At 39.6% G+C, this 481,632-nt stretch overlaps 5 protein-coding genes and 1 long non-coding RNA gene across 18 annotated transcripts; 5 read left to right on the top strand and 1 right to left on the bottom strand.

Moving 5' to 3' along the window:
• The first annotated feature begins 29,935 nt into the window (after positions 1 to 29,935).
• AMER2 (APC membrane recruitment protein 2) lies at positions 29,936 to 40,378 on the top strand. Its single transcript, XM_064645373.1, has 2 exons — positions 29,936 to 30,853; positions 31,028 to 40,378. The coding sequence occupies exons 1-2, from the start codon at positions 30,034 to 30,036 to the stop codon at positions 31,903 to 31,905; spliced, it is 1,698 nt and encodes a 565-aa protein (XP_064501443.1). The 5' UTR covers positions 29,936 to 30,033; the 3' UTR covers positions 31,906 to 40,378.
• A 9,333-nt stretch (positions 40,379 to 49,711) lies between these two features.
• On the top strand, positions 49,712 to 268,658 carry SPATA13 (spermatogenesis associated 13). 9 transcript variants are annotated; one of them, XM_064645362.1, is made up of 17 exons: positions 49,713 to 50,309; positions 50,661 to 50,830; positions 53,506 to 53,649; positions 53,976 to 54,244; positions 105,306 to 105,341; positions 223,691 to 225,487; positions 238,432 to 238,794; positions 242,416 to 242,560; positions 250,729 to 250,865; positions 251,314 to 251,493; positions 252,562 to 252,747; positions 255,165 to 255,344; positions 255,972 to 256,204; positions 258,568 to 258,697; positions 259,260 to 259,632; positions 263,357 to 263,431; positions 264,617 to 268,658. In XM_064645362.1, exons 4-17 carry the CDS (start codon positions 54,080 to 54,082, stop codon positions 264,796 to 264,798), a joined length of 4,182 nt encoding a protein of 1,393 aa, XP_064501432.1. In that variant the 5' UTR covers positions 49,713 to 50,309; positions 50,661 to 50,830; positions 53,506 to 53,649; positions 53,976 to 54,079; the 3' UTR covers positions 264,799 to 268,658. The 9 variants fall into 9 exon arrangements, with proteins under 9 accessions (XP_064501437.1, XP_064501432.1, XP_064501431.1 ...); XM_064645367.1 differs by lacking the exon at positions 238,432 to 238,794 and having other exon boundaries at positions 49,712 to 50,309; positions 264,617 to 266,214; XM_064645361.1 differs by lacking the exon at positions 49,713 to 50,309 and having other exon boundaries at positions 50,647 to 50,830; positions 264,617 to 266,214.
• Positions 268,659 to 272,222: 3,564 nt separating this feature from the next.
• LOC135409603 (complement C1q and tumor necrosis factor-related protein 9A-like) lies at positions 272,223 to 279,799 on the top strand. The gene is made up of 4 exons (XM_064645374.1): positions 272,223 to 272,869; positions 274,423 to 274,614; positions 277,107 to 277,169; positions 278,728 to 279,799. Exons 2-4 carry the CDS (start codon positions 274,449 to 274,451, stop codon positions 279,531 to 279,533), a joined length of 1,035 nt encoding a protein of 344 aa, XP_064501444.1. The 5' UTR covers positions 272,223 to 272,869; positions 274,423 to 274,448; the 3' UTR covers positions 279,534 to 279,799.
• A 1,358-nt stretch (positions 279,800 to 281,157) lies between these two features.
• On the top strand, positions 281,158 to 353,544 carry MIPEP (mitochondrial intermediate peptidase). Of its 2 annotated transcripts, XM_064645370.1 has the most exons (19): positions 281,170 to 281,417; positions 284,236 to 284,409; positions 286,141 to 286,229; positions 287,932 to 288,018; positions 288,962 to 289,025; positions 290,764 to 290,946; positions 294,574 to 294,730; positions 295,131 to 295,179; positions 295,807 to 295,867; positions 296,506 to 296,558; positions 310,320 to 310,473; positions 311,435 to 311,512; positions 312,520 to 312,724; positions 316,263 to 316,372; positions 320,919 to 320,993; positions 326,755 to 326,874; positions 343,552 to 343,673; positions 344,536 to 344,609; positions 353,295 to 353,544. In XM_064645370.1, exons 1-19 carry the CDS (start codon positions 281,241 to 281,243, stop codon positions 353,387 to 353,389), a joined length of 2,127 nt encoding a protein of 708 aa, XP_064501440.1. In that variant the 5' UTR covers positions 281,170 to 281,240; the 3' UTR covers positions 353,390 to 353,544. The 2 variants fall into 2 exon arrangements, with proteins under 2 accessions (XP_064501442.1, XP_064501440.1); XM_064645372.1 differs by lacking the exons at positions 343,552 to 343,673; positions 344,536 to 344,609 and having other exon boundaries at positions 281,158 to 281,417.
• Positions 353,545 to 374,388: 20,844 nt separating this feature from the next.
• Positions 374,389 to 433,753, bottom strand: TNFRSF19 (TNF receptor superfamily member 19). 4 transcript variants are annotated; one of them, XM_064645358.1, is made up of 11 exons: positions 433,537 to 433,753; positions 433,298 to 433,384; positions 420,569 to 420,657; positions 418,803 to 418,913; positions 409,718 to 409,896; positions 407,032 to 407,117; positions 383,801 to 383,965; positions 382,491 to 382,616; positions 381,671 to 381,764; positions 379,176 to 379,576; positions 374,389 to 376,776 (listed from the first exon to the last, which is right to left on the bottom strand). In XM_064645358.1, the coding sequence occupies exons 3-10, from the start codon at positions 420,632 to 420,634 to the stop codon at positions 379,183 to 379,185; spliced, it is 1,221 nt and encodes a 406-aa protein (XP_064501428.1). In that variant the 5' UTR covers positions 420,635 to 420,657; positions 433,298 to 433,384; positions 433,537 to 433,753; the 3' UTR covers positions 374,389 to 376,776; positions 379,176 to 379,182. The 4 variants fall into 4 exon arrangements, with proteins under 4 accessions (XP_064501428.1, XP_064501426.1, XP_064501429.1 ...); XM_064645356.1 differs by lacking the exons at positions 433,298 to 433,384; positions 433,537 to 433,753 and adding an exon at positions 427,975 to 428,059; XM_064645359.1 differs by lacking the exons at positions 433,298 to 433,384; positions 433,537 to 433,753 and adding an exon at positions 427,410 to 427,674.
• Positions 428,111 to 433,186, top strand: LOC135409597 (uncharacterized). The gene is made up of 2 exons (XR_010428277.1): positions 428,111 to 428,292; positions 428,971 to 433,186. It is a non-coding gene; the product is annotated as an uncharacterized LOC135409597 (long non-coding RNA).
• Positions 433,754 to 481,632: the final 47,879 nt, after the last annotated feature.

The following is a 481,632-nucleotide window of genomic DNA, read 5'->3' as shown; positions in this document are numbered from 1 at the left end:
TAAATGTCCTGATGGTAACGTTGGAGTGCAATATTTTGTTTATTCTTGTTTGTATTTTAAGGTCAGTTGCATACCGTTTAAAATTAAGTGAGATTACAGTTTTGGCACAAACTATAGGTGTTTTCCATCTTAATGACAAGATTAGCATGTACATATCTTGTGCTTTGTATCTCTGCATATATTTCTGCTGAATGCTTTTCTTGCAAGCAGGCAGCCCTGGTGAAGTCCCATGCTGCCCCACCAAGGCATTCCTCCTTACTTAGCATTACAGATTGGTTTCCTTGCTCTGTCTTACTATTATTCTTCAGTCTTACAGTTTATCTTTACAGCTGTCTGTTGGCAATGTCCCCTGGCAAGCATCTTTCCATCGAAGAAAAAGGGTTTGTTGTTTTTCTGTCTCTCAGGAATTTTTACCCCTGAACTAGTGAACTTGAAAAATAGTGCTTACTCTCCCCTTTGGGGCTTCTGAGTGCCTGTTGACTTCCACAGTCAGTTTGCTTACACATTTTAACTTCAGACATGGCTATTTGGAAATAAAACATTTAGTCAAACATTAGATGTGACAAAGGGAGAGAAAACTTTTCATTGTAATGTATCTGGAAAGACTGGCTGTTTCACTAGCATTTATTGCTCTATGTAATGCTCTCTGTAGAAGTCATTTATCTGTGTGCTGGAATCATGCTTGATGTATATTCCTGGAGAAACTTTAGCAAATGGAGTTTTGTAACAAGTATTTTATTTGTACGTGTTTTCAAAATCCATAAAGCTTAAAATAAAATGATCTTAATATTGCCAATCTAACTGGACATTAAGTAGTCCATTTATAATAGCAGTGTGTGAACATTAAAATTTTCATTTTATGGATGACTCATACCTGATACAGACTATAGAATACAGAAATGACTTGGCCTGTTTATCAGTTTCTTGAATGATTCTCTAACTTTTAGATATGGGAGACTGGCTCAGCTTTGTGTTATTCACTGTACACTGCTGGTCTGTTAATTACAGTCACTATTCTGAGCTTAATTTAGGACTTAAGTATCAAGAGAATTTACGTATTTACTTATTGTTACCATTACTGCATACTTGGTAACCCAGATAAGTGTTTTCAACAGCTACAATAAATCTTGTTAGGAAATTGGAATAATTTTCTGAAAACACCAGCTTCTCTTCTCAGTGACTTTTACATTACTAGTAAGAACAGTTCTCTTTAATTCTTAGTTAGAATTCTAATTCTTAGAATACAGCTGTATTCTTCATTTGGTAAAGACAGCAATAATTTTTGTTATGGTAATAAAGCTCTTCCTAACTTGTACTTGCTACACAGTGCTCAAGCTTCTTCCAACAGCATTTTGCTCATATTTACTTCAGCTGCATCCAGCTTCCTGCTGATCTGTGCTGAGAATATGGTTTCTGTGCATAGTACAGATGGAAATGAATGCACTGGAGCATTGGACTATGCAATTTACAGTCAGTGTTGTGATCTTTATTACAGAATGGGACCCTCCTGCTCTAGGTACATGCAACTTAAAGGGCTCTCTTCAATTCATTGGAGGCTTTTATTCAAGTGGCTTCCTTTTGGATAAAGCAGGCTGTATGTTGAAGTATACTGTGGGAGAATCTGGCTGGTACCATTAGGGGAAAATGTCAAAACTCCTGCTTAAGTCGTAGCAGTATGATTTAACCATATGCCACGGCAATCACAACATCCATCAGCTGGTTCTGTGTCCAGTGGCACAGAACATGAAGTGCATGAGCATGTTTATCCACATGTTCTTCCGTGCGCGGGTGCTACTGGCTGTACTGAAAGTGCAAGTTTTGTATGTGCATACACAAGTGGAGCAAAAAGCTGAGTTTAACTTGCTCCTAGAATAACCTAGAGGCTTGCTTATTTATTTTAGTGACTTAGTCCAGGGAGCATTCATTGCCTCACCTGTCTTTGAATACAACCTGCCAGAGTTCATGCATTACTTGGAGAGTGCATCTTTAAACTGAGGATAGGCAACATATGTGAGAAATAACTGGCTACTGTGCAGAATGGTTGAAGTGAGGCAAGTGGGACATAAAAACAATATAAAGGCCAAATGGAGATGGACATGTCATTCTTGATCTTTGTGGTGGCCACACTGAGCTGTGGGAAGAGGAAGAACTGATATTGCAGTGGCTTGAGGGCTTCAATGCTAGCTGAGCTAGTTCCAGAATCTGATGAAAGACTGAGTGATCCTAAAAATGTTGTCTGGTTTGTGTTTATTTTTCCATCCCCTGAAGCTGCCCTGGGTAAAACACGAAAGATGGCTGCTTTCTTGCTAGAATATGGCTTGGCAGAGAACAGGGCTGTTCTCTGAATATTCAGCAGTGTGGATGTTGTTCGGACACGTTGCTCGGTTCTGACACTGCTCAGGCTGAGTCCCTCTGTGAAAGCATGAGGCTGCTGCAGCTTAGTGCTTGGAGATTCATGTGAGAATGCTTTAGAGGAGGAAATGCTGCCAGTGATTGGATCCCTCTTTATCTTCTAATCCCACTTTAAGCTTTTAGTAAACTTGTTTTTAGTAGTATATGACTGGAACAAATGATTCTTGATAAACCAGGTGTTTTTTTGCTTGGTAGCTGAACTTTGCATGTGCACTGGCTTTCTAGGTTATCTGGTGATGTGCAAGTGTCCCGTTAGTCTGCAATATGTTGAAAAGATAAAAGTGTGACTACCATGACAGAATAATAACTTTGATTACTTTTTATCCTTGAATGTGGGAACAGCACAGGAACGGGAAAAATAAGTTCTAATGGCTGTTATATCATTTATCTAGATGGCTTTTAAATGCTCATTGTGGGTACAGGAAATGTCAGAGGAGGCTATGATTCCTATGTGGGCCATTCACTTAAGAATTGGACTTGATCCTTGTGGGTCCCTTCCAACTCAGAATATTCTGTGAAATTTCTGTACCTGCAGCAATTATGAAGCATACTGAAAAGGAATGGTTAGTGGAAGAAAATGGATGAATGTTTATGCGAATGTTAATTCTATATTTAAGGAGGGTTTTGTTTTGAAAATACTACTTCATCAAATATTTAAATTCCAATGTGAATGCAGCAAGAATGATAGAGGTGTGTGGTTAGTAGTGTCTCAAAAGAGAAGCATAAGCACTCTTGATGCTTGGTACTTTATGAAGACAAAGCTTTGTAAATATTAATCTAATGGTTCTTTTTAACAGTTTATGGTGAGTTGACTTCGGATGGTGAATGCTTTTTGGGACAGGAAAATGTAAAGGGAGAATATAGAGCACAACTGGATGAGCATCACTATGAATTTTGTGAAATATGGTGCAGAGGAGAGCACTGATATTTTGATAGCTGTAAAAAAAATTGAGGCTGAACTGCACTCTAATTCCTTTGCTGCTGCTTATATCCCATAGTACACGTCCATCCATGCTGCCAAAGAACAGCCTGGGAGGAGAGAGATAACTGATATCCAGCAATTTACTGATATCAGCCAAGAAAAAGGAAAGAGAGCTGCTTCCCAGGCATAGATTGTGTGGAGGAGATTGCATACCAAGAGTGGGTCATGAGATTGTCAGAGGATGAATTTCTGCTTGGACTGTTGGTCGGCTGGAGTTCAGCAGTAGGGAAAGGATTAGGTTTAGCAATAAGAACTACTTTAACTTATTGATGTTTGAAGTATTGTAGTGTATAGAGGAACTGAGATATTTACATTATCCTAAAGCTGAGTTATATATAGCCCTAAAAATTCAAATTCCTGGATCTCTATTAGGCTTGTTCTATTTCAGCATGAGAATCCATATGTAAAATTCTGCTTTGCTATCGTAAAGTCTTGCCAAAAGTTTATTTAAAGAACACAATTTGGCAGAGACTGCTTTATCATCTGCTGATATGCATTGAGTCCTCTATGCTCTCTTGTGGTTAAGTGCTCTTAAGGCTATTCAGTTTCTGGTGATTTCTGCTATTTTCTTGCTTTTCCTCTCTTCTCTGTCTATATTCAGTTAGACTCCAAGGCAACTGAGGCTGAGAAGAGCTGCTCATGTGTAGCTGCAGAGGTCAGCCAAGGGACACTGGTTTACTACTGAGCTGCTCATCTTGGTAACAGCTATCCAAGTCAGCAAGGTAGAAAGTCACCACTTGCAATTTCTATCAACTGTACACCATGCTTGGTGTGAGCTGCAGAACAGCGTGGTAATATGGAAACTGGTATTATGGTAGGTCTGTAGAACTGCTAATGGCCAGACCTCCTTCTGAAAAGGACCATTAGGCAAGAGCTGGAAGAACAGCACTTCTGAGCAGCACTTGAGGTTGTGAAGTGTGGTGCTCTTTCCTTTTGAGGATTAGGGAGAGCTGCTCTGATTTACTGCAGTTAAAAGGCGCTCTGAAACTCTGCTGCTCATGTGCAGTCTTCTGCTTCGTAGGTTTATTGGCGTAACAAATAATGGGGTTCCTTTAGTGTTAAACAGCAGTGGGTGTATTGAGGCTGTGCTTTTTCCCTGAGAGTGTGTTTAAGAATTGGTAACCATGGCCTAGAATGAGCTAAGGCATCTCAGGTGTTATAAGGTCAAGGAAACTTGTTTTTTTAGCAGCATTTGGTCCATTAAACAACTACAAGTACACCACCAAGTAAGTTTCTACTGCATGTAAGTTAAGGAAAAGCTCCCCTCCCAGCTCTCTGGTAGAGGTTGGGCTAAACTGAGTTTTCCACTTTGGATAACAAATGTTCTGTATTTGGCTACAAATTACAATATGCTTTTTAGGAGGAAAAAAATGTCTAAGATGCTCCTGTATCTGTTTAATAGTTTTTGAATTTAATGTAGTAATTTGAAACTGGTAGGGCAAATTTAAAACTGGTAGGACTTTGTGTAAAATACATTTTTAATCCATATAGTTTTAAGAAAGAAAAAAAACACAATAAAGATATCTTTTGGATGAATTCTGAAAATAATACTGGGGTTTTGGTGTATTTTTTCATACTTTTTTATATAGTGAATTCATACTACCTGAAGTGGGTAAGGAATGCTTCTCTGAAGATGATATAATGAACACTGTGGCCTCAACATTTGACACTTTGTTAGGAGTAGGATGGTTTCCTGCATGCAAGGATTGTTTTGAAATTACCCATTGTCTTGAAGATGTTCCTACTCGATGCTGTGCAGAGGCATTAACTTATTTTGGGTGAAGGAAATGATGTATTCACAATCTCTTGGTTTTTTCCAAATATTTTTTACTTTGTGGAATATTTTTATTAATATCCATCAAATAACGGTGACATGTACTCCACAATGTTTTAGTTGCCCATTCTTGAGTGTAAGTCTTCAAATATACTGAGGTTTAGGAGAGGGAGTTGTCAAGCCTTTGTAGTCTGTTCATATTGACAAACCGAACAAAACCTCATTTCATTTTTAAAGCTTCATTGAGGGTGAAGGGCTCAGCACAGAAATGCAGTCATGACCTATTCATCCAGCTGCTTACTCTTCTTTAGGGACCTTGACTCTCTGGACATAAAGCTAAGCAGAATGGGGCAGGGAGAGAAGCACTTCCCCAGAAAAAATCTGTCAAAGCTAAGTGCACCTTGTTGTTTGAACATAAAATACCTGAAACCAGTCTTTATGGTGACTCAAAAATTGAAGTATTAGCTACTGTTAATCTGAGTTTGAGGCAGCTCTCAACATGTGTTTAGTTCCTTGTTTTTACTGCCATTCAAATGACAGTGTCATTGGAAGCGCATACCCACTGTCGTCCTTGTTGCTTTTATGTGCCATCTAGGCCAAGATAGAACTATGGAAAGAGCCTGAGGCTACTGACGTAATGCAGTTATGCTGCTATGACATTATCATTTTCAGCTGTAATTTGATTTATTGCCACTTTAAGCATTACTCTCTTCCTTCTGTGGTGCAAAGATAATAGCAACTGCCCTCTTACTTTCTGCCATTTTTGTAGACTTTAATATGTAGTTGGTTATGTTTTATCAAACTAGTTGGACAAGTGTGATTTTTGGAAAACAGATTTTATTTAAAACTAAAAGCCACAAATATGTCAGGGAAAGACATCTGTATAAAATTACTACTTTTATCAAGTCCTGTAAGACTACAAACAGGACTGAAAACATGCAGAATAATGATGAGGTTGCTGAACAATTCATCAACCCTGAAATTCTCAGTCATTTCCAGAATAATACATTTAGCTGGCTAGAAGAGCTGTGTGGAATACAAGTGAATTTCATATGAGACCTAGAGCTAGCAAGGCATGTTAGGTAAACTGTGCAAATTATTTAAAAGTTGCCTCAAGAGATCCTAGCACTAATTTAATAAAACAGGAGCAATGCAGAAATACATGTCAAAGCTGTAAATCATAGACAAGCAATGGAGAGATGAAATTACTCTGCCCACTTCAGACAGTATCCATGTAAATTATCAAAACCCTTGAGCACTCTCTCCAGTGACCCTGAAGGAGGTATCACAAGCTGCTGGCACATACCCAGGTCCCAGTGGCACCCAGTGGGATTCATCCCCAGCTTTATATACCCACTTCTGTGCAGACGTAACCTCTGAGCTGGTCACCCTTGGCTCCTTGCACAGAGGAACAGCTGTTTCTGGTGCACAGCTGCCCTGAGGAAGGTGCATGTCTGAAATGGGTCATATGAACCACATGGTGAAAAAGCCTGTTTCTGTCGTTTGACTGCAGGGAGCCTCAGGTGACCCGCTCAGTCATGTGCAAAGTCAGGCACTGTGAGTCACTTCCCTGCTGCTTGTACAGGTTAAAGGTCTAGAATTTGGAGTAGCTGAGAAACATGCCTGGGAATGTAAGGGCTCATGAAGGAGCAAGGTGCCTAAGATGTTCAACATTGCAATGGTTATGAAATGGAGCACTTCATGGCAATGGCCTCTAGAGCAGAACTTGGGAGCATTACAAGGCCCCTGGACACCTTGTGCTGTTTGTGGTGAGTTGGGGGATTCACAGTTGCTATTTCTAGACATCATAGTCTGAAGTCTCATCCTACTAGTAGCAGAGCTTGGGCTGCAGCCCAGAGATGGGTTTGCCTGGCTGGCAAGAGAAACTGAAGAACAGGATTCAAAACACCAGTGTGCAGAGCAGAGAGCTGATTAAGAAACTGCCAGCAAGAGATGCTGGTGCTTGGTGAAACATGCAAGGAGGTCTGGTCCCAAATTCTGCCTCTGGTCTGCTGCCTTTTAGCTATTGATGTAATGGTTAAGAGTTGCATGTGAAAGGAGAGGTTCCTGTTCATTTTCTTAATGGACCTGGGTGGGTTCAGGCAGGCACCTCTCTTGCAGGGCTGTGCTGACACTTGGGCTGTGTTGCTGGGCTGAGCAGGGTTGCAGTGCAGCAGAAACCCGGAGAGAGCATCACCCTCTCCTCTGTGGTCTCTCCTTGGACCTTTCTGTGATGACTGAAGCTTGCCTTGGAGCACTGTGGTGCTTTCTATCCCTCCAGGGAAGCAAAGCAGGCCTTCAGGTAACTCATCAAGACAAACAAACTAAAGAGAAGGAAAGGGGTGTAAGAAGGAGCACAGTTCTGAGGGAACTTATCTAAAATGACTGTAACCCTGGTCTTCATCTTCCTGGCCAAGTGCTCTGGGACTCCTTGGGGCTCAGGGGATACAGTGAGACCAGCTGGGATAAGGGGAAGGCTTTGAACCACAGTCCTTACCCCAGGCAGGGAGATTTGAGCCTAAAAGGCCAGAAGAGACTATTCTAAATAGATGAGTTAGCTCTGAAAATGGTTGCGTCTGAAGTGGCCTGTGTTGTAAGTATGTTACTGGGAAAGGCAGCCTAGAACTAAAAAACAGGTTTCTGCAGAGCTTTGCAATGCTAAAAGGAGATGTACTTTGTGTGCTTAACATTTGATGTCCCATGATGTCCCTAAGGAATATTGCTCCCCCATACACATGCGTTTCCTAAAGGGCTCAGTGATACTATTGTTGAATCCTAATTATTTCCAAGGCATGTTCCAGATGTGTCATGATACCATAGGTATACCAAGGTCTGAGGCCAAGAAGTGATGCCAGCAGTTGAGTTTGTTGAACTGGGAAGTGGAAGAGCATGGTCTGTAGTGCTGACTACATTGAGGTGCTCCTCCCTGGTGATGAAGCCCCATGTGTTGTGTAGAGGTGAAACTTTTGTTCCCTTGGGCACATAGGAAATCCTCCTCTCCCTTCTCTCTGAAAATGCAGAATTGGGAACAAAAGATAAAAATTGCCATGTGTGTGGTGGTTAGCAATTGTGCTGTTAAGTGAAGGTATTAATTCGTTACCTATTAGTTTTGGTCTTTGTGAAGGAGATTTACTTTAAGGTAAATGTGGAATACTGTAGCAATTGCTATAGAAAGCCGTATTTCCTTTTTATGTGACAAGTCTAACAAAATAGTGAATTATGCAACTTGCTTTCACCAAAACATCTTAAGTAGTTTGTAAATATTCCTATATGCCAGATTCTTTAGGTGGAACAAGTAAGATTTTTTTTATTATACCCTTGCTCTCTGGAAAACCAGTTAAATTACTAGTGGATATGAGATTCAGAGAAAGATATTTTGTTTCTCTTAGAGACACTTTAATAATTTCCAGACTATAATAAACCAAGAGTTAGTTCTCTAGCTTTTTTAATTGTTTTGTATGATTGTATGAGAGTAGGAAGATGGCTTCATAGTTAAATGTGGAACTCTGGGAGATGTGAATTGGATGGCAGAATCTGCTGCAGGCTATCTCTGACCTCAGATAAGTCTTTTAATCTCAGTGTTACTCCTGTTTGCCTGTGGAAAACTATGATAATATCCTCTTTTCATCAGTTCTCCCTTTGGTTTGCTTAGATTGCAATCTATTCAGGTCAGAGATTTAGCTTTATCTGATTTATATGGACCAATTTAACTGAGGGCCCTGAAGCTGGATCTACAGATAATTCTATTTTCTAATAGTACTGTATGGAAAATATCTTCAATTAATCCATGAATCCACTAAAATCACACTGAATAACAATTCCTCCCAAACTGCTTGAAATTTCTATCAAATTGCAGAATGGCTGTATTATATCTAGATGATGGGAACAACAGTATACAGCTGACAAATGAAGGTCCCCAGTGTTGGCACCGTCTGAATATTTTATGCTAAAGTGCTGTTTTTAATCTAAGATGGCTGGTACTTGATGTGTCTTAACATACTGTCATAAGAGCTTGTAAAGGAAAAAAAGTAAGTTCTGCAGAAGCCATACAGAGGCATTGCCCCAGTTGCATCAGATCTGTTGGGTAAGAAAAAGTGCTGAAGATCAGTACCGGTGAAAATCAAGATATTAAATCTTTCTTTTCCATTAGCTTGTGAGGCATAAGTGAGGAAGAATAAGAACAACTTAAAAACAACACACAAAACAAAAGTCTAAAGTGAATGGTTTTAATGTATTAGCTCTCCTTTGTAAACAGAAGAATTGAAATTGTTATATCTAGAGGCCTTGGAGAAACTGGGAAGTACAGAATTAAGCAGTAATTAATGAAAACAAGAATCCGGAAAGCTGTTCAGAATCAGATAAACAACATCAAGGAGCCAGATTTCTTTGCCTTCGGTGAAGCAGGTCCAAACCTCTGAGTTCTGATTGCCTTTCTCATGGGAGCTGCCAGCTCCTTCTGGTGGGCTCTTAAGTCCTCATGCCACAGCACATTCCCCCCCCCATTAAGATGATTTTAGTCATCTCTCTTGGGTGGCACAAGGAACCTGGGACAAGGGTGCAGAGTATGTATCTAAGTGTTTATGTCCAGATGTTAGGTGACAGCATTTGAAAGTCCTCTGGATACCTTTGTAGACAATGGAGAAAAAGATGTTTCTAGGTAGCAGTTTTAGACCTCTAACTCCAGGTTTCCTGTGCTCGAATGGGAAGGATGATTCATGTCTGAAATAACTTTTCCTTCCTTTTGTAGGATAAGTGTGGCACTAGTGGATCCCCAGGGGCTCTGTGACATACAGGGGCAACACAAAGCTCATGTCCCAGTTGTGGCTGGGGCTGGTGCCTGCCTTTAATGTCTGCCTCAGTAATTCTGCCTTTGCTCTTTCTGCAGGCACCTGTGTGAATGCAGGGACATACCCCAACCTATCCCTACTGCCATAGCCTGGGACTCCCATTCTCTTTGTGGAAAGGGCGAGGGCACTCTCAGTTTTGGGGAACCGAGCCTGATCCGCTCTCTGTGTAGGTGAGCCTTGGACAATGTGAAAGCCCTGGTTTGCATTTACATGATTTAGGCAGAAACATATGTGGGGATGCAGGTTGATATTGCATTGCTAGCTGTTTCCAGGAGCCCTTCCTCAAACAGTGAAAGAAAGGGTATTTAGAAATGAAGAAAAAAAAAAAGAAATAAAGACTTACAGATAAATCTTCGCAGTTTCTGCTCTCCTTTCCTTTCCTTTCAGGTGTTGTATATTTCTAAGGCAATATACATTTTAATGATATCTAACCTTAAAAATATTACTTTATCACAAATGGAAGTGAATGTTGTAGTCTAGCAGCCTTCTGACCACTTGCAAAAATTTTCCTCCTGTGACAGGAGGAACTTACCTGCCCAAGAAGGGTCCCAGTAATGAAATGCTGAGGGAGAAGGGGTGTTTCTGAAAACCTTCACTGCTTTTAACAAGTGCTGCTGCCTCTTTGCTTGTGTAAGTCTCTTGTCTGTGTGGGTCTCTTCCCAAGAGAGAAGTCTAAGGCAGAGAGAACTTCAAAGTTTCAAATTACACACTTCACCAAAATGTATAATTCATACTTATGAGAATTGTGTACAAATTCTTGTTGCATTGTATAATTTGTGCATATGATCTCCTGTAGTTCCTTGGCGAATATCTTCTTTTTTTTTTTAATTAAAAAACTAAAAAGATTTTTATGTTCTCTCACTTTTCTAAAATTTCCCAATTGTTTGTAATTGGACTTGTCTTAGAGATCATGTTCCCTGTTTCTTGCTGGATGGGACATGTCTGAATGGGGAGCATGAACGATTGTCATCTCAGTGTGTGAAGATTTAAAGACAAAACACCCAAGCCCTTCACATGCGACAATGCTTGTTGGGCCTAATGGTTATGGATTTATAACCGTGGCCCTAAAGCTCATGTCCTGCTGCTCCCATCTTTGGTCATCTTAAATGCTGTTGGTTACCCACAGCTTTCACCAATTTGAAGATGCTTTAAAGCACTGCACACCTACAAAAACTGAGGCTTCTTGAGGAAAACAGACATGTACTTGATTAGCACTCTTCAATTTATATGACAGCTGATATTTTTTCTACTTTGTCTCCTGTTTTTTTCAGGAGCCAGAAACCTTATGTTTTTGCCTTAATAGCCTCTAATTAATACACCTGACATCTCTTCTTCATGTAGTATCTACATATGATCTCTGTTTTTCATGTTAGCAACTGAGTTTCATGTCATGTGTAAACACATGCAGCTTGGGTCTCCAGTGTTTTCATCAGCAGCTTACACTATACTATGCCCTTTCCTAATATCCTTAATCTCTCGGCTTCTGGAAAATAGAATAGTGACCTACTTTATTTTCTGCCTTCAGAGAAAAACAAAGTGCACGTGGTGGAGCAGCAGCTGCTGTTTCCTGACAGCGAATGAAGAGCTGTAGTGCCCCTAGTTCAGAGCTTTGCTTAAAACCATTCCTGTTTTTACATCCTCCTCCCCCTGCTCCATGTGTGTGGGGGCACTTGCTGCAGTCCTATCTCTGATGCTTGGATGCCCATCCAGGTTTGGACAAAACAGAGGACAAGAAGAGATTGTCTCCACATGAGGATGAGTTAATTACAGGGAAAGTGAACTCAGGAGCTGCAATCCCCTCTGTTAGTGCTCCCTGATGCAGCGATGACTCCTGCTCGCAAAACTGGAAACATGCCCAGCTCATGAATGTGTGCTGTGTATCATTCTCCTGCTCTTTGACCTCTGCTTGTGCCACCAGTTACTTGGAAAACGTGGGAAGTAGGGACCATTGCACTGCTTTCACTTCGCAACATGGAGGGGAAGGGAGCCTCTTTCCTATGGTTTCCTCTCTCTCCCTTTCTGCAGTGGATGGTGGTGTCAGTGTTGACTCATCACCTGTTTGGGACATCTTCCAGTATCTCCAGGAGTTCTGGTGCTTCACAAGACTGTCATACAGTGATGAGAGCTAGGCACCAAAATAGAAAATCAATAGTATGCAAGCAGTCTCCTCCCACATGTGCTTTTGAAAATCTCCCCCACAACCTTTTGCATCAACACTAACCAGATTTCACCTATAAATCTGCTGCACTTAATCTCTCTAAGTACCTCTCCAGCACTTGTCTCTCATCCCCAACTTAAGCTCCCTTATTGACAGATGCACACACACACACACACAAACAACTTATTTTTCCCCCCTCTCAATCCTCTATTGTTCAAAAACAACATATGACGACAGCTCTGGCAAGGCCGTATCCATCTTGTTTGCACTCAAAGTAGCGACCCATTTAAGACAGGAGGATAGAGCTTTGCTCTGGCCTGGCTTTCATAGAACTCCTTGTGAGAGGCAGACAGGCAGCCCATGGTCTCAAATTCGGGGGCTTATGTGGCCATCTCCAGCTTCCCTGCAAAGCCATGGCATGTCATCTGCACAATTGCACAGTAGTGGCTGGATGTTTTACCCTTGGCTGGCTTTAAGGCTGTCTTCAAGTTATTGTTCCAAAGCTGCCTGATGCAACATCAAAGCAGCAGCCCAGACAAAGCACATTCAGGCTGGGAGCTGGGGTGGAAAGAGGGAAACTTTGCAGCAGAGCAGTCATGCAGGCTGTTTTTACTTTTGCTTCAATGGGAGTGAAGGGCAGGCAGGAGACCTGCTGGTGGAAGAAATTTTATAGGTGGGAGCTTGGCTGGAGAGAAAATCCAGCTCATCCCAGAATGCTGTTAGCTTCTTGGTTTTTTGGTGGTTTGTTTTTGGTTTTTTTGGTTGGTTGGCTGGTTGGGTTTTGTTTTGTTTTGGATTTTTGTTGGGGTTTTTTTGTTATGTTTTTGTGGTTTTTTTTTTTTTGGGGTTGGTTGGTTTTTTTAGTATGTATTGATTGGAAGTGTTGGAATATTTGGACTAGGGCAACAGCATGAAGAGTTAACATAGTGTCTGAGGTAAATGCATTGCTCTTTCATGTAGTGAAAAGAGATGAGTAAGCTGAGAATCCTAAAAAGAACTAATCTCCATTTCAGGTCTTGTTTAATTATAGAATATTGCAGACCTAATTAAATACATAATCAAGGGCAAATAGGCACGGCCTTACACCAACTAACAAAAGTATAAAAATTCTCCTGGAACAGACTGAATTTCTGTACTTGGAAAGCAAGAAACAGCCACAGCTTCTTATAGCTCTCACACGAGACCAGGAGGTCTCATACTAATTATTTTTCCACTTGCACAGCATCATCAATTTAAGAAACCTAAATTAACATTAAAGCATTAATTCACCGTATTACTAATCTGTTCAGTAGCTGGAGAAACAGAAACCTGAGTACTGAAATGATGTACCTGTGTTCTCCCACAAAATCAGTGAAAGAAAAAGTAATGTAAATTGAGAGTCTTGACATTCACCTGTTCTGTCAAGATTTAAGAATCTAAGGAATTTATTTGTAAACATTAAAAAAAACCCCCAAACCACCCTGGAGAGAGTGATATCACAAATTTAACTAAATGAGGCAAATAATTCCAGGCTGCTCTTGTTAGCTAGCAGCTCTTGAGTTTGAGGGGTTTTCACTGAGCCCTTGTGAATCCCTTGTTGACTCTCCAAGTGTTTGCCACTTAAAAAACCTGGAAATTCTGTATTTTTTACTTTTTAAAATGAAATTGTCTGTCACATACACATAGTTTGACCCTGAATTCTACAGTTACTCAAATCACACATGTCCATTGAATCAATCATACCCTTAAGCAGGGGATATACATACATGTATGAATGTCTCTCTGTGTGTCACACATGAGCTATTTGTTTTCAAAGGGGTCTTGATGCCCTTTTTAGCTCCAGAGAGAACTGGTATGGCTGCCTTTGCAGTGTGGGCATGGTGGTGATGACTTCATCAGTGTGCATGCTGGAGAAGGTGCTGGCTCTGGTTACAGATGTCCTGGCTCCTCTGCTTTGAGTCAACCCAGATACTGCGGCATGTCTTGGGATACAGCACTGTGGTGCAGATATTTTGGCCTCTTGTTTGGCTTTCCAGTCTCTCTGTTTGTCTATGCCTTTCATCAGGCCCAGCAAGAAGCCTAGTCAGACTTCTGTTGCACACCAGCTTGTTCTCCCCTGCCTTTCGTTTGTTGCTCCTGTTTCCTTTTGCTCTTGTTCCTTTTTTATAACTTGCCCATTTGGGGCAGTGCATTTTATCCTCTGTTCCTGCAGGTGGTTCTCAAAAAACCTCGTCCTTTCCTGTTTGTTCTTCACTGCGTCAAGCAATAAAGAACTGAATGTGTGCACTACTTTTGAGGACAAGAATATGAAGTGTCTGTTTGAAAATGCTGTTGAACACAATGTCTCTCATCTGCATGTATGGGAAGAAAAGAAGTGAACAAATCAACTGTGTAACATTCAACCTTTGACGAGTATCAAGGATAACTCTTCCATGGGGTATACATTTCCCTCAAGGAATTTTTAAAGGACACAGCTGAGAAATGAGTGGAAATAAGTGATCGGAAACAGAAATCAGAGGGGTTTTACCTGGGACTTCTTGTGAAGCTCAACTGCTTCCCATGCTTCCAGTTTCCTCTCTTGACAGTGTTGCCTTAACAGTGAGAGGAAACTATGAGATGAAGATCTGGAAGGGCCAGATCAGTAATTGGTGAGTTGAGCTTGCTCACACCAGTAACAATGCCTTTGTGGTCAGATGTGGCAGTAAGGATGCCAGCTGGAATCTGGCCCGTGGCAGGCAAACCCAGGAACCATTTGGGTGTTAGAGAGAACTCAAATAGTCTTAGTTCATGCAAAATTAAGTATTTTTTTCAAGGTTAATTCAGTTATAAAACTACTGTCTGGCCAGATTTGTTTGTCCTTACCTGGAAAGGACAAAAGAGAACGGCATGTGTGGTTTTTTTCCTTCCCCTTATCTTCATGCAACACTACCGGCAAGTTCAGGGTTATTTCATTTCCTTGGTTTTCAGCCATGTATGGAAACGCGTGTAGAGTGAGGGTCTCAGTCACTTCTCACCGGACAAAGTAGTCTCAGGGGTTCTCTCCTCATGCTCCAGTCAAGCAGCCAGGTGTCTTCTCTGTCTGGAAGGCACCAGAGGATGGGCAGTATTGCAGACAAGAGGTTCCTCTCTGAATATCTGTGAGTGTTCACTCCTTGTCAGTCCCTCCAGGTCCCATCTGTGTCAGTTCTGGTGAGACACCACTGCAGCAGCCTGGTTTGGGGCTGACTTTCTGTTGCAGCACTCATGGCTGTTCCTGCCTTCAAAACATGATGTTAGACTGCTGGCTGCCCTGGCAGTCGATGTTGCCTGCACTTCAGCCATGCTTCCAGCTTTACTTTTCAGTAGATTGCTTTTCAGTACAACTGACACACTGACGCCATCACAAAAACGCCGGTGCTGGGGCTTCGGCCAGGTCTGCTTGAGCCTGTGATCTGCTCCTGGGCATCGCTTCCATATGCATCAGCCTCTGTGTTAGCTTGTGCTGCAGCAGCCCAGGGTATGTCTCAGCTGAACTGAAGTCTGTGTTATACGTTAGAGACAGAAGATAATGTCTTCATACTGTATTGTCTGTATGGCATGGCCTTATAATTTTTCTGTCTTCATTCTTTTGCTGCTTTTTAAACAGTTCTTCATTCCTTAGCCCATCTGCTCTCTGGAGTGTGGAGCTGTATCCACATACAAGGGCCAACCCCAGTACACACCAGCTCCTGCTTTGCAAGATGTCAGGAGAGATTACTATCCATCCCAGGGTTCAATAAAGTTATTTGTATATTTATGGAAAAAAAAATTAGCCATTTCTATTTTGATAACAGTGGTTCATGATACTCTTTGTGTTCTAGAGGAGCAACAGAAAGAGCTTCCAAAATCTGCAGCTACCTGGTGCAAAAACTCGAGAAATGTGCTCAAAACCAAAACGATTTCACCAACATGAGCTACCATTTGTCCAGCTGAATGGCTGGGGACTGGGCCAGAGTGAAGGAGGTTTGCAAATTTTTTTTAATCCTGCTAAAAAAATTGTTGTCTTAATAGGACTGTAATCCACATATACTGTAATACTGGTTACTAATTAAATCATTTTGAGACTTAGAAATGCAGATAAAGGAAGCAGGGATTAAACTGGTCTGCTACTTTCAGTATCTTTAGGAAATTCCCAGTTGAATTTTTACAGAAAACTACTTAAATGAGCACAGAGACAGGAAAAAACCCTTTTGGACAATTACTGTCTACTCTATGCAGCCTGTATATCCCTAATAGTAATGTCTTTGCACACATTAAGGGAAAAAATGATGTGGTAAATATGGGGTCAATAGTTTCTACCTTTCAGTAATATCCAATATTTTATGAGTGAGATAAAAATATTCTTCATCCTTGTTACTAACAGATAGTTTCAGCCTGGGTGAAGATCCAAAACTGATGAGTGTGAGGTATATCAAATATGGCCCAGGAGGCTCCTGGAGGCATTGTGTGTAGTTTGGGCACAATGTGCCTTACTAGGAAGAACGCACTTGGCATTTTCCTCCACGCTGTCCACAGCTGTCCTCTTCCCTTGAATGCTTCCCTGGGAGGTGCTCATCTCCCCTTGGAGAGGTCTGATGAGCTGGGATTAGATGCATTCACTTCCACAGTCCTCATGAGACCTACAGGAAATGGAAATCCTCTTCTGGCTTTGTGTGGCACCTCCAACCCAATATTTCCCTGACTGTGCAAGAGTGATCTCTTTGGTGTTCCTCAGGGGTCTCCAGACCCAAGGAACAGGAACAGTAGGGAACCAGGATTTTGGGAACCACCTCCTGAGTAGACCCAAGGCTGGCCACAGTGCATCCAGCTGCCCTCTCCAGCATCCCCACACCAAAATTTACAGCCTCACTGTTCTGCTTGTACTTTGGCTCAGGTTTTGCGGGGCCTGGCTGAGCTCTGTGTTAAGTCCTGTATTAGAACTTTGATTTTTGGTGCTTTCATTTAGCTGTTTATTAAGATGCCTAAATGCAAATGTTGGCACTCAAGTTATGGTTTATACAATGTCTACACTTGGAAAAGTGTTGATGTAAATCACGGGCAAGTGCAGCTTTCTACATCTTTGAGAGCATTGTCTTACACAACCAGGACCCTGGGGTTCTGCTTGATCCTGGTGTTACAGATGTAGTATAAAAATAACTACGCTTTAGAGCTCTGCCTTTGTAATTTAGCCCAGTAGTATGATTTTCCAGCTATGGCTTATAGCAGTAAACCCTCAGTAAAAAGCAACACACTGGACAGAGATTTGTAGTGGCATGCTCTTGTATTCTCTCTTTCAGAGGAAAGTGAAAAACATGTTACCAGTGTGAAATGAAGGTGGATAGAATGTTTGATTATCGCTTCCTGTCATTTTAAGAGTATCCTATGCCATTCTTGTTCTCTTCAATTCTTATTAAGTATAAAAGAAACATGACAAGCTATTGTATTACAAGATAATAATTTACCATCTGATGCTAAGTTACTTAAAATTTTCAGGAATCTTTTGAGATTACTATATTCCCTTAACTGGTAGCAGATTAATGTATTTCCTTAGTGGAAATTACTTTTTACTTTTGATGTTAAGAGAAACTTCTCTGAAAATCTTTCTCCCTAGCTAGAAGCAAATAGTTTGTAATGCTTTATTATAATTGAACATCCATAATGTTCAGTGAGTGGAAAAAAAGAAGACTCTTACAAGAAGTACTGTATCAATACCATAAATGATTAATAGACAAGCATCATTCCCTTAAAATGCTTCACCATATTTGCAGTGCAAAAGACAAGTCAGATGCTGGAGTCTCACCAAATTTACATTAGTGCTCTGTGCTACTGTATTCTGCTCTAATTATTATTATTTTATATGCCTTTTTGTCACTGAATGCTTTCCAATTGTTCAGTAAGGGAGCTAATTGGTATGATTTGGTCTTTTTCTTATCCTTTTCCTTTCATTTGTGCAACTGAGTATTTTGGTGGGTTTTGTTTTCTTTAGGATACACAAACCTATTTATTTATATTGGAGAAAAGAGAGAGAGAAAGCATACCTTGTATGTGGGACCGAGAGTTGTAAGGCTCAATGTTTCCAGTCCCTGTGAGATTCCATTCCCAGAGCAATTGGGCTCAGTGATTTCCAAGAACACCAAGACAGCGCTCTCTTTCTGAGAGCTGCATTTGGGTCAGCATATTTAGGTTTTCAGATGCCTCTAACAATTAACCAGCTCAAACCCTCCTGCTTCCAGGAGATAGCATCCTAGCTCTGCAGCTAAAATGTTCCTAGAGAACTGAAGGAACACAGATTTAAGCCGATTCACAACAGCTTTAATTAAACCTCAGTTAAACTGGTTCACATTTAAATATCCAGGAGATATATCCACGATCCACAGTTAATTACCACAGTACAGCCTAATGCCCTTTTCTGTGCCCAGGGTGGTGGGCTCATGCTTGGGGGCTGGTGGGGAGGGCTGTGCGGTGCAGAGTTCTGCTGAGCTGCTCCAGTCCCCCACTCCCTGCTCCCCTTATCCACTGCTCCTGAGCCCTCCCTACCCTCTCCCCCCACACCTTGCTGAGGCCCAGCAGCCCTGGGCAAGCAGCTGCAGAGCGTAGGGAAGGCAGGCGGGGAGCCCAGTGCCACCCCAGCAAGCCACTGCCATGCTGCTGAGAAGGAGCTGCTTGTATGGTCACAGGAGTGATGGAGCTGATGGTGCCCGGCACTGCCTGCAGCCATATGGCTGCTCCAGGGGCTCCCTGGCACTGCCCCAAGCAAATCCTCTTAGTTCAGCTTCACCCTCTTTCTTGCCTCTTTGATGTCAGTCTTGCCTTGGTCCCTGCTCCAGTCCCAGTTCCCACTGCAAGCTCTTGCAGTCAGACCATGGTCATACCCTCAGAACTCTCATGGCCCAACCAGAGCTCAAGGATGGAACATTGGGGTTATATCTGCTCTCTGCACAGGGTCCTGCCTGGTAGTGGGACACCAGGCACAAAATAGCCTGCATTCATGCCACTAAACCATCTTGCCCCCAAAGCCAAGTGGCTGCATCCAAACTACCTTGCCTGCTGCTCTGATAGCTGTCATAGGCACCTACTTGAGATGCATCAGCCTAAGGAGAGCAGAAATGTATTCTGTAATTTGCCTGGCAGCAATGACCAAGAATGAAGAACTTAAATTTGCTGCTGATTCTCTGCTTTGATACCTTGCTAAGGTGTTTGTTTGTCTCAATGTGTTACAGGCAGGTATCAAACAAAAACCTACTTTCCTAAAGCTGTTACAAGGATTTTTGTTGAAAATTAGATCAAGAAAATGAAAAGCAGTAAATAAAATGTTCTTATATAGAGTAGAAGTAGGTGCAAAGCCTTAGGTACCAGGAAGGGCGAGTTCACATTAACAACGGGTTGTTGCAATTTATTTTGTTCCTCAAAATCTAGGTAAGAAAACAAAAATGCCTGCTGATCCCTTTTTCAGTTTTGAGACAGCATGATAAAAAAACATCTGCTAAAGCTAATAACTGCATTTGCATAGATTACATGTAACAATCCAGCACACAACAGGGTGTCCTGCCATGCAGACAACAAGCCACAAGGGTGATGCACTTCTTTGGCATTTGTTGCCATAAGTCAGCTACACTTCTACAATAATAGTGTCAGCTCCTTTCCAGAAGGGCTTTGGCTAGCAGTGCCAGAGAAAATTACTGACTCCTTCTTGTCTTCCAAGATGAAAGGTGTAGGGCTCTCTCCTGCCAAGTGTGGAAGAGTGGTGGAGGAGAGAAAACAGCTTTCATGGAGGCACTCTGCAAAACCCCTTGGCTCTGGAGGGGTGGGGGGAAGGAGTCAGTTCTGCTGGGCTTAGGCTGAGGGAGGCTGAGCCCTGATGCCCAACAGCAGGGGCATAGGGCTGGCCCTAGGCAACACAGGATGGCTGCACTGTGTCATCAGCTCTGTCATCAGCCAGGGAGAGCTGGAGCCTGCCATGGAGCAGCATGGCTAGATGCCATCTTGAGTTGGAGGGGAAAAAATGGCTCCTTTGTGTTTTTAGCATGGTGGTTGAGTTTTATGGCATCGCTTTGTTACTCTTGCAGCATTGGCTATGGACAAATAAAAGACGACAATTTATATCCTAAGGCAAACTGGCTCTTATACGGTGCTATTCCTTTTTGCTGTGCTTAATTGGGCTGACAGAAACAGACAACAGCAGCAATGGTGGGAATGAAAAATGCCTTTGCTTGTCCTGGCTTTGACAGCAATCATCCTGACAAGGGATTATCAATTGATCTGAGATAAGTTTTAGTGAAGGATGCAGTTTGCTGTCTGTTTATCCCCTGTACTAGTTCATGGATATGATTACACTTAAAAAAATTAATACAGAGAGTTACTTTGAGAGAGAGTAGTAAACTGTTAGGCATGTTTAAGACCAGAGTGTGAAAAAGAGAGTAATCTCTCTGAAAAAAAATGCTTTGGGACTTTTGTGTGTTTATATTTGCACATACGTGTGCGCACATGTGTCATGATGCAAGAAAGTCAAAAGAGAGAGAGGCCATAGGCACATGTTTTCAAAAAAAAATCAGGTCATTTTCTCTGGCTTGTTTCTTCCAAGTCTGCAGATCTAACAGCCACAAGATGCTTCCTTCTGGCTTGGTAATCCATGAGTTCAAGCAGAGCTTTGTGACCACCTGTCAGCCTATTTTTGTGAAGTTCCATGGAAAAAATCCACAGAAATGAGTGGGTGATCTTGACTGCCCCATTTGATAGATATGACATCTTTTGCATTGATGCATGGTTTTCCCATTGGTTTTGCTGGAAGTAGGAGATGATATACCCTGGCCAAGAATCAAGAGAAATGGGCTTTTCCCAACTAGTCAGCAACACTGGGAAAACCTGTGCCGCTGGTTTCCAGTTTTCTTGCCCCTGGCCCTGATCCAGCACTGGTTTGGTGGGTTATCCTTGGTAGATGCTGAATCCAGCTATTGTGTGTGGAAACATCACTGAGGAGAGCCTTCTAGGTCCCAAGGGCCTGGGGGTTGCTTGCTGTGCCTACCATGTACCCTACCAGCCAACTCAAAGGGCCTAATCCTACATTTCTTACATGCTCCTTGTGCAAATGGTACTTCTCTGGAAACCTGTTTTGTCTGAGCAAGAAGAAGAGCAGGAGTGGAAGTCCAAGTGATTATTCCTCTTGGTACTAATCTATTCTTAAACTGCACTATACTCTTTAGATATTTCAGTAACATTGTCATAAATCAACACCCACTGCTTCTTTTTTCTTAGTGATGAAAAAAAGGGAAAAAAAAGGCAACTGAAATCTGTCCTTTAGCTGACATTCAGTTAGAATTGATCGAGCGATCTGCTATTAAAGCAACAGCTCTTGTCAAAAATAGCCCTTTGGAAAAAAACCTCTGGTGTTATTTGTATCACATGTACAACACAATGCCCCTTAGTGAAAGCAGGGCGTCAGAGACCAATATTAAAAAGAGATCAGTGAAAGTGCCGAGTGGGAAATTAATCGTGTGCTTCTCTACAAGCTACCAGCATTCCTGTGACTGCCTCCAACTAACAAGTTCACTGATGTGCATCAAGGCATCGTTTCTAGAAAGAACAAGCAGGGTCAGATTCTTTAGAAACTCTCACAGTTCTGAGGGACAATACAACCAAAATCTAGGCTTCTCCAAACCTTTCTCATGGTGTAACTTTGACCAGAGTCCTAGTGCTGCAAACCCACAACCATCTTAGTAGATCCTCTGGTGCAAGTAAAAGGCACTGCCACATGCACATACATTGAGCAATGCCCATGCTTGCATTAGAAATGATGGAAAATGTTTTATTTCTGTGTAACAATGTTTTTTTCAAATGGAAAATCTGAAAAATGTTGGTTGATATTTTTGGGAAAGTGAGGAAACAACTTAAAATCCACAAGAACTGAAACATTTAAGGAGGGGGCCGATTTGAGCAAACTTAGATGTTTTTCTCTGAACATTCAAGATTTGCTCAGAGCTTTTAGGATAAGATTTACCTCATCCACCCTTAAGCTGACCTGTAAAACAGGTGAAATAAAGCACACCATAAGAATACCTGTCTTTTGGCCCATTAGAGAAAGGGTATTGAAGCTAACTAGCTGAGATGCAGCTGTTTATCCTGCAGCTGGTTAAAGCATGGGGAGACAAAACCTAACCTTTGGTTTAAGGCAGTGGTATTCAGTGGTCCCTACAGGTCTACAACACATGGGGTAGTTTTGTATGGCATCTTATAGTCAACCATCGTTTGGAAGATGCTGAAGATATTTCCAATTTTAAACAGAAAATATAGACTGTCTTTTTCTATCCAGGAGTAGTTGCAGTTTTCAGGCTCAGAAAAAAAAGTGACAGTGAATTCTGTCATTAGTTTTGGAAATTTGTAATAATAAAAATCACAATCCTTTCTCTCCTTTCCCACAACATTGCAAGGCACAGATTTGGTCCCAAAGTTCTTCAGTAATTCCCTCACAGCCTGTGTATTTCACATGTGCTCAGGTGTCTTTTTCACATTTGCCCTCTCAGCCCTTTCACTTGAGCCCAAAGACTTCCACATGCTACCATGGTGCTCGCACTCAGCCCCTCCAACTGATGTTATACCTAGTGGCTGGTTGCTTTATACTCAGCGAAATGAGGGAAGAGAAGGAAAGCGAGACAGAGCACTCCGGAAATCAAACTAATAATGTATCTATCAGTATTTGTAATGAAAGGACTTTTTTTTTATTATTTATCTGCAGCAGCTGAATCTCACAGTAGCTTTGCTGGCAAATTGGAGAAGTATTTCCTACTAATAAAAAAAAAGCACAAGTAATATGATCACATCTATATAGGAATCCTATTTAGGGAGGCTGAATCTTTAATTACGGGTCTGTTTCTGACTTTGACATTCACTAACACTACTCAGAAGTATTTCTGCTGAAGTCGATGGAAAGGGCTGAGGTAGTACAGGGATGAGGAAAAACCTCAGGCATCCCCTATGCAGTGAAAGTTTTCTGAATGCTTACCTCTCAGTAACAGCGTCTTCATCCTCCAAAAATCATATTCTGACCCAGTATTCCCCATGGTCCCCCTAATCTGCTTACACTCTTGTTTGGGCTTTTAATTAAAGATAGTGGAGAAGACCCATCCCTCCTGTGGTCCTGTTATCTGTAATGTCTGCTGAGACTGCACAGCCAAGATTTCATTTTAATTTATTTTTGAAGTAGAAAAACTTAACTAGCACAATTAGAAATAAAAATTAAGTTTTTATTATATCTGGAATACAGCAAACATCCTAAGAAGAATGTCTGTATGTCCACCTAAAAATCCCATATTTATGGGATTTATTTTTCTTTTAACCTTTCTCTTTTCAATTCAGTATATGGAAGAAAATATACTCTCCACATTTCCAGTAATTACAGTGCAAGTAAATCTGGGATTGGACTGGGTTAATTCTTAGAGGTTCTGGCTACACTGTTGCAGCAGAATTAATCTAAAGGGTTTTGTTTTTTTAATGCAGAGGGCTAGGGCACTAACATATTATTAATTAGAAGTAAATCTGTCCCTTGGGGGACTACATGCACTGCCTGCATTTTTAGCTCGTATTTCGCTTTAAGACAAATGATGGCTATTTTCCCCTTTCAGTTTCTCAGTTGCTTCCTTATTTCGCTGTAATCCTTTTGTTTTGCGTTGGGAAGAACAGTTGGATAACAGAGATAGTATGCAGAGAATTGATTTTTTTCAATCTGTTGACTGAACTGGAAAACATTCAATAATTTTCTTTGGGGCTTAGCTCACATTTTGCTTCATTTAGGGAGAGTTATTGTTATTTTCCTATTTTTCTCTTTAAAACAGCAAAACATTTATACAGAAAAATTTATACAGAAAAGTTGTTTCAACAACAAAAACCCTACCAAAATCTTGGATGAACTACTGTATCTTCATCATTCCTCACCTGAGATTGTTGACTTGATTTCAGAAACCCCATGATTGGTTTGCTCAACCTGAACATCCAATGGTTTCGGAACTTTTTTTATTTTTCAATAAAATTGCACCCAGGAGGGATGCTGAGGCTGAGTGACAGTAACAAAAGAAAACCTCACAGTGCCCACAGGATTCCTTTCACATTCAAAGAAGTTGCTGGCCTTTGCTCCAAGGATATTATTAGTGAGAACAAGAAGTGTTCTTCCACTTAAGTCCTCACTAGAAGGTCTCAGGTCTAACACACAGTCTTCCAGGCTCATGAAATGAGACTTCTTCCCATTTAGCTAGACTGGACCAGTGTTTAAACATGTGAAAAGTTAGCGGCTGACTTTTTCTTTCCTCCATATTTATGCTGCGAAAGGTCATGATTGTTTACCTGTTCAAGAATCTGTACCTCAGCACTTGTTTGTGTGATTTCTTAGGTTTAGAGGACATGCTGGTTACTTAAGTTACATAGTTTTGCAGCAGGCGCTTTCAAATTCTATACGCTTGTGGAGTTCTAACGTAATTTTCTGAAAATAGAGTTCAGGTCTCTATTTTGAGAAATAGGTCTTGTTCTGCTCACTGAACACTTCCCAGTACTGCAGCTCTTCAGCCAATGAAACACAGTAATGACAGTTTATTATCTCCCAGGAGAAGGGAGATATTTTACAGGGACATGGACATCTCCCAGTCATGATGAACTTTGTACATTGCACTGATTTTTTCCCAGTACATTTTCCCAATGACAGTTTTTCATATGTTAACCAGGCAGTTTCTGGTGAGCATGAAGCCTGTGTGGAGATGACAGTCTGATAGAGCATAGGAAATTCACTTTATCCTTCATCTTCTACTTGCCACTTTTTATTCTTCCTTCCATATATTGCATTTTTTAGATTCTTTTAAAAAGTTTTTCCCTGAGACATCTCCAAATTTGAGCTGTCTCTGAGTAAGGGTTGGCCAGGCAATGGATATGCTGAACTGCACATCTACGCTCTTTATGCCTCTGCAGCTGGAGAAAGTTTGGTTTGCAGAAAAGGATGTGGAAAATGGTCTGACCTGGGAAAACAAAGGCAGGAGTAACAAAGTAAGTGGTCCCAAAGAGGTCCTAGGTGCTGCCGCATGGACTGGAGAGGTAGGAAGGAAATATTCAGTTTTAGAGGACATGGATCTGTTGGGAGACAAATGCAAATGAGTGGCAAATGTTAGAAACCCAGACATTTTTCTGCTGTAGCTGTATGAGCAGGCACTTGCCACTGATACGTGTTACAGCAAGAAGGCTCACATGGAAAATAAGAGGGATTCTTTAATTTCCCATTTCTTTTTCTGAATTTTTTTGCCAGTTTTAACTGTTCTTTTTTTCTAGTCCCAGTCACTCCCTAAGCAGATTTTAAGGTATCAGCAGACATCTGACAGTGCTTATGTCTTCCCTAATGAGCCCATTGATTTTGTAATCCAGCAAACAGCATCTCTTCCATTTTCTGCTATTGTAATGCATTGAAGAGTTTATCTGTGCAGTAACACACATGTAAAAAGAAACTGCTGTGTTCAAAGGAACTTTTCAGGTAGTAAGCTTTCCCTACTAATGTCTTATTGCTCTGGGCCTCCCTGCACTCATCCTTAACTTCTAGACCCTGATGTGGAAATTATCTAGGGCTTTTTAAAAGCCTTCTGACTTTCTCCCATCACCAGCTGGGGCCCAGATGCAGGTACTGTGCCGGCCAAAGCATTGCAATTCACTTTCTGTGATTCACTGCTTATCGTTAGGAGGACCTACAAGTTTTAAATTGATGGAGCCTCTTTGAGTCCCATGAATTATATATACATATGTACAACTAACAGTGGCACTCAATGATCTTAAAGGTCTTTTCTAACCTAAACGATTCTATGATTCTATAGTATATGTGATGGTTGAAACACAATTATGGAGAATGCTAACAAAAAAAAAAAAAAGGTAAAGAACTTCAGCAAAAAAATGGGTAAACTCTGGCTTAAAACTGAGCATATCCTGGGTATTACATTGAGACAGCTGCTCCTGACTCTCTGGAGTCACTAAACCTATGCAGAAATGAAGCATGAACTGAAAAACTCCCGCAGAGATGTTCAAACAGCTTTGTCCTATCGGCCTGTGCTCAGTGCTCCCATTCAGCACGTGAGGCAGCCTTGAAATACCAAAAAAATGGGGTTTCTGTCAAAACGAGGGACAAAATTATTTGCTAGCTGTAACCCCCATCACTAATTCATACTTGGTGAATCCTAGGATGTTATTCAGTATTCATTCTGTGCCACAGACCGCAGTTTCTGGGGGATCTGACAGTGTCTGCCTGGTATAATCACTGGGGAGAAGCAGGGTGAGTCTCTGCAGCTAGTTTGTAATTACTGCTGATGCTGATGCTGTTTCACCTGATGGCTCCAGCTGCAGGGGGTGCCCCTGCGGCTCTGGCACTCTGTAGGAGTAAGGCTGGGACAAGACTGTGGTGCCTGTGGGTCACTGGAGAAGGCACCCTCTGTTGAAATGAAGCAAAGCCCTGGCTTCCTGAGGATCACAGCACAGGTCAGTGGTGGAACCAAGGCTGAGAGCTGGACCAGCAGGCTGTGACAGTAAGCTTCAGCAAGCAGCCCAAAATAGCTGTAGGGTATGTCCAGGGAACAAGGAGAGAATAGACTCCACCTCAAAGTCCTTAATTTCTTTTTTAAAAAATGTGTACCTATAAATGCTACACTTTTTAAATTACCCTTTTTGAATAATTTTGTTATATAGCATTTCTTGTCTGATTTTCTTCATTCATACTCAGTCTAAACATGAAAAAAAAGCTGCCTCGGAGAACATTTCTTCCACAGAGCTTCTTCCATATCCCCTTCAGCTGGAATAAACCTGCTGGTGTGGCTGTGCCATGCAGCTCAGCATGGGATCCCTTCCACCATGTCAGATGCCCCTCAGGCTAAGTCATGCTGTGGGGATTCAGTAGGAACAGCTCTCCTACCACAGCTGCTCAGTTGCCCCTTGTCTGCATGTCACCAGGAGCTCCCTGATGGCTGTGGAGTCTCTGTGTGCTTTTAAATTAGAGCTGCCCGTTTGCTTCCACTTTGCAAGGTGTTTGTCAGTCTTTCTTCCCCCTTGCCAGGCAGACAGAGTTATGACACTTTTCACTGACAGAAGCAGAGTTCGATTTTAGACCTACAGAGACGAAGGGAAGCCATAAAGAAATCCCTACCATAATTCAGGGGACTAAATGAATTCATGATGAATCCATAGCTATCTTCAGGTTAAATCAAAATAATAAAAGATAAACGAAAAAATGGGAATATTTAATTTGTCACTTTGAAAATTCAGTGCTTTAACCTTTCATTTTAGAATGACTATCCATTTCCAGAGGTACTTCAAGGTTATTTAAATAATACTGAAATGTGCAGAAAAAAAATTAATTTGTCAAAACATTTCCCAAGTAGTAATTTCAGGTTGACCTCAAGTCGCTTTCCTCCATTAACAGTTGGATTTTAGGTTGACTGAAAAACAAGCTGAAACTCCACCATCATATGTTCACCACCATATCCACCACAGATATTGACACAAAAAGAAAGAAGACGTAGTAACTTGTCTGTTCTGTACAGCTGTGAAGCTTTAAGCCAGCTCGACTCCGCCTTTTGTATCTCTATATCTCCTTCCATTGGATTCAACACTAGTAAGGAGAACTTGTGAAATATAAAGGATTGGTGAAATGTAGCAAAGCACCAGTAGGAAAGTGCAAAAATTGGTAAGTTCAGCCATGTGACCCAGTTCTACTCATTAGCATTTTTTCCCACTTTTTTCCAAGATACATGATCAGACTTTGTTCTTTCAAATTTTGAAAGAACACCTGGCTCTGTGTATTTGCATTTGCTCAAGAGCATTTGGTGTTTTCACTTTTTTTATCAAATTTCCTTCAGCTGTTTAAAGAGCAGAAATATGATCAAGTAATGGGGGAACTCATGACATGGAACAATTGATGGAGGCACACTCAAGGTGAGCAACTTACACCTATTGGTCATGGTTGTCCCAGTGGCTTCTGGATGCTAGGCACGTTTATGAACTCCACTCTGTAAAACGTAACTCACTCCTCCTCTTCCAGCCAATATCTTGGCTTCTGCCTCATCTGTCCTTCCCTCTGTCTCTTGCAGAAGGCAGGAAAGACATGTAAGTTGAATGATGTGCTCATATTGCTCTTATTGAACACTTGTAATTCTGAATGCAAATGGCACTCTTTATACATGAACAGGACTAAATTCACTGGATAAATTATTCACAACAGATAATTCAACCTGCTCTCGTGGGAGAATGTAATGAATGTCTGATGATGTTAAAAAAAAAAAAGCCACAACTAATTTTTCCAACCAGTGAAGTCAATGGCAAAACCTTTTACTGACTGGCCAGGTTTGTCTAGTTTGGAGAAAAGGAGACTAAGAAGTGACCTCATTGCTCTCCACAGCTTCCTGAGAAGGGGAAGTAGAGAGGAAGTGTTGAGCTCTTCTTCTTGGTATCCAGTGACAGGATGCGTGGGAATGATTCAAAGCTTTGCCAGGAGAGGTTCAGACTTTAGAGGAAGGAGTTCTTTATCAAAAGGGTGGTCAAACAGGTGAATAGGCTTCCTAGAGAGGTGGTAGATGCTGTCAGTGAAGAGGCATTTGGACAATGCCCCTAATAACATGCTTTAACTTTTGGTCAGCCCTGAAGTGGTCAGGCAGTTGGACTAGATGATTGTTAGAGGTCCCTTCCAACTGTTTTGCTCTATTCTATTCTATTCTATTCTATTCTATTCTATTCTATTCTATTCTATTCTATTCTATTCTATTCTATTCTATTCTATTCTATTCTATTCTATTCTATTCTATTCTATTCTATTCCATTCCATTCCATTCCATTCCATTCCATTCCATTCCATTCCATTCCATTCCTATTCTGTTTGCACCTGAGATAGATTTGCAGCTAATGAGGATTAACAAATTTTGTGGTCAAGGTGACACCAGCTGCCCTTGGACTACTGGCCATCATCCCTGGCAATTCATCATGGGCATGATTTGGGTGCCATGACTGTGCAGTGGATACAGGGTCTGGGAAAAGGTTTGCGTAGGGGCTGCCACCGCCCTTCCCCTCCGCGGCAGGGGAGGCGAATGGGGTGAGGGCTGGGCTGTGCCCCAGCTTGTACCACTGCTCCCCGCTGGCCGTCGGCAGTGGGGACATGCGGCCTCGGGGCACTGGGGAGAAACAGGGACACAGGGATGGCGCGAGTCAGCCTGGTGAGGTGGGAGGTGGGGAAGTAAGGGAGAGGGGTGAACTTGGCATCCTTTGCCTCTGCCCCCGGGGGTATTTAAGTCCGGGTTCCGTCTGGGTGTCCCATGTTCCCACCCGTCTGTTCCTGCCGTGTGGTGCACTGGTACCTGCAGACTGTCACCACCCGCAGCCCCACCGGCCCCTTTTCCTCTCGGCGCTGCGGGTGCTTCGCTGCGCCGCAGAAGCGCACGGCCTCAGCCACGCAACGCCCGCGGTCCGGGGCGCGGAGCGACTGTGCCGGGAGGACACAGCGGCGATGCAAAACGCTCTCATAAATAAAAGCTGAGCCCTGCACCTTCCCAGGGCACCCGCGAGCCTGGCCGCGCGAGGGGGAGGCGGCGTGAGGCAGTGGGCAGGGGCCGCGTTATGTAAGGCCCGCGGGGCGGGCGTGGCGGGGGCGCTGCCGGCGGTGCTGCGGCGGCGCAGGTCGGCTCGGCTCGGCTCGGCTCGGAGCGGGCGGCGGCGGCCGCCTGGATCGGGCCCGCGGCGGCGGAGGGAAAGCGGCTTATCCCCCTCCGTCCCTCCTTCCTGTTGCCATGGAGACGGGCGGGCGGCGGCGGCGGCGGCGGCGGGGCTGTCAGTGAGGGATCGCACCGCGCTCCGCGGCGGAGGGGAAGCCGCGGCGGCGGCGGCAGCGGCAGACATGGACTCGCACTGCGACTGTGCCGAGCCCCCGGCCACCGAGCAGCCGTCGGGGAGGATTAACAAAACCGCCTTCAAGCTATTCAGGAGGAGGAAGTCCGGGGGCACCATGCCGAGCATCTTCGGGGTGCGCAGCAGAGGCGGGGAGGGGAAGGGCGCCGGCAAGCCGGGGATGGTGCGGAGCCGGACGCACGACGGCTTGGCCGACGCCGTGCTGGAGAGCAGCAAGAAGGAGGAACCGGTCGGCGGCGACCCCCAGGGTCGGGAGGCGCAGGAGCGACCGGCCGGCAGCCTCGGCGGCCCCGCCGGCCCCGCCGGCAGCGCGGTGGGCAAGTCGCACAGCTTCTTCTCGCTACTGAGGAAGAACGGCAGGCAGGCGGAGGGCGCGGAGCCCCGCGCTGGCGGCAGACAAAAGAAGGGGCTGAAGGGGATCTTCAGCAGCATGCGGTGGCACAAAAAGGACAAAAACGGCAAGGAGGAGAGGGGGGAAACCTCGGACATCCCGTCCGGCCTTATCATGCCGGGGTCCCTGACCGCCAGCCTGGAGTGCATCAAGGAGGAGACGCCGAAACCTTTGTCTGAGACCCCGAACGGCGCGGGAGACGCGGGGCCGGAGCTGCCGCGGGAGAAGCGCAGCGGCGAGGCGCCCGCCGAGGCTGAGGAGCCCGAAGCAGGCGGCGGGGAGCCCCGGGCCAGCAGCCCCCCGCACCGGGAGGAGCCGGCCCCCGCCGCCGCCGTGCGGCGACTCGAGGAGCTCAGTCGCGAGCGACCGGAGCCAGGCGCCGTAGAGGTTGGGACTGCGAAGGATGCGGCGATAACAGGTGAAATTCCAATAACGACTATCCCCCCTGTTGAACCTCACTGTGATAGCGGTCAAGAGACGGCAGCTGCCCCTGACCCTTCCTCTGTTGATCCACCCTCAGAGCAGTCGATTGATCGTATTTGTTTGATGTTTGCTGACGTGACTTCACTGAAAAGCTTTGACTCTCTTACAGGCTGCGGAGATATTATTGCGGACCACGAGGAGGATGTGGGCGGCGGGAGTGGCGTCTGCGAGAAGAGCACCCCCGTGGCCGGCAAGCTGGGTGCCGCCAAGAAGCACCCCACCATGGTGGCCTACCAGGGAGGAGGGGAGGAGATGGCCAGCCCGGACCAGGTGGATGACACCTGCCTGCAGGAGTTCTGGGATATGCTGTCACAGAAAGACGAGACTCAGGCAGAAGGAGGAGGAAGTGGAGGAGGGACAAAGAAGCCCGAGGAGTTGAAGGAAAACCGAGGTACCGAAGGGGCCCAGAATAGGGTGGTGGTGAAGCGTGGTGACCTCCACCAGATTGCCATACATGTCAACCACAAAGAGGAGCAGAAGGGGAAAGAAAAGGAACAACATGAAGGCATCCCAAACAGTGACGAGGGCTACTGGGATTCCACCACCCCTGGTCCTGAGGAAGATGGTTCCACAAGCATCCAGAAGGAAACCATTCCCAGGGACAGCTACAGTGGGGATGCTCTCTACGACCTCTATGCTGAGCCGGATGAGAACCCACCAGTGGGGCCTACGAACGAAGAAGTCACCAGCGTGCCACGCTCCAAGCCCGTGTCGCCGATAACAACCACGAGCTCACTGAAAACACCCTCAAGCACAGCGAAGGACTCCAAGATACCCATCAGCATTAAACACCTCTCCTCGCATCCTGCCAGCCATGGAGCAGACGCCAGTAACAGCCATCACGTGGCACACCATCACCTGGCCAAGAGCGAGATGCACAGAACAAAAATCCCTGTCTCTAAAGTACTGGTACGCCGGGTCAGTAACAGGGGCGTAGCAGGGACAACAGTGAAAGCTGCCACGTACCAGGACAGTGCCAAAAAGTAGTTGAGTGAGAGGTGGAGACAAAGACAGACAACAAGGTCAATATGTGAAAGTCTGCATATGGGACCACAGATAATGAATTAGTTTTGCGTCACCTGAAGAAAGGCACCTAAAAGGCTTCCTTCACTGTACTCCGTGGGCCTGCAATTCTGAATCTCTTCTTACTGGACTGTTTGGCTGAATATAAAAAGTCGACTTCTTTTTGAGCACTTTTTTTTACATTTGTATCTTTTTTCTGCAACACTAAACTCTGGGGAGGTTCATTTTTACACACCTTTCTGGATGTAGGACTTGGATTATGAGCCTAAATGACCATCCTTCCTCATGCAAAGCAGTATCGTGAGTTCTTCAAAGGAACAAAGTTACAAAAAGGAGCACATGAGAGGTTCTTCAATACACTTATCTTTTAATCATTTCTGGGGGAGGAGTGAAGGGTGGGTGCCTGGCTCTGAAAATGATGTTTGCTCTACGAGATGTTGGAAAAAAATGCCAAGCAAAAAACAACCAACCTAACAGGTATTTTACCTGCTGTAGGAACGAGAGCACTGCTCAGCAGCAGACTTGATTGACTTGTGTGCAGGAGCTAACTAAGGAGTTAGGTGGACTTGTCTAACAGGAAAACATATTTTTGTTTGTCTATCTCTCTGTTTGGTTTTGATCTGGTCTAATGTAAATGGGTAACAGACACACCTGACATAGATTCAGATGTTTACATCAATACTTGTCAGATAATGCATACAATCAGGTTCAGGGAAACATTTTACTAAATGCCAATATATACACACTGTCCACATTTATACAATAACTTTCGCCATGTGTAAATATATACATGTTTTAGCAGATTTACTCAATGCTACAGATTTTTTATGGAAAAAAAAGGTCACCCGTCCTTATTATCTAGAGTTTAAGCAAAAGTTAGTTTTTATAGGTAGATAATTTTACAGTTCTAAAATGATAGAACTTTGTGTAAGTACCTTAAATTAGAGCAAAACTCTGGTTTGTATGGGCTCATGCATCCCCAGATAAGTAAGTCTGAAGTGCTGATTTTATCCTAGTGGCACATTCCATGGCTCAGAGCTGAGGTTCTGACAGCACTGCCACTGCAAACCTCTATTTTCAGGGGTTTAGACACAGTTGCTCTGGGCTTAAACCTTACAGAGAAGGAACCCAGCAAAGAAATGCGTTTTTTAAGTATTATTTTTTAAAATATATAAAATTAGTTTTTGACTATTTAAAGAAAGTTTGGGTTCTTGTTGCTTTTTATTTTCATTCTTAATAATGTCAGAATAATTTTACTTTAAGAGAGAGAAAGAAAATATGGTAAGCTAGTGGTGCATAAAATGGTCTGATGAGCTTGTATCTTATGAGAAATGTATTAATGACCAGGACATTTTTAAATAGTGGCTACTGTACATGGGCATTGGCAACATTTTAAAGAAATTTAATAGGGTTTTAATGTGCCTGAGGACATATTTTTATGATACACTGAAAAAGCTCCAAAATTCACTGAAGTTTAAAGGTAAATGTTATGTATTTACAAAATATTTTGATATACATATTTAATCATCAGACCACATTTAATATAAAATATATGCTCCAGTGTATCTAAAAAATAATATACATTTTAAAAATATACATGTCTATATTATGCAGAGAATCCTAAATTCACATCACTGAAACTAATGGGTCTGATCTTACATAGCAGTTGGTTTTATTGTCTCTAAAATCAAAAGAAAAAAAGGAAAATAAATATACAGAATATACATTTGAAGGATATTAAGGTTATAGGCAAACCATAAAAAGCCGGGATATACCATAATAAGAATTGTATATATGTATATGTGTGGTTCATGGTTCACTGGGGAAATGACCTTAGAGTCACAAAGGTAAAATTGGCATCTAGTCCTGAAATTGCTGCAGGATTTAATACCGAGTTGCAACACGCCAGTGAAAGTGTTAGTTTTTCCTGACCAGTCCATGTTTTCATGGTTTGAGAAAGAACCTTAATACACTTCAAGGAAGATTATTTTATATGCTTTCTTTCTTATGTGTATGTGTGTGGTTTCCCCTATGCCTCCCCACACAGTCGTGTTGTACATATGCATGTGTAGTCACACGCACCTCCTCCCAGGGTATGTGCACCATGCTCATGTGAGCGCAGCCATGCGTGCCCGCTCCCACGCACAGGCTCAGGGGATCTGTCTCCAAACATGCTGGCGATGGTTTCCTTCGCCTGAGAAAGGGATTTGCATTTGGCCTGACTCTGCTTGTGCATTTTAGAAAGTTAAAGCTGAAATACCCTCAAAAGGATGTATGTACGGAACATGGAATATTATCCTGCTCCTCAGCCCTAAATCTAACATTCCTTTTTCTGTTCTTTTGTTTTTGCTCGACTGTAAGGGACACATCTTTCCTTGCATGACAACTCTGCAGAAAAATCCTAGTTCCCCATTTTGTTCTAAGGACAAATTGTGCTGAAAGATTCTATAGGGTACTGGAAGTTGAGAGGGAGGGAGGATGTGGGGGTAGTACCATAAAAATTGGAAGCAGTGAGTACAGGTAGTAGAAGTGGTGCATCTTTAAAACCACTAGGAGATACCAGCTGTCGTCTGTACAGGACTTGTGTGTGGCAAATTATTCATCATATATGTTTTTTGTTCACGTTGTGGCATGTCTGTATTGAGAAACCAATATGACACTAGACTAACTCCCTCTCACGTAACCATTAACACGAACCATCATTAAAATGCTTTGTCTTCCCTTCATTTTTCTCTCTCTCCTTTGTTTTCTGCCATGTTTTTCCTCCATCCTCTGCATGCTGGTGGGCGGCTTCCCCCACGGTGCTAACCCCTGGAGCGAGGAGCCCTGGGCTGGCAGTCGAGCGTGGGTGGGAGGGCGGCCGCCCTGCCTGCCGATGCCAGGTGCTCCCCAGTCGCTCTCTCAAGCTTTCTATTGCATACCCAGTGTAAGTACATTTTGCAAATCTCTTGGTGGTTTGTTTGGCTGCTTGCTATGTACATATTTTAAGGACAATCATATCCTTAAAAGGAAAACAGGAAAGTAGCTGGTAGTAGAGCGTCAGTATTTTGAATCATTGTGGCATACTGACGTTGATTCAGGGTAATGGTTATGTGAGAGTAAAGACAAAATTCAATGTTCAAATTAACTTTGTATTTATAAAATTCACTTTTGTCTTTAAGCCATCTATGTTCTTTATTTCAAAAGGTAATAGAAAATCTAATATTTACTAGGGCTTTCAATTTTCACACAAATATATTTGTATAACTCCACACAATGCCTAAAACAATCATGGGAAGGAGGTTCAAAGGCTTTCTTTAGACCTGTAGTTAATTCCTGAAAGATCCCCGTAAAATACTGTGAGATGCCTAAGAACAAACAGTTAATGGCTTCCTGGATTTAAAGGCTGAGACAAAAAGAGGCAATAGTCCTGAGGCATTATGTTGTGGCTTGCATTCTCATTTATGTTACCCTGTTCAAGCATATATTTTTCTTGGCTTTGGTAGGAATTGAGGTAGAAATGGTGTTCTGAGTCCCAAAGATCACATTCCCAATGCTGTCGTTGTTTTGATTTTCTTCAACAATACTTTTTAAAATTTGTTTTATTTGTTATTTGGTGGTCTGAATGATGCTTTGTAATTAACAGCTGTATGCCGTTCATAAAGGATTTTATAGATCAGGACTCAGTATTTAGTTATGTGTACTCTTTGCACTTTCAGGTCCCTAATGGTAAATTTTATATATTCCTAGAGTTTTTCTATATATTGCATAGTGTTTTATAGCTAGCTACAGTGATTTCAGTGGTATACATTCCTGTCCTTTATATCAGCACAGAAGATTTCCCTTCGGTAGCATGAAATGATGTTTTTGTGGACTTCTTTTGTCATGATAGGAGCTAAGTTTCTGTACTATATGTGTGGCCTGCAACAGACATAAAAGGTCTTATTTTCCATGTAGTGCATATGCATTTTGCTCTTGCCAGTAATAGGACTCAACTACATATAATAGATTTCAGAAAAAATTCTATGACTAAGATAAGAAAAATCTATGTTCAGTCTAATTCCATCAATCACCAGCATTTTCTTCATCCACTGTGAATATTCTCACTACCGTCATTCAGGGTAGTAGAGGACTGAATTTTGAAAATTACACGCATAGATGTACACTATGAAAATTAATTCACTGATTATTTTTTAATGACTCTTACTAAATTATTTATCTAAGCTAAGTGAATATTGCACCAAAGTCTTAAAACATCTGATACAGATGGCATTTTCAGTAAGATGCTATGAGTGCAGATGAGCCAAATTAACAGGCTTTGCTTAGCAAAGCAAAACCTTGTTGTTTCTTAAATTTTTAGTACTGACTGAGCTTGCAGATCAAAGGGAGCCATTGATTCTGCGGCATGGCCATGCACCGAGGTTTTTCTTTCCCTACTCTAATGGACTGCTTTCCGAAAAGGCTTTTGAGCAAGATAATGGTACAAAAGAGACAGATCACAGTAACAATAGCCACTTACAAGACAGATGGTTATCCAGCAGCCACAACGGGGGACTCTAGGCAAGGTGGCCTGAAAATGTGTTTTCATAGCTACTGATATGAAAGGCTGAGGCTTCTGTCATGGAAAAACAAATTGACACCAACTCAAAGACACTGCAGAAATGCGCCTTGGCAGAGTTTACACTTGACAGCTTCTGCGGGGTTTGGTTTTGTGTTTTCTTTTGGCTTTTCCTTTTTTTTCACGCCTTTGTTTATGCTCCCATTATAATGACATAACCCCACGTGTCCGAGCAGAACTGCACAACAATTGACTCTTCTGAGATTCAGTGCTGAAAATACACTGTCAGCTGTCTTCAGTGGCCTGGGACTGGTTCCTGCTGAACATCCCTCCCTTCCACTGAGGGATGGGAGGGATGGGATGACAGGGTTCTCTTGTCATGAGTCCACGTGCTGTTTACTGTGAGCAGGAGGTATCTCAATCTGTCTTGCTGTTTGCGTTCAGGGGACAGTTTATTTTTAATTTGACTCACAGAATTTTTTTAGCTCATTAGTTCACATCTTGTCTTCCTTGTGAGCATCTCAGCTAGGAACAGTCAGCACTGAGTTGGTGTTTCCTACATCCATTTCATGTAGAGAGAAATGGAAGAACTTGTCATATGCAAAGGAATAATAGCTATACCTACTTGAGCCACATCGTGTGGGTCTTTATTCCTGCAAAAGCAGGTTGTTAAAGCTCTTCTTGCCTTAGAAGACTTCTCCATCCAAAACAGTGAATACTATTGCCTAGGACCCTTTTTTTCTTTTTTCCTTCTATATCTCTCTTTCCCTTTCAGCCATACTGCAGTTGCTTGGGAAACTGAGATTTTTGATCTAGCCTTCCAGCACTAGAAAAGAGGAGCTGCTGTCAGTGTGTTCTTCAGGAGATCTTTGCTTCTACTTCTTGGTCTTGAAAAAAAATTAAATTCCCCTCAGAATAAGCTGCAAAAATATTTAAAATGGAGATCTCTGCTGTGTGATCTCATACACATGGGTGAGGATGTTGAGTGATATTTTGCATAGCATGGAATGCATCCCTCCACTTTCCTGTTGTGGACAATTTAACAAATCTGTCAGGGAAGCATGTCACTCTTGTAGGAAAGCCCAGGAGCTGTTTGTTATGGAGTCTGTGCCCGGATTTTCTTTATCTTTGATAAGAACTGCTTTCCTTTTTCCTTTCTGTACATACTTAAATAAATAGAGCCAAAGTTGTAGTGGAGAGAGGAAAAGGTTATGTACCTCATAGGGTAAGGAGATTCAACTGCTAGTCTGAAAGGCTTCTTGTAGCAATGGCTAAAAGAAGAAGATTGCTTTATCTACTTTGACATCAGCTCCAAGCAATGGTCTGCAATAAAAGCTAAACCAGCTATGGCCACAAAGTTAGAAAATGGGCATTTGCCAACATGACAATCTCATTCCAAGGTCCAGTTCTGCTGTGGCAGAGCTTCCACTGAGAACTGGCAAAGCTTCCAGTAAGAACTGGCAAAGGTCCTTAATCTCTTATCTTAAGGAAATAGGAAGTGTTTCTTAAATAAGTCTTCCTTTTTTCCTCCAAATATTAGCATTATTCAGGTGTTTGTGCAGTCTTTTATATTACTGTGGTAGTGTTTTCACTGATCTGAATGCAAAACATGTCTGTCCATTGTTTTTCCATCTTAACAAGCTGCACTCCTGCACATAATTCCAGTGCTCAGAATGTTTAAATTACAGCTAACACAATCACTGGCTTCCTTAATTTAACTCTTGATGGCAAGAACAGGATCCTTTCCACAGTTCTAAACCTCCTGCTTATTTTGTTATTGTTTGTGGTTTGATATGGTAACTAATGAAGCCTCCCTTTAACTATTTCACAGCCACATTTTTAATATATGTTGTTAGGGGGATCAGTATGTAGGGACTGAATGGTAAGATCTTTAACAGATTTTTATTATTTTGGATGATGTTGCATCAAAACAGTTGCTAAATCGGTATCGGGTTGTTTCCGTGGGCTTTTTATGCAGATGCATTGGGAGCTTTGAACATAATGTGCTCATAGAAGAAAATTGGCTAAATCTGCTTTGAATTAAGCCTGTTCTTAAAATATTGGTTAATGGCAGCAGACAGGAAGGTGTGTCCTAACTCACCTGCACCCTGTGGACTGGGGGAGCAAGGCACCTCCAGTTACTGGGAGCAGTTGCTGTCTGACCCTGCCATGTGGTCCCAGCAGAGAGGTGCAGGCTGTCACCATGTGCAGGTGTCAGCCCAGCTGGACAACAACAGGAAAAGCCAGGGTGGTGGTACTGTGCTGGAGTGGGAGGGTTGATAGAGTGTCTGTGAGATGGAATGAAAGCAAGGGCTGAACTTCTTGTCCTTGTGGAAAAAGAGATTTATACATATGCCTGTAAAATCTGTGTCCTTTTTTCCTTGCATTGGTGCTTGGATTGCTGTGTTACACTGGGTTAGGAGCTGGTGTGATACTGCGTGTGCTGAAATCAGTGCTCCCGCCAGTGGACTACAGTATGACTGCTTTCATCAACACCTGAGCAGTGCCCAGTGTTTTAGTTTCTAAAGACAGTTTCAGCGCAGAAATGTCCACAAATCCTCTGTAGCCCAGCACTGATTCATGGCATCTCACTGCTCTTCCATCCTCATTTTTCCAGGAAGATGTGAAGACCCAAGCCCTAGGCAGGGTGGGGAGCTCTGGCTGCACCCTTGCAGCCCCAGGACAAGTGGGGAGGGAGTGTGGCACACACAGTGCAGCAGCACTATCAAGTACTAGGCACGTGGCTTGATAAAAGCAACATTATCCTGCTTTTCGAAAGAGAGAGCAAGACTAAAGCTGTTCCTTTTTTTTTTTTTTTTTTAATTAAAGTAAATCCTCTGCCATGGGTGAAATTGTAACAGTTAGACAATATCGTATTCCACTAGTATTCTCTCTGAAATCAGTGGATCTGTTAGCGGTGTCAGTTGTTATTAAGGTTGAGTGAAAACTCCATAATTTGATCCCATCTGAATTTTCCTTGCTCTGTTAGTAGAATCTGCCTCAGAAAAGTTCTAGTGTTGAAGCTTGTGGTCCTGTTGAAATGGGGGGTGAGGTATGAATGTGGTTGGTGGAAAATACAGATTTGACAAATCCAGTGTTTTATGACTTCAGTCTTTAATGACAGCCCAATTCTGCTTAAACATCATAGTATGCATGAGGAAATGGTAGCAGGGACTGCTCCACACTGCATGGGACAAACCAATGCTCTTGGTGTTTCCTACGTGCTGAAAGGGACGTATGTGTCCTGTTAGAAGTCACTTAGCCTGTTTCTATAAGACGTGTTATAGCTGACAGATCACTGTTAATTACAATTTTCCCTCGTATTTTGTGTCAGCCACCCCCAATAAGGTAGCATATGACCTGTTCAAGGTAATGAGTGAGTAAAGCCAGAACTCTCCTCTCCTCTTATCTAAAAGGTTTGGTAATAATCTGGCTAGTCTGTGTGCACCAACTTTTTCTTAGTGAAAGCTCACAACATTCCGGGGGAGTGTTTTTATAACAGAGACTGTTAGACACACTCTGCTCCTTTCCACTTCTACAAACTTTGATGAGTATGTGTCTCCTCGAATCACTGTATTCTTAATGTATTTACAACTTAACTGATAGCAATAGATGTCTTTCTTCCCTGGCAGTTCACAAGGATATACTAATCAGTGTTTATTATATTTTTAATTCTGTAAATATTTATTTTGGTACTCTGTGTATTTATTGGCACTGATTCTGGTGTTTGCTTATGTGTCATTGTAAATGTTGATGGTTTCAATAGTCTTGCTTCTAATGAATGTAAGGAACTCAGACTAACTGCACTTTTCTTCCATTCAAAAATCTTAACAGTGAAAAATATTCCCACTGTCATGTGTTATAATGAATACAGTTAATAAAACCAGTTGTCACTTTTCATTGATGAATGTGAAGGTTACTTTTTGATGTTTGAGCTAGAGATGGAGCCAATCTATTCAGTGCACTGGAAAATACTAGGCTTTTGAAAGCAAGACATTAGGAAATTATGTCACCAAAATACCATAAAAGAGAATATTTGGGCTCGTGTGCACTTTGATTTTTATATAGACATGCCTTTAGCAATTCTACTAATAACATCATAGAATAACTAGACTAAATTTGTTACTTAAAGGGGGGCTTTCAGAAAAGAGAGCTTTGGTCTTCTGGTCTTCCATTTCATCAGCATGTAGTTTTTGTTTGGTTTTGGTTTTTCTTTCCCTTTAAACAACTTAGACAATGAAATGGACTGAGCTTCGTTCTGTTTTTTAAATCGGTTTTGTTTCCTGCTTCTCCCGGTTGGGAAGCCAGCAGGGAAGCTGGTTCTCTTGACACAAATTGACTTTGGAGTTGCAGTTTTGGTGTGACAGCCAGAAAACACAGTCTGCTGTAAGCTACATTTCCCACCTTTAAAACTGGAACTTCATTGCTATAACTATGAAATGACATTTATTAGAACCTCTGTTTTGCAACCCTCTCTAAATTTCTTGCATTTAGAAAACACGTGAAGTATTTGCATCAGTCAAGTTTTAATCCTTAAGTTAAAATACTTTGCTTAGCTAAGTAGCACTGCCTTGCTAAGGGTTCTCCCATGGAAGATACTGAACCTGCCAGAGTAAGTACTGCCATAAAATCTCCTCAAGAGTTTTCAGGCAATAACAAAACAAAAGGTATGAAAAGCTCATTAATGCTAGTAAGGAGCAGGACATGGTGACACAGTATAAATTGATCCTATGTTCACAAAAGCGTAACTCCTCTTTCCAGTAGCTGGAATGAGGCTGAAGAAAGGTTTTTTCCCAGTGATTTAATGCACAAGCAGTTTTACATTCAGGCTTTCTCAGCCTGTGTCCCATATTGCATGTTCATGTTGTTTATCCTATGCATCTGAAAGCAGAGGAGTTATAGTTTGAACTTGCTGCCACAGAAGATTGCCTAGTGATTACTTGTGTCCAAGTATAGCTGCCGGGATTCTGGGGGACAGAGGGGTTTCAGTGAAGTGCAGGGCAGATGTACAACAACTTATGAATCTTGATAATTGTAGATGTGTGATGCAGCTGTCACCACCTTCCACAAAACTAGATGACAGTAACCTGACACATCCACTGTGACAGAAAAAAATTGAAAAATCTCCTGAAACCAGACTTAGCCCAAATATTCCTTTTGAAATCAAGATGAAGTTTCTAATATTGAGTTAAAAGTCCCTCCCTAATTCAAACCAAAATCAGTCATTTCTTATGGTACATCTCTATGACTTTCATGGCCACCTTACTGGAAAAGTGTTTGCAATGGAAGTGATGACTTGGAAATCTTTCTGTGACCCATTCATTGAAGATGAATGATGCATCCAAAATCTATCAAGCAACAAAGAGAAGATAATATTCTTGACTCCAAATAATTGGTAAGGAGTGTTGGCAAGTCTAATGGACCAGTCAGCTGACCATCAGTGAGTACTAGCCTCATTTTAAACCCTTTCCCTTGAATCATGGTATTTTTCCCTTTCAAAGTGATTGTACAGGAGTTGTTTACTAGGAGCTCACATTGAGCAGCCACTTGCTCCTACCTACCACATTGCACATCTGCTTCCAATTAAAACCATTCCACAGTGCCCTGAGGGGGATGAGAAAGAGGCTCAAAGGTTCTTCAAAGGGTTATTTCAGCAGCCATGGGTGCTGCTATGGCAGCTGAGGACCAAGAACCTGCTTCATCTCTAATGACACATCACTCTTTTTGCTCTGCAAAGACCCTTAGCACTTGGATCAGGTATTCACTTAGATCTTGGGAGCAGGAAGTCTCCTGTTCTGACTAATGAAGGAGACTTGTCCTTGAACAATATGTATATTTTTACCAGCTTAAGACAAATGCAAAGAGTCACTTAAGTACAACTCCCCACAGCTACTCCGAAGACTAACAAATGACCCATGCTGACGCTGTGTCCTTATGCAAAGTACCTTCACAAAGTGGCTCTGTGCAGCACTCCTGTGTGAGCTCCAGTGAGAGGTGACCTGGAGCCAAGGGTTGCCATCAGAGAGGGGAGAGAGGGCTTGTGCCTTCTGACAGAGCACTGTCCTGGATCAGGGAGGTCCGAGTCCCTTTTCCACTGCTTCCTTTCTCAACTTACAGAAGCCTGCAGATGCCACATTTTAAAGTTGTATCCACAAAATCAGCTGCACCTAACTGTGGTCTTGCTCAAAACTTGTGGTCTGAGGTTTCATGATGAAATTTTGCTATCACTTAAGGTCTTGGACCAGGCAGGCTCAAAAGCATCACATGGCTGGATCTGCTCTCCCATGTGTTGTGGTGGGACTCACGGACAGGCCCTTCCTCTGGCCTCATCAGCCTTCTCTGTTGGTGTCACTTGAAACTCATAAGTCCCTTGGACAGAGAAGAGACTTGAGTAAAGATCCTCTGGGTAAAGGTCTTGAATGAGCAGAGGTTGACTGGGTAGAATCATGGAGGTGGTGGGAGAGGTTGAGGCAGTGAAACCTGGGGCAGCCAGAAGCCTTGAGGGCAGCAGTGTCCTCTTTTGCTTCGCAGGGAAATGGTTGCCTCCAGGGCACCTATGTGGCTCAACGTGCTTCAAGAACATATTCAGCTGTAGGCTACCACAGCGTGGGAACAAATGGTGCTGAGCTCCTTGCATGGAGCTGGGAACATGCAGAGTGACATGACATGCAGAATGCAAAGAAAACAAAAATCCTATGACAAAACACTATTTTAAGGACAGAATTTATGCTTAATCTGTATGTCATGTAAAGCAAATCTATTCCATTCCTACCCAGCTCCATTTGTTCACCTATAAAGATGAATTTTGCAACAAAATATGTTTGAATAAATAAAGACAAATGTGTCCTAGTAAATATGAGTAATGTAGAACCTCCTTTTGATTATGGCTGTGAGGATACTGACCACAATCTAAAGTGGACATGAAAAAATAATCTGTTCTCCTAAAGTAATATGGAGGATCAGAAAAATGTTGAAAACAACAATCAGCAGGATTGTTCTGAGTATTTCTTAAGGAAAAATAGAGAGAGAAAAGAATTTAGCTAGTTTGGGTCTGTCTTTACAATTGGGATATATTGCATCTATATCTGTCTTTCTGTGACTTTCTACCTTTCATGTTCTGCACTAATAGGTTTTGTTTACTGATGGATAATAAGTCATACAAAAATGAAATACTTTAGTGAAGAAATCACTCCTGCGACTTTTTTGCTTATAGATGTCTTTTTTTCCCCTGTTAACTAATTAAGTTTTTGATCCTCCCAATTAGACCATATCCAGTCATTGTCATGCCAGATTTAGTGTCTGATTATGGACCTGCTGCATCTGAACAGCTTAATTCAAATCAGTAAGAAATACTCCTATGCAGCAACTGCAGAAATGGTGCTTGCATCCTTTGCAGAGCTGCCTATTGCTGCTTTCTCAGGGGCTTAAAATATTTATGTCTATCAGCACTACATGCTGTTGAATTTGCCTGTATTTTTTTCCTAGAGTCTGATAGAAAACACCATAAATCCGCATGTTTTATGGAAAAACAGTTGGACCAGATTACACAGTCAAGTTAACTTGTCTATGCCAGATCTCAATTCTTTCTCAGGATGTAACATGTATTCAGACCGATTTAAAATAAATGACTGCTTCAGAAAGCAAAACAGACATCAGAGCACAAGCACAAAGGCAAATGTCAGCCCCTGGCTCCAAAACGACCAGGATCCTAAATCCGAGCTATGAAACCTTACATTTCTGCCTCAGCGCAGCCAAACACACAGCACTATTTATAGCACAGCCTTTTACTACCCTTCTGGTAGAATAGGCTTCATCGGAGGATTTACATGACTAACCAAAAGCAAAAGCCTTTTGTCCTTCATTTCCATAAGAGAAGGCCAGTGTTAAGCTGGTGTTCATTGGGCTGAATTACAGAAAATATCAGTTACTAGAAAACCAGTTACTAATTCAAAGGCATCTGTTACCATGGCATAGGCCTTCTCTTCCCTCTCCATGTCCCAGATTTAGCACCAATGATGGGAGCTTAGCAAAAGCTCAAAAAGAACGGTTCTTACCTCTGAAAAAAAAATGCATAGTCGAAGAAGACAACATGTTTTCATGGCAACTAAGGAGTAAAGGGTTAAGACCTAGGAGATGGCTCTGAACCAGTTAGCAGCACAAAAGACTCTTATTAGCAAATCAAGAGCCCAATGTGCTTTCATTTCCCCCTTTGTATCTTCAGTTAAATCCTTTGGGCCACAAAGTTACTGCTCCTGCCAAGGACAACAATCAGCAGAGGTGATTATTTTAGATTCTGCTACATACCCTGAAGTGAAAATGAAAACCAACTTTCCTTTCACCATCCCATCTGATTTCCAGGGCAGGCCAGGCCCATCAGCTAGTCCTCATCCTTTCCTCTTGAGTGCCAGCTGCAAGCACCCAGGCTCTCCCCTGATATGGCACTTTCTCACAGATGCCTGCCTCTTCCTGCCTTCCAGATGGCAGTGGGATTCTTAACAAGCTCCCCAATTTCTCTCTCCCCCTTGGGATTTCATTTCAATGTTGTCACATCTGTTTTTCTCCAGTAGGATTATGTGCAGGAGCATGACTTACAACGCTTCCTCAAGAGGTTACAAACCTGCAGCTCCTGTGGCCATGTCGGACCTCCCTGCTGCGGAAATGTTCCCATGCAGTGAGGATCACAAATGCTCTGCTATGGCTCAGCTGCTGAGCAGAGGTAAGGACCACTTTGTTGAGGTTTGTAGGCTGCTTGTTATCCTTATCTTATTCTGCATCACTGAACTTACTCTTTCCTCCCTAGGGCTTCTCTGCAGGGCTTCTTGAGGCTCCCCGATGCTGTTACAGAGCTGTTTAACACAGCTCATGAAGGAGAATGGCTGCAGAACAGGGCAGAGATTGGAGTGATTGGCTGTGATATCCTTTAGCAGATGTCTTCTGTGACCTTGAGTGCAAAACTACACCCCTTTGCTTTTTCCAACTTTTAAGTGGGGATTGTGAGCCTTTTAGAGGAAAGGTTTCAGGTGGCCAATTTCTTCAAATTTTACCCCACTGCCTGCGAAGCAATTTGAGAAGTGAGTAGGGGCATGCTGCAACAGCATCACTCTCATTCTTCCTATCTTGCCCAGACTGACCAGGTGCAGATGTGGCCATAACCTGAATGATAAATGGGAGGGGAAAACCTTCTCTCCTATTTTTTTTTCCTGTTTGTGGGGTTTTTTTTGCATGGGGTGGCAGTGGTAAATACTTGGGGGGGGATTTGGATACTAGGACCACTGTTATTTAATATCTTCATTAATGACATAGATGAATGGATTGAATTCACCCTCAGCAAATTGCAGTTGGCACCAAGCTGGGTGTTTTTGTTGACAGACCTGAAGGACAGGATGCCATCCGGAGGGACCTGGACAAGTTTGAGAAGTGGGCCCATGGGAAGCTCATGAGGTTTAGCAAGACCCAAGTACAAGGTGCTGCACCTCGGCTGGGGCAACCTTCGGTATCAATATTGGCTGGGGGACAAACAGATTGAAAGCAGCCCTGCTGAGAAAGACTTTGGGGTGCTGGTGGGTGAGAGGTTGGACATGAGCTGGCAGTGTGTGCTTGCAGCCCAGAAAATCCAGTGTATCCTGGGCTGCATCAAAAGCAGCATTGTCAGCAGGTCGATGGAGGGGATTCTGCTCCTCTACTCCACTCTGGTGAGACCCCACCTGGAATACTGCATCCAGATCTGCGGTCCCCGGCACAGGAAGAACATCGACCTATTGCAGTGAGTCAAGAGGAGGGCCACCAAGCTGATTAGAGAGATGGAGAACCTCTCCTATGAGAAAGAATAAGAGAAGTGGGTTTGTTCTGCCTGGAAAGGTGAAGGCTTTAGAGTGAACTAATTTTGACCTTCTAGTACCTAAAGGAAGCTTACAAGAAAGAGGGAGAGACTATTTACAAGAGCATGTCTGTGTAGTGACAGGACAACGGAGAATGGCTTCAAACTGAAAAAGAGTGGGTTTAGATTACATATTAGGAAGAAATTCTTTACTGTGAGAGTGATGAGGCACTGGAACAGGTTGCCCAAAGAAGCTGTGGGTGCCCCATCCCTGGAAGTGTTCAAGGCCAGATTGGATGGAGCTCTGAGCAACCTAATCTAGTGAAAGATATCTCATGCATTTACAAAAGATAACATAAAATTTTTTTAAGGGACATTGGTCTGGAGTCAGAAGGGACTGGGGATGATGCTAAAAGGACACAGCTTTCCTCCTGTGCTGGGCAGAGCTGGCTGGATTGTGTCACTGTGGCTTTCACCTTCCCTTCCTGCCCAGGAGGCAGCAGGAGTGCAATGTTATGAAATAGAAGTACTGGGAAACCTAATTCAGGCAACATTTGTTTCCAAATCACATGGTGCTTCATGCTCTCATAGTTTTTATTGGGCTCCTGTCTGGGTGTTTTCTCTGGGTTTCGAGGGTCGATGTTGGGTGCTGCCACAGCCAGGGCATTGAGCAGCCACCTCCAGCAGCATCTCAGTGGGGAAAGCTGCTGCCTTAGCTCTCCGGTAAGCTGCCCTGTGCCAAGGTCTGCTCATTAGATGTTATATCCCATGAGAAACATATTAGTTAATTTTACAAGGTTTTGCTGTGGACTCTGTTTCAGTGACTGGTTTTTATCCCAGAGCAGTGTCCTGAGGGCTCCTCAGCCCAGCCTGTATCTGCCTGGGTGTGGCCCCTGCCTCAGCAAACCCCCTTCTCTTGGGTCTCCTTGGGCTATCCTTTACAGAGCCATAGAATCACTGAAGAGTTCAAGTGGGAAGCATCTCTGGAAGTCATCTGGTCCAACTCCCCTGCTCAAATGGGGCCACCTAAAGCTAGTTGCCCAGGACCATGTCCAGATGGCTTTTGAGGAGGGAGACTTCCCTGGGCAACCTGTTCCAGTGCTCAGTCACCTACACAGTTAAAAGTGTTTCCTGACATTCAGAGGGAACCTCCCGTGTTTCAGTTTGTGCCCTTTGCCTCTGGTCCTGTTGCTGGAAACCACTGAGAAAAGCCTGGCTCTGTCCTCCCTTCAGGTATGTTGATGAGATCCCCTAAGCCAGCCCTTCTCCTACCTGAACAAGAGAGATATTTCTGGAAGAAGTGTCAACAGGCCACAGCGCTGTCGGAGCCACATTTGAGAAACGTGCTGGGGTCAGGACCATCCTTCTGCAGTCCCACACCATGCTTTGCCTCACAACAGGCAAGCATGGGTGCCTGCCTGGAGCCCAGTGAACCTGAAGAACTTTTAGGACTATGTGCTGTCCCAACAGGGCAAGAAGGAACACACAAACCCTCATGCTGTGTGTGATGGCTTCGGGCTGAGAGATCATGGAGGGGTCTTGTGAGAACTGAAGAGATTTCTTTCTAAGCAGTAGCATCAGCTTGTGGTGGTGCGTAATGGTCTGAACAACCTCCATGCAACTCCCTGCAGTGGGTACAGTGAAGTTGTCACTGCTGGCAGTGCATGTGAACGCTGCTGCTTTTTTCCAAGTCCCAACTCACTCTTCTTTTTCCTTTCAGATACTCCCATGAAAAGATGTTTCCTGTACAGAAGGTGAGGCACCAGCCCAGCCAGCCCTAGACTGTGAGGTGCAAATGATTTATTTAAGACGTCTTTGTACTCTGCTATAGTCCCCCAGTGGGATGAGAGCCTCTCCAGGTTGTTTGTGTTGGACCAAAGCCCCACGGTGCCGATAGACCAGACAGAAGGCATGGGCATCTGGAGAAACCAAGTCCACCCTGAGGAAATGTGTTCAGGTGGAAAAGGCACTTGCAGGACCAAAGGCTGCCCGAGTGTTAGTCCTGTTTCTCCCATTCATTTGCTGTCTGCTTTTGTGTGAACCAACCCACCTACTCGCTAGGCATTTGCACAGTGCAAATGTCATCTGTTGGAATATCTTCTGCTCCAGATGTCCAAGCATGGTGCAGGAGGGAAGCCCAGTTTGTGGCTACTGTTTCTGTCTAAACTTGTGCTAGCTCCAGGGGCCATTCTCCTCCATGACTCAAAGGTTCGATGCAAATTACCTCCATGATACTCTTCATGAGGAGAGCTCCTTCAGCAACGTGGATCATAACTTCCCACCTCTTCCCACCTCTTGCCTTCCTCTGCTGCAGCTATGATCAGCCCTTCCTGTGTGATTTGAACAGCACACTTCCACTCTTCCTACCAGCACACCTTCTACCACCTGCAGAAGGGCTTGTGTGCTGCCCAGGCACTCTGGGTCTCAGGCTCTGACTCTGCTCTCAGTGATGCCAGATCAGAGCTGCATAAGTTATTTAGGCTGGGAGAGGATCAGATTTTGGCAGAGGGTTGTTGAACCCTTCATGTGCTAGAAAAGCTACAGTGCTTACAAGGCACAACTTCAACTTCTGTACAATTTATAATTTCCTTTAATTTCTTAAAGCGCTCTAATTTTTACACTGTTGTGAAAGGATCTTTGTTTACAATGATTGCAGAGGGTAATATTTCCAGCATGGGTAACCATGGCAATGAATAATTCTATTCTTAGGAACCGTGCCAGCTGCACTAGTGCCTTATAGTAGCATTCAAGGAGTTTGGTAATGAGGGAATTCTTGTTTATTGTAGGAGGACATTTTCCTGGGTCCACACATTAGCCTGTAGTTTCTTAAAAGCACATTCTTTATCGGTAATACATGGAGGGGAAAAAAACCAAACCAAACCAAGCAAATCTCAGTTACACAGTTCCTCTTGCACATAAGGTTTTCCTGTTTGTTTGTTTGTTTGTTTTCTTGGAAACTGTATTATGATACATTTTTCAAGGAAATTAATGGTATGTGATAGTATACTTCATTTTTAGTACCACCTTCTACAATAAGGATGAGCTTAGAATACTCTAGAGCAGCTGTTTCTTACACAAAGAGACACCACCCTGTAAACTGATCTAGTCAAAGATATGCAGGTTTTATCATTAGAGGAAGGACTTCGAGTATTTTAAAATATTAATTTTATACCTAATTTTATTTGAGTAAAGAATAACTTTATATTAAACTACTTCTAAAAATAAGTATTACAGTTTGGAGTTGAATTGATTCAACACCAAAGCATTGAAATCGATTAATATATTGTTCTTATGTATGTATGAACATGATTATTATCTTTGTAAAAAAAGTACATAAAATAAGTAAAGTATTTATTTTTGCATGTTTCATGATTTAAAAGCAATTTAAATTATTTTAACAATAAATGTTCCAAATACAATACCTTTTTAGCTTAATAATTTAGGATATGTTCAGTGGAAACCCTTAAGGAATAGCTAAACTACAGTTCCTGTCATTCCATGAACCATGGGCTCAGCGTACAAAAGCAACTGGGGCAATAAAACATCCTCTCCTGTTTTCAGAAAAACATTGACAACAATCCAAAGTCTCTTACCCAAGATAAAAATCCTTAGGAAAGATTTATGGAGCAATTGTTGAATTGGGCAAAGTTGCTTGAAATGGTTGTAGCTTGAGGGTTTCTAGAAAACCATTTCTTAGCCTTGTGCCTTTGATCAGAGATGGTGAATGTCCAAACAAACAGCACAGCACAAGCCTTCAGGTTTTTTCATGTCACAAAGCGGATTGATCTCTTTTCTGTGGTTAGCGATTTGGTGCCCTAATTAGTGGGCTCTGTTTTCACCAGTCTCTAAGTGACCTACATCTGCTCACAACCAGCTGTCGGGTGGCTCATGCGGTGCCCAGCCTCTCTCCACAGGGCTCCTCTTCATCACCCATTTCTGCTCTGCTCTCCAGAAAAGATCTGCCTGTGTCCCCTAAGAGAAAGCAAGATCCAACAGCTAGAGTTTCCCAACAAGGTCAGTGTGGATTGACTTAAGAAAAATTCCTCCAAATTATGGTTCTGCTTGGCCTGGGATAGCTCGGTTCTTCTGTGGCTCAGTAACGCCCCCAACTCTTTAGTATTTTAAAAACTGGGTCAGTTCTGACATGAAAACAGCCCAGAAAAGCCTTAGTAATTTTCCACCAAACTGACACAACTCAATGGCTGATTTTTTCTTCCCCAGTTTCTTTTTCCAGCTAAGATAATTCCCTGGGCTTAACTTTAATAATCAAGTTGCTTGTTTTTTTTCTCTGCCCCCTCAGACTGCAAATACTCATTGTGGGGAAATCTACAGCTCAGTTGTTTTTCTCCCTCCATTTCGTCCCAGTGCGGATAGACAGAGGACTGGTCCTCCCAGCCTGGTCGCCTCCATCCCAGCAGGGCACTTCCCTGGCTCCACTTGGCACGGCAGCAGTTTGGCTCCTGGGCTGCCGAGCCCAGCCTGAACACACGTGCCAGGGCAAGGGCACTGCAAATGGATATGATACCAGCTGATTGGTAGGTTTCCTCCTGTATGTATGGAGCCATGCTCTCTCCTCTCCCTGCTTTCACTGGAAGCTTAGAGGAGATTTTCCAATGGGATGGTGGCACAGGAATAGTTTGTGTGCTTCTGTGAGCTGACCTGATGAACCCTGATAGACCCGATGGCAAACTTGATGAACCCTGCAGAAATTGCCTAAAAGAGAACTGGTGGCTGACCTTGAGCAGCTGACCTTATCTAAACTCTGAGCTACCCAGTGGTTGTTGCTATTTTCATGGGTGCCCCAGATAGCAGCCTGAAGGCGGAAATGCTCTATTTCTGGGTTTTGTTTTTAAATTTTTTATTAAAAGATGTACTGACAAAGAAAGCACTACAGAAAGGGAGAAACAAAAAATGGAGGGGGTGGCGGGGAGAGAGAAAGTCACTTCATAGAGCTTTTCCAGACAGCTGGCAGATATCCAAGCCCAGGCTCCTTCTCAGAGGTGTAAGTCCAGTGTGCACTTCTTAAGGTCTGTGGAGTTACCCCTGGTTTACACTGATATGTGAGCAGTCCTGGCTGGCAGAGCTGTAGCAGTAGTGCAGGACAAATGATGAGGGAACAGAGAGGCTGCAGCAGGATTAGAAATTAAGGCTGTCCTGGAAGGGGAGATTTAAACAAATTCCTGCTGGGTTAAGGAGCTTGTGACGGGACCAGCATTTTGCATGATGGTGGCTGTTTGCATGATGGTTGCTGGTGATGCCGTGGCTGTTCCTCCCAAGCAAGCTGAACTGGGATCCTGATTTTCATTTGCTGTGGGCAACAGACCATGCAGAAATCCTCTCTCCTTTTCAGACATGTTAATGCGGTACCCAAAAAGCTCTGATGAGGGGTTTCCTACCACAGAGGGTTAAAGTGCTGTAGTTTCTGAGGCAGTCCTGTGTTCATCCTTTCTTTGGGCTGCAGTGGTGCTCATTAGAAGCAATTAATCTCCGGTGCTGTGCTCTCCTGTCAGCTCGTACCGCTGTCATGGGCCAACTCATCCGTGAGGAAGCAGCTGGGCATCCCATACTGACCACTGTCTCTCATGTCTCGCTTTGCTTTCACCCCTCACAGGTGGTTTGGGTAAATATGTGCATGGACATAATACATTAATGGCAGTCACAGTTATAAGCCCCACAATCAAGGGGAAACCTGGACAGCTTCTGCTGCTGCTGCAAATTAAGTTCAAGACTGAATTAGATGCAGTTTGAGAGATGTGAGCCATTCCCCTGGGCCCAGGAGCTCTACAATCACTCTGTAAGAGGGCTGAAGAGGAATTAGTGCACTCGTCTGGGAAATGTTCTCTGATAGCTCTTTTCCTTAACTTCAGTGCCAGCTGTAGATGTAAAATGTTGCCATACCTCTCCAGAGACCTGTCTTCCTGGACAAATTGTCTCCAATTCTTGGCATCCCTAAGACCATAGAAGTTACTGCTCAACCAGATCAGAAGCTAGTTTTCAATACCTTCTACCACATATTCTTTACCAACATTGTTCTTTGGCCTTTCTATAAACCTGTTTTCCATTCAGAGCTGTTGCTAATGTAAAGGAGTTTGACTTAAGGGCTTCACTGCTGGTTTTGCAGGTGACAGTGTCTGTCCAAGTGGTTCCCAGTACATGGGCTGCATGTTGCAAGGCAGCTGCCAGCAGCTTTACTTGTGGCTGGTGTGCCCAATATGTTCAAGCACTGAACACTCATTAACGAGTGTCCCTGCAGAGTTCAGGTGGTAGCCACAGCTCAGGAGAAGGTGTCAGGGAATGGTTTTAGCAGTGTGTTCTTCCCCTGCAACCAGTGAGCCCAGGAGCCAGATCCTAGGAGCTGACTGGGTAGCTGACATGGCAGGAGGGATGGCAGATGTGGGCAGACCAACTCTCCTGCCTTGCTAAGCTGGACACTCCTCCCAAGGACCTGGCTATGCTGCTGCCTTCTCCTAATGCTGCCAGAGCCCTGCAACAACCCTGCACTCTGCAAGAACACTGCACCCATTCCCTCTGCATCTCCAAGGGATTTATACAGGAAAGAAATCTCCGGAGGGTGAGGGGGAGAAGGAGTTCAAAGGCTTGTCAGGCAGAGGCTGCAGAGAGAGGTGTGGTGGGGAATTAATAACGGATTTTGCAATGGAAAAAGAATTTCTGAAAGTGGAAAAAGATGCTCATCTAGTTAAACCCCTTTTAGTTTGAGGCTCTTCTGTGTGCTTGGTGGTTAAATTCCTACTGCAGTTTGTATATAGGTAGCAGTCCCAGGTAGTGTTCTTTCTGTTTAGGATCAGTATTGAACGAGGCCTGGGAAGAGGCTGAGTCTTCCAAGCCGAATCTTCTCTCTTGTATTTTAATTAATGCAATAGTCCTTATCTTCCAGCAGCTGTTGAGGAAGAGTCTGGAATGACTTGTGACACTCTCCAGTTGTACCTTGTGATGTCCAGCCTGAAGTGGATGGGATGGTTTGCCATGATTCTATCTGGCTGTTTATTTGTGTTTTGTAAGCCATGCAGAGAAGTAGGCAGCTCAGGTGCACAGAGGGGGCTAAAACCCGTCTTGGGGGCAGCTCCCACCCCATGCTGCTCTCACTGCCAAGAGCACCTCAAGGGTGGGAGAGGCTTTTCTGGGGTGGTTTGCAAGGGTGGCCAAGTGATGGCTCCCTATGAGATGACTGCATTCCCTCGTTGCTTTACAGGGTTGTGATGGAGGAAAACTTCCCTGTCAAGCCACAGGAAGCCTGCTGCATTGCCAGGGATGCAGTGCAGGAACAGGAGGTATGAGGATGCAAAGGGAAGGCCACTGGATGGGAGAAATGCAACTATTTACCTCTCCACTCCTAGTAAGTCTGTCCAAGTGCTTTGCTCAAAAAGAGTCTGCTTGAGTCAGTGGCCTATGTTTAGAAATCAATTTTAATGCAGACACAGCAGAATACAGTTCTTTGGTGCCATTCCATGTACCACTGGCCCCTCCTTGGCTTGTATGAGCATGGATTTTACTTAATATCCATGCTAGGCCAAATTCTTATCTCAATTTAGGTTATACTTTTCCAATTATTCCTCAGGCTACCTTCTCTTCCCCCCCCCCCCCCCCCTTTTTTTTTTCTCTAATCCCTACAGGCTTCCAAGACATGCTGAACTTGTCTGGGATTTTTCTTTTCCCTGTCAGGTCCTGGTTTTGGAGTTGTGGAGAACTGCAGTGAGCTTTCTGCAGAAAGACTGACCTGTGCTGCACTCAGAGGCTGTAGACTTGCCTGAAAAAACGGTGGAGAAATGAGGGTAGCCTGGCCACTATCTGTTGATTTCCATTATAAAGGAGCACCACAGACCATGCAGTATTTCAGTGATGCAACCCAGTCCTGTACCCACAGGCAGAATTTGGCCCTCTGTGTCCTTTCACAGGAGATGGAGGGAAGCCATGGAAGTAGTTCTGTCAGGGTGAGTACATTAACTTTCTGTTTTGAGATATAATTCTCAGAGTTAAAATGCATGAACAGAGATTTTACACTGAGAACTATGATTTCTTCCAAATTCTCTTCTTTTGTGTCTTCTGCATATGAGCTTTTGTTAGTTGCTCACAGCATTTTACAGCCTGTCTTTTGTGGAGTGACCTTTCAACTGCCGTTGCTCTAATCACATTCAGCCTAAATGTATGGAGCATTTATTGTTTGCTTCAGGAGTTTTTAAATGGATGTTTCATTTAATATTCAGCCTTACTTGCCATTTGTCAGAAGGATCAACATCCTGTTGAATTTCACTCAGAGCAACCTCAGTTCATCAGCTATGGGTCTGTGTCTTGTTTCATCAATAGCTGCAAATAGGCCTTAAGACCATTTGTGTCAGTCACGTATAAAAGTGAAGACAACAGAGGTCTAAATACAGACCACTACAGAAATTACCATCCTTTTTCTTTCCTTATCTTCTTAGGCTCTGACCCACTTTTTCCCCCATATCTCATCTCTAGTAAATGTCTTGAGCTCCATCTGAGGGTGTCCTGTCAAGGGGAAACAAGAATTATGTTTGCTTTCTTCCCTTGTTTATGCTGTATGGAGCAGGCCTAAAAGGTTTCTCCCTCTTTATCTAATAATATTCTCTTGCATTCTTTTTATAATAACTGCAGGGCTTGTCCTAACAGACTCATTGGATAACTGGCATAATACAGATACATACAAAAAATGCTTTGCTGAGAGGAGTAATGATTTTTCATTAAGACTATTAATGTTCTTTGGGGACTTATATTCTGTTTCATTGAAATGCCTACAAGTATATAGGAGAAAATATACTCATGTTAAGTGATTGGATAATTCTGCCATCTTAGCTAAGAGATGGGCAAGAGAGACATGTATGAGACATGTATGAGACATCCTGCAAATTCTTCAGCAAAAATAGGGAAAGACAAAGTTGACACTTGTCATATACTTTTCTTTTAGAGTTATAGGAAGCAGTCCAAGTCTTCTTATGTCTTGTTTTTATATAGAAATAAAAGCACAAGCAAGAGCACAAGCCAATTTTTTTTTGTTTTCCTTGGTAGGTCACTGCTACAGAGCATTTTTTTTAAGTCCCAGCAACTGCTACTAAATCCTGACCTAATTTGGAGACTTTTCAAAGCACACAAATAAAACCAGGTTGACAAAGCTGATTTCAGAGACTGGTTTGTCTTCATTTATCACAACTACAGGACTGCTACAGGGGCAGGAGGAGCGCCACCAAACTGATCAGCCAGCGGCATTGCTTTCGAGAATACTTCATTACTCTGAAGCAGCAGCATCAAATCCTACAAACTTCCTAGGATTCCTGGTGTGTTGGCCATAAGGTTAACCATTGCTTTATGTGAGCACTGACCTCCAGAAGCAGTTTTCTCCTTCTCTTGCCCGCTTAGCATTTTCCTAAGTTTCCTCTTTCCAACACCCAGGCACTTTTAGTGCCTGCAGCACTGACCTTCCTTAGTATTTGTTTCCTCTTCTGCGCATTCCTGCCTGTTATTTCAAGGGGAATTAAAGCTCTTTTAAAAGCCCTTGGATTTGGCTTCCTTTTCGCTACAGATGCTGCAAATTTGCCATATATCCCCCACAGCAGGGCTCCAGGTCCACTTGTTGTCAGTCATTCTAGCAGGATCGATTACCCAGGACAGGAGGTAAGAATGGGCAAATAAATTGACATTGAGAACAGTAATAAATGTCCTGGCCATAAACTTCCCCTACATATTCCATTTTTTTGCAGAGTTTAAATGACAAACATGAGGCAAGCTGTACTCAGATAGGAAGTCAGGACTGATGGGGAAGGAAGAAAAGGTATGATCAAGGCACAGGTTGTGGCAGTGATTAATTTAATCACTTTAATCACATGCTTATGTGGATGTGTTTCAGGATTTTGTTGCATCAAAGAAATCCAGCTTAAGTAGTTTTGGGACACTGACAAAGTTTTATTGCTCTTGCTAGCCTTTGTCTCTAAATCCAGTTATTTTCATTTTTTTAAATTACATTGTGGATCTCACTAAAATATCAATATCATATGACTTGCTCTCTCTAGCACTCTTCCTGTAATTCACCCCTGGGTCCTTCCTCAAAAGTGAGTGCTGCCAGTGTTGTTACTGCTTCCCCTCTGCAAATCATCCATTTCATAAAGGCTCTCCTCTTGAATTAGAGAAAAGAGATTTCCTCCCTGGAGGACCAGAATTTTATCCTCATCACAGAGCTTTTACTACTGTGTAATACACAGCAATATTCTAATATCTGTCTTCTTTATCCATAAAATGAAAGCATTAATATCCCCATCTGTCAAAGATTACATGTAAACATTCATTCCTCCCAGAATGTCATGGAGATCCACATTCCCTTTCATATAAGCACTGCTGCTTCATCTGTCCTAACACTTGATCCAGAGCAGCAGCCTTGGAGAGCATATCAGAAGATATTCACACTCTACAGATTCATTCTCACATAAAGGTAAACACACGTATAAGCATATACTTGAAGAGGGCTTTCCACAAGTCATCATGTACTCAGTGTCTGAATAATATTTTAGCACCATGAAAGGGAAGCTAACTTTAGAGAACCACAATAATTTCAAACTCTGGGGCTGTTTTCCAGGAGATTATATGCCTAAAGTCCTATGCCTTTTTACCCGTACGCTTTGGAATCTTTCAGCTCAAAATCTAGCTTGGTGCATTTTCCATGATGCTTGTCATTGGTCTATTATTTCCAGCAGCTCCAAGGTAAATTCTATGTTTTCCTGCAGCTACATGGAGTATGATTTGTCCTCATCTACATAATCCATCTGTCTCCTAATCTGAGAGTCCGAGGTGCCAGGGAGCATGGGCTCAGTGAGCTGCTCTGAAAGGCACGGACAATGACCTTGCATAATTTCTGACTTTTTTTCTTAGCAACTGATTAAATTTTTGTGATTCATTGTATGAGTCATGTAATGGTTGTCTGTTTAATGTACAGCTTCTCAGCCGTGGCGCCCGTTTCTGAGACGTGATGGATATCAGTAAATGGAATTACAGGTGCTTGGTTCATCTTGGAATCTCATCTGAAGTAGTGTGATAGTTCCTTGGTGTGGCCAGAAACCACATGCAGTTCCTCTTTCCCTCTGAGCATGGAGTGGAGTCTGGTCCATGGGTGCCAGTTTTCCTGGTTTCTCCATCTTGAGGACTTCAGCAGCAGCTAAACCAGAGGGAACCATCAGCTCAGGCAGATAGTCCTGCTTTTGGGAATGCTGTACAGAGGGGTCTGGGCACACCAACACTGACACAGCCTTCCTAGGTCCACCCTCTGTTACCTGGTCACAGGAGCACAGGTAGCCTCCAGCAGATCTGCTTTGGTTCACAGGTCTGACTCTTCACCCGTATTTCCACATCAGAGCTCAAATACTGGAAAAACTGATCTTTATGATGAGATCTTTTTCATGTACACTTTGTTATGTTTTTCTCCCAAATAATCTCAATTTATTTAGACATACAAAGATCTGTGGTATCTGATCTGGATGGGCTAGAGAAGATGGGCAACATCTGGCTCTGGCTTACTTGTAGCAGGCATTTAATCAGATGCTTACAGTGTATGTGTTTGTGGATGTGTTCACACAGTGGAGACTCCTCCCATGCTCCTCAGAGACTGGTGGTGATTTATTTTTTTAAAATCAAAAATATTGCATTTTTGGATGATTTTATTCAGGTGGGAATAGCTGTAGGGAGACACTAGGCTGATGACAATAGCAAAATGTGAGAGCATCCAGCATGTTGGATCTTACAAAAGTATGCACAGAGATTCCCAGTACAATATGCCTGTTGGACAATCTTAAGGCTTTCCCTGCCAATATGCAATCCACAGGGGTACTCTGTAAAAAGCAATCCAGACAAAGAGAAAGAGGATGTGTTCACTTATCAGTTGACTAAAACTATTTTTACTTCCCATTATAATTTTTTGGCTGTTGCTGCTGCATTAAAAGTCTTCCAGCAAGGACATAACATGTTTTTTTCCAAAAAGTTTTTGTCTTCACCACACTTTGCTTTCACCATACCTAGAGTTTCGCAATCTTGTGTTTCGAGAGGATGGGGAGGACCTTGAGGCCAAGCTCTGTGGCAAATGTGTGGCAACAGCTCGCCTCGTCTCTCCCAGACTTTCTCTCTCAAGTGAGCATGATGCTGCCTCACTGAAAGAGATTTTAAGTCTTTGCTCAGGAGACGCTCTGGAGTGGTTCTGTGTTATTGAAATGACAGTTTTGCGTTGAAAATTTCTTTGCAGCTCACTCTCCTGCCAGAGCAGGTGTTGCTGGTTGGTTCCCAGGTTTGCACGTCATTGAGATCTGTGCTAACCTTGCCTCTTCACTGACTGCTTCAACACTGCGGGGAAATGGATGTAAGGGGAGACCAAAAGAACTAGGACAGGAGACAAATACCAGGAAATAACAGTTTGCAGATAAAGAAAGCCTCTGAGAGATCACACGGACATGGGGGTAGATCTGCATGAACTAAGTAACAAAATAAAAAACACACCTTGCAATTAAGGAAAATTAAAAACAGGTGACATTTCATGTGTGTGGGGGGAGGGTTCTCCTGATGCCTGGGAGAAATCTCCCCTGTCCTGGGAGAAATCAGCCCTTGAAGCTATCTGTTCTGGACAACGCCCATCTCACAGTTTCCTAGCTATGAGACTCAGCAAGGGATTTAATTTGTAACCAAGCCTGTAGTTTGCAAGATTTTCTTATCTATAAATCTTTGAATTTTTCTTGGTGACAAGGAAACACATCTCAGACCCTTCCAGAACCTTCCTCCTCATGCTTCAGCCATGCATGTGAGGCCACATGGGGTCCATGTCCTTAGGATGTCACTAGGCCATCAAGATGTCAGTCTGCTAATGGACTGATTATTTCATGTGCTTCATGAGCAATACAGCTGCTGGTGCACAGGAGCAGGGCCACCTCCCTCCTCGTGTCCACTAGCTTGCAAAAGACCAGCATATCAGGTGACTGCACTGATTTAGGGTAATTGGCTTGTCAGGGTGCACTCCTGAAAGCAGAAGAATTTAAGGAGTAAAGAGCCCATTTCGTGGGTCACAAAATCACTGTGAGAGAGAAGACTGGCCTATTTCCAGAGGGGAAGAGGAAAAGTGATTTTGAAAGAACCAGCTGGAGTCAGAAGGAGAAGTGTTTGCAGTCCAGTGCTCTCTTCACTGGATTGTGTAGGTTTAGGGCACATCTACACAGTCCCGTGGCAGACAGTTCACATCACATATATATAATTTTAATCCCAGATGCATCTCCAGAGTGAGCCAACTGGTTCCTTCCAAGATGAAACCCCCAGCTGAGGGCTGACTTGACTCATACATTTTCCTCAGCAGAAGACCTGCTCCTAGACAGTATCACTCTGTGGTGGCAAACCTAGCACAGGGCTGAACCATGCATCAAGATCTTCTTTTCCCCACTTGGAGGGTAGAACACTCCCAAGTCTCCCCTTCCCACTTCTCCCATGGCTCTAGGTCACAAGTGACCTCTAATCTGCTCCAGCCTACCCTCAAAGGAATGCCAAGGAGTCCTGCAAGACACAGTGTTGGCAGGAAGAGGTGAGCAGGACCTGGTTGCATCCACTACCTATTGCCACTGTGGTGCAGAGAAGCTGGACACATTTGGAACTGGAAGGGAAGGAAGTGAAACCCCCAGGCCTGGGGCAGGGAAGGGGACAGAAAGGAACACAAAGCTGCTGTGGATACAGTGCCAGTAGCTCTCAATTAATAATACTTCTGGTTTTAGACATTTTATATGCTTTGGACTATGACATTTACCACAGTGTTGATACGTGTTCTGTCACCAAGTACAAAGGCATTGTGGCAGCTTGAGATCACTGCAGGTGTGTTACTCTGAGGTTGATTTTTTCATTTTTTGGGATGGTTGTGCTATTTTCTTTGGGTCAACCTGCCCAAATTCAAGTTCCACTACTGTACCGCATGCTCGCTGGACTTTAGCCAACACCACAAGACATGACCATTGCCTGTCTTTGTGCTTTGATTTTAGGAACTCTCTTTACCAGAGGGAAAACAGATGCTTCCCATCCAGACTAATCAGGGAAGAAGTTTCACCCAGGGGATGCATCTATTTAAAGATAGTTTAAATGTAATCAAATTGGGCAAGTTTGAGGACCAGCAGAGCTCTGCCATGAGGGACGAAGCAAAGGGACTGAATAAAATTATTAAAATCTTTGCTCACACAAGATTCTGGGAACTGTGTTGTGCACTTTGCTATGAACTGAAATACCCAGAGGATAAAGCAGCAGCTGGGATTAAAACAAAGCTGGCATCAGTCCAAAGTACCAGTAAATCACGTGGGATTATTACTTCACTAGAGATTTTACTGGTGTGGAAAGAAAAGAAAGTAGAAACCGATTTCTACTAAACAAAGGATTTAAGAGGAATGTCCAGCAAAACTAAACCCTCATCCTGCAAAATCTCTACCCAGTTCTTAACTATGAAATTAACAATGTATGAAACTCTAAACTCACTGTTTCCAAACAGGATTGGGGATCTGACAAGGGCTGCACTGTTCCGTAAGGGATTATTTTCCTCCATGCAGTTTATAAGATGACATACAAAGGATAGGAAATATTCAAATGTGCGTAGATTTCTTATCTACAAAATTTTCTTTTCTGTTTATACAGACATTGAGTGGGAACACAGAGAGCAAGTGCTTGTTATGTTAGAGCAGAAAGGTGGAAGAAGTGAGAAGGAAGGAAAAAATAGGATATAAAAGAGAGCCTTAAAAATACAGTGGAGCAGAAGTGTCAGAACAGTCCCTAAAGTAACCTGGCTGATGGCAATGATGAACAACGCAGAATTAGTGGTTGCTGTAATCAGGTATCCAGATGAAGCATCCTCCTTTAACCACATTCCCTGGGAGGCTTCGGTCTGGACCACTTTCCAGAAACCAACCACAGCTCATAGCTGGTACCATATGACAACAGATGTTTAACAACATCCTCTGGGAAATGAATTCGTGCAAGCCAAACTCCCAGTAAGCATGTCATGATACCCAACAGCATAAAATCAGTAGGAATACTGGATTTTGTCATGGAAAACAGGACTGAAGAGCAATTAGAAATGGACCAGTACTGTCTCCCTCTGACTGGAGCCTGCTGGATGTCTGATGTGCCGCCTTGTCTCATTACTGAAGCTGGGATAACTTTATTGAGAACCAGAAGTAATTTTTTAAAAATGAAAATTAAACCCTCCACACTTGTCTCCAAAGCAAATGTTATGTTTTAGAGGTTATTAGTAAATCAGCTGCTCTATATAGGTTCTTGGTCACTGCTATGGTGGAATGTACCTTGGTCTTGGCTTTGCTAAGAAGCACAGATTAATCCCCTGCCACTCTTTCTTCCAAGGCTCCAGCACAAATGGTTCAAAGGAAAGTGTTAGTGCAGACTGCGTGGAACTGTGCATTAACTGAGCTCGCTGCAAGGCAGGTGTATACAAAGTGGCTGCAAGTCAAGCATTGCTTGAGGAGGCAAATGTGAGTATTCTGGGATGCGAGTAATCTGGCCAGAGCCTCTGGCCTGGATTTTTGCTGAATTCGTCACTTGACATCTTCTTAGAGCGAAAGTGTCAGGAGTCCAAATGTCTAAGTAGGATATGGGAAGTGAATACTGTGAAAGCCTCCATCTCCGTCACTGCATTATCTCATTATGGCAGATGCTTCAAGGTAATGCCATTCATATGAAGTTCACACCAACTATTCCTATGTTTTCATATCATCTCTTATGATAGTATCTGAGCCCTGCACAGTCAGTACTAGTTGGAAACTCTAGTAAACATGTGTAGTTAATCCACAGATGTTTCCCCTCCTTGTGGTAGGAGTGCTTCAGTTTTTCAGCTTTTTTTCTTCTCTTTTATATCCTTCTCTGTTTGATATGTTGTTATGCTCTCAGTGGAGAATAAGCTTTTGAGCACGGAGGATCAGCAACTAGAATTCACAGTTTCTTTTAGAAACATGTTCGACAGACCAACCCTTTGACCAAGAAAGTAAATTTAGATCATAATAAAGTATTGTAAAAGAGTACATTAGACACTCTCTTTCCTTGTTGTTTCGTGGAGATTGGAGCACATCTAACCAAAAAGATTCAGAATGAAATTCATGTCCTGCCTTTCCTGTCTTGGATTCTCTGGAGCATATGAGTGTACTTCGTGCAGTCACGGTCCTTTTGCATGTCGAAGCCACATATTCGTAATCCCATTCTGTTTTATCACCGATGTAATGGCATTTACTGGAAAACAGGTTAGGAAAAAATAGCCTGGGCTAATTTCTTTCAAAACCCTGCAATTTAACCTGTATGTCGGAAGATGGCAGCAGTAAAGCACATTTAGGGCCTTTTTTTGTCCACAGGACTTTGTTTCAAACCATGTTTTTGTTCCAAAAAGTGGCAGATTTTTTAAAAGGTGTCACTTATAACAGTGCCATCAAGTATGACAAGCGTCAATCCAGTAAATGTGAATACATGACTGCCTTTCATCCTGATGGAAACCAGTATCAAAAGAAAAATACACCTTACTATATGTAAGAGCTTTTAGAAAAATCATGGTGCCCTATTATCTTGAGAAAACTAGTGTTCCATAAGAACACTACCCATAAGAAAAAAAAACATATTTCTGTAAATGTTCATGTATGTATAATTATGCAATGCAGCAAACATTTACTGAAATTCAAGACTCATTTCTTTTAAATAAAAATCTTCTTATTTGTATTGTAAGCATTTCTCCCAGTGAAAACTACATTTTAAAGATCATGAAAAGCAGAGTCTGCAATGGGAATATTCTCAAAGACTTTGACTGTGAGTCTGTCAGCTTCACCCATAGCTTAACAGGGTGTCAGCTATCAAAGGACACAGTGATGCAAACAGTGTGTTTGATTGAGGCTGTTATCACAAAAAGAAAAGCCAAGAAATGAGGCACTGTCACTGAGCCTTTGTCCCCTTCTGCAATAATAACAACTTAATATGTAGACCATATTCTCAAGGTTTACTATCTGATGTGGCTGTCAATATGCCTTCTGAATCTTGGCATGACAAGGCCTGCCCTTCTTCTTCATGTTCTGACCTAACCAGTTGCCATACTTTGCTGGATCCTTGCAAATGTCATTGCATTTCACTCTCACTTCAGAGAGATTTGAAGCAATTCAATCTACTCTTTTCTGTCACTTCAAGGGGACAGTTCTGGAAACACTCCTGTGTGAAGTAAACCAGATGCTGGTTTTGACAGTGTGTGATACTGTCTGTGGCATAAAACCAGTGCAATATGTCTATAGATGACAGTGTTTATCCCATCAACCATGTACTTCACACTCTTCACTTCAGTAAGGATAACTTACTGCAGAACACCTTTCTGTAACTACTACTGAAGAACCAAGTGTCTTTTTCCAGGCAGAGCTCTTCAAGTGCTCTGATTGTGCCATGTGTCATTGCAGTGTGCCTTTCCCTCATGAATTATGAACTCTGGGCAGTTTCTTCTCCCTAGGCCAAGCTCTATGCTTTTGTTTGACATACAGGATTCATATGTCTCCAGTTAACAGGTTCAGGAGTCCAAGTAATTTCTGTTCTTCACTGGATATATATATAAAAATGCGTATGTAATGCAAAACATGCCAGTGTTACCTTTATTTTGTACTATTGATTTCTTGCAACTTTATTCATGCATGTGGCATGGAAATAGCATGAGACACTCATATAATATTTTCCATAAGAAGTTATTTATCTTGTACAACTCACTTCTGCTGCTCAGGTGCTATCAATGGGTGTTTCTTAACTTCCTCAATGAGCCTGGTCAGACTGACATCAGTTGAAGATCAAATCCTATGTGATTAACTGTGCAATAACCACAGCTAATATGGTCTTACCCTGTATACCTCTAGTAATCCATGTAAGACCTAAGTAATCTAGTCAAAATAATTTGTGAGGTGTGTGTCACTTGTCAGAAAGGGAGAAGAATAGCTGTTGTTCTTCTGCCTTTCCCAGTTTCAGAGCTCCTAATGATCGGAGCTGCACCTTTCCACAGCATACAGCTGCTTCTCAGGACAGCTATAAGTCACTGCAGTGCAGTTATTCCTCCTGTGTAACACAGATATGTAACACAATCCATCACTGAATTACTCCAGAGCTCAGTCAATGTGATTCATCTAATTTTACAAAGCTCTGCCATTACTTGTTTTAATGCAGATGCAATGGATCATGATGATATAAGCCATAAAAATTAGCAGTGTGGTTTGAGTAGTATATTTACCATGCAAGAGAGGGAAAAAAGGGTATTCAAAAGCTGGTACCATCCTAAGTCCTGAGAACCAGCTGGATTTCCAGCTGATTTTTAGAGGCACCCTGACCTAGTATTTGAGGAAAAAAAAAGGTTTGTAATGAAGAAGTCAAGTTAGGTCAGAGATGTGGAGACTGCATTTTTCACAGTGTTTATTTTACAAACCTTAGTGTTTTAATCCTGTACTACAAATTTTCATAGAATGAAAAATCAAAAGGTAATGAATGGACATATTCCCTTAGTGTTAGGAAGAGCAGAGTTTATGAAATCAGAGTTGGCAATTTATGGAAATCAGAGTAGACAGCACCACAAATACCATTCAGTCACACATCTTCCTTAGATACATGGGCTCTGCACATGACAACAGGTAAGACTGAATGATTTTTCCTGTTTTGCTGTATTTAAAAACAAGCTTCAAATCACATTTTCTCAGTTGAGAGAGCTTTTATGTAATACAGGATTGTTATCAGTGTTAACAATTGAAGTAACACTTTATTCCACTCAGTGGGTGGGGACAGACAATAAAATAATCTGTATCCCTTTTAATTTAATTTTGCCATGGGAATCATTGGTGCTACTTGGAAAAATCTCTGCATAGAAGGAATATATATTTTTGAAAATATGAAACATTTTGAGTTTTGCCTGGAAAAACCACTCAGTCACTCATGACACTAAGGAAATACATTAATGGGCTTTTCCTCTGCATCTAATCAGATAATTCTTCACTATAGGTAGTTGTACTTCCATAGAGGTTCAAAATAGAAAATGATTTAGCTACTCTATCTGATGTATGGCAGATGTCCCCATATATTAAATGGATTCCAGTAGCCTCCAGAGAGACTACTTTATTCAGTATAAGCTGGGGTGTATTACAACAGCTTAAGCCACTCTTATTTATATTCAGATCCCTGTTGAACAACCAGAAGTTCAAGTTTGTGGACAAATTGGTTTCTCAATGTGTGTCTGCTCAGCCTATAAGGCCTCGATGCCTCCAACCCCCCTTAGGTCCTGAGCCCCTGTATCTGCAAGTGCCGCACTTGGGTCGGCGTGTTCCCTTTCTGACTATATGGGACAGGATACAAGCAAGAGGCTGCTATGTTGATTTCCCCAACTTCTTCTGTTTCCACAGAACATGCCACTGCCTGTTCCAGCAGTGATGCTTTGCATGGAAACACCTGCAAACCTTTGTGCAAGTGTGGGTCCAGCAAAGCAGGAGCTGTCCTTGAGCCACAGTGGGATCGGCACAGTGGGATCAGCTCTCTTGGAGCCACAAAAACGGTGATCTAGAAAAACCCTCAAAATTCTGCTTAGAAAGTCTGGAAATAAAAGCTGGGCTTTGGATATTCGTTTCAGGTTGAGTTACCGAACTATGGAAAAGAAAGGGATTTGAGATTCTTCTGAATTATCGGACAGTTATTGTAGACTGTCAGTAGTGCCCCTGACTCTTTATTTCTGCAAAATTTGAGAAAAAAAGGTCTCTAACACTGAGAGATACTTTTGCAGAAATGTTATTTATTGGCATTGCACATATGGGAAGAACTTCACCACCCACAGTCAAAGCTGGAGAGCAGCTGATGACATATAACCAAGGCCTCAAGAAAGTATCCGAGGCAGGCACTTGATTACAGAGTACAGTGCAGTGATTACAAACCAAGGTACTCCCACATCAGAAATCTTGGTCAGCATGCTTTAATATATATGAATAGCTTAAAATATTAATTTGAGCCGGTTTCTACATTCAGTATTTAGAAATAAACCCCATTTCCCCACATACAGCTAAAAGTTCAAAGTGATAAGGATTTTCACATGTAGTCCTTATCTTGTTGCTCAGTAGGACATTAGCTAAATGCTTACATTAATGGTTAGGCTTTTCCATAACACAGGGGAGAATACTATAATCGTGGCAATGCAGACTCCGCCTGCAAGGCCTGGAATATTGCATTTTCCATGTTTGCCTCAATTCGTCAGTTGGAGTTGTAAAAATAGGATGTGACATCCACCTGGGCTTGTGTGTGTGAAATAGCAGCTGTGTGAGACGTGATAGGCAATAATTGGCTGCCTGCAGAGCAAGAAAACACCCACGTAACTGACATCTCTCTCTTCTAAAACATTAGGCAAGAAAGCCTTTCAACAAGGGACAGGCAGCCTCTCAGGAAACAACTGTCAAATCTGCTTACATCATTGTGTCTCATTAAACTGGGAAATGCAACTCTTCTAGTCATTATTTCAGACAGTGCATCATCCCACCATCCATCAAGACAGTATTATTATAATGGATTATTTGTGTCAGTGTTTACCCGAGCAGAGTTCTTGGAGACTCCTGTAATTCAGACTTTTTCTTTTACAGGAAGATGAATAAACTATTTAAAAGTAGGAATTCTTAGGAAAGAAATAGAAAACAACACAAAAAGCATTGTCACATTGCAAAAAAAATTCATATTGCCCCTACACCTTCAACACTGTAGTCTCTTCAAACCACTCTGTCACAACAAGGGTATGGAAGAGTCAAAAAAAAAGAAGCATAAGAGATCAAAGGAATAGCACCTCTATTAGGAATGAGTATATCATCTAAGTGTCTTCAAAGTAGAAGTGAGACAACTTGGGGAGGGGTGGTGGTGTCATATGGGTCTACAAAGTCTGAGTGACAATAAGAAATTAACCATGGAGTGTTAGTCACCATTTTTCATAATTCAGAAATCATACCTATAAAATGAATTTGTTATGTTCAACGCTGTTCAATTCCAAACAATCAAAAGAATGTACTTTCTGTGTAGTACACAGCCAAATGGTAGAACTCACACTACAGAGTATTTTAGATGCTGAATGACGAGTTCACTCCATGAGTCTGTAGAAGATAAAACCTCTGACAACTGAAATAACTGTTATTGCAACTTCTTGATGAGGAGCTTCTCTGGACTGCTGAAACATGGGATATGCAACGTGTATCCTATTCTTACACTCTTCCTTAAACACTGACTTCTATGAGCTAGCTGGACCTTTAACATACCAATAAACTTACTGATATGTTTCAATAGTGTAAATAAATTTTTACTGTTGCTATTCTTATTATAAGAGAAGTGATAAAACAGTACCTTACATCATTAGAATTATTTATTTTTAAAAACATGCTGTTATCACTGATATTAAAAAAACCCTCAAAGACCTCTTTGCCTGGAACTGAAAAGTAATATGGAGCTAGGAACAACTGGTATTGCAATTAAGGCCTTGGATCAGTAGTAGAGTTATTTTTCTCCAACTTTTCAGATTATTAGTTTGGTTTTTTTTTTTAATTTTTAAAATGCAATACTTTCCTTTTTTTGATCTGTAGCTCTCACCTGATTTCAATTTTCTTATTAAAAAGAAAAACCCCACCAATGCAGACTCTGGAAGCATCTAAAATATATAGTTAAGAAAACATCTCATTGTATTTCCAACACCTTTCATCTGCGATACCAGGACAAGGTGTGACAGTGGCTGTGACTCCTTAGATTGCTGTCATCTAGAGCCTTCAACCACTGGATCTCATTATGTGAATGTTTTGGGGCAGGGACCTTCTAGCCTATAAGCAATACTGCAGTAGAGTCCCAAGAAAAATAACATTTGAGAGTTGTCTTGAGCTCATAAAAGCTCTTCTCCTCCTCAGCCATGTGTGGTATCCTCTGAGATTTGAAGTCATAAGAGAAGAAATGAAAATAAAAGTGACGTAGTCAGCAGTGTGGCCTTTGCAGCTGCAAACCCATTGGAAGTTAGAAGAAATTGTCTCCTGATACAGGAAATACTGTGCAGATAGGGACCACAGCAGCAGCTGGCTGGCCAAATCCAGATTCTGATACCTAAATGCCACAGATGCCTGCTAGAAGCATTACATTTGCACTCTGTTTTGACACGCGTCAGATCTACATCGAGAAAAAAACACTGGCTTTTAACAACAATCGTACCAAGGGTCTTTTCAAAGTCTCAGTATTAAGAAAAGTGGGTGTTTTCATATTGTTGTTTCCTCACTACATATATTTGCTTCAACTATCATGAAGCTTTGTAGTTTAAATAATCAGCAGTGGTGTGATAGTACAGTTAATGAAAAACAGAAAGCCATGCTTGTGAAGGATAGAGAATGAGTATAAAATGGGATGGAATTTTTATTTTTATTCATGAATTTTATTCAAGAACTTTGAGTTAACTAGGAGCATGGTTTCTACAAGTAATATGTCTGGTCTACTAGTAATATGCAAGACAAAAAGGAAGGTAAGGATAGAAAACAATACAGGGAATGAAGGTTTCAGTATTGGTCCCAGTAAAGGCCACCCAAAGCACTGGCTGCTGCCTGGGCTGGTCAGTGGCTGGCATCAGCCAGCATCCCACTGCCTGCATTGGAAAAGGTCAGAATGAACTGCCTGAGATTATGTGATGCCTGAGAAATTGAGCCAGGCATCTGACTTCCACATCTCCCTTCCCATCGTGTGGCTGCCATCCCTGGAGGAGAAGAAAGAGGTTTAAAAGGAGGGTTTCAGGATGTTTAGGAGCACTATGCACAACGACTGTGTTTTTAAAATCCCTCAAGACAAAAGGAGGAGCAGACTCCATCCCTCCACTGCCAACTCTATTCTGGCTTCCCATTCTCTGATGGGATAACATCAGAAACAAGAACAAGATCTGGCCTGAGCTTGGGTTTCTTCATTTACTCCTCTTCACTCAGGTGACAGCAATGCTGGAGGGGAAGTAGGGACCACTCACCAGTGAAGGAAGAGATGAGGCTTCTAAAGGGAACTGGTGTGAGATGGCATAGGACTGAATTGCCTGGAGGTGATAGATGACTATCTCAGGAGGTGACAAGCAATAAGATCTTTTAATTTTGGAAAATGGAGAGGTGTGAGAAGAGAAAGGAAATATCAAGGAGTTATTTTGCTCTAACACTTTGGGCATAAAAAAGTCACTTTTGGCTGTGTGGCTGAGAAACCCTGGACTAGCCCTTAACTCTGCAGGAAATACAAGGAGAGTCTTTCATATTCTTCACACAATAATCTGAACAGCAAACATAAACTAAATTCTGAATCTAAAACTAATGGCCTTATTCTTTATGATGATGAATACCACAAACTTCTGTGAGGTCGTGCATCTTAGGAGGCAGCTCGGTGTGTCGTGGTCTTGCAGTGCTGAGGCAATCTAGTGAGACTGCTAGTACAGAGCAACATGAGACCTGGGAAAGACCCAGATGCACCCCATGTGGCCACTGAATGCCTGAATGTGGGTGGGAAAATCCCTTCCCCTTCAAACGCTTCTTTTTACCCATTCTTGTAAAGAAGAGAAAAGTATCCACCTCCACCAGAAAGGTATTTGGGAATTATAACCACCATGTGAAAGCAAGGCATTTCACAGAGTTTTCTTTGAGGTTTTGTGCTAAATGTATTTTATATTATTCCAGTGTCTGAGTTAGCCATGAAGTTAATACATTAAGAATATAGTCTGAGAGGTGTGACTGCCCAAGTCACTATGTGGCACTGGGCAGAGTCTCTTGCATGTCCTTTCTAATAGAAAAGTGTGGTGATAACATCTCAGCAGGCAGATGCAGGGTTTGATATCAATGATTATACGCTGTTTTGAAAGTTCAGACTCGTTATAAGAGTACTGATATGGGGGTCTGGGCACATGTGAAATGAAATTAGGCTCTCAGTCTTGCTGCCAGAGAGGAACAATAAATCTTGCCTAGCAGACATAGGCAGTTTCTGAAGGAAAGACCTTAGGCTGCCACAAAAGCTGCCCTATTCCTTCAGCACTGCGAGATCAGGGGCAGGCTGGTGGTGCTACCTGGGTAGGAATACTAATGTTAAATATGCCTGCAGTACTCACATTCAACAAATACATTTTATTTCCCAGCACAAAGTTCATTTGGAAAACAATAGAAAATACTTAAAGGAAAGTCTCCTCTGGAAGCGAATGCCCTTGCTAAAGTTGTACTCCCAACATACAGGTCAGTGGCCCTAGCTTTCACAAGCAATCTAGGTCAGTGTAATGGAGGATCATGCCAAATATCCCTTACCTGTCCTCTCAGATAGGCGTGTTATTTTTTCCCAGATGAAAATGCTAGACTAAAATTTGACAAGAAAACAAAACAACCGTACACAGGCTGGTAATGATGATATCACTGGGTGTCCTGTAGCTTTGAGTTATTAACAGCATGGCAAAATTCATTAGCATGTCAAAGCACCACAGCACAGAATGCACACAGGCCGGCATAAAGAATTAGAGCATGAAAGACAGCTTATGTGAAGAGTCACCAACAATGAAAAAAAGAGAAATATTGTGCTTGGGGCAATTCTCATTCATCAGAGTCTTGTCAGTGTGGTTAGAGACTACAAAATAAATGTGTCTAACCACATTTTGTTTGGCCACCCTAGAAAGCAAAGGTTATGAGGGTATCCTCCAGTTTTTTTTATTCAGCATATGTGGATGTGTATAGGAGCCTTTTCTATACTTCATCAGCAATTTCCTTTCGGCTGTATAGTACGTGGTGCCATATCATATAGTAGAAGGTACAGCAATTAGTCCATTTTCACAGAATCACAGAATATTGTGAGTTGAAAGGGACCCACAAGGATCATGAAGTCCAACTCTTAAATGAGGGCCCATACAGGGATCAAATCCACAACCTTGGCATTATTAGCACCAGGCTCTAACCAACTGAGCTAATTCTGTCCCTCTAGATTGATGTATTTTTACTCTCAGGCAATGTAAATCACTGCAGCCTCCCTGAAGTCATCAGAGTAGTGTTGATTTAGAGTCTTAGGTCTCCAGACCAAAGCCAGTTGTCATGCTGCAATCTGCCAAGGCCTTGCAAGCTGGTGCAATAACTGTGGAGGTGATTTTGATAATAGCCTTCTGCTATAGGTACTGGTGGTGATAATTAACCAGATAACAGTCTCTCTGAGTTACTGGTCTGTCAAGGGTCATTTCGGTGCTAAGGTGTGCTTAGGTTCCTTATGTTTTCCAGGCAAGACACAGAACCGATTTTTCATTTACTGTAACTGTACCATAAGGAAGTGTAATGCTAACGAAGAGTAGTGTCCTACTTAGATCCCAAACTGGAAAATTGCCTCTCTGCCTGTTTGAAGGTTTGTTTGGTTCCAGTGCACTGTTCTTTTTGAGTCCTACACAGTCAGTCATTTTCACTGCCTTCTTTTCCCCATAATTTTATGGCAACCCTGTCTCCCATTGAGGGTTGAGAGTAGGGTATATCCTGCTTCAAAACTCAGTAAGAACCTGTGACTTCAGTGACTTTGGCAGCACTACCATCTTTATCTATGCAGCGTAACATGAAGTGAGAGATTGTTTTACTAACATTAATGTTCAGTGGAACTGGAGCAGCCCAGCATGAAAAATTGATGTTAGCTAACTAGCAAGTGTTAGGTATGAGTAATGAAAGAAATGTGGGAGGCAAACTTTGCCCACTCACTTTGTGTAATACTTGTATCTCTGCAAAGAATAACCTCTTTGTGCAGGCATAAGTCTTGTATTCATTTCCTGCTCTGATCTTATCTAGAGAATTTGAGTGACCCTGATATGCCATTAAATTTTGGTCCCTATACACAAAACTACTCCTTCCATTTTTATTCATGTCTTAGCATTACTGGTCACCCTATTTTTCTCCTCCACAGATAGATCAACACCCTGTAATATCCTTGGGCTGCTTTTGTGTGTAAGTCATAACACGGAGCAAATGTGATCAGGTAATAACAGTCACAGCTTTTGAAAAGGAGAATACTGTAATGTGATCACATATATCTGGAGTCAGACATACACTGCTCTGAGCCTCAGAGGTTTGGTATTTTAAAGATAGAAAGACTCTCTATCTATAACCTACCTATGATCTGTAGTCTAAATACTGTTATCTATAGTTCACCATGCAATAATTCTAATCTTCTGCAATATAGATTTTCCCACGAATCAGGGCCACGATTCTCAACTATTTGTGTAGACATGCCAAGAAAGAAACAGTCCAGACTTTTTCAGTATCAGTGTAGGTTGTTAGATACACTGTTATCCAGGGTTTTGAGTATCTCCAGGAGTGGGGACTCATCAGCTTCTCTGGGCAACCAGTTCCAGTGTTTAACTACTCTACACTAAAAAAACAAGATTTCACATGTTTAAATGAAATTTTCTATATTTTCATTCTCTCATCTCTTACATGAACTGATTTTTTCTCAGAAGAATGTCTTTGACTTAGCTAAAGTTAATTTCAATTATCTTCTAAATATCACTAGAAGCCAAGATAAATTTCTGTGTTCCTGTCCTCAAGCAATCCATGTTAAATCAGAATATATGGCAGTAATCTCATGTACTGCTGTTAAACAAATTTATGCCATGATACCTTATGTTTAGCCACAGATTTGGCTGTCTGCTTTCTCTGATTTAGATCAATGCACTCACACAACACCATTCTTTCAATTATCATGTTATGAATAAAAACACGATAAGATGTTATATTTACTTATAATTCTGAGTTAATTTTTATTTTATTTCCTTGCTAAGTGCTGTAAATGTTAGAATTAATTCCTTTATTAGTCTCCTGCATAGATTTAAAGGGGTGTTTGTATTCCAATGGGCAAGACTCAAAATGACTTGTCAGGCATCTATCTTTCAGATTGTGTTTTACAGGAGAAATGGGCCATTACTCTGAAACACAGAAATAAAATAAACACCCAAACTGAATATTCTCATAAAGAATCATGGGAATGTTTCAAAAAAAGTGTCTTTTATAATATGTAGATTTGAAGTGCTACTAATAATGTCAGGGAAAAAAAACTTCAAAGTACCTCATGGTTTCCACTGACAAAAATGATAACCTGCTGGCTTCATTGACAGAAAACACAAACTTCAAAGTGGATAGTCATCTTCAAAAGCTCAGAACAAGCCAGATGTTCCCAATGTACCTGGTCTGTGAATGAAGAAAATAGGTATCTTTCCTTGGTTAACAACCTCTCTCTTTTGTAAGCACTAAATTATCTTAGAAGCAAACCTTCTAAAAGAAAAAGGACTACTCATGCCAAGACAGCGTAAATTATTTTTTTTATTAATTTACTTTCAAAACATTTCATAATAATTTCAAAACTTTTTTCACCTGTTAGGTGCAAAATATCAACCTGTTCACATGCACTGTGGCAACTTTCACTATTAACTACGATAATGAATCTATTCAACAATCCTCTTGGTCGCAGGCTCACATTTTTCAAGCCAAAGAGCAGAGTGTCAGATGCTGCTAGCTTTCTCTTAAGAGTCACATACTTTGATACTTCTATGTAGGTGATGGCTGATATACGCTGTTGCAGTCCCACACATCCATCAGTCGAATGGACTGCACTCTGCTCTTCAGCAGAACCTTCTCTCTCTCATTCAAAGAGATCTTTGGCTGCAATCAGCAGTAAGCAGTAAATGCCTACATTGCTCTGGATTCATAGAACAACAGTGAGAGACAGAGTAGACATGATGCAGGAAATGTGCCCTTTGCAATTCTTATAAAAACATTTCTATTTATAAAGAGCAACATCCCAAGAAGTATGATTAGTTTTAAGACATGAGCTTCCACTAGATCCCAGGAGCAGTCTGTATTAGCAAATTCAACAGCACCTGGAAACTGGCTTGAGCTCTGTGACCCTCCATATTAGTTGTTGCTTGTTGGCCCATTTTCCATATTTTGCTAGCAAACATCTGGTCTCGTAGTGATATTCAGCTCCCCCTACCATGGCTGTCATTCTCTCAGGGAACTTGGTAGGTCTGTGTGTGGAGTACACTTCTGCCTAGTATGTGTGCCAAGATTTTGTGATAAATCTATGATTATGAGAGGAAAGAAGATGGGATGCTTGATGTGGACTTTTTTGTCTCTAATCTGCTCTCACTGCTGGAGGAGGAGCAGGAGAAGGTGGAGGGGAGAGAAGCAGTTTCCTCTTGAATTGCAGTAAGATATAATTGCTCTCTGTAAAACTGACAAGAGAGAGGAAAGCTATCTGACCTGAGGACAATGTTGGGAAAAAAATGAAAGAGTATTAACTGCAGGAAATGATAAGATGACTTTTAACTGCCAGAGCAGTCTGGCCCTAGAGGAGCCTTATTCTAGGAGTTATGAGGGCAAAAACCCAAAGAAGGTCTAAGACTACATGATAAAGTCTCATGGTGTCATGGTGTCCTGTGACAACTGAGAACTGGACATGATATCTCAGGAGTTATCTTTTAAGTCTGTGTTCCACAGATGCAGAATGAGTCTGTATCATCATCGTGTGATCCTTGTGAGTTTCTTAACCTGAATGTCTGGTACCCATGACCTTTCCCTTTGTGTTTACAAGGCTGTAGGAGAAAATTGCTGTGCGCCGTTCCCTTAAGGAACAGCTTGCAGAGACACACTGTGCTTTCTTTCAGGGAAAGTTTATAGATGTTTTTTCTTTTTACTTGTTAAGATCACAGCAAGCAATGTTATAAATAACTTACACTTGTGAAAGTTTTTCAAAGAGCTTTAGTAGTAACTTCTTTTTGGAGCAAGGCTCCTAGATGGAAGGTCCCAGATCTTGCTTGTTTGCTAAGGTGGTAAAGTGAGGAGACTTCATAGGAAATGTGAGACCACTCACATTGTGGCAGCTTTAATATATAGGTCCAGGGAGTAGCAAATTTCAGTCCCACCTTCTAAGAATTCATATGTTTCTGTCCCAGAGAGAATAAAAGTAGTCTTGTGCACAGAGGCAGGTTTGGAAGCAGTCAGTAACTGAACACTGAGTACGTGCCTGTCACAGTGACCCGTGCTCCTGGCTTTGTGTAGGTGTGAAAATGCCAGTGGGAGGATAGCAAAGGCTTTTGTGACCCCCTAAAGAATGAAATAAAAATCTTATGGTTTTGGTTCTTTAAAGATGCTTTGCTTGCCCTATGACATTGAGTGCATTGTATGGAAAGGTTTTCCTTCAGAACGCACATGCAGAAAGAGAAAAGAACTGCAAGGGTACATACATTGACCAAAGCTTTTAGGACTCACCAAGAGTGAATTTACTGAGCATGGCTCAAACAAATCAAGATTCCTTTTCCACCCACATATTTTTTCACAGTTCAGGAGTTACAATGCAGATAAATTTGTGTATATAGTGCTCAATATTCCATTTGCGTTGTATGATAGGGCAGCTGACTGAGCAGTATCAGAACAATTTTGGAAACTGTAGTTCTTCAGAACTGCTCCAACATGGTTTCTTTCTATGGTGTACAGTCCTTCAGGAATGGGCTGCTCCAACGTGGGTGCCCTGTGGGGCCACAGGTCCTGCCAGAAGCCTGCTGCAGCATGGGCTCTCCATGAACTGCAGTGTGAATATCTTCTCCACCGTGGTCCTCCATGGGCTGCAGGGGTATAACCTGTTTCACCATGGTCTTCCCCACAGCCTGCAGGGGAATCTGCTCTGGCATACGAAGCATCTCCTCCTTCTTCACTAATATGAGCGTCTGCAGGCTTGTTTCACTCGCATTTTTCTTATTCCTCTCTCACACATCTCCTACGCAGCATTTTTTATTCTTTTTTAAATATATTATCAGAGTGCTGCTGATGGACTCATCTTCTGACAGCAGTGGGTCCATCTTGGAACCTGCTGCAACTGGTTCTGACCATCACAGAGCCAGCTGTGTCTTACCACAGAAGTCATCCCTGCAGCTTTTCTGCTACTTAAACCTTGCCACTTACACCCAGTATAAACTGCCTAGGGATGTATTTCAAATGTATAAAACCTGAACATGATATAGGTAATTGTCCAAGAAGTGGGACTTTTTACATTGCTTACAGAAGAATTCTGGACAATAAAGCTGTCCAGGGCTGCCAGGATGTGCAGGATTTGAGTCTGGTAGGGAGGCAGTGCCATTTGAAAGCGTGACTCCCCAGCCTGAACAGTGTTTGAAAGACACTGTTTGCTGTCCCACACCCTGGGGTCTCAGAAGGTTCATAGAATCATAGAATACCCTGAGTTAGAATGGACACGCAAGGATCATCAAAGTCCAGCTCCTGGCCCTGCACAGGACAACCTTAAGAATCACACCATGTACCCAAGAGCATTGTCCAAATGCTTTCTGAACTCTGTCAGGCTTGGTGCTGTGACCATTTCCCTGTTCCAGTGCCCAGTTACCTTCTGGGTGAAAAACCTTTTCCTAATGTACAACCTAAACCTCCCCGACACAAATTCATGCTGTTTCCTTGGGTCCTGTCCCTGGTCACCAGAGAGAAGAGATCAGTGCCTGCCCCTTCACTTCCCCTCATGAGGAAGCTGTAGACTGCAATGATGTCTCCCCTCAGTCTCCTCTTCTGCATGCTGAATAAGCTAACCTCAGCCACTCCTCAGCCACTCCTTGTATGGCTTCCCCTCTAGACCCTTCACCATCTTTGTGGTCCTCCATTGGATGCTCTCTAATAGCTTTATATCTTTCTTATATAGCGATGCCCAAGACTGCACATAATGTTCAAGGAGAGGCCACCCCAGTGCAGAGCAGAGCGGCACAATCACCTCCCTCGACGAGCTGGCTGGTGCCGCCTGATGCCCCCCAGGACACAGTTGGCCCTCCTGGCTGCCAGGGCACCGACAACTCATATTCAACTTGTCCTCCACCAGGACCCTCAGGTCCCTTTTTGTGGTTGTGATGTAGAGCTGTGCTGTGGACCTCTAACATGCTGGATTCTGTTTTCCTGAGCAGTTAGCAGCATCTGCATGCCTAAAACTCAAGCTTCCTAAGGGATGCCCTGCAGAGCCCTTCTGTGTTGTTTGTGGAAGAAGCTTCAGTTCTCTGTAGCTTGATTTCCTTTTCTATGTATTTATGACTGCAAGAAGAAATTGGTGAATGCTTAAAATGAGTTCCTAGAATGAAAGTTGCTATACAGGCAAAGGCTTAAGTTTGAATTCCTCAGGACAGGCATTACTGCTATCTGTAAAATGATGCTCCTGTGAGCACTCTTCAGCAATGGTAGCACTGACAATGGAAAATATACTTTAAGGTCTCTCAGTCTTACACTTGGTTCACCTTGTGGCAGCAGATTTCCAGTGTGAGCTGTGAACCTGCAAGTTGCCTGCACAGATCTCTATATGCACAAAGAGTACTTTGCAAGTCTGGGGCCACATGTACTTAGAAATGAGTGAACAGGTTTCAGGAAAGTTGGAATAAAGTAGTTATTTTTCATGGGTCTCAGCATGACTTCAGTAGTAAATGATATTGAAAGAATACTGCTAGCTGGAGAAATTGCATGGAGCAAGTTCTTCTGTCTGAAAAGGAAACAAATGTGACTTTTTTGCCATATAAATCTTTCTAAACAATATATTACACTGAAAACTGTCATTTGCAAATGGAGCACAGCTAGAACAAAACCTCCTTGAAATCAGACCCGCGGCAAGACAGAAAAAAGTTTTATCTTTCTATGTGTTTGCTCAGGATAGATTTACTCCTCAAAAGACTATGGGCACCATATCCAATTCAAAAGTATTCTCCAATTTTACATCCCTAAGGGACTAATAGGCATGAAGCCTGGCTCCATGTTTCAATGCATTATGTATCAGCCCTGCAAGAAAGGAGAGGGTGAAAGATCAGGCTTTCAACCTGCCTCTAAGTAGTTCTTGGTGTGTTCCCTTTACTACAGCATGTGGCAGCTGCCCACTGTGGAATATCCACCCTGTGCATCCACTTCGAGTGAAGGCTGGCACCTGGGGCTGCCAGAGCTTGGAGGGGCGCAGCTGTGGGGACAGTGCCCTCCTCATCCTGTCCTCTCACCATGTTGACAAGGGCTGGGGATCTGTTCACAAGGCAACATCCACAAAACTCCCAAAAGTTTGTTTCAGCCACAAAACAGTTTCTTTTATTATTGGGCTTGTTTTCTTGGTTGGGGTGGTATTATTTTTTAACTCTTTGTGGGATGCCTTAGCTGCTCTGGAAACCAGCCTTGCAGCCTCATTTAGAAATGCTGGGAAAGATAAGATCTGGGTTTCTTTTCTAAAAACCAGTGAAAAGAAAAAAATAACAAAACAAAACAAGAAGAGAGGGGAGAAATAGGTGTCTACTTGCACGCTGTGGCAGAGGTTATGGGGTACAGGTGGGGAGGGAGCCCATAGCAAGGAGATGGGTGGCAGGTGCACAGGGAGCTGCTGCCCCTGCCCATCCTGCTGGGCCGCAGCACAAAGGCTGCCTGCCAGGATCCAGGCCATGGAGCGGGTGGCCATGGAAACCCTTCTGCAGGGCTGCCAGCCAGAAAGCCAGAAACCCCACCCCATCACTGAGGCCCACCAGTGGGTTGCCAGGGTTACTGGGGGCAGCAGCAGGAGGGAGGCCCTTAGGCTTGCTAGGAGTCCTAGGCTGCCCTCTCCCACTGTGTGGCTTGAACCATGTGAGAAAAAGCACCAAAGCAGCCGAGTGATTTTCTTAGTTAACAGTTTTCCTTGACCTTGGGTTTAAAACTGCCAACTCCTTTCCAGGGTGCTAATGAGGAAACACTAAAGGATCATAGGGGAGGAGGGGGAAAGGCCTCTCTTGGCCAGTGTTACTCTGGCACAGACTGGATGTTCTGCAGTAGATGTTAATAGTTAACAGGCAGGTCCCTAAACACCAAGGGATCCAGGGAAAGGTTGCCATACTCCTCTGTGAAACTGGGATATTTCTTCTGCTTAAGGAGCCTTTGTTAAACTGCCTTAGAATAACTCAAGCTTGACAAAGTGGAACTAATTGGCCTTTGTCTTCCCAATCTTAAAAAAACAATTTTGAAATCAGAAGGATTTTTGAGGCAATTAGATTCAGCATAAAGAGTAAAGCATAAATTTGGATTTTAAGGAGTTCAGTGTAATATAAAAAGCTGTAACTCTGCACCCTGGGAGATGTCAAAACATCTGCAAGAAAAGAAAAGGATGTGGGCCACATTTGTGTCAAGGGTGGAGGTCACCTCTCTTCTCAAGTGGTCAGCACAACTCTTAAAATAAGAGACTGTCTTGTGTATACTCACACTCTTCCAAGCTCTTTAGAGTGTCCCTTGCTTTGATTTTGAATGAGATATTAAGGATTGAATATAAACCCAGATCTCTCCCTGTTCAAACACTACTGTCAATACCAGTCCCAATCTCTTTCTTCCAGTCTTTTAATCTTTTTTTTTTTTTTCTTGAGGACGACAATTTCAAGTTTCATTATGTTCCTGGTATACTGTACCTATTCCAATTCCTTAATAATAGTATGGCTTCAGTTCAAGTCTTTCGTTTCAGCATACTTTGTGTCTGAAATTAATTGAAAAATATCTGATTCAAGTTCTAAGATGGAAACATCTCATTAAGCACTGTATGGACTAATTTTAACCTTTTAACGCAGGAACATGGTGGCTCAGCTGCACATACTGTTATGTCAGGGCTGTGTGTTTTTCCCTAGAGAAACATATTTAATTACATACCATGTCTTCTTTTTATTTTTCCTACTAGGTGAGCTACAGGGCCTAACTCTACCGCTACAGAAATTAAGCAGGATTTTCCCCTGATTTCAAAAGATTTAAAATTACTACACTGAAGCCAAATCATGGAAGAGTTAGTGTGGCCTCAGCATGCAGTCGGCAAAAAGGAAAGAAATCACATACACAAGGCATTAGATTCTGTTGTCAGCACCAAAGTAGAAAGTTTGGCTTCTGCCACCACATGCCACAACATTGGCCCTTTGGAATTCAGCAGTATTGCAGAGATGTCACTGCAGCATCCCTCACTCTGCAAAGAAAGGTGCAGAAACTGGTTCAGCACTGGCTGAAGAGGATTACTGAACTCAGTTGAACTTCCATTCTCACCATGAATGATTAAAGAAGGATCTTCACAGTTAGCTCTCAGAGGTGTGGAATGGGGTTAGGGTAGTCAAGCAGGAACTTGGACTGAGGTGGGAGTTTTTGCACTGGCTCTAGAAGACTAGCACAATGTGTGACCATAAAAAACTTTCTAATCTGCTAATGGCTGGAGAGAACCTCTGGTTTGAAGTGATGAGGCCCTCCAGCCACTTACCTCTTCAACTTACACTTTTGCATATTTCTTAGGTGACTTTAACAGCAGTATTTATTTCATGCTTGCAATTTATACCAAGATTTTTAATAAAGGATCAATGAGCAATTACTGTTTCTTAAAAACAAGTGTAATACAGATGTTAATAAATTAAGAAATAGAAGCTTTTACAGATTACTGCAAGCAGCATGGTGATCTACTAGAATTTACAACATTCATGAGGCACACAATAAAACAACTCCTGACTGGATATTAATTCTTGGGGAAAAGAACTGTAATGTCAAAGGTGTTCCATATGTTTTTTCCAGAATTAAACCAGAAGTATCTTTTTTTAGCTGATTAAAATGGCTTTCTGAGGAGGAATTAAACCTGCAAGTTTTGGAAGTGAAAGGTTCCCTGTGAATTAAAGCATGATAGTTTTCTTGAGTAGCAAATAATTAATATGGGATGGATGCCAGAGCCAGTTATTTTAAAAATAAACTTGAAAACAAGCACAGGAGTTCCCTGAAACAAAGGATTTCTGTCTGTGAACACGTTGTCTTATTGGCCTACTTGGTAGGCTGGCATCATACAGGCATCATTCTAATTGTCATTTAATAGAAGCTTTATTTTATTTCATTCTAAATCACTTCCATGAATCTCCCATCACCTAAGCCTGGCATTAAAGAGAATTCAAAATCAAACAAGCTGTTAAAGAAAGAATTGTCCTTTGACAGAAGTGGGACTTCCAACGCATTTTAATTTTTCTGTAGACTGCATGAAAAGGAGAGCAGGGCTTCTGTGTATTGATCTGTGACAGCTGATTTCTTACCAAATAATAAGCACAATAGCTGATGTAAAGGTTCAGGGTAAATCTGCACATTTAGTATATATAGGGATAGATGAATTTACATATGCAAATACTTTAGAAGACAGATACATTATGACAGAATAATGCCTTTGTAAAAGTCAAGTTTTCTAATGTAATTGTACCACATATAAATGGATAAACAAACAGTTCTGGCTCTTCATAGTGATCATGCTAGAGAAGTACACAGACATTGGCAATAGTTGCATTTACCTTCTACTCATAAATATCTCATGTGAAGTTAATTAAATATCAGAAGTAAATTAGCTACTTTGTTTTCCTTGCTTAACTACATGAATTAATCCTGTATTCAGTGAGGAGAAATGTTGCTATTAGCAAATGAGAAATGCAGTGATGTAAGTAGTGGTCTGTAATATTCTATATTTTTAAATTCGGAAGTAAAATTAGAAAGATTCATTAGTTCACTTTACCTGAGCTACTGATTGAGCACCTGCCTTGAAGGGGAACACTATTTCTTTTCTACAAATTTCATTAGGTCTCATTTCTGTGTCATATTACAACAGAGAGCACCCTAATGATTCTAACTGCATTTGGCAGGTACTGTTGGCAGAAGCACATAACAGCATCAGCAGAACCAATCCTTACTCATTATTTAACAAGCTTTTCTGGTGTGCTCATTCTTCACAGAACATTCATGAGAGCTATTGAAGCAGTTGTTCAGTTTTATAAATGGGTAACAGAAGCATAGGGATATTAGGTGGTAAGCCTAAAGTGTTTTGCAAAGCTAGGCATGTGATCCAGGTCTGTTGGTTCTACTCCTGCTCTGGAGAAGCCAGTGCCTTTTCCCTGGAGATGAATGTTATAGGAACCCACAAACTGTGAGTCACTACACCTCTTCACTGATATGTCCTTTTTACAACGTCCTAATGTGGCCTAGTATAGCAGTCTTTTTATAAATACCCGTTTGTACTGTTACTGCTCAGCACCACTCATAGTGTGACCATGCTGCCACCTCTTTGGAGAGGGTAGGGCTGAGCTGCAGTATTTTGGCCATACAGCTCTCTGATGGTGCTCTGGCTTCACAGTGTTGCTTTGATCTGTCGGAAAGGAGACAGGGACAAACTACTGCTGGGAATGAGGAGCTTTGACTTCAGCCCCCTCATGTCCAGGAGCACCCATTTCCCATCGGAATTGCTCTAACCATTGCACAGGGTGGCAGGACCACTGCTCAACCAAAGAGGGTTGAGCAGATGTACTCTTGGTACCTTATAGGTAGTTGAGACCCTCCCTGTTTGTCTTCAAATAAAGGGGAATTTTTGACATCTACACTCTCAAGGAAGAAAATTTCAGATCTTGTTGGAAAGCCTGTGTTTAGGAATACAAGAAACTTTCTGATTTAACTGCAGGTTTAGGGGCTTCAGCTTTCTTCTTATCTACTTAAGCCAACTATCTATTAAAGAAGGCTGTTAAAACATGGTGTCTCTCAGGATAATAATAATAATAATTTTATTGTCTTCTATATAAGTACTCAGTTGTTCTGAATTTGATTGTTTAACATCCTGTTTATTAAATATATAAGCCATAAATTAAATATATGCCAGTTAAAAGACACTGATAAAACCCACTGTAGTGTGTTATCCCTGGCCAGATACCGTGTATCCACTAAAGCTGCTCTCTCACTCTCCCTCTGCATCTGGACAGAGGAGAGACAAAAAAACAGCTAAGGATTCATGAGTATAGATAAGAGCTCGGAGGGGTCAGTGACTGATTACCTTCATGGGCAAAACAAGATTCAAAGTGGGGATAATACTTATATTTATTACTAACAGGATAAGAGCCAAAGAGTGAGAAATAGTCTTAAAAACACCTTCCCTCCACCCCTCCTTCCTTCCATGTTCTCCCTCCTCCCCCTCAGTGGTGCAGGGAGACAGGGAATGGGGGTTACGGTCAGTTGTTGTTTCTGCCACTGCTCAGGGAGGAGAGTCCTCCCCCTGCTCCTGTGGGGTCCCTCCCACAGGAGACAGTCCTTGATGGACCTCTCCAGTGTGAGTCCATTCCTCGGGCAGCAGTTCTTCCCAAACTGCTGTCCCGTAGGTCACTCCTTCATGGGGTGCAGTCCTGAATGAACTGTATTGACATGGGTCCCCCACAGGGGCCACGAGTCCAACCCCGGAAAAACCTGCTCCAGTGTGGGCTTCCCTCTCCACGGGCCACAGGTTTCTGGCAGGACCCTGCTCCATCCTGGGCCTCCCACGGAGTCTCAGCCTCCTTCATGCATCCACATGCTCCAGCATGGCTCCTCCATGGGCTGCAGGTGGATCTCTGCACCCTGATGGTCCTCCATGGGCTACAGGGGCACAGCTGCTCCACCATGGGCTGCACCACGGGCTGCAGGGGAACCTCAGCTCTGGCGCCTGGAGAACCTCCTCCTCCTACTTCTGCACTGACCTTGGAGTCTACATTGTTATTCCCATGTTCTCAATTCACTCTTTCCTGGTTGGAATTTCTTCTGCGCAACAATCTTCTTTTCTTAAATATGTTATCACAGAGCCGCTACTATTGCTCCTAATTGGCTCGGCCTTGGCCAGTGGCAGGAAGCCCATCCTGGAGCCAGCTGGCACTGGCTCCACGGGACAGGGGAAGCTTCTAGCAGCTTCTAACAGAAACCACCTCTGTAGCCTCCCTTGCTACCAAAACTCAGCCACAGAAACCCACTACAATATATTATATTCAAAATAATACAATATTTTAATATAACATATTTAGTATCTAATTCAGTCAGGGAGATCAGAATCTGACCTACAACAACTAGGTCACTTGCTGTTAGCTTAAGAATTTAGTTTTGGGGTTTTTTTTTTCAGTTTTATAATGTTCACACGAGGCATATCACTCTCACTGATAGTTTGGAGCACCGAATCATATATGTAATTTTAATCAAATAAGCAGATGTTCACAAGTTTTTCTTAAGAATTTTAACTTCTGTAAGCCAGGTGTAAATAGCACTTACACGATGGAATGACAGAGTTCTCTGATGAGATGTCTCTAATCCTTTTACTTTGGAATATATTAATGTTGTTTTGATTACGATGTATGAATACATATTATCAGACTTGTCTCCTTCATGCACAGGCACAATTATTTGGCTTTCTCTGTGTGTGTATCACATAATACTGGTAACGATTTTCAGTCCTTTATTCCTCATTACTACACACTCCTTTTACTCCACATCTTAATATCTCAATGTTAGTGCAATAAGATTTGTTTGGACTGAAGCAATTCAAAGGAAACTGAATAAACTTCTAATGTATTCACATAAAACACGTGAAATCTTTTCTTAGATTTATACGGCCAATATCCATGCCAGACACATCTAAAAATCACTGACTGGCACTGTGTTACTCAATTATTTAGTTATCCATTCTGGACTTAAGAATAGCTACCTTTGATGTGCCTAATCCATGGGTAGAACTAGAACTTCCAGCAATTCTGATGTCCTCTAATATTTAGGATCAAGCTTGTGTTGCCCTCAACTCACTTAATCACATGCTACAGCCTTGTTCTGGCTACCTTTTGCAACTCTTCCTTAAAGCAATCATTTCCCATATTTAGGCGAAGTTACGTGTTTTGTATTATGGCATCTGCAGATGTTGTCTTTTCTTTGGGAATGTCACAAATTCTCCATCATTCCCCTTAGCTGCAGAGACATCTGCAAGACTCCAACTGTCATGGGGTATGAAGGAAAATGGAGAAAAAATATCAATCTTCCCACCTTCCTCCCATAGGCAGAAGTTACAAATAAACCTTTCATTTCTTTTCTGAACCCTCTGAGATGGAAAAGAGCAAGCCACACAACAGGAGGCAGCAATGGTCTATTCCCAGAGAAAAGCAATAAGGCTGGTGAAGGGACTCGAGCACAAGTCCTATGAGGAGTGGCTGAGTGAGCTGAGGTTGTTTAGACTGGAGAAGAGGAGGCTCAGAGGAGACCTCATCACTCTCTACAACTACCTGAAAGGAGGTTGTAGCCAGGTGGGGATTGGTCTCTTCTCCCAGGCAACCAGCAGTACGACAAGAGGGCATGGTCTTAAGCTGTGCCAGGGAAGGTTTAGGTTGAATACTAGAAAAAAATTTTTTACAGAGAGAGTAATCAGACCTTGGAATGGGCTGCCCAGTGACATGGTGGATTCACAGTCTCTGGAGGTTTTTAAGGTGAAACCGGATGCGACACTTAGTGCCATTGTCTGGTAAACATGGCAGTGTTGGATCAAGGGTTGGACTTGATGATCTCAGAGGTCTTTTCCAACCCAGTTGATTCTATGATTCTATATCCTAACTTTTCACATTTACTGCTTCTTTCTGCTTCTTTTGGAAAGAGTGGTAGGTGTGGGTCTGTTACTTCTCTTCCTCTACCCTTGTGGAACCGCTACCTCTACTCCGATGCAACTCTTTGGAGGCCAGGTAAGTTCGTTGCAGCTTCTCCACCCTTTTCAGAGAAATGATACTGAGAAAAGACAGCAGAAGGTAGAGGGCACACAAAAGCTAATAGGATGCCAAGTTCCCACAAAACAAATGGCAGGCAGTTTGTAGCAGCTCTTGGTGGCAGAAGAGGCATAAAGGTGCCACCCAGTATGACTGATCTTAGACTGCAGACTCCAGAAAGCTACTTCTGATTATTATCACAATATCAACACTGAAAAACTGGACTACTTGTTAAGTTCTGTACACAGACAGCTAAGAAGGGGGAAGAAAGACTTAGTTAGGCACATTATATTAGAAATGCAATTACCACTTACAGGCGAGTCAAGTATTGAGTGTTGAGAATTGGGAAATACATGTTTGACAATATTGCATAGCTATAGATATGTATTTTAGTTCTTCGAAAGGAAAATTCTAATTCATTTGAATAAACTCAAAAAAACACAGCTAAGGCTGCAGATGGGAGTTCTCAAGTACCATGCTGAACAGCGTGCGGCCTTGTATCGATCACTGGAGGATCAATCCCACATGTGACAGGCTGCCAAGCCTAAGTAAAAAGCTTTGATCACTGCCGTGTGAGTGCTCTGTGAGCCAGTTTCCTACCCATCTTGCAGACCACCCATGCAGTCTGTTTCTTGCCAGTTTGTCCAGGAAGAAACGGTGGGAATCAAGTGGTATAATGGGCTGACCTCCCTCTTCTTTCTGCAAAAAGTAATGCCAGAGTCCCTGGCAATCCTGCTGTGCGTGGAGCATGAACGAAGAAGGGCTGTGTGCAGATTTCCTTTGGGGCAGTGGGTGCAACTACTAACAAATGCAGTAATGTGCATGCAATTTACACATGGTTCTTCATATCGTGCTGCTCTTATGTTCATATTTGTGTGACATCTGAGCCAGAGAGTTTTGTTTGCACAAAGATTCACAGAAAGATAATTTTAATCATGCAAATATGTAACGTTTCACAAACTTTTATTCTGAATTTGCACTTAAATGAATTATTAAATTGGCATAGTGTTAAGGGACAGAAAAAAATATAGTGGCTTATGTGATTAATTGCCTTGAAAAATAGTATTGATATTTTCAATATTCAAGATCAACAAGGAAAAAGTAAAAATCATATGCACAAAGCAAGTTAGAATAATTACTATGTTTGAGGAAATTAATATGATTCCGATACATTTAGTGATGTAAGAGGACTAACCAATTTTCTCTTCTGATTTTTTCAAAATAGCTGGTATATCATTACATACTATATTAAAAGAAAAAAAAAAGCTCTATTTTTTTCTTTTCTTTAGCTGCAAAGAGCCATAAGTAGTATTCTCTTTATTAATATGCTTCTAATACAGACTAGTGAGCTCTTAGTCTTTTTCTTAAGAAGCTAATTTTACAGTCTTGGAGAATTATAAGAGTTTATCTGACCTTCATTGTAAAAGAAATGGTAAGAACGTATACCTTAGATTTCCCAAATGATTTAATTTTTTTACTTCCATGGACTATATGTCTCTAAACAACAAGAAATATAATTACTGTAAATTGCATGCTTGCAAGCACTGGATTACTGATGAAGCTGCCATCAGGAATCTGACAGATGAGGGATTAATTCTCCAGAAACAGGATTTCTTCCTTCTTCTATTTATGAACAGATGTGTATGGAGGAAACAGATCTGAATATGCCAGATGAATAAATTAAGAGGCCTAGGATGAAACAGAACAGCTGGAAGTGTAACTGGTGATAACTAAAGGCTAATTAACTCCAAGGAGCAATTTTCCACCTTGTGTTCTATTAGCCATATAGAAAGAGGAACTAGAAAAATTGCATAGTGTGCATTTTCATTCTGAAATTTGATATGAACTGCTGTTCTACCCACATGGTAATTGGAAAATTACTGTGCTATCTGTTAGGGCTAGAAATATTAATGTGACTGATTTGCAAAAATCCTTTAATTTCTCCTTAAGAATTGACTTGGTTTTGTACATTCATTGTCTTACCAGAGATGTGAGTGTTTCTTATTTTATCAGATATTTAAAATGAAGAGTCGACTTTTACTTCGAAGAATATTTTTGAATGCTAAAGCTCTTTCTCTGATACTCTTTGTCAGTTTTGGCTAGTCTGGTGTAGCCTGCTATAGCACTTTCCAATCAGCAGTTTCAGATTATGCCCATAATCACTGCAGCTTTTGACTACTGCTTAGAACATCATATGCAGTGAATAATGATGTCTTTTTTCTGAAACAAGCTATTTAAACAATAGGAAAGGGATATTAGGTGCCCTACTTAAAACTTTTCACCTTATTCTACACATCCCTATTCATTAAACAAATGGCTTTTTATACATTTTTTTTCCTTCTGTGTTTAGGATCCTTTTTTCCAAATAATCCTTCAGTTTCACGTAAGAAACTGGGTTCTGAGTCCTGTTTACAAGGTTTTTCAAAGAGAATGAAGGCTATGCAAGTTCTTATATTACATCCAAAATTCAGGAGATTGACATAAGGAATGAATGTCTTCTTTCCTGACTTTAGGTGCCCCGAAGGTAGCTACTGTACTATTAGTGCAAATAAATGGGTTTACTTCCTTTCTTGAGCTTTTCTCCTTTTAGATGCTTCTGAAAGTGCCTGTTGTCCTGTTGATAAGAATGAATAGCTGTGATTATCCACATAAGTGTGGAAGCTGAGCAAAATAAATAATAAAAATGGAAGAAGTGATGATTCGCCTTCTGTCCATACCTGTTTTTCCCCATTAACTATCATTGGAGTCACTGAGAGGGTGGTTGGTTCACTGGAACAGATTACCAGAGAAGTGGTCATGGCACCGAGCCTGTCAGAGTACAAGGAGTGTCTGGATGACGGTCTCACTAATATGACTTACTTTTAGGTAGTCCTGCAAGGAGGAGGGAGTTGGACTTGATAATCCTTGTGAGTCCCTTCCAACTTGAGATATTTTACAATTCAAGGTGTCTGTGAATCTACATGACTAGCTTAGGTTTAGGCAGTTAACATTTAGAAACTGGAAAGTAGGTCAGGTGAATCCCACCATGCAGTCTATAGGCAAACAGGGATAGCTTTCCATTTTGAGAAGAACAGTCAGCAAAGGCATGAGGCTGAGGTATTGCCTTCCAGTCTTGTGTTGGATGCTTACTTTTTGGTTTAATGAAATACTGAAGTATTACTTGTTACTGAAGAAGAGCCTTAAGATTTTACAAATCAGTATATTGCTATGCGTTGTCTTGCCTATGGGAAAGTGGAAATTCCATTTGCTAAGAAGCTTATCATTTACAGAATGATTGTCTTTCCTTTGTACAAGTACTTTCCCTGTAAATCATGTCACAGATATTTAAATTTTTTTTCTGTATTCTTTTTAAAGGAAACTGCTCTTGAGAAGTAACATCTAATGATGTCCTTAATTTAAAATGTCACTTTTATTTCCCTATAGCAACTGTTCGTACTTTGGGATCAGGGATAGGAAAAGGAAAATATTGATCTAGGAATTCATAATACTTACATGATCAAAGACACCTTCATCTACAAGACAAGTCAAAGGATCAATGTAATCCTCATTACTTGCCACACCAAAGGCTTTTAAAAATAATGAAGTAGAGTTATCTTTTTTAAAGCAAAAAAACCCCCACAACCCTATAATTGTCAGAGGTATGGTATTCTGCTGCTTACTAATGAGACTTCTGGAGAACAACAGAGTTATTTTAAATCTTGAATTTCTGATTAAATTTTAATTTTATTACAGTAAAAGATGAAAAATTGCCTATAGCAATCAAAATATAATTTCTGCAGCAACATCAATGCAGCAAATACTTTTGCTCTAATGCCCATAATACTTGTTTCAAGATTTGGAAAAACAGCATATAAACTATTAATAAGTACTGCTGTGGTAGGCAGACATGTGCCAAACCCAGTCATAATGACAATAACAACCTCTAGCTGTATTCCTGAGAAACATAGCTATTTAAAAGACTGATGGAAAGCGTGTAGATCAAGACCTGTCATTGCCCTGACAGAAAACATATGTGATACATATTATATAATTCTTAATCGAAAAAGCGTAGAAACCTTGATACCCCGAATAGCTCAAGCCCTGGCAACTTTGTAGTTTTCTAAGATGCTTATATTTTGAAAACTACCTGATTATGTTAAAACAATTTTGAAAATAATTAAATGCTCTGCAGTTTAGGCATTAAAATAACAAACCAAGGATTTTTTGCTTTCTTTTATCTTCACCTCTTTGCTGATATAAAGCAGTGTGATCTGAGGGATAAAAAGAAAATGCAAAGTAAGACTAAAATTAACTAGCAGTTTTACAGTTTAGGAAAAAATGTCAAAAAATATTTCTTTGGTGATCTAAGATGTCTCAGCGCAAGAGAAAGGAAGACTATGTGTTCCTGCCAGAGATATTGTCCCAAATGTTCAAATTTTGCTATAGGTTTTATTGATATGGATTTGTATGTACAAATGAGGTGCTGTTCTCTTTAATGCCTGATCCTGAGGTGAAAATGTCCATCAGTGCCTTGCTCAGGTGATTGACATGTATGCCAGTGTGGGATTTTCCTTGACAAGCCATAGGTATTGCCAGGAGATGTCTTTGGCTTCAGACTTTGAGGAACAAGGATCCTCTCTATGTACTTTGGTTTTCAAGACCTTGTGACAGCCATCATTAGGGCAGCATAGCAGAAAATTAATGAATGAATTAATTAATGAAAATAAAAATTTCAAAAGCCCAACACAGCTACAACCGTAAGATGTATGGGTTCTATCTTTTATAAAGTTGTAACTGTAGAAAACATTCCGGTGCAGCATATCAGAGCATGGTGGGGTCCAGGGCTCACTAGGGGTGGGCAGTGGCAGGGATCCTGGGGTGGCAGGACAGAGCCTGGCAGCCAGGGTCTATCCCATGGCACCAGTAGGGGCACCATGCTACTCAGTGGGGAAGGGATGGGACATTGGCCTGGTGGGGCCAATGTCCAGGCAGTCTCCTGACTGGGGAGGGACTGATGGCACCAGAGCTATGGGTGGGTGGAAGGTGTGGAAAGTGGCCCTGGGGGTCCTGGCAAGGCCTGTTGGTGCCCTCAGGTTCCCTGACACCTTAATGTAACCCCAGCATGAAGTAAGTAATTGGCCACAAAGAGCAGCAATTTTGGGTGGTATTTGGTAAGGTTTTTTCAAGATCATGTTTTTTTAGCAGTATGTTGTTGAACGTGTAGCATCTATTGGTTAGTCTGTGGGCAAAGACAGGTAGAAGGAGTGCTGGTGATGGGGGTCTCTGTTAATTAGGTCCATTACTTTCAACACTGGAAAAATAGCGCTGTCAGTGGGGAGATGCCTGGCGTCTAATTGTCCTGGTGTGTCTGATGCAGGAATGGAGGCCTGGAAACTTTAACTCAGTGATGTGGTTGGCTCTGTACGCAAAGCCCAGGGAACAGAAGAGCCCTTAGATAGCAGGAGGAAAATCAGGCTTTTGACTGCTTCATGCAGTGTTGGTTTTTTTCATGACATTGAATGATTCTAAATCCTGTGAAATGTGTTTCAGTAAGAACTTCCAAGCACTGAGGTGTTCATATGTATTTTGCAATATGAAAATATCTGAAAAAGATGATATGGGTTGGGGGATAAAAATTCTGTAAAATAATAGGCTATTTTATGAAAAGTTATTATGACTTCTGTTGTTAAGATAGAACATTTCTTATAAAAGCAGAAAATACATCACTTATGTTTGTGAATATATCTACAAAGAGTGATAGATTCAAAAGCCACTTCTGATTCAAAAGAAGACCAACACCATGCAAGGTACTGAACATAGTGTTTTTCTGCTTTTAAAGTTGTCTGACATGCAGCAGTATACATATGTATATACAGTGATATATACACAAGAATACATATAATTACTTGTATTCAGAATCAGCAAACCTCTGTCCATATGGCTGAGCCTATAAACGCAGGACAACTTGTAGAAAGCAAGTAAATATCGATTTCTTAAGCTGAATGCTGTTCTGTTTCACTGGCTGTGTGTTCTGCCATCTCTTGACTCTGTACTTTTCACACAAACACTGGGAAGAGCAGGGCGAGAAAATGTGTGTTTGAAATACATAGATTTGTATTCTCTATTACTCTGTGTGGTATTCGCCCTTCTGCCTGAATGGGATGCTCAGTTTGAGAGACAGGTGGAGACTAAATGGGATCGAAAAGACTTAAGAGTGTTTAATATATATCTACAGCTATTTGCTTGGCAAAGATGATGACGTTCAATCGCATGCTAATTCCTTTTGCAAAGCCAATAAAAAAGCAGGGTTTTTTCTTACAGAAACTGACTTAGAAATCTAACAGTGTAGACTGTTGTGAGTTTTTCTTCTTTTTTTCTTTTTTGAAACTGATATCACATAAAACCTAGATTGCTGTGACCTTATTCTTCTCCATAGTTAAATACAAGAGTAGCGAATTTTAAGGATAAGAGGTGAAGGATTACTCAGGAGGGTGCCAGTACAGATACTTCCATTTGAGAGTATGATTTGATGAAGAATAGAGTAAAGCAGAGGAAGATGAGCAGTGGTGAGTAATATTTTCTGTGCTAACAAAAAGGAGAATTTCCTTGGTGAAGTAAAAATATTCTTACAGAGGAGATCAGCCTTTGAAAAATATGTGCTCTCTGTAACTAAGATTGGTTGAAACATGATTTGCCTTTGGCTGTAAAGGATTTAGAGAAAAGAGAGAAAATTTAGAATCAATAGATTTAGAGAAAATTTAAAGAAGCAACCACAAACTGGTGATATTTCAATCTCACAAGAAAATTCTGACTTCTGTGAAACTGACTGTAAAACTTCTCTTGACTGTGATGGAAACAAAGATTTTTTAACTCTGTTTAAGAAAAAAATGTCATTTGTTTCCAGAATCCGTAGAGTGAACAAAGGAAAGCACAATTAAGAGACCAAATTTGTATCTTCTGCAATGACAAACAGGACAGGACAAATTAATCTTTGAATGGAGTTAGGAAATGTGATTAGACATAATGTTGTTGAAATTCTGCTGCTTTGCTAAGGACAAGTTTTAGTAAACCGCTGAGGCAACAATAAAAATTACAAGCTCTTGCTGGCAGGGATTGAGGGTGGTCTTGCACAGATATGGTATGCATAAATGATAAGTCATAATATTTCAGAAGTGACAGTAGGAAATTATTTTAATTTACTTTTTTCTCAATTAACTTACATTTTGACATTCTACTTAATCAAACTGAGTTTCATTTAACTTCTTTCAACTGACAACTGACCTGCTTTTTTTCCTGTCCTGTTCCCCCATAAAAGCAGATGGCTTAATGCACAGAAGCTCACGGCCAGCAAAGCTGAATTAGCTTTGTCTGATTAAATATTTTCAGAGAAGAGTACCTGACTCATCAGTTACTGTTTAGTATATCAAAGCCAAAGAAATTATATGCTTTCTGAATAAGAAATTAATAATAACTGTGCATATGGTCTCACATAAATGTATATTCTGTATCCAGCCACTGTGATGTCAATAACTTTATTCCATTAAGAAACATGAGATATGATCAGAGTTGGAACAAATGAGGCAATTATGGTCTAAAATATATTGTCTAGCAAATAACCATGTGCTTGCCTGTGAGTTCCTCAAGACAAGGGTTGTCTTTTTGTTCCTATACAGCGTCTAGCAAAAAGGGAATCTGTGCCATGACTAAATCTCAAAATACTACTGCCATGGAAATAATAATAAACCATACTGAAAAGAATTATTTGTGTTTTAGAAAAGATTATCGGTTAATTGTTCATCTAAATCTATTTGAAATTTCCTGCTCTATTCTCTTTTTTTTCTATTAATGTCAAAGTAACTTTGTAAAGACTGCTTGTGAAACTGGCTTGTAACTGATCACTAGGAATAAGAGTATTTCTTTTAATATGCCCAAAATGCAAGCAGTTATTTGATGCTGGAAGCTGGACAATTTGTTTGATTTAGTGTGGAGATTCATTACCGCTTCCTTAACAAGTCTGGGGCTTATACTATCCAAAAAAAAGTCAATATTTTAATAATTGTCTATATTAGTCTTGCATTCACTATGTTTGGTTTTTGTTGTTTTGTTTCTTGGTTTTTTTTCAATTAACGGTACTAAATATTTGATGTTCCACTAGAATTAAATAATTAGAAAATATAATGACTGCTAAATTAGCTTTTTCAGCTTTTTGGTCAGTAGACATTTCTCAGCCTTCCTGGCTGAAACCACTTTCAGCTAATTGAAGATTTTCTCACTCCATTTAGCTGTTAAACCCTGGCATATGGGCATATGGGGTTTCCTGTTCAAACAGATTCTCAGAGGAAGCTACCAGTGAAAATAATGTTGAAACAAAAATAAAATCTGGTTCAAATAAGGTGAAGACAATTTAATGCTCATATTGGCAATACTGGAGCTGTACTCCACTTTTCAGAAGAAGAGGGCTCGATGGAAGCAAAGAATGAGCTTCCCACACTACCTGGCAATCTGCCGGGAAGGAGCACTTCTGTGAGGCAAAGAACAGCATAGCCACATAAGGATAGCTGATTAACTCTTGAATAACCACATCTCTGTAGTTGCCAAATTACTGTTTGGTAGTATGCCACTACCCAGTAGTTGCTAAAATATTCCTTGGGCAGTGTGGTACTTATAATAACCTGGAGTTTCTTTTCAGAGTGTTTTTTGAATTTTATCTTTTTTTTTGTTTGTTTGGGTTTTTGGGATGGTTGGTTGGCTGAGTTTTTTCTTTCACTTTCAGAGGTTAGGTAAATTAAAATAACATGGCCATCACTAGAAAGATCTCATATGTCAACTACTTTGTTTCTGATCAAAGGACATCCTTGTACATCCAGCTTCTTAGCTACCTGGTATTGACTCAGACTAGGCTTCTTCTGAAAAGGAATACCCGCCATACATTAGCAGAGTTTTCCTATAAACTAATTTACCAAACAGCTCTATTTGTCTGGGGACATTGTTGGTAAACATTGTTTCCATAGGACTACAAGACCCACATTTGAGTTCTGCTTTTGCTGCCTCTTATAGTAACTTTATTTTGCTGCAGAGAGCTTTTGTCTCATTGCTTTTCACTGGTAACAGCAGCAACTTTCTCACTAATTTGAAATTAATTTACTTCTGGAGTGATGTTTTCAGTTTATCAGATCTGGAAATGTATCACTATTTAGGTGGAGAACTGCATGAGAACTTCAATGACTTTAATGTTTGTTTCAGTGCTGCAGTTAATAAAAAAATTAAAATAATAAAAAAAGAGGTGGTGGGAATTATAAAAATTATTTCAGAGGCAGCTGAAACCTGACTTGATTGGTCTTATTCTCATATTTTCTCTACTCTCTTTATGTGCCTAAGTCAGGGATGACAGAACTGTGCTTTGAGTAGACTCAGAGGCTGAAGAAAAGGAGGTTGCATAACATTAGTGAGCCTATTATTGGACTGAATTTCATTAGCTTGTATTGTGAATCCTGAATAGAACTGAATATATTTTCATATTATCTTATAGAGAAAATATGTATCTTGGTGAAATACTCACTGTTAGTTTACTTCAGATGTAAGACTTTAAAACAAATTGCTGTAAAGCTATTGAAATACTATTGGTGGCACGAATGTGTCCCATCCTTCAACTTCCCATCCAAGAATAAGATTTATTATGCCAGGTTTTGGTTTTTTTTTAATGAAATCACACTTCCATTTAAAAAGTGTTTAATGAATTATTTCCTGCTAGTTCAAAGTACAGAGATCCTGATTGTACCATCTGCTACAATATCCGTATATAAAAATGAGAGTCACTAACTACACTGTACCAGCGGGGTGGGTGATGGCAGCAGAACTGAATAAGGATTTAATAAATTTAGAAAAATATACACTTTTAAGATAAGAACAGCTTCAGTATAAGAAACTAGAAACTGGTATGAATAATAACGAAATGTGTTTTCCCCCATAAAAGGCTGGGTTTTTTAGTATAGTCTAAAAGGGATCTATTCAGCAAGCTTGATAATACAAGTCCCCACAGAAGACTGACAGATGTCTCCTGGGCTCTGTAGAGGTTTGTTATGAACAATTTAGGAATGAATATTCAGAATGTTTTTGTTACCTTCTGGCATATTTTGTTACACTGTCTATATAAATCCCAAACGGGGTTAATCATCTGAAAGAGGTTTAATTATCTGAAAGTTAATTAAGATCTCTCTAGTCATGCATGTACTGTATGTTTTCACTGGACTTAATTTACTGATAAAATAGGCCTATTAGGATAATTATTACATTCTGTAAGGAAAACAGTTTTAAGCAACATTTTCCTGATGCAAAAGACCTATGAAATTATCCTGTACTGTGTAACTTCACAGCTAAAAATCAGGTAACTGTTTTGCTTGGAGAGAAGGAGAAGCATATGGTGCATATCTGGCAGCAGATGTGTCAGTGACATGGAGATTTTACCAACAAAAATGTAGATAATTAGGAGAAATAGGTATCTCAAAGGACAATAGGGAATGGATAAAATCTGATACAAAATGGCTTTGAGGATTAAGCGATGCCCGAACTTCGAACTAATAACCTTAAATACACAATAGGAAGACAACTACACTGCTAGAAGTCTTCAGTTTAGGGAAGGATGACCAAGGAGTTTTGTCAGCAATGTTAGTGTGGGAGGGAGGACTTGATCCAGATGCTGGGCTTAGTGTTCCCTCCCTCTGTGTCAGCAGTACAGCTCAGGAGTGTGTTGTGCCAAAATAAGGTTGCATGGTTAAAATTTCATTTCCCAACTTTAAAAATTTCCCTCTTTGCTATATTCCTGTCTTTTGAAATAGGAACTCACACATGCAGGAGGAGTGCGTGGGTGTCTGTTTTTTTGTTAGTTTATCCTGTGGAGATGTACTGATACTCTATTGAGTCGTCCTCGTGGTTCAAACTTTGATACTGCCAATATTTGCAGCACAGATCTCCATAGCTAGAGTTTATGGACTAAATGATACCTGCTACCTCCTGTTGAACAGCTTTCAACAACACAGGATGCTTATTAATATCTAAACCAGTTGTTCCCACTGGTAGAGAAACCTCGTATCAGCTGTAAGTCCTGTAATTTGGAGTTTTCTTGTTCTTACAAATGTTTTCATCTTCAACTTCTTTTATTTCCTTCTTGCATCCTTCCATTCTGGGCATATAAACCCTTTTCTTCTTTGCCTGTTTGCCCTCCTCTGCCACCTTCACCCATCCTGTAATTCTCCTTGCTTTGCTTATCACTCCCTACTCAAATCCAGCTTTTTTGAGCTCATCAATAAAGACAGTTATAAGAATACAGGAGAGAGTGCCCTTACTTCTGTACAATGACAAATGCCTATGCCGGGGGCCAGACAATTCACTAACCCCAAATTTCAAGTCTATGTCTCAGAGAAAGTGCTGCTAGAGATTCTTTACAAGAGCTCTTGAGAGGACTGTAACATTTTCCATGGTCTTAGTTTGAAAAGAAGTTGAACTGTTTTGATGAAACTTCCCACCAAAAAATTCAGCCAGAGACAGGCGTCCTGTGCAGGAGCTCTCAGCAGCTGGCACCTGGCAAACAGTGAAGGCTGTGTCATACAGGCAGTATCATATGATATCAGTTCTAGCTGCCAGCTTCATTTCTCTTGCCTATGGTAAAAAGTACTGTTTCGGCCCTCCAGCAGGTGCAGCCAAGTGGAGCGAACTTCTGTAGGGTAAAGGATACGCATGTGAGAACTCCTCTGGCCTTTACTACTCCTATTGAAATGTCTCAGAGTAGGGTTAATCATAAAACACTTAACTCCAAGTAGTGCTGGAGAGTACGCAGCCCTCTATGAGCAGAAATAATTTTGTGGGTCATTATTTTGTTTTATGAAAAAACTAATACAAGAAGAGGCCTTTCTAGGCAACTGATCTGGACAATTTTGAATCCTAATCTGTCTTAATCTGTGTTCTCAGAACTATTAATTCAAGCCAAACTGTGCCATATAATTATGTTGGTTATTCCCTGTGGTGCAACATTGTCTGCAAAAGATACTGATCACATGAGTGTAGCAGTTTGAAGCAATTATGACCTATACTGAAAATTGTTGAAGCTTAACTCATTATCGAGCAAAAATTCAAAAGGAGAAAGCTCCTCCTTCATCTCTGCATTTTCTTCCTGCCTAGTGAAATGATGAGTGCCACAGTCTGAGGGGGGGTGGGACCGTGACACAACACAGACCGGTCCAGAGACAAGGCAGAGGTGCAAATGGAATACTTTATTGAGGTGTCCAGAGGTTTTACGGGTTTAGGCAGGGAAAGGGCTAGAACACAGGGTGGAGCATGAGACAGACAAACGGGGGAACAAATCGGTGTAGGGACACAGGCAAAGGGGGAGGAACATGGGAGGAACCGGGGAAGGAAAGGCGAATGGTAACTGTCTCCTCTCTGCAGCTTCTTCGGCGTATCAGAGAGGGGAGCAGGGAAGCAGGGAACAGGTAAACTCCTGGCAAGCCCAAGCATGCCCAGGCTGTGCACTGTGTAGTGTGAATACAATGAAACCACATAATAACAGTAAAGTCCATATAATAAAGTCCTGTCAATTGCTGTATGTTTTTCTCCACGCCTGGAACCTCTCCCATCCTGAATCTTGTTCCTTCACAGATGGGTGCTTGAATCAATGGGAGTTTTGCTACTGTTTTCTGCAAATCCAGAGAACAATCCATGAGTATTTACTGCCTTCTTACACTTTTAATTTGTTTGAAAAATTATATTTTGCAGTAATTCTTGGGTAAGGCAATGAAAACTTTGGCTTCCATTTCCTTTCCAAGTCCCATGGAAAGTTTTTCTGCATAAATACCCAGCATTTGTGGGGTTGATGTTGATGCTTTTTCTGAATTTCAGAGTGGGTGACAAAGTTAAGGGTGGCTCTTTTCTTCTTCTGATTCCAAGTAGGGTGAAAGTCAGGTAGCACTTCCATCCACTGTCTTAGAGTTTATCATGGCACATTTTTCTCCTTTATACTTGTGTGGATGATATAAAAGTTATTTAGAAATGATCAGGTGGACAAAAACAATTGCACTGTAGATTTTTCTTGCAAATAAAACTGTGATAATTTTCTTTGAATTCTTCTTGTTTATAGTGGGCAGTAACTACACAGTACACTAATTTGAGATGAATGGAAGATATTTTTTTCACATAAATACTTGAAAAAAATATATTATTTTAATTTGCCTGGTCACAACTCCTTCGTACTCAACTGTTAGTACAGATATGAATATTTAAACCTTTGGAGCAGATCGTAACTGTTTTTCAGATTGTGTGTTCAGCTGAGGTTTGAATCTGTATTGAAAGATTAGGGAAAATAGTTGTGCTGTTGTATTGTTAAAGTTTCAGTGTCAAATAGCTAAAAAAAAAATTCCATCATTTCATTATGGATATAGAAGCAGATTTATAAGTAATCTTAATTATGAGTAAGTTTAGAAAAAAAATCCTTTTGTAAATATTTTTAATGGGGACAAAAGAAAGAAATTCGGAGAAATAAAATTCATTTTTACCTGACTAAAATCAGATTTTACTTTCCTTAATGGTTTTAATCACCCAACATAGAGTGATGTGTGCTGATAGAAGCTGTTACTGTCTTGTAAAAGAAAATAAAGCCGCATTCCCTACAGATATGTAAAGGCATTCATCATCTCCAAACCTGTCAGTACTAGATTGTTTCAAAATGTGTTTTGTTTGATCCCATGCTGTCTCAGAAGGATTTTCAGTGCCATGAGCCCCACTGAGTGATGCTGGTTCATGCATACACATCTGATTGCATTAATGGGTTTTTCCTCCATTTAGTTTTTGTCTAATCCACTCATACTGCCCTGAATGAAGGTTTTATATCTGTTATACCTATAGCTGCTATATTACACACCACAGAGGTGTGCTGCAGCACTAGAGATTTCTAATCCAGTCCCTAGCATCTTGGCTAATTTGAAATACAAAACTGGCATGCAATAATAAACTTTAGCTACAGCAGATTTACAACTGGTTTAACAAAATTAGTTTAGATTAAGAGATACCCATTCAGAGCTTTCAGTTTTTAAAAACTTTATACAGACTACTTTGTCACAGTGTTTTTTGCTCGATGCCAGGCTTCACACAGGCACGGGGATGAGCAGCAGGGTGTCGAGGACTCCTCTGCAGAGCCAGCACCCCACTGGCACACAGGCAAAGGTGATGGAGGTGGGAGCAGGGGCTCAGCTGTCTTCAGACTCCATTCCTTTGAAACTGGGAGCTGCATCCTTTTCACCCTAGCCTCAGGAAGGGACTTGACAGGTCTCCATGCTGGGTGGCTTGGGGGAGAGGCAGCGCATTCCTCCTCCAGGGAGGAGCTAGGGTTGCCATGTCGAGGGACATCCAGGAAAACAGTTTGTGTTTTAAAAGTTATATCTAGCTATATGTTAGCTTGGGAAATATGCCTAGTGGTGCAAAGCGCTTGATGATTTGCTGCACCAGAGCAGTCCTGGTGCACTTATTTAACACATTATCAGTCAGTGGTGGATTGCCTGCTCAGCTTGTTACATAAATGTTCCCTTGCATGCAGAGCCCATCAAGGTCAAGCAAGGTCATATTAGCAGTTTGATGTAAGCATATATGACCAGAGCTCATATGGCATTTGTTGCTGGGCCCCAGCCCCTTCTCTGCCCACTGCAACGTGACAAAGCAGATGATGCTTGCAGAATGAAAATCCATTGAAGCAATGGAAACATGGAGCATCTCTGTGGTATTACATGGATGTGCCGCAGCTGTTGTCCATAAAGAAACCTGTGGGGCATAGTGTGGAGGATCATAATTTCTTGCCTCTAGGAATTTTGTTTTTATAATAAAGAACATACAAAACAGGATGGCGGTGATCTTTCCACAGCATGTGGGCCTCGTACAGCACAGAAAAATACAAGTTGGTAAAGGCTGGTGTGAAATATTTGGCAATTCACAGGCCTAATCTTGTTGCAATTTTAAATCAACCTGCTTATTTTGTATGGAGAATGCACCTTTAAAAAAAACGTCCTTTAAACCTGTTAGCACTTTTCTATCTCCTTTCTTCTGACTAAAGTACTTTTCATATCAGAAAAGCTCCCAAGGGTGTTAGATTCAACTTCTTTAAAGGCTAATAAAGCCAATGCATACTTGCTTGGTTCTGGTGCCTCTCAGATCAGTTTCTGCATTACTGTGGGAATAGATTAGCACTGCTACAGTGACTCTAATTCTTCCAGCTCATTGGTAGATCATTGTGTTTTGTATAACAAAAAATTATCTCCTCCTTACTCCAGTAAGAGATTTGAATCTGGAATCATTAGATTAATACAGACTGACATCCCATCTTACTGTAAGCCAACACTGTCTTGGAAGAAGATCTACCCTGCAGTAGAGCTTCCCACCACCTCTCTTCCCTGCATTGGATGATATGGATCTTTTGCCGTAGGATGTGATGATATGCCTTATCCAGAGTGCCAAATTAAGATTGTAGGAATGAAATGAAACAAGAACTAAGCAGCAGAATTAATTCACAGAGATAACGGATAAAACCCCCTCCTAAATCTCCAGTGAAATTTATGGAAATGTACATCACAAAAGCCACAGTTTGATCTCTTACACTTAAGAGATGGATAAAAAATGCCTTGAGAAATTAGCCTGGGAAATAAATTCACAACTTTAGTGGATACTAAAAAAATGAACTCAGCAGAAAAACTGGTTGGTGGTGTTTCTTCCACTCGATATTCTCTATTAAGATCTCACTGTTCTGTAGGCAGTAATTACTGAGTTCTGGTCCCACAGAGACTAAAATATTATCATTATGTTTCTGCTAACATTCTCTTTGGCTCCCTTGGCACCAACTGTCCCTTTCCTTGAAAAGTACTAATTCAGTTACATTAAAGTCAGTGCAATGATTCATGCTCTTGGTTTAGCTTGGAGATTTAGAACTGAAAAAAGGCCTATGTGCTTGAGAGCTCCTAATTTTTTTCTAGCTTTATCAATCAGACCTGCCTTTATAATCATTTTTTATATCCTTGGAGCATTGCAAGCTACAACGCTGCATTACAAATACAAAGCATTACTGGTTTTAAAAAACGGTATATGCAAACTGAAATTACTGAGAACACACTTTTGCTCTGAGTCTTGTTTCAGTAGCTTATTTTTACTTAAACACCAGAAAGTAGCTTGTATGTAGACCTGATATGACAACTAGGAGGTTGCAGAGGAGGGAACATTAAGACTGGCTTTTGATGAATTAACCTTAATTATTCAAACTCATGAGTGGCTTAGCAAAAACCAATCATTGCTTTTTCTTGTCCTTCTCATGCCCTCCCTTAACTTTGCTGGTTCCATTGTTTATTGGCATCTGTTACAGTCAACATCTGCCTGTGACTGGTACAGATAAGCTGGGCTGCTGGATCACAGGCAGGGAGCCATAGACAGGGGATGAAGAACAGCCCTGCTATTGTCCCTTTACTAGAAATTAATCATTGTGATACAAAAGAACAAAAAACTGTTCAGCAGCTTTATTGGTTAGTGATCTATGTGATAGCTTTAATCTAAAGAAGATTCAGCAGTGAAATGATAATTCCTGATTGAGATCATCTGTATTTATAATTCTAAACCTTGTGTGAGGTTTGTCTAGCCCTTAATGGTAAAAAAATATAGTGTTAATGTCAAAATTATTGAAACTGCAAAAACAAGTGGCAGACTAGCTAAGATCCTATACTGTATTCATTGAATCTTTTGCTGAACTGCAGAAACAGTGTTTAGATGTATCAGATGATTTTCATGCTTTCTCCATTAAAGCTCCAAGGAATGTAGCATATTCTTAGCTTATTTTCCTAATTTTTACTTTGTCGGATAAGAATCAGTGTTAGTTTGCATAGTGCTGAGTTAAAGCCTGGAGATAAAAATCCTGCTGTGGTTCATTAAGGGATTACTTCACTTAGTACAAGAGTGACAGTAAAGATGAGAGGTGCAGCTCATAACTCGGCCTTTATTGGTATTATGGCAACATAGGACAAGACTCACTGTCTGGAGAGCAAGTAGTGCAACTCAGCTTACATCCTTGCAATTAAACTTTCTAGCCCCCTTTCCAAAACTGCATACCTTCATCCACAATGTTTATCAGGCACTATTCCTCTGCTGTCTCCACTTGGTGTGATGTGAGAAAATGGTAGCTGGCTTAGGCCAAAATCATGCCCCTTAGCTTGGTGGTGATGTGCATGCTAATGTAGTGCACTGTGTCATTACTGTAGATTTTCAAAGTCATTTTAATGAGAGAGTTAAAATGTAACCTTCCTGTATAGAAGAGGGAGAAGAAGAAAATGATAAATGTAAATATCTTAGATGATTTTCTGCATGGGGAAAATGTTGTCCTGTTAACAGACTCATATATTCTAATAATAAATGCCAATATTTTAATTTATTATCAGATACAGCAAAGTAGATGTCATTGTAGTGAACAGCTAAATACCACTAAATATTTTTCATTCAGACATTGTTTAATTCTCGATGATTCTTTGAGCTGGAAGTTAGAGAGCTGGTAATGTCATTGTGTTGCAAAAATCCACTTAAATGGGCCTTTTTTCATTCTTCCTTCCTTCTTCTACTACACGTGAGCATCTGTCATGGTTTGAAATTGGCCCCCCCTGAGAGTTGGGGGGCTCAGAGGTGACTGGGTGCCAGGGCAGTGTTCCCTGGAGAGCCAATCGCCACTCATGTTGTTCGCTTCTGCTCAACAATCATATATCACAGCACCGCAAGCTGTTGGCAGTCTTAGTGTTGTGCTGTTGGTGTCTGCTGCGTGTAGGTGGACAAGGCCAGGGGGTGGCTGGGCTCCCTCTCTTCCCCTCCGGGGGGGAGAGGGGAGCCCTGCGACCCCCCAACTCAGCCTTTGGCTAGAATTAGAGTCAGCATTTGGAGTGTGTGCTGTGAAGGGAGAGATTTCACACCACCTGAGGTAAGAGGGAGGAGGCTAGGCCTTCTTTCCTCCCACTGCAGCTGCGGGATCCAGTGTATAACTGGATCGAACTGCCTGTGGCCAAGGCTAGGGGGCTTTTTCCCCCCCTCACTGCATTAAGACTGGTGGGAGGTGGATTTTAAGGCTCAGCATTTAAGCAGAGCCAAGTGGAAGGGCTTCTGACGAAACAGCTCGGAGATAGGGAAAGGAATCCCAGGCGAAATTGGAGACGGACCGAAGAGGGGCCCGGAGGATGTCTCTGCCCTGATCTAAACGGAGGACAGCCGAAAACCTGAGGAGGAATCAACATTCCAGGACGCACATGCTTGATAAGCTGAACTACACTGCAGCAGCCTATGAACCGAGGTATGTGACTGAGAGAGAGAGATCACACAGCAGCAGAAGAGAAAGGACTCAAAGCTATCTTCTTGGACTTCGTGAGGAGAAAAACTTCAGTAAACAGCTGAAGGTTGATTAGGGAGTGTTCAGGGGCCCAGAACACTCCCACGAGAGAGAGACTGGTTACCCAGCAGCCTTGAAAAGCTCTTCCTGGACTAAAGTAAAAGGGAGGGACTTAAAAGGACTGACAGAAATGTAAATATATATATATATATATATATTTGCTTTTAGTTTGTACAGTATATTTATTTATGTAAATAAATGTATATACTTCCCCTTCCCCTATAGGAGCCTCTGGCCTGAAAGTTTCTCTCTAGTGTTGAGATAAATAGTGGGAAGGGGTGGGGGGAAGCCTGGAAATTGGATTTTAGATTTCTAATGTGGCTCAAACTGCCACAGCATCAAAAAAAACAAGTCATCCCACATAAATGGATAGTCTAAAAAAGTTGAATAAATGACCAGACTAAGTTCACACAACAAATATATCATTATTAAAACTGGTCTAGATAATTTGGCATCTTTATTTGTTGAGAACCTGACCTAACAGAAATTGTATCTCAGGTCCAGGCAAACTAGGGTGCAACTGCTGGAACTTCAAGTGTGTGACATGATCAAAATGTCAGTAACTGATCTCGCCAATATTGTTTTACCCTTTGTGTTCTGACTTCAGCATTCCAGTATGGGACCTATTCAGGCATTGATGCTTATAGATTGTATCTCATTGATTTTCAAGCCTCCTATTTTTCAGAAGAATGTTCCTAAAATGTGAAATAATCTTTCTGGGTGAGCAATAAGTAATCTGATTTCTTGGGTCCTCTAAAGCAAACCTTGACAAAGAAAAATCAATCACTGGCAGCAGATGGGGCAATATGTCTAATATATCTCTGCTTTATCTTTTTTCTGTGATTAAGTTGTATGTAGACCTCTTGAATATAGAGTTTTCCATATAAAAAGCTGCTATTAAGGCCATGAAGAGATTTTCAGGGATTAGCAGGTGCTGTCTCTGACTTTCTGCATTGTTTAATACAGTCTCCCTATTTCAGTACATTGACTAGTTTCTTTTGTCTTTTTCCAGAGTTTCTCCATGAAAGCCTTCAGTGCTCCTGACTTGGTAAGCACAGTCATTTTTTTCCCATGTGTTACTTATCCTATAGATTTTAACAGCAACACAATTTTACCGAGCTTGCAGAAATGCAGAATGTGTCTCAAGAGCAATGCATTTGCTCAGCCTTGGCATCTTCATTCTTAAGAGCCTTTTCAAAATGTAAATTAGAGATCAAGCCTACAGAATCAGAAATTTTAGAGCACATGCTAATTGCAGAAATCTGAGATGGTTGCTCTGAATGGTAGGTTGTCAGTCAGGCTTGCATTAATGTGAGCTCTGAGGATTTGTATTGCTAGCTTAGAGTAGCTCAAGAGAAAGCATGCATCTTTTCTCTCACAGGGATGACAGAGCTAACTCCCAACTCTATGCACTTGCCCCTGGAGCTTTTTTAATTATTGTGATCTTGTTAGCATAATTCAACAACTTTAAAAATTAATTCAATGCAGATGAGTTAGGAAATGAAACGGTGTTTCTCACACTGCAAAATTACAGCATTACACAGTACTCTAAACTACTAGAAAGCTACAGGGAAATCCAAGTGTTTTAAGGCTTTTACAGATTACAGGATTTCTGAGTCAAAAAATTCCCATAAAAACAAATCGACAAACCAAAACAAGAACACCTAAAAATCCTGAAGTCAATAAGGTTATTTAGGAGTAAGGTTATTTATATTCATAAATATAAATATTTTATATAAATATAAATATATTTAAATATATTTATATAAATTAAATATAAATATAAATAAATATATTTATATGTAGGTGTGCGTGGGAGGTTTACTGAGCAAGTAATAACTCTTCAGCTAAAGAAAGTTCATCTTTTAGATAGATTAAATATGTTCAGAGGGTCACATTTGAAACAGTAATTTTTTGAGTTCACTTGAGATGGCTACATGACCAGATAGAAGAGCAAAAGAGCTGAGTGATGTGGTGCATGCAACAGGCACAGAAGTGTAGAGCTCATTGCTACCATAGCATTTCTGTCCTACAGGGTGGTTAAAGAAATTCAGGCTGTCACGTCTTGAAAGTGACAGGAGTGTCTGAAGGGTTGTTTGTCTTTCCTGCAGATGGAAGCAGTAAGAACCATGATGCTCCAGGGCTGGCTCTTGCTGAGGCAGTTCTGCATTCTCACAGGCTGCTTCACATGGCAAGTGAGCCTCACAGCCTTGGTTGCAAGTTTTCAAGGCTGACTGGTTGTTCTTGACTATTGCTTTGTTATCATGACAAGCAGGTTTCAGGAACTGTGTATTATCATAAAGACAAACAGGCCATTCTTATCAGCTGATGGCAGAGTGGGGAGTTGTAGTGCAGCTGGTTTGGCTTTGCAAAGAAAGGGAGGTGTGAAAATTTCTGGGAAAATTACAATAAGGAGCAGCAGCAGGGGAAATTCCAGACCTGACTCGGAGCAGGCTACAGACTGCCAAAATGCTCCCAGCATCCTTGCCATGGTCTTTGAAGAATTACAAAACTAGGAACAATATAAATCTGTCTGATTTAAATCATACAGGGAAAGGCTCAAGGAAGTTTGGGGATTCTGCTCTCCTCTTCTGTAGGATTATAATAAACCTTTCTACTAAATTTCCTTCTTAAGCCTGCCTCCTGTAATGAAGACAAAGAACACAGTGGTTGGTAGCACACCAGACATCATATGTCTGGAATGATGGCTTAAACAAGCTCTGGGAAACAACAGTACAAAACATCTACTGACAGAGGGAAGAAGGGGATGTCTCTCACATTCAGCAGATGTACAAAACAGTTTTACTGTCTTGTGCCAGAAGCAAATGTACCAGGAATGCCTTCACAGAGTTAGGTTTTGTGATAGAAATTCTTTCCTTCACCAGCTCAGTAACTTTCTTTGTATAAGGCCACAGAGTAAAATCTTCCACTACTAATTTGGCTAAACAGAAAGCCATATGAATTGTGCCTTTATTGTGCCTCGCCCTGTTTGAAACTTCTGAGTACCAGCATGTGATTTTACTTCATCACAGCAACGGTAAGTTGGTACATGTGAGATTCTGTGCCCTGAAGTGAGAGCTGGGAAAGGTACTAATGTGTGTGGAATTGTGCAGTACAGGAGAGATAGATCTGGAGGAGACATCTGCCACGCAGAGTCAGTGAGAGCAAATGTAACAGCAGCAGAGAGTATCAGAGGATCTTTAATGTTGTGAGTGTATTTATGTTTTTGCGTTGTGAGACTGTCACTGCCAGCTGAGCTGCACAGTGGGGATGAAAATAGCACATGTATGACGTTTGGTGCAGCTATATTGAGGACATCATCTTTAAGTCAAACTCTGACTTCTTGTATCTAGTAAGAGTAGTTATGCAACCACTGCAGAGATGACAAGAGTCGTAAGACAGTAAATGTTTCTGATGAGGCTAAAAAGTGAATTGAGCTGGCAGACAGGAGCTCTTCTGGCTCATAAGAAAAGTGGAAGAGGAGATCATTTCAGCATCATGATGATGTTTAAAAACATGTGCAGGGAAGAAAAATGAGAAGTTGGAAGAAACAGATAGCAAAACAGGGAGAAGGATGTGACCTGAGGCAAATTAGCTGGGGGTACAAATTAAGCCTGGAGAGATGGCCCAGTGTACATTAGCAAAAAAATAACACAAGAAAGGTGAAGCAGGATGGAAGAAATTTGATTTGGACTGGGCTTAGAAATTAGCAGGAAACTAGAAATAAGATATAACATGGCTTGTATGTTACTCTGTTTATGTGAGTATCTGGGCAGTGAACTCTTCCACAACAGCCACTATCTTCTACACAGCAATAATGTTCTATGTTTCCTATCTGTTGCTAAGGCAGAGGACACTGCATACCTTTGACCAAAAGTAGCAGCAGCTCTTGCAGATAGTTATCCCGATTCTTCTCCATTTCCAGGCACTGAATAGGTAGTGAGGACAGTAAAGTTGAAACTATAATGATTGGGCTTTTCGTTCTCTTTGTAGCTTTGTCTCTATAGTTTTGGGGGTAGCTCATGCTACTCCAGGTGCCACTGGTGCTTCAGCATGCCCACCAAACTGGTTCTACACCAGGGATGTGCAATAACTTCCTACCAGAATCATTTATCCTTGCTTCTCTGTCTGGGAATTTGTAGTAGTTTGGGAACTGAAGCGAACATATGCGTTCTTTTATGCAGCCTGTAAGTAACAAACACTATTCTCTTTTGCTGACCAAATTGCTCCCAGGGACATCTGGACAACCATGAGATAGATTTCTTCCAATTGTTTCATGCAAATATTTAAGCAGTTCTTCATTTACCTGATCGTAAAACATATGTTTGCAGTAATTTTTAGCTGTACATTTTTATCCATGTGCTAACTATGCACTGAAGCTCTGATCACTGTCAGAATGGTGAGTTTGTATTTCAATGTTTTCTAGTCTGTTACCCTTATCATATTTACACTTTAATGGATGAGATAAGCAACACTGAAGGTATCTTGTGTAAACTTCTGATAGTTCATTGATGGCCTACAGACATCTTGATCATTAGTCCTTACCTATCTGCTTATCAGTTAACAATCTCAAGCCATTCATTCAGTAGCATGGTTTTGATAATTCTAAATACAAGCTTCCTGTGCTTTGTACCTACTTTTACACTACTGTAATAAACAGTTGTAAATCCCAGTCCTAGTCCTTGAGCTGTGACCAAGCCACAGCCATAGGCCAGGGACCCATACTACTGAAGAGGTAGTGTGCTAGACTTTGTTTTTCTCTTTCAACTTAGTGGCTCTGAAGTAGTATATTTGGGATGGCTTACTTTATCTTATTTTATGTGTGTAGAAGACAAAATTTCCTTTTCAAACAAGGCATTGACTCTTTGAATCTTTGAAAATGCCGTTTGCTTAAATCTCTCTTCCACAAGCCAGGAAAAGCACAGATCCAAACTGATATTAAGCACTCTGTAGTTTCTGAGAATGTAATTCATCAACTCTAGTAAACTTCAGAAAAACATATTCGTCATGTACTTACACCTTCTTACTAGCTTGTCAAAGAGCTCAGTCCAAATCACAAAAATAATTCAGCCTTTGTAATACATTTTAAATGTTATTTGGCTTTAGCAAACTACATAAAAATGATTGGGTTTATTTCTTTATTAAAGGAATTTAGGACACAATGGATTTTTGCTAATATTTCCAGAGCCCCTTTTCTGCCACTGACAGTGGAAAGGGGGATGTTAGAGCAAGCAGAATAAAAATCTTCTCTAAAGTAATACAAATAATTTGATCTAGTAAGAGTTAAAATTTCTGTTGATTATAGTTCAGATGATATGAAATAAATGTGCTTTGACATAATAATTCTCCATAGGGTCACAATCATCTTTCTAACACATACATTGTCATTTACTTAAACTCAGTTCAGCTGCTAGTGGCATTATTAACCTTCTAAGAACATTACACCAGATGTCTGGTTTCAGACTTAGAGATGTTTTGACACAGAGGTTCCCTCTTGCACATGCTGTGTAGGGAAGGAATAAAGCCTTGCAGGCAAGGAACTGAGCTGAGCGGTGGAAGGTGTCTTGGTTCACCTCCTATAGCTGCTACAAACTTCCTCTATGGCCACAGGCAAGCTGTTCTGTCAAAAAGCACAAGCCTACACCTCACGAAACCCTTTTTTGGGGCGAGTCTCTCTCTCTTCAGGAACATGACAGCATAGCTCATGGATTTTCTTTCGGATGTGCACAAACAGCAGACTTTCTGCTCAGTCTGTTGAAACTCATGGCCTTGGGTTAAACCTCATACCATCTCAGCAGCAAGTCATTGTACAAGAAACAATCCTGACCTGCAAAGACGTTTCAGAAAGAAGTGGGAGGGAAACATAGAGTTGCAAAAGAGCTTATTTTAGCTTATCTACCAAGTCAGCAAAAGGGAGAGGAACCAAACTCTAATCTGTGATGCCTGCTGTTACTGATCTCACTTTAACAGCCTTCCAGTTAGTGTAGGTCTTGTCCCCTCCCATTTGAATTGTCATACTCACATTTGGGTTTTGTCTAGGTGACTGGTTTTATATGACCTCTGTAAATAGAATTTTACCTTTAGCAACTGCTCTCTGATGCGTCACTGATAGACAGAGAAATAAATACAGTATAGGAGAAAAAAGCCATGGTGGCTTTGTAGTGGGAAATCAAACTCCATAAGTATATCAGGGTACTGGAGTCAATGACTGCATGAAAAAGAATGTTTGGTTTAGTTAAGCATACCTTATTTCCAAAAGTCATTTGATATGTTCCTTCCTTACCAGAAGCTCCTTAAGGAACAAAGTGGTTAAATAACTGATTAAAAGATACAAATCAAAGAGTTACAAATAAACGGTCAATTTTCATGATGGAGAGGTAACAAGAGTTTGGTTTTATTACCTGACAGATTATGTCAGTCATGCCAATTAAACATCTCTCAAAGACAAATAAAAAGGATGGGGCATTGCAGTGAGGAAAATGAACCCATTGATCTCAGGCTTGGTCACTGTTCTTGGGATAATTTGGGATAGGAGACAGCAAATAATCCCTCACCTTACCAAAGAAATGGCTTTTTGAATGGCCTTTTGGTTCTGTACCTCTGGGTCATTAGATGTGCTTTGGGATAGAGAAATATCTGTATGAGAAAAATGAGTTCACCGCATTTGTCTCTTCAGGCTGAAAACAAGGAAGCAGAGTGAAGGTGTAACAGTAATGTATGGAGTTATGAATGTCATGTGGATGTGGAATAGACAACCACTATTTAGTGACCAATGAAATTATTGGATATCCAGACAGGAAAATAAGCAAGGCTGAATACTGAATACAGTCTCATAATTCAATTATAGAACTAGTTATTACATAGACTCTGTATCAGACACAAATGTAAATGGCTTTACAGAGTAAGCAGACAAATTCAGAAGAAGATCCATCCAATACTACTGTATACAGAGACACCTAAATAACTTTGGCTTTAGAAGTCCTTACACAAAGATTTCTGAAAGCTGGAGTAATCAGTGAAAAAGCTATGGTAAACTTGCCCTGATCTTTCCTTTTTCCTGAGTTCCCAGCAGTGGCTACTCTAAAAGTCTAAAGTTTGGGTGGGGAGACCTTTGTTTTGAACACATGTCTGTTCCTGTGTTCTTAAGGTCCCCAATATTCTGTTTGGTTTTGGTTTTATGTGTGTATTCACTGAAGACTGCTGGAGAGGGGTTTCTCTTGCTCTGTGGATGTACAGTCTCTAATGGAATGGGATGGGCCCCTAATTGCTCCCCAGGGCTTCATATGCTACTTTCATACACATTGTAATTAAAAGTCAGGTAAGAGTCAATTAAAAATGTGCACAGTCAACAGAGATTCTAGTTTGACATGCTCATCCCACAGCTATAGCCCTGCTGTTGTTTACATGGAAACCTGGCACATTTTTTCCTTTCTATAACTCTTCTACTTTCAAGGCTTTCGCTTAGAGCCACACGGTTTTTCACTGTCTACAAAAGGAAGAACTGATTAGCACAAGGCACTCTGCAAGCTTTTTCCTTAAAAACTTCTCTCATGTTTCTTCCAGTGTCCCATAGATACAATCCTCATGTGTCCCATCAGAGACAGAACCATTCCCTGTCTCTCCCAGAGATGTATTCTCTGTTTATTTCTTTCTAGCACCCCTGGTTCAGGAACATCCCTGATAATCCTATAATGTGGAGCACCCTTTATAATGAATAACAACTCATACTGAATTGACATCCAGAAAGAGTTTGAATCACTTTGGAGTAGAGCACCAGCAGTCAACCCCAAACCAATTTTTTCACAGTATTCTGAGTAGGCTCCAGACCAAATGTTAGCATCAAGCTAAAAAATAATCACTTTTTAGTGTGTGAAATTAGGTTTTCCTTGGTAATTCAGTGATGGTACCAATCAGGTAATTTTCTAAAATTCACACTGACATCAATGAGGGCTGTTGATTGGAAAGATATGTAGATTAGAAAAAAATTCATTATTGTTTAGATTTTGATTTTGGGGTTTTCTTTTTGCCATTAGTACTGGTTTTTACTAGGTATATATTTTTGGGCAAAAATAGATTTCATTTAAGTTTATACTGTATTGGCTTGGAACAAAATCTGGATTCTAAACACTTTAAATGAAATTGTATTTAGAAGAATATGTGTTGTGCCTTTTAAAGTTCATTACACACCTGTCTTATTCATTGTTTTCGTAAAATCTTGGGTTTTGCCAAGTGTAAAGTTTGGTGAAAGGGTGGACAGATGGTGACCTAGTTATCTTTTTGAAAAATGTTGATTTAACTTCAAGCTCTGCTTGGTGCTTCACTTAAGCAGAATCTAAGGCAACAGGGGTCTACCTGATCGGGGTTATCACATATGCCCTGCTGGAGGCAGGATGTGAAAGATCTTCTCTGGAGACCTCTGACAGCAACCATGAATGTCTCACCAGATAAGTCTTAAAAGGACCATCAGAGAGGAAATACATTGTAGCACCCTGACAGTGAATTTTGTTAATTAAATACAATGCACCATTGAGACACAAGGCTAAGGACTGCTGCTTTTAACTCCCAAGACAATGTTTTGTTTGTATAGCTGGGGAATGATGCAATGTTACTGAGACTGACTAGGACAAAATGCCTCCTTAAGAGATGAGCCTAAGAGAAGATAGTACCTTAACACCAGACATTCTGAGGGGGAAAAGAAAAACAATAAAAACTCTTGAGCATCTCAAAGTGCTGATCAGAGATTTTGTAATGCTTTCTTCCCTCTTGAAGGTGGTGTCTTTAAGCTTGACCAAATACACATTCCTATTGCTAGCACATTCCTATTGCTCCAGCAAGGTTTGGACAAAATCCCTCTCTTTTAAGTTGATCATAAGCTCAAAATCAGAACCACTGACACTGAGATGTGCCTTGCCAAATACTTCATTAAGGACTTCTCTTAAATTTGCTGGGGTAGTAGCTCAGAATTTGTGACTTCTGCCACTTTGCATCACCTTTCTTCATGGTTTCTTAGTTACCATATGGAAGAAAATTCCCAGCAATATTGTGATGGAATGGGAGGAAAAGAAGATTTCCTAGAAACTTTGTCTTCTTTATGACAGTAATGTAGAATATAGTTGGCATGACATATTTCTTGAATAATAATTTTAATATTTGTTTTACTCAAGGCATAACTTCTAGCTGTTGCTGATACATATAATTACTGAATGAATTGTGCCTTGATCCTGCATTACTGTGAGCAGACTGTAACCAAGCATTTTCTTTCAGACCACCAGAAGGAGCTATTGAATTCAAAAAGCCTTTCCTTCAAGGCAGGAATTCCTAGTACAGCACAGGAACCAGTAGGATAATAGAAGTCCAGCTCTAAACCAGGAGAAAATTCTCATTTAGAGTCTGCATCTTTTTCTGATCCACTGTATTGTAGAATTAAATCTACACTGTACAGAGTTTAAGATGCTTCAGGGAGTGGTTTCAGACATCATTTCTTAAACATATACTAACAAATACTGACCAAATCCAAAGAGATGGGAAATTCATTGAGGCATGTTTATCAATACATTTTCAAAGCCCAGAGAGTGTGGAAGCTGCCATTCTCCCTTAGGCCCCAGCATGGAGATGTTAGGCTCACAGACTTGCAAAACACTTAAGAGCTAACGGCAATGTCCAGAAGGATAAATGAAACCTGAAATTTTACCTATCCATGCTGACTTGCAACCAAAATGCACTGGCCACCTGTAAAGTGTTTTCTGAGGTGATATGAAGATGTATAACTATTTATTGTGTCTCATGATCAGATTCATAAAATGAGGTATGTGATTTATAGCCTACCCTCTAGGAACTTTGCCCTTTATATTTGACCAAAATTCCTTACACTAGCAGAAAGCAGATTATGTTGCTTTGGTCTGTCTTCAATTTACACTTTCTTTTGTCTGACAGCAGCCTGAAAAATTTTTGATGGTCATTTGCAGGTGGCACATTCTCTGTGTGTGTGTGTTTTCGAATCAGTGTTTAAATGAACATTTAATTAATGTTTAACTTTTTATTATTAAAACAGCATTTGTTACTAAGCTCCCAGTTGAGACATCCCATACAATTTGCTAAGCCAGTGTTTCCAGCATGCTGAAAGAATACATGCTTTAAACATATGTATTATGCATGTCTTTGGATTAACATGGGGAGAAAAGGTGTCTGAGGAATAACTTTTCTAAATTTTTGCTAGTAGTTCAGGCTGACTGATCCAAGGACTGACTCTTCTTTATGTTGAGTTTCTTACTTCTTAGTGCACTTATGCTCAAGAGACTCTGCTAGTACTCAGGTATAAGTTTAGGCCTGTACATAAAATAAATCAAATATTGCTGAGGAGCTTACAGTGCAAATGAAAATTATGCATCAGAAAGTAGGAGGAGAGAAAAGAGCAAGGAGAAGCTGAAGTATAGTGTGGAAAGGAGGAAAAGGTACTGGACATATAGTTTGGAGACTTCATATGTTGGGCTCTTTCTTTGTTTTACTTACCATGATAATGTCCAGTAGCCTTTTTCAGAGGTCATGATCTGGTGCGAGATGCTTTGCTGTGCAAACATGGTTCCTGTCTCAGATTTGATCTGTATGATTGAGATCCAGGACAAGACAGTTGGAAAAAAGTCACAAATAACAGGCAATGACAGACACGTCAAAGATACTTTATAAATTTAGCAATTCTAGAACAAAATCCATCTGTCATTTTATAATGACCCAAATACTCTTTATTTATGCAGCGAGTCTACTCCCAGAAGTACTTTGGGGATAATACTATATAAATATAAATACAGAGATTTCTTCTTCCAAAAACAGTTTAACATGCCCTATACTCTTTTTATTGGAAAGTGGGAATTAGTTACAAGCTGCTATGCACCTGTAATGACCTCAAACCCTGATTATTGACGTTTTATGGAGTTATGAGACTGTTGCTTTGATTAAAAACAGAAACAACCACCAACCTCTGTGCTCAGCACTACAGTGTGTGCTTAGTTTAGGCCATATCAGCCTAAAACTCACTTGTCTTCATGCTACAGATTTTCATCCCCAGAGTTCTCTATCATTGTGGCACAAACTACCAGAGGACCTGTTTCAACCTGAGCCTGACTTTCTGTAACAAATGCATCTCATAGAAACACAGCATTGTTGGCACTTGGAAGACAGTTTACATGGAAACCATCCTGGAAATACATCTTTTCTTGTAAAGGAAACTTTCTACTTCAGATTCTCAGTAAACCTGTACTTTAAAGAAAAGGAAAAAATTGTAGCTTTTATCAAACTAAAGCAAGAAGATACTTCATGTTATTTTTCCTCTTCTTCATTGACTGATGCTTGAATAGTCCTAAATGAACCTAAATAGACAAGTAAATTAAAGCAGACAGTAGGAACTCAGTTGAGGAAAGAAACGCTTCTCATTGTGCGTGAGTCTCTTCAGAAATACACAAATATGTTACTATCAATATATTATTTACAGGGAGCTGAATCTTATTTTATCTTTATGAAAATAACAAAGCTCCCTTTCAACCTAATCACAGGAAACAGATGATTTCTGTCTATCCGGTTAAACCTGGTTTAAATAATAGTACGTACTGTTCTTCCCTTTAAAGGTGTGCATCAGATCTGTTATACCTCTGTTAAAGTGGGCTTCCCACGAAATTTTTTTGTTTATTCAGGTTCAAGGTAATTTGACACTGACTAGTTGATTTGTTGACCTTCTTGGAAGGGTCCTGGTATTCAGAGTTCAGCTATGGGGTTGCTTTGCTAGTATTTCAAATAGTGGTTTTGTGATGTGGCTTTTGTAACCTTTAAACACTGTGGGCTTAATTTTTGCCAGTGCAGACACTGATGTACAGGAATCCAGTCATATGCTGTCATCAAAAGGTTTGGGACATTCCTTATTTTTAGCATGGTTCTTGTCTTCTTCTGGACCACAAGACTTAGACAGTTGGAATAACTGGATTTTTAGAGAGTCAGATTGTCAATGTTCTACTCCTCTTGGTGAGCTCTTCCATGCCTAATCTGTCCAATGTCAGTGCAACTTTTGTATAAGTAGGTATTCATTGGCAAGAATAAAGGGTTTCAAGTCTGACCTCTTTCCAACATTGCAAATTTGTTACTCATGGTACAGTTACTGACTAGTAGAATGAAACATATTCAAGACATTTTGATGCCTTCTCATTCAGTAGCAAACATCTGTCTAGAGTTACAGACCAGACCCACAAAGCAAGTAGGAGAAAATCAACACATCTTTGAACTTGCTAGAAGTTTTCAAGGGAGGGGTTATTCTCAAGTCACATCAGCCTTCTGAAATGTCAGGATGTAGGCTCCCTCCTTCAAGCAGTGCTGAGAAAGAGGCAGTTTCAGAGGGCGGTTGATCCCACCTATCTTTCTTCTTTGACAGCGGAGGAAGTTAGGTGACTTTTTTTATCTTTTTGAAAAGATAAATATAGATGAGAGACACGTTACCAAAACAAGTCTGTTCTTTGCATGCTGGTACTATGATGTGATGGTGTCAGTCAGAGCTGACTGCATGTGTTGTGTTCATGATGGAAGTGTCTCCCACATGCAGCATCTCCCACATCATGTAGCACAGTCTCTGCATGCAGTCAGACATTGTTAATGGTGGCCATTATACTACATAACTTCTCTCTTTCCTTTTTTTTGAATTTTTCTTTCCATGAGGGTAAATTTGCCTCAGTAACAGAGGTGGAAAAAGTACTCTGAAGCAGGCTGAGGATCATAAAGTTGTACCTTTTCTGTCTTGTCCTATCCTGTCCCTTTGACTCTTTTGCCCTAGTCTCCAGATTAGACCATCTGTGAATCTTGTTATCTAGTACTGTGCAGAACAGAGTGTGTGACTGATCTCTTGGCACAGCCAGTGTGTTGCCTTGGTGGGTAGTGTGGGATGAAAAAAGCACAATACATGCCTTTTCTGTCTGAGACTTGTTTATCCTCACAACATCCAGGCCGCTCTGGGAGAGCTCTCCTCTTGGTGATCACTGGCAACCAAAAACGAATCAAATCAAGGCAAAGTTAGAGAAATTCTCCTATACAAAGAGCTGTTGTAAAACAAAGCTGCATTTTTGTGGTGCATTGTCCTGGCTCTGTGTGAGTCCTGTAAAGAGACAAAGGCAAGTAGGAAGGAAATCTCAGCTGCTTAGTAAATGCCCTAATTTGATTTATTTACTGCTCCCTTCCCCCACTCAAACTGTTCTGCTAACCTGTTAGTCCCAACTCAGACAAGTAAGACCAGCTAATCTGATTAGTTCTGACATACAGGAGCAAGGCTGCTGGGAAAAGCTGGACCCTTACAGCTGTTTCAGGCTTCAGCTTTGATCATAACGTTATGGGTTTCCTGAATGTATAGTGCAGTGTGACAGAAGCCTGCAGCATGCACACAAGTGAGCAGTGTGACCGTCACTGAAGATTTCTACCCTGGGTCTGAGGCCACTGGGTCTGAGGCCAAGATTTCTACCCTGGGTCTGAGGCCATGTTTCGTGTCACCTTCAATGTAGTGACAGAGAAAGTTACCTTCACCTTGGCAGCCTGCCCCTCCGTCACATGGAAGGTAAGCTCAGATATGCATCATGTAAAAAGGTTGGTGGCACAGTAAAATACGTTTCTGAACTGTTTTCCCAACCCTAGGCTCTGTTTGCAAAGTTTTAAGGGGAGTGATAACATTTTAAGGGAATTGCACTGCAACGTGGCATAAGCACAACTGGTTGGAGTTAGACTAAATGGATCTAGGGAACAGCTTACTCATTGCCTTTTAAAGCTGTTCTCATGTGATTTTTAAAATGGACAAATTCATTGTCACTTTCCTCATTCTGGTCTGGAAATGCCACTTACTTATATTAATAGCAAATATAGAAAAATGTGTAAGCACAAGCTACTAATTTCTGTAAGGAAGGGACATGGTTTGGGGAAAGCTTTCAAGCTTCTTTGGTAATTTAAGGATTGCAAGGATCTATGAACTGTGTATCAAGGTATGATAAATTAGAAAGAAATGCATTTTTATGATAAGGGACTTGAAGTAAAAAAATCTAAGATAAGTAAATAATGCTTGCCATGGGGTTGTGACAACATTTGGCAGAAATCAGAAATGCTTTGCTCATCAGCTCCTTCACCCACTCAGCGATTCAGTTCAGATCTTCATTTTCTCGAGACACATATTCCCATCTTATCTTGAAGACACCAGCATTGTCAGGATGAGATGAGACCAAGGTCATTGCCTTTCTTTTCTCTTCTAAGGTGTGTGTGCTTTCACTGTAATGCAATTTGAGAAGATATCAGTTACCATCTTCTGAAGTGTTGCTTTAAGAACTTCCTCTTAGAGTTTGTTATTTACAGAGCAATTACTGTAAGAACCTCATTTCTTTCTGTTATTAGCTCTTTCAGATGTGAGACAATTATGAATAACTAGATACAGTGTCAGAGCAGTGTAATTGCTCTTGCTTTAGCTGTCCATGATTCATTATGTGGTATAAGTAGTTGTCATATATCTTTGCTGTATCATTTTCTCAGTCTTGGGCCTGTCTTTTCTCTTGACTTGTGAGGCAGGTACTGCCCAGAAGCTGCTATTAGAAGGTCTTGAAAGGACCTAGTACAGTGTGACCTTAACCAGATCTGTGCTATTTGTAGCATTGTGAACTAAATAAAACCCCATCAGCTGGGACAAAGTGTGTTTGGAGTAAAATTCACATGAAATTAAATAAACTAGGCACCCTATCTCTGTGGGAGAGTTTATGGTGATATTGTTTCAGTTTCCCTAATTATTAGGAAAACTTAGTTTTCCAAATGTGTATTCACTAACTGGTAATGAAAAGATCATTTCAACACGTCCTAAAAGGGCTTTATCTGTGCTTGCTAATTGTGTGTTAAAGAAATTTCTGCCTTCATATCAGAATGCAAGGACTTAGAACTCTCTGCCTTTAGATTGCAAAGCTCTTAAAAGAGGGGATTGAAATGGAAAAAGATACTGGATCTTAGCTGGCTCGAGGAGTCTTGGTACAGCAAATGGGTGCAAATGTAACCCATCTGTGTGTTGCATTTCAGTGCTCATTTATTATGTTTCTGACAGCTGTTAGACATAAGTGCATTGTAGTAAATCCCTCTGGAAGAAATAGGCAAGTACTGAAAAGTGCATCCTGGCACATTTTTTCAGTTCACTCCCTCTTCTCTTATTTGCATAATTTAAATTATTTGATATGTGCAATATGCAAAGGTAAGCAAATGCTTGAAAGTAAAAGCTAAAAGAAACTATAGTACAGTAGAACTTTGTGAAATGTAGTACATTTATTGATGAACTAAATAAAAAATATGTAAGAAAGTGGGCATAATTATATGAAAAAACAAGATGGCATGCCAAGCCAGCAGAAGAGATGGCTTTGCAGTAGAGTTTACATAAGTAATGCTAAGTTAATTTAAGGAAAGCTTTGTGGAGGGAGGTAATATCTTTTATTGACCAGCTATTAGAGTTGGAAAAAATGGTTTCAAGTGCACAAGTCTTTCATTTTGACAGCAGGAGGCTAATGAAAGACCACTTCCCTACAACCTTACCGTGCTCCTGTCCTTGTGTCAGCCAGAACAGCACTGGTATTGCAAGTTAATTTAAATCTTTTGAAGCTGAAAGAGGTCACATCACTGCTGGAGGAGGAAGGACTGAGACATCTACTTTTAGACTGCCTAGTCTTTTTCTTTCAAGAGTAAGTGGCCCAATCTGCAGATAACACTGGCATGTTCTACTTTGTCAGCACAGTGTGACCAGCAGATGAATCTTGCACGGTGTGGTGGGACCAGGACAATGTGACAGCTCTGTAGCAGATGTCTTGGGGACATGAGGAAAGGAGCAAGTTCTGTCCAAAATTGTTACCTTTCTACCCTATGCTATGCAGTGCTCATTTCTCTTAGACATTAATTTCTCATTGGTATTGGTGAAAAGTGTTCCAGCCAAACCCTACTTTGATTATATGTAAAATATTCATTTATAAGATATATTAATAAAAAAATAAAGACAGGACTTCTGCTCCAGACATTTCACAGTCTGTAGGATATAAAACTCCACTGCTTTTGCAAAACATTGTTTTGTAAAAAATAGTTTAATTAGAATTGGGGAAGGGTATGGACACAGGACAACTAGAGGGAAGTGACAGCTGAAAAGGCTGTTGACAAGTGCAAAGGGCTCAGAGTTGAACGTGGCTGTTTACATATGCACCAGTGCTTGAAAACCAAAGCAAGAAGTATCGTTACTATAAACCGCGAGCATCTTTATTATAAAGCCCGGGGGTGGGGTGTGGGCTGCTCTTTCTCACCTCTCTGTGTCAGTCTGCCTCCACTCATTTCCCTGCTCCTTAGAGAACAGGCTGCTGGTACTTCTCGATCTGTTGACAGGTGTGGAGCTGGTCGGCAGAGCAGAGGACTGAGTAATTTGAGATATGCGTGGGTTACACAAATCAGACTGCAGCCGCTATCAGCTTGGCCAGAGTCCCTCTTCAAAGGGCTTTTCAGGTTTCACTCACTTGAATTACTGTTGCATTTTCAATCAGTTGCTGCTAACATTTGGGGAGTCTGGTGTTGCGCCTCTTTATGTTCTATACCTGGCTTTAAGAACAGACAACAAGATCGTGCAGTTACTGATATACCAGCAAACTTCTACCAGTTTCCTAAACCAGGAATAGGCGACATGCTGCTTAGATGAACACAATTCAAATTTGCAAGGTACCAACAGATTTAGTTACAGAATGTATTTGCTTGTTGAGGCTTAGTTATGCTTGAATCCTATTGATTTTCTCTTACTGGTTGCTGGTTTGGCTTTGTTGAATTCTGTCTGAACTGTATGGGGTAAAGCAGTGAAAACTGCTGGTTTGTGGCTTTCTATTCAAGGCCAGGAAATTCACTTGATGGGGATCAAACTAACTCGGTGCTTTCTTGCCAATTGATGCTGCGCTTTATCTCCCTGACACGGACAGATAAATGAGCTGGAGGCGGCTTTGCAGTCGTTTGGAGCCTGACCCAAAGGCGTTGTTGCCAACTTTCGAAAGCCGCACAAAGGCTCTGTCTGCCTGTCAGTTGCAGCCGTTGGGGCAGGGACCTGCTGCCTGAGAGGCTGGTAAATAATAACGATGTAAACCCCTCCCTAAGGATGTGGGAACAATGTGCAAATCGTACGAAGGAGGCAATATTTGTGATAAGGAAACCAGAAAAATTGGGCTCTTAGCGTTCGTTTTCTTTAGGCAGTGACTTGAATACAGTGCTTCTGCTTGAAAAGCGCTGGTGGGGAGGTAGGATGGGAGGCGTGGGAAGTGGGCAGTAGCACACAGCCTTTCTGTCTCAGATTAACCTTCCCTGTTGATGTTTAAGACACCTCAATTAGACTTACATAGAGCTATAGTTGTCTGCTCTGCTCAGCAAGAGTAAGGGCACATTAGTGAATAGCTTATTACTTTGTTGTCATTGCTCCTAAATACACCACCCAGTATCAAAAACCAGGGTAGTAAATACAATAGAAACAGGCTAATCTATGGATTTAGTGTACTGGAAAAAAGGACCAAACTGTGAGCAGAAGGACAGTGCAGTGGTGCTGCTAAATGTCATTCTCACGAGCAAGAGGAGTGCAAGAGGAGGGCAGTATGAATATGGTACATGCTGCAGTGGATTATTTTGAGGTTGAATCCACTGTATCTAGAAAGGTACATTTCTCCTTGAACAGTAACCACTGCTTCTAACTTTTAAATACAGAGGTGCTAGACACTTTCAAGTACAACTCCTCTGAAAAAAAAAAAATCAGAAACAGCTATTGGTCTCAGTCTACATTTTAAATGGGTTTTTTTCCACTTTGATTTATACACCAGACACCTGTACATCAGCTTCAATGAACTTTGTTCAAGGCTCACAAGCATGTGTGAAATGTCTCTTTTTTCTCCCTGCTTGTGAGTGCAGACTCACATCTTGAATATTTGTTAGCTGATCTTGTCACTTTTTGATGCACCCCAGAGGAAGCTGACAAATTCTCTTCCCTCTTCACAATATTCAGAGTCCTGTAACAGTCTATGACCCCATATACTTCTCTCAGTAATCCTGAACACTGCTGTACAGTGACACAACCACCCTTGTGATTATGATGCCTAGTTTGGGAGCTACTGCCATAGAAGCAAGTATTTTTGAAGTAATGATTTACTATTATTTCTAGCAACAATCTCAGAGCTTTATTACCTTGAGCCATGATAATAGATTAAGGTTTTCTTACTGTCTTTATACTTCTGGGAATTCTGTAGCTCCCACATGTCTCCTCAAAATTCTTGCTAGCAAAGATTTACACATTGTTAGAGGACTGAAATCCCTTCCTCCATCTCTCCCTGATTACTTTTCTTAATGTATGGCATACCCTCTTTTGCTAGCTTTCACCGCTCAACAAAAATATCAGTATTTTCTTAGCCTTCTACCAAACCATTAAATGCATGTGACTAAATGGATGAGCAGATTCTTGCTGAGGGGTCAGGTAATGCAGAAAATGAGGTCCGTGGTGCTCATTTGGTCCCCAGCTCTAGTTCACCAGCAGATGGTAGCAAACATCGCCTTCCTTGTGAGCTTCGCCTGGGCTTCTGCGAATGCGAAAGGGCCAGAGCGCCTCATCGGAATGATTTGTTTCCAGCTAGAACAAATAAGCTGTAAACAAAGTAGTTGTGCAACTTGCAACAAGGAGGATAACCACGGAAACCACGGAAATATTGCTGCAATCGGGACAGAAGAATTAAGTAGAGGCCGGAACAAAATCACTGCAGTGACTTGCACTGAATGGCACGAGAAGCATTTTGGTGTCGTTATTGTTCTTGTGGTGACAAAAAGGGACCATTATTTGCAATGTAGCAAATGAACAACATTCAGCGAGTCACGATAAAATTGAAATTGCCCTGGGTCAGCTTTGCTCTTGTATGTTGACCCTTTGTCTTCGTATTGAAGACATGGAAAGTTCAGGATGGGTATTTTTACTGGAGGCTGTTTCTAGTAATTTATTTGTTTTTCTTCTGAGCTGTATGAGCTCCAGCTCTTTTGTATTTAATATGGGCTGTTGATTACTGCTTTCTCTCATTCTTTTCTGTATGCTACTCATTCAAATATCTTGTGGCTGCAACTTCTTAGCTTCTTCTTCCTAACAACAGCTAAACTGAGAGAAGGAAGGGAGAGAGGGACAAGATAAAGAAAAAGCTGCTTAACTGCAGTATAATTCCCATAAGAAAATGTCTCTTCACTTATAAGACAGTATTGATTAGAGCTGGGCAAACTATTTGTGGCAAATCACTGGATAATTTTTTTGCTATTACTATTTTCAATTGTACCACCTCTACTTTTAACTACCTTACTGGAGATTTGAAATTCTTTAACTTCTTCACACAAACACTGTTCAATTCTGTAAGCAGTTTCTGGAAAGCATTATCTTTGTGTTCATTTCTCCATCAGTAAGTGTTTGATGACCAAAATTCTAAGAGTTGTCTGACTGGATACCAAAATTGATTTATATGCTTATTTGCAGGAAATGAAAAAAAAAAAGCTCAATTAAATATCATTTAAGACAACGCAGTGGTTTTTTATGGGTATAAAAATTTATTTCTTATCCAGTGCTTACCCTATTCTGAGCCAAAACACCTTTATTGATAAACTTTTAGAATAGAAAGTGAAGGAAGGAAGTCAGTTACGGTATTGTGCTGCTCCTTTAGCAGGACAGCTTGCTCTGGAAAGCAGTGCAGAATGCACGCTGGACTGGCTATACCTCTGGCAGTGCTTATGCCACATATTTGAGGACTTCTTCTGAAGTTGTCAGGATTCTCCTTTGGCCTTAGATCTTCACATTTTCTTGCAATTCTTAGAAATACCTAAATACTTTCTGTGCCTTTGGTAGATATGACTAGCCTGAGTCCTTTTAGCTCCTGTGGCATCAGTCAGTGGTGTTGGAGTTCATATACATTGTGTTGAACTACATGTACAGAGTACAAAGTCCTTCCAGAGTGACAACACTTGTCTTCTACAGCTGTGCTTTTGATGGAGGTGATGATCAATCAGTTCAGGGACAACCCAAAATTTTGCTTAGGATTTCTTGGTCCCTTCGGCAGAGAGGTGTTCTGGAAAAGGCCTGATCATTACTGGACCTCACAACCTAATTTGACAGAGACAGAACTGGAGGAGAGCATATGTCAGTGTCTTGAACATCATGGTTTGTCAGTAGGGTAAATCTGCCTTCAGGGATCCTTATGTTTCATCAGAAATGCCATGGCCATCTGAAGCCAAGCTTTGATTTAACATAAACTCACTGCTCATTCAAATTTGTTCAAAAGCACTGATGGATCTATTTTGTACTCTCAGGCTTTATACCCAATCAAGTATTATCTGTTTGCACATTTCCATTCTTATGCTCGGTCAAGGAACATCTCCCCTTGTAAAGCTTTCACTAAAGGATGAAACCATTACATAGCTTAAACTCTCTCCTCTATAGTGTGTTTAATCTGTCTGAACTGGAGTTACCTTCTCGTGTCTGATCAGATCCATTTTATGCTGTTGGTGTATTTATACTCGTGGTGCTTAGATATGCCAACATGCAGCCACAGCCTAAATACAGAAATGCAACCATACAAGAAGTTGATGTGAAATGCAAACTGTGAAGTTGCACCTCTGCTTAATCACATTTGCTTTCACAATACGCACACAGATGGATGTGAGCTATTTCAAATATTACACTCAAAATGTGTGCATTTACTAGTTAATATCAGCTCTATCTTTAGTCATCCTTTGCTGGGCTGATGAGATATTAGCAAAGGAGATCAGAGGTGGTAGTCTTGTAAAGTGAATCTGGGTAAGAAATAGGAGGGAAAGAGCAAATGCATTGGAACTGAAAGCTGTCACTGGAGATGATGTCTAGAAACCCAGTACACTGCAAGTGGAATTGTAAGGTCCTAGTTGAACACAAAGAAGTGTTGATTTGAGCAGTACAGAGACTGGAAAATATGTTGATATAGCACCAAAACAAAGAGGCATGTGTATGGGGGAAGTTTAGGGGTTGTTTTGCAGAAGTGAAGTTTTGGATTGTGACAAAAAGAATAAGCTTACTTTATGTAAAACACTGATCTTGATGAGAATACATTAGGAAATCATAGAGTAGCTATGTGTTTTGTCAGTGGGATTCCAGTGCAGGTGTTTAGCTTTTGGTACTCATAGTAATACTGGGGCATTACAACTCAGAACACTTTGTGCCTCACTTAAAAATACGTGAAGATTTCAGTATGAATTATAAAACAAGCAGTTGCAAACTTACAGCAGCATGTAGAAATCTTCTTTCACAGCAGTGGTAATTCATTCTTCTTCATGTACTTCTACAATCTTAATGCAAGGCCTAGTCTTAAAAGCACCATAGGTGCTTTACAAAATATAAAAAGGCATGGGGCCTGGCCTAAAGTGCTTTCTGCTTTAGTTCAGGCATGACAGAAGACATGCAAGAAATAAGAGTGAGATGGTGCAGGGATGAGGGAGACCCAGACTTCCTCTAAAGAGAGCACTCTAGTGTAGATTGTGTCCAGCCCCCGCTCTCCTTTCTGAAGTTAGCCAGGTTTTTTTTTCAGAAGCAATGGTTGTATGACATTAACTGGCACTGAAAGAGTTCTGACTGATTACAGTTTTATTTTTTACTTTTGATAAGAAATCAAGTCAAATCACAACTTGGGGCATTAAAGAAATATGTATCAATTTATCTTAATATGCCATACTTGAAATCAGAATGATTTACCTGCTGCTTTAGATGAACTTCAGCAACCCCTGATGCAGGGACAGGGACCTCCAAGTGCCTGGGGGTGGGCAGTTGAGAAAACACATACTGCATATATAATTTAACCCCCAGTGTGACTATAAAATATAGTAGATTTATTTCCTGAGCTGTACTATGTTCAGGTTTCTTATAAGGCCAGCAATTCGTAATCAGACTAGCAAAACCTCCAGTGGGTCTTTGCAAAACTGGTCTCAGCAGCAGGGAATGTTTAGCAGTGTCTTCCACTGCTGCATTGAAGATAGCAGTGTTTTTCACAGAAAGTTTTTCCTGGCAACACCTCCTCTCTGAGAGCCAGACAGAAAAGTATAGTTTTAAAGTCTTTGTTTGCAATTGAAGAGAAGTAGTGCATTGCATTGGTGAGCTTCTGGCAGTTATTGAGGCTCTGAAGTGCAATATTCACCTGTTTCCCAAGGAAACTGGCCAGTATATCCATATGATCATGGATCATATTACACTGGTTCCACTGCTGTTACTGATCCTGAGGGTTAGGAATTACAGCATGGGTTTCCTCAGGTTTCACTATCTTCACACTGCTATGGAAATGTGTCCTTCCTACTGGCCACAGAATCTCTCTGTGATCAGAGAGGAGGGCTGGAACATCTTCCTTAGGTAGGCACTTTGGGTTCAGGGACAGAGGTGACAGAGACATCTAATTCTCTGGAAAGACTATGTCATTTACTTCCCTTCATGCTTTTAAGCATCCCTCCCTGTGTCCTCTTTGACCAGGCAGTTCTATCTGTCCCTGATTTAGATGTGATCAAATCAACACCCTAACATCTAGTCCTTTCCAAGGGAGGATTTCAGAGGACTATATAGATGATGGCAGAGGGTGTTCTCTCAATGTTTATGAAGAGAGATTTACACCCTACAGTGATTAGCAAGTAGTACTGTAAAGATGTTACATTGCATCACCTGGTCATTCTATCTCCTTTGGCTCTGATTTCCAGCATTCAAGCTAAATGAGGAGACTAAACCAAAGCAGGGGTCCAACATGTTTGTCAATACGCACTCAAAGTCCTACTATGGGATTCCATATAGAATTTCATGAATTAGTGGCTCTGAGCATTATCCAGCAGCACACTGGCCTTCACTGGCCAGCCCCAGGCTGGGCTTATGCCAGCTCTGTCCCTCACATCCAGGCAGTGGAAGGGGGTTGCTGAACCTATATACAAATGAGGTGGAATTTTTAGCAAGTCCCCTCCAGTGTGAACTTGTTCTCTCTTGTTTTCCTTATTCCCCAGTCTAAAGCTGGGATATTTTACCTTTCTCTCATTACCTGTTGTCTCGTTTTGAAGTTGAACAAAGCTAAGAGGAGCTGTACACCTTGCACTAGAACTGTCTGGGCCCTATAGAAGGGAGGGCTTCTGCTGTTCCTGCTCACATGACACATCTTTCAGTAAAATGGTGCTGGGAAGAAACAAGCAGTGATTAAAAATGGAACTGGAGGAGCAAAAAATTCTCCATTTAAAGTTGATAAATCACTGGATAAAATGAATAAAATAGTGAACTGTGCATAACTCAGAGTATAGAATATGCAGTATGACAGACTTCTTGTTATCTCTTCTCTAACTGTCTTGCCACCCTTTGCCACCCAGGGTAATAATGTCACCAAGCCCTGCAAGAACACTGTAACTCCAGGTAAGCTCAAAGATAATCTGAGAGGCTTTCAACATTTAAACCTCTTTAGGGTCCTAATGCATTACCAGGAGATTTACATAGACCAAAAGTTACATAAACAATCACTTATGGAAAAGTTCTCTTTCATTTGGGTGCCAAAATTTTATTTCTCTCTGAAAATGAAGGAGTTGCATTGGTATTTAATACTATAGCTGTCACTTCCTTCCCTCAGACCTCTGAAGTTGTGTTTTGGAAGATCAGTAATATGTCTGTGTGTAGTCTGCAAGCTTTGTTTTGGTAAAAATATTAAAGTATGTGGAGTTTGATACTTTCTTCGGTTCAACATTAAACCAGGCATTTCTTCACTTTCAAAAGCTGCCATTTTGACCTTTATCACTACATTAGAAAGCAGAGACCAGCTCAGCTGTTTGCAGGAGTTGTTTGCCTTCTACAAACTCAGATTACCTGTTCCAGTAACACATTATTATTGCACACTATTATAACCGTTAACTAGTAACTCCTCAACACAATGAATCTCTGTATCCTGAAGAAACTAGAGCACTCAGTGGGTCCAGTGCCCATTACTCAAAGGATATTGGAGCAGGGCCTGAATTATAGAAAACATTAACCATCCAGAAACTCGTCATGCATCATTCCCTTCAGTTACTGAGTCCTTGGAATATCCACTGTTTTTTGACAAGATATAAAAGGTCTTTGCAATTTTGTCTCAGAGGTGTGCAGGAGAATGGCTTTGAAGCGGGCACTGATTGCAGGCTTTAATGGCTGAAAATCTCATTAAAGGGGATCCGTAAGGACCATCTCTCTAGGTTCGGAGGCACATAGTATTTTCCCTCCTGGAGGAAGGCTAGGAAGGCCTGTGTTTCTGTTTAGTTTTCTCTTACTAGACAGAGTCATTTCTGTTTCTAAACTATGAGCCTGACATGCTCTATAGGTGTCCCAAAAGCCCTGTCCCTCACTCATCTTTACAGGGAGGCATGTTGGACTCATATTTTACCAGTGAAAGTAGTGTGATAGTTCAAGGCCTGGAGGGGCAACAATATATATACATTTGAATCTTATCTCAACAAACATTCACTAGGCAGCCGGAGAATTGACCTTGATAAAAGAGGTGGGAAACATTCCCACACCTCAGGTTAGTTATTATCAAATATCAGATTTATAAAGGAGAAGAAGAATAACATTTCTACCTGTAAGCAATGCACCATTCATTTTTCCAGTAGCTGAAGGACTGGTTGTCTAAAATGATGGATAATCTGAGCTGCTGTGTTTCTGAACTTAAAAATGTTACTAACAAACATTAGTCATGAGGGTGACTAATGTTCTTGTTTTGTGCCAATGTTTAGCCAGTCTTAAAAGATGTAGATTTAGTAAATGATCTCCAGACTTTCAGATTCTGGCCATTTCTACATCCAAAGCTCACCAGCAAGAGGGAATAATTTATACCACTCTGAAGTAAAGAAACAACAAAGTGAAACAATTAAAGCAATAGGACAAAGGCCTGGCATTAGCTGGGGTACAGAAAATTATTCAGCTGATTTTGAAGGCTGGCCTCCTCCTCTCAGTTGCACTGCATACATTGCAAGATAACTTTTACTGTAAATGGAAGAAACCATTTATAACATACCAAATCCATAATTTAGAAGAATTTAGACACAAAGCATCATGTATAGTTCAGTAATATGGCCTGAATCACTTGGGATTTCAGCTGTAAAACTTGGAATCCAAGACTGCAGACTGAACTTTTCTGAGGAATTAATTTTCCCCAATTAGAGACCTCATTGCTGTCCCTGTGTTGTGAGCAGTTCACTTTGTTCCATTCATTATTCTTTGCAGTTCTGTCAGCAGAACAATTTACTGCAGCCTGTCCATGTGTAGTGAATCTATAATGAATTATGGAAATTTGCTGTGAAAGCCTGACGTTTTCAGATGTTTGTTTTGGGATTTCCCAGTACCTCTGTTCTCGTACATGTTAATGGCCTAAGCAGAAAGAAATAATTTCAAATATTGCTGAAAAAATTCACTTAAAAATCTATCCAGATGCAAGAAAACTCATCCTTACAAAAAAATTACTTCCTGCAGCCTAAAATAATGCAAATGCTGTATTGAGAGAAACTGTTGGAGAACATAACAGGCTATTCATTAGGTTTTCACCAAGACAAGTAGAGCTATTGCAAACACTAAAAGTATTTAAAGTTATCTGTTGGTCAGATATACACTGCACAGAATGTGATCACCATTAATGTGGACTTCGAAAAAGCTCAGAAATGTGGCTCAGTTTTCTCATATATCCAGAAAGATAGTTATTTATCTAAACAGTTTTATTAGTGAGATCCATTGGCAAAGTATCATAATTTCTTGTCCCAACCAGGGACAGTACAAAGATGGAGCAAGAATGAAACAATTTATCCAAGTTTTCTAAATATTACCTGATGTCCAGTATTTCTTGAATGGCCATGTGGTTGGTAACTGTTACAGTATCTTGTCAGCTTTTCCATTCTTAAATCCACATGCTTTACACAATAAAGAGCAGGTTCCAAGAAATGCACTGAGCTCATCACATTCAAACTCCCACAGCTATTTTACTCTTACATGATTTTGGAAAGCAGAGTGACTGTGTCTGGGAATGAGTCTAATCCAGCAAAAGAAAATTCCAACTTCAGATAATTTTCATAATTTTAATTACTTTAAAATGACTAAAGCCAAAGTGAGGGAAAGTTTGATTCTGAAGCAGCCAGTTAACCTGGTAAAGGAATCCTCTGACAATCATTAACTTACATGGCCTTATGAGCACTGAGTTGAGTGTCTTGGCTGGTGAAAGAATATCATGCTCTGGACATTTTAGGTCTAATATAAGACTTATAAATCCAGGGAGAAGCTTTGGATCACTCTTCTGAGATCTAATTCAATACCAAGTCAAGGTAGGTTTCCTAAACCAAACCACTGATGTAGTCAGGCAACAAAGGAGCTTCTATATTCTAAAAAAAAAGAAAAGGCAGAAAGGGAAAAGATTTATTTCAGAAGACTCAAGATAATATCTAGTCCAAAGAATCAGAATGGATGTGCAGATGTATCCTCTTAAAATTATTATGACCACAGTGTTCCTTGATTTACTGATGTAAATGCAAAGCAATTTAAAATCCTTTGCACTGAAGCTGATTTAAGCACATATGGTTACAAGGCTTCATAAAGGAATTAGAAATTTATCTCTTGACCATTCTCTTCTTCCAGGTAAAGGGATGATCTTCATCGGCTTTAGGATGCCCTGGTTGGACCATTTGTACTTCTGACCCTGAATGTTATGGGACATTTAGAAAGCTGTGAATTCAGACCTTAAAAAGAAATAGAAGTTACAGAGCTAGTAATAGAACAGGAGATGTAGAAACCTACAGCAGCATCTACATCTGGCTTAAGTGTCAGGGATTTTTTTTTCTTTTAAGAAACTATCCCATGGTCTTTGTTTTTAGGAAATTCCCTTTGTCATTCGATCTCATTTTTCCTTTACTGAGCTTCATCATTACATCTATACCAAAACCACCTGAATGTGAAATCCTAGTAAAGCACTTTTTCTGCCGTTTATTTTCAAACAATCTACTTGAAAAATAGATTTTTCAACAGATTTTATTACTGAAATCCTGAACCTATTAAAATCAGTAGCAACTCCTCACGAGTTGAATAGGTCCAGAACTTTATCTTTGTAAGGAAGATACAACTGGGATTTTTTTCCCTCTATGATCTTTAGAACTAGCAGACACTTAAATAATTCAATTGCAGCACAGATTGTGTAGAAAAGTATGGAGAACATTAGCAAAGATCAAGGGACAGCTTATTTGACTTCCAGTAAGAAGACATTTTGCTACCAGATGTGCTCGTGCTCTTTGCAAATATACTTTGAGATCTTACTGAATATTGCTTGCTTTAGAATGATCTAGCATTATGTTTTATGAACTCCTGAAACACAGATTTCCTCTAACAAGACTTAGGGCCTATTTCAGAAGAGGTACAGTTCTATGAACTTATGACATGCAAGTTTTCCACCAAAGTGGGAATGGCTCAGCTTCTGTCACAGAAATACAGTCTGGCATATAAGTCATTTCTGCTTTCATCTGTCTTTAATACAGCGGGCTATATGATATGTTGGTTCAGTATTTGTGAACTGGATCACTGAACTCTCACTTTAGGGCAGGTGCTTTGGACTCCTCGGGGTGGGAATTGTGCAGCCCAGTGGTGCAGCAGAATCCTTAAACCTGTGACAGTGTCGCCTCTACTGGTGCAGCAAAGAAAATTACTACAGAAGCACCGAACTGCCAAGAACAATAAACCTCAAAAAAAGTTTTGCTGTAGGATCTTATGTTTATCATAACCTCTTTGGAGTATTTCCTCTCAGGAACTGCTTTGGATGCTTTTTGTGAACAGGTGCTCACCAGAAATATTGCTTCCAATGTTATGCCAAAGAATAAACTCGTTTTATCTTTGAGGTATTTTGATGCTTCTGCATTTGTTTTTTAATAAAGCCAGAAAGTGTGAAGGAGACTGGAAGTTAAACAGACAGAATATAAACCTTTCTCTTTCACCATATTATAAAAATACCAGTTTCAAACAAAGGATCCTTCAAGAGTGATTGTTAATTCAAATGTGCTCTCTCAACTCTATTAAACTGTCATCTCCTTCAGAGTGGGAATAGGCACAAATCAAAGGCACAGATCACAATGACCCTGGTCATTGTGTAGGAGTTGAAAACTCATCTGATGGAAGGTTGGTGAATGACCTTTCGCTTTGTACCAGGCTGCATCACACTCTCCAGTCAAATACCCATGTAATTCCTTAATCCAGTGCAGGTGAAGTTCACATGCCAAAGGCTGAACATGAGGGAACTCTGAATTCCCGGGCTGCAGTGAGCTGGAGCAGCGCTGGAGGGCGAGCGCGGGAAGCGCTCCGCAGCGGCACTGGGGCACAGTCCAAGTGCTCCTCTCGTTTTCCTCCTGCCTCCGGCTTCCAGGGTAGATCTGAGTACCCTACTCTGCTGGATGTGAAACTTTGTTTTGTTTCGGAACCTCTGAAACACTTTTTTTCCTGACATTAACAGTATAAATTTTTCATTAAGTTCTCCTCGTGTTTAGCTTTTCAGAGAAGAGCCGATGAGTCACAGCTTTCTGAAGCATTTAGTTCCTGGAATTATGATTCTCAGACATTCATTAGGAAACATCAGAATGAGAACAACATTTCCCTTGATGCTTCTGGAAGGATAAAAAATATGAATGCAATTACTTTAAATAATTCCGGTATTGGATAATTGTGTTGGTCACAGGTATTATTTTCTCCTTGATACCATATAGTAAAGTCAAGTTGAAACAATAGGAAGATGGAAGGAAAAAAATAGCATGGTATCCTGTGAACACCAGCAGTATCATTATCTTCTCTTTATTTTCAGAAATAACCTGATGAAAGGCTTCTTCAAAAGCTAAATGCTTTTGTTGAATCCTTTCTCTGAAGCTATTTACGAGCACAAAAGACTTCAGCCTAACAATCAACACAAAAACCTGAAGAAGAAAAACGATAAATGGAACAAATGTTCTGCCAATCCAGTGGTATAGCCTAGTATAACTTTTCATTTCTTCATAGCCAGGAGATAAGGGTTTTGTGTTTCTCGAGGTCAGAATTTTGGTACTTTCTGAAGTTCCGAAGTTCTGTTTCTGATCCCTTCATTTAACACACACTAGGAAATGATAAATTTGTATGATTTGCTGCAGAAGTCCTAGTATACTTTTAAAGCATTCAAAACTTATTTAGCTTCTCAGTAAATTAACTGAATGACATTTTTACTTCTGTTTGTGAAATTGTTCCCTGCTATTAAGCAACTGTATTTATTTTGTGTGACCTCTCTACAGAGTTTATACCTCAATTGCTTTTAGACAACCTCTTCAAACAACAGTAGCCTGAGCCTTATATTTTCCGTCAAGCTTCTTACTACACTATGAAAAAACAAACTTCTACTAATGCTGACAGTAGTATTCATGTGCGTTTTTCAGTTGAACATATTAACAGTCCCTGTAGAGGTGATGTTGCAAATTCAAAGCCAAAGTAACTATGCTTGTCTGCATTATTTGTTCTCCTTTTACCCTAATCCAGAGCAATGGTGAACAGATGCAACATGCTTCTTTTGATCAGTGACTTCCTGTCCTCAAAGGACCTCGTGAAATTGCCTCTCCTTCCCATTTCCAGATGGTCATTCAGAGGTTCAGTTGAATTAGGTTTTGAAAACATTCTCTGAACATTATCTCTTTCTGTTCCCTGTGATTATGTTTTTATTACTTTTGTGAGAAGGGCTTGCTGAAGCCTCTCTGATCTGAACACAAGCCATTGTTGCCTGGGATTGGAATGACACCACATCCAACTTGTCCTTGAAATCTACCCAATAGTTTTGCAGGCAAATTGTTCATAAATGATCTAGAAATATAAAATTTATGAGAGTCTCTTTCTGCTCAGGGCAACTTTATCTTACCGTATCTCTCTGGGTCTTCAATTCTTCCTGTCACAATCTACTGGATACCTGTGTGCTGAATCTTTGGTGTTGTCTTAGTAGTGGAAGATTTAGGACATACATATGGGTTATCCAATGGTTTGTTTTGCACACTGACTTGGAAAAAGTGCCAGCAGCAGCACCCAATAAATTTTCCATTGGTAAAAACATCACCAGCTGTTTTCTGTTTCTTGTCCACACAGTTTTCCATAGAAAGTATGAGATGTGGATCACAAGAATTGTCTTTTTGTCACAGGTCTCTTACTGATGTTCTTCAGATGTGGAGAAGTACAGAGGTTTCTGTTTCTCAAAATATTTCCATGGATCATGTTCTGATTAAAAATGTATGCATCCTATTATATGCATGAACTGACTACCCTGAGATGTGAAACTTGTGACCTACTTTGAAAATAGCACTATTCCAGTTTCCCAACTTAACCGGACTCTCTCATTATCTGAAGCGATTTCCTGCACTGTGTTGGAGTCTGATTTGGGTGTGATCTGCTGCCAGAGAAATGGAGAGGTTGTGTTGGAATATAATCAAAGAGAGAGAAGTATGAGAAGATAATCTGAAGTGGAGAGGTTTTTTGGTGAAAAAATAGGGCCAGAAATAGGTGCAAATCGTTACAAGAAGTGAGAGAAAGGAACAGTCTGTAGCAGATGATGAGGTACAGGAATCATCGAAGTACATGGGCAGAAGGAAGAAGATCTGTATTTCTGTCCTCTCCCTGGGCAGGAGATGGTACTGGAGACCCTGTCACCTCAGACAGCTAAAGGAGGACGAGTGCCCTTGTGTGCATGTGTAGACTTAAAACTTGATTATGACATGATCTTACAGTGGGAGAGTGGAGGAGCTTTCATTTTAAAAGTTTATTGCAAAAACATGGTGCGATGTGATAATTTTGTTTTCATCAGAAACCAGCAGCCACAGTCTGGTTTACTTCACAGTGCTTGCAGCTTCTTGATGTGTATCTACGGGAGCAAGACATTTTCTACCTCTCTACCCTTTATGAATTTACTTTAAATTAAATTCATTAGGCTCTCCAAAGCTCATTAATGAGATTCTGCCATGCTTAGCAGGGCCCCAAATACATTATCATATTAGTTATGATCTTTTGATTAGACTTTGCCTTCAGTTTAGTCATAGGCTCCTTTGAGAAAAATAGCGGGAGTGGAAGAGTTTATTTTGATATTGAGAATAAAATCTGTCAGGTTTTTGATAAAAATTCTATGTGTACCCTAACTGTTACTACCACAAATAAAACAGATTAATAACAAAGCATGATGAACTTAGCCTACAGTTGATCATATCCACCCCAACACAAAATTATTATGTTCTTGTAGGTAATTATTTCCAGTGAAAAACTGACAATGAAATTCAGAGGAGACAATAATTTGTCTTCTTTGCATGAATAGTGCAAACTTCATCACAGTTGTGTTATTTAAAGTTTTAGCCATAGTAAAGTATTGTTCAAATATCCTGCTACAAAAAGAATCAATGTATGTGGAATAAGATGAAGTGCTTGGAAATACTAATTTTTCTTATATATGCTTATAAATTATATATGTAAGGAAAAATGAAAGAAATTATTATTTCCAACAGCCATACCATAAAATGTTTTGCATTCCATCACCTGGATTGCAAAGAATGTTTTCAGCTTAACGTATATTTTATGAAAGTTTTCATTTTTCTACTCAGAAAATAGGTTATTTACAATATAGCAATTAATAAATCCATAGATTGAATGTGTCTCCTAACATACATAGATAGAACATTTTTAAAGTTTATCTTTTAAATTCCGGGTACATAATTTATTTTCAGAAATAGAGTGTTATATATTAGCCATACTGCCTCTACAATCATATCTGGACCATGTTTATCTTGAGTTTTCTTTAAGATTGATGAAATCCTTACAGGTTCAACTGTGTAAGAAATTTACTTTTTAGCTCTCAAGTCAAGTGAGAAACTCATGAAACTGTGTTTCTGCCACTTCTTGAAAGTATCATTTAATTTACAAAACAACAGTCCAGTTGACATCAAATTAAATAAGTGCTATTTTTGTTTGCTTTTGCCTCTTTAAAATTCAATTGTATATAGAGTTGTGAAGAAAAGAGAAGTATAAACAAGACCTTTTAAAAGTTCCTACATCAAATGGTTTAAGCTTTTTTGCTTTTAGTAGCTAAAACTCAGAGATATTTCAGAAGAATTGACCAATAAAGATGCATTTTTTAGTGTGGTAAAATAATGTTATTCTGCTCATTAGAGGAGAAACACCTGCACAGAGAAGTTTACGTTTGGACTTGAACTGGAGAAGGGTTTGTGTGTGCGTGAATCTATAGTTCTTTCAGATACACCAAATAAGGGTTAATGTTATCTCTAGCCCAGAAGCTGCCTATTAGCACTATCCAGCCACTGAGTTCCAGCTCATATGTCTGCTGAGTGAAAAGGACGTTAAAGCACTAAACTAAGAGATTGAAGCAGTAATATCCACTTGTGAAGATCATCATTGTGGCACACATATTTATTCCAAAATAATAGAAGCAAAGAAATTCTATGTAGTGTTGCAGCATGAATATGCTGTTCCTTCACTTGGGTAGCCAGTTATCTCCTGCCACTGTCTCTACCATCTGCTTTCAATCACATTTTGGAACTCTAGTTCTGCTGGTTTTCCACAGCTCCTTATCACAGCAGCCCCCCAAGCATGCTGCAGAGCTTCAGATGGGGACAACACAGTGAATGGGTCAGTGGAGGGAGATTTGAGGAATGTTTGGTAAATTGGTGCAAGAAAGCAGACATTTCTGGGAGGCAGACTTCAGGTCAATATTCAGGTCTGGTCTGTGGTAAGCAGTGGCCATGTGTTTGTTTGGGCCAGATGGATGATAAGAAAACTGTTGTGTTGCTTAAATTCTTGTTTTATTGCTTTCACAGAGATTATGCATAGTCAAAACCTTAGAAGCTGAACAGAAATGTTACTTAGGTAAAGGTACTCACAATTTCATCACAGTTTGTGTTACTTGATAGTCCTATGAATTGTTTGGTATATTACATAGATGTTCTAGACCACAGATGAACAGGTTTTGGCATTCCATAGAAATCAACTGGAGGCATTTTATTGTTGCTGAGAGTCACTGAAGACTGTGTGCTTCACACAAGAAGAGGTTTCCCTGCTACTAGTAAGGGAACTCAAGTTTTCTGTCAGTACTGCACACAGCAAACTTTCTGCGGTTCATCCAACTGAACCCATCCTTACCATGCTACTGCCAGCACTGATCCATTGCTTCTTTTTGGGTCCCTGGTTTTGAAAGAGAGTGAGAGATACAGCTATTTGCCCACTGTCCTTTGAACAAAACCTATCAAATCAGACCCTGCTTCTCCAGGGTGAGACTTAGCAAAGAGTGGCACGAAGGTTACTAATTAAAGACTTTGCCAGAGTAGCCAAGCTGACAGGCAAGGTGTTAGTAAAGTGCTGCTCTGTCTAACCACCCAGACTGAGTGACCAAATTTTTCCCAAAAGGCGCAGAACAGGTTAGTGAGGACACACTGTATCTGACCACACAGCAGTAGTACTCAATACTGAAAATAAAAAAGATGACGCATTTTTCCAGCACAGCACATGGCTGGATGGGACTGTGGCCTTTCACCCTGACATTCTCAGCAAAAGTTGCACTTTGTGTAAATGACTCACAGGACATGCCAGCTACAGTAGTTAGGAAACGTGTTTGTGCCCTCTGGCTTCATTAGAAACCAATAACCAGATCAGTAAACAGACTACAAGTTTTTGGCATTTTGAGTAAAGTTGCTTTTAAAATGTTGCTTTTAAAATGTATTTGAAAGGAGGACATGACTCATTTAGCAAAGTTACGTTATAAGTGCTGGCTTGAAAGTGTCCCATAATAGCCCTTTTCATTGCAGGCTTTCTGCTCACAGGGGCTGGGAAGAGTACACCCTGCCACTCAGACCTGTTGTCCTTTTTTCCCTTGTTAAAGCAGTGCTTTGATGCTGGCATGGAGACAGCTGCAAACTTAGTGGGACTAAACACCAGTTTTCTCTAATCAGATTCTTTGCCAGGGTCTTTGAGTATCAGCTCTCAAAACACCCACAGAAAAACCTCTCAGAACAACATCAGTTATAAATTACAGTTGCCTGTTATTTGTAACAGTTACACTGTTATTGCTGCTTTAGAGCACAGTAATGAGTTTGCCAAGGATGGAGAGAAGTAACTTCCTTTTTTTTTTTTTTTTTTAAAGTTCAGGAATCATATAAAAATACAATTTAAAGATGCAAAAAATATACAGGATCAAAGTGAAGGTTTTTAATCAGACTCCTTTGGTGGCCAGTTTTCTGACTCAGTACAGTTTTTAGTTCCTATCAATGTTCCTGTGTTGCTGCCAACTGCAAACTTCTCAGGATTTTCATGTGGGGGAGTGAGACTCTTCTCCACTTTGCTCTACCAATACATTTAAAGGCTTAGATTTAGAAAGCCGAGAATTTGAAACAGTCCCTAAGTGACACATAGTGGTCTTCACATTTGCAGTGGCATTTTCCTGCTCAGAAAACCTTTTCTTTTAAATTGTCTTTGAGTTGTCAGATGACTTTATTGAATTTATCTCATTACAAAAATAGTTCTGAAAATGACCTTCAGTGATAAGACTAGAGATTGTTCTGGAAAGCAATGGGCAAAACAATCACAGAGTCTGTATTACCATGCATTTGAGATGAAGATTGCTAATATCTGGCATTGAAACACATGCTATTTGTTGAAAATCAATAGCTATGCTAGAGGTACCACAAAGAACAGGTACCACAAAACAGAGTCAGTTTTCCTTATCTAACGTAAATCCAATACAATTAGCAAACTTAGATTTGCATATTTTGTTCAAATGGCCAGTACTGAAGAGAAGCAACAAATTATTTCAGAAAATGCACACTAGTGTGTATGTGTAATGTAACTGTAGAATCTAATGAGACAAACAAAAGAACACTAATCTTAAATGATTAGCAATACGTCAACATTATGAACTAATTTTTAATAACACAGGCAAGATTTCCTGAGCAAAATTTCTTATGTAAGATCTGTATTCCCAAGGCATGATAATTTCTAACCAGATGTACGGTGTTATTGATGATGATATTAATAAACAGTAAGCCCTTTGGGGGAATGTGGGAATAATACATTTAAGAAGAAAGTGATGGTTTACAGTGTGTGCGGATATGAAATTTTGGAGGTTTTCTTTTCAACTCTGCTCTTAAGAGGTTTTCTCTTCAACTCAGCTAGAGGTTTTGTTGAAGGTTCAACTATCACCAAACTGGTGTAACTATTCCCACTGAGATTCAACATTGAAGGGAAGGAATGAATGTAGTTTCTGATTTGCTGTTGCCTATGTACAGAACAGCTTTAATGATAAGAATACAGCACTGCTGTTTGTGATGGTGTAGCAGTAAGAAATTTAGGAAAATATTTGGGATGCAAATATTTTTAAAAGTGTATCTCACCTTGTTCTATTTGCCTTGGAGATAGACATTATGGAAATGTTTGGTTTAATTTGAACAGTCATTCAAACAATGGCTTGAAAAATTTCAGTACCAGAGACCACATTTTTGTGAACTGTTTGCTTGAAAAACCAATTTATTTTAAAGGGTTTATTATAGACGTATTGATATTTTTCTGCTCTTTGCAGAATCAAATTCCTTCTGTGAGTCCTGATCAAAAATTGGAGATGGTTTGGGTTGGAAAGGACCTTAAAGACTGTCTATTTCTAACCTGCCTGCCATGGGTAGGGACACTAAATCAGGCCTGCAGGTCTTTAAGGAATATTGCAAGATCGCTTGAGTAACTGTATAGTATGGAACCTGGGTAAGAGCTGTAAGAGCAGGATGCTTAGGAAAGTGTCTGAAGGTCCTATTCTGAATCTGGTTTGAATTAACTTAGTCCTTACAGGATTATCTTCTTTTTGGTTCCTTTTCCCTTTGCCTGATGCAGTTTAAGAGATAAAATATTTTTAATTTTTAAATTAACTTCTTTCTTTTATAGCATGTAAGTAAGTGCTACACTGAGTTGTTCCAAGGCATCTGTAGTATATTAAAAATCTGGATAAAGGTGACAAACTGGGCTTATATAAATATATAATCTTCACTGATTGTCTACATGAAACTGATTAAAAATCCAAGAATCCCCAAATTTTGATTTGTATCTTGAATAAAACCTTGAAATGAGAATACCATAAGTAATGTCAACGTTAGGCACAAGAACATAACATATCTAGGATATATACACAGGTTTTTTTTATTTTTTAATTACTGAATTAAGTATCTGTTTATACTGTTGTTTTTTGCCGTAGTGGATATGCAGCTTTACAAAATATCTACAGCCAAATGACCTTCAATACTAAAAACCCTCACATTTTATATTTCAATTAGGTCAATTGTTATTTCACTCTCATTAAGCTGAAACAAAATACATCTCTCTCTTCCCTAGAGATATACATTCGAAGAGTAAATTACGAATTTTGAGAAACAAAATTATATAATATTGAGGGGGGAAGCACGATATAATGAAGAAGATATTAAAAAGTGTATGATCTATTCATATAATGTAGCTGAAAACTCAGGTCTCTAGTGTTAGATTCTTGTTTGCCCTTGGTTTTCTAGCGACATTTTGGTTACGAGGACTGAAATACAGCCTGATGAAAATCAAAACCTGAATTTACTCAAGATTCCAATGAAAATTCTATTTGTACAAAATGAAAACATGGTCTGAAATGTTTGAAAACAAATAATACTGGATAAAATATCTCTCCTTTCTCCGGAGAAAGATTGCTCAATTAGGATACGTGTTGAGTAATACCAAGTGTGTTGCAGAAGCTCAGAAAAGAATAATTGGTTCCAGCTGAGGTTCATTCTGAGCTTCTGGGTTGTTTTGAGTAGCGATCTCAAAGTGAAACTCAAAGACCTCATACTGTTGTGAAGGCAAAATATGAAATGTTTACTCAGACCTAGACAAACTGAGACTGCTGGTTCTCCACATCTGTTTCACCCATCTTTCTGGGTTAGTGGTTTTACTAATTGATAAACAAAAATGGAAACCGAATCTCCTTGGGCACTATCTGTTTTCTCATCCATCCCAAATAATGTCTCTACTGATTTGCTTATTTTCCTCATGCTTTTACTTAATAACATGTGCAACAATCAGGTAAGGAAAAGGACCAGATATGAGTCAGGGTAGTGGATCAGCTGGGAACTGGCCTGTTGTTGAGTGACCAGGGACAGTGTGCTGCCCTCTGGCATCACTCCCACCCGGAACTGGGGCTGCTAACTAGACTGATGAAAGTCACTCCAGTTTGTCCCCAACCAAGTGAAAGATTTTGACACTTAATGTGTCACCTGCCATAAGACTACTTGTTTTGCCAACAGATGTTGAAAGGGAAACACAGACCCTCTAAACTAATCTCTTGGTCAACAAAAGGAAAGCTGCTTATGTCTGACTTTATCTTCAAGGGTAGTCAGCTAGGCCTTCACACACTGCTGTTTTGGACATCAGAAAGCTCCACAGTGTTCTGCGGTTTTATTTAGCCTTGCAGTTAACACATTTTATTCTGCTCTCTCACTCCATGAACTGCCTTATGAACTTGTCCTTGAAGCACACTGGAAGGCAACGTGAGCAGAGAGCACCGAAAACGGAGCTTTCTACATCACCAGAGACTGGCTGTCCTTCAGTACACATCAGCTCTTGTCTTGCTGCCTCATATTTTGGAAGTGGGAACACATGGGATGTCTGTCAGGAAAATGCTGCAGCTTACGACAGGAATTAATAAAACAATGAACACTGTGCTGGAGGCACTGAGTGCAATCTAGCTGACATGTTTGTCTGGGAAATCTTCTGTTTCACATCTAAAAGAGTTACACATGAAACAGCAAATTTGTTTTTCTGTAGATTATAATTTTATTATGGGAGAACTGAATGAAAATCAAGTGAATGGCAACTTGTGCTCGTTAATGAACTTGCAGTACTTGAAATAACAGCAATGATTATCTTCAACCTAGGAGAATGCTAGGTTTCATGCCTGCTTTTCCTTTTTTGGAAGTTATTAAGCATATTGCTAAAAATATTGTCTGCTGCTACTGCAGGTATGCCTTATTTCCCTCAGCAAAATGTTGCATTTCATTGGGACTATAGTGTTCTAATAGATGCTTTTATTCATAATTTTTATCTAGATAGTGCCAACAGTCCATTATAAAGCTAAACTCTAAGGAAGATCCATTCCCACAAGAAATATATATGCTTTTGAGGTTAAACCCTACAACAGCTGAGCAATTTACAACATTTTGCAGTAGGAAAACTGATCCCACATTAAGCCATTATGAAAAAAAAGCCAAAATGGATTATTAAATGGTGACAATTTGCTACTTAGTATTCATGTGATCAAAAGAAAATCCTCTTCTTTCCATTTGATTCCTCTAATGATGAAGATGTCTGAAACTGAAGCACCTATCACCATCAAAACCTTGACTCCTTGAGGATGTTCTTACCTTTTTATACCTTCCCGTGTCATCTTGCTTCTGTAAGAAAGGTCAGAAACAGCAAGACATCTTTGAGATTACATGTTGAATTGAGCTATAAAAATATTTTGTTGTTGCTTAGGCATGAACTCTGTTCTGTAAACAGAGATAAGTTGTCTCAACTCTTGGCAGCAACTCAGCATTAGCGCTCCAGAATGAGCTGGTGGCAACCCTATGACTAGGGGAGATCTCAGTGCTGGCTGAGCAGGGAACCTGGCTTAGGCACACCCCCTGACTGCAGAGCAGCCATACATATGTCATGGTAAGGTATTGCTCTTCCATAGCCTTGTGGGTTCATGTCTGGTAGTATTGACCACACTTCCTTGGTCACCCACTAGATTTAAGAAAGATTTCCTGGCACATAGATGAACTGCAAGAGAAGATGGCGAGAAATAACACCACACTCCCAACCACTCACTTAAAGAAAATCAAAAAAATCCTTTGAAATTCTCTACAAAGGTTCTGTGAAGGTTCTGTGGACAGTGTCATTATTTGCACATGCTTTTCTTCCTAATGGCTCAGATCAGTAGTAAACACCTGGGTTTGTGGTGAGTTGGTTTTTTTAGGGTTTGGGGGTTTTTTTGTTTTAGTTTGGTTTTGGTTTGGTTTGGTTTGGTTTTGGTTTTGGGGTTTTTTTTGTTATTGTTTTTTGGTTTTTTTGGTGAATAGAAACACTTGCTTCTGGAGATTCTTAATATCAATCATAAAATATCCAAGACAGCCACACAACCTCTCCTTACTGGAATTGTGGTTTTTTTCAGGTATTTTTACCATGCACAAATATATTTTGCAAGCAGGATTTACACTGGTTAAGACTATTAATTAATTATTTATTTGCCAATCAGTCATCAGTCAAATGGGGAAAAGTTAGCCTGTGTTGCTCTTTGGAACTGTCTGGTCCTTGATGAGTTGCCATCTGCCAGTGCTCTGCTTTCTTTCCTTAGGGTTATGTATTAGTTCACTATTTTTCCTCTCGTGTGCTTGAGTTGTTAACCATTACCAATTATTATTCAAAAATTACATCTCTGCTTGTGTTTTCATCTTGGGTTTCTTGGGTTTTTTTAAGCTTTAGCTCAAATACTTTTTAAAACCTTAACAACAGTTTTACCAGTCAAATTAAGCTGACGTCGTACAGCCTGGCTCCATCAAGCTATACTTGGAATGATAGATGGCTGAACCCTGGGGCCACAGGTTTCAGCTGCAGCAAGCTCTTTGTGGCCTTTGCAGAGCTGTCTGCACAGCAATATCTGATGATTAATTTTATAGTCTTTCTGATTTCATGCTTTTCCTGAACAAGACACTTATTGGAACCTATCTATTTTTGGTCTGGATAGATCTACAGCACACAGTTTTCCTTTGAGTCTGGTATGCTCAGCAGTTTTACATGCTTTCAGAATGATGTTGTATAGCTTTTAGCTTTACAGTGAGCCATATAAAAAAGCATCATAAGAAGAGTGTTGTTTGTCTGCTGAAGATAACCTTCCTATTCTGCTGAATATAACCCTTCATCTTCAGAAGGTGACCCTGAGCTAGAGCTGAAAAGATGAAGGGGAGTGATATGCTCATGGCTGTGTGATAGGAACACTGATGCTATTAAAAAGGATGAGGAATTGCTCTTGGGATCAAAGAGATCAAAATGCCAGAGAATCAGAGAAAGTTTTATCCCTGGACACTGCAGTGGTAACTGATGAAGCTTGTTTCCCCCACATCCCCTTCCAGGACAGATCAGAAAGCTACCCACTGGTGATGCAAAGCATAATGGTTGTAGTGGTAGCTATAAAGATGGGAGGCAAGGGTGCTGGTGCTATGGAATTCTGTAAAATTGAAAATAAAATGGATATATTTTATATCTTAATAAAGCTGAGTCAGCAGTGGACCATTCCAGCAACGAGGGTGAAACACCTGCTGAAGCTCTGTTAGCAGAACTGTGGCCAGCAGACTGAAGGATGGAATCACTCAGTGCTCATGAGGCTACTACATGGAGTGTAGTGTCTGATTCTGGGCTCTACAGTACAAAAAAAATTGCAAGGAACTGTAGAGGATCAACAGAAGGTCCACTTGGATGGTCAGGAGATGGTGCATATGGCATGCACCATGTATTATTGCTGAATAAAATGGGTTTTCCTAACATGGAGGTGAGAAGGGTAAGGGGACTCAACTTACTGCCTTCTGCTGCCTGGAAGGGAGGTATGGAGAAGGCAGAGACAGGCTCCTCTTAGAGGTACACAATGAAAGGACAAGATGCTGTGGCAGAAAGCTGTAGCAAGGTAAATTTTGCTGAGATATACAGAAAAAAAGTGGACACTATTTAAAGACAGAGAGAGCTAAAGTACTGTAATAGGTTGCAAAGAGAGACTTCAGAATTTTCCTCTTTAGAGCTTTTCAGAATGTAACTGTACAAGACCCCAAAGAAACCAATTTATTTGAATTAGTTCAGCTTTGAGAACAAAGTTGGAAAAGAGGCCTCCATAGATCCATCCCAACTTAAATTTTTCCAATGATTTTCTGCTTGTACATTACATATCTCAGCATCTCTTCATTTTGTGTCCCTGATGGAGCTGTTGAGCAGGAAGTTAAAAGGTAATACATATTCGTAATTCTTCCCCAAACTCGGATGTGCAAGAAACAGTCCAAAATAAAACTAGTTCAGAATTTCAGATTTCAAAGTGGTGGACTGTTTCCAGCTTTTGAATCCTGCAGTCTGATTCAAGCAGATCATGTATTCAGGTTCTTATAAATTAATATTGTCAATGTAGAACTAGATTATCTAATTCAAGTTTGGTTTCACTCTGATAAATTGCCTTATTTTTTAAGCCCTCTGTGCTACAGAAACACAGACGCTAAATGACTGAAAAAATAATTTTTGTCCTAACTTTGATTTAAATCTTTAAACTTCAAAATGTCTTCATGGACCAGCACTTGTCAGCTCTGACTTTACCAGTCCCATTGTAGCTGGTCACGTCTCAGGAGATTTTCAGTAGATGATTTGAAAAAATGTTTCCTATGTGCATGTTCACTGATGTGTTTTGCTATGCCCATGTAGTTTATTTTTGCACTCTATTAAACAGACATTTTGTGGCACAGATTTGACTGACAGACCCATTCGACTGACCAGACATGTCTTAATCTGGAGTGAAGCAAATGCACTGGTGTTCCAGGGCAGTGTGTTAACCTGTGTGGAGGGTTACTGGATGTGCTTGAACACCTGCCTGGCTTTTCACTGCCTTTAGAAGAGACCGATGTTCTTGACTGATCCTTTTCTAATCGCTGCCTCAACTGCTGCTAAAACTAAGAAATTAATATTCACATGTTGGCATTTTAAAGAGAGCATGATTATGACAATGTTAATTTTTCTTATTGTATGTTAGCAACTTGAATACAAGAACTATTACATTTGAAAATAATATAATCTTGATATCAAGCTTATAGTCTTCATCTCTTTTCACATCACCCTGTTTTCTATTTAGAATACTTAGCCTAATTTCCAGGTGTGACTTTAGCACATGTTTTGAGAGAGGTACTAACTAGAACAAACCACTCTGTCACCTAGATACAAGGGGAACATGTTACTGTAGACTATGTTTTTTGCACCAGTTACCAATAGTGTGTTGTTCTGAAACCAGTGATAATTGCACATTGATTCTCTGGAAGTCCACACTTTACAGGTGAGAATAAGATTTTAGCTGTTATGATGGTTTCTATTTGAAGTTCTAAAGACCAGGGAAAATAATTTTGACTTAACTGGACTTTGTATTATGCTCGCTGGGAGGGATCTCACCTAGATGTGGACATCTGAAATTAATCAGACACTGAAATGAACTAGTATAAGCTGATCTTCTCAGTTCTCCTTCTACTCCATATGATGAGAAATGCACCTCCAGAAGCAGATTCAGTCACTTGATCTGTATCTGTGGGAAGAATTCATCACTGTAGCTGAATACCTCCTTCTGTACAACAAACGGTACATTTCCTTATCTGAACAAGATCTACATTGTCCTTTCATTTGAGCATCTGTTTTTGTTTTAATCTTCAACGGTGTCACTTCAGAATTTGCACCACTATAAACTAAGGACAAACTTTTTTCCAAAACCTGATTTATTCACTTGTAGTGCATGTCCCAACAGACTGTCTACGCAGTCCCCTCGCTGCACTGAATGGTAGACCCAGCCAGATGTGATACTGATGCACTTTACCTACTTACAGAAGGTAAAGGTTCTTTAAAGGTTATTCTGTAAGTTTAAATCCATATGAGCATATTTTCCTTGCTTTTTGTAAATTTGCTAGAAGCACATATATTGTACTCCTGTACCTAGCTTCACTTCCTTCCTGAGAGCCCCTCCTGCATTTTTGCTTAATATGGGCTGGTGTCTGTCCCCAGGAAGCAGTTGCACTGTCTGCATTAACCTGCTCTATAATGTGTACAGAAGGCTCTGGGTGTGTACAGTGATCCCATGTGTATAACATCTACCAGGAGCAGCTTGTGCTGAAGTCCTGACCAGTCTCCTATCCTGACCCAACTCCTGGCACCACAGCAATGCTGCTATACGGTTGTATATGAAGATATGGGGCAGGGTATGTATGTATGTATGTATGAAGATACAGGGCAGCTTTGTGTGTTAAAGGCTCATTCATAAGCCCTGTGGTTTGTCCCGTGGTCTAAGAGTACACCATGTGGAAAAGAGTGACCAAGGCCACACAGGGACATAAACTAAATAGAATCTAGAGCCTAAGGCAGTAATGCTAAACTCAGAAAACCAAGAAAGTAATCAGTTGAAAGTAAAACCCAGAGGAAGGAATTCATTATGAACAGCAGTCTGTGGGTTGCTGGTATGCTATCTTTGCTGGTCATTCTGACTCACCAACATGCTGAGTCTGTCCAAATGGCTGCAGACACACTTGACTTACCTTGTGCCCACGATCAGTCTCCCCAAAAGCATTCTCAGACAGCGTGAGAAAAGCGTGACCTGACTCATGCAGAGCATGGCTGCTCCCAGGAAACTTGAGTGCTCCAAAATCTTACCCTATCTGGGAGCACTGCTATTGTCTCAGAGCTGAGGGGTGCCAGGAGAGCCTGGAGCAATCTAGTGAGGAGTTAATTAAAAGAAAACAAGTTACAGTTTCATCTCATTTGCTGAGGAAGATGGTTGACTCAGTTGCAGCAGGCTGCCAGTGATTTGCTGTGCCGGGATGAAAGACCATCCTCTTCAATCGCTCCCCAGCAGAGCAAAATTACCAGTGTCAGAAAAACTCATTTTGTGGCATTAATCAGAATGGATTAAAATGGAATAATTTCTGAGCTGCCCTGCAAGAATAGCTGTGGGACATCAAAGAGAGCCTGTGATCCACTAAACCAGAAGACTGTGTCCTCTGCTTTGAAATATTGTAGTCAGCCAAACATTTATTGGAATGACATGCTAACTGCATTGTGCTTAAAAGCACTCACTGTGCTTGTGTCCTATCTCTTCCATTGTAATACAATCACATAAGTAATCATCCGGTGTGTTCAGGTGCTTTTATTGGAGGAGTTTGATGATCCATTTAAAATCCTGGACTGCTGCTTTATATTAGGTGTTCGGTAATGATGGATAACGGACTACCACAGAGTGCACTTAGTCCATTAGGAATAAATCAATTGCTATATATGTTATGGCTGCATGCAGTCGTTTTAAAAAAGATTTCCCTGGCTACTTTGAAAAGTATTTTTCTTCTTCTAAGGAAAGAAAACGCAGACTGTGTGTAGAATTTTGGTATTTATAATCCAAAAATATTCTTGCCTTGAAAATCTGTTTCAGCTAACGTATTTGAATTTGCCTTATAGTAACATATTTGACAAGAGGAAAAGTTTTTCTTACAAATCCAAAAATCTGGATTGCCTGTGGAACTTGGAAAAGGTACAAAATGTCTCACAGTATTTTTGCTCTTGAAGAAGAATGTATGTACAAGCTCTATATGCAGTAGATATTATTTTCAAATGCAAATGAGACAAATATGTGTCTGCTCAGACTCTTCCACTTTATGTAACATCCCACATCTACTATAGTCATGTATATGTCATTGCTGAGTGGAAACTAGTAATTTTTACTTAAGAGACCCACAGAAACCCTAGACCCCTCAGCATCTCATTGTGATCACTACCATACTGTCATTAAAAGTGTCTCTTGCAAAAGTTCCTGGGACTGGAGTATATAGTTCTGTGAAAAAGTCAGCTTGATGATCAGTACCAATCAAAAAACCAACCAATCAAAAAAATCACCCACATCCCCCAGTAAAATTGCTAAGAAAGGAGTAAAGAATAAAACATTGTGATTCCATCATATTAAAAAGTACCATGCTTATACTGTGCAGAAATTTGCTCTCCCCAGCTCAACAATACAGCATGCCATTGGAAAAGATCCAGAGGCAAGTCACAAGAATGATCAAAATTATGCAGTGGCTTCTCTACAAGGAGCAAATAAGATTCTTCAGTCTGCAAAAAACAGATAAACAAAGGGAAAATACAACAGGAATCTATAAACTAATAAATGCTATGAAGAGGATGGATAGGAGTCTCTTGTTTATATGATAAGGTTTAGGATAAAGGAGATAATGTTCCAGGTGTTTCAAGTTTACCAAAATTCAATAGAAATCCATGAAGAGCTATTACATATGAGGACACAACTTTTGTATCATAAAGCCTCTGAAGGCTGGAAAGTGTTCTGATGAATTATTACCATGTGTTTTCTGAGTTTTTTTATACTTTTTGCTAGACATTCACTTTTGGCTAGAGCCAGGATACTGAACTAAATAAATCTCTCTCTTGCCTCAGTATACCTATTCTTACATAACCTGAAATACATTGCGGTTTAAAACCACGAGAGCTTCAGTATGGAGCATAGATGAGGAAGGAGGAAAAGGGACAGCATAGCATGACACTTGAAGTACACACACAGTCCCAGGCAGTGCCATTGGGAAGGCTGGAGCATCTCCAGGTCTTCTGTCTAGTTCAGAATTGAAAAAGGCTTTTTTTTCTTCACCAGTGAGAATCAGATATTTATGCCAGTAGAATTAAGACTGTGCAAGATCTTCATTCATTTACTTAAATGACAGAAACTAACATAGCTATTGATTTCTGAATTATTGTTTTAATTTTTCTAACGAATAATGCCCACTTTAAACTCATTGGAAAACTTGCTTACATCTTTGTTTTGTCATGACTCCTTTGATTTCAGCATTGCATACAAAGACAGAATTTGACTCACATATTCTGATTTGCAAGGAAATGTCTAATCTATTTGGTACTTAAGAGGCACAGGAGATATGTTTTCTGTCTTTTACTCCAGATTTACCTGCAGTGTCAGAGCACCAGTTCTGTGGAAATGTCTCACAAGGTTCAGAACAATACTGGAAAGATGCTTGTGAACTCAACAAAATTTCATGGTTTATTTGGTTGTATGGTCTCCCTCCAATTAGGATTCCTGCACATAGTATGAAGGAATATATCACATAGGAGACAAGGAAAAGGATCTTAGACAATCGCGCATAGGGTGATTTTCCTTTGAACCAGGCCTGAACTTCAAGCTGCACAAGCTTTGGAGACACATTCAAGCCAAATTACACATTTCTAGCGCTGATTATTGCATTTAGAAATAGCCTCTATATAGCCCTTGTCAAAATCCCCAGAAGACTTTCATTTACACTAGAATATTTTAGTACATCAGAAGTTAATTTATGTTATGATTTTGTCACATTAACTCACCCTGATTTGCACCTTTCCCTGTGAGTAGGTGGTGCAAGCAAGGTGGCTGGCAGATTTTGACGCTGAGGTTCTTAGATCAAACTAACCTAACTTCAGTGCTAGACAGTTGTACATCCTCATGTGAAGCAATGGACCATTTCCTAACAAGTGGGCTGTGCTGCATCACTAAATCTGAAAAATTTCTCCGTAGTGCCAAGCAGAATGGGTGAGTCAGATCCCTTCTGGAATTGTTTCTCTGGAAAATTGTACAGTGCTTAGAGATTCATTCATCTGAGGTATCCCATGTGCTTATGTTATGACTTTCAAATCATAGCCAAAAATCTGCCTGTAATATGAAGATTAACACCTGTCCTCTGTACACTGACACAAACTGTGCCTTTATTGTACATTTTTGCATTAGAATGCAGAATCAGTGACCCAATGTCTGCTCGTAGGAGTGGCATGAATAAAACAGTGGAGGTGCTCCCAGTTTCATCTGGACCAGATTTTATATCTAATCAAGTCATACTTAGTCAAACTATCACTTGATTACTGAAGCCCCTTCTAGTGTGATGCAGCAGCTCAGTTTATATAGAAAAACTAATTGCTTCCATTTCCAGGATGTTCAGTCGGATCCTTTGAACATTCATCAGTATTTCACCAAAAAAAAAAAAAAAAAAAATCAGTTTTTGTGGGACTAGAGTCTCTGCTTTATCCTCAGGAAAAAAAATGCATTTTAGTGGATATATTTTACCTCTCCCTTTCTGAGTCAGAACCGTCCAAGAAAAGGATGAGTCAGTAGACCAAAATGATTTTTTGAAGAGATGATTACATCTTAAGAGGGATGACTTGTTACTCAATCTCAAAAGTGGTTCCCTACAGAGGTGTATGGAAGGGAGGAATACCACCCACTGACTTTGGACAGTGCCAATCCCAAAATACATGTATACGTTGTAGTGGCTGCCCTACGCTAACTTGTGTAAGTGGACCTGACCCCAAAGTAACAAAAAAGAGTGACCTCAGTTGCTTCTGCTCAGACTGCTGTGCCAGAAAAGTGCTCAGCAAGAAGCTGCAACCCTCCTAAGGGTGGGCTTTGTAGGCAGCACTGAACTCTGAAACAGCACAGTCCTATGGCTGCCAGGATCCAAGGTAGTCTGTTTTAGGTGGGTTCCTGCCAGCCGCTGTGTGTCAGTGAAGCAGAGCAGAGTCCTGTACTGATCCTGTCTATACAGTCTTTCTTTGCTCCAAGAATGCTGTGGCAGGTGGCATTGAGTGCTGAGCAGACAGATGCCCTTTGGAGTTAATGCTTTTCTGACACTGCTGCATGTTGTAGTGAACTGCATTCCTCTTCTGTGTTACATTTTTTGAAAGGCAATCCATTTTTTGATTCCAGAAGAACCTGGAGGATTGTCCATAACATAGGAGATTCTCCCACTTTAGGAAAATTTTCAGTATAGCAGGCATACATGAACAAATTTTAGAAGAGACCCATCACTGAAGCCTGAATCATAGTCCTAAATGAGGAAAGGTGTGCAGGTGGCTCTGGATCTCTCAGTGACAAGAAAAAGAGGTTTGTTTCTTGACTCTGCTGCAACGTTTTTGCATGTGCTGTGGAAATAATTTGGTCTGGCATTCTTGAAAGCACTGGCTACCTGAGGACACAGACTTATTGCTGCCATCCATGCAGAGTATCTTGAAGGGTGGTAGAAAGAAATTTGGTATGGGCAGTTGTGGTGGTGAGAGAGGGGATGAAGGACTGTAAGAGGATATAATAGAGCTCTGCTAGCTTCTGTCTCACTCACATGTGTGCATTGAAGGTTCACAATGGATATGTGAAGATTCACCTAGATTAGCACTCTTCTAGCACAGAGGAGGTCACAGGGAGGAGAGGTCACAGAGGAAAGTAGCGTGGATAATTCCTAGAACAGTTTCCCAGTTGGCAGTGTTTCACAGCTGAGAGCCTGTCAGAAAGTTCAGTGCTTGTTGAAATGTCAAACATCCTGCTACAATCTAATACCCACATCCTTCATTATTTCAGAGTGCTGCCCACAATGTCTACGTTAAAAATTTTTCTGCATTTTTAGAAATACACAGAATAGCCATGCAGCATCCTCCCAAACTGTGCCTTGGAAGCTGATTAAACAGTCATCTCTCAAGTAGTGCTTAGGAAAAGTGAGGACTTAACTGGGATGATTTCTATGGACAGGTACAGTAAAAACACTAGGGTTTATTGGCAGTGCTGAAAGGATGAAGTGCAACTCAATAAAGGAGCTTGGTCAGTGCATGCACTGGTAAATGAATGATCAGTGTAGCTGTTGTGCCTTTTAATAAATAAACTATTTGAGCAGAAGAAAAATTATACTGAAACACACTTAATCACAGCACTTTCAGGAACACTGCATGCCTCCTTCAAAAATAATTTATAGATTGCTTGATTCTGATATTTATTCACATAAAAGAGCAGTAAATATTTTGGCCCCTTCAAATCTGAAAAGATATTTCTGTATTCGCCATGTACTAGCCCAGGCTTTTGCTGCATGTCACTCATGCCAGTTCTCGTAAGCTGAGGTACTGAAGAAGGTGTTTCTCTCTGGAAACAGTGTTTTAAAAAGCCCTGGCAATTGTGTATATGGCTCCTAATTTTAGTCCACAAACAAACCACTTCACAGTTGCTTGGATGACACTGTGAGGAAATGCAGCGTGTGACAGCCTGGTACATCTGCCTCAACAAGTGTCCTGTCCATTTTGCTAAAAACAATGGCTTCAATGGCAGGGAGTGGGCATAAGAGCTTCCCACAGCTCTTGGGACACAGACAAGCAGAGCTGAGGAGCTCTGTGAGTTCACTTGCCTGATGAGTGGGATGTGATGTCTCCTCTGACCTCATCTACAAGGAGGGATTTGAAACAGACTGATCTCCCACCAAGCAAACTGGATTCTTTGCACCAGAACTACTGTCTGGGACTTCAGAATCTTCCTGTTTGGGGCCTTCACTGAAGCAAGTATGAAGCTTTCCAGCTTTTTTGCAAAATGCATTTTTCAGGAGGAAAACCTTAATAATAGTCCTCTGTTCAGGTGCTCTGTTGTTGCAGGCAGGATTTCAGGCTTCAACTTGAATGCATCTGGAGGCAGGAGCAACAGTGGCTCCCTTACACTGGGGCCAGAACACACTGATGCAGAGGACAGTCAAAGGGAGCCAGTGCTGCTGTAGATCCTCTTTTTGAAAATACACATGAGACATGACACTGTTTCTTTATGCACAACTACACAGCAATCCCTATCTAGATGGGAAAGTAGCCCATTTTCTACTTTAGTGGGTACAAATTCCTACTTTAAAAGCAAAGAAAATATAATTTAAAGCAGAGACCTTTGCTTCGTCTGCAACCTGAATTTTTCAGTGCAGACATTTCAAATGGACATGCTTGCATTTCTCATTTGTGTCATAAAATGAAATGTGGAAACATTAATTTGCTGAACACATCTGATGTGTAAGATGTGTAAAGCAAGATGTGTAAATTTTGTACTTAAATCATTCCTCTGATAGAAAGCATCAGCCTTCATAGTCTATAAATATGGTACTGAGACATTGGGCTTTAATAATAGAAAATTAAGATATTGTAAATTACTTGCAAATTAGAAGAATTTGCAGAGTCAGTCTTAAAAACAGACAATGATTGTGTGATTGGTCTTGCTGACCAAAGACAATGCTATTTGCAGAAGTACCTATATTGAAAAAACTCAAACAAATTACTGGTAAGAAAAAAGTCTGGCATTTTCCCCTTACTGTTGAATTGTCTGTGAATTTATTATATTTATTCTAAATTTAAAATTTAATTGCTTAGTGATTTCTGAAGATAACATTTCTTTTTATGCTTTGTTACTCAGAAGAATTCATTGCATCAGTGGCTCCCAGACTCTTCTGGGTGAGCATCCCACCCACACTCTCATCTTTTCCCTGCCCCCTCCATTTGCAGCAGCACTGCAGATCTGGGAGATAAAAAGAGGGGGGAGATTTGTACCGTAAACCATCTGGCAGCAGTTCTTTTTGCTGTCTTTTGTCACTCCCTTCCCCTTTGCTGTTACCTGGGATCCAGAAGGGAGTCTGACAGCGGTGCTGGGACCTCTGTGCTTTTCCTCCTCGGGTGCAGGGGGAGGCAGTGCATGGCTCAGGCTCCCTGCTTCGCTGTTCCTGGACCCAGCTTTCACCCAGTGCTCAGTGCTGAGGATTCAATGTGTATGGAGGACCTGAGGAAATATAGGGTATATTCTGCTGTATATTCTGCTTTAGAGCATATATTCTGATACCTCTCCTGCTAATGCTGTATGACCAGTGTCATGCTACAGCTGAACTGTGGGGAGAACACAGTACATGCATGATTGTTACCACTGAGGTGTATTTTATTCTCTTTCCTAATTCCTGATCATAACTCTTGAAATTTGGTTTCCTAGAAAGCACAATCTGTAATGTGTTCTCTGCACAAATCCATAATTTCATGGCTGCATATGTAACTAGGTCTTGGACCTAGACATTTGAATTGATTTTGTTTATGACTGGTAGGGAAGTTATTTCTTCTTCCTTAAAGCTGGGTACTCATTTAAAAATGAGTGTAGTGTTTTCCTCTTCTTCCCTTTGCCTGGCATATCCCCTTGGCTTATAAAGTTTTTGTGGTTTAGGGATTGTCTCTTGCCTTCTGTTTGCTTACTAACACCACTGAGCCAAATCTGGATGGGAATTTCTAAGGGTAACCATAATACAAGTATTAGAGTAGTGCTCACAGCCAATTAATTTGCTACAAGAGCTGTAGAAACAGAACATAACAAGAAAACACACCTCCAAACTGTTTATGTGTAAGTAAAAATGGCTGAATAGCTTTTTGCAGGGTTTGTGCAAGTTGAACTCCGATATTATGTTTCAGTGAGACTGGAATCAGATAGTGAATCAGATAATAGTTGGGGAGGGTACTAACACTGTATTAATGAATTATGCTGTTGGGTGGTTATATAGAAAAGGATTACCAACCTCATGAATTTTATCCAGTGTGATTGATTGCCTGACTATTTAATGTGAAGTCCCTGATTAGTCAGCCTCCCAGATGTTTTTTCTCTCCTCTTACATTTCTATTTAGATATCCTTATGTTTCTTTTTATGTGATTTTTTCCATTTATGTTCTCTTCAGCAAAGAATTCTTTTGTCCTCCCCCCTCCTTTTAATTAATTCCCAAGTTTAAATGACACATAAAAAATGTTAGATTTGAAAACTCTGTCAAGCTGCAAGAGGGCTGACAAAAACCAAATCTTCCCCCACAATATCTTCCCCACATTATGAGGCACTGGAAGGTAACTGCTAATAATCTACCATCAATTTATAAGATGCACAGGGGGCATAATTCTTAAAACTTTTATGCCCCTAAATGAGTTCATTTTCCTGGGTAATTCCAGTGAAGCAAATGGAAGTATACACAGAAGTAAAGACAAAAATATCTCAGAGTAAACTTACACACAGGCTGTGTCTGCATTAAAGCAGGGAAAAGTCACAGGCTCTTGCACAGGGTCACAGTTGTCTTTATTGACAGCTTGTTAGGATGTCCCCACGCCCCCTGGTCAGGCCAGGCCAGCCCAGTCAGGACTTGCTCTGCACCCAGGCACTGTGGATGAAGTCCCTTGTGGGAAGCTAGGAAAGCATGGTAGTGTGGATGTGGTCAAACCATGCCACTTGCCTTCATGGGAAGAAACCCAACTCTGCCACTGTTGTACTCAAACATAGGTATCCATAGAGGCCTCGACTGTATAAATGAAAGCTGCAAAGACCACAAAATCCATGAAGTTCTGTACCCACAGTTAGACCAGATGTCTGTGACAGTTTTCATAACTCTGTCTGTCTTGAGTAGTTGAAATTATGCTCTACTCAGATACATTTTTCAAACATGACTTTATTTTTTCTGAGCCTTCTGGAGCTCTTTGAATCTGTCCTGCTCTTTATCCTCATTTCTTCCTGCACACAGGCTTCATGAAATCTAGAAGCCCCAGTTAGTTCTCCGAGTGTGTCTTCCCCTGTTTATTTTCCAGCTCAGATACGGAGAGAAATCAAACAGCTTGATACAGTGCAAACTTTCAGATACATTTTGTGATGCAAGGCAGTTGGGCTGAGCTGTGGGGATTAGGTTAGCAGTGACAATTCTGACCTACTTCTCAGGAGAAGAATGGACAAACTGTTCTCTTTGCTGAAACCATTTATGACATAATGTCTATTTACAGAGAATGGACCTTTTCTTGTTCTGTCCACCTTTCCTAGAAATGTCATAAAGAATGATACTCATTAATACTCTTCAGTAAATAAAAAAATTAATGTAAGGTTCTTATTACAAGAAGAAGTGTACTTGTAGAGTCACAGGACTTATTAATTACCTTTCCATAACATATTAAATCCTTACCAGTTTGGAAAATACAGCACTTATGTCAGATAGTGAAAAAATACCATTAAGATTGGGGTCTTTATATAAAAGTACATGGAAAATAAACCTGTAAGAAAGACACTTGCAGAAGTGCAGCCCAGAATTGCTCTTTTGAGTTAATATAGAACAAAACCGGGCTTTTGAGAGCAGCGAAAGACCTGGCTCAATATTTTAGCGTCTCAGTTTCTTAGTGTTTGAAATACATTTGTCTGCAATGACAGTAATGTTTGTTGCCAAACAGTTTTGAAATCAATTTGATACATGCTTTGGAATGAGGCTGTAGTCACAGAGGAAGTATGGTAATTTCCAGGCACTTTGGAAGATCTCTAATAGCTGCTCTGGCTGCATAAACTTAGGAAGTCTGAAGAGTCTGAACCTTTTTCATTTACTTCTCTGCAGAGAGAGTGAGCCATCAGCCTTATTTTAATTCTCTTCCTTACTGCATGAGCTTATTGCTCTGTTAAAAGGCCAATACAGGCAGAAGTATTATGAGGAGGTCAAATATCCTTTCACAACTACTAATGTGATGAGCTTGAAAACAAGATGGGACATTAAGAAAGTTGCTGTTCTGAAAAGAATTTGAATCCAAACACATACAGACTCAATACCAGGGTCTAAGGAAGTTTTTACTGATGTTGTTTGCTTTTATTATTTAGCACTTTCATACTGTTCACTGCTATTTTGTTTTCTGTATTCTTTTTCTCATAGTATCATCAGATCACTTGGATAAAGTGATTAAGAAGATTTGCTTTTAACACAGTGTATTGATAGTAGTCTGTCAGCTTTACTGTGGTACATTTCCAGCCACACACATAAAAATAGAAAGTAAAAGGCAATAATAAACTAAAACAATACAGAGAATTTCTAAAGGAGCTAGGAAAACTTTTTATTTCAGTGTTACTCCCTTTTGATATCAACAGGCAGGCATACAGGAGCCTTTCTAGTGAAAAGACTATGACAGCATGAATATCTAAGAAGGAAATTAAAATAAGGGAGAAATGGATACTACAATTGGCAAGATATTTTTAAGTACTGGTAATACAGATGAAGAGATGGTAATTAAGCATAGTGTATCAGAGGATAAAAAATAACGATGATTTGAAATAAATTATTTGGTACTAAGAAGAATATCTTAACTATAATTTTGTTCTATTTTGTATAATTTGCAATGCTTCCTACATAATGGAGACAATTTGCATATCTCTTAGAGGTGTCTTTGACATGACTGACATATTTCGTACGTCAGGGTGTTTTTTTCTTTCATCCTCTCCCCTGATAATCAGTCAGTGGTTGCAAAAACACTATCATTGCTACTCTTTCAGTGGAATTGTCACATAAAATACAAAGAGGAACTCTAATATGTTGCCTGAAACTGCACATTGTTTGAAAGCTCAGAACTTCATTTTTTTACAGAAGACAAGCTCTTTAATATCTGGACTGTTAGCATATACTCTGTTCACAAAACATGAATTACCAATACACATCATACATGGAAGTTTCCTTCCATAGTACAGACAGTCCTAAGCAGCTAGAACATGAGTTTCAGACTGAAGAACAGTGTTAGTTTCCCCTATATTTAATCCAAAGTGCAAAAGTTCTTTTATTATGCACTGAAAACAACACAATTAAATGAGAGGAACATTTTCAAGAACAAAATGTGTTAACATCTGCCCCAGGAAAACACAATTCTGGATTACCAAATTTGAATGACATCCACTTTTCATCCAAAAATTATTTATTGATCCGATTCTTACAAAACCTTCAGCTAAAAGAATCCAAAACCCTGTAAAGTACCATTTGCAAGAAATTCTGGGTATTTTTGTGTATATTTAAAGCCATAAGACTATTTGTTGGTGGCCATATATCTTAATACTCACTTCATCTGAAAACAAAAACAAACAAAAATAATAATTTAAAAAACCCGTTAAAATTCTGTCAGAACATGAGTAGAATCTGGTCTCCTAGAACATGTGGTTTCAAGATCTTAGTCCATCAAAGGATGTTAATCACTCTCCCCAAGATAGCCCTGCCTGAGGAGGCTCACAAATTTTCAGAAGAAATCCTCATTAGTGATGGGACTGGATTCCTCATCAAGGCACTTTTTTTTCCTCACTTAATTGCTAATGGACTCATACAAATCCCATCTGAACCCACTGAATCTTTGAAATACTGTATAAAATAGTTTGGAGTGTCAATATTACAAGATAACCCGTGTTACCAGTTCCTGGTTGACACAGTGTAAGTCAGTGAACAAACCAATTACATTTCTGTTATGGTCCCCTTAATGCAAATACAACTTGTGTCCTGGAAGTCCCCCCCTCCTTGCTTTGCAGAGCATTCCTGCAGAAGTATTTACTGTGGGCCTTGTGAGTCTTACTTACAGCGACACAACACAAGGGGCAAGCAGAGGATGGGCAGGATCCCTGGATTAAAACTGGCACAAGAGAGGCTTGTGTTTAGGTGTAAGTAGCCAGGAGTGACTTGATACCATGGTGATAGGGGTGATAAAAATCCCTGCATAAAGACAATGTTGGCCATTAAAGATAAAAACATTGACAAGTATTACTTTGGATTAATACTTTAGGTTGTGGTCAAGTGCTCTTCCTACAACATCTCTACTGCTTGAAGAGATTTTCGCTTCCACCTGCTTCTTGTTGCTTGCGTGATCACTCCCTAGTCCATTTCCAGTAAAATAAGCAGGATTAAATACTTTATGTAATTTAGATCATTCTGATGGATACTGCTCAGACAGTCTTTAAATAAGGGTACCTGCTAGCAGCTATGTGGAGGATAGTCTCCAGAACGATGCCAGCAATCAGCTGGCCACGGGACAGCACACACCTTAGGAAAAGACTTGGGTCTACAGATTCAGATGCTGTGAAAATTACTTTTCCCAGTTTTTCTGGAGAACAGTGATATCTTCTCAAGCCTTGCTGCACTGTAAGTATTGGAAATTCCTGTTGTCTGTCTCCACGTCCTGAGTTCTTTGTTTCGCTAACATTTCATGTTCACAGTTATTTCTTCTGGATGTTCTGGTTGACTTTTCTTGTTGAGTGGATACACTGGTGTAAGGATATTGAGTGAATGCGGAGGTGTAAGTATATTCTCTATTCAAGAATCCTGTCTTTAAGTATTAGTTACTTTAATAAAGAATTTTAACTGTCCCTTTGTGGGATGAAAGTACCTAGAAAAGGACCCAGCGCTTAAAACAGGATGTTTGAAATCCCGTCACATGCAAAATTACCTACTGTGTTCCCATGTAAAGAAAGGAAAAATTCTTGACCCTGACAGAGCAAAACACTTGGCATCTGATGGCTCTAAACATGTGAATAATCCCATTGCACGCTACAGATTTACTCTTGCAATGATATGTTCACATGACTGTTAAGACAAGATAGAATAATAGATCATGCCATCATGAAGATGCCTGAAGAGGATACCACTACTGCAGTAAATATGTTTAGCCCATCCACCAGACTGACTCGCTTAGTCTAAAAACTAAACCTAGACAGTTCAGGATCATATATGATAGAAATACAGAATTTCTTTCCTCTTCTCTGCCAGGTTTTGACTTTTCATGCAGTTGGTATGTTAGAATTTCAATCTTCATGAGTTTGAACAGGAGAGAATCATGCATATTAACAATGCATATTAGTTTTCCACAGGGATACCTGGATCGTAAAGAAATGCTAAGCAACGCTGCACACAAAATAACATGTTTAGTGTTGACTAAAGAGGTGAAAAAACTATGTCCTCTATAACTACAACAGGAACTTGAAATTTGGTGAGCTATTGCTCAGTCCACCTAAGACTGTCTCCTTATTAAATATTCCTAAGACTGTTTCCTTATTAAATATTCCAGATATTACAAGTGTTCCACTGGCAGTTTAATTACTGCTGTAGTATAAGGCAGGTTAGAAAACACAGTATTCACAAAGACGATTGCTAAAGAGATGGATGGTTCACTTCAGCTTTTCACCATTGCTAGTGTTGGTGAGGATATACTGGGAAACTGGTACCTTAGTAGTACATAAAAAGGTAAATAAAGTCATATGTTTTGTTTCCCAGGCTGTGAAAAATGGTTAAAATTTCTATTGCCCAAGTAAAAGTGATAAGCCCTTTCACCTTCAACAGCACAATTGTTTTTGGCAGGAACTCTGGAAAGTTTTAATGGAAAAAGGCTAGCTGCAAGATCAAGAAGTGAATGTCCATGTGCTCTTTCTGCAGATAGCTGAAAACACGTTCCCAAGATGACAGACTTGTCTTGAGTATTGTTACTATAGCTTGCTTAAGTGGAAAAGTAAAATAATGGCTATTAACATATATTGGCTGTATATTGTAGGGAAACAAACTCCACATTTTGGGTTGCTGCCTCTTCAAAGTTAATATTCCACAAATATTAGACAGCAATTTCCACCAGGAAAAGAACTCACTTATAATCTTAGGATATAGATAATCTTCTTTTTCTAAGTAAATCTCTATGAAAAAGACATAGATGATGAAAATGATAAAAAAGAAAAGGAAACGATTTTGGGAAGCAAACTACATGAAAGAAAAGTAGTTTTAATGTAGGTAGTTAATTTAATCAGTTTTAATGACTCATAAAATCAGAAGGGTTTTTTTTAAATTTAGAAACAGGAATGAAAGGCTATTCAAGGACTTGCTGGGGATGGTACTTTTCTTACCTGTTATTATACTTGTAAGCAACTTTTTCATAATTTCAGCCAGGCACTACAATATGATTACGCTACAGGTGAGAGTGTATTTTTGCATGTTATAACAGCAGTGCAGAAAAAACCCAAGTATCTCACTTCACTCAAAAAATGCCAGAATATCTGAGCTTTACAAGTGTCATTTTGAGCTTCTCTTTTCACTCGGTTACGATGAAGCCTTCAGCCAGCAGGGAGCTATAGTTCAATCATTATTCATGTGTATTTTAATAATTTGAATTTTTTTAATTTGCATATATGGATAGTAATCAACAATAGAAACCCATCAGGAGTGTAAATGGTGTTTTGAAATATATTGTGGAAAAATATTCAGCGATTAGGCTATGGTACTTCTTTATGCAGTCATATTTTGGAGGCACCAGATAAACCCTTTGTGCCTGCCTGTTGCTAATAGACACCTCAATGGAGTATTTTGCTCTCAAGGCCCAGAACTTCTGCTTTTTTTCTCAGTGCTTTTATGCCATTAAAGTTCTTGCCCTTGACAGTCTTTGAGTGAACATAATCCAAGACACACCACACTTTCTGACAGCCTCTTTTAATAGGCATTCCAATGCCTTTTTCATACTTCATCTTTCATGCAGCCTTAATCACCTTCCCTTGAAGGAGAAATGATACCACTCACCTACAGCCTTTCTAAGTATACAGTTCATTGTTTAAGTCTCGCTTTTGAGACTGACAGTGAATTCCTAAGGAGGTAATTGAGTTCTAGTTATGTAAGCTTTGTGTTACTTTTTGGGAGGTTTGATTGGGATTTTTTAGGAGTTTAGCAGTTACATAACTTTCTGATATTTTTAGGAGTTTTGGTTTTACTTTTGGGGGAATTTTGCAGGCTATCTGCCAGTTCTCCTTGGCAGTTATAATGATAGAGTATTACAAAAAATACCCTAAGAATGTTTTTGGAAACTACACAGTATCAATCAGTTCTGTTTATAAAATGAGTCAATGTAATATTTCATTAGGAATAAGCATCAAAAATGATGTTATGAAGATCTGTCTGGTGTCAGCTAAGCTTCAGTTTTATTGTTGTATTGCATGAGGTAGTACTCAGATGTGTAGCGTTCATGTGTCACGTTGTTCTCACATCACTAGTACCATGAAGGAATTTCAATGCATAATTTTTATTACACTTCGGGCTTTGTGCAGTTGTTCCAAGAGCACTTTGAGCTGCCAAAATCTATCACTGTCTGATGAAAGAAGTGATCCCTTCCTGCCTTCCTGGCTGCTCATTTCTGCATCAGGGTTGCCTAAACACTGAGCTAGCACAGGTTTCTCTGGCCTTACATTGAAATGGACCAATGAAATGCTCCAGCTAAAACTAAACTGTCCAAAGAGCTGTTTGGGAGCAGCTTTGGTGAATTAGGTGAATTAAGTTGAATAATCTTATTTGACCCTCTGTTAAGCTCAATAGGTATGGTCATTTCCAGAGGAGCTCCTGTAGCTCTGATAATTGAATCTTGTCATTACAGAAGAAATGCAAAAGCACAGCCACTGGCCCCTAGTACAGCTTTGTGCACCAGAGTCATAATGGGAGGGAAGGGGACCTGGGGAGGCATCTTCTGAGCCCCTGGAAACACAGAGGTGCTCACGATGCTGATACCCACACGATGCTACAAGCGTGCTCAATGAATGATGCTTGCCACACTGGTTCAACAAGGGTAACTTGCCTCACTTTTACTCAAGTGCTGTTAAGCTACACAGGAGGAAGAAGGAGCCAGGCTTTGGCTTTCCTTCATTACAGCATAATCACTTTAAGTCTTGCAGTGATCCTGTGAAGTGTGGTGAGCCCGCTGCCTTCCACCCCAGGGGCACACTGATGGCAATGTGCCACCTGGGCTGGTTCTGCCAGGGCAGTGACAGGACTTGTTTCCCACATGCTCCCTCAGACACAGTTATTACGATGGCCTAATGTATTCCTCCAGGGGTTTTGCCAACACTGGTTTCTTCCTATGTGCAGCTAGACCTGTGATTCAGGGAATAGGCAATAAGTATAATTAAAATTCCTTCTACTTATTTCCAGAGAACTGAGCTTCTCTTGCATCCAGCTGTGTGCCCTGCTAGAAGAGGTGCCAGCTGAAATTGCAAATGTCTTCCCTATGGCTAAATAGGTGAAAGAAATCATTGTGTCTCAGTATTGTCTTTCTGCTCCTTAGGAACCAGAGAACTTTCCAAGGCTGCAAGACCACTAAGGCTAAGCCTTATGGTATCCTAGCACATGCAATTGCATAAAATGAATTCCTCAGTCAGAATTTTGTTTGGGTGTTTGTCCTGTAAACCTACTTGCTCTCTCACTGTTTTGAGGAAAGCTTGTGCTGGCTTTGGTTGAAGTGTTCCTCCTGCTTGGACATGGGCTGGACCTGTGTCCCAGACAGCCCTTGCAGGGCAACTTACTATGGAAAACCATGGCTTTGTGGTGTGAGAAGGGGCATATCCCTTCTCATCACAGCCACACGAGGAAGCATGAGCATCCAGCTCTGAGACCACAGCGGCCCTCTCCCTTCTTCACAGCTGTGTGTTCTGGCAAAGCACATCTTAGACAGATTTATCACATCCACGGAGTTCAGAGATAGTGACTAGCATCTTGCTTCATATTGAATATGATTTCTTTCCACCAAGTTTGTAACTTGCTGCTGCTATGCATTTCAGAAAACTTACTTTACTCCCCTGGAGTAAATAATAAAAACAATCAGTCTCCATTAACATGCAGTGATTCAACATCCTGACATTTATGAGCTCACAGTAGGAGTTTAATTAATTAAGGATGATTCTGCATTCTTCTCAAGCAAGATTGGCTTTTTTGTTTATTTTGTCATAAATAGTCTTGTATGTTGGAACACTTTGGAAAATACCAAGGAAATATGCTTCCCTCCCACTTTGAAAATATTCTCCCTCAGCATTTTTGTGTGTTGTTTTTATTATCTTTGCCTCCAGTAAAAACCCTAAGATAGGCATGATTTTCAAGGAGAAGGCTTCTGTACAAACAGCCTTCAGTGCGTGTTAACAGATTTAACAAAAGATTAAAGAGAAGAATGAGATTAATAGGAAGTATGAAAATAAAAAGGCTAAATCAATCCTGCCAATATTCTCAGGTTCAAGTTTTTGTTTCCCTCACAGTGAAAGTATATGTGCTGCAGCCTTGCATTTTAAAAAGTATTTTTCAATGTAAATAAAAATATTCTATTAAATATAAAAGATTGCTGCTTTTGAGATTCTATTCTAAAAAGAGGGAGGGACAATAATAAGCTTGTATTGCAGCTGAGATCAGCTCTATAGGAGTAAGAGCAGGACAATATCCTCTGGTGACAGGAGAGAAAGAACAGGATAATGCAGCAAGAATTCAGATTCCAAGATAGCAGATTTGAGCTCAGGAGCCCTCTGATCCTGTTAGCATTACAGCACTGGAGCAGAGCAGGAGTAACAACTGTGGTGAGATTCTTCCCAGAGCCCAGTCTTTCCAGATCCAGCATGACAAACAAAGCTTCTACTCTTCCTGCTCAGTGTAGCAGAGAGAAACTCTCTAGCCAAACACAACGAAGCTGCAGAGCCCTGTGGGCATTTCTCGTCTACCTGCCTTGTTTGTAACTGTAAGTCCTGCTTGCAGTGCTTGATGATGCTAGCTTTGACGGTAAATGCAAAGCAGTAAAGTGCACAATGCTGTTGATTTTCAATAAAAATTGAAAATAGAAAGACCTCTAAAAACTGGAAGCACAAGTTTAATTTTTTTTTCAGCAGAGTCACAACTCCATCCATATTTGTGGGTGTACAAAAATCTGAGAAGTAAGAAGTACTATATACTAGTGTATCAAGCCCACCTCCTGCCCACTGTGTCTCTGCCTGTTCTCCCAACAGGAAAGGATACTTGGAAAGATGCAAGGTTGGCACAGAAGGGTCTTGGAGAAGAAACAAGAATCAACTACTGTGTGCAAGAAGCATGTCTCAGGAGCACAGCAGAGAGTGTGTCTCAGCAAGACAAATGAGCATGCCCTGAGCACAGTGCTGGCAGGAGGGCCAATACCAGTACCTGTGTGAGCACATTTTAAGCTGGCATAGACAAGTCTGAGCAGTCCAACTGCACTGTTACCAGTGTTAAGATGAGGCATGAAGTCATTTAGTTTTACAGGCCTGAAATTTTGTTCTGATAAAAAATCCTGATAGTACAGCCTCTGTGTGAACCTGATATCTGGGGCCAGAAAGAGGGAGAGTGTGAAGGAGCATGACTTGGCAGCCCAGTAGCTACAACACTTACCTCGGGAAGAGGTTTGAGGTTCTTGTCTCTACCCTCAAGATTATTTGTGGTTTTATGCTTTGAGCATCCAAAATAAGTCATAGCTCATCTCCATTGAGGGACTCAAGCTTCTGGCACTGGGCTATGAGACACCCTCAGGCCTGCTCCCCTCACATCCTGAGGTCCTGGAACAGCAGCCCAGATGCACTGGAAGGATCCTCCTCCCTCCCTCTTCTGTAGCTCTGTGATTATGAGGACTGTATAGGAGATAAAAGATATGAATGTGAATTCTACTTGGCCAGGGGATGCAATTAACTGTCTTAGACAATTAAGGTGAAAATTATTTCAGGAGGTAGGTTACCTGATCTAACAGACGAATACTGCTAAGAGGCAGAAGATCACCTGCTTCCACTGCTGACTTTATGCCAAATCTAGCAGTTATTGGGCAGCCTGTAGACCCATAAACTCCCCAATCCATGAGATGAGATGAGATGAGATGAGATGAGATGAGATGAGATGAGATGAGATGAGATGAGATAAGATGAGATGAGATGAGATGAGATGAGATGAGATGAGATGAGATGAGACACCCAAATAACTTCCTGCTGTATAAATTAATTAAATCGTCTGGCAGACAGGTTTGAGAAATGGAAAGGGTGGAAAGGACCACCTTAATCAGGGAAGAGGGTGAAGACCCTCTTTTTCAGCAACAGTGGATTAGCCCCACAGCTAAGTCCCACATTTCTGGTGTATCCAGCAGCCACAGATGGGCCACCACTGGCACCTGGAAAACTTTCAAGCCAAGCAGGAAACCTAGTGTGAAATGGCAAAGAAGATGCATAAGTTTCGGTTTTTTTGGCCTTACACAATTAGATTTTGTTTACATCCCATTTTAGACATCAAAATAGGCCTTATTTATGCATTTGCCTAGTCTCAGCTTTGAGACATTGATTCTTATGCTTCTGCTGTTAAATTAAAGGCTCCCCTAGTTCTTGTATAACTACTTTCTGATAAACTAAATGATTTGATCCCTTTGATTCTCTTACTGCAAGGCATTTTCTTCAGCTCTTTTGAGGCTTCTTTTTTGTGGCTTTTCCAATTCAATATAATTTTCATCCTAAGTCTGCTCAGGACATTTGTAAATTATTTTGTTGATCATTAAAAATGCAACAAAACCCCAGCGCATCTGTGGAGCAGCTTGTTACTCTGTGACTGACAAGACACTAGTCTGAATCAACAACGTTTTCCTATTATACATATGCAAAGTCTTTCTGTCCCTATACCCTAGTACATATGAGTAACCCAGAAGTAAAATAGCAGTCTGGAAAAATCTTTGCTTTACAGAGAGGATCTGACAGTAGAAGACACAACTGCATATGCAGTTCATATGCATAGTGATTTTTCAGGTGTTGCCTGGAAGCTGTTTTATTTTTGGGATACACATTATTTTTGACTATGACAAATCTGTATAGTTAGTCAAAATTATATGTATGTCTACAGGATTAACAGCTCTGTGGAAATTAGCATTTTATGTTTTGTTGCTTATTCTTGGTAAAACCAAATTATGTTTCACAGTCTTTTTTATTTAATAATAAAAATATGGCTATGGTATGCTATAAGGTCTGATTTAGGTTTGTACCTCTTAGTAGCCCACTAAATCAAGGCGCTTCAAACTGAGAGTGTTTATGTGCTGGAAGTCTGAAACAGACACTTTTAGGTGGAAGACTTACTAAACTGGCATAAATTATGCTAGACTGATCTCATCACCTGGTCATATGTTCATGTAGGTCTTCCCAGGACCTAGCCATATCTCATCTAGCCAGACATCTGACTATACACAGTGCGACCTTTACTTACCTTATTTAACTAGCCCCACAAATGCTAAATTCTGGCTCTGTCTGCAATACTCATCTGAGCAGTAAGCCTCTAAAACCAGCTCTGCAAGCCAGCCAACCATCTGGAACAAACAAAGTTAATTTCCAAAACATACCAACAAAGCAGCCTTCACGCATCCTCTCTGGAGCACTGGCTCACAGACAACAATGGCTTTTCTATGTAATGTATTGCAAAATATTTGCAGTTCTATACTGATGTTTCCTTTCTTTTTTTTCCTCTAAACTCCTAGACATCTATCTCCTTAGTTAGTGAGGATTCAGCCCACCTTTGTAGAACATGAGTTGTATTCAGTAAAATGTTTATCTTAGTTGTTTATTGATACTGCTTTTTACCAGATGAGTCCCTAGGATCTATATCGACAAATTTACTGAAACAAATGTACAGAATTGACTAATTAAAATATTGGATTAATCTACTGTTCACAACTATCCGAGAGGGGTAAAATTGCATCCAAGATTAATTTTGTTCAGTATTTCTCTTGGTACATTTGCTTTTTTTTTTTTCCTACGGAGACTTGAAATATTAGCACCAAATTGTCTGAAGCATTTATCTCTTGCCAATAAGTCTGTTGGTTCAGACCTAGTAAAACATGTTCAAGCTTTTCCAACAGAAGCAGTATGTACTCTATGAAGTCTAAATTAGCTTCTTTATGAAATCAGCATTGGTTATACAACTGCCACACAGTTTCATTAAATATGGATTATTATCAAGAACATTCTTTTTGGAGGATTTTGCAGGCTCCTTTCCAAGAGAAACAGAGAAAATTGTTCAATCTGACACACTGGAAGGAAGGAAATAATTGTTGATTTTTCATATTTAAATGCAGTGCATTTCTGCTTGGGTCATGTATCATTTGAACCTGTCTGTCTTCAGAGGATGTTAAAAAGGTACTTTGGGGTAAGTTCATCTGAATACCCTGCAGATGCATTTCTGGGCAGCTTCTTAGAAGACTGGAATTCTCCAACACATCTGATTGTCTTATAGCTTTTTCTGTGCTTAAGTTTCTGGGTAACATTTGCATAGTCTGGTCTTGGGCACGTTCCTTGCAGTCCCAAAGGCTGCTGTGCTCCAAGGTCACACATAAGCTCTGTGTACAAAACCAGTGACTGTTTCTAGGACATAATGTAGTAAGCTTTTTTTTACTCTGAATTACTCACCAAACTTTTACAGTTGACAATTCACACCCAGTGTGTTTGGATTTTTATTTTTTTATTTATTTCATTTTCTATGACTGGATCCCTTATGCAATTTTCCTAAGACAGCTGCTGCTGTTTTTAAGATGCATTGGAGCAGCAAAGTCTCTCTCTCATCCTATTCTCCACTATCTTTCTTCCCTTTTCTCACTGTGGTGCAGGGAAGTGCTCATCTGGCTCCAGTACTTGGGGATTGGATGAATTTGCCCACTATAAGACTATGTACACTAATGTAGAAAAGTTAGATAAGGAAGATAATGTGAAACTGGAATCCACTGAAAAACCTGTCCTTTTTTTTCCCTTCTTCAACTCAAACCAATACAGAATTTGTTTTTTTTTTTGTGGAAATCAATTTTTAAAAAGCTTTTTATTTGAAAAATATGTGATAAAACCTCATCAGCTCATAATTTCTGGAAGTAAACAATATCATACTTTGGAACCAAACTTCCTGCCACTGCACTTCAAGGCAGTAGCAGGACTGCAGTAAAGCAATAGCCCTTGAATATTTATGGTCCATAGGGACTAATGGCCTCTATAAAAAGATGTTTACAGAGGATATAGGATATTGGGCTGCTTGGTGGATAAGCTGTGCATTACCAAGGTGTTTTACTTTTGGTACTAAGAGAATTCCCAGTTCATGGGAAATGCCATTTTGGTTAGGACTTTCACTTCTGCCAAGGTCCAGCATCACAGCAGTAACAAGTTTTTAATATTAAAAAGGCTTTCCTGCCCTTAAAAGCCGTCTTCTGCGCAGCAATACAATGATAGGAGTGTTGCCATAGGCTGTTTGAAGTGTTCCCAGAAAACCTGGTTTTGTAGGTCAAGACATGGTTATCACAAATCTAAGTATGTCCCAAGAAGGATGGAAGAGAACAAGGGTAGCAATGGTTTAAATCATTATGACATCATAATGCCACCGAGTGCTCACCGAGCTCAGCTCAAAATACAGAAGGGGAAAGAGAGAAGGGAGAGTGAAGACATCCAAGGGAAAACTGAATTAAAACAGCTCACAGATTGTCCAAAGGCACAAAATGGTATTATATTTACAGTATCAGAAGTACTGGTTTTAATAGAGTGTGTGTGTTCCCTATACAAACCTTCTGTCCATGAGTAACTGACTTTTTATGGATAAGTAATGGTCAAGTAGAAGAACTTTGTCTTAACACACTTCAGGTTCCATTTCATAGCAAACAAATAAAACTATTTTTATTGTGTTGTATTAAACCTATGATTCTCAAGGTTTGTCAGCAGCAAGATATCAGTTCCAGAAATATATAAGGTTTACCCACCCAAGTAATATCACATGTCTAGCATATACCAGCATGCTTGGCATATTTATGGGGTTCACAGTGGTGTTTTTCAGAATGTAAGCTTTTTTTTTTTGTAATGTAAGTAATTTTATGCTCCTGATGTTTAATGATAATATAGACCAGTCTTCTTGCCCTCCAAATAATATTCTTTGAATAACGAACCAAGTTTGCAAGAGACATCATCTAGAAATGGATGGAGAGACAGCAAGTAAACAGAGGAGCTAATAATTAGTTATAGAAAAGACTTCTTACACTACTTTAGTGGTATAAAAGGTATTTAAACAATTCTAATGTCAGTGAAAGGCAGTCTGGAAGCTGGAATAATTTATGATGCAAAAAAATTCTTTCTGTAAATGACAGTTAAGACCCTATGTATTTTCGACAGTGTTGAATTAGAACTTCCAGGACTTCCACAGGATATGGCACTGCCATATTGTATAAGAAGAACATGATTTGAAATGAATGAACAAATAAAAACTTCAGAGCTGAGGGGATACCCCTAACGGAAATATCTTAAAGCAAAAAATGGAAGGGTCAGCCAGTATTCAGAGAACAAAGTGAGAGATTTTTCATGTGTGGGAGGAAAGGAGAGGGACACTGGCCTTCTCATTTGTGCATTTGCACTATAACCCTGACTTTCCCATGTTTGATCCTTCCTCCCTGTGAAAATTTAAATCTGCAGCAAGGTTGGTAACAAACACATCTCTTATTCAGTCATGCAGAACTTTTCTGTCATACAGTATTACAGTAACCCAAACTCAGCATAAAAAGGAGAAATCAAAGCAAAGGATGATCAATTCCATTCCTAACTTCTTTGACTATATGAAAAACAGGATGCAGCTCAACCCCCCCTCAACCTCATTCTAGCCTGGAGGTCACTTGAGCAGCAAACAAGCTTTATAGTTTCCACCCAAACCACTGTTGTTTTCCTATGGATACAAAAGGAGGCCCAAGAGCGTGAAATTTTCTGGAAGTGAAAAGCATTTACTGAATGAGCTTTATCCTATCCAAAGGGAACCTATATTCTCCCAAAATTCTTCTTGTATGGGGGGAGCATTTCCAGCCGTTTGGAGAGAGATCCTGTTAACAAGTGCATGAGGTTTAAAAGTACAGAAGAGGAAGTTTGCATCTCAAACAGATGTTTGAGACTCCAATTTCAAGTATTCATTATTTACTCTGTGTTAGGACAAGTGAGCTTTCAGAGGTTTCATGGTGAAATAATAATTTAACACTTTATCTATACAGTATGCAATTGGATGCAGAGTTCTAATACTTACACTAAGGCCTGGCAAAGTCTTAGAACTGTTGGGGTTTTTTGTTGGCTTGTTTTTTGCGTTTTTTTGCCCTCCGATCTATACTCCCTCTTTGTTTACAATAAATTTTGTGAAGGGTGGGGCCCATGACATCATCACATGTTCTTTGCTAGGTACACTGCAAAATGTGCTGTTTGCTGATCTAGGATAAGACTTCCTTGGCAGAATGATTGCTCTTTCAGGTTGCTGAGTCTATGATGTGCTTTCAGTTTCTGCAGTGCTAGATTACTTTGGAGGATATTGCTACTGAGAATTGAGCATCTGACCTTGCAAAGTAGAGGTATACACCTCCAAGGAGATGCTGAGACCTACTGTACTTTTGTGACAGTCAAAGGCATATTTTTCATTTTTTGCAAAATATTTTTTAGTTAAATTATTATATTAGTAACACATTGGTTATGCTAGTCCTCTTCATTTTCTGTTGGCTTTTGGTTTTTTTTTTTGTTTGTTTGTTTGTTTTTGTTTTTGTTGTTGTTGTTGTTTTAATTATTACAGACTTCCTGAGACAGGATAAAGCTTGATACAAAACAGTTTTAAGCTTTTTTGTCTTGGGGAACCTCAATATTTTCCACTGACAGTGCAGAGCCTTCTGTAGGGAACATATATGCCTGACAGTAGCATGGGTGCATTTTCACATTAATTACATCTAACCTTCAGTAATACAGACTTTCTTAAAAGCCTAACCTAATCCCACTTTTCTTTCCTTCTTGCTCTACTTCCTACTGGGTTTTTTGAGTTGAATCTTGTTTCCATCTGAAAGTTAATTTTCTTTCCAGGTGGGAAAGTGAACTGAATTGACTTGCCCTACAGCTCCCCAGTTGCTTTTCTGCTTCTGGCACCAGAAAAACAACAGAGCTCATAGTGGGGACAGTCAGGCAGCCTACTGTGGTAATTGCCTTGGAATTGTATTGGTGTGGTGTAACATGAGATGCTCCCACAGCTGTCCTTTCCAAATTCTTTAGAAGCAGTCCCTTGATCCTCAGTGATCTGTAAACCACAGAGGAAAACCACTGCTTAACTAATCGGATTATCAGCTAGCTCACTTGCATGTAATACATATCTAAACACTGCTTAATTTGGGGTATTAATTACAGACTCCACTGAAAGAATATGCATAAGTCTTTAATTACATGGAAAGATGTTAGATCTTCAAATTTGTGGCTGGAACTCTTGTTCCAAGGGTTTAAGAAGCTGGTAATTGCTTGTGATAACCATTTTACTCTGTAAATTGGTTTGGGCTGTGTACTGGCAAAGTACTGACTGCTCTGAGTTATGTTGCCAAATGCCACCCAGATTGAAGACAAAACAGACTACAGTTTTGTAAATTTGATATTTCCTCATAAAGCTTCAACATTGTCCCGGTTTGTTGTCTTACACATCTGATTGACTGAGTGAATTCAGGCTAAGGGGTTTTTTCCCTCTAAATTGACTTTATTATAAATTCTCATTATGCAATCTAAAATGTGATCCCTTTATGTTCTGGGCTGAATCAATGAGGGACAGTGCACACCAGTGTGCTTCATATGGAGAAAGTGAATACTGCATGTCCCATGACTAACTTCTTATCAAAACAGCACCAACGTATTTACAGCACTGATGTATTTACTGATCCCATTTGCAACCTCATTATCTGTGAATGGATGCCAAAACCATTCTGATACATGAGAGTGCATTATTTTCAGAACAAATAGTGTCAGTTTTTGAGGAATCTATGAAATGGTTTCTTTGCTAGTTCCTGAACTAAATTGTCACGTGGAGAGTTTGCATATTCAGCAAAGCTGAAAACAAGTATAGGGATAGACAGATCTTTTTGTAATTCAGTTTTCTGTGGAGGATTGATCACACTTCAAAGATTCATTGATAAATCCTTAGAAGTTATTCAAAGAATATTATTTGGAGGGCGAGAAACAGTGAAAATTTCCCTTGGCAAATGAGATTAAATCTTGCCTCTCAGCCTTTCTGAAGACTTTTTTTTGGCAGTTTGTTGTATTAACTTGGAGAAAAAAAATAAATACCCTTAAAACTACTCAGAACTTCCTTGAAGCAAAATTGTGATACAGATCCAGTGGGAAGCATACAAATACACAGAGCAGAGAGACAAGTTGCAAGCCTGGCCAGGGTTGTGCCTGGAGTCTAAAACCCTTATCAGGATGTATATTCTCGAATAGGGTGAAACTTATGGTGAAGGGAGAGTGCCTACATAATTGCATTTTTTACATAGCTTTTCACAAAAGCTTTGCAGGAGGGACTTTTGTAGCAGGTTTCTTCACAAAAGAAGGTAATTCTGAACTATATCTGATGCACTGGTGATAGCTTCCCTATGGAGATTATTCAATTCTGTAAGTTTGTTCATGGAATTAGTAGAGAGTATCTGTAATAGGTACAATGAAATTTATCTCTCAGTTGCTAGTTAAAAAATACCAAAATGTATTGCTTCCAGATTTGTGAATCTTCTCATTTCAGTAACATACTGGATGAATTTGGTACTAGTTAATGAAACTAATAAAAAATGAATTATGAATCTGATAATCAGTAATAAATTAGTTTAAAATCTCATGTCACGCAGTCTGCAAGTGTAAGAAAAATTGCAATGTCCACAGAACATCAATCTAGTTTTATGGCTCCCTGCAACTGTCCAACCTTCATCAAAGTAATACAATAATCAATTTCGTCCATCTAGAATATCATAAACATTTCATTGTTTACTGCTGTACTTCCCTGTACCTCTCCAATATGCACCAAACTTCTCTCAGCTGAGGAAAATCTCATAGCAAATATCACACAAATGACATGAAGACTTCTGACTGATATCTAATACCTAATACCTAGGCAATGTGAAAGTCACAGTGAAAAGAAAGAAATAATATCCAATTTAAATTACATACATAAATTTCTGACATAAAAACCTGCCTAAGTACAAAACTATTTTAGAGTAAAATCTAATTAGTTAGTAGAAATACATTTCTTGACACATCTTCCCAACAACTACACAGAAGCTCTTCTCTCAGTCCTGCTCTGCCCCTTGCCCCATTCCTAGACACCTCTGCCTTTTCTGCCCATCAGTAACCTGGCCACAGATGCTGTTACTCTGCCACATTATCTGTTCTACATCCTGCTCTCAGCACAATGCATCCCCTGTGCTGATCCTGACCACCAAAAATACACTTCTCCCTTTATTTTGAAATCAATAATAAACCAACAAATCAGCTGTGTCTTTCTCTTCTAATAAATTTAAATAAACCAGGCCAGCATGGATTATCCTCAGAAATCTGACTGTGCTTGTTATTTGAAGAAAACACACTTAAGTCATGAGAACTACAAAGAATCCTATGTAGACTAATTCATCATTGCTTCCCTCTCCAATTTCTACTTTAATATTTGGCAGTAAAGAAATGCAAGTAGCATTAGGGCTGTAAAATAGTCATAACTGCCTGTTTAACACCTGCCAGTGATATACTCGTAAACAAATCTCTCTGATGGCATCTTAAAAGCAATGAGTTCCTGTGATTCTCAGGTAGCCTTCCATGAGGCTAGAGGTGGCAAGCTCAGCAGAGGAGGTGGAATAAAATGGGTTTCTAGCAATGATCATAGACATTTTTCAGTCAATTCAAAATCTAAAAAGAACTGATGTTTTGTCTGAGGCAAGAAAATACTTCTTTCAGTCTTGTCATAAATACAGTATCTTTTCAAAAAGCAGGAGAGCTAGACTGACGAGCGTACAAGTATAACATCTACCACTAAGCCTTTTATCAGTAATGCATGGTCATTTTAAAGTAGTTGACTTCACACTGAACCACCCTGTATTGGTATAGTTTCTACTTGTTGCCAGAAGGGAAACAAAGAGGCCCCAGCTGAACCACAGGTTTGAAAAAGGAGCAATGCAAATTAGCCTGCGTTACAGTACCACAATTAAATGGTTTCTGGCATCTGCTGTGGCTTCTGAGCACTTAATGTGAATGCATCTCTCCTACACTGTCTGCATAACACAGATACTCCCACAATCTCTGGAACCTCTCATTGAGAGTCTTCTGGAAAGCACCTCCCATGACAGCAAGTTGTTCAGGGCCCTATCCTGTCAACTTCTGAGTGTATTCAAAGACGGACATTCTGCCACCTCTCTGAGTGACCCAAATCCTCATAGTAAAAAAACCTTTTCCCTCTATCAAGTCAGAATTTTCCATGCTACACCTTGTATCCATTTCTTCTGCTTCTATTGTGCACCTTTGAGAAGAACTTGGCTCTGTCTTCCCTGCAGTCTCCCACTATGTAGTTGAAGACTGTGCTAAGTATTCTTCTTAGTTGTGCCACGCAACTTTAAACCTCCGTCTTGGGGTTGGAGGAGCCATCAGTGAAGGGAGGTTCAGGTCAGGCTGAAGGTATTCAAACCTACAGCTCAACATGGCCTAAGCTCAGATGAGAATGGGAATTATTTTTCAGAACTTCTGCCCAGTTCTGCCATTATAAGAAAAGACTGAAGACTTCAGAAACCCAGAGAAACAGAAGAAAGAGTGGGAAGCCTGGCTCTGGGATTCTCTTGCATTCTGTTTTTTGCAGCAGGAACATTATGAATTTTGCATGGAAAAATCATTGTGTAAAATATATTACTGTTTCTGGGAGCAGAGGCTTGGAAGCTGTTGGGTCTTCAAGATGTAGAGTCAGACTTCTTTTTTTTTGGTCTCTCTCTGTGGCCCCAAGAATCTTTTCATCACTTCATCTCTGTGCAATGGCCCTGCTAAGGACAGAGGTAGCTAACCACCATAAGGACTAGTTGTTAAAGTGATTGCAAAAATGCTCCGGGGAAAAAAAAAGAGGAAGTCCAGTTAATATTTCGCACACTGCTGTGTAACAGAAATGTGTTATTAATCATGTTTATCATGAGACTGATGAAACCACTAATACATTTTACACAAGGATTTTTCCATGCAAAATGAACTTGAAGGATTGTTGTTATCTTGAAGACATTGGACAAACTGAGAATGACAAACAGCCCCTGATCAGCCTCATGGGTTTAGGAAAGCAATACACACTAAATTTAGGACTCATCTGGCCAAAGGCAGATAGATGTCTGCTGGATATTATAAAAATTAATTTCTTCCTAAAAATGTCTTTTTTTCCCTAGTGACAGGGAATCTCAAATGTTATCTGAAATGAACCTCACACTCTGAGAGAGGCAGTACTAAAGGGTAGAGCTCACAATGAATCTGCAGCAAAAAACCCCATATGTTGCCTTATTTAGGGGGAATGAAACAGCTAGAGAGGTAAATGAAGAAGGAATAACATGGAGGGGGCGAGAGAAGCTCTAGGAGGTGTAATGAGAGGGAGGCTGTGATGGTGTGAAGCGGAAGAAGACAGAGGCAGAGAGGGACTAGCTTGTCAGTGACAGATGTACGGAGCTCCCCGAGTGTTCAAAGGTGCTTTGGCAGCTGTCCCTCCTGTCTGAAGACAAATATTCCCAGCAGGCTGTGAGCATGTCTGGAGGGCATAACCCCCAATGGGCCCCTCTCTCTGCATAGTTCTTGGCTGTGTGGTGTCATCTTTGGCTGTGTCCATTTGTTTTTCCTGCTGCCTCCACAAGTTGCTACATTATGCTCCTGTTTAGCAGCTGTGACTCCATCAGATATCTGGTATCAGGTTTTTTTCCATCCACTGTGTTTTAATAATATCCTGCTGTCTGTGTGAAAAGGACAAGGAGATGTGTCTAGGTTTAGATGTTGCTCCACACATCTAGGTGCTGCAGTGGTGGCAGCATGTGGGATTTCTCCCCTTACATCTTCTGTATCTCCAGCCAGGTAGACTTCAGACAGGGATATCACTAAATGACTCTTTGTTTAATGCACACGTGACTTAAGGTGACTTATAGGATGTTTTTCTTCAAGACAAAATAGCAATTGCTTTGAGCTGCCTGGAGGTATATACATTTCAAAACTACCGTTTAAATCTTACCCAAGGAGGGAATTTAAAACCACATGTCAATGCAGTGCATTTTAAATTAATCCCTGCGAAACAAACACTTGAAACACAGAGCTCAGTACTTAACCTCTGATACATCAGACTTACAATGACTAAATAAACCAGAAAACCATTCTAAAGACACAAGGAAAGAAGCTGATGGTCAAATAAATGTGGTTGGCTGGCAAGATTTGGAAAGTAGTAAACGGTAGTGCAACAGATATAAAGGGACATCATTGCCCAATCACTGCAGATGATGAACTGAGGTTCATTCAGGGCTGCAATAGCCCCTAGTTAGCCCTGGACCAGGAGAGCATCATGGTTTCTTTAGAGATGGCCCTTTGAGTTCTTCAAATATCCCAGGAGTAAAGCTCATGCAGCTATGTGTCATACAGAGTCCATATAATTTAGATTCCTAGAGTCCCAAAGAGAAATCTGCATTGCCTGTTCCTCACTGTCTAATCCCCAGGGAATTTCTCCAGGGTCTCAAAAAAGATTTTAAGTGCATAAACTTAGCTGGAGAGATCAAACTGCATACACTAAATGTATATATTGCCTTAAAAGAACAAATTCAGCTTTTCCTATGGCCAAATGTGCATTTAGTGTGTTGGTTGTTTACAGAGTAGCTGATTTGACAACACTGGATTTTGTGGGGTTTTTTCTCCAAATGTTTGAAAATTCACTGTAAGCTTCATATAACCACAAGATGACTCAATAAAAGTTAGGTAATTTTAGAATTAAAGATTCACTGAAGGGTCTCAAGAGCCAGAGTTTAACACCAAAGATAGTGGTCCATCAGAGACTCTCATATTAGGACATTTAGCACTTTCTCCTTGATTTTATGCCATGGTTTGTGTTTTTCACAGATGGCCAGACTGTATTTGCTTTTTGCATTGGTGTGCAGGGATGTGGGTTTCTCTTGTCATCATGGCCAGGCTTCATGAACGAAGATTTGGGAAGGGCTCTACCCACATTTGTTGCAAGCGCGTTGGTGGCTGAAAAGGCCAATGTGAGATAGACAAGTCCGGTTGCAAAAGGCACAGCAGAAAGACTCCTTAGGTGGTAAATTCTGCAAGGCACGATTCTTTCTGTGTTGTCTTTTCTCCTCGAGAGTCACCCTGCGTGCTTTCTCAAAAGCATCAGCAGCGTTATAGATGGTGTGTCTCCAGACCTCCCGACTGGAGGCCAGAGTAGACTAGTGATGATGATTAATATGGCCAAGGCTGAGATGTTGTTTCAGGGAGTCCTTGTATCTCCTCTTCAGGGCTCCTCTCATGCGGCAGCCGGTGGCAAGTTCACCATAAAGCAAGATCTTGGGGAGGCGGTGGTCCTTCATCCTGCAGACGTGCCCTGCCCAACGCAGCTGTGTTCTCAGTAACATGGCCTCAATACTTGTGACTGCTGCCTGTTCTAGAACAGACATATTAGTCACATAATCTGACCAGCGGATGTTTAGGATTGTGCGGAGACAGCGTTGATGGAAGCGTTCTAGGAGACGCAGGTGGTGGCGGTAGAGGACCCATGCTTCAGATCCGTATAAGAGAGTAGACAGCACTATGGCTCTGTAAACACTGATCTTTGTACTTTTCTTCAGGTGTTCATTTCACCAAACTCTTTTATGGAGTTTTCTGAAAGCACTAGTACATGTGTATTATCCCACTTCTGCTCAAGTATGCACCTTCTGGAGTTGCAGCTCTGGTCTCTTGGTATGTTCTTCATGAGACAGTTTGCGTTGTACCATCTCATTTTTTCTATTTTGCGTTTTATTGTGGACTTACAGAACCATAAACCACCTCAGAGGATTTGCTGAATTTAATGTGCTAAGTGTGAGGCTCCCATACTTGTCTCTGGTTTCTTACTGCTGCATCCATGCATTTGTAGCTCCACTACAGCCTATCCTGTCCTCTGGTCCTGCATGTCAGATGCAGATGATCTGTGGTCCAGCAACCTGATGCTTCTTGTCTAAGAGCAGCAAGCAGCAGAGAGGTTGCTGAGCTCTGCCACACTTTGAAATCTGCTCCTGTGTAGGGTGCCATTAATGGGCTGCAGCTTGAAAACACAATCAGCAGACTCCATGCTGCTGTGTGAACAGCCTCCCCTGCTCACACCTTCACAGCTTTAGCAGGGACCTAATACCGATGTGCTTGGCTTTCTTAGGCCATAATTTTTTTCACTCACTTGGGAAACAGTAAAAGACAAATTGCATTGGTGAGGCTCAGCAACAGTAAGATACAAGTTTTACAGGATTTATTTGCCATTTTGTTTTCTTTTGTAATTATAGTAATTACACTGTCCATGTCACACTGCAGTCTTGGAGATAGTTCAAAAGACCTGAACTGCAGAGTTGTCTGCATTTGAGATACTCCTGCATGCGAAATAGAACATCTTCTGAAACAAACTTCCAATCATATTACAATTCATGCATGGTCCATTAAAGGGAAGATTTTTGCAGGATGCCAATCTGTCCTCCTTCACAGCTTGTTCTGAGCAGGGCTAGAGCATAGGTGTGCAAAATACTAATTATTGTCTATTACCTAATGCTAAACATGCAAGTGAGGAATCTATTCCTGTATAATCAAGACTAGATGAAAAGCTGTCTGATCTGCATGTCTGAAATAACAGTTTGTTCTCATTCCATGTCATACCTTGCAGACAGTTGTAATGATTTGCCCAGAAGTCTATTGTTGCACTGTGTATTATCAGGTAGCTTCACCGAATTTAAAATGAGATATTTAGAATATCATCCGCCCTGAGAAAGAAGATCTTTGTTGCTTTTGATATCTGAACTGCTATGTCTAACCAAGATCTGTAATGGATTATTTAATTTAAGTCATCTTCAATTCAGAGTAAGAAAGCCAGCTCTCGGTATATTAGCTTTCTACAATCCCTGTAGGACTTTGATGTTGTGTTTCTTTGTAGCCGTGTTCTCTCTGGAAATGTGGGATGTAATAAAGGCTGTTTTAAGAAGAAGAAGGTATATTTATGTTTTCTTATATACCTTCACATCTAACAGATGCAGCACTTCCAGACTGAAGTGGTTTGTGAGATCCAAGGTGGTTATGGAGGGTCACAAATAGCTGTGGTACATTATCATTAGGTGTCAATATTAAGTCAGATCACGATTTGCCAGTAGATGTGAAGAATGCAACTATTTTTGACTCTTGGCTATTAAGAAGAAGAGATGTGTGGCTTGCATCTCTCCTGGCCTTGGGAGGGCTGTTCCTCATATGAATGTTTTCTTCCTGGTTTGCTCAGATTGGGTTCTTGATCCCCTGCAGCAGCTCCTGATTCACTTCTAGGACAGCTTGTTCTGCCTGAGACATTGCAGGTGTTCCCCAAAATTTGCAGCTGCAGGGACTGAGAATCACACAGACCATATTACAGAGAGTACATGCAACCTTACCTCAGGATTTCCTACATGAGTGGGAGTAATAAGACTGTAAAATCTAAAACAATCCACAAAGAACTGGATAATTAAAATAATTTAGTGCTACAGGAATGGCTGGCTTAAGCCACAGGAGTCTGAGTGACAACGCTTTTCATACCTTTACCTGGCTCCAGGGCAAAAGAAAAGACAAGGGAATGTCTTCCAGTCCTTCTCTTTCATTTTTTTCTAATTGTTGCTGGATTTTGCATGGGTTTCTTGGGGTATTTGGTTGAGTTGACACATGGTGAGCATCATGTCCCTGGGACGTAGGCCTGCAGTATGCAATGACTGATTGCACTTCAGGTGATGAGGTGGAAGTGTGACCAATGGGTCACTGCACAAAGATGTGACAGGCCAGTGACTGTATCAGCATGTCCTCTTGGTATCACTGAGCTTAGAGGTGGCCTTTCCAAGCCTGGTTGCCATTCCAAGGCAGCAGGGGTGTATTTAAGCTGCCACTGCTGGTATTAACTTTGCTTTCTGAGTAAGATAAATACAGAATTTGATTTTTATTTCAGTTAGGTTTGATACTTCTCACAAGTGCTAAATTCATCCACTGTTTATTGCTGCTGCTTATTATTTGTGAAGATCTGGCTTTGTGCCCAGCATTTTGATGACTCTGACTCCTGTTTCCATTGATTCTATCAGAAATATGATGAAATGGAAAGCAAGTTTTTTTGTTAGTGAGAATTAAAAGATGCTGTGAAGCAAAGATGAAAAGAGTGTTGTCGCTCACCATTTCCATTTATAACATGAAGTGTTTGGATTTATAAAGTGATATCAAAGAACTGTTTCATTAGTATGCATAATCATTTGGGGACAATACCAACTGTGCTGCTTGATAAGAAGGACCCAGTCAGGCAGTCACAGGTGCTTTGGAAATTTCTGATCACCTAACTACCTCAGGGCAGGCAGGTGAATTTTCAAGGGAGAATACCATGCAGCCCATTTCTCAAGTTGTCAGTAGGGGTGTTTCCCATTTATCCTACCCCCTAATTTCCATTTCTTGACTCTCAAAGGTGGCCATTCTGGAAATACAGGTCAATGAGGAGTGCAGATTCTAGGGATGTGAGACGAATCTGACTCTGCAAGATGTGACACTGCTTGTGTCTTTCTAGTGAATCCATGTTAGTGACAAGAGGCTTTTCTGTTAATGTAGTATCAGCATCACTTACCTTCCTCAGCAGCCATGTTGCATCTTCTGCCTTTCTTGGTTTATTATATCTCTGGTTTTGTCATTTTCTGGAAGCACAACAATTTTTTCCCCAATGAAGGAATGTAACTATTATGCAGAAAGATGCTATAGTGACACATTCGTTTCAGCTCTATGAATTTCTTTGGAACAGAAAATAATATGAAAATTGCCAATGCAGCAGTAATTAACTACCTACACTTATTTTACTAATGCTGAGGTTAGTTTCTGCCTAGCTTCAGACTCTGTAGAAGGTTGCAAGGCAACCGTGGATTTTGATTCTGATCTCCCAGGTGATTTCCAGCTCAAAGCCCTCTTTTGAGTCAGTCATGGTCTTTCAGCATGTCTCCATCTAGATGCACATTTTGTACTTTTAATCCCTTATAAGCATAATTAGACAGGCCTGGATTTATCACAAATGCCAAAGATGTTAATCTCCACTCTCTAGCCCTTGCCCCTAACTCTCCCAGAGGCCTGCACTGAAGGCACAAGCGACACCTGGGTGGGAATGGGTGTGATCTGAGAGTTCATGAGGAAGCCCAAAGCTTTCCCTCATGTCCAAGGCAGTCTTGAGCAGCTCTTCTATCTCTAGGACCATAGCACAAACTAGAAACCAGAGATCCAAAGACAAGTGAGGTGTTTCTCCCGGCCCTATGCTGGCAGTGGCTCAGTGACCTGTGGTTTGGGATTTTGCTGAATTGCAAAGGAAAACTGGGATTCGGCTAATGGAGTCCCTGTCATGTCTGAGTCTTGAATGTGCTTTGTCCCTATTGTAGTATCTAGCAGATTCAGGGCTGCATCTGATGCTCCCCATTGACCTGGCTGCTTTTCCTTTGTCTTCATTAGATTTTTAGGTTCTGCCTCATTACACATTAAAGGACCTATATCCTCCTTTCACTGACCCAGGCTTGACCTCATTTGTCCAGGGGCCCTCTCCCATTGCTTGGGGAAGGAAACCCGTGTTTGGGAGTTGATGTCTCTCCGTGGCTGAGGGTGGCATTGGTGATTGTGTCTGTCCGTGGCAAGCCTTGTTTGTCTTCTGTATCACTTTCTTTCTCTTTAGTTTAGTTCACTGTATGTTCATGAAGACTTTGTGGATACTTTTTGCTTAAAGATGACTATATGCATAGGTAAGGAAGGGCAAGAAAGCAAACACAGCTGTCCTCTGAACCTCAACCACTCCCTTGCTCACTGTGCAAATGGTGCCTGCAGCACTGATGGAATCAAGGGGAAGAAGCTGTGACTTCTGTTCCTTTCAAGTGTCCCTCCATCCACCTGCAACACTACAGAGGGAATATACTAAGGAAAACATGAAGTAGATTAGGGTAGGTAGAAAAGAACAACATTTCAGTGTGCTTTCCTGTTATTTCCTGAGGAACTGCTGCTGAAATTTAGTTTCCAGAGAGGTAGCTGTTCTTGCAAAAGTGTATTCCAATGTAAGTCACTGTGTTGCTGTCATTTGAATGAGTTTATTTGTTGGCGTACATAACCAGCAGTGAAACGTATGTCTATGTACTGATGTAAAAAATTAGAGAAGAGTTTTATATGAAATTATTTACAAAGGGAAATAGCTCCATGACTGCCCTTCCTTTGAGTTGCTGTGTGTCTCCTGTTTGATAACTACACTGCCCTGTGAGTAAGGGTAGGTGGGGAAGAAGCACATTTCAAGAATGAGTTACTTTGTTCCTGAATAATAGTCTGCATGGGTCTGAAAGGTAGGCATTGTCAGAAATCCTTCATCCCATGGCAAAGCTTAGAGGTCTAGACCAGCACAGAGGATTGGATTTTTTATGAATGGCAAGGCTGTTTGCTGGCAAACTCTGCACCTTTTCATTTTCCAGGCACAACCAAGTGCTATGTTTTCTGAAATCAGCAAACATTTGCAAGAAATTCGGGCTATTTATGTCAAAAGTAAAAAAAACCCTGTATTTTGAAATGTGCTATTTGGACTAATTCAAAAGAAGTAGAAATATCTCTATTTTTAAAAGTAATACATTAATTATATTGCAGTTGTTAAGTTAGAACTTATAGAGTTTCAGAGGGTGACAATTTAGTCCTTTAAAACTGGTCTTTTTAAAGTATCAGGGGAATCTTAGGCATTATATAATGTTTGCTATATATAACAGATCTGTGTACTTGTACCTGAGTCATCACCCTCCTACTTGTAATGCTATTTGTTTACTTAAAACCAAAACACAAGTCTCTGGCGAAGCCATTGCCATAAGCAAATTTGAGCAATTCGACCAGTGCAATCATTTCTCTGAGGGGCTTGAACTGTATAAATTCTCATCTCCATTGGTAAACACCCCAGGGTGTGCCAAGAAAGCCAAAGTAAATGACACTAAGTTTAGGATTTTAAAAAATTTTCTTTTAAAACAAAGATGCTCTTTCTCCCTCTGACAGTAATGTTTCCCTCCAAAAACACTTTTCTGCGTAGTTTCCTGTGACTTTATAAAAAGCATGTGCTGAGTTCTTTATTCAGAAAACTGCCCTTCTACAAATACAGAAAATGATGATTTTAGGAGGCTGAAGTCCTCTGTCAACTGACATTTGGCTGCTGGTTGTTGCGCCAGCCTGATTATGATCTGTATTCAACTCACTGACAACTAAATATGTGGACCAATGTGACTGACTGTAGGAGCCATGACTGCTACTTAGCATAACAGGGTGAAAATGTCACTGGGGCCCCTACAACTCAGAGAACTATTCCAGGAAAAGTCTGGAGTGAGCTTTGTGAAGGCTAGGCTGAGCTGTGTTTTTGTGAGCAGAGATAAGCAGGCAGTGTCTGCCACTCACAGAGGGACAGAAGACAAAACCCTGATGGGATATGCTCCATAGATCACAAGTGAGAGGATGCACTGGCTTTGCTGACCTTATGGAGCTACAGAGGGCGAGTTTCCAGGGGACCAGAAGAACAGCAACACTGTCTTCACCAAACTCTGCAGGAGTCAACTACTCTACTAAACTTTTATGATCTGTAAGTGGTTCACTTTCCTTAATAGACTAACATTTCCACAGCACTCATCAAGATAGAAATCAAGCAACTCCACATATGAGTCAATGTTTTCCAGATAATTTTATTTTGGACTTGCTGAGTGCACTCACACAGTGAGATGTCAGTACTGGTAAGAATAGTAAATAAAACACCCACAGTGTGTCACCAAAGTCAGAGTAAACAGTTTTCTATTCTGAACAAGAGACTACTTTGTTCCCAATACCTGCTCCTGTCCTCAGGAGCCAGCAAATGAGTTGTGGCCCTTCTCTGGACTATTTGGCCACAGATGTTGCCTTGCCTTGCCAGGCTCCAGGGCAGACAGCCTGGGAGGTCAGCTTCTCACCCCCAACCAACAGCTGAGGGTGGAAAAGGAAATATGACTATAACTCCATAATATCCATCAGTGAGCAAGTTACGTTCAGATTAATACTGTACTGGCGATCCAGAAAAAAACAACAAACTCTCCTGATTTTCTTGGCATCCTGGCAGTATAGTGGCTGGAGTGGATGGTGGCAGTACCCTGCTGTTTTACTGAAGTCTTCCTGAGGTTCAAAGACTTTCCAGGGTAGTTCTAAACCACTCTTTTCCTTTAGTCCCAACAGACCTCCAACCATCTGGGCTGCAGATCAGTGTTTGAAGTACTGTGCAAAAAACTCTGTGTTTCTTGCCCTGGTGAACAGATAAGAGTAAAGGTTGACAAACTCAGAGTCAGATGAAGCCAGAAAGAGTGTATTCCAAGGACTCTACTCTTGTGCCCTGGCTCCAGCTGCCAGGCACTTAAACCTACAGGCTGTGAGCAAGAGATGGCATGTAAAATATGAGAGGTAGCCAAGTTTATTTAATATGTTGGCTTTTCCACTGCTCTTAGCACTGTTATCAGAATACTTAATTTAGTTACACGGAGCAAAATGGAAAAACAGTAGTGAACATAAAATGAAAAAGATACTTCCAAGTAGCTTCCAAATCAACTATTAGTCCCTTCGCATTGCTGGAAATCTAATAAGGCACTGATTACATGCAGGACTGATGAGTTTTAAAACATGCTCAGCTTCAGCTTTTACATACATATTGTTTAAAAAGCCTTGGGGCAGGAAAATATGAAGTCATCCTGTCAGGACCTCAGCACAGATACCACTAGGTCTTTTGAGCTGGCTGCTCAAAGGCTTTCTCTCTGTTCCCACATAGCAGCTGAGAAATGGCCAACTCTGTGAGCTTGGGGGTTGTTTTTCTCAGTCATTTTTTTGGAGTGGGACCACTGTAACTAGATAGTTAATCAGCCTTCCAGCATGGGATAGTCCAGCTAATGGGAAATCCCAAGGCAAGTCATGTGGCAAGTCCCAGGGAGCATGACAGCAGCCACTAGCTGAGATCCACAGAGCTTACCAGAACTGCAGGCTCCATGGGGATTTGCTCTCCTGACTGGTGTTCCCAGGGGCCTGAGAAGCCAGGCTTATCCGTATGCTTTGCCAAAGAGGGAGACTCGACACGTAAAAGAAGAGAGGCCGTACTTAACTGGAACTTAGACAGATGTGGTTCCCACAGCCACACACCACCCTTTCCTCCTGTAGTTGCTTGAATACAGCATGACTGGAGAGTGCTCATGTCAAAACTGTCTAGAACATGAAACTGAACAATAGTCAGCTCTTTGCTTCCATGTTGACTTGATCCTGTATATAACCAGGATGGGAAAACAGCTACTCTCTGAGATCATCTCAGACTATAGCATCCTGTGCAGACATAGGCAGAGCATGACTTGCTACCTTCACTCTAGCTTTTCAACTCTCTGTGCCCTGCCCTGCCTTCTGACTCTCTATTAGGTTGCATTTTGGACAAGAGTGAAATCTGGCCTCTTCACCCATTCTTTTTCCCACTTCTCTTCACCATGTGTCCTTACTACTTGCCTTGTTGCCAGCTCTGGCACTGCTCCAATTACAGAATAAGAATAACCCAATTCAACTCACAAGAACAGCAGAGAATTAAGTCATGACAAGTAAATAGGGAGAGAGAGGAATGTGGAAATGGGGATGGATAGCAAGGGGAATTGGACGGAAGGATAGCAAAGGCCTTTCTGTGGCAGACAGATTTTAACTTGATTCGGTGGTCAGAGGTTACTGGTGGAGTTGGTATCACAGCTTGGGCTACATGCAGATATGTTATTTAAAGAGCAACATTCCAATATTGATTGATTGATTGACTGATGCTGTGTCACAAGAAAGCTGTACTTGGGAAACCATACAGCTTCGAAGTCCTGCCTCTCTGAGCATTTCTCATCCAGAAGAATTGCAGCTAAAGGAGGAAATCCAAAACTGTCAGTCAAGGCATGATTCAAACTGATCTTTCACCTTGCTGGATCAGCTGAGCAAGAGACTTGAACACTAATGTTGGGAGACCTTTAGAGGCCCTTTTAGAAGGCGAACTACCTCTTTAAATGTTATGCCTCTCTCTAAGCAGGACATTTAGAAAGCAATTTGAAATCACTCCCACAAGTGTTCAGCCCTGTTTGAAGCATGACCAGCTACAGTAACTTGCACAGCACAAAAGCCAGCAAGGGAGGAGGGAGAATGTCAGCCTTGAAGTATTTGCTACAAAAGATACTAAAAAAAAAGGAGTTATGTTCCCCAAATCCTTCTGAAGCAAAGCCAGGGGTAACTGCACCAGCCTGCTACGGTATGCTGGCACTCAGGCTGCCATTTGACACTCCCTGAGTTTCCTTCCTCCTCTTTGCAGTTTTATTTCATTAGCAGGTGAGTGCCAGCGGGGAAGGGGAAGTTGATGTCAGCATCTGTACCAGGGCTGGGGTGGGAGCTGGTGTAGGCTTGCAAGCAAAGCAGTCAAGAATCACAAGATAACTGGGTAAATGAGAAGGCAGGAATTCAAATTAATGTAACAAGGTCCGATGGAAAGACAGCATTTAATCTTCTGTGTTATTTTCCTGATTTTTCTCCTGCCAAAGTCCTCTGGCAGTGTGTCCAAATACAAGTATTGCAATATCTGAATGGACACCTTGGTGATTCAAAGCTCCCAGGACCTTGAAGGGCAAAGGAGCTGCACAGCAGCTTTAAACAAATTAACACTTTCATGGGAGTTTTTCCTGTCTATGTCAAGAAAGAACTTTTCCTTGAGAGGAAATGAAAGGTCTCCAGCGTTTTGTGCAAACCATCCATCTATCCTCACCACAGCTTGTAAAGTATGTGCTGGGACTGACCGCAGGCTCATCTAGGAAATAGCAGTAATGGCTATTGTTAGTGGGAGGCTGGAGCTGACCCGTGTTAAGCTGTTATTGTACACTGAGCCCTTCTTCCCCTTTGCTCCCATCAGGATGCACTCCAACCCAAGCATGGTCCTGGTTCCTGATTGCATGTTGTGAAATGCTCTGTCACTCCCACATGAGCCGGTTCATCTCGCAGGCTGTAGAAAAACAGGGAAAATAAAAGAAGCATTTTCTGTCAGTTGAGTGAGCTGAATTGGTTCATCAAATGGTCAGAGGAACAGCAGAGCTGGCATTAGGTGGGCGGCCCCTGCCCAGAAGCAAGAGAGGAAACTCTCTGCCCTGTTTCAGTGGTAACAACCTATTCACTAAGGCATGCACCTTGTGAAACCCTACTCTCTGATGCAGTGATAAAATTGCTCATTTCATCACTTCCTGGTGCAGTTCTGTTAAAATGATCTGTATTAGCCTCAGGGATTTTCGTAGATCTTTTTTCCAGATCATTTTGAGAGTGAGAAGAGGGGGGGACAAAACGTGTCAAACTGTTGGCAGGTCTGAAGAGACAATAATCTTCATGTAAGTGTGAGAGGGATAAAGAAATAACCTCTTAACTCTGTTTGTCTGTGGCCTGGACAACATCTCTAACTATGCCCCATGGGTACAGTCAGGTAGTATATTTTAACTGGGCTAAAAGAGAGCTACTGCCAAAAAGTGCCAGGCAGTAGCTTTCCACTTTGGTGCAATCCTGCTGTTCCCCTCGGAGTAGCGCTGATGCTCGTCTTGATTCTGCAGTGAGGAGGTCAAGGAGTTAATATAGGTAAAACAATCCCACAGGAAGAAAATGAAGATTTTTCTGCTCACTGAGATAAATCAGGTAATGGTGAAATCAGACAAACTCCAGCTCCAGGATAAAGAGGACAACCCTTTCATCAGCAGCTGCTGCAATGAGTGGCACAGGTTCATCATCAAGAGCTGTAGGCAGCAAACACATTGCACTTGCACTCCCGTTTGAATATAGAGCACCTGCCTCATCAGACAGTCTATCTATTTGCTATAGCTGATATATCCAACACTGTGGTATTTAGGGTCCAGATTCAATGAAGTTCAATAAGGTGATGCCAAGATATTTTCCAGAACACCATACTGAACAGGGGTACATGTACAAAGTTTAGAAAACTTAAGCAAGTGAAACAAAATGAGCTCAGTTCATTGATCTGCTTTGGGTAATGGGCATCCCTTCAAAAAACATGAATTTCAGCTTTACTTTTTCAAATAGTGGACCACAAAGTTTCTTGTTTGTCTGCTGTGTGCTTTCATTCTGGGTTTTGCCTTTTAAGTTTGCCTCAGTATTTTCTGGCCTTTTGTGGGCTGCGTCTCGCTGGACTGAGTAGGATCCTAAGATAGGATCCTAAGGAAATGGTTCTGTAAAACCCAATTTATGGTCGGAGCACCAAGGGGGTCAGCCCTGAAATGGAAAGCAGTTCTCAGCCCCTGCTCTGACAATCTGCTAATCCCTCCAGACACTGTTGAAAGGATATTTGAGACTTCCACTGCCGGACATATATCAGCATCACATTCTACAGGAGAGTTCAAGGATGCCTACAGAAAGTTTATGATTTGCATTAAGGGCTTTGTGGGTTTCTGCGCTTTCCCTGCGTTGTTTTGTTCCTATGGCTAAGGAAACTTCCCACCCCACCTTCCGTTCCCCACCAGATAAGGTCTTTGGTGCACATTGCAATGTAAATAGACCCCGAATACCTTGCCAGAATAATTAAGCTTTAAAATTCTAGCCGAAGATCCATTGTCACACAAAACGGACCATACAGATAAGAAGAAGGTAATCCAGAATAGCCTTTTACTATCTGCACTTAACCATAAAGGCTGGCCAGAATTCAGGAAGGATTAGGTGCTTCTACAGGAACTAGAGCATTTGCAAACATAGCACTAATCAGCTGCTAATGCTTTTTGCTCACAGCTCTGGGCCAGAGGCCATTTCTTGTGTTCCTTCACTCCTTTGCTTTCTAAAACACCGTTCGTTACAAAAGGCTATCGAATCAGTACAGTGGTACATCCTCAACAGCAGGCCTAATAAGTACGCTTGTGCAACTTTCTCTTATCTCATGAAATCCTATGGATGGTGTTGTCAAATTGCTGCAATTCTTAGTTGTCTATGTGTGGTAAGACTGTCTAATTATGATATAATTTCTAAGTAAGCAGTCTAAGTGGGTTATCTTCACATTGGTAAAAAACATATTCAGTAAAAGAAAGCTAAACAGACTTAGCACAAAAGATATTGAAAGATAATACAGAACATATATGAATTCACATCCCACCCCCACTCCTGTTTAATAGTTTATTTCATGGATCTGGGCTCAATTTACAAAGAGAAGAGTGACTTCAGTGCTTATAATATTGCTAACATCAGGGTATCTGTTTGGTATGCACAGTGTACAGAAATAAATCTGCTTTACTTCTTGTATATTTTATAATTTTTTGCTATATGATGATGTATTATTCAAACTTGAGTTTTTGAGTTTGTGAAGACTCTGATTTTTTATACCCAGTGGTTTACAATCTATAGGACGAGGAAAGACTATTGTCTCATTTGACTGAGAGAGCACAGGCATAAACAAGCTTAGACGGGAATTTAATATTACATATAACCTAGTGTAACTGGGAGCTGCTGTTCTGCAGTCCTGCTGCACTGCCCACCCATCTCCCTGCGCTGCATCCAGCAGTTGCACAACTGTAACCAGGTCAGCTTAACAAGCTGATGAAATGGAAAATGATGGCTTTTGGCTGTGTTGGTTTTCAAATGGATCAGCTCACAGAAACAGCTGCCCCAGTGGCCCCAGCACAAGTGCAGTGCAAGGCAAACAGATTGTGTCAGGGGGAATGCAAGGAAAAGATGAGGGTGACACTCACCTTGAGCCTTGCAGCTCATGCTCACCACTTATTCAGGTGCAGTGTCAAACTGATTCAACAGCAAGGTAAGAAGACCTGGCCAGAACTGCAGCTCCCTCATACCATCTTGGTGCCACCAGAGCTACACCTTCAGTTGTTCCATGGGTTTCACTGAATTATTTGTGAAGCCAGAGTGGGGGGTTAATGGTCCACCCTTTTGGAGCTTTAAAATATTTAAAAAATTTAACCAAACCTTGTCTTATGAGAATATTTTGTCTTTACATATACAGTGAAATACACAGCAGCATGGTTTTGTGCCAGAGCTTTACAAACTTCATCATATCAAACAGTTTCTTAAAACATTTATAACATTTAAAATAGTACTCATATATTTGGTATCGAGTCAGGATATTAGCTGATATAGTTTGAGAAATACCTACTGATGCTGCATCTATATTTCAGGATCTTTTAAAAGTGTAATGAAACTTCCTCAAAGGGTAAGACTTCCAAAGTTGCAAACGATCATTTAGACTTTTTCCTTCTTTCTCTCTTCTGTGACTGACGATTCTCAGTCACAACCCAGGAAAAAGATGTGGGTGAAGAAGTAATCTGATTTTTGGTTTTGGTTTTATTATTTTGTGGAGGGGCGGGGATGGGATGGGGTGGGGGGCTGAGGGGAGAGGGGAGGAGGAATGGGGCAAATATGGTATGACGAAGATGAGGGTGCCTGGGTGTTGATGGGAAGGTTATGGTCACTTGTAATGAATTTCAAGTTTGGAGGAAAAGACTTATAACCTCCAAAATGCTAGGTCTCTCATGCTTTATGCTTCTCTGCTTCTTCCAAACTTAAGCACACATTTAACCCTGATGAAAGAAAAGTTTTCTCTAGTAAATAACACACAATTAGGCCCTTAAAGGAATTTGTAAATCAGGCAGTTTTTATTAAGGCAATATTGAGTTAAAACACTGAAGCCTTGCTTGTAAAGCTCTTTTCAACTCCCAAGTAGTAAGGTTTGGGTTTTGTTATTTTACCCCCCACCCCCACCCTTTTGCAACTGGGGTCAAAAAAGCCCTGCAGGGCAGCATGGTTTGCGCATGCCTGCCAGGCTGCTCCCATAGCCTAAATTACCAGTAAAAGGACTAGAAATCTGAATGCAGGTTTGTGTAGGGTGGCAGCAGTTTGGATGAGGGGATGCATTAAAACCCATTAAACTCCACGTGATCCCTGAAGCACAATTCTCTTTTATCTTTCTTCTCTCCACCACCCGGAGACTAAAGAGCTCATTTCCATAGGGCTCATCTCCATAGGACTGGGGAAGCAAAGTCTTCCAGAGGCTTTACTTGTTTCTGACCCTGTGCTCTTTCTCACAGTATTTGCTGTGGCTTTACAAATTTTATTGGGAACTTTTAAAATGTTTTAAGCATCTTTGGAAGAATCTGATAAATATACATGAATAAGTCAAAAGAAAAATACAAAACATTTTGTGACCTCCTCAAAAGTTTCTGAAATTTTACTTCACTTACGTATTAAGAGTTGGGCTGTTTCTCTGAATAATGAATTTTTCCTTTTACTTGGCAATGAATTTCCTTCAATGACTTGCGGAAGTCCTTAATATTATCTGCTGTAATGAAACAACAGGTCTGGGTGGGAAGTCTATATAAACGTTCAGTCTCTTTATTTCTTCCTTGGACAAATAAAACCACACAAACCAGCCCGCTGCAGGCTGGATAAACCTTTCACATAATGAACTGTTTTATGCAGAGGGCTTCTGAGGGGGGCAAAAACTTAAATTTGGTTACTATGTCAGCAAACGACGGGATTTAGGCATTTTTCTCAAGGACTTACGTCTGTAGAAGGCTGAGGGAGAATTTATGGAGTGTGTTGTGCTGACACTCTTCCAGCTCTTCCTCCCCCCGAGCGGAGTAGGCAGGGGAACGGCTCCGGGGGCGGCGGCGCCTTCGGGGACCCCCGAGCACTCGGAGCAGCCGGGGAGAGCTGGGACTCCTTACGGAGGGCAACCCGGCTGCTCGGAAGGGCGGTTCGGGGGAGAATGAGAGCACCCTTGCTTTTCTTTGTGCTGAGCGGAGATCCTTTTTGTTTTGTTTGGGAAAGATTTGTGCATGCAAGCGTCTGCTGCGCTTTCTGAGGAGTCGAAAGAGAGGTAAGGTATCTATTTTCTCTCATGAGTTTCCTTTCGTGCTCTTTCCCCCTTCCCTCCCCAAGTTATGAGCGCCCACCAGCATCCTTGTCCTCCGGGCGTGACCGCCGCTGCCGCGTCCCAGAGGTGGCTCCGGAGGCAGCCAGGCGGGAGCGGGGGCTCCAAGGGCTCCCAGGCGCACCCCTCCGAGCTGCCGCGTCCCAGAGGTGGCTCCGGAGGCACCCAGGCCGGGGAGAGAGCTCTGCTGGCAGGCACACCCCCTGGAGCAGAGCCTCGGCCGCAGCCGTAGGGATGTGCGGCTCTGGGGTCCCGTGGGACTGTGGCCCTTGGAAAAGCCTGAAATGTAATCCACGGTCGAGCGATGCTATCCCCAGTTTGAGGTTATTTGGGGGTCATGAGTGCTTGTGTTAAATTTTATTATTGCATGAGATAGGTCTTGTGTGTTCGTGAGGTCATTCCTGCTCATGCTTGATCTGCTAGTATTAGAAATTAGTTAGGATGAGTGAGGAATGGTAGAAGCTCCTGAGGGGGATTCAGTGCTGTCTGGGACGGGAGGAGATGTGCAGGAAGCTGCCCGTTTGTAGCTGGAGTTGTTCTGTACAGATGTTCCACTGTCCTTCTCCTGTGCAGCTGCCCACGTGTCATCCTTCCTTTTCCAGCATAGATCTCTGGTAATTCCCCTAGCCCATCCTTATGTATCACAGCTAGTCTCATTTGAACTAGTTTGCTCATGGGATTTTGGAATTCAACACTCAAGCACATTTTTTTACTGTGAAAGTGAAGCCAGTGTGTAGCATTTTCTGCTTCCTCTACACCCACAAACTCTGAGTCTTAAAAAGCTTCTACCTCCTCAACTCTATATAACAGAAACGCATGGGGCCTCATGCACCAGGCCACAGAAAATTCAACTTAGTGATTCTGTAGGAAAAGAACAGCTGTGTGGAAAGATCAATAAACACAACCAGTTGCTCCAAAAGTCATAAAATGGAAAGACTTCTCAAAATAAAATATGTGGCGGGGGACCCTGGCTCCAGACATTGCAGGAGAACTCCTGGGAAATGCAGTAATTAGTGGGAAGCTTCAGACTTGTTTTCTTTCAGTGGTTCCACACATACAAATATTTGGTTTAGGAGAGGAACTCACAGTGGCAGGAAGAAATACTTACCTATGGAAAAGGAGAACTTGTTTACGCTTAATGCATTGGAGAAATTGTTCATGAATGGTTTATATCAGTGAAAATAAAACACTCCCAGTGCTGCCAAGGCCACAGACCTCAGGTGAGCTGTGTATATGTATGCTGGTTGGTCCTGTGGGCTGAAAGTGTCTGGGGCTACTTCTGTTTTATTCACTCTTAAAAAAAAAAAAAAAAAGAATGGAAAACTCTTTCAGTGAAATTTTCTTTTTTCTACATGCCTTTTAGACATCACTGTAGCTCTTTGCTCCTTTGCATGTTTTCCTAACTTTTCCCTCACTGCCAGAGAGAGGAATCCTTTGGGAAGGACCAGTTTCTCCTTGCTGGATCTCTCTTGCCTCTCCCTAACTACCTGGAACCCCCTCTGCCCTCTTGGCAGATGTCTCCTTCCCATCACTTGCTCTCCTCAACTTCTGGTGTGGTGGTCTTTCCCCTTCGCTCTCACGTCTCATCCAGCCAGGTCTACTCCTGCTGTCCCAGCTGGATTCTGTTGCTGCTTTCATGTGTGCTCACACTGGCCAGGCTGTGCCACCTTCTCCTGGCTCTGTCACCACTTTGGAGAACCTTGTTTCTTTCGGGCTGGTGGTCTAGTGGTTAGAGTGCAGGACTCTCACCGCTGCAACCTGGGTTCAATTCCCGGCCCCCCGGGCAGTTGGAGCTCGTCAGCCTTGTAAGGCAATCCAGCTAAGAGAAGGTCACTCTAAACAAACCTACGTCCTGGGGACCTCACTGTCACTGTCCAAGCTTTGCTCGGCCCCGGCAGATGAACCTCAGGATTAAAGGGTGGGCTCAGTTCAGCGCACGCTGTGTCTCACCTAAAAAATCCACTGCGCAGGCTCGAAGGGTTTATGACCTTTCCCAAATCTTCGCTCGCGAAGACTGGCCATTATTATTACATGAGAGCACCCTGTCTTGACAAGTTTCCTAAGGAATACCTCAGGCTCCACCATGATGTCCTGTGAAGGAGAAACTTCTGCCTTGGGTTCTAGCTTTGTTGCTGGCAGAGTATGCAGGATTAGCAAATTTGCAGATGACACTGAGTTAGGGGGGAGTGTCAATCAGCTGGAAGGTAGGAGGGCTCTGCAGAGGGACCTGGACAGACTGGAGAGTTGGGCTGATTCCAATGGGATGAGATTCAACAAGGTCAAGTGCTGAGTCCTGCACTTTGGTCACAACAACCCCATGCAGCGCTACAGGCTGGGCACAGAGTGGCTGGAGAGCAGCCAGGCAGAAAAGGACTTGGGAGTTTGGATTGACAGGAAGCTAAACAGGAGCCAGCAGTGTGTCCAGGTAGCCAAGAAGGCCAGTGGCATCCTGGCCTGTATCAGGAACAGTGTGGCCAGCAGGTACAGGGCAGTGATTCTTCCCCTGTACTCAGCACTGGTGAGGCCACACCTTGAGTACTGTTCTGAGCCCTTCAGTTCAGAAAGGATATTGAGGTGCTGGAGCAGGTCCAAAGAAGAGCAACAAGGCTGGTGAAGGGACTCGAACACAAGTCCTATGAGGAGAGGCTGAGGGAGCTGGGGTTGTTTAGCCTGGAGAAGAAGAGGCTCAGGGGAGACCTTCTCACTCCCTACAATTACCTGAAAGGAGGTTGTAGCCAGGTGGGTGTTGGTCTCTTCTCCCACGCAACCAGCAGTAGGACAAGAGGGTACAGTCTTAAGCTGTGCCAGGGGAGGTTTAGGTTAGATATTAGGAAGAAACTTTTTACAGAGGGGGTAATCAGGCATTGGAATGGGCTGCCTAGGGAAGTGGTGGATTCTCAGCCCCTGGAGGATTTTAAGATGAGACTGGATGTGGCACTTAGTGCCGTGGTCTAGTAACCATGGTGGTAGTGGATCAAGGGTTGGACTTGATGCTCTTAGAGGTCTTTTACAACCTGGCTGATTCTATGATTCATGCAAAGCTCTGAGTGCATTTACTCCACACAGGCAGCTGTAGAAGTGCCCAGAGGATCCAATGCCTCTACAGAGTTTAACACAAGAAGGGTTGCTTTTCTTCCCTTCCCTTTCACATTTCTCCATGAAGCTTTCTGACAGCTCTGTGCCCATGAGCTTAGGTCTTGAGGTGTGACTGATAGACAAATTAAGATTTCTAGATGGTTATAAAGCGAAATCCTAAAATTAGAATAATTGGTGTTGTGTAGGGGTTTGTACACATGTGAAAACTTATCGGTAAAACTATGGCATTAAGTTACACCTCTTCACTCAAGTAGGGATTTGCAAGGGGATCAGAGGGAGTGGTTGAGACCCTACATCTCCCCTGGCTGCAGCACATGTTCTGTGCTATGTGCTGCGCCCATCAGTCCCTTCTGTCATTTCCTTCCACATATCCCAATACTGGGCCCATGGAAACACCACTAGTGACCAGCTGCCAGCTGGATGTAACTCCATTCGCCACTACACTCTGGCCTCAGCCACCTAGTTTTCACTCAGCAAACAGTGCACCTGTTCACAACATGAATAGCCATTTTCCCCAGGAGAAGACAAAAAACCATGGCTGCACTGAGTGGTGTGGATACTTGTGACACTCTGATCTAATTTCCTGGTTGGAGATACAAGAATCCTGGAAAGCTGTAGGAAAGCCATATAATTCTGCCCATGGACAGGAATTTTGTCTCATGGACATGACGGACTATGCTCCCTAAAGCTTTGGACTTGCTGTGTGTCCATAATGCATCACATCCCATGTGCAGGATGTTCACATGCATGGCGGCAGCACACCTGGGGGTCTTGTTGGCTCATTGCAGCCTCTGGTGGGCTCAGTCACCTGTCATCTAGAAATTCTTGGTAAATGGTCTAATTCCTCCTTTTCCAATCAGACTACATTTCTGGATGGAAGAATGTACTATTTGAGCAGGTAAGGCTAATAAGGGAATTCAAAACCGCACTAGTTTTTCCTTGCCTGCCTCTTTCATGCTTTTAGGTGAAGCAACTTGATGGGCATAATTCCTGAAGACATGGTACACCAATCCGATGCACTTCTCAGGGAGAGCTGGAAATGAAGATTTCCTTGTTGGCATTATAAATCCTTTCCAAAGTCTTTTTCCTTTTTGTGGATTAGTACAATCAGCAACCAAACATCAGATGAATGAAGAACAATCAAATATGTCAAAATTTTGAGCGACTAATTGGTACTTGTCGCATTTCTTCCAGTTTGCAATGTCATTACTGATAGTGGCATTACATGTCATCTGTTCTCAGAGGGGCCACAATCTACCCAAAGAATCACTTATCTAACTAATTACATGTTTTTGTTTCTCCTCTCGTAAGAATGCTAACATGTTGTCCTATGAGGTTTGAAAAGAACATAATCTATTTGCTGTATCTCTCTCAGTCTGTGTTTCTTGTGCAGTTTTTGTCATCTTAATATAGCTGCCCTTTAGATTCCAAAACACAAGGAACAGTGTAGTTTGCCAGTCCTTGATGATGTTCTCTCTGCATATTCTCTTTCAGACTCCAAGAAGGACAAAAGCAGAACACATTTCCAAGAGTTTATGAAGCAGCTGCAATAAACTAAAGCTGTTACTTGGATAAAAAGTTGGTGCCTCTTAATGAGCTGCATGAATGCTTCTCACATGGAATACTTAAAGGGGAGGGGTTGAGGAGAAATTATTTATGATTATTAGAATAATTTAATGTGACTATATCAGAAATATTTCTGTTTTGTGAGGCTTGAAAAATTGTTATTGTGAGCAAATGAAGATGCAGTATCTTTATCTATTTGCTGCCCAATTAATGGTTCCAAATATTGGAATTTCTACTTTTTTTTTAAGAAAATAATAATTATGTAATTGCAGATCAACAGAGAGAAGATCCAGAAATTTTATATTTCATGAAATAGTGCCATTGTAGTCTATTCAACGCAATAGTAAGTTATGTCAAAGACATAACTATTTATGGGAAAATGAAGTCCCTAGGAGCTGAACACTGTAATGCTTTTCCTGCCTGCTGCGATGCAGCAGACTGCCATACCTGTATGTGTCCCAGCCAAGGGGAAAAGGTCAAGGGCTGCGAGAAGGACTAGAATAAGGCCATAGAGGGTTTTAACTAGGGGATTTTAACAAGCTTCCCAACTAGATGAGAATTACAGCTGTGGGTGAGCTCCTGTGGCAGTATAGAGCAGCAGCAGCAATAATCTTCATATGCTCCATGAAGCGTGGACAGCTTTTAAATGGCAGTTGTGTAATGAATTGATTTAGCAGGGGCAGGCTCAAGACCCTTTCTGCAACTGTCAAAAGTAACGCCATCTTCCAGGAAATCATATATATTTTGCACTCTGGGGGTAGCAGACACATAGTTTGCCGATAGAGAAACCTCCAGTTTTATAAGGCAATATATTCAAAGGTTAGCCAAGACAACGTAAATCTCCACTGTGTAAAACTAGTAGCCCAAATTGTGCAACCTGAACCATTGAAATGTTATTTAAGTAATCTTGGTCTGATTTAGATTTAAGCAAAATATCTGGCACAACTGGCCAATCAGTAAAGTGAAGCAAAAAGAAAAATCACACAAGTTTGAATCTGCTGATTCAGATATTTTATTAGTAGTTGTGACAGGTTTGTCACTGTGTAGTGCTTTTAGTGGCTGGCACCACTTATTAAGAGAAAAGAGATTATTTTTCCTGATGGTTGTCTCTACTGTATAGTAGAATTGCAAAATACTGAGATAAGCATGGAGTGAAGGATTGACTCTGGCTCATGTCTTGCATGTTTAGATGTTACACTGTATTAATTTAAGAATGCTATGATCGATAATTACATACGCACAAGAACAAAGACACACATATGATTTTAATGACAAAACACCGTGCAGATGTAGTAGGCAGGTGATGAGAATGTGAAGGGCATTATGTTATATTGGCTGTAAGTCTTCCCTTTGACCTTCCTGGCAGACTTTAAATAACTCCCAAATGATAAACCCTATGTGCATGAGGAGAGGTGTGACTATAGATCTTAGAGCATTAAGAGTGCCCAGTTGAGTGGCTCTGTGCTGGGCAAGGTGGGGGCCAGAAGAACAGAAGCTTTTTTTGGCTTTTCAGGTGTATTTGTATCCTTTACCTATGAACTTTGGGGGAAAGGCAGGCCAAATTGATTCTGTGGGCCATTGGCTGAGCCATACTGATCACCCAAAAAAGAATCCATGAGGAAAGAACCCAGCAATTCTTTGACCCTTGCACCCCCCCCACCCCCCCACCCCAAAAAAAAGATTAAAAAAAAAGGATCAGGAGGAAATCATTTAGTTTTGGGGATCTAATCTCATATTAAAATGCCAAGCTTAGAAGCTATAGGGCAGAGAAAAATAACAAGTCTTTCTCCAGAGTAGAGGTATCTAATGGTGATAAATGACTACGTACCACCAAGATAAAAAGCCTATGGAGAAAAAGAAAGTGAAAACTGCTGAGTTCCCCCAAATAGGGAATGGTCTGTATCAAGAAGAAGCAGGGAGGTAAACTGTCTGTGACTCAGACTTCATTATCTCTGCAAGGTTTATTTCTCTATAAGAACATGTTACTCTACAATAACTGTTTTCTGTCATTGATTCCTAGTCTGTAGCTCCCTACAGAACAGACCTTTTAAACTACAAGACATGGAGAAGGGGTCATGGTCACTCAGGGGATGACAGCCCAGCATCCCTGCAGAGGCAAAGCACTGTTTTATTATAGGCACAGTGAATGATCTCTTTGAACCTCAGTGGTGTTTGCCCTTACTGCTACATTTATAACGATCATCACATCACTTTTTTCTCCACCTGGATCCCTGATTGATCCCTGAAATTGCCTAACCTTCCTCTCTTCACTGTGCACAGCTACTGCTCCTGTCTCCTGTCATTTACTTCTTTATGGTACACAATTCCTCTTCACTTGGAACAAAGTACCCTATCTCTCAGCCAATTCTGCCTTCAGATTTGACTGTAAAAGCTTAAGAAGTTCAGAGTCAGACTAAAGAGTTGTTTAATTTCCCAGGCAAATCTCCTCTTTTCTTAATATAAGCATCACATTTTCTGTTCTTCATTCACATGGTTATCAGTGTCTACTGAAAACACTCCTTAATCATCCTTGATAATGCACATGAAATGTCTAATTTTGGTTAATTCTCTGTTCTGAGAGAGAGACAGTTGTTTGTATTATTTCATCTTTTGAGAATTTGATTTTGCAGTTGTTCTCAAAGTAGTGTATGTGTTCTGGAGAAGTTGTTTCACTTGTACTAGCTGGATAATTTTAAAGAGAAGGAAAACACTTTACAGGAATAAACCCCCAATTTATCAGTGAAATACAACAGTATTCAATAGGAACAAAAAACATGGCTTACATTTGCTCCCTGAAGTGTCATTACATGAAGCCAAGATAACAGACAATAATACACATTAATGTGATAAAAAGAGTTACTTATCACACAATTTTAATCCATCTCCAAGTGCAATGCAAATTTCAACAGCCAGTTTGTTAAACAAACAACCTCCTAAATCTGTATGCACTTATACTGTTGGCACACAGTGCCAAGTTAACAAGGAAAGCACCTACATCATTACAAAGAATTATATGTTTGAGATATTACATTATTTAAGATTCCTATATCTCTTTCCCTTCTTTGTCTTCCTGAAGGGAAACTGTAAGGGAAGAAGAATGTCATACCTCTTGCTAATGAAAAGCACCAAAATTTTTTTCAAAATTCATCTTTGTCTAAGATTTCTGTTCAGGACACTTAATCTTTGAAACAGTAAATTTTCTTAGTATTGTTCTCACCACATGTTCCGTAGCAACATTTGATTTTGAATGAGAATAAATTTTCTGTATGCTTTGTGAGAATATTTTGAGTCTTAGGTAGGTTGACCATAAATGGAGACACAACTGTACTGAAGAGCTTGGTTTGATTAGTCATTTGGTCTAACAATCTGACTGAGCCTGAGGTTCAGCAGAAGAGCTGCAGCACTCTGCACACAAGAACTGCACGAGGTACTCAGCACACAAGAACTGCAGCAAAAGGCTGGTATCTACAGTTTTACAGTGGATCATTTATCCTGGGTCCAGCCAGGAGCAAATTCAATCCCTGCTAATACACACAGTTCCTCCAAGCTGTGCGTTGGCTCATGGAAGGGGGAGGTGAGAGAAATTAACACTTGGACAGTATCACTTATGTCTGAGATAGGTGTCTCTGTGTTACATCTGTCCTCTGTATGTGAGTCAGGTGGAATGTGCCTGACCTGCAGCTGCAGTTCAGTCTGTGACACCGTTTCTGCTTGGCTTCAAGACAAGGCTCTTTGATCGCATCTGGAATTTTTGTTAGACAGTCAGAATGTCATATTTGGCATTTCTGTATTTGTTTTCATATTTTTATTTTGTGATATCTGAATGCTTTATGCTCCCTGAAAACATACTGGATTTGATTAATTATGTTAAACAAATTAAAGAGCAGTTTAACTACACTGTAACCTGGCTTTGCCTCTACACAGGGCTTACCTTATGTATGCTCCTGGCCATCAGCATTGCTTTTGGGAGGCCAGCTTTCCCACTGCTGTGTGCACAGGTAGCATCAAGTAAAAGATAATTTGGTATGCAAAAACCAGCTGTCTTATTTAAAGCCAACTATTTCTTTCATTCACCCAAACTGTCCTACTGGACTCACCCATTGAACTCTAGCTAAAAGTGACTTTGACTTACCTACCAGGCATCAGCTGCACCCTGCTAGCTTTAATAAGTAATTTATTCTTTATCTTGGTCAGCTTTTGTCATCTGTTTTCCTTATTAAATGAAGAAGTAGATATTTTAATAAATTAATCATCCCAGTGATTTCTATTTTACTTGTATTTTGTAGCTCTAGATTAAACTTGCCAGCACTGCTTACATATTCTGAAGTTGTTCTCTTTCATATGGCTTCCATTTCCTAGGATGAGAAAATAAAGAAGGCTTTCATGTACGTGCGGCAGTAGAAAGCAAGAGTCTGTTGTAGTGTCCAAAGCTCAGATGTTCAGCAACTCACTCAGATACCCTCTTGAGGCAGCACTGCAGCAGCTGCTGAGCTCAGCCCACGTTTTGTCAGTTGTTTCCTTCTTTCTAACGGTTCTTTGTAATGAACTTTTCTACCAAAGGTCCTAGAGTAATTTTTACTATGCTTAGCCTTTCTGTGATGAGGAGTGTACTTCCTTATTCTCTTGTATTTTCGACTAGTTCTTAATTATAGTAATTTCATGTTCTGCTTCCATATGGAAGGATGGCAGCTAAGAGCTTCAAATGAAGCCAGGATCTGTCCCTGCATTAATACTGTTGCAGAGACTGAATTACAACCAGAATGGTTTTTATAAGTCTCTGGGCAAACTGCATAAGTAATATGCTTTAGCCAGTTAACAGACTAAGTAAATCAGATTTAAATAACAATAATAACAATAATAATAATGAGAAGGAGAAGCATATGTTAGATTGCACCAATTAGAAAAATAAAATCAGTGCAAAAGTTTAGAAGTTTAGAATTTAGAAGGCAAATCTTGTACAGAAACCCTGTTTAAAAGCAAGTTCTTGACTGATACCATCAATTTGGGAATTGGGTTACTAATGGGAAGAGTTTGGCTGTTTATGATACTACAAAATTGATGTTTGAAAGTTGGCTTTTATAGATTACTGGGTTTCTGCAAAGTTCTGTCGCAGAATTTCAAATTCACTCAGAGCCAAAACAATTTTCCTTTTGTCACTTGTCCTTGCTTATGGCAAAGGTCAGCATTTTTAAGTATAATGATTTTGAAGCTGTTTGAAGTAAGCTATTGCCTTGTTCCAGTGTGTTAAACAGGACCTTGTAATTAAAAGTAACCTCCCACAATGAACCAAGGGCTCTGTGGCTCCTTGGCACACTGGGAGGTTTGTTGCTGTGTTGTTAAAATATTTTTATGTTGCTGATGGAACAGCTTAGCTATCCAGGAAGAAAATAGCCAAGCTGGCTAAATACCTCATTGTCAAACTCTTGTGTAACACACTAGAGAAAAGGTTAATATGGAATGTAATACTTCCTGGTGAACTGGCTGCTGAGAGAGGAAGAAGGAATTTCGGGGAACTGGTGGCATTCATCAGTAGAGCTTTGACTTTTCAGCTTGTAAAAAAGTTGAGCGAGTTAAATATGTACTTAAAACCTGAATGACAGCATAAAATACAAGTAGCATGAAGAGAAGCTAGAAAAAAATCAACAGCATGCTCTTAAGGAATGAATTATTTATTTATGATTTATGTATTACAGTCATTGAGATTGTTAAAAACAAAGAATCCCCTCCTAATGGTACAAGAAGCAAGTATGACCATAATTTAAATATGTGGGCAGTAGTCCAGAAACTTAACCTGCATATCTGCCTATATGTCATCTTGCCAACTGTGCTCCCCTTTCTCATTTTCTCCTGGAAACCCATCCTTCCTGTCTGTTACTTCACCTCTTTCAACACTAATGTGTGGGAGGCTGGAAGCACCCAGGTTTCAGTACCCTGTGATGAGAGTAGGTTTTCAGATACAGCATTACCCGGGCAGGAGATCAAAATCAAACTAAAAGGAATATATTTGATTTGGGCTACCAATTAGTTATGGGAATTCGGCGAAATATGAGGATATAGAATCCAAAGAATTAATGAAAATAGAATGCAAACAGGAAAATATGTGGAAAAGTGCCCCAATAGAACTAGAAAACAGTGTATTCTGCATGCAGCCTCTGATTTAGGAATACCCTAAACTGTAGATTGCCAGAAGATAGGAAAGTAAAATAGAGGGGAAATTTTTCTGTATTCATTTTGTTTCATGTTCCTCCTTAAGTTACTTGGAGACAAGAGAGTTGGTTAGATGTCCTTTTCGTCCAATCTAATGGCAGCAGGCCCTTCCTGACAACTTTCTCTTGAGAATGAGATTCAGAAATCCGGCTACAAATTTTGCCCTGGATCTTTCACAATTTATTTCCAGTGCATATTCTTTATTTTAAACAGTGACATCTCATCTGCTATCTTTCAAAATAGATATATTTCTTGTATTTTACCAGCTGCATTTTAACTTCAGTGTTAGAAACTCCCTTACTTACCATTGATAATATCGAAGAGCTAATGTGCTTGTTGAAGGTTTTACAGTCTTCTTTATGAAACAAGCTCTTATTATTAAATAATACACATTAGCAGCTTTTGCTTTTATGGATGTAGTATGTTGTGTGTTTTCTGCATGATGGCATGAAAAAGAGAACAAGGACGAGAGAAAATTAACTTTTTCATCTTGTTGCAAAGAAATCAGACTCTCAGGATGAAGGACAATGGTGTTTTTTGTGCACTGACAATAGCAGAATCGAAGCAGTGTTACTCCCAAGCCCTACAAAGAATATTCCTCTGCTGAGAACTCAATCAGTACATCATTTTACCTTAGCAGCAGTGAGGTACACAGCTCTTGGGCTGAGGAACTAATCTTCTCAAAGGCTTTAAAATATTGTTAAAAATAAACCAGGATAACTTAAAACATCTTGCTGGTTGTTAATCTGCTCCCCTCTGCATCTAGTGTCCAGGCTTAATTGTCTTGTATGACCTGGTGATGAACTGGTCTTATGAATAGTTCTGTGCCTGGATTACTTTGCAGTTGCTAACCTAAATATTTGCAGGGAGGATTGCCCCTCTTTCAGGGCCTGCCTTGTATTGTGTGGGGCTGTTAAGATTGAGATGCCTTAATCTAATTGATATAGCAACATGCAGACATACCTACTTTTGTCTTCCTTTCCCCCATCTCCCCTCCAGTTTATTTCTTTGGGTTTTTTCTGTGTTCTGACTATAGTTGAAGATTTGGCATGAAATGTTGGTAAGTGAACTGTGTATTCCATGTTTTTATATTTTTCAATTGAACTTCAAGATAACAAAAAGTAGTGGATGAATGATGGTGAAAGCCAACTCTTTTATTTGCGGAACATATACAGCATGGGAACAATGCTTTGTTTTATTAACATGTCCAAACTCAAATCACCGGTGTGAAAATATTACTCCTAGCAGTGTGTTTAGTGTTCAAGCCTTCTTAAGCCTTCTTTGCTTTGGTTGAGAATGCTGGTAGTGGTTGTAAAGAGTAATAGTAGTTTCCAGAGAGGAAATGATCCTCTGAAAATGTAACAGATTTCCAACTGGGAGCAATCAAAGGCAGAAATTCTGCAGCCACAGGAATATTACCTAAACCATCACATGACTGAAATCCTGGTTGTTGTGGGGAAATTAAACCAGTCCCATATCTGCCAGAGTGACAACATAGAAGAGCACAAGCAATTCAGGAGGTTTCTGGAGTGCATTTAGGACAACTTCCTAACCCTGGTGACTGAGAAGCCAATGAGGAACAGCACTCTGCCAAACTTCCTTATGCTTACAAACAAGAAATATGTGGTTGAGGACATGAAGGCTGGGAGCAGCTTTGGCTGTAGTGACCAATAGTGATGAAGTACAAGATCCTTTGGGGAGGAAACAGGACAAATAGCAGAATCATAGCCCTGGGCATCTTGGAGAGAAGATAGTTGGTTGACTTTCAAGAATCACCTCTTGAACGCTCCAGTCCAAAGAGCAGGAAATAAAGCAAGAATGGCAAGAAGACTGTATGGATGAACAAGGAGCTCCTGACAACTCATATGTCAAATGGAAGCATACGAGAGTGTAGTGGGTCTAAATGGCAGGGTTTTGTCTGTGAGGGGCTGCAGGGTGGCCTCTGTGAAGAGAGGCTGAGGCTGCCCCATGCCAGACACAGGCAGTTCCAGACAGCTCCACCGTAGGACACAGCTGAGTCCATCAGGGAAGGTGATGGTACCCCTGGGAAAATGTATTTAAGAAAGAGGCAAAACACTGCACAGACAGCGAGGAGTGAGAAAAAAAGTGTACGAAACAGCTCTGTGAGCACCAAGGTCAGAGAAGAAGGAGGGGGAAGTGGTGCTCAAGGTACTAGAACAGACGTTCTCCTGCAGTCCATGGAGATACCACAGTGGAGCAGGTATCCACGCTGCAGGTCATGGAGAGGACCACAGTGGAGGAATTGGATGTTTCCTGAAGGAACTACCATCCTTTAAGAGCACCCACAGGAGCAGGTTCTCCTAACAGGAGCTGTGGCCCTTAGAGGAACCATGTTGAAGGACTGAAGCCCATGGAGAGGACCCATGCTGGAACAGTTCTTGAAGGACAGCAACCCATGGAAAAGACCCACAACAGAGTGGGGGAAAAGCGTGAGGAGGAAGGACCAGCAAAAACCTACTGTGATAGGCTGACCAGAACTGACCACAGTCCCCCATTCATCTGAGTCACTTAGGCAGGGTGGGCTTGAAGAGAGGAGAATGAAGAAATAAAGCTGAACCTGGAAAAAAAGGATGGGTAAGGGGAAAGGTGTTGTTTTAATTTGTCTTTGTTTCTCACTATCTAAACCTTTTTTTATTAGAAAAACAAAATTGGAATAACTAAAATATTAATTGGAATAAATAAAATTTTCCCCAAGTCAACTCTTTTGCCCATGACAGTAACTGGTAACTGATCTCCCTGTCTTTATCTTGACCTATGATATCTTGACCTATGACCTACTTCCCATCTTATCTTCCCCCCCCCAACCCCCTATTCCCTATCATGTTAAGGAGAGGGAGGGAGAGCATGTCTGGGTAGGCATCTGGAAGCCAAGGTCAACTCACCACCAAGAGGTAGGAGCAGACGCAGGAGCTCTGTATTCCTGGGAGGAATACAGACACACTAACTGAGCATGCAGGGTCAGGGCTAGGAAGGGCAATGCTCACTGGGAATTAGATCTGGTGAGGTATATAAAGCACAACAAAGAAGGCTTTAACAAGGGAATCAGCAGTAAAAGAAAAACTAGATAAAATGTGGACCTGCTGCTGAATGCGGCAGAGGACCTTGGACAAAGGACATGGAGACGGCTGAAGTACTCCTATTCCACCTACTCCTTGATCTTCACCAGTAACACCAGCCTTGAGCAAATCCAGGCCCTGAGTGGTTGAGAAGTGGGAAAAGGAAGACTTATCTTCAGTAAGGATCAGTTCAGGGAACATTTAAATAAAACTGAATACACAAGGCCATGGGACTTGATGGGATACACCTATGGGAGCTGGCTGATTGTGTTGCAAGGCCATTCATTATGATATTTGAAAGGTTGTGGTGACTGGGGAAGGTTTCTCAGGACTGCAAGACTCCAGTCTTCAAGCAGGGGAACAAGCAGGAGCTGGGGAAGTATAGGCTAATCAGTCTCAGCTCAGTCCTCAGGAAGGAGACGGATCAAATCTTCCTAGAAACCATTTCCAAACATCTGAAGGACAAAAAAAGTGATTGTGAGTAGTTGACATGGATTTACAAGGGGAAATCATGCCTGGTCAATCTGATAGCCTACTACAACAAAATGAGCTGTTCCAAGGACAAGGACAGAGCAGTGGGTTTTGCAAAATGTTTGACACTGTTCCTGATAACATGCTTACAGGCAAACTGATGAAGTATGGACCAGACAAGTGGATAGGCAGGCAGACTGAAAACTGGCTGAACCACTGGGTTCTAAGACGTGTGATCAGTGGCATGAAATCCATCTGGAAGCCAGTCGCTAGTGCTGTACCTGAGACATCAGTACTGCAGCCAATACTGTTTAACATCTCCATTTTTGGCCAGGACGATGAGATAGAGCACACCTTCAGCAAGTTTGCAGGGGATACAAACTGGGAGTAGTACCTGATACAACAACTAGAGCATCTGACATATGATGAGAGGCTGAGAGAACTGGGACCGTTCATCCTGGAGAAGAGGATGCTGAGGGGATCTTATCAATGAGTATAAATATCTGATAGCAGTGAAGCAGTAAAAGATGATAAAGAGGACAGAGCCAGACTCTTCTCATTGGTATCCAGTAAAAAGGCAAGAGGCAATCTTTCCAACCTTGTAAACTTCAAAAAAATGTTTAAAACTTGATAGGACATGGCTCTGAGCAACCTGCTCTAGCTGACTCTGCTTTGAGCAGAGGTGTTATACTCAGTGACCTCCACATATGTCTTCCAACTTCAAACCTTCTGTGAGGGGGGTTGGACTGGATGATCTCCAGAGGTGTCTTCCAACCTCAACCCAACCAGGTATTCAGTGAGTAGATCTGTGAGAGATCAATTTGTACCATGTAGTATTATTTGCATTTCCATTTCTCCTAAAATTTCAAACCACAAAAATATGTAATATTTTTGCATTTCCTTGCCTCCCAGGACCATGATCAAAATCAGCATTCATATGGCAACAACCTAGATGAGCACCTTGGTGAGTGATTTGAGACCAAGAAAGTTGCTTGAACTTAGCCTTTCTGATAATCTTTACTTAAAGCTTTATAGAATCAGAGGAAAGTCTTCTTAACTTTAGTGGACCTTGGGCCTGACTCCGAAGGCTTAAAATTGTAAAAGCCCAGTCTTGCATGAGAAGAGCATGGCTGTCAGGCACTTCCTTCTATCCACTGAAGGTTTGAGCATACGTCAAACATTGTGGAGTTGTATTCCTGTCTTTATACTCTCATACAGTTAATTTTCTTAGTACTGGGATTCAGCAGAGTATTCCACTAAAACTAATTTAACTAATAATAGGGAATTCAATAATGTCTGAATGTCAGATTGTTGCATGTGACATAATATGAAGCCTCATACTTGATTATAAATTATTAATTAGGTTTTGAAAGTTATCTTGGTTATGTAAATCTATTATTAAGGAAATCTGCTAGCATTTCCACTTCTAAGAAATGAATGTGATATTGCCATTAAAAATTATCATTTTGATTATTCATGGAATAATACATGGAATACTTATTAATGGAAAAGAACTGTAAGACAGAAACCAATTTCTCTTTGAATTAGTGTTCTCTTGCATTCACAATTGCAGTTAGTCTTCACATCTTTCTACCACAATTCAAAAAAGAATGCAATTAAAAGTTGATATTTCTTCTACAGAGGAAAAGGGAAGATTGAATCACATTCTAGCAGATCAGTTATATAGAACTTTGTCTTCTGTATAGGGATATATAGGAGGGAGCTGTACAGGTCCTTCTGACTGAAGAGCACAAAGCAGAGGCACTCTATATTTCTGTATGCGATGCCAGGCTCTCGAGATAAATGTGGGTCTCTGGGAAAGTGGAGTTATACCCCCACTTGTACACCACGCAGCAAAAGCAGGGAGGCACATGTCTCACTGTTTTGGCAGGTGTCTGTCTGGTTTTCCACACTGTTCTGCTGCTGGGATAACTCTGCTCCCCACCCGCAGTGCCTGCTGTGCACCCGGCTACCTTCCTGTGCCACTTCACAGTTCTCAAAGACATAGTTATACCTTTGATTTCTGCCTCTTTCATCTGCTACAGTAAATGATCAGGTATAACTTTGGCATTTGGTTCTGCTGCCGACACTTGCAAATATTAGAGCTGGGTGATAAAGTTTTGACGTTCCTTGTTAATTTTACTTTCACAGATGTGAAATGTGAAATGTGTATTCAGCGTGTGCTACCCTGGGTCATCCATTTTGTCCACACTGTCAGGTGCAGCTTGCTCAGAGTAGATCCTAGCTGATTACAACGAGCTCACAATTTGCACAATATTTAACTAGAAGGCTCTGATTGCAACTTTAGATTATTTCTGCCTTGACTACTTAATTTTACTTTCACCAGCACACTCCCAAACCTTTGCTTTCATGTGTTAAATATGTAGGAATGCTGCATACAAGACCCCTCAACACAAAGATTTTAAGGAAATGCTCCTGTAAATATTCTTTCTTCTCTGTTACAGTTATTCCAAGTGTATGTTTAACTTGTTGATTTCACAGACCTCTGTGTACCCGTTTGTTATATATTAACTTAAGACTCAATCCTGTAACGTACTGACTGCTTCTGGATCATGCCAAGTCCTTTTTTCCTCCAGCAGCGTTTAAGGACTTGCAGGGTGCTCAGCAGGACTGAGCCCAGAATCCAGGCAACAACAGACTCTTTCAAAAACCAGACAGGTTTACTGGAAAAAGGTTTGTACTGTAACTGGACAATATTTTGTGCAATGGATTTTCATACATTTAGATTAAATATTATCCAAAAGAGCAGATCTTGTAGTTAGTGGCTACTGGAAGACATAACCATTTAGGTATATATGCTGATAATTAATTGCATTTTATAATTATGGTTTTATTAGTTGTTCCAGTTAAGTGCAAACCCATGACTGAGACTAATATTGGAAGTTTTGTGCATTGGCTGCAGTGTGGTTTGCCCCTCTGTTAATGTGTATCTGGTTTTCAGAGTTGCAGATAATCTGTGTAGTTCATCTAGCAAAGTCAACTGAGCATTATTCATCCCTGAGCTCACACACCGTGCAACGGGGTGCTCTGCACACTGTGACTTCAAGGGGATCCGACTAGCAGTGGCACTGGGGGGAAAATTCCCTGGCATTACCCCAGCTTCCCGGACCCCCCTTGGGCAGAAGCTCACCCAGCCATATTGCTGAGCCACTGGTGGCTCTGTGTGCTGGTGTGTTGTCACCAACAGCACTGGGCTGGACCACTGTCCTGTACTGTCAGTCAGGCATTTTGAAAGGCAGGCTTTAACAAAGGGTACTAAACTGATCTGTTGCTGACCAAATGTACCTTAATGAGATCAAGATGTGGTGTAGTCTCTGCAAACTACAGTATTAACTACTACTCCTTCTTGGAAACTTGTTCTGGGTGAAAAGGGTGCCATTGGTCTTGTTGTAAATTCAGATTTATTTGGCACAGAAAAAGTGTTGTAACATACTGTTTCTAAAAAGCTATTCTCACTGTTTTATATGCAGATGAAAACCATTATCTTCCATTGTTTGGAAGCAAAAAGATAGGACCTGAAACCTTTAAGTAAGTGGTTTAATTCCATCTACAAACAAGGAAAATTACTCCAAAACTGCAGCCCCTGCCTTTTCTGCTAGGCAAGGAAAGAGATGCTCTTTGATTTTGGTCCTGGTATTACTGCAAACAGTGGTAATTCTGAACTAAAAATTAAACATGAATTTTGCTTTCAGACTTATACTTCAGGTTGGCCAAAGCACAAGGCACGGTTCTGTTCTAGTGACTGTTGGAGCACTCTCACTTTAATTCAAATACACTTGTGTGTTTAATAAACATATCTTTTGAAAGTAAGCAATCACATTGTTGCCTTTGCCCTTACTCCCCCAATTAAACTATCGATTGCACACACATTTATTGTAGATTATCTCTTGAAATCAGTGTGATTTTAAGCATGCAATATTGGAGAATCACCTACGTAAAATGTTTGCAAGATCACGGCTCTAGCAATGTACTTTGACTGAATCCGGGGTATGAAATAAGTACGCAAGTAAACTGCGGACTAAGCAACTTGGTGACTGCCAGTTTTCCTGGAGTAATGGCCATCAAGTTGTCTGCTGTGTTTTTTCTGGGGAATAAGAAAAAAACCAAACAAAACCGAGCTTTTTGGAGTCTTTGGTAAATTAGAGAGGTTTCTGTGTAACTTCAAGCACAATTAGCTAAGTTAACAACACAAGTTTAGAGTTGTTTACCCATTAAGATAAAGTGGGGAAAGAGGTAGAAGTTTATGGGAACAAAAGTAGGCTGCAGATGCCAGCGAAGTATTTTCCAAAACTTTCAGCACAGGATGAAACCACCACATGATCCTATGTAAGAATACTGCAGCAGAAAGTAGTCACAAGTACTCAATATCCTCCCTGGAAAAACAGCTCCTAGTTAGGGGAAATGAGCCTGGGCTTGGTCATATGCTAATTGATTTTCATTACTATGTGTTAGCAAAGCTGTTTAATACTTGCTATAAAGCCTGGATTTCAGACTCTCTCATTTAATACCAGGTTAAATCTGAACTAATAAGCTCTCAGAAGCTTAGAGGTTCCGGTAAAATGATATTTGGCTAAAAATTACATGTTGGTTTCTACTAGTAACAGTGGTGCAGCTTTGGAGCCCTAAACAATGAGAAAAGCAGGACTAGTGAGAAAAGAGAACATGCTTCATTGGGATATTGAATGATTTAGTAGAAGTTGAAATGTCGAAGGGTTTCTTACACTTCAGAATAATGAAATATGTAATAGTCAATTTTGAATAATTTCCAAGTGGTTTTTTGTATAAAATATTTTGCTGAAGTATTGGAAAATCAAGACATAAAATATTATGCATGGAGCAGGATGGCTGTTATTTGATTGTTTCTTAGACAAATCTGTGACTCTAAAGGATGAACACTGAACAAGAGCTGTTTATGAGCTGGTTGATAGCAGAATTTCTCATAAATGAAGCATCTTCTCTTGGTATGGTCAAGTATAAAGATGATACTGCAGTCTGCTGAAATTGGCCAGTGCAAAGGTGCAGCTCTTGCTCTTCGATTAAAACAATTATTCTGGAATGTATTTGTCTGTGGCTCTTCAGGACTTTCAGAGTTAAAACTTTCATCTAAGTCTTGTCTCTGCTAGGAAAATTACCAGATGCTGACAGGGGGTGTCAGCAGTGCCTCAGCTGAACATATGCTGCATATGGCTTGGCTGCAGGAGCAGACAGGGAGGCCCTGTTCCCTGCTGCTGCAGAGACTGCTGAAAACAGGCTTTAAACCAACTGATTACAGCACAATACTAAACGTTAGCCTTTGTGCAGTGTTCATCCTATCAATGAGACTGAATAACTATTCAAGCATACATTAGCCTGCCAAGACTTTTGCCGCATCAAAAATGAGTTAGGTGGCATCTTTTCTGAGGTATTTTACGAGTGGTTGTTTTGAGGTATACAGTAATCCCAGTATCTCTGCATCATGATTATATTTGTATTATTTTGTGGTGAGGCTGGAATTGAAACTGAATCAGAGATTGAATGCAAAGGAGATTAAAATCTCTAGTTACCTTAATGATTGATTGTAATCTCAGAATCTGACACAACAACGCTTCATTAAAAAATTAACTATTTCATGGAGGAAGTATTTTCCTACTTTTCCAGAGAACACAATGAAAAATATTTCCTGTTTGTGACATTGCCACAGAAATTGGTGATTATTTGTGTTTCTTTTGTGAATCTGCTACAGGGACCCTCACAGTACTCACCACCCACACACCCACCTCACACCCACACATTCTGGCACCCTATGTCAGAAACACAGCACATAGGAATTGCTGAGGGAAATTGCATGTTCCCCCAGCCCTTTCCAATTCAGAGCATTCCTGGGCAGCTCCTGAGAAAAATTTCAAGTCTGGTGCCATTTCAGGAGTCTTGTTGCTTCTGGGAAGCGTTTCCACTCTCCCTCCTGTGCTTTCCTCCCTGCTCTTGGATGCTTACTTCCACCTCCTGCCCAGCAACAGCTTGGGTGAAGCCAGGAGAGCTGCTTCAACTCACAGCCTGACAGGAATAAGCAGAAGGCATGTCCAGCATCTCTCCCTTCAGGTGGCAGGTAGCATGCTCTTAGATTGGTGAGAGCCACCACTTCTACCCTCATCCGTAGGGACCAAGTAGATCGAAGGAGATGATGTGAAGAGGAGTAGGTGATTTATGGGAAGCAACAGCTTCTCTGGGTCAGCATGTGGTAATAAGACAGTAAAGAAGCCATTCCTGTCCTGGCATAGAAACAAAGTTTGCTGAATTATGTAATGAAAAGCAAGAGGTGGGAAGAGATTTGACTCAGGTATTTAGTATTGCTTAGATAAAAGACAGACCCTGGAACAGAATTAGAGCAAACTGCCTCCCTTTAATACAGGAACTGGAAACATCACTCACATCTTCAGCTTAGTAGTTTAATTACATACACCAGGATGTTGAGGGAACGGCTTTTAAGGCTTTTCTCAATCAGTTTTCTTAACCTGAAGGTTAAGAAAGACCTTTTTAAATAGGACAGTGCCACTAACAGGAACTAAAGTGTTCGTTTTGCTGTTTGCAATGTTTAGGCAAAGACAGGTCACCAAGGTAAATTAACTTTTGTAGTGAGGCTATGTGAAATCTTTCAGGTTCAGAGCTATCCTGCACTCATATAAGACATAAATTATTAGCCAAACCTGCAAATTCCAGTTTAGAAGATTAATGGGCCATCATCAAAATAATCAATCAAATCTCGAAATAGGCACTTGAATCTGAACTCTTTTTAAAAAAAATGGAATTTAGGTTTTGTCCTCTGCACGGGTAGATAATGGATTATTTTCCCCATGTGTACACTTTATATAGCTCTCATCACTGTAAGCATCAAAGTGCCAGAGAAGCATTGATGGATTGGTCCTTGCAGACTCATAGGTTATAAGGTACTACTCCTATCATCACATATTTTACACATATGGTACTTAGGCTTAGAAAAGTATGTTGAACTGCCAAGGTCAGACAGAAACAAAATCCAGAATCTGTCTTCCCCAGCCCCAGTCATAAAGACATCTTTCCTGCCTGAAATAGGGGCTTCCTTTTTTCAGATAATTTACCATTACTTTTGGTGCTGGTAAAGTCCAGAGTTGTTTTACCATTAGTCATAGGAATATGGGTGTCTAAGCCAATGGCCACAAAGGTCTCTTGGAGCAGTGGTTTCAGTCCGCCCACTTCAGGCAATTATGCCATTTGGTACCCTAGATAAGCACAACTAACTCTATCTCAGGCTACTAAAGTTTGGTTTTCTTCCAGGCTGTTCTAATGGGAAGACAGTTGCATGATTCCAATGTCTGATCTTAAAAATAATCATCAGATTTCCCACCAAAATGTGACTAATTTGTGCAGCTGCAATATCTTACAGAGGCAGTCAGTATGTATTATTTGTATTGATTACTAGAAACAATTGTAATATTACAAACAATATAAGACTGCAAGAGATTTCCTTGACTATCCTGCAGATAAAAGTTCTAATTTAATATATATGGTTGTTTGGTTTTTTTAACAGGACAGGTAGACTAGACTAAAATATAAATTTGTGTCATGATTATATGTCCAGGCAAATAAGTTTTCAAGCGAGCAGCATTGTGTGTTTTCTGCATATTTAAAATCAGGTAACTTCTTTTCCAGACAAACAAAATAGACAGTTTGCCTAAAGTTGATTATCCATGCTTTAAAAAATACTCTTGATTTTAGCATTAATAATGAAAAAAATAATTAGTTACTACAACAGCAGAAAAATAGAAGAATGACTGTTAGACGAAGGCTTATGATTGCTTTGAAGTTTTCAGACAGGCTAAATTCAAATGTTATTGAAAAGACCAAGCACATAAATGTTGTTGTAGCACTTAATTGTCATCTGCTTTGCTCAAATTATTTTTTTCTAGCTTTTCCATTCCATGGCATTCTTGATAGAGTAAATTCAAACAAAAAGTAGAAACTGAAAAACTAAAGGTAGAATTAGCAAGACTTTTTTTTTTTTTTTTGCCTGAGAAAGGAAGAGAAACATGGTGGAAATGGTTATTCAATCTTCTTGCACAAGAAATATGACCACGAATGTTAATTTAGTTCAGATAGTAACAAAGATAGCAAGTTTGTCATTGTGGAGAGAGACTAAAGAAATAAAAATATTGATACTAATTGAGAAAAAAAAATCCAAATGACTGTGTGGTTCTTGAATCACATGAATCAATACCACCTAGGAGCCTCTTAACAACAACAAGAAGCCCCAGTCCTTCCCACCAAATGCAACCTGTTTCCCCTTTTCTTAATCTTACTAAGATATTCACTGTTCTGCCCTCATGAATGTATCAAAAGCTGTAATTGCTCTCAGTTTTTTTGCCTTGGCTACAACAGTTACCCAAAGTCTCCAGCCACCCTGTAACCAGGTGGGTATTCCTGTTGTGTCACGCTGGGCCAATTATTCTGCTGAGACTTGTTATTTTGTTATAATAAGCATGAGAAGCACCATGATCTTATGTAACCACATAATTTCTACTGATGTGGCATCATTCCTAACAACGTCCACTATCTGCTTCAGTTTTAAAGCATTTCCAACTTTTCTAGTATCTGACAGACACTGTACCTCTGCAGCATTGCTGTATCCCTGCTCCCTTCAGCACAGCTGAATGATCTAAGCGAGCATTGAGCGCTGCTTGTGATTCCTCCCTGAGTCCAGGGAGAAGCACCATCACTTTGAAATCAAATAAACCCATGCACAGCTTCTTGCTGTGGCTCATACACAAAAATGCTCTGCACTGACACTCCAGCCCCCGGTCCGAGTCGTTCAAACACCCACTGCAGGTGGTCCTCAGCCCTCGAACTCCTCAAGGCCCTTTCTCTATGTATTTATGCTTCCATTGATTTTTTTTCTCTCCTGGTTGCATAACAAGGCACCTTCATATCCTCAGGTAATTTTGGAAGAACAGTTTTGAATAGAGAAGAGGGGATGGCAGGGTAATTAAGTGGGTGGGGAAGAAGGTTGATAAAGAGCTCCTAATTGTCACTTTTACACGCTGTTATTTCAAGCAAGGAAAATAAATCCAGAATGGCTTAGGGCCATCAGACTCCGCAGTCAGGGGTGTGACATAGGAAAGGATGGCAGGTAGACCAGAGCAGAAAGAGAAAGCAAAAGTCTGCAGAGTGGGGCAATCCTAACTTTGAAATCTCACCCTTTCTTCCCAACTAGTCCCTATCATTTCAATATACATCCATCTAACAGGAAACCTAATGTAACTTTTTTCAAGACAAGAAGAAAAAGAGAAAGATATAGTGTAGGAAAAAAAAAGAAAACAAAGAAATTCTTGACTAACCTCTTTTCTTTCCTATTTCTGTCTACTTTTCATCTCCTTTTCCTTCCCACTTCTTATGCTTTGTGAGACACAAAATAAAGGTGGGATTCAGCCTTCTTAATTGGCAACTGGAAGTCTTCTTTATGTTAAAACACAATGATCTGTTTATTGGAAACTGCTCTTCTGTAGTACCAGCCATCTCTTCATGTCATGCTGTCTGCATAATGCCTCTTGAGGATGGGGAGAAAGAATAGCACCACAGTCAGACCCCGTGGGGTTATAAATAGCAGTCTAGCTGCCTGAAAGGCTGAAGCCATCATTAAGTTGCATGCAGCTGTAGTGGTGTAGGTGGGTGAGTAAGAGCAACTTGGAGATGGGATAATGGTAACCTGGTACACAAGGGTCATTTTTCATTGATGGCGTCACTCCATTGGACTATTGTGTTTTCCCTAAATTGGTCTCTGTGTTTAACAGAGTTGAAAAAGCTCAGCGAAACAGCCTTGGCAAAGCACATTTAAAGAAGATTAGAGGGGCAAACAGTTTGTTGTGTATCGTGATTTAGACCAAATTGTGATAAACTTTTCTCACTTGGGTCAGTCATTGCTTTTATCAGCAACAAAGCAAACGCAAGCGGAACTGGCCTTTCAGAAGTAGCACACCAGCCTCCTGCACGAGGGTAATGGGGACTTTCACTGGGCAATTAAGAAGTTAATACAGCAATTTAACCCAGGCTGTCCTTTCAGTGTTTCTCTTAGCAGTGTGATTCATTTTGTCATCTTGGACTTTTTCAGTGCCGAGACAACAAAGGTCTTGGTTTTGGAAAATCCCTTTCAATTTATATGACTAATTTGGTTGCAGATATACACAAATAGAAAAATCCTACACTAATTTCATGTTATATAAGAAACAGATGAAAATAATTAGCAGCCTATGTTAGTTTGAGCTTGCATATACAACGCACTACTCTTATTTCTAAACTGAACGAATGGAGATCTTGATCCTGCTCCCAGTGAAGTCAGTGGGGGAGTGGTCATTAAGTTCAATAGATATAGGACTCAGCTTAATTCCCCCTGTGGGACCTATCAGTTTGTAAAGATTCCTTGGAGGTTAATTGCTTGCAGAAGAGTCTTTGCCTAAAAGGAAGGTGCAAATTGCACAACTGGAGCCTTAGCTATGTACTGCAGCCTGGAAAAGACATTGTCATTTAAAGCAAAGGGATCTCTTATTTCAGTAATCCTGCATCTTAATAATTAAATTTGGTCACTCATTAATTTAGAGTATGTCTTAGAGAGTCGCTTCCTTTGCCATTTTACCCAATAGCTGTGGAAATAGGACAAATCCTTTTGTGTTTTCTTGAAATTACTCCTTTTGGCTCTTTCTGTTTGTACTCTCTTTTTAGAGTACCTTTTTTTAAAAAAAAATCACTACTTTGAAATAGACTTTTAGAAATTATTTATAAAAGAAACGTGGAAGAACAATGTTGAGGGAGTAGAAAAGAGGATTTCTAAACTAAGTAGATGGAATAATTCTCATTTAGACTTTTTAGATTTACGTGAGTGATTTCATTACATAAATGTGCCCTTCACTATTCTAAAAAAGCTAAGAGATGCATCACTACCAACTAAAAGTTGGGGGGGAGGTTGTTCTTTCATCATTAAAACTCTATATTCTTTCTCCTGTCACATTTTTTGTAATCCTTTCCCACCTGTATTACTTTTGGAATAATCCTTCTCATTCCTTGTCACATGTGCACTAAACCTCTTTTAAAGTACAGACTTAGAGCTTCTAAAACAAGCATTTCATTTTTGTAGCACTAAGTGTGATGTCAAAACACTATTAAAAATCTCACGCATATACCAATCTGGAATTTGTTCTCAAAGTTCCTCTCTTCATATAAAGTACTGTACTTGGTCAACCCTAACATGTACTGCTGGCACTGCCCCTCTGTTCACTGCAGCCTTTGTTACTCATCTGGAGCCTGTAAATAACACAGTATGTAGCTCAGTTTTTCAGAAATACCTGTGCAAGTGCTATGAATTTGTTCTTATTACTAAGCATTCTCAGTGGCAGATAGCACGAATATTCTCATTTTGCTTTTTTATGATGGTAGAAAAACCTTAATATAGGAAGGACTAAAGTTACTTTAGTTTGTAACTTTGAGGAAACACTATGGCTTGCTTTTCTTCAAATACTGTAAGAAACTAAAAAGTGTTCAAGTTTATAGTCAGAAAAGGGATTTTTCTTTTTTCTCATGGCAGTCCTGTTGGTAAATTTTACTTCGCATCATTTTACTAGACCTTGGTGTCCTGAATACTATATACATTTACCAGCCTTTTAAAAACAACAACAACAGCAAAAAAACAGATTAATAAAAGATCTGGGTAATTATTGGTCTCCAGTACAGGAAGTTAATCCTGCTCTCAAACACACTCCTTATTGTACTGCATCTGAGCTTCTTTGAATACTACGTGCATATGGAAGGACAGACTGAAACAACGAAGCTGCAAGAGTCAGAAGAGGGTTTTAACATACTACCAGTAGAAAAGCAAGTCTGGAAGATTAAAACTATTTACTTTTAGAAACTTGTCAAACATCTAATTGCCTAAATACTGTTATTTCTGTAATTGCAAATTTCAAGGTATTTCCTTTATTAAATGTAGTGACATATAAAGAATACAACATACAACATATATTCTTACCTAATTATCTAAAGTGAGTTTTAGCAGGCCTTTCTAAGGAAATTAAGTTCTTCTGAGCACTTTGTTAGTCTTTCAATATCTTCTTCTGTCATTTCTAGCTCTTCAAGCCTATTTAGACTGCTGATGAGTTTCAAATATATTTAAAAGACCAGTTCAGATCTCAGTTATCAGGATTTCTTAAATTTCAGACACACTGCTGGCAAGATAAAGGAGAGACCCAAATTAGTGGGTTAATTCAGCTCAACAGTTTTCTCTGCTTTGTCTTTTTGTCCAACTGGTAGATAGAGGACACCTGAGGAACTGGGGTTCTCTTCTCCGAGAGGCCCTGTGGATTAAAAAGTATACTCAAAAGGAGTGTGATGCATATACCTGTGATATTTAAGGAAAGGAATGTACAGGAACATAGGAACATAAATCCATTGAAATTCAGGCTTGAATAATGCTGTTAGAAATTATCAAGTGACCAGCACAAACCCGTATAGATACCAGGGAAGCTGTGAGACAAGTTTATAAGACTTGGGGAAAGTGGTTTTAAAGTTAACTTCTGACACACTTTTTGTCTCATATAAATGAAACATTTCTCATAATGTTACCACTAATGTCATTATCTTGGCCATTTCATCACCTTTACTGAGTCCCCCTTCAGAGACTTCCCTTTCCCAAGGTCTGAAGCAGATAGTTCTTGTCTGTGCTGACCTGAGAACTTCCCCCAGACAGTTCCAAGCTAACACAAATCACCAGCTATGGTCCATATGGACTGTCTCCATACAATGTCAGCACTTCCAACCTTAATCACCATTTATGTCCTTTGCTTCCCATGCCAAGCACTGCAAAGCAACCAGTTTGCCTCTTCATTGGAGTCATTATTCCAAACTCCCTCATTCCATGGGGTGTCCCAGAAAGCTGTGGCCAGCAAGACCAGGGCTGGTGGTAGGCTGTGCCTGCTGCTGCTGACTGCTGGAGAGTCCTGCGGTCACTTCCAGAGTTATTTGCTACCTCATTTGACCTGCATCCCTTAAGCCCATTTGTTTGCCTCATCCCCTAACTACACCTTGCCTTTGAGAACGTCTGTACTGCTCTCCAGAGAAGTAATTATACAGCCTGTGCAGTCATACCAGTCTCAGAGGTGAGGCAGTGGGGCTGACGGCCTTCATTAGTTCTCTAGGGCGTCTGTTCTGCCATACAAACGAAAATGGGACAAGACAGAGTGTATCTTACCCGAGCTACTTTAAAATAGTTTTAATTATGTCTACACTTCTAGTCCAAGTGTAGAAATATTTTTAGATGATAAACTATTTGAGCAAGGACTACCAGTTGTTACGGGTCTTTGCCAGGAGTCATGACATATGGCTTTAAGATACTGCCTCACAAAATCTTCCTTGTAAGTAGATGAATTCTGTTCCGACTGTGCATAGAAAGTTGTTCTTGCTGTAAAGTCTGAGGAAGAGCAGTAAGCGAAAAACTTGTCCGGATTTTGGACAGAAAGGCAGCCTGGTAACCAAGTGTAAATTCGGCCAGTGGGCTGTGCTATGACCCACTGCGAACAACGCGGGTGAGGAGAGCACACGGACCTAGAGTCGCGCGGTGAGCGCCGAGGCGAGGCGGGGCACCATCGAGGAAATTTTAGAGGCACTAAACGTGATCATCCTTGCGTGGCCGGTTGTTTTCTACGGCGGGGAACCGCCGTCGCGCACGGCAGAAGGAAGTGAGGCTCCTTCCCAGGAGCTGTCGCGCTGGAGACCCGGCGGGAGTCACTTGGGGGCGGTCACTCGGAGCAGACCCTGCCGGGGAGTGCTCGAGGCGGGGGCGGCCGGGGGAGCCGGGGCTTCCCGCCCCGCCCCACCGCGCCGCCGCTGCCATAGCGATGCGGGAGCGAGTGGCGGCGGGGACGCGCTGCGGTGGTGGTGGGGTGCCCCGGCTCTCCCCAGGTAAGGACGCTGCTCCGGGGCCGCCTCCCGGAGAAGCTGTTGCAGCTTCCACGCTGCGAGCTGAGTTTCTGATCTCATCTCACTGTGTTTGTTCTTCCCCCTCTCCCCCGCTCCCCTTCTGCACTGCTCAGGTGCAGTTTCTCCCAAAGCCACTTTTTGTGGGAACTTCTCTGCCGAGAGCGGCGCCGTGTGCTCTTTTATAGTTGGATGTTTTTTTCCCGCGTGGAAAGTTGCGAGCGGTACAAGGGTGCGGCGGGCCGGCGGAGGGCTGGGTGCCCGGCGGGCTTTTGTCCGGCCCCGGGTGCCGGGGCGGCGGGGCTGGCCTGGCTCTGCCCTGCCTGGGCGCCCGCCGGGCTCCGCCGTGACCCCGTGAGTGAGGGGGATTAAAAAACAGCGGCGAGGGAGAGAGTTCAGGCATCTCGCTGAAGCACAAGCAAGTCTTTTTATCCGCGGATGAATGGAGACTCGCAAAACTTTCCAAGTGCGCTCAGGAGGGAGCAGCCTTAAAACCAGCGGGCGCAGGCTGCGCAGCTGCCGCGTTTCACGGGGAGGTGGCAATTGCCTGTGAGGGACCCGCCGGGCGCCCCGGGCCGCTGGCTTCTCTCTCCCCGCGATGGGACTCTCGGCGGGCTGGTGCATCGCCTGCCGCTGCGCCTCCGCATCGCCCGCAGCTCCCATCCCCGCCGGCTCCCCGAGCCCCCGCGGTCCTTCGTGTGGGTAGAAGACAAAGAAGGGGCCGGGGCTGCCGGTTTCCCCTAAGCACAGCTCTGCGTTTTCTCTCCTTGTTTCGGGGCAAGGGGGAAATCTCCCCTTCGCCCCCACCTCACCGTGGCAGGTTTGCGAAGATCCCACTGCCCGTTGCTGAAAGAACGGTGCCATGAGCTTTGTTTTTAAGGTGGAGCAAGCTTCAGACTGTGCATCCCAGTGGTTTTGGGGCGTTGTGTAGCGTGGTGGGGCAGACGCCTGCCTGCCCGGCAAAGACCCCTGGCATGGCCGCCGGTCCATGCACCGGAGTGTGGTTTGGGCTGCTGGATCTCCCATGCCTAGCTCAGCGGGAGATCCCTTATACAGCGCGTGCCAAACACTCCAGTCACTTTCAGATTTATGTTTTTATCTCGCTGTCAGGACAGCATAGGGTGGCTTCTGGGTGTATTACTTCTGATTCTTGTTTTCTTTAGTAGGGAAAAATACTTTGCTGTGCGCTTGCTGTAAGTTCTTAGGTTTTTATTTGCCTGCGGACAGACGAGACTGTCAGGTGTCACATAGCCTTCTGACAGCAGGAAGCATAGGAAAAGTTATGTATATTTTCCTCTCTTTTGCCTTTTGAGAATTAGGTGTCACTTGATGAATATGATTGTTTTTTTTAATGAAAACTTCCCCTGTGTCTTGGGGCTCAGTGCTGAGCACTTGAGGAGGAAGACTGGATTGCTGTTGTTGGGGATTTCTTTCTTTAAGTGTGTATGAACATTGTATTTACCATTGTAAGGTAGGTGTGGTAGTCATACTGAATTTATTAGCTGATTAAGCATTAGAGAAACAAGCGCATATTGAAATTATTCTGGTCTCTTAAATTGCTAATGAATTCAATTATACTTCGAGGAGTTCTCTGCACCCCTGCAACACATCTTTGTTCAGCATAGAAGAACTCCTTAATTTTGTGTATGTGTTTATTTCCTACAATGGAGCTCAAACTTCTTTTAGTTGGGTACTTTGTAAGGAAATTTCTTAACAGTTGCTTTTGTTTTCCTGGTGCAGGCAGTGCCACCTGAGGAGCTCAGCTCATCCAGTCGATGTGAAAGCGAGACAAACCAAGGTGCAGCAGATGAAGGGGAGGCAGCAAGATCAGCTGGTGGAGACAGCAGTGTCACTTTGAGCTACCCCAGCCTCAGACTCCGTGCGTACAGCATCGAGAGCATGACAACATTTCCGAATGGCTGTGGAAATGGCACCACTGTTACTTGTATAGTTATGGATAATAAAGAGCCCCAAAACCAGACTGCCTGTGTCAGTAACAATGGGGGACACAGCACCAGCAACAGTCATGAGGAAGAATTTCAAGAGGATAAACTCAGCCCTTCCAAAATCATGCGCTTTTTCACCACCCCTCGGAAACGGGCTAATTCCAGCTCTGACAGGCCTCGTTCTCTGGTTTTGATGGGCAACTCATCCACGTGGAATGCCTTCTCTTCCATCAGAAAAATGGGTTCTTTCAAGAAGTTGAAATCTTCGGTTCTCCAAGAAGTTAAGACAAGGGAATGCTCAGACATCTTAAATGAGAACGGCGTAGGCAAACATGGCTTAAATGGGGCAGTGGTACGAATTCAGACTAACAGGTATTCCTATTCGGGGCCTCTACATGATTTCCAGAATGCAGTGGATGGTTTGGCTTCTGACTGCTCTGATGCAGAGGAAAGCGATGAGTCTTTCCTGAGGAACACTCATCGTTCACGCAGCATCAGGCGGGCTTATGGTGCTGGCCGCATAAACTTGCTAGACACAGATAAAGTCCAGAGTCATCACAACTGTGTTAGGCCAACATCACCTGTCATTGCAGAGCCAAAGATCTGTGAAATTTTGGTGAAGGACTCTGCAGACAACAGGATGATTTATCGGAGAAGCAAAAGTTCTGATAATTTGAACTTTCTGAAAAAAAGCTCATTCAAACGGAAGTCCACCTCAAACCTTGCTGATCTGAAGGTTGCGAATGAGAAACAGATGCCAACAAGGACTGTGAGTGTTGCCTCTGCTGACTCAGACAAAAGTGGTGGAAACCCGGAGAGGAGATCCAAGCGATGGAAGAGCCCTATCAGGGCAAAGGATTTCGACCGAGTTTTGAAACTTGTCAGTAATGTTACGGATGTTGCATGGAAGAAGGATGCCCCTAAGAGCACAGCTCCTTCTCCCATTGAGCAGTCCCAGAGAATAAGGTCAAACAGCAGATTGCACGATGACTACTCCCGCAGGGTTTCCAGCAGCACGGATCATGACAGAAAGAGATGCACCTCCCCAGTATGCAGTCCAGACTCTTCCTTGCAGGGAACACCTTGTCTGCAAAGCCCTGTGGTTGCTCAGGATAAAGAGGCCGAAATGAATGTAGCTGTTGTGGAGGACAAAAGCCTCAGGACGTCATCGGGTATCCTAGACTCTGATAGTTTATCACCGACACTGAATGACATTAGTCCATTTCCCAATGAAGTCTTTTATTCGGACTCAGATGAACCAAAAGCTACCCAGCAGTTTACAGATGAAGCTGAAAACCCTAGCGTTCCAGTCAGGCCAATTGCTCCAAAGCCTCAAAGTCCTACTGCAGGGAAGGTCAAGTGCAGTATGAATTTCCAGTGTCAAAACCATCACAGCACATTGTCACTGAGCTCATCAGAGAGTGAGGAGAGAGTTGAGGTACCAGGGCTGAAGTTGGGAAGGAATCCTGTTTGCTTCCAGGACTCGGTGCAAACTGTGTACTATGATGATGGAAATGAAGACAGTGGCATAAGCAGCCACTCTCAACTGAGCCTCAATTTAGCCTCTGGTGCCGAAGAGAAAAAGGAAGAGGTAAGAAAGAAAGCAAAATCCTTCAGAAGATATATATATATATATATATCAGGTTTTGTCTTTATTAATGCAAAACAATGCAAACTAATGGCTACCGCAGCTTGTTATTGCTAAAATATGCTGACAGCAATTATTTCCTCTAATATATTCTCTTTGGATGCTAATGTCAAATTATTTTTGCTTTGCGCATTAATATCAAAGAAAGTTTTGGCAGCAAAGTTATTCATGTACATTTTCAAGGGCAGCTTATTGCACCCTGCAGAGACACCACCTTGTCATGTGGTCTTGTCAGATTTTACCAGCTTAAGCAGGGTCTGGCTGTATTTCCTTTCCAGCTGAAAGGTCTTTAAAGAGTCCGTATATTTTGGAGTAGTGTTGACTCATTGGACAACACTTTGCCTGTGGAAACCTTGCAGAAGATGGTAATGTTTGTAGAGTGCTGTGACGTGAAAGCCACAGTACAGAGGTTTAAGTATTGGGTTGTATCCAGCGTTTTCACTGTGCAGTGATAGCAATGCTGAGGGTAAACTGCTTGGTTATTTATTTGCCTGCCAATTGCAGATAGCATTACTTTAGATGCATGTCTTGCTACTATTGTATTGGTGAAGATACTGTTGTTTCACTGCACCTAATGTATGATTTCACACTCTCAGTAGATGGGTAGATATGTTGCAGCACCTCTGAGGTAAGCTCATGTGCTAACACTGTGCCCTCACCTATACCATGGTTTGAGTTGGCACTGGAGCAGTTGCAGTGATTTGGCAGTGTTGGTGAAGAGCTGTCTGAATACCCGGCGCTTGTCTGAAGCAGTGGGGCTTAGCTCAGTCCCACTGATGTGCAGTAATGGGGTTTTGAGCTACTTGGGGTGAGGTAGCAGTGAAAGATTTGCTAATCATTGGGAAAAGTACACTGGGGCAAAAATCCCTCTGGATATATATGAATATGCAAGCCATTTGCAAAATAAAGCTGACATAGCTCTTAGGCCACCTTGGTTTGAGTAGAAGTGTGTTATACCTTAGATATGAGATAGACAAAGGTAATGCTGCAGCTGCACAAGCTTCAGCCTTTCATGCTGTCAAGATTTTTAATCTCTGTGAAGCTGTCCTACTTTTAAAAGCCTAGCACAGTTTTTTCAAACTAGCTGTAAATGTTAACAGAGCTTATCAGTATTGTCCTTTTGCTGGAGAAAAGTGAGTTTGTTTATTATAGTGTTTGCAGCAATGGTAAGATTGGAAAAATAAACTCAGGGTGTATAATATTTGGGCTCTGAGGTTATTCCTCTTCTGGAGTCCTAGAACTGCTCCAGCCATCCATATTTTCCAAAAGTCTCACTTGTATGCAAGGAGATGCTTTCACACTGCCAGAAGAGGCGAGAGCCCTAGTGTGGATATATGCCAGTTGTATTTCTCAGGAATAAAATGGGAGGTAGAATTAATGCTACTCATCTACCATCTAGTGGTGATCTGCCATCATGACTCAAGGGAAATTCAGCTGGTCCTTTCCCTTGACTCCCGACAAACCACTACAGTTTTTATATGAATGTGTGTTCGTTGGGTGGATAAAAGTTACTGCAGTTTTTAGTTTTAACAGCACATTCTGTTATTATCTAACATGCAATTCAAGCTTCCTCTTTATATTATAACATATTTTAGGTTAATTATGAGTGCCTTTCAGTGCTTGCTTCAGTTGCCTAAAATACAGAGTTGTGCACTGGTGGCAGCTCTGGGTTTGTGTAGCGGGCAGTTGGACAGCGTGGAGCCCTGCCGAAGATAGAGGAAGTGGTGGCCAGGGGATGGACTCCTTGGCTAGTAACCCTTCCCTCTCCTGTAGCACTGCCTGGAGCCCCTGTGCTTGACAAAACAGCTGTGACCACCCAGATGGTGTAGCTGCATCCAGACCTCTCTTCTGATCTAAAAAGCAAAGGTTTTGGAGGTGGTAGCTGTGAATTGGAAACAGGAGCCAGGCAGGACAGGCTTTACTTCTGCCTTATTATGCAAGGGATATAAATTCTGTCCTTTCTTTTTTCCGCACATGTTCTTCATCCCATACACAACCCTAAAGCTGTGACATTCAGAGTGACTACAAAAAAGGGAGACTAATATGGTTTCTCCCTACCATTTCTTTGGAGGATTTCATTGCTCACTTCCTCCTTTACAGCATACTTCCCTCAGCATGGAGGTAGCTTGGTACCAAAGCTACTTATGCCAGGTGATTTTTTTAATTGGAATGTGCCTGTTGGCACTTTTATGAATGTTGCGTACTCACACAGTGAGGTCACTGGGGATTGAACTTTTGACTACAATTCATTTTTAACTCCACCTTACACCTCCACATTACAGAACTGTACCAGCCCAGCAAGTTGTTCCTGTGACAGCCAAGCACTTGGTTTGTTCTCAACAATCATTTGAGATGTGGTGCCAAGCCATGCACATCTCACATTTTTTAGACTTTGTCTGAACCTTAAATACACTGTCTTGATGGGCAACTCTGTGCTGTTTCCATGTTTCATGGATCTGCTTTTCTGTACGGATTTCATGTATGAGCCATTATGTATTCCAGTACAGCCACTAAAATCTCTGTGGCTTGGAAACATGTTTCGGTACAAAGCTTAGAAGGTGCTAACCAGTCAGGCTCAAATATGCTCTCTTTTCAGGACTGGCTGCCATAGCTGGAAGCAAATGTAGTTTATTCCCTTACCAACTCATCTAGTAGATTAGTCAGCAAATGAAGTCTGTGGAACTTGGTCCATCTCTGTATTTTGCTAAATATTAGTGGAAACTAAATATTTCTACTTTTTATTTCCCTAAAACTGCAAAGCTGATTTTGCAGTGTTGACACGAAGGCATGTATCCCTTCTTCAGAATCTGGGTTTTTTTTTTCTTATGTGATTCAGTCTTAAGATCCTGTCACTTCTGTCACTTTGTTGGTTTCACCAAAATGCTGGATTTGGACTGGAGCAGGGGAAGTGTTAGGTGTTCTTGGTTCTGACAGAGGTTGCTTCTCAGGGAAGAGCTAATTAAGTGCAGCCTGAATCCATGCCTCAGCACTTAAGCTACAGAGGTGTTAGTCATCAAAGCTCATCTGTGACATCCCAGGCTTTGCCAGTGTCTGCTTCATGCCACTGTCATTTATATTCAATATGTTGCTTTTAAATGGCACGAAGAGATGATTAAGTACAAGTTTGTATTTGGAGTGTTTCTTATAGTCTTTCATGAAGAGCAGCCCCATGTCACTGTAAATAATGAAAACTTAAAGTCTGATTTGGACTAGTGTGTGTCAGCCACTAAGACTGCCTGAGCTGTTCTGAATTTGTTACAAAAAAATAAAAATCAAGTTATTTGACATTTCACCTAGTCTTTTGCAAGCTCTTGGAGCAGCTGCTATTTAGGTTGCCTTGCTGGCATCTGGCTTCACAGTACACCAGACTTTTTATTACTTGAATACCTTATCTGCATGACCATAAGTGAATGATAAATTGAAGACGTGACTGCTGTCATTAGGGTTGACTCACATTGTGTTTGAAGACAATACTTTGTGTTCTAAGACCTGTCTCATTTTTGTTCTTTCCATACAAAACTCACTGGTCCCGACTAATCCACATCACGAAGTCCCCAAGTGCTCAGCTGTTGTCGTAGTTGGGCTGGTCTGTCCTGTACAGGTCTCTGGGCTCTGAATACTGAGCACTGAGGGCTTAACCTGGGGGACAGCTTATGGAGGAGAAGAGGAAGAAGAGCTGTATGAGTGCAAATATGGAGAGGACTTAGCTCTGTCCTCACTGTTCATCCTCCCTATTTCTTGCTTCAGAAAGTGTCCTCACAGTGAAGGACCAAAGGGTGGTGGCTAGATGTAGTTATTTTCAATACCCACAGGGAGCAAGCAGCAGTGAGGAGCTGAGGATGATCATCTTCAGTACCTGCCTCAAGTTCCTGAGTGCTGGGAATGAGCAAACTTCTGGGAGCTAGCTGCTTTCAGCTCTCTGAACTCTTCCCTTTGGATTTGTTCACCTCTGGTTCATCCACATGCAGTTTAGAGTGTGGCTTAATCAACTTAATGTGTATAACTGAAAATGTGATAAACTGTGAAGGATAATTAGGTAAAGTAAATTAGTGGGGGTAACTTTTTGAACTGGGTTTACTCCTAAGGGGCTTGTGATTTGGAGTGGGGACTCACCACTCCAATGACACTCTGGTCTTGCTGGCTACAGGGCCTGGGGACAGAGCAGCAGAGCCCTGTAACAGGCTCTCAACAGCATCTCACAGCAAACTGAGGTTTCAGTTAGACCAAGTGACATTGGATTTGCACTAAACTCTGAGCTGCTCTGCACAAGTCAGGATGTGTTCACACAATGTCCCCACAGTCACTCAAAGAGCGACTTCCAGAAGCGCTTGCCCAGAGCTAAACCATAAACCACTGAGAATTGCTACAAACCCAAATTGCAGAATCCGTCACTGAAATAATGCAGAAGGGAGCCCTCAAAGGACACGAATAGCTTCCTATTGCAGCAAAAGCTCTTTCAACTTGCAGCAGCAGAGCTGTCTGCCATTCAGTATAGCCTGTAATCATTTGTTGCTGTATCTGCTCCTGGGAAGAACAAGGCAGTCATGACAGTCATCTGAATTCTGGATCAGGTTAAATTTTAGACCAAGTAACTCTGCACTGCTGAATAAAATTGGCCATTCCTGAAAACTGTAGGAAAGTACAGGAGTTACTGTCATCCCTGCCAAAATGTTTCTGGATGCTGGGAGAGCTCAGATGGACTCCACTGCAGTTAGCTGCTCTCTTTTCTTACTGGATTTGTGCACCTCTGCCTTTCCAGAGTGTCTATATTTTACTCTGCTGTAGCTGTCCTCTGGCATCTTAGTAGTACCCATATGTTGCACACCCTGGGATCAGGTGTAATAATAGTAACCCAGAAAGCTGAATGGCACTTCTGGCCATGTGATTTGTTTTTTACATTGAGCGGGGTGTTGAGTTGTCAGCACTGAATATCTGTCTCAATTCTAGGTGACTGAAATGTCCAAACTGAGCAGAGGCAGCTGTAGAGTTTCCTCTGAGCCACCTCTGTTTCCCCTTTCTGGCATCTGGAGGCTGCTGTGCTGCTTGTGGTACTGGGATGCCATGGCAGGGTGGGAGGCGGGCCAGGTGCCAGGGGGAACCAAGCACAGCAGCTCAGGCACAGCAGCCTCGCCTCTTCTGCATGCTCTAGGAGATAATAGTTTGCAGACATAGAGTTGCTCCACGCCACTGAAGCTCCACGAGCTGGAGTTTGTGACTGCTGCTGAGACCTGCCCATGGCAGGGCTTGGGCAAGGATGATAAGGCTTTGCTCTGGAAGGGTGGAGGGAGTAAGGAACCAGAGGACTTCAGTCTGGAGAGACACTGAAGAGATACAGAGGCCTATGGTTTTTTAGGTTTTGCTTTGTTAGCATAAAGTTCCACTTTCAACCTGTGGTTATCATCTGGCTTTTGAGGTTTGTCAGTGGTTATTACAAAAGTAGCCTGGAAAAAGTTGCATGTTTTGCCAAATAAAAGGAAAATTTTTTTTAGACCTGCTACTTGATCTGGGCTTTTCTGAGTCAATTTAGAAAATGTTTAGGGATTTCTTTAGGGATTATTGATGCCTATACATCCCCTGAAAGAGGCAGAGGATAGGAATACTCTATACACTACATGCTTGCTATTCCAGTTGAGATACTGAAGTAAAGAAGGGGCAGTATAAGAGTGCCACCCAGCCATCCTGAAGTATCAGTCACCAGAAAACTCATGGAAATAGTTTTCTGGTTTTAGCACGCTTGCATTTTTATATGACTGATGAGGTTATTTCTGCAAAGCAAATACATTTCCCTGCAAACTCCTCCCCTCTGCCAGTCGGAAATATGTTAGCTGATTTGGTTTTGGAAATGAGTGAGAGGACGAAGGAAATCCTTGAGGCTGAAGAAAAGATTTGAGAGTCACGAGATCTGCTTGTCATTTCCAGTTCAGCCCTATGCTTCCTCTGTGACTTACGTGATTTAACTGCTTTGCATCTGCTCCTTATCTGTGAACCATGGATATTACAAAGGTGAACTTGCTAACCTTGGTAAGGCATATTGCTGAGAGGGAAAGCTTTTATGCTTTATTGTTGATTATGATAAACAGGCTTTCAAGAATCAGGTTAAATGAAGCAAACCTGCATTAAAAGGCCTTAGAACATAGATGGCTAAATTTTGTTTGGAGTTGTATCTATATAGACTGATCTTTAAATGCAGTGTTATAGGTGTATTTGTTAGTTAGAACACCACAATTGCTTTGGTGTCAGCAAATCCCAAGAGGAGAATTATATAAATTTTTTCCCAGTTTTGAAAACTTCCAAACTGAGTGTTTTACCACAGGAGTTTGTGTTGCTAAGAAGGGTTGATTTCACCATGTCACAAAGCACAGCGATATAATTTTCCTTTATTACAATGCATAATGTTTCCTGCACCCATTCTAGAAGCTCACACTGGTATCGTGCAGCAGTATTCCTTTAGGGAGTATCCCTCAGAAGCAGTGCTCTACAAATTTTTAAACTGTGGATCCACACAATTTTTTTTGGGAGGGAGAAGGGGGAAAGAAAAGGCAGATTATCCTCCAAGCAGCTAAAACTTTTGTTAAATGTTGAATATGGTGGTATTACTTTGATTTCTTCTGCTTTGCTTGTGTAATTGCATTACACAAGGTGTAATTGCGTTTTTTCTTAAGCAGGTTTTTCTTTGCAGTTGCTTCATGGATTGTATTTTCTTGTCTTGCCGACCATCAGTTGAATAGCACTCTATATTCTAGGGGTAGATAATCAATGCATTTATATGGGGGGTTCTCAGAGGCTGATTAAAAAGGAAAGATGCTAGTGGCAGAGGAAGTGAAGGGATGTAAAGAAAAAGAATATAGTGCATGTTGCATTTAGAAAGGAATAGATAGAAATTTTTTTCTAGCAAGTGAGTTGGACTGGTTTAATAATTCTGGTTTGTTTGTGATCAAAGATGCAGTCACTGAAGGTGTGCTTTCTTCTACAGTAAAAGCAATCATTTCCATGGTAACTATTGCTGTGATTGTATCACTGTTGGAAATTGTCAGCCTATTGGGTCAATAGGGGATCACTGAGCTCTTGTAACATTTTAGGATATTTTTATAAAATCCAGAAAGAAAACAATAAATAAATTTTCTCTAGGAACAATAAATACATTTTCTCTGTATTTATCTGAAGTCTCATAACCTCTGTGTCTCTTCCATAGTTTGCAAAAAAAAAAATAAAAATTGGTCATGTCCATGAAACATAAAGCAAGCTTTTGATCTCATTTAGTAGTGATGAGGAACTTCAACTAATGCTCCCCCACTGTTATTTAGCAAGAAGTGCAAAGGTTGCCTTTTATCATGTATGTGGGTGGAGACCTGTTGTCCAGACTTATACTCTAAGTGAATGTGGTAAAATAATTTATGGCCACTAGGTCATGATCACTTAGTCGATTTTATTTGTGGTGGCTTGTAGGAACCAAAAAATAAATTCTGAGATTACTATTGAGTTCCTAACATTTGGTACTTCCTGTGTTATACAGAAATAATAGCTATTTAATAGTCAACAATTATAATATGTTATAGAGCTGTCATTATATAGCTGTAGTGTAAGAAATTTGTACATTTTTATATAGGCCCCTAAATGTACACAGAAATGTATACTCTTGATCAAAATACAAAGATACCTACATGACATACACAAGTACTGTGATGCTTTTAAGCCTTGACATTTACAGAAGAACGTGACTGATTATCCATCATAAGTTTTCACTGAGAATATGTAGTAACTTGTTCTGAAATTTCTCAGCCTACTCAGGTTTTCTTTGTAACTTATTTTCAGCCAGAATCATCATCTGTTTAATTTGTCACACCTTTTCACAAATTGCCTTTGGAAATGAATATGCATTTCTTGTAGATTTTTATTATCTCCTTTCTCTGGATGAGAAATAGGCAGCTGTAGGTAGCAAAACTGCATTTCAGCCAGGCAGCTCAAATATAAATAGATATCAAAAGAGGAAGTATTGCAATTTATTGTGCAGCTAAGGAAAAAAGAAAGGCATAAGAGGGTCTGGGATGCTCTTTCCCCTGGAGACCAACAAGGCTGGGGGGCCTTGTCCAAGAGGCACCTACGTGTGACTTCTCAGCAGATTATGAGATAGGGAAAAAACTTTAAGGAGATATGCATCCTCTTACACCTCCATGCTTGTCTATATGTGCATGTTATGAAATATTAATTGTTCAACATTTAGAACATAAAAATAAAATTTAAAAAATCCAAATAGTTAACTGTAGGGGTTGAAATGCAAATCAGTGGGCAGGAAGTCTCATCAATGTACACAGGCATCAACACATTTATAGAGTGGTGATTTTAATTAGGGAGTTTATTGACATAAACACATTTAAAAAAAATTACCCAGGCCTTTTTTCCTTTGCTGTCATGATGTCAGGCCTCACAAGCATGCCAACAGCAGCAAGCTGATCAGCAGCAGGCTGATTGGGTCAGACTTCCAGTTTGGCCTTTCTCTGCAGCAGAAAGCACAGTCGGGTGTAGGATGAAGGGTTATTCATGGTTGGTGTAACTGCTCCAGCAGAAGTCCTGCCATACAATTTCAGGTACTGGCAATTTTATGCCTTATCACTGATAAAAGTTGCATTCACAGAAGCAGCCCTTTATCAGTACTGTGTGGATCAGATCTCGTGCTCCTTGGGCAGGACTCCCTCTGAAGGCAATTTTGGGTGCTGAATTTATCAAAAGTACACAGTAGTCTGAGTAAGAATTGGAGAACCTGGCTCCAAAAAGTAAGCTAAGATTTCAGTGATTAAGAACCTGATGCTGATGTTGCTTACCTTGGTATTAATGAGTACAGAGAATGCCAACAGCAGTCGTGCCATTAAATGGAACAGGGTTGTACCAGTGCCAAGTTGAGTGAGATCATGATCAAGTTGTTGAAGCTGTTGTGCCTGGATTGGGAAATCAGTCTGGGCCCAGGAACAGGAGACATTTGGTCTGGCTGGGCTCAGATTCTGCGGTGTAGTTGTCTGCCTGGGAGCAACCTGGGAAAGCTTCCACTGTACCCTCTTGTGTGGTCAGGGGATCCTGGGGAACACACCATTAACAGCACACCTGAAAGTGGCACCTGAAGTTGAGCTCAACTAAAATTAGCTGTCAAGTGCAGTGAGGGGCAGGTATCAGAGAGCTGTGCACAGCTGGAAAGCACCTTGTGGGAAAGCTGCACATTGTCGGAGCAGGAAATGAGGACCGAGTAGGGCTTCCACAGCATTGGGGATCACAACTGTAGTACCATCTACGTCTACCTGTGATCCAGCTTGGCGCCTGATTCCTGCCTGTAGTGCTGCCTGGCTGATCCAGTCTGCAGGCTTGGCTGATGCTCTTGTCTGGGGGCTCAACTTGATTGCCAAAACATAAAAGACCCAGCACTGCTGAAGATGCCCTGACCGGTTCCCCCTCATCCCCAGGGACTGCTTCTGGATGGCCCAGGGCTCCTATAGGTCCTGTGACATACTGCATGATGCACAGCACATGGAGATATTTTAGATTGCTTAGGACATTTGAAATGGCCCTGGGTGCCTATGTTGAGGCAACAAAATTTCATCCCAGATTTTTACAGGCTATGATGACAGCTCTAACATCTAGCTAATTTACAGACACCTTCATTGCAGAATCAAAATTTAGATGTGGGAATCTGCACCTGAATCCTACCCTAAGGGAACAATAACAAATAAAAACATTAGTCTGACTCAAAGTAAACGTTCATTTTAAATGGTTGTATTTGTAAATATGCTGCTGTCAGGAAAAAGAAAAACAATTGAAATACAATAATTTAACTAATTCGCTATTGTAGGAACTTAGTTGTCCAGATAAATTAATTCATTTGCATCAGTATAAATAAGCAGAGCTGTTTATGTTTGCAGTCTCAGAAGAAACCTAACTGAGGATGCAGCCTACAAAACAAGATTAATAATCTTGATTGCTAGCATTGGTGATCCTGTGCTGTTGCTAGACTAGCAGGCATAAATTTCGGAAAATCCAGTGTGGATTCAGTTTAGCCCTTAACTTCTCAGAAATCTCGAAATGCCTTGAAATTTTTGACTAGCACTTATAATGCATGAGCAAGTGCATGAGATTTTGATTTTCATCCTATATGAAGTGCCACTGTGTATCCTACACGTCTGTAGATGTTACCAGTAAAAACTGTATAACATCAATCTGATTCACCAATTCATCAGGAGAAGGTAATCTGAGGTCAGTGGTGTTGCATCAATATAAAGCCAGTCACAGGTGTAATGAAATTGTTTCCTCAGAATTTTTTCATTGATGTCAAGAGTCACACTTATGCTTAAGTGACTGCAGTACTGGAGCCTATGAGTTGTGTGCTGGATATTTTATTCCTACTAGTAAGTGGTCACTTGATCAGGTCCTGCTTGAGTCAGTCACTTAGAGGAATGTGAGATTATCAGTCTGGTTTCCTCTGATTTTTGCAATGAGAGTATTATGTTTTCTGTTTTATTAGGATTCTTCAGTTCAGTTTGTAGATCTAAGCCGAAAAACACACATCCTTCAGCATTGCTTATTGTACAGCATAGATTAATCTGGCTGTCATTTGGATCACTACTCTGGAGGTGGAGTGCTGCAGAAGGAGAACAGTCCTCTCTTTGCAAACGTTATTGCTCAAGATAAGGGTGTAAATAGCAGATTAGAAGATGACGTGTAACATGTCCTTCCCTCAGTCTAAAAGTACAGGATCATGGGATGAACTTTGCCTGACTGGTTATGCAGAGAGTGTGCTCACATTTGTAGCTCTTATGGACGAGACTTTGCAAAACAAAACCACAAAATGACTCTTATGAACTCCTTTCTCAGTCACTGCATATATAGAGACCCTTTACCTGTGTCTGATTCTGAGGTAAGAACCTTATTTAACTTGTGATTTTGCTATTCAGACCTCGGAGGGGCTGTGTTTAAGGGACAGCTTTGCTGGAGCTGTGTCAGTGCACTAGTCAGTGTGACTCTATTGAATTGATTATACTATTAAAACTGATCCTGTGCTAAAATCTGTAGAGAAGCTGAAGCATGCTTGAGTGACAGGTGTCATGCCATAGAAATCAAAATTTATGTAAGTGCTCTATTTAGAATAAATTCCATGCTGTAAGTGAAATAATTGAATGTAGAGCAATGTATGACATTGATCATTTTTCATACCTTAATTGCAGTAATCATGTTAAAATATTGACTGTTTAATAACTCTGCTTACTGGTTGAAGTGCATTCATACTATGAAATTTGTCTTAAGCTATCTTTCAAACAAAGAGCAACATCTGCCTGCTCTATCGGGTGGCCCTCTAAAAAAGGCTTATTAGAGTTGTACTGGCCCAGCAGAAAACAGCAGGTAGAGAAGAAGGTGACAGAAGATAAGTCTTCTGTCACAGGCATCTTTGTAAAAGGCTGTTTCTGGGCTGCGTGTTTGCTTTGAATATGCAATATCTGAAATGCCTTCATCTGGTCTGAAACAGATGAACAAAATGCAGCCAGAGACAAGCAAAGTGATGGCTCTCGGTTTTGGAATATTTATTAGCTTTAAGTTTCTTTTCTATTCTTTATAAAGGAGTCAGGAAAAGCCAAGGAAATACCCAGAAATTGGAAATTTGAAGGAAAAGTGAACATAAATTTTAATGTGCAGAATTTTTTTCTGAAAACCTGCAGGGGTTTTGCTAGAAAAATTCACAACAGTATTACCTTACATGCATTAAAATGTTCCCTCAACAAGTATTTCAGCTGAGATTATTTTATTTCCAAACTTGTAGTACCAGTGCAATTATGATACTTGTGACTCATCCTGTGAGCCAGACATGCTGTTAAATAGGAACAACGTGCTCATTTTCCAAGCTTCCTTTCTAAAACGATCAGTTTTTCCTGTATTTGTGTTATAATATATCTCTGATCCTAGTCTGTATGACTTTAACCTCCTAGAGCATAGAAGAAGTTAGCTTCTCCCTTCCAAACTGTATGAATTTGCTCACCCAATTCATTCATGGCTGCAGAATCTCTAGATCTGACCCAAGTGGGAGTGTGGGAGGAGGGAGTGCGACTGCCCGGTTTGTTATTGGTTACAGTTACATGGGATCTGCAAGCAGTCAAACTGCAGCCTTACTGTTTATTTTCATCACTGATCAGATGTGAAAGTGAGGAGTATCATAGAATGGGGTGGGTTGGAAGGGACCTTAAAGCCCATCTAGATCTCACCCCCCTACCTTGGGCAGAGGCACCTTCTACTAGAACAGGCTGCTGAATATCAAGGCCATCCAACTTGGCCTTCAACACTGCCAGAGCTGGGACATCCACAACTACTCTGGTCAGCCAGTTCCAGTGCCTCACCACCCTCACGGTCAAGAATTTCTTCATATATCTGATCTAAACCCAACCTCTTTCAGTTTAAAATTGTTACCCCTTGTCCTGTCACTACAAGCCTTGGTAAGAAGTCTAGAAACATAGTATGTTGGCTGAATTATTTTTACTGGTGTTATCTGTAGCATCCTACTTTTGCACAGGAACAAGTCCTGTGAGTGCAGAGCTGTCTTTCTAAGATATCATTCTGTGAATTCAGTGTTTATGACAGGACCTGTCTGTACTTCTGAGGTAATAGGTGAGTTTTTAGTGTTAGTAATCACATGTGCCAAAGAAGTGCTGATGGTTGGGTGTTTACCTTACTCATCACAAGCATCATGATGTCTTTCCTTTGTAAAGTTATCTCTTCCTGAATTGTCAGTTGCACTTGTTGTGTTTATGGTAACTCTTTCTGTTTTAGCAATGTTAAGTTGATCTGCCATATGAAAAACTCGCAAATTATTAACAGTCAGAAAATTCTGTGGCTTATTTGACTTGTTCACATTTAAAAAGGTTGTTTCTGATGACCACTGGAAGAGATCCACATCCCAGGATGAAGAAAAGGGAGACTCACAAAAGGTCACGCCCAGGAGATGGGGCTCTGGAAAAAGATCTCGGCCCAGACCTCTCTCAGACTATGGCCAAATGTCGATCAGAAGTTTCTCTATACCAGAAGATGCAGTTGTGGTGGAATCTCAGAAGACAGACTGCATGGATGGAGAAAGTCAGCCAGGACTGTCATCCGTTGGGTCTGTGGTCCAAAGCAACACAGTAGGCTACCACAGAGGGCGAAAAAGAAGACCCATCTCCATAATAGGTGGGGTCAATTTCTATGGAAACAGTCCAGTAGGAGAGAGAGAAGGTCTGCTGACACAAGTAAGACAAACAGATGTGCTCTGCAAACTGCAGAAGACCCTTTCACTTCCTTGTCTGTCTTCAGCCTAGAAAATAGAATGGATTCTTCCTTCTCTTCCTTCCCTTTTGTCAAGCTGACATCGTGTACTTACAATACTGCTTTCCTGGTCACTAACTACTTTGTCTTCTTGATAGAAAACAATACAGCATGGAATAAACCTGATACTGACTTCGGGATAATCTTTTCTGTATTGTAAATTAACCTGATTTCTTTCTTGGAATGGTCATTATGTCTCACCTTAGTATATAAGGGCTCATTTGTGTGTAACACAGTTGTGTGTTTAGTTTTCTTAAAGAGTGTTGGGCCTGAGGAACAGAGAACTGCAATCAAATATGGTAATAACACATTATTTATTGATCCTTTCAAATTATCCAAAAGCAGGTCTGTTCAAAACCTGTGGCATTAGCAGTGGTGTTCAAAATCTTGGTATTGGCATGACAAGGATACTTAAAACTAATGAAGACATTGCTTGAGGAAATTGGTAATAAATTTAGAAATTAATGAAAGAAAGAATCTAAGAAGACTGACAATATGAATAAAATGTCTGGTTATATACTACTAAATTGACTAGATGGAACAAAGGTAAAAAAGCAGTAAGAAAGCCTGTAAGAAAGCAGTGTGTACTTGAGTAGTTCCTGTATACTTATTTGCCATCTCTGTTGGCTTAAATAAACAAGTGAGAAATTAGGAACTTCTGAAAGGTAGAATTTACTCCTTTTTCCCTAGAGTAGCTCTGAGCAGGTACAATGTGTAGAGGAATTTACTGTTGTGTTGGTAGTGGTGGCCTCGTCTTGCACTTGCTTGCAGAGCTTCAGGCTCATGGGCTTTTGTAAGACTGCACTGGTCAGGCGTTCCTTTCCAGGAAAACTGGAGGACTTCTGCCTAAAGTGATTGTGAAGCTGATAAAGCAACAGAAAAAAGGAATAATATTTACATCCTCAAAAAATGTGATTCTGGTGGTTATTAATGGAATTTGAGTTCTCTTAATCTTTCTTATGCCACTTGATCTCCTACTGGGAAGTTTAGTGGTACTAAAGTGCTGAAACAGTGGCAGGATTTTCAGTCTCCTGTGAAAAGCAATTTGTAACATGAACTTTGTTATTGTATATTATGCGTTTTTTCTTTATAATTCCCTGATGAAAAAATGCATCATGATCAAAACCTCAAGTGAAGCCAATGAACCTTTTACCCAGGCAAAGGCTTTAGTTTCAAACCCTATTAAAGGGTGGGCTCAGTTCAGCGCACACTGTGTCTCACCTAAAAAATCCACTGCACAGGCTCAAAGGGTAATGACCTTCCCAAATCTTCGTTCGCGAAGACTGGCCATACACACACTATATCACTGGGATATTTCAAAATTCATTTTATTGCTTAACTTGGAGAAAAGAGAAAAATTGTTGTTATAAATTCTAGGCCATCTTACTCAAGGATAATACGTGGATTTCAAGGGATAGTAAATACTGGCAGCTCAAATAATCCTTGCTTGTGGAAATGAATTAACACTCTCCAGGCCCTTCATTTACTGCTGAAAGCACATTGATCTCATTTCAAACCTTGTTCACATCAGCTTAAGAAAGAAGGAACATGCATCAAGCTATCAACTATTTGAGTTGACTCTTTTCCATGTTCTGATGCTGCCACAAGGGCTTGACTGGGGTTAAATGAGCACATTGCTGGATCACTGTGGTCAAGACCAAAATTTTGGAGCATTCCCAACAAGGGCACATTATTAAGCCAAATGATGGCCTTTCTAGGACCTCCACTGAATAACAGCACATCCTTGTCTCTCTGAGATTTGGACTGATGCCTTACAAGAAAATTTTAGTTGCCCAGAAATAAACAGCTTTTTTGCTTAATCAGCTGGTTATTTGCACATAGTAACTGCCATCACTTCTATTAGCTATTTGATGCAACATATTGGACTTACTCTTTATGGTGTAGGATCCTGGTATACTGCTAAAGCACTTAGGAAAAGAGGTTAAAAGATGAGATTGTAGTTAAATTATATTCAACACACATTGAGGTTTTTGGCAGTCATGTTAGAAAGTAAATTTGTAGCTGGAACGTAAAAAAGCACTAATGAAGCAGGAATACATACTCTAGAAGTATTTTATCTGGGATTTTCAAAGACTGCTCTTCACACTGGTGATTTTTTTTCTAAAAAGCTTTGAAAACCCAGAGGAATATTTGGAAAGTGCAATGCTATTTCCTTCTATGTTGTATTTGTTTTGGTCTGACAGCTTAGGTGTGAAAAAACATTTTCAAACAATACTAAATCATTGGTTTCACAACAGAGTGTCAAGAGATAGTTCATTAAAAATCCATCCCTTATGTTTCAGATTACTTGATAGAAGGGCCTATGAGCAGCAACCACTAAATGAGAAGAGAGGATCTTTCTCTGAAGTTCATGTGCTGAAGCCTGGCTGTTTAATGTTGAATGCTGATGCAAGGTCATTCAGCCTGGCTATTGTGGAGTTGTTTAGGGACAACATAAAATCAGTCTCATTTTGCAAATAAAACAAGGTTTTAGGTTCTCTAATCATAATTAAGCAAATTAATGATTTATCTAAAGAAAATGGCTTTGAGATAAAGCAACAGTACACCTAGTATTACCTCTTTTTTATGAGACTCCTGGGAACTCAAAGCAGAGGAACATGTAGACAATTATTATTGTCTTGTACAATATGTTTCTTTTACTTACAAGCAGTACATTTATTAGAAGAAAGCAAATGTCCCAGGAAATGAACACAGCTTCCAGATATAGCGTGGTCATTCTTTCTCCTTGGCTTTCCCTTGAGATGTGTGTTTGCAATGCCAGCTGGCATTGCACAGGCTCTTCTCAGAGCAGTTAGAACCCAGAGCGTTTGGGCGTGAAGTCATCACAGAATCATGGAATGGTCTGGGTTGGAAAGGACCTTTAAAGGTCACCTAGACCAAACCCCCTGCGATGAGCAGGGCCATCTTCAACAAGATCAGTTTACTCAGAACTCCATTTGTAGCCTGATTTCAATGTTTTCAGGGATGGGGCATCTACCAGCTCTGTGGGAAATCTGTTCCAAGGTTTTACCACCCTCATGATAAAAAGCTTTTTCATTATATCTAATCTAAATTGACCTTCCTTCAGTTTAAACCTACTCCTCCTTGTCCTATCACTATGTGCCCTAGTAAGAAATCCCTCTCCAGTTTTCTCTTCTTGTAGCCCCTTTAGGTACTGAAAGGCCACAGTGAGATCTCCCTAGAACCTTCTCTTCTCCAGGCTGAACAACCCCAGCTCTCTCAGCCTGTTTTCATAGGAGAGGTGCTCCAGCCCTCTGACTGTCTTCAAAAAGGAGTGAAAATTATAGAACATGTCTAATCATTACAGAAGACTAAGTAACAGAGAACTGTAATGTAATAAAACATGTTCTGTGATGCTGGTGGATATGGTATGCAGTGTTTAAGCAATGTCACTTCAACATAGTTGATTTTACTGGTTTTAATTACCTGGACTATCTGAAGAAAGCTTACTCCCTACCTGAGTTTTGCTCAGTTGGACTTGCTGATATCTTTACTAATACTGGATTTTCCTGTTTTCTCTGTAGCCTGTAACACGGCCACCTGTTCCAGCACACCAGGTGCCCCCATACAAAGCTGTTTCAGCCAGGTTCCGGCCACTCACCTTTTCTCAAAGTACTCCCATTGGCCTGGACCGGGTTGGACGGAGGCGGCAGATGAGAACATCTGATGGTAAGATGAGCAAGTATTTAACTTTGTAGATCTCAAAGTCATACCCCAGGCTGAGCAGGAATTAGAATATGGTATGGAACACGAAAGGGTGCAAACCAACTCAGTGACAAAGCAGTACCCAGCTAAATTTCTTTGTTTTGCGAGTTTCTTATTCGTAGCTGTTGTGCTCATGTAAAACTTGTTTGTTACATCTGCCGTTTGACACTGCTATGGTTTATTGTTCTGTATCACTTACACTCCTGTATTTTCCACTCTCTATTTGCATCCTTGCCTGAAGATAACAGAGAATGAAGGAAGTGAGGTCTAATATGCCTGAATCCTAGCCACACCGCACATGTACTTTTAATTTTCTGATTGCCATGCACTCAGCTTAACTACTTAGATAGGCAAGCCTTAAATAAGTAGCTCAACCAGGGCTCTGCTACATGAAGGACAGGTTCTTGGAAAACATTGCCTTTTTGGAAGCATTGCCCTTTATCAGACTCTGTACTCTCTGTATTTTTACTGTAATTGTTTACTCTTAGCATGCAGTGCTATCTGGAGTTAATAGAAAGTCCTGTCTAGTATTAATGGAACATTTCTTCACAGGTGGGACCAGAAGATTCTGGGTTAATACCACTTGTGTTCTTTCAGACCACTGTGAGCATAATCGGAATAGTTATTCATGTTTCACTGGCAAGGTTTGGAAATAAAAGCAATATTTTCACTTTATATCCTTCAGTGTTTATAATGACCAAAACACTGCTGGGAACCTTCTCCCTGAATCTTTTGAATCATGGCCTTGCCATGATTGAAGTAGGAAACTTAACAAATAGCATTTTCAGTGCTTCTTTATTATAATTACACATATGTTTACAAGTCAGTATGTGGCTTCTGTGGTTCTAAGGTAAGTTTATATGCAATGATGTCCAAATCCTGCTCAAAAAATACCTCAACAACAAATTAATTTATGTAAGAACATGCTAAAACTGCGTTTTTCTGTCTTGAACATGACAGTTTTCTTCAGAAACAGACTTGAGACTTTCTAACTACAGCAATGAGATACTGTATATATACTGTATCAATATTTACCTTTTAATTTATATTGTAGTAAAATATTGGAAACTACTTTAAAATCCATGTCTGGATTGTGTTCTTGCTCTATGCATCTTAGTATACTTAATGATCCAGATCAGACATCGAGGTAAATTAGACATCTAATGCTGCAACCCTTGCTGAGATTATGTGGTATCTCAGTCCATGATTCCAGAAGGATCATTCACAGAATGACAAGTCTAGCCGTAAGCTAGTCTGGAAAAAAAAAGAGGATCTTTTATTATCACAGAGTAGGAATTATTTTTCTATTTTTGGTTATCCTTTCCAATTCATGTTTGGAAACCTCATGAAATAATATTAGTTACCTAGACAACTGCTTAAAAGCAATATTTTTCCAGGTATTTGGCTTCTGGATAACTGATCTCCTAAACATAAGCATCAGGATGACAAATACACAAACCAAGAGTTCTGCCACTTTTCAAGGCAATGAAGCCAAAGCAATATTGGGTGTGACTTTTATGAGTCCTTACAAATGTAGAAGTGGAGCAGGAAAAGCTTCTGAAATCAAAACTCTGAAAGCAAGGAGGGAATATCATGGACTTCACAGTTTGAAAGCAGTTGCAAAGATCTGTTAAGTAGCTCCAGCAGAAAATAGTAAAGTGACCAGTGTCATACATTCTGATCTCTTTCCTTTTTTCTCTTAAATCACAAGGCATTTCCTTGTCTTTGAACATGTGAGAGTTTTTTGTTTGCTCATGCACAGTGAAATTCGATAGTACAAAAGCCCTTTATTATAGAAAGTAATTCTAAACCCAAGCACTGAAAAACCAGTGGTATCTTATTTTAGTTACTAGCTAAAGCCTAATGCATTGTACGTCTTCCTTTTATAACAATAGGATATAGAAGTAAAATTTTTGAAAAACGGCAGTTAGAAGACAGTGAAATATCATCTGTAGGAAACAGAATAATAATCAGACAACACATAAGGGAAAATTCACTTGAGACTTATTTTGCTACTCTTACTCTTAAAGGGTTGCAAGTTTTAAATTATATTAAAGGGGTTGCCTAATTTTCACAGTAGAGCAATTTTTATAATTATCTTAAAACCCCATCTTTTTGCATATTTTTGTGGGGGACTTGAATTTTTCTAAATTGATTGGTAAACTCCTTAAGATAGGCTCAACTCTGAGTAAGAAGGGTGCGATTCAGCTCAAGTTTGTCACCTAAATTTAGTCTAAATGCAGGTACCTACATAAGAGTTAAACTTTAGTACAGCTGTTACAGGCAGTAGAGGACTAATGCTTGATTAAGTTACCCATCCCAAGGTCCAGTGCTGTGTGGGGTACCTGAGCATCTGCCTGCAGTTGGCAGATACGACAGAGGACCTATGAGAGACCTATTTCTTTCTCCAATGGCAGCTGGAGGCAAGCAGGGTACCCAGAATACTTAAAATGGTGCTAAGTAGCTATGTTTAAATGACTGATCTGAGGCCCTTGTCATTGCAGTCAATTAAGGTTAAAGTAGAATTGCCTTGGATGAGGTGAATTGCTCTCAGCTCTTTTAATTGTGACCAGTACCTGCTGATTTAGATGGTTCATTTGAATGTGGATGCCGGCATTTAGATAAATAAATTTACGTCTTTACTTTCAGTAGTATCCGTTTGTCTACAGTGTTAAATAACAGTCAGATTTTCCCCAGTTCAATCAAAGTTGAGTAACTGAGTATGTTTCAGCCTGTATGGAGCACAGCTCAGGGACAATTCAGAAGAGTGGTCAGTTTTCTTAAGAAAAGAGCTCATGAGCGGAGTCAGATGTTCAGTATCTTCACAAATAATGTGGGAAGAGTAGTATAAAGTGAAATGGTAATTCTCGCTGGTGTGCTAAATTATTCACAGAAGTAAAAGCCAGACACAAGGCACTGTACTGGTGGCAATGTTGATAAAGACAAGGTAGTGCACATGGAGGAAGAATCACAGCCTAGTGTGCTTGCAGAAGAAGGGACTCTGATTTGGGTATTGCCATTCAGGAAAAGATCTTGCAATCCTAACAGACATTTTAAAGTGTTAGTGCAGTGCACAGTAACAATCAAAACAGTAAATAAAAGGGTAGGATTTTGTAGGAAGGAAATAGAGAACAAAACAGCCTAATTGTGCAACTGGGGGTGGGGGGGGGGCATCTCACCTTTCCTTTCCATCCCAAAAGGCATTTTTTACAGGGGGTGATAAAGAGAAAGGCAGAAGGACAAGAAAACTGACCCAGTGTCTCTGGGAGGAGTGATTAACACAGCTAGGGCTCTGCAACATGGAGAAAAGGACAGTAGGAGAATAAAAGTTTGTTTTGCATAGAAAAAATGAGCAGATAATATTTTTTCCAATAATGTAAGAACTAAAGGGCACCAAATGAAATCACTAGAGAGCAAGTTCAAAATAAAAGATAGTTTTCATACTCTAAACTATGAAACTAATTGCTACACATGGTATTTCACATCCCAACAGTTCGCAAAAATTCAGAAAGTGGTTTGAAAAATTCAGTACATTAGACACAAAGGTACCAGTTCTGCCCCAGGAGGGATCTGACTCTGATCTGCAGATAGGTGGAATTTAAAAAAGTACATCAGAAAAATACCATTACATGCTTCATCTATTTTTACGTTCTTCCCTGGACATCTGCTACTGGCTGCTGTCAGAGCAGTGGTTGGGGGTTACCTGTGGTCTGCCCCAGGGTGGTGGGTTCTGTGATACTAGAGGATATCTAGAATTGGATTTTTTTGAGGCAGGTAAACTAGCTTTTACATTTAGTATTTTAGCATATGCTACCCAGAGCCTTTTCAGAGTGCCCTGTGCAGTGGGTAAGCCAGCTCAGTGTGGATTTGGATGAGGCCACTGTGGACTAGACAAACCTGCCAACACCTAACCCCAGATGAGTACTTTTGTGGTCATTCAGTTTGTGGTTGCACAGTAGCTAGATGTGCCTGTGCAATGGAGGGAGAGCAGACGCCGCTCCATCCTAGCAGCATCCCACGGAGGCATTAGGTTAGTCCTTGGACAAAAATGCACAGTCCATTCTGTTCTGCAAAAATCAAACCAAAAGACTGCTTTTCAGAGGTTGTTTTTAATGTATCTTCTAAAAGAGCTGTATGGGGTCTGATCTGGTTTTCCTGTAGCAGTTCAACTGTTTTTCCCTGGAGGATAGGCAGGGATGTGATGGCAGAGAGCTCTCTGTGATGGCAGAGAGCTTGTGCTCTGGTTGGTTGAAAGCATGGAGCCTTCACTTGCAGGTCCCAGGATCATCAGCACTTCAGTGTCACTTCTGTTTGCTGGGTTGCTTTGTTTTAGTGGTTTGTGCCAAGAAAAATGCACAGGTTTGTGCCAAGTGTATGAATATTTTATAATATCCAGTAGCTTATTTTTACTGTGCTATCCAACAAGAGTCCTTGCAGAAAGAAATAATACGGAAGTTTGGGAGATTCAGAAGAGAATTCCTGTCAGTCTCTTATGCAGTGAAGCACAGACAGGATTTTTGCAGGAAGATGGCATTAATATTGCAGGGCCATATTTGACCTTTTCTCCTCTGTCTGAGGCAGTGCTGGGGGAAACCATGTGATGTCAGTGGGTGTTGAGAAGTCACTGTGTGCAGAAATGCCTCCAGGGTTTTGTGAACACATCCCTGGAGGAGACAGTCCCCAGTCACAGGAGAGGCTCAGCTGACCAACAGTTTGCAGGTAAAGAAGAAGCCATAAGGATTAAGGAGTTTTCCAAACTGTAAGCACAGTGCTGTGTACAAGCATAGGTTGCAGCAGGCTTTGTGCTCTGCTGATGGCAGCAGCTCTTGCTTTTGCTTTCAGTGCATGGACTGATCAGCTTCACTGCAGGTGATACAAACGTAAAGGTGGAGATTGCTGGCCTGTGGTGAATGAATGAGGTTGTGCTCTGGCTGGGTCAGACCCAGAGAAAGCTGAATGGTTTGAGTGCTTTCCTGCTTTATTCCCTGTTTCATGAACCAGCTGAATTAAGTTTGTAGTTTCAGTGAGGAAATGTCTCTAGCCTCCCCTGTTTTTCCTGAGAGCAGTCTGCTGCAGCCTTTACACTTGCGCTGCTTGTACCTGTGAAGCAAGAGAAGTTTTAATAGCTGTGTAAAAAATACCTTAATTGTTTACTTCTGCTGGAATTTTAACTGGTATATTATGACAAAGATAAACCGATACTCCAAACAGTGTTGTAATACAGGGAACTCCCAGCTCCCACCCAGATCTCTCTCCCTTTGAATTGCAGTCATTTGAATATAGATTGAAATCGCATTTAGCTGCTTTAATAAAAAAAAAATGCACTCCTTGCCTTGCTGCGCTCACCATTTTCAGACACTGTGGGAGCGGTCTGGGCTGCTGCAGGCACAGCGTGGCCAGGGACAGGCAGCCAGGTTTTGTTTCTTTTCTGGAACTTCCTCCCTAAGGGCACCCCATGATGTCAGAGAGCCGGGAGCTGGGAGCCAGGCTGAGCGGCTGAGTGCAGCGCTGGCAGTTCCCAGTCAGGCTCTGGAGGCACTGCCAGGAGCTGAAGGCAGTGAACAGGCTGTTTCTCTGAGCTGGATGTAGCTCAGAGCCTTTTTTGATCCTCCACCAGCCCTTTAGGACTGAGAATCACCTGTTAGAGGTCAAACCTTTGCCTTGGGGTCCAGTCTGACAGCAGCATGGTAGCCAGGGGGGCAATGGCACGATTTTGGAGTCTGGAGAGCCTTCAGATGGGTACGTGTGAGTAGAACATGCTCGCTCTTGTTAATTTTTACAGTGTTTTTAGATTGAACTGATAAACAGTGGTAGTCAGGGGCCTGATTCTGGTCACAGTAACTCCGTGTCATCCATGGGAACCTGCAGCCTTACACTGCTGACAAAGCTGCTAGGAGATCTGAATCAGTCCCAGGCTGTCGTTTAAGTTTTTTGCATCCCATTGGTGCAACTGGGAAAGCATACCCCTCCCTCTGATATTTCTGTCTGTAAACAATAGAGGAATAGATGCAGAGTGCAAGTGGCTGATTTCACTTGAGTCTAACTACAAAGTCAGTATAAGCTTGTTGATTTGGTACACAATAACGAACAGTTATCGATACTAAAATTGTTAGTAATTTTTTGTCTGGAGCCAAATGAATTAGGTTATTTTGATGTGCTGCTGTTACTGGAACAAACCCACAGACAGTACTGATAATATAGTATAAAGGATCACTAGGATTAATTTTTTTTTATGTTGCTTTAGAAGATATATATTGATTTAATGAAATATTTGTTTTCAGATTTTGTTAACAAAGCAGTTTCAGTAAGTTTTGCAAGATATATTTTAAAAGTTTATCAGTGCTTGAATCTGTAGGGGAAAAAATTGTTTTTTAAAACAGGAATTCTGCATTCTCCCATTTTAGGCAGATTATACCATTAATGTGAATGTATATTTGAAATGCTGGGGAGTGGAACAGAATGGTCAAATAGGCATGTTCTGTTAAATCAAGACTATGCCATATTTTTCTGCTTTTAATGGAAAGAAAAATCTTTAAAGTTTTTTGGTAAATCTGTGTGGTAATCTGCTTTATCTCTATTGCAAGTTAATACTCAGATGACCAAAGATGCTAGTGATGGTATGAGTGCCCATAAGGAGGGAGTTGTAGTATTTCTCCCTATAACATAAATAGACATGGCAGCAGTGTGTCTATTGGTAGTAGATGTGTGAAGTAAAGCCAGGAGTCATCTCTTTGCAACTCTCATCCATCTGGAGCCCAGAGCTCAGCAGGCAGGCAGTACCCAGGTTTGAAGCAGAGTAGAGAAGAGGCAGTGTCAGGGCCCTGCTGCTCGGCCTTGCTGCTTGGTGGGATTGGCAGTTTCAATAATTCTGCTTAAAGGTCAGGAGTAAGAGATGTTCTGTAGGCTGTACAGCAACTTACCTGGGACACACTGACCTTTAGCAAAGGAGTCAGTGCTAGAAGCCCATTCTGAATTTTACTTGATTTTTTGCTTTTTACTTTTTATTTTTAATGCATTTTTGAGCACTGTATGATCTTCAGACTGTAGTTATTCACAGCTTGGGCCTGCCATAGGAATAAATCTTTAGGGATAAATAAACAAGGACCAGAGAGTGCACCTAGGCACCAGTCCACTGGTCATGAACACTTCTTGATTGCCAGCTCATCCCGATGGGTTGAGCTGGCATTATAGCCGTTTTTCAAAGGCAAACCCACGTGGACGGGGTCCAGGACTGAGCAGGATGGGCGTCAGTCAGTCAGTGTGACTTGTTCCTGAGATCAGGCCCCAGTCCTCTTCATCTGCCAGTACAGAGATGATTACTGAAAGGATCCGCCACCCAGTGGTGTACCCCAGATGGATTTTACAGTTTTATGCTGCATAGTGACAGTCACTTAAATGGTGTTTCTCTTGGTTTATGTGGTTGTGTAATAAGACGAAGCCCATCTTAGTCCTGGTCTCTATTTATATACAAAGCTGCCTCTTTGGTTAGAAAATCTGCAATTGTCAAACCAAGAATTTTTTTGTGATTTGAGGCAATTAGAACAAGTTTTCTCTTGGGCAGTTACTCTGTTCTCAGTCCAGACTCCCTGTCCCCTCAGGTCTTGGTGCTGCTAGAGCCTCCCCCGGCACTTGGGAGAGGTGGCAAGCAGCCAGCACAGAGCAGAGGCTGTTATGGTGGGTGGGCACAGAGGTGTTGGGTCCTTATGTCCCTGCAGGGGATGTGATGGTGTGAGGGCACTCAGCCTGGGCATGACAGTGTCCCTGCTGACTGCTGGGGGCTGCTGGGGCTCTCTCACCTGCCACGTGGAAAACTGCATTGGGGCCTCCTTTCTCATACAGATAATTTGAGGTTTCCTCTGGGTAAAAAATAGTGAAGAATGGTTGTAGTTCTATTTTTTGCATACAAAAATTCTCAATTTTATCAGTTGCTAAATGAGAAAATTCTGAAAAAGAGTAAAAAGTATTTAATGATGGAAAAGTGGTTTTCCTGAGAGCTCTACTGCCCTCCACTTCTGCTGTTATTGTTATATTCATGACAACAAAGGCAATTTCTCAGCAATTCCTCTTGCATTGTTGTTTTTCTTGGAATCGTAAAAATGATGAAGCAAACAGCTGTTGCACCTTTGTTTTAGTTGCTGCAGATGGTGGGACTGAATCTTCAGCCTTAGTGGATGACAATGGCAGTGAGGAAGATTACAGCTACGAGGAGCTCTGCCAAGCCGCTCCCAGGTACCTGCAGCCTGGAGGCGAACAGCTAGCAATTAATGAGGTAACGTCTGGGGCTTCGCACTGCGGAAACGATGGAGCAGGGGTGGGGCAGGGACAGGGATGGGAGATGCAGAGAGATGTCTTCCACAGGTCTGAGATTTTGTATTCATAAAAAGTGCAATGGTAGTAGCCAGCATGGTGAAGAATCCAGCAGCCATGGTGACCTGTCTCTGGCGGGGCCCACAAGCAGATGACAAGGGAAGAGCACAGTGACTTGAACTTCACTGGGAATGTAACTCGTTAGCCTACGTAACTGCTCTGGATCAGGATTCTGATTGTTCTCACTAATAAATACATGTATAGATTTCTGAAAATACAGAATTTTAGTTTTATCCTGTAATAGGAGTAATTGTAGGTGCTCTAGTGAGGTATTTTTATATTTTTGTAATCTATGAAGTGTTCATAGTTTATCTTTTGTCCTTCACAATCTCATTTTTTTTCTATCTTAGCTGATAAGCGATGGCACTGTTGTCTATGCAGAGGCTCTCTGGGACCATGTCACTATGGATGATCAAGAGCTGGGCTTCAAAGCTGGAGATGTCATTAGAGTTCTAGAAGCTTCCAACAAAGATTGGTGGTGGGGAAGAAATGAGGACAAGGAAGCCTGGTTTCCAGCCAGCTTTGTCAGGGTGGGTAACTCTCTTGCTTTTGCACCGTTACGGGATTCCTGTCAGAGTATGGCAATTGTCATGGCATTACATTTCAGAGAAGGGCCCTGATGGTCAGCGTGTTTGTAGCTGAATGTCAGTGGTGTAACTCCTAGGGAGTTCACAAGGAAAAAACCAATAGAGAATCACACCCAAGATCCCTTAGCTCCTCTAACACTTTCTACTCTGTCGTCTTCCTTTGTGTGGTCCTTTTGTAACCCAAGGAGTTTCTCAAGCAGAGATTACAGCAGCAGAAAGCTCAACCAGGAGCCATTACTATACAGAGACGACAAAACAGTTTTCATAAGGGTGTGGTGAAAGCTATGCTGCAGGGATTTTTGGGTAAAATAGGACTTAATTTATTATCACAACATTGTGTAGACATCTAGTTCACAGTCTGAACTCCCCAGTCAGAACTCATGCAGATTAATAACAGTTTAACTCTCAGACGGTATAAAATTGAAGTATGTTTTAGAAAGTAACTTGAACTACTTTTTGAGAGCCTGTGGTGAAGCTTGGGCCACATTGCATGAAATACTACACAAAGTGCTAGAGGTGGTTCTTAATTTTGCTCTTCCTAGGTCTCCAGCCAACATGGGCAGTAAAACAAAAGTCAAAAAAAGGATGTGCTGTTATCCATATCGTACAGATGGGGAACTGGCACAGAGGGAAACTATTTAAAAGTGGTTCAGTTGTCTACTTTTGTAATTTTACCCATACACTAGCTTGGCCAAAATAACATCTAAACTATTAGTAAGCGTCAGAAATAGCCTTAAGCCTGAAAGTACATGGGCAACACAACATGGTATCTTTCAGAATCTATGAGTAGTAGAAAGCCATGTATTGAACCAGACAGAAATCTCAACACTTTGTTTGAATATGCAGTGGGCACAATGGGACAATTCCTGTTATGGAACCCCCTCTTTAAGGTAAGATTGGGAACATTTCTGTAGCCAGTCTTCTCTTAATTGTAAGAAGTTAGTAACAGTTTTACCATATTTTGTAAAAGTTTCTGCTTTATTCTAATTACTTTGTTTGTTCTGGCTGCAGCTGCGAGTTAATCAGGAAGAAGTGCCAGAAAATTGTAATAGTATCCAGGATGAAGAACAAGATGCAGATATTAGCAAGCATCGCCAGAAAATAGCTGAAAACAAGGATCAGATGAGAACCAATGTTATACAGGAAATTATGAACACAGAACAAGTCTATATCAAGCATCTCAAGGACATCTGTGAGGTACATGCTTTAACCTGAGGACATTCTGCTCACGTAATATGAACAAAACATATAAGCTGAGAATCAGCATGGTTTCTCATATCAAAATATTCCCAGTTGAGCTTCTGAGGCTGTCAGTCAGACCCTTCTTGTGTCCTTTTACAGCTTTCCTCTCTGCTGACTGCCACAAGGCATTGCTTCCTTTTTTAAAAAAACAATTCTGTTTCTGACAGGGAAAAAGTGCTTTGCTTATCTGACTGTTATTTCTGCAATAATGAGAGAAGGAAGTTCAGTTTATTTAGAACTTTTTACCACATGGTTTATATAGAAAACTTTGACTAACTGTAATGTTACAGTTAGGGACAAAACTTTTTGAAATTAACTTGAAAAGAGTATTTGCTGGGTGTGGGGTTCTTTTTTTGTTGTTTTCTCAAACAAAGGGACTTTTTCTGGATGCTTAGAAACTATGAAGAAGTCTAAAGGTGTTTTAGATCTACCTTGTTTGTTTGAACCATGAAATGTAGGGTGTTATCTGCTTCTTTGTTCGAATTTTGTTGGAGGCCCACACTTAGACAAGAAACTTCTTAATACTCTTCACTGAAGTTTGCCTCTTTTGATGTGGACGTGAGCTGCATTTGACTTGTATTTGTGGTTAGCATCTGGAATGGTGCTAAGCAACTTACCAAAATATTCTTCATACCCTAAGTTTGCTAAGTCTGTCCTTGTATTTGTCATGCCGCCATCCTTTACCACTTATCATTAGATTATTTCATGTACAACAAAGTAGACAAGACAGCGGTGTTTTTTTGTGGTGTTGTGTGGTTTGGTTTTTTTTGTTGTTGTTGTTGTTGTTTTTGGGTTTTTTTGGTGGTTTTTTTGGTTGGTTGGTTGGTTGGTTGGTTTTTTCTGTTTGTTTGCTTTGGGTTTTTGTAGATTTTTTGTGGGTTTTTTTTTTGTTTTTTTAATTTTTAGATCAGGCCTTTTTTATGCATCTTGAAGGGAAAAATTGGGAAAAAAGGCAAAAATTGGTTACTGATTGGCTGATTTTAAAAAACATTAAATGTAAATTTTGTCATTTATGTTTGTTATTTCCTTAAGGTAGTGAGCTTGATTGTGTGCATAAAAGATCAGGGAGGAACTTTTATGCTCAGCTATGTTGCTGCCTTGGTTAGCTTAGTTCTAGAACTACTTTCATAGTCATAATATCTTAGACTGATATTAATTATTTAATTAATTTTCTCTAGTTCATACATTCTATGCCTCTTTTTAAAAATCTGACCTGCCTCTGAGTTTAGTACTAGAGAGCAAACACACACTTTCCAAGTAGAGAAGTGATGCACCATATTCAACATGTGGGGTAGAGATGGTCTGCTGTCCTCAAAGTGAATCCCTACGGTGGTGCAAGCAGGACATAAGACTGAAATTATACTCAAGTAAGACTAAGCCAGAAAAGCTATGGCAGACAGTAATCCATATTTGCAAGCTCAGCAATAGAGTGAATCGCTAGGGCTGGTGCAGTCAGGATCATGAAGCTGGATATACCCAGAAAACACATTTTACATTCAAGAAGTGTCTGCAGTCTGTATTACAAAAGCTGCACAGGAATTAGTTTTCCTTGTTGGTGCAGTAGGAAATGTGGCAGCTGGCTTGCAGCATAGCCACTGCACAGCTCTCAAAGCAGATGGCTGGGGAGGAGACAGGAATATTCGTAACAGTGCCAGCAATATTCAGTATTGCTTCCTGGTAAACCTCACCAGAGCGACTGCAAGGCTATTTCAGCTGTCTGCTTCCGAAGCAATTTGGAGGAGACCAGACTGACAGCAGCCAAGTGGAGGAGCCTGGCAGATAACCCCTATCACACCATTTAACCTTCGCACTCCTGAACCTCGGCACCCTAACAGATAGGAGAGTATGAGCACAGCAGCTATTCCTGAATATCAAGTCTCTACATTGTATCCTGCTCACCACGCTCAGCTTTGGGGAACAGGTACATGAAGATGTGCCAGCTGTGCATACCAGTACTTTAGCTCTGGTAGACACTGTCTTTATATTAATTGTTTCAGGGTTTGTTCTAATGTGCATAAAGAAGAATTGTTATGACACAGAGAAATTGCTGTGAAAAAAGTGAAAGTAGCGGCACCCTGGGGACCTTACATTGGGCTGACATTGTACAAGGAGGTGCGACTGGGCTTTACACACTCTGCAGGTTTCTGGTTCTGTGATTCATTTACGGTCCTGTGAGACAGGAGTTGGGCCGCAATAATCAATGTGTAAACATTTCAGATGCAAATCTGAACTTACACACCTGTGCACGTATGGCTGGGAAACCACTTACCTGCCCATAGGTCACGGGGGTTTGGCCAGCTCAGATGGGCTTGCTCAGGGCAGAACCTGTTTGACATCTTCCAGCTAATGAGTGTTTTTTATTTCATTTCCAGGGTTATATTCGGCAGTGTCGTAAACATACAGGAATGTTCACCACAGCTCAGTTAAGCACCATTTTTGGAAATATTGAAGATATTTACAAGTTTCAAAGGAAGTTTCTGAAGGATCTTGAGAAACAGTACAACAAAGAAGAACCTCATCTAAGTGAAATAGGATCATGTTTTCTTCAACATGTAGGTTGCAAAAGTTGATTTAATTTATGAAATTAATAAAATATGATAATAAAATACCATGTTAGGAGGGGATTTTAGTAAAATGCTTCTCAAATACTAAACCAGCAGTATTTTAGAAATTAAAGTAATTTGCAATTAATTAACTATTAAATGTTTTATATTTCTCCTCATCTTTAACGATCATGTAACTTTGTAAACAATTTTAAATTTCCTTTTCAAAACTGTAATGATCACAGTTGAGCTGGACTATTTGCAGTGATCTCACATTTGGCATGCAAAAACTTCATAAAGAAATTAAAGAAGGAAGGTGATGGGGAAAGAGGCTGTGAGTTCTTGATAGACACTTGCTAAGCATATAGCTGTCTTCCCCAGGGAAAAGTACTTCTTAAGGCGGGTTTGATTTATCCTGATTGAACAGTGATCTTTATTTCTGTGTTCTGACAAAGAAGGTACAGGGTTTTGAGAGTTATGAAGTAGATTTTTGCATAGTTTCAAGGCTCATCAGCCTGGAAACAATATAGAAAATGGTTTAATTAATCTGATTATATATAATAGATGTTACAAAAATATCTTTTTTTCTTTATAGACAAATACTTCAGTAAAGCTGTAACTTTTTTTTTTTAATAGCAAGAAGGCTTTGCTATTTATTCAGAGTATTGTAACAATCATCCCAGTGCCTGCATTGAACTTTCCAAACTAATGAAACAGGGCAAATACCGCCACTTCTTCGAGGCCTGTCGCTTGCTTCAGCAGATGATTGACATTGCCATCGATGGTTTTCTTCTCACACCTGTTCAGAAAATTTGCAAATACCCTCTGCAGCTTGCAGAATTGCTCAAATACACCACTCAGCAACACAGGTGAGAGAGTAAAAAGAACAAATTCTGTAATAGTAGTAACACCTACTTACTCAAGTTTTCTGGATAACACAACACTGAGGCTTTTGAGATGAGGAGCAAAACTGCCATGGGCCACTATAGACAGGGCATCTTGGAACCATCACAGATATTACCAAAAACAGTATCTGAAAATGCAGTACAGTGGACTGGGAGGATGCAAGACAGAATGAGGAGTAAATCAAAAAAGGAGAAGGTGAAGAAGTTGATGCTGAAATAGGATGCAGGGAGGGATGTGTAATTCAGAGTGAAAAGAAGGCCAGTGTGTCAAGGAAGTGAAGGAGAAAGAAAACCAGAGAAGAACAGGGGAAGATGCATAAGAGTCGTGGATGTAAAAAAACGGTAAAGAGGGTCTTAGAAAAAAAGATGCACTCCGAGCATGTTTGGAGGTAATGTTTTTTAGAAACCTAATAGTGATAAACATTGCCTTTGTTTGTAATAAAGTCCAGATATTAGGTTTTCATCTGGGATAAATGAGAATTTCAGTTGCAGGTTATTACCCTTTCTGGTATACTCCTGAGCCGATTAAATCTTTGACTAAATTAAGATTTTGTCTTTAAGTGTCTATCTTTTTAATTTGCATAACTGCAAGAAGAATGTTCCATTGTGACCCCTGTGCTCAAAGTCCAAATGCAGCCTGAGGCAGTGCTTCCTTGGCCAGAGTCTGTATTTTTTTAACCTTGAGAAAATTGCCCTTTGAGTCCACTGGATTTTTGCCAGGGCCAAAATACAAGGTCCATGAAGTACTGACATTCAGGTGTGAAATACCTCCATTCAGTTTTGTGGCTACCTGAGAAGTGCTGCAACAGTTACTAACATGAGTTTCTCTTTCACTGGTATTAATTTTAGGAAGTTTATTCTGTGAGCTATTAAACCTGTAGATAAAGTGACAGCAAGGTCTTGCCACCTTTGGCCCACAGTACCTGTTTTCCTCTTCTGTGGCACAGCATCCAGAGACACCTACAAGCACAGACAGGTGCCCACTGTACAGAGTTACTCACAAACAGGCAGACCTGCACCCACATGGAACCTTGGTAAAGCTCCAGCCAGCTGGTTTTTTGGTAGCATTTTGTTTTCATAAAAAGTTTGAAGTTCTGATGCGCACAGCCTGCTGTGAAGGCCACAGGTTTTGAAAGAAGTGTGGAATAACATACCAATAGAGAAAGAAGGAATCAAGATAAGGAAGGGCAAGAGTAGCGGTATGGATATTATGCGGTCATCTTCCTGATGTTTGTAGGATCCTATTATTGTTAATCTCAATTTTTGTATACAGTGTGGCAGAATAGAGTTTCTATAGATATAAACAGAGAGAAGAGAGAATGCACAGATTTAGAAGGGAAGTGCATCCATCAGCAGCAGCCAATTAAAATTGGAACTGAGACAGAATCAGATAAAAAGGACAGCAAGACTAACCCCTTTGCAGGATTTATTTCTGGCTCATGCTGTGTTCTACCTCTGGCTTCCTTTTCTGCAAGAGGCATTCTGATAAAAGAGGGAAAGCAGCTGCTTGGCTGGGAGACCTGAGGCAAGAAATACGACTTTTCCCTTCTCTCTTCTCAGAGACTCCATTTGGGAAAGGTGAAGGAGTAATGGATAATATTCAGAGGCAAAAAACCCCCTGAACACTGGGGAGATTCATAGGCATGTTGGGAGCTCAGGGATAGAAGGAGGGGAGCAGAAGGACAGGAGGACTGACCTGAATTGATTGTACTCAAGCAGGCAGAGGAAGGTGACCATCTTGGCTCTCACACACTTCTCCCATGGAAACAGGCTGCCGTCTTGGTACTGTTGCCTTGAATTCCTCTCTCTGGTGCCCATGTTCTTGGGTTCCTCACTGACCCTGTTTGGGGTTGCTTTTGGTATTTTTTTCTGCCCATGTGGCATTCTCCATTTGTGTTCATTGACCGAGCCATTGGAAACAAGGAGAAAATACAATTGTTAAACACAATTGAAAGAATGCCCTTTCCAATAAAATCCCACTAAAATTTTGCTTAAAAACACAGTCCTTTGGTGAAATGTAGCTATCTCTGAGGTCAGTGGGAGTTCTACCATTGTTTTCAGTAGACTTTATTGCAGTTCATTAATCTGTCTCCTCTTCCTCCTTCCAGCAGTTTAGTAATTTGGTCCTGGACAAGCCTAGCAGTACCGCAGCACTGAATTGCACAGGCTACTGTGTGAGGTTTGGGATAGCTGAGAATCAGGTCTCTCTTATTTAAGTACCCTGAGTAGAGGGACAAGTGAGTAATGTGGGCTAGCACTTGTCACGGCTCATGATTGCATCATGTCCATTGCATAAGTGATCTTTGAAACGTGCCTACATTTCACAGTGATTATAACAACATAAAAGCTGCATATGAGGCTATGAAGAACGTTGCATGTCTGATCAATGAGCGAAAACGGAGACTAGAAAGCATCGACAAGATTGCACGTTGGCAAGTCTCTATCGTAGACTGGGAGGTGAGTGTCAGCCTGTCCCTTTTCTGAGCAAAGGTACTGTGTACAATACTTGATGTTCCCTACAGCATATGTCTTTCTGCATAGGTTGTTGTTTGTGGTGTCTACTTTTCAAGCGGTCATTGCTCAGTTAAAAGTCCAGTTGCTTCATTTGCAATGATTCTGTTACTGATTCACTTTATTTATAGTTCAGGAAGAGCAAGCATGTTTTAACGTGGACATTGTCTGTGAGATGAAATGACAAAATGTATTTTTTTTAATAATAGAGCTCTTAAATCTCCTTTGGAATTTTGGTAGTTCTGTCAGAACTGAAACCTGTTTCACTGACTTAAGAAGAGTTTCCTCTTCTTTATGCAGATATGAAGTAGAGCAGAACCACAGTCATTAGATTTACCTCTATGACATTATTTACACTGTGTTACATTTTCAAATCTAATAATAAAAATACCAGAAGAGTGAACTTAAAATTTGATTATATAGTGAGACTGGTTAGACACACAGTGAGACTTTAAAATATTATTTACTTACTACCTATATATATATATCTATATCTGTATCTTCCTAGGGACCAGATGTGTTAGCCAGAAGCTCAGAACTGATCCACTCAGGAGAACTGACCAAAATATCAAAACAAGGCAAAAGCCAGCAGAGGACTTTCTTCCTTTTTGACCATCAGCTTGTGTTCTGTAAGAAGGACTTGCTGAGAAGGGACATCTTGTATTACAAAGATCGTATTGACATGGATGAAATGGAAATTGTGGACATCGAAGATGGCAAAGACAGAGACTTTAACATTAATGTCAAGAATGCTTTTAAGATAATAAACAGAACAACAGAAGAGATTCATTTGTTCTGTGCAAAAAAACAGGAGGATAAAAAGAGATGGATTGCGGCATGCGAAAGTGAAAGGAGAAGAGTTCAAGAAGACAAGGAAATGGGTGAGTGGAAGAATTTCCTCTCTGAACAGTAGTTAAAACAAAGGGGAATGTTTTTGCTTTTGCCATTCTTTATGTTTTGTGCAGATGTGCATCTGTCATCTGGAACTGGTGTCCCTTTCTTACCCAACAGTTTAGCTGTGTAAGTGAAGCCTATTCAGGTGTGCTTGCCCTGTCACTGTGGGCCAAAGGTCCAGGGCAGTTAGTGTCACCCATATGATACTGGTGCATTATGAAGCAGAATGAGAGATGAGATATGACAAGATGCAATTCACAAAGACCAATCAATAATAAAAATCAATCTAAAATCCTGTCACTTCTATATGAATTATTGGCCAAAAATATCTTTTTGTAAAGGACACTTTATGACAAAGCCAAGTAGCAATAATTGTAGTTTTATACTGCCCATGTCATATAATGGCACCAGGAGACCCATGCAGTTGCATGGCATCATTACAGACCCAACACTGGGCAGTGTACAGAGCCTAACCTTGAGTGAGGAGGAAAAAAGGTAGCAAATACTAGACGGGCAGCCTGTGGGACACTCTAAGGACAGTGTCCTCTGTTTGAATGTATATTTAGGATTTGCTCTTTTTTTTTTTTATGGTTTCATGCTTTCTTTAAGATCGGTGACGAAAGCTCCAGCAAAATTTCGTTGGCAAAACATACACAAGGAAAACAGCAACGCTAATAAGAAAAATAAAACTCTTTTTAGTATTTCTAAAGTTAGTGCATCTGTGTGGGTTGACTGCTTGAGAACTTCTGTTTTTCATAACATTGGAAGTGCAGTGAAGTGGATGATAGAATTCAGAAGTTATTAAAATTTAAACAAGATGCCAAATCTTATATTCCACATCCACTTAAAACACTTGATCAGAAGAATACGAAGACAGGAGTAACCCTTAGATTACAAATGTAAACCTTTTGATCTTAGTGGCTTTTTTTCTTTGGTACAGTTGTAAGTATGACAAAAATAAGGCCTCCTCCATATGTATGTTAGATAATATAGCTGAAGAAAACACAAGTTTACCAATTCATACTCGAAAACCAGTTTTTACTCTTTAACATTGCACCAACTGTTGCAATTAACCTCAGTCATCTCAAGTCTGAAATAAACAATGAAGGAGCCACAGCTAAACTCTCCTCAAACTTTCCAAACCTGACTCTCCTCCTGTCCTGAACGTGTGACATTATGATCCTGTTGGGCACAACACTGATGGTTTTTATGAGTTACTCTGTGTAGAGCATGCTCTGTCACCTTGTACTCCTGGGGATGGGAGGTAGCTGCCTTCCCTAATTCACCTAAGCAGAACTCTGCAATAGTGGATATTGTAAAAGGGTGAACATGATCAGAAAGTAATAGAGCAGTGCTGAGGATCTGATGATAAGTGTCCAAACAATCCCTTGTACAACAAAGTTACATAAAGGCTCCACTCCAGCATGCAATGAGAATACTAGTACAGTCACATGGAAGAACACTAAAGAGTACAACACAGCTCCTGCACTTTTGTGAGCAGGACTGAGCAAAAGGAGACAAAGAGTGAACATTTTCCATTCCTGTCCTTTCTGATAAGCATTCTTGAGCTCTGTGCCTCTTCCCGGATGGTTACTTTATGGAGCACTGGGAGAGTATGCTGAGCAAGCTAAATGCTGTATGTTGGGATGCTTCTGAGGCTCACAATAGTGCTTGCCCTGGGCAGCAGCAGGTCTGTCTTGGTGTTACCATTCCTTATAAGTGACACTGCTGCACAAATCCCCAAGCATGAGGAAACTGCAAAGGTGTAGCAGCTACAGCCCTAAATGTCATTATTTGTTCTTCTGGGATCCCATGAAAATCAGCATATGGTATTCAAAAGGGTAACCATTTGACAGTGGTGGGTCTGGGTCACAAACTCCCGTGGTGCTCAGTGCAAGGGTTGCACAGGAGGGTCCATTGTGCTTGCTGCTCTTTAGGCACAGTGCAACATAGTGAAAAAAATATCAGTTGAAAGAGAAACTGTGGCACATAAGGCAAATGCAGTCTCTTCTGCCCCTGTAACATCCAGCCATCTGCAAACTTGCTTTTCAAATATTGCAACTCATTATTCTGGTGCACCTGTTTTGGGACAGGGATCATGAACCAGAGGAAAGGTAGTTGAACTGCAATATTGGATGTCCATCTGGTCTTGTGAGTGATCTTGTGAGCCACCACAGTGGCTTGGATGTTTTCTCCATTAATCAGAAGACTCTTTATTTTCTAAACTTTCTTCCTTTTTTTGGTGTAATTGAACATTTCCTTTAGCCAAAACCAGTGGAAAGGTGCCAGTATTCTCAACCTCAGGTTTAAATTTATCATGTTGATTTTGTAAGCTATCTTGCTGGACTTCCCACAAACCCTCTAATCTAACCAGAGACAAATACATACTCTTCCAATTCGGAACTGCAAATGGCATTTTACTTCTATTTTCAAAGACACTTTAGTGTGAGTCACTGTCTCCCAAACTATATCTAGTTTTTCTTAGCTTTTATGAATATATGAGAAGAAAAGGCCATAGCCAGAAAATCCTTCTCCAAACCACTAATAGTAACCCTAAGAAAGTGGTCTGATCTCTGTTGATGAAATTGCTTTCATTTTTTAAAATGTTTCCTTGTTTCTCTAAAGGAAAAAAAGCCTGCAGAATAATATAAACTTCTGCTACCCCAAAATTATGGCTGTTTTAAGTTAATAGACTGATTTGTAATAACTTCTTCATAAGTTCAGGATAAAAAAGGGAGTTTTAAAAGTATAGAGAAGTGAAGGAAGATGCAAAATGGAAGCAAACCAGATACTTCATTTTGGCTTTGAATCACAACTTCTGTGCTTTTTGTATGCATATGAGTGAAATGAATGCAGCCTTATGCATAGCATGAAATGAAACAGCATCCTGTGCACCTTGTTGTCTCCTGGTGCAAACGTAACATATCCGTGTATCTCACCTGTATTGTACACAGGGAGAGGAAACTGGAGTGCCTGTTCTGGCTCTCCAGACAACACCAGTCACTGGTGTCACCTTCTCTAGCAGATGTCTGGCATCTCTGTACTCATCACAGATCAGTCATACACCTATCACAGGACAGTAAATAGTGTAGGGTTAACCACATAACTACAGCACCATGTAAGTTATACAAGTATGTGAACAGGTACATGAGAAACCTGAGTGGGGGATCCAGCCCTGGTCTGCTGCAGCCATAACCACACCACAGCCTGCTTCAGTGTCTGGCAGATTTTGTGATACTTTCCTCTGAGTGGAGGGAACAATACCAGTGACTTCGGTTTGTTACCCACATTAGCTCAGAGTGAGTGAAAAAAAAAGGTTCTGAATTTGTGATCTATTACTTGGAGGCTTGTAGCCTTCAGAAATGTTAGTTTACTCTTCATTTTTTTAATCTCTTGTTATCTGGACTTATCTGTGAAAAGAAATTTTTGTGTATTTAGTTCACCAGTGATTGCCATTTGCAGAAACTGGAAAGGAGCTTTTTCATGTAATCTAAAGGCAAATCAAAGTTGTTCTTATCATTTTCCCAGTGAAAAACAATCTTTAAATTCATATGACAAAGTAAAACATACTTCTAAAAACTTCAGGTGTATTACTATTAAGTTTTACTAATAATTCTTAAAATACAGTTTACGTATTTGTTTTAATTTAACATAATCAAGTATTAGGTACAGTAATTTTGTACTAGTGCCCTAATTTACACTTTGACATAGGTATGGAAATCTCAGAAAACCAGAAGAAACAAGCCATGCAGAATGCCCGTAAGTCAAGGCAAGGAAAAATTAAAGGTGGGTGTTAAGAATTGTTTTACATTCTTACTGTGTTCCAGTGATCTTTTTGTGAGGAAATAGCACAGTCTGGCTACGGTTGAATTATTCAGTCCTTTAAAAAAATTTAATGGTTTACATGGAGTCAAATAATTGCCATTAACCTGTATTTTAATATAAAATTCCAATTCCTCTGTAAACTGTCTACTAAATCAGCTCCCAGGGCTTCTTCAGATGGGTGAGTCAGTTTTCTCTATATTGGAGAAGTAACTCAAGAGGTAAGGCAAGCTGCTTATTTAAGTGCATGCAGAGATTAAATTGTAAATGAGTGTTACCGATTCCTTCCTTTGCTTTTCCTCAAACAGCTTGTTCTTCTTTACCAATTCTGTGCCTTGTTTAAACTATCGTAAAGTTCTTTTTGCAAGCCACGTGTTCCAATATTTACTGTAACACAGTCAAAATGGCTTCCTTCTGTCCCTAGACTAGAAGGAAGGATGGACTAGAAACTTGTTTAGCAGAAAACAGGGTTTTTATTCATTTTTTATTCATTTTCTCTCTCAGAAAATATGTTGTGATTTTGTCCTTTTCCATCTTAAAGTCAAACTTGGAAAAATCTCTAGTGTGTTGAGAGAATAAATTGAGAAAGTAGGACAAGATTTAAGTCGAATTTAGGAGTGAAGGAATTGATGTTAGGTTGTCCTCTGATCCCTGGGATTAATATTATTAAAGCATTTTCTCTTTATCATTAACCTTTAAAACCTGTCTGGATTTTCAGGGGAGTGGCTAAAGTTTGTGATTAGGAGATTCTGTTCAGAAAGCAGAAAGGTCAAAGTCTGAGAACATTGTCCAGAAAAATGTATTCCAAATGGAATAAATAACATTTTTGTTGGTAGCAGTATTTTATCCAGTCTTATTCTGAGAGTGGACTAAAATATGAGTATCTGCTGTGTAATGTCATTCTTTTTAAATACTAGGATTTACTTGTGCAAACAGTATTGTCAAGCTATGTGAAACTGCTGCTTATTTTTGATAATTCTGTAATGTTATTTTTACTGGTACTGTTCTCTTCTTAAGCCAAATCAATGCAGCAGTTATAAAGTCTAACATCAGAAGAAGTAACCTTTAGTAGTTCTTCCATTCTCCCCTGGCCCTGTGCTTAAATTCACTAGCTGACTCATACGCTTTCTTAAACTGTTCCTTTTGCAGGTGTAAGCTATAACGGGTGTCCTGTGCCTCCTCCACACCAAACCCTGCATCCCATTCACCAGCGACACATCACTGTACCTACCAGCGTCCCGCAGCAGCAGGTCTTTGCCCTGGCAGAACCCAAGCGGAAGCCGTCCCTCTTCTGGCATACCTTCAACAAACTCACTCCCTTTAAAAAGTGAGAAGCCAAGGACCTGGAAGGACTTCAGCATGGCAGGAGACTTACTCTAGAGGAGGACCCTGGAGACGCAGTTAATCTTACTCGAGCTTGGCGAATCTCCTGTTTTGGAGGCAAAACCTTGGCTTCTCTCGAGCCAGAAATGCAGCATTTGTCTGGAATACGAATGAAGTTTCTCAAGACTGCTCTGAAGTCCATGTTGCCAAGTGTCAGCATTACTGATGAAGAGCAGTCTCTCTTCTGACTAAGACAGCTTGCTGTTACTCAGAAGCAGCAGTATTCAGTCTCCGTTTCTTAGTTATGTTGAAGTAGTGATGGAGTCATGCAGGTCATTGTAACATTTCATTTTTCTTAACCCTATATTGATGGCCAAATTTAGGATAGGAAGGTGTTTTTCCTTAGGGATGTATCAGCAAGGAATCTTTGGAGATTTTTCTTCTTCCTCCAGGATCACCAAGCAGAGACCACCCATTAAAATCAGACAGAGACATCCCATGTGTTTAATGAGCTACTGCAGAATTTAGTGGACCCTAATCCTTCCTGTCTTTTTTATTATATTGCCAAATGGCAGGAGAACATCCCGCAAGGCCTTACCATATTCCAGATTGGAACAGGGAAATTTTATTCTGTCATGTAGAAACACGAACAGAGTGTGAAATGAACTGTAAAGATATGTGCATTTATTGCACACAAGTGGAAACAAGAGGAGCCCAGGGCATCTCAGATTGATTGATTTCAATCAGAGCAATATACTGCATGTATGTATGCTCTTCAGTGTAGAGCTTTTATATCCCTTTTTGCGCACTTCTTTGCCTGGGAGAGACTTCTTTATATTTCCAATGTGTTTATTTCTCTGTGTAAAAAATAGTTTTTTATTTTCTAACAGAGATAATGTGAATGTACAAAGTCAGCATTGAGACAGTACATGGTGACTGCTGGCTATGTTACAGTCTAGGTCTAACGCTTTTTTCATGTATTTTGACTTAGAAAATGGATTATTAGTAATGTAAATATATTAAAGTGGTCTGGATCCAAGCTTCTTATACACAGTCAATTGACAATGGGTTTTGACCAATTACTTCTTCACGAAGAAAGTGAAATCTTTACTGGAAGGGACAGAGAAATTGTGTGGACTGGAGATGGATTTTTGTCTCGGAGTCATCACTCTCTATTGGAAGGGGAAGAACCTGACTTGATTAGGGTCAGCTCTGGCCAGCATATGCAATCCTGGATTTGCATTGCTGCAATTTGCCTGTGACATGAAGTTGATTTGTGAGAGCAACTTTTAAAAAGCCACCAGGAAGAAAGAGGATCCTGATATTTGTAGCATTGGTAATTTCTGCTTAATAGCTCTCATCAAGGATGAAAAGACTGTTGGGAATATGGAAGGAAATAAAGACTCCATGTGTTTCAGAACTGATATGCCATGAATGTCTTTACAATACTTTATGCTGTGCTGCTGATTAGGGGCATTACCTGATGATAAGGATAGATCCAGGGGTATTCTTTGACAATGGACACAATCAGCTTTGTCATGGATCTGTAATATATGAAAAACAAACAAGGGGCTAGAGGCCAGGCATCTTAACAACAATGTAAAAAAGCCTTATTTTAAAGATGTATTTGTTCCTGCTACTATTGTGACCTCTATATTTTTATTTCTTGTCAGTGTTGTGAAGCCCACTAGTCAGTAGATCCTGTGATTTGATAACGTTGTGGCAACTTCTGCTAAGCTAACCTTCTAAGGTTTGTGGGTTTGACTTTACATCTTTTGACAAATGTACATTTCAAATGCCTTGTGTATATAGCTCAGCATTAAGGCAAGGTCTGGTGATGCCCAGCCAAATTGTTCCCTGCATACTGAACTTAATTGCTTGTGCTTTCCCATAGCAGTGGAAGATGACCCAGATCAGTTAAGAACTGGAAATGTGCACTGAGATTTTTAACGATCCAGCTTAAAGAAAATGCACCAGAAAGTGAGTGAAAAAAGCTGGTTGTATTTTTCTTTTGATGTTTAAAACAAGCTATTGCTATTCAGATTTTTTTAAAAGATAATTCTAAATGCTCTATTTAAACACAAAGAGCAGACTTCCAAATGCAGGCATGCCCTTCCCCTCAAATGAGTAACCCTTCTGTGTTTCTTACATACCCATTTTTGTGGGTACTTGCCACATTCAGGCCTGCGTAATGCATGTAGGGTGGAAGTGGAGATGATGTTTTTCATAATCACATTTTGAAAGACTTGTTCTAGATGCACAAAAAAGACTGAAGTTGGATTACAGTGCTTACCCAGAAACTTTCCCAGCTGGACCTGAAGCCATTATGAGATCCACACTTCCATACATGTCTTGGTTGAAACCTACTTCCTTTCAGGGCTTGAGAGTCTGTGGAGTGCTGGGGAAAAAAAAGAGGTTTTGGGGTCTGTCTTCTGACACATCAGTGCCCATGAAGGCTCTTCCCATGTATTAGTGCTGGTGCCTTAGCCCTAAAAATGAACAGAAATGTTTGTATATGGTTTTGGATGCAGCAGTTTTTTTCTCAAGAAGTGAATTTCAAAGAGGTAAAAAGAAAATATTTCATGGTGCAGATTACTCAGGACAGTTTTACATATAGTACCCTTAATATAGACATGGTTGTTTTGTAATATTCTCTGTGTCTTTCTTTGCATTATGACCTTGCAACAGAATTAAGATAAAATATAGTAAGACAGGCCAAATTTATACCACGCCATAGTATTTTAACCAAATTATAGTGAAATGAAAACACACAACTACATTATTCAATAATTAAGACAAATATTTACTCCTGACTCAGCCTCACTTTAGAGTCTGTGGGAAAAAGAGTTGCAACAAAAATGTAAAAGATTGAATTCTAGCAACTCTTGCCCTGATTCTCCTTTTGATGACAAAGCTTATATATGATGAGAAAGGTGTGATGGCAACATCTGTTCTTTTCCTCTTGCTTTTGCATGAAGTTACTATAAAAAAAAATCTAGGGCAACTACTAAGCACGTTTGTGCCTCGTTTAGATAAAGCACAGCCAGAGCCTTCCCAATGGCCTGCTGAGTAGATAACCTCAGACTTTTTGCATGAGATGCAGTAAAATATAATTGTCCTCAAATATGTTCCCACTGATTTAGGAAAATGCCAAACCATAATTACATCTAACTCAAAGCATTTGATGTATAAAATAATAAGATTGTTTTACAAGTGGCTCTTGCCATGCTAAATTTCACATTGAATTTTAGTGGTCAGTGTAATAACTGAGTTCAAAGACAGACTTCTCAAATGTTCCACATTTTAGTTGTCTTTTGAAAACAATTATATCACAGTTTTGGAGCCAAAGGTCTTTAGCCATAACTAACACAGTACTTTTCTCTGACTGCCTTTCTGCTTTTTTTCTATATGTGTGGCATTTGTATGTAGGAGATGCCTTCTGAATGATCTCTAATTTAAAACTACTTGTTGTAAATACTAGGGATAACTTGCATATATATTTTATTTTGGTAAGTGTTTTGTAACATTTTATCTTCCATACATTGCTTTGTGCATCTTACCATCAGTGTGCTGTTACACATTTTGTAAATTAAGTGTTCTGGCTACGGAGCAAAGGAATTGGCTTTTGCTGGCTGAAGTACAATGTATAGGACTGCAGTAGCTTGACGTGCATTTTTTCTGAAGAAATTGCATTCCAAGATTTATTTACTCTTCCAACATTGTTTGTCAAATGAATCTATTTTCTGGAAATAAGTACAAACTTACATTCCTATTATTTTTCTCTTATTGTATATATTTGAATTAAATAATGTACAAAGCTGAAGTTTCTCATCTCTGTCTTATAAAACTTTATTGTGCAGTTTTAAAATTGTTGTGGGTTTTTTATTGTCTACACAATTTCCTCTGTCATGCAAAAATACATCAACTGCCATATTTCTTTTAGTATTTTAAAGAAAAAAAGTCACATCCCCCTCTCTTGGTTTCCCAGTAATGGCAACAGTACTTCCCAGCACAAGTTCATTTTAACAACGACTAAGCCTGATTCTGGGATTTAAATTTTTCATCATTCAAGCAAAGTCCATCCTTGTTGTTGTTTCAGACATATGCATCTGTGGTCACTGTGCTTTATCTTGTCCTGGCAGAGGGCTCCCACAGTTCCCCTTGGAATAAATGCAAATGCAGCTTCTCTATTAATAAAGCTCCTGCTAACAAAGGATGGTGACTTAAGTACTGCAGTGCAGGTAAGAAGGATTAAATTTTATTTTCTTTGGAACGAAAGCAAAACCTTCTGAAAGGGTTCACCCAAAAAGGTATGTTCCTTAAATGTGTGTGAAGAGGCTTACCTGCCTGCTTGTTGGGCAACACTGCTCGGGTTTCAGCTTACTTCTCTGATTTGGGGAAGTCTTTTGTTTCTCATTATTCTGACAGGGCAGAGGACCACATCTGAAAGGCGTACCTGTGTCCTTCCTGCTCCAGGCTGTGTCAAAACTTATGTTTCGCTGAGACACATTAGCTTTAACAAAATAAAAAATTTTGCTGAAATCTTTTCATTAGAAATTTCGGTGAATTCAAACGCTGACAGAATAGTTGGGTTTGCTAATTTGTTACCCTTATTTTCAATGTCCAGGCACCTATATTTCTTGGTTCACCTCAAAGCTGAGACTTTCTCAGGCCTCCCAAGTGCTGCTGTTGCAGTGGGATATGTGCTGGGTGCGCCAACATCAAAGTGAAAGGCACAGTCTGAGCACTCAGTGCAGTAGATCAAATGACCGAAAAACATACCTTGAGCAAACACTCGAGTAGGATGTTGCAATCAGTAGGCTTTGTAAGGACCCTGTGGTTCACCTGGCCATGGTGAGCTCATTTGTGCATTTTATTTCATGCTTTGGCAGTCAGCCTAAATCCTGTAGATCGTTCTGTACTATCAGTTCTACTATTAGTTACTTTAAAGTTCTTCGAGAGCTGATCTATCACGTGGTGCTTTTAGTTTATACAGAAATAGCACTGCTTATCTTGAATTTTTTTGGTTGTTTTTTTTTGGGTTTTGTTGTTGTTTGGTTTTTGGGTTTTGGGTTTTTTTAAGGCTACATGGTGATCTGTGCTTTGTAACAAGAAACGTGGAGTTGAGCCTTTTTATGTTCCAGTACCAAAGGAGAAATGAAAAAGTCAGCAATGGAAAAACTGCACACCTCATGGATTGTAAGAAAAGCACACTAATATTCCTTACACAAGTGTATTTCTAAGTACTTTTCAAAAATTCAGTTACTCCAACAAGCTAGAGGACATGTAATTAGGAGAATACATCAGAACTGCATAAGCTGTCAGCACATCATGTTTTTTGTTAATCTTATGTCTGTGTTAGGTTTAGTTCACTGCAGTCAGAACTGACTTCTGGTTGTCCAGGTGAGTGCCTAGGGCTGAGAACTCACATACTGCCACTATTAGGTATTTTAGACTCTGGTTTTAAAAAACAGACTTGTGTGTGAGTGTGTATGTGTTTGTATATGTATGGATTTACACCCACCCCCCCTTTGTGGACTCCATATGGCATCCCCATATGGACCCTCCCTCTCTTTATGTTACATTTCTGTTGTGCATTGGGGAGGGGGAGGCTGATAACTGAATGACACCTGGGCAAGGTTTTACCTGAATCATTTTAATGTTCCAAGCATTCAGAGTGGGCCACCTGCGATGACAGACAAACCACTCTGCAGACAAGTGAAGGCTAGGAGGTACCCATCAGAATCCCTGCACTCTGGTGTCAGTGAAGCTTAGAAGGGCAAACCTGAAATGGCAGATGTCAGCAGCAGAGGAAGGAGTACCACTGCCCTTCAAATGCTGAGTTTCTCTCAGAAGAGAAACATAAGACGATGTAGGATTTACTGACTGTTTCTCCTAGTGTTTTTTGGAAAGCTGAAACTGCTTAAGAGGAAAGGAGTACAGGTACTCCTCCAGTACAGAGGAAAGGAATCCAGGAGGTACACCTGAGGGACTTTGCTGGCAGAACCTGGCACCTGCCAAATTCCTCCTTATTTCTGGCACATAGGAAATAAGAAGGCAGAAGGCCCAATGTATACATTGAAGTGAACTGTCAGTAGGCAGATTCACTAGGCACAGTTAACCATGGCCACTTCCTATAAGCATACCCCAGACTTTAGAGATACTGACTCACTGAAAAAGTGTCTAGAAGGTGCTCTGCTAATAAGATCAGGTATCTCACCAACCATCCATCTCATGGTCATTACTGCCATATTCATCTCCTAAAGAAGGTAATGAGCACAGCAATCAATCTAAAAAACCCCCTGGATCTCCTTCCATACAGATGCAATGTTTTTTAAGAGCAAATGATCAACTTTTGCTACTGTGTAATTATTTTCAAGGCATTACTCTGTGATGAGACAAGACACACTAGAAAGCAGCTGGGGGGTAACATTTGCCTTTAAGGCCATTCCTACAGCATTTTTCTTGGTTCTCTGCTAAAAATGCATCAAAAGACACTAACTGTAGAGTCCATCGAGGTAGAGGTAACTAATAAATGATGTCATTTTCAACTCAAGATGGGACAGACAGACTGTGACTGTTATCACTGTAAAATTCCAGCTCTGTTTGGGTCATTGTAAGGATTGTGCTGCCCTGGAAGGCCCAGGGCATGCCATTGCTGGTACCATGTCCCCAGGAGCCTCCAGTGCTGTCCCACCAGAGCCACTGACTCTCCCAGGACCCTGCAGACAGAAAGGTTTGTCAAGAAATCCAGGTTTTCTGCATGGCAGGACAGACCACTGAGGGCACAGCACTAAGCTGGCAGGGTTGGCTATTTTTTATTGACTCAAACTTTTAAGTAGAGAAAGGAGGCTGAGACGAAGCAACATTCAAAAATTTCAGATGGTGCTTAATGGGTAAAAAGAAAAGGATTGTTTGTCACAGCTCTCGTTTTTTCTTCTCAATTAGCACAGAGCGAGGTTAATTTGGCTACAGAAGTTCATTCAAGTAGAGCAGCTAATTGCTGCACATGGTCCTTCCTTTTCCTCAGAGCACGGTAGACACAGTGTCCCAAATATAAACCAGGGCACCACAACGCTTGCAGTATTGTCATATTGCCACAGAGTGGTGGTGAAGACCTTACCGAAAGCTTCGTTGCTCAGCAGCACTGAGGTTACGTCCTTCGGTATGTGCAGACCACACGCGTCATGTCTTTGCAGTGTGGGAACACCCTCAGACACATTGTTTTCAGTCACTTGCACCAACCAGGGTGAATTAAGGCCACTTCCTATAACACATTAACTCCTGTGATTTTTGGTTTTATCCTTCAGTGTTCATGACCAGCATTTAAGGAGTTGATGATAAGCTCAATTGCTTTACTTCCACTAGTCCTTAGCAGCAGTTGCAGGAGTTTCAAGAAGACACAGTTTTGAGTTATAGCTTTTAAAAATTTAGTTACCAATGTTATATAATTTAGTATAGCAGTAGCTTTCACTGTTGCTTGAATGGCTAAATGGGGAGCCTGCTAATTACACTTGAAAAGCTCTCTTTGTCATGCATTTTTTTTACTTTAATTCAACTTTGTTACTTCTTTTCCATAAGCAGCTAATATTTGTAATGTTATGTTCTCAGCATTTTTTGTTTTAATTTCTATAGTCTTTTTCCCTAATTCCATTGAAAATTACTTGATACAGAAACTATTACATGTTTTGCAGTACAATAATGGTGTGAGATATGGCTTCCATCCTACAAACCAACCAACCTGTTAAAGGTTAAAATTTCTGTGATGTATTTGTAAAATGGAACAGGCAAATCAAAGCCTTATTAATCCATTTTAACAATTTTCTTTCATGTAAGAGTGGTAAAAGCCAAAACACAGAGCACTTCAGCTTAATATTGGAATAAATAGGAAGATTCCAGTTTAAAACTGTGTTTTAATTATTGAACAGCTCTCAGAATTAAATCACTGACCTTTGAGAATTTAGTGACCGAACAAGTACTTGTCCTCAAGACACATATCTGAGCGTGCATTCCTTTACATGAAGCTTTTCCACTCTGGTTAAAGATGCCCAAGAACACTGCAAGTACCAAGTGAATGAGGTAAGAACAAGGATCCTATATATTTGATGATGATATTAATGTCAGCTTGTGGAGTGGAGTGCATATATGGGGACCAAACTGTCTATTCTTTTGGCAAGAAATGCTCCATTAGACAACTGGGAATGGGGTTTTCTGTAAGTGGACAAAGACTGTCAGACTTCTCCATGGGGTGCATCACATCCTAACAACGTCACACAGAGCACTTCTTCCTTTTGCACTCTTCTGGAGTCCTTTGACTAAGGCAGAAAAAGCTTATATAGCTCAGAAGTAGCAAATGTTTTATTGATTTTCAACTTCCTTTTGTGTCAACCAGCAGCAGCAGACAAAGTGGGATTTTGCTAGCTGGTGATTAAACATCTCTTTGTAAACCATTGGCAAAGACAGCATAAATCACATTTCCACTAATTGTTCCAAAACAGGGAACTTTTCTGAACACAGAATAAAAAGATTAAGGAACATGTCCCAAAATTAGGGTCTTCCTATATAAACTACATTAAAAGAATATTTAGATTGCATATTGCTAGCAGGCTGCAATTATTCTTATTGAAGGATGTAGGCAGTCTTCTGCATGGCTGTGAAAGGCAGCAATGGCCATGAAATAGCTCCTCTTTGGGCACTGTTCTGGCTAGTGGAGTTTGTGAAGTGATTTCTGAACAAGAGGAATGTGTATATGTTAAGTAAGCAAAACTACAGCTCAGAGAAACAGGACATTGTAGGAATCCTTGTGCATGAATGTGGGATCACAGGTCCTACATAAATCATCTCACAGGACGAAACTTTGAGGCTTAGGACAGCAAAAACATTATTATAGTATTATCTAGTACGTAAACTTGTAGACTTGCCAGACATTGGGGTTTCATGGTTTTGGTTGAAGTAAGACCAATCACTGGAAGTTCTTCGGTCTATAGCTGCTGCAACTCTATATTCCTTGCTGCAATTGGGGGGGGGGGAGAATTAAAACTGAACACTTTTGCCTGATTTGCCTTTTTATTATGACCTTTTAATCTGGGTTAAATTCAGCCAAATCCATGAAATTCAGGCTTTGTCAATGCACTTATGCTTTAAATAGAACAATGTAAAACGTTATGAGATGCACTGAGCTGTTGTTTTCTTGTTTGCTGGATAGATTCTGAGGACAACAAGGGTAGCTCTAAACCTCCTCAGAGCTTTTGTGACTTTCAGCTGCTCACCATCTACCCACATCAAAATTTCCCTTTGCAGAGCCAATAATTTCCACAAGTCAAGCTGCATGAGAAAATACAAAACAGAATCTGATGCTCTAAATCACAATGAATTAAGGAATATTTTAAATTGTGTAAAGCTAATGTTTTAAATGTATAATGATGCTATGGCTGATATTCCCATTAAATTATTATTTAAAATAGCACTCAGTAGTCTTCAGAACTGTAATTAATGCTATATAGAGACCTATGAATAAAACAAAAGAATAGACATGGTGAAACCCCATTTCCTTGTTTTCCTTCCTCCACTATGCTGCACTCCCTTCCAAGGCAGACTTGGGCAGATGTACTTTTGCTTCTTAAATCTTTCAGCCAAAATCGTATAACCTATCTAAAAAATGAAAAGCTGGATTGTACTGCTGGCTATTGTAGTCAGCACAGCAGAAACAGAAAAACAGGACGTCTGTACCCAAGGGTATCCTGGCATCCCTGGCAATCCTGGGCACAATGGCACACCTGGTCGTGATGGACGTGACGGTTCAAAAGGCGACAAGGGAGATACAGGTACTACATTCAGAATAAATGATTTAATGTATCAAATGCAATGCCATTCATTCCCAAATTTGCGTGTAGTCACTCTGCATGAATGGGATTATTCTGCCTAGTCTGATATGTTGTTTGGAGTAGTAGCAAGTATGCAGTGGTAAGAAGATTTCTCTTTCTTATCTAAATTTTACATTTGTAGGACTTGCTTCTGAGTGTGTCTACTTGCTGCAACTGTACCAGAGTATGTTCAGGCATAGAGACTACTGAAAAACAATGTAGGATTCATGTCTGCTCTAAAAGGCTATAATAGAGATTTGTGTGTGATACTGAAAACAGAGATAATCTCAGCATCCTAAAGCTAATCATCCCCACAATACTTTAAGCCTTGTATCCATGCTGGAATATCAAGGATAGGGTAGCACAAGGTGATAAATCTATGGGCATGTGGACATATAACACTTCTTTTCAAGTGTCACAACTTCAGAATGCAAAGCACAGGAGAAATGCAAGTCTACTGCTTCAAACCTTCTCACAGAATTTTGAGGGAGAACTTTTCCCCAACAAGCTTTATGTTAGGTCAGCTATGCCATCATGCAGGTGGCATTATGGTCTAAGACAGAAACCTGTCACTGTTATTTTGGGCCTGGCTGCCCAGATCAACCCAGATTAAACTTATCAGATAGGCCCTTCTAACAAGTCCTGATCTTAAGGATTGTGAATCCCAGCTATTTTCACTGGAATATATAATCTAGTACCTAAACCAAATGGAGGTCAACAATCTCAAAGAAATTAACTTAAAATGTTCTGAAGTGTCTCACTATGTCTTTCAAGCTAGTGGAAATGTCTATTTAACATACTGGCTTGCTCAGCTAATGAATCACCTGCTCCACCAGAAAAGTATATGCATCCTCAAACATTGTATGCTAAAGAATCAGCGTTGAAGGTGTAGTCTGATGTGCAGTTATTTCATGGCTATGCTGGTATAGGCAAAATCTTCCAGATCCTTTTCCTAACACTTCAGACTCTCTTATAGACCACAGCTGTTTGTGTGGCTATACAGTAAACTAGAACAGCTGAAAAATAACCAGCATTTATAATTGGGGCAATGAAGACTTTTCACTGCTTATGGCCTTCCCTGGACCACCAAAAGACAAGTCTACCTACTTAGGTATTTACACCAGTGATTACTAAGGAGTTACTTGGAACTTGTTGTTTATAAAATGATTTAGAGTTCTCTGCCAAGCAACCACTTATATATTCCTTCTGCTTTCCATGCCCTAGCTTGGTTAAAACCAAAGCTTTTTAAAATCTAGAAACAAACAAAAAAATCCATTAGCATCTTAATAGGCACATACTTTTAACTGCCCTCTTTTTCTATATACATGGTTCCAGGAAGGTTTGAAAATGGAAAATCTAAAGCTTGCTTATTTTCATTTATCTTATAAAGGTCCTCCCTTTACTCCAATGAGTTAGCACATGGTACCAGTGATTTCTGATAAAGTCCCCAGCATTTTTTCCTAGATTAATCTGTTTTGATGACTGTACTATTCTCTGTTTGAACAAATTGGGGTGATTTTACCATTCTTTATATTGTATGTACATACACCTTTGCAGTGCAGTTAAACATATCAGACTTAATTTTGTTCCTTACCAAGTCAATGAAAATTCAGCACATGTTGGGCTACATCCACCATGCAGAAAACTGCTAAAGAACTGTTCTCAAGTCAGTATGGTTGGAGAGCTACCCTTGGAATATGGTTACATCCAAACTGCCAACTCTTTTTTCTTCTGTTGCACTCTGGATGCAAATCCAATTATTTTATCATCTCCTGGTCATCTTTGACTTTACGACAAAAATTACTTTTATAATTGCTCTCTTTAGAGCAGTAGAAAGTCCATGTCATGCTAGATACAGGGATCAAGAGTGTGAATGCCTTCCCCAGATCTACAGGCAATATTATTCCACTGTAATCTTTCATTACCATCAGTCAAACTCCTGCACATCTCTTCTTGAGGTGTAAGTTTACCATTCATAGAATCATAGAATCATTACAGTTGGAAAAAACCTCTAAGATGATCGAGTCCAATCATCAACCTAGCAAGACCGGGTCCACTGCTAAACCATGCTCAATAGGCTTCTGGCCCCTGCAATGTTTCTTCGTGAATGTGGCTTCCTCACTCCATTTCCATGGATGGAGGCAACAACAGGACAAGAAGTTTTCACATTGGTGGGCCTTACAAGGATACAGCACCTCTACACATCTCCATAACTCACCTTGTTATGCCAAGGATTCCTTCTGTGTCAAAAAGCACCATCCTCAAGCAGAGTTTCTGTGCTCTCTGTGAATCTCTCCATAAGATAAAAGTACCAGCAGTGGCACCCAGTAAAAGTCAGGAATAAGAGTACGCTTTACACTACTGTTTGGCCAGGCTTGGAGAGGAAAGATTGAAGAAGGATTCATCCCAAGTTTTCTGGTTTAATGAAAATCTGTTTTTTAATTCTGTACTAGGTGAACCGGGAATTCCTGGCTTTCCAGGAAAAGATGGTGCCAATGGAGAGAAAGGTGAACAAGGTCAGAGAAGAAGTGTTTCAATTTATTATTTGTCTATCAACTGCTGCCCTTGTGTTTGTGAATACTGGATGTGCTATACATTCTAGCTGTAGCAGAAGTACCATAAAGGTTAAAAACCCTTTTTCCTGACGTAGTAGAGGCTGCACAAATATGCTGACAATGCAAGAGGAATTTGCCACCTCAAATTATCCCACTGCCTCTGATGCCCCACAACTTGTTCACTCAGGCTGTTATCCTGCCTTTCCCATCTCTAATCCTTTTGTCAGCTGCTAAGCAAGATACTGCATCTGCAGCTACCTCAGGAGAGTGAGGATCCTGTATCTATGAAAGTTCAGAGAAAGAGACTTTTAAAACAAATTGTAGAAGACACAAGTTATACACCTAAAAATACCATAGATCCTGTATACTTCATATGTAAGTAAGGACTTGTTATCCTTAGAGTAATTGTGCACAGACAATGTATATATCCAACAGCAACTTGCCAATGACAGTGTCCAGGTTCTCCAGAATCCTGAAGGTGACCCTGAGAAATAACACATGGTTGCATGGAAGTAATTACAAGCTGCCCTACATCCCTCAGACTTTTCTCCAGTCAATTAGAAACATCCCTTGAAGGAGCGTAAGACATGAGGCCAGAAATGTTGTTTGAAATTAGAAAGCTACTTTCTTCTCTTGTGTCCTTGTCCTGATGTACCAATGCTACTTTTCCCAGAGTCTCACCATACAATGTCACCTGTTTTCAGTTCATTGATTCTGTTAAATACTCTCACTTGTAAATTGAGAACAGTAAACTGTACAAAGAGCATTATTCTAAACATAAGAAGCCAGAGGCCCCTATTGCAGAAATTATCATGTTCTTTTTCTGATTGATTGAGCGTATGTTCTTTCTGGTATCTTTTGTCTGTCAACTGCTAACATACCCTTCACATTACGGGATCTTCGCTTTCAAAGCCTTGTGCAGCAACTAGAGGATTTTCAAAGGCTTTGATCTCCAGACCAAGAGTGGATGAAGGATAAATGGAGCATATGGTGACACGTAACTAGGACAAAAAGCCTTTAGTTTTGCTACAGTAGCAATCTAGGTAACCCAAGCAAAGTTCCATCACGCAGAAATTACAGAAACACATGGCAAGCAAGTTCTGGGTGTTGTTAAAAAAACCCCTTCCTCTGATTAAATTGTGAACCATCTCACCCATTTTGTATACCAAAGACTGAAAACAAGTATCTGGACAGATGCTGCTTGTGCCTGAGATGATGTGAGCTGTCAGTGCTACCATCAGCCTGTAGACACCTTTCCTTTCTTTGAGCTTATTCTTGCTGCTTTCAGCAAGAGCACCTGTTTTCTAATGCAATAAGAAGTTCTTTAGGTATTATGTTTATCCTGCACTTAAATGTATGAGAAATTGTGTGTACAGTGAGCACAGTATATATAGTGCTGACACACACCTGCATATATATTTCCTTATGCTGAAACTCAATTTGTGCCCTATTAATGCAGTGGAAGGCCACAAGAAACTGTCTTTCTTTGTTTTTTTTCTTTTTTTTCCCTTTCCTTTAGGAGCCAATGGGACTGTTGAAGAGAAGGGGAATAAAGGAGACAAAGGAGAAAGAGGACATCCTGGGAAACTGGGGCCAAAAGGAGTTATAGGGTCAGTGGGTTACAAAGGTCAGAAGGGAGAGCTGGGACTGCAAGGACAAAAGGGATTAAAAGGAGACATTGGACCCATTGGCCCGAAAGGGACAAAGGGTGAAATTGGCCATCCTGGAAGAGTTGGTTTCCCAGGGCCAATTGGCCCGACTGGTAATCCAGGTCCTAAAGGTAATACTGGAGGTACAGGGCCACAGGGTAATCCAGGAGTTCAGGGGGAAAGAGGCTTGAAAGGAGACAGAGGAGAAAAGGGGAATGTAGGTGCCCCAGGAGTCCTGCCAAGGAGTGCTTTCAGTGTTGGCCTTACAGTTGACACCAAATTTCCCCCTCCAAATCGCCCAATCAAGTTTGACAAGGTGCTGTATAACGGTCTCAATGACTACAATCCAGTTACTGGCAAATTCACCTGCAAATACCCTGGTGTTTACTATTTCACCTACCACATCACTGTCTACTCAAGGAATGTCCGAGTTGCTCTAGTTAAGAACGGCATCAAGATGCTGCACACTGTGGACAGGTACCAGAGTGGAGAGGACCAAGCCTCAGGAGCCGCCATCCTGGAGCTGCAGGGAGGAGACAAGGTGTGGCTGCAGGCTCACCAAGGGGAGACTTTCAATGGGCTGTTTGCAGACGCTGATGATGATACCACCTTCTCTGGGTTCCTCCTGTTCAGCACCTCTGACTCGCTGGAGCCACTGCCATTGCCCACCACATAACTCCATGTTATCCGTGAATGCTGTATGTCTGTGTCCTTCAGCCCTCCCTAATAAAGTTGTTATCTGCTAAATGATTTCTACTGGATTCGACAGAAAACAGTTGTTTTCAGGAACAGCTTCTGCACAAGAGAGGACAATTCTTCTGCATCAACACATTAATGGTTTGGTAACTTACTGTAGGAATGCACAGGGGTGCATACACAAGTCCTGAAGGACAAATGTTTTTCAAAAAAGTGGGACAAAATAAAGGATAACTAGTCTGGAAATATGACATGTGGGTCCCTGCCATCTTGTATAAACATGAAGCAGCCAGTTTATTTCTTCCAGGGTGACATATGTAGGTGGGCTTGAAACTTGGTTAGTTTGCATCCAACCATTTCAAAATAATTTTTAAACTTGGAATTAGCGCAGTTTGATACCTTCACAGGTATCAAACAGGTGACACTTGCTTGTTCTGTGGTATGAGCAAGTTCTATTCTAGCTGGGTGGATTTTACAGCTTTTAAATATGGTTCTTTGCTCTCCGTATAGCCAAAGGTCTGAAATGGAGTGATAGGAGGAAGTGCCCCATGGATTCTCCAATGTAGGCAGATATTAAAGGCCAGTGCAAAAATACAGCATAATGCTGCTGTACTTCAGAATTAGCCAGGGCAACAAATGAAAGATAATATTTAATCAACACTGAAGCAGTCATACTGGAGAACTGATCAAGAGATACTTCCTTGATGTGCCATAAAAGATTAATTTTGGTGATTTTTTTCGGCATTTTCTTCCCCCCCCTTCTTCTAAAACTCAAAAATATAACAAAAGATGTTGATAAGTTTCATCTACTTCCCTTAGAAGAGAATAAAGCAGAGATGCCAATGAAGATGGGCCAGCACCATGAAATTCAGTGCAAATGCAGTGTCGGAGCATGAGTCCTGGTTTCCTGTTACCTCTCAGGATGTCGGGGAGGCAAGGGAATGTGAATGTGGGCACATCTCCACAGTTGTTGAACCCTGAGTACAGATCACAGAGCCCAAATGAAAATGGAGCAGTGGGTTTCTTCAGGAAGAACAGCTGCACTTCTTATGTCAGCTGAATGACTGTAAGAGAGATGTGAATTTTTCACCAAGAGGTGGTTTTTTCCCCTGTAAGCCACCCGCTGTTAAGTTTGTGTCACAGAAACAACTAGGCCAAGAAACACTTTAAAATGGACTTAGGTTTAACTGGAGGACGTGTAGGACTGATACCAGAGTTCAGGAAGCGTTTGGATTATACTCTCAGGCACGTGGTGTCACTCTTGAGGATGGCCCTGCGCAGGGCCAAGGGCTGGACTCGATGATCCTTGTGGGTCCCTTCCAACTCGGCTTATTCTGTGATTCTGTGATCAGCCGGCAGAGGCCCCGGCGCGTCCGGGGAGGGAGCAGGGCAGCGGGGCAGCCGGGGGAATCGGAGGGACCGGGGAGCGAGAGGAGTGGGCCCAATACAGCCCGAGGAGCGACAGACTAGCTAGAGCGCCGAAGCCAGCGGAGCGGGCGGGCCGAGGGGCGGTGAGATCAGGGAGCTCCGCCCCGCTCCGCGCTGTGCCTGCCGGCCCTTCACCTCCTGCTCCGCCCCTCGGCTCGGACGCGCGGAGGTCGCGGCCGCGCTGTGAGCGGGGAGTGCTGGGGTCGGTGCGGGTGTGCTCCGCTCCGCTCCGCTCCGCTCCGCTCCACGGCGCTCCGCCATGCTGGGCGGCTGCCGGCGGGCGCTACCCGCGGCGCTGGGCCGGGTGCTGCAGGGCCGGGCGGCGGGGCCGGGCCGCCGGGCCGTCAGCACCAGCTGGTGCCCCGTGGGCAGCGCCTTCGACGCGAAGCAGCAGCAGCAGCAGCCGCTGCGCGGCGGCGCGGCGGGCAGGGAGACGGTGAGCGGCGGGAGGGAAGGGCCGGGCCTGCGGCGGGCCTGGCCGCTGGCAGCGTGGTGCTTTGCTCTGCTTATCGGAACTCTTTTTTAAGGTTTTTTTTTTTTTTCAGGGTAATTTTTTTTTTTGGACGCAGAAGAGTTTGACAGTCGTGGTCTTATGTATGGAAAGACTTGCTTTGAGCCTCAGTAGCGCCCATATGTACATACAAGAGATACTGCCCCTTCCATTGCCCCTTCCACTCCCAGCTCCCACCTGGCTGTGCCTTAGTTCCTCTGTCTGTGTCGTGCCACTCTGGCAGTGCTTCGGGATCTGTTGCACTGCCCACATCCTCTTGCCTGGACATTATTCTTGACATTTGTCCTGTGGCAAAACAAAAAAAAAAAGCATTTGTTTGCTGGGTCGGTGACGCTTGGGTTTTCTGATATGTTTCTTTTTGAGGTGAGTCGGGTGCGTTTGTTAATGACTGTCCTAGGAATCAACAGGCTGGCTCCTGGACAGAGTTAGGTGGCACAGTGCATGCAGAATAGTTATAGCTGTAAAATCCAGGTGTTTGCCTGCTGACTCAGCCCATGATGCCCGGGCTGGTAAAGCTGTTGAACTCGAGGGTATACTGAGGACAAATCTGACTTCTCCTTATAATCCAGCACTTGTTTGGGAAACATTTCTGTTGGTTCTCCTGCCTCTGGAAGCACACTGGTGTAAGTTTTGCTTCAGGAAATAATACAGTTAAATATTGCCCATTTGGCTGGCCTGGGTAGTGGGTTCTGGGCAATTCAGTTGGCCCACAGTAATTTGGGAATAGAGGTGCATACTTCAGGCTCACAAAGAGGCTGTGACAAGTAGGATGTAAATGCTGAGGCCAAGTGAAGAGAATAATGCTGCATCTGTGCAGCCAGTGCCATTAAAGAACACACAGAACTGCACCAGGCTTCATTTGTGGTAATTTTTCAGTTTTTATGTCAAGCTTGGTGTCATATGGAAGAAGAGCTCCATGGCTGATTTATTTCTAAGAGGAGATACCTCCTGTTCACAGAGGACTACATGTGCAGGAAGAGCTCATTTGGGAGGGTGGATGATGATGTAGGGCAGCAGGAAGGCCAGGAGCTCTCTGGGATATTGCAGGATACTGCAACCCTTGGTTGGGGATCTGAGTGAAGTCTTGAGTCTCTTATACAACAAGCATTATTGAAGGGTGCTGTGATACAATTATATTTATGTCTAAGTGCGTATGTATATATATAAAAATATCTTTTTCAGTGTTTGTTTTGGTCCAGTTCCTGTTCCCAAATAATAAATTAAAACATAGGAAGTGTGAGGAAAGGGTTTCTGTCTTTAGGAAAAAAAGAAGGCAGTTTTAGCAACAGTGACAGAAAAAAAAATAGGCAAAAGCAACTCAAAATGTCCCAGATACTTACTTTAAGGGATGCTTTTGCTTCATTCAGAATATATACTTTTACAGACAAGCTGTCAATTTGTAGTTTTTTGTTTTGTTTAGATAAATACTTGCAAGCTATATGCAAACCTGTAGCTGACTGCTGTAACACAAAGAGTTTGCAGAAGGTTCATTATAAAGTGACTGGCCTGCAGTTCTGCAAATCCAGATTGTGGTTTTAGATACTGAGATTAAATTTGGGAAGGGATAGATGTTGTGTAAAATCATGTGCTTTTCACTGTTAGATGCTGTAGTTAGCAGGTAAGGAGATGCTTGTGTTGCAGTTGGGCAGTTGCAAAGGGAGTGTATTGCTCAAAGTGATGCTTTTTTAACTTAAATGAAATTAAGGAATCATTAGGAAAAGGTTTTTCAGCCAGGGGTTCGTTGGGCACTTAAAAAAGACTTCCCAGGGAAGTGGTCACAGCACCAAGCCTGCCAGAGTTCCAGAAGTGTTTGGACAGTGCTCTTAGACACATGGTGTAATTCTTAGGGCTGTCCTGTGCAGGGCCAGGAGTTGGACTTCAATGATCCTTATGGTTGCCTTCCAAAGCAGGAGATTCTCTGATTCTATGAAATCTTTTTACTGTTGTAGGTCTGTCTTGTGGAACTTTTCTCTTGCAGCCAGTGTTAGTAATTTTGTTTGATCAGCAGTAGGACCTCTTTAACTCTCTTTCACTGCTGTCTGTGTCTACCCTGCCCTGTGGGACAAGGCTGGGCTTGGTAGGAACTTCAGGAATAAAACTGTTCATACCATACAAATTTTGGGCGGTTGCTGATTTTTCCTTTGAGATCTGGTTCCAGTATGTGTGGCTCATTTAATGAGCCCAAAACAACTGTCCTGTTGCCTGCTAGATATCAATCCAGCATTGATATCTAGTGCTATTGGCCAACTCATTCACTGTTTTGACACTTCCACTTAGTTGTCATATTCCTTGACAAGTCTCTTTTGCTTCAAAGGAGTGATTTTCCCTCATTTTCAAACGTAAGTGGACTTTCTGTGTTTTGTTTGGTGCCCATGCTTTGGAAGCAAGATAAATGCTTTGAGAAAAGGTTGGCATAGGAGTTTATGGTGTGGAAGAGAAGAGTTTGTGAGGATTTGATGTCAAACTCTTAAGGTTTCCTGAGAACAATACTGGCTAAAAAAACCTCAGTGCGGTTTTGCTCTGGGAAATGAACATGTTTTGACATCATACCAATGTCTGTGACTGGTTTTTTGACTATTCTGTTTACAAAGACACTTGGGTAGGAATGTTTTAGTGAAGTGTTACAATATGCTAGCTAGGGTAATTTTGATAAAATTCCATAGTGATAATTCAGTATTGATACAAAGGTGCAGAAATCAAGGAGGGTAATAGTGATGTGTTTTCATTGTGTTCTGCATTGCAGGGTCTGTTTGGTGTTCCAGAACTGAGCTGTCCAGAAGGATTTCAAGAAGCACAAGACAAAGCATTGCACGAGTCAGAACAGCTAGTACAGAAGGCATGTTCAACACCACCTGGGCCAGAGACTGTGAGGATCTTTGATCAGCTTTCAGATAGCTTGTGCAGAGTAGCAGACTTGGTAAGTTACTTTTTTATTATTACATAAAGTAAAAATTAATCCTTTTAAACTGACTGAGCTTACACCATGGTGTTCCATTTTATGATTTTCTGCAGTGCAGTAAATAGCAGACAGCGCCATGAAGTTTTGTGATGAGATAAAATGAAATTGATTGAAAGTTAATTACATGTTTTTACCAACTGATAGGTAATTACAAATCCTGTCAAGCTCCAATTGTTTTTAAAACAGATGTAAAAATAGTGTAAAAGCAACAACAAGAAAACAATGGTGACATCACAGTTGTATTTCTGCTGTAATATTAATACGTAAACTTTCCAGCATCACTTACAGTGGGGAAAAGAGAGGATTGATTTCAAGGATAAAATTGGGTTTGCAATGCACATATTTTTAAGTTATGAACTTTAAAAGGTGAAGGTCCATAGAGAGCTTGCAGATTAAAAGTGGCAGATGAAACTCAACAGTATTACTTTTTTATTAACAGAAAAATGCAGGTATTTCCTAGACTGCAGTTTCTATGGTCCACAGATTCATAGTACTTGGTCTGATACTCTGTATCATAAAATGTTAAGTTTAACAGAGCATTTCATATTGCTTTCTGGAAACTGTTTGCCTAAAGTATATCTTGTATCAAAGCATCACACTTTGGTTGAAGGAAGCAGACCCAACCTTCATTGAATTCAGTTCTTAGTAAATAGGTCACTGAGTTTTTTGACTTAGATTTTCGCATTTGAATGTCTCTGTGTGTTTTCAGTTCTCAAATCTTATTTCTTATTGTTTTCTAGATTTAAGACATCTTTTTTTACATGCTCTGTCAAGTCACTAGTTCTTATGTTTTGTATAGACTACTTTTCATTCTGCTTAATCAGTCAATATCTAAGTAAAACACTAATGTCAGAATTCAGTGCCCATGGTTTTGTATCAGTTTGCTGAGTTAAAATTACCTCCTATGTACTACTTTCAGGTTTTTGTGTTCAAAGATGCACAAAGCTTGCAGATCTTTGTCAAGAAGCAATTTGGTGATTTTTATCTGTTGGCAGGTGCTGTCATTTAGCACCTATTCTGTCAATATTATACAGAATTTTAAACAGGGATTCCAAGAAGTAAAAATCTAAAGTGCTTAGAATTTGTAAGGCTGCCTTTTCAACCAGACTGCAATCATATTATTAGACTGTGAAGCTTGTTGCATGTACTTTCTGTACAATCATGCTAAATGTCTACAATATATTCCTAGACTTCAATTAAATACAACCTCCCTGATTTAAGTAATGGAAGCCCCTAGCTCCCCAGCCCCCTTTTAGCATCCTTCTAGCCTTATGGACCCCTTTAAGTATTTGGAGACTTATTAAAAATCAGTAAGTCAAATAAAAACCTTCTTCTGAATCCAAAAGAACTTCTATTTTTCTCTTGAAACATATTTCTTCCTACTAGGAAGTTATGTGAAAGTATAACTTGGTGGTCTATACACAAGAGACACACTATACTTAAAATGTTTCTAAGAAGTGTTTAGGTTAATGATATTTTTGGAAAGATATATGCACTGTCTGGTTTAATAAATGTCAGCAAAGTTTTCCAATCAGCTTTATGTTTTAAGAAAAAAACAGCAAATTCTGCAAAAAGATTTCACAGAACTCTTAGAAATAAATGTTAATAGAAGTGGAACTGCTTGAATGCAACTTTGTTTATAAGGCAAGATTTTCTTTTACTTACTGTTTTCTTCTTCTGATTTGTCAGGCTGATTTTGTGAAAGTTGCCCACCCTGACTTTGCATTCAGAGAGGCTGCTGAAGAAGCTTGCAGGAACATTGGTACTGTGGTAGAGAAGTATGTTTTCTTTTTTACTATTTCTATATGCATCTTTAAAAATTACTGTATGATCATCTATGAAAACAGCAATCAACAAAAAATAAGTTGGAAGGATTTGCACATGCGAACAAAGTGTCAGTCTTCCATTACAGATATCTAAGGGTTTAGATTTGTTACATTATCTCATGAAAGGTTATTCTGTTTTAGTTTCAGTTTCTGACTCCATGTCACTGAAACCCATCAAAGGCTCAAAGTAACATTTTTTTAGGACTTGTGACAATTCACTAGTGGTTGTACAGGGTATGTACAAAATGCTAATTTGTTTTTAAGATTTAAGCTGTTACATTGCACAACACTTTTTCTTCTGTTTTGCTGACCCTTTGAATTGCAGACAGTGAGTGGGATATGTGAAAGAGGAAAGGACAGTTTCCTGTTAAAATGAGTGTTTGAAGATGTGTCTGTCTAGGGCTGTGATATATGGCTGATATACTTTGGTGTGCTTGTTCTTTATTTAAAACCCCCATTTCATAGAACATGTTCTTAAACACTTCCATTTCTGAAGTTTGGCTTTTCTTTGGGTTGCCTTTTTTCTTAATACCTTAAAGCTTAAGTTCTGAAAGTTACCTCTGTGGCTCTTGACTATAGTGAATTTATTTGCTTCTTTTCTGCTCTTGCTGCTGAGAAGTGGAAGAAATGATCTTAAGTCTCCAAATGCTGTGTCCTTTCAGTATCTTCCCTTCCTGTTGGATTCAGGAGTAGCCTTCTTTAGTGAATGCTTTACCAAGCAGTATTTTGAAGGTCACCCAGAATTTGCTGCTTCCCTCAGGACTCCTAGTTACAGTGGACGCAGTGACTGGTTGATCTCATGTCCTACAGTGAGTTGCAGAGGCCTTTTATACTCTGAGGAGGACAGCAGTACTGACTAAAAAGAGAATTCTAAGAGTAAATTCAATAGAAACTGTTGCTTTGTTCTTGCCAGCATGTTTGGGAAGCCTTTCACTTGAAACTGGGTTCCTCAAGAATTGGATTCAGCAAGCCATCTATAACAGTATGACTATAATATCTGAATACTACTTCAGATATAAAATTTTTAGAAAGAAGAAAATATTCACAAATTATCCTGAGAGGCTAATAAACTATTGTATGCATATGTTTCATTCCCCACTTCAATTCCCACCCAGTAATGCAGGTTGACATAGATGCTTGTAGATAATATGCCAGCAAATCCAATGGACATAGTATTGTCTGCACAGGTATGGTGATCGGTGTCTGTAAATGTCCTGGGGTTAGTAAACTCTAAGTCTACTCCAGTGGCAGCCAGCAGCACATTTATCTGATGCCAAACTCAAGCACAGATTTTTCCTTAATGGAGTCCTTTCAAAATAAGGACTAGAAAAGAGTTCTCTCAGATTTATGCTGTCACCGTGCTGTCACCATGATCTTTGTTCATGGAACATAAGTCATCAGTCTTAGACTTGCTCATGTTTGCTACAAAATACCATTCAAAAGTATTTTCCTCTTGGATGCATAAAACCTATTTTCATGCCGGTTTGTCCACACATGCTTTGAATACAATTTTTCTAGTTTTTAAGTGTGATTGTGAACCAGAAAGCACTTTGAAAATACAGCCTAAGATCTGCCTTTGAATGAGTAATACCAAGAAACTGGAATGTTATTGTCTGTTGCTAATGTGTGCTTCTTTTACTCTTTATTTTTTCAGATTAAATACAGATGTTGAACTGTGTCAGAGTTTAAGACGTCTGCTAGCTGATGAAAGTGTTACGAGTTCCCTAGATCCAGAAACCAGGTGCTTATTAATGCTTATAGATCATTATAGATAGAATCTTATAGAATTACATTTTTAGATATTATATGTATTTTTCCTTATTGTACTTACGTCTCATGTTTTGTTAAATTAATAAATGCAACTGGAAAACAAACCACATCTCTGTTATTAATTTATTAGTGACTACTAAATAACTGGCACAGAAGTTAGAAAGTTTGTAGTTGTGTAGTCTTGGAGAATGTATCTGTGACTGTAGAACACAAGATATATTTACACTGAATAACTGAGATCTGCAAAAACAAAGAAATGAGAACTGAAGATTTTCTTCAATCATACTCTTTTGATTAAAATGATATACTGTACTGTGGTGTATATGTGAGTGTTTTTAGCAGTAAAATTAAGGACTAGACTATACAACTTGATTTCAGTTTATAAAAGTTTATTTATATCTGTCAAAATCAGATTAGCGGTATATTTATTTATAACTTTATGATTTCTGTCATAGGTTTTATTAGTTGCTTATTCAGTTATAGTTTTGAATTATTTATTTACTGACATGGTTAGACAAGCTCGGTGTTTGTTACTTCCTTCTTTCCCCAAGAACAAGGATGTTAAATTTGAAGAGGTATTTTTCTGATGTTAGAATAAATGAAGTGTGAAATGAAATTAAAATGGTTATTTGCACAAATTTGTTAAACATCTAGATTAATGTAGTGGGATTATTTTGAAGCATATTTTTAATGTAGATGACTAAGAACAAAGGAAAAATCCTTTTTCGATGAGTGGACTGTTAAAGACCTACAAGATAAGAAGTCTTTGTCCCTAATAACAATAGTTGTATAACTGTGGTGTTAGTCCCTGTGAAAGACATGAAACCTACATAACTACTAAAGGCAAAATCTGTTTAAAAATTATGCTTACTATCAAATGAGGTGATTTTAACAGGGATTTACTGTATTTTTAGGCGAGTGGCAGAACTTTTTATGTTTGATTTTGAGATCAGTGGCATTCATTTGGATGAAGAAAAGGTAATTTTTGGCTACAATATATGAACAGAAATTTGTCTGTCTACCAAAGACCAGATAATGAAAAATGTGCAATGTGAAATCGTGTGATTCAGGGTCAGTTTGCCCTCCAAGATTCCCATTGTCCTCTGTGGAATTTTGTCTTCTCAGAAGTGATTGATTTTGTCTATTTTAAATCACTTCTAAATGGTATTTTTTAATGTTGACTGTTCTTCTCATTTTGGCCCCCATCCTTTCATTCTCTTCTGAACAGTTATAAGCAAGACCTGAGATCCTGTTTTCTTTGTTTGTTGTCTGCATCAGATTTTTAAAATAGCTACTTATCTGTCAACAGCATATTTGTAGAGGGGGGAAAAGCAGCACCCCGTGCGCTGTGATGGCAGGTTAATCAAGTAGAGTGTTTTAGAAGGGATCAAGTGTGTGCCCAGGCTCTCCTTTGGTGCTCACATAACCAGAAGTTGTAAATCTTGTTCAAAATTGATTATCTGGGTATGGTCTGATTACCTGTCTTGGAGCTTTTACATACTTTCGCAGTAGTTAGTGATGGATTTGCCAAAACCAGCAGCTTACACCATGCTTTGTGGTATGGTTGCTCTGTTCATAGCTCATATCCCTTTATAAAGTTAATACCTTGTTTATTTGAGTCACCCCCTCTAAAAAGATCTGTACAAAGGCTCTTCTACTAGATTTATGTGGTAGTTTTTCTGAAGATCATGGTTGTGATGGTGTTTTGTGACCTAGAAAATGCTTCTAGAATATATTTTTGCAACTACTTTGTATAAAGAACAACATGAAACTTGAACTCTGGGGTTTATGTCTGATTTGACTATTGGTTCTGTGGTGCTTCATCTCCTTTCAGTTACAATTTCACTTATTTTTGCACATTTTCCTCTTCCTTCCCTGCCTATTCCAGTTTTCTTCTTGTTTGCTACTCTGGTTTTTTTTTCAATTCTCATTTCAGACTTTAGAAATCCTTCCCTGTTGTAGGTTGAAACTTACTTCTGCTTTTTAAAATAAAACTCAGAGATATATTTTGAAGAGTTAGGGTGGAATGGGAAGACAGAGATCTGGAGATTATGTCATTCTGTGGACTTTACAAGTATGTTGTATCCGTACCCTCGCCTTTGTTTTTTTGAGCTATGAACCCGTGGGCCATAGAGACCATACTCTACCAATGTGAGCAAATTCACTGAAGCAAATCTTACAGTAAGGTTAAATGTGTGAAATATTGTAATGATGGTGATAAAACTCTAAATCACTAACTCCTCAGAGAAAGGCTGAAATACCATAAATACTTCACAGTCTCCAGAAAACAGTGCAATACAAACAGTAACAAGATAACTGTAGTTCTATATCTATTTCAGGATATCTGTCTCAGTGATGCTTCTGGTTTTTCTCTTCTGTTTTTTACATAGCAATTAGGCATAGTTTTATAAATGCTTTCCAAGCAGCTAGCAAAGCTTATGTAAATTCTACTTATACTCCACTGGACAGTTTCTTACTGCAGAAACAGAGGCATTGTCTTTCGAATTTCAATGCTGTGTGAAATTATAGATCTGTATGAGCATCTGATCATGTTGACTTCAGCCCTACATTACAGTTTTATTAATGCTGTGAGTCTGATCTTAAATGTTGTATTTTCTGCTTCATTTTTGGAAAAAGTCCTCTAAGGTTTTAGAAACTTTGAGTTCTGCCTGTACTATGTCTGAAAACGTTATTTTATACTTTATTTTTCTTACAGCGTGAAAAGGCAGTTGACCTCAACGTCAGAATATTGGATTTATGTAATGAGTTTCTGATAGGAACTCATCTTCCCAACAAGATTGACAAACATGTTTTGCCAGAGCATATTCGTTACAATTTTATAGCCGAAGGCAATTACTTACAAGTTGCTGGTCTGCATGCTGATTGTCCTGATGATCTGGTTTGTATTCCCTGAGTTTGCTTTGACATTCTCTATAATAGAAGTGTATATCAGTTATTTTCCTTATTAATGAAGCAAATGCATGTGGTTTATGATTATGATGTTATTACTAACAAGGAAAAACTGTTTTAGAACATAATAATCAATGGCATACTTGACTGTAGCAGCTATGAAATAACAGCTATGCAGATCCTGAATGGTTGGAGGTAGAAGAGGCCCAGAATACAAACTCTGCATTTTAGGCAAGCAGACTTCAGTTAATTCAGTAAACTGGGAGGTGGGGTCTCATGGAATGCAGCTCTGCAGGGTAAAGGAGCTCAAAAAAGCAGGTAGTTCTCTAAAGGTAGCGTCCTCCAAGCACATGAGGGTAGTAAGATACTCAGTATTAGCGCATCGTGATCCTTAGAAAGCCAAGTAGATGTATCGGGAACCAGGCTTGACAAGCAGGAAACTCATACCAAAGCTTCATCTCCAAAAGGTAGTGTACATAAAGTAGCAGCAGGTACAGGATCTAAGGGAGGAATTTAGAAATATTGCCTGTATCTGTAGAGATGATGTCAAGAAGGTCAAAGCTCAACTGCAGTTGTGACTTGAAAGGGACATCAGCGGCACTAACAAGAACAACTACTGCTGCATTAGTACTAAAAACCTGAACAAGGAAAACATGGACTCAGTGCTGAGTAAGGTGACTTAGTGGCAGCAGGCACAGCTAAGGCAGAGATGCTCATCACTTTCTTTTGCCTCAGTGTTCTTCAGTAACTTCAGTCCAAGTTAGGACATGAAGTCTGGATTTATGGACTAACAGGTAAAAAACCTAATTTTATGATCAAACTCAGAGGGTAATGGTTGAAATGTACCCTACAGGAAGACTGGTACTGAAAGAACTGTTGCAGGGGTCTGTCCTGGGTCTTCTGTTTAACATCTTTATCAGTGACATAAAGGAAGTGACAGAATGCTTGCCTACCAGACTTGCAGGTGGTAGCAAACTGGGAGGAAGAATTGATATACTTGAAGGGCTAGGCTGACATTCAGAGCGGCCTAGAAGCTGAGGGAATGTTCTGGTGGCAACACTATGTAATTCAAAAAGGACAAGTGCAAAATCCTGCATCTCGAAAGGGAGAATTCCTGGTAATAGGACAGGCTGGGGCTGCCTGGCTGGGTCTGATCTGTCGAAAAGGCCCACAGTGTTGGTGAGCAGCAAGTTGACCATGAACCAGCAATGACCCTGGCAGCAAAGGTGGCCAACAGCATCCTGGACTGCAGGAACAGGGACAGAGCCAGAGACTATGGGAAGAGATTATAGCCCCACTCTTTAGGAGTGACTTCAACAGAGACCACCAAGATGGCCAGTAACTGGAGTGCTTGCACTGAGTAGAGGCTAAGGGATCTGGACTTGTTCACCCTATAGCAGAGGTGGTTTGGGGGGAACTTGACAGCAACCTGCCAGTACTTGCAAGGATATCATGGAGAAAATAGAGCCAGGCTCTTCAGAGTGGTACATGACAGGAGACAAGCGGCAACAGGCACAAGTGGATGTGAGAAATGCCAGTTGGAGAAGGTTTTCCTGCTCATGATACCCAAACAGTGAGACAGTGAGGTCATGCTGTCCCTCCCATCTGTGCAGGGTTTCAGGACTAGACTGGAAAAAGCTTTGTGCAACTTGGTCTTGGCTCATAGCTGTCTCTGCTTAGTGCATGAGGTTGGATTAGAGACCTCACGAGATCCCATCCAACCTGAATTATCCTGAATACTCTTATTTTATTCATTGTTAATGTTGCTTTTCTAAAAAGGATTCATTTAAAGTTATTCACTGAAAATTAATTTAGGCCATTGAAATGTGACGATGGTTCCTTAGACTCCCAGATACGATGCTAGGACCAGGAGCATATTAAAACACTAAAGTGTTCTGTCTTCACTTATACTATATAGTTAAATAATCAAGGTGGCTTTGAAGTCTTGTGTGTCACAAAAAAGAGAAAAGCTTACTGTGGTAGACTCTAAGCTGTAATGTTTATTTCTGTGAGAAATAAAAAATTAATTAAATTACAGCACTAGTGGGGTGTAAATAAAGGAATAATACTCACTGTGTATTGTCTGTAAACTCTTGTCCTGAAAATAGTGTGATCTGCAGAATTGCTACTGAAGCTATGAGTAATGTATCAATTTAAAAATGCAGTTCTCCGGGGCAGATCTGTGGAAAGGCTCTTTAGAAATCATATAATTTAGGTTGGAAGGGACTTTTGGACCTTGTCAGTTTGAATCTGTTCAGAGCTTGATCAAGAAGATCCGGTTTCTCAGTGACACGTCCAGCTGAGTTTTGAACACTGTCCAAGGATGGAGATTCCATTACTTCTCTAGGCAGCCTGTTTGACCACCCTCACTACTATTATTTCTTCCTGGTATCAAGGTGGAATTTTTCATCTTGTAGCTTGTGTCCATTACATCTCCTCCTCTTGCTCTGTACCTCCAAGAACAGTCTGGCTGCATGTTCTCCACACCTGACTGCTAAGTAGATGAAGATTAAGATCTCCCTTGAGCTTTTTCTTCTTTAGGCTGGACAAACTCAGCTCTCTCAGCCTCCATTCTGTTTCATGTGCTCCAGCCCCCAAACAACTTGGTGGCCCTGTGCTGGGCCCGCTCTGATATATGCCAGTGTCATTATTGTCCTGTGGAACACAAATCTGGACATTGTAGTTCAAATGTTGTCTGGACACACATGGACCAGATGGCTGTGCACTTGTAGTAGAGTATGCTGTTGGCCTTTGCTACAAAGGCACTGAACCGTATTCAAGGAAGGTCAGTCATCTTTCTTACTTTATTTGCTTTTTTTCAAAATGAAAGCCTGGTGGAACAGAACAGGTACAAAATGACTTGTAAATTTTTATGTTCATATTTTTTCTAAACTCAGGACCTGCATTCTTGTTCAATGTATTGTCCAAGAGAGAAGCTTATTTCAGATGAAGGCAGGCATAAATTTTTGCTGGATTTCTTGAGTTTACTCCATATGAACAAAAAAAAGATTATTTTCAATTGGTTTGTGAAGCTTTAAGTAACTCTTTTCTTCAGAGTTACAAATAAACCCAAACAAACTAGAAATTGGAGAAAAGGAGAAAGTTGGGCAGATGGGCAGACTAATAGCTTTCTGCTACAAAAGAAATAAGGCTTTTCCTTTCTTTTCTTTCCCCTGACCCTGTCTCTGTTTCTTATCAGATCCTTCCATGATCCAGCTTAACTGATGTGTAGAAAACAATTTGGGTTTATTTTCAGAAGTTTTAGTGAGTTAAGGCAGCCCACAGAGTGGTCAGAGAAGCACAGATGTTGGCAGAAGGAGGGAGACGATGAGCAGAGGGGACTGTTGACAGGAGTAGAGAACAGGAGCCTTTTTGGCAGTCTTGATCTGTTAGATTGTCTCACTGCATTTCCTCATTCCACTTTTGATGGGTAAGAGAGTTGTAATTGTCAGGCAATTGTAATTACTGTTGTTGAAAGGCTTTAGGCCTTTTCCCAACAATATCAGTGAAGTACAGCTGTTATGCCAGATCTCCAGATGTGTCACTTGTTTCCCTTAAAAATTGCACTGTACTAACAGTGGCCTTTTTATCTTTTTTTTTTTTTTTTTTGTATTAGGTGCGAGAAGCTGCTTACAAGATTTTTCTTCACTCCAATGCTCAGCAGTTGAGCCGACTGGAGGAATTACTTGCTAGCCGAAACAGTCTGGCGCAGTTGGTTGGGTATGAGACCTTTGCCCACAGGGCTCTTCAGGGTACAATGGCCAAAAATCCAGGTATAAGGCATGTGTGGAAGGACATGTTGAGAAATCAAATGCACTGTATTAGGTGTATGGTCATAGGTTGATTTCTTTAGCTAAGTTTACACGTATTTGTTCCAGTGAAGTATTTTATTGCAGTTACATTTTGCTGTATGCCATATTCATTCTCTCTGTAAATGACAATACTCACTGAGTAGGAACTGGTGGTTTTTTTCAGAATTGATGCTCACTCCCTAGATTATGAAGTTGTCATTATCTCTGCACTTAACAAAGTAAATGTAGTACTAAATTCTCTTGAAATGATGTCAGTGGAGTAGTTTATTAAAAATTTTTTTTTGTTTGGAATATTTTGATGTAAACTTAACATCCTTTAAGGGAAAAAATAATTTCCTTATATTCCCCCCCCCTGTTATAGAGACAGTAAGAGAATTTCTGGAGAAGCTTTCTGACCAGTTGTCTAAAAGGTATGTCTTTTCAATTAAGTTATTTTTTTAACCATACTCTTTATTTCAAGAATAGAGGGACTTGTGCACTATTAAGTGCTGCTTATTATATGCTCTGATGAAGCAAAAAGCAAGACTTTCCCAGAGTTTTGAGACGAGCTGTTTGCTTAGAATAAATTCTGTGCCTGTGATCAGAGAACACCCAGGACTAAATGCAAAAAATGATGTGCCAAGAAATGCAGTTAACAGCAAACAAGACCAAGTTGAAGTGTAGAAGAACACCTCTCCTGGTCTTCTTGCCATGTGCGCAACTCCATATATTTTCCATCTGTAAACAAATTCCTGTTTGTCCATCTTGCCTCCCTTAGTTCCACACAGCACAAAACAGTTTCATCACTGTGTATAATTGGGGTGTATAGTAATGCTTTGGAGCTCTATAACTGGAGTAAGAGGGACTTAATTTGAAGGTACCTGAATGACAGAAGCTGAATGGAGAAGTTTTTTTACCCTGATATGTGGGCCTGCTATTTTGTATAGTACTGCAAATGTCTGATGATGGACATTTTCTTAGGATGGAGTATCGCTGTGTGCTGTATTACATTGCTCAAAAATATTTCATAGCACTTTCATCATAAAAATATTTTTCAGAACTCAAAAAGACTTTGAAATGATGACAAAGATGAAAATGAAGCTCAACCCTCAGAATTCAGTAAGTTACATTTCTGTATGTGGTGATCCGTTTTCTTTTTAAAAGTATAGTATAAGCTAGCCCTGTTGTACAATTAACTCTATTTTAGTATACAAGACATAGTATAATTAGAGATACATTCTGGCTTCAAATTGACTGCTAAGTTGCTGTATTAAAACCAAGCACTGAGTGTGAGAGAACTGTTGGTATATACAAAGTGATACTGAGATAACCAAACCGTAAAGTGGTGAAAGGGAGTATAACTTTGTTTCGAATTAATTGACTCATTTGAAAAATAAAGGCTGTACTCTAGGTTAGATGCATGTCTATTTTTTATAGTATATTGTATGTCTTAATTCTGTACATATTTAGGTTTATCTTTTTATTTGAATTGAGTGTATTTCTTGAAATCTGGTATGAAGTTCTATTATATAGTTGAGTAAGAAGAACAATCTTCAAGAAATGTTAAGAAAATAAAGGTTTCAGGTTATGATATATGATGCTATTACCAATGATGGTTTTAGCACTGACTACTTCCCATTATGTTTTAAAGTTCTGTGCCTTATTGAAACTGCAAAAATATTCAAAGGAAACAAAACTTTTACCTTGGGTTCACTTGTTGTCCATTATTGTAATTATAAGCTGGAATTCTCTTTCAGACGCTGATGCCGTGGGATCACCCTTACTACAGTGGTGTCCTTCGTGCTGAGAGGTAAGCTCCTTATGTTCCTTATTGTAGTGTAAATGAGTGTCCTTGCAATAAGGATAAAGAAAGTTTTCAATGTAAACAGGATTGCTTTCTTTGAAGATGTACTCTGATATTAAAAAATAAGTACTATTTGGTGGGATAGTTGTTTGTAACATTTCTTAGTTACTGCTGGAATGCCTGCAGAAATTTTTGGCTCCTCTCTTGTTTTGCAGGGAAGTATTGTCCCTCTTTGAAGATAAAAGAGAGTGAAGAAGTTTCAGAACAGATAGAAAATCCTTATTCTTGTTTTGCTTTTAGTTCTTAGCTGAGCTCTAGTAATGTTTAAAAATAAATTTTGATCACTGAATACAATCCAACTTCTCTTCATGTTTTAACTTCATTGTACTTCTTACTGAACAAGCAACTTCGTCTTCTGCAGACTTGAAACAGCAACTTCTTGAGTAGATCATCACTGTTAATGAATAGAATTCATTCTTATCTCTCTTGCAAAGACAGGAAATAAATCCTTTACACAGACTTAAATTGTGCACAAGACTATTGCACATAATGAGATGTCAGCTCTGAAAGACATGAGCCCTGCATGTTGCCTCTATTAGATCAGCAGCGGTGACCTTTTAGGTTTCTGTTGGAAAAAATAATTGAAAGTTGTGCTTGTCTCACTAGAGGGGGAGGAAAAATCTTCCTTCATTGCAAATTTGCAGATTTTTGTTTTTTAAACAAACACAGACTAGATGTGTGTGATTAAAATAATAGTTTACTCTGGATCAGAAAGCTATGGTAGTATAGACATGACAACGGAAGATTGCTAGCAGTTGGCCTGGCTGTTCTGCTGCTTTCTTGTACTTTGTTTCCAAGGCAGTAGTTTTTGAGCAGCAGCTCTAATACTGGCCTTATCTTAAACTACTGCATGCTAAGATGGGAACTGAGTTATGTGTGTGCAGCAACATTCATGTCCTGAGTGAGTAGAACTTGCCATGCAGGGGTGGTAGAGGAATATCCATTTGCTAGATCTGCTCCCAGTAGCCAATGCCAGAGCACAGAGTGCTCCACAGCATATGCTTAGCAGTGGGCAGCAGCAGGCAGTGGAAGAGGACTGCCGTACTCATTCAAGATACTATCCTGTAGCTAACAGATCTACTTTACCTTGTCTGTGTAATGTTTTCAAAACAGCAAGAATTACATTCTGATTCATAATGCTTAATATACTGTCAAATGTTCATGAAATTTACTGTCTGTGTATTGTATTTATTTTCTGCATTTCCTGTAGTGTCTGCTTTCCCTGTTTTCAGAATTGGTTTGTGCCATAAAGGTTAGTCTTAGGGGTAGAAGGCTCTGTATTTGTTTCTTTCTCCTCCTGGAGGAATGTCTTCTGATGCTTATTGTCCTTAGTCTTATTGGTCTTATTGCACTTCTTAGATCACCACATAAAGCTAACCATCTCATAGTTGAGTTGCTGATGATTACAGATAGATTATTCTGCACGTTTTGGCATTAGGAAGGAAAATATTTCCTTTCCTTCTGGGGCTTTGTAAGAGACCCAGTTAAGTTACTTTAAGAATTGTATGGTAGCTTTATGAAGGGAGAGCTGCAGGTAAAACAGACCCAGACATTGGCAATGTATCTTTGCTATTTTTTATTTATTCAGGCCCCAAGTCTGGAAGCTGGATCAGTGTGAAGAGTCTCCTGAACCTATGTAGGGCCTCCCTGATTACAGGGCAGGATTGGGGCCCAGTGTTTTTCTCCCTCCAGGTTGGGTGGGAGTATTTTTTATGGCATTTATGTAGATCTACAAGCGTCTGCAAGATGGAAGGAAAAGTGGTTTTCGTCTCCACTGTGTGCAGAATTGCTACACTAAAAACCAAGGGCTTAGATCTTTCACTGTTCTGTTTTCTGGATAGTGCTCTGTCTTTGGGAAAAGTTTTTGATCTATGACTGAATGATGCTTTACATTCACTGTGCCCATACTGCAGATATTTAACAGGGTACTGGATACTATGTAATCAGCCCTGAAAAGTAAAATTCATTTTTCTACTGCGTAGTATGAGAGGCTGTGCTTTGTGACTGAAACTAGGCAGGAGTCAGAGTATTCATACAACAACCAGAGGACAGGAATATTCCTTATCGTGTCTGTGCCCTAAATGCGTTCTATTTTTCACTTATGAGCCATGCAAATGTGATTCCACTATCCTTTATCTTGTATTTGTACTTACCTCAGTTTGACTGAGTTTGAATGCTTCTTGGATGCTATAGTATGATCAGTTCAGCACTTCTGTAACTGGAAGATGAGAACTGTTATGTGTAACATAAAGCTTCATACTGGCTGGATTTTGACTTTTGGCTATTTGTTGTTACTCTCTTTCTAACTGAGCCAATTATCTTGCAGTATTAAATTATGTAGCTAAGGAATAGTGATGTTGTTTTCCTTGTTTGTTTTTTCCGTGGGAAAATAATGCTTTTAAAAAAACAAAGTGTTAGGTTTCATTTTATTTATTTATAAGATCAATAAATAATTTATTTTTTACTTCTTGTATCCTATTTTATGTTGCCTGTTTGCATCATGGAATGACAAAATGTATTTTCGAACAAGATATATTTACCTGTCTTGCATTTCTCTCTTTCTTAGGATTCTTTTTGTTTAGTAGATTAATTTTTTTTGTTCTTCAAGGGTTTTCCTGTTTTGGAAGAAATTTACTTTTAGCTTTATGTCTTTTACAGTAATGCCATGGTTATATTCATAATAGTGCTGTGCTCAGAGCATGGCTTATGTGTTTGTGTGTCATGTTTTGGGACTCAGTAGTAGTTTGTGGATTTCTATATTAGAAATTTCTCGTTTCTTCTGCTTAGTAGAATGTTTTTGTTGAAAGGGAAGGAAATGTATGCTTCGGGGTATATTTTTTGTACTGCTGTTGTTACTGTGGCTCTAGCTGATGTACAGACCCATAGTTTCCTATGTGTACATAAGATGCAAGTTATCTTTACAAATGTAGGTATAAAGAGACTGATTTCTGATATGTCAAACATGCAGCACTAAGGTTACAAGAGATATCAGATGAGACAGTGTCTGTGTCTGCTGGAAAAGATTTACTGTTTCTTCATTTGGTCTATACAACCATATTTGCAAACAGGAATGTTGGGACCGGAGGGAGCATTAGACGGTGTGATCCCTGATGAGATCTTGTACTTCCTCTTTAGTTCCCCAGATTTTGACCATCTACATCTGAAATGACACTGAAATTCATGACATATTTTTAATGTGTCTGTTTTATATTTGCATGTTGAATATTTTAAATGTATTTATATATTTTATCTTCTAAATATACATTTATTCTTTGTTGAAACAGGATTAAGGAAACAAATCCTTCATTAGATTTGTAGTAACTAATTTTGAGAGGCAGATATTTACTTCTGAGGAATGCAGGATGTCCCTATGGGTTCTGCTGAGTTCTAATGCCATTTGCTGTCCCAGCGTGTTGCCTTTATTGTCGGTCTGCTCCACAGCGTTACTGAGCGCTGCTGCTCTTCTGCAGCTGAACAGCAGGAGGCGCTCCAGGCTCAAGTCACAGAGTTCGGTTTCTCTGTAAATTCGGACACAACAATTTTACTGTGAGCTTTCACCAAGTCTTTTCCCTGGAAACTTGATCCTACTTCAAAAGTGTAAGCCTCCCATTAATGGTAACAGGATATTTTACTACTTTTTTTTTTTTTTTTTCCCCAAGACTATGTTAAGTAGCCTCTCTGGCTTTAGGCCCACACTCGCAAGAGTGTGATGTAGCTACAGTTTAAGCAGCAGGGAAAATACATGCCAGTATAAATGTACATTTAAGAGAAAAAGAAGACAAAAGTCTGAAATTCATGGTAGTAGAATCTTAGAACATACAGTAATTAGAAGAACCTCAAGAATTTTGGCAGGCTAAGAGTAATAAAACGGTGAATGCTAGAACATGCTTCAGTGTCTAACGAGTAAGAAGATGTCTAATATGTATATTATAAAAATAATAATGTTGAGTTTTAGTACAGACAAGTACGAAAGTATTAATTAAATCTCATTACTTCTCAGTAAGTGCAGCTGCAGTTATAAATAATTCTCAAGGCCCTGATCTTGCAAAGATGTGGCAGTCCTGCTGACTTCTTCCGGGTCAGAGGAAAAAACACAACAGGAAATTACCCTGAAAATGCTGGAAGAGATTTTTTGAGGTCAACTATTTGCCTTGAAGGTGCAATTGACTGTGCTTACACCACTTCTGAGAGAGATACAGAACTGTTCTTGAGAACTGTTGGTGTGAGCTTAGTGTATTTGGTATTAATTCCTGTTTCCCTAACCTGTGGTTCTTACCAGGCTGGGTTGACTTCACTGGCTATAATTCACTGTTGGGATTTTGGCAAAATGTCCCAGATTTTATTCAACTTGCAGGTGGGATGTGCTTGCAGGATATTGGGTTCTTTGCTAGTCCATTTCTTTGGGACTTCAGAAAGAAGACCAGCTTTAGGGATGAGAGATCAGTACCAAAATAAGCCAGTTTCCTGATGTGTAGGAAAGAGAAGCCATCACGGCAACTGTGGGCATTTTGGATGGTGAGGTAGCTAAACAGAAATTAGAAATAACTCACCTCCTTTCTTCTTGGGACTGTTCATAGGCTTCAGGAGAGAGTGGGCATCACTTTCATTTTTTTTAGAGGGATAGGTTTAATACCAAGGTATGAAAAGATGAACGGATGTTTCTCAAGATCCTAAAAGCTTCAGCTAACGTTGAGATTTGCAAGTTACTAGTAAAGAAACTTGTTCATGGCTGCTTTTTGTTAAATTATTTTTAGTTCTATGAAAAAAGTGTTGTTTGTTGGGAACACCATGTGGAAAAATAGCCTTTGTGGAATATGTGAGAAAACCGTCACTCTGTTCAATTTGAAAGCTGAAGTGGAAAATTAATACAAAATTTAAAAAAAACCAGGAAATCTTTCAATCAAAGCACTCAAAGAGGAGGATAACTTTCTATAACAATCTGTTTATAAGAAAGGGAAGGCATGCCCTCTGTTAAATCATCTAATGTGGGTGCAGAAAGTCCATTTAACTTACCAGTCACTAAAGGTAGTGGACTAAGCTTTCTGAAGGAAAGCCCAAAAGTTGCTAAAAAGGATTACTTTGAAGCAGAATTCAAGTTTCAAGAATTATTTCTTTATTCAAAACATTGTGGAAGGACAAAGAAATTGTTGCTGATGTGAAAACTAAGTCAAATCTAAAAATTGTGTACAGTTTCGATACCAATATTCTAAATTACCCCTTGATCTCCTCCAAAATATTCTATGAAGTACACTTAACAGAAAGAAAAAAGGAATGTGAAATACAGGTGCTAGTTTATGGTTGATGAGAGTACAAAGTCTTTCTATTATTATTATTATTGTTATTATTTTTAAGAAATCCAGAGTCTTCTATAAATCATGGTGAAGAATATCCCTTCAGGTAAAGAATTAAATTTCAGAGTCTGGCAGGTAATGAAAATTGGAAGGGATTTTCCTTGTCTTGATCTCTTTAAGTTAACCTGAGGGGTTCATCTCACTTTTATCTTCCACTAACAAGATTTTTTCAAGTTTCTTTGGAAGTTTTGACAGGATCTGTTTTATTAGAGATAGTTAACTTAGTGTTCTATGTTTCTGTGGATATCAACAGGATAATAATTTTTCTCAAAAAAAAAAAGTCAGAGTATATCAGGGACTACATTTAATAGCCATTGAGAAGAATTCTTGACAAGCAACTCATTTACAGTTGTTAAGAGTCTGAATGCTCATGTTCTGAAGAATGGTGATCCTGACTCAAATATCCCTAATGTCCAAGTTTATAAAAAGCATTCTTAATAGAATAGATGAAAGTCATGCTACACAAAATAGTCCTAGCTTCCTTCCAAACATAGAGCTTAAATGAAAGTGATTTTAGAAGTCTGCATTTTATTTAGACTCAGTGAAGTCATACAAGCTTAGAAATAATTATTTATAATCACATACTACATCTTTGTTCTTCACAGGGACACAACCTTTTTGTTTGAAGCCTGCTGTTCTTGAAGAGTAACCAAACCTCATTGTGTCAGTTAACTTCTTTTCAAAATTGTTTTTTAAATTGGTTTGGCTACTTTACTTCTCTTAAAAGTAGCACAGGGCTGTACACTGTAAAAGTAAGTTGTTTGGATTTTTTAAATGTAGTTAATCCTTCAATATAAAGCAGGAATTTTTTACATCAAAGAAACTACTGTTTTCTTTGATATTTCTACTTTCTTTAGGAGGGTACTGAGATTTCTCTTTGTAAAGTTTCTGAGCTCACATTCTGACATAAAGTATATGAAAAAATGTTCATTCTGTTCTGGGCTTCGTTATAAATACAAATGCATTGCTGTTTGAAATCAGATGTTCAGAGTGAATTAAGTTAGTGGAATATATTTTAAGAAAAAGTGAATGCAGAGCAAATTTCTTTTGTTCATTTTTATGCATCTCAGTTTTTCACAGTTTTGGACATTTAGGCATGAGGGATATGCAATTCTACAGGAGAAACAAAATAATTTAAGATTCATTATTACAATAAAAGGGACTGATTTAAACCTTGACTTTTATCTTCTTTTTTTTTTAAGTTAAAGTAACTAACTGAAAGTTTGGCACAGAAGAAAGTTATTCTTTTCCACTGTAGATGGGTTCATGTATATATTTGTTGATGCTGTTTCTGATTTGTGCAGAGGGAGTGTGTACTGATGTCCATTTTTTAAAAAAATAAACGTTATATGATATTTCCTACATTGAAACTAAAAACAGTCTTTTTTTTTTTTTCTGATATGTAGCCATGTACAAGTTGTCCTGATTTCAGGAAGTCATCTTATGGATTAATAATTGTGTTTTCTGGAGTGTATGTCTGTAGCAGAAGTTTTGATATTTCCTTTTCCTGCTCTTCCAGAACTACATTCAGATCCTTTAGGTTTCATTTAAGGACTTAAGAAAATTTACATGCTTATCCTTTTGAGATTCAACTACACAACATGCAGTCCAGTCAGGGAAGCCAAAGTTCCAGAGAGAAACAAGAGCTCATAGCTAAGCTCAAACCTTCTGCTAGATACCTCTAGTTGGTACCTTATTAAGCCTGAAAGTATTGTAATATTTGTGTCTCCCTTTCTCTGGTGACATAGGCATCCTAAGGTGCCTATTTGAAGCGTCTGAATCACCTTCCTGGGGCCCAGAACTCCCATCTTAAGTGAAAGGATATCCAGACAGGATGTTTGATTCTTGCCTTGGATTACTTAGCCGACCTGAATCCTTTTTCTTAGGAATTGCTGTAACCATGTTTCCATGTGTTTGTGGGCTTTGGAGATGATAGTATAGTGTTTTGCTAGAGACACTACTATGCCATGTGCGTGATCCTCTGCACTGAATTCTGTCTGTCTGCTCTTCTGGAACAGTAAGCAAGCTGCAAATTACAGCATACAAGAAAATCTCTTCCAGCACTTCTTTGCAGTATTTGTCATCACTAAATGGAGCTCCAGCTGGTTTCCAATGCAGGTTTTAACTGTCTGTCTCCAGAACATTAACCTTTCTGGCTAGTATCAGTAACCCTTAGCAGACATTTTCCTGGTAGCAGAGTGCCTGTTAGCATAGTTCAGTATGGGTCATGATAATTTCCCTTCTGATTTCTGTTCCCAAAAATACTTGAATGCATTTCCTGTTGGAGATAAAATTGTAACTTGCCTGAATAAATGTGGAGGGTGTTTGCCAAAGAGTGTGCTCATATTAAAGCAGCTGCTTCTTGCAGTTTTATTTCAGTTTTTTACTATTTATTTTAAATAGAAGACACGAAGCTGTACAACTATTCAAGCTCACAATTGACAGCAGCTTGAAAATCATGCATAAAGTGATTCTTAGAATGGTTGTTGCTTTAACATGTCATATAATAAAAATAATTATATGCTCAGTAGGATCATGAACAGTTATTAACATGTAGATTATGAAGATTGGTTTGCTCTGACTAGTGAGCATTTCAGGGGCAGGCTAAACTGTAGGAGTTTGGAAACTCTGCTCCTTCTTATGTAGGGTCAGTCACTATCAGATAATTAATGAACTGAAGTTTTTGTCCTTTCATTCTGTTGACAGAGAAGTAATGTGCAGTGGAATCACAGAATTGTTATGGTTGGAAGAGACCTCTGGAGATATCTAGTCCGACCCTCCTGCCAAGGCAGGAATACCTTGGTTTTGGTAGGGTGTTGTTGAGAGGTTTTTGTGTGCATTTACAAATACACTTGGTTTTACATTTGAAAAAAAAAAAAAAGAAAAAAACGATCAAAGGAGGACCATACACCTGGGATAGAAGATGGTGAACTCTGAGTTTTCCCTTTAGCTTCAGGAAAAATTCATTTTAGTCTTGGATCAGCCCTCAGAAAGGCTTTGCATCCTACACAGACAAGCTCTATCTTGGTTACAGGGCAATTTAAACTGCTAAAAGAGTATATTGATAGAAGTCTTCATCTTGAAGGTTTATGTGGTCTTTTAGATAATCTGGCCCAGGTCAGAGCACGTCATGAAGATACAACCCAGACCCTTTAACAGCATAAGAAATTTCATTCAAAGAGCTGAGGGAAGAAAAGTTTGGATTACTGTCACAGTTGCAGTCCTCCATTGCTGCCAAAAAGTTGTGCTACCATGTTTTCAGATGGGTATGAATTTGAGCACTGAAATACTGTGCCTGTGAAATGTTGTGTTCTTGCAGTTTCACTGAGGTGATGAAGTTGTAAGTGAGGTTGGGAAATCATAGCTAACAGATGCTTTTTTCTTGTCATCTGGAAACAATGAAGTTGCTAGTGGCTGCTACCGTTTGAGTGCCTGGAATCAACCAAGAATCTTCAATAAGGGAACGTCTAGTTTGTAAACTCTTCCAAATACTTTTCCACCCACACCCATGTGCCAGATTTAAGTTTTGCGGATCTAGTAGAGATTGCAGGAATTCCTGTTCTGTTCATTGAGTATTCTTATTTTTGGGAAAGATTCAAGTCTTTTAAATTAATTTCTTCCCTTTTCCCCCTTGTCCTCTAATCTTATCTAGTGTTACACTTTTCATTTTGCAGTAGCATTAAATCGTGAAGGTGAGGGCTCAGAAAAGAGTCAGTCACATGCTTGCTCTTGCCACTGAAAGGCAAGATCATCTATTAATAATAATTCTGGGAACTGAGTTTTTGGTTATAGGACATCAACTTCAGATAGCTGAGGTTTTGGCTGATTGCTATTCCTAAGTAAGCCCAAAGAGAAAGTTTTCCTGGAATCAGTGCAAGTTTGGGGTTAGGCTTTCTTCAATTATGGTTGGTCTTACTTAATTTGTGAAGACAGAGTTCATGTATGTATGAGGTAGGACCAAATTCAACACTTGGCAATTGAATCCGTGTTTTGGTGTCTGGGCTGATCACTGCTTAGTGGGTATAGACTGGTATTAGACAAAGAGTTTTGAAGATGTATTACACACTTCCTGGAGCTTTTTCTTTTTTAGTACCCAGTACTCATTTTGAAGTATTATTGATTATTATCATCTGATTTTGATAATTGCTTTATAGTATCATTTTAACCCCTTTCTCCATAACTCTGATGACATTGCACTGGCCAGCAAACAAATAAAAAATGGATGCCAGATAATGAGTGTAATAATTACTGCTGACTGCTGTCAGGTGTGTCCAAAAGTAATTTAAAAATCAGTTTTGTCTCATAAGACGCTAGTGATATTTGAGGATTTTTCAGTATCTTAAGCTTTAATCTTGTTTGCACACTGATGTGATAGGCAAGGCAGAAATGGACAATTAAGTGAGATGAGAACCAGAAACATTATTTTGTTTTGGCATTCTGTATAAAAAAAAGTTGCTTTTCAAATTTTTTTTTTGATTTTCCGTTGGCAAGAGGAACATTAACACACATCTTTCATTAGATGTGGGAGAGGTTTGATCCTGACAGTCTTCTACCAGAAGAGGCTTATATTAACTGTGTGCAGTTTCTACTAAAGTGGTTGTTTAGTCAGGACCTCATTGTACTCAAAATGTCAAGATTGTGACATCTTCGAACATCAGCTAGAATAGGGGACTAGTTTCTCTGGGGAGTCTGCCTTAAGGCATTATAGTCTGTTACTGCTATTTTTATGCGTGGATGGATAAGTATCATGCTTTTTTCAAAAGACAAAACTATTACAGACTGATTTCCCCTCCACTCCCCTCACTTTGGATAGTGACAGTGTATTAGAAAATACCTATCAGAAAGCCTTCTTCTCATCCTCATTATCGTGGGATAAGTTCATGGGGACAATGTACATGTTAAAGGAGTGCTAAGAATGAGGAAGAAGTGATCTTCTCCCTCTAATACACTACTATCAGCTCTTCTATCCATGAAGAAATATCATTGCTTTCTCCTGCTGGTATGTATCGGTGTTTCTGACAGAAACAAAATGAAAAGTAGTTTCAGAGTTTTTTTTCCTTCACCCCTCCAGCAAACACATTAGTTCAGTATTTCAACTGAATGCGTTAATCCTTTGCAGTCAGCAGGAAATGTTGTCCTCCTCTGATAAAGCTGGAATCTATCTCATACTGCAGCTGTGTGTTCTTAGTCCTAGGCTACATATAACAACTTCACAGAATAGTTAAGGTTTGAAGGGAGCTCTGGAGGTTGTCTGGTCCAACGTCCAGCTAAAGCAGAGTCCCATAGAGCTTGGTGTCCAGGATCATGTCCAGACAGCTTTTCGATATCTCCAAGTAGTAAGACTCCACAGTCTCTAGGAGTAACCTGTGCCACTGTTCAGTCGCCCTCGCTGGAAAAAAATTGTTTCCTGATGTTAAGATGAAACCTCTCATATTTCAATCTGTGCCCATTGTCTTTGGTTCTGTCACTGGGCACCACTAAGAAGAGCCTGACTCTGTCCTCTTTGTACCCTCCCTTCAGAAATATATACTCCTTAATAATAAGATCCCTCTGAGCCTTATCTTCTCCAGGCTTAATAGTCCCAGATCTTTTAGCCTTTCCTCATAGGAGAGACACACCAGGCCCTCAGTCATCTCAGTGGGCCTTTGTTGCATTCTCTCCTGTATGTCCATGTCTCTCTTGTGCTGAGGAGACCAGCACTGGACACAGCACTCCAGCCTGACAGTGCTGAGTAGAGCAGAAGGATCACCTCCCTAGACCTGCTGGCTGTGCACTTCCTAATGCACCCAGGATACCATTCTTTGTGGCAAGGAACCATTGCTGGCTTATGTTCAACTTGGTGTCCACGAGGATGCCCAGGACATTTTCTGCAAAACTGCTTTCTTGCTGGATGTCCCCCAGCATATACTGGTGCCAGGGGTTGTTCCTTCCCAGGTGCAGGACTTTGTACTTCTCCTTTTGAACTTCAGGACGTTCCTGTCAGCACATTTATCCAAGCTGTCAAGATCCCACTGGATGGCACCATGAGCCTCTGGTAAATCAGCCAATTTGGTGGACAGTTTGATTGACACCCAGTTTGGTGTCATCTGCCAATGACTAGACAGGACTGGACCCAGTACTGGCCCCTGGAGTGTACTGCTGGTTACTGGCCTCCAACCTTTGTGCTATTGATCATCATACTGCTATGTAGGATGATGGTATCAAATGTGACAGGTGTGGTATCAAGTGATGTGACAAAAAGCAGTCCTTGACTATTATGGAAGTTCTTATGATTTGCTGCTAAAAGAAGGGTCATTTTTGCAGGTCTTGTAGTCTGTATGCAGGGAGAGCTTCAGAGTAGAATCAGGAGGGCTGAAGCACTTAGTGGTGGGTTTAAGTTTTCATGTAACAATCTGGGCAGAAGGTGATCAGAGGGTGATTCTGTAAGAGTCTGGAGACATCTGCTAAAGTTTTCAAAAAAACGCCACTCTTGAAGGAGCTGCAATACTGAGGACTTGCTGACTTAAAAATTCTCCAGATATTCAGCACATACCCTGTAATTCTGTACTTCTGGGGGGGCTTTGTGTGTGAATCAGTGTCCTCTGTACTCCAAATGTCTGTGGCTTATATGGAAATGAACTCATCTCTTCTGCTTTCTTTTAGAGACTTGCTTACAGTCTTTTAATCTAACTTGATCTAAACTGATTTGTATCATGCTTCTTTCCGTTCTTTTGGTGTAATGACTTTCTGAGTAAGAAGGAAAACGTGTGTATGGAAGCATGCAAAGTGCGAATTCAAGTGTTGCTATGCATCTAGAAGTGTGTCAGTATAGTAGAGGCAAAATCTGCTTTATTTTTTATGTTCTAGTAAAGTAGAATGGAATACACTGGCTTTAGCTTCTTGCATTTGTAGTGTGAAAATAAGCAAAATCTTGTACCTTAACATGTCTGTGGCTTAGAGGAGTAACTCCACTTAGAGGAGTAACTCCACCCTGCTGTGCCTCGCAGTGCAGTGAAGCTGAGTAGTGAATCGTAGCTGCAGTTGTAAGCAGCACATTGGCAAATGCAGTATCCCCAGTGGGCTTCATTTTTAGGTCGTCTCTGTGTGGAAGTGGGAAGGAAGGAAGGATAGGTGAGTGAATAGGGACTAGCTGGCTCTTTCACAGCTGGTCGATAAGTCTTTTGATCATAGGCCATAAAACAGCATGGTTCTCGTCTTTGGTGTCCAGCCGTTGTAATCTAGCTGATGCTAGAAGCAAAGAAGCTAAGAAGCAAAAGCACAAGAGCGTGAAAGAAGATAGAAGGGAGTGACTGTGATTCTCTAGAGTTAAACAGTCTTTAGTCTTAGACTCCAGAAAATGGTGTAAATAACACTTGGACTTTGTATGTGAAATGAGGAGACAAGAACATTTTTGCCATTTGCAGTGCATGCAGGGCAAGCAGATTCCAGTTTTGATTTTGCTGTTGCCTCCAAAGAGTTGTATGGTCCTGAGCAGCTTGTGAAAGGTGTAAGTTTACAAAGCATTTGTCTGCTTGATACACTTGTAGTGTGTTTACTTTTTAGAGTCAGAGTCTCAGGGTGTTTGAGCCCACTTATAGGTTGCATACATCTCTGAACTACTTTTTGTTCATTCTCAGTTTATATGTGTGCATGCAGATGTATGGTGTCTTCCTTCCTATGATTGTCCTCTGCTCCAGTGTCTTGAACATAGTTGGTTGAGGACAGGCTCAGGAAGCTTGGCCATGTTTGAAATCCATGTCACATACTAAAATCTTCATGTGGCCCAAAGCTGCAAGATACTTTCTACATGGTTCAAGAGAGTCCCCAGAGCTTGGGGTGTGATTTGTGCATGGGAGGTGATTGTGTCTCCTTAGTGTTTCTATTGCTGAAAGAAATAGTGAAAGACAAGACTGCAGAGTCAGCAGTGCTTACCAGTTGGTTTCCTGCCCTAGCTGAGGATTTGGCTTACACCACAGCCAAAACCAGCTCGTTTTTCTGATCAGTCACACAGTGCAGCTTTGGCATGGGAAAGGCACTTGAGTGCCAGTGGCCTCTTGTGGATCAAAAGCCACAGCTTGGCCACCCATTGTATTACCATGGTCTGTTTAGCTACATGTTCACCACATTTCTGAAAATGATAGTCAACATCTGTTGAATTTGGTGTCCAAATTTGAGTATAAGAAAAGTCACGCTACTGTTAAGCGCTGTGCCATAACTAGCCTGTGACTTAGTTTCACTATTTGAAAAATAAAGCATGCCTAGTAAGGGCCTTGGGGCTGAATTAGTGTATTTTGTCACATCCTGTGGCTTGAAGGTGAAAATGGTGGTTTATGTAGCTCTGCTAACTGACTGATTTGGGATTCTTGTATTTCCTTAGGTACAACATTGATCCTGGCTTGTACTGTCCATTTTTCTCTCTTGGGGCATGCATGGAAGGTTTGAACTCTTTGTTCAGTCAGCTGTTAGGAATCTCCCTTTATGCTGAGCAGACAAAGAGAGGAGAGATTTGGTCTGAAGATGTTCGAAAGTTGGTAAGTATTCTTGTTCCCAGCATCTGAAACCAAAGGGAAGATAGACAAGGCAGTGCAAGGCAGCGTGTGCCTGTGAGCCAAGTCAAATTTTTTTTAAAAATTACTTGAGTACCTATCAAAAGGACAAACTAGTTGTCTAATTTTAGTTCAAGTTAGACCTCAGGGGCTTTATACTTTCTGAGTGTCTTTTGTATGTTTGGTATTTTATGAACTTCACAATATCTCTGTGTAGGGTGCCTGAATCAGAGGCAGTTTTTCTGTTTGGAGATTATTGCCGTACCTTTCAAGATGTCCTTTTGAATGAGCCCTGCTAGTTTTTTTAGTTTCAATTTGTAGATAACCATAGATGACTAGAATGCTGTAGGTGTGGATCCTAGCAGTCATGTGTCTTTGCCTCATTTTTTTAACTCTGTGTGTCATCTTTACTTTGTGATTGATTTTTATGCCTTTTATTTTTCTGCCCTCTTTTTAGGGGTGGGTGGAAATAAAAACTTGGGCAGTAACTTGGGCAATAACTTGCTCATCAAGTTCCCAGGTTCCCCTGTTGTCTTCCCTACATTTGTTGACTGCCAGATCTTCTCCACTGCTTTTCCACCTCCAGCCTCCAGCAAGAGCTGCTGTTCTTTATATCCTGTGGGTCAATTTTAATTACTCCTTACTCTTTCTATTTTTATATCCATGGTAAATTGGCTTCTGTTTGACATTTGAGGGCTGCTTTTAATACTGATCTGTGACTGATTAGTTTTGAGTGAAATGCAGAAATGTCTGTAGTTTGAGAGACAAGCTGTGAATTTTCTATATATAATTTTTTCAATTAAAATTGCCAACTGATTTTACATTAATTATTCCCAGTTCATTTGGCATTTATTAATTTTGAATCTTTGAATTAGAATATTGTGTCTTCAATTTACACATCTTATCAGTGCTTTCACTGTGGAAATGATACTCTTTTTTTCTTCAGGCTGTTGTTCATGAAACTGAAGGTTTACTAGGATACATCTATTGTGACTTCTTTCAACGACCTGATAAACCACATCAGGTAACATTTTTTATCTGATTTCAGTGTGGGTTTTATTTGAGTAATGAGTGTAGCATTAGTGCCATTTATGTTCAGTGTAAGTTTTTCGTAAAAGTTATCTTGATTTTAAAATAAATTAAATTTAAACAGGGAAAGTCTGTAGCTTGAAATGTGCTTTTAGGTAATATATTTTTTTGTGAGTAACCCTTCATTTAAAAAACATCACTCAGTAGGCTGAACTCAGACTCTTTGTGGTACAGAATAACAGGCACTATGAAATGTCACAGAACTCTGTTTAGAGAAATGGTAGATATTTAAACACCTATTTTCTGGTCTACTGTTCATAAGTAGGAACAATCTGAAATTTACACTCTCTAAAGGTGAAAGCTCGTAATGAAAACTAATTTTTATTCAAAATTCTACTTAAAACTGTAAATGGTTCTAACTTGTGGCTTGCTCACTATCTGATGCCAGTATACTTACTATATGATGCACTACAATACACACTTCACTCAGTAGAAGCATCTGCAAATTATCACCTTTAGTGAGGTGATGAGTGGACAAATTTTAAATCTACATTAGCTTAATGTACTGCTCTGTTTTGCTAATTTTTCACGATAGGAGTGCTGTGTGGTATTACGATAAAGAAGTTATTGCTGAAGAGTGAGAGGAAAACTTAATCTCTACATTATGGATTTGACACATCAGTAAATTTCTTTGAGCTTGTGATATTTTTTTAGAAAAACTGAGAGGTTTTGATAATTCTAAAAAACAGTATTTTCTAAGAGCAACATGGTGTTTTCTTTATGGAATAAAGTAATTTCCATATAAATTTGAAACAGATAATAAAGATGGAGAAACAGTGAGCTGCTATTGAACAACACTCAGTGATCATTGAATTCTACTTGTGTAACTGAGTATATGGTTAGATTTAACAATTTAGGTTTAATTTAATAATTTAATAATTGTTTTAATATCATTGATATAATGACATTGGCTGTCCATATGTTTGCGTTTATTTTGAAAAGGATTGTCACTTTACAGTTCGAGGAGGAAGGCTAAGGGAAAATGGAGAGTACCAGCTACCTGTTGTTGTTCTTATGCTTAGCCTTCCCCATTCAACAAGGGGTGCACCAACACTATTAAGTCCTGGCATGATGGAGAATCTCTTCCATGAAATGGGACATGCTATGCATTCTATGCTGGGAAGAACTCGGTACCAGCACGTCACTGGTAAGAATGCTTTAACAGTGATTTTTTTTTTTGTTTTGTTTTAGTTAAATGTTTAATTTCCAGAAGAAAAGAGTGGATTAAAAAAAAAATCAGAACAAAACAAGAAAAAAAAGAGTACGAACTAGCAATGGTTGAGTCATGCGGATAGTTCTACACCTTTGAAGACTTGAAAATGCAGTATCAGGTCCTCAGATATTATCTAAAATCAACCAAACAACTCTTGAATATTATTCTTCTTCTAATAAGAATTAGGCATTTGCACCTCTTCTTTATGTGCTGTTGATCTTTGTTTTGTTGTTGGTACCCACTCTTGCAAGTTTGCCTTATGTGGCGTTTATAATTGTTGGAACACTTGGAGGATTGAAAATAGATTAAACTAAAGTTGTACGTGGGTTGGAAATGATTTAGGAAATCGAATGAAGAAGATTTAGTGAATTAGGTCTTGCAAAGAGCATACACTGGCAATATAGGAAAATCTGTAAAGCCAGGACTTTTCTAGTTGATTCTGATTAAAGCAAAACTGATACATTGAAAACATACTGTATTTGCAAGCATGACTAACTGGTGGGCCTTTTAGTCATACATGAGTGAACACAAATGAATATGCAATCACAGCTTACTGGATGCACAGGAAAGGAATATTGCCTTTTTTAATTTAGGCTCCTTTCTCAAGTAGTGGCAGTGAGTGTATTGGCTGACAGGTTGCTGGCTTCTATAGCCTTCTGCAGTTGTGGCAAATGGGTCCAAGACGTGCTGGCTAAGGCTGCTTGGCATGCTACTTTTTTTGGCTGTGGACAGCTTGGTATATTCTTTTCTATAACAGTATGCTGAAAATCCCAAGTGCAGTGGACATTTACTTATTAAAAAACCCACAACTGAACAGATGCGATTGCAGCTTCCTTGTCTGAAGAATTTTTTTTAATGTTTTACTATTTTTACATTAGGCTAACGATACAAAGGGGTGTCCATGGTACAGTTAATATTTTGTCAATACATACCTCTGCACCCAGAGGCAAAAGATACTTTTTTTTAAGTCTTCCACATAAAATTAAAATATGCTGAGCTGTTTCTGAGTATGTCTCTACTGGACGTGGTTAAAACAACTGAACACAGCATGCGCTCTTTCAGTATAAGCTCTGTGTAGTCCTTGGGACAGTTAAGGACCCTCCCCCACTGCTTCCACTCATATAGCCTTGCTCATCTTGACCTACAGGAGTAGTTAGATGCCCAAAGTAACTGCTTTGGTGAGAGTTCTCCTGTGCTGAATCATGTATCTGCATGTCAAAGTCTTAAAGGGGCAGGAAATGGCTAATTTTGAGGCCTCGGACTTTCCAGGAGCCCCTGTGTATGGTTTCAGTGTTGCCTTAGCTCCAGGCAGTCCTGTATCCCAGAGGATTTAACTCAAGATCTAGCATTGCAAAAGCAGCATTGGAGGTCAGTGGTGTTCTTTCTTTCTGCAGAGAATCTTTTTTTTTTTTTTTTTTAGGATTTGGAATGCTTAGCAGTCAAAGGGCTCGTCCCAGGGATGTCTGTTAGGGGCCATCTCCTCTCATGAAACACTAGGGTGGCAAAGTATGGAAACAAGATGACTGCAGGCTATCGTGAGAACAAAAAAATTGACATTCTAGTTGAGATGAGATGAGATGAGTATTTGACATCTTTCCTGCTCTCTCCCACCTTCTTTTTCTGATTACATTCCCAAATATTCAGAAACCCATCCTACCCTCAGTGGGCCCAAAACTTGGATAATACTATATGTTTTTGACTTAAGATGTGCTTCTTTTTAAGCTAATCTTTCATTTTACCATATGCATTTATTGGTTGTTTCATGCATATGTATGTATAAGATTTTTCAAAATGTAGCCTTGAATTCCATTTCAGTTTATCATGCAGTATAGAATACCTACATTTGTTTTACAGGAGGGCTAACTTATCCCAGATAACTGCCCAACCTTTTACCTTTCTGATTTTCAGATAACATAAATCATGAGTTTCTTCAATGGTTATTAAAAGAATTGTTAAGGAGCACTGAGAAAGCATAAATACCTAGACTGGTGTAGTTTTGCAGGCTTTTGTCTTGGGACCTGCCTTGTTTTAGGCTTTTTAAAAATTATTTTCAAACAACAGCAAAAAAAGACCACTAATGAAGTGTGATGGCACAAAAGACGGATTGGGGTATTGCATAAGAGCTGAATGACTGGATACTAAAATCTTAGAAGTAAAATATAATTCAGAACTACACAGTGCACATCATGCATTTGCAGAGTACAAAGAGAATTTATGCTTGGATTTTTCAGCAGTAGTGGAGAAACAGAAGAACAGTTTTATGTAATGCAGAACTGCATGTAGCTAATGTGTCTGTGAAAGAGTCAAATGTGATTTGAAATTGCATTAGAGCTGTATGTAACAGCAGTACGTGTTAGAATGGTAAAGATACTGGTGAAACCTCATGCAATCTTGGGCATAGTTTTTGTGTCTCTAGGCTGAAGGTGAGTTCAATCTGAAGCAAGTACAGTGAAGAACTGCAGTGGATAGTTTTTTAGACTTTATCTTGCCTTTGGATAATGATGGCTCTTAGAAGATGTTTTCTCTCAATTTAGGAGGTAAAAAAGAGTGTGACAAATGCTGTTTATACTAAAGAGTAGTATTTGTCTGAAAACATTGAATATAAACATATTATAAATTAAGATTAAAAATTAGAGAAGGGTTTATGAAGATGAAAGGAGTGATTTTAAAAAATAGTCTTCAAAAAATAGTAAAAGCTTACATAGATTTAAGGCTGATTTTGAATGTTGATATTGTCTCTATCAGACAGGGATAGAGGTAATAACCCAGTGGGTCCATTATTAAAGCAACAACTTTTACATTGCTGACTTTAATACAGAAGTTAAAAATTCAACTTTGATTTGGTGATGTGTTATGCTTTTTAATAACTTCCATTGTGTAAGGTGCTGATAAAGATTAGCGTAAATAAAGTTTTTGGGAAAGTACTATTTGAAAATACTAAAATATTACCTCACTGCACTTACATAGAACATGTCTTCAATCTGCAAGATTGTTCCTTGAATGAATGACTTGGTGTTATAAAGTGAGGTTAATATAAAACATAAGTAAGCTCAGCAAACAGATGGAAGCTAAAAATTGTAACTGTGAATGGGATTAAGGCAGAGTTTTATTTACATTGTAGTTTAATTTAGGTTTAGGACACTTAAATAGATTTGGTGTTTCATGTAGGGCCAGTTTGGCTACAGTCTGGTTTAGTTTAAAAAGGGTGTGATCCAGAGCTTTATAAGGTGCCTCACCCAGCTGTTCAAATATTTTGTTTTACTTTGTGATTTATAGTAAAATGTGTAGGATTATAATGAAGCTTTTCTGGCAATATGTACAATAATGGAAATAAAATATTGACTTAATAAATGAAAGAACGTTAAAGTTCACCAAAAGTCCAAACTGAAAGTTGCAAAACCTTTTGGGAGAGTTAACTATTTGTGTTAATGAAAATAGCAAATGCTAATATGTACAATTATTCTACCTCTAGGGACCAGATGTCCTACTGATTTTGCTGAAGTTCCCTCAATTCTGATGGAGTACTTTGCAAATGACTATCGAGTGGTTAACCAGTTTGCAAGGCATTATAAAACAGGACAGGTAGGGAAATATAATGTGTAAAATATTGAAAATAGGAATTAATGTATTTAGGAAAAGAATAATATTTTCATGTGTAATTTATCAATAATGTTTAATGTAGAAATAAACAATGGATAGAAAATATTTTAATATTATAATTTCAGTTATTCAGAAAAAAATGTAAGTATTGTCATTGCAGAAAAGATAAATGTAATCTGCAAAAGAATACCAGATTCTTATATCCAAGGTTCAAATCACATACTTAAAAATTTCAGGCTTTTTTCTCTTACCTAGTGTAGTAGGTGAACAACTTCTGTGTGAATTATTTGAAATAATTTAATTACAGGTAAGTTATGACAAAAATAGGATTAATCACTGAACTCTCTAAAGTATATCTTAAAATAAAGCTCAGGTACCAAATCATGGACAAAAATGGAAAGGATCTGCAGTGTTTAAAAACTCCTATTTTTAACACAGTATGGGGTGGTGATTGAAATAGTTTGTGATGAAAACCATACTGCTCTATTTAGGATTAAATTAGGATTAGTTAGATTCCGTTAGATGCATTTTTAATGCATCTCTGCATTAAAACTCTGATGCCTTTTTTACATGAAGCTATTGTGTATCAGTCTCCTGCAAGGATCTGCTTTCTGTGGAATATTTAAAGAACAGTGCTCTTTGGAACAAGGTGACTTTTGGTGATCGCTTTAAGATACGGCAGCAGAAAATTATTTGTATTTGTACAGACATTTCAAAAATGCCTCTTAAGTTGTGTAGTGTGTTACACTTCATTGAAGCTTTTTATCCAGTACTCAGCGTTCAGTGTATTTCAGTATTGTGGAAGGAGAATTATGTTTGCCTCCATTGAAAAGTTAGGAAAATATGTTGCTTAACTTCTATTTTAATGGATACTGTCTGAGAAATTTGCTCTGTAAATATTTTTTTTTTCTGCAACAAAGCAACCATTTCTGTAGAATTGATTGCACTGATCTTGTTGAAACCTGGGAGTTAAGTGTACCCAGATCAGGAGTGTTCATCATTTATATGTTTGAGTCCACATACTGAAATATTGCTTTCTGGTGTTCTCTGTAAAGTTCATGTAGTGTTTAAACAGCATGGAGTTAATCTGACTGCATATGAGTTTAGAGAATGAGCTTCACTAAAACATCTGAAAGAGATTTGTGGAACATTATTTATGGCTTTATATTTTCAAAATGACTTAACAAATCTAAACCATGTTTAGTTTCAGTGCAAAAGCTAAGAACCAGACGCTGTGTCCCATTTGGCATTTCCATAAACTTCTTCTGTTTATTGGTGGTGAAATCTTCCTCTTTCAGAGAGCAATTGAGAGAAGTTTGATGTAGAAATTCAGTCTTGAAGGGGGCAAGAATGGATTATGCTGGAAGATGAGAAGAAGAGCCTGAAACTGCTCTGTGGCTTTTGAGGGCTTTAGATGGCTTCCTTTTAATTGCTTTTTGAAAATTTTGGAATGGATTTTTAAGCCATTATCCAACATATATAAATCTGCTTTTGCTTATACTGGTTCATCTAAGCTGATTTTAAGAACCTAATATCGGATTTCTGTGTCTGCCATTTAAATATGAATAGATTGAAGTAATCTTTTATCTTCTTGAAATTTAGTGATTGTTATACTAATTAGTTTTATCTGTTGTGTATATGTTACAAAGTACTTTGAGTAGAAAATCCCACCTTTCTTACAACTTCGCAGAGATCTTTTTAGGGCTTATTTTCTCTGCTTTTTCCCTGATTAATTTTTTGTTGTGCAAATAGGAAATTCAATCTTTGGTTTTTTCCTCCATTTTTTTAGCTATTTGAAAGAAAATGAGTCCACTTCACCCCCTTTTCAAGGGGAAGTAAGGAAGGTGGATGAAAAAGTTAAAATGTGAAATTTGTAAAACCATTTAATCCAAATGTTGTTTTGTATGAGAATTTGTATGAGAAGTTCTTCTTATGAATTAAGAGACTGAGCTTTTCTGTGTGAGAAGGATCTTTTCTGCCACAACTACACCAACGTAGCTCTGCTGGACGTTGACAGAAGGAAGGCTTTCTACCGACCCAGCCTGTGGCAGAGGCCATGCAGATAATTTGAAAAAGCATCCTTCTTTTGGCATTGCTGCATCTACGTTTTTGCGGGTAGACTTCAGGTTGTGTAATTTTTAACACTCCTACTGAACATAATTACGTCAGAGAAACTTGTTAGTGTAGTCTGAGCTTATGATTGCCATTGCTATAAAAGCCAATTGTAGAAGGACTTGTCCTTGATGATCCACACTTAAGATTGTTGCTTATGCTTATGGGAAGAGGAGGGAGGGAAGAGGTGTTTTGGTTATTAAAACATGTGGACTGTTGAAAACTGTATTTCAGTAGCATTGCAGAAAAAAAATTGGTTGGCAGGCTTTCAAAGATGAGGATGCATTCAACATTTAGATGTAGATCATGAGGATGTGGTCCAAAGTATCTTGAAGTTTACAGAAAGCTTGTGTCTGCTTTCTGTCCATTTTTGATGGTTGTGTTGTTAAATACTGAGGAGTGACAAAGCTTGTGAGCTCTTCTGGCAAAAGGAGCAAGTCTTTTGAATTTAGTTGTAAAACCTGGCCAGTACAAAAATGTTTGTTTCAAGAAAGTTGCAAGCCTACTTTTCCTTCCATCTTAAAGATAACTCAAAACAGAAAATCCTTGAGATAAAAAAAAGGAATAGAGGGGACTGCGTTAATTAGTTACTAAAGTTGAATTAGTCAGGTAAGCTCATGAGTCAAACCATACCGAAGTGAGGTCTGCTAAAGCAGACAATCTGGTGCATGGGTACCATTCTGTAGCACTGTGTTTGTTTGTTTAATTTCATTTGTGAAGTGCACAGATATGTGGTAGGTCTGAGCTAAATCATTTTAAGCTTGTGTGTCTTTGGAGGCTCTCTTTAACAAAGGCCAGCATTTCAGCTGTTCAAATTTGAACTGAGTTCATTTTTCACAGAGATGGAATTACAAGGACAGTATTGTATTAGCATGATTACAAAAGTAAGCCCACAGATAGTTAACAATTGTAATGTATTGCAGTTACTACAAAACAGTAAGGAGTTAAGAGTGCTTTGGGACACAGGGAATTCTGTTCTTTTAGCTACCATGAAAAACATGCTGAAAAATTCATTCCAAGATCTTCAGAAGAGAAGGATGGAAAAGTGGAATGCAAAGTAAAGGATATAGTATTTAGATTTAAAAAATTGAATGGTTATTCAATTAAAAGAGTTGTAGCCAAAGCTCTGTGAAGGCTGTCTTTCTTTCGGAAGGAGGATGACTGTTGCATTCTGGTTTTATCCAAGAGCTCATCTTTTAGGATAAGTAAAATACTCATGCTGATTTTTTTTTTTCCTTCACTCAGCTGCTTATCAATAAGCTGTGTGAGATTGTAATGAAGCAAGGAGGAAGAGTTTCTGTTGCCTGAAACAGTACATCTTCCCGAGTTCAAGACCTCAGCGTATCTGTGCATGACATTCACAGAAACATACCTTAGAGAACAGTAGTGATCTTTGAAAAACTCTATGGAGTAAAATTTTGTTTCCCTGAAATCTTAAGTATTAAGATCCCAAAGGTGTTTCAGGGAAAAATAAATGATCTCTGTATCATTCTTTCAATTTAATCTAATTTTTTTTGTATTTGTGAAGGGTAACATTGACCCAACAAGGATATACTGCAGGACAGGCTTCATGTTTGTTCATTCATTTTTGTGTGTTGAAATTTAAAAGCTGTGCACATATATGACAGGCAAAATAGTGGATGTTGTTCTATACCATTCTTGGCCCAGCTAACTTTTGACTTGGAGAAGAGGTTAAAAGCGTTGGCAAGTATTGCATAAACAGCCATGCAACTTGATAGTTTTTCTTACCTGCTTCAAGTTCCAGATTCCACAGAGTTAATTCATAATATTTTCTTCACTTATGTGTAAATTCTCTGAGCTGGATTTTTTATTCTGTGAACATTGTTTGTCTTGAAGTCATATAATTTGCACCGAATCTAAACATATGGCTCTGCCATATCTATAGACTTTCTTGTATTATTTCTTAAACACTGTAACACACTATAAAAAGCATAGGTATGATTTTAGAGTCCGGTTTAATAGTGAGCATCCATATTACATTGTACAACTTGTAGTACCTTTCTTAATATTTTAGCAAGACCCTAGTCATTTTATCCCTATTTAATTCATTTGGTTAAGACAGAGTGATCTGGGAGGGCTTTAACTGCTCCAATCTGTTCTTTATCTCTAAAGATAGTAATAACATTTTTAACAGGCATATAAGGGAATATGACATCAATTTATAGAAAAACAGAGACACAGTGATTTCTCTATTGCTATGTAAATTACTGCTGATATCTTAATTGACTGTTTAATGCTTTGCTCCACAAATGAGATTTCCTTCCTCAATGCAAAGTACTTCAAATGTGGTTTTATTACCATCAAGTTTTTTTGTATCCTCAGCCTCTTCTAGTAATTACCATCCTGTTTAAAAATGTATAATAATTCTATGATCTGAATTTTTTTTTAATTCAAGCCACTACCCAAAAACATGGTGTCAAGACTGTGTGAGTCCAAAAAGGTGTGTGCTGCAGCTGATATGCAACTCCAGGTATGTTCTTTGCATTCTAGTTTCTATTCTCTATTCAGAACTTAAAGAACATATTTCAGTTCCTATGATTTTACCAAATTTTAATTTTAATGTAGACACATTATCTGTTTTTTTTCTTAATTGTCATGTTTGTTTTTCTGAATGTGTTCTGTGCTGTCTGCTTCAAGCTAAATGCCTAAATCTGTAGGAAAATATAATGAAACTCATGGCTTTGAAAATGTTTGCATTATCAGAATTCCCAAGTGTGTTTTAAGATTGAATTCTTGAATTAATGGAATCATTTACGGAGAACTTGAAGTAGAGGACATATTGGATACCTGAAATCATAAAAATGTCGCAGGACTGAGAGATACAGGCCACCTTAGAAAAATCAAACCGTCATGTTTATTTACTACAATGTGATTTGAGCTCCTTGTCTTCTGTAGCTGCACTATGAAAGTGACGATTTATCACATTGGAATTGCTGGCTGAGCTGTAAGCATGTAAGATTTCTCTCTCACAGTGTTAGGAGAACTAACTAAATTCATAAACCTTTATTTTCTCTGGGTAGGTGCGATTGATCAGTCATTCACATAAACAATCAGTGTTGCTGTTCTTCAAAGAAAGTAAGGGAAGTTAGGGTTCTGTCTAAAATGGGTATTTGGTCTTTTTCTGTCGTACAACAGCGATTCTCCGATGTGTACAGTAGCATTAGCATCCAGTCAAGGGTTTTTACAGTGCGAGTTTGGCTGCATTTAGTGTGCTAGAAGTTTCTGCTGTGTGATTTTTGTGATTTTGTTTTCTTCTTTGTTTTGCCTTAAGTCAGAAGCATATAAGTTTTCCTTTTACAGTTAACCTGGTGTTTAGGTGAGATAACTCTGCTAGTACCTTAGTAAAGTTTAGTTATTATTTTTGAGATGTAGAAAGAAACAAATTTAAAGATCAGATTTTTGTAATTTTTCGCTTTGAGGAGTTCCCAAATGATCACAACCCTGTCTACAAGCATGAGTTGCAGTGGTTAACTGAAGTTGATCTAAAATTAAAACTCAATTAAATATTGGCAGTTTGCTCTGTGCAGTTATTTGAAGGAATTTAAAATTAATCAGAAGTCTGGAGTGTGGACCTGTAAATTGTACACACGTCAGTTACACTAATCAAAGCCAGACTGAACACTGTTTTCAATGTATACATGTATTTTTCATTGGTTAAACCTAATGGACTTTTGAATTATGCTTTCAGTGCAGTGCTGGCTGTCAGCAGCCAGGGTTGACTGAGCAAGTGTCAACAAGAAGGGTGCTGTCTGTGGCTATACCTCTGTGACATGCAAATATAACTGCACCCTCTCTGCAGGTCTGATTTTGAAATGCACACTCCTGGCTTTGGAAGATTCTCATAGAGATATCTGATAATCTAGAAAGAATGTGGGCAAGAATATAAATAGTTCATATAGGACGTTTTTATTGGGGGGCAGAAAAATTCTAGATGGAAATAAAATTTGTGCTGCGAATGCTTAATTGTGAACCTATATTCATGAGTGCACAATGCATGTGTGGATTAGTAACCACCAAAGTGATGATCAAGTCCTTTCACATGTGCCCATTCTTTCCTGGTGTGTCCACCCATAACAGCTATTTATAGATCTGACAGATTTCCTTTCAGCTTTTAATATGTATTTGCCATAATCTTGTCAAGGTTTGAGACCAAATTGGCAGTGTGGAGGCTAAATGGGCTTGTATACCAAGAACACTGTAAGTCGCAGATATATTCCCAAGTGACATGGCCTCCCTGTCCTGCGGTGCGACAGATGGCAAATTCCAAAAGGAGAGGTCATCGCATCAATTGCTCGTGTTGGGCTGTGCAGTCCCCCTGCTGCTGTTGGCCCTCAACTGCTTTTGGGGCCCCTGTAGGGTCTGTCCTGGAGTGACTCCACACCCCATGACTTAAGAACTGGGGAGAGAACATCCACTTCTGGTGGGCTCAAATTCCTATGGGTGCCTAATGATTGACTGGTGCTGGCAGTGATGCAGTGATTAAGCAGGCTGCTTGCCCTCAAATTACTCTTGTGCAACTAATGTTCAACCCGTTTCAACTCATGCCAGATGACCACAATGCCACACTGAATAGTATTATTCATTTCCTACTTTCAGCACTATGTTTTTGAAGATTCCAAATATAAAACCTGCAGAAGTGTGCACTCATTTCAAAGAAACAGATGGCAGGGCTGTTCTGTTTATTAATTCAGAAAAAATGTCCCAGAGAAGTTGACTGCATGGAGATATAAAACTAATATGTTCCTTTGTAGAAGTAAATACTGTTACTCATACAGATTTAGAGGTATAATAATTGAAGAAAAATACCTTGTAGTCTGCGGTTGCCGAAGTATATATGTGCTAACTAGTGTATATACCTGAAAAAACTGTGAATGATGATTCTAATACCTTTCCTTCAGACTTCGCAAAGACTATATTCTATCTTGATGACTAGATGCTATGTAAGCCATATTTGACCTTTAAAAGAAGGAAAAATGCTAAAAAATATTCCAGCACTACAGAAAACACCTGAAGGTTCTTTTGTGATCTGTTGAGAAAATAAGTCTATTGGCATGTGAAAGTAAGAAATGCTGCTGCTTTTTCTTAACTATGATACCTCTGAATTTTCCTTTAGGTCATGTAATCAGTTACTCAGGAGGAAAGATAGGAGAGTTCACGCATCTTCTCCTAAGGCTTTTGCCAGGCAGATTGAGTCCCAGAGTCTTTCAGTCAGTAGTAACTTCACTGGAAAATGCATAAGTGTTCACATATAAACGCTATTAAGCAGACAAGGAGCTAGAAAGAATTGGAATCAAGTGAAACTAATAAATATCAATGTAAGTGCAAAATAGAGAGACAGTATGAAGAGAGATAACTATTTGATGGCCTTTTCATATTTTTAGGTCTTTTGAGAAACATGTTTTACTGAAATTAGAAATCATCTTCTAGCTACTGCTTAATATTAAGTATTAGCTTGCTCCTCAGCAATATCACCTAAAATCCTGTGGTCCTGGGATGTGTCTCCCTTTCCCATTTCAAAGGCCTGTGTAAACACACAGGGCTGTGGTTTGTAGATGGGAATGTTTATGGGTAGAAAGTTCATCCAAGTTTATTTCCAGGCATGGGGTTTTTTTAACTGTGCTGTCCAGGTGGTCTGGCTCATAGCTTTCTTCTCACACTCTGCATGTGCCAGGATCAAGGGAAAGCTTATAGCTGACTTCAGTGACTCATTTCCCTATCACCACATTGCTCTTTAGGCAGTCCATTTCACTGGCCTTCAGCTGACATTTCCTCACTTCATAGCTGTGAGTTGAGTTCCGCCTTTGACCGCAAACTACTTGACCCTCAGTTTTACTTTAGAGAAGGTCCACTGCAGTGCAGTCCGTTCCCTCTTGTGAGGAACGCTGAGGAGTAACTGCAAACTGGTCCTAACAAAGCTGAGAGATAGATAAAAGAGAATAAAGGTTGTGCTGAAGCTGAATGCTAAAATCTGTTGTGGGATGCTGAGGTTCCTGTTTGGTTTGGGTTTTTTAGAGAGGAGAGGGAAGTCAATGTGAAATAACTCCTGCAGAGTCACAAAGGCCTAGGGTAACAGGAGAAAGTGAGCTTTCTAGGACTGTTACATCATGTAATTTTTGGGTCTATTCATGTTACTTGATGTTGGTCATATTCTCAGTCACCCTTGCTACCATAAATGCTGTAGCTTTTGTTAAACTATGTTGAATAGGATTCTAGAGACCAGCTCTGAGAATGAGAAGTATTAGCAAAGGCATCGTAAAACCTCTTTCTCTTCTAAGATAAGAGTAAAAAATATTATAGTTTTTACAGTCCAGTCTAGGTTTATCTTTAGATTTTTAGTTTTTCACATTATCAATATAATGATGGAAAATTTAAAAAGACCCCTGCAAAATTTTAGTTTCAAAAAATAAAGTACTCATTATTGTTTGCCATTTGGTGTTGCATCTTCATGGAGTTATCCTCTGAGCAGATAACTTGCTGCCTACTCTGGGTTTGTAGAGGAGCGATGTCTTCTTCAGTGTTGCTATGTAGGACACAAAACTTGCAGTGCCACTAATGGGTGATTATGCAAGTTTAGTCTTACTGACCTCTTTTTTCCTCATTAGCCATGTAGGAAGCAAGCAGAAAATCCAGTAGCTCCTGCAAGTCACAGCTTATTCACCCCTCTCCTTATAATCCTCTTTTTTTTTTGGAAAAAAAAAATCAATTTTCACATTTATCATTTGGCAAGAGACACTGTCAAAGGATTTATCCAGGTTCTGTATGTTAAAAGGCAGCTTATTCAGACAGAAGGAATATGGTCCTCTAGAAACAGTCCCAATTTTGGTGAAAATACATTTTGCATCCAGAGCAAATAAAATACATGCTGAATTTGGATAAATTATTGAAGAGTTCAGAATGGTTTGTACCCGAATTTCATAATAAAGAATCTTTTCAGAGGTTGAGGGGCTTGTGTTACTCAGATCACATAAAACATCCAAACGACTTCTTCTCCATAAAATTTCATGGTTATAATTCCTGGAACAGTGTATTTATGTCACTGGGGATGGCATTGCAGTGGCCCTGGGAGTGTGACTGGGCCTGAGTCTCTAGCTAATTATTTGCTTCATTCCTTGCACAAAAGCTTTTTGAGGCTCCCTACTGTCAATTTTCCTATGAAGTGGGACTACCACAGGATGGCCTGAACTGAACTCTTCCCTTAAATCCATCAGACTTCTTAGAAATATCTGGTGTTGCACAGCAGTGGGTGTCCTCTTTTTCTGTCTTTCCTGCACTTCCACAGAATAGGAAGTCTTCATGTTAAAAAAGAAAAAAAGCTGCAATTATTTTCAGTGATGGCACACACAGAGCCTTAGCACTGTCTTCTGTCCATGTCTGTTTTATGTTTGCTGTTTAAGTGCCAAATACTCTGCTTTGCTGTTTTTGCTTGAAAAGTCTTTTTCTCGTGCTGCTGTCCCAATCTCTAGACACCTCAGTAATTTAGTCTTGCGCCTGTGTTCTGTTGTAGCTCACATGCTTCTACATGAAAATTGCCTATGAAGCAGCTCTTACTTCTGGCAAAGTACCCTCCTGGTGCAGTGTGATCTCAGGCTAAGCTTGCACTCTAGCAGCTTATTGCTCTGATGGTGAGAGCTAAAATAAAAGCAAAAATCTGCCTTAGTACTACATTGTTCAAAGGCTCTAGCAGAAACTCTGTAGCATCAGCAGCTCCTAAAAGCATGGTGCTTTTAGGCCAAAGGTTGGACTTCATCATCATGAGGTCTTTTCCAACCTCAATGATTCTGTTATTGTATAATTCTTATGTTCACTGCCCAGGCTGTAACTTGCCCCTGCAGGTGTGAAGTGTTCTCATGGCTGCATGCACACATCTTGAAATAGTTTATTTTGCTCTGTCCACTCAAATAACTTTAAAATAAATAACTTAAATTTTTTTTTTTTTTTTAAATTAAATATCTTTAAAAATACTCTTTTTGAGAAGGGAAATTGCTGGACGGCTTTAGGGACAGGTCCTAATTTATTTAAAAATGCGGTCATGATGGTGGTGGTTGGTGTCATCCAAAAACCTGCTTCTCTCCTTGTGCATTATACTAAAAATAGAAGATTTACAAAACCATGTGAATTTAAACTCTTTCCTCTCCCTAGTCCATCTCTCACATTCTTTTCTATTTGTCTTTTTTGGTTTTTCAAATGCCAACACTATGTACCGAAGACAAATATGTATTTTATTTCTTCAGGTATTTTATGCTGTCTTGGACCAAATCTACCATGGTAAACACCCTCTAAAAAAGTCAACTACGGAAATTTTAAAGGAGACACAGGAGAAGGTTTATGGTTTGCCGTATGTACCCAATACAGTAAGTAGAAACAGAATAACTGTGTGAACTACCTTTTCTTTGATAGCATATTAATACCCCTACCTATCCCTGACCCTTGCCCCACACACTCACATGCTTCTTGTTGTATTGTTATATTGAAAGTTTTCTTTCTTTTAGTCACTTTATTCAGAGAGTATGGTATTGGAAATTTTCAGCTAAAAATCAATATTTAGGTAATGTACTTGTTTTTGTACATGTGTAGCCTTGTCACGGTGAACTTCACTACTTTGCCTTTTATTTTCTTACTAAGGCACTGGAAACAATATACTGGAAAGAGAGCTTATTCCAGCTTTTCAAAGGGCTGTTTATAAAAGGCAACAAAACACTGTGCTGCATGTTGGTGTTTGTATGCTGTCAGTGTCAGCATGAGAGTAAGTCTGACTTGGAAGTGAGTTTTTCTCACTGTGTTGGTGTGACCTTTGTCATGTCATTTTTCCTTTCATATGGTATCTGAAAGTGTAAAAGCCTTGAGTTCTGCTGAGGTATGTAATTTTGGTCTTCATCATGAATAGTCATGCATTTGTTCTGTACTTCATGTGGCAGCCAAAGGTGCAGTTTTCATAGATGATAATCACGGGATTTCCTGGTCTGTCTGAAGCTGAATTCCTCCCAGGAGCATGGCCCCCCAGTCACTCTTTGACAGTTTGCTCAGAATACCCAAATGCCTTTTCTCTTTCTGCTTCTCAGAAAATGTACTTTTCTCCTTTGCAAAATGTGCCTTTCATTCTCTGAGAAGGGTGTTAGGAGATCCATTTCCTCATTGAAACTGTGTTGCCACTGCTGGCCTGGCAGAGCCACAGAAGCAGAAGTGAAGTATCTTCAGAGTAGGATGTCTGACTTCTTAGCATTTTTATAAGTGTTGTTTGACACTGTTCCTCCCCAGGTGTTAGTCATCTGGTGAATGGAACAGTTCTTGGCTTTGAAAGTTAGCCTATGTTTTTTGTTCATTTAAAATTATTTTAATTTAGCTGTTACCTTCAAAAGATTGTAATATCTTGTAGTGAGGCTATGATTATTATGAAGTGGGACAGCAAGTTTTGGCCTGGAACTTTATCCTAGCAAAATGTACTGTAAACTTTTGAGTTGTCAGAAAGCTTGTGTTTATTTATTGAATGTAGAATTAGTGTCAAGAACCAGTCAAGAACTGTAATACAGTTTAAATTTCAGTAAAACATAGTGAAAAATTGCATTAGAATAACATTGGTGCTCTGTTGAGTAATTAATGTCTGTAATTTGTCTTGCTGTTCTTTTTTGTTCTTTCTTCCAAACTTAAGATATGCTTGCAGTTTAACTTGTAGTTCAGGTAAAAAAATAAAAGCCTTGAAAGTGAAAGTTGGAGTTTTTAAGCAAAGAGAATATATTTCTTCCTTTCATTTGATTTCAGAGGTAGACATTGAAATACAGCAAGAGAGACCAGTTTTTATTTTCTACCATTTGTCTAGGTACATAGATAGCTGGCAGAGAAAAGAAAGTATTTTGATTATTTTTTTTAATTTGTTCTCTATACATTTAGATTCAGCTATGAATTGCTATGTCAGGCTTGTATATGTTAAGTTAATCACGTTGGGTAAAAGTAGTTCTTCCTTAGTGAAGATCTTAACTGCATTAATGTGATTTTTCTGTAGTAGCACTATCTGTCAGGGCTGCAAGCATCCATTATTATCTCTTTCTGATGAACCTTAATTCCCTCTTACTGCTCTTGACAGGCAAGTAAACTTAGTAAATATCCTCTGAATGTGCTTGGGCTTCAATCTTACTGGGCAGATTCATTTACTGAAGTAGATCCACAGCATATATCTTCAGCAGATGAATTCCTGTCATTCTGGGGCACAAGCTCAGATAATAGGACAATTTGCATGCATCTTTTTGTTACAGTACTTTCAAAATGAGACATATAAACTTCACCTGATAAGTAAATGCTGATGTGCCTGTGTGGTGATACCTATTTAAGGTAAACCTAAGCATCATCCTCATCAAATATTATGTGTTATGTGCCAACAGTAGGAGGGATAGTGCAAAAACAGTTGAAGTCTTCCTGTTGAAGTCTGTATTTAAATAGGTTTTACAGGCATTGGGATTGGCATTGCAGGCAGTAGTATTTACATTGGCTGTGTTGATATGGATAGTCAGAAGCTGGTGCCACATGCAAGGCAGAAAGGCAGTCAGATAGAAGCAAAGAGAAACAGCACTCCACAAGACTTTGTTTTTCTAAATAATGCAAATCTCAATTCCTGTCTGACCATTGCTTATCTGTTCAGAAGTACACAGGGTTTACTGCTGTCTCCTGGATGACAAAATTCCACTGGGATTTCATTGCTCTATTACGGAGTCTGGAAGCTTACGATTGCCAGGCAGGGGGCAAGGAAATGTATCTGCCTGTTTTTGTAGTGTCTGGCAGTTTTGCTGCCAGAGGAGATTTGTGTTACTGAGTTTGGAAAATGAATAGAAATTTTGCACAGATTGAATTCTTGAGTACTTGCGATACCTTTAAAAAGCAATCAGTCTTCCTTTTGACTCTAAGAAAGCAAGATAAACCAAATAATAATGCCCACACTTTTTCTAGCCACTTTTTCCTGAATGTACTTGGTGTCAAAATTTGTGTACTGTGGGGAATTCAGTACTCTGCTTTTGTTCCAAACTTTTCTTCAAATCATAGCTTATTTCTCATCTCTTGTGAAGTCAGTTTTCATTTACTATGGCCTGCCTTGTAGTTGATAACACTGTCTGCTTTTAGAGTGTCTCCCCATGTCTTTTCTACCTTTGTCTCCAGGAGGGCCAGAGAGGCTTTTAAAAATTGGGTATTGGGTGACCCTTTGATCAACCTGAGACTTGATCAAAGTTTCTCCCCATGAGCTGTTGCTTAGTCCCCTCCTGTCCCCCAAGTTCAGACTTGAAAACTACTTTCCTTTGAGACAGTCATCAAAACTTAGTGATATGCCATTGTTAGTACTGCGCCAAGCATAATAATTCCTATCTCCTGCTGTGGGTTTTGGTTCAATATTGTAACAAAAAATGACATATAGGGTAAACAGGCTCTGCAATGATAGTGGAGTTTGCAGCCTCCTGCAGTTATAGGAAAGAGCTCTCAGTAATGAAGTGAACACCAGCTGCCCAAGTCATCATACCTTTGAGAATTAGTTTGAAATATTGATTCTTATGTTCAGAAAATTATTATGGACTTACATATTAATTAGCTGTCCATTGTAGTAACCTTTTCTGATGTGGAAGTTTGGTGAGAGATGCTGGTTTGACTTGTGACTGGGAAGAAAAATGGTTTTGAAGGGTGAGTCACTGTGAACCTGGGTTCTTTCTTAGATCGCTTCTAAATTGTGTTGCATTTTTTAAAATTACATGATCTTCCGAAGCCGAAGCCTTTTCTTCCAGAAACAGATGAATTTCTTGTGTGGTACTTGAATATGAAGTACAGTATTGGAATTAACCCACACACATCATTATAATTACGTTTGATAGGAGGCAACGCGTTGGTATGTAGGGAGCCTTTGATATTTTTTGGATCACTGAATAATTTGCTATATACCTTCTTGCTTTCACATATAAAAATACATATTAGTTCAGAAGAACCACCATTACTGATGTCATAAAATGTGCATCAGGTTACGGGTTTAATTATGGTTATATACTTTTGTCCAGAGTACAGGTTTCTTTGAGAGCATGAAAAGTTCTTAATGGCCTATGGTTGATAGTGTTTGGAGAAACCAAAACACCTGTGAGACCAAATATGTTAGCCAGCCAAGTTTGCCAACAGAAGACAAGGCAGGTATTGTAAGAGATGCCCTAGAGGGAAGAAATGTATGAAAAATAGTGTATCACCAATGTAGTTGTTAGTCGTCTTCTTCCTGCAGCTGGGGGGACTCTGCCCAGACAGAGATCCTGACCTTGGAAGGCTCCACCTAAGTCCTTGTCTTAACTTGCTGTGGTTGTGTCTGTCGTGTTCCTGACAAAGGGAATCAATGGATGAGATGCAACCTAACACTTGGATTACTTGCTTAGGGAGGCTGTTAGGCACTACAGGAAGATATAGCTTGCCGTGGGTGCCGAGAATACAAGGATTTCATTAACAGGGCACATGCAAAGACATCTGGGTGGTTGGTTGGCTGAAGAGGAGTTAGTGTCAATAGACAGCGAGAACTAGCTTTTCCTAGTTCAGAAAATTTTGCATCACACATGGTCGCCATGAGCCAAAGCTGCCTCTTTTATTGTTATTGAAGAACACCTGAGTGCAAAAGAGTAGCTGTATGCTTTTTTCCTTCTTAGGAGCCTTTACTTAGGAGTTTGAAGGTGACGTGACTTCATGCTTAGTTGTGTTAGGTAAGCTGGAGGCCACAAATAGAGACAGTGTGATTTCTGAAGTTCAGTTCTGTGCTAATCATGATCACTGTTGGTAGTGGTGCTGCAGTGAAGAGGAAAGTATGGTTTTAACAGGCTTATTCCTCAGCCTACTGAAGGCTGGCTGGCAGTTTTAAATATCTTGTTATAGAATCTGCCATCTGTGTCCTTGTGTCATCTGTTGTCTTTGGATTTCTTGTTAGGTTTTTGGAGTGACTACTGATGTGCAGTTATAACTCTGTTTCTGCATAAAATTTCATGTGAATATCAGTAAGATATATAAAAAGTGTAAATAGACTGAGCAAGCAATGAGGCAGCTGTCTTAAAATAAATAAGTGATAACCCTTAACCTCTGACAGTAAAAGTGGTTTTGAATTCTGAAAACTTTACTCAAGTGGTGCACATAAATCTTAAAATTATTGGTAAGGAATGCTAAGTAGTGGCTGCCTATTAAATTTTTAACTGTAATTTCATTTCATATTTACTTTATCTAAAACCTTCCTAAATTTGTTTTAGATTTATTAAGCTAAACTAATGTAACCTTAGAACCGAAGCAAAACAGAAAGCTAGGTTAAAGGAAATGTAAAAAGAACAGCTAAAAGTAGAATTGGTGCTGTTGGCAAAAAGCTTTTGAAAAAAAAATAGTGGGTGGTGGATGAGGGTACAAAATTTTTGGTGGTAATCAATAAGATGCTCAAAAGAACTGAGCATGAGAAAAAGCCTGTACGTTTGAATATTTGAGAAAAGAGGTTATTAGAAAAGTAGAAGCCATATAAAACTGTGAAAAACAGAATACAGGATAAGTGCTAATGAGCCAAAAGTCAAACTGTGGAAATTTCAAGCAGCTTAGAAACCAAAACCAGTCATAATGATTAAAAACAGTGCATCAGAAAGAGGAAGGCTGCCAGGTATTTTCTGGAACTGGAACATAACTAAGTATGATGATTCAAAAGACATTATGTAGTTATCCAAGAGACTGAACCAAAGATACAAACTATCCTGATGCCCTTTAAAACTTTATTAAGATAATAAAAAATAGAAATTGTTATATGACTGGAGATAATTACTTAAAGAATGCAAGAATTCAGAACAAAAAAGGCTAGAAATGCTGAGTTGTAAAGTGCAAGTAGAGCAGGTAATAAAGTTCCGTAATTACTGAAGAAGCAAGAGCAGAGTGGGAGAAAGAACAATAAATGTCAGAAAAAGCAGTAATATTCTATACCTCTGCCTCTGTGTTTTTTGAAAAATAAGTGGATTTTGGTTAGATAGGTAATACATATAATATTTGAGATGGGTAGAAAAAGAACTGAGATTAAGAAATGAAAAAGAGAGAATAACTAGATTAGATGTAGTCAGGTTGTCAGAATATTTAAGTTTGTCAAAGTAGTCAGTGACCTGGAAGAATTATCACTCACAAACTCCTGAAAAATTGGTAGTGCTATCATGATAACTACTCTTATGAAAGCAGAAGAACTGTAGACTAATTGTTTGGATTTTGTCAGTCAAGAAGTAGTAGAACCAATTATTAAGCAGCTCATAAGTACAATGAGAGCTCAAAGGTACAAATGAGAACAGTCAACTGAGCAAAATAACCCCGCTTTTGTTAAGAACCACCTGAGATGAGAAGAATCCTCCTTCTTCTTAAGACATTGCTTGACCTTCGAAACAGGAAGGAAGTGGCTGATAGGATGACTCTAGACTTAGCAAGCTTTCTGACACTTGTAACTCATAATTGTCCAAGCAAACTGTGAATTTACGGCTGAGTCAACACAAAGAAAACATGCTGGCAAAACAGGTGAAGGCTTAGTTTCAAACAGAGACATTTTAAGTAGAAGTCACCAGGAATCTGTCCGGGAATTACTGCAGTTCTGTGGTTTTGTTAATGATTTAGATATATTATATATTTATAATATATACATATTATACATAAATATACATTTATAATATTATAGAAGCTCCTTCAGTTGTATAATATTTATATAAGCCCCTTCAGCTGATAAATGTTGCAGAAATTTTGAAAAGTAGAATTTAAATGATCCAAAGAATTTGAATCACTGTGTTGTAAATCAACCAAACAGTGCAGAAGACCAGCTTGGCTGAACAGAGAAGTTCTGGTGAAGCTCAGGAGGAAAAAGAAACAGTATGATCTATGGAAGCAAGGTCAGGCTTTGCACCTTCCACTAGACTAGGTTTCTCAAAGCCCCATCCAACCTGGCCTTGAGCACCTCCAGGGATGGGGCATCCACAGCGTCTTTGGGCAACCTGTTCCAGTGCCCCACCATCCTCACAGTAAAGAATTTCTTCCTAATGTCCAATCTAAACCTCCCCTCTTTCAATTTAAAGTCATTCCCCCTGGTTCTATCACTCCCTGTCCTTGGGAAAAATCCCTCTCCAGCTTCTTTAGGCCCCTCTAGGTGTACTGGAAGGCTGCTGTAAGATCTCCCTGGAACCTTCTCTTCTCCAGGCCAAACAATGCCAGTTCTCTCAGCCTTTATGTGGGGAGAAGACACAAAAGGCCAAACCTCAATTAGAGTTGAAAGTGGCCAGCGTTGTTTCAGATAACAAGAAGAGCTTTTTAAAGTATGTTAGTAGCAAGAGGGGGTCTAAAGAGAACATTGGACCAATACTTGTTGAAGGTAGTCATCTGACTAACGGTGTGAAGAAAAAGCAGAGGCATTCAATGCATTTTTTTGCCTCAGTCTTTAATAATACTAATAGACCTCAGATGTCCCGGTTCTCGGAGTCAGAGGGCCATGAGTGCAGTTTTGGAAAGATAATATTTTTGGAAACATGAGGAAAGCTAACGGAATCTGATTTTTTTTGACTAATGAAGAGAAAATGCTGTGGTGAGAACCTTTATGAAAAAAATAATTGGAATTGAGACTGTGACTATTTGTTTCTTATTAATGAGCAGATAATAGGAGGGGGAAAATGGTATAATTTACAGCAAATGTTATTGTGGTTAGTACTCAATCTCTTAAACTCTTGTCAATTTTTCCCCTCATTTGTTGAAGAGGGAAACAGACACCCAGTAGATCTTGGATCACTCTTATAGGCACTGTTGTAGATCACGAAGACTGTTTTGTAGTAAAGGTGGAGAGCCTTCATAGAAGATTGCTTTTCCACTTTTTATCTGTCTTCAGTTACTTGAAGAAGTACTGATGTTGCTCATATTCCACTTTTTTGAGTGTTTTGAAGAGAGATGAAGTCATATGTTATTACTCAACCTCTTGAAGTTTGTGTAACCCCTTCAAGGTAATATTTTACGTTGCCATGTTGGAAACTACAGTTATTTACACAGAGTGCAAATCCCTGGATTAGTTTTCATATGAACCTTCTAAAAAGTATACTATGAAATCAAGTTGAAGAGTCTGGGTCTGAGGAAAAGATTAATAAAAGAGTGCACAGTGAACTCTGGGGAAGTGATAGTTCTATAAATAATTAATAGCTAAAAGCCATTTCAAAAAGACTGGTGCCCTGCTGAGGTCAGTATTAAAGTAGAGGCTGGGATTTCAAAAGCTCTTAAAGTCACCTTTCAATGTTTGTTTAGGTTTCTGTCTTTGTGGAGTTGAGTTCATTTTATGATAAAGAAAATGGTGATAGCAAATACTGTGAAGATTTGTTTTCCAGTGGTAACATGACACTATTCACTGGGCAACTATCTACAGGAGCAGAGTGTTTGCAAATACCATAAGATATGAAGCACTTTTAAGGAAATTCTTTTTGCAAGCATTAGTCCCATGAAACTCAAACATACATTAGCGATAGTATTTGCCATATTTACCGTGTAGTAGAGCATTTCATGGCACAGTGCAGGAAATAGTTGCATACATCTCCAGGTAACATTTTAAACATATTTAGATAGATCTTACATAGATTTATGTAATAATAATTTCAAATACCAATATATAAACAGAGATTGTTTAGTTTTATGTAGTTCTCTTTTCATGGTTCATATGTCCTTTTTTTCCCCTGGGATTGCAGTACTGGAGCTATATTTGATAGTGATATAACTGAATAGATCATTGCCATAAAGACAGGCTAGAGAGCCTGAAATTAAATGCTCTCTAAGTGCAGTGGGAGCTTGTCCTTCCTATGAAAAGCCTGCAGTCAAAACAGAAAAGAACGAGAGAGAGGAACTATTAGCACTCTCTCTTCACGAGAGGTGGCAGTTAGACTGAGAGGGGGGAAAAAAAGTAGTTTTAAATTTATATTGCAGCTTGTGGCAGATTCAGGATTAGAGTCATGATCCCTTATATCCCTGTCTGGAATGGCTCTAGCAAAAGATAGTAAATAACTGTTACTGTAGAAAAGTAGTGATTTCATCTTCCAGTGTTGGTACAGATAATTTACATGATTAAGTTGTACCGGCAAATGTATTTTGCAGTTACAACATTGCTTAAGATATTTCTCGGGTTTTGTAAGAGCTTATCTTAAGCAGCATTCATGATGTTTGTTTTAAAAGAATAGGTCAATACTTAAAATTAGATTTAATTGGAAAATTAGAATAAAAACTTTGGACTACAGTGTGAGTCTGTACCCAAAGTAAACGGTGGTGATCTGATTCTACTTACCTCAGGCTTATGAATTTTTAAATCTTAGTTAGTAATAGAAATTATTAATGGGTAATTGAAGGGAGGGTGTTGCCTGTTTATGTATATGTGTGTAGAATTACATGTTACAATGTGAAGGATTTGTTTGAAAATTGTTTGCATGTTTCTTGTATTTCACTTTAAAGACTAGTTAAAATACAGACAAGTAACATTGTCTCTTAACTTGTCCAAATATGATCAGTCAAAACACAAAAAAGAATCAATTTTCATATCTCTGTGTCTTTTAATCCAAATTTTAATCACTGCAAAGTAATGCAAATCATACATACAGATCTTTGATGTTGGTGTTCTTTGTTATCTCCCATGACCCCCTTCCCTTAGTCCCTTTGTGGGGAGGAGAGAACTGAGTAGAGAGTAAATAGTTTTAAATTATTTTATTATATGCAGCTCAAATTCATGAACAGTTTATAAATAAGAATTAAATATTTTTCTTTAAGCAATTTGAAGACCATATGGTACATATCTAAAATCACGTAAGTGGTTAATTGCATGTTAAATTCCTTTCCTCTTCCTTAGTTAAACAACTGCAAAAATATTTACATTCCCTGCTGTTCTAGATTTATTTATCATTTTATAATGAAAACACAGAAGTGTTATAAATTGAAATCTTAATCTCTTGCTTGACTCGCTTTCTAAAATGTCAACGGTGTCTCTGGTTTGGTTTACTTTGTGTTCTCTCCCACTCCTAAGAGAGAAATGCATGACACTGGAAAACTGAAGAATATTGACATTAAGCAAGTCAGAGGTGCAGCACAAGATGTGGTTTCTTGAAATTAGTTTTCTGTTATTCTAAACAAGATTAGAAACTGCAGGAAAGAAAGTGGCTCTTTATTGCATTTTATTATTATTGTGAAACTCCAGAAGGATGATGATGTAATTCTATAAAGCTTAAAGGGGTTCAGGGAAGAAATACAGAATGTAAGTTTACCAAGCAAGCTGCTGCATACCTGTGGAGACAGTTGTTTCTACAGTCAGTGAGTGCTCTAGCTTTTTCCCTGAGGGAGCTACTGGCACAAACAGTTTGCAAACTCTGCATTCCAGAACTCATTAAACTGTTTTTTCTAGTGAGAATGAGTTGAGGACATTTTCAAAGCACTCTGTAAACTTAACTAACAAATGAATATAATAAGGAAAAAAATTCTGTGTTTTGTTTCAGAACAAAAGAGTGAATTCTTTAAGCTGCAAAAAGTACGTGAGAAATCCTTGATTTGTTTCACGGAGTGAGTAGTTTAAATGGAAATGCGGCGGAATAAAATCTGCTGTGTGAAAATTTGGCTTCTCCAAAATAAGTGCATCCAGCAGTGGAGCTTGGTCTTTGGAGCCTGGCAGCCACAGCTTCTGGGCTGCTCCTGTCTTTGGAGCCTGGCAGCCCTGGGTTCTGCTAGCTGGGCTTCTGCTGGCAGTGCTGTGCTGCTTGCTCCTGTTGCTGTGTGGGGGCAAGAAAAAGAGAGGAGCCTTACCAGGAGGCTTCTCAGCTTGTCTCACTGCAGTCTCAGTTATTTTGGGAAAGGGAGCATAGGAATTATTCAGAGAAGGGCATTTAATTCGATTAGCACACTAATTCTAGAGTCAGTGTAATGAATGAATGAGACTGGAATTTTCTTTATGGGTTGTCTGGAAATCACTTGAGTATCTTCCTTAAATTTGAGAAAAGTGGTCTTAGAAGGAATATGAGTGTGAAGAGCTTGAAAACTGGAAGTGGAGTCAAAAAGTACAACCAGATCTCCTGGTTGTCAGATAACACATTTTTTCATTTGCTAATAGCACTTCTTCCCTCTGATAATTTAAAATGATGTCTGCACAGCTAGTACATCAGAACAGAAAGCTTTCTAAGCTAAATGTGGAGCATCCCTCAGATCTGCACCCCACAGTAAATTCACCAGTTTTCTGTGCTGAAAAGTGGCTTCACAGTTCTTGACCTGTGACCTGCAGTTCTTCATGTTCCACCTCCAGCTCCTGCTGTATGAGTGGCTGACACAGTGCCAAGAAAACATTGCCTGTGCTAACTTCGAGTGTGCTTGTTTGCATGCCAGAGTGGCGTTGTCCTGGATTTCCACTAGCCCTGATAAACCTTGGCCTCAGCAGAGGGAAATAGCCTGTACTGATTTGCATGCTAATCGCCATTCTCTTCTGGCTCCAAGTAACCAGAGCCTGGAGCTTCTCATGGCTCTCAGGAGTTTTCCACCCGTGCTGATAGCTAAATTCAAGAGCATTAGGAGCAATAATACCAAATTAGTGCCAGACACAGGGGTTCTCCACCCAGTAGCACCTGAAGGAGATAAACTGGCTGCTCCTCTATTGGGTTTCCTGCCAGAATAAGAATTTAATTAAGAGGGGGGAGGGCACCAGATATCATCTCCATCAAATATTGTTCTTCATGGCAACAATTCAGCAACTTGCTCATTGGTGTAATTACTGAAGCACACATTTTGTAATTAGAAGACTTAAATGACAAAAGTACTTTCCTTAATTTAGTGTTGGTTCTTTTCAGGTTCTCACTTGTGTTTTTTGTCTTCAGATGCAAAGCAAAATGGACATAAATATACTTTGAAGTACCTAAAGTCACAGCAGGAACTGTTGGAAGAGCATTTTGAAAAGTCCAAGCACTAGTCAAGAATTTCTGTAGGATTTTTTTTTCTTTCCAAAGGATGTAGTAGAATTTTATAGCACTGATTCCTATGTAATTAGTGGAGCCCCATGGAACAGTGTTTACTGTGCTCAAGCAAAAGCTAATTTCATTTATGTTAAGTTACCTATGGATTTTCTTTCAATTTTGCCTTTTTACCATCACATCTAAATTTTTGTTCTGTATAAAATGAACTGAATCTTACCCTAAGCATGTATCCTACAAGGACTTCAAAAAAATCCTGATAAGGTGTAAGAATAAAAAAGTATCAGTAAAGTGTTTTTATTTGCTGTATGATAGGATGGAAAGCCATTGCACATGTAATTTTGGAAATATTTCAGACATGGTTATAAGAAAAGATTGATAATGTTGGTGGACAGAACTCCCCTTTAATAACTGCAGTGGATCAGTTGCACACCTTTATTTCGGTCTGCTGTGCTGGAATAAAAAAAGCAGGCATGAACATGACCTGTGGATGGCATATTATCATAACCCATGGGCTATGCTGTAAAATGCATTGTTTTATAAACTCTTGGAATGGGTTCATGGAACTTTTTGAAGTAAGAGATTACTCAGAGTCTTCATTAATTTTCTAGCTGCTTACCAAAATTATAATAATTTAATAAGGACAGTGCCCTACTTCTACATGTCTAGCCTTTGCCCTGTCCAAAAGTGAGTTTGATAAGTATTTTTCTTTTTTTTTTTTTTTATAATAGAGAAATCACTCCTTATTGGAAATAACAGAAGAAATCAAGTCATTTTGCATCTATATCTGAATTTATTAAAATGGGAAATGGAATTTTATGCTAAAAGGACAACCATTTAGTTTCAAATACATTTACAGTGATGTGGGCACTCTTTTTATTCATCATAGAACTTTTTAAAGGAGCAGTAGCCTATATGTTCTTGAGGTTTTTTACCATTTGATTTCCTAGGTTGTAATCTCATCTGTATGAAGTAGAAAGAGAGGAAGAGGGTATTTTTTTTAATGTGGGCAGGTAGCTCCTTGTGAACTAGGGTAGAGGATGGGTGTTTTCGGAAAATATACTTGAGCAATGTGATAGATACTGGGTAATAGTGAAATATTGAAGATTGGGAGTTCCTGATCAGAAACTTTGTGTGAGGACTGGGACAAAAGTAGGGACAGGAAATGATGACATGCTAGAGTTATTTATGCTCTAGAGTGGGGAAAATCTGTAGTGGTTAAAGGAAAATGAATTGAATGTGGGCTTCAAACTTCAGTAGGGAACCACAGTGTTTGTTATCAGATTTCCTTCACTGTGGTTTGCAATAGGAAAACAATCTTAGGTGCAGTATTCCTTTGGGAATGCTTGTCATCTTTAATAACTTGAGCTATCTAAAAGTATGTTCCTTAAGTATTCCAGTGAAGGAAGTCATCTATCTTAAGGTGGATTGAGTCATCCTCCATTTTTGTTTCCTTTTTTGCATACTGTCCTGTTCCAAATGAATTTTTGAAATCTCAACTTCATCATATTTGAAAGGCTCCCCAAATGCAGGGAGAGAGATGAGCAATGTCTTTCCTTGGTCTTTCTATATCCTTTCCTTTTCTCTTTTGAAAGTAAACAATGCAAAATTTGTTAGTAAAGCTTAGTAGCAAAGACAAGGTCAAAACAAATTGAACAGAGGGTACTGAGGCTTGTTTTAGATGCAGATTCTGAAATCAAGCTTTTGGTCTTGGACAGGTTGCTGAGAAGTTGTTCTTTTCTCCTTAATTACTTGTTATACAGAGTTTCAAGAAACCCTATGAATGGAATAGTTGATCAACCTGGAAGAGCAGATGAGCTGTTTTAGGTGCAAACCACTAAATGCAAGAACATTTGATGTGAACTATGTAATCTGAGCTGTTGAGGAAGACATACTGTCCTAGTTACAGCTTATATGATGTGGCAAAATAATTCCATTCTGATGGAGAGATAGAAATAGTCTTCCCTCTGTCAAACTCAAAGAAATTATTTTGTTTGTACCCCAGAAACATTTCTGAGTATGTTTATTAATCAGTAAAGTTTTCCACATTCATGAGAGAGTTGAAACTTCTAGTCATAACTTTGCAAACTTTCGTTTAATAAACTGACATGTTTTCCTGCTCAGTCTTCTAAAAATGTAAGCTCTCTGATCTGTTTCAAAATGTGCTTTTAGTTTAGTGATTATGGTTACAATTAAGGGACTAGTTAGAATAACTGTAGGTACAAAGTATAAACACAGCAACCACAATACCTTTCAGAGCAAACTGGAGAATCTGTATTCAAGCTGAATGTTTTTACGTACTTGCATTACAATGAGATATAGTGTTTACCTTAAAGAAAAGAAAGAAAAAGTTAATAATTTTCAAGAGTTTGCACCATACATCAAGACCCACAGAAAAGCTGAAGACTGGAGATGTTTTTTCATCTCATTTAACCTTGTCACTCCTATTTTTAAGTAGTTGTGTAGGTCACCGGTACAGGCTCAATTGCTGACCCATGGCAAATTCCATCTGTTTTGGACACGCATCTTAGGGTGGAGATAACCATCTTGTTAAAAGTAGCTTTTGAATGATTGAATTACAGCTAACTTTGAGAACTTTATTTGTAAGTATTGCTCAGAAAAGGGAGCTAACAACGTGTTTCTCATCTGCTGTTCACAGTAATCTAGATTATAAGGCACTCTTTGCTACCTCTTCTTTTAAGGAAAAAAGAATGATTAAAAGCCAAATACTTTCTTTTTCCACCCTCTCAGTTGGTCACTTTTTTAGCATACACATACATCTTTCTGGCTAATGGAGAATAAGATAATGATCAGAACTTTCTTGAATAAAGAAGCATAGTTTATTTCCTGTCAAAAATCAGGAGTTTGTTAACTACACTGTGGTAAAGAATCACAGTCAAAGATAAATAACTCTGGAAAATGGTTAATTCCTTTCACTTTTTTGTTTGGCTTCGTCAGAATTTCAGCCATTGACTGTAGGATAAGAACAAGCATCTCACAGCCTATGGATTTAAATGTAAAACATCTGTTATGCTACTTTATTGTTTATCTTTGGGTTCCTCTTTAAACCTTTGGTTTTTATAATATCTACAAAAATCTTGACAACAATCATATCACAAGAATGTTAAGAGCTTCTTTGACTTTGCATAGGAGGACAAATAAGATATGGGACTTGTCTCCTCTTTGGTTTCCTCAGAGCTGACAGAGCAGAGTAAGTTTCCTTCTTTTATGTAGTCATCCATTCTCATTTCAAAAAATATGCCCAAATATGTTGGGAAACAACGTCTTTTCAGTTTGGACCTGCTTGCCTTTTCGCATTGCACTGGAGAGGCAATGAAATCTTCATCCCTGGAGATGCTGAGACTTTAGACAGAACCCTGAGAAATCTCATTAAAGTTCCCTTTTCTTTGAGTGAGGACTGGGCCAGATGACTTTTGAAGGTCTGTCACAATTTAAATTATTCTGTTAAAGTCAGGGAAATAATAATAAAAAAAAGAGGTATTTTTACTTCTGTGAAAGTAGGGCTGATACTTCTGATTTTCTTTGCTAAGAAAACATAAGTAAACTGTCAACACCAAGCAGCATTAAAAAAGAAGTCTGCTGTAGTGGGTTATGGCTGTGTTTTCCCCTCCATACAATAATGTCATCAATATATTGCATGTGTTCTGGAGCCTTAGCCTTCTCTAGTGTAGCCTGGATCAGTCCATGGCAAATGGTGGGACTGTGTTTCGACCCCTGGGGCAATCGATTCCAGGTGTACTGCACACCCCTCCACGTGAAAGCAAACTGCAGCCTGCACTCTGCTGCTAAGGGGATGGAGAAGAATGCATTTGCAATATCAGTGGTGGCATACCACTTCTCTGCCTTGGACTCCAGTTTGTACTGGAGCTCCAACATGTCTGGCACAGCAGCACTCAATGGTGGGGTGACTTTTCCTGCAACATACAACTCAGAATACAAATTAGTTTTTTCCCAAGGTTAAATCTCCTTGAGGCACACACTGGGTTTCCCCATCTTCTCTCATTATCCACCAAGTGTATCTGGGTCCTTGAGCAGAGACAATCCCATGAATGGGTTTGCCTTTGCTCGAGGGAGAGTTAGCCCAAACTGCTTTACCTAACATACCTCTCAAGTGAATTACTTGGACTTTGTCTCCATCCACAGTGTGAAGGGGCTCTGTTTGGGCAGGGCTGGCTCGATTGATGGAACCTCTAGTGTTGACTAGCCAAGTAGCCTTTGCTAGGTGCTGATCCCAATTTTTTAAAGTCCCTCCAGCCAATGCCTTCAAAGTAGTTTTCAGCAATCTGTTGCATCGCTCAACTTTTCCAGCGGCAGGTGCATGATAAGGGATATGATATATCCATTTGGTGCCACGTTCCCTGGCCCAACTAGTAACTAAACTCTTTTTGAAGTGAGTCCCATTGTCTGGCTACATCTGCCATCACTGGAATGTGTCATAAAGTCAAGTAACAATACATGAAAAACCATTATAATGTGGATTATAATCTTATATATATGCATTTAAAAATGTGCAAACAAATCTGTGAGCAATGGTATTGCATCTGGATGTAATTTGTCTACCTCTGAGGTTTTTGGCATATGGAAAGTTGTATATTTTTATAGTATTAAATGCAAGTCTGTATTACCATTTTGTTTGTGACAGAAGTTTATAAATTGAACTTTTCCAGTGACACTGCACTTACCCAGATGGGAAATTATAACATATGATATTACTTGTAGTAAGGTAATTCTGTTTTTTTTTCAAGACCAATAGAACAACATAGCTATTATTAAATATTAGTAATTTTTTTTTACTGCTTGGTTTTCTTCCCTTCTGACCCTGTTTATATATAATTTCAATCGTGATGATCAGTGTGTTGGATATACAGTATTTAGGCTGAAAAATGCTTCTTGTAATAAAGGACTGTTCAGTCTGGGATAAGTGGTGGTTGCTTTTTTTCTTTTTTCTTTAATTGTTTGTTATTAATGATATCAGATTTCTTCCATCATACATGAGAGAAATGCTGAACAATTTAAAGAAGTTAAAAGATAACTTTGGGGTTTTGTTTTTTTTATTTCTTACAGGCTTGGCAGCTGCGATTCAGTCATCTTGTGGGCTACGGTGCCAAATATTACTCCTACCTCATGTCTAGGGCTGTTGCCTCTATGGTGTGGAAACAGTGTTTTGCTCAGAACCCGTTTGATAGGTAAAAACAGAGAAAATGTCAAGTAGAATGAAATGTCATGTTAGTTGCTTCAGGAAAATATGGAACAAATGGGGCCACATAGGTTGATGGGCTTTTTTGATGAAAATTAATTTTTAGCATTTTTCTTGATTTTAGGAGGATTACAAAATAACCATGGGTGTGTATGTTATATATATATGTATGTATGTATGTATGTATGTATGTATGTAGGTATGTATGTATGTATGTATGTATGTATGTATGTATGTATGTATACACACACACACACTTTGGGACATGTCCATTGGTGCAAAAAGATTTGTGCTGATGTTTTAAAATCTAGGTGTGTCCATTGGGAGGCACTGAAATTCCTATTTAGATGTAATTAGAGAGCTTGAATTTCATAGATGCCTAATTACTTGTAATTTTCTATTGAAATCAAAGCAACTGTGCGTATTAAACAAGTTTCATGTTACCAGCTTCAAAGCTAAGTGTAGCTGTCCTACTCATTTTGCTTTGTGAAATTAAAAAGTAAATTGCAAGATCACAGATTTTAAGCATTCTTATATCTTTGGTGAATGTTTATTGTAACAGAGCAACTTTTCCTCTTGGAGCAAGGAAGGCTGAAATGTTGTTCACAAATTAACTTTTATAAACACCAGTACATACTCACATGTATAAAATTTGTCTACTTCAGTTACTCATAGTATGATTTTAAGTGTAATTTGAATTTGAGGAGTCAACATGGAATCAGTCATTGTTTCACGGTGGAAAATATCGTTTGGTCTCTGTTTCTGAGTTTTGTAGAGATCCTAGAAGCAAATCTGACTGAAAGCTGGACAGGTTGTATTTGCAGATGGCTCTAACATCTGTGTTTCTCCAGGGCAATGGGAGAGCGTTATCGTAGAGAGATGCTGGCACACGGCGGTGGAAAAGAGCCCATACTGATGGTTCAAGGTAGAAAATAAATTAGAACTGTTTTATTCCCTTGCTTGAGGAAGAAATAATTGCATTTCCCAACTTACTCTTTTCAGTTTAATTATGATTTTCATTGAGTTTGTGAAAGAAAAATTATTCATTTATTTAGTTAAGTGGAATGGTCATCACCTTTGTATCATGGTCAGTAGAACACACAGATAGTTGAGGTGAAGTGTTGGGAAGGTTGGTATTACCAGACTGTCTAAAGAATTCGGAATAAGAGTATCACATACTTGAAGGAAGAAAAATGACACCATTTTTGGATACAATAAATTAGTAACTTTTCCAGATGAGGAAGTCATAGTATCTCTGGTTATTTTGTATAGACAAAATTGAACTTGTTTTGGCCACATTTTAGCATCATCAGAATATCTTTGGTTGTATCAGTACTTTGAGTATACGTTCTCATGAAATGGAGGTCTGAAAACTGTATTAAAGAAACAGTTCATTATTCCTCTCACTACCATAGTTGCCTTTTTAATCTGGAAAAAACTTTAAAAATTATTCATACTAATAGCAAAAATATTATATTTCATATATTAAAAAATAATGTCAGGAGAATGAAGCAAATTTGAGAAAATGCTGACTTTATCTCAGATCTCTTAATAAGATCAGGATAAAGACTTTCCTGTCTAATGTTGCAGAATTCAAGCCAAACATTTTTGCATTCCTGTTGCTGTTCCTAACATGAGCACTTGCTAAGTGCTTCATCTAATGGCACATCTTTCAATTTCCTCTGAAATTCTTAATATTAAGGATGAATATGAATTCATTTGCTCTGTTCACTCCATTTTAGTAGACTGGAACTTGTAGGACTTTTTTTCTGCAGATAAGGAAACAATAGTAATGTGTCTGTACTTCATCATGAGATTGACACAGTTTAATAACTAGAACATCCCAGTTCTTTGACCCATCTATTTATATTTGAGGCCATGACCTCTGCTCTCCTTAGACTCACCATATATTAAGCAACTATATATTCTTTAGATTTTTTCTGTTTATACTTCTGATCTACAGGATTACTTTTCATTCAGTATGACTTTGCAAACTTACTTTTCTTTAGGGTTCTTGAAGAATGTGTTTGTAACCTTGAAAAACTGAAGCCCAAAACTGTGCATTAAATAGTTGCAAGACAAGAATGTACATCTTTACATGTGTACCTAATTTTTATATTGTAAGTCATATCGTAGAGAAAGAAAAAGATGTTTTTAGACACCAGTTATGCTTATTGTCTCTTCTATTTCTGGGATATATTCTTAATTTTACTGAGCTTTGAGTCTTCCTGTAGTGTCCTAGAAACTATGTTGAAGTTGCTGGCAGTGTGCTTCCTTGAATCAAATACTATATGAATGAAGTTTACAAAATTCATCTCTGGATGGTCTTAGAGAAGATCTATGGAAGTACAGCTGGCTTTCGCCCTTGCATGTGATAGAACACAGTGGAATATGGTGCAATCAGTTTGGAGTTGAGAGTATGCATCAGTTATTATGGATAAAACTTGCTACTGAAATTAATCTGAAAGACTGATATCGTAGTCTAGGAAATTGCAAGTTTATTTTAAGTTTAAAGGAAATCTAAGTATAAAGTTTGGCAAGGTACATGAAAGCACACAAACAAGTTTAAGTCTTGTAATGCGGTAATTAGATGTTTTAGGCATTTCAATATTCATAGTCCTCATGCTTCTAGTCCTCAATTAATTTAGTGCAGAATGTTCATCAGTAACTCGTCAGGACCAATGGTGAATGAGAAAGAGGCGATGGTGTGCAGCTTGGGGCTTGAAGAAAAGAGCAAGCTTGTCTAAGGAACAGTTGTGTGTACTGCAGAGCAGTGAACTTGACATTAATGGTAGAATAATGGCATCTTTATGCTGTGACCAAAAAAATCTGTATAAAAGGTTCGATTTTTGTCTTTTTTCTCTAAATCCATAAACCACTAAACAGAACTGTGTGTCACATCAAGGTTAGTAACAGCAGTGCACCTGCTGGCGTGTTTGTTCACATGTAATAGAAGAACCAGACAGCAGTGACTCCTCTGTGTCAGCATTAGCGTGAGTAATACTGGTGATAAGAGCACAGACTCTGATTTACAAAAAATGGCAGAAGTTTTTGAGATATTTTCACAGAATTACAGAATCACAGAATAGTTTAGATTGGAAGAGACCTCTGGAGGTCAGCTGGGCCAACACACTTGCTAAAGTAGGATCCTCTAGAGCTGGGTGTCCAGGACCATGTCCAGAAGGCTTTTGAATATCTCCAAGGAGTAAGACTCCACAGCCTCTCTGGGCAGCTTTGCCACTGCTTGGTCATCCTCACAGGGAAAAAAATGTTAAGAGGTAACCCTTGTATTTCAGTTTATACTCCTTGTTTCTGGTCCTGTAACTGGGCACTGCTGATAAGAGCCTGGCTCCCATCATCTTTGCACCCTTCCTTCAGGTATTTATACCTCTGAGCCTTCTCATCTCCAGCCTGAACAATCTCAGCTTTCTCAGCCTTTCCTCATAGAAGAGATGCTCCAGGCCCTCAGTCATCTCAGTGGGCCTTTGTTGCATTCTCTCCTGTATGTCCATGTCTGTTGTGCTGAGGAGCCTAGCACTGGACACAGTAATGGCCTCACCAGTTCTGAGTGGAAGGATCAACTCCCTCAGCCTGCTGGCCATGCTCTTCCTAATGCACTCAGGATGCCATTTCCCTTCTTTGTGGCAAGGAACCATTGCTGGCTCATGTTAAATTTGGTGTCCACCAGGACCCCCAGGGCCTTTTCTGCAAAACTGCTTTCTTGCTGGGTGTCCCCCAGTATATGTACTGGTGCCTGGGGTTGTTCCTCCCCAGATGCAGGACCCCATTATCCAGATCATTAATGATGTTAAACAGGACTGAACCCAATATTGACCCCTGGAGTACACTGCTGGTCACTGGCCTCTAACCAGTCTTTGTGGCACTGATTACCCCCCTCTGAGCCCTGCCATTCAGCCACATTTTTAGTCCAGCTCCCTGTCTGCTTATCCAGCCCATACATCAACAGCTTCTCAATGAGGATCTTACAGAACACCGTGTAGTCATTTTATCATATAAGATTATCAAATTAGTTAAGCATGACGTGCCCTTTATGAATCCATGGTGACTATTCCTGATGATTTTTTGGTTCATGAGCCTGAAAATGGTTTCCAGGAGTAGCTGATGCACCATCATCCTAGGTATTGAGTTGAGACTGACTGGCCTGAGTTCTCCTTCTTGCCCTTCCTGAAGATAGGAGTGAAATTCGCTTTTTTCCTGTCTTTTGGTACTTCCCCTATTTTAATAGGTTACTGAGAGTCACCTTGCAATGCCATCTGGCAGCTCCCTTAGCACTCATGGGTATATCCCATCAGGGCCTGTGGGCTTGTTTATGTCCAGTTTTCTTAAATGTTCCATGATCTGATCCTCTTCCACCAAGGGTACATCTTCCTTGCTTCAGATTATTTCCCTGGACACTTTTGTATTCTGAATTTTATTTTTATACTCTGTGTCTCTTTAAACAGAAATCTTAAAACCTATTCAAGATCATAAAAAAACCCCAGAATTCATCAGCAGGTTCCTTCTGTGCATATTGTGATGCTCATTTGTACACAGTGCAAAACCTAACAAACATGCCTGAATGACTCGCTGAAGAATGAAATCAGGGTGACTCAGGTGTTTTGACAAGATAATAATTTGATTTCTGATTTGGGATTATTTGAGGCTAAATCATAGAACACACCTGATGGAAAAACTTATTATAAGTTTATACTTAATTGCTCTGTATTTATTACAAAAATTGAGAATTTAAGGAGAAAAATAAGAACAATTAGTTGTTCCTTAATTTGTTTAGGTTCAGTCAGCTTCTGATTCCTCTTGCTGCTTTTATTTTGGTTTTCATTATAGATGTTCCCGAATACTTGATTTCCATCTGTTGGTTTCCATTAGTTGCAAAACTGTGCTCCCATAGCAAATGGCAAAACAGATACCTGATTAAAGATAGATTCCACCAAACTTTAAAGTTTGTTGATTTTACTCTTCTTCAGGGAAACAGTCCAGATTCTGTGCGCACTAGTGCCATATTTCAAAACCCTAAAGTTCTCTAGGCTGTTATTTCAGGCATTTTTTTTTATATATAGAAATGCCCTTGCAGATGTCTGACTTTTGGATGCAGATGTGCAGCCTCACCCTTGAAATGCTTCCGTATCTCCTTGTGAAGTTAGCCATGTTCATTGACTGTTTGATAACAGCACATTTCATTTGTACAGTTTCTTTGTTATGATTTTCATCTCAGAATCCATCTATTGTCTTTCTCTTGTATTTGGATATGACCCTAGCTTTTCATCTTCTGTGACATGATTCCATAGATGTACTGATTAGGAAAGATAAAGGATCTGACTTTCCATCCAGTGGAGTTACTGACAAGGTTACTGACAGGTTCCTGTTTGGACTAGTCTTTAATTAGGAAATACAATATACTTTTTTGTTGTTGTTTGGATTTGATTCTCTTGGCATTTATTTCCATTAAAAACCTCAAAAACCATAACGGTTTTTTGAAACCTTTTAAAACATTTTCTGAAGTGACCCCTTTTATCTTACCCCTTTGATCATCAATAAAATACAGAAATAGTCACAAATATGGATAGCAGAAGCACTTAAAAAATGAGTGAACCATGCTTTGTCCAGGAGGCTTACTTTTTAAAAAATGTTTCCTTAAAGTGAAAATACAGTTTGAGAAGAACTTGATTGCTCTGTCATTTTGTGTTGACCATATGGCTTTCGCATATTTTCTCCTTCCTAGGAGTACATGGCATTAGGGATTCCAAATCCCTTTAAAGTTATGTATCCCAGGTGTCCCTTCCAGGTCCAGTTGTGTGCTGGTTGCAGGTCAGAACAAGATTCAGGTGTGCACCATCCCTCCCTCCCTCCCTTGGCACTCCCTGACTGGAAAGAAACCCAGGTGCACAGTCAGAAAGTGAATTGCAGTGTGAAATGTTTTGGGAACTGAGAGCATGGAACAGATCCTGGAGTGCACTTCTCTTCAGTTTTGACGCAGTCACATTGCCCTTGGGGTTTCTGAAGAAGTCCTCATGCAAAATACATGTGAAGTTGTGTTCTTGATTTGGTAATGCCATATTATATTGCAGTCATACACAGCTGTGTGCCTACATGGTAACCAAACCGACTGACTGTGTAAATAAACACACATTTACTCTGATGCAGTTTTTGAAAATTTGTTTTTCCATGCCTCAAATTGTACTTCATGGAATAATTATGATTTGAAGAGGCTGCAAAAATCTTCAGATAATCACTGTATCTCTTTGAAAGTGTTAGAAATATGCATAAATCCTAAAAGGTGATGTGAATGGCAACATATATTAACTCAAACTACATGGACCCAAAATAATTACTGTTCCACAGGGGCAGAGGCCAAATTTTGCCACAGGCTTTATTCTCTCAATTTTCAGTGATTGTAGGTTATAGCTAACCATCTCTCAAAAGGGTGTGGTTAACCACAGTGCTGTAATGTGAAAGAAAACTTCAAAGCAGAGAAGATAAGCTATGCAGTTGCCTTAGGCTTGGGAGAGACTGAGCTGAAATAGGAGTTGGGCTAAACATATTAAAATACACTCCTAAATTTGAAAACTGCAACCATCAGACCTTGTGGACATCTTACTAAATCATGTAGACTGAAGTGCTGAGTACTTACAATATATCAAAGCTGATCTTGCTTTGATATATTTTAATGGATTTTAAAGGGAGATGTGACCTTTTTTAACACATCTGTGTAGAGTAAGAGGTTAAAACAGAGAAATACCATCAGTATCCATTTCTTTTGGAGTTGTCTACTCTAAAATCTGTAGTTAATTATTTCATAAGGGCATCATCGCTTCACTACAGTAGGAGTTCTTCAGCAATGACCTCAGTTACTCTTCATCCCTTCCTTGCAAAAGTGAAGTCTGCTAGTGTCTGCTTTTGGTGTCACTGATGGGAAAATAGCAATGCAGCAGACTGTTAATGCAAGAAATCTGAAATCTGTTTTTGTTATCAAAAGTTGGAACTACTGGTTTGGAGGCCATTTGACATCACAATTGCCAGAATGATTTTGAAATCTCCTACATATTTAAAACAAACCATGTGGAGTGTAAATAAATAAAATTTGTAACAAGTTTTGAGTGAGATTTGTAAGACTGTACTTAACTGCACTAAAATACATCCAAGTATACTGTAGTTAATTATCTTTCTTTTATTCATTTTGTAATATCCAGGATTGGAATGGTTTTGTTATAATTTTCCATTTTTATGTAAGCAGGAAATTAAATCTACTTGAAGATAATCCCAGCTTCAGTTTCTTCCACTTAATCATTATACTTTTAGCTCTTCTTCTTTTGCAGTGTACTGATAGTTAGCAGAACAATTTTTAGCGTGTCAAAGAATTGGCTAAACATCATCCAGAGTGGCTGTTTTTTATAGTCAGTATTGGAAGGGGATTTTTGTATTGTGGGGCTTGGGAAATAGTGGTTATGTCTGTTATGGCCATCTCTGTGTACTCTCTATGCAGCATTATAGTCATCTCTCCGTATTGATATCCAATGAAAAAAGACATATTGGCTATAGAGTAATTGTTCTTTTTTAAAGCCACATCTTGAAAAATTGGAAGGAAGGAATAATGTCACCAACTTGAGATTTTATACCTGAGCTAGTCATCCAGGTTTCCTTTCTGAGGTGCAGGGAAAAGTAGAGTCTTCATAGGCACAACTCATCACAAAGTAGCCCTCTGAAGAAGATCAGAGGAGTGGCACCCATGAAGATCTTACTACTGTTCAGTCTCAAGAAATAGAGCTGGTTAGTTCAGATGTAAAAATGTCTGAGGAAAAATGAGAGCAAAAAAAGGCAAAACAAATTGCACTGTAGGGACTGGACTGCTCCAATTGAGTCTGAGACAAAGCTCCAGTAGTCATGCATGACACTGGCATGTTCCAGTGGGCTGCCATCCATGTCACCTTCTTACAGCATTCTCTCCACTTCTGTGAAAACTGCAGGAAAATATGAGTTTAAACTGGAATTTTTCCAAGACTGTTATGGAGCAAATATGCATGTCCCCCAGCCAGCCCACTGAGGAACCCAAGAGAGGGAGTCTGCAAGAGGCCATGGCTCTCTGGGGAGGTCAGATTAGTAGCTGGGTATCTGTACACATCTGTTTCTCAGCCCAGCACATAGCAAGACATTCTTCATTGTGAACTACAAGTAATTCCACAGCAATTTTTTTAACATTAGAGTAGATTACAAGTTTACCAAGTATTTGGAAATAGTAATACTGTTCTCTTTCATTTTAAAAATAGCTTGATGCAAACTTCATTTAACAACATTTCAGTTAACCTATATATAGTATGAGATTTGTTTTCCTTTTAGTGCTCAGCATTAATCTACTGGGTCATGGCAGTTTGTGTTGACACTTGTAACATGTGTTTAAATCAGATTGAAATGGAATTCTGTAAGGTCTTAGCAGGAACATTCTTTCTGGTTGCTCACACAAATTTACTTTGAGCTGATCTGTTTCCTGATGGGTTTTGAATCATTGTGTTATAGTAAAAGATTATGGTCTTTTAGCAGCATGCAATTATAATTTCCACCAAAAGCAAATATTGTTGAGGATGTGAAAGATTATAAAATTATGTTCAGTAGGTACCCTGATCAGAAAGAGTAGAACAAGGTTATATTTACATTGGCAGTGGTCAGAAAGAACAGATCACTTCAAAGAAATACAAAGATTAAATTTTACATTATTTGGCAGCTGTGCTGTTGGTTTTTTTTCTGGTACAAGTTATGCAGTAAATTTCCAAATATAAACTTGAAAATCTTAATAACAGTGAAAAGACCAACATTATGTAATGTTAAGTACAAGGAAAGATCTGAAAATAATTTAAAGTATATATTCTCATGCTTTCCAAAAATTGGGATTCTGAGGAGGGTGTGAGATTTTTAACTGATCCATTCATAGAGTTACCTGAAAAAATACTTCAGCATGATTCTTCATTATGCTAATTTCCCTGTTATCCTGTAGCCAAATGCTACAGCTAACAGATGCACTAATTAAAATCCTTAATAAGAGGTAAGTCCTGGTACTGTAAAAAAGCAAAACTAAAACTGCAGTGTATTGAAAATGCTTTTGTTTGAGTATGTTTCATGCCCTGTCAAAAATTTCAGAGGCATTTGTACTTTAAATACTAAATCAAGTGCTTCTAAGATGTGTAACACATTGAGAAAATATATTTTTTTTCTGGCTCAGTCAAAGCTGAGACTTATCATCAGATAAGGATTTATATACCCGCTCAATCACTGATTTATTCCAGTCATTTGGAAATGACTGAGTCTGTGGTTACATTGCTTTAAAATGGATATAATTCCCTGCTTAAGCAAGATTGTAGTGATAAAAATCAGTTAACAATCTTGAAACCTGTCAATTCTGTGATAACGTGTAACAGGTAGCTTGAAGAAATTAAATAATCCCTATACACTATAACTGCACTTAGTTCTTATCAAAGAAACGTGATAGCCATTTCTGTCATATAGTGACGTTAAAAGTTAGTTACCAATAAATGTTACCATTGACAAAGCTGTCAAGGTCATAGTATTCTTGTGAAGAGTCTGTTGTCTTGCTTTTTTGTAGGTATGCTTCAGAAATCACCTTCAGTTGAAGATTTTGTGGATGCCCTTGTTTCAGACTTAGACCACGACTTCGAAACGTTTATCATGGACTCATAAAAATGTTCAGCAGAACTGAATTCTTTTATGGAAGATTGCATATGTCTTCATAATTGTGGGTAAAATATTGTTGTGACTGGTTTTGCTTTTTTGTGAACACTTGTAAAAGTTTGACTATTCATGTTGGTGGAACAGTAATAAATACTTTCATTGGATCACCTGGTTTCAGTTATGGAGATGATGGTTTTCCATTGCATAGGAGCTTAAGCATGGAATTTGAGAGAACAAATCTACTAGAATGTGCTGTTAGAAAATTTGGTCTTGTTGGACCATCTGAGTAAACAGGAATTGAACTCATCTTCAGGGTGAGTGGTATTTATCTTCAGGGTGAATGCTCTTTTGGTACACACATTGATTCAGTATTAGGGCTTACCTGTTGAGTGTCATGACCCAGAACTGTTCACATGGGTCTTTCTCACATGTTCATGGATTTTCTTTAGCCTTGTTTAACTGTGTTCCTTGCAGGAGTTCTGTGCTGGGGAAAAGCAAATTGTGTTTGTAACAGAGGCGAAACTGGAAAAAAAGATGAAGTGGAAAACTAGGAACTGTACTTGAGATAGGGAACAAAAAGAGGGGAGAAGAAAAACTGTAGTCATACAGGTCTGTGATGGAAAAAAGAGATATGTTGCCACACATAAGAGAGACAAAGGAGTAAAATGGGTACCCACAGATGTTTCCTAGTGGAGAATAAAATGTAAGGTGGCCATGCTTTTATAGCTGCGATGATCCATTGGGTGCACATGTGGCCATGTTTTTAAGTAAAAATAGTATGGTTAGAGGAGGAATGGAATTTGCAGTGTGCCATAAAACTGGTCTTGCTATTGAATTAGTAGTTTTTAAATATCCAACAGAATTGGAATTTTACTTCCTAGGCTCATCTCTTGCAGATCTTCCTCTGAGCTTCAGGCGTCTGCAGTTGTTTTCTGAGTATTCTCCTATTAACTGTGTCCTTTTATCTGTTACCTGAATGTGTTTGTTTTATTGTGTAGTGTGGATTAGTTTCGACCATTTTACTTTAAGGTCTTTACTGGGTGAAGTAGTATCATATTTTGGTGAATATGGATCTGCAGGCATTTTGAGGATTACATTGCAGAGAACAATGGCTATTGAAAATATGTTGGCAACGTTGCTGCGTAGATATGGCCTGAATCTGGTCCCTGCATGTTTGTTCACGTGGAGTTTCCTTTTAATGATAAGTGGACAGGTGTGGGGAACTGTTTGAAGTACAGGAGGGCAGGTTTTGGAGGGGGTACAAAATAATTCAAAAAGAAGGCTGGAGCAGCTTAAGGTTGCACATTATATAGTGAGTGATGAGCAGCGGGAATGTTATCAGTGAGGCTTTCTTTTTCCCTTTAAGTAAATTATGAAATGGTATTGGATGTGTTTTGAAAAAAAAAGAAAAATGATGAATTTTTCTGTAGAAATGACCATGTCGTTTGGAGTTCCTCTGTAGGTTGTTGCAAAAGGTATCATAAGTGTTCTGCTCAGCAAATGCAGTGAAAGAAGCAAGAGAGGAAGAAAACCAAGACTGAGAGATGAGGGCAAATAACTTGGGAGAGAAGCAAGTAAAGAATAAAGATTAAAACAACTCAACCAGAAAAAGCGGATGTTTGGGAAGGGATAAATAAGAATGAGAACTGATTGGATGATGCACCCCTTTTTTAGCAGAGTCTGTGCTATTGGGTATCACTTGATATTTTACCTGATTTTTTGCACTGCCTGTTTTTGCAAGGTGAAAACTATCTTATATGTATAGCACTATCATTCTATTAGAACTGGGTTTAGACATTTTTAAATAAGAAATGTTTTGATTAAATCATAGTTGGCATATTTTCAGGCATGCCACAACAAGGCTTCTGGCTTGTATGGCTGACTGACTAGATTATGTATCTGCAGTTGGTCCCTAAGAAGAAAGAATTAATGGTTTTGCTTAACAAACTATGTGGGTATTTTGCTGTAAATTAAGTGATTAAAAAACCCACAAAAACTAAATGTAAATTTAAGTGTGAGTAAAAACATATTGTGAAGATGGGAAGTTCTGTAAAGGATACAATAGCTGATGAATGTAAATTTAACAATCCCTAGGAGAGTATTTAATGGAACTGTGTTTTAAAGGGAATTCAAGGGTGTTGCTTAGGGAGCCTTATGTTGTTTGTCACCTGATTTTCGTACTGGAACAAACTAACAATTATGTTTATCTGGAGTTGGCATATGTTGAAAGATTTGTTGTGACAAAAAGAACTTAGCCAAAGGAAATCCTAGTGCTGACAAGGCACTACAGTAAAATAAATAAAGCATCATAATTGGCGGAATAAGCAAAGCATTTAAAATTAGGAGATTGCCCCTACATTTTAATTTGAAAGAAATTCAAGTGATGTTCGTTCTAGTGTGCAGATACTTTATCAGAATATATGTAGTAGTTGCATTGTTTTATGCTCATGGATGCTATTACTTCCTTAATTCACCATCTCATTTGATCCTTCTGTAAACAGCAGTCTTTTCAAGGTTTTGTCAGAGTGGCATCAAACAACATTTTCCTAATATGAAATCAGATATAGACAAAGAAAGAAAGAAAATCTTGTCTTGTGCCAGAGTACAGTGGATTGTAGCTTATTGTCACAGATTTATAGCTCTTAGGACATCTGACAAAGATGGGAGCTGGTAGAAAAATAAATACAACGATGGCTTCAGTTTTTTTGCGAAGAAACTCTGTTGACTCTACTAATTTTTGTTTTATGAAATAACCTTTGAGGATTGAACAGTAGACGTGATTAAGCCTCTTGAGAACATATTATATCACCACTATGATCCTTACTACAGAAAGGGAAATATTATTCTAATTTTTTTCTCTTTTTTGGTAGTTTCTAAAAATGCTTCCAGCTGTTCAGATATCTGATGCTTTTTCCTTTCCTTTTTTTTTCTTTTTCTTTTCGAGAGACTTTTATTTTCCAGCAAATATGTGTACTCTCAGTAACGTGAGACCTCTCTTGTGACCAGCAGTGTAACTCTTTGTAAATGTAAAAACCACTGTAATCCTTTTCAAGCATTCCACACTTTCCCACTGGGGCTGCTGAACCAGCTATCCAAAAGTTGGGTTTATAACAGTGTTAACTCAGCATCATGCTTTTAATCTGAAATTATACTATGTTTTGGATTTTAGCTGCTATAGAAAATAAGTAGTGAACATGTTCAAAAGAAATTATACCCTTATGCAATCCTGAAGTAATAACATATAATTACAACACATCAGAAAAGCACACATGGATTTCATTTGGTAGTCTGAGGTGTGAACTTTGCCTTTTTTTTTCCATGTTCGATGTGATTATTTTTCTGATTCACTTAAGATAGACTGAAATATTGTGTAATAATTACTTTCTGGTGACATAAATGCACCTGGTGCTGCATGGAATTCTCTAAACACCAATGAAGATAACAGGAGCAGAGGGCAGCAGTTAAGAAGGCAGGGAAGAGAAGGAAAATCAGGCAAGGAAGAATCTACTATAGATAAGAAACAAGGCATGATAGTGGGTTGATACAGAAGCAAAATAACTTCTGAGTTAAAAACTTGGGCAGAGTAAAAGAGGGTTTTCTTTCCACAGTACTAAGTCTAAAATGGAAATTACACCACTAAGTCTAGAATGGAAGTTACAGCACTGTCAGAAAAAGCAGAGGTGTCCAAAAATATTTGTGCTTTGTCTTCAGTGGAACACCAGATGGAAGAATTCATATCACATGTTGATAAAATCTTTTGTACAGATGTTAAATAGCTGCTTGTATAGGGAATCAGACTTAAATCAGTGTGCAGAAATAAAAATGAATATATTTGAAAGTAACAGCTTAGTATTATAGATGTCACTAAGATGAAAATTAAGAGAATAGATGATTGTAACAGCAATATTGATGGCTCATAAAATATACCTCTTAGTTTATCAGAAGATTAAAATATCTAAGTAATTTTATAGAAGTACAAATTTGAAAGGCTGAACATTGTCTGAAAATAAGTGTTTAGCAAGAGCTTGTAGCTGAGATTAGACAAAGTTGCCCCATATTTTTAGTTAATATTTTGGCAGCAGAGACTGCAATGGAACACACATGAAGGGTGGTCCTGGGATTGACTAATCAGCACTAGAAATGTACATCACTGTTTTCTGAAAAATATGTCTGAATTGAGATTAATTCAGAGAAGCCCTGTAGCCTTAGTTACACCACATGGCACAGCCATCTTTTCTGGTTTTACAAGCTGTTAGTGAAGAGAGTGTCTTTGGAAGGAGGTTCTGCCACAAGGGTAGCAGGTCTGCACTTGCTCGGTTACTGTCCTGCTGACGGCTTCACGTCCAGGGGGGAGTTCATGAGTGGAGAGCTGGAAAAGCAGTGTCAGTCGAAGCACCTCCTCTGCTTGTTGCGCAGTGGGAGGCATTCTGCGTCTGCTATTTCAGATTGCTTCTGGGCAAAGTATTGGAGATTTTCTGCTCCCAGAGCCAGGGATTTATTTATGTGCTCCTAGGAGCAAGCTCAAGTTGGTTCTTTACCCCAGCAGGTTTGCAGTATACCAGGAGGGGGGGTATTACATTTAAGTTAGAAGACTTAAAGAACTTGAGGGTTGAAAATGCATGATAGCAGAAAGCAAGCACAGGGATTTCCCTGGGAGAAGGACCGTGGGAGAACAGCTAGTGTGCTCAGGGAGGAGAGGGAAGGAGATAAAAGATAAGGAAGTATAAATCAGCACCAGTAGGACTGTCTGTCGGCCCTTCTGATCTTCCCTCGGCTGAGATTTGTTTACTTTTAAGTCCGCTGCGGCTGCTCCTCAACAGCTGGCTCTTCAAACAGTGCGCCACAGCACGCCGGGGCTGCACGCTTGTAGGAAATCATTACGGCTTCTTGTTTGGAGGAAGTATCCAAAAAATCTGTTAAAGACAAAATACTTAAACCAGAAGCAAAGTGGCAGTACAGATCTGACAGGATGACTGGTTGGTGCTCTGCTGGTGTGTAGATTTAAAACAACAGAGGAAAGAGAGAGTGGGACGCCTTTTGCCAATGAGCCTGTAGCCTCTAAGGCAACTTGTATGTGGCTGAAGGTTGCCATTCCAGCTGCCTTCACTCTTGATGAGAACAGACTGACATCTTCAAAATGGGATATATCCTACCAGTCTAAGGATGGGGGTGAACCAGCTCTTGCACATGCCTTTCATTGTTCCAGTAACTAGAGAGAGAACACAGATGGCTGGAATAGGAGTGTCAGGAATCCTGGTTTAAATTCAGAACACCTCAAAGCCCTAAAATTACTTTTTTTAATTGACTTTGCTATCTTTCAGTTGTCAAATGCCACAATCATTTGCTTTTACTGCCTGTTATATTTGACTGAGTTCATGCGTCATTGACAGCATCATAGTATTAAAGTAGTTGCAGAAGATGCTCTTAATTAATTATCTTCAGGACATCTTGGGTTTTATGAAGTGCCTTTTGCCTGTTGTCCCTCTGACTCCTTGCAGCCCTCTCACTTCACTCCTTAGACCTCCAAATGCCCCCTTCTCTGCCTGCTCTTACAGCTGCAGTGGGGCACGACCCAAGGGGGTAGGAGGAGGTGAGCGGTGATTTGGACTGTGACTCTGACCTAGTGATTGTGATCATGTCAGAGGAAAAGCAAAATGGCAGCATGGCAGGTTCTTACCACCCTGCCCACAGCTGCTGCTGGCATGTGCCCATTCAGCCTGAAGTCTGTATTGTGCTTGAACAGCATTTCTAACCTGCCTTCCCTGTGCTGCAGGAGATGAGTGTTGGGAGACTTGGGCCTTGGGGAAATGCCCTGAATATGACCCACTGAGAAGGTGAAGCACTGCCAAGCCAGGCCAAGTTGGGATGAATGAGCACTTTAGGTTGGAAGCCACAGGACAGCAGCTCTCAATACACTGCAGGCAGCTTCATGAGTAATAGTAATTTATCAAGTAGGTGTTTGAATATTGGCTTATCCCTTAAACATGGTCAGAAGCTGGTTTTTGGCTTAATTTAAGGGCTGGCCAAGCTCATCAAGCTCCTCTAGCATACTCACAGCATGTGAATATGTTAAAAATAAAGTCTGTTTATTAATGGTGCTCTTCAGAAATAGCTACAAGGCTCAATAATAGCCTACTTTCAGTGTTCAAAAAATATATGAAAGAAAAAATGTATATAAAATCCAAAGAGCTTGCTGGTTTCACATAGTGCACACTCCTACCAACCCCACTTTTCTTCTTCATGAAGGTGGAATCCAGTTAACTCACCTTGTAGCTCTCTGTACAGACACAAATCCTCATCCAGCATAAATTTCTGTAGCTCAAATGAAGTTATTAGAGACCTATGTTATTTATACCTGTGGAGTGTTTTCCCCCAAGGTCATTTGACAGCATCCCAGCTCCTGGTAGCTGAACTGCAGCATCTGCTGTGGACAGCCGTGGGCTGTGCGGAGGCGGCTTAGTGACAGCCTGGGAGGAAATGGGTGTCTTCAGCTTTAAACAGCTGATAATGCTGGAGTCCAGAAGTGATTGCATTTCTTCACATGGATTTTAGAAATTAAAAGGGCAGCAAAATTGCCTTGAATGTCTTGGCTTGCAGTGCTTCTCTTGACATACAGATGTGCTCAGTTGTCTCCAGTTCATTTCCAAGAAGAATACAGTTGTAACAAAATCATTTTATAAGAGAGCCCTAGGGGAACACAAGTGATAGAGCAACTTTTATAACATAGTAAAACTTCTATAAAACTAATTATCTATGTTATCAAAATGATTCATGCTAGCCAGAGTAAATCCCACTCATTACAAGTGAGAGTTGAAATGATAGTTCACTGTCTCTTAACATTTGCACAAATAGAGTTTACTCCCTGTACTGTCACAGGGAGGTTGAGAAAGGAATTCCCCAAAAACTGGAGATGCCATTGCATGCTGCAAGAAAGAGGCAGTGCCATTAGGGTCTGGGACCCAACTTGGCTGACAGTGACCAGGTAAGTTCTGATCAGACCTGATTCCTCACCACTGTGGCAAATTTTCTTCTTATTTTCATGTAAGTTTAGTTTGTTGTCTTGCCATGATGCCTGCCCAACAAATGTGTCCTTCATTGTGTGGAGAAGTGTTATGGGTCTCTAGGTACTGCTCTCACTGAAACTATTTAACATTGAAGGTCTTTTGCAAAACAGTGCTGAATTGCTGGCAGTGTTTTCCCTTAATAGGGATTTAGATAACTTGTTCTACTTAATCAAATTAGTTATCTTTGATTCAACCGGGTGTTTAAGCCAAATTCCCAAGACAAAGTGGTTGTAAGAGTCTATTCAGTTTATAATCTCAGTTTTCCAAGAAAATCAGTTTTAATTTTCTTATTTCTTTGGTTTCTGAGAGTTTCATATGTGCGTAAAAAAGCGATGTAGGCTGCCTGATTACAGGGAAATAGCTAATTTGACATTCAGTTTCTTCCTCTCTGAGCTATTCTGTTTTCTGTGCCTTTCCCTTGGTCTATCAGAAGTATCTGGTCAGCTAGTCTGACACCTGTGCCTCTCTGGCTGTACTCTATTTTTTCTTCTTCCCCAATTCATGCTTGTTTCTCATCTCATCTGTCATTCTCCACCTTCATCTGTTTCATTTGGCAAAAAAAGGCATTTTGCAAGCTAAAGTGGTCAGAAAAGCTAACTCATTCTCCATGTGTTGGGACCCTTTTTGCCTGCTGAAAACACTTCACATCCTGGTTGCCACACCCAAAGTAACAGGTCACTTCAATGTATCCTGCGGCTTTTAGACTGGAGAAGTGAGGCTGTGCACCCTTTATCAGCATCACGACTGGGGAACGTGACTGTCTGAGCTCACACTGTCCTCAGCCGGAGGCCCCTCTGGTGCTCCAACTGTGGGTAGAAGATCCATCAGTCCTCTAGTTCAACTAAGGGACACACAATGTGCATGATGCATTAGCTCTGGTCCTCTGAAACAGTGTTTAAGGGCCAAAATTAGCGTGGAGCTTCTGTTGAGAGGCTTTGTTAAAAGCAAGTGCTCCTGGATAGTTTATTTATCGAGGCCTGAAATAACAGTCATAGTGTGTACATGGAAATGACAGACATAGGAAGTTAGAACTGGTAGTTTGGCTGACATCCTAGAATTCTATTTTATCTCCCCATGAAAGTTGGGGCAAACGATGGGGTAGATGAAAAGATGGTTTTCTGCATAGGGAAGAAAAGTCCTTGCTATGACAAATAATCCAAGCCAGCTTTGGGTCCTCTCATTTATACTGCTGCTTGTTCTCACCAACTCCACTGATCTGAAACCTGTATTTGATTAATTTTTAGGTTAGATTTGAATGTGTTTTCTTTGGCATAGCCCAGTTGCAGGAAATCCTCCAGATAAATTAACCGTATTTATACTGACTTAACCTACAGAAGAATTGCATCTGGACTCAGGGTGCTGCTCTCCAACCCTGCCATTCTGTTGGTGAGGCTGATGCTGGGAGAGACAAACGCTGTCTCTGTGGGCAACTCCTTCTCCCACATTTTATTTGATTTTTTCTACCTATGCCATAAATATTGCACCCTCCTGTACATTGCTGTTTGTACAAACACTAGGAGAAAGGTAAGCAAGTCTCTGGCAGAGCCAATGTGCATCTGTCTGTAACCTCTGTCTTCATTATTACTGCTCTAAGGCTATAAACACTATTAAAAATTTTAAACAAGCAATGTACAGAATATCAAAGACATTTTAACTGGTTATTTGATTTTTAGAAATGCTGGGGACATTCAGTTGGTATCCTAGGTGTTGTAACAGGACTCCAGAGGGCCCTAGCTTTTCACTGGAAAATGTCTGGATCTTAATAGTGAGGATCTAGTATTGATATTTGATCGTGAGGATATTGTGGATGATATTACATGACAAGAATTTGATTTGTATTAGGGTCCATGCTTGATGGAGTGAGATACAGTCCCATTTTTTTTTTGTAACCCTTCCCTTCCTCCACCTCTCCTCCTCTCCCCTCCTCTCCCTTCTCCTGCCTTCCACTCCCCTCCCCCTTCCCCTCATGCATGTGCATGTGGCACATGTGCATTAAAATTTCTCTCCAGTGGATGTATGACTGCATTATCTTTGTGTATGCTTGTTAGAAGTATTGGCAGCCAAAAACTGTGAGAATGGGTGAAATTCACTGGAATTATTTCCACCTCAGTAATGCAAAAGGTACTGCAATATCAGTATTTGTACTTCTGTATAATATAAGATTTTCTTAAAATTAAATTTTTAATAACTATTTAAAAAAAAATTACAGATCGGTAAATTATTTTTTCCCCAAAATCTATCCTAACTATTTTTTGGCACTAAATATTTTTTGTGAATTACCTACTGTGGCCAGAGTCCACCTGAAGCTACAGGAAGGGAAACTCAGCAGCATTAGGATGACTGAGCTGCTCAGTATGTACCTGCTCGCGGGACAGCCGATACCCTACACTTGCAGATGGCCTGTTTCTGTGAGCTGAAATTCCTGCATGCAAAAGAAAGGTGCAATGGACTGGGTGTAGGTGAGCTGCCAGCCACACTTGCCTCGAGTTTCGAGTTTCGTGAGTAGCCTCAGCCCCTTTGGAGCTGCTCCCTCTCACCTGCTGCATCCCCCACGTGGTTTAACCCCGACCAGCAACAAGGCTGCCACAGTGTCTCCCTAGTGCACATTCCTAGCCTTTGTTGCTCCCAGCTCTCTTAAGCAGCTGCTGGAGAGTGGGGATAACTGAGGCAGAGCATATTAACTCACTGAAGGTTTCTTGTTCACAGAGGGTAATTTAATTTGAGCATGTACCTCGGGCATTTACCTTCTCACCTTCTGTTAAATGCTTGGGAATGCTCGAGTGACTTGGGAGCTCAAAGAGCTGCCAATGCCTGACTCAGTTCTGCAGTTGGGACTTTGAAAACGCCACCCAAGATGATGAACTTGAGTATGTCTTTAGAAGTGAAAGTATGTAACCATTTGCTCCCTGGGACAGAACCTCTGTAAATACAGCTGCCGTCATACCCTCATTGTTTTAGCTGCTCCCATAGCACCTCCCTGTGACTTGTTGACAGTCCCAAAGGATTCGTGAACCCAGATTTTCTCTTAATATTTGCTTGCCCTTCCCTTCTTTTGCTTACCCATTTCCTTTCCCTTTTCCTGGCAGAAAGAGACCTGGGGGTACTAATTGACAGGAAGCTCAACATGAGCCAACAGTGTGCCCAGGTGGCCAAGAAGGCCAATGGGATCTTGTCCTGTATCAAAAATAGCGTGGCCAGCAGGAGCAGGGAAGTGATCCTTCCCCTGTACTCTGCGTTGGTGAGGCCACACCTTGAATATTGTGTTCAGTTCTGGGCCCCTCAGTTCAGGAAGGATATTGAGGTGCTGGAGCGGGTCCAGAGAAGAGCAACAAGGCTGGTGAAGGGACTGGAGCATAAGTCCTATGGGGAGAGGCTGAGGGAGCTGGGGTTGTTTAGCCTTGAGAAGAGGAGGCTCAGAGGTGACCTCATCACCGTCTATAACTACCTGAAGGGAAGTTCTGGCCAGGTGGGGGTTGGTCTCTTCTCTCAGGCACTCAGCAATAGGACAAGGGGGCACGGGCTTAAGCTCTGCCAGGGGAAATTTAAGTTGGATATCAGGAGAAAATTCTTTACAGAGAGAGTGATCAGGCATTGGAATGGGCTGCCCAGAGAGGTGGTGGATTCACCATCCCTGGAGATTTTTAAACGCAGATTGGACGTGGCACTGAGTGCCATGATCTAGTAAATGGACTGGATTTGGACCAAGGGTTGGACTCGATGATCTTGGAGGTCTTTTCCAACCCAATCGATTCTATGATTCTATGATTCTATGATGTACACATGAATCTCCTAAACATAGAAAAGAATGTAAAGGATAAGGAGAGCTGCAGACATGCTTGTGGATGCACCTTGGGTGAGCAGCCCAACTAGCTGCAGTTGGCTGCAGGCATGCTGTGGATCACATGAACCAGCCCTGAACAGACTGGGACAGGACAAGTCCCATCTGCTAGAAAAAACCCATGGTAGATGAGTACCAATGTGTCTAGTAGGAGTATTTCTACAGTAGCAACATACTCAGGTGATGAAATGAGGTGGCTGATCGAAGTTTCTCCTTCCTGAATCCTCAAGAAGGCATCATTTTCCTGCAGGCCTACGTTGCTCGTCCAAGGGCTGGCAGACAGCATGCTGCCAACAGGCTGCTGGCATCTGCCAGCAAGATCCAGAAGATGTGGTTTCAGCTACAGGGGCAGCCAACAAACGAGTGTCCGTAGATGAATCTCTCAAATGTGAATAAACCAGCTCACAGTGGAAGGAAGTGCTGGATCCAGCACGACCACTGTTTGGAAAAGAGTAGGTGTTAATACGCCCAGAGATCAGCCAGCAAAAGGAGTACGTAATTAAAGGTCCATTACTGCAAGCTGGTCCCACTGGAGCCATCACAGTCGTTGTGATGAAGATGCTTGCTGCAGGCAGGCACTCAAGTGCACTCCCTCAGCTTCCTTTCTGAATTTGGGGATTGGGAAGTGTGTTCTTACAAGTTGTTTTGAACTGAAATGTGTTCATTCAAAAAGGAATTCAAAAAGCTCTGAAGAGGGAATTAAACCTTGCTGAAGCCAGCCAAGAAAACTTGGAGAACTTTTATTTTGACTGGAAACATGTAAATCACCTGCATACCTGAGTCAGACTTACTTAAGAAGTGCGTTCAGAAATGTTTATACAGAGAAAGCCCATGTCACTGTCTGCATATGTTCCTAGCTGGCATGATACACATTTTACTCTTTTCTAAGATCTGTTTACCTTCTTTAGCTGATCTTTAGTTTTGAATATCCTGTGTTGCATCTTGTGCTCTCCTCCCGTTTGGTTTTGCTGATGAATCTGTTTCACCTTCCCACAGCTTCCACCCTTCAGTGCTGCACTGAGTTGGCTGCTGGCTACACCAGCTCTCTGCAGTGTTTGGAATCCTCCCTCCTTGTCCAGATCTACTTGAGACTTCACTTTTGCTTAATTAAAGTGGAAGAGGAGCACTGGTGTGACACACTTATGTCAAGGGACCAAGTCCCCTCCCCAGTACTGCTTTTCTGCCTCACTGCAGCCCTTGGGGGATCTGTCCTAGTAGCCTCCCAAGTGCAGAGCACCATCTCCTGCCACAAGGTGCCTCAGGGTGCCTGGAGCTGCTGGGCTGAGCCGTGATGCAACTCCCAGTGGGCTAATTCAGCCTGTGAACAAATGCCATAGAGCTGTGTGGGGAAAAAAGGATCAGTTTTGTGACAGCAGAAAGCAGCCCTAGCTTGGGGGTTTGCCTTTGCCCCCATGCACTGATGGGCCCTATGCTGCTGGCGAGGCTGTGGCACACACAGTGGGGACTGTGTTTGTCTCTGGAAGGTGAAGGTAAAAATACTGTCTTCTGTCTGCACCAGTGGGTGTGCCCTGTGTGCATTACACACCAATTACCTGGCGAGGTCTGTGATGTACCCAGAAGGGCATCAGTGCTGACACACTGGCAAGGGACAAGCACAGAGCAGTGGACTGGGATTTCTAACTGGACATGTGCTGTGCGAAAGGTGGTTTCTTGCAGAGCATTTGTTTTGCTGCTGAAGGCAAGTGTGCAAAAAACCAGAAGTGGGGGCAGCTTTTGGGCTTGGGTTTCACGTACAGCGCTGCTGGGCCCATGTGGAGAGGAGGTGAGGCTGAATTTTGCAGCCAGACCTGCAGGCAGGAAAAGAATGAAGAGAGGAGTGAGACATATGGATCTGCATGTTGCACCCAGGATGGGTGCATAGTGCTCCTTTCTATGCAAAGAAAGTTAAGGGGAGGGTTGTACAGTTTCAGTTCATAGTCCAGTATATTTTGATTGGCACATGTGCCCTTCCTCAGCCTGTGATGGTGCCTTTGTTAGAAAAGCGATGTCTCTCCTGCCAGTTAGTACTCCCTGTGCTCACAGACACTAATTCAGAAAGAGAAGATGACAGATCTCAAAGTCCCTGGGCCGGTTCTAGCAAAAGCCAGAACTAGATTGTGACCTGCCCTTGCTCCAGCCCAGGCAGTTTAGATGCTGCCCAGCATGGACTGCTCATTGGAGCAAGGTGTTACAAACCTTCCTTGTAGCTCTGCTGAAAGCAAACAGATGGTAAATTAGCCTTCCAGGTATTGCACCAAGTTCAGGGGTGAGTCTAGGCTCATGTGATTTACACATCCTTCTGGGCTTCTTAACTTTAAAATCATTCCCGTTACACCAATTTTTACATCCACACTTGCTGTATCTGAAACTTTGCCATCCTTTACTCATCACCTCAAAAGATAAAGTGGGCCTTACAAGGCCAGTCACAGCTTCCTTCATCATCTTCTCCTCTTGGGTCTCTTCCTGGTGCACTCTCTGTTTTTCTACTGGACAGTGTACCAGCAGGGACTTCTTTAGCCTGGCTCGAACTCAGGGCTCTGCACAGAGCTGTCTCAGCCAGAAGGAGCGTGTCAGTGCCCACTTTGTAGATGTTATAAAGAGATGATAGGTCCTCAGCTGGGATCCCCCCAAAAAAGCTGTTACAAAAAATCCCTATCCAGAATAGCACTGGAAGAGCTTGCAGCATGATGGTGGCAACATTTTCATCCATTCCTGATTCTATCTGAGTTTTCATATACCACAAACTAATAAATTAATTGCAGACAGGAATATATTCTTCAGCTGCTGGAGGTCCACAAGCTGTGCTAAGAAAAAGACTCAGTCATTGAAACTAGTTTGCAGTTTCCCACTCCATCACGTAATAAAGAGGTAGAGCCAAACAGACTAAGTTCAAATACTCCTTTGATGCCACATTTCAGAGTATGGCAGGATATTGCAATGTAGTGCATGTTTCCTGTGTAGAAGCCATTCACTCAGCGGAAGACTTTGAGCAAACACCAACAAAACACTTTGCAAAAGCAAAGAGATGGACAGATGTCAGTGTAATACACTGTTGCTCCTGCTGCAGGGACAGACAGAGGAGCTGGTGTGTGTGATGGCCACAGCATTGCTTTTGTGTTTGCTAGAGGCAGATAAGGAGCTGCAGAGGGACCGGATCAGCCAGATCCCAGCCCTGATTAGGAGTTGAAGGGGCTCTTCAAAGCCCCCATTTTAGGGCCCTATAGATTTCTTCCATAAAAAAATGTAAAGATTGTAACAGCGTAATATAAAAATGTATAATTCTGTCATTTACATTTGATCCGTTCACCAGCAAGAGCTGGTGAGGTTGAAGAGGCGAGGATCTGAAATGAGAGTGGGGTGCTGTCATCAAGCCTACAGGGAGTGGGTAGGTATTCCCCTACCCAGGCATCCCCTCCCAGTGCCTCTGGGGTCTCTTGCTTGTTTCAGTCCAAATAGATTGGATTCTTTGTTCCACCTCTTCCACCTTGCTGTTCTTAACTTTTTAAAGTGTTTTAAAACATTAATGTCAAAATAATTTCTCTTGAACCAAATATAAATAAATAATTTGTATGTGATTTGGGCTGGTTTATAACTAGGAGTTCTAATCAGGAGACTAATTCTGCAATAACTCCTTTGCTCTGTTGATGCTGTTTCCACCAACATAAGTGAACAGGAGGGAATGGCCTCCTGTGTCTTTGCTTACAGGTCAGCCCAACCTGCTCTGACTCACCCATTTAGGAAATTGAGTCGAACACCAGGTGTGTAAAGTAGATCTGATATGAAGGATTGTTTAGTTTGCTGTAATATTTTGTGGTAAGATTATCTCAGGGAAGAGAAAGTGACTGTTCTGGGCCAAGAAAGAAGGCAGCTTTGTGTTTCCAGTCAGTTTAAACCATCATACTTCCCAACTGTCCTGCTTGTAATCTTTTCAATAGAGATTTTTTTTGGTTTTTGCGGAACTCTAGGGTAACTCCTGTTATCAGCAATTTTTACAGACTGTCATGGATAGCTGTCTCTCTTCCTGCTGTGACCAGTTCCTCGTCTTTAGTTTTTATAGAGGGTTGTGGCAGAAAAATCCTGATTAGGGCATGTGCTTTGAAATCACCATTTTAAGCACTTAACCAGTATATTCTATTTTAGAAGCAGCTTTTCACAGATAGGAATGCAGCCAAATAAAATCCTGGGTAGATTGGCTTTGAATTTGAGGTCCCTGCCTTTCCAAAAGCAAGCTTTACCCAGTGCTGCACAGGACAGCATTCATACACTGTTGTTGGGTCCCTTTGCTTCTCTCACTTTTATTTCCTCTGTTTGTGCTACATCTTCCAAGTTCATGAAATTAAACCCAGGATTCTGTTTTCCAGTGGCAATGGGGGAGCAGACCAGATAGTTGAGGCAGGAGACTGCAAAACATAGGCCTGGAGGAAAGAAGGCAAACAAATACCTGAAAATTGCAGCAGTGATAAATAAGGCAGACAGGTAGGAGGAAAGACCCACAAAACCGGAGGAGAAGGGATAAGAGATAGAGACATCCCTTTCCTGAGTGGAAAGAGACTTCAGTGTGTTGTGTGTTACTGTTTCTGACACTGGGGAGGGCAAATCCTCCTGTGTAAAGAATAAACAGTAAATGCAGGATGTTTTCTTCACAAAATGGATTTTTTATGAAGACTAAGAAGATAAAATGCCTGGTATGCTTGAAGGGCAGGGCAATTGTAAAGATCAGAAGAGTTTCCTTTCCTATTTGTCTTCCCATGCAGCCCAAGGTTATTTAGCTAAGCTTTTAATGCACAAATGGAAATTTTGCTGAATGATTCTCCAGTATAATTTTTCATGTGGTTTCTTTCTTTCTTTTTCTTTCTTTCTCTATTTTCTTTCCTTCTTTCTTTCTTTCTTTTTCCTTCTTTTCTTTCCTTCTTTCTTTCTTTTTCTTCTATCCTTAGGCAGTGGTTCAACAGCATATTTTTAAAGACTGAGTTTATGGTGTGGGTTGGGGTTGCTCTGGTCAAAGAGGTATTGTTTTTTGGGTTTTTTTTTCAGGCCTGGTTACTGGGCCAAGGGACAGAGCAGCAGAGAGCATGAATCAGCAGCTGGTTCCAGGGCCATTTTCTGGGTGGCATTAGGGTATCTGCATTTCTTTTCCATGAGAAAATGAAATCAATCTTATTATGGGAAACTTGTGAGTAATACAAGTTAAGCAAAATCTGAACACAGTTTTTTGGTTGTTGTTGTTTTGGTTTGGTTTTCTTTTGTTGTTGTTTTGCTTTGTTGTTGTTGTTGTTCCAAAAAATTAGGTAATTAGGAAAAGAACACAGATTATCAGGCATTTAAACCATCCAGCTCTTGCAGCATGGAGTATAACAAGACCAAACTGAAAGCAACTTCTGCTCCCTAAGGTCAGGTAATAACTGCAGGAGTATCCTCAGAGGAGCTGCAGCAGCTGTTGACGTTTAACTGGATGCAAAGTGTGCAAGCAAACATTAGAAAGCAGATCCAAGGAGGCCTTGCGCCCACAACTTTTAATTATTTTTGGTTCACCCCCTCAGCTAACAGATGATATTAATTTCTTTTTACATACCTCTTTCAGCCACTGCAGTTACAACACTAATACATCTGTAAAAGGTGCAGTATTGCATCTTTGGGGATTTTTAGGCTTCCAAGCACTTTTGCAGCTAAATTCTGCACAGCTTGGAGACTTGCAGAGGGAGGTCAGCTATGAGAGGCTGTAGTGCTGGGCGTGTCAGTGCTTGCACCCTGCCCTCCCCTGGCTTCTGCAGCTGTTGCTGTTTCCCCTGCTGCCCCCAGTCCACTAACTGCAGAAAGGCAATAAAAAGATTTCTTTTCTAGGAAAAGTTTAAAAGCATCTGGGCCGTAAATGCAACGAGACCTCCTCAATTACATTCCATGTATTAGTAAACATATCTGGCACTCAGATATTTTTCAGGAATCCCTACTACAGCACTTGCCAACACCTTGAGTAAACTCCAACGCTATATATTTGTTGTTGAAAGCCACAGGAGATGTAATTTATGGCATTCTTGAGCTCTTCCCTGCAGGTCCCATAGTCTCTCTCATGGAACTAATGAGAGAGAGGTCTGAACCCTCTTTTGCATACTTTTTTTAACCGATCGATACAATAGGCATTTTATGATGTAAAGGATTTAGAGTTTCTTCTGCCTGAGTCCATCTGTTCTGCTAGTTAAAAACCAGTGTATGAAAATAACTTTGAGGTGGTTCTTACCCATAAAAAATTGATTAGTCCTCCTTGAGTAACCAACAAATCCACCAAAGTTTAAAGTATATTTAAAGATAGAATTTAAACTGAGGATTTCAGTTGATTGAGGGTTTAACATGGAGAGTAGCTGCACAAACCTCCCTGGAGGAAACACCCTTATGAGAGTTTTCACAACACTTTTTCATGGTATGTAAATTTTTTCAGTCAAGGATTTTTGACTATTTTTAGTCTCAAAATATCAAAAAACTGTGATGAATTTTGACAAAAGGTACTGCAAGTGTTATTTGCTGGAATATTATGGTTGTGTTTTAGTATCTCAGTCAGAAAGAAATTCTCATTTTTGCACAAGTGCAGTGTCCCCTTATCTTTAATTGTTGAACATCCTCAGGAATAAGGTTTAATAAAGCTGAAGCTATGATAAAGGAACACAACTATTGTTGTATCTAACAACATAAAACAATACCAGGATGGTAAAAAAACTTTCTCTTTTCTCTTGCAACAAGGAGACAACAAATGGCCAAACAAATGGGCATTGCTGTTGAATTTCCTCGGGTTAAACTCAGCTACCATATGTTGCAGGAATAAACATAAATATACAAGAAAGCAATAGGCAACATATGGACAAAATTGATGCAGTAAACTCTGTTACTCTGCTGACTCCAGATCTTCCTGGTTTGGCTTTGGACAGGTGCAGAGTTGATGTGTGTTTAAGTGAACATGAAGTTAGAGAAGTAAGGTGCCTGTAAACTAGAGCTTTACTTTGGCAATCTAATGGCCCTTTTTTGCTCCTTTTTTTGTTGCACTAAAAGCTAGATATACTTTTCTCATTATTCTTATTTTCTTATTTTTCTCTCTTGTTCCTGTTTTGTTCAATATTGTTCTCTTAAACATCCCTTTTAGAGATGTGCATGCACTTCTCCCGGTGGAGAAGTTGCATTCACTCAGTGAATATTCCAGTATGGTGCTATTGAAGAGCAAGAAATTGCAGCTCTAAAAATCCTGGAAGGGAACCATAGCATAATGGCTGTAGGTCTTCGTAGTAATTTTTTTTTTTTCTAGGGCTCCCATATGTGAACCTGTGAAATGTTTAGGGCACTCGGATTCCTGGGCTGAAAGGCATTTTAAAAAATTGAAACAGAGCCTTTGATATTTTCTAAAAAGTTCTCAATTCATTTTGTAGACTCTGCCACATGCAGAACAAATGCTTGTATAGTGCATAGGTCTCACCTGAATTGGTCCACAGTGTTCTGTAATTTCCTTATGTTTAAGAATTTGGGAATAAAAATACCAACTGACCCGGACAATGCCCTGCCTCAGGTCATGTGCAAGGGGACTGGTTTATTATTTTATTCTAATGTAGAATATATCTTCAGGCACACATACACATTCTGTATTTATGTATGTTTATCATTATGTTCCAATGAACTGTCTGATATAGATATGGGACAAATCAAGATTTCTTGAATTATGATGATTTAATTTTTTCTAAGTTTTAAATCAGTGCTCTCCCTTAAACTGCTGGTTACAAACTAGCTTTTGGTATATTAGCTGCTATACTAAGGGGAATTTTTGCATACTAAATAGCATGTGAATTGTCCATCCCCAAACTGAGACCAGGACCTGGGCAGAAGAAATGGAAAACTCCACAAAGACTGAGGCTCGGGGTAAGCGCTTTCTAAAAACTGCCTTCTTTTTTTGTCTGCTTTTCCACCAATGCTTTAGAAAAATGTCATTTATAACCTTTTGAACAAGCCAAATCTCTCTTTGTCAGGTAGGCAAAAAAAAAAAAAAAAAAAATTCAACTGTGATAAGGATTTAGAAAATCAAATGATGGGAAAAACCACTGTCTTACTGAGCTGACCCTGTGGTTGAAGCTGTGGTGCTTGCTAGAAGCCTCAGTGTGCACCCAATCTGCCATTCTCTCTCTCAGTATGCTATTAGAAAACATTTCCTCTAATCCCATCATTCACTGCTGTTGTGGAAAGCAGCAGGCTCCCTAGCAAATCCACCCACTATTATTTTTACCCTATTGAAAGCACCTTTATCAGACATAATCAAAATGGCTCATGTAATGTGAAGAGCAAGTGGGTTTTACCATCACTCATGCCAAAACTAAATATGGATTAAATTGCACCCTGCCAGCACAAAGTGTGCATTGTGTGGCTTTGCTCCGCAGTGCCCAGCCTCAGCTTGCTCCATGCCTGATAAAACACTGCACACTCCTTCAATACTTCTTCTTTAAAAGGGCCAAACAAAGCAGCAGTGTCTGTGCTGGAATGTGCTGCAGGTAGTGATCTAAACCTCCATCACCAAAGTCAGGGAGAGGATTAATTTAATGCATGAACGTTGTTGCTTGGAGGGACTTCATAGGAATGCAAACCAAAGGCCCTCAAAGAGCCCACAACAAAGGGAAAAGCCACGTGATCTCAAACTCCTGGTAGGATGAGGAGCACTGGATTAAGAGCTTGCTCTACCCCACAGAAAAGGCAGGAAACACTGCTGTACTTAAAAACAATGCGAACAGGGAAAAGATTTTGGGATGGGTGTTCCAGGTTTTTTTTGTAGAGTTTTAAAAAGTTCCTTCACTAGAAAATTGCATTTATATAGTAGCTGATATGAGCAAATGTCTGTGCAACTTATGTGGTCATATATGTAATGTGTTTTGAGCTGTACTTTGTTTCCAGATAAAATAGAATAAATACTTGTTTTTCAATTCCTGTTTATTTCTTGGGGTTTTTTTGTTTGGTTTTTTGTTTTGTTTTGTTTTGTTTTGTTTTTTAATTTTTGTCAGGGTGCTCCATTGCCATCCTAGCAGTGCTGAGAGTCATGAAGCTACTTGTATTGACACAAAGTAAACTCCCAAACATGACTGCTGCTGTGCTGACTTGCAAGATTTCAGGTGAACCAAAAGGATGATGAGTTGGGCTGGAGATGTGGACTGCTGCCATTTTTGACAATCACAGCAGAAAACAAATAGAAGACTACTCAGGAGTGCAGCACATGGCACCAGCGTATAAGGAGGCCTTGCTATTTTGGGAAGGTGATCCCCAGTTAAGCTCTGAATTACATACTTAAAGGACTGTAAAGATAACAGCAATACACAGAGAAGCAGCAATGTGAAATTTGCTAGACTAAACTAGCAACAGAGCAGACAGAGCAGCTTTCAGTTTTCCCCAGACTTTCCCCCCAAATCCAATAGTGCTACCACACTCCAGCACAACTACCCTTGCTTTATGTTACCTATCATCCTTATCTGGATTCAGTTCCCAGAAGTCATGTAATTATATGCAATTATCAAATTATTCTTTCTTCTCAGTCTTCTACTCTTGTCAGTCAGACGATGCCATCCCTTTCTTAATCATTTAAATTGTACAGTAAACCATTTGAGTAACATTGTCCTGAATATTTTCATGTAAACCTTCTGGACAATGTTTGAAAAATGGCCTAAATAATCACAGGTAATTAGTCTTCCGTATCAGTTTTCTCTAATTCACTCTTACTTCAGCCAGGGTTTGAAACCACTCTTGGCTGCAGCTGCAGTGCAACACAAATGCTGGGTCTGTTGGTACTGATCAGGGGCCATGATTCCTTTCCTGTTTCAAAAATACAGCTACTCTCATTATTGAAACAGCCTGCTGCATGAGCACTGGGTTCTGTTTTCAAAGACATTATACAGACAGCAATCTGTGGTGCTTACGGTCCTCCAGCTTGAAGAATGATCCTACTCTTAAACAGCAAGGACCTCAAGACAAAGATGTACCAAATTCTACCATAACTTTAATACAATTACACCATTATGGAATTCTAAAAACAATAAAATAAATGATCACTAGCTTTGCATAAAATGCTATTATTAATTTGAGATCAACAGACCAAGACTGGTTCATGTAACATTTTATTCACAAGTAGAAAAAGTATTACAAAACGATTTATACAAGATTTTAATTTACATTTGTTAAAGAAGTATTTCAAACAGCACTGTAAGTCCCTAGATGTGATATGTGGGCAGTCTAAATGCAGTGATAGTGTATGTTTTCTATTGGCATGTACAACATTGCTTGCCACAGGCAATATACAAAAGACCAATTTGGTTAAATTAAGGAAAAAAGTATATACATAATATACACATATATTTAAAAAGACTCTCTAAATTTTTTTCCTCCCAATTTGCTCTCATGCTATCTGTCACTCATTTAAAAAAAATGAGTATCTTTCTCTAGAGTTACTGGACAAAAGCAATTATATAAAGTTTAAATTCCAATTGGAAAACATACTGTGGCAGATGCTGGCAAAACTTTTGAACATAGCTTTTTAAAGAACTGTTATTAGTGAAAGGTGAAATCTGCATATGTTCAAAAATATTTTGCCATATACTGAAATGCATGTTGGATTTTTTTTTATTTACAAAGTATATACAAAGAAGCACACATCTCTTCATGCACATGTAGTGAAAAATAATATTTTGTAATTTCTTTAATGTATGAAAGTCTACAAAGAAATTATTCAAAACTACTTGTATTTAAATATATACTTGAAAGTAATTAGCTGAGTAATTGTACTGTATAACTGCACATTATTCCATCAGTGACCAAATGATGGTATTCACTACTTAAAAAACCAAACCAAACAACAACAAAAAAATCATGTAACTTCTTCACTTACTTTGGTTTGCGCTTGATAACTGTTATTCATGACTTTTGCAAACATGAATAATCTCACGGGTGAAGAGCTGAAGCATCTCCCTGCCATGGCTGCCTGTACTGGCTTTAGCTATTCCTGTGCAGGAAGGTCCAACCTTCTACTGTATGCTTCAAAGCAAAAGTCTTTCTCCATAATGGATTATGAATACTGTCTCAACATTTCCATTGCCACACAAACCATGTGTGGAAAGATGAGTAATATTTATTGCAAATTTGCATCTGTTTTGCTGATTGCTTTACTTTTGTCAAGGCACACTGGGTATTTGAAAGGAATAATTGCTAGAGTTCATCACTGGCAAGTTTGAGCCTGTTGAATGTAATGAATCAGTAGAGGTTACTGGGATTACCCACAGAAGCAAAAACTATCTTAAGGATAAAAATGGCTGCGAAAAATGGTATTATGGGATGTGGTATGACAAATAGCTGTTAAAAAAATCTTAGAATTACAGCACTGACTGCAGAGAGTTGATAATTTACTAGGCATACACACAACTTCGAGGATTTAATTCAGAGGTATTTTTTTAAAAAAAGTTATGAATCAGGTTTTATATTTAGTGTGGAAAATTTGAATTGACACAATACTACAGTGAGAAGGACAGAGTGCCATGAATGAAACAGGGACTCCTAAATGAACGAATTAGGTCACCATGAAGCTTGACCTTTAAAAAGAAAGCATTAATAAAAAAAATCTTATTAACAGTCTCACTGTATTAATACTTTCATGGGACACCTGCTATAGTTGGAAATTTTGATGTGACAGTTGATTACATTTATTTCAACATCCAAAAATTACGTGCTATAACAACAAGTGCTGTATTCAAATACTGAGACTACCAATTAAACACAACATCCCTATCTATATGTCTGACCTTCATTAAACTAAAACTAATTTAAAGATAATCTCCTGCTATATTTAACAGAACAATGTGACCTCCCATAAATGTAATAATTGGATGAAGGGGACTTTAACCGTAACACGCTAATTCTTTAACTCCCCAAACTAGCTTATTGACTATAATGTAATATATAATAAAAGCTTCAGTTTATCAATAGATGATCCTTGCATAAATAGAAATGTTTATTTTTTACGTCCTTCAATAGCAGGAAAATGATTTAAAATTAGAACCAGCAGAAAAAAGAATTTTAATGCATGCATAAATCTGCAAGCAGAATAACTGGCAACATCTTGTCCCACGCCTTCTGACTCCTGTAGCCATATTTAAGAGACCCACCTAATCACACTCAAGTATTTATATTTTTTGCTGTATTTACATACACTACTAAGCTCACTCCACTACATGTTTTGAGAATCTGAGGGAAAAGAAGAAGAGATGCAAAAGGTCATAAATCCACTTTGAGGGTTCTCCTAGGATGCTCTTTGAAGTTTCACTTTACAGCTGTTACACCTCCAATACAACTGCTCAGAAGGTGTGAAGTGATGCCATTTTTTTCCAGCTGGTTTTGAAAGCATGCAACACTGAAGACCAGACTATGTTTGATGAAAATCAGCAGAGGAGCATAAGGGAAGCATTCAGCTTTAGTTCTGAGAGAAAAATCCTGGGTTCCTAAAAGAAAGCGATAGAAGAGTGGTTACATAAATTAGTAAAAAATCAGTATGTACTTCTATGTTTGACTAAACACTAAAAAGTAGAGGTATACTTACTGCTTGCTGTAAAATTCACATAAACCTGAAGACTAAATCTGTATTAAAATACCTATTAAAAAGCTTATATTTGCGTGTATGTATATAAAAATATGCTATATTCTGATTTTATCATGTTATTATTGCTTTTGCAAATGGACCTATGCAAGACTCTAGTGCATCCACAGGCACTAAAAAGACCATCCTTCCCTCAAAATATTTCAAGACATGAAAGATGGAAGGCAAATGGGAAAAAATGGTGTAGACTGAGATGAAATAATTTTCTTGGAGTTGTACAGCTGGCTACCATTAAGCCTGAAAATACATCTCAGGTAAGCCTAAGTCCTGGTTCTGTCCCTCAAACGCTACTTAAATTTCTCCACCAAAAATGCAGAGATAATGATCCACCACAGTGTCTGAATATGGAGAAATTGTACAAAATGAATCAGCAAGGTCTATGAAAGAATAAAAATGAAGAAAAACTTAACCCTCCTGAAGACCTTGATTATTCAAAATTATACACAAATCTCAGTAGTAATACAGGATAGTACAAAACCATCAAAGAATACAGGATTTTGGGATGCTAGAAAAGATGTCTCCATACACATAGGAATTGATAGTAAAATTTACAATTCATATACTATAACAACTATGGCAAAATATAAGCTAATTTTTATAGTAATACTTCGAAATTCCATGGTTCCTTTCATCTAGAAAAACTCTTATATAATATTAATTGCACACCTCTGAAGTTGATACGTGGTTTAGAGGGAAAACACCCACAAACTTTTGATTTTTTAAATCCTGTTAGTATGGAAATCTAGTCCCTTGAGACATCACGAGACCTGGGAACTAGCAGCATCGAGATCTGCAGTCGGAGCCATGACACTGTCCCTTCCTACACATACCTACAGAATATGACCTATATATATCACCTAATGATATTTGACATATACCAAAATAAAACTATGATAATTGCTATCTAAGACATGGGCAGTCAGTGCCAAGAATTGTTACAGACAAAACTATATATTGTAAATAATACATTGAGAAAAATATGTGCAACCCAGATAAGGTTGATATTTTCAGTGACAGCAGTAGATTTTCAGGGTGACATACAAGGTCCTTTGAAGTTAATGGCAAAACAGTTCTTGACTTAGCAGTCTGTTCACTTCCTTCCTTCTCTTGACAATGTTACCTAAACAATTAAGGCGTGATTTACAAAGAAATAACTACTGCTCTTACATGTCTTCAGAATATGCATATTTTTTGCTAAATACTAATTACTTTCTACTTCATGTTTAGGAACAATAAGAAAGTGGCAGGCAAACCAAATGTAAGAGGATCAAAGGAAGGCAGTTTTATTTCTGCAGATGACCCAAAGTTTTCATAATTACAGATAGCATCATTTTCTTAATTAACTTTGGTGGATTATTAATATTAATGGCAATTGCTTGTGTTCCTGTCTCTGTGTACATACACAGGAAGGTGTTTCAGCTTTCCAGCCACAGCCTGCATAACCCTGGGATAACAACATACCATAATTTGGGATCCTTTCACAGATTAGTTACTTGATGTTCCAATTTACTTACAATAGTAGAAAATTCCATTTTAAAGATACAGAGCACAGCTAATATTCGGAAAGATATAATGATGAACCAGTACCAGAGTGACTTTTTGTGATGGTTCCATTATTACATAGTAGCGACAATTGTTTTATCACCTCTTCTCATTTTGACCTCACACCTGCATTTTCTCTGAGCTTTCATTGACTAAATTGTATTTTATGGACAAACATTTCATCTGGTGACATGTGAATATGAATGGCATTAAAAAGCATTTGAAATTCTCTTCTGTTTCTAATCCTGCTGTAGTGACTCCACAGAAAGGCTTTGTAAATATTTTTAGATGAACACTTTCATGTCTTTTATGCTTTGTTTACAACAAGCGAAGACAATTCCTCAGCTCTCCATCATAAACGAAGACTAGACTCACATAACAGTTTGGTCATATGGCTATTAAACTCTTTTTTTCCCCTGAAATTTAATGAAAAAAATCCCCTGATAAAAGCTTACTGGTTTACTGATTTACCCCTGTATTCTGGTTCATATTATTTCAACAGTAGTTTGCATAATTACACCTTTCAAATTCAGTTAACAATTTTAAAATGCCAGATCTCTTGTAGAGGCTTAATTTATATCAGCAATAGCTAGGTGTAATCTATGGAGAAATATAACCCTACAACTTTTTACAATTCTATTTTTATCTAGCTCTACATGCCTGAAGCACTCATTCTCACTCCTTTGTAGTTCTGTTTTTTACCTCTTTATCAATCTGTAGAGTCATTTGTTGTTCCATTACACTTTGTCTTTGGCTGGGTTTCAGCAGTCACCAAGTTCTGAAGTGATGAAACTTCTATGCATGTACTGTGTTTGGAGATTTCAAAGGACTTTGCAACATTTCCATCAAGAGACTTCGCTGAAATAAGTACTTCACTTATTTCCTGGTTATTATCCAACTCAGCAGTGGCTGCATTTTCAGTCTCAGGGCTGCAGGATTTTGCAGATCCTCCAGCCAGTTCTGAATATGATTCACAGATAGAAATACTGTCACAACAAGCTGAGTTTTGCATAAGAGGCCAAGCATCTGGAATGTCTCCACAGGCAGAGTGTGAAAGAGAACCAAGGAAAGCAGGAATCATTTCTCCAACAGAATCAGCAGCTCTGTGAAAGAACAGACACATGGTTTACAAAGCATTCCAGAAAATATTGTCAGTATTGTAATTATTATCATTAGTAATTGCTGTTATTTCAAGAAGGTTTAACAGGGTTGTATTAATACTCTAGAGACATTGATCCATTTGAAAAGGAATACAGTTTGTTCCTTGTCTGGAAATGACAAAAGCTCTGGTGAACACTACTAAAGGTAAACATGATGCCCAGAGCACTTCAGACAGTGAATCCGGGGTTCCAGAAAACAGGTTCTACAGCTGGGTTGTTTACAGGCAGAAATATGACCAAAAAATATCATAGTAGTGTCCGGATACAAACACTGTTGCAAAGAAGAAGGAATTTATTTTTTTTCAATGCATGGGGAGGTGGGGTACTAAGACAAGATATAACAGGTTTAAGTACATCAAGAAAGACGGTTGGGTAGAATCTAGAATCTTCAACACTAGGGGTTTTTTTGGGTTTTGTTTTTTTTTTTTTTTTTTTTTTGTTCCTTTTTTTCCCCCCCAAAAAACCAGGCTAGACAAATATCTAACAGAAGAAGTAAAGTGGGAGACGGGAACAGACAATGAGACTGCTTGAAACTTTGTGTTTGCTTTAAACTCAAATTCATTTTAGATTTTTCAGTTTGTTCTGTCTAGGCTTCAAAATATGAAAAGTTTTTCTCCTATTCTTTTTCCTGTGGAAAGGACATAAAATTAAAGAAGGGCAAATATTATTTTTATGTTATGGAAAATGGAAGAAAGTACAAGTAGAAACTCAATATTATCTACCTCAAGTGTATTTAAAGTGCATGATAATACTGACATCTGCCAAAGTCTGTTGGAAGTCCAGTAGTGTTTTTCATTATATGTATGCCAAAAGCAGTATTACCAAACCCAAAAAGTTATACATATGTTTTATTTCCAAAAACTGTCAACGGATTTATAAAAATGTTAAGGCTATATTAAGACTGATATGCAGTAATAATTTGTGTGACAAAACTCATCCCACATTAACATGCCTATAACAGATTTTAAGTAGCCTTACTCATTTCCAAAACATGATGCTTTAATAGCTTTAATATGCACGCAAAGTATTTTCAGAAAGGAGGCCAAAAGTCAGGACACTGCCCCACAATTGAAGGAAATACATTATTCTGGCAAAGGAAATTGGCATAAACTCCATTTCTACTGGAAGGAACCACAGGATCTTTGATGTCCAAATTACATGGATATTACAGTTATTTTTAAAGCCTTAACCAAAAGATTCCTCAAAAAGTACACAACTTTGTGTACAAGGCTATCAATTTGTCAGCCTTGGTGGTACACAAGGATGACTCCAGCTTGTCAGTATTTAAACAAATTGTTAGAAAATTTAGATATTTTGTATCTTATACTTAGGTCACTAGGTCACCTTACATAAACAATACTTATGAAGAAGCTGCCTCTACATTTTCAGTTACATGTGGTCATTAGAACAAAACAGCTGAAGACCAATTTAACCCTATATGGAAAATTATTCTAGCTAAAAGAAATAAATACATCCTGTGCTAAAATCTGTAACTCTGAAAGGAAGGAAACTCTGAAGGACACCATAAATGTTATGTATTTAGCTCATGGTACTGCTGTAGAAATAACTACTCTACTACTGTATTTATATTCAGCGGATCAGGAGAAAATTATAATCTGCTAAAAATTCAGAAATAATAGATATTTCAAATGTGAAAGTCTAAAGAGTTCCTAAATTAAAAAAAAAAATAATTTCATGACACTTCTGAATTGTCAATACCACCAGATTCATGAGTCTATGCAGCAGCTTGCTAATCAATAGCAGAAGAGAGGGTCACCAAATCCTCTAAGGTGCCAGAAAGTAAAAGGAAGACTATGTGCTCATGAGAGAAGTCACTTCTTTGCAGAAACCCATGTATCAAGTCAGCATTTGCAAAGTAATACTATAAACCTGTTCTTGCACAACATGGGGTGATATGGCTACAGTTCATCAAAATCCCTCATTCCACTTCAAACAGCCATTGTATCTGTATAAATATTAGTTTAACTGCATAAAACAATACTTAATGTTTAATAGACATTTGTAAAACTAAGTTACCTTTCATTAAGTGTGGTCTGTGAGTGGAAAGCACAGCTGTGACCCATGCTACAGGTTTCATCACAGCACAGGGATGGAATCAAGTGAACTGGTCCTAAGGAATGAAAATGTTAAAACTGTTAAAGCTCTGTATAAATTTAGTTTCTGTTCTCTTTCAAACTTGAGCATTAGTTTGCCAGTTACATTATAATACATGGATTGAGGAAAGATTTCTTACTGCAAGGAATGGGTTCTCTATTCCTTTAAAATTGAATTACTTATAAAAGAAAGCCCTGTCCTTCCTTCAGGAGTAATACAGATGCCAGTCATGAATATCTAATTTTTTAACTAATTTGCTTTTCAACTGAATACACTTGAGAGGAAGCATTCTGAGTTAACCTGTTAGGATGATATTTAAGCCCGTGCTCTTCTGTTAAATTATGTATTTCCTAATGTCACAATTGCATCTGTTTTGATACGACTTCACAAAATGGCAATGACTTTAATTGTTGAGGTTGTTAATGTCTTTAACATTCATATCACATTCTTAGATACTGGCTGGTAAATCCTTCATACTAATTTAAGTCTCAAAGCCAGATGCAGTGCTATTTTTATCAGAAAGAAATGATGTAGGTATTTAAAGGTTTTTTTTAAGTGAAGTCACTGGAATGAAAACAGGAAAAAACAACAACAAAAAACCCCCAAATAGCTACTTAAAAATCCTATCTGCTTATTGGGAAATTAGCCTAGGACAAAGGGTAGTTTGACTCTGTAGTTAAAGTTAAATGTTACAACTCAAGTATTAGATAAATAAAGTCACCTCTTAGTAGACCTAACATACCACATGTCTGTGATGTGTTTCTTTGGCATTGGCAACATGTTCTGTGGTCAAATTCATTTAGCCGTGGTCTATCAAAACATGATAATTCAGAGCCATTGTAGTGAATGTCTTGTGATCTCAGAGACCCTTTGAACAAAGAGAATAAAAATCCGTATCAGTAAGTGTTATCTTTCTTCCTGCTCACAGCCTTCTATCTTCATAGAATGCTTAAATGTCATGCTATAACATATGTCTATACATTTTCCAATGGAAAGATCCACAATGATCATGTGGTTTCATATAACACAAGCCACAGATCTTGCAACAAACCCTAGAACACCTGGTTCAACTACAGCCTCTTCTAGGAAGACATCTGCTCTCATTTTGATGATTTGAGAGTATATCTTATTCAGTGTTACAGTTTTTCAGTGCCTAATGATTCTCAGTGATTCCCATCTGAAACTTTCGACACTCAGCTTTCAGCCACTGAGATTTTGTTTATGTTATCTTAAAGAGCTTTATATTAACAGCAGACTTCCTTTAATCACTATAATTGTAGGCCAAGGCAAACGAGTTACTATACTTCACTAACTGAAGTTTGAATTCATTATGTCTGAATTTCATAAAACTCTAAAGCATCTTCTAGGTTAGGAACAATTCTTACAAATACCTCTCTCGATCTTTTTATTTTTGCTTGTGCTGTAAGCAGTGATAAGACCAATCCTTCCTAGATAATATCCCTGTTTGGCATTCAGGGCTCATTAGATGCTATAAACATATTTTAATACAAGTTTTTTTAAACTATAAAGGGGAACTAGAGTGCTTTTGATTTTTTCTTAATTTAAAGTAAGTGGCAGAAAAATGTGTATTAAAAACAAATTACATTGATGAGCTGTTATGGGTTTAAAAAAAGTTTACTAATTTAACTGTCTTAGGCATTTAATTCATCTTGAATATGCCCATAAAACCCAAACTGTTAGTGACAAATCTCTCATCTACACTGGCCACATCCATTGTCTCGATGACCCAATCCGTGTTTCACAATAGCATGTGATGCATAGATCCTGTGCAGCATCTAGCAGAGTGTGGCACAGAATTGATGCAATTAGACTGTTTCTGGGTATCTACACAGCATTTTATCAGTAGAAGCTGGAACATCCACACTGAGCTGGCAAACTCGGATGGAGTCTTAGGCTTCTGCTACCTTGATCATCTCAATGCTAAACTTGCTTGAATGATGCAGACATTTCATTTATTTACCTACAGAGAGATCTGCCAAACTAACACCACTATATAAATATTATAAAGAACAGTAATAACTGGAAACTCACAGCTTGGTTTCTTCTCCATAAACTGCCTCTTACAATAGATAACGCAAAGAATGAGGAGAGCCAAGAGCACTGTTGCAAGTGCACTGCATATAACAGCTGCCAGGGCAGTGTCTCGGGGACTGGAAGCAGTTGAAGGGATCTTCACAAGATTTACCCTGGTGGTACCTGAAATATAATTAAATAGCAATCAAGGTGAACTGCAAACATTTCAGGAATATAGTCATGTAAATGAAAGTCTGAGAAACAGAAGAGGTTTATAGCACAGAAAAAACAGAATGTTCCATCTGCTAATGTATCATCATTAGTTGCACATATAAATGAATACAATTATCAGCAATCAAATTATGAAAAAAATATTTTAAAAATATATTGCAAAATATGTGATAATGAGTGGAGATAAACATAAATACATTCAGACTGTCCATGAGAATGGAATCAGATCCACACTACAAAAACAAGGACGTTTGAATATTTAATGTCACATGAATTTAATATGGAGAACATTTCCTACTGCAGAGTTGAGAAAGAGATCCACTAGAGGGAGTCACAAATACATGAACTTCCCTTAAAGAAACTTTCTGGGAACTGAGACACCCACAGAAGTTCAAATGCTATCAAAGTTAACATTCTGCTTGGTTGACACCATAGTCATTTATAGGATAAAACCTAGGATTTCAACTCTGCTAACTTTTTTTTCTTCAGTGATATTTTTTTAACACTAGATAATACCTCTAGTCAACATTCAACACATTGACTTCAGTAAGGACTTAAGCAATGTTTCTAGCTTTGACAAACATTGTTACCTTTAGGTGGAAAGTGAAAAATATTCATTCTAAAAGAATCAAAACTTTAACTACCACTACTGAAACTATCTTAAATAATGAGTAGTATTTTAAAATTAAATTCCTTTAAATGACTTATGAATTTTGATAGCCCATCTATTTCAATCTACTTTGAAGTCCACATAAATTCAATGAGAAAAAGCAATAAAGCATTGAGTATTCTGACAGCAAATTTTAAAGAAACCACAAGCTACATTTTACTAACTTAAAAGAGTAAGTTAAATGTGCCTATTTACCGCAGAAGATATTTGGTTAAAACCTAAAGACTATAATTTTCTAAAAAATGGTCCATGCAGTCGCAAGTTTAAATTGTGATATAAATGTCTGCCAGGGTATATTAAAACCTCTAATCAAATTGTAAACAGATACAATTGTTTGATATCTTGACTGCAATTTAATAATAACAGGAGAGGACTTACTAGCTTGCTTAGTGCAATCAATGGAATTTTATTACTCAGGAATAATTTTCTGAAATAATTATGGTATTTCCTCCACACACATCAAACATCAGCACCAAAGCATTTGCAATACCATACTGCTTCATTATAAGGCTTAGATTGACAAAAGCTAGGCATTTTGAAAATCAACTTCATTCTAACTAATCTAATAGTAGTCTTTAGATCACTGAACTCCAAAGAAAACGTTAACTTCTAAGAAATAAAGAATTCAGAAATTGAAACACCCCCACACACCAAACATATTAAATAAAAACAATTTCTGTGGCTTACAGTATCATATAGTTGCTAGTACCTGGGGAAATATAAAAAAAGTGGAGAAGTCAGATCAAGGCTGTTATACAAAAGAATGTTTAGCTGATAAATTCCTGATTTCAACATGGAGAGAAACAAGTGTTACTGCATTTACATCCACTTGAATATTTCCAAACACCTGTGATATGTACTATTATGTTCCACTGTTGCATCAAAAGTGTGAAGAACAAATTTATAGCAGATATTTTTTATATCCTTTTAACTTGCCAAATTGGACAGAGTGGAGCAACTGGAGAAAGTGCAATGGAGGGCCACAAATGACTGAGGAACTGAAGCCTCTCTCTCCTGTGATCAAAGTTTGAGAGAGCTGGGACAGCTCAGGCTGGATAAGAGAAGACTCAGGGGAACCTCATCAATTTGTATAAATGTTTGAAGGGAATGTGCAAAGAGGACAGTGCTAGACCCTTTTCAGCAGACCAGAGGCAATGAGGCACAAACTGAAACACAGGAGGCTCCCTCTGAACATCAGGACACACTTTTATAATTGTGAGGTTGACTATCGCTGGCACAGGTACTTCTCCTCTCACATAATTATTACCTATCTTTCTCTTCATGTACTTCTATAATTCCTATTTACTCAAAGAGCTAAGTTCTATGACCTGTTTTCCAGATCTTCACTGTTAATTTTAAAGAAAAAGCAACCAGTGTCATAATCTTTTTGTCATAACTTGAATGCTCTTGGCAGGAGCATCTCAATCTTCCACAGAGATTCCCCTCTGTTTCTAGGATTCTTGCAGCTGTAGTTTGAAGTTTATAGTTTTAGCAGACTGCAGCAACTTCTTCATGGTATGCAAAGTCTAGGGATATCTGTGAAAAGCAGTAAATCTATATAAAAACCTTTCAATACAGCAATGTGTCCTGGCTTTGGTGTGAAGATCAAGGACTGTGCTTTTGGTATCAGGTTTTCAATTTTAGCCAAGTGCCTGATTGAATCTTTAGACAGCCTGGACAAGTATTTAAAAACCAGACAATTAAAAAAACTGATCAGAACATCTTCAAATATTTTTCATACCAATATACCTATTTGTATCAATGTACCTAAGAGGGCTAAACAGTTCTTAGTAATTAGGCCCTCATAATTTCCAGAAAAAAGAACTGTCAGTTCTGAAAGCAAAAACAGAACAAGAGTACTGGAGGTGAAGCTGCTATATTTTTGTCTCTCTTCATTTGCTCACAATATGTATCTATTTTCAAGTATAATTACATATTACCTATTCTATGAAAATATAAATTATATATTTCTTTAATGCCCACCAGCAATATCCAAGCTGGAAATACAGTGATTTTATTTTAAATAGGGATGGCTAAATTTTAAATTTATTTTAGCCATCTAGTTATTTAAGATTTGTTTAATTTGGTTGATTTTTTTTCCTTTTCACTTGAGCAAGCAATTTTCTCTTCCTGAGAATGCCTACCACTCATCTTCACCTTCAAAGAACTTTTTGGAATAGCTACTGTGAGCAGTCCATTGTAGTCTAGCTCTAATTATAATGATAGTGATCTTCCCTGCAGAGACCAACATTTCAGAAGTGAATTGCTGTTGTAGAAGTGGCCCGTTGGGCATTGCTGAACTCTGCTTTTAGTGTTACTCAGACATGTTTGCATTTTCATAAACTCTATCTTTCTTTTCACAGACTTAATGGTCCCACTTCAGTACAGCAAGGACCTGCATTTTAAACTTAACCTTGTACTTACATCTATTAAATGATTACATGATTGAATTTAAATATGCAATTAAACACTTTGTGAATTGGATGCAATGCATTCAGAAAGGAGGGAGGAGGTGGACACTGTTTTATGATTCTGGAAAGCATGTACATATTATACATATGTTCCAACATATTCTGGAAATGTGATAGTGCTAAAGAAGAATTACCCAAAATATCAAGCTGTCTCCTGCATAATTTTGAGCAGTAAGTCTGAATACATGTTTTCCCCTTAATTAACCAATATTACATTGCAATGGCAGTATATGCAAAGATGTGGTTCTTAAAAGCAACTAAAGTTTCTCTTAATCCAAGATGGTTAAATAGCAGTAACTCAGCTAATACAGAACACATGAGTCCCAGCTGTATCACTGTAACTTCTGCCAATAAACAGAACAGTTGAATTTTCAGCCTGTTATACCAAACAACAAGAGACAGGGCAAAATGTAAAGACTTCCTTTATCACTTATTTCATATTTATTTTATCAGACTTTTTTCTCAGAACTATGATTAGTTACAGTCACTACTGGAATCAGCAAGCCTAAAAGAAACCTTTTTGTGGTAGATCATCCATGTGAAAACAGAACTTGCAACATTATATGTTTCTTCTATGGATACAAAAAACAGTAATATAATAATTACTAAAGTTGGGGAGGATAAAATGTGGAATAATATGTTTGGGTTTCTTTCTTAACACATAAAGTCAACACTAACCCAAAGAGGGTTTATTAAAAAAAAAAAAGCTAATCCAAACTGCACTTAGGAAAGTGATATGGTAACATCGGACAGAGTGCCATCTGTTACAATCAGGACTGAAAATAAGATGCAAAAGTTAAAAAGTTGTTAATTCTTGAAATATGGGTATTCCCCTTGAGAGAGGAAAGGAGTATTCACCTATTATAAAAACTGTTTGCCCACTACCTTTACATAGAGTGGCTAAACTCAGTGGTATCAACCCTAATTTGACAAGAATTAAGGGCTCAGACATACCCTCAAGTTACAACAATCTAACAAGTTACTGCCTGAATTGCAGTGGCTATCTGTATGTGTGCTCTTGATCCACAGAAAATGCAAGGCAATGTGACTTACTTTGAAATTCCTTTGTTTTGAAAAAAAAATTTAAAAGATGTTTATGTTCATTTAAAAGTAAGACAGCTGTAGGTCTACCGAGTCCTAAATAAGCGAAAGTATGGATTATATACAGACCATTCAGATACTACACATATAAAATCTGTATATATAGATAAAATTACATGTGTAATATATACCACTGAGCACTAACATCAGTTGAAAGTAAGTTGCCCTGATATTTCTGAGTCTTTACAAAGCAGCAGATTGCCTCCTTTCTCCTGATCTTTCAAGTAGGAGGTAAGAAACTTATTAAACATCAGTGTTGGAGACTGTGGTAAACAACAGGGACAGAGTCTCTCAACATCTGTAAAAGGACAGCCATCTGCATGTATGGTCTACACCCAAAAGTTCATCGTGTCAAACCACGTCTTTCAAATGTGCTCCAAGTGCTAACTTTAAAGCCTTCAGTCTCCAAGTTAATGCCTTACAGCTTCTTTTTTTTTTGTTTTATTTTGCTGCTTTTGTTATTTTTTAAAAAATGTACCAAAATCCCTAGGGGAGAAAATGACTATTCAAGTATTTATCTATTGTTTGGAAATCCTAAGAAATATGCTTATAAACTAAAATCTTTGAAATTTGATTTATTAATTTCCAAGACCATTTCTCTTGCATTGTGTATTTTCACAAACTCCAGCTGCTGACAGCCTTTTATGCTTAAAATGGTAAAGCAATTACACTGTGTATGTGAATTTAAAATATATATGAACTCCACAGTATTGGATACACATCACTATGTTTGTAAGACACAGACAACCTCTGCAACACCATAGTCATCTAAACTATATATGGGCACAAAAGCAACACTGTTTCATACACAAAACTTTCATCTTTGAGAACTGTTTAGCCACTTGAAAATACTACTACATGAGAATAACGCTTCAGATCACTGCTACCCTCAAATAACCTGAAAAAACCTGTAAGCAAAAAAAAAATAAAATTAGAGACAGTGGGATAAAATCTGTGTCACTGCTGAACTACATATTCTACCCCACAAACCCCTCAACATGATATTAATGTGAGAAGATACTGTCTCTCCCCCATAAACTGGAAACACTTAGCATGATCTGGTGGCATAAAACGTATGTTGCTGTTAATGGCTGTGGTGGTGTCAGCAATTCTCTTTCTGACTTTTGCTTCCAGAAGCCAACTCTACATCTCTGACTGTTGAGAGTGTCCAATATCTATTTTGCAGTAAATGCAACTTCCTTTTCAGGTGTTTTCATGTGTTATATCAATGTCGCTTAAAATTAGGTCAGAACATATGAGACAGAGCAGAAAAACTATTTCCCTATATCACTTCTAATTTGTACTCTTAACCAAATTCTTTTTCACACATCTTTTGCAAAATAGAATATGATATTTCAGCTATTCTCTTGTTCAAATCCAACTATAGAATGCATCCATCCCACCCAGGCTATGAAAGTCGCTTTATCTTTTCAACTGAAAATGAAAACAGCAAGTATCAATTTGTATTCTGTATGTGCAGTCCCATTTAATCTTAAGGACTACCCAGTTACAGAATAAAAACAACCTTGTGCAATATTTGAGTCAATTAGGCCTGTTGATGACAGTTACTGCTTGTATACACACACTGTCCCTCTCAGTTCTAAAACTGTTACACAAGACATTACCCACATAAGCAGAAGAGGAGTTTGCATTGCTTAAAAGCACAGCATTTTCAAGTGGGCAACTACTAACACTACCTGTTTGCTAAGAGAGCAGAGGGAGACCATATACCCTTTAGAATCTAACTGTATATTCCCTAGTTAAATGACAGTGGCATGTATGTAAATAAAGGAATAACCATGTCTGAAGGTTGTCTCTTTAGCCAACAGAGAGTAACCCGCTTCCATTAATCAGAAGTGTAATTGAACACTGTGAATCCCCTGCATACAAGTTACAGATCTGTTCCAAAAGGTCCGAACAAGATCTCAGAGTTGCTGTGTGATGAGGTTGTAGAATGGTGCCTGGATTGGTTTTCAGTATGGATGAAACATGACAGTGTGGAAAGCTCTATCCTGTGACCACAACTGAGGTGCTGGTGGGGTTAGCTATGCCCGCCCCTGGGCAGGGAATATACATGCTCTTCCAGCTACGCACTGATGGAACACTGTACAGATTTCAACTGCAATTGCCATACATCCCCACAATTTCTGAAATTAATACAGTACTCTCTCTATATATATATATTTGTATAAATCCCAGTAAAGCAAGAAGTGAAGTGTAAATCAGTCATAAAAGAGGTTTTTACCTCTCTCTGATTCAACAAGAAGTGATTTCTAACACTTCACTTTCTACCCCAATTATTTCCCTCTTTGTCCTGGTTCAGCTGTGATAACACCCAGGGAATAGAGCAAAAGATTGCATGACAACGGCAAGCCTGTATCCTAAAGTTGTTGACACAGACTTCAATAAACATCACTGACAGTATATGCAGTACATTGTCAAGATCTATGGCTTTTTTTATTGCTTTAAAAATGCTTTGTAAAGACAACAGTACTCAGCTATCTTACTTCTGTTTGCAAGCTGGATACCTGTTTTGTCATCAAAATACCAGAGTATAGTGTCATAATTTTCATTCACAAAGTTTCTACAGCTTTAGACAATAGGAATTGTATATTCAAATTAAAACATATATAAATAAGTGATACATTATGAAAAACTACTATATTTTAATATCAAATTAGGTGCAGGATCACTTCCTTATTTTGCTCAAAACCCAACATTTTGAATTGGCCAAATAACTTATCTAGTCCAGACAGCAAGATGTTCCAGCAGCTACAAAGAAATTCAATAAAGTTTTAGTACCCTTCCCCTGTTGCTTCCTGGCCTACAATTAAAATATGAAATAACTGGGTGCAGAAAATGAAATCCTGATGGTTGGAGACATCGCCACACTTCAAACTCTTTCTAATATACTAGCATTTTTGTTACTGAATATGAAAAACATAAATGCTATGGAAATTCTTCCAAATATTAGAAATTCCATCCAGAAAGAGGTGTGTGCATGTGTGTTCAACACTGGACAATTTGTTACATTAAATTTTAAAAAGGTTATTTCTGAATTGAGAGAATATATGAAAAATAAAATACAGAAGACCCACAATTTTCAGATTTCAGATAATTCAGAATAATCTAAAAGTCAATGTGTATGCAATACTGATAACACTGTATTTTGGTATCTATTTTGAAGAGTGACAAAGGGACAGGGCTTAAGTATGTGGAAGTTAAGCTCTAAAATCTGTAATTTTAAAATCCAAATCTATCTGGGAAGCTAGAGGCCTGTATTAGGTCACATACTTCCTATACAGTGTGAAGAAAAAAATTAAATGTAGAACAGAATCTGAAATATCTGTCATGTGAGTAGCACAGTGACTTATGTCACCATGCTCAGCCTATAGACATAGAAACCTGGAGAAGGATACTCAGCTTTGCTCTTCCCATAAATTACTCAGAGATAGAGAGGAGCTTCCATATCTCCATCTCTTCTGAGAACAAAAATCTCTGATCTTATTTTAAAATTAAACTAAGGAGGGAGAAATCACAAATATGGCTTATTATGCCTTTCAGATGCAACTCTTGAAAGAGGAGGTAATGATGGGGTTTCTACCTTCTGAAAAAGCTTAAGAACTCTTTGCCAAGAAGTTTGAGATGGAGATTCAATTGCCTCTTCTACCACCTTTATGGAGATTGTTTTATCCATTAGGCTATAAGCTGAGCTTGGTAAAAGCTTATTTCTTCTCTCCAGTTGAATTTCCCCAGTCGTAAAGCTTTGGCAGAAGGAGTAATGCCCCCTCTTTGCACAGTCAACAGTCATGTGAAATGAAGAATGCAACAAAATTAAATAAACAAGACTCAGGCTTGCTCACCACTTATGTTCGTCCTGTTTATAATTATGTTAAAATATCGCTAATTTACCTTAAATTAATATTGGGGAGAAAATAAGTCTGCACTATGGAAAACAGAATATGTTTAAGTAATTAAGATTGTTTTATAATACTTACACACCACTGAGCTGAATTATGATTCTGAATTAAGACGCATATTAAGAGCTGCATAACCAACTCTACTAGTATTTTCTAAGTTTTTAATGTTCAACTTTGCAACCTCAACATCTTTTAAAAACTCTGTTTTTAGGTAAGTAATCTAAAATACATGGGATTAAATATAAATTGTCATAATTTTATAACATATGGCCTTAACACCTTTAGAAGCTGGTCATGTATCCCCAGCTTATTGTACTACTGCAAGTGTCATTAATGTCATGATTTACTGTAGAGAAAGTTACCTACTGTGCAACAGTAAGCACGCACATGCAAACTATACCAAATGAAAAAGTTGTAGCTTTGACGTCAGAAGTAATAATAGCTTATAAACAGCAGTTATTAATTCACCACTTAAAGCTTTGGGGATAAAGTCAAGTTATACAGAACAAAAGGTTGCTGCACACAAGATCCTTGCTTTGTTACATTACTTAACAAAGTAATCCAAACATAACATCTCCCCTCTTTAACAGAAGTCAATGGGAATTAGTCATAGAATACAGAAGATACTCTGAAAGGTTATCTTTGAAAAGTCAGGCTCTATTAGTGAGATTCATCTGACCACAGCAAACATCTGCTTCTGAGGGAGTCACCTCAGAACTTTCTCTAGAGGGGCGGAAGGGGGGCAGAGGGGTAGGAGAAAGGCTCTGTTACGGTGTAATTAGTCTGATTTTTTTTAAACTCCTCCCTTGATCATTTTTCTCCAATGAATACAGAGTGAACTTAAGATCACCAGCTCATAGATGTAGCCATTAGATACGTCCACAGTCAAGGAGGCAGCATCCCACTCTGGTAGGAGGAAGGAGTTTGGGCGCCTTTGACTTTCTCTGTTTCAGTTCGTTAACAGACATTAGGCATTAATTGAAAAGATGAAAGTCAATAACAACTACAAAATTTGTAACACCTGCTTTGCAGTGGCAGAACCACAGAAAAGCCCAGAAGTAATTAGTACCTCACTTTCTCCGTGGAATAAAAAACAGAGCGTAGCAAATAAGGTGAGACATAGAATTATAGGTTTAGTCTATCCTGTGCTTTAAATGAACAAAGGCCCAGTGGGAAATAATATGAAACAACGTAAATAAAACCTATATCAGAGTAACTATATATGAGGCAATTTCATTATGGTTACAGGCCTCAATTCTGGCATATTCTGACTTTAGCAAGTTTTCTTACAATATGGGCTTTGGTTTGTAAGAGACACTTCATCAAAAAATAAGAAAAGTAGTCTTATAAAATTTTTATTTGTGTTTCTGTTTATATAGCAGGAGTGAAAAAAGTATCTACACTCTAGAAAGTAATTTTCCTTTTTAAAATTAATTAAAAAAATAAGATGAAGAGCAGGTTTTAGGGAGTCAGACACAATCATCCAATGTCAAATTGCAGTTTTCATTGGCATCTAGATGAAACTCCTAACTATAGAAGTTTGAAGGTCTAAGTCAGAGCTAGTCACCCTAGGCTCTCTTTCTAAAAGCCAGAAACAGAAATCTCCAGAGAAGTAATTACTCTGAAATGGCTTGAAAGACTACTTAGTGTTAGTCATTGAAGCTTACCTTATCTGGCTTGTCTGAACTCTTGAGGTACCTAATTCTCACCACTGATTGGGAGTTTGGCTTGACAACTTCAGGGTTAAGTATTAACTTCTATATGCCCAAATTAGGGTGCATTAATTCCATCCTAAATTTTCACATGCAGATAGGGCAACTATAAATTACATTCAGTAATATGCACATAGAATAATACCACTAGACTTAAATGAAACTTTACTAAAACTGGTGGACAAAACCCTTTAGTTAAGAAAGCTGTAACAAAGAGCTCATCTTTTTAGGAAACAGTGACAGGCTATACTTCAAAGGCACATGTCACTGCCCAAAATAACATGTGAGATTTCTCCACGTTCTTTGTAAAAAAAGGAGGTTAGCAGTGCACTGCTTTAGCACAAAGTGAACCAGTAAGAGTGAGAACATGTGAGGCCTATCACTCAAAAAATTAAAGGTGAGGAAAGTAGAGGACAACAATTGGAAGGATACAAGTTATCAGTAGGTACGCTAGGTCTTTCTTCCATAAGGCTGCTTCCAGCTCGTGTGGTGTTGGTTTATAATGAATCTTACTGCTAAGGTCCTTAGTGCACAACTCTTGCATTGCATTTTATCCTACTTCCAATATATTCCAGTCCTCCAGGCATTCCAGTCCTATGGTGTGGTATTTCAGTGTTCTTTTGCTTGAAAATTATTTTCTTAATAGATAGTTAGCAGTATGGAAAGTTTGAGCCTAGATGGATTTCCTGTTTTCTACTGTATTTTTTTAAAACAAGAAATTTAAGTGAAACACAGCCTAAGCAACACAGAATCGCAGAATCCTTAAGGTTGGAAAAGACCTCTAAGATCATTGAGTCAAATACTATCTACCAGCTCAAAGTAGAATAAAAAGCCCTGCACAATATTTTGCATTTGTTTAGCAGTATTTTATATTCACATGCCAGTCACAGCTTAGACCCTCTGTATCCAAACCCAAAGCAGTCAGCATGAATTTATACTGTAGGTACCAAAACTCAGTGCTGTTAAAGTGGTGCTAATGCAACCATTCCCAGAATTAGCTGTGTGATTATGAGAGATAAACCAATATTTTCAGTCTGAACATAGTTTAAAAGCATGTTATTAAGTTAATATATTTAAAATAGTTGAATGCTTCTGTAATTAGAAAATGTCTAAAAAATATTGAAAAGCTGTAACCACTGCTTATTTTTTTCAGATTACCCCTAAAAACAATAACGTAAAAACTTACTGAAAAAAATGTTTTGCAGCTTTACTGCAATGCATGCAATCCTGGAATAATTTTGATCAAACTAATGGGCAAGTTAAACAAGAACCTTGCAAATCCACTTCATACAACAAGCAGATAATTGCTTATAGCCACTGCAAGCCTGGGCTGAAGGGCTACCCACATTAGTAAGTACATATAAGAAAAAACCATAGGAAATAGTACTTATTCACTACAGGTCACAGATTAGTCCCTTCTCTGTAGCTCAGGAATTTCAAGTTCACTTTAATCTAGTGTAATTGAGCTAACCAGCTCTTACATTAAAAAGTAATGATTAAGTTAAATTTCTTGCAGACATTCTGTACCTAAAACAAACATGCAGTATGCCTCTGGCAAAGAAGGATACTAATTATAGGATTGACTCATAAGATGAAAGGTTGCACAAGTTACTACTAGAAGCTAAAGTATGGTAAACTGGTTTGAAAAAACACATTGAAATTCTCATACTCTGCAGTTGAGAATTTCATTTTCTAACTGTACTCAGCAGTGACAAGAAACAAAACTGAATATGTTTCTAAATTGCTTGTTCATATTCCGGATGAACAAACTAGAAGTGAATACTGCAATTACTTCATCATTCTATACTATGGATTTTTTTTTAACCTAATAAAGAAGTGAGCTCTACAGTGAATTTTTACTACACAAAAACATGCAAAATTAATTATTTTTGGTCACTCTCAGCTTTCTTTTCTTATATTAAGCATGGTCTTAAAATGGATATTTGAGGATTCATTGCTTGACTTCACCCTTAATGCAACAATTCATTCTCTGATTTACCAGGAATCAGAAAAGAAACACATCTCCAAGGCTCCAGACATCTGTGGGGAAGGATATGCAAGTTCAAAAGTAGTTTTGTATTACAAACGGAAGCTTTCACTGGGATTAGCAGATAGAGTTGCCAGCTGTGAGTTAGAACAAAGATACAAAATATGTCCTATATGTTGCCAGCTACTGATTAGATACAACCTTCTGAATGCCAGATGGGCACTGCTTATGTGAACTCCTATTATCAGCTTTAGGAGCTTGTGATGTGAATTTATGAAATAAACAAAGTTTGATTCAATTTATTTTAAAAATCACAAGTTGACATTTCTGTTTTCAATTTAAGCTATACATTTTCCACCATATTGTAGCAAGCAATAAGCAATCTATTTTCAAAGACATTTACACTGGAATACTGTGTTCTCTCCGAAATACATTAATATATGCTTTAGTAGATAAAAACAGATTACATATAAAAGTAATGTGCAATTCTCATGCTGAAACTAGACAGCCAATGCCTTTCAGTGCAATTCAACTTGGTCAAATATAACCTCAGTTTCATAAGATTTACTTAAAGCTCTACTGGATTATTACAATGTGTATTTTATATATTACATTTTAAGAGATTATGAACAAATAGTGTTGAAAAAAGACATTTCCTAATTTATTCTATGATTTCCACCTGTATGATGGAAGCCATTTACATTACATCTACTCACTCTGAAGTTCATTTCGTTTTGTAGAATCAGAAAACTCTTTGTCTGAGCAGCATGAATAGAAACTAGTCATGATCAAAAGGATTAAAAAGGGATAATAAATGACAACAGTATAGGATACATTCTGTTCACCTAGGAAAAAAACCTAAAACCCCCACAATTCTAATCTTATAATCTATCTTAAGAAGTTTGCAACACTTAAATTTAACATTCTGAAATTATTTTTAGCAGGCAAAAAATCACACCTATGGGCCACTGGTAACATTTAGCATGCTTCAAATATGTAATAGTTAATGGAAGACAAATTTCCTGCTCTCAGAAATCCGGCCTTCTGTGGCCAGGAAGGAAAAAGCAGTTTCTCTCCAAAGAATGCTCAACTTGCCAGGAAGGAAGGATCTTTTACAGATCCAGAGACTAGTATGATGCAGGCATTAAGGAAATGATCTACATGCTCAATGACAACCACCAAATGCTCTGACAGCTGTTCAATCAAACCCAACTCAGCTCAATCCAGATAAATCTAGAACTTCAATGACAGGGATGTAGAATGACAAGAGATGTTTGACTCTTCAGCAAGAAAGCACTTGCTATCGATGGCCTCTTACAACCTCAGGAATGTCTGTGAGGGTCAGTCAGCAAGCACAAGTGTGGGACACCAGCTCACCAATTTTGGAAGAGAAAACCTTATGGCAGCGTCCAACTTGAGTTACATCACAAGCTTGCACAAAGTAACAGCAGGAAAAGACTAGGAAAGAACTAGGGTTTTTTCTTTGGTATTTTTCCTCTGTTGCAAGAGCTACAGCATTCCTTCATTAGTCGGCTAGCAACTGAAGTAGTCATCTTCATGAGTCAGAAAACATCAGAGAGACAGTGAACTCTATTTCCTTATAAAGTACAAATATCTTAACTGGCATGTTAAGATGAAAATGTGTATTCCATCTCCTTATTTACCACTTAGTAGCAACAACAGTCTTTTGCATAAAATATATATATGTGATTGCTTTTGAATCAAAGGAAAGAGTATTATTTTTACATCCTTATAGAAAAACCTAACCTTTACTTTTGCCAGGAGAAAGTGAGGTTACAATATTGTTTATTTACTGAAAGATAGTTAATTTTCACTGTTGGTTTATCAGTTTAGGCTTCCTTCTTCCATTAAGTACCAACTCAACCAGATAGATTTCACATACAAAAAACTCTTCCCTATGGAAGTTTTTACCTAGATTTTGATCCAGAAGAATGTGTCACAGTCCATCTCACACAGCCTTAATTACAGAAACCTGTGTGAAATCAATCTAACAAGCCACATTTTGTCAAAAGAAAAGTCACATACTGTAATTACCATATGTAGTAAAAGGAAAGGTTTAACAATTTGCTTGAAAAATGACACACTGAAAAGGAGTGTTCAAAGCACATACTTCTGTAAAGCCTCCAGAAAGAAACAGTACCAGGACATGCATTAAAATCCAAATTTTTTTTGCCTTTGTTACTGAACCATACCTTGGTCTTGCATATGTCACAGAAATATTTATTTGTAGTTCAAGGATATTTTGTCTTTTTACACCAAAACTATTTTCATTTCAGAAGTATAAATATGAATATAATCAAGGAAAGACAAAAAGAAAATACTTTTCTGAATTAAAAGGGACTAAACATACCAGTTAATAGAGCAAAATGTCTTTTAGTGATTCTTTTGTGCAGATCCATTCCCTGAGGTAGAGGATTACTCATTATATTGCATGAAGCAATACCTTAAACATTTTCAGTTCAATAAATTGTATTTTAGATTCTGTTCCTGATGCTCCAATTGAATTTACAATTACCAAGTTTCACCACATTACTCATAAAACAGCCTCTAGAAAACTATGGCATAGCTTTCTTCCTATTGATCATACTTTTTATGGCAAGAGAGGAAAAGAGAAAAAAAAAGATCAGAGGTAAACTTTTTGTCTGTTTACATTTTTCTTCCTTTTTTTTGATATGCATTCATTTTTGCTAAAATTTGCACAGCCTTTACAGTCATATTCAGCTTTTTAAATTTCCACTGGATGTTGTCAACAGACGTCCTTTAGGATTTGCTGGTCAGTCTCATCACATCTAATAATACAAAGGTAGCAACAAGCAAAATAAAGGACTGCCCATTATTTGAGATTAAAGAGTAGAATAATTGAAATAGAAAGTCTGACCCAGTCACCTGTACTTCACACACATAAAGCAGGAAGTAGAGAGGAAAGTTTGGCTGATTAGTCAGATAATAATTTAAATGGAAATTCATTAATTTGTAGCTTGAGCTTTACTTCAAAAATAGAACTCAAATTCTTAACTATTTGAACAATTTCTATTCAAGAAAACAAGAGTCTGACTGGTATACTTTCATCAGCACATCCAAACAGCAAAGATAGCAGATACGCAGATATGCTTTTCCCCTCATTTTAAAAAGCTGTGAGTATTAAATTGGAATTTATTACTTAATCATGGTTGCGGTCTGAATGTGAGAATTATGAATGATGTAATTATCTCAACAAGATACCTTAGAACAACTGAGCTGTATTGTGACATATTAATTTGAGAAGGCATGAAACTAGGATCGCAAATGGGCACAGGCCCTGCAGTGCTAAGCACACACAGTAATGGGAACCTACCTGTGACGGGGACCTACTTCTGATGTAATAATCAAAGAGTTAGGGCAAGAAGCCAACACACAGTTAGTATACACGATAAGGGAAGAATTCTGGACTCAAAGAAATTACCAAAGAATGGACTCCCAGACATTATCTCAACCTGCTCTGCCGAATTTGGCATCAGAAGACACCATAGAACGGATTGTTCAGAGACAGGTGACAGACCGATTAGCTTGTAGATCCTGATGGTTTCAGTGCCAGGTGGGCATATAACTGCTCAGTGTTGCAAAAGTCTTCAGATGACCACTGAAGGATATAGAAAAATCTGTAGTTGCCTCCTTAAATTTCAATTCCATTACCTCTTGGATCAACTGTGATAGACAGAGGGATCTGTATTCTCCAATTAGACACCTATTAAGAGCATCCTGCCCAGTCCATGCATATGTACTTCCTTCCATGGCACTAAGGGGAAAGCAGGTAAACCACAGACCTTTTGGCCTAAACTAAAGCTCTGATGTGTTCAAGTCACTGGGACCCAGAATCAGTGCAATGCTCCTGGAGACAATGAATAATTGTAGGTCCCTTGGGCTTTTAAGTGTTTGCACAGTTAGGCAGCTGTCAAGCAGAACAGTTGGTGATGCAATTTTTGAGTCAGAATCCTTGGCCTATTTTGATATTTAAGCCTTATGTACCTCTAGATACTTGATAAGGCTAATGCTACCTACACTATAGTATATTTCTGAAGTATTCACTACTAGCCTAGTTCTTTTAGTTTGTAGCTTGAATTGGGTTACTTGAAACTCAGTGAAATATTTCTTTGTGCAAAGAAATCTAAGTTAGATTTGAGGTATTAGGTACAAAATAAGAACTCTGTTTGCTGTCTTTGTAAGATTTTCAATGAAGATCAAGAAATTTCAAACACTCATTAGAGTTGATAAAGTTATTCAGCTTACTACCCTTTTACTACAGACTCAAATGATAACAGAGCAGACATGCTATATTGAGCACTTCTGTTCTAGAGTTACTAGTGAGCGAATCAATTCATTGGAACAGCCTTTAAACCTACAGTTTTGCAGCATTAAGCTAGATGTGATTAGCAATCTTTCTGATAAAACAAATTTTCCTCTGTAAAGAGCAAACGGAATAGTAAAAAACATGTAAGGATAGTGCAAGACAGTGGACAAGAGTCTAACAGTTTAAAAATTGTGGTGGTTTTTGGTTTGTATAGGGTTAACTTTTTTTTTTTAAGAGGAGTAGAGAGGATGGTGGATAGAAATGAGGGAAGTTCTGACCAGTTCTGTCTACGAACTGTAATACATACGTAGTGATAATCAGCTACATAATGAAGTACTTCTATACATATAGGCATAGAAATGAGAGGTACAGGCAAAAAGAGTTAGTGAAAGTAAGTTGGGAAAGTTTTAGAACATGATTAAACTATGCAATGAATCTAAATTTCTTCTCCTTTAAGTAGCATTTCAGAACTACTATAACTCATTCTAGTGGCAACATCTCTGTTATTAAAATAAGGAAAATTGTGTCCTCTCTTTGTTTTCAACTTTTTGTTTTCAAAGGGGAACCCAATGTGTAAAGCAAATTCAGAACAGGAAAAAAAGGTACTGTTTGTCTCTAAGTTATACATGACCCCCAATGGGTCAGAAGCATCACAATAATTAAGGACAAGGAATTGAAAACATTTAGGTTTTCTAGGTTAACTCTCTTTGATCTATGATGAGTGAAAGAAATAAAATAGGAATAAAACTTTATAAGACATTAATAGCAATTCTCATCTCACTGAAGCACCTAGTCAAATTTGTTTCAGACTTCTTGAAGTTACTCTGCCATCAGGTCACATATGGAAAATATCAGACTGACTTATTACGTTTTTACAAAAGTGTACATTTCAGTGTTGAAATAATGGGAAGCTAACATCTCTGTAATAAAACAGTATTGATATTTATAAGCTCGTGATGCTATTATCTGTACTTAAATTAGCTGTCACTCCTTATGACTTCTGTGAAAGGTTTATACAATACTCCAGCTGCTTTCTATCACAGTGTCCAACATGGCAAAGAGGATTATGAGAGATGCTGTGATGTATCCCCAAATCAGAACAAATACTGAGATAAGATGGACATATATATATGTTGGAATAGAACAAAGTAATTAAGAATAGTTTCATTTGTTACATACTTTCAGCTGCAAGTTGCCTCATATGCACATTGCATTAGCAATACAAAGTTTACTGTACAAAGCAACCAAATAAAAATTACAGAAAAACTTAATTGCTAGAAAAACATTATCTGGAGTCTGGCAGCTTTCAAATCATAAAATTCTGTAAACAGAAAGAAGAAAGTGATACAAATAAATTAAAATTCCACTATGTAAACAGTGGAACTAATGTGGAATTGAATGTCATCCAAAAATTACTCTCAAGTTAAAATGCTATATTTTTGTTTAACAAAATAATACAAAAAGCTCCAACAAAGCTGAGACAGTGGGATTTTTTTTTCTCTTTTACCACTGGTAAAAGTATTTTACAGAATACACACATAGCCAGCAAGCTTCCAGCTCCCCCTTACAAAACAATATATGTTATAACCCTGCAGACTGCAATTTCTAGCTTTCTATCTTTGTTCTGAAGTACAGTCCTTGCATATCCCCAATACCCATTACACTCACACGAAAGTTTACAAAGTCACAGATTCTAATCCTGTAAATATAAAGGAGTAGATTTATACACAATCCTAACTTTTCCTACACTAGCTTCTTTTGCCACCAGGAAGAAGGAAATACCACCAGATTTTATCCCTTAAATAGCAACATTCATTAGTGAAACAACATACCCTGTAGATCTGAAGAGTGAGACTCAGCTCCAGTTTAGGACACTTATATTTAATTCTCAGAAAAAACAACACTGTAACCATATAGAAACTAACGAATAAAAAATCTACAGAAGAAAACTGTAAAGGGAGCTTTGTGATCAATCTTAGTGAAGGCAGTCAAAGTGTCAAAGGAATTCAACAAAATCAAAGTAGGTAAGATATGGATGCCTCACATGAAAATGCAATGTTTTTACTATGGTCTTCTTTATGTATTTAGTCTCAACAAGCCACAGTCTTTACTTCTATTCCTCATCTTAGTAAAAAACTGTTCATTTTTTAGTTTGAGATACTCTTTATAATTGAAACTGAAATCAATATCTGAAAATACAGTTCATGGCAAAAAAGCAGCAACTTTGGACCCAAGTGCCGGGTTATTTCAAACACACATAATGTTACAATCAAACTGCAGATATTTCCACTGTTGTGACTTATTCAACAAAACATTTCTGCTTCATTGAAGCAAAGAATGTGTTTATTTCCTGGAACATGTAGAAACTAGTTTCCCAAGCTTCACAGAATGGTATCCCTCCCCCATCCTGTCCCCTCTCAGCTTCCCATGCTCTTTGCTCTGTCATGAAGACAAGCAGTAGTCCTGGAGAAGGAAGAATGATTTTGGCTGGACAACCTGTGCAATTTTTTATGGTTTAAAAAGTTATATTAGAAAAAAGAAAAAAGACAAGTCTGTTGTTTAAGTGGCAGTTTGGCTATAAAACGCTCTCTCGATGCCTAGGTGTTAATTTCCTCACTTCCTTGATTCTCGCAATTTATTCCAATCTAACTGTTTGTACAGTCAAATTCTACACTGAATTTGCACATAACAGGGGAACACCACTGACTGGAGATTGGTCCAGAAAGGAAGTTCTAGGAATTATTTTTTTAATACATCTCAAAAAGTTCAATGTCACAGGCTCTTCGGCTTAGTAGAAAGCCTGTCCAGAGACTAAAGTATTCTTGTGATTCTGGTGCTTTTCTGCATTTTGAATTAAACAATACAACAGTAACCACTTGTAAGAATAGCTGGCATAGCCAACCTGATAAAAAATTCTATTACTTTAGTTTTAATCCGCCATCTTCTTATGGCCAAAAGATGATAAGGAGTATGGTTTCTAATGTTTTTTGTTTGTTTGTTTGTTTGCTAAGACAGACTAGCTGAAAATATATTGCTTGTTCTAAGAAAACAATGCTAATTTTTGGAAAGTCTTCTGCTCCTTACTTGAACTATTCCCTCATCTCTCCTTAACTTGTGCCACCACAAGTGTTCTGAGGTTAACAAACTCATTAGATTTAAAAATAACCTTTAAAAGGGCATTATTTTGATTCTTTTTCTATCAGAGAGAATCACCATCTAGCTTACTTAAGAGTTTCATTAACAGTTTAAGCATAACCATTGAGAAAGCACAACACTGGCCTGAGCAGACAGGAGAGTGAACTCCGCAAACATAAATTGGTGCTAAGAAAAAAGAATCATTGAACCATATCTACATCACTGTTTCACCACTTTTGGACAGTCTATGGTACCCTCTATTCCAGAAATTACATTTTTGATTGATTGGGTTTTCACTCTAATTCCCAATTCAAAGGAATCCTTTTCTGTCATTCAGTGGAGAAAAAAATGTCTTCCGTTTACAAAGTGAACATAAATAGTAATTTTAAAAACATGCTTTCATTTCTAATGTTTAGATGCTGCCTCTGTACATAGGATTGGTATTTACAGTTTGTTTACCTGAACTAAGTAAATTAAAATATAACTATATCATTGTGTATTTCATTTTCTGACATCCTAAAAACACACATAAGTCATTGTGTCCCCTTTAAAGTTAACACAAAGGTGATAACAATTCTCCTGGCCTCTAATACTCTCTTTACTTGTTCATTATAGAATCCTTTCAACTTTGCCTCTAGCAATTCACAAACTCATTTCTTCATGAGTAAATATTTAAACCAGATCTGTTTTAAAATGTCTACTGAAAGAAGATAAAAGCAAGTATTTAGATTTATAGCTAACCAGGTAATAATCAACAGCTACTAGAAAGAACTCGATCCATGTCTCAGCTTTAACATGAACCTGTAGTCCAGGTAGGGGGCTGTGAGCTTTTGTGCCTTCATGGTAATGTTCTAAAGCAAACAAGAGATTGCCACACACCTCGCAGGATAATTAATTCATTGAAATGGGACATTTAAACTTTTCCTTTTCATCTGTAATACAAGAGTTAGCTGCACTAATATTTGACTTTCTGTTTCGCAGTGGAAAGAGAGAAGGATAAAAAAGGCAGAGAATTAGAACTTAGTTCTCTGATCACTGAGAACTTGTCCCACACACTAATGATCTGTCTCCATTTAACTTCAAGTAGCACAGTCTTAACTATCAAAATATATTCATTATTGAAATAAACTGCCAACATTTTCAGCATTAGGTGGGAAAGGTTTGCCTTCGCACACCATTATTTATACTTCCTTACAGAATCATGTTTTTGTCTTGATCTTAAATTTTCCCCTATCTGATGTTAAGTAAAACTCAAAAGGATTTCAGTTCACTTAGCTCTATTGTAGAAAAAACTTCCTAGGCTGTTCTGAGAAAGGCATGTACACTCTCCAAAACTGAGGCAGCTTATGTCAGAGGCCTGAAAACCAATACACAAATTCTGAAAAAAAGCTTTCTGAAAACCATAGTGACATATCGTAACTGTACTTCATGGTAGGATTTCGGTTATTTAGGATTTTAATAAGTGGTTAGTATGCAAATAACAAACATTTTAATGATTTCAAACTTGTAAAAGCTAGAAATACTTGCCAATTCTCACAACTTCACTGTTACCACTTCTGCTACTTAGTCAATGGTTTTGTCACATTCATGAGAGTAGGGCACAAAACCGTCTCTTATCTGGATTTACCACTGCAGCTCGTGCCAGAGAAAATACTCTTCTCCATGGGGTTGCCTGTTGCCTATTAAAATTAGTAATAGCTTCCTAATGGTTCAGTTTAGGATCCAAGCTTCGGCTCAATTACAGAAGCCAAATCACTATCAATTAAACAATTCTGAGTTATTTTAAAAGACTTCCTAACTGTTCTTTCATCACTTTTAAAAAATGATAATTTGTGATTTTGAAAAATATGAAATAGACATGAGTCACTAATTACAGCCAAATCAGAATAATAAGGGAAGTAATTTCTTCTTCCCTGTCTTTGATTGTGCCAGAGAGCAGAATTCATGTTTGAAGAACATACTTTCTTAGAAGAAGAGAGCAACCAAGAAAAGAGAAAAAAAATGTATAAAACGAATTTATGAATTAGAGATCCTAGACAAGACGATAAACTGTTGCACTGTAGATTTCACCAACTTTATTTGTAGATAAAAAGAGTAAAAACAGATGAAGGGGATAATACCTAATTTGCCCAACTGAAGGAATTAAAATACATGTATATATGAAATGGTCTGTTTGGGTTCCAAGTCTGTCTAGAAATACCTTCTGCAACTCATCAAATTTAAAGTGATTTGCTCCAGTAAGTCAAGATCAGGATTTCATTCTTGGCATCAAACCTGACAGTGTTTGATAGGAAGAACATACTTTCTAAACATTTTTAAGATATCATGTTGTCTACACTTCAAAAATAGCTGAACATTTTTTAATTTAATTTCAAGGCTTGTGCTGTACATGGGCAGGAGTTACTGCTGAAAACATTGGAACTTATTTGACTTAGTCTTTTTACAGCAATCTGATTTACTGGTTTTGAATGTTGCAATCTTTAATAGTACAAGTTTTTATACATGTGGTTTCCTGCTAATTTCTCTTAGGGTTTGAGAGGATTTCATTATACACCTGAGATTCAGAATAATTTAATTTTTATTGAAGATTCTGTCTGAAAAATCAGGGTTTATAGGTTTATCACCCAAAAGGCACTAAAACTAGAATGGAAGCAAAAGAAGGAAATTTGGTTCATTCAAAAAAGACTAAGCAATACATGAAATGCTGAAGAATCCTTATTTCATTGAAGTTAATACAATATAAAACTATTAAAAAGTATGATTTTAATGCACATTCTATATTCTTGGTTCAATTTTAATTTTGCACAATTTAAAAAAAAAATAATATATTTATAAGAAACAGTGTGTCTTTTTTAAAATAGCATGAAGTATTTAAGGACATGACAATTTATTCTTTCTATAAGCAACTGTTTCTGTTTGAAATAGGGGAAGAAACTCCTAAAACATAAGTTCTCAGTTACAGAAATAAACAAGTAAAGCCAAAGTTTTCCACATGATTATGTTGAATCATATTTATTTTTCATATTATAGACAGCAATAAATGCAAAAAGTACAAGTCACTCTTTTCATTGAATTATATGCTTGATGGGATGTAGACATCGACAGTCTTAGGAGAAGTAGCAATAAGGCTCCTGTTGCAGAATAAAGAGGTTCTCACCTTTGAAGAGATTCTAATTCTCTCATTGGCAAAAAACAAATAGAGAAGCCAATTACTTCTTCAGGTATATAGCAGTATAAAGATATTTATCTATATTGTTCTCTCTCATTGTAACCTTGGTAGAAAGGTTAATTTTAAATATACCAACAAATTACCCTTCTGGGGTTTTCAGGAAAGGACTCATAGTTGTTGAGGCCTACCTGATAGTAGGCAGATGGTCCAGGACAATTGCCTTTCTTTTGGCATTAAAACAGAAATTAAAAAATTAATATGACAACATCAGAAGTGGAATCAAGACTCCCTGAACGTGGGGTATGACAGAAAAGTTTATTCCACAAGTGACTGGTCATTTCAGGGAACTTCTAAATGATAGTATTGGATCTGTTGAAATGTTTTAACAAAACCATTTCCTAACAAAAAATGAATTTTTAAAAGAATTCATAACTGTGACTGTCATTTTCTTTCCCAGGCTTTGAAGTTAAAAGAGAAAACACTCTAAAGCAAAACCACCACTTACAGTGAGGCTCATAGGGAGGAGGAGGATCACCACAAGGAACACACTCCATGTCTTGAAAGCCTCCAAGCTTAGTCTTCCTATAAAATCTAGAAGACAAAAGAATGAGAAAAAACCCAAAAAAAACAGTTAATCAAAAGCAGTTATTTTTTCCACACAAAATTAATCAGGTGTTTTAACAAAATCTTCTATACTTGCAAATTTTGTCAATCTGTGCAAATTATTAGGAAATAGAAGAAAATAAAAGTAAACAAAATACAGTAGGTACTAATTAATAGTGCAACAGCAAATCTAAAGTAAACTCAGGAAAAATCTAACTCTGTTAGTCCAAATGCATAGTAACTATAATCTTATGTTTACAGAAGAAATAAACATCTTTGGAGATTTCAGACAAAAATCAACATCCCGTTTTCCACATAGACTACAACATACATGACATGTATGAAGAAACTTACCTTATGAAAGCTTACTTACATATCTAAAAATAAAAGGGAACTGTTTAATCTATATAATTATCCAAAAATAAACAAGATATTATAAGGTAATTATCACCATTAGCAACATATAATGGACCAAATATCAGCGACATTTTATTCTAAAGACCCTCCTAGAACTTCATGACTGAGTTTATGTCTGAAGAGCTTACTGACTACAGTGATTGGCAAAACCCTACACTCCTAACGCAGGGAACAAGAGTAGCAGCAAATAAAAAACCAAAATTTAAAGAGTGTGATACTTCAAATCTGTATGTATGAAATCCTCTAAAGAACTTATCTAGAGTAGGTCTGTCTGTCTTTCAACCAGTCACTAGTACTAAGGCAGAATCAGCAGCTGTGGCCTGTTCAAGATAAGTACATAAATTGTTTCTATAGAGATAGTGGCACATTAAATAAAAGGTACTAACTCAAACTCTAGTGATGTTATATTACTAACATTGCAAATGCCATTAAAGTATGAAGTCTGTATCAGCTAAAGCAAACAGCTTTCCAACTGCTTAAGAAACCCATGCTTTAACAACGTGAACAGAAACAGATCCATAGGCTGCAAGACTGAAGGTCTTTTGCTCTGAATGAAATGCGTTAGTATTTGTTTTTAGCTGACATGCTCACTTGTAGTGTTTTGAAAGTGAACAATAGGGAATGGCATGATGAAAACCCATGCAAACCAGAAATAAATATGATTGGTGAGAGGTAAAACATTAGCTACACCATTTGGTTTGGCTAGCTCTATCTTCCGTTCGCTTAGGCAGCATCTAAACTGAAGGATAAGTATGAGTGGTGGTGTGTTCTACACTTCTGTTACCCAAAATGTCCAGACTAAATGACCTGTGACTACCCTTGCCATGAATGACTCTCTCCCTCCTCATGTTTCCAACTTTGCTGCAAGTAAATGCAGGTTGTGGAAACAGCTCTCATTTTAATACACATTCAACACACATATCTAGAATGCATTCTAGACTAGAATACTGAGAAGCATTCCCAGGTCCTGCAGTTTAGATTTGCCCTTAATTCATGTTTTACTGTGGCTTTTTTTTGTTCCTTTCTCATCTTCCAAAATTTATCTTACATTGTTTACAAAAGAAGAAAATCTCCCTGCTGACAGCCAAGTGAGCCCTACCATACATGTATATTAATATGCAATAAAAGCATAAATCAATCCATCATGTGGCTGCAAGTAGTATCAAAAGTGGTTGTGAGTAACATCTAATGCCTGGGGTTGCACCTTCTTATACAGTGACTTAAACTAACATTAGTTACCAAAGCATTACTAAGTGTTTTTAAACAAAAAGACCTCACTTCTGGCTTAAGAAAGAATAACAGAAGGAGCTTCAACACTGCTCAGATATTTGATAGCTAGTATTTAATAAATAATTAAATAAAACAGCTGAGATATATACATGAAACAAAATATGAACTTTTAAGCATGTCTGAAATATATACCCTGAAAATACAAAGGCTGTTATCATTGCAAATCAGTTCTCATAAACTACTCCTATCAATTAAACGACCAGTCAATAGTTCACAAAAGCATCAGAAATGCTTTTTACAAATTCATGGCAGGGCTTTGTAATATCAGAACTTGGCCAACACGTAAAGAATAGCCTTTTAGAGATCTTAAAATATAATACTACAAACAGAGAAGATTAGCAACAGAGATCTGGGATGACTGGACAACAAATTCAGCCAGGATCATGCTCTACGAATTTATCAACATGGTGAAGGAAATTCAGGCACTTAAACCACAGCCACTCTTTTGACCTAAGAACATTTGTGCATGAGAATTATTAAGCATTGACCTAAGGAGGGGAAAAAACCCAAGTAAATAATGTGATCAGTTTTCAAGAAAGTAATTGTGTATGTTTACAAATATATAATTCTTTCTAACAATGAAGTAAGACACCAGTAACACAATGTTTTGATGTATTTTGCTTGGATGCTGTATAGACAATACTCTCATAGACCAAGTAGGTAATTATCCAACCATTTTTATGGATGAGATAATTAAGATTGCAATTCTGAAATTAAGTGCTCAGATAATACAGTAAATTGTTGGCAAGGCCAAGATTAGAACCTAGGACCTTCACAGGTACACAAAGGATACAATCACTTGTCCGGAAAACATGAACAAGCAATTTTAATGCAAATTAGTTTTGGATTTGTTCAAGTCTCATCTTCAGAAATGGGCTTACCCTGGTAAACACTCTCCACATAGTGCATTGCTGGTGGCAGAACAGTTGGCCTTCTGAAACCGGTTAACTAATGCACAATCCAGACAAGGTTTGCACTTCTGAAAGCCCCAGTCTTCCTTGAATCTGTTTGGCCTGCATGTCATGCACTGTGCATCCTCCCCATATCCAAAGCCGCATTCCTGTAGGGATTAACAAGCAATAGCAAGCTATTCAGTCACAGAAAGCCTGAACAAGAAGAAAATGCTGGGATAAAATGAAGACCTAGCGTAATTATTACTGAGAGTAGGTCTTTCTTGAGACAAAAGCCATCCTTTCAGCAAGTTCAAATGTGTTTTCCACTGCTAATAATCTCCCTTACTTCTATAAGTAATACTTAGTCATCCACTTTATTCATGAAACCACTGTGTATTTGAATGATAAAGGGCTTCAAGGACTCCCACAGTTTCATTATTACTAGCTTATGGTAGAATTATTGAGCTGTCTGTTTTTTAATTAGGTCAGTCATGTGAAAGTGCAGAAACTGGGACAAGTGAAATATAAAGGCACTTAGTTACAAAAACAGCAAAGAAGCACTTTGATATTAAGGTTCATAGCTAAGGTGAACAAAGTTAATTGCCAAAGAGAGTGCACTGATCTTCAAAGGCTTAGAATTTCTGTTACCAAATAAACCAGAGCTAGTTAATGACCATCAGCTAGGCATGAAACGTTGCTTAACCACTAAGAATTTCAGAAACTCGATCCGCTCCAGTCCTAGCAGTTCTTAAACTGTTGGAAAAGTTCAACAGCTCTGCAGATCTGCATGATATTTTACTACACAAGGAATACCGTTATGGTTGGTTATTTATCCCAGATTTAGCTGTTTAAAGAAATTATTTCCATTCATTTGCAAAAGAACACCTAATACCACTGACAAGCTGCAAAGAAAAACACTTAACAATATGTAATAGTCTGGGGACTGAATTCTGTGAACTGATTATCAAGAACTATCAATCTATTTCTTAAGAGTTATCAAATTACTAAGAATTGCTATTCCCTTTTATCATCCAAATATCAAAATAATTTTTTTCAGTACTTTGGAGTTAAGATTTGATGCATTAGTGTCACACTGGAAAACAGCAAGAGGAATGCAACAAATTGCTGGAAAGGACTTACTGGGGAGGGAGTAGGTGGGAAAGGCACAACATGGGGACCTTGTTCTCCAGTATGTGGTTTCAGTGGAAGAATAGGGAATTTTCCCATTGGGAAACTGCAGGAAATCTTCAACTTGGGCACCTTAAGAGAAGGTTTCCACCAGTTTCCACCACAACATATGCGTTTCATACATATAAACAATTTTTCCCTAAGTCACTGACCTAACCCAATCTGCTGCAGTAAAAAAGCTTTGAACCTTAGAAACACACAGGATTCTCCAAAGTTTTGCATTGAGAAAGTATGGGACAAGCTCTGTGATGGAGTTGACCAATATGTACTTTATAGTGCTTCTACACTGAAATGATCAAGTAGCGATACACAACTTCAGATGCATTTTACTGGACATCTAAGAATTTTCTATTTTCTTTTATGTTAAGAATAACTTTCCTCTGAAGAACAAGTCCTCAAGCACACAGAAAACAAACAATTCTATGAAAGCAACTACAAATGGACACTAAAAATAGTCTTCCTCCCCTGTCTCTAGACCCAGAAACATAACAAGTTTTAATTTTTGGTTTGCTTTCTTTAGCTGAAATGTAGTTTATTACTCAGTCAAACGATGTATATTCGGATCTTTTGATAAATCGCTTGGAATCATTCCCTCCCAAGTTCCTAGCAAACTTTCAAATATAAGGCTTAAATTAACTTAATTATAAGTTTTCCTTTCCAGACTACCTTTGAAGCTTCTGATCAAAACCAAGCAGGAAATGAAAGTCAGAATTAAATTCCTTCACTCTCTGGCCCAAACTACCAAAGCTTGAGTAAATTGTTTCTAGATCAGATCTGCTTTGCTATAGCTGGATGTATGGACACATCTTAGTGGTCCTTTATATCATGGAATGGTTTATTTAAAAGCTATAAAAATGGTGGATGAAATATAAAGAAATCTTCTGCCCAATGAATTTACAATCTTTTCAAAGACGGTTTCCAAGTCCTTGCCAGGAATTCTTCAGATACAATCCATAACAACTAAAACTTATGTATGTGCTTTTTATGTTCACATAATATTTGAGGTAGTTAACTGCCTGGCAGGTGCAAATAAATATTTAAGCTTGTAAACCAGGCAGAACTTCAAACAGATCTGTATTCATAATTAACCACATTCCCCAAACTGAAGGATATGATTTAGATGATGGATTCAAACTCTTTGAAATCTTGGACTTTATAATTTAGCAGTCCAGCAAAGATACAAACAATTGACTGTTCATCTTTTATCAGTACATGTGCAAAACTGATGTCCACCATTTTTTTCAGTGCTCTGTATACAAAGCTGTCAAGTTATATGGCTGATGAGATCTGAATAGTTCCCAATTCCCCTCACCCCTTCTATCCTCCCACTCATATTTTTAAAAGAGAGCTCATCTCCTGTGCAGTTCACCTCAGGACTGCAGAAAAGAGAAATAAAACCTGTAACATCAATTAGCTAGATTTCAAAAAAACATTTTTTATTTTTGTGCCAGAAAAAAAAGAGTACATAAATATATGCTGTCTTTGTTCTTTGTATTGTGAAGCTTTCTGTGAAGAACACTAAGCATGCTCTCCCCTTTCCACTTTCCAATGGTACCAAGCAACACTAACGAAAAATTTCTCTCTCGAATGACACATAGCACAAGCCAGGAGATGTGAAACACTAATTTAGAAAACTGCCATTAAATTTAATTAAAAAAAAATCTTCAAAATTCAAACCTCTATTTTCTCAATACCTATAGAGCTTTCACTATCAGAGTATTGTGACATCTCATTATCTTTAACAAATCAAGGACACCTAGGAATATGTAGCAAGGTAGTTAACTAAATGCATAATTTAGTTTCAAGCTAAAAATACTGAAAGCATAGAATAATACAGACACCTCAAAGTACTACCATGGCACTGTTAAAATTTTCTTTCAGTAGATACTATCCAAACACTGATTCAGACAGAACAACCAAAAGTATAGCAGACTACAAAAGGTAATGGAGTTAAGTGGTATGGTTTTCCCCTAAAAGTTGAATCCAACAGAGAAAGTAAATGAACAGTAAATTAGATTTTAAACATTCTTTCAATTAAAATAACCTCATATTTCATTAAAAAATGCTTTCAGGCACCATTAAGATCATAATCTTCAAGCACATTTTAGAATTTGTTTCTAGTTTCACTGATTATCCACAACCTACGTAAGTCCCTTGACAACAGAGCAGAGAAAGTTCTAGTTAGGCCATGATGATTAGAAGAATATTTGGGTATTCAAGAAAAAGTCTTCCAGGCATTAAGACACTTCTAACTGATGTCAGGTCACATAACAGGTTGCGGCACTACACTGGTGCCAGGAAATGAAGTCTTTACTAATACCTTTGAGTACATGGCCTTGTTAAATAGCACGGGGTTTTAGCTCCCTGAAATACCACAGGCTGTGGATCAACCTCATCTAGAATCCAATAAAGAGCTATATCTATCTGCAGAAGTCTCTGAGCAGGACAGGCTGCAACAGTTTGCTGCAAACATGTCAGACTTAGCTGCTGTGGTAAACTGCAAGGTTAGGGTCAGAAAAGTTTCTTTCTCAGTGAGTAAGATTCAACATGCCTACAGGAAGCTCACTGAGTTTCCATGGGACTTCCCCAGAAACATGCGTTAGCCTCTCCTGAGCTGACATATGGCAGGGCTTCCTCACAAGCAGCTCTCTTGCTGCTTGTAAAAAGTTAGAGTGACTGCTAAACACGGTTGCAGCTGCTCTCGGTAACTCCACTGGGACAACACGTCAATCATGGCACACCACCTCTCATGTTACAGAGGTGCATGAGGATTGTTACATTCAGGAGTAGTTTCCAACAGTACCTGCCTGTTTAATTCATAATTCCTTTTTCTGAGACAACATGCAGGTCTCTTCTTTCTTCATCATGTACCTGGTGCAAGGAAGCAACCTGTGACACATAGCCCTGCCTTAGCAGCCATCAAGCTGCCTCTGTCCCACTGGCTCTCTGTACAGCAGCCGTCTCTTGGTGACAATATTTATCATTCCTTACGTGGTGGCAATGCTGGCTTAAAGCACTCTCCCTTTCACCTCTTGCTTTTTCTTCCTTCCTTGTCATATATTGTCAATATAAATTCTGAGTTGCAATATAAGCTTGATGAAGCTGAGATATGGATTGCTTTTACATATATACAAATATATACATACATATAAATTTTAAAAAGACATGGAAGCCATAGAATTACCTAATTTTTTTTTCTTTTAAAAAAGCAAATGAAAGGTGAAAGGACCCGAAGGACTCTCATTTCCATACTTGAACATTTACAAGAAAAAGGCTGAAATCCAAACGATTTCTTTTTTCTGTATTAACTGTGATTTGTATAGATTTGAATCATATATAAGGTTTGATTTAATTCAGAAACACATAAGAGACAGGACAAAAGGCTCTTGCTACCAAGCCACACCGATCACTATTCATGCACTGGCGAATTGAAGCCACTTAAAGAATGAAAGATATTAAATCACTTGCTTGACTACATGATGCTTTGCTTCCTATTAAATGAATGATAAATTAAATAATGCTGAGCCACATGAAGCAAACACTTCCTTTCGAATCAATCCATCCCAGAAAAAAAGCACTGCTTAACAACAACAACAAAATCCAAAAGAAGCCAAACAAAAAACAACTCGTAACAAAAACCCCACACAGTCAAAAGTAAGCTACTTCAGTGGTTCAAAGGTTTTGCAAACATTACCAAGGACAGACGTTTATGAGAAGAAAAGGCTATATAGAGATTTTTCTTTTTTTAAATGAACAAATAAAAGCAAACAAACATGGGAAGCAGCTTTCACTCCCTTCCCCATCAAATCTAAATTGTTGATACACTAACAAAGCTGGCTTTCTTCTGATGGCAATGTGTTAAAAGTACTTTATAAAAAAAACAATCAACCTAAGTGATTAATGGATTTTATTTCTAAGCTAATGCAATATCTGCAGTGCTGTTGTTAGAACAGCTGATAGGGAATCAGAAAGGAAAAGTTGCGGGTGTTCTATTTTTTCTTATTTCAAGGAAGAAAAAGTTACTATAAAAACATTTTTGAAAAGGAGAGTCCCACTAAACTGTGACAGCAAAAGCTGAGAAGAGTAGTCTAGATTCAGAACTAGAAGTAAGGCTAGATTTTTTGTGGTTTGGTTTAGTTTTGTTTCATGCTCTCAAGGGTGTACGGAATTGCTTATCTTTACAGACAGGAAAGTCAATTGAATAGGCTGAGCATTGGTTTGCAACTATTAAACACTCATCATAGAATCACAGAACAGCCAAGTGAGTGGGAACGTTGAAAGAACACCTGTTTCACAGTTTCTTGGGTCAGGGACCTGAACCGAGACGATCTTGAACCCTGTCCAATAGCATCCTAAAAACTTTCAGTGATGGGCATTCTACCATGTTCCTAGGGAGGTTGTCGCAGCAAATTTTTTCTCTTTGTAAAAAATTCATTCTAATATAGAAATAAAACCTGCCTCCTGGTACAGCTTGCACTCATTGCCCCTTGTCTTGTCCATGCCGTGCCTTGTGAAGAGAGAGCTTCTGTCCTCTTGTTCCATTCTATGGCCTCTGTCTACTCTGTTTCACCAAAAAATTCCTGCATTTCCATGGGCAAGTTGATTATGTGTGTCTCATGTATAAATTGAGAAAAGGCAACAGCATTTCTCCAACTTAGAGAGGTATGAAATGTTCACATAGTATAGCAACAAAGGTCATATATGTATTACTGAAGTTGTAAATAATAGTTGTAAAAAAAAGTATATATATACACACACACATACATAAATCCACTCTGTACAGGTGGTATTTTGTCTTATATTTTTGTATAGCTACTTATAACAAGAAAAAAAATCTACATATTTAGATTATAACTAAGATGAAGTAGTTTCTCATACACAAGAGCAAAGTGAGGGCTCTACAGTTCAGTCCTTGACATTGGACCTGTCTGCTTTAATTTAACCAGCAGGAGAAGTTCTACCTGAACTGAGTTTCAAGGGAAGGAATTAAGGACATATGTTTACATCAATGGTTCACATGGTCCACTGCTACATGTCAGCTGGGCTTTTATATTCAACAATATAGGCTGAGATGTTTTGTTACAAAGAAAAAAGAAACTTGTCTGTCAATTGCTTAAAACATTCAGGGGGAACTGAACCAAAAAAACGTACCGCTAACATTGTATTTCACTATATACTTAGACATACAATCATGCTCACATATCCAGCAGTATATCTGGTTTTATCCATGAGCACTAAATATTTGATAGGAAAACAGACACATTACTCAGTATTAAGAAACTGTTATTAAACTACAGTATGATTACATCATTGCTTTCTCATATGTAAAAAACCCAAGCAAACAAAACTCCTCTTGTGCTGCAAATTACTTCAAGTATAATATTAAATCCCTTTTCCCCTTGCATTCTGACCTTTGACTTAACATACTTGTTGCTTCAAGCTGTAGCTCTGCAAGACTACTTTCAAGCACATTTCAGTAACAGCCACAGCATCACATCCTTCGCCATGATTCACAGAAAATTGTATCTCTATTTATAAAGGAAATTATGCTTCCATTCACATTTAGGTTTGAGCAAAATCTCTTTAGTTATTTCAGTTCTAGTATAGTAGAAAAAATATTTTTGGAAGTCTACTAATGTCTGGGAGAAGTAATTGCCTACACAGTAAAACTGATAAAGCATTCATATTTTAAGTCCTAAGAATCAGGACTAATAGCTGAAGTAAAAAAATAACTTGAATAGTGTACTGTTGCAAACTGTAACCTCCCTGTTTTAGTTTAGCGTTCCTTTATTAAATTGGGAGTAATTACTGAAGGTGTTAGTTTTTATGCTTTTGTTTTTTATTTGCCAGCTAGTTAAGTAAGCTTTATCAATGGACATAGTACTGGCCCACTGTTATAAAGTGCCATATTTACAAGTACCTTTATAAATTAAAACACCTCCTAGAACCTCTGAGTTCACAAATTTAAAGACAATCTGAAAAAACCAAAACATTCAAACAAAACCACATCCATGTTGTAAGTCATGTTCAAATCTCTGCTTCAGCAGCACTGCTTGCATGACGAAACCTTAACTAATACTACCTGACATAAAAAGCAATTCTCACTAAAGTGTGAAACTAAGTATTCTGTCAATGCACTGAACACTCGCCACGGGGGGGGGGGGGGGGGGGAGATAGGGAAAATGTGTCACTCAATTTCAGTAAATCCCTTCAAACCATACACAAAATCAATACTTAACTTGTGCTTTTTTTTCAGAGTTGAATATAGAAAGAAATACAAAGCCATAAACTGAAAGTTAGCTGCAGTTTGAACACAAATACACACTAGACACAGTAATGGCTCGCATTAAATTTTCAAAACATTTTAAATTCCCCTAAACACCCTAAATTCCACCTCTAACATCCTTTCTACACTATTAGTAGAAGTACAATACAGAGTTTGCCCTTCTATACGCAAAGGGCATGTGCTTTATGGCCCCACCTATCAGTTGTGGATCTGACTGTACAGTTATGTCTTGGTCACAGTTTTACACTCTAACGATGGACAAGATGTAGTTTAGTGGCTGGACACTGATGAAAGACTCTTATGCTTATGCATGAGCCTTGACAGGACTGCTCACCCTTCATGATACCACCCTGCACTCTTTTGCCTGACCATCTTCACACCTCCAGCACAACACACCTGCTTGCCCAAAACACCTAATCTCCCCATGACACATAAACTTATTCTGTTGTTTCTTTCACCTCCAGTAACTGAGTTAGTGAATCCCAACATATCCCTGCCTCCTCCTTTCAGCTATGTCTTCCTTCATTGTTCTCCATCCTTGTTCATACACAGCACCTACTTCCTCTGTGCTGAAAACAACTAAGATCCCCCTCATGACTTGCATACAGACTTGAAATTTTGCTGAAAATTTTGCCAAATGAACTTCCTAGTTCTACTGAATCCAAGCCCATAACCTCAGTCAGCATTCACCTCCATTGATTCATTTTTGCTCTCCTAAAAAACCTGGTAACTCCAAAACTTTTATGAGGATTTTCTTTTGGAAGAGATGGAGTTGTTATAAAAGCAAAAAACAATTACATAAAACTCAAAATAATAATACTTCCTTCTCCATGACATTATCAAGGACTTCTTACGTGCTTTCTAAATATTATCATGTGTTTTTCTGGCCTCAACTTTCTTTACGTGCAGTAAAGACAGGAATTAGGTTTATAGCATTTTTAGTAATCTGTAAAACACAGAAATTGAGCATGACTTGACTCTAGCTTCCCAAAATGCTCTAACCACGGACCTAGTAAAAACAGAACAATCACCTATCTCTGACCTCTTCTAAGGAAATATGTCAGCTCTCACTTGAATCTTGCCCTGTATTTATGTACTTATGACCTTATTTTTATTATAAACCATTCTGTTAAAACAAGCTGTCATAGAGAAAATATTTAAACACTGTCACCTAAAATCCAAAATCAATTGTGAATGCCAGCACTGCAAAAATTAAGCCTCCCCTCTCCAGTTCAGTAGTCTGTACCAATCACTAGTTTGAAATTTGTTTTTCATATTCTTCTCTACACAGTGAGGTTATTCAGTGTTAACTTGTTGTAGATTTTTTCCCCCTTTGTAGCACTAACTCACCTTTGAAAAAATAATTTGAGTGCCCATGGTACTGTCTACTTTATTAATGGCATCACCATTTTCTGAACTGAACATTTTATATAAAGAGAACCAGGTAACACAGTTCTTGAAAAACTGTAAAAGGCTCAAATGCCAAAATAGTAATAATAAAGTATTTCCAGGTAAGCACAGATCTCCATTGTTTTAAATCACATACATAAACACACTTATCAGAAACAAAGTAAATTGCAGAAAGCATGATTTCCTTACCTTTGAGAGTTCCATTCCAGGCCCACACTGTTTGCAGAGGATACAGTTTCCAGTCTGGTCCCTAAATTCTTGCTCTCTGCAGTCTCCAGTCTCACAAATTACCCTACTAAGCTAAAAAAAACCCACCAAAACCCAAAAAGGTAAAATCATCATAATGTATTCAATCTGAGAAATAAATTCATGTTTTGATCTTAAAAATGAGTCTCCACGTTATCAAAAACTTTAAATATGGCCATGAAAATTAATTAACGAACTCCAAATATGACTAAGTGGCCTGAAAATTAAAGAGTCTCAGTACTCAGTGACTTGCAATAATTTTACAATTTTCAGAAGACTCACTTGATATTTGGCACCTGTTAATTATCACCTGATATTTGGAATGTTAAAATACTTTATTGTTTGAACATGGGTTAAGTTTCTCACCTTCACTTTAAGAAAAATGCACATGACCATTTACTACGCAATTTTCATGACAGTAAGCTACATCACATCCCATTTAACTGTGTCATTTATTTGTGATTTTTTATTTTTCTAAAGATGCTACAACAATTGAATAAATGAGGTAAAACCTATTCCTTTAAACATATGTATTGACAAATTTTAAAAGATCACTCATACCTTTTGGAAATTTTTAAAAAAAACAACCCAAACTTGTATGAATACTATTTATTTTAAATGTTACTATCACTTTCTATTTAATGGGTCAAATGAGAGAGAATCCAATTATCTGACTAAATCAGAAACTACAGTTATGAGAAATACCACAAGTAGTAATATCAGCCATGCAGTCTCTGGAATTTTACCCAGGAATATTAGCAAACCCTGTGAGCTCCCTGAATAGAATTTTAAATTAAATATTTACATAGGGGCATCCATCACAGAAAGTGTTTGCCACAGGGTAGGGTATAGCCAGTCTTCACGAGCGAAGATTTGGGAAAGGTCATTAACCCTTCAAGCCTGCACAGTGGATTTTTTAGGTGAGACACAGTGTGCGCTGAACTGAGCCCACCCTTTAATCCTAAGGTTCATCTGCCAGGGCCGAGCAAGCTTGGACAGTGGCAGTGAGGTCCTCAGGACGTAGGTTTGTTTAGAGTGACCTTCTCTTAGATGGATGGCCTTACAGGGCTGACGAGCTCCATCTGCCCGGGGGAGTCACTGCTGCGCCCGTTTGCCACAACTGCTACTAAATTCTTACTTTGCGTATTGGTCTTTTCAGAAAGACCAAAGCCTTTCTGGTAGCTACGAAGAATTAATTACCTTGCCTATGCAAGCCAGAGTTAAGTACACTTAGTAGACAATGTAGTTGTGTCCTATGCTATGTTCTGTCGATAAACGGAATACTCCAAACTCATAAATTATGTATATAAATTCTGCAAAAAGAGGTGGTCTCTGCAAATTCCTACCATCTTGGAAGTGAAGCAGTACCACTTTCACAGCACTACACTGGCCTCTATGTTCTGTCCTGGTCCACTGGCCTCTATGTTCTGTTCTGTCCTCCTCCTCCTCCATGAAGAGGCTCACGAGGTAAAATTTTATAATTGCATGTGAGGAGGAGCAAGGAATTACACAAATCAGTTGACCAAGCTTACTTTCAAATCAGTAAAACATGTCTGCAATTGTCTCCGTTTAGCATTTTAAGACTTTTAGTGTTTAGTTTAAGACTTTAGTGTTAAGATTTTAGCAGTAATGTGTAAAACAAAAGACAATTTCTGAGTTCAAAACAGTTTTTTTCAACCCAGGGAAAAAAATGTTAATTTTTAACTTACCAAATATGCTAATAAAATTACGAGCATCTTCAGTTTATCATCTCCTTGTAATCCTTTGGCATCCATTTCTTACAATTAAACCTTTCTCCCTAGAAAAAATATAAAAAGGGAAAAAAAAGGAAAAATAATTATATTTACATTGTTTAAACTTAAATTGCAGAAGTCACAAGTCCATAATACTTCATGTCACTCAGCACATCAAAATATATACTGTCAATGCCATTAACATATTTCAGATGGCTCCCTGGAAGCTGCTAAACAACAAATATATAGGCTTTAAAAATCATATTCCTTTTAAAGGCAAGACAATAAACACAAAGTTTCTATAGCTTTAATTCTCAAAAGAAGAGACTGCTATCAGTCTAGATTAGAGAACATTAACATTTGTAAATCTAACATCCCTAACATATCTTTCTTGCTTGTCCAGTCAAGTACGTGATCAACAGACAAAAATAAATTTCTTCAGATATGCCACATGTTCATGAGAATGTTCCTTCTGTATTGCAATGTCCAGCAGAATGGGTTTGCCTAGTAACTGACAAAACCTCTTCTTACTTCATTCTGCAAGCCACTGGAGGCATACACAGGATCTGTTTCTACAACCCACCTAAAGGATATTACTTCTAAAGCTGTGTTAACATGACCATTTATGATCTGGTAGGCAAAGACTGTTATAGAAGACATTTCAGACAGCACAACCGAATTACGTCCTGTCTCAGACAATTTTAATCGTAATCTCAGAAAAGAAGAAAAAATGGATCATAAAGCCTTGCTTAATTATTTTTTAAGAAGCAGTAATGAACAAACAATTACAAAAAAAGGAAGTTATTTGAAACAATTATGGAAAGGAAGTTTAGATCGAGATGTTTTGTTGGATTATTTAATCAACAAATTGCATCCCCACAATTATTAAGAATATTGTGCCAGGACAACAGAACATTTTTTCTCTGCTTACTTTCCTTTTGGTTATTGGATTATTTGTGTTAAAAGTCCAGTTTCTTACTTTTTGGTTTTGTTGGTAACCTGGAAATGCAACTGTTAATTTTAGTTCTGAAATCTAACAATAACAAGAAAAGAATTAATAAATCCACCTTACAAAACATGGTATTTGAATTAGATCCTAATATACCTAATATGACAGTTGTATAATATAATTGCTTTCAGCAACACGTGAAAATTAATGTTTAAAACATTTCTGGCCTTCTTCAGAACCTAAGGACTGATGTTTAATTATGCTGTTTTAAAAGACAAAACAAGAAATTTTTATAATTCAAGAGTAGAGACTGACAAATGAAAGGATGAAACTCAAAACATGAGGAAAATACTATAGACAAATATTAAGAACAGTTGCAAAATGCTTTACAACATTGAACTATTGCAATAATATGCTTCCAAATATATACAACCAGAATGAGCATAAACTATAATTAACACAAATTTCACATTTTACTGCATGAATACCCTAGTTAATAAATTCTAATCAATAAGAAGAAAGTAAACTTCAGTGGCATTATTGATATCTTTTAAGATAAGCTGTATTTTCAAGTGCAAAAGGAGCTAAAGTCTCTGAGGAAGAACGGAACAGGCAAAGAGATGTGACAGACGGCACTCTATGGGAAAGCCAAGCTTACATTTTTATGGTTATTCTCACTCAGTGATGGTAATGGCCCATAGGCCAATGACAATTATCAGATTATATGCATGCCATCATGGGTAAAAAAAAAAGACATTCTATCAAGTAATACAAATAAATACATATATAGTATTCAACATAGGTTGCTTTTTTAAGTCTGAAAAAAAAATAAGGCAAGAAATATGAAATGGAAAATCTCAGAATTAATTCTGAATGACAGAAACAACAATTTCATCTAAAAAATACTGTAGAACAAGTAGAAAAATGAGAGTCAACAAATTTTAAAAGTTATTAAGTGCACAAGGTTGTCATGAGAAGTTGACAATGCTAATGTTGAAAAAAATTAGGTATATTAGGAACAAAACAATTTCTAGTAATAGCAAAGTCCAAACAGTGGACAGAGTAGCAGGAAAAATACTTTTAAGGGAACTCAGAAGCTTCAAGAAATGTTTCTCATCTATTTTTTGAAAGATACCAAATGGGTAAATACACACATCATATATTATATCTTCTGGCCAAAAAGTAACTGAGTATCTGCTAAGTAAAAAAAGATTAGATAAGAGACAAATTGTCAGACTTTGCACCTCAGTAACCTTGAAAAAAGTATCAAGAAAGTTTTAATCTTGATCATGTTCAATTTTGCTATTCATTCCCTTTGGAATGCTACAGAAATTCAGAGTGGTAATGTCATGAAAAAATTAAAACTAAGAATAGTAATACAATAAACAATTCTTTCCTGTATTACAGTAAAGCAGTCCTGTAAAACAAGCTTAACTTGATTCAGAGAAGACAAGACAGTAAAGCTAAAAGCCTAAAAGCTAAATGAAATAAACTGATTGAACATTAATTTAAAGAATCATGCTGAAATTAATGGGATTTGGGAGAAAAATCCACATTAACTTCTTGATTTCACATAGCAGCAGTGGAAAAAATAAATATTTCATATGCTTTGTTAATTGCTATAGGAGTTAAAACTTTATAGTCATTATATTCCTTAGTAATAAATAAATAAAATATGGTACAGTTCTAATGTAGTTATGTAATTATGACCATCTATATAATACTACCAAAATTTCAAAAGTAGGATTCTTCATAAGGTTAAAAGTATGTTTTATTGTAAATGTCAATATTTTCTTTTGCTTCTGAAAACAGATGTGTGACATATCAAAAAGAAATTGAAGATTGTAATAACTGTATATTTTTATGTCAAGTTTCATATAGAATTGTCAATACAAACAATACTGGTGAGCTATACTAAGCCTAATGATCTAAAATATGGAGCTGTAACAAAATTTGAGAGGTCTGTTCTTTCTGAGCAGGTTACCTGAAGTATGGAAAACTAAAGAAAACTACGAACAGCCCAAATAACTTCCCAGCAGATTAATTATTTCAAATAAAACTATATTAGTTTTGTGTAATAAAGGCATATTAATCCTATACCTCTTTTCCAATATGCAATAACCTGATGATTTAATATTGGTAAAAAAAAATCAGTATAAAAACAATTTATTAAAATCAATATTGAAACAAAGCTAATTATGTACTTTCCTGTTTTTAATATTCCGCAGTCACAACCAGAATAAAAAACAAGTCCTTAACAGAAGGTAGTACAGAATCACAAGCAATATTAAAAATCTTATTGGTCACGCTGACAGCTTGTATTTCAATTTTGGAATTGCCATGTCTTTACAAGATGATCTTGTCATAGTATGTATCTCAAAGACTTTTAGAACACAGAAAGCACGTGGTAAAGCATCCTGTACCAAAATACATTCTGTTGACTTAGGTGTGAAATTTTATTGCACCTGTGAAATATTTTTTATTTAAAATAAAATCTACTGCCTTTATAACACTCTTGCCAAATCCAACACCTTCAATCATCAGGAGTCCCACAACCCAGAGCAAATTTTCAAAATCAAGTGTTTTAGAACTGGCATCGACTATTATGGACTTCAACTTATTCATACGCTTTATTAAGCTCAATTTTTTGACTGATCGTTAAGAGTTTGATGCGATCTTTTAGCTTTAGGTCTAGGATGTATCTTCTATAATCAACAAATATTCCAAAAGAAGCTTGCAGGTCTATGGACCTTAAACATCAGTGCACTTCAGTAGGTTTAGCACCAAAACACGTTCAAATAACTTCAGCAGACATGTATGAATGAATGCCTGTGGTACTGGACCATGCCATCATCATGCCCATTGCCATTGTTCCTACTAAAAAATCACCTAAGACTATATACTGATTATAACCTAAAAGAAAGAAATAAACCAGTGTACAAGAAATGATCACTGTTGAGAGCACAAAAAAATGCTTCTGTTGCTACAACATTTTCATAAAAATAATGCAAAGGCACATTAATAGTTAAGGCACATTGTATTGAAAGCAAGGCCCAAAGGAGCTATAACTGTGCCAACCCCATGTTTCCTGTTTCTATCTCCAGTTTGGTCAGAAGTCCTGCTTAAAAAGCAGACACTGCAGCACTTCACAATATGTTGCCATTGGGCAAATTTGTTCTCTCATGATATCAAGTGGCATTACACTGATGTCTGTTGGACACAAGCCATTCACCTCATATGCTTTCAAATAAGATCTAGAACAAGTTTGTGCCTCTAAAATATGTGTGAGCAAACAGAGGTTAAAGATTATTTATTCTTGTCCAGATACTGATATTTAAAATGCTTCGGTTATCTTCAGTTTTATTAAAAGAAAGAAAACTGTGGACATAGTTTTTTGAGGTCAGTACATCATTCAAAATACATCTTATTAGGTTAAGAGTAATATGCTTGCTCCCTAGCAATACTAGGGAAAAGCAATCATCATTTGTAATGTACTGAACTCAGGAGAGAGAACTTGCATTAAGAAACATAATTGCATAATTTTAAGGTAGTGTGGGGCCTACTTCGCATATGTAAAAAGAGGGAAATATCAAACAATAAGTTAAGAATATGTAATAAATACATTGCAGAAGTGAGAACTTCGAGCCTTTCAGGGTTCCAGAATCTGCTGTCCTCCAAAATTTACTCTTATGTTACTACTTGCTTGCCTGAGCAGTAGTCATCATTATATTTCAAAGTCCATGTCAGAAAAATATTTCTTCTTTCTCTCCAAAAAAATTAAAGTTCCACCATGAAAGACACACCACCTCAAGAATTAAAGCAGCATGATTAAATAATGGCTAACTAGCAGGTTTCTCACACATATAAGCATTGAAACTTTGAAGTTAACATCATCCATCTTCTAAGGGAAACTTTAGAAAGGGTAAAGCATCCCAACTTGAAATTCACTTTACTTTCCTAGGTCTTATAAGTTTCCTGTATTAGATTTGATACTCATACTTGACGACCACTTTTCATGCTCTCTATAACACTGGCAAAGAGTACTCTGACAAGTTCTGGATAAGAAAGCGGGATGAAAAACATAATCATCTTATCTTACCAACAGAGGTCTCTGCTATGCAACAATAGGGTCTCAGCTCCCTTCTAACCATCCTGTTTCCGACCTGCAGCTGTCAACTGCATGCAATAAAACGACAAGAAGTGGCAGGTGGCTTTAGCAGAGTCAGTGCCCCACAGACAAGAAAGAATGGAAAGTACTTACACCTTACACTGCTACAATGACAAAGAAAGGGAGCAAGTTAGGGACAAGAACTTCCACTACAGAACTACAGATTTTTATTCTGTCTCATAGTTCTAGAACACCTTCCCTTTACACCCTGCCCACAAACCTTGTACTCTTCCCCTTTGTGAAGTAAATGAGGTCTTGTCTGACCACATTTGCTCCAACTGCTCTGAGAAGGCCCATATGGGCAAAAAACACCCTTACTGTCAGCTAAGGTTCATTCATCACATGAAATATCATGTTGAATAGATCTGTATTTTTCAGAAGCTGCCATACATGAAATCATACAACGTTAGGCAGCTAAGAATTTATTTCTAATTTTGTAAAGACAGAGGTAGCAGATTAAACATCACTGGTGATCAAAAACATTTATATCTATTCTAGGGGCTGAGGGAGAAGAAAAAAAGAGATTTACACATAGCCAGAAATATTTCTCTAAATACCATATGCTTCAACTTATGTTAGCTGAAGTTGATTTTACAGGAATAATGGTGACAAAACAGTTTATCATATATCTTCAACATATCCAGATTATCGTTAATTAGAAATTAGAGTGAAATATTGTAACAAAGTTGCAGTGTGGTGACATTTTTTCTACACTTAAAGTTTTTAGAGGATCAGAACCAGTGATTCACACAAGAAGTCCCAATCTCACTGAAGCTGATCAGACTACTCCTACAAATAATGAACAATTCTGTGCTTCAGCATCAAAACTGTGATTAACAAAACTGTTGCTCCTTTTGTTTAATGCATCTCACCCACTTCAAGTTCTAGGAGACACTAGTTTGCTAGATGATGCCTCAGTGTAGAGACACTTCTGTACTTAGATATGTGAATAAGTAATACAAACAATACATTCATATTTCAGTTATACCAACATATAGTAATTTTTAGGAATCAATAATTATAAAGCATTGGTTTATAAAGCTGGTTAATACAGTAACTATTGCAATGGTGCAATGCCAATATATTACATTTATCCATCCACCCTTTAGCGGTTTTGGATGGCATGTTAAAAACCACAGACGTGAGCTACTTTCATTCACAGTATTCTCTTCTACTAGGATTGCAACTGCAAGTTGTGGAAACTGAGAAAAAGTAATGTACTGCATCCTTCACTGATATTTTAAGCATCTTACTACTGAACTAATAAAGAAGCTTACTTCTAGTTAAAAAAAAATCCCCCCAAAACAACACACCAAAACCCCCCAAAAACAACCAACCTTCTTCTATGGTAAAAAGCTTCCAGGTGACATACCTAACTTGTTTTACATCTGATGGTGAAGGTGTGCTTGAAAGAGATTATACAGGAGTTAAGAAACCTACCTAGAGATTGAATCAATTTGCCACTTACTCACTAAATGCTACTAGACCACTTTGTTGACTTGATAAAAGCATCCATCTAAAAAAGCAATTGTAAACATAAAGGTGGTAAATAGGTATTAAGTATCGAGATTTTTCCTGAACATCAGGTAAAGCTTTCAGCCCAAGGTCAAATTAATGGAGACAGCCATCAGCAAAGGAAGTCAAACAATCAAAGGCTTTTCACCAAACAGAACCGTAATTGGGGCTTTTCAAGCTCTTACCCGCCACAAGAAAAAGTTAGTAGCTCCTATTCCTTCAGCTCCAGCTCCAAAATTGTTTGAAGCAAACAGCAGCTCATTTATGCAGCAGACACGAGAAGCGCTTGTGAACATGAAAGCACAGCTTTCAAGGGCTTTTTGTTCGCCGCACTCCGGGGCGTGGAGCGGCGACTCCAGAGCTGTCGAGACCCGCGGAGCCCAGCGCCACCAGCTCTCCGTGGCTGCGCGGTGCCCGCGTACCCACCAGCGGGGCAGAAGGGCCGGCGGCAGAGTAGGAGCCGTCTCGGGGGGGCAGGGACACAGCGGAACCCTCCTCCGCGGAACCCTCCTCCTCCCCGCACCTCTCCTCCCCCGCACCCTGCGCTCTCCCCGGAGCTCACTCCCAGCATCTGCCCCGCCGCCCACGGGAAGGCAGCGCGAGCCGGTGCCAGGCGGGGCAGCGGGCGCCCAGCAGTGCCGGGACGCCCCTTGGGCTGTCGGGGGAAGCTGCGCGCCGCTGCTTGCCCCCGTGGCTGCCCCACTCTGGGGCGGAGGGGACCAGGCCCGCGCGGATCTCGTACGCACCCACCTGCCGGGCCGCTGGCCGCCCCGGCCAGCCGAGGAGCGCTCCCCGCTCCCTTCCGCGCCGGCTCTCACCCCGTCGCCCCGGCAACGCCGCGCCGCTCCCGCCCCCGCCGCGGGGGCCGGGTCAGGTGACCGCGGGCAGCCAATCGCGCGCCCCCGGCCCACGTGCCGCGTGGCGAGGAGCTGCGCGCTCGCGGAGGGAGCCACGGGAAGGGGGAAAAAGGAGCAAAAAGGAGGAAAAAGGAGCAAAAAGGAGGAAAAAGGAGCAAAAAGGAGGGAGCAGTCGTGCGGGCGAGATGGCGGTGGCTGGGTGTTCGTGCTGGTAAGCGAGGGCGTGTGCCTTGTACCGGCGGTGCGAAGCCGGGTGAATGACAAATGAGGCGCTGGTGCCCTTTCTGCCCCACCAGGAGAGTGGGATAGCAGGGACTTGCTGCGCGCACCCCTGCCTGCTGAGGCTGCATAGGCTTTGGAAGCTGCAGCCCTGGTGTTGCTGATCTCCCTCAGTGGGAGTCCAGGCTTATCACAGAATCACAGAATGTGCCGAGTTGGAAGAGACCTACAAGGATCATCGAGTCCAACTCCTATCCCTGCACAGGGCCATCCCCAAGAGTCATACCATGTGCCCAAGAGCATAATCGAAATGCTTCTTGAACTCTTGTCAGGCTTGGTGCTGTGACTGCTTCCCTGGGGAGCCTGTTCCAGTGCCCAACCACCCTCTGGGTGAAAAACCTCTTCCTAATATCCAACCTAAGCCTCCCCTGACACAACCTCAGGCCATTCCTTTAGGTCCTGTCACTGGTCACCACAGAGAAGAGATCAGTGCCTGCCCCTCCTCTTCCCCTCACGAGGAAGTTGTAACTGCAATGAGGTCTGCCTTCAGGCTGAACACACCAAGTGACCTCAGCCATTCCTCATACGGCTTTCCCTTAAGGCTCTTCACCATCTTCGTTGCCCTCCTTTGGATGCTCTCTGATGGCTTAATATCTTTCTTATATTGCAGAGACCGAAACTGCACACGATAGTCAAGGTGAGGCTGCACCAGTGCAGAGCAGAGCGGGAATGGCTGCTTAGCCCCTGGCTGCTGGGCTGTTTTAAATGGACTGGCCCTTTGACACCATTCAGTGTGAATGTAGAATGAGTTGAACTCAATGAAGCCCTTTCCACCTCTCCCACCCAGAAGGCATGATGGAGGCTTTCTGACAACTCCTACAAACTCTCCTTTCTGCAAACTCTCCTTTCCAACGAACTTGAGTAGCTTTTTTTTCCTGCTAGTTCAGAATCTGAAATATTTTTCCATTCTGCAGGTAACAAGTTATCCAGCTGTAAGCGCAGTGTCCATACCAAATGTGAGTGTCCATGGAGAAATGGAGAAATCCAGCCCTTCACAGGCAGCAAATTGTTCACAATCACTAGAAAGAGTGTACTTCTACTTACTGTGACACAAATTAGGAACTTCCCTGAAGTTAGAGATGCTCCAACATTGGTGAAACCAATCTTGGAGATCTTGGTGAAAGAACTGCCACTGCAGGGATTTCACATCATTAGTTTTACTTCTAATGAAAAGGTTAATGATCCACTTACTGTCTAGACAATTGTATGGACACAGAAGGAACTGAGTTAGGTTCTGAAGAGAATGAACAAATTCCTATACTTAGTGGTTAAGCATTTTCAAATAAACGGAATTTTTGGAGCTTCTCACAGGTAAAATTTTGAAGATGGCCAGCCACAAGGACTTCCATAAAAAGAAGGAGTGCTTATTGAAATACAGCAAAAGGTATGGAAAGAGATAAATGATTGTTGCAAAATTAGTAATTTTCAATTAAAAAACCCCAAACAACTCCAAGGGTACAAGGGTTTTCATGTAATTATCTTATAAATGGCCTTCAAAGAGGACTTTTGCTTCAGGACCCTTGCCAGCAGGAGCTCTGCAAGAGGCTGGAATTTCAGTGAGGAATGGCATACTGTGGCACAATAGCAGCGCATCTGTTGTGAATGGCAGCTGCTGCACAGCACTGAGCATTGTGCATGTCTCACTGTTTACAGACAACTGTTTTGTATGTTATCTGTTTTCTGGAGCCACCAGTGAAATGTATTGCATGAGGTTTTCTTAGTAGAATCACGATGTATGTTTCAGATACTAGTTTTAAAGTAGTATAGTTAGACAAGTGTATTAAAATATCCCAGAGTTCTTAAAGTGTTGGCTAAACACTGAGGATTACCATATAAAGAAACATTAAGACTTCCTCATCAGACAGTGAGTTACTATGCTGATGAACTAAGAGCAATGTGTAGTCTGTAATACTGAAACTTAAACATTTAAGTCCTGGTTGTGGCATATAAAAATCTTTCCTCTAAATGTGAAATGGATGAGTTAATTCCATTCATCATTGCAAGATGTTGAAAATTGCAGGGTTTATTTTGTTTTAAATCATGATGCTTCTAAGGAAGTTGAAGAAGTGAGCTGTTAGAGGAACTAGTATAGAGATTCTCACTACAACAGAGAAAGCAGAAAAGAAATATTTGGAAAGTAGTTTCAGCTGACCCCTTTGATAAGACTAAGTTGCGTGACATATCTGATGTGGAAGCAGAAATTATACAGCAATAGGAAGTTGTTATCTCCATATCTCAAATGCTAACACAGTTCCCCCAGTCAACTGTGAGGCAGATCTACTCTTGTTATGACAGCTGTTGGAAACTGATGTCAGTATAACTGTGCAATGTCTTTTGATAGTCTTAACTATTACAAACCTTAAAATATGTTTATGATGTTATCTAAGACACATTATTTGGAAATGGCTCTATTTCTAATCAGAAATTGCTCAAGTTATTTTAATAAATAAATTATAAACTTGCGAGTTTCCTAGTCAGATTTGCTTGAAAAAGCATTGTGAACTTTTTGTTTCTGAAGACTTAAGACTGAGGATTAATTAATGTTTATACAGCACTTTGTAAAAGCAAAGTCACAAGTGCCAAGAATTATTACTATTTAATCTTTAAAAATCAGATCAGTGACAGACTAAACTGTCAGAGAACTGCTGTTTAAAGCAACAAAAATGCTGAAAATCCTCTTCTTCCCCCATACTTAAATATGTCCAAGTGTGCTTTCATTTCAACCTCTCTTACATAAAGACAAGCAAAGATACTTTTCAGTTTAAATGGGTTAACGCCCATCTTTGTTTAAATACGTGAGGATATTACCTAAAATCCTAGGGACATTTTACAAAATGAAAAAATTATTTGTTTCTGAAATGCATTTCCAGGGCCCAAATGTTGCAAATATTTTTATATGCAAATCCTACTCAGCAGTGTAATATATCTGATTAACCAGTGCTACTTCTGCGCACAACTTCACCTATTTGTGTGATGGGTCAGATCCTTGTAGTGATAGTTAATTTGTATTAGACTTGCATAGCTATTTTGACTTCTGAGAAAAAAGAATCTTTACATAATTTTTTAAAATTTGCTTCTCTTTTTACTTTACACCAAACAGAGGTAAGGTTTAGAAACCATTTTCCTCAAGAAATAAATGTACATATTGGAAAACAAGCAACAAGAAAGAGGAGACTGGAAAAGTAGAGAAGCTCATCAGTGAAATATAGAATTAATGGATAAAGTCATCTTTTCAGGGTTACAGAAACATGTTTTAGTGCATCATTATTATTTAGGGAGAAATACTGCATTTTGCTTTGGCTATACCTTAAATGATATTCTTCCTTAACAGCCATACATATATTATTCATGCGATGCTAATTACTTTCCTTATAACGTAATTGACTTGTTAAGTAAGAGTATGAATTAATTGGTGGCATTGAAAACTAAATGATACCAAGTCAGGCCTAGTTAATCTGTGTCTGGCTTTTTATCTCTTGATATTTAGTAAATTTAAAATTTATATATACAAATTTATTTAGAAAAAACAAATTTCACAGACTGACTAATGAAAGCTGTTTACATTTATCTGGAAGTCTTGATAACTTGATCTTACTCAGATGCAAGCAAACTGTTAAAATTTGGGTTTGCATGTTACCATGGTGCATACTGAAATATGAACATCTTGAGGGTCCTATGGACTGATAAACCTCTCAAAGAATAGTTTTCAAACAATGCTTAGCACCTATCAGTTATGCCTAATTTTAGTTGCAAGTTGTTAATAAACAAGTTAAGATTTATGTACACTTAAATTTAGACTCAAGAATATATGTCAGTATTTCAGAAGATCTCACTAGCCACCATTAAGACTAGATCTTCAAAGAGCTCAGTGTCTGGAATGTTAAACTTCTTTGCAAGTCTGGTCCCAATTATGGGTTCTAAGTTCTTCTGAAAATCTAAATTATATTTAAATACCTACAGAAGAAACTTGAGTCTTATTTTAACAGTCTGACTCCAGCTGCAGGCACAGAACACTCATGGATTTGGCCCAAATTCACACCCTTTAAAACTACAAATGTATAGTGAATAATCCTAAATCTTCTAATGATTGTTCCTTTATAATCAATTTCTGGAGTACATATCTTAAAATTTCTTAAACACAGTACATTTTCATAAATATGAATTTGAGGAAGAGAATACAAAACACCATGAGTGGAAATCGCATCACTAAACTGCAGGAAAACTTTTATGAAGTTCAGTAAAACCAGGTGTTTTCTCTAGACAAACCCAAGATTTCTTTTAATATATTTATTAAAATGCCTTAGAGGAAATCTCTATCATCAGGTTAAAATGTTGCTTTTATTTTCAAGATTTCTTTTCATATGGTACAGTTGAACTATCATCTCTTCAAAAATAAAACTATTTCCTTTTGCGTATAAGGATGTTATGTTTATAAATTTATTTCTAGTAAGTTGTGAAAGCTGAGACTTTTTTTTCCTCTCAAGTATGAAACTATTAGGCTTAAAAGTGTTGCTTGAAGAAGTCACATTTTAATAAGTGCACTGAGAGCAAACAAAGTATTACAGTGTGTAGGAAATATGGTTGGTCTTTCCTTAGAAAATAAATACACCCCTTAGACATGTAATACTTGTATTCAAATATAAAATTAGAAAACTATAGACAGTAAGAATGAGCAGTGTACAGCAAAATCTTATGTACCCCCAAAGCACTGAAAATTTTTTTTGATTTTGCTTCAGTTTTCAGTTGTCTATGTATTCTAGATAGTCCATTCTCAATATAGTTCTGTCTAAGAGTTGCAAATAAAATGCCACATAAATTATATAAAATTTTTTGACCTTTGTACACAGAATGATGTGCAGTATTATTGATTATGTGAAGTTTATATTTTTTTAAAATCTTGCAACACAGAACTGCAAAAAAAATACAAAATCCAGTACCTGTTATCTGATGAAGTTTTCCAGTGCCAGACTTTCTGTAGCTTAATTTCACACTGCCAGAGCTTCTGTATTAAATGCTTTTACCTCCTTAAAAAAAAAAAAAAAAAAAAAAAAAGGTATGTCAGCACAAGCCCAGACGAAACTCCAAATCCGGGAAAATAAAATTAACCATGCAGATCAAAGGCAGACGAGCACTGAGACCAAATGCCTGTAATCTGATCAGTGATCAGTTGCCGTACATCAAAGGCAGTGCTTCGGCGAAGAAAAAGAGCTGTTTTTCCAGCAGGTAGTTGCACTTTTAAATGCTGCCTTTCAGTACTCTGCACTAGCTCTTTTCCCCCTTTCCTTGCTTGTGCTGAGAGAATGCACACGGTTCTGAAATGCTTGGGGTTGAGTGGCTAGATCTGTAGCTTTTGAGTTCCCAAGCTGTGTTGTGGATTGTGTGTTGGAAGCTTTCCCTAGTGCCAGCGGGTTCCGCTTTATCCCTTTCATCTCGCTGAGCTGCAGATCCCATGACATCATTCAATGCTGTGGGACTGGTTAGAGAGCTGTAATACAGCCTGTGGGGGAATGCAGCTAAAGAGCAGCAAGAGTTTGCATGATTTCTAATCAGGTTAGTCCATTGTAACAAACCCAAGGCTCACTTCAAAGTCTACATTACATTAAAGTTTCCTCCCAAGAAGAGAGAATAATGCAGCTATAAGGTTTTCTTAAAAAGACGCTTTTTAATTTTGTCAGCAAAAGAAATTTAAATTTTTCCATAAAGTGCTGAAACTCAGACATGCAGGTCGGTTTGCTAGGCAGCTGTAAGACACGACTTTTGTTTGTCTCTTTATTGAGGTTTGGAGCAGGGGAAATGGTGTATTTTCTGCACCGGAATCGGTTTTTTGCACTGGCAAAACCAAGCACAATAGAGCATGCTCTTAGTCCCTGGTTCATATCCTCCCTGCTGCTTACTGTGTGGCCTTTTTGCAAATAATTTTTTTTGAGCCTGATTCATCTGTGGCTCATGATTCCTTTACGTAAATGAGCTGTAAAGCTGCCATAAGTAACTCACAGGAGTGTAAAGGCATTTTTTAGCTAGAGTAGATTTGAAGTGGCCACCATTGTACTGTCAGCAGAGGGATGTTTTGGAGGGCATGAAAGTATATTGACAGACATTTCTCTGTGCTGCTGCAGCTCATAGTCCTTCATAGTCCCGAGGATTGCTGGAGGGTCCTCTGTGGCCCTGGAAAGCAGAGGAATCCTCGAGGCTGCCATAACTTGCTCTCTTGCAGTGCAGAAGAAAGGCAGGAGAAATGCACAACTGAATTTCATTTTCTGTGATCTGAGACGAAGCTAGCTTTTGGCACAGAGATTAATTCAGCCCTCTGTACTTCAACTGTTAATAAAACATACAAATATCAAGCAGGACGGCTTTTAGGATAATCAGCCATATTGAAGATGTCACTGAAGTTCTCGTCAACATATACCCCATACTTTGAGTATACCACATGTGCAGATGAAAGTGATACAAGCCTGTCAACTGCTAGACTCCTGCAAATATTTGCACGCTGAGTAATCGAGAATTCATTTGAAAGGCTAAAGTAAAAAGACGCACTATGCTAGACACAGTTGCCTTAAGCATTAAAACAAAAGCAAACAATCAGCGGATAATGGTTACTGGATAATCGAGTGCGGGAGCGATAAAGCGTCCTGCAGAGATCCGTCGTTGTGGTCCCTGTGTGTGGGCTGTAGCCTCCTCCCCCTCCGTGTGTGCCTCCCGCTCCTTGCCCCGTACAGTCCGGGCGCTGCCCGCTGCCCCGGCCGCGGGCGCCGCTCTGGGATGATGCTCCCGCAGCTCTCGGTAGGTTAGGGAGCCTTCTGCTGGTGGGATGGCGCACTGTGGGCAGCACCAGGCCAGCAAGGAGCGCTTTGCTTTCCAGTGATAGTAATGAACATTTCCAGAAAGGTTTGAGAACCTTACAAAGGGTGCTATAGAATGTAATTTTATTGCTAGCTGGACACAGTGTAAATGTTGTTTTGAATCACCTATCCAGGCGGGCCTTTGGGGGATGTTCTGGTAATTGAGATGGAGAAAAGATGTTGCAGGTACAGAGGAGGGTGGGACAGGTAATGAATCTGACACTGCTTGAAAAAAAATGTAAACAAACCATAAATTTCTCTCTTTCTCTGATTTCCACTTCCGTATATTATAAATGAAAGAAAATTATCCAGGCTGCTTACTTCTATTTTAACATTATTTTGTGCTCTTCTGACATACGACTTCCCTCTATCACCAGAAAGTTTTTTCATAAGAGTGTGTTTGTTTCATGGTTAAACTGGAAATGCTTATATTGAAATAAAATTTATGGGTGAGCTGTACAGAACTAAAATAACCCATTTCATTTCAAAAGTGCCTTAAGAACAATACCGTTCACAGAAAACATCTTTTAGTTCTTCAGATTTTAAGCAAAAGCAAGTCCTGATGGTCTATTAAAGGTCTTTGATCTTTCTTTTGTACGTATGAAAAAAGAAGTAAGGTTAATTATTGCCAATTTAACCTTCTAAAGTTTAAGCATTACATTTTGCATTTATGACACTACTTTTCACTGTGGAGCCTGTGAGCCTGAACTATCTGCTATTTCCTATTCTGTGGCTTCCTCACAACTTGGCCAGATGTGTGTAATAATAACAACAGTTGTCGATATAGTTCAATATTTTTCCAAAGGCTCATAATCATTTTTTCTCCTTACATAAAATGAGGATAATATTGTGATTTGTATAAGGCACAGGACAGACTAGTACCAGAGCAGTAACAGAACCAATCTAATGTGACACTTCACTTTTACACCTTCTGATCATCAGCTCATGCTTCCTCTTGTAGTCACTAACCCAGCAAGGCCTGATTATAATCACTGAAATTACTGGAGTGGGATCTGATCTGAAATTACTGAAATTGGGGACCCAGATTTTACTCATTGTCTAAGTATCTAAAAACTCTCCTAGAAGATGTAATTCCTGTGTGAAACCAGAGACAGGTCTCTAAAGTCCTGCAGAGGGAGATGCTGTCTTCCTAATTAATTGCTTAAATTTTTCTAAACTTAGACTTAAATTTCCTTGAGAAACATTTAGTGGGTTTACCATTCTCTTTTTACTGAGGACCTGAAGCTTTTAAGGAGGTCACTTCATTGTTCTCTTAAAGTTTGGGCTAGATTAGACAAGGCTACTAAGTTAGACAGGTTAGATCCCACTTTAGGAATTTTTAGAGAAATAGAACAAAGTCCAGGGCTGCTATTCATACCCTAAGTGCTTTATTTGGGTCAAAGCCATAAAAGACTGTCAGCTGACAGACATGAGAACTTTCTGGAGATGTTTCTTAAATGTAACAAAATCTTGAGAAAAAATTCTTTGTGTAAGAAACAATCAAACCAAACAAAGGGGTTTGTACCCCAGCCCCATGTTTAACATAGTTAATATTCATGCTATGCCTCATATACTTGTATCTTATGCATCCAATGATTTATCATGTTGCTGCACCACTCCACTGCACCTCTTCTCTTTGCTTTACTGTAGTATTGTGTTAGGTTTGTGTGGCCAAGTTTTGGTAGCAGAGGGCTACAGGGGTGGCTTCAGGAAGAAGCTTCTAGAAGCTTCCTCCATGTCCAGCAGAGCCAATGCCAGCTGACTCCTGGACAGACCCACCACTGGCCAAGGCCGAGACAATCAGGATGATAGTAACACCTCTGTGCTAACATATTTAAGAAGGAAAAAAGTTATTGTGCAGCTGAAATTGCAGCCAGAGAGGAGCAGTGAGAGTAACAACTATGTAAACACCAAGGCCAGTGGAGAAAGAAAGAGAGGAGGCACTCAGGGCACCGGAGCTGAGATTCCCCTGCAGCCCATGGTGAAGACCATGGTGAAGCAGGCATAGACCTGCAGCCCATGGAGGACCACAGGGATACCGAGATTCAAGTGCAGCCTGTGAAGGATTCCACGCTGGAGCAGGTGGATGCCTGAGAGAGGGCTGTGAACCTGTGAGAAACCCGCACTGGAGCAGGGTTCTGGCAGAGACCTGCAGACCTGTGAAGAGTGGAGCCAACACTGGAGCAGATTTGCTGGTAGGACTTCTGACCCTCTAGTGGACCAATGTTGGAGCAGCCTGTACCTGAAGGACTGCACCCTGTGGACAAGTAACCACGTTGCAGCTGTTTATGGAGAACTGTTGCCTGTGGGATGGACTCACACTGGAGAAATTCATGGAGGACTGTATTCCGTGGGAGGGACCCCATGCTGGAGCAGGGTAAAGACTCTTTTCCTTGAGCAGTGGCAGGAATAACCTGTGATGAACTGACCATAACCCCCACTCCCTGTCTCCCTGTGCTGCTTGTGGGGGGGGAGGTAGAGCTTGGAAGGGAGAAAAGGGTGGGGGTAAGGTATTTTTCAGATTTATTTTACTTCTCATTATTCTGCTCTGATTTGTTTTAATAATAAATTCAGTTAATATCCCCAATTCGAGTCTGTTTTGCCCATGACGGTATTTGATGACTGCTCTTCCCTGGGCCTTAGCTCAACTCATAAACTCTTAGTTATATTTTCTCTACCCTGTCCAGTTGCAGAGGGGACTAAAAGAGTGGCTTTGGTGGATGCCTGGTCTCCAGCCAGGGTCAACCCACAAGTACATAGGAGCTCCAACATTTGCTCAGAGAAGAGGTCAGGAATCATCACAGGAAAAGCAGTGCCATCATTGTAGCCCACTCGCTGGCCATGCAAACACCATTTGTACTAACTGCAGCCTTTCTAAGTGTGGCATAAGTGCTGGATATCCTGTTATGAATCACACCAGCAGTGTTGGTGCAGTTGTAAGCTTTCATCATGCACATCTACTGGGGCAGCTGTCTCCTGATGATAAGTGGTGAGCTGCTGGTTTATGGAGGTGGAAGACAATTTTCAGAACGTTTCGTGGCAGGTCAGCACTGTCTCTGAAGCATTGCTTGTCTATCTAGGTCCTAGTTGATGTCAGAAGTGCTGATCATCACTCTCCTAAAGTACTAGGGGGTTATTGTTCCACGAAGCTAGTCAGTCCTGTGGTCAGGAGAGGTGCTTTAGAATACCCAAATCCCACCTCCTGCATTATCTGCATTGCCATCCTGATAACAGCTAACAACCTGTTTCTGCCGTATCACATGGGTGTTGTTAGTTCCAAGTATTGCTGATACCTACTACCACTCCTTGCTACAGCGCTTGCAATCTCCTTGAGAGCTGTAAGGTTTATTAAGAACTTCAGATACAGCACCTTTAGGCAGAAAAATCAAGACCCTTTGGCTTTTCCTGAAAGACTGGCTCACAGTTATCACAGAGTATGTTGTCAGACTAACCATAATCTGCAACACTCTGCACAGTCATTGCAGAGCAGCTTGTTCTAGTTAATGCTACCTTTGAATGTAATTCCATTAGTTTTTTACTTTCAGGGAGAAAAATCCTGTGTGCCATTTATATGTTCTGCAATGGCAGGTCTCTGACCTCATGACTTGGGAGGAGAAAACACCTTTGGTTTGCCTGTCTGTGGTCCTGAATTTTTATTGTTGTTTGCCTGTGGGTTTTTTCCCCCATGGGTCTTCATAGGAGACAGCTCTGACTTGTTCCTCTGTGAGTACCATAAGATCCCAGCAAAATGGAGATTTTTGGTTCTTGGCTCACCAGGTGGATCACTATAAGGGAAGCCTCAAGGGCATTGCCTCATCTAGATAATGTGAAAGGTTGGGAACTTGCTTTGAGGTTGTCCTCAAGGATAATGTAGATGCACCCTGTAGGAAGTAATAGCTAATTTACCTGTGATTGGGAGTCAGAAGTTGTGGTTTTATTCCTGGTTCTATTACATGGCTATGACTGGAGGCAAGTTACTTTTTCTCACTGTGTTAGATCCTCAGTTGTGTAAGTTATAGATAAAATTAAATCAAAGGAGCAGTGTCAGTTTATGCTATATGGCCATCCAGTTCCCCCCAGTATATTTTCCTATCCCTTTTGAAATAATGTAAAGATAATTATTTGTAATACCATACCTGAAATAATGCAAAACAATTCAGCATGAATTCCAAACCAAAATAATATGGTTCTGAAACTTCAAAAGTGTCTATATTTAAAGTATTATTGAAGATTAATAAGAATAACAAGCATCCCTAGGGCAATAGTGTGCTTCTCACTTACTGTGCACTGAAGTTTCACAGCCCTTAGCTGTCCTTACACACATCCAAGAAGTGAATCAACAGTGTAGGTATTGTGTCTTTGTAATTGTTCTTTATTGTTTCATTAGATGAAAACATAAAGTTTCTTCCCTCTTCTACCCAGAGTTTTTCACTGGAACTGAAATGATCCATTTTATTTTCTACCTGTTAGGGTGGGTGAAGCTGTGCTCCAGCATGCAAGTTTTAATAACCTAGCATCTTTTCCAGAGGTGCCGATGGAGTTGTGTCCATGAATTGATTTCCCCCAAGGATGTTGAAGCTTGATTAGCAATATTGTTCATGTAGCTGGAACAGGAGATTCAGTAGACTCATGATTTTGTGATTTTGTATTTCAGAAAACAATGGATGTTTTTGAGCCACTGTGTTTTCATCCAACTTAAAAAAATGTACCTACTAGCACTCCTTTCTCTTCAAAAGACTTTATTATCCAACTTTTAAAGCATGCTACGGTTTCATCCAAGTTATGCCACATTCTGCAAAAATAGAGTATAAAACCCCCAACACTCCAAATCCAAGTTTAACTGTTCTATAGAATATGCAAAGAAAGCAGACTAAATGGGAAGAAAAGAAATGAAGAAACAAATCTGAGATGTGCAATTTACTGATCCATAGTAGAGATCATAGCTGGCCAAGTGCCTAGTTGTTATAAAAACACATGTTTAGAAGTGTTCCCTTAAGGAAACCCCAGAAAACAATTTCTAAAAGATCATGAAGTTAGTTGCAACTAAAAAGAATGTTCTTATTTAAATGTTGTTTATAAACACATATGTGTGATGATAGAGACACTGCATTTGCTCAGTTTTGTCCTTTAATTTTACTTTGCAATTCAGAATTTTCCCAGTTTAAATGAAACACTCAGTCTGCTTTTATACCACTTCTCCCTTCCTCTTCCTTTTGTCTGCCAATCTTAAGCAGAATTAAACATCTTTCCCAATCTTTATTTTCCCCACAAGTAATCGAGAACAAACTAAGAACAAGTTCACTTACTTTTTTTTGTAAGTGCCTCATTTGAAATTGTCTTTTAAAATACTATTTTATACCAGATCTTTGATTCAGTGACCTATTGGGTTAAGGCATGAACCTGGAAAAATGTAGCAGTCAAGATCCTCAGATAATACTTTTAGTTTCCTGTGAATTATATGAGTACAGACCTTAATGATACAATCCTACTTTCCTTGATTTGTCATTACTTTGGCATCTGGGAGCTCACTTCAGTACTTCAAATGAAAAATCCAATACTGCCTATATCAAATCCTATATTCCGAAGTACACATACTGCAAACACAAATCCGAGTTTCTGTGCTAAGCAATTTAAGTTCCTTATGACTGCAAACTGAATGCACTTACTCCCTCTGCAGTCAAGATCCTAAGAACTTAATCTTAGTCACTCAAAAGTGATAATCATATTGAAAAATGCAAAAGGGGTAGAGAGTTGAGGTTTATTTAATTCCATCCCTATAGCAAAGCGCTTATGTGTCCATATATTTAAGGAGGAAACAGTCAATAGGACTTAAATACATGCATATTTCTGAACTGAGGCCTAACCTGTGTGTTATTTTTGGATATTCAGACACAAAAAACCTTTCCTCGGTAACTGACTTTTAGAGCAGCATTAGTGTAATTTTTGGATGAGTTTTGCCTCCTAGAGAAAAGGAGGTTTATTTGAAGAAATTAAATACAAAAAGATATATACATTGTCACCACTCTTAAATAGGTAGCTTTGATAAATAGCAGTATCATTAAGAAGACATCTGAACAGAATCAATGTCTCAGAAGAAATAGTAACTAAATCTAATCCTTAAACAATTGTCTGCAGTCCCAGTTGCAATACATCATTTTTTCCCCACATATTCTACTTTGAAAGAGTTGATAGATTTGCTTTTTTTATTTTGTTACCTGGTTATAGATGGTAAACTATACTTTTCCTGTATGAAGTATTCACAACTTTGTCCTACTGTCCTTAAGAAATCTTTCATATTAGATATAGCCATAAAAATGCCAAAGGAATAAGGAAAAATATAAACAAAAGAGCATAAGTTATAAAAGGAAGCAGGCTCAGCTGATACTTACTGCCAACTTTTTAAAAGCAGATGTTCTTTCTGATGTTCATCTGTTTTTAGTCTGGAGTTCTGTATCTAGTTTGACACACATTTCCTAGCACATGATTTTCAAAGCTTTCATATATTTTCCCTAGATACATTTTTGCACTTTTCCTCACCTTAAAACTCTTTATGCTTTTCTAAAAAAAAGGAATGAGCTATGAAAAAAGTAGTAGAAAACAATGGAAAAAACAAGATACTAGAAAGACTAAGTGAAGATGACTCAGGAAAAGCAATCATGAGTTCTAATAATATCTTCAAAGTAATATTATAAGTGATGACAGGGCAGATTTAAGATTTGGTTGGAAAGGGTTATGAAAGTACAACAGATTTTTTTAATCAGGAAAATACCGCGACATCAGTTTGTTTTAGGAAAGGTAATAATAAAAATCAGTCAAGGTTGGTGACTGTCACCTAATGCATATTAATTCCTTATTGAATTTTCACAGAAAAGTAATTTCTTAGAAGCCTGTTTATTCTGTGGGACATGCCCTTGAATGAAAAGTGTTGTGTTTCTTGATTTATTTTTGAATTGTATGCTTGGATCTCTCAAAATATTGAGCTATAGAAATTTGGCTCCATTATTTATATGATATATTCTAGCTTCGGACCTATTCTATGTACTCTGGTATTAAACACGTACTTTTATCAAGGAGTGAACTGAATTTTATAGAATGGCCAAAACCATCAGCAACATGATAATGCCTATTGTTCTGCAACTTAACATTATGCTGTATGAAGCAATTTCTCCTTTTTTTTTATTCTAGCCCTCCTGACTTGTTTTATTTGACACCCATAAGTTCTTGTAATGAAATAAATAGAGAAAATTTGTTCTATATGAATATTTGGGATTTTGTTTTAAGTTTTTAATAATATTTACCTTTTTTCCCTAGAAAATACTATTATGAGTCTACTCTTTCATTTGAAACTTAGTATTAATACCTAGCAACTGAAGGGATCCACAATCTATGAGATATCGGATCACCGGTCTTTCTACAAGATCACAGCAAGTGTCTAGACTAAGCCCTATGCCCTATTGGGCTCCTACTGTAAGCAGGAACTGTGTGAAGATGCGGTTTACAAGAAGCTGCAGAATGGGAATAGATCTATAGGGTAATGGTGATATACTGAGATCACCATCATCAATAGCAAGTGTTTTCAGAAATTTCAGGTGCTGCTGCTCTGGCAGTGTAACAGTTTGCAGCAATCACAACACAGATCTTGTGTTCCGTTCCTCCTAAATCTGCATCATCTGGCCCTACACTGCCCCTTTCTCCTGCAGCCCAGAATAGATGTTACTTGCACAGCCTCCCTTCTCCAGCAGAAGAAGGAGCAGAGGCTTGAAACTCTCCGTGTTCTCACATCCTTTTCTCTGTTCTTTGAAACATCTGCTTCTTCTCAGAGCAGACTGGAGTACTCAGTAGGGAATCTGTATGTCCTAGAAGGGAAGAGGATGACAAAATATGGTCCTGTGAGACAGCAGAGCTAAAGAACATCTTCTGCTTCTGAGAATCAGTTTGTTTTGCAGCATCCACTGTCAGAAGTTATTTTCAGTCATAGAGTCAATCATGGAATAACAGGTTAGAGGGAACCTCAGGGATCATCTGGTCCAACCTTTCTTGGCAAAAGCATGGCCTAGACAAGATGGCTCAGCACCCTGTCCAGCCAAATCATAAGTGTCCAACACTGGGGAATCTACCCACTTCCCTGGAGATACTATTCCAGTGGATCATTGTTCTCATCAAGAAAAATGTTCTTATGTCCAATTGGAATCTCTCTAGGGTTTATTTGTACCCATTACCTCTCATCTTTTTTATGTAACTTCTTCTAAAAAGAGAGTCTCTATCTTTTTGTAGCCACCCTTTAAATATTGGAACATGACGATAAGGTCTCACCTAAGCATTCTTTTCTCAAGGCCGAACAAACCCAGTTCTCTCGGCCTTTCCTCACATGGCAGGTTTCCCAGTCCTTGGTTCATATTTGTGCCCCTTCTCCAGCCTGCCCACATCATTTCTTGCATAGTGGGGAACAAAACTGAACACAGTACTTCAGAAGAAGAGGTCCTGGATCCTCCATGATACAAAAGTGACTGCTCTGGAATGTCACTATTTCTGAAATAGGGTTTAATAAGACTTTGACTTATGACTTTGTGATACTTATTTGGTACTAGTATCACTGAAAGGTTCAAAAAGTATCATTCATCTCTACTACAGGAAAAATATGTATAAAAATATCTCTGAGAATGGTTTGCTCTTTTTTCTACTTATCTGTGCTGTGTGTATTTACTTAAAGTAAATAAAACTTGTTATTTCATCAGCTTCTATATGTGTGTCTCCAATCTTTGTTCAGATAAGGCAAATAGAATCATTCAAACCAGCTGAAATTATCTGCTCTGTACAGCTATGCTGTATCCATGTTCTGGTAAACTGTAGCTACACTGACTTCTGCAACTCTGGTTAGGCATTGGGCTTCCTAGAATGGTATCTTTTGTGCCAAACAAAATTGTGCCAGTATTCAAATTTCTTCAGAGAGTATAATGGAAGAATCTGTTTGACCTTCCCTTTCACATACTGGAAAGTGTTTGTAACATGCCAACAACTTAAATTCAGTAAAGCATATAAGGCTATGCCTAGTCTTACTTCACTCCATGACCTGGGTTACAGCCATTGCCCAAGAGCAGCACTTTCTTGCAGTGTCTCCTTCTGCAGGAGGCAGAAAGGCCACCAGTGTCAAGAGCTTTGGCTTCCCCTCTGGAGGATTCAATGAGGGGCTGATGGAAGAATATGCAGATTTGTGTATGAACTTGGCATTATATTGACACCAGGTGCTGCTTTTAATAGCTATGTAGTCTTCTGTGCTGAACAGTAATCGGAAGCAGGTTTGCTGATACTGACTTGTCAGGCTGTATGCAAGCTGCCATCAGTTCTGTCCTGCTGAATAGGGCTGTCAAGCGCTACCTGGAGATACTCTGGTTGGAGAAGGAAGATCTCTGTTGCTGGGCATTTGTGAGGCAATTATTCCTGTGATTTATCCAACCCACATGAGCAATGTCAATGAACAAACACCTGACTGGGATAAGGGAACAGTTAGACCAATCCATTTTATATGTGTCCTCTTTGTTTCCCTTCCTAGCTCTACTTGGTAAATATACACAAATAATTTGAAAATAAAGAATAGGTATTTTTTCATTTTATACCTCTTCATCAGCCACAGAGAAAAGAATGAACAAGCACTGGTAAGGAGGCAACGATAAGACATCTGATATCTCTGAGACTCATATATCTAAGGGACAAGAGGGAGTGTGTCTCACTACCTCCAAATAAATGTGCAAGACAACTGTTCATTGTTAATTCAGAGAGCCCAACCTATTTTCTAGTGCCCTGCATCACAACGCTGTATGCTGTACCTGGTGGAAGATCTAATTTCTCAAAGACTAGTGGCATGATGGTGTTACAATTTTGGCTGATAGAAAACAGGAGGCTTTTGTTCTGTAAACTTGTCTGAACAGTGAAGTGTCCAGTACTGTTCATGCTATTCATGCTGTCAGGAAAGAACTTCAGCCAGCAGTGGGTTCAGGATATACTTGATAATAGGTGTGGCTTCAAGAACCCTCAGAACACCACTACTATCTGGAAGTATCAAATATTAGTCATTTGAGGGATTGTGGTATGATTTCAAATAAACTTATTTTCTAGACTCTTATTTTGATGGGAGTGTGCAGACACAGGCCAAAGACCATTATATAAAGAGTTTAGTTTCATGGAAGCTATCTTTTCCTGATGATGACCCTCACATTATTTTAAGAATGAAAGCCAGTGGAAGATGCTAAATCTCTGGAGAAGATTTCTGGCATGGAGGAAGTCAATGGGCTGAATGGCAGGTGAACACAGTTGAAAACGTGTTGAAATGTGCATGAAGATGATGATAACCAGCAGTTAAGAGTTATGCTGTGGTATTTATGAAAATGCACAGAGATTTACAGATTAGTGCTACATTTTCATGCAAAACTTGTAGCAGAGCAACCCTGAAAAGTACAGGACTTTGCATAGTGCTACAGTTACTCAAAGAGAGAATTACAAATAGCAAGTGCTATAATAAAGACCCTATCTTTTGCAGCTTAAAATGAAAGGTTCTGATGTTTTAAGAACCCCTTAGAATCCTTAGTGCTGTAAATAGCAGTGTATGTTATTGGTACTATGCTGGATTTATTGCAACATTTTCACTCTGTGTTGAAAGCCTATCTTTTAGCCAGCTATGGAAAAGTTACTTAATTTTCATCAGTTTGGGGCTGTACTAACATGTTATGTAGATTAGCTCTGCATACCTGTTGTTCCTTCAGCCCTGCTAGTTCTGCCCAGTCAAAGCTCACTGTTGCCTGGCCAAGACTACATTAAGATTTTGTGAAGGTGTTGGTTCCTTTGCTGAAAAACAGCTTGCCTGGATATTATGTGCTTCTTGATTCTTTCTGCCTTATGCATAGGGAGCAACATGTTATGCTGCTTTGAATTGGACAAATCAGCATAAATAATTGTACTATTTACTGAATCTTTAATTCTTTGAGAATCATGTTAATGCTATATATGTCTTGCCATTTAGATATTCACAGTTTTCACGTGCCTCTTCCTCAGCATACACGCTTGAAAATAGAAATGTGTGTTGGAAGACTGTATAGAAGAAAGAGAGTATAAGCTTAATGTTTGGGAACCGGTAATCTCTCTGGTTTAAAAGGCTTTGATATCTACCTTTTAATTAAGGATCTGCCAACCGCAATTTTCATCCCTATTTCACAAGAAATATAGTTCTGTTCAAAGCTTTTTTTTAATGGCATGATATGGTTACCCCAACTACTTTTAGAGCTAGGCTCTTTCTCTTCATGCTGAAACCATATAGATATTTATGTTGAAATAAGAGATGTTGTGGATATGATTCACATTTGTCTGTTATTATGGCTATTTCGTCTTCATCTAGTGTGAATAGTATTTTGTGTTTCCAATAAGTGATTTAACTTAACCACTGCCTTCCACAGAAGCTCAGAGTTAAACTCTAAATGTTATTTACTTCCCTTTAATTATAAAAATAAATCAGGTTAGTTTGTAATTAAAGATAATTATAATGTTGTTTGATACCTTGTGGGAAGAAGTTTGAATATTCCATGACCAAGGAGTTCTAGAAAGGAGGGCAAAAAAAACCAGCAGAAGATTTTTTTCCCCCTTTCTCTCCTGGAATGGGGAAAAAAGATAATAACCCCCAACAAATTCGGTATGTCAATAAAATGCAGGAAGATGGTAGCAGGTGAAAATCCACCGGATGCAAGAGAAGAGAGTTAGCCTGAAAAACACACACATGAGCTCACACAAATTTTGAGGCTCACCTTCAAGAAGCCACCACTCCCTCCTAACTGCTTGCATTCACCTGATGGAGACAGCAGAAACAGGGCATCAGAGGCTTCTGCCCAGATCTGTCTCCTAGGATCATAGAATCATAGAGCATCCTGAGTTGGAAGGAGCCCACAACAATTGTCGAAGCCCAGCTCCTGATCCTGCACAGAACAACCTGAAGAATCACACCATGTGCCTGAGAGCATTGTTGAAGGACTTCTTGAACTCAGACAGGCTTGGTGCTGTGACCATTTCCCTGGGGAGCCTGTTCCAGTGACCAAGCATCCTCTGGGTGAAGAACCTTTCTCCTAATATCAAGACTAAACCTCTGCTGACACAGCTTTATTCTATTGATTTAAGCTGCATATAAAAACGGATTATCAAGGTGCCAGACTTGGCACAAAAGTGGCGGATACTTTGCTGTAGATCCCCTTTGAAGGACTCTTCTTTCAAAGAGGTGAAACAGGCAGCTGGAACTCCTAACTTTGTTAACCCCCCAGGAAATATACACCAGCAATATACACCAGAAGTGCTTTGTCAGCACTCTTAAGTAGAATGGGGCACTGGTGAATGACATCTTTGCATCCTCATGATTGAAAACAATATCTACTATAGAAAAATGTGTATATGTGGAATAAATTGGAGTTTTGTCAAGCTTGAAAATCTCTTGAAAAGATTGTTTTATGTCTGATATTCAAGTATAATGAAATTTTCCTGTATCTTTGCTAATGGTGTCTTTACAGAAGGGAAGAAATGAGAATGAGAGCTACTCATTCACAACTAGTTATCACTGTGTTGAAAATTCAATGTATCTTTCTACCATATAAATAAAAAATATACCTTGGACATTCCTGTTGTTTCAAACTGTGAATGCTCAGCAATGTAGCTAGTTTGATGTACCTCTGGTGGTTTTAAATTCCAGCCCAAAACACACCATGGACAAAGATTGCTTTCCTTCTCTGCCTAGTTAGAGGAGGATAAATCTGAACTGGTATTTTGTAGCTTGATGCTATTTCATCTCTTATGGTTCATATGTGTATGTATTAGTAATAATCTCATGTGGGAATTAATCCATCTCAATGGAGTTCTTTTTACATATGAAGTATGCTGACACGTGGGAGACTGAGACAAGAACAAAGAAAAGAAGGTCCTTAACACAACTGTAAAGAATGGATGAAAATCAGTCTGTTCTGGCTGCGGCTTAAGAGTCATTTGCTGAACTTATGGGATAGACTGAAGATTGGATAACTTTTGTGAAGTGCAGAAGACTTTATTTATTTTGTAAAAATATTATATTTTGTAAAATTTTGTGAAATATGCTTTGTGAGACATTGCAAATCTGATAAAACAACAGCATTGTATTATCTGCAGGTGTTAGCTATTTCAGAAGGCAATAAAGTTTGCAGCTGAGATCACATTTAAATTCATATTTGTAATATTGTCTGGCTTTCTTTTTAAATATTTTTGACAGATATGCCTGGTTCCTTGTGAATGCTTTTAGGTAGGGGAAGTGGGGCCATTAGTCATAATTGCCTACATTCCTTAAGTTTCCTGAACACAAGGAACAAGAAAAGTACAATTGCATGCTGAGTCTAGAGAGATTGGAGAGGGCAAAGGAACTGAAAAGGTCAGAGCCTCTCCCTTGATGTGGGTTTGCCCCAGCAGAATCAGCTGGACATGCTTCGGGTATTCCAATGAGGCTACGCCATAGCTCTGCCATCCTCAGTACAGGAAAACATCACCATAAGTAGTAACAGCCCATGGGCAGTCCCTTTACAATTTAGAAAGATATTTAATAATATAACACGTGAGGTTATGCACAGGTTGCCATTGGGAGGTGTGATTGCAGTATGTGCAGGTGTCTTGATATAACTTTCATTTAGCTAAAAGTCATATCAGTGAATCTTTAACAGCACTGTCTTTACACCAACCTATATGAAGATACATGAGTGCTTGGTTTTTCAGATTTTGTTGAAGTCAGTGCTGCCACAACTTCACTGATGTTTCTCAAACTGGAGAGCTATCCAGACTCTGCTTATCTAGGCTATAATTGCACCTTGGTGCAGTGGAAGCATACCTAGTGCTGCAAAAAGTAGTGAACTGAAGTTTTAAAATAGGGAGAAGTAAACAGACTTCATTCTTTGTGTAGCATAGCCATGAAAACACTTTTTAATGTCTGTGTTGGCCTTAGACAATGCTATTAATCAATGTTACCTAACAGAGGACTGATGCACAGGCCCATCTCTTCTCTTTTTGGCAGCTGTGAAGAGTGTTAAGTGTATCTCAGTGAACTTCTGTAATGGATAGAAATGCCCTGAAAAATCTGAAGGATACAGCTCAAAAAGACTTTCTATATATGTCCAGCTGAACCATTTCAGCCCAGAAAGGGGACTGCTGCAAGCAGATATGCTGTAGGTAGGACCAGCTTTAATTGTCACGAGGTCTCCTGTGTAAAGTGCCAGTATTTCTATTTAATGCTTGTGATGTATCCTCCAAATAATTACTAATACTTTGGTAACTGTTAATCACATCAAATGCTGCTGCTGCTGCAGTTTATATAACAGTGGCAGCTATACTAACTGTAATGGGTTAAATCTATTTGAAGCCAGTGGCTTGGTCATTTCAACATATTATATTAACAGTTGAAACAGAATTATTTTCCCTGTGCATGCTGCTAGTTTATAGCACTAGTACATATGTTGACTTAAATTGTTTTCTTTTTATGAAGTTTGCGTTTTAAAGTAGGCATGGGCAGCTACCACAGCTTATCTGAGACGGAGAATGTCTCTCTCAGCCCCTAGTGCAATAAGACCTTTCCTTCAAGGTAAACATAAGAGAAAAATAAACTTCTTTGGGTCAGCTGTCTGAAAGAATCAGAAGCATCTGTTTGAAGAACACTAGGGATGTACAGGAGGGTGTATGTTTTGATGACTGCTACAATAGAAATACTGAAGCAACTCAAAAATAAGTAGCAGAAGGACAGAACAGAATAAAAGCTGTTGTGGCTTAGCACTGCAGACAAAGGTGGTAAAAAGACTTTCAGGTTAAGGACTAACTGGTGAAGAATCTGCAGCTTTACTTCCTGTTGCTTGAATTATGAATTATGTTGTACCAGGCAACTTAGACCTTGTCCATTTTTTGTATCAATGAAATACCCAGATCTACTCAATAAATTCTTTACCCCCCATAAAAGTGGGCAACTATCAAAACCAGCTAGTAGATATAGTGATATACAAACATTTTATTTAGATAATGCTATGAAATATATTCCTTTTTAGATATTTGGAAATGATTTGCAGTACAATGGGGAGAAGGAGAACAAAGGAGTCCCCTTGTATAATGATGATTTTGTTATTTTTACAAATAACATAGAAGGTGAAGAAATAGTGAGTTATATAAAGGATAATTAATTTCAAAAACTACTTCTTCAAGCTACCCTACTTTCCTTTTGGGCCATTTTACCTGAAAAAAAATCTAGTATTTCAAAACTCCATAACTTGCAAAAATAAATGCAAGTTCTGCCAAATCTGGACTTGCTTCATGTTCTCAGGGGACTTGTTTCCCTGCAAATTATACTGTGCAGTCTCCCACTGTCCTCACAGTAATATGACTACTGAGTTTTCTGTGAAAAGTTCCTCTGACTTCTAGCTATTCAGTGAGTATAAACAGGTGATAACTAGAGCAAGCCCTCACCCCATATTTTTAGTAATCTGGCACCTTTCTCATTTAAATGGTCTTCATATGCCCTGACATATACAAGGTCTTACGGAGATGGGTCAGCCCGAAGCCTTCTGAGTGACATTAGTTGGTTTCAGATGTTTCAAAAAACTCATGAATCACAGAGGAAAAAAAGCCCAGCACATAAAAATCCTCACAAAAATTCCTGAAAGTTACAAGATGACTTATGCTTGACATCCTAACAGTTTCATAATCCATAGATGAAACAGTGAGTTCTGTCTAATATAAAATCTCTAGATAGTTTCATTAAATGCAGGGATTATGCCTGGGATTTCTTTTCTAAAAATGTGCTTGCTCAAACAAAAGATATGGTATGTTGTAAATTCTAATTTAACTTTGATTTCTCAGTTTAATTTTGTCTTTTCTTTTTTTTCCCCCAGAAAATGTATTCAAAATAGAAATTCTTACTTGGATTAAAAGCTTCTCTTAATAAATGAGGGATGTCATAGGTTGAAAACAAAACAAAATGAAGATGCTTATGTTCATTACTCAGGTGACAAAATGTTATCACTGAACAAGCAACACAGGTGCTGGATAAGAAAATATGTAAGTTTTAAATTTAGTACTTAAAACATTTGAAAGTACTTCATTTACAAAAGATGGAAAACATAGGGAATTTTTATTTTTCATTTTTTTGTTGCCACATATGCTGGCTGAAGTGAATAGAACTGTTCACTTTAATAGAAAGAAAGGTTTTATTTATCTGCTTTAAATTGAAGATTTCCTAACGTAAATTTTAACTTCAAAGTATCATGTGTGCAGTGTGCTGAAGCACGTTTTCACTTGTTTCCCCATAAGTAGCTGCTTCTTTCAGTAGGAGGGCAAGATAGAAGATACTGTGAGCAGAATTAGAGGGCTCTTCAACTAGTATGAACAATCAGCCCTGTTCCCATATTTTAAGTCTTGTGCTTCCTGAAGGATTTCGAAGTCTATTTTGTTCTGCCCACCCATAGTGTAACTTGAACTCTTACTAGTCAGAATTTCTGAATATTACAATTAGTTTGTGTGATTTACGTTCTCTAAGTGCTACTGTCTGTTAGCTGTCATTTATCTGGCAGGAATCTGTAGCCACCTGTCATGGCATAAATACAGCGTTCTATGGTTTTATGCTATGCAGCCTTATCTAAACTGAAGATGTGTCATGGTTTTATACTTTATCATTATATTTTAATTTAACGCGCTTGTAACAAATGTGGGTAGAGCCCTTCCCAAATCTTCGTTCGCGAAGCCTAGCCACGATGATATTTTAATTTAGTGTTCCAAGTCTCGTGCCAAAATAATTTCCTGAATCTTGTTGTCTATCTTTATGCAGACAATTGTAGTTCTCTCTTTTACATGTAGCCTCCCTTCTTTTGAATATATAATTTTGTAGAAGGTAGAAGTGCACTAATCCTATGTAGTTGTTCCATGCATACACCCACATTTTAAGAATATTTTATATGCAATCTCAGATGCCTAAGCTCAGAAGTCTCAAACGGGTTTTTCTGGGTTATCAAAATGCCTCAGGCTTCTCCTTCCCATGGTAAAACTTAAGTGATATATTTTTTGTTAGGAAATGTGTGTGAAAATCTCCTAAAAAAGGTCTGTTAAGGGAAATAACACTTTTTTTTGCCATTCTGTAAGCTCAGAGACTCTTTCTAAAGTTGGGCAGATGTCCATATCCTCTTTGGTTCATTGGGAATCATGTCAGTCCCTACCCTATTCATGTTTATTCCAGGATCCAACCAAGTGCTGACCCTATGGTAAGTGCAGAAATATGCCAGCTTACTCAAGGATGAGAAGCAGTCTGAATGTGCAACCTTGTGCAGGGAGCAAAACAAATTAGCCTGGACTGAGCATTGTGCTGTCATCTGATGTTGCTATTGGGGTCCAAAGAAGTCATCTGTGAGCAAGATGGGTTATCTTTATTTCACATGGCAGTCTGCAGTGCTGGTGGTCCGCTGTCCCCCGAGATGTAAGGGCATTCCAGCTCTGTGCAAAGGACAACAACCTGCAGCTCTACTGCATCTTTCTGGGAGAATGCTTCTTGGGCTGTGGAGGAAGCCCAGCATGTGCCCTTAGTCCTGACTCTTGCTGTGCCATCCCTGCCTTCTACCACCTGTGACATGTTCTCCTGGGGGTACCTGAGAGAAAGGTTAGTGGCAAAGATGCCCTCAAATGTCTCTTTTCCAAAGGAGGCAGCAAATGATTTGGGAGTGGAGTGATGAGGGCCACATGTGAGGAGTTCCCTGAAGGCACTGAGGTGGGCCAATAGTTTAAGCATTGTAGAACATCATATTAATCTAATTAGATCTTGGCTAGTTTGACATTCATAGTGGTTTCATTTCTCTTGCCCTTTCCCACTCAACCGAGGAATAGTGATTAAGAACTACTTTTTAGTTGATTGCTTTTTAATTCTACTTCTTTCAGTGGTGAAACTGGATAAGATATACAAAATGCATTATACCACTTGCACTTTATGACTGCTCAGCTCTCTAGAGTTGCACTAAGGCAAAAAGGATCAGGACCAAAAATTCCATCTGGCCTTTAAAACAAGCTTTGTTTAAAGACTTCCATATATCTCAGCCTGGGGTGAGGAAGTGATTCAGATGCAGTTCTCATGATAAGACTATAGCACATAGACGTCAGCAGTACTGTCCTGGCATGAGACAGCTGGATAATGTGGCTTCTGGCTGCTGGAGGAGGTGAATAAGCAGGAGATGGGGAGACCCACATCAGCAGGAAATGTAACACCAAGCTTTGTGCTCTGCTCTTCCCCAGATTACAAAAGGATAGTTGAATTCCCTTTGCACTATTATCACCTTCATCCTCTGAAATATCCCTGGAGCTTCCTGTGCCCTTCAGATCTCTGGGGATATAGTATGTGTCATATGGTCTTTGATCCTGTGAAGGCTTTAAATGCTTACAGGAAGATAGCCACCATGATGGCAAGTCATTAAAATACTTCTAGATAAAGGAATTAAAAGCTATCTCGTATCTTCTTTAAATGCACTACCAACACTTTTCCCTTTTGGTCATATTTTAATAACACTACCTTTCACTTTTTTTTACTGCTCTAAGTCATTCCCTGCATAAATGATTATCATTTGATTCAATGGTTGACTGAAATACCAGTTTTGTTTAAAGGAAAATATTCTTGAGACTTTCTGTGTCTGCACAACTTCCTTAAAACTAATACTTGTGACTATGGCATGGTAAAATGTCAAAATTGCCAGTGTATACACTGGCAAATGCACACGTGCACATACAGACGTGCATGCTTGCAGAAAAAGATACTTGTGGCAAAACTTTACTATCATATATTTCACTGCATGCTTGTCACATTGTTCTGTTTATATAGGTTTATGACAATTTCAGAAAGAAAAAAGTTATGTCTGGGTTTTTTTAATATTATTAATCTGCTGAAGAGGTTTAGAAAAACATCAAGAAAGAGCCCGGAAATTAATGTTATGATAGGTGAGCACACTGGGCGTGGAATGCAACCAGTTATACAGAGGACAGCTAAACTATATCCAAAGTAATGAAAGTGTTGACAAGTAAAATAATTATAGTAGAACAAGAGCACACATCCTATTGATATAAAAATAACAAAGAGAGATGATTTGTTCTTAGTGGTATGAAAACAACAAATAGGATTTCCCAATTAATACAAGAGTAATTACAATAATAATGTTTTGAATTGGTGAACCCTTCTAGATGAGGATTCTCAACTGTTTTTTATAAGTAACACATCATAATTGTTATCATAAGAACAACAAAGGAGGACAAAATCACCTCATATCAAAAATATCCATCAAAAATCTTTTGGCAGATATTAAAAACAAGACCAGATGTGTAGATGTGGAGGAATTGCTATATCCTTGCCGAGGCAGTAATTTATGGAGAGGATTTGCTGTGGAATTTACCCCTTGCTGCAGAATTGTTGTCTCCATTCTGAGGGTGTGCCCACACTTGTGAAGCTACTGGAATTTATTGAAGTAATTATTCCAGAAAAATTTGGTAAATTTCCAGAGAAACTCCCAGCCCTAGTTTTCAAATGTTTCTGGCCCTGGTGTTTGAGAAAGTATGTGGTTTTATTTGTATGGTTGTATGGAAATAGAATTGTCTTCCTGAGGTCACAGAGAAAGCCAGAAAAAATAATGTTGAGAGATGGGATCGGCCCTGTACCAGACTTGTTTAAACTTAAAAAGGCAAGTCCACAGCACAGTAAAGATGAAATGTAGACTGAAAGATGAAATAAAAACAATTAACTATCAGATAGCACAGAAGTGGCATTATTGAATGTATGCCTCTTCTTCAGATTAAAACTTGAAAAGATTTCAAAATTTGAAAAATGTGATGGCTCTCTGAAGTTGTAGATTTCTGGCAATTTTTACTTATGTACTGTAAAATTTGGGGACTTTCCTGAAAAAAAAAACAAAACACAAACCCAGCTTTCTGCAGAGCACATGAAAACTCCAAAAGAAGCCGCACATTACGCTTGAGGCCTCAGGAGGAAGATTATCTTACTGAATAAAACTACACGTGCTTTCAAACCCAAACTGTTATAGCTCTGTATAAGAACCTTATGCCATAGAAACACTGACATGTGAATAAGTCTTGATAAAGGTGATGCACTCTTGCAGGGTCAGTTAGGTATGAGGAGAAAATTGGCCAATTCAACAGAATGCCTCAGGATGCAGAACTTATATTATAGTACCGTCATATAGCTCCAGAAATATAAATAAATTCTCTTCTACCTCAGTGAAGTAAATAGTTTGATTTTAAACATATACACATACGGGAGAAGTTATATAAAAAAAAGTTTAGTGTATTAAGGTGAGTAGTAGTGATTTACAAGTAGAATCAATTCTGACCTGTGGGTTGGAGACTCTGCCCTAAGAAGAGTATCCATATTCTGTATTTGCCAAGCTCAGATGTTCGGTTTTGGGGTTTGCTTTGATTTATTTATTTTTTTTTAAACTAAGAACTTTAGATCATCAGGAAAAGCAACTCTTCTGTACAACAGTGAATTATTTTTTCACTCATTTTAGATTTTTTAAAAATCTGTGAATGAAGCATTCCAGTCCTAGTTTTAAGGGACTGGTTTACAGACATTGAAGTCAGAGGTAGTTCTTTTGCTGATTTCAGTCTGTGGTTAGTTTGTTTTAACTTCTTTATGTCTAAAGTGTTTACAATTCGTGGAAGTAGCAGAAAGTTACTGCTGAGGATATTTATGTTCTTGTTTCTAAATTTAAAGTTGCTTTGATGTACAGATGTGAAAACATATAATCTAAAATATTCTACAGAGTATGTTACAAATCAATGATATTTTTCTGTTCAAAAACCCATGATACACTAAAGACAGTTTTGATATATTTCAAATGTCAAAGTTTCTAGAAGTTCCAAGGAGTTGTAGACAAATGTGATTTTTTTTTAAAACCCATGATTATCTTAATAGATGAAGATAAAAGGAGATTAAACACCTGTAAGGGACTCAGACTATGTAAAGCTCACTTCATGTTCTTTTGGGGGAAGGAAGAACATTTAAAATAAAAAAATTATCTTTAGATACTGAAGCATAGATGTATATTGGAATATGCTTGTCAAGATGATCTATGTGAAAGATAATATAGAAAATGATTCTCGGTGCTCTTATATGAACTTTGTTCTGATATTGACATGCCTGGGGAAGAAGTAAATTATGATAAGGGCAGATTGTAAATGTAGAATCATCTGTGTCTCAATACTTGAACAAACCATTACCTGTTATTAGTAGTAACAGCTTTATGTTACTAGTAGTAACACTTAAATTCATTAATTGTGTCCTGGTTGTTATGTTCGTCTCCCTGCTTCAGTCCCCTGTGTGGGAATTTTTTAAGAGGATTGTCATCTGAACATGATGCTTTATTGAAAAAGACAATTTCCATCTTTGGATGTGAGAACGGTGGAATATAGAATTCAACCTGAAATATTGTCTCTGGCTTCAGATGGTCAGGGAACTTAGAGAAAAAATTATAGTGCCAGGATCTCATGTCTACATGTCAAGAAGGTGAAGGGCTGAAGTAATGACCAGAGTCCTCAAAAGCTTGCCTCAGGGTAAGAACCAAAAAACACATAAGCACCTATATCAAAACCAGAAACTCACTATGAAAAGGCCTTTTGAACTCTAAAGCAAACTAGGATTTAATAACATCCAGTTGGTGCAAGATGAAGCAGATAAATGTAAACTACAAATAAAGCACACATTTTTAATAGAGATGTTAATTAAACTCTGGAACAGTTAATCATGGGTTGTGGTAGATTTACCATCACTGGAATAATTTAAATCAAGTTCATATGTGTTTCTAGAGGTCTCCTTCAGTTGAGAGGGGAGTTAATTCAAGGCAGCCCTTTGGCCAGCACTATTCAGGTGAGTTAGGTCAGGTGACCTCAGTAGTTTCTGCCCTGGTTAAACGTTAAGCTAACAAAACCCACTTTCTCTATGTAGAATGAGAAGAATTAGCTATAATCTGAAACAAATAATACATCATAAACTATTTCAGACAAAAGGTAACCTCGGACAGGGAACATAAGCTGGACAGGTGGCTGGGGATCTTGGAAGACAAACAGTAAAATGAACAGGGTAGTAAAAAAAGCCAATTAAATAGCATGAAAATGGAAACCAGTAAAAAGCATTCATCTTCTGGAAAAAAAACCCATCATTTTTTACATACTTATATGAAATTATTGGAAGGAAGTGGATAAATGGACACATAAAAATATCATGGTCAGAGATTATTTATGTGGCAATGCAAAAGAAATCAGCATATTAATCTGAGTCACACTCCCTCTATCTGAGTAAAGTGAAAATTAGTTGCACTAGTGTTGAAACACATAAAGTACTAAATGATATATACTGGAGTGGCAGTGACCTTTTCTCAGCACAAATCACTGATGTGTATAAACTATTGCAAATGATGTTTACAGAGGACTAACAGATGATAGTAACATGCTTTAAAAAGCTGCTAAAATTCCTGAATGGTTTCTCAGCTGATCAGCAAATATTTTTTAGCATGTATGTACTTGGCTAGATTGTAAGATTATGCAAGCCTTGAATTATCTTGTGTGCCATCTATTTTATGATGTGTTTTCCTGGGAATGTATATTAATACATTTTCTTGGATCCACATATATTTATAAATTGTAAATTGTAATGACCTTATTCTAATTTGGCAGATCCCTTCCCAGTGATTGCCATTTATGTAACAGTTTTCAGCCACAATGATACACAGAGCTAGCACAAACCTAATCTGGTTTTAAAATGTCTGTTACCAAATAGACTGCCAAAAATACCCCAAAACAGTACTCCGAAGTAGTAAAAAGGATTGAGTTTTCTATACAATTGGCTAATTGTCCTATTCTGTAAAAGAGCTACTTAGGACTCTGGGCTTCAATTGACACTCATGGCGGAATGGGATTAGTCCATCTCGTTGGCACCAGGCTTGTGTGCTGGAATTTATGGCCGCATGTTGGCCATCTGATCCCATTTCTTCCGAGGGAGGCAGATTCACTTTGGGAAAATAACTTTCAGCTTGTATCTTGGGACCTTGCTGAGGTGTCCCAAGGTAAAATGTGGATGGGGGGATCCTATATTTGGAGGTTAGAGAGGATATCCTACTCCAACCCAAATGTCTGTGAAAGAGGGTCACAGCAATACAGGTGCGGAGCTTGGAAATTCTCTTTCTACGATAATTGATGGGTCTTAAAATAAATTTATAGGAAAGTTTTAAATATAGCACCACTTAGAAAATCTTCAAAGTTGAGTTTTAATCCAGGCTATGGATCAAAGGCAGTTCTGCTTTGCAAAGAAGAGCAAATTACGTCTCTGCATGACAGGCAGCCCGGAAGGTTGCACCCCACTGCAGCAGGAAGCATAGCCCCAGGAGACACCCAAACTGTCTCTTGACGGAGGATGGGTAGCTTTTATTTTTTTGCCATGAGACTCCCATGCAGCAGCAGTGACTGGAACTCTGAGAGCGGTCTGTGGCTCCTGCAGCTGCAGCACCTCCACACGGAGGTGGCTGCTGGAGAGGCTTGTGGCTGATTGTTGCTGCCACTTTCCTCTTCATGACGCAGCCCTACTGTGCCTCAAGGCACCTGAAGTTTCTTTCTCCTAAAGAGATAAGATGGGAGCACTTGATGTACACCCAAATCAGGGTTAATTCCTCTGGTCTTCAGCCTTTGTGTGTTAGCAGGCTGTGCATGGTACTCAAAAAAGAGCTATCTGGTGACCTCCAAAGCCTGAAGAAGTGTGAGTCCGCTGGGGCAGGGATCCCAAGGACACGGGACAGTCTGAGTGGCAAATGCCCTTGTGGTTTTGCTCTAACTCTGTACAGTTAGGCTTGCTTATATGTGATACTGAGGATTAATTTGGCCATCAAGAAGCCTGAGATAAAGAGTCTGGGAAAGTGGCTGATAGCTATTTTCTACACTCACGTCTCTTCTGTATCACATGTGGCCATTGTACAGGCTAGATTTATACACTTACACATAGACACTTGCCATCTCAAGTTTGTACTTCGGTGAATATTACGGATACAACACATGAAACCTTGGAGGTTTTTTGTTTGTTTGTGGTATTCATTCATTTATTTATTTATCTTAGTGCCCAGTTGAGCTTGCAGGTAATATCTCAGCAATTTATTTTCTCACAAAGATCACATTTTAGGACACAGGAATGCCAGTGACTCAGTGGTCGTAACTTTTCTCAGTTATTCTTCTGGGACAGCAGCATAACTAGCAGCAATGCACATGCAAAATTAGAGCACAGAGCTTTCATTTGGTAGTCAGCTGAGGAGAAGAGAATGTGTTTATCCCAAAAGCTTAACCTGGGAGGAAAGCAGGACAAGTGCACAAGACATGTTGATTCCCTTTTAAAAATGTCGATTAAATTTGACATGTTAAGTATCATAGAGCTGATTAACTATTTCACTCTTGCAGCTGCTTGTCTCAAAGCTTGTCAGGGAAAAAAAAATGATAAATATTCATTTAAAAACCTGTTTTCTTTATCCTTTGCTCTGTGCTAGTTTTCATGGCATAATGAAGATATCATTTAAAGTCTGAGGTTTTAAAATTAAGTAATTTAAAAAATTATAAACGCAAAAAGTCAGGCACTTTAAAACATGTGAAAACAGATGGCATTTTTATTTGCATCTTACTTAGTTTGATGTTTTTCCTCAGGTGGGTTTGGGAAAAATGCTTAAAGACCTTTTCTGCATTCTGGCAACAAACAAGGAAAAAAGAGGCTGTGTGGTGGTGGGTGCAGGGGAAAGGAGGGCTGAAAGAAACAAAGAACACTGGAAATCTGAAAGAGAAAAATCTCATTTCAGTGTGAACTTTGATTCAGCATATGTTGACACAGATGCCAAGTTTCTTCTAATTCAGGGCTTCAGGACTGAGTCTTTTATAGATACATTGCTAAGCTCTTAAGGAGGATTACTTTTTCCTACTGTACTGCAAAGATAAAGTTAACATTCATTATATTTTTTATTACACCTTGTACTTTTCTCATTACACATCACAGATTTTTAATTATTTCCATCTTTCCTTTTCTTACAAGTTTTTATACATGGTGACAGGACTTACATCTGTATTAATTCACCAAGGCATATTGAATTGACTTTCTTCAGTTACTGACGTTATATAAATCTAATCACTGAATGCATATTTTGGATCAGTTTCCCAAAAGCAAGACAAAATAGTAGGAGATTTTAATCTAAGAAGAGATAACATTAAGTTATGCACAAAAATATAAACAAAAAATTATGAAGAAATCTGGGAAATTCAAACTTGAAATCTTTGTACCACTGTGAGCCAAATGTGGTGCTTCTCTGGTGCATGAAGGAGCCACCTCAGAGGCTTCTCCCTATGGCTGGAGCTGGTTTCTTCTACTCCCTGCAGAAAACCCCCTGTGTGCCAAGAGGGAAGAGGGGAGCATGTAGAAATGGTCTGTGAAGCCTGGAGAACAGACATTGTCAAAAAGAGATGAAAACTGAATGCTCTATGCACCACAGCCTGCTGCAGATGACCTGCTTTCTGCAAAAAGAAATATTGTGAGCATTTTAAAAATCATGTTTAGATTTCTCTTCAGAAACTAAGCAATGCATGTTTCCTAGGAGAAATCTGTGTCAAGACCATAGTAGTTTATTCTTTCCTGGCCTGAGTTTTCTCTAGCTCTCACAGAGTTTGTCTTACTATATTATCTCTGTTATATTAATAATAGCTATGAAATTATCAAGAAATCTGTATTTTGTTCCTGTCAATGGTCAGCCTACATTTGGATAAAGTAATTTATGTGTGAATTTTGCAATTCACCTTCTAGCAAATGAACTTGTTTCCAGATGTCAAAGAAGGCTATTTTGACACACTATTTTATGTGTCCTTAAAATGATCAAGATATTCATCTTTATTAAAATGTGTAACTACCATTCTGGGAAAATATTCAGCTCCCTTTCACCACCCTGTTAACAAGCTATAAATGGTTTTGAATGATAGCAGAACATGACAGGTTGGAGAGTGTCATATAACATAGAGAAATAGACGTGTATCCAAGATGGAGATTCAGCTCTCAGGAATTTTTTCTGCAGTTTCTGTTCCAGTTCAAAACAATGAAATAAGAGGCTAAGGGCTAAAATTAGTCTTAATAGTGTTTGTGCTTGATAGTGTTTATTTGCTGTGTCCTAAAGCCTGTGAAATGCTTTGTAGTCAGAACTACAATGTCTCATGTTAGAGTGGCACCCGAGTGCATAAACTGTAGCTTTATTTTTGTATCCTTTCATCCCACTCTTGACTGGCACCTGGTGGTGTAGCCATAAAATGAGTAATATAGGAAAAAAGAAAAATATGGAGAAAACAAACAAGCAAACAGATGTTTCAGCATATTTTCTAGGTTTGGCTTCTATTGCTTCTTGCAAAGCATGCGTTGTCTCCATTTTCAAAGAGTTTTAAGGCACAATTTTAAGGTCTGTAACATGTAAATCATGTGAAGATATCTGAGCTAGCTTTTGTAGACATTACATTCAGTTTATATTTTTTCCTGCTCTGAAAGCAAAAGACACATCCTTTCACCACTCCACCTGTGCTGACTGGTGAGATCGAAATTACTCCTACCTGTGCCAGTATTGGCAAAGTGACCCTTGTAGGGATTCACCTGACTGCCCCTACCACCTTCACAATATCTGAGTGAGTGGAGCAGCTGTATTTGCTGAAAGCCCCTTAATATCCCTCCACTGAATAAAGACTGAGGAAAGGGCTAAGCCTCTTGCTTTTCAGCCAGCCCACTACTGGCCTCATCATAGCCAGTAGTAGAGGATCTCATGAAGGATGGTTGTTGTCTGGCAAGGGTGAGCCATTCTCCAGGCCTCCCTAAGCAGGCTAAATTTAGGTAGATAATCAGAAAGCTGCAACTGGTTTCCCAAAGCCTCCTGCTCTGCTTTACTGATGGCAGGTGAAAAAAATTCTGGCCCAGTACATTCATTCCAACCTTTAGTCTTTTTGCTCGAAAGATGGGATAATCTAATCCTACATTCTCATGCTATGAGAATAATGGCTTTTTAATAAAAGGGCATCCCTATACGTTTTTGTTCAGAGCTGGCTGCAAGCAGATCCTGCAGCAGGGTGCTGTGCCATCAGGCCCCCAGGATGGGCCCTTCTCTTCCCGTTTTCTGCTGGTTCATGTATTTGGCTACACAGTCAGTGCACTGTCTTGTAAAGATCCCATTTGTAGATGCTTCAGACTGCACAAGGTAGTGTGGACACTTGAATATCTGATTTTGCCTATGAATTTGATTTTGGCCCCAGGACCTAGATGTTCATGTGGCCTCACTCCACAGCAGTGCTCCAACCATTTAACTCGTCTGTGGATTTTGACATTGAGGGTATTAAAATCACATAGTCACGGCAAGAGGGCTGAAGATCCTAAACATGACCCTGTAAATCCTGTATTTTAAACAGTCCTGCATAGCTGAGCTAGTGTCCTTGCCAATATGTTTCAGTGAAGTCAATTATTAATATTGCTTTGTGTTACACTGGACAAAAGTTTTCATAATTGTGGGCTCCTTTTACCTCAAGAACAGGGGCTGTATTTATTAATCACATTATTAAAACTGTAAACTGAGAAGCTTAATACTGTCATTAGAGATATCATTTTTTATTTCATATTTTATTTTTCAAAGTAACTGTATCTAAAATTTTTAAAGCCTGAGGGTTGAATCACAATATGAAGTATCTAGTTTCATATATCAGATAAGTGCTTAGGAAAGATTAAAATCAATTTTGCTATTGTAAAGTTTTAAAGTTCAGAGGGATTGAGATCTGTAAAAAAATGTTCAGATGTAATCTTAAGGCAAAGAATTAGGCACTTATGGCTTCATTTAAAAATCTGCTCCATAATCACAAGCTGTTTCATTCCATCAGTCTTAGCCTGGGACCCAGTACTGTAGTGTATTAACAGGGGATTTGATAAACTTCCTTAGTGCTCAATTTCAGGAACCTCAGAGCTGAAATGGCATTGCAGCAAGGACACTTTTTACTTACATTTAGTTAGCTTAATCCATTAAGGGATTGAACTATTATATCATAAAAGCTCCTGGTTTGTTGGGTTTTTTTGTCTTGTAGGCTTCTGCTTCCATGAGCAGTGTTACTGAAATCCAAGGAACAATGTGTCAGGAGCACATAGATTGCAAATACTCCTGCAGCAATATTAGAGGTACAGCATAGCGAGTTTAGGGGAGAGAAGACTGTGGTTTAGCATTTGCAGATGTAGACCTTCATGCCTTGCTGCCAAGCAAACTGCATAGCTGGCATCACAGCAACACACTCCCAAAGTCACTGCTGGAGGCTGTAACACCATGCAGCAACCTAAGCATTGGAGCTGAGACATTTCTAGTAAGAGTTTGAGCTGCTTTGAATACAAAATCCTACCGCCCCTTTTCCTGCAATTATATCGTCTAGGACAGGATGATATATACAGCCATCTGTGCCAGAGCTGAATTTCATCCATAAAGACCAGAGAAAGAAATGATGCTTTGCAGGTTTATATCCATATTCATCATGAGAAGAATTTGGTTTAATGAAAATAAAAGAGCTAAGGCTTTATCTTACAGCTAGTGATGTTAAATTCATTGGAAAAATAGTTCTGAGAGACTGGGAAGGAATGTATCTACATATATATGGAGAACAGAAAAGTGTAGATCTTTGTGCTGTGTCTGTATGGGTAAGCATGGACATCTGCATCTTTGAATTTGCCAAACAAGGGCCAGCTCAGGACTGACATCCATGCAAACATGTCAGCGTAGTATGAAGTACTTAATACTTCTTCCCAGAAAAATTTATTGCCTTAAACTGTGGATTCTGTTAATACATGGTCCACCCAGCTTGGGAGATGGTTACAACAGATGTGCAACCATTGGTACCAAAGTACACAGATGTGCCTGCAAGCCTCTGTACAGCTGTAGGAAGAGGGGTGAACTTGGCTTTCTTTTGATTTTTTCATGGCTAATTTTGTTTTTAATTTTATTTCACCCCTTTTATTATTATATCTGTATTCCTAGACCAGGATACTCCCAGCCCTGTGGGTGCTGGGAAGCGTGACACCAAGAGACAGAGAGAGCCTTGAGCAGCCAGACAGCTGGGTTGTGTGCACGGTGTGAGAGGGCTCAGAGAGGTGCCTATGGCTGAGCAGAGCATGTGCTGCAAAGCCCATGCTCTTTTATCTTTCCTTCCCCAGAACCAGCTGGAGTAAAGTTATAAGGAAAAGAGTTTATCCTGGGAATAAAGGCAAAACTTAGACGGTAAACTTGTCAGGGCATACTCATATGCTGCTCACTTTATGTGAGTACATTTTGCATGTGAGTATGCTTTGCTTTTTCTGTGTTTGCAAAGTAGCACTTAAGGGAGTTTATTATTAATAACAGTAAATTATTCTACATTTTCTTATCAGATAATATGAGATCAAATAGCTGTCAAAACATGTTGGGCAGATATATACAAAACCAATGATATCTAAAGATCCACAACAAAAAGGAAAAATTTGGAAGGTCTTCAGTCAGCTCCTAGCAGCTGCAAATTTTGCTTTGGATGAAATAATGAACCCATCTAAGGGTCTCTCTCTGAGAACAGTCTTGTCGAGTGATTCTTGTCAGAAGTTGTTTTTGGCTTTTCACCTTGATGTGTTCCCAGAAAAGGAACTGGAACAAACACCTAGAAATGAGTACACCTAGTTAACATGAGGGTGTAATAAATAAATTAAAAAAAAAGGCCTTAAATGCAACTGATTTGCAAAAATAAGATGCTGCTGAAATTGATTTGGTATTGCTTACCTAAATGTCTCTGCTCATATTTATATTTAAATTTTACACTAGCTGATATGATGTGCAAGATAAAACTCCAGTCTAGAATCAGCCAATGCCCTTAAGGCCATGATACAAGTGCTTCTATTTGTATAGTATTTGATTAGCTATTATATTGTTCTTGTTTCACAGTTTAGATTTCTGCAATGAAAATAAGTGGCTGTACTGGCAATTAAAGATACAGAAACTAGTGAGGGAAAAAAGGACTAATATAGTTGCAAACACATTGAAACAGAGGCTATCCTGATTTTCGCTGGGATAGAGTTGATTTTTTTTCTTATTATTACTAGTAGTACAGAATAAATTATTAGTATTAAATGTTTTCTATTTGTCATTTGGATTAATTCCTTTTTGTTTATTTGCATTTCTGTGCATGAACAGAATTAGTGTTTTCTTCACAAATGCAACTGCTTGAGGAAATACATATTTAACTGCATAAATTTTTGAGGCAATTGTGTCATGTTGTATGACAATGAGTTTTTACTTGTATGACAATGAGTTTTTACTTGAATGTACTTTACACTACACAGTGATGTAGCAATTGTGATACTCTACTTTTCCAGAGTTGTTGTAAGAATGTAATTTATTACACTTTTGGGCAAAACCGATAATACTTTGGCAGTATTTATATATGTATTTACTTATTTTGTCAAACTTACTGGTTGATGGCACGTTCATCAGCCATAAAATAGGGACATCAGCGTAATATAGATGCTGCATGTTAGCTGAAGGAAATAGCTATGGGATGTTCACATAGTGAAGCATGAAAAATTGTCACACGCTTTTGTGCTTGAGTATGTGTGTGTGTGTGTGTGCACATATGTGTGTGATAACCTGGTACTCGCTATTTGCATCTTCTTTTGTGTGTGCCTCGCTGCCTCAGCTGTAATAAAGCCTTTCTGCATGTGGAGCCAAATGAATCTCATTAGAGCAGCAGATAAGGTGTTCATTGAAGTTGAAGATTCTAATGCTATATTTTTTTGCATATTCAAAATCTTCATTTATCATCACGAAAGGATCTCATGGCTGTGTGCCTCTTACGTACAGTATAAGTGATCAAGAAGGTCTCATCTGGCCCTGGCCAGTACATAATTCAATTCTTGCTTTCTTGCTGAGAAAACAAATGACATATTGAGTATGGTCACAGAGTCCTCCCGTTCACAGCATTAAAACCTACTATGTTTTGTCATTTTTCTTTCTGGCCCAGGAAGTATTAAGCTTTGAAAACAATCTTCGCATATTATCTGGGAGGCTACTACTGTTTGAATACTGTTCAAACAGTATTCAAAAGGGTGATGAGATATGTTGTCTAAATTCAGAAACATCACTTAACATCATGGAATTGGGTGGCAGGCAAAGATAATCAATAATTTAATTACCTGTGACCCATTGTGTTTACTTCTAGTTAGAAGGGAATTTCTGCATTCTGGGATAAGATATCATTTATTCAGTTTTTCACAGATAGATTCAAATGATGCTTTTCCTGCCTTCAGGATGAGATGAACTTAATCCAGTGTTATAAATGAAAACCAGTTGTCCAGATACACACTCTTCCTCACAGCTTGCATTGCATTTATTTACCTAGAATAATTCCTAACAAAATTTGCTGCCAAAAGTTTGACTTACCTTCACTTAAGGTGAGTATGGCCATGGATGCAATTGCTGCTGCAGCAGAAAATGACTGTTAGCAATGTCTTTTTAGAGTTGCAAGCCCTTATGAGAAAGCCAATGTTCACATATTGTAGCTATTATTATTACTCATTTTTATTGAGAAGGCAGCTGGCTGGAGCTCCAGAAATAGAACAGGTTTAAACTGAAGCAGGACTTCTCATTTGTCTCTAAAAATAGGTAATCTTCCAGCATGGAATTTGAAACTGTGAGTTTTTATGCTTTTGAATTCCCAGAGTTATTCCTGTTGGATTTCTCTTCATACAATTTTAATATGAACCCTTTGAAATTGGATGCTGGCTGAAGTGTTTCTTTGGCTTGAAAGTGTATGTTTCACTTGCAGTTGTTTCAGTTAAAAAAAGAAAAGCTGGATGAGAACAGGTGGTGTGACATATTTTTTTTAAAAAGCATTCTGGATTTATGTGGTGTATGACATCATCACAGTCAGGTTGTAGCAGAGAAGCATGCATTACATATCTTTGAGAGATCAAACTTACATTTAATCTGTCCTTTTGGTTTCTTATAGTATGATATACCCTATATAGATGCCCTTAACACTTTGCAGCAAGTTATTGTGCTTGTATTAACTGCAATACTGGCCAGAAATCGAAACAGAAATCAGGATGTGCATGTCTTAACTCTTAACAAGGAGCTTGGGAGACCATTCTTACCCCGAACTGGTGGCAAGCAACATGGACAACATGGTGGTATGGTAGCATTAATACCTCCACTATGCAGATGAGAAACCTATGTGCAGGAAAATGTAAATTATTGTCCCAGAAGCATTAGGCCTATGTCTAGACACCATAACCTGGGAAACATCTGAGTTGCTGACTCAGGATGTGCACACAGGCAATGTCTGGATCACATTTTGGGGTGAAATGCATGTGCATGCCAGCCATCCCACACCAGATTCTTGGTTTCCATAGGAAGGACATCTGGGGATGTGAGCCAGGCTGAAGCCACAGTGAATTCCAAGAGATGCCCAGCCTGGCCAGTCAGGGGGCTGGATGCAGATGATGGAGCACCTTGGCAGTTAGGTGTGCTTCAGACAGATCCACAAGTATTAAAATAAAAACCTCCAACCTTTACAATGGTAGCTCCAGTGCTTAACCACAAATTTGTCCTTTATGAGTCCTAACATTTAGCAGGATTAAAATGTTTAAATAGCTCTAACTGTGCAGGAGCAGTTTTAAATAGGGTGATGGGGAAATGGTTGGAATGGTTCCACTATTGTCCAGAGCCATTTGCTGAATCCTGGCAACAACACTTCTGTGCAGCCCCACTTTCAATGCAGAGAGGCGCAGAGCAGATTCATTAGGCATCTTTGAATGTGCAATGACTATTTAAAAAAATAAAATGGCTGCTACATTATGGGTGGGTAACTAAGGAACCGCTAGATATTTTAAAACTTTTTGACTGTATTAAAGAAGAAAATGAAGGGACACTTCAAACTGAGGATCCCGCCTATGAGCAATGTCTTCCTTTAGTGCTACAGTAGCAATGACCATTTAAGGACATAAGCAAGATGAAGTTTATGAATAGAGGTAATATGGTCTATATTATACAAATATGGTCTTTATTACCTCTTCCTACAAACACTGTCTTTATGTATTTATTTCTGATCTGCACTACTCTCAGCATAATGGTCTGTAGCTTTTCTTAAAGGTTTTTATGATAAAGCTACTGCCTGGTGTAGAATATCTTATGAAAAGTCTCGTCAGCATTTGAAGTCAAAGCTTTACTGTTATGTGCACCTCAGATTTCAATAGAGCTGTAGGATTTATGCCTACTTAACTAATAACATCTTCAGAGAGTACATTCCTTTAATTGAAGAATGTGCCTCAAAATGTGCAAATTCACAGATGTTAATGATTATGCACATGTTTTCCCTTATTGCTTCAAAGCCAGGAAAGGCCACATGCAGCTGTAATTTGTACTGCAGTGATAAGATTTGGATTAATATCAATGAAATGAAAAACTATATTCAGGGACTCATTGTTTTTTGCAGATAATGGGGCATTTCTAGAAATGTCTATTTTGGAGAAGTAAGTCTCATGCTTCAGCTCATAAAGCAATAGGAAGGTTGCTCCCCAGTGTAAAGTCAAAGTTGTGCAAAAGGTGAAGAGAAAGGATAGAAGGCACCTCTGCACCCCATGGCAGCAACTGGATGTTGGAACCACTGTCTCCATGTAGCGGAATAGAAGGAAAAACAAAGTGAAGATAAAGTGGTGGGTGAAAAATACACTAATACCCAACAAGAGTGATGATATTTACATACCACATGCACTGCTATAGAGACTTTAGCCATGCCCTCTGTATCTATTTACATACTGCATGTGCTTCCATGCATGAGTTTTTGCTGATATATACATTTTAAATATATGGTTTCCCCATTACTATAGTAATTCTGATACCAACCATCATAAAGTAAGACATTGAAATATGAAAAAATATGAAAAAGCCCTTGTATACAAATATGTGTGATCATAAATTTTAATAACCAGAAGAAATATGTGCCCTATGAAGAAAGTTTTCATATGCTTTCTTTCTTCAAAGTTGATGCAAACATATGGGTTTGTTCAAGTACTTTCTACACAATTGCTAAGATTTTTAGAAGGGACTAGGCTTCAAACCCCCAATTTATGGTTGTGTGTAAGCCCTCTGTTGCACTTTCCGTTCATGTTAGTAATATCCACTAGACACAATTTTCAAAACTTCAAATTAAGTGTTTAAGTACAAGCAGGCAGGCTCAAGGCATCTGCTTCTGAAATTTGTGCTGTAATCTCTGCACTTTCTGAGGGTCAGTTTCTATTTTCTCTAACTAGCATATAATGCCTGTAGGAATACCCATGCACACAAATATTTTTCCTGTCTTTTTGATATCAGAACAAAAAGCCGGTGCTGTGGTTGAAGGCACTATCGTAAGGCATCAACCTGGCACTTGGTAAAGCTTTTAATCTACTGCATGACTGAGCTCCAGCACAAGTCCATGCAACCAGTGTGCCGGTGCCTTTTGGGAAGGGCACTCCTCACCCACTCCTCCGTGGTGACAGTTACGTGAGGAACATGACTCCTGGCTCACCACACAGGAGCTTTGAAGTGATGGCCACTCTCCAAATGCCTGATATACTTAGCATCAGAAAGTAATTCAAATTCTTTCAGTTCTTGTCTTTGGTCTGGAAATGTATTCCCCTCTTCAGTCACTCTTAAATGACAGGATAACATTTTTCCCTTCTAATCAGACACTTACAAGGTTACTTCATTTCCCCTTGGGTCATTTAGTGCAAAAGCTTAAGCGTTTATGACTAGTTGCATGCAAATACACGTACTCTGCTTTGTGTATAGCAGTACATCGTTGAGGTATGCTACTGAGGCATCACACATTCCTATACAGGCTAATTCACCAGTTTCACTTGGTAACAATGCTATATACTTACTGAACATTTTTTTAATCTGGGAATTAAGCGAGATTTTTAGGAAGCTTAGGAAAACAAACATTTAAGTCTACTGGACTGTATTTTTACAGTGTCCTAATCAGAAGTCACTTACAGAATTTTGAGGCTGTAAGTAAACAGGGCATTTTGTCAAGACAAGACACTGCCTAAGTTTTATACAAGCTAAAGCTCTTCCCCTGGCACAGCAACGACCTTGAATTATCAGGCTGAGGTTGTTTTGTCATAGTTTGAGACTCAGTTTGATGGGGAAAGAATGCAACAGGCACCTCGACTCATCACTGCAGTTAGTGTAAACAGGCTTTAAGAGGCTATAGAGACTCTTCATGGCTTTGACATCTGCCCAAGTGGAGCTCATTGTAGGACTGGGCCCAAAATGACCGGCTTCTCACGTTAGGCATTATCACTGCAGGCAAAGGAAGCTGAGGAACCAGATTTTCAGATACTACAAAGGGCACTATTGTGTGAACACTCTTGAGGGTATTGAAGGGAGAGGTCCAATCCTGTACAGCATTTTTACAGGTGCATAGTTTCAAACATGAGAATAATCATACTGATGTCAACGAATTGCTTATGAACTTAAGATTAAATGCATGCTTTGTTGGATTAAGGCTAGGACACAGTCTTACCAAATTTAGCCTCTGGTTCTTCCTAACTGTACAACTAGGCCAACCTGTTCCTTGCCCTTACCTTCTGCAATAGCAGTTAATTAGCAATGAGTTGGTCTCTCAGGATTTTTAATTTTTTTTAAAAAAAAGTAAGTGACAACCATTGAGATATAGCATTGACCAAACCTAACAGGATGGCAAATATGCTGTTGCCTGCACCTGCCTTTCATCTTGATGAATATTGCAGAGATATGTGTTGCTTTCACTACCACGAATCATTATTCATATTCACAGTTCAGCTGGAACACACCCATGCCTGAAGTCATCTTGATGTCTAACAAAATGCAGCTCCAAATACGATTCAGTGAAAACCTGTGACAAGTGCTGTGTGAAAAGGTTTAATGCACATCCATTTTCTTGGGGCCAAATTGTTTGCACTTCCATTAAAAATTTAAAAGTAACTTTGGAGAGGAGTGAGGTTCTAGTTTTAGTTTTGTTAGTGGTTTTTTAACTTACACTCTATCAATGGAACAGAATATATAACTGCAGTCTTTGAAACACAGGAGGTATAACTGCAAAGATGAGACTACAAGGCAGGAATTTGCAAATACCATTATTTTAAATGCCTTCTCAAGTAAAAGAACCACAAACACAATTACACTCTTCAGCGGGCAGACAAGCTACGAGCAGACTCTGCTCTCTGCTGGAGGTTACTATTTCTGTTCTTACTTCCTTTAGAAGTACATCCGTTTGGGGGGGGGTGGCATAATAAATCAGATTTCATAGTTAGGTGCTTCATTTTAGGCATCCAAGTTTGACTAAGTGGCTTTCTCGTGATGCTACGGGCAGCAGCCCCGGTGACGCGCTGCGGGCCTGGCTGGTGGGGTTGGGGGGACCTCTCGTGGTGGCAGTGGAGAGAACAACCCTGGGTCCTCTCCTCCCAAACACCTACAGCAAAGCTGTGCTCATGGGTGAATGCGACTGGAAGTGAAAAAGTGGGTATTAGGAAAAATCTCTTACTAAAAGGGTGGTCAAGCATTGGAACAGGCTGTGGTGAAATCATCATTCCTGGAAGTGTTCAAAAAATGTGTGGATGTGGCACTTAGGGGCGTGGTTTTGCAGGGGACTTGACAGTGCTGGGTTGAAAGTTGGATGCGATTACGTTTTCCAACCTAATGATTCTGTGATTATCATAGAATCATAGAATGGTTTGGATTGGAAGGTTCCTTAATATTCATCTCATTCCAACCCCTGCTGCCATGAGGAGGGACACCTCCCACTAGACCAGGCCAGTCAAAGCCCCATCCAACCTGGCCTTGAACTTTTCCAGTTGTGGGGCAAGCACAACTTCTCTGGGCAAGCTGTTAGAATGCTTCACCACTGGAAGAATTTCTTCCTAACCCTAATCTACGCTGTTTCAGTTTAAAACCATTAACCCTTGTCCTACCACTATACTTCCTTCTTTCCTGTGGGCCCTCTTAAGTACTGGAAGGCTGCTCTAAGGACTACCCAGAGGCTTCTCTTCTCTAGACAACCTCAACTCTCTCAGCCTGTCTTCACAGGAGAGGTATTCCAGCCCTCTGATCATCTTCATGGTCCTCCTCTGAACTCACTGCAACAGGTCAACATCCTTCTTATGTTTGGAGCCCCAGACCTGGATGCAGCACTCCAGGTGGGGTCTTATGAGAGCAGAGTAGAGGGGTAGAATGAACTGCTGGTCACATTTCTTTTGATGCAGTCCAGGGTACAGTTGGCTTTCCGTGACTTATAATTCTATGTCTATGATTCTTTGACTGTTACTCGATGCCAGTTCTGGTATAAACGTGAATTCCTGCCTATATTTTAAAAATATTGCATTAAAATTCATAGTTTTATGAGCAATTGGTGACTATATTCATTGTGCAGAATTTTCAGTCTTTCAGTGACACACAGTCCCAACAGAAGAGATTCTCCATCGCAGTTTGAGGGACATGCTCTTTCATCCTTCCTCAGGTAGTAGTACTGCAATTTTTTACTATTCCTGTAGTACTAGTTTTGTGGAGTTAAAAAAAAGAGTGGGTTTATGCTTATATAATTTAACATTTCTTGCTTTCTTAATGCATTCTGGATTGTTTTTCAATCAAAAATACCTAAACTATAAGTTTCAAGAACACTTGATTCTAGTTTCTTAAAAAGTTATGTACAATGCATTTGATCTGTGAATAATTCTTTAGCCATGACCAGAACTACACATGAGATGTACAAATGAATCACATACAAATGTAAACTCACATACTACTCATAGAGGGTTTTTTATTATCTTCTAGAATATTTTATGGAAATGCACGTACACGTGTGCCTTCCAGACAGATAGGGCAGATTCCCATTTAAGTTTCCTGTTAGAGACATAAAAGGGCTCTCATCAATCTCTTTTTTACCTGTTTGCATATATGAAAGTAAGATAAAGGTGCAGTGTTTTGTTTGTTTCTTTATTTGGGTTTTTTTAATCAAGAACTACTCATAAGAAGTGATGAAGAAGCTTCTCCCACTCATCTTCCAAGGAGAGGTGTTTCAGCCATCTTGCTGAAATGCAGCTGCAGTGCTGAGCTAGGACCTCAGGCAGGTACAAGGAAAGGTTCAGAAAGAAGTGGCTCTGCATGTGTGGCAAGACAGAAGTGGAGCTGTTGCTGTGATGTCTCCCCAGAATTTTAATGGACTGGAGGGACGCATTTTCAAAAGAATGGACATAAAGGATTATGGGATCACAGTACTGCAGTGTAATTGAAGCAGGGGAGACCATAGGAGGCCTCTGATCCACCTTCCTCCCACGGCAGAGTCAGCTCTGAGGTCAGGGCTTCATCCTGTTAGCGCTTGAAAACCACCAAAGATGGAGAGTGCATCACCTGTCTGGGCAACCTGCATCTCTGCTTGGATGTCCTCATAGGGACAAAAGTTCTATCCAGTTGTTGTGGTTTAACCCCAGCCAGTAATTAAACATCACACACTGTCCCACAGTGGTATGGGGGAAAGAATCTGCAGGGTAAAGGTAAGAAAGCAACTAATGTATTGAGATAAAACCAGTTTGATAAATAAAAAGTTGTTTGGTTTTTCCTTTTCTTTTTTTTTTCAATTGTAAGGGAAAAAACCCCTACAAGAACACCAAAGAGAGATGAAGGTAAAACACAAGGAAAAAAATAAGATATGAAAGTGAAAAAAGTTGCTCATTGCCAGCTAACCAATACACAGCCAGTCTCTGAGCAGTGGCCTTCCTGCCAACCTCCATCTCCAGTTTTATTGCTGAGCATGACACCATATGATCTGGAATACCCTTTTGGTCAGTTGGGGTCAGATGTCTTGGGCTGTGGTCCTTCCCAACTCCTTGTGCACCCCCAGACCACTCACTGGTGGGGTGACATGAGAGGCAGAAAAGGCCTCGGCTTTGTGTTTTACTCAGCAGTGAGTAACACATCAATCTGGTATTAACACTTTTTCCAGCACAAACACAAAACACAGCTCCATACCAGCTACTGGGAAGAAAATTGACTCTATCTCAGCCAAAACCAGCACATCAGTTTTAACCTCTCTTCTTTCAAAATATACTTGCTGGTTCTCATCTTCTTGTCCTGCTCTGCTGTGAAGAGCCTGGCTCCTCCTCCGTGACCTCCCTGTCAGCACCAGGAGCTGTTAGGTCCCCTGAAGCCATCTTTGCTCAGGCTGAACGAGTCCACTCCTCCAGCATCTCCTCACAGGGCCTGTGCTCCAGCCCCCAACAAGGTGGTGGCCTCTGCTGAACTCGATCCAGTTATAGTCAGTGCTTCTCCTATATTCAGGGCCCTGGATTTGGATACAGTAACCTAGATGGGATCCGATAAGCGCTGAGTAGAGGGAATAAGTGGTTCCCTTGGTCTCTGGCTCTGCTCCTGTTCATCCAGCCCAGTATCTGTTTGCCTTCGTTGGTGCCAGGGTCACTGCTGGCTCATGCTCAGCTTGCTGCTCACCAGCGCCCTCAGTCTTCTCCACAGACCAGCTGCCAGCCAGGCAGAATCAACCTGCGCTGGTGCCAGAGGCTCATCCTTTCCAGGAGCAAGCTTTGTATTTGTCCTTCAATTTCACAAGGCTGGACCTTTCCTCCAGCCATTCAAGGTCCTGCTGAAATGCCTGTTCTCGAATGTATTCACTAATTCCCCCCAAATTGGTGTCATCTGCAAAATTTAATTAGAAGTAGATCCATGCGTGTAGGCAATTGATAGGGCTACATGATGTTTTGCAGACCAACAGGAGCTCACTCTTTCCCTGCTCCAAGTGTTTATGTGGCATCCAGCCTAAGCTAATATACTTTGCCTCTCAGCAGAGCTTAATAGCTTGGGATCAGGACTGTGCTAATCACAGCTAAATAGCTTTTGGTTCAGAGCACAGGAAAATTGAGCTGTGTCTGCTCAAAATGTCCTGTGTGAGTACAACACGTAAGTCCACCACTATGCCTGTTCCACTATGCCTGTTCCACTAGCTCTGGTGGAGCTACTGAATGAGAAACTGGCAAGCTTGAAAGATGCCGTGTTGTGATAAAGTGGATCTGAACCCAGCGATGGTGAGAAAACTGAGAGTATTTATTAATCTGAGGTCACTTACAAGATCATTGAAAAGAAATCATTATCTCTACCACCAAAACTGAGGATGTTACTCTAGTTGTCTGATAGAGCAGCATCACTGTTTGTAATTTCCAGCACAATTTCTAGCATAATGAATATGTGCCTCCTAGCCACCTCCTGGCAATAACACCCCTAACTTTTGGCAAGCTTTGGGTCAGGTCAGCGCTCATGGGCATTGACAGAGCTGTGCATGAAAGAGCTTCTGAGTGTGCTGGCATTACAGCTGATGGCAGCCTTGCTTCATAAAGGACTATGCCAAGCATGTCAGGCTCCCGATACCAGCCTGCGATAACCTAAACGGATGTTGGAAGTGCAATGCGGGGAGTCAAATGTTATACAGGGAGGAGAGAAGATGAGTCTTAGATGAACCAATACTCAGTAAAGAGATACCTGTTGGCTTTCAGAGGACTCCAGTTAGACACAGAAAAGTAGGGTGGCCAACAAAATGCACAGATGAAGAGAATCCATATATTCATAGGGATGACCAGGTTAACAATTCTGCTTATCCTTACCCTGCAACCATGGCAGTTTGGGCATTATCAAAAATCCATAGCTGATTTTTAAACAGCCAAAAATCTAGAAAAACAAAGCAAGCACCAGCCTTAAAGTTTCTTAGTCTGATGAAGTAGCTAGAAACACAGTGCAATGCTTCTAGAGGAGACCTAGAAACCTCCCTGGTTCAAATCCATCAGGCATTTGCTGCCTGTGAGGCACAGGAGGGAGAAGTAACTCTGAAGGAATGAAAATAATCAGCACACCTATTAGTGGTGGTGCCCCATGAAATAATTTTTTTCTTGTATACCCATCTTAGGTAACTAACACAAAGGAAGCTTTTGGGTCTGACATTTTTGATGGGATGAGTCTGCTAGTCTCACTTTGGGTGAAATCACAGGCCGTTAGGAGATATCATAAAGAAGCTAGAGTGCATCTGAGTGCTGGGTCTGAGGCCTGTGAGAGCAACAGAGGTAGGGATGTCAGTACGGTCTTTATTTTATTTATTGCTTTATTTATTATTTTATTTTATCATCATATTATTTATTTATTTTCTTTGAGAACACTGTCTAACATCTAATATCCTAAGACAGTCTACCCTTCCTCATAAATAAAAATATTCCATGTCAAATGAAAAGGAGACAGATAGCATCACTATAAAATTATCATGGAAAACTGTCCCTGTGCATGTTTTGATATGCAATGCAGCCAGTTCCCACCCATTTGCTGATGCAGAGGCACTTTGGGCAGTTACATATTGGGAGCAGTAATACCATAGCCAGGCTGTGCCAGGCCCTCTGTACTCCTGGCAGATGTCAGCATGACTTCAGGGCTCTCTGTGGCCCATGGCTATTGTGGCCATTGTCTGTCCCTTTTGTTTTGCCTTCTACACGATCACGTGGCCAGATAATAGGTAGAAGAAGAGAAAAAGTAAGACCAATTAGAATCAAAATCCTAAGAGAAATCCTTCTTAGGGCTGAGGTATTTCTGCCAGTCATGGAGAAATCTGGGCTTCATCCTCTTGGGAACAACCACCTGAAATGATTGTTTTGAGCTGTCTAACTGATTTCAGGGGAAGGGGGAAGGGAAGATGGAGGAGGAAAGGTGAGAGAAGAGCTCCATTTATACTTAATTTGTACGATATACCAGATGTCAGAAATAAAAGGCCGCTGACTTGTTGGTAGAGCCTGAACACACTAAAACATGAGAGAAACTGTAAAATGAGAGGGAGTAGCTCTTGAGCCAGACAAAAAGCACATAAGGGAAGACTCTATGAATAAAATTTTCCCCATGAGTGAGTTGTCTGATAGTGAGGCCAATACACCAGTACATGATGAAATGGGAGGTGAAGACAAAGCTGGTTATCAAGAAGTTTGTGAAAACTGATTTAGGAAAATTTTTTGAGAGGAAAATACTTCTTAATTTTTTGCACAAGGATCAATTTTGCTAAAAAAATGTGAAATGGGGAATAGCCACATGAAAAAGGAAAAAATGCATGAAAAAAATGAGAAGAACATTCGTGAATGAGAAATTAACACTATCCAGTAGGTTAAAAACACCTGTTTCCTGGCTATCTATGGCTATTGCTGATGATCAGTCATTTTTCTTTTCACCTTCCTTTGATAAACGAAGGTTTAATGTGTTCAAGGTGAGCATTGTTTTTTTAACCGTAGGGCTTCTCTGAATCTGTTTTCTGCATTTTCTTTGCATCCTGCTTGACTGGGACTAAATCAGAATCACATAGAGTCTGGTAAACAGCTTTCACTAATAACTTCCCATTTTCTGTCCCCTGTTGATCACGCTTTCCTTCTTCATGGCTCTACTACACCAGCAGATAATGGTTATTAATAACCTTTATTATAATTATGATTATCAAGATGAGTTGTAGTTTTTGGAAAGAAACATATTTATAAATAAACAGAGAAAATGGCATTATATTTATTTATTTATAGAAGAACACATAATGTAGGGTGATTTGCATTTTATATCATATTTCTACTTTATTTATTACAATAATTAATAATATTTTCTCTGACTGCTGGATGGAGGCAGGGTGCACACTGTTGACAGTGCAATGACTCATGCTCCCAGTCTGTCTTCAAAGCCCACTTCGACACCCTTCATTTCACACAGCCTGCTCTTCTGTCCTATCATGATTCCTGGCAAACAGGTACAAGAGAAAAAGATGAGAGAGCTCTAGAATGTTGTCCGAGTCTTTACTTATATCTGTTGGGGTGTCTGGAAATTATTACATATGGGTCTTTTCATCTTTCTCTGCTGGCTGAGTATTTAAATTGTGAAAAATAATGTGTTAAGCATGACTCTGCCCTGAATGTTGATCACAGTGATTAATGCTAGTTCATGCCTACCTTACACTCTGTGTGATATCATGTTTAAGAAGGTATTAGCTACCACTGCTTAGCTGAAACATCTTCTTATGTAGGAAAATATCATTTATAAATAAATAAACTAAGACTGGGAGTGGCATAGCTCTGAGCTGATTACTGAGGAATAACCTACAAAAGCACAAAACTAATTCTACATAGTTTTTCAAACACTTCCCATAAAGCTCTTCCATGGTAAATAAAGAGAATAAGTCCATAGCAGGAAAAGCTGTATCAGTTATTTCCATCTATGTTCGCCAAAAAAGAGAGCAGGAAAATCTCCATGCTTGCATCCTTCCAGATGGAAACTACACAGAATTGCTGCCTTGGAGTGAAGTATTTGTAGAAGAGGAGAGAAAATGAAGAGTAAAAATTACTAGGGCCTAGATATCTTTAAAAATTAGTTTGTTTAACAACTCTTTTTTTCCCACAGGGCTGGAAAGCAACTGATGAGATAATTTTTCAAAAGGGGTTCCAAACAGGGAGCTGAGGACAGGGCACTTCCACAAGATTTATAATAAAGAATAAAATTAGAGGACACATGAATGACTATGACACCGTGAAAAAGTCAACATGAATTTTGTAAGTGCAAATCACACCCCACAAGAATAGAGAGGAACAGCATATAGGGATACTGGAAATCTTGTCTACCTAGAGTTCCAAAGGCATTTGTGTTCACTGTCAAGGGTTTTTAAGGAATTTTAAGTGGTCACAGGGTAACACTGCATGGATATCTGGAGAGTTGGTTAAAAAATAGAAAATTCAAAGCTGCAGTAAATGGTCAATATGGATATATGAATATATAGAGAGTACATTGAGTGTGTGTGTGTGTATATATATATATGTATGTATACGAATGCTACACAGTTTCTAAGAAGCAGTGTAGATGCAATTCTTAGTCGAACACTGATGGCCTGAGCACTACAGCCCAGCTATCTGCTGTGATGTGGCTTCAAACTCCTCTAAGTATCTGCTTCTACAAAACTAGTTCTTCATGGCCTCACCTCTCCTGGTGAGGAGTCTCCACCAGCGAATCTTCTGTGGTCCCCCCATCAGTGTTGCCCAGATTAATCATAGAAAAAGCCCATCTTCTGAATTTGAACACTTGGTGTCAAAGCCAGCTCTTCACATCAGCTGTTTTCCACCTGCCTCAGAACTCAGGGCTGTGCTGCACTGCAGTAGTTAATGCATCCACTGCCCTGGGCAAACAGGGTCAGCCAGGCTGCATGGCTCTGGCTGCATGCCATGGACTGACTGAGCTGGCATTTAAGTTTTAGTCATAGGGTGAACACATTTCATCCTTGTTTTAATTTCCCTGCTTGGAATTCTTACTTGATAATCCAGTCTTTTTGTGACTCCTCCTACCCAGACAATATCCTAAATTTTCCATTATCATGGCGGCACAAATGCTCCAAAATATATTTTTCTTATGATTACATGAATGTTTGAAATATACATATACATATTTCGATGATGAAAAGTATAGTTAATGAAAAAGCAGCATGTCGAGATAATCTGAGCCTAAATTAATTATCAAAGGACTGTAAAATTCCACACCGTTGGTGGTGCTAACACTAATAGCCAGGGCTGGCAACATGCTAATCACTCTGGCTCTAGAAGACCAGACTGGTATTTTAATCACACAAACGCTAATTGCCTGGCCCTGCTGGCATTATAATTGTTATGGCACTAATAGCCTGGGCAAGATGGTATTTTAATCATCCTGGATCACAGCCTAAAAATGTTAATTTATAACATTTCTGTCTTTTTATCAAGGTTAACAAGAGGTCTGCTGCAGATATGATCAATTACAAAATGCAGAAATCACTATTTTAACTTAAAAGAGAAGCAAATCAGGAGTCTTAGAACTCAGAGTACTGGAGACTTTTCAGTTAGAACACTGCTTTCCCATACTTCTTCTTTTTTTTTTTTTTTAAACTTCTTTTCCCTGCAGCACCTTTAAACCACATGTGAGTCACCTGAGACAGCTGGAGCAGGCTGTGCTGAAGAGTTTGCTGTTCTAAGTATTACAGTGTTCTTACTACAATATCCAGCTAATGCAGTTTCATATATTTAACCTCATAGGATTAAAATCCTCTCACTGTTGTTGATATTTTAAGAAATTAATTCAGATTGTCTACAACTCAGCTTATCTTCAAATATTACCAATTAGTTATCTGTTGTAAATTCATTGACTTCAAAGAGCCTACCTAATCTTTGCTGTTACATAGTGCAGGTCTCTTACAGACGGTTTTATGGCTAAGCTTCATTTTTATCCCCTTTAATTGGAGATTGGGTATGCTGGGGGCTGGGGAGACAAATTAAACAGGAAATTTCTGGTCTTCCTCCTACAGCCAAGGAGTGTGATCTTGCAATGCCTGGAAAATTTGTGGAGGAAATAGAGCTTTCTCTATAAAAATTAATTGTGGTCAAGATTTTGAATTTCGTTTTGTATTTCTCATAATGGTTGGGATGTTGGGTCACCTCTTTTGAGATTTTCCACAAAGTTAAAGAGCTCCCTTGTAGCTTCTGGGTCTACTACTTAGATGCAGTACACTGCCACTTGAGTAAGATTTCAGCTTCCCTCATTATGGTGGTGGCGGTGGGCTGCATCTGGATGATGGAACCATTTGTTCATCCTGCAACGTGATATTGGCCCCATGTGTTGCAGGATGAGTAACAGCACGTGTTTTTGGCTGCCTCCAGCCCAGAGCTGCCCACTGGGAGCCCAGCCCTCCTCCCACACTGCCATGGCCACAGTCAGCAAGTGTCCAAGGGACAGCAGGGGATGTACCCTGTGCCTCTTCTCTACAGGCATTGTGCAGAGGCTGCCAGCATCAAGGGTGTTGTGTGACATGAGGTGTCCCATTTGAGGAGGAGGGAAGTGAAGTTAAAGAAGTGGAGAATTAAGAAGAATGGTTTTGGCTGAAGGAGGAGGCAGGTGAACTTTATAAGGCATCGGCGTCGAGGGTCACCCATTTGAGTAGCTGGGTGCACTTTACTTGTGGCAGCACCAATAAAAGTCATACCAAACTCAGTAGCAACAATGAGCCTTCTAACTATACTTGATTTCCACAGCTGGGATGCTGAATGCATCAATCAAATACTTATTTTTGCCTTTGTTTTAAAACGTCCCTTGAGGGGAAATTTGCCCTTCACCTGCTTCCCACATGGGAAGCCCAGCTGCTCTTTCAGGCTCAGTTTCCAAACACAGGGCTGCCCTCAGCTGACATTCTTCCATAAGAAGATTGCTAATAATGCTAGTAGTTCACAATCTATTTTCACTCTAGGA

This window comes from Pseudopipra pipra, chromosome 2 (assembly GCF_036250125.1).
Source record: "Pseudopipra pipra isolate bDixPip1 chromosome 2, bDixPip1.hap1, whole genome shotgun sequence".
In the NCBI taxonomy this organism is placed as follows: domain Eukaryota; kingdom Metazoa; phylum Chordata; class Aves; order Passeriformes; family Pipridae; genus Pseudopipra; species Pseudopipra pipra.
The sequence above is the reverse complement of the archived record's forward strand: the minus strand, read 5'-3'. Positions and strand labels throughout refer to the sequence as shown.

Bases quoted from the DNA above. Each gene is read 5' to 3' on its own strand.
- AMER2 (XM_064645373.1), top strand. From the start codon at position 30,034: ATGGACTCGCACTGCGACTGTGCCGAGCCCCCGGCCACCGAGCAGCCG. The intron at 30,854-31,027 runs GTGAAATTCCAA...ACTCTCTTACAG, and splicing joins GAAGGATGCGGCGATAACAG to GCTGCGGAGATATTATTGCG.
- SPATA13 (XM_064645362.1), top strand. From the start codon at position 54,080: ATGAGGGTAGCCTGGCCACTATCTGTTGATTTCCATTATAAAGGAGCA. The intron at 238,795-242,415 runs GTAAGACAAACA...TTTTCTCTGTAG, and splicing joins GAGAAGGTCTGCTGACACAA to CCTGTAACACGGCCACCTGT. The intron at 256,205-258,567 runs GTGAGAGAGTAA...TACATTTCACAG, and splicing joins TACACCACTCAGCAACACAG to TGATTATAACAACATAAAAG.
- LOC135409603 (XM_064645374.1), top strand. From the start codon at position 274,449: ATGAAAAGCTGGATTGTACTGCTGGCTATTGTAGTCAGCACAGCAGAA. The intron at 274,615-277,106 runs GTACTACATTCA...ATTCTGTACTAG, and splicing joins AGGCGACAAGGGAGATACAG to GTGAACCGGGAATTCCTGGC. The intron at 277,170-278,727 runs GTCAGAGAAGAA...CCTTTCCTTTAG, and splicing joins TGGAGAGAAAGGTGAACAAG to GAGCCAATGGGACTGTTGAA.
- MIPEP (XM_064645370.1), top strand. From the start codon at position 281,241: ATGCTGGGCGGCTGCCGGCGGGCGCTACCCGCGGCGCTGGGCCGGGTG. The intron at 295,180-295,806 runs GTATGTCTTTTC...AATATTTTTCAG, and splicing joins TCTGACCAGTTGTCTAAAAG to AACTCAAAAAGACTTTGAAA. The intron at 316,373-320,918 runs GTAGGGAAATAT...TTTTAATTCAAG, and splicing joins GGCATTATAAAACAGGACAG to CCACTACCCAAAAACATGGT.
- TNFRSF19 (XM_064645358.1), bottom strand. From the start codon at position 420,634: ATGGATGCCAAAGGATTACAAGGAGATGATAAACTGAAGATGCTCGTA. The intron at 418,914-420,568 runs GTAAGTTAAAAA...GGTTTTTTTTAG, and splicing joins TAATTTTATTAGCATATTTG to CTTAGTAGGGTAATTTGTGA. The intron at 381,765-382,490 runs GTATGTTAGGTC...TTCATTCCTTAG, and splicing joins AAACACATCACAGACATGTG to GACCAGTTCACTTGATTCCA.